Genomic DNA, 576716 nt, shown 5'->3' with positions numbered 1-576716 from the left:
TGAGTCTAATTGCAATTCTAATAAGCTCCCAGGTGATGCTGATGCGGCTATTTTAGGAATTAGTTTCTGAGTGGTATTGGTCTTGGTATGCTATCGTATGATCATGGGCCAGACTCTTCTACAGATGGGGACACTGAAGCCCGGAGTTATAAATGGGCTTGTCCAAACGCTCTTATATAGTTAGATATTCTACCCCAAATTTTAGCCCAGGGCTCATTCTTCTTAACATACTTATCATACAAATGAACTTTCTTAGGATGAAATCTAGCTTTGTAATTGAGGTTTCCTCAAAACCAATGAACTAATGGGATTTTTCATAGAACTTGGCAACCTGATTCTAAAATTCATGTGGAAGAGAAAAGGCCAGGATTAGTCAAAGCAAGTTTGAAAAAGAATAAGGAGGAAAGACCCACACAACTATATCCGCAGGTGTTCTATAGAACTATAGCAATTAAAGCAGCATAGTATTGACAAATAGACCATTGGGACAAACCAAGAACCCATTGTCAGACCACGTATATTTGAGATGTTCATGACTGAGGTAGCATTATGAGAAAAAGATAAGCTATCAATAGATACTGCCAGAAAAGGGTCATCTATGTAAGGAGAAAATATACTTCCTATCATAAAAAATTAAAAATACAAATGAATAATAGAAAAAAAAATTTTAATACATATAACCATCAAAGGATTTTACACACACACACACACACACACACACATGCACACTTACAAATGAATATGAAAAAGAAACAATTCAATAGAAACATAGGCACAGATTATGAAGTCACTTCATTGAAAAGGACAGTCAAATGTCTATAATTGTATGAAAATATTCATGCTATGAGACATAGAAATCAGTATAATCACGTTAGAGGGCAATGTGGCAATGTCTAGGAAGGTAGAAGGTGTACATTCCTCATAGTCCAGGAAATTCTTTGTACTTACAAAGATAGCTTTTGCAGAGTTGTTCCAGCAAAAAATTGGAGATAATAGCTCAGTAAAGAAATAGTTCAACAAATTGTAGGATAATTACATTTTGGAATACAAAATAGAGTAGGTCTTGATAGATCTATACAGATAAAGTTAAAAAAAAACCTAGTGTTGAGTGAAAAAAAGAGAAGTTGCAAAATGACACATAACGTATGATACCACTTGAGTAAAGTCTCAAATCTCACAAAACAATGCTGTATATTGTTATGGATGCACATTGCCATAGGATATAGATCAACTTCAGGATATGATTATCTTTGGGGTGTAGAAAGTGGGCAAAGGGAGAGACTAGAGGATGAGAAGAGGGATTTAGCTGTATCTTTTTTTTTTTTAAATCTCAAGGTGACATGACAAAAGAGTAAAATGTTTGTGTTAAACTGTGTTAAATTTGGGTAGTGGGTATCTGAGTGTTTTATTATTTTCTATATGTTTGAAATTGTCCATAATGACATGTTTTTAAAGAAATAAAAACACTACTCCCACAGTTATTATTTTTAGTATACAATTGTGTTTTTTCTGAGGCCTAAAATGTATGCACTTTCTCCTTTCTATGTATTATTTTTTCTTAGGTATCCTTTTCCACTTACTATAAAATCTTTGAGTTGGAAGAAAATTTAGAGGACATTTGTTTAAATCTACCACTTAAGATGGGCACTTCTGGATTCAAACTGGTGTTCCAGGTAAAAACACTTGTTAGAGTTTTCTTATAAGCTTAATAATCTGGAAAATATGGTTTTGGTTAACTGGAAATTTTGTTTTAACTGAGTCAAGGTCCAGGGATAATGACGTTTTTTTAAAAAGTAGAATATAATAAATTACACTTAACATTAATACTATGCTGAACACATAATTTTAACTGTAATGACACAGAAGGCTGTGAAGATTTCGGGGTCATCATCATAACCATCAATTATCATTATTTTGGTAATATGTGGAAGTGCCAATTGAAAGAGATCTGATTGGTAAAATGTCAGTTAACATGGAATAAAAAGAATCCATGTAGAAAAGGGAATTGTCACTTATGGAGGTATTGTGGGGTGTGCTTTAGATATATAATTTCATTTAAATCGTTCAGCAATCTGAAATGTAGATATCCTTACTCTTGATTTTCAAATAAAGCCATTGCAGTTCAGAGAGAGAGGTAATTTACCCTAAGTCCTGTTGGGAAAATTATCCCAAACCTGAAAATAAAGCAAAAAGATACCTGCATGACCTTCAATATCATACTGGAGCTTTATCTAATTGGAGCCCACAGAGTATTCATTCTCTAGGGGAATGTACTCTTGTGTGACTTCTTATTTACTATTGATTAGTACCAGGCTCTATGAACTTATATGAAGTTATAATTTAACTTGTGAATTTCATTTCATTTCTCTTCTTTTCTTTTCTTTTCTTTCTTTTCTTTTCTTTTTTCTTTTTTTTTTTTACCTTTCTTTCTTTCTTTCTTTCTTCTTTCTTTTGTAAGCTCTGTGGCCAATGTGGGGCTCGAACTCGTAAGCCTCAGATCAAGGGTATGGACTCGGGCGACTGAGCCAGCCAGGTGTCCCTAACTCATGAATTTTTGTCGTGAAAATGCAACTGATTTTTGTCCAGTATAAAATGCAATTCCAAAGATCATTTCAATCTATCTGTCTTTCTATCTATAGATACAGATTTAGTCTTTCCAATTATTGAACCAGTTTTACAGTCCCACTGCTTCCTTCATTAATAGGGCAAATGAATTTTGGCATGTGTCCTTTGTGTATTTGTACAACAGTCAAGTTTGTACCTTATTGAAAATACTTCGGGGGCCCACAGCTAGAAGCAGAGCTTTAGACCTAGAGTGCATGCTCTTGTTCTCACACTGTCTCTTTTTGGCCGTATGTAGTGTACTTCATTATGGAGAATCCAAGCTTGATTAAGGAACTGGTCCTCCTAAGTGGAGGCAGGGAGAATCTCATTAGAAAACAATGCCAGTTTTCATTAATCTGAGAGGTAGATACAATATGGAGAAATCTCATCTCTGGACATGCATCTCCTAATAAGTAGAGGTCTTATCCCCTGGACCCATACATACAATTGCTACTTCCCCCTGCCCAGTAAAAAGAAGGATAGGATGGTGATCCACAATTTAGTCCTAATCTGTGTGACTAAGTGTCCTGTACGTATACACAAAATATATGTGTTTTGTATATCTGCACAGAATGGTTGAGTTTTGTACTAAGTCCCTTGCGTTTCATAGGCTGGATTCAATAGATTGTGCTTCTGTGGGTATCGTCAATGTCCCTATCTATAATTTCTATCACGATCTCCACCCAACTGACCTTAGCTCTATACTGAATCCCTATAACCCAAGTCATTTTACAAACATAGTTCTATTCTAGAAACTCTAATAATATACATTCACAAACATGTACCATGAAACTCTGCTCATTCCGTGTAATAAAGAAAGTGGACTGAATTAGTGAATGTGGAATTGTGGACCATTTTTCAAGGACTGAAGTAGCATTATTTTCAAGTACATATATGCTGGTATTTCAGTTATGAAACTATACCCAGTATTTGCCCTTAGGGGCTTAATTAACAGGGAGATAAAAGTGGTATGTAATTAGCTTATCAACAGAAGGAAGAAATGGACATTTCTTAAGTGATTGCAAAGGTAAGCAGGTTAAACAATCTTAGTTTCCTTGTAAGCCTTTCTAGACTATCAATTGAAACATAATAACCTTTCTTGATAAGAAAAACCAATAGAATTGTTTCAAGTCCAAAGAAAGGATGTGGACTGGGGAGGTTCCCATGCTTTTACATTTCCCCTACAGGTTACTTCATTAAAGGAGCTAATTGGCTTAGTCCACATCCCTGGTAACATCTTCTTGAAGCAAAATGTGGAACAAGGTCTCCTGGCAACTGGAAACTAGTGGCCACTGCCCTTTTGCCCAGAAAAAAGGGGGCTATCGTTGAACCAGGTGGAACCCAGAGGACACAGGCAGGCAGTCGGGGCCGAGCTGCTTGCTGATGCTAATTATCCTAGCCCAGTGCTTCCCTTCTGGGGAAGTAGGAGGAGAGAAATTCATGCCAAGTTCTTGCACAAGGTCAAATGTTTCTGGAGGAAGGCAGCCAGGGTTAAATTAGCAGTCAGAATGAGGTAGAAAGCTGGGTGGAGAAAAACAGGCTGGGAGAAGGGGGGAGAAGTCTGGAAATTCAAATAAAGACAGCAGTAAAAAGTAATTACTAACACATTTCCCAACTTGGAAAGCTAGCCACATCCCACACCAGGGCCAGACTCAGAGCTGTTCTGTTCCAAGAAGGTTGGAGCAGGCTCAGGCACAGGAAGGGACTGTGCAAGCCAGCTGCCTGTCCCTGGCTTTGGAGCTGTGCTCCCCGAAAAGGAAAATTCATCTTGAACGAGAAAGCAAAGGACATTGCTGCCTAAATTCTCCATTAAGATCAACACTCTCCATACATTCAATATATCTGTCCTTCCAGGACTACCCAACAGCAAAAAGTCATCAAACATCAAAAGAAAGGAAACAGAAATCTTCTAGGAAAATGTAAGCCTTTGTGAACCTAAAATATTTTCCTTCTCTGCTGCTCATCAACATAACCGGAGGAAAGAAACTGTTTGTGGGAGGGACAGATCTCAGGAGAAGAGGAGGAGGTGAAGGAAAAAAAAGGAAAAGAGAAGCAATGCTCTCTGGTGTCAAGAAGAAAATCATGATTGGATTGACTGTTTGGAATGAACTGTTTTGACAGTTGATTTTTATTATTTTTTCCCCCTCCAACTTCAGAACCATGACAGACGATTGTGGAACATCAAATTGACGAGCGAATACTTCATCAGATCTGGTTGCCTCAACAACTAAAATAGCCAAAATGTTAAGACAGTCAAATAAGATTGATTATTTCTGATACAATCTGTGGGTGGTTGACCCAAGAATTCTCAGCCTAATCACACATATAAACACAGAGGCCGTCTCAGCAGATGCAGAAGCAGGCAGCGGACAAGTGAAAAAACCGTCAATCACCTGGATGGATGCTCATCACTGCCGTGCCACGGAGCAGTGTGAAGAGAAACACCCAGAAAAGCCTCTGGATTGCTTCTGGGTGCTGGGTGTCACAGGAGGCAGCCAGCCTTAAAAAGCTGGGAATTCTGATCCTTCCGGTTTCTAGCAAAAAGACAGAGTCTGCTTGTAATGGAAAAACAGATTCCCTCAAATTGTTGTCTAGAGGTGCTGAATCATGCATGAATGTCAGGAGATGACGCCAACCACAGCATCATTTCATGGGGACTTTATCTGGTGTGAACCAAGAGAATTGTACTTTATGAATTTTCTTTAAGCATCCACAGATAATTGTTGTGCTGGGTCATATACCAAAAGGGAAATTAAATCTCTCTCATAATTGGATTTGGTATTTGCAGGCTTTCCTGAAGACAAGGGAAAGGAAGTTCATTTCAGACTTAAAGAAAAATCTTGAATTAAAGAATTGCAATCACCGTATCAGGTGCCTGTCTGAATTTAACCCACCGCTTGCAGAGGGATGAATGCCTTAGGGTGATGGCGCAGGTACAAAAGGTTCCTGAGCGTCACACTTGTTTGTTTGTTTGGCTAAGTTTTTCCTTTTCATTGTGAGTTCTAAGAAAATTATTATTTGATAGCTTGGTGGCAATGCAGTCTGTGTTGAGAAAATAGGAATTGATTAAGAAGTGAGAGACTGTGAGAGACTGAAAATGAGTGGGGGAAAAAAGCCTACAAAGCATTTACAGTGTAATTTTCCAATACAGATTTGAGCAGATACCACATGCAGTTGGAAACAGATGCATTTTCAATGCTTTATTATTGAACGAAGAATAATTTCTGTTTCCCTCTTTTTAAAGAGAATCCAAGAAAATACAATGCTAAAATCTACATATTAGCATGGTATTCACTTGAATGCCTAATTGCTTGAAACTTGAAGGATTCTGTTTCGACTCAGAGATCCTGACATGGCTAGCATGCAGCCAGATGTTAGGGAAGAATATTTGCAAGAATCATTTCTGGAAACAAAACATTAATCTGTAAAGACATATGCTAGATTAATTAGCAAGAATGTTAACTTGATATGTGGATTTCTAATGAACCTGGGGATACGTCTGAATGTATGTTTAAAACTTAATAAGGGCACCTGGCTGGCTCAGTCAATGGAGCGTGTGACTCTTGATCTTGGAGTTGTGAGTTCAAGTCCTATGTTGGAAGTAGAGATTACTTGAAAAATAAAATGTTTTAAAAAAATAAAATAAAACATAATGTGACATCTTCTTCAATAACTTTGTATTTTATAATACTTTTTACTTTTCTATTCTGATTGGTCTGCACCGCAATCCTTGGGGGTCAACATCTACACTGGACCAAGCTGATGAATATATAGCTTTGCCTGACGATTGACTGTCCTTTTCTTCCAGCTAAAATTGTAAGGGCTGAGCCTATCTTTATATAAGAGTGGTTGCTAAGTGACCCAAACAGATAATCCACTGTGAGGCCAGAAAATTATCCCATTCCTAGGAATTTGAACCAGGATCTTCCTAAAAAATAAGATAGTGGTGAGAGCCAATGTTGACATGTCTCTGTGTAGAGGGAAGTTGGAGAGGCCATGATGCTAGCTGAAGTTCTAGGAAAGCAAAAACCATGAACCATTAGAAGTGATAAGGAGAGTCGAGAGACAGCAGAAGGTGAGCAGGAAGCAAGAGGGAGAAACTGAAAGGCAAAGAGTAGCCAAGTCAATAAATGCATGGAGTAGGACTCCATGATCTCCACTTTCAGTTCTGGGGCAGCTGCCATTCCTACCCTTGGTTTGTTTTTTTCCTGGTAACCCTTGGTAACATGAGTGAGTCTCTATTCCTTGCATCCTATGGAGTTTGACCACAAAGAATTGCTATCCTCCATGTTGCCATTGAGGAAACTAAAGCAAAAATCCTTTCCTGGTACAGCATAGGGAATATAGGCAATAGTACTGTAATAACACTGTATGGTGACATAGGGTGGCTACGCTTGTGAGCATAGCATAACATTAAGAGTTATTGAATCACTATGCTGTACACCTGAAGCCAACGCAGCGTTGTGTGCTGACTATACTTCAAGTTTAAAAAACCCTTTCCTGAAAAGATGGGTTGTATTATTACACATGTAGAAAGTAGTAGAGTCAACACACATGCCCAGGCTTTTCTAAAATTAATGCTAATTTCAATTTATCACACTATGGCATTTGAGAAACATGATCCCTAAATCCTCCCATTTAAGAGGTGGTGTCTCTGTCCCCTACCCTTGAATCTGGTGGGGGGGAGGGGGTGGAGCTTGTGACAGCTCCAACCGAAGGTGAGCAGAAGAAGTAATGAGTGATTTTTGAGACTAGCTTAGAAAGGATTTTGCAGCTTCTACTTGGCCTTCTGAGAATGCTTTTGGAACCAACAGCCATGTTTTCAGGAAGCCCAACCTAGTCCTCATAGACTGGAAATCTGCTGAGACTATATGAAGAGAGAAAGAAAAAGAGAGACAGAGAGAGAGGTCTTGCCAGGTGCCAGCTGTTCCAGCCCCCCGCCCACCCCCCCCCCCCCGCCTTCCCTTTCACTACCCCCTCCAACAACCTCACCCCACCACCCCTCCCATCACTATTCAGAGCCTAACCATTGTTGGACTACAAGTACATGGGAGACCCAACCCTGACCCACCCAACTGAGACCTTCCTGGATTCCTGTCACACGTTAAGTATGAAAAAAATAATTACTGTTTTTAGCTAAGTTTTAAACAGAGCAATAAACATTTGGTGAGAGCATTATTACCAAATGTGTACTACAGCCAGAACCTAAAGAGATCTAACCAGGCAGTGTGCTTCTCCCTGAGTGGTTGAAGGGGTAATATACAGTATTTTGTTCTTTTTACCTTGAAGAAGATGTCTTGGCATGCCCCAAACCACTAGACAGCTGAAAATTTCATTGATGTGGTAGGTCCCTGGATCCTCATTAGCTATATCTTCCACCTTCTGCAGTTCACCTGTCTTACCAAGGCCTCCAAAATATTTGCCACTTCATGCTTACTTGAACGGATTAACATGATGTCACCAACAAAGTAGACAAATATATGGTTCTCTGGAATACCCAAACAGGCCAGTCACCATATTATGAGAGAGGGAGAGAGTTAATATAGCCATGGGGCAAGATCATGGCTATGTCCTGTTGTTTATATTATATCCAGGTCAGTGGCTGTATGCCATGTACTAAATGCCGTACTAATCGGCTCCAGCAAAGATACCACATTTGGTACAGCAGCTACAGATGGCGCTACTACTTGATTGATTTGTGGCGGCCCACTGTCATACTGCAGGACACATCAGACTTTTGTAGGTACAAGACTGGTGATAAATGGGGGATAGCGTGGTAGATACCAAAAACAAAGGAACCAACGCAAACATTCTGTCAGCTCCTTATTCCAATTGTATATTCAGGGGCTGGAGAAATGACCAACAGTGTACATACCTGATGCTCTGCTGACCTGATGCTCTGTCATCACAGGGTTATTGAAATGTTTGAGTATCCCCCTTTCCCTAGCACAGGGTTCCCTAAGCAGATGATTGTAGATCCCTCAGGAGAAGGTCTGGGAGAATTGTTACTATAGTACTTGCCATGATCTTGCAGGGTCCTTTCGTCATGGGACCCAGCCAGTCTTTCAGCTGATGGGCTCTGGGTTGACACCTAGATCAGATTCAGAAACCCAGAAGGGATTGTGATATTTTATTGGGGCACCAGACCTTAGCCTTTTTTTCTTTTTGTTGTATACATTGAGAAGTGATTGTTGCCTGCTCATTCTGTTTTTGACCTTGGAAATGCTGTATTCCATTCATCTCCATAGCACTGTAGGTGTCATGTCTTCTTGCCCCAAACTTGCCACTCTTTACAGTAATTGAGCTTACTTTACTTCTGATAGTTAAGTGCCACCACCTGGACTGTATTTTTTCAGGAGTCTCCCAACACTTGGTTGTCTGAGAGACAGTTCTGCAACAGCATCTTCCAAAATCAGTCCTGATCTATAGAGGTTAGCCACCACAAAGATTCTTAACAATGCTGGTGTCCCCAGAGAATCCCATTTTCTTTGGTAAATGGAATGTCCTCTGAAGTCTCTCACAGAACATAATAAGCTAACAGGTTTTCTGACATTGCATGATATAGCCACATTAACATGCCCACTCTCCCTTGGCCTTTCCATCCCTTCCTCCATCATCTGCCACAACAATGTTGGCATGTTTCCTGAGGTTCTTGCTAGGATCTTAAATCCTGCATCAAGGGCAAGTGCTTCTGTATCTAGAAACTATTTTTTTTAAGTTTATTTATTTATTTTTTAGAGACAGAGGTGGAGAGAGAGAGAGAGTGGGGGGGGTGGGGAGAGAGAGGGAAGGACAAAATCTGTGCTGTCAGCAGCAGAGTCTGATGTGGGGCTCAAACCCACAAACTGTGAGATCACGACCTGAGCTGAGATCGAATCGGACGCTTAACTGACTGAGCCACCCAGGGACCCCTCTATAAACTATTCTTTATCCAACTTTATATTCCATCCTCCTTAATCAACCCCCTGGCCCCAAATTCCAGCCCATTCATTCATTGTCCCTTGCCAATAAATGGTTGGATCCTTCAGGTCCTTAGGTGTATAATCCCCTTCCTTGATTTGTAATCCCAGCACTTCCCCAAAGGGGCTACATTATGATTTGACCCTAAGTTATTCTTCTGGTGATTATAAGAGGTGGTGGAGTAGATAATAAGGGGTGTATATTGCCTTGAAAGGTAGAGTCTTCTGCATCACCTTCAAGTAAGAAAGAAAAATTAGCCTTTAATAAAAATGAATGCTCTACCTTTTCTAGGACTAGATAGTCCAGTGGAATCTGAGGGTTTCAATTCTTCCTCATCCTGAGTCTCAGGGTCCCCCTTCCTCCAAGCAGGGCCATGAGCTTAGTGTAGGAGACCTGCCAAAGTGAAATTTCAACCTCCATGTAACTCCACTACTCTTGTACTTAAATCCTGGCCCTGATCCTCAGAGTTTTCTGCCATCTTGCTGAATATGGGAGTGTCTTTATATCCTTCCCAGTAGGCTCTGTGGCTTTCACACTTTGCTTATATTGGTGGTTAGTTGCCTTCAGCCATTCATTGCTGTCATCTCATGCATGGATGGTTCTAGCAAATAGTCATCTGGTTTCAAAGTCCTTATAATTAGTATTTACCACAAAACTCTCAAATGCCAGAAATTCTGTCCTTGCTGGTACAATTCACTTCCATCAGCATCCTATCCCAATTCATCACTGGTGAAAATTTTAATGATTACTACACCTATGTGATAAGGGCAATTAACGCTTCATCTCCCACCAGTTATGGAGTCATCATTGCCAGCTGGCTAAAGTCTGCTCTCTTGGGCCCCTTCTGGTACTATTCATGGCAGGTCAGGTTCCGGAGGAAACAGGTTCTGAAATTCTTAGAATTGTGTGCAAGAGGTTTATTGGGAGATTTCTCTCAGGAATAATAACCATGAGAGGTGAGGGGGCTGGGGAAGGCTAGGTCTAGGAAGAAACTGAACTGTGGTGAAATTGCAACAAAGGCCCCGACCAAGTTTTAAGAGGAGTTCTGGAACATCAAATGGTCCTTTGACGTTGTTCTGCCCTGAGGCAGGGAGGTTGTACCTTCACAAACCTTCCTCTCTTACCCCCCAACTCAAACATCTTGCCACCAACATCTTGGTGGGGGCAATTCTCTTGGACTGTTGCCAATTCTTGGAAAGGAACTTAGCCAAGAGCTGCCTAGAATCTGGGGGAATGGCAACTCTGGCTCTGAAAGACAGATCTGGTTGGCATATCACAGCACTCATTATCCCACAAGATGACGTTAAAAACAAGACAACAGGCCCCAAATGAAGTTGCTTATGCTAAGCTCCACGTGACCAAACCAAGACTTAACTTAATTACAGTTTCAGCTCTCCCAGAAATGGAATCTTAAACCAGTCAATCAAGAATTGCCCGATCAGCACTAGTTCAGTAAACTGCTTGAGACACCCTGCCGTCTTTTAACCTTTTTTTTTTTTTTTTTGCCTAGAATAATTTCTTTGTTCCTGCTACTTTCTGCTTAAAAAAGTCTTTCATTTTATACATCTCCATGGACTCTTTTTTTCCTGCTATATTGGATGCCGCTCAACTCATGAATTGTTGAATAAAGCCAATAAGATCTTTAAGATTTACTTAGTTGAATTTTATTTTATTTTGTTTTATTTTATTTTATTTTTTAACGTTTATTTATTATTGAGAGACAGAGCACGAGCATGGGAGAGGCAGAGTGATGGGGAGACACAGAATCTGAAGCAGGCTCCAGGCTCCAAGCTGTCAGCACAGAGCCAGATGCGGGGCTTGAACTCACAAACCGTGAGATCATGACTTGAGCCGAAGTCGGATGCTTAACCAACTGAGCCACCCAGGCACCCCTTGAATTTTATTTTTTTAACAATGATAACTATTTTCCATCCCTGCATTAAGGCCTACCAAATATTCCTGATAGGCCGACTGCTTACCACACGCTAGACATGTCAGAGCAACAGCATGGGTAGAATTAGAGAGTGAGCACTTGGCATCCTGTGATCCCAAAGCACACAGGAAGTGGTCTTGGAAAGGGCATTCTATTCCAGGCTTTCTGCAGGTTCTTTATCAGATTAGATATGTTGCACAGGTCCAGGTGGTCTGCGAAGTAAAGGAAAGGATACTTGTGACACTGTAATTTATAATAAGAAATATATATTTGGCTTTCATCCACTGTTCTTAGCACAGGGCTCCTAGAACCCATGGAATTTCCTAATAGAAGAAATCGATAAAGGTGTCTTTTGTTAATGAGGTGACTTTTGAAAAGTCCCTAAGTAACCAAAGGATAGGGGCTGGTTGCCAGGGGAACCAACCAAGTGATTAAAGGGTTGTAATTTTCAGTTTCACCCCCAGCTCCAGGGAGGAGAGTGGGGCTGAGACTGAGTTCAATCACCAAGAGCCGAAGATTTAATCAATCATATCTGTGTACTGAAGCCTCCATAAAAACCCAAAAGGACAGGATCAGAAAGCTTCCTTGTTGGTGAGCACAAGGAGATCCAGGGAGAGTGGCATGCTTGGAAAGGGTATGGAAGCTCTACATCCCTCCCCATTACCTTTCCTATGCAGCCTTCCCACCTGGCTGTTCCTGAGTGAGTACATCCTTTTTATAATGAACTGGCAATCTAGGAAGCAAAGTGTTTCTTTGAGTTCTGTGAGCTGCTCTAGCACATTAATCAAACCAGAGGAGAAGGTCATCAGAACCTCCAAGCTATAGTATGTTGTCAGAAGGAGTGACTATCCGGACTTACAACTGGCATCTCAAATGAGGGAGACAGTCTTGTAGGACTGAAGCGGGATCTGGTGCTATCTCCAGGGAGACAGTGCCAGAATGGAGTTGTTTGGTGGTGTGGAAAAAAGAACACATATTGGAGCATCAAAGCAATAATATTTGTGCTTTTAATATCATTTGAGCCATAGTCAAAGGATAGCAGCAAGGTGTAGTGGGAAAATCTATTGCCCTTGGAACCAGAAGATACAGAAATTTGGAGTCTAGACCTGGCTTTGCCATGCATTGCTAAATACTGTGGAAAAAATCACTCAAGCTCTCTGAATCTCAATTTTTTTTTTTTTAGCTGTATAATGAGTATAATATGACCAAGTTGTGTTATACTCATTTTACAGGTGGTTGTAAGAACTGGAGGGGCAATATTTGTAACATATAAAGTATTATTGTTTTGGTTGAAAGTTGCATCTCTTTAAGGACTGTAACAGGGCTCTAAAGTGACTTTATTTTTATTCTTCACCAGCTTTGAGTCACTAATTGGTGAATTTTTCCAAATTATATTGTATTATACCTTAAATAGGTTGATTTTTTCCACCCTATGGGACTCTGAAGATAAACCCAAAGGAAACCTTGCCAGGTATGACCTATTGACAGTCAGTCTAGGATGCTTCGCGTTGGAAACCTCCCCCTGATAGTATAGAAAGGACCAATTTCAAACAAATCATTCAAAGGAGATGGTCATTGTGCGATATAGCAACCAAAAGCAAAACCTCAGGCAATGCTCATGAAGTCTCCGACGATAGCGAAAAAGAGAGAGAGAAAAGGTAGACAGAGGGGAATGATAATGATACTTTATAGGTATATAGATTTTTCCCTCCATTGATTTTCAGGCATTTGGCAAATTTTAATTGGCTAATCCCCGCATATCCCTTTGAGGGTAAGTAGGCAGCAAGTATTATCCCTGATGTTCAAATGCAGGAATAAAGGTACAACAAGCTCACGTGCCTTGCCTGAGGTCACAAACATGGTCTAGGGGATGAGGGCCAGCGACCCCACTCACAATCCACAGACCAAACTTCAAGGTCTCCCTCTACAGAATCATTTGGGTCTTTTGTAGATCTTTCTGAAGCAAGTTCCTTGACAATTTGTTTCCCCAAAGCCAGAAGACATGTCTTTGTTCCTCTGTAGCACTTGCTTCGGATCAGAGGCAATGATACGTATTTTCAGGCGTGATGAACCTTCCTATAGTCAAGCAAAACTCAACGTGGGCAGTAAAGAAGCCTTTTGTGTGTGTGTTTAATTTCCAAGTAAGACATTGATGTTCTTTTCTGGGGCTGAACACTCTTTGAATCCAGCAGCCAGGCAGAGCCTGTGAACAAAACCCTTCCTATTCACTTCAAACTGTAGTATCTTTGCTAAACATTCTTTAGAGAATTCCCAGCTTTGTTTTGCAGATTACCAAGGTTTCTCTTCAAACTTCCCAGCTGACCCCTGTTCATCTAGTATCCTGGATGTTGCCAGGAGAGAGACTGTCCTCACCAGATTAAAGCTTTCTGTGGGATAGAAGACAATTTTGCATTAAAAAAAAAAGAAAAATACTCTGACGAGAATTGCAAAAAGCCTTTAGGAATAGAAGCAGGTAGAAAATCTATGACTCAAGTTAGAATAGAATTATTTCACCTTAATGAGACTCACAAAACATTGAATATTTTAGAACCGAGTCATTATGCGGAGAAAATGAAATTTTCATGCGGATTCCATTAAGGGCTGTGGTGTCAGGACATCCTGCCGTCGGCTTCGTCAGAGTCCTGAGGCCCTTCACTTTGAGGCCCATGGCACCCATGATGCTATTACATGTCCCTAAGGAAGAAAAAACCCCGAGTTTCTTTGAATTGGAAGGTGCAGAGAAAGAAAGAGGGAGGGGATTTGGGGGTGGGGTGAGGGGAGGGGAGTGAGGAGGAGAAAAGGCAAATTGTAAAAGGACGATTTGGACCGCAACAAATTGATAATTCCCAAGCCTTATATTTAAGTCAAACCATGTCCAGCGTCTGGTACGAGCATGGGTATGTTGTGTTAAAAGATAAACTGAGGCATATTAAACATTTTACGATGGCATTTGAGCATATCTCTGTTTGAATGGGGCAATGCCAAAACCCCAGGTGGTCAGGGGTGTTCCGATGGGGAGCCAGGGGAAAGGCTTATATAGAAAACATGCGGAAACAAGACAAAACAAAAAAAAGGAAATAATTGATTGGCTGTAACTGAAAGCCTAGTTGCCTGTTTGTATCTGGTCTCCCTTAGTGTTTCGATTTTGTAACCTTGAAGCATTTACAGGCTTGGATTTTTGGTTTGCTTATCTAGGCCACAGTGGCATTAGACCCTCATCAGTCTAAAGGCTCCTTGTTTAATTAATTTAACAGGAGGGAGTCTAGAGCTCACTGAGCTAGTTATCCTACCTAGTTATCTACCTAGTTATGAACTACCTAGTTATCCTGGGTTGGGGTCAAGCTCTGCTCTGCACTATTTCTGTGAACCTCAGGCAAGTTTTTTGATGTTTATGGCCTTCAGTTTCCTCACAAATCAAACAAGGGAGCTAGGGGATTTTTAAGGGTTTTTTTTGTTTTGTTTTGTTTTTTGTTTTTCTAATGATCTCTAAATGACTAGTGGCCAAAACAACCAATTAGCTCTCCCTTCCTCTGTCCCTCCTTCCCTCTTGATCAGCTCGTGGCCTGAAATAAGGCCGGTATTCTTTGTAGTTGGGTTACCCAGACTTGCTTCTTGCATTTTAGAGCATGCTCTTTCCTCAGCTGCCTGCCCAAAGCTGCCAAAGTCCATCTCTGGGGAAAATTGGAGAAAGAGCACTTTGGGGGAAGGAAGGAAATTGTCTTTGTTGATGGCTCACTCTCTCAAGCAGGCCCTTTACATACAAATCTCATTTGCTCTTCAACCCTGAGAGGAAAATGTTGTTAAGATCATTTTCTAGATCAGGAAACTGAAAGTCAGAAGAGATAAAGTGACTTGTTGAGATCACGCAGACCTAAGAATAGAGCCAAGGCTCTGCAACTGGTGAAGCCAAGGGCGAACTGAAAATGCAGGGCCCTTTGTTTCAAGATAGTGACAGCAGAGGGTTGGACCAAGTGTGGGTCCTTCCAAGCTCAGGCCTCTGTGACCACAGGTAGAAAATGCGTGAGGCCATCCCTGAGGAGAGCCAGAATACAAACTTGTTCTCTTGTGCACTTTGTGTCTGTATTTTCCCCATTTGCTCCATCCGATCCATTCCACCAACCCACGCTCCATGCCCCGGAGGCTGAGCTCTAGGACATGCCCCCTGGTTCTGGTTCGGTTTGGCCAAAGGGAGGCACTGGCAGGAAGCCAGAGGGCAGGGCAGTGTGAACTTCCTTCCTGTCCCGTCAGGCTACAGTTTGGCAGTGGCCGTGTTCTCCCTGCTCCCTCAGTCCCACAAGGTCACATGACTCTAGCCTGGTCAGTCAGACTCTTCTGACCTCCCTGGCCACCTTGACTGCCTCCAGGATGCGCACATCTCCTGAGGACATTTCTGCTGGAATCGGTGGCGGTGCTGAGAGTCTGTCCCCTTCCTCCGAGGAGTCAGAAAACTTTTTCTGTTAAGGGCCACATAGTAAATATTTTAGGCTTTGCAGCCCACATAGGGTCCTGTCTCATAGGCTTCTTTCTTTGTTTACTGTTTTACAACCCTTTAAAAATTTAAAACCATTTTTAGCTTGCCATGTGTGGAGTTGCGGATGTACAAAAGCAGGCTAGTAGCTTGCAGGTTCCTTGGGGACATAGTACAGAAACAATGAAGCAAAGAGCTACTTTCAGCATTGTCTCTAGTGGTATAAAGGACGCCAGCATGCGTGCGTGCACACATGTGCTGAACAAAGGACAAATTCTGGAACCACTGAGACTTCCCCGGGCATCACTAATGCCCTGGTTCTGCAGCCCTTTCTTCTCCCTGTGAGCCACACAGCACTGTTCCCAGTGGCTGAGCACACCTGAGCTAGGATTGAGTTGTGTTTCTATTATTTGCAAATGACCAAATCCCTGCTGAGTATCTTACTAACTCGAGAACCCACAGCCAGCCCCTCCCTGGGTTCCAATGGTCTCAGAGCAATCCCGTGCAGCCCAGGACCTTGTACAACTCTTGGTCAAGGACACCAAGGGTGACAACGAGCACTCCTGCTGGAAGTTTTACACAGTGGACATTTTTGGCGAGGGAACATTGGAAAATAGGAAATGATTACCGAAAATAAGGGTGAGGTCTCTTTGCGTAAACGTTTAGTGCCATAGCTCACAGCCCAGACAGCATCGTTGTTTCCAAACAGGCCCTCAGCAGTGCCACGGATGGTAACCAGAGGCCTCTGACCAGGCAGCTGGGGCTTCGGGAGCAGCAGGCCTCGGTCTCTAATTCGTCGGTCCTGGTGAAGGGCTGCTGCCCTGTGGCAAGCAGGCATTGCGGGTCATGCTAAAACACTGCTGTTGCAAATGACCTGGGATCCTGTGTATACAGTGGAAAGAAACAAGCATTTAATAGGCAGGGCCTGTGATGTTCATTGAAGGGGGGGCGTCTAGCCCAGTTTGGCTCATGGCCAAGCCCCATCAGTGCCGTGTCTGACCCCCCAAAAGCAAGGTGGGAAGGGGGAAGATTCCTCTGGGGGGGTGGTCTGTAGGAAATCTTTTCTTCCTTAAAAGAAATGTTTTGGGAGAAAGGCATATAAAAAGTCACCACAAGGTCTTATCCATGACTTAGGCTGGGCTTTTTAAAAATAATGCTCCACACTTTCCAGAAAGAAGAAAGCAAAATATCTATGAAATGGGAGTTAACATGGTGATGGGAAAACTCAAAGTCAGATATTCTGTCCCCTTGCTCCCGTTAAGTAAGTTCCATATTTCACATGACCACAGGTCTAGTCTGGGGCTGTGGGAAAATGTTTATCACAAGGAGAGTGTTAGGAGAGATTGTTCTTCTGAATAAAGCGGGCTGGTTGGCCCTTTCAGGGAGGTGCAAAGTGTCGACCGCAGGGCCTCTAGAACCGAACCGTGTGTGGAAATCTTGCTAAAGTGCAGAATCTGATCCAGCAGCTCAGGGGTGAGGCCTGGGACTCTGCCTTTCTAATAAACTCCCAGCTGAGGAAGATGAAGTTCATCTGTGGACGCAGAGTGAGAAGCAGGGGACTAGCCGTGCCTTTTTGCTGGTGACATCTGGTCACTAACAAATGTTAATAATAATAGCTAAATGTACTGAGTGTTGGGGCGCCTGGGTGGCGCAGTCGGTTAAGCGTCCGACTTCAGCCAGGTAACGATCTTGCGGTCCGTGAGTTCGAGCCCCGCGTCAGGCTCTGGGCTGATGGCTCAGAGCCTGGAGCCTGTTTCCGATTCTGTGTCTCCCTCTCTCTCTGCCCCTCCCCCGTTCATGCTCTGTCTCTCTCTGTCCCAAAAATAAATAAAAACGTTGAAAAAAAAGAAGAAAAAAAAATTTAATAAATGTACTGAGTGTCAACTGTGAGAAATAAAGTCACAGAGCTAGGAAGGAGTGTTGATAGAAACTGTCTCTAAATCTCACGCTTTTCCCGCCACTCCAGGCTGGCCCTCTGCAGAGTAGAGAGGCAAGGGGGACACTCAGGCACTCTCAGTCCAACAGGAGAGCCCTCGCAGCCCCAGGAGCCAGTAGCCCAGGTGCAGCACCGGGCAGAAACTTCCAGATGGAAGCTTGGCCGTGTTCAGTGACAGGCATTCCAGGATTTAAGAAAAAGTACATCTGGCATTTCCAGATGAACGGGCTAGTCTTTCTATTCAGCCCACCTGACTGTGCAGAAACGAAAGCAGGAAAAATCTGATTGAAAAAATGGCTGATTCTGTACAAAATACAGTAGAATGATGAGGTGCTCCTCCAGGGCAAATGTGAGATGTTTCTTTATCGCTCACCTTAATCCCTCGTGCGGCGGCACGGTATCCTCAGAAGATAGATGCCAAGAACACGGTCTTGACTCCTGCCTTTGCTTCTCCAATTGACAGTTAGTAAAGCATGGGTTCATGAGGAACAAATCTTCCAGAGGGGAACTGCATATTTCAAGCAGTCTGACTCTGACAAGCCTGGATTCCAGGAACTTTTGTGGAGTGGGTTTATTGTCTCAGTCTTTGTGCTGACTGGATGTGGGTGACGGTGGGCCTGCAGGATGTGTAAGAAACACAATCAGCTTTTCAGAAATGTCTACCCCTGGAAAGCTTCGCAGAGGAGTTTCTCCTCTTTGGCCTCCTTTCTGAACAGTTTCTGTGGTAGAGCTTGAGGCAAAAGCAGCTCTGGGCAAAACTGGGACACAGGAGAATTTCTCACTGACATTTTCCCACCTCTTCCATCTGGTCCTTCCTTCCTACTTCCAGCCTCCTCCACTCTTCCAATGCCATCCACAGGCACAAGGTGAGTATATTTGTAGGAGAGGGAGGGAGTGGGAACACTCACTTAGGTATTACATGGATTTGTATTTATTTTCTGTATTGATGACAACTTGGCCATTTCTTTTAGTTGTCACAGAGCAAATAGAACCATGATTTATGTTTTATCATTTATATAACTGATTGCATGTACTTCTAAAATTTTTATCAGATTTCTGATGGTTGTGAATCATTTTCCCCATCTGGAAAGATGAAGGAGCAGGTCCCCCCCTCTTCTGCCCAGCAGCAGTCACCTTGGAGTTTATAGTTCCACATTGTTTTTCAACAACAGTCTTGAAATAAAATTCTTGGCCCAAGAAGGAGCACCCCCTGCCTAGGGGGCCACGTCAGCCACCCAAAATGTAGGTAGCTTTTATGTCCTAGTAATGTTAATCAGCCATTCCCCAAACACCAAGCCAGCTCTGGGCTCTGTACTTACTTCCTTCTCTTTATCCTGTAAACACTTCCTGCCTTCCACCTCGCAGTTCTCCAGATGGACACATCCACTTTATGAAGTATTAAATAAAGTCTGTTTGTGTTACCTAAATTGTCTTCTTCAATCATTTTTAGCAGTAGTGATCAGTTATCTGATGTATTTACTGGTGAAAATTCAGGCTTTGTGGATCCCAAAGACTATAAAGCCTCTGGGGGCTTGGAAGAGTCAAGGGACAGACAAGATAACCCCAGGTCATTTGCACCTCTACTCCATCAATATAGGGCAGTGTAAGAGACCCTGAGGAAGCCAGGCAACCAAAAGTTCTGCAGTTTTTGAGATTGCCTTCCATTAAGGGAAAGATAAGTATTTGTGATAAATGCACTTACTCAACAAAAAGCTTTTACGGCAACAGTGAACAACTGGAAATAATTATCCCCAGTTTGGGGAGTTGGTCAAAAAATTATGAAACTAGTAAATAAATCATAGAACTGTTAAACTATTAAGCCATTAAAACAATGAATGAGATCTCTAGCGTATTTGTAAATGAGGAAAAATTAGAAATGTGTCATTTGCTCCTATTGTTTTTGGAAGCTCAGAAATACTGGGTATCTATATAATAACATGTCTGGAGTAATATATAGACAATATTAATAATGGTAGTCACTGGTAAGGGAAGCTGGTGCCTTTAATATATACCCTTTTATGAATTCTTGCTATTATTTATCATAATATTGTTAACATTTACTGAGTATTTGCTCTGGGCCAGGCAATGTTCTAAGTGTTTGGTGTGTATTATCACATTTAACCATCCAAAACCATGTGGAGCAGATTTCATCATTTTTAGTTTACTTTTGTATAAACTGAAGCAGAGAGATGTCAAGTAACCTGCCCAAAGTCACAGAGCTAATAGGGGGGCAGAGCTGGTACGTAAGCCTCTAGAGCACTTAGAATTCATCACTGTGCAATGGTATTCTGTTATCTCCTGATGTGTTAAGCAGGAAAGCCTGGATTCAAACTCAGAGAATCCTATTGACTATGCTACCTGCTCTCTTTCTTGTACCGTTTGAATTCTTACCAAGCAGATGTATTAATATTCAGATGTAAAAGATATTGACAAAAAGTGGAAGATACTCTATAGATTTAAAAATTCATTGAGAAGCTACTACAATGTTAGCTCCATGCTAGGAACACAGAAACAAACTAACTTGGCTTGCCCTTCAGGACTCACCATGGAATGGGAGATACCTCCAAACCCAGTACTAGAGAGGGAAGCATAAGGTACTTTGGAGGCCAGGCTCCAGATCCAGGCTGAGGAGGAGAAGGGAAGGAGGGAATCTCAGACCTATAACATCTGAGAGGAGTTCTCACAGGATAAGTAGAAAGGAAGGAGTGGTCAAATAAAGAAGCTGGTGAATGGGGGAGGCAAAAAGACAGGTGTAAGATAATAGACACCTCCCATTTCCAGCACAAAGTTAAGAAGTCTGAGTAGGTAGAAATCAGACTGAATAAGTGGCCAAAAAACCCAGCAATGCGTTTCAACTCAAGAGTTATTGGTCTCTGGATGAGACACTTACTCTCTGGGTAAAATTTCTTCTCCCATTCAGGATGTTTAGCATCCCTGGCCTTTGCCCACTAAATGTCGGTAACATCCTGGTCACTGAGAAACCCCAAATAACTCAAAAGGGATAATACTGCTTGATCCCAACCTCTTTTGAGAACCATGACATACAAAGTGTTATGGGCCATAGGGATAAAGACTTATCATAGGGGCACCTGGACGGCTCAGTTGGTTAAGCGTCTGACTCTGGTTTTGGCTCAGGTCAGGATCTCACAGTTCATAGGATCGAGCCCCATGTTAGACTCTGTGCTGACAACAAGGAGCCTGCTTTCAATTCTCTCTCTCCCTCTCTCTCTCTCTCTCTCTTTCTCTGCCTCTCTCACTCTCTCTCAAAATAAGGAAATAAACATTAAAAAGAGACTTTATCATAAAGACAACAGGACACATCAAGAGGAACAACCTTTGGATTTGTGTTTTAGAAATATTTCTCTCGTTGAAGGATTCCGTATCATTTGGAGGTGTGAGAAAATTGGAGGCAGGGAAAACAATGAAGAGATTGTTGTTGCTCGAGGGCAAGTAAAAATTCTGAGGGCTTAGAAGAGGGCAGGGAGGAAGTAGGAAATAAATTAACCACCATTAAGGAGATAGTAATGTATGTGTCTAGAGGTAGAGATCAAGGAGAGAGCAGCCAACCATGTTCCCTGGGTAGATCTCGGTGACTTTGGGCAGACAGTGGAGCCATTTGCCAGAAGGAATATAGAACAAGCAGGTCTGAGAAGAGGAAGGTGATTTCATTTTGGACATGTTAGATTTAAGGTGCATTTGTCATATACAAATGGGCGTGTCCAGTGGGCCAGGAGAGGAGCTGAAGTTGGAGGTACACACTTTAGAGTTATCCATTTCAGTATTTGGGCAGTATTTGGAATCATGGTATCAAATGAGCCTCTCGAATGAGAAGAAATTTTACCCAAAGAGGAAGTGTCTTATCCAGAGACCAATTGCAGAACCAATGTGATGTATACCCACGCTGCTTTCAGCAGGAAGAACCATTAGGCGAATCATGAAATTGCCAATTCTTAACTGTTTTTATGACTTTCAGGAAAAGAATTTCATATGGTTCAAACTAAGAGGAACCTCATCCTTACAACTCATGACACTGCTTTCACCCTCACCTGCAATAGGGATTTAGATCATCTTTTGCTTGGGTACAGGGAGGCATGGAAGAGGTAGGTGTGCCACAGGGTGGAAGCTGGAAAGCAAAACTGCAGCTTGAAAATCTGAGGCCCTTGCCAGGTCAGACAGGAGAAAGTCAGCCCACAGTGAGGCAGGGGAGGTGATGATGAACCGCTCAACTGCACTGTCAACAAGGGATTTGTTTTGGGGGCTGAGTTCCTCCACACCTTAAAGAAAAACAAACTCCCTGTCTTCTTTTTTGGAAAGCCCAGGGAGATGGTAGTTAGCCAAAGTCTTCTTTTTTGGGAAGCCCAGGGAGATGGTTGTTAGCCAAAGAGCAGTGCGCAGACAAGTCAAAAGCATTTTGGTCCAAAGAAAGTGAGCAAAAAGCCAAGATTTTCAGAGCCTGGGCTTCCTCTGATTGGGATGGTCCAGCCCGTCTCTAGGCCAAAGAAAACTCAGCAAGCTAGCTACACATAGCAGCAAAAACGTGTACCCTTATACTCCAACTGTAAGACCCCATGCTTCAAGAGTCTCATTCTGTTACAGCCCTTTGAGAAAGAGGGAGTTTATCTCATGCCTTTTATTGAGCTGTCCCCTGGGCTGATGCCCTCTCAATTTATGTCTTTATTGCCATTCCTCTGACCACCATTTGTGTCACAGCCTGGAACCCCTGGACTCCAATGACCCTTAATAGAATGTTATTTCTCATAGGTGGTTGATAATAGAGGGGTAAATGTGGAAAGTAGCCACACTTCCCTTTACTGTTCTTTTTTCTATTCCCCAAAATACCAATATTTGGGGTGGTATAATTATATAAAATGTTCCTGAAAATCTATGTATAACTAAATAGATTCTTACTGAGGGAGGGTAGTTTTATTTTACCTACATGTTTTTGTTGAGAAGCAATTCTCCACAAATATCTCACATTTCTTTGAGCAGACATTTGCAGCCAAATTAAGAATGTTTGTATTAGGAGACATCTCAGGATACTAAAGCTTAGTGACATCTCCCTCCCTGGAGATGTTTCGAGGTAAGAAAGATAAATACTTCCCCTCCACTACCAAAAGATTAGTTTAAATTCAAGATTATAGTTAAGGTTTTTTTCTCTCCAGAGAAAGAGGACATGTAGGTTGCCAGCAGCCTTATACAAGAGCAGAGTTTTTGAACTCTGGAGGTTCAAAAACTATTGGAGGTTATCTCCAATAATGCATCCTACTACATGTGTGGGTGCCATTTGGCCCTCCCGGCATAAACTTTGGGAGATATTTCTCCAACATGCTGCATTTGACGAGAGTAATAAATGGACTTTGTCATTGACCCAAAGATCTCATGACTTCCATCTGTGTGTTTGTCTGTTATATATATATATATATATATATATATATATATATGTATATATGTATTATATGTATATATATGTATACATATATACATATATATGTATATATATGTGTGTGCATATATGTATATATAGATACATATATAAATAAAAATATATATTGTGGTACATGTAAATAAAACTGTGGAAGTCTAACTTGTTAGCTTGCAAGCAAGATGAAAACTTTAGACCCTTCACGGATTCTGACTTATCAGTTTTATGTGTAGATTCCTCCAAGGAAATGGATTCCCTAGTTAGAAGGATCATTCTGACCTGGGATCCATCTTTCCCCCAGGAAGTCATGGGAATAGGGACTTCTAGGGTATTTCAGGTTGGATTTTGGCATCCCAAGTCCAAGGTGATTGGTGGTATCCCTACAGGTATGGATTGTCTTCTTAGCATTTAAAGGTATCAATAGGTACACACTGGATCAGATACACTACATGTTCACACCTAGATGAGGCCCTAGAACAGCCATTAATATCAGACGGAAGGTCCTGAATCTCACCAAGGAGGAGACGTGGTTTCTGAATGTCAACACTCACCCTGCAACACTAACACTCCCCTAGGAAACTTCACACTTGACATGGATTGCAGACTCAGCCACCCCTTGTTCCTCTTCCAGCCTCAGACCATGCCTCAGGGCCTACAGATGTCAAAGAAGTGACCGTTCTTCAGGCACTGTCACTTAATAGCCACCTCTCAGCTACACAAAGACTTCGCAGCATCAGCAGCTCTGAAGTTAGCCTGTGCTTATCCAGAAATGCTTTCTAATTATAAGCAGGCCTCAACTCCCCACCTAGAACATTCTACAACTCCCAGAAACTCTCGGCGCTCATTGAGGCCCAAGCAAGTGAGGGCACTGAAGGTCTATTAACTTTACAGAGAATGCACATTCATTTATATGTTTTCCCTGCTTTGAAACAGGGAAATGTTTTCCCTGCTTTGAAACAGGGAAATGTTTTCCCTACTTCCTTGAAGTTCTCCCAAATTTCAATATTTAAAAAGAAACAAAGTAGGTAATGCTTTCTAGTAGAACTTCGTTATTTCTGGTTATTTCTGCTCCCTGCCCACCCACATTGTTCCCCCCCTTGTTCCCCCACCCCCCACCTCCTCACCACATGTTTGCACATCTCCATCTAATGAAGCCAATCTGGACCATGCATGAGATGGTCAGTGTGGCAGATTCTAGGCTTGCCCTTTCAGAGACAGCAAGACTATTCTAATTATCACCTCCATAATTTTCTCCAGGATGAAATTCACACGAACCTCCCAGTTATCCGCCCTGCCATTCACTCATAGAAAAGATTTTGTGTTAATCCTCTTTCTTCCGTCCAGGAAGGAAAAAAGAGCTCATCTAGTTCCTGTTGTGCAGCACCACCTGCCCATTTGTGCAGAGCCAAGTAATGATGGACTTGGAGCTGGGGGGATAAATGGGAATGGTGTTTATTTTATGAGCTGCAGAAAGTTGGCTGGGGAACCCAGCGGGAAGCTTAGCTGGAAAAAAAAAAAATGATTTTCTCTTATGCTGTGTGTCTGCTGTTTAGAAAAATTTGTGGCCTTATCCTTTCTTGATCCTGGGAAAGAAAAAAAGAAGGAAGACGTGTTCTCCAAATACTGGGTTTGAGGCCTGACCTTCACAGGGCCTTTCTCTGTTTTCGAGGAGGCTCTGCCCAAGCCCAAGGCCTCCTGCTCAACTGGGCAGTGGTAGAAGGAAAGATGAGCACATGGGGGTTGGGAGGCCGGGGGAAGAGGGTCCCTGGGCCAGTGTTCAGTGGCCTGGAGAGAATCCTACATTACTGGCAACTTTTTTGAATGGGAGGAAAGAGCAGCTGTCCTCAAAAATGGACTCTTTCCTCATGGTAATATTCTGGCATGCATTCTTGTGGAAGTCACCACAGTTACCTCAAGGAGAAGTCAGCTAACCGATTTAACCCAGAACGGCTTTGGAGGATGTCATGAAGAAAAAAAACACACTGAAGACTCCGCTATTGGTTTTGATTGATTGGTGAGAGACAGCTCCTGTGTTGTTTTCTTGCTAAAGCAGCTTCCCTGAGTTTCATTCTGTACAAAGTCCAGGCTGACCTCGTTGTGGGAAGGGGACTCTGGTGTGCACATTCGAAGAAACGTCTCACTGCCAGTTCCTGGCTGACGAGCTCCTGGGCAGGAGCGAGGTGCAGAGAGGAAGGGGCATTAGTGAGGACACGTCCTTACTGCGGAGAACAAACAGTGCCAACAGAGTCAGGCCAGGGCCTAATGAAATTTTATTCTTAGTGTAGTCGCGACTGCGTGCCTCATTTCCCACTCTCTTTTAAAAAGTTATAAAATTTTGGTTGACATATAATTTATATACAACACGGTATTCGTTTTAGGTGAACCACGCAGTTATTTGATTTATGTATACTTTGCAAAACGATCACCACAGTAAGTGTAGTTAACATCATCGTTCACAGTCACTACCTTTTTTCTTGTGATGAGCACTTTTAAGATCTACTGTTTCAGTAACTTTTAAATATACAATATGGTATTGTTAACAACAGTCATCATGCTGTATATTACATCCCCAGGATTTATCTTATGATTGGAAGTTTGTGCCTTTTTGACCACTTTTAACCTATTTCTTCCACCTCCCTAACCCCCACCTCTGGCAAGCACCAATCTGTATTGGTATCTATGAGTTTGTTTTTCCTCTCAATGCCACAGAAGAGGAGGCTGAGAGTGATAAGGAAAGAGAATCTGGAGGGCAAATGGTAGTTGTTTTGGACTAACAACTGTCCCTTTTGTTGCCTTAACTGCCCAGGCCGTGGGTCCTTGACCATGCTGGATAAGCTGAGGGCCACTGCTAACCCATACAGCACTTCTGTTCAAATTAGAAAATGCCCCCTTCTTCCAGGTGGCAAGGTTGGGGGAACAGAGTAAGGGCTGAACTTCAGCCTCTCTGCACCCCCTGGGATGATGCCCTTGTGTGGTGAACAGTCCATAGCGCTGGAAAGAAACCACTTGTGTGGCTGAGGAAAGGCCCATGAACTTGAATGTCTCCCTTGGGGTCAGTCTTCCTGGGAGTCCCAGCCCTCCAGCCCAGAATACAACTCCAGGACTTCAGGGTAACACAATTAGGTGACAAATGTCACAGCTCATAGTGTCTCCCCCACCCTGCCCCCATTCTTCAGTAAGAAGCCCTTTTCCCTCAGAGGCCACTGTAATTAACTCGAGAGAGAATAACCATTGTCCTAGTTAAATAAGAAGCTGCTAACAGTTTGACATAGGCAAACTTAAACCCTCTTTTCAGGGCTCACCCCGTGTATATGTCCTTCCCCATGATGTAGTTGATGTAAAAAAAAAGAATAGCCACATTAGTATTCCATTCTGCCTCCACCCCATCCTCCTGAAGGAACTGTTCTGCTCATTAAGGAATCAGACAATGACAATCCCATCGCCTGAGCCAGGGTGGGTGCAGAGCTGTGAGCTCCTTTGTCTAAATGCCACACATTGTTATAGTTTCACTCTGCACTTCAGTGTTGGCGTCATCAACCTTTCATTGGCCAGAAGGCTCTGCTATTACAACCAGAAGGAATAACAGCATTCTCCATCCCTGTCCAGTTTTGAATATAATTATTTGTCAGAATCATATTAACCTGATGTATGACAAACCCATAAAATGGATTCATTTAGGTCTCCAGGAGTCCTCCCTCATTAACTCTGATATTTATAGCCATGGCTTCCATGCTGCAGTCCCTCCTCCTGTGCAGCACAGAGCAAGGATGCCATATTTTCCTGACGCTGTTAGGGGAGTCGTTTGTTTTCCAATGTTGCAAAGAGGGGCGGAATAGGGCCGGCCTCCATTCCAGGCCCTTTTGAAGCTTGACTGACTCCCTTGCCTGTTCCTCTCTTTTTAGGCAAGAGAAAGAAAACTAAAACTAGACACATGTGTACAAATCCTATGAGATTAATAACTTTCCCAAGGTATTGAGACAGAACCAATAAGACTGGAGTGCTCAAAGGGCTGGTTCTATGGTCAGACTGCCTACAACCAAAGCCTGGTTTTATCACTTACTAGCTTGGGCAAGATGCTAAATTTTCTTAGACTTTGGTTTCCTTGTGTGTAAAATGGAGGTATTAATATTTCCTAACCTCATGGGGCTGTTGGGGGGGATTCAGTGAATTAACATATATAAAGTGCTATTCGGCACATAGCAAGTGCAAAATAAATTTACTTAAACGAATATTTATAATTGCTATTATTACCTTGGGCAGTGGCTAAATCAAGTTTCCATTCTGCAGATATACAGTCTCACCCAGCTGGTTTTACACCATGTTTAGGGAGCATTGAGCTTGAGCAGAGGTGCCTCAGTTTCCCCAGAGGGGCAAGTGTGTTAGCTGTGGAAAGCACAGTAGCCAAAGGCCTGTCAGAAAGGATTTCCTATGTTCTTTTGCCAGAGCCTTGACACTTTCATCATTTCATGTATTGGAATTCTGGATGTGTTTTCATTAAAGAATGAGTTCTTGCCTCAAAACTCCAAAACAGGTGGAGAGATGCAGGTCTAGATACCTGTGATCTGTATAAGTTCCCCATCTAATGTAAGGAGCCCTGGGAATGCTGGTCCATATTGCTTACCCAGAGTCTTTCATGAAACTGTGGTTGTGAGGCCCTCAAAAGTTTTCTTTTACTGGGGAGCCTTGGTGGCTCAGTCAGTTAAGCGTCCAACTTCGGCTCAGGTCATGATCTCGTGGTTTGTGAGTTTGAGCCCCCCACCGGGCTCTGTGCTGACAGCTCAGAGCCTGGAGCCTGCTTCGGATTCTGTGTCTCCTTCTCTCTCTGCCCCTCCCCAACTTGTGCTCCGTCTCTCAAAAAATAAATAAATGTAAAGGAAAAAAGTTTTCTTTTACTTTGTAGTTACCAAGACAGGATCCCAAAGAGTGGCATCTGGCCTGGGGAGACAGAGTCCTGCTAATCAAACTCTTCAGTCATCTGGAAATCAGAATGCTTATTTTAGAGAAACACAGACCATTCATAAGAGCAGACTATGTGGATCTCCTATCCAGGATCTTCTTGCTCCCCGCATCAAGATGTCAGGGAACCTCAACTGGTCATCAGGAGGTTGACTAGACATTTCAGCAAAGAGGAAAGATAGCCGTGCAAGTTGTTTAATATGGCTTATAGTGAGAACTAGTTATATACCCCTTCTCTCCAAAAGGAATGGGGATCTTAGTGACCGAATGCTCTGGTCCCTAAATTCAGTGTCTCACTATTGGTTACTGTCATCAACCATAAAAAGATTTGCTTCCCTTTTCCCCCACTTCTTTAAGCTCACAAAACTTTTCCCTTCTATGACTTACTAATTTTTACGTTTTATTCAAGAAATATTTGTTGAACATCGTTTACTATGTGCCAAGTGCTAGGAATATAAAAGTGAACAATACCCTAGATACCTTTACACCACTGGTTTTACTATATAGGCAAGTTTTGATATAGATCTAAAAGCCATTCTTTGTTTTTAAGGTGACTTTGGTATATCTTATCTTACCAATATTGGCCTTGGTATCAGTATGCTGCATAACACTATCACCTGACTTTCCTGAGTGAATGTCTTGTTGCCTCAATAATATTTTAAGCTCCTAGAAGGCAGAGAACAGCTTAGTATATCTCCTGGTATCCAGGGTATGCTGTGCACATAATAGGAACTAAATATCTGTCATTTTACAAGAGACACCATGTTTCTTACCAGTCATAAGGGAAAGAAGGAGGCAGTCTTACATAGTTTTATTTCAGAGATTCCCAAACCAATGGCCCATAAGTTAAATCCAGTCAGCAAACATGTTATATATTTGTTTGGTCTACACTACACTATATTTGTTTCTATGTTTTTGTTTTTTTTTAAATGGAGCTAACATTAAAAAAATTGATATCTCTTACACACACACACACACACACTGAGAATTCCAAGCTTCCCTGGATTTTCAATTTCCCTGGAAAAATTAGAGGACCTGCAACCCTTAGCCTCATACCTGGTGAGCAGAAGTGCTGGCATGAGATTGTGCTGAACCACTTCAGAGAGCAAACATTTCCCGGTGGGCTGCAGTTCCTGTCGCTCTGTGTTTCATCACACTTGGCCTGCCTCACTTATATAATGGCTGAATCCTAAGGCATTTGAATCCATGACCTTTGTTTTACATGAAACCAGTATAGTGGGAAAGGGGAGAAAAAATAGCCCACTCAGCCTGCAGAAAAATAAGAATTCTGTGCCATTCCCATGTTTCCTGGCACTCTGAAGGTGAGGACAGGCTCCCAGGCTGGACCTGCACTTGGCCGGGGACCTTCCTTACAGTCAGTCTTCTCTGGAATGTTGGTGTTCCCTGCTGGGGAAACTACTGGAGATCCAAATGGCCTGTCTCATCTAATCCAAGCTATCTGCCTCCCAGGCTCTTCTCCAACTCACCCTGGACCTCATCTCAGCAGCTTTTTGGCTCATTGCTTGCTGACACGAACCACTCTAATCCTGCCAAGGAAATCTGCTTGCCTCGCTGTCCCTTCCCCCATGCCCATCTTATTCCTTCTCTCTGGGCATCTCTGAATGGAAAATGATATTTAAGAGGAAAGTTTAAAAATAAAAAGGGAGGAAGGAAGAAAGTAAGGGAAAGGAGAGAGAGAGAGAGAGAGAGAGAGAGAGAGAGAGAGAGAGAAAGCATTTAGAGAAGGCATTTTATATACTTGATACTATTTAATCTCAGGTCTCTGTCCACATAGATTTTGGTCACGTGTATGGGTGTTGTCGGTGAGCAAAATTGCCACCCCAAAATGTGTCTCTTTGTCATGTCGATTATTTTAGGCTGAGTATTTTTAAGGAATGGAAGGCTCAGGAAAGTCCCATGACCTAAAAGAATGCCTAAAAGAATGTACATGGAGGACCTGTTCCAGGAAGGGAGCTATCACCATATATAACTACAGTGTAATATGAACTAGGGGTGGTAAACAGGGAGGAACCTAGCAAGTCTGTTTGTTAAAATTCCTCCCTATGTCCCATTGTTTTTGTATAGCCAAGCAAAGTTTTTTTTTAAACCAAATATTTATTCTCTTTCATCTTCCTGCGAATTGTCTTCCTTCCTTTTGAAGTCCCAACTCCCTGCCCCCTCCTCCTTAGCTCTGGATGGCATGTAAGTCTCAATTGCCTGACTGCCTGTGGGCCTCATATTCTTATGGACCCTGCACATATGTAATTAAATTTTATTTTCTCCTGTTAATCTGTCTCTTGTCAACTTAATTCTTAGACCAGCCAAAAGAACATTGAAGGGTAGATAAAAATTTTTCCGCTCCAACAGTGGGTTTGAGTTTGTGTGTGTTGTGTATGTGGTGTGTGTATAGTTTTTCATGAGGAGAGGGAAGAAAAGGAATAGAAAAAGTAGATTTACAACTATTATTCAAACTAGAAAAGGGAAAGCAATAAGAATGTGAAGCCTGGGGGGCACCTGGGTGGCTCAGTCGGTTGAACATCGGACTCTTGATTTCAGCGTGGGTCATAATCTCATGGTTGATGGGTTCAAGCCCCGCACTGGGATCTGTGCTGATTGTGCAGAGCCTGCTTGGGATTCTCTCTCCCCTCTCTCCCTGTCCCTATCCCACTCACGTGCTCTTTCTCTCTCAAAATAAATAAACTTAAAAAAAAAAAAGAATGTGAAGCCTGGAACATTTGTTGCAGCCATTTTGCAAGTGTGGGCTGCTTTCCTGTCAAGGCACCAAATGTGTGTGTGTGTGTGTGTGTGTGTGCATGTGTACATAGGATATATGTGCACATGCATACATACACACATGGCATTTTTTCTTCATTTTTTTAAATGGCTATTTATTTATTTTGAGAGAGAGAGAGAGAGAGAGAACAAGTGGGGGAGGAGCAGAGAGAGAGAATCCAAAGCAGGTTTTGCACTGACAGGAGGGATTTACCTTGTGACACCAAGATCACAGCCTGAGCTGGTATCAAGAGTCAGATGATTAACCAACTGAGCCACCCAAGCATCCCAGCATTTTTTTTTAAGTTTACTTTTATTTATTTTGGCAGAGAGATAGAGAGGAAGCAGAGGAGGGGCAGAGAGAGGGGGGAGACAGAATCCCAAGCAGGCTCCACACTGTCAGCACAGAGCCTAATGTGGGGCTCAAACTACAAACTGTGAGATCATGACCTGAGCCAAAATCAAGAGTGGGGTGCTTAACTGACTAAGCCACCCAGGCATCTGCAGTATCTTTTTTTAAGATTATAAATTAATCACTTGCTTATATAGAAACTTAAAAAGTAAAATATAAAAAAATAAAGGGAAAGTAATAAAAATCAAACAATCTTATCACTCAGAGAGAATTTTTAATCTATTTCGTTATTTCTATACATAATGTATATTATTTATATAGCCAAGAGTTTATATTGTATATTAAACTCACTAGCTTGCTTTTTCCCTGTTAAAATTTTATCATAAACACATTGTTTTAATAGTTCTGTTACATCCGTAAAATGGATTTTCGTAATTTACTTCACCAATCTCCAATTTTTAAGCACTAAGACTAATAGAAGCCTTTTGACTTTTATAACTAACATGATAATAAACATCTCTGTGCACTCATCTTAGCATTTAGCATTATTTCTTTAGGATGTTTCCAAAAAATGGAATTACTAGACAAAGAATAAAAGTACTTTAAAAATTCATGAGGTGTATATTGTGAAATTGCTTTCCTAAAGGTGAAACTATTTTATCTTCCCAATACTCCTGTATGAATGTGGCGCTAGAAAGCTCACAGAAATGTTCAACTGGATACATCTAGCTAAGATGTCCAACACTACATGAAGAAATTATTTTATTATATAACTTGTGAGTGTCAACAGAATATATAATTAAAGGTAATCAAAGCCACTAGATGAAAGGTTTTTGCCCAGACCACACCACAACTCAGTCTTTGTAAGAGAAATAAAAGAGTAACTCCTTGGCTTGTCCCCAGGTAGAGCTACAGGATCCTGACCCCTCGCTAATTGCCTCTTTGATCCCAGGGCGGACCTACAGCATGCCACACAAGTGACAGTGAAAGAAATAGCCTATTGCCTGTGACTGCCTACCACACTACAGGCCAGAGGAAGAAGTCCCTAGGTCACTGCCACAGGAGTCCCCTGCAGAGCCCGTGGGACTCCATTTTCCTCGACTGCCTGCTTTGCTACAAATTCTCTCTTGATCTGCAATGTGTCATCATTGTCTTTTTTCTTTTCCATAGCAAACTTCTCTTTCTGAAGTGAAATGGAAGAAATTCCTCCCCAAGGGATACTTTAAGTTTTCACAACTGTGCTACCTTGGTCCTTTAGATACTCTGCGTGTTTCCTTATTACTGTTGTTATTATCACTTGCTCTTTGTCTCCCAGCCTTCTCTCCCTCATGGAACTGGTCCAGCCGGGGCTGGCTTGGCAGTCAGTCTGGCATCAGCCATTGAACTTTCATGCCTGAGCCATCTCTGACCCCAACTCTTCTGTTTCTCTAAGAGGGAATTTTGCCCCATCTTGTTCACTGTCTGGGCCAGATGGGAGGAGGGTGTTAAGAGGTAACCTTTGTTTTCCTTTGGCTTAAAGATGTTTAGATCCAAAGTTTAGTGGTCCCCTCAAAATGTCTAATCAATTTTCCATGCCATGAGGCTTCTTGGTCCACCATGTGAAGGACAGCTTGAAGTTTGCCCATAGGTCCACTAGGCATTCCAGAAGTTTCAGTTTAGGACGTAAGCTTTTACTGGAGACTGTTAATGGATCATTCAACATAAAATATACAGTGTGATTCTGATGTTAAAATCCAATCTCTTCCTCCTAAAAAATGGTAAAATATCTCTGCTCCTGTTCTTTCTTGGGGATTGCCATGCTGATTTTCTATCTTTTGCCAGTCCTCTTATATGTTCACTCAGATAGCAATCTGTTGCAAATTGGTCATTTCCTTAATCCTAGGAGTTTTTATATTAATTGCAAAAAAAATCTCAATCTCCCTATCTCTGAGCTTCAACTTTCTCTGAACTTCATAGTATGTGAAAGGTTTTGAAATCTCCTCCTTCATTGGTCAGCAAAGAGCAACTTTTAAGGCTGAATACAACCTGGAAAGCATTTCCCTGCTGTTCAAAAATTATAGATCTATGATAAATTCTGAGTCAAAACATACATCATTTCCCAGGGCTACAGCCCCATTAAGATATTACTGTTTAACTGAAGTTAGACTCAGGGAGACATGCTGTATATCCTGGTCTTCAAAGTTCCAGGTCCAGAGTAATGACAATCCAGCTGATGAAACAACTTGATGGGATGTCTCCCTTTGTGTAAAAAAAAAAAAAAAAAAAAAAAGTCCATCACTGAAGGTAACCCACATAAGTTTCTTGCTAAATCAAAAAGGCCTGTATACTAAACTCAATAACTATTTTAATTTTTTTTTCTCATGTTATAAACATAATTCAGGTTTATTATAGAAGATTTAGAAAAAAATTAGAAAAAACTCAATAGATTAATAATAATAAATACATAAATAACAATAAATGAACAATAAATAAAATAATAAATAAAAATTACCTGTAATTAATCAGACATACTTAATTTTTCATATACTTTTCTAGCCATTATATATATATATACATATATATATGATTACCAAACAGTAGGATGCTATATATATATAATATACATATATATACATATACATTACATACATACATACATATGTATACATGTATACATACACATGTATACATACATATACATTATATATACATATATATAATATAGGTATTATATATGTAGCATCCTACTGTTTGGTAATCCTTTCTCTTTTGTGGAATAACTAATGTCTTCCTCGGATTTGAACATCAAACCCAAAAGTGAGCATCCTTAAATTTTATCTATAGTAAATATATTTTTCCTAAAGTCAGGTGAGAACAAACCAAGAATCAATGCAATAACTTATAGCCTAAGTTTTGTGATTGTTGCACTTCTTCCTTTCCTCACTTTTCTTATTTTAGTAAACAAAAGTAAAGATGAGATGACAGAGAAAAAAGAAGACAGAGGGGAAAAAAAGAGACCTGATTAAGTCATTGTGTTGTCTCTCTCTACATGAGGTCTTATTATTTTTATCAAGGAAGTTGCTTCCTCTGGGTAGCATGGAAGGTCTTATGTAGTATTGGGGAAGAAAAAATTTCCTCCTGTTCCTCTTAGTTCTTTTGACTGGTTGAACAATTAAAATGACAGAAATTAGATTAAGAGGAGAAAAACAAATTTAATTGTGTGTCTGGTGGGGAGCTCCTTAAGAATATGAGGCCCACAGGCAGTCAGGTAATCGAGGCTTATATGCCATCCAGAGCTAAAGAAAAGAGAAGGGTCTGGAACTTCAAAGGAAGGAGAACAATTCACAGGGATGATGAAAAAGAGTAAATTTTTGGTAAACAAATATTTGCTGGGACTTCCAGAAACAATGGGACATAGAGTAATTTTAACAAACAGACTTTTCCAGATGCCTCCCTGTCTACTACTCCTAGTTCAGACTGTTCTATAGTTATCTATTGTGTTAGCTCCCATATTGTAGCAGGTCTTCTCTGTAAATTCTCTTAGGCAGTTAGGAGAAGGTCAACGATTCTTTCTGAGCCTTCTGTTCTTAAACATATTCAGCCTAAAATAGTCCACATACCAAGATGACACATTTGGGAGTGGCAAATTTTGCTCTCTTGCAATAGCTATGAGTTCTTGGGCAGGCAACAGTTTATGGTAACATAATTCTGTAATAGGAAGTGGTCCATAAGTTTGCCTCGTGTTGGAGTACCATTTTTGGACTTGCAAACATTCTAATGGCTATGATTATGACATGGGAAATGATGACCAGAAGTCCCAGCCAGAGTGTGGGCCCCATCCTCTTGACCCACTGATATGACCGTTTCACTTGCCTTTTCTGTCTGTTGGAACCCCAAATTGCAGAGCTTTTTCAGTAAGTATTTAAATTATTTTAGTGTTCTTTTCTGCTATCATCTTAGGCAGTTTTTAGAAGTGAACTTGTTACAGTTTTTTAGTTTATAATCATCACAATCCATATTAAGAAATATTTCCACAGCTGTATTGTATGAGATTGAGCTTACCTTTATTTTAAAGGCTAACATTTTTGGATAGTTTAAATCACTCAGACAAATAAAGAATGTACATGTGTCAAAGATTTCATTTAACTCATTAATTAATGAGAAAGTAAAGAAGATGTTACTGAATCCAGAACAAATGTTTTTATAAGCAATGAGGAATACTGAAATAAATACATGAAAAATTGGTGACTATCCACAGGGCAATAATCAACTACATTCGGGTAGACAGAAATTGTCTGCATTTCTATGGATAAGAATCATTTGCATTGTTAATAGTTTTCTATACCTTTAGCAACTGTAAAATAGCTCAAAGACAATGAAAGATGGAGATGACCCCTAGACAGCATACCCACTAATCCTTTTTGCCCATTTCAAAATCTTTTACATTTCTAATTGGAGTCTGTGTCACCCTACAAGACTTGTTTCAATCTAGCTGTGTGCCATTAAGTAACACTGGTTCAGGAAAGGAGAATATGATATCTGGTGGGGAAGCTGCCTTTATGCAAACTTTTACTGCCATTAGACCTCAATAATCGACTATTCCACGAGTGACTCCACAGAAGAAATAAAAGATGTAGGCTTCTTGGGTGAGTTCCATTAGTGGCAGCAAAATATATGAACATTCACCTGGGCTCCATAGAACAAAGGAGACAGAAATATGAAATTTGTCCCTTGGATCCTCTTGTTCCAACAGCCCCAGGGTTAGGGGCTCTTTTGATGGAGTGAAACTATGAGATCAGGGAGACCTCTGAGACCAAGCCAGAGCATGACTGCAAGGGGAAATTGACCACATTCACACCATTTCAATGCACAGTTTTTACAGCCTAAACAACTTAAATACTTTAAATATTTAAATCACTCCTGCCAGCATAAGCTTCACTGGGACTGTAACATCATCCAATTTTAACCACTACATTAAAAGTATCTTCAAACAGTCCTACCAGTGCTCAATTTAAATCATCTTGTGAAAATAATGGGTTTATAGGACTACTCAGCCTAATAAGTGGCCTCTGGAAACCATCGAAGGGGGAAGCACTATGAAATTTCCTGTCAGCTATAGGAAACCAGCCCTCAAGGGGATTTCCCAATCCTCCTGGTAATACCAGACCTCTTGGATGGGGGCAGAGTCCTCAAAAAGTACATTAGATATTTGTTTTGAAGACACTCTAGTTACTCACTAGGAATCATCTCCTCTAGGTTAGTTCAAGTGTAGCTTGATTGAAATAAAACTCTCCCTGTATACTTTCCCTGAATGTGAGTTATGTGTCTCCAAGAAAAAGGTGGGGTAAGGAAGAAGTCTTTTATCATTCTGACACCAAGAAATACTCTTCACTAAGAAGATGCAGGCTTAACAGAAGAGTTGAGCAAGGACTTGGGTAGAGATATTGGACAGCTTCCCAGCAACCTGTGAGTCAGGCCATTCCAGAGCAGTTTCATCATTTTATTTGAAGGGAATTCCCAGAACTCTAACCACACTCAAGATTGTTATGGTTATGCAGAAAGGCACTCCAAAATCAAACACAGTCACTGTGGGACTTTCCACCCCTCTACTCCTTGCTACCTACTAATATAATTAGGAAGTGTATGTTAGGCTACACATTTGTATGCTCTTGCATGTGGTTTGGCTCTCGAACTAATCTGAGGGCTCAATAAGCCATCTGATCACAGGCAAGTTTCCTCTTGACTCTACATATCGATGCACTTGTCTGTGCACTAGGAATAGGGTAGCCAGATTGTCTGCCAATCCTTCTGACTCTACGTATACATTTGCAATTCTCCAAATTAAGTCCTAGTTCCTCCGGAAAGCTTGTCAAGAATCCTGGGCCTGGCCAAGCCCTTGGAGGACAATGGCATTGTACTTGATCCAATTACCCAATTAAAACAAACTATTACTTATATAATTACATAAAACCTTGGTTTGTGAGCATAATTCATTCCAGAAACATGCTTATAATCCAAAGCATTTGTATATCAAAGCCAATTTCAAGAACCATTGGCTCAGTTGTGATCATGTGTTGTTTTGCATCATGTACTACTCATATTGTAAGACATTGCTCATTTATCAAGGTAAAATTTGTTAGAAATGTTTGCTTGTCTTGTGAAACACTCTCAGAACAAGTTACTCACAATCCAAGGTTTTACTGTATTTATTTAGGGTCTGGTCTCCCTTGCTAGACATTAAAGAACAGGAGAACAGGGCCAATAGGTATCTTTCTCACTTAGCACTATTTCTGCATCACCTAACACAGGGCCTGGCACATTCTTAGCAGCCAGTAAATATTTGTTGAACAAATGAAGAAGGACACCAGGGACTTGAAATCTGATCTCCACAGTGGCAGTGAGGAATTGGGAAAGCTGAAGAGGGTATGACTGGGTAAGCTTTCTGAGCTGCTCTGACCTCAAACACAGGAGAAGCTTCCAGACAACTGTGATCACTGTGTGGACCTCTTCTGACAGCTGAGGCTGCAAAATCTGCAATATTCAATCCCCAGAAACCTGCCTAGCCATGACGTTGCAGCCTGGGATAGACAAAACAGTACACGAGTTGTGCTGCTTTATGCTTGAGTGGGGTCTTCCTGCAGAAATTCTGGTTGGGCCCAGGATTCAGAGGCCTGCCTCTCACCCCTCCACTCTGGCCCAGGCCTGCCAGACCAACCTTGACTCCCAGTGCTCACTCTCATCTCCCCAGGGCTGGGTATGCTCACTAAGATCCCAGTGCAACTCGGTGAGTCAGAGCCACCCCTGAGGGCACCCAGCCCAGGGGACAAGTGGTGTTCGCAGCCCTGCCCAAGTTCCCTGCACCACCAGTGAGTCCTTCCTGGCATACCAGCTGTGTCTACCAGGAGGAAAGGGCAACCTTGAGGGCTGTGGTTAGGGTTAGACCAAGTCTTGACCCAGAGGAGTAAATTTTCAATACTTTGCACAAAGGCAGCCCTGCCAGAAGCATCCTTTCTGGTTTTTTTTTTTTTAGCTCTAAAGAGCTAAACGTCCTAAACACACTGGTCAGTCACTATATATTATATAAAAGTGCAGGGTTTGATTTTTATGTAAAGTGCGGGACTTGCTCCATTCACCTCTGCCATTGGGTTGACAGTTGGCTGGCATGGTTAAACTCTCTTCTTCCAGGCTCAACTCAGAGGAGAGGGCAAGCTGAGAGAAGGCCTGTGAAGGCTCCTCTCCCCTCTGTGTCTTGGGACAGCATTGTGCCCAAAGGCACTGAGAAGAACTGTGACTGTACAAATATATATATATATATATATATATATATATATATATATATATCATCTTACCAGCCCACAAAGCAAGATATTTTCATCTAATATCGAGTTAAACTTAATAACAGTTTAAGCTTAAAAGCCTCCCTTATGGTCTCCACAAGCATTTTGTTTCACTCTTGAAATCTGTGATCTCTACTAGAGATTGCTAAATTTAATACTCAGAATGCAGAAGAGCAGTGATTGGGTGCACACTGGAATTGGGTGGGGGCGGGATGGCAGAGAGGGAGAGCTCGGCTGTATTCTGACAGGCTCACTCTGTGTCCACAGGGTGAAAGGCTTCCCAGGACGGAACTGATTAACATGTGATTGTCCATAAACACTGTCCACACATAGATGAGGATCAAAGGCAGTGTGCACTTACGCAGAGAAATGTGAAAGTGAAGGCATTTTCTTTCTTTCTCTTACTGGATCTCTTCTTAGACTCATAATCCTAAACCTCGGGGGATGTTTGACAATGTCAGCAGCCATTTTCAAATGTCCAGCAGTTGACACACACCTCCTGGATGGGAGGAAAATGAACAAACTGTATCTGTTTTGCAAACCGCTGAACAGATGACTTGTAATTATAATATGTATCTGAAATTTGCATTGAAAAATTTTTATTCAGAACGTACAGGGGCAGGAGAACATGGGATTTTAAATCCATGTGTGTGTGCATGCACACACGGGCACACAGACTCGAGAAAGGATGAGGGAGGGCGAAAGGACAAATGGTAGCAGCAAGTGCTTCTCTTTTTAATAATAAGCAGCAGAAATGGAGATGATTTGGTCTGGGAAGCCTTACTGTACTTCCGCGAAGTGATTTTTGTATTAACTGATTTGCATACTGCTGGGGCTCCCGGGTCCCTGTGCTGCATTCCCCCAGGCCTCTTCTTGCCTGCCTTCTTCCCACGAGGAGGATGGTAATAATTAAGCTAGCAGGGAAACAGAACAAAAGACACAGCGGCAGGGGCTCAAAGTCACCTCTTCACTTTTAACTCTGTAAAGATCTGGGGACAGATCTGCCCTGTCAGCTTCTCAGGAGAAGAGTCAGACATTATTTTCTCCCTTCTAGAAAGGAAACCCATTTGAGGGATTATGAATGTTACTCTGTGTCTCAGGCTGAAGTTTAAATCTTTTCAAGCATGCAGTTATTAAGATGCCAATTTGCCTCATTTAATTACAACCTTTATTATGGTATTGAATACTTTAAATGCACTATTTATCACACCTGAAGAGACGAGCCGTTCTACCTTAATGGAGCACTCTCAGTGGGCCATCTATTGATTATCTTCTCTGCTGAATTAATTCCTAGTAATCGCCTAGTGAACAGTCATTAAACCCAGCGCCTCCTGCAAGCACACGGCTGGGGCCTGCGGCCTGCGATGGGCCTTTCATATCACAAGCAAATTTTGCCCCCTCGCCACAATTGGAGTCCACGAAGTTAATGATCAGAGGCCTTGAGAACAAGTTGGTGTCTTCACTGTAGAAAGGCTTTATTTCCAGGTGGCCAGGGCAGGACAAATCTGTTCTTCCCCAAAGAGTTTCTTCGAACTGAGCCAATGCTACTCTGTTGGGATGCCCTTGAAGCCTCCAGCTTCGAAACGCTGGTCTGTTGGAGAGTCCAGCCTCTGAGGGGGCATGCCCTGGGCGTTTCTTCTGTGGCCTGGCAGCTGCATTCCCTCCTTTCACTGCATTTGATTCAGTTGTTGAAGGAGTTCCTCATTCGTGAAGTTGACTTCAAAGAATATCTTATTGGTTCAATATTTGGATGAGGTATGCGAGGTTCAGAAAGTCTGTCCAAGCCAACAGTAGTGGGCAGGTGGTAGCTGCCTGATTTCAAGGAGACGTGGAGAAAGAAGGCAGGCCAGTAAGAGAGGCCGGAAGATGAAGTCCAGAGTTCTGCCTCTGCCTTTGCCGGGTGGAAGAAGGAGGTCCCCACAGACCCAGCATCTCCACATCTCCCAGGTGACCTCCGCTGTCTTGTCTTTTTACAAATCCCGCTTAGGGCTCACTTACAGCACAGGTGGAACAGGCTGTCACTAGCCTTTTACAAATAAACTGTCTTCTCTAATTCAACTCCTCGGCCATACCCAGCGGCTAGTGTGGAGGTAGATTTGCAAAGCCAAAGGGTGGGCAGTCTGGCTAGGCGCCTCCTTTCAAACTTCCAGACCAGACCGAGGTAACATGCTCCCTTCCTTGACCTCCTCTTCCAGAACCAAGTCACAAAAGGTGGCAGAATGAGTGGAGCCTCTGGTCAAAGATCAGGGATCTGTTCTGAAATTTGAGATGTTTCTAGACAAGCTGCCAGGTCATGGCTCTTGTGACCTGTCGGGCCATGCTAAGCCTAACACAAAAGCTAGTGGAGTTAGATGTGGCCAGCCTAGAATGTCCCTAAGTCAGTATTTATGACCTCCAGTCTCCCTCCTTGCCTCCTTTTCTCCCTGTGTGGTATCTAATAATAACAGCAGCAATAATGATAATTAAAATAATAATAATACCTATCATTTATTAAATGCTTATTAAGAACCAAGGACTACCTTAGAGCATTACATACATTATCTCGCATAATCCTGACAACAGCCTGATGAGTTTAGCATGATGACCTCATTACTAACGAGAGTCTATGTTTGTCAGCTCTAAACGCATATGGTAAGCACTCAGGAGTTTTTGTAAAACGTGGCCTCATGGAGATTGTTTTAGTTGCCTGGGTGGGGGAGCCTGAGAACTAATGGCTCTTAACAGTGGCTGCGTGTTGGAATCACCCAGAGAGCTTTAAAAAACATACTGATCCTTGCTCCCACCCCTACAGATTCTGATTTCATTGGCATAATGCCTGGGCTTTGGGATTTTAAAAATTTCTCCAGGTGAGTTTAATGTATAGTCAAGGCTGAGATCCACTGTGCTGAGTTGAATACTTTGCCCAAGATCTTTAGACGTTGGGATCGAGGTTGGAACTTGAACTGGCTGACCTCAATTTGCTCCTGAGGGTTACACCTCTTTCTTTCATGGACCATTCCAACACCCTGTCAGGAGCCATTCGTTATTTACGCTTCCAGATGGATGGGTCCCAGGAGCAGTTTAAACCCCCCTTTACCTGTTTGAAGAGGTGAAATCAGCATATTCCATGAGAAGCATTTTGGAGGTGGGTGGAAGCATTTTGGAGGTTTGGGGGAACAGGGGTCCTGCCTGCTAAGTCTCTCACCCCACATTTACGTATGACACAGAGGTCATGAATCCTAAGGCTTGGGTGTCCCATGGCAGCTAGGAGCAGAACAGAGACTCAGTGTGCCCTGAGCTCACTTTCTCCTCACCTCATTCCAGCATCATAGCTGCTCTCACTTTGCAACTTAATCCTTACTCAAGGGGTAAAAAAAAAAAATGAATTCCAATATTGTTGCACTTTCAAAAAAGGTAAAAACACTCCAGTCTCAGTGTTTGAGCTTTTGAAATCTTCCTTGCTAGACGTGGATTTTCACAATCCCTTTGTTTCTAAAATTTGGCCCCTGGCAATGGCTACCCTGGCCAAGCCAGGGGCTATCCCAGCTAAGGGTGGGCTGCCACTCCTCTTCCAAGGTCTGAGTGGAGATGGGCAGGCAGGCCTTCCCCAGCCCAAGAAATCACCATGCAATTGAAGACCTACCAACTCTCTTTCATTGGTGTTATCTCAGGCCCCAAATGCAGGCTCTCTGGTCCAGCATGGTTGCCACCATGGATTTCTGGGAGTTCCCAGGGGGTGCCCTGCATTCAGGGATGAATGAGCCCAGTCTGACATGTATTTCTGCTTTTTGGTGGCCCCCAGAAAGCCCTCTGGGACTGTGGGAAGCAGGACGCACAGCCAGTGCCACACTTTGACAGGAGGGTTCCAATTTGGTATAGCTCAAGCCAGAGGCCCTACCGAGATTTAGTGGAAACTCTTTCAGGCTTTATTCACATCTTTCTCTCTCTCTGGGACCCAGGCAGAAGTCAGGGGAGGTCCAGGCTGGGAAAGAACGTCAGTCAGACATTGCACTTGCCGATTCTCAAAGTACTCCCCACTTCCCCTCTCTATTGCTAAGGACTGATTGTCATTGGTCTGGTAACTCATACTTCTTTACTCTTGTGGAAACTGCTCTTCTGGGAAATGCCTCAGTTCTTTGGGTAAAGTGACTCTGGCCTCCCTCCCCTGTCCTGGTGCCTTGGGTACACCATAGACCCAGGCTCAGATTGATTGCAGCTTGGCAGTTCCGGGCCAGTCTCTAGACACATCTTTGGAATTGCCCTTTTTAGGATTGCTGGCCCATTGGTCACTGAAGCTGTGTCTTTATAACTCCAGGAAAACGAAAAGCTAGAAAGTTCACTGAAAAGAAATTAGACGAAGAAGCCTTAGTAATACCAGCTTTATTCTTCCATTTGTTCTTGACCAAAACTTCCCCCACCCCTCATTCTACTGGTCAACAAATCCTGAGGGTTCTATCTTCAAAACACATCCAGAGTCCTCACATTTCTTGCCACCTCCACTGCTTCGACCCTGCACCCAGACACCAGCATCTCTTGTAGGAGCTCCTGACAGCTTCTTTTGTCTTCCACCTGTGCTGCTCTGTGGTCTAGTCAATGCAGCAAAGTGATGCAGCTAAAGTTAAATCAGATCATGCCGTTTCTCTGCTTAAAACCATCCCTCCAAAGGCTTTCTACCTCCTATGGGGTAAAGCCAAAATACAATGGCTTCATGGTCCTATAAAATCTGTCCCCTTGGGACCTTTCCTTTCTGTACAACTTGTGTACTGTTTTCTTCTAATTCATTTCACTCTGGCCACAGGGCCTTTGCATGTGTTACTTCCTTTGTCTGGGGATGTTATTCCCCAAAATACATGCATGAGTCACTGCCTGTTGAGTTTTACTCAGATATTTAATTGTTCAATTACTTTGTATTGCATTGAATTCTAAACCCAGGTATTTGATTTTAAGCCTTTGTTTGTCATCAATTAGTTAAACCTATATGTAAAGGACAGAGGAGAATTGACCAAAACCTGTACAGGCAACTTTTCCCCCACCCTTCTTTTTAAAAAAGAAGCCACCTGTCATCGAGCTATGAGATAATTACACACACATACACCCTATTTTGTATTTGACCACATGTGGGCTATATATTATGGCACATGGAAGAAATCTGTCTACTTGTTAATAAGTATATCTCAAAGGAATATCTAGATGAACCCTGGACAAGTTCTGACAACCATTTATGACCACTGAGAATCCACTGAAGTGTGAGTTTCGTTTGAAAAATGACTATTAGTAATGAAAATGTCAAGTGAACTCTGACTTTCTATAACCAGAGTAGATGGATTCACATTTTTACAAAGCGTCAGCATGTAAAACAGGCTCTGATCTTTCACCAGGAAAAAAACCCTTTCAAGGCTATGGCTGGAAGCCCATAGTAGCAGTAGCTCAGGGAGGAATTTAATGGTTTTTAAATTATAGTTTCGGTGCCTCTAAATTATTCTCAGATCCTGGATAAGGCCAGCCTGACCGCTCCAATATACTCATTTTCACAGGTTGGCTCTAACATGGAGATAAAATATTCATACACATATGTGAAGTATGCATTTCTGTGCCTTCTCAGTTTGTGACTGTCTATATAATACATGGCATATCTATGACTAAGTAGGAAGGGGCACCTGGATGGTTCAGTTGGTTAAGTGTCAGACTCTTGATTTTGGCTCAGGTCATGACCTCATGATCGAGCCCTGTGTGGAGCCCCGTGTTGGGCTGCTTAAGATTCTCTTTCTCTCCCTCTGCTCCTCCCCCACTCTCTCTCTCTCTCTCAAAAAAAAAAAAAAAGCAAGAGAAAACTTAGAAAATACTGATTCAGTGCCAGCTTGAATTATAGACTCCAAGTAAAGACAGTTTAAAACTCAAAACAAAGTATATTGGACCCAGCCCGCTTTTTACTCAGTAGTCGCATATTGCTGTATGTTTCTTTAATTATTTATGTCCCCTCGAAATCTACGCTATGACAAGTCTTCAATAGTCAGTGCCAGAATTTGAATCTATTATGGTTTACTCTTATGTATCAGGTGAAATTAAAAACAAAACAAGACAAACTAACAAACAAAACACCCAGAAAACACTTCTGTATTAGTATAGCCCAAGGCAATGAACAAACACTTGATTTTGCTCATCTTCAGGAAGTGGTACCCTACGGTTACTCAGGTATTTAATCATTCTTACGAAACCGAGCCCTCAAAAGGAAGAAAATGTAAAAGGTTTCTACATTTGTTTTATATCTTAGCTATTGCATATATGATGTCCTTCTCTGATATAGCAGTCATGTTGCTGCAGGGATTTCTTTGAGAAAAAAGTCGTACTGTCCTCTTTTGGATAAACTATGTTAAATGAAAGGGCTAGCTGCTTGCCTCTGGGGAGAAGAAATTTAAATTGTAGTTATTTTTCTATTCTCATCCAATGATATGTCACCTCTTCTTTTTTCTTTATTTTTGGCTTTTCCATATCTCTTCCAAATAGGGGTAAAAATTGGGGAGGTTTGAAGTAAGCTGGGAAATCAAAGGTACTGAAAATCTGAAACTTGAAAGGAGATTCTACATGAAAATATGCTTTTCAGGTTCTCTCTACATCATCTCCATGTCTTTCTGTTTGCTTTTCTTTCAAATTCAGTATGCACCATGTGGTTTGCCCACTGCTAGTCATGGGAGATGTTTCAAAAATGGAGACAGGACCCCAGCCCCAAAGGACTCATCATGATGCGGTGACATACATGTAAGTGATCATCACAACCTGGCCAATCACTGAAGACACACATACACAGAATTAAAACTCAGTTGTATTCCCATTGCATTGAAAATATTATATAGTAAAGGTAAAATGACAATTTCAACCCTCCACTTAAAATGAAAAATCTTCAATGGTTCCAGACTTTTTCTTATGCATATATCAATAGTTATGTGTTTGTGTGTTGGGAGCCCCCAAGACCACCCCCAAGTTCTATGGTTTTCCAGGAGGACTCACGGGACTTAGCATTTAATCATGTTCACAAGATCTATTTACAGTGAAAAGATTTGCAGCAAGATCAACAAAGGGAGCGGGTGTACAGGACAAACTCAGAGAAGCCAGGCACAAGCTTCCCAGGGTCTCTCCCAGTGCACTCACCCAAGACATGCTTAATTCTGCCAGCAATGAATTACGATGGCACATATGAAATGCTGTCTGCAGGGTAAGCTCTTTAAAGACTCCGTGTCTGGGGTTTTTATGGGGCTAGTCACACAGGTAGCCTCTAACTGATACATACCAAAATTTCTGACTCCCGGAAGGAAAGCAAGAGCTCGTGTGCAACCACATTGGTTGTACAAGCAGTTTAGGCACAAGTGAGCCACTTCGCTCAGTTGGGAATAGCAGAACTCTCCTGAATTCTAAGTGCCCAGATACCAGCCAAAGTCCAACCTGCTAAACAGAACTTTCAGAGGATTACTGTCAGGCCTGCTTTGTTAACTCTTTCCTACATAATTCATGTTTACACTCTATACAAAATGCTCCATCTGTCTATATTCTACTGTCTGTCTGTCTGCAACTTTTCTTTTGAAGACAACCCTGTTGGAGACACCTTCCTATGCCAGATCACACAGGTTGACCTACTTCTTTGTCATAGTATTCCATTTGTGAGACAGTTTCTTTTATTCCTAGATAGATTGAGATTTGGTTTGTTTGCAATTTTTGATATTACAAGTTATGATCAATGAACATCACTCTTCATATACTTTTCACATATCCATGCCTAGTCTTTCTGTTACATAGGCTTGTAATTGCTGTGACGTATGTTTCTAGAAATGGTATCCTGATGTCATTCGATTTAGGAAGGAAGATCGCTGTGTTGGAATTTTGTACTAAATGAAATGTACTAAACTGAAGAGAGTTTGTTGGGAAAGAGGGCTATTAAAAAAGCCAGCTACAGTCGATCAGAGTCAGTGGCAGAGAGTTTGGAGAGGGTGGATTTAGTTTGGATGTTGTAGATTTAGTCTGAAGGCAATATAACAGCTCCTATCTGTGGATGGCTAGTGAAACGTGAGCCAGGAGAGGTAAAGATGACTCCTAGTTACATGATCTGGTGGACAGCAGTTAAGTGTCATGCAAGGAGAGCAATTAGGAAGTAATTATAACAACTCAGGGAAGAAATGACCGGGGTTCAAATTTCCAAGTGGTCATTCATTCATAAATGTCAAGCATCTGCTAAATATCAGCTACTCTGTTAGCTGTTAGCACTAGTGCATCTTTTTTTCTTTATTTGGCCAAGAACATTGAGATAGAAACTTGATGCAATATAGATTCAAATAAACTTGGCCATTAATTAATTTCATTATTATTCTTTTGTGAATGGCACAAAGCTTAATAAAAGCTGTAGAGAGTAATGGTGAATCACGTCCCAGATGCTTGAACAATATGCACACACTTTAGCGTAAAAATAAAAAGAAGGGAGGAAAAGGAATTATGAAAGAAAATAAGATCTCTCTTGTGTCTAGATTTGAAGACAGACTGTCTCCCACGCGCCCATCCCAGACAAATGCCCTCAGCAAGCAGGAGCGGGCGATCCTCCTCCTCACTGCGCCCAGAGAACATTCTCTCCTGCACAGTTCTGAGTATCACTTGTGAGGGCATCAAGTGTGATGTGAAAAAGAGAGGCCAGGAAGCATTTCTTTTTATTCTTTTCACTGATTTGCTGTTCCCTTCACATCTGCCCCTCCTCCCTTGTCCATGAGCCTAAAATGCAACTTCCTATTGTCTGAAGACCAGACACATATAAATCATAATTTGAATGACAAGGGGAATTTTATTTTTATAGGGTTTTATGCATCTTTCAATAGAAATTGACGTGCTTTTATGCATTTTGTTTCACAACTTGCTTGAATTTATATTGGAATCTGCTTTCTGATTAAGTTTATTTGACTAGGCAGAAAAGCCCCATCTGCATTCATTTGCACTCAGTATATGTAAGGAATGTGATCTCACACATTCTTTTAAAAATTGGTTTTCGTAGTCTCTGAAGCTCATATGGGGAGAGGGGTACACATTTCTTTCTTTCTGCATACTTAAATCTCTTTATTCTCCTTTTAATTCCTGTAAAAAGTCAAGTTACATTCTTCAAAGAAGATATACGAATGGCTAATAAGCACACAAACAGATGTTCAACATCACTAATCATTAGGAAAATGCAAATCAAAAGCACAATGAGATACCACCTCACACCCAATAGGATAACTATTATTTTTTTTAAAAATTACAGAAAATAATATGTTGGCAAGAATGTAGAGAGGTTGGAAACTTGGTGCATTACTGGTGGGAATGTAAAATGTTGCAGGTGCTGTGGAAAACAGTATGGTGGTCTTCAAAAAATTAAAGCTAGAATAACCATGTGATCCAACAAGTCTACTTTGAGGTAGAAATTTCTACTCTAAAGAATTGGAAACAGGGATTGAACAGACATCTGTACATCAATGTTCATAGCAGCATTATTTGAAATCACCAAAGGTGGAGTCAACCCAAATGTCCATTGACAAATGAGTAGATAAACAGAATGTGGTCCATACATACAACGGAATATATTCAGCCTTAACAAGGAATCAAATTCTGAAACATGCTACAACATGGATGAACCCTAGGAGACACTGTGCTACATGGCAAAGCCAGACACGAAAAAGCAAATATTATATGATTCAACTTGTATGAGGTTCCTAGGGTAGTAAAATCTATGCAGACAGAAAGTAGAACAGTGGTAGCCAGGGCCTGAGAGAGGGGAAATGGAGAACCATTGTGCGATGGTATAGAGTTTCTGTTTGGTAAGATGTAAAATTCTAGAGATGGCTGGTGGTAATGTTTGTTATAACAATGTGAATGTATTTAATGTCACTGTGCGCTTAAAAATGGCTAAGGTGGTAGATTCTATATTAAGTATATTTTGCCACAATTTAAAAAATGAAGTAATTAAGGCTACCTGGGCAAAACTGTACTTTTCATCAGTGGTGCTTTTTCCTCATTTTGAAGGATTTTCTCTTTTTTCCATCTTTCACCCAGCTTCCTCTGTGTTGGTGCTATTTGCACTCCTCTCCCTCATCCTCATTTACCAAACTTTCTCTAATGACAGATTCTAATACAAACAATGATCCCCGAAGGTTTTCAAGCCAAAATGATAGCTCCCTCTGGTATATTTTCATTTTAAGACTTAGCTCTAACTGAAAATGTTAGGTGGCACTTCCTGAGAGAGGAAGCCTTCTGGGGGTCGTAACATCTCCATGCTTTGGCTCCTGTGTCCCTGCAGAAGACTGATGTTCTGGTGACACATTCAGTCAGGAAAATGGAAGTCATGGTAGGTATTTAGAGTAAAAAGGGATTTCATACAGGGAGGAAAGTTTCCAAGTGGTTGGGAGAGCAGGAGTGAAAATGAGGGTGGGAGGAGTCATGTGCTTCAGAGACCCAGCACCGCAGCCAGCCCTCCAGCCCCGTGGCCTCTGGGCCCACAGATCTCGCACCCTTACTGCCTGCATTAGCTGCTGCCCTGCAGGATCCCTCTGCTGCCGGAACTGCCTCTACCACTGCTCTTAGATTGTTGCCATGCATGCTGGAGCCAAAAAAAAAAAAAAAAAATTTTCCTCTACCTGCCACCTGCTCTCATGTGAGGGCCTCCTATGGGTGGAATCTTAACTAGAACCAAGATGTCAGGGAAGTCTGAGAAATACTGTTCACAGGTTTCCGGCCCTTATGATTTGGGGAGCATAGAAATGTAGTTCCTGAGAACAGCAGGCAAGACCTGGCACAGACCTGGTGTTTTGTGAACTTAGTGCCTTCACAGGGACAGGCTGAGCCCTGCATGATGAGACAGCCTCAGGCTCCAGAAAGATCACGCCTCCCAGGTCAGATGGACCTGTCCTACAGCTCTTACCTAGATCTTGGGCAGTGATAGCAATGAACATTTGCCAAGCCCTTTCAGGAAGCCAAAGGCTTTGTGAAGTGCCTGAGACCTCACATTAACAAGCCTGTGAGGTAGGTTGTGTCCCTTCCATTCTACAGATGAAGAACCTGGAGTGGCGGTGGGGTACTGAAAATCCAGCTCTCTCCATGGGTCCTGTGTCAGCAAGCACTTCTGAGGAGACCATTCGTGATAAGGTCTCCTCCCCACTGCAACTCCCCACCAGGATCTGCACAGTGCGCTGGTCGACACCGCTGCCTCCTGGTTCTGGCAAATCATCCTAGTCCTGCACCTAAGAGGGACGTCAAAAGACTTGAAGTTGTTTCTGTTGCTGCGTAACTTTTTCCTATTCAATCTGCATTAATTTCCAATGACTGCTGTAATAAATTACCACAGATTTGGTGACTTAGTGGAAATGGATTTTCTCACAGTTCTGGAGGCCCAAGTCTGAAATCAAGGTGGCAGCAGGGCCACTCTCCCTCCAGAGGCTCTAGGGGGAGATCCTTCCTTGCCTTTTCCAGATATGGTGGCTCCAGGCATTCCTTTGCTTAAAGTCATGTGACTCCACTCTCTATCGTCATCTTCAAATCGACTTCTCTTCTGTGTGTCTATTTAATCTCCTTTGGCCTCACTCTTCTAAGACTACTTGTGATGGCAGTTAGGGCCCCCCAGACAGTCCAGGTTGATCTCCTCATCTCAAGATCCTTAACTTAGTCATGTCCACGAAGACTCTTCTCCCCAAATAAGGTAATATGCATATGTTCCAGGGATTGGGATGTGGCCATATGTTTGAGGACACCATTCAGTCCACTGTGTCCCTCCCAAGGGAGGAAAGAAAAGCAAAGAGATATTTTCTGCTATCTCTTCCCAGGAGCATATCTTTAGACACGGGCTTTTCTCCTTCATTCTGTAGCATCTTCCTTCTAATACCTTTCAGCCAGCACCACCAAAAAAATCACAAATCCTGACACACACACTAAACAGGTGGATATTGACAATTACAGCTTTTGGTCTTCTTTGGTTGAGCAAAGTTCACAGACTCAGGCCTTGTTTCCAGTTCAGGCCAAACAACACTGCCTTTAGCTCCATTGTCAAAAATTCCTCCATGGTTCTCACCTCAGAGAAACTACTCAAATTAGTCTCCTCCTTTCTGGTACTCTGCCCTATAAAAAACAGAAGAAAGATTTCTCCAACTAATTTATTCCTCTCTGGTTTCTTTTTCCTGGACTTTATTTCAGTAAAAACTTCTTCAGTATTCTTCAATTTTGGAGTTGTGTCACGTAAATGGGATTAACATCCAAATTTTCTGTTTCCTTCCTTCCAGATCTCCACGTCTTGCCCTGCCCCACCCCCCAACATTCACTACATTTTCACTTCTCACTGTTTTCCCAGGATGTCATTAATAAAAGCATAAAACACAGGCATTGGACGACTTGGTGATACTGTCCTGGCCCAGGAAGAAAGGAGGTGATTACCCTTCATCCCCACACAGTATTTGGGAGAAGGGCGGTCTCCACTCTCTGAAACCTCAGTGGAACGATGATCAGCAGGCTTGGTTCTCTGCTATCTCCACCCGGAGCAAAGGACTGGAGTCAGTTGGCTCACCTCTCCCTATGTGGGGTTGATTCCATGTGAAATAAGACTTGCAGGTTCTCACAGCTTGGCTCCCAAGCTGAAGTAGGGGTTCCTTGCTCTGTTAACCATTTGGTAGATAGTCTCCTTCACTTTATACCAAGGACCTGGTCTCTTGATTCTCATACATCCTTTGAACACCATTTGAAGAGCTTCCATTTGTACAGCACTTCTAATTTTGCAGAACTTTGCACAGAGATTCTTATTTGATCCTGACAACAAGCCAGTGAAGCAGGTGGCTGGATGTTACTGCCCTCACTTTACAGATTGAGAGACGGTGGTTATGTGATTTGTACCAAGCCACCAGCCTATAAGTGGCAAAGCGGCCTGTAAGTGGGACCCCAGGGTAGGAACTGTGGTTATAAAAGTAGTTTGCTTCTGCTCCTGGCCTTTTCCTCTTATTCTTCCCCTCCCCCTTCTTTTTTCTTCTTTCTCTTTTCACCTTCTCCATGCCCTCTGACTCAGTTCCCTACTATTCATCTTCCTCTCTATTCTGATTATTTCTGCCAGTCTCCTAAACCTGAGTTTCTATACTAACTTCTTTACTAATAACTGTGTAACCTTAGATATATTTCTTAACTTCTCTGAGCCTCAATATCCTCATCTGAAAACAGGGTTAATACTGACTTCCATGCAGGGCCATCATGAAGCTTAATAAGATTTTATACATACATACATACACACACACACACACACACACACACATACACATGCACGCGAGCACACCCACACATATCTATAGAGACAGAGAAAGACAGAGAAATTAATAATCTGGCATTTGGTTGGTAGTCAACAGACATTTCCTTTCTCTCCTTTTTTAGTAGTGTGGACACATAGCTAAGATTGTACATACATTCTTGCCCCCATTCACCTGTGTCATCCTTATCATAGAACTGTTGGATTTGATTTAACAGAAGACCCTGGCTGTGCATCTGTGACTATGAACCGTGGCCAAATGAGAAAAGCCTGATAGATGTGGCTGGGGTGATTAATAGCAGCCTGTCTCAGAGCTCTGAGAGTGGTGAGTGAGACGCATTGCCCTGGCTCTACTTCTAATTCTGTGTTGTCATGTGCGGCTGTTTGCCCAAGAGGAAGCCCTGTGTCCACAGCACGGCTTCTGGCTGCAAGCCCTGGATTTCTTGGGTCATCAAGACAGATTCTCTGAGTGGAAAAGAAAAGGATACAGAGCAGTGGTATTTACCCAGAGAAGGGTGTGAACACAGGGTGCGTGTGCGGGTGGACTTTGATCCCTGACCAATCTCATTGCTGGACAAAGTAGGACCCAGAGAAGACACAACAGAGCCATGCCGGTGCTGGTTTGCCCCCATTCCCATGATGCCAGTATCTCCTGCTTTCCCAGTGAGAAATTCATCATTAGGACAGAATGCCTAGGAATGGAAGAGCCCAGAGATATGGCTTGTTTTCAAATGTGCTATTTACTGACCTTCACCCATCTTCTGCAAATGAGATAGTGTTATTTTGCAAAGCCAGGTACTTACCTGCTTCTCTTCTGCATTTATCTAACTGCCTTAGCACAAGGAGGTTTAAACAGAAAGAATCTTGGGCTGTGTCATCGTTGCCTACTAAAGTTAGGATTTTCTTCCCCCACCTACATGTCTTGAACATTGTTGTCAGGCTGGAAATAAATCTTGAGGCAGAGCATTGATTCCATTCAAGGGGAAACAACAGTGAATATGACGTATTCTTTCAAAGGCCAGTTGTCAGTTTCTTAAACGGTACTTCCAGGGCTGTGATCAGCCAGGAATCGGGAAGCGGGGGTCCTGGTCTGCTGGGCCAGTGTCCCTGATATCAGCCTCACTCTGGAGTTGGATAAAACCCACAGTTCCTATTTGAAATTGGATAGTTAGATGATGTGTCTCTTGGCTTCAACTCTGAAGGCTGGTGCCCAGAGCCAATCTTTGGCAAAAGGGAGAAGAATGAAGTTTGTTTCTCCCTCAAACTTTCCCAGCTTCCCTCTCCCTCCCCTTTTCTCCTGTTCCTCTCCAAGTTCCCAGGACTTTGTCCCTCTTGTACCCCATCCACATGTGGACTCTGAGAGGATCTGAGGCATAGTTTCTACATGTGCAAGTGTATGATACCATCCAGAGCAGTGCTTCACAACTTTATTATTTTTTTTTTAATTTTTTTTTCAACGTTTTTTATTTCATTTTTGGGACAGAGAGAGACAGAGCATGAACGGGGGAGGGGCAGAGAGAGAGGGAGACACAGAATCGGAAACAGGCTCCAGGCTCCGAGCCATCAGCCCAGAGCCTGACGCGGGGCTCGAACTCATGGACCGCGAGATCGTGACCTGGCTGAAGTCGGACGCTTAAATGACTGCGCCACCCAGGCGCCCGTGCTTCACAACTTTAAAGTGTGTACGGATCTCCCACATTATTAACATGCCGGTTCTGGTTCAGCAGCTCTGGATTGGGCTCTGAGATTGTGCGTTTTTAACAAGCTCCTGATGATGTCCATGAAGCTGGTCTGTGGACCACACTTTGAGTAATGTGTAGGGAAAACCTCCAATCCTCCTCTTGTTTCTTCATTACTCTGACACCACTACCACACTGACAATGCTTCTGGGACACCAGTTGTGTGGGCTTTCCCCACACCACCAGGCAATTCTGTGACACCAGCTGGGTGTTCTACAGTTTAACTCAATTCTGACACTGTCTACCTGAAGATAGTGTCTGATCCCCCAAGGTTAAGCACTCAGTTCCATAACACTGTCCCCTCTCCCCACCTGATATGCCTCTCACAAGTAGTGGGTCCCTAGGTTAACCAAAACTTCTGTCCAACTTGGCTACAAACTGGAGGTTCCCATGACCTCCTCCCCTTTGGATTCAACACTTTGCTAGAACAGCTCACAGAACTCAAGAAACACTTACTTATGTTTACCAGTTTATCAAAGGATATGAAAAAAGATACGGATGAACGGCCACAAGAAGAGATACATAGGGTAAGGTCTGGGAGCTTCTGGAGTGCAGAACTTCTGTCCCTGGGAATTGAAGTGCATCACCCTCCTGGCATATGGATGTGTTAACCCACTTGGAAGCCCTCTGAACCCCACACTGCTGGGAATTTTTTGAGGCTTCGTTACAGAGACATGATCAGTTATTTATTCCATTTCCAGCCCTCTCCCCATTTTGAAGAACGGAGGGAGGGGGCTGAAAATTCCAAGTTTCCAATCATTACCTTGATCTTTCTAGTGGCCAGCCCCCAGCCAGGAGTCCACCCAAAGTCACCTCACTAGAACAAGAGATGATTCTCGTGCTCTTATTATTTAGGGATTTCTAAGGGTTTCAGGAGCCCTGGTCAGGAACTGGGGGCAAAGACTAGTATATATAGATATTTCTTATTATTTCACAAGGACCAAAGCCTTCAAACAGCCCTAAGGGGAGATAATAGGAATGGAAAAATTCCCTCCTTTTCCTTTCTGGTTTAGGGAAGAGTGTGTGTGTGTGTGTGTGTGTGTGTTTCCCACATTTCCTCGTTATTAGGTATATCTGTGTGCCTTTTTTAGATCCTGCACAACAATTGGTTTGCTTGATGAAAATTTTAAAATTAATTGTTCAGGTCAGTTCTCATTGATTCATACCCACGATAAATATAATTTTCACCTAGAAACCTCTCAAAATACCCTGATCTCTCATTTTGGTAAAGATCAATTAAATTTAAACTAAGTTCCTTACAAATTTTGTTTCCACAGTGTGTTTTCGGGGCAGGAGTTAGGAGGGAGGAATCCAGAGATGGGGCCAGTGAAGATGGCCCGGTTTATGCCTTACCCACTGTTACAAGTTAATGAATCTAGTGAACCGCCAGGGGAAATGATTTGCCCGAGAAACCGAAGAGCCTGAAGGTGGGAACTCATCTTGGAAGAATCCAGCCTATAAGCCAGACCCAGAACCAACACCTTAGTTCTCAATAAATCAGATGGATCCTCATCCCAGCCTTCTACTGACTCAATATTCAAATCACTGGCTGTGAGCAAATACAAAACGCTATTTTCCTGAATTATTCTTTAAGAGATTAGCTTTGCCTTTTAACAGAATGGAATGCATAAAGGCAGAAGTCAACCTCAGGGTCTCCCCATCTCCACTGCCCTAGCAAGGGTACTCACTGAAGCTGAGCAGGGCCTGCCCAGGCTGGCAGAAGTGCCCAGCAGAGGCAGTAACAAGGCCTATGGGATTTAGGAGCACATTGCCTAGAGCCCAAGGGGGCAACAAGGGCAGGAGGAGAGGGGAACAGAGTGCATACAACACAACGGGCACATGTAGGGAGTTGAACGATATCAGTCATGATCATTGAAAGAAACTCTCTGGAGGCTTCCAAGAATATGAGGGAAGAGGTGCTGGTGAACGGGGATTTGGCTGGGGGCCAAGGCTCTGCATTACCAATAGGAATAAAAGCTGAAAACCACTAACTGAATTTATGCAAAATCCCATATGTTTAGGCCTCTACTGTGGAATCTATAAAACCAGAACCTAGGACATGATGAGTGGTTGGGGTCTACACTCATGCTTTGGTCACAGCAGCTCTGTTCTTACCTGTTTCCTCTTCTTTCTTTCTTTCCTTTCTTTCTTTCTTTCTTTCTTCTTTTTTTTCTTTCTTCCTTTCTCTCCCTCTCCCTCTTTCTTTCTTTCTTAAAATGTTTTTATTTATTTATTTTGAGAGACAGAGGGAGAGGGAGAGAGCACAAGCAGGGGAGGGACAGAGAGAGGGAGGGAGAGAATCCCAAGCAGGCTCCAAGCTGTCAGTGCAGAGCCCAACTTGAGGCTCAGACTCATGAATTGTGAGATCATGACCTGAGCTGAAATCAAGAGTCAGACACTTAACTGACTGAGCCACCCAGGTGTCGCTTGTCTGTTCTTTCTTATGGGGGCATCCATATGTGATTTTATTTGACGACAGAGTTCCTAAGCTCGAATCTCTGAGCAGGATGCTCCCTAAGGGCCCAGCCAGCACTAGGACCCTCCTGTTCTTCTTCTATGAGTAAGAAAGTAATAGTGGATGGTTTGATAAGGTTTCAGAACACACAGGGCTTCTGGGAGCCAAGACCAGGCCCGGGGAGGTTGTAGCCAGAAAGGATTCCCAGAGTCTGAGCCCTTGTTAGATTAATAGCTCTAAATGTTGACCAAGTCCAATTCCCTATAGACACCTGAGCCATTTAGCACAGTTGTGGCAGTGTTTAGGGCCAGGGGAGGATCTTTGGGACATGAGCTGAAATCCCTGGAGAAAACGAAGGTGGGCAAAGCCCCAGACCTCACAGGCTATTTTTAACCAGGAATTAAAAAGCTCTTGCTCACATTCCTAGCTTTGCAGTGTTCACATTCAGGCCCCATCACCAGCTGGCCTCAGAAGCTCTGAATGTCCCCAGGGAAGGAGGCCATTTCCAAATTAACCAGGATCCAAATCAGAGACCTTATTCTACCACGATTGAAATGTTCCGAGTAATAGGATTTTGGATAATTTAGTTATTCATCATGAGAGAGGTATTACAGATAAATACCATACCTCATTGCTATTCCAAGCTGTCCACTAGTCATCTCCTTTAAGGAGAAAAATAGAAGAATTAACATGGTTCTGAACAGTGATCTGCTTAATGATTTCAAGGTTTTTATCTGAAGAAGATTTCAATAAACTACTTTAAAAGAAGTGGAAGCCCAAAAAAACCCCAGAAAAACCCCAAAAAACCCATGTGAAGGGCTTGTATAATTGCTGAAAGGTTGGTTCTCTAGGGCTAGAAATCAACGAAAAGGGTGAATGTTATGGAAAGATTTTTAAGTAGTTATTCAGAAGAAACTAAATAGAAAATCAATCAGGAAAATAAAAAATTCATAAATCCAATTGCTTCTAATTGGCTCTGAACATAGTACAGAATTCAAAATGTTTGCCTATGAACAGCTCTGTCTCTTGAAATTATGACTCTTATCATAGGAAAGAGCATTTAGGTTACCTTTTTTTTTTTCTATCAAAGAAAATTCATCAAGGGCAAAGCAATCCTGCAAATGGCTTGAGCTGAAAAACTCTTCATTATGGCTATTTATGGAGAATTCCTACCAAAGATTTACTCAGACTAGGAAGAACATACTTTCATTTCAAGCCTTTAAACATTTATTAAACCCCTACTACGTACATACCACTAAGCTGGGCCCTGTGGGAGATAAACAAACTTAAGAGCTAGGATTCCTGAGAATTCACAATTTCAAAGGGGAAAGAGATGAATGCTTCATTAAAAAAAATTTTTTTTAACGTTTATTTGGTTTTGAGAGAGAGAGAAACAGAGTGTGAGTGGGGGAGGAGCAGAGAGAGAAAGAGGGAGACACAGAATCTGAAACAGGCTCCAGCACAGAGCCTGATGCAGGGCTCAAACTCACAGACCGTGAGATCGTGATCTGAGCCAAAGTTGGACACTTAACTGACGGAGCCACCCAGGCACCTAGAATGTCTAATTTTTAAAAAATGTTTATTTATTTCTTTTGAGAGAGAGAGAGAAAGATAGAGAGAGAGAGCAAGTGGGGGAAGAGCAGAGAGAAAGTGAGAGGAAGCAAGAGAGAGAGAGAGAGAGAGAGAGAGGGAGAGAGGATCTCAAGCAGGCTCCACCCTGTCAATACAGAGCTAGAACTCACAAAACATGAGATCATGAACCTCAGCTGCAATCAACAGTCTGACACGAAACGGACTGAGCCACCCAGGGGCCCCGAGATGAATGCTTAATTAACTTTAGGACAAGCATTAATACAGTAAGGGTTTAATAATAGAGATATCACCACACAGTGTAGGAAGAGAGAGGGGCACAGATGGTTTCTGACGAAGGAGATCTACAAAGGTTTCTTAGAGGAGGTGAAATAAGAATTAAGAAGATATTTCACACAGAGAGAACACTCTGAACGAATGTCCAGTGCAGATGTGGACTAGGCTTGAGGAACACAGAATATTTTATAATAACTGAGAAGAACTGGTACAAGGTAAAGTCCTGAAGAGTATGATATTTATGTTTAGCACTATATTCTCTGCCTCTCCCTCTCAAACTTTGGGGGGGGCAGCCATAATTTGTGTCCTGCTCTCATGTCTCTTGTTAGGATGAAAATTTCCCAATAAACATATACATTCTTAAATGTTACTGACTTAATAGGTTACCCCTCCCAAGGAGTATTTGCGCTTTAAAATAATTTTAATTTTTTATTATGTATTTATTGAAGGTATAGAAGAATTCAAGATATGGAAGTACTCTTGATTTCAACAGTAAACATACCCTTAAGAATATTCTGTTCCCCTTTTCTTTATCGTGAGCATTTTCAACATTCCAAAGCTTGCTCAGTGTTTGTTTTTAAAACAGGGACATAAGGAAAAAACCACATTCTGTTCCAAGGTATTATCTTTCCTCTGGTAGAGTAATTTTTTTTTTATTTAAAAAAAAAATTTTTTTTTTTCAACGTTTATTTATTTTTGGGACAGAGAGAGACAGAGCATGAATGGGGGAAGGGCAGAGAGAGAGGGAGACACAGAATCGGAAACAGGCTCCAGGCTCTGAGCCATCAGCCCAGAGCCCGACACGGGGCTCGAACTCACGGACTGCAAGATCGTGACCTGGCTGAAGTCGGACGCTTAACCGACTGCGCCACCCAGGCGCCCCTCTGGTAGAGTAATTTCAGGCATCTGTGTGAAGATGGTATTTTCAGGTGGGAAGATTTACCTAAGAAAGCCCTCTGGGCCTTACTTAGCATTGTGGTATGAGCACATGTTTTAGAGACAGAAAGTCCTGCATTTCACTTCTAGCTATGCTTCTTAGAACCTCGAGCCTGAGGCAGACAGTTCTGCCAGGACTTCCATGTGTGCAAACGGGAGTGCTCTCTGGCCATTATCAAGTCCAGAGTGGGGCATAATATTCCCTTCAAACCATGACAGCAAGTCACCCCTAGCACAGGTGCAGAGACAGTGAGGGGCCGATGGAGTCCCCAGAACAGGTATAGGCCACGAGGACCTCAGGACAGCTCCCATAGCCCTCTCCCACTGCCCTTGCTGACATCCACACTCTCTCTTCCCAGCCAGTGTCTCCTAGCTGGACTGGGCATCTTTCAGATCTCAGAGGAAAATTATTTCTTCCAGGGGACTTTGCCTTATCGTCCAGACCCAGTCTCTTGTCATTCATGGCAGCTTCTAATTTACTAACATTTAGTGTCTACATTCCTTGTCTGACTGGAAGATTCATGAGACCAGGTATCAGATCACTACAGTTTACTGCCTGGCCGCTGGTAGATGGCCTCAAATATTCTTGAATTACTTAATAAAAGAAAGAGAAAAGGAAGGAAGGAAGGAAGGAAGGAAGGAAGGAAGGAAGGGAGGGGGGGGAGGGAGGGAGGGAGGGAGGAAAGGAGGGAGGGAGGGAGGAAGGAAGAAAGGGAGGGAGTGAGGAAGGAAAGAAGGGAATGGCAGACCCTGTTAAAATTTACTCCATTATAATCAAATAAGCCATCTAGAGGACTGAAGAAGGGTGTGTTCAGACTGATGTGGCAGCCACGGAGGAAGAATTAGGAGTAGCTCCCATTAATATGCTATGATCTTCCTGAGAGAACAAAAGGCAGCACTGGGGCCCACTCATTCTTACATACGTCAGCTTTGCTTTCAGCGCTATTCTTGCTAATGTTTAAATGCCAACATCATGACCCTGGGGCCTCATGAACTGCACATGATAAATTCCCACGAACTGACACTCTTCTACGGCTTGGCAGAGAACTTCATAATATCTTTCACCTGCTTTGCAAACTGGACCTCTTTTACTGAGTATAGTAGATGAATATTTTAAAAGAGTCTTTCAAGAAAATATAATAGAGTATTCCATCAGAAAACATTCTGCTTCTGTTTGAAATTCAAAATATTTTATGGGGTATAGGAATGGAAGATTTGGATTATTCCTTTCATTTTTATCTTGACTTCAGATAGGATTCTGAAGAGAAGAGTTATGTTAGAGAGAAGTAAGGGTGCAGTGATAAGAGCTTAGCAACGGGATTTAGCATTCAATTCAATGCAAGGAACATCTATTAAGTACTTATTGAGTTGAGTGTTCAAAATAATACCAAGGGTCAGACACTGCACTAATAATTAAAATGTTTCATGCAGTTATGATGTCAGGTAATAAATTGTTTCATTTAATCCTATTGGCTCTATAGTTGGTACTGTACTACTGTTATCCCAACTTTATAGATGAAGATAAAGGCACAGAGATTAAAAACAAAAACCAAACAAACCAATGAATTAAAAATAATATCCCCCGGGGACACATAAACATTAAGTGGTGAGGCCAGGAGTCCAACAGGGGAAGTTAACTCCTCAGTGTGTACTCTTAGTCACTACAGACAGGGTCAGGGTGGGGTCTGAATGGGAAGTGTTGGTGAGAAAAGATTTACTCTACCCTTCAAGATTCTTTTGACTGGTCATGAGACAGATTAACAGGAGAAAATCAAATTTAATTGCATATATACAGGGTCCATAAGAATATGGAAGCCCACAGGCAGTCAGGCAACTAAGGCTTATATGACATCCAGAACTAAGAAGAAGGGGGCAGGGGTCTGGAGCCTCAAAGGGAAGGAAGACAATTCATAGAAGATGAAAAAGAGTAAATGTTTCATAAACAAATGCTTGCTAGGCCATATAGAAACAATGAAATAGAGAACTTGCTAAGTTCCTCCCTGTCTACCTCCCCTAGTTCATATCATAATGTTGGTATCTATGGTGACAGATTCCTGTTGGAGCAAGTCCTCTATCTAATCTTCTAGGCAGTTGGGAATGTCAAAGGTTCTTCCTGAGCCTTCTGTTTCCTTTTCTCTCTCTCTCTCTCTCTCTTTCTGTTTTTTAATTTACATCCAGGTTAGTTAGCATACAGTGAAACAATGATTTCAGGAGTAGATTCCTTAAGCCCCTTACCCATTTAGCCCATCCCCCCCCTCCCACAACCCCTCTAGCAACCCTTTGTTTGTTCTCTATATTTAAGTCTCTTATGTTTTGTCCCGCTCCCTGTTTTTACATTATTTTTGTTTCCCTTCCTTTATGTTCATCTGTTTTGTATATTAAAGTCCTCATATGAGTGAAGTCATATGATATTTGTCTTTCTCTGACTGACTCATTTCACTTGGCATAATAATACCCTCCAGTTCCATCCCTGTAGTTGCAAATGGCAAGATTTCATTCTTTTTGATTGCCGAGTAATACCCCATTATATATATATACCACATCTTTATCTATTCATCTGTTGATGGACATTTGGGCTGTTTCCATACTTTGGCTGAGCCTTCTGTTTCTTAAAAATAAACAGCCTAAAATAATCTGCATGCCAAGGAGACACATTTTGGGTGGCAAAGTTTGCTCCCATACAGAGGACAGAGATATTATGAGGAGACAAAATCTGAATCATTGAGAGGCTTGCAATCCATCAAAGTGTCTCACAACAAAAACCCAGATATCATCATCCTTTTAAAATGTATTTAATTTTTTTTTAATTTTTAAAAATATTTATTCATTTTTGAGAGAGAGACACACAGTGTGAGTTGGAGAGGGGTAGAGAGAGAGGGAGACACAGAATCTGAAGCAGGCTCCAGGCTCTAAGTTGTCAGCACAGATCCCGATGCAGAGCTTGAACTCATGAACTGTGAGATCATGACCTGAACCAAAGTTGGACGCTTAACTGAGTCACCCAGGTGTTCCCATCATCTTTCTTTAAATGTTTTTTTAATTTATTTTTGAGAGAGAGAGAGAGAGAGCACAAGAGTGCATGTGGTGGAGGGGCAGAGAGAGGGGGACAGAGAATCTGAAGCAGGCTCAGCACTGACAGCAGAAAGCCTGATGCAAGGCTCGAATTCACAAGTCGTGAGATCATGACCTGAGCCAAAGTTGGTCATTTGACTGAGCCACCCAGGCCGCCTTCCATCATCTTTTTAATACTTCTTTGTAGTTAGAAAGTCCTCCTTCTGGAGTTGGAGAGAAGTCTATTTTGTCTGCACCTGACATCCACACAACTGCCTCTGTTTACCTGATCCTGCCATCATGCCCATGGCTGATCAGAACACAAATGCAAAGGAAGGAGACTACTTTCTAGGAAGAGAAAAGAGCCTCTGAGAAATCCCTGGTATAGAATTTTCCAGGAACTGAGAAAATAGTGGTATATAGAGAAAGACAGAGACAGACAGAGAAAGAAGAGCAAGAGGTGAGCAAGGCTGGACTGAATCATGTCTAGTCCTGTGGTCCAATACGTGGCACCCTTTAAAACTTTGTTTTTTAAATATTTACTCAACATTTGTTTATAGGAGAAGCTGAGAGCTCTGCTTGGGAAAAGGGCAGAAGAGGAGGCTGTGCTCATTTGCTCATTTGCTCCATTGTCACAATTTAGCTCTGACCCCAACCATTACATCCAACTCAGCCAAACAGAGGTTCTAGGGTAACTAGCAGCTTCCTACTTCATATCGTCCCTCTCAACTGACCCCAGGTCTCATTCTAGCCATCTTCTGTTACTTCTCCAGCACACTCCTTGGGGTGTCATCCTCTCCCCACTGCCCCAGAGGGTCACAATCTCCCTGATCAGTGCCAGTCAGGATCTTGAAATATTTTAAGATCTCCAAACACATGCCATAATCTCTAAGAGGAGATATTTCTCTGGTAACGAGTTGGTGCCTGGTTATATTTTGTTGTCTCCCACAGAGAATACTCCAAACCTGTCCTTGTTTCTGAGATGAGGATAGATGGACTGCAGTGTCAAGTTTATAATCCCACGGGGCATTGTCCTAAGGGCATTGGGAGCATTGGAGGGTTTTATGCAGAATGAAGCGGCTTATGTTCTAAGCAGACTACCCTGGAGGCAGTGGACAGAATCCTGCACAGGCCGTGCTTGGTGGGTCTGGAGAACTGAGGATGGAGAGGGCTGACGGGGACGACATTGGCACCTTTCAGTCTCCAGTCTGCCCAAGTCCTCCACTCTGTTCCTTTTTCTTTTCTTAAAAGTAGTCATTGTTGCCATTGTGATCACCTTCATTATTATAACTTGCATGGCCCAGGATAAAATAAAAATGCAGAGTCCCTTGTTTAACAATTATTAAGAATTTCAGGGCAAAAATTGCAAGTTGAGAGTTTTTTTGAGCCCAGTGCTGTGAGACTGCACAGGTCACACATCTGTGAAGCTGGCCTTGCTGATAGCCACAACTTCTCTGTTCTAATATTTTCTATGACAGGAACCCAGCTACTTACTGTTTCAACTTCTTCTTTGACTCTTTATTAACTCTACTCTATTTTTTCTGCTTAATAGTTTCTGCTTGCTGTTTTCTTTCAGTATGTCATTTGGCCTCCATCCTGCTACTGACTAATGATTTTCTCTGAATATCCTGTTTTCACACCCCACATAAGAGGGTCTGATAGGTTGGAATAGATACTATCTAGGAGAGATTGTTTTTGTTGGGAAGCGCCCCATCATAATTAAACTCAAGGTCATAGGCTGACCTTGACTCAGGTGTCCACTTCTGGCCAGGCTGGCAGTGACACGTGGACAGAAGGGAATCCTGTGTAGGGCAGGCACAAGTGTATAATAGATTCCTCTCCAATAAAAAAAAAAAAAATGTAGGGTTGAACCCTTTTCCGGGTTCTAGAACTATAAAGAATTATAGGAAACCATGATAGAGTCTCTCTTCCTGCACTCTCAGGGCTTATAAACTTACTGGAAGAAAAGGAGATAAAAACCTACATCATACTGTGAAAAACCTTACAGGACTGTGATAAGAAATACACCTCACTGGTTACCTGTGCCCCTATGCCCCTTGCTCTCCCAGTGGTAGTTGGGGAGTCAGATTGCCTGTATGGCATTCCTGGCCCTGTCACTTGATTGTTATGTGTCCTGGGGCATGTTCTTCTTCTTTGTGCTTCAATGTTCTCAAATTTGAAAAATTAGGACAACAAGAGTACAGTCCCAATCTCAGAGAGTTTTGTGAGATTATATGAGGTCATCTATTCCTGGTAAATAATTTGGCCTAATACTTTCCACCATAAATCTTTCTCTTCTTTGGGGTGCCTGGGTGGCTCAGTCCGTTAAGCGCCTGACTTCAGCTCAGGTCGTGATCTCATGGTTCATGAGTTCAAGCCCTGCGTTGGGCTCTGTGCTAACAGCTCAGAGCCTATAGCCTGCTTCGGATTCTGTGTCTCCCTGTCTCTCTCTGCCCCTCCCCCACTCTCTCTCTTTCTCTCAAAAATAAATAAATAAATAAATAAATAAATAAATAAACATAAAAATCTCTTTCTCTTCTTTTATTTATAAATTTCTCCTCCCCTTCTCGGAAAAGCAAATCATCTCTCTCTTGGTGCTGAAGGCCCATGCTCCTTTCTGATCTTATCATTTTGCTCAGAGTATTTCCACAAGAGATTTATCTTCACAGGCCAGCTTAAGTCCCAAGGCCTCTATGCAACTTTTCTTGATTATTTCAAATCACATATGGAGACTCAGAGAAGAGCTGAGTGTTGAAAGGACTTAGAACTCAGAGTGCTGCACCTCTTTACAGCTCAGGAAACTGAGGTTCTCAGAGCCCAACCTCTCTCTTTCCTAATCTCCTAGTTACATCACTCATCTCTGGCATCCATAGTCCTAGGACTTCAACGTCCACTTCCTCTGGTCCTCCTGCTTCCTGTCTTAGCCTATAGAGCACAGTGTGAGTGACTCTTCCTTGTCCTTCCTCTCCCCAGAATAGGTTAATCCTACAGACTGCCTTTTTGCTGAGCTGCCTGTTCTTCCCCTTGGAAGACTTCATTCAAAAAGCAGTTTAGGAATTACTACTGTAGTTAGTGGTTTAATACTCCTTCACTCACTGGAATGAAAGCTTTTTTGTTTGTTTAATCAAATATTTGCTGGGTGTCTACCATGTGCATGGTGGTATGCTGTCTGTTGGAGATTTAATGGTGAACTGGACAGGTCTGGTCCTTGCCTTCATGGGTTTTAGATAAAGCCATCAGATTGAAAAGTGAAAGGAGCTTCTGGAACTTTTGGGAGCTCTCATGGACTACATGTAGCTAAAGAAAATGAACAGTACTGGAAATTTTATCCCTGCTAAACAGAAGCAAAATAGTGACGTTATTTTTACAATCAAACATAAGCTAACAGAAATATCTCAAGTGATCCGAGTAGCACAACAAAGAACAATGTTTTGAAAATGAAATACTACCTTCTTTAATCTAGAATCCTCTTTCAAAGGCCAAGAATCAACATTTACTCCAGTCTTAGTTGTCTAAGCCACTCTAATGCTCTGTTTTTTCCAACTGTTTGTTTCATAAAACCAATCTAGTTCCTTGTCACACAAGTGGCATGAACCCTGAGCACCTGAGCAGTTATCTTTCTTTGCAAACTAATCTGAGTGCAAACAAAGCCCTTCACTTGAAGGTCAAGAGTTTCTTTTGTCCTTTACATAAAAAAAGGAATCAAAATCTGGTGAAATGACACTAACTTGTAAACATCCAATCCATTTAGGGTGAGACTAGTAATTTTCTAGGCTTCAAATTGTCCACTTAGGGAAACCACCTTCTGCTAGTCTGTTTGAAAATACTCTACTTAGAGATTACAACGTTCACGCCATCCTTTGAATGTTAGGTTTCAATTGCCTAATGGACATTTCTGTTTCACTGTCTCATAGGCAGTTCAATATCAACAAGTCCCAAACTGAATTATAATCCAGTCACCCTCTTTTTATTCTTACTATGTGTTAATGACACTTCTGAACTAGAAGTCCAAGATTCAGTCTCTTATTCAAAAACAAATTCTACACTTTTAACCTAAATGTCTCTTGAATTTGCCTCCCAATCCCCCTTGCCATCCTGCCTTCTGCTGCTGGCTCAGGTCTTCACATCTTCATCAAGCCTTCACTGTACTTGGGCTGTGGCTTCCTAATTTTTTCTCAAGCCATCACTCTCCTCTTCCTGTATCTTACATTCCCATTGCACCACAATGAACTGTCTGAACTTCCCTTCCGGTCATTTACCTGTTGCAACCCCATCAGGGATTTTGTATTATTACCAACAGTTTTTCTCAAGATGATGGGACTCTTTTGAAAGTTTTGGAGGGGCAAGAAATTCTTCGTTGTGCTGGATAGTCCACTGACACCATAAGACATTAAATGTACCTGGATGCGGGCTACTAAGTGCCAGTAGAAACCCCCTGGTCTTTGTGACAACCAAGAAATGTACTGAGACAAGCCCTGGTACCGGCCCTGTTGACAGTCACCTGTAAAAGAAAAGCCTGTACTTCTCAGTGTGGTCTAGGAAGCCCTCAAAGACCCAACCCCTCAAAGACCTAGACTTCTGGCTGCTGTACTTCTACAGCACACTGGGTTCTCTTACACTGATTGCTGTGCAGTGTCACCCATGTGACATCTTCTCCAGCCTTCTTATCCAGTTAAGTCCTCATTCTTCAAGACTCAGTTAAGGGTCTCCTCCTTCCAGAGGCCTTCCATGAATATCTTCCTTTACTTTGTCTCTCTTTGTCCCTTCCTTTTGCCCCACCCCCATTCCAGCACCAACTGGACAAATGCTCCTCCTTCAAGTGCAGCCCACACAGTGGGAATACTATCCCAACACCGATCAAGTTACGATGACCTTTCCATGCTTGACTGCTCCATTAATGTTTCTGTGCACAGGGTGGAAGAGACAGATGAACCTTCCAGGTTCCCCTATATTTGTGTCCTAAGGCTGCTGAAACAAATTCCCAAGGACCAGTTGGCTTAAAATAAGAGACATGTATTCTTTCAGACCTCTGGAGGCTGGAAGTCTGAAACCAAGGTATCAGCAGGGCCAGACTCCTTCCAAATGCTCTAGAGGAGAATCCTCCTTGCTTCTTCCAGCTTCTCATGGCTCCAGGTGTTCCTTGGCCAGTAGTTGTATCAGTCCAGTCTCTGCTTCTATCTTCACTTGGCCTTCTCCTCTTCTCTCTTCTGCTCTTCTGTCCTTTATGTGGACACTTGTCATTGGATGTAGGACCTACGTGGGTAATCTGGGATGATCTCATTTCAAGATCCTTAACTTAATTACATATGCACAGACTCTTGTTCCAAATAAGGTCATAACCACAGATTATGGGGTTTCAGAGGTGGACATACCTTTTTCGGGGAGCAATTATTTTTTTTTTCTGAAATTTATTGACAAATTGGTTTCCATATAACACCCAGTGCTCATCCCAAAAGGTGCCCTCCTCAATACCCATCACCCACCCTCTCCTCCCTCCCACCCCCCATCAACCCTCAGTTTGTTCTCAGTTTTTAACAGTCTCTTATGCTTTGGCTCTCTCCCATTCTAACCTCTTTATTTTTTTTTCTTCCCCTCCCCCATGGGTTCCTGTTAAGTTTCTCAGGATCCACATAAAAGTGAAACCATATGGTATCTGTCTTTCTCTGTATGGCTTATTTCACTTAGCATCACACTTTCCAGTTCCATCCACGTTGCTACAAAAGGCCATATTTCATTTTTTCTCATTGCCACGTAATATTCCATTGTGTATATAAACCACAATTTCTTTATCCATTCATCAGTTGATGGACATTTAGGCTCTTTCCATAATTTGGCTATTGTTGAGAGTGCTGCTATGAACATTGGGGTACAAGTGGCCCTATGCATCAGTACTCCTGTATCCCTTGGATAAATTCCTAGCAGTGCTATTGCTGGGTCATAGGGTAGGTCTATTTTTAATTTTCTGAGGAACCTCCACACTGCTTTCCAGAGCGGCTGCACCAATTTGCATTCCCACCAACAGTGCAAGAGGGTTCCCGTTTCTCCACATCCTCTCCAGCATCTATAGTCTCCTGATTTGTTCATTTTGGCCACTCTGACTGGTGTGAGGTGATACCTGAGTGTGGTTTTGATTTGTATTTCCCTGATAAGGAGCGACGCTGAACATCTTTTCATGTGCCTGTTGGCCATCCGGATGTCTTCTTTAGAGAAGTGTCTATTCATGTTTTCTGCCCATTTCTTCACTGGGTTATTTGTTTTTTGGGTGTGGAGTTTGGTGAGCTCTTTATAGATTTTGGATACTAGCCCTTTGTCCGATATGTCATTTGCGAATATCTTTTCCCATTCCGTTGGTTGCCTTTTAGTTTTGTTGGTTGTTTCCTTTGCTGTGCAGAAGCTTTTTATCTTCATGAGGTCCCAGTAATTCACTTTTGCTTTTAATTCCCTTGCCTTTGGGGATGTGTCGAGTAAGAGATTGCTACGGCTGAGGTCAGAGAGGTCTTTTCCTGCTTTCTCCTCTAAGGTTTTGATGGTTTCCTGTCTCACATTCAGGTCCTTTATCCATTTTGAGTTTATTTTTGTGAATGGTGTGAGAAAGTGGTCTAGTTTCAACCTTCTGCATGTTGCTGTCCAGTTCTCCCAGCACCACTTGTTAAAGAGACTGTCTTTTTTCCATTGGATGTTCTTTCCTGCTTTGTCAAAGATGAGTTGGCCATACGTTTGTGGGTCTAGTTCTGGGGTTTCTATTCTATTCCATTGGTCTATGTGTCTGTTTTGGTGCCAATACCATGCTGTCTTGATGATGACAGCTTTGTAGTAGAGGCTAAAGTCTGGGACTGTGATGCCTCCTGCTTTGGTCTTCTTCTTCAAAATTCCTGTGGCTATTCGGGGCCTTTTGTGGTTCCATATGAATTTTAGGATTGCTTGTTCTAGTTTCGAGAAGAATGCTGGTGCAATTTTGATTGGGATTGCATTGAATGTGTAGATAGCTTTGGGTAGTATTGACATTTTGACAATATTTATTTTTCCAATCCATGAGCAGGGAATGTCTTTCCATTTCTTTAAATCTTCTTCAATTTCCTTCATAAGCTTTCTATAGTTTTCAGCATACAGATCCTTTACATCTTTGGTTAGATTTATTCCTAGGTATTTCATGCTTCTTGGTGCAATTGTGAATGGGATCAGATTCTTTATTTGTCTTTCTGTTGCTTCATTGTTAGTGTATAAGAATGCAACTGATTTCTGTACATTGATTTTGTATCCTGCAACTTTGCTGAATTCCTGTATCAGTTCTAGCAGACTTTTGGTGGAGTCTATCGGATTTTCCATGTATAATATCATGTCATCTGCAAAAAGCGAAAGCTTGACTTCATCTTTGCCAATTTTGATGCCTTTGATTTCCTTTTGTTGTCTGATTGCTGATGCTAGAACTTCCAGCACTATGTTAAACAGCAGCGGTGAGAGTGGGCATCCCTGTCGTGTTCCTGATCTCAGGGAAAAAGCTTTCAGTTTTTCCCCGTTGAGGATGATGTTAGCTGTGGGCTTTTCATAAATGGCTTTTATGATCTTTAAGTATGTTCCTTCTATCCCGACTTTCTCAAGGGTTTTTATTAAGAAAGGGTGCTGGATTTTGTCGAAGGCCTTTTCTGCATCGATTGACAGGATCATATGGTTCTTCTCTCTTTTTTTGTTAATGTGATGTATCACGTTGATTGATTTGCGAATGTTGAACCAGCCCTGCATCCCAGGAATGAATCCCACTTGATCATGGTGAATAATTCTTTTTATATGCCGTTGAATTCGATTTGCTAGTATCTTATTGAGAATTTTTGCATCCATATTCATCAGGGATATTGGCCTGTAGTTCTCTTTTTTTACTGGGTCTCTGTCTGGTTTAGGAATCAAAGTCATACTGGCTTCATAGAATGAGTCTGGAAGTTTTCCGTCCCTTTCTATTTCTTGGAATAGCTTGAGAAGGATAGGTATTATCTCTGCTTTAAACGTCTGGTAGAACTCCCCTGGGAAGCCATCTGGTCCTGGACTCTTATTTGTTGGGAGATTTTTGATAACCGATTCAATTTCTTCGCTGGTTATGGGTCTGTTCAAGCTTTCTATTTCCTCCTGATTGAGTTTTGGAAGAGTGTGGGTGTTCAGGAATTTGTCCATTTCTTCCAGGTTGTCCAATTTGTTGGCATATAAGTTTTCATAGTATTCCCTGATAATTGTTTGTATCTCTGAGGGATTGGTTGTAATAATTCCATTTTCATTCATGATTTTATCTATTTGGGTCATCTCCCTTTTCTTTTTGAGAAGCCTGGCTAGAGGTTTGTCAGTTTTGTTTATTTTTTCAAAAAACCAACTCTTGGTTTCGTTGATCTGCTCTACAGTTTTTTTAGTTTCTATATTGTTTATTTCTGCTCTGATCTTTATTATTTCTCTTCTTCTGCTGGGCTTAGGCTGCCTTTGCTGTTCTGCTTCTAGTTCCTTTAGGTGTGCTGTTAGATTTTGTATTTGGGATTTTTCTTGTTTCTTGAGATAGGCCTGGATTGCAATGTATTTTCCTCTCAGGACTGCCTTTGCTGCGTCCCAAAGCGTTTGGATTGTTGTATTTTCATTTTCGTTTGTTTCCATATATTTTTTAATTTCTTCTCTAATTGCCTGGTTGACCCACTCATTTGTTAGTAGGGTGTTCTTTAACCTCCATGCTTTTGGAGGTTTTCCAGACTTTTTTCTGTGGTTGATTTCAAGCTTCATAGCATTGTGGTCTGAAAGTAAGCATGGTATAATTTCAATTCTTGTAAACTTATGAAGGGCTGTTTTGTGACCCAGTATATGATCTATCTTGGAGAATGTTCCATGTGCACTCGAGAAGAAAGTATATTCTGTTGCTTTGAGATGCAGAGTTCTAAATATATCTGTCAAGTCCATCTGATCCAATGTCTCATTCAGGGCCCTTGTTTCTTTATTGACTGTGTGTCTAGATGATCTATCCATTTCTGTAAGTGGTGTATTAAAGTCCCCTGCAATGACCACATTCTTATCAATAAGGTTGCTTATGTTTATGAGTAATTGTTTTATATATTTGGGGGCTCTGGTATTTGGTGCATAGACATTTATAATTGTTAGCTCTTCCTGATGGATAGACCCTGTAACTATTATATAATGTCCTTCTTCATCTCTTGTTACAGCCTTTAATTTAAAGTCGAGTTTGTCTGATATAAGTATGGCTACTCCAGCTTTCTTTTGCCTTCCAGTCGCATGATAAATAGTTCTCCATCCCCTCACTCTCAATCTAAAGGTGTCCTCAGGTCTAAAATGAGTCTCTTGTAGACAGCAAATAGATGGGTCTTGTTTTTTTATCCATTCTGATACCCTATGTCTTTTGGTTGGTGCATTTAATCCATTTACATTCAGTGTTATTATAGAAAGATACGGGTTTAGAGTCATTGTGATGTCTGTATGTTTTATGCTTATAGTGATGTCTCTGGGACTTTGTCTCACAGGGTCCCCCTTAGGATCTCTTGTAGGGCTGGTTTAGTGGTGACAAATTCCTTCAGTTTTTGTTTGTTTGGGAAGACCTTTATCTCTCCTTCTATTCTAAATGACAGACTTGCTGGATAAAGGATTCTTGGCTGCATATTTTTTCTGTCTAGCACCCTGAAAATCTCGTGCCAATTCTTTCTGGCCTGCCAAGTTTCAAAAGAGAGATCAGTCACGAGTCTTATAGGTCTCCCTTTATATGTGAGGGCACGTTTACCCCTTGCTGCTTTCAGAATTTTCTCTTTATCCTTGTATTTTGCCAGTTTCACTATGATATGTCGTGCAGAAGATCGATTCAAGTTACGTCTGAAGGGAGTTCTCTGTGCCTCTTGGATTTCAATGCCTTTTTCCTTCCCCAGTTCAGGGAAGTTCTCAGCTATGATTTCTTCAAGTACCCCTTCAGCACCTTTCCCTCTCTCTTCCTCCTCTGGGATACCAATTATGCGTATATTATTTCTTTTTAGTGTATCACTTAATTCTCTAATTTTCCCCTCATACTCCTGGATTTTTTTATCTCTCTTTTTCTCAGCTTCCTCTTTTTCCATAACTTTATCTTCTAGTTCACCTATTCTCTCCTCTGCCTCTTCAAGCCGAGCTGTGGTGGTTTCCATTTTGTTATGCATTTCGTTTAAAGCGTTTTTCAGCTCCTCGTGACTGTTCCTTAGTCCCTTGATCTCTGTAGCAAGAGATTCTCTGCTGTCCTGTATACGGTTTTCAAGCCCAGCGATTAATTTTATGACTATTATTCTAAATTCACTTTCTGTTATATTATTTAAATCCTTTTTGATCAGCTCATTAGCTGTTGTTATTTCCTGGAGATTCTTCTGAGGGGAGTTCTTCCGCTTGGTCATTTTGGATAGTCCCTGGCGTGGTGAGGACCTGCAGGGCACTTCCCCTGTGCTGTGGTGTATAACTGGAGTTGGTGGGCGGGGCCGCAGTCAGACCTGATGTCTGCCCCCAGCCCACCGCTGGGGCCACAGTCAGACTGGTGTGTGCCTTCTCTTCCCCTCTCCTAGGGGTGGGATTCACTGTGGGGTGGTGTGGCTCGTCTGGGCTACTTGCACCCTGCCAGGCTTGTGATGCTGGGGATCTGGCGTATTAGCTGGGGTGGGTAGGCAAGGTGCTCGGGGGCCGGAGGGGCAGGCTTAGATCGCTTCTCCTTAGGTGATCCACTTCAGGAGGGGCCCTGTGGCAGCGGGAGGGAGTCAGATCCGCTGCAGGAGGTATGGCTCCGCAGAAGCGCAGAGTTGGGTGTTTGCGCAGAGCGAGCAAGTTCCCTGGCAGGAACCAGTTCCCTTTGGGATTTCGGCTGGGGGATGGGCGGGGGAAATGGCGCTGGCGAGCGCCTTTGTTCCCCACCAAACTGAGCTCTGTTGTCAGGAGGCTCAGCAGCTCTCCCTCCCTTTGTCCTCCAGCCTTCCCGCTTTCCGAGCAGAGCTGTTAACTTATGACCTCCCAGACGCTAAGTCGCGCTTGCTGTGGGAACACAGTCCGTCAGGACCCTCCGCTTTTGCAAGCCAGACTCGGGGGCTCTGCTTGGCCGGCGAGCCGCCCCTCCGCCCCGGCTCCCTCCCGCCAGTCCGTGGAGCGCGCACCGCCTCGCCGCCCTTCCTACCCTCTTCCGTGGGCCTCTCGTCTGCGTTTGGCTCCGGTGACTCTGTTCTGCTAATCCTCTGGCGGTTTTCTGGGTTATTTAGGCAGGTGTAGATGGAATCTAAGTGATCAGCAGGACGTGCGGTGAGCCCAGCGTCCTCCTAAGCCGCCATCTTGCCGCAACCCGCAAACTTTTTTTTTCGGGGAGCCATTATTTAACCTGCGGCACCGTCCAACTGTGAGAAGTCTGTTTGGCAAATAGCCTCAGGCTGTCAGCTTTTTCAGGGACTGAGGGATCAGTTCCATTAGGAGAGCTCTGTTAGACCAGGTTACCTGATCATAGCAAATTGGGATGGGTCACTGAGAATTAGGCCACCTTATCACCTGGCACTGATTGGAAACATCCATAACCAAATTCTTTCTTCTTTACTTTAATTTCCTTATAGAGTAGTCTCCTCCCAACACCCCATGCCCGGCAGTTTCACTTTCTGTGGTTTCAGTTACCCGTGGTCACTGCAGTCCCAAGGCAGATGATCCTCCTTCTGACGTATCATCAGAAGGTCAATAGTAGCCTCATGCTATGTCACAGTGCCTAGGTCATTCACCTCCCTTCATCGCATCATGCAGGTACTTTGTCATCTCACGTCATCACAAGAAGGAAGAGTACAGTGTAAAAACAATATTTTGAGAAACAACTTATTGTTATAATTGTTCTATCAGTTGTTGTTAATCTCTTGCTGTGCCTAATTTATAAAATCATAGGTGTGTATGTACAAGAAAAAACAGTGTATATAGGATTTGGTACTACCTGTGGTTTCAGGCCTCCTCTGGGGGTCTTGGAACATGTCCCCTGCAGATAAGGGGGCTGCTGTACTCATACTCACCAAGTGTCTTTCAATGCAGGTATTTGTGGAGGGCCTTCTGAACCTGACACAGAATGAGACACTGAGGTTGCTACAGAAAAAGCCCCCTAGATTCCCTTGTCCTCCTGAAGCCAACCTTCCCATAGGGTAGATGGGAAGCAGGAAGAACACAGGCAGCTGGCGAGTAAGTGCCATGAGGAATGGGAAAGTGGTGACTTCTGAGAGGGGGCGAGGTTGGGCTCTGCCAGCCTCAATTTCTTGAGCTGTAAAGAGGGCTGCACTCTGAAGTCTAAGTTCTCTCAACACTCATTTCTGCTCTGTGAGTCTCTAGATATGGGTTGAAATAATTGAGTAAAGTTTTTTTAATGTTTATTTATTTATTTATTTTGAGAGAGAGAGAGAAGGTAGGGGAGGGGCAGAGAGAGAGGGGGAGAGAATCCCAAATAGGCTCCACACTTTCAGCACAGAGCCTGACATGGGGCTTGAAGTCATGAACCGTGAGGTCATGACCTGAGCCGAAACCAAGAGTTAGACACTTAACCAACTGAGCTACCCAGGCACCCCTTGAGGAAAGTTTTATAAGGGCCTTGGGACTTAAGCTGGGATGCCAAGGGTAGGTGGGGCTTAGAGAAGAGGGAAGTGAAGGGAGGACAGCCCAGCCTGAAGGAAAGGATGGGGGCAGGAGACGCATGGATATCTTTAGGGAGGGGGGTAGGATGTGCCTGCCCCAGAGGAGGAGACATGGCCGGGGAGTAGCATCAGGGCTTCAGATGTGAGACAGCAGGCAATGAGGATGGGAAAATGGGGCCCATGTGCAAGGCCTCAAAGGCCAGTTTGCTGACAGTGAATGGCCCTTCACAGAGCCATTGAAGGAGTTTCAGAAAAGAGAGGAGTTGAGGTTATAAAAGTAGTATTTTTCTTTTTTTACACGTTCAAGACATGGTATAGGTGAGAAAATGTGAGAGACCAAACACCGGAAGCCAACTCAAGATGTTGTGGTAGTTGCCCGGGTGTATGACAGAGGGGGATTGGGAATTAAGGCAGCAGTACTATTAGAAACCCACATGAGGGGCGCCTGGGTGGTGCAGTCGGTTGAGCGTCCAACTTCAGCCAGGTCACGATCTCGCGGTCCGTGAGTTCGAGCCCCGCGTCAGGCTCTGGGCTGATGGCTCAGAGCCTGGAGCCTGTTTCCGATTCTGTGTCTCCCTCTCTCTCTGCCCCTCCCCCGTTCATGCTCTGTCTCTCTCTGTCCCAAAAATAAATAAACGTTGAAAAAAAAAAAAAGAAAAAAAAAAAAGAAACCCACATGAGTTGTAGGTTTAATTGGTATGAACTTGTAAAGAGAGAGGAATCCTAAATGATTCCAAAGTTAAGATCCTGGGAAACGCCCAGAAGTAGGAACACTTGGGAGTCCAGATGAAAAAGACTCTGACCTTGCTTTGGGACATGCTGAGTTGTGGTAATGTCAGGACATTCAAATAGAAATGTCCGGCTGTTTGTTAGAGATGCCTCATTGCGGCCCTGTCACTGCGGCAGCACTGTCCTGTCACAGTCTGTCCTAATGGGCTGTCTCTCCATTGCTCCTGGGAAGACAGCCTCCTGTTAACTCCACAAAGGCATTCTCTGTCTTATCTTGAATGTGACCTTTCCCTCAATGTGTAATATCTCCTTCTGGATCTTTTGGTGTGTTAGCATCCGTTTTCCAGTCTCTGGTGGCTGAAAAGAGGCAGAGGAAAGGAGGTCAGGGCAGCATCTATTTATTTGGGCAACAGGTATTTATTGAGCACCTCCTGTGTGCCAGGCATGGGCCTCTGAGAGGAGTAAAACAAACCGGGTCCACGTGGGGGTGGGGAAGACAGATGGTAAATGAGGGTGAAGAGGGCAAGAAGGAAATTGTAGGATTCTTTGAAGTAAGGCAGGGAGACCTGGAGAGCCCCGAGGGGTTAGGAGAGTTTCTAAAGGAGCAGCTTTTAAGCAAAATCTCAAAGGGACCTCGGGAATTATTCAGGGCAGGGCTGCACAACCGCAGGGGGTGCCTTTCACATTGTACTCTGTGTAACTGAACCCCATGGAGATAAACAAGAAACTGGTGCAGGATGAGGGTTGGGCAATGTGATGGGGTGGGGGGCCGGCGGCAGGTGGTGGGATGGGACTTTTTTAGTTAGAAGAAAATCTTGGGGAATTTACTGCAGCTCAGTTCTTGCAGGGACCCTGAGCTGATCAGAGTTAAGATACTGACTCATGCTAACTAAACTCACAAGGCATTAATAAATATAAACCAGCATGCTATTTGCTCATTTCCATGAGAAATTAGAATATATATCTGTCACGCAGACCGGAGATTGACAGCTTTGAGGTGCTGATTCATGCTAACTAAACTCCCAAGGTATTAATATATGCAAGCCAGCATGCCAGTTTGTTAATTTTCTATGAGAAACAGAGTTGATCTGGCAAGGAGACTAGAGATTGACAGCGCGTCCTCTCCTTATGTGGGGGGCTCCCTGGGAAGACCAATTATCCCAGGGTTTCGTGAAGAGCCTGGGATCAGAGGAAAGAGCAGTTAGCGACACAACTTGAAGACCTAAGGGACCTCGGGCTTTATGTCTGAAGTGTCCATCTCTTGTTGGGGACAGGCTCAGTGGGTTTGTCAGGGGAGAGGGGCGAGGCAGGGGCTCAGCCTACCTTGACCTCTTTGCACCTCTCTGCTCCAAAGCTTATTAACCTTCCTGACCCTCCCATTCTTCCTTTAAATGTGTGACTGCTAACGGTAGCTTGGGATTAACCCATTTACTGCATAACTTTATAAAATCAGCCTTTCATGCGGGTTTCAGTAATTTAACTCTCTGGTACTCCCATTGTTCAAGTTCTCAGTGTCACCTTTCTGCTGTCCTCAATGCACTTTTACAAGCCAATTTGGTACCTTGGATTATTGTAGTAACAGTACAGTAGTCTGTGGTTTTAGGGCAAGCTGAATGCAAATCAGCCTTTAATCAGGTGAAAAGCAGGATAACTTTGGGGTCTAGGTTAAGTCACCCCTTCGTTATAAGAACTCACACCTGCTGATTTCGGCTCCACCCTCTCGTGGGTGCCTGTGCAGGCCTGGCTAAGCACTGCCCTGCCACCGGAAGCTCGGGCGTGACCTACACGGGCTCCTTCTCAGTCTGGATACTCAGCGTGAAAGGCAGAGTCATAGCCCCTCCCAGAGATGGCCATGTGACCGTGTACCTCCCACAGCCAAGGGACTGACACAATTGAGGATTTTGAGATGGGGATTTGGGGCGGTGGCTGGGGATTGCTGTGGGTTATCCGAACCCAGGGTAATCGCAAGGGGCCTTATGGGGAAGATGGGAGGCCAGAGAAGTGAGAGAAAGAGACGCATTGATGGAAGCAAGAAGTCAGAGAAAGGGAGAGGTGGTGGACTCTGCTCTGCTGGCTTTGAAGATGGAGGAAGGAGACCCCAGCCATGGAGGGTGGCAGCCTCTAGAAGCTGGAAAGGGCAAAGAAGGACTGTCCTATGGAGCCTCTAGGAGAAACACAGCCCTGCTGGCATCTTGATATTAGGATTTCTGATACACAGAACTGTAAGATAATAAACTTGTGTTCTGTGTGTGTGACACCACCGAGGTTGCGGTCATTTGTTGTAGCGGCGATGAGAAACTTATATACTCAGCTTTTCTTGTCTCCAGGACCTACCTGGCAATGTTCCTCCTGCGCTTGAGAGTCCTGAGACGGAGCAGAATATGGGACCACTTTGGCGTGTAGACTATTTTGAGCTGATGGCAATCTTAAGTCCTAACAGACTCAGAAAGAGTTGGGTTTTTCTCTCTTTCTACCTCCCTCCTGCCCTCCCATCCTTCCTCCCTCCCTTCTTCCCTTCCTTCCTTCCTTCCTTCCTTCCTCTTTCTTTCTTTCTTTCTTTCTTTCTTTCTTTCTTTCACCTCTCCCTTAACTGCTTAAAAGAATTTAGATTAAGGGCCTATACCAGGAAGAGAGCTATTCCCAAAGATAACTTTTTAAAAGTTTATTTACTTGAGAGAGAGAGAGAGAAAGAGAGAAAGAGAGAGCACCAACAGGGGAGAGAGAGAGAGGGAGGGGGAGGGAGAGAATTCCAAGCAGCGGGGGTATGCACTGACAGCACAGAGCCCGATGCAGTGCTCAAATTCATGAACTGTGAGATCATGACCTGAGCAGAAACCAAGAGTCTGGAGCTTAACCAACTGAGCTATCCAGGTGCTCCCAGAGACAATTTTTTAAAAATGTTTATTTATTTTTGAGAGAGAGAGAGAGAGAGGCAGAAAGAGAGAGGGAGACACAGAATCCAAAGCAGGCTCCAGGCTCTGAGCTGTCAGCGCAGAGCCTGATATGGGACTTGAACTCACAGATCATGAGATCATGACCTGAGTCGAAGTCATATGCTTAACCAACTGAGCCACCCAGGTGCCCCGAGATAACTTTTTATATCTGCATGGCATGCAAACATGTGTGTATCAAGCACTGGCTTTTCCCAGCTTTCTGTGAATTGTCTTCCTCCCCTGTGAAGTCCCAGATCCCTACCCCCTTTACCTCAGCTCAAATTGTATACAAGCCTCAGCTGCCTGGCTATCCGAGAGCCTCATATCTTTGGGGGTTCCCATACATATGAAAGTAGCTTTTTTTTCCTCCTGTTAATCTGCCAATTTAATCACTAGACTAGCCAAAGAATCTAAAGAGAAGAAGGGAAAAGTTTTCCTCCCCTACAGCCCCATCACTCAGGATACATCCGAGAGTCTGTTGGTGACAGCCAAGTACCCAGTGTTTATGTAGGGTGACAGTTATGCTTCTCACAAATAGTACAGCATTAAAACCTCCATCTCGCTGCTGCCTGTTGGTAAGTGGTGGTCCCATGCCCTGGGCCCAAAATACAGTTGTGCTGTCCCTGCCTGTGCTGACTCGGCCCTCCTAGGGTGCTGATGAAGACACTGGCTTCCTCTGCAACTACTTGTTCAGATCAGCTCTACGGGGGCCTTAAGCAACATGAGAAATAGGTCCAAGATTCTCATCATGATGCAGGTTTTGTATCAAAAATGCATAATCAAGCGACTGGAACAGGAAATAATTAATCAGGACATTACAGAGCAGTTAAGTATAATTAATTCATACAAAAGAATGTGAGTGTGCAGTTTTAGCTGCCAGAGTGATTTTATTTCCCTGCAAATTTAGTTCAAGATAAACAAACATCAGAATAATCTTTTCAGGTTTTTCATGACTCATGGGTTATTTCCTTCTTTCTAGTTACCAAAAATATTATTAAACTCGTACACTAATAACACCTCTAAGTTGATCATAATCCAGAGAAAGAGCTCCTTGCTCCTAGGAAATGAGAAATTAACCCTGTAGTAGAAATCACTTCCTGCATTTGTGTGTGTGTGTGTGTGTGTGTGTGTGTGTGTGCGTGTTAGAAGGTGGTGCTGAATAAAAGCTGGAAGGAAATTTGATTTCTGCCCAAACATCTTAAAATCTAAGCAGGATGCCTAAAAGATTTATGTTGTGAAAACACCATCTAAGAAAGTGGCTTAATCTCAAGGGTAAACTTACTGATATTGTGTGGATTTTCCTTTCCTCTTATCCTTTTTCTCCCCCCTGGCTGGGAGTTCTTTATAAGGAAAGAGGTGAAAAATGTAAGGCAGTGTGAGTTCGGTGCACAGCAGTGCTTCAAGTCAGTTCTCCTGTCATAGTTGGGGCATTAAAAAACCCAAAAAGACAAGACCTATAAGCAGGGTTTTATGTAGAGGTGGGAGAATTTATCATGCAGGAATATTGGAGGGAATATTTTCTCCCCTTTGTGGCTCCAGAGAGCACAGTGTGCCCTGTAGAGCTAGAACAATAGAATTGGGTCCATGTGATGGATGGTTATTGTTTAGAAGAGCAGATCTGTCACAGAAGCAATAGGAGAGGCTGGGCTCCAGATGTGCGCAGGGGCGGTGGGTTCCTCTCCCTGATAGACTCAATGCTTGGATCAACCTAATCCCAAGTGACAACCAAAGAGCTGTCTGATCACCTGAGCTTGAAATAGTAGCGTCCTGTTACGTGACAGACATAAACATGCTCTAGCTTCTGATCCAATTCACAGTGTAATGATATTCCAGTCTCTTAAGAGTCTTAATTCTTACATTTGGAATCAGTCTAGCTCCCAAGAACTTTACTGTCACGCCCTGTGATTTCCACCTTCACTGCAGGGTTATAGTTTTTAAGATGAAAGTTATGACCCATCAGTGGGTTTTGAAATAAATTTGGTGGGCCACACCCAGCATTCTTTAAACAAAGGCATAGGATTTAAAAAATCAGAATATCTCACACAAAGCAAGGTGATAGTGTGTGAAACTTGAGTCTGAATGATTATATGTGTGTGGAAGTGTGTGCATTTATATATCTATATCACAACATACACTCACCTACATACCTTCATGTTTGTGTGTACTTGGCCATGATAAAAATTTATTAAATAGTGGTCAAAAAGTTTGGAAGTGTCTGCTATATGTATTGGGCATTCTAATGGCCTGTCTCGGCCACAGAGATATGCAGAGTAAAGCCTAACGAAGCTAGTCTATACTGGCAAGAGAAGTGCACAGAGCCAAGAAGAACTGAACACGCACACTGGGGGGCTACTCTGGTCCCTGCAGCTGCCTCAGACCCAGCTGATGCCCCTGGGAGGTCTGCTCACACATTTGGCGCTTTCCCTGCATGCCTGTAAGATCCCCATGTTTCTTATTGCTATGTGTGTGTACACATGAGTTTCATATGATAAACGGAACATCACATGACTTGATTAACTAGGGGACATGCACAGACTCTTAAGACCAATGCAGAAGTAGATAATGTGGGCACAGGGAAGGACCTGTTGCTTAAGAGTATCAACCCCTTTGTTCTGCAGAGGTGAGGAAAATGTGTAAGTGTTACATAGGTGATGGCCTGTGACATTATTCTTGAGCAAGAGTCAGATGGAGTCCCATGCTGCTTTTTTATGTGAACATTTAAGTAACCTAGCTCTATACTTGAAACTATAAATAGTGATTTTGTTATAGTGATTCTTACAGTCCCCAACGCTCTCCCCATTAAAAAAAAAAAAAAAAACAAAAACTGAAACACAAGTTTCCATAATGCTGTTTTGTTAGGGGAAGTTTGCCTGGGTACTGGACTCTCACATGACCAGAAATGACTGTGCTTCTGTTATTTGGGCCAACTCAAAGGAATTGCTTTTCCTTGTCATCAGAAGAATCCAAGACTGGGCTGCCTGGGTGGTTCAGTCAGTTAAAGGCCAGCTATTGATTTCAGCTCAGATCATGATCTTTTTTGTTTGTTTGTTTATTTATTTATTTATTTATTTATTAAAAAAAAATTTTTTTTTTCAACGTTTATTTATTTTTGGGACAGAGAGAGACAGAGCATGAACGGGGGAGGGGCAGAGAGAGAGGGAGACACAGAATCGGAAACGGGCTCCAGGCTCTGAGCCATCAGCCCAGAGCCCGACGCGGGGCTCGAACTCACGGACCGCGAGATCGTGACCTGGCTGAAGTCGGACGCTTAACCGACTGCGCCACCCAGGCGCCCCTGTTTATTTATTTTTGACAGAGAGAGAGACAGAGCATGAGCAGGGGAGGGGCAGAGAGACAGAGGGAGACACAGAATCTGAAGCAGGCTCCAGGATCCGAGCCGTCAGCACAGAGCCCGACACAGGGCTCGAACTCACAGACCTTGAGATTGTGACCTGAGCTGAAGTGGGATGCTCAACTGACTGAGCCACCCAGGCGCCCCACTCAGCTCATGATCTTAAGATTGGTGGGTAGGAGCACCAAGTTGGACTTTGCACTGACAGTGTGGAGCCTGCTTTGGATTCTATCTCCCTCTCTCTCTGACCTTCCTCCACTTGTGCTCTCTTTCTTTAAAAAAAAAAAAAAATTAAAATTAAAAAGATTTTCTCCTTCTCTGTCCCTCCCCCACTCATGCTAGCTCTCTCTCTCTCAGAATAAATAAATAAACATGAAAAAAAGAATGGGACCTAAGACTGAACAGGTAGCATATCCAGCATCTCAGACTCATTATTTTTTATGGAATATTTTTGAGGTAGTTTTAGTAAATGGAAGCCCTTTCAAAAATGCTGGTCACAACTTAATGTTATGATCATTAACAACTAATAATATCCAAAGACAGAGACAACCAGGCATTATGTACTTCCTAACGCAAGTACCAAAAAAACCCCCAAAACCAAAAAACCAAACTAAGTTTGCGCAAACCTCCTGCTCTTAGTACCTCTTTACAGGAAATACAGAAGAGAAGGAAACAAATTAAACAATGTCAAGAGGGTGTCATCAGCAGAATCCAAATTGTGGGAAACTACCAAAGATAACTGTTCCCTTTAACAACAACACAGCAAATAAGAAACAGGAGTATGCACTTTATTTGGATTCTGAGCAAAGGAAATATGAAGAAAGAGAGAGAGAGAGAGAGAGAGAGAGAACAAGGGGGACTATTTATAGGATAATCAGGGGAATGTAAATACTGAATGCATATTCCATAATATTAAGGACTTATTAGTATTAATTTTAAGGAGGTCTGATGATTGTTAGAGAGGTGTGATAATGCTATCGTCATTGGTTTTAAAAAGGGTAGTTCTTGTCTTTTATAGATAACATGTGGTAACATTTAGCAATGAAATGCCCTGGCATCTGGGATTTGCTTCAAAACAATGTGGGGCAGGGAGGGAGCAGAGCAGGAAACAAGATAGGTCAGAAGTTGAAAACTGTGAAGCTGGGTGATGAGAGTTCATTACAATACACTATACTTTAGTATACTTTAGTATATAAATTTTTCCTATTAAATAATCCAGTGCCGGGGTGCCTGGCTGGCTCAGTCAGTGGAGTGTACAACTCTTGATCTCAGGGTTGTGAGTTCAAGCCCCATACTGGGTGTGGAGATTACTTAAAAATAAAATCTTAAGGGGTGCCTGGGTGGCTCAGTGGGTTAAGCATCTGACTTCTGCTCAGGTCATGATCTCCCGGCTTGTGAGTTTGCCTGCGCCTGCATAGGCTCTGTGCTCATGGCTCAGCTGGGAGCCTGGAGCCTGCCTCGGATTCTGTCTCCCTATCTCTCTGCTCTTCCCTTGTTCATGCTCTGTCTCTCCCTCTCTCTCAGAAATAAATAAACATTAAAAAATAAAAAATAAAAAAATAAAATAAAATCTTAGGGGGCACGTGGGTGGCTCAGTTGGTTAAGTGTCCGTCTTTGGATCAGGTTACAACCTCACAGGTTCGTGGGTTCAAGCCCCGTAGTAGGCTCCACTCTCAGTGAGAAGCCTGCTTCAGATCCTGTTTCCCTCTCTCTCTGCTCCACCCCCACTCTCTCTCTCTCAAAAATAAACATTAAAAAAAATTTTTTTTAATCTTAAGAAAAAATTCAGTGCCTATTTTATTGAGATATTCGTTCTTTTAACAACATATATTGAAATCCTATTGCACATTCAAAATAATGGGGATATTAGAACCAGTTTGTGTTCTTCTGGCCAGACTTATCATTACTTCATATTTCTTCTTTTCTATGATTAATTTTAATTAATTTTAAAGACACACAATTGTTTAGACTGCAGCTTTTGAATTCTCCCAACTTGCAGGTCAGAGCTCAGTTGGGGTGTGGGAGAAGAAGAAAAAAGATTGTGCCATCAAAATCACACACTGATTTTAGGGCACACCTTGATTTCAGAGTATCCAAACTATGTATCTTGGAATAAAGGAAGAACAGTAGTTTTTATCTCCTTTTGGATCTCTAGTAAATATTTGGTTGTAAACCCTGAAGGTTTCCTAAGACAAAATATGACTGTGTTCAGTATAACTGTGGGTTTTGTCCTTTATGGACCTTTTTTTCTTTTTTGTAAGTGTGTCAGAATCCAGCCATCAAGTTGAAATAGGTTAATCTGGTCTTATCACCAGCAAACGCATCTCAGTCGTCTGGAAGAAGATGCTGACATAAGAAGTAAACTACAGGTATGCTGTTTAGAATCTATGTAGCTGGTTTAAATGCTTCCGGTGACTCAAGGTGAATTCAACAGTCTGAGACCAAAAAAGCTTTCTCCAGCACAGCCTTCCCAGGCACAGCTGCAGAGAGCAGAGCTGGGGCTTTGAGCCAGAAAGAACTGGATTGAAACCTGGCTGAAGCAGTTACCAACTGGGTGACCTTAGGTGTGTCTCTTACCCTCTCTGAGCCTCACATGCCTCATGAAGAAAATAAGCTGGAGAAACCTACTGTTGAGTGCTTCAAGATTGAAATGAAGTAACAATATATAGAAAAGTGGTAGGACATAGTAGAAACTTAAGTTCTTACCATTTTTTTTCTGGAACCCAGTTCAGGCTCCATTGGTACATGTGTGGATTAAAGTTTTTTGTGGTCTTTTGACTGGTACCTAAAGTTAACTGGTCATTCTGCAAAGCTATCATTTGGTGAATTCATTGCCAAAGAACAGAGTTTGGGTGATGTTGTTGCAGGATTCTTTACCACAATACCTGGCATTCGTTGTCTCACTGCTTTGAAGAATGAACTGGTGGACGTAAAGTGAGCAGCAGGCAAATGTTTATTAGAATATAAGATTAGAAAGTAAGAGTAGTAGGAAAGTACTCTTTACAGAGAGGGGACATTGGAAAGTAAATGCCCACCGACAGTAGGCAGAGGTCCTTGTTTTATAAGGTTCCGGTCGCCCCCTGCACCCAACCCCATCCTTTCTTCCTCGTTCCTTCTCAGGTTTTACCTTTATTGGCTGGATAACTCTAGGTTGTCCACTCCTGACTGGCTCATTTCCATTGTATGAGGGGTGGTCTAGGGCCATACCAGTTCCTTGTGGGTCATATGTTTTATGGTCTATTTATTTTTAGTTAGGTTTTTTTTTGTCAAATTCTTGAAGCAAACCTCAGGGGGAGTCACTTTGAGGGGGTTGGCTATGGTCAGACATTCTCAGCATTGTTTCAAAATATGTCTTTCCCCACCCAGGGACCTCAGGTCCTAATCCTTTAGCTCTCTGCCTATTTCATCCTATTTTTTTCCTATCATATTCTCCCCTCTGAACATGTGACTCTTGAATGCTGTTAGGAATTGGGGTGATGATAGATCTTAACTGCTTCCTGGTGAAGGGGGGCGATGATGGGGAATGGCAGTCAGGGCAGGTTCAGAGGTCATCCAGAGGTCCTGTATAATGGGAGGGTGTTTGGAACATCTGGGCTACCAGAATTTTCTTGGATGTCTTATTTTTCTGGCATATACAATGGCATCTACGAATGACATATAAAGAGAATTAGGACCAACAAGCATTAATATTCCAAATGCAATGCCTTTTAGGGAGGAGGTCACACCATAAGAAGGAAAGTTAAATTGTAGCCATTCAAAAAGTCCCTGACACATCTGGTGATATTTTTTATTAATTTAATTATAGTCTTTCCTCCCTCTTCCATACTTATTTGGATTTGTGTGATGTTGATTAGAATAATTAAGCACCTGAACTAGTTTTTCATTCTTAATCCTCAATTTCTCCTTTGGCCATCCAGTTTCCATAGGAACAACTCCATAAGGCATATTTAGTTCTACCTTACGAAAAGATTGATCTTCGATATCCAGATTACTATAAGTTTAGGCAATTGTTTATCTGTTCTGGACCTACTAGCACTATCATCCCAAACTTAGTCATAATGTCCCTTCCTAGCAAGGGAGTGTGGCTCTCTGGCATTCATCAAAAAAGAATGTGAAAATACCAAGTCTCCCCATATGCACCCCAGGGGCTAAGAGAAAAATTTAGTCATGAGTTCTCCAGAGATAGCTTTAATTATTATACTGCATTTGGATAGTGGTCTGGGAGTGGAAAGGAGGACTGAAAAGGTGGCTCCAGTGTCAAGAAGCAAATCAATCAGTTTTCCTTCTATTTCTAGTTACCCAAGTCTCTGGGTTTCCAATAGACCGTTGGGTCAGGGGAGCCATCAAAAAGAGCCCTGGGCCCCATCAATCCCTTTCAGAGACATTGGTTATTTCAGCCCTTGCAGATTGAGGACACTGAGGGTATTTAGATCTCTAGTGATGGTCTCCACACAAGGGGCATGCCTTATGGGGTTTCAACATTGGTTGTCCCCTCTGAAGACATTCTGGTTTCCAGTGCCCTAAATGGCCACATAAATGGCACTTGGTGCCAGAACCTCAGGAAGTCTGGTCTGAAACAATATGTAAGGATGCGACTAAGGCCTCAGATATTTTTTCTTTTTTTTTTTTTAATTTTTTTTAATGTTTATTTTTGACAGAGAGAGACAGAGCATGAGCAGGGGAGGGGCAGAGAGAGAGGGAGACACAGAATCCGAAGCAGGCTCCAGGCTCTGAGCTGTCAGCACAGAGCCCAATGCAGGGCTTGAACTCACAAACTGTGAGATCATGACCTGAGCCGAAGTTGGACACTCAACAGACTGAGCCACCCTGGTGCTCAGGCCTCAGATTTTTTCTTAAGCTTCCTTTCCTGTTCCTTACTCTCCTCTTGATGTTGGTTATAACATACCCAATTGACAGCTTGAAAGAGCTCCTCCAGGATCCCTTCCAGACCTACAGCCAATTTTTGCAGCTTTCTCTGAATATCTGGGGCAATTGAGATTCTGTCCTTCAGAATCAGCTAGGCCTCGGGTGTTAGACGAGATGGCTGTATATTTAAGGAGAGCCTCCTTTAACCTCTCTAGGAAGGCCACCAGGTTTTTAGTCTGCGTCTGTAAAATAGTGGCTAATTTAGCATAATTTATTATTATTATTATTATTATGTTTTTATTTATTTTTGAAGGAGAGAGAGACAGAGCATGAACGGGGGAGGAGCAGAGAGAGAGGGAGACATAGAATTTGAAGCAGAATCCAGGGTCTGAGCTGTCAGCACAGAGCCCAACATGGGGCTCGAACTCACAAACCGTGAGAAGTAGGGAACTGGAAGTCCCACAATAGAGTTATTCATCTGCATTTCTTAGCCGCTGCCAGAACCCCACATTTCTCTGTCTCATTGAGTCTTGATTCAACAAAAACATTATATATTTTCAGGTCAGTTAAAAAACGTACGTAATATACTTCTGAAAGACCTCTATATACTTAACCAGATCAGAAAATTTACTTAGATCTCCTTTTATCTTTCTTAAATCTTGTAAACATATCATAGTGGTGCCTCCTTAAATCCCTTCTGCTGGCACTCTAGCTTCTTGTAGAGGACACACATGACTGTTACATTACAGGGAGGGCCTAAGGTGGGCAGCAGGGAGCAGAAGTGCACATACTTAAGTCTGGATCTATGGATCAAGGACCCGAGGAGGAGGAGGTGGAAGATTTCTTTTCCTCCTTCTCTAAGTCTGCTTTGGGAGCAGGCAAGGAGCCCTTAATTTCCCCCTCCTGATTGCTGGACTTTAGAAAGGGTTGGCATTAAATTATGATGAACCTTACATTGCTTACACATCTCGTTGTTTTTTCTTAAGGCCCCAAAACACTGAACATAGGAGCCTTCTCCCCATTTTCCCTCATGTTTGCAAAACAAGTCCAAGTATAGGATAGTGTTATAATTGATATTTCCTGGGGGTGCCTGGGTGGCTCAGTCGGTTAAGTGTCCAACTTCGGCTCAGGTCATGATCTCACGGTTTGTGAGTTCAAGCCCTATGTCAAGCTCTGTGCTGACAGCTCAGAGCCTGGAACCTGCTTCAGATTCTGTGTCTCCCTCTCTCTCTGCCCCTCCCCTGCTCCTGCTCTGTCTCTCTCTCAAAAATAAATAAACATTAAAAAAAAAAATTAATTGATATTTCCGTCTGGCATCCAGGTTTCCTCCTATCCCAATTTTTCACAATGCATTCCAAAGGAGTACTGAACTTGGTGGGGGAATTGCCCATCTATAGGTAGAAGGAAGAAAGGTGTCCCTTATCTCAATTTCCTATAGCTGGACAGGAGAAACCTCATCTCCTGACCCCGTGTTTTGGCTGGCTATGCTACTGGCAGTCAAAAGTCCTGTCAGTCTCACGAGGTGCTGGTAGTAGTCACTCTAACCGAGGCTTGGTTCTACCTCTGCAAGAGCTGACTCGTCTTCCCTGATGTCTCCTACACCTCCGTTTCCCACCTGCAGGACCTTGGGAGTAAGACTGTGACCAAGCAAGATTCCCCTGGTTGTAGAAGGATGCACTAATTTTATTTTGGTCCAATAGTAATTTACATATCAATCAACATTCATTGAGGGGGGTGTTAAAAGGGCCAAAATCAAGGTCTATTCCCCTGTCGTTTTCAGCAATGCCTATATAAATATGTTCCAGCTAGGTGGATATCTATTTTTGGCATACACTGGGCTAAGTTGAGCAAAATGGCGCCCATGCATCTTAGTAAAAGCCTTTCCTATATCTTCCATCCCTCACATGGCACAGGTGTCCATTCCTCCGCTAAACAGGAACAACACAAATGTGGAGCATTTGGAGGCTGGTGCAAGGGTATTGCCACCAATTCCCCAGCTTTTGGATCAAAAGTAGGGGCGATTTTAATCTTATACCAGTGTACTTTAAAAAAAAAAACACAACTTTTTTTTATGTTTATTTGTTTTTGAGAGAGAGAGAGAGAGAGACAGAGAGACAGAGAGACAGAGCATGAGTGTGACAGGGAGAGAGAGAGAGGGAGACACAGGACCTGAAGCAGTCTCCAAGCTGTCAGCACAGAGCCCAACACGGGGCTTGAACTCACGAACAGTGAGATCATGACCTGAGCTGAAGTCAGACGCCCGACCAACTGAGCCACTCAGGTGCCCTACCAGTGTACTTTTAAAATCCATTTCATTTTAACCTTAGTCCATCCTGACCAGACATAAAGTTCCTGTCCAAAGATTTCCCTTCACAAACCTTCTACAACTTTCCTTTGCATTCAGATTTTGTCCCAAGCCATTTCTCTCCAAACAACTAGTCTCATTTAGGACAAAATTACTTTCTTTTACCTTCAACCAAAATGTATTTCCATTCCTTATATCTTTTTTACACATCTACTTTTTTTTTTTTTTAACGTTTATTTATTTTTGAGACAGAGAGAGACAGAGCATGAACGGGGGAGGGGCAGAGAGAGAGGGAGACACAGAATCGGAAACAGGCTCCAGGCTCTGAGCCATCAGCCCAGAGCCCGACGCGGGGCTCGAACTCACGGACCGCGAGATCGTGACCTGGCTGAAGTCGGACGCTTAACCGACTGCGCCACCCAGGCGCCCCTCATGTGGGTTTCTAATAGTACTGCTGCCTTAATTCCCAATCCCCCTCTGTCATACACCCGCTGTCGGCACAGAGCCTGATGCGGGGCTCGAACTCACGGACCGTGAGATCGTGACCTGAGCTGAAGTCGGACGCTTAACCGACTGAGCCACCCAGGCGCCCCTGCACATCTACTTTTTTACATACAGAATTGCTCTCCTTGTTTCTGTCAGTCTTAACTACATTGTGCAGAATTTTAACTCTTAGAAACCTTAATCTTCAGTGAAAACTGTAGTAACCAATTGTAACCAATTGTAAACTGTTACACCAGAATTTTTAGATGGCAAATTTATGAATTAATCAAACACAAAGCATGTTTTCCCAACAGATCCAAATATCCTTAGTTTCTCTGCAATAAGTCAAAAGCACAAACCTATGTTTAGTAAGCCATGCTTTAATTTAGCATTCCATCCAATTTGGAAAAGGCCTAATGTCCAATGAATTTAATCCCGTTTATCATCCAAGCAAAACTTTAAAGTTTCAACAATTACCCATGAAAACTTTGAGACAGACAAAATTAACCATCATTTTAAGTTACCTTTTTGCTGACAAATTGCAACAGAAATAACACAAGTTTCCTTGACCTTCAGCAAATCTAGGTAGAACAAGTTTTATATTTAATGCTGATAACTCTAAAGTCATGTCTATCTTAATTAAACCAGACTTAAATTAGTTTAAATACCAATATGTTCCATCTGTGTCCATTTAAAAGTCAATTTGTGCTCCATTGTCAGTTTTACCTGGGACACCAGTAGGGAAATCTGAACCTGGGCCACCAGGGTGGTCCAGGTGGTGTGCTCTTCCCTCCCAGAGTGAGGGTGGGAGGAGGAGCCAGTGGTGCCTGAGGCACTGAGGCTGGTACAGGAATCCGTTTGTAGGCCCCACCCAAGGTGGTGCTGAAACAGGAGGAAGAAGGAGAAGGCTGATGGGGTAAGGTGCCACCAAGAAGCCTGGAGGCAGATAAAAGTCCAGAGGGCAGAGAAAGAGGTCTCCTGGTCCTAAAGCCTGTCATCTCAGAACAGATGAGAAGATGCAGATTTTCTCTCTTTCTTTTCTTTTTTTTTCTTCCCACCAAAAAGTGGAAATGGGTGATCCATGTTGGGCCGGAGAGGACAGGGAAATTCCTTAAAACAAAAGGAGTTTCTGCAGCTGTTTGGGAATATTCCTTAAAGTCCCCATCCCAAGGCAGACTAACCAGAGATGGTTGGCTCTAATTATCATCTGCATCTTGTGGGAGGCTGCCAAATGTCTTCTCTCCCATCCCCACCGTGGGCATCAGGAGGAGGGTGAGCCCAGAAGATGTCGAAGTAAGTCCTGCTCTCCACTCTGCAAGAGGCCTTTGCAAATGAAAGGTCCAAAAAGTGGGGACCTGGGAGGTGATCAAGGCCAGAGTGTTAGAAATAGAAGCAAGCAGAGGGCCATCTTCCACTGTAGTTGGGACCTGTGAGGAGGACCCCTTGGTAGGTCCTGAGTAGGTCACTCAGATCACTCCTGGGAGGATATCTGAGGGATCAGTTTGAGCTTCTCTACTCATTTCCCAAAGGGAGAGGCTGGCCAAGACAGAAAAAGAAAATTCCACCAGATACCAAAATGGGATCAGGTTCTGCCAATAGCCTTCAGGCATCTAGAGTAGAATTGGTCAGGCCCTAGAAGTTGCTATTTCCCCTCCTGAGTTCAGTGCATCCGGGGGTTTTTCCTGAAAGGAGATTGGGACTCCACCACACCAACGTTCCCAACTGTGGTGGGGGATCAGCTGGGAGGAGATCCAAGGAGCCTGTCACCCAAGACTTAAGAACGGCAGTTGCACTATTCGCTCTTAACTGGCTGACGGGTGCCCATTGTTTGGCTTGAGAGCTTTATTTAGGATAGAAAGAAAAGATGGGGTGCCAGCTGCTCTTTACTTATGGCTAGAAGATGTTGATATCCTGGACAAGCCCCCAAAGAAATGTTGCAGGGTTCTTTATCACAATACCAGGGATTCGTTGTCTGGTCACTTTGAAGGATGAAGAGGTGGACACAAAATGAGCAGTAGGCAAATGTTTATTAGAATATAAGATTAGAAAGTAAGAATAGTAGAAAAGCTCTCTTTGCAGAGAGGGGACATTCAAAAGTGAATGCCTACCAATAATCGGCAACGGTCCTGGTTTTATAAAGTTGTGGTTGCCCGCCCCGCCTTTCCTTTCCCCTTGTTTCTTCTCAGGTTTTACCTTTATTGGCATGATAACTCTCGGTGCTGCGTTGTCCATTCCTGATTGGCTTGTTTCCATTGTATGAGGGGTGGTCTAGGGCCACACCAGTTCCTTGTGGGTCATAGGTTTTATGGTCTACGTATTTATAGTCAGGTCTTTTTGTCAAATTCCTGAAGCAAACCTGAGGGGGAGTCACTTGAGGGGGTTGGCTGTGGTCAGATACTCCCAGCATTGTTTCAAAATATTTCTTTCTCCACCCAGGGGCCTCAGGTCCTAATCCTTTCCCTTTCTTCCCATTTTATCCTATTTGTTTCCTATCATAATGTCTCAGTCACCTCGGCCTGTTATAACAAAATACCAGAGACTGGGTGGCTTAAACAACAAATATTTATTTCTCACAGTTCTGGAGGCTAGGAAGTCCAAGATCAAAGATCTGGCAGATTCAGAATCTGGTGAAAGCGCTCTTCCTGATTTGCCTTTCCCTTTTTATAAGGGAGTTAATCTCATCATGAGGGCCCCGCCCTCATTACCTATTCTAACCCTAGTCACCTCCCAAAGGCCCTACCTCCAAATACCATCATATTGGGTAGGGCTTTGGTATATGAATTTAAGGGGGGGGGGGCACATTCAGTCAATAGCTAGTGAATTGACTGCTTTTAACACTGACTTGGAACTTCAAACACAGAAGCCTCAGAAGTTAGTCAGGATTTCCTGCAGATCTCACTCATGCTCAGCAAATATGCTCCCCTGTGGATTGTGTGGCCTTAGCCAGGGATGCTGGGGAAACTGTCTGTCTAGGTACCTAGTACTTTGTAGGTTTTGTACATAGTAGGTGCAGAGTAGATGCATATCACTATGAATACAGTGATACACAGTAGTGCGTAGTAGGTGCATATCAATAGGGACTGAGAGTGTGACTGGAAAAAGGACCCCCGGAATCCACATCCAGGGTCGTATTTTTGCCCCGTCAGTGCCAATGCAATGGGTTGCTCTTTCTTTAGGATGTTTATATACACTCCAAGTCTCATGATATTACTAATCTTGCTTCTCTGTATCTTGGCAGAGTGGTCTCAGCTCCATTTCTGAGCTCAGATGAGTGTTTACCCCTTTCCTGGTGCTCTCCCTCCTGAGAACTGGGTAGCACTGGGCAGCCCTACATAGAAAACTAGGAGACCTTCTGGCCTGTCCTTGTCCACATGTGGCCAGGTGCTCTGCTGAGGACTCCAGGCCCCTGCTCTTCATGGTCAGGCCTGCTTGGGGTGGCTGGAGTGGCTCCCCCACAGGCAGCAGGCCTGCGGCGGGCAGACACCAGCTGGCTCCTCTCCCCACACTGCCCCATCTGCCGGATGAAGGTGACCTTTGGGGGGCGGGGGGGGGGGGGGCGGAGATGCTGGGCAATTTACAGCCTGAGGGCTAAGTGTGTGTGCTGTGAGATGAGAGAAGGAGGTTGTGGGGGAAGGGAACCTTGCTTCCCCTAGAGAAAGGAGCAAGAAAACCTCCTTTCCCCACACCCCTTCTAGACCAGCCGGTGCTAGAATTCCACCCTTTCAGCAAGTTACTTACCTGTCTGAGCCCGAGTTTCCTCATCTGTCTGAAAGACAGGGAAGATCATAATGGAAATTCATGTTATTAGTACTTCAAGCAAAGAAGTTAAATTAGTTTGCCAAATTCCCACCTGCCTTAAGATGAGACTTAAGTCTGTGGCAGGTGATGAAGCAAACAAGGGCTAAGGACAACCAGAATCCTGCCAAGATCAGGTGCCAAGGCAATCCTGCCGTGACCTTGAATAACTCCAGAAGAGGAAGGGCTGGACAGAAGTTGCAGGCTGTCTGCAGATTTCCATCCTCCCAGTTTTCCAGGGAGAGGACAAGAATAAAATGCCTTTAAGAGCCAGGCCAGGTAATGCAAATGAGTGGAGTATGCCGGGGATTGCACAGAAAACACTAGCCACGTGCTGCACTTCTACAAAGATGTGTTCTCGACTTGCTGATAAAGCAAATGGTCCTCTGGGTATGTTTTATTTTCTCACTTTTTGTGGATTCATGAGCTCAGAGAAATTATTTCTCTACCACAAGCAAAATACTAAAATACAGGCCCAAGTAACAGCTGTGGAAAGAGCTATAAAGACCTGGGGAATGCGTGCCCCCCCAACCCCCCCGGAAGAGCAGAAGCTGGTAACCTCGGCTAATCCATGGGGGGTGAGCATGTGGGCTCAGGGTGGCCAGATCTTCTCCTTTTTTTATTTAACAGAAGCTGGAAATCCAGACTTTTTAAAATCTGGAATCTGCTGTTGTTTGCTGGGATTTCTTTTTCTTCTTTTCTTTTAATGGCACAAATGTTGTTTACAACATTGTACACACCGAATAAAACCCACCTGCCTGTGGTCCATTTGCATCCCACCTTCTACATAGTCTGCTGAATGTTGAAGTGTTCTTGACAAATTACTCCAAATTTGGCATTCCTGGGAGGGTTTGCAGCTGGGAGGGCCATGTCTTTGACCTTGAGTTGGGCCTTGTATCCTCAGGACATTCCAGGGGGCTGGTGCAAGCTGGACAGAGGGGCAATCTCCTTTTGTCAGCAGAATTTCTTTCCTGGTGTCTTTATGTCACCCTAAGGTAGTCACTGGGGCACCAGCTCCTTTTGTAGGCCACCTCCTGACCTCTCCTTGGGTAGATATTAAAGAAGAAACACTTCTGATTGTCCTGATCAACTTCACAGCAGAGACGACAGGCCAGCAGCGTTGGGGGGAGCCCTGGTGGCCTCTAGGCCCAGCCCCTCATTTTAAGCATATAGAAGCTGAGATACAGGAAGCCCAGCCACCTTGCTGGAGCCCCCAGCTCCTCAGTGACAGCTAAGAAGTGAGCTCCTAGGCTTCCTGCCTCATTGTCCAACAACCATGCCATTGCCACCCCCACCATGGACACTTAGCCCCTTTAGGCCTTCTGTAGAGGTTACCTGGACATTGGAACAGACTAAATGGCCAAACTTCAGAACTGAGGCTGGGAAAACTTGGGAAGGCCAGAAGAAGAACAGGGGTCTCTGCATGTGGGCAGAATTCACCCAAGATCCATCCAGAAGAAAGGTGTGTTGATTATTTTGTTACCAGGATCTGGGGTCACCCATGCCCTGGAACTTACTGGACCATGATGCCAGGCAAAGCCAGCAGGAGGGAAGGCCTGGAAGAGGCATTTCCCTGGGTCTGCACAGGTTTTCCCAGAGCTGCTCCCATGGGCGGGTCAGGGAGGCAAGCTAAGGCTCTCCCTCCACCCTCCTCTCAGAGAGCTTTACACCTGCACACTTTTCAGTCTGGTGGAGGGTTTGCGTCTTCTGATGGAAGGTTTCTTGGAGGGAAGTGTGGCCAAAAAAACTGTTCATCCTATGATTCCTAACCTGTGATCTGCTATTTGATCTTAAATCACTCACTTTTAAAAATGAAGAGCTTTAGTGGCACTGGGGGTGGCTTTGTCGGTTAAGCATCTGACTTCGGCTCAGGTCATCATCTAATATGAGTTCGAGCCCCGCATCAGGCTTTGCCCTGACAGCATGGAGCCTGTTTGGTATTCTCTCTCTCCCTCTCTCTCTCTCTGCCACGCCCCCCCCAACCTCTCTCTCTCTCAAAATAAATAAACTTTAAAAAAATATCAAGAGCTTCAACTATACCCACCAACAATCTTTTTGAAAAAGGTATAAATTATTAAGAAATTGGAAAATGTATTCATTTAGATTTTATTTCTTTTACTGCTTATGATTGACAGGGGTGAGTAACATTAATTCAACCCTGGTTATAGTTCCCTGAATACCTTTGTATACCTTATTTCATGGAGTATTCAAAGCATGTCTCGAAGGTGGGATTCTTATTTTTTATTTTTATTCCTTTCCTATGTACCCTTTGGGGGAATCAAGGCTCAGAGACAGTAAAAAGCTTATTAAATTATCCACCCCAGCTTAGAAGGTCTGTCTGTCTCATTCTGGCTGCATCCTCAGGCTCTGACATGGTGCTTACGTGAAGCAGGTGCTCAGTAAGTAGTTGCTGATATGTAATTCCCCGGGTGGAAGTGCAAGTGGGTGATGAGACTTTCATGAACGATGAACAAAGACCTCATGGGATGAAGAAGGAAAGAAAGAAGTTTGCATAATTAAACAAAATTTTAATGCTTATTTATTTTTGAAGGAGAGAGAATGTGTGAGGAGGGGAGGGGCAGAGAGAGAGGGAGACACAGAATCTGAAGCAGGGTCCAGGCTCTCAGCTGTCAGCACAGAGCCCAATGTGGGGCTCGAACTCACAAACTGGGAGATCATGACCTAAGCTGAAGTTGGACACCCAACAGACTGAGCGACCCAGATGCCCCAAGAAGTTTGCATAATTAATCTTGAAATAAGAAATGACTTTATATGTCACAACTTCTTTCTTCCAAGGATTTTGAGGTGTTTGACAGGTACCTCACTTGTCTGTCCACCCATCCTGGCAACATTTCTGGCCAGTGAGGAGACACAAGGCCGACATACAGTGATCTCCTGCCTCTGTTTGCTCCTGCGCTGCTGGAATCTTCAGGCATCTTGAAGGAGAGGCCCTTCACTGCCCCATCACCTAGGAGTGGCCATCACTGATTTCAGCAAGGAAGATGAACTCAAATGTCACCTTGGCCTCTTAGTAGGTGTAGAGAAAACAACTTAACATTGATTGTGGTAGGGTATTTAGAGAAAGCATGCGGGCACAATTCCCAAAATCTGCCTTCCACTCAAAATATGACCTTTAATGGATACTGTGATTCCTAGAACATTGCAGGAGATAGAGTTGAAAAGAAGCAAAACCTCAAGTAAATGCAAAACATTTCTGTAAAGCTTTTATTATCAGAAAGCAACATACTTCTAATTTTAGCTATAGCTATAGATATAAGCTTTGCTTATATTAATTCGTCCGATATGATATCTTTTCATCAAAATCACAGAGAAAAAATAGGGGAAGTGACTTTACAGTCACAATATTCCTGGGATATTTCTATGTCCAAACTGGAGATACAGAAACCTGTAAATTGCACATTGTGGGAAGTTCACGAGACTCCTAAATTCACCATTGCCATGACCTGTCTTAAAAGTTGGTATGAGACACAGAAGTCTCAATTAAATGCAGATGACAAGGTGTCCTGAGTTGATTTTTCTCACTTAACATTAGACTTTCTTAATTAAAGGAGCACAGTAAGAAAGAAGACATAATAGCGTGTCTTGCTTTTAATTAAACATATAGATATATATTTTTTTAATTTACTAGTTTCACTGAGATATTGCTTAATTTCCATTAATGCTGTGGATTTTTTTCCCTTTCCATAGAACACCATCCTTATTAATCTTGCTTGGATACAATTAGTTGTGCTGTGTTTATCTTCCTGGTTCCGCAGTTAATTTCAGCATAGAACCAATTTATTTATATTTTTCACTGCTCAGAACATCCTTCCCACTGAAAATTCATTGATAGTGGCACAATTCACGTTGTACTTTTATTTTGGGTAGAACAAAGCGAGAGATTGGTTTGGAGGAAGAAACGAGAGGGAGGTGTCTATAAAATGCTCTTCATCCGGTAGCATGGAATAGCAATGTTCCTAATGGAGGATACTAGCGCCCACTTCTTGGTGTAATTATGGTGCTGTGATCGGCCCTCTGCATCACTTTCTGTTCCCTCGGAAACAGATGACAGACTAAGAAAAGACGCCAGTATAGTTATTGCATTTCCAAACACCCAACAAACATAAACAGCGAAGCATCTTTTAACAGACTGTGACATATTGATTCACCACACATCTCTTGCCAAGTTAGGAGTCAGGAACTAAAACATTGACATAGGACAGCTCAGATTCGCTCTCTATGGAGAGTGTATAATACTGTAAGCATTCAAGGCTTAATAGAAAACCAGGTCTTCAGATGTATCTGGGGCCTTTAACCAAGCACTGTCTCAAGCAAGTTTCCGCACTCTGCTCAAAGGACAGGCCGTGCAGCCTCACTTGGCGTCTGATTCCCCCTTGAACTGGGCATCATCCATGGCCATATGAGTAGGCGGAGAAGAAGCAAATAGAAGCTACTTCCAATTCACAGCATGTCTCCAGCTGCCTTTTTTGCTTTCTACAGCCACCCAGGATGGAGCGAAGACTCTCATCATTTTAGAGAATGGGCTGATTACAGTATAACCTAAGCCTTATCAAAATCCCCCGACTGCAATCCTTGCATTTGTCAAATAATATTTACGAGGACTCAATATTTTCAACATTCATCTTCTCTGCTATATACTTGGATTTAGTTTCTGCTGGTTATTAGCCTATAGGCAGCTCTAAGTTCTTAATCTAAGTCTTCTATCTAGAGTGATTGGAGGGCCTGCTCTTAACACATTTCGAGAAGTCTTGAGAATCAGCCACTGACACGAATGCATAAATGGATGAGCTGAGTAAAAGTGGCAGGAGTAGGGCTCCAAAGACCCTCCCTGTGCTACAGGGACGGGATCCTCTTCTTCCATCTTTGCATTCCAGGATGGGGAATTCCTCCTTGGCCAGTGTTTAATAAGAAGAGGAAAAAGAAATAGTTTACAGTTCCTGGGGACTCCCGGTGGGTCGGGTGCTGTGCTGAGTACTTCCCATACGTGATCTCTTTCAATCTTCGCATTTCATTTTTATCTTGCAGATGAAGACACATAGGCACTGACAAGTGAGTTCCCTTGCACGGGGCCACACAGCTGGTGAAGTGCAGGGTGCTCTGCACATTGCCTCTCCTCTAAGTGCCTGTTCTACCAGGTGCTTGGATGGCACAGTGTGTAGAAGCAGAGGAAACCTTGCTACTCCACAGAAGAAACTATGAACAGGAAACCAGAAACCTCTGTGGCTCTCTTTCAAGAGTAAGAATAAATGTGCTGAACTATCCTTCAAGGCACTAATGACTGGGCTGCTGAACACTGTCATGGCTATTATTGTTTTCCAGGCTGACACTTGGCCCGTTCTCTCTCTTCTTTACTTTCAGGCTAATAATTAGATTTAAATCCCTGATAGGATTCTAACTTTGGTCACCCTGGGGGGTTCCAGATTTCTTTACTATTGCTTGCAAAGATTTTATTTAAAAAAAAAAAAGCCCTTTGAAACTAAGTACGTTACACTCAGCAACAGCTTTTTAAAAAATCTATTATCTTGTTGGGTCTTTTGAAGAACACATGCTGCTCTCTCTCTCTCTCTCTCCTCTCACCTTGAGATGTCAACCCCTATTTTTATCTCCCAATACAAAGAATAAAAATACTCAGGAGGACCAGAGAAGGCAGACTCCTAAGACACTGTTTTCATCCATGCCTGTGTTACTGCCAGGTTCATTTGGACAGCATCCAGGCACTTGGAATCTGTTGACTCAGGAATTTTTTTTTTCTTTTTTTAAAAATAAATTTGTTTTCTACATATAGTAGGACTTATTGTGGTGGTTTTGCCTCTCAGGGGAAAAATAAGGAACTGTTCTTTATATGAATGAATGAATCTCTTGGCCTCTGTGCCCAGTTACTTTGAGCAAGGGATCTAGAGGCATAGTTTTGCATGGAGCTGTTTACCCACCACCGGATACCCGTGCCGATTTGTGGCAGCACCCAAGTGCTCGTGATCATGAAAGCAGCTTTTCTCTACGTAGGTACCTGACCCAAACAGGTATGTTAAGTACTTTGAGGAACTAGATGGAGTCCTATAAATGAGTAGCTAGCTCAGGAGGGGATCACCAGTCTCATTAACACATGTTAAAGCAACTGAGTGGCCTCCCAGGGGATCCAGTCACTCAGGAAAAATCTGTTCTGAGACCTTCTCATCGCTATATGATGGCTCCTTCAGAGGATCCGGGATGCTTTTGAGGAGGGAGCTTGTTGGTTTCTCTACTGAGTCTACTCAGTTCATACAGCAAAGAAGAAGGATCCCAGCCAGAAGGCACAAGGATGAGGTTTGGTAATTCTTCCAGTCAAGCCCTTCAGCCGGATGTTTCCCAGGAGACTGTATTTAATACTTTGCCAGAAACATAAAAATAATACAAGAGCATTTAATTTTACTAACTGGAATGCTTTTAAAAAAACTTAACTTAGGGGCAGCTGGGTGGCTCAGTCAGTTAAGTGTCTGAGTTCAGCTGAGGTCATGATCTCACGGTTTGTGAGTTCGAGCCCCGTTTCAGGCTCTGTGCTGACAGCTCAGAGCCTGGAGCTTGCTTCAGATTCTGTCTCCCTCTCTCTCTGCCCCTCTCCTCCACTTGTGCTCTTTCTCTCTCTCAAAAATAAATAAACTTAAAAAAAGACTTTTAAAAAATTGTTGTATAATTTTGTTCACAATTTAGGCAATGAATGAATGCCTCATATCAGGCTAAAGCAATGAGCTTAAAGCATAAAGAAAAATTCCATTAATTTTCTGACAACTTCCTCTGAAAGTGAAAACAACTGATACTTGTTGATGTGTTCAAATATATCCCTCCATAGGTCCCACGGTAATATTTTCTGTTCTGATTTAGTAACAGTTGTTACCAGAACAATCCCTGTTGATAGCTAGGTATGTAGCTAAAGATAGGAGGAGATGTGGGCTCTATTGAATCCAGGATAATCAAATTAAAAAAAGATCCAAGATATATATACCCAACCAATTCAATTGTGAGAATTGAACACTTGATAACAGTGCAATAAAAATGTTTTTTTTAATTAACCAAATATAGGCATCCTCTAGCTTGCTAAAATGGGGTTTATGAACATCACATTCTAAAAATGTCTGGTTGAGTTGGGGATGGAAATTCCCAAAAGAGTGAGAAGCATTCCTGGGGGGTGGGGTGAGAGGCCTGCCACCACCCAGCTCTCACCCAAGGTGGTGGGGAAACTAGTCCTACAACTGGCAGGCAATGAGGCAAGAGCAAAGATTCCAGTACTTTCCAGTTGCCCTCAGCACGAGAGCTATCTCCCCACACAATCTGTTATGTATACTGAAATTGCTAAATTACCCTATATTTAAAAAGTAAGTAAGTAGAGTGCTCCCACGGAAGATATACTCCATATCTTAAGCAAACAACACTTATATTTTGCCAACAATCCATGTGTTTAGACTGTCTATCAGCTTATATATCATGTCAGTTTAACCTTGAGGAATTTCGCAGGCAATTCAAAGAAAATTAGGAAGTGAAACGACAGTTGTCTTTTCTGGAAGGCAGGGCTGTGATCAAATAAGATTATGTGAAGAGGAGGGTCCCGAGCCTCGTGCCATGCCGCCAGTGTGACAGCATCTATAAGGGAACTGAAATTTTGCAAACGTGCACAACTTGCAGGCTACCTGGCATCGAGACTGACATGGAATTGCGGTTTTTAGACTTCTAAATCATTTCTCTCCAAATTGGACTCCTCCCCAAGCATACTGCTTAGGAAGCATTTCTCATTGCCGCCCTTGGGAAAAGATACCTGGCCCTCCGCGGGTGGTGGGCTATTCTCAGAGCTGAAGCGCTCCTGCATTCCAGTCAAACAGCTGACTAAAGAGTTCTAATTTCTAGGTCCACCATCACTTCTGTGCAGTCTGTACTGCTATCTTCAACATGAAACCATCAGTCCAATTATCCAGAACTCAGGGTTAAATACTTTATTTCCCCGATTCGAGCATGAAGCTTCTACATGCAAAATAAACACTGGGTGCAGAGTTCCAGCACGGCCTCATACTTACTAACACCAAGGCTGTCGAGTGTGCTCGAATCTCTGAGCTTCTGGGGAAATCATGTCCTACATAGATGGTGTTACCATAATCCAGTATTTTCTAAAGCTGTCAAACTTGAAGCCTTCAGCTGGAAAGGCGCCGTGCAAAAATGAAATCGAGTTGCATCTGGAAGGCTGCACCTCCGTGGGAGTCCTAATCAGGTTGAGTGCAGTTCCGTGCTATCCAGAGCAGCCTTCAGTGCAGGAGGTAGGCCATTTAAATGCTTTGTGAACTCCATTAGTTACTCCTGCTGAGAGTGAAAAAGTCCTCATAAATGCATAAAAAATTAAATTGCCTATAAGGTAAGAAATGAGATGGTACCTTGCTGCCAAATATTATTTTCCATTCAAATAGTCTATAATCACACATACAATGCAGAATCATAGAGCACATACCTGTAAGGCATGTGGCGCTGACTAGGAATGTTGTGCTGGAAAAGCTAGTGACATCTCATCACCTGGTAACAATCCCCTGACTTGACCAAGTTTCCTTCCCCTCTGTCCCCACCCCCATCCCAGATGGCACTCCCAGTCTCCATTCCAGGCTCAACATGGGGGTCAGGCCAGCCCAGGGGGAGTGTCAGAGACGCCTGGCCTAGATGAGTGAGAGAAGGAGGCCCAGACCCTGTCAGAACTGCCAAGGTGCAAGCTGGGGTGCATGGGACTTCTGAGAGAGATGCACTCTTTTTTTCTTCCCTCTATGTTCCCAGACCTTGGCAGAAGGTGTCTGGGACTGCAATTGCTGTTTCGCCACACACGTGCAACCTGTGAAGGTAGGCAAGAGCTAGCTGGAGAGCTGGCGAGACGCTGGGTCCTTAAGACACCGTTCTGAGGCCCACTATCCAGCTATGCATCTGAATTTTCAGTAACATTAGCCAATAAACCCCATTTTTCTTAGATACAAGTTTTCTTTCACTTGTAATCAAGACAGTCCTGACAAACAATTGAAATGGAGAACAGTTTTAACTTACATGTATCTTGGAAGAGGTTTCTCTCATTCTGCTGGTGAGAAGGGGCACAGAAACACGGGGTGGGGTTGTCAAGTTCTCTGTCAGTTAGCAGTATAGATGGGACCATAACCCAGGGTTCCTACTTTCTCATGGGATGTTCACACTAGACCATGGGAAAAATTCAACACAAGGGACTTGCTTAAAACTTTTAGTTAAACCTTTGCTCCAATTAAAAGATTACTTATTGGTGGAGTGCCTGAGTGGCTCAGTCAGTTAATTGTCCGACTTTGGCACAGGTCACGATCTCACGGTTTGTGGGTTCGAGCCCCACATCTGGTTCTGTGCTGACAGCTCAGAGCCAGGAGCCTGCTTCGGATTCCGTTTCCCCCTCTCTCTCTTCCCCTTCCCCGCTTGCATTCTCTCTCTCAAAAATAAACATTAAAAATATGTTAAAAGATTACTTATTGGTTATTTTCTTTAAAAAAGAACTTCTAAATTAGTATCTTAACTGATCCTTTGGATCGTTACCTCGAATACGGACTTGAAAATACAATAAATTTCTTAGAAAGGTGCTTGTGGCCTGCTTTAACAACAATAGAAATAGCCCAACAAAATAGCTTAAAATGTTTTATTAAGTATATATAATATTACAGGGTAATATTTACAAAGTTATGTTTTTAAATAAAAAAGTATCTTGGCAAAGATTGCAGATATTCAAAGCTTCAAACGGTGATAAATTGATTTAATACATATAAAAAAAACCTTTAACGGTAACACAGCTGTAAAACAACTTTGGTCTTTAAATCACTGCAAAAAATGGCTACTGACAAATAGCACACCTTTAATTGCTATGGAAAAAAGCCCCAAGAGAGGATCTTGCACATAGCAACACTGGAGTTTTTTTTATTTAGAAATGGTTAATGGATATTTATATGATGTGGGATCTAAATCTCAACAATGGCTTTTTGTAAATAATGCTCCATTTAATAAAAACAGAAATGTTTCTTTCTCTCATCAACCCTGATAACAACACTTTTAAGATTCCATTGATGTAGCCTTAGAGAGAAGCTTATTACAAATGCTCTCTTTTTTTTCAAAAGGCTAAATTTATGGGAAAGCTGGTCTTAAATGATAAGTAAGAGCTGTCAAAAGCCAAAGGCAGGAAAACTTCCTGCTCACTGCTTATCTCTTAAAAGTTACCTGGATTATTATCCCTATTAGCCACAGAAAATGACTTAACAAAGGACCCCACTGGGTGATGGCAGTTAGTGATTTTGAGAATATGACACATGTAAAACTAAAGTTTCTAAACAAACTCTCCATCAAATAAAACATAATAAAAAGATAAAGGGTTGCCCAACAATCATTTCTCCAGTTTCCAATGGCAGGTAAATAAAGGAGTATGCATTTCCATACACATCCCACAGGTCTGTTTTTGAATACCCCCTTTAGGACAAAAAACATCTAGAAGGTGATACAGAGCTTAATTCTTAATGAGATGGAGGAGTTGAACACATCACTTTTTGAGCTGTATTCATTCAAATCACAATTTGGTCATTTACTAAATTGACTGTAGCATCCCAGAATAACCAATACTCTCAAATTTGGGATAGCCCCATTATTTTCATCTTGACATTCTCAGAAATTTAAACAAAATGGACCTGGAGTTTCCAGGTGAAAAATCATCACCTTTTAAGGTTTTCGGAGCATGTGAAATTTGTTGGAAAAGAAAACTATCTAAATCACTCTACTGAAAATAGTAGGGCATCTACACACAGCCAACTCTCAATCATCGAACCTATGTACTGAACATCTAATGTATGCAAAACACTGCAGGAAGAGAAAGGGAAAAAAAAGAAAAAGCTCTTGCCATAACAGAATTTCAACATCAAGTGAGAAGCAAGACAAAAAAACCCACTAGACCTCAGCAGACACACGTGAAGTATTAAGCAAGGTGTTAGAAGAAAGAGGGGAGTGGACTACAGAGGAGAGCCAGTAGGGGAGGCAGGGCTCGAGGAGAATGTTTTGAAGGAGACGTAAAAATCAGATTTGGCCAAAAACATTGGAAAGGTTGTTGCAAAAACGACAAGGGGTGTCAGAGAATGTACAATAAATAAAATCGAGTGGAAGAGTCGGTGGCAAAAATTGGGATCACTGAGTTAAAAGCAGGTTGTGTGGGGGAGGAACAGATACGTGATGCTCAAAACTAATGTTAATTCTAATTTGGTGGAACAAAAAAAATCGGGAGCCCACTACACGTCTGATTTAAAGAGAATGACCTGGCCCAATGATGGCCAAGCAAGAGGGCTCCCGCTGATGTGGTCCCTTTTCCAGAGAAGCTGACAACTAGTAAGAGCGAGAGTTGATGTCACCTGGCATCTCTCCTGCTTCCTCTGTGTGTTGTCTAGGGCAGTGAGTGCCTCAAAAGACAGGCAGCATTAAAGAGAACACAAAGGATGGGTGGGTCCCAAGACTGAACCCCAAAGAAATGAGAGTTTATTGCATATTAAAAGGTACAACCTTAGTTTATAAAAAAGTTTACTATAAAGGTTTTCATGCCTTTCTTTTTCTTAATAGAGAATAGGTATCTGGGTCATTTTCAAGTTCATCTGCTTTTCTCCTCCCTTCATCAAAACTGATTTCTAAAGTAACAAACAATATAGTAAAATATAAATATTTTCAGAGGGAAAAAGAGCAGCAAGAGCCATCAGATTTATATAAAGGAACACAGCTCCCTCTACATATGATAATATTTTGGACAGCAACACACTTAGGAAAGAAAAACAAAAATTTTTTTTTTCAAGAAGAGCTGTCCTCATCGTTTGTTCGGTTTTCTGAGAAGCATCAGCAGGTCATAAAATTGAGGTTTGCCATGGGCAAAACCATTTGGTCCCAACATGAAATATGAAAATTAATTTGGCATAAAAGAGGCACATGGGAACAGTTAGTGGACTAAGAAATAACTATTAGTAATGTAACTACAGATATGAATGTCTTATTAGACAGGAAGAATTACTAGTATTTTTAGAAGGTATTGTGAGCAGTCAAAAAGCTTGGCAAATTACCTAGAAGTTTTTGAAGTTTTAAATGATCAAATATTCGCATCAAATATAATTCCATCCAATAAAGATCTTTTTAAATGTTTTTACTAAGAGCATGAAATTAACATTTGCTCTCCTGTGGGTACCCACTGTTGTCCACACAGAAGATGCACGTGCCTACCTTATACATGTGCACACACACACACACACACACACACACACACCCACACCCACAGAGGGAACCAAGTGCTAATAATCTAAGAGTACTCCAGGTGATCACAACGGTCAGAATGTTAGTTTTCTTCTAATGGGGGTAGGAAACGTGGGGGTTTTGTTTTACTTTCCAATCTTAGGGTAAGGGGCTTACGGAGGCAGGACTACAGGAGGGAGATGATGAGTGTTTATCATGCAACACAGACACAACAGTAACAAAACCACCCTTCCGAGGGCTGGCTTGTTGGCCTGACGGTGACACGTTATATTGCCATGCAGGAGACTCACAGTTCAAATCTCAATCTTGGTTTTTCATGCCCCAGATCAGAAAAGAAGTGAAGAAACATTGTAGATTGTGCCTTCAAATCCGAGGAAGGAAATACATATGTTACAACCATCGCTACTTTTGCTGAACAGTGTGAACATAGTTCTCTGAAAATAAGTCTGGCTCCTTTCTGCAATGATGCTACCATGTCACGTGTCACGGGACCATGTTCAAAGAGGAGAAAAGGTGCTACATCTTGTACAGCAGAAGCAAATAACAGGAGGACAAGACAGGGTTTAAAGGGTTGTGTGAATAAGAGATAAACACATTCATCAATAAAATTACCCTAACTCTGAAAAGGATTCATCACACGGTATGCTGAAGGAAGAATGTGTGAATGGCAACCCCCAAGAATGAAGACCATGGTCTCCTGCCGGAGATGTAGGCGGCATTCAAGATGTTCCCAACCAAACTCCTATCTGTACTTAAATTTGCTATTCCTTTGACCCAGAAGTTCCAGAAACCTTACTCGGCTAACACCAGCCATAACTGCCAAAGTGGCTGTGAACCCGAGTCTGCTAAGGTTCTGTGGAAGCCACTGTTCTTCACAGATCTCTCTGGGAAACCAACAGGTTAGCGTCACGTGATTCTCAACCTCAAACCAATTCAAACTGGTAAACTACAGTCAAGAGGCCCTAAGATCTGAAAGGCATCATTCTTGGAAATTAGCCACTCTACCCTTGCCCTTTACTGAATAAAAATAACAACAAAAAACTGGATCTCAATTGGGCACACAACACAGATAATAATTCTTTTATTAACTAAATTACAAATGCTTTGAATAAAAACTTAACTGTAACAATCATTTAAGGGTCAAAGATTTACTTTCTCCCACAGATGAGAACCAGTAATTTTTCTTGTTTTCTTCTCCTGAACAGTGAATCAAGGCCATGGTGCTTAAACACAATTGTATTCCTTTCATGTCTTGCTACTTTCCAAATCAGAGTCCATCACTTCACTTCAGTTACTCTGGAAAATTGAAAAATGAACATATAATCATTATTCCTGTCCATTTTCTATGCATTAACAAGTTGATGAATTTTTAAAAATTAAAAGTTTCAGATATACAGCATCTAAAAATAAAGAAAAAAGTGTTTAATCTTAGATTTACAAAGGTCACAGATGTAAACCGGGTAAATCATTAGCCTTTTTAGTTGTAGTAAGTAAAAGGCCAATGCCAAATGAAAATAAAAATCAACAAAGTCTGATAATCTCAGTTGGCTGGGTTGGCTGAGAAGCCAAGAGATGTTGGTTTTTCAATGCAAAAGATATTTACCACAGAATAATACTCTATCACATTCACTTTAGACCTACATCATTCATTTGATGTAAGTGAAATAAACATGCGAGTAGGTGCAAGTGAAAGAGAAAACGGGATTGTGGTCCTTAGAAAGACAGTCTGAAACTGACAAGGCAGACACACTGTGAGGGCCTGGAGCCCACCAGAAAGATTTAAAAAAAGGTTAAAAAAAAGAAAAAAACAAGAACAAATTCTGAACAGCTAAATATTAGCAAAATTAAGGGAATTTCAAAGATCATCATAGACTTTGTATGCTATGAACACACAAAAACTGCTGTATCTACTGACATGGTGGTTCCAAAAAAAGTCACATGAAATTAAAAAAGGAAAATGCACTTGAGGTTCTTATACTAGTTTTCTGAAAACAGAGAAAAGGAGTTTCATTTCTTTATACAACTGCAGAAGAATCACATGGCAGAAGAAAAAGAGCAAAGAAATAAAAACAAAACAAAACAAGAGAATGTAAACATGGACAAACCATGCCACAATTCCAGGTACCAGTTCTTTTTTTGAATGTCACTTAGTTTATTCCTACCAACTGCAAATTTTTTTTTTTTTTATTAGGAAGGTGGTGGTTGGTAAATAAAACAAACATTTTTGTAGTAAAGGCTGTGGCTACAACACAAACCTACACAAGTGGAATCGTTCTGTGATTCCTTGTTGAACACAGCCTAACCATTGTTTTAAACTTTGTCCACCAGTACACAATTGGTGTGTTTTTAATCTTATGCAAAAATTAATTGCACTCATGGGAATATAGCCTCTTGTGTTAAATGCTGCACTTTGCCACAGAGGTGAGGAGGTTAAAGCAGTAAAATAGCACACTATTTACATGATCAAGGAATGACTAAATATCAAAGGTATGAAGAAATGTTTGATAAGATAAAAACATACAGTTATTAAAATATTAACAGACTTGAAGTATCACAGCATCTTCAAGCAAAATCAAAATGAATACTCATAGCACTCAATATGTCTGACTTACTTATCTTTAAAAACTAGCAAATGTCTTTGAAATATTCAATACAAAATAGAAGTGATTAGCCCAGAGTTCCAAAACAAGAAGCAAAAGCTGAGTGACTAAACATTTCTTTTTAAATCCTTTTTCAAATGGTTACAACTGAGTCCCTAGTTGGAAAAGCAGAGATATTAAGTCCCCATGAATTAAATGCAACAAATCACCAACACAAGCACAAAAGAAACCCTGTCAAGATGATAAAGATTTGTGCCAGATTATCTATGTGTCTTCTAAAAATCATTTTTAAAAGTTACAGGCACCAGACATTGTAGCTGAAAAATGTTTTTAAAAAAGCAGTAATTTCTCTTTGCTACAAGCAGTTAAGACTGGAAAGTCTGATTAGTGACACCCTACAGCTTTTATATCACTGGTTTTGCAACTTTTAAGAGTAGCTTTAAGTTTTATAAATCAAAAAATGTAGACCTTTATGATTTGACAGTGTCCCTTTTATATACAAAAAAAGCATACTTTAAAGAAGCCCTTTTATTTCTTTTCAATGTTCCTATTTTAATCAATCTATAATTGCAGGTGCATTTTACACTTACCATCATTCATCATTCCTTTTGATTCTTTAAATGCTAAGAATTAGTAACAAGCCAAGCAGTTAGTAAGGTTCAACAATTAGAAATCATTTCTAAATAAATATGCAGTAATATCATGCTAACTATTCCACAGCTATGAAGACAAATTAATTTTAAGTCTATTACTTTATTACAAAAGCATGTCTGTGGCTCATATCCAGACTCTCAAAGGAAACAAAGTCAGTTGGGAACATAGATCTAGGTTTAGGGAGAACGAAAGTGAGATGCTTGGGTCTCACTACATGATGACAGTCTGTATCTGAATTTGTAAATCAGAAACTGAAATTAATTGAGATTCTTTTCTATCGGCTAATATAAGGCAATGGTCTTCTTGCCTAAGTATTGCTTGGCCAATGCAAGCAAGGACTGGAGAGACACTGAGGAGTGCGTTTTTCTCAGAGGTAAGAACATTACAATAGTAATACTCTTAATTATTATTTTAATTATTATATTAATTATAATAATCAAGAAAAGAGAGGTCAGGCAAGAAAAAAATGGGATTTTTTTCCCCAGGCATAGATGGAACATTCTAACTGCTTTGGGGCCAGTTTAAATTATCATCTGGTAATGGATCAAGAAGAATATACAAGTTTGTAATAACCACATACCATTAAGGGGTTCCTCTACAGCTTTCTGGAAAATATTTAAAATATATTTACGTAAAAATAGAATTTATTTCATGTCCTTTTATACTAAAATTTATATATGCTAACATTTAAACTCTATAGTAAAGAGTGAATCCTATAGGCTAAAAACAAAGTAAGGCAATAAAAGTTAAGGAAACAAAGATTGCCAAGTTTACCTGATAGTTTAATAATAACTATTAGTCTTTTAATATTTTTCTATGCAGAATTTCCCACCCACTCTGCCTCTTTCAGTTCAAGAAATTCAAACTTCTCAAAAAAAGCGCAAACATAAATAGCAACACAATAATAGATAATACAGTTAAACAAGGGGGGAGACAAAAACACAATCATTTTCAAATCATGCAAGTTGAACTCAGTAACAAGGAAAGAAAATGTGTTAAGATTTAAGGGTCCAATGATTGAATTATCTCTAACAGAGGCACTTTAAACACTGCTGGCTGTTGGTGACCAATGTAGCTACAGCCCCAATCTTTTCAGAATAAACACCCATGGAAAGATGCACCCTCAGGCCCTCCTTGCCTATCAGGCATGTCTGTGGAAGCTTGTCAGACTCAGGAGTATATGTAATCTCCACTTCCTGCCACAGACAAGAGTCTCAATTTTGGCATTTCAGATAGAGCTACTATTATTCCTTCTAGGAAGGTGAGTACAGTATAGTCCTCTCCAGGTCTTCTTTCCATAAAATAGTTCTTGGGCCTGTCACATGATAATTCTCTACACGGATTTTTTCACCTGTTCATTTATCTGGTTTATTTCCTAATTTGTTCCTTTTCTTGGAATTTTCTTAGATAGCTTTTAAGGTATCCAAGATAGAGTAAAAACTATAGTACAGTTTGGAGGAAGAAAAATGCTTCTAAAATGAGGGAAGAAGGGAAATGAATCATAATTCAGAACAAGATATATTTCAGCAATATGTACATTTATTGCATAGATTATTATTTTTAATGAAATCAATTTCATACAAATCTCTCGCTCTCATTTTAAAAGCCTGAAGTAACGTTTTGTATACCTACATCAAATGGAGCCAATAGGTGAGGCAATATACTGGAATCAGCTTCCTTCAGCAGAGATAATAACCATTATTCTTACACAGAAACTTTCCAGTTCTGAGAAAGTGAGAAGTCACTTGAGAAATTATTAGCACAATGTTAAGGAATCACTGATTCTGTCCTACTGCAACTAAAATGGCCAGATATATTTTAAAGTAAGTTGGATCTACTCATGCAAAAGTCATGAAATTACTTCAGTGTTCTCTTAATCTGATGGTATACACTGAACAGAGAGCAAAAGGCTTTAGTATCTATCTCAATTATCATTTCTCAGTCAAAACCATCAACTGATCATTCCAAATTCATTTAAGAAAGTTTAACTTACCCTAGGAGGTTGTATAGTCTTCTGATTGGAAGCTGATATAATTAAAAATTGAGAAAATAAATTTAATACGTTAAGGCAATATAATGTTTAATCTCAATGACTATTAATGGTTAATTTCAAATGATTTTATGCATTGATAGAATATAATGATCAAATGACCCACCTACATCAAATAATAAACCAATACATTCTCTCATTTGTACGGGCTATATTTCTCCTAAATCAGCCATTTGTTAAACTTCTTGGTGAAAAATGCTGTCTATCATCTATTCATCCCCACTGTGGACTCTATACCCCTCCCCACTCAACCCAGCCAGAATGTGGACAGAAGGTGGCAATGACCAATCTTCACCTCTACTCCACTGCCTGCCCTTATTAGCTCACTGTTCTCATTCCTTCTGACCCAGTCTTCTCTTCTGCTTCCATCTTTCCAGTTTTCAATGCTCCAAATAGCTAACAAACTGAAAAAAAATATTCAGATCCCTCGGAGTTCAATGAATTCTCCCAGCAGTTAGTTTTAGCCACAATCAACCTCTTCTCCATGTACTCTTTCTCAGTTTTCCAAGTTACCCTTTGCACTGTTTCTGAGTGGACTGGTTAATGAAGGAATACAGGGCATGGAGAAAGAGAGAGGGGAAAAACATTTACTTCAGTTGCATAGGGAGAAAGAGAGAACTTCGTTACAAAAGCCAAGTGAGAAGGACCCAGCGCAGCGGAAGCCAGTCCTAAATCAGAGTCCTATATGTATGAAAGCATGAACCAGCAACATCCTGTGAACAGGCTGGTGGGGGGGTAATGCTATGGGATAGTCAATTACATTATCCTGTGGATTGGATGGAAGGCTGAATTTGCTTGTGAGCTACCGATGCAGGGCCCTAGAACCGCTCTAGTGTTCTGTGCTCTTTACTTACTACCATTCCTCCTCCACATTCACCCCTACCAAGCTTCCAAAGCTGATGGGCAATGGGAGTGAGACCCCACGCAAGGACAGCCAATGTAGAAACCAGCCAGAAGCCAACAGGCTCTCTCAAACAGAGACCATGGTGACTAACTAGCCTGAAAAGTTTTTCTCTCCCACTGGGACCTGAAGAGGAGAAAGAGAAAGTAGACCAGAAAGTTGGTGATGGAAAGGAAGGTGACAAGGAGACAGAAAGCAAGCTGGGAGAGAAGCTCAAAGATTAGAGACAAACATAAGAGAAACTACCAAGGAGAAGACAAGAACAAAATATAAGATGAGGCCATAAAGGAGAGGATGAGCTCTTAGGGAAAGAACCAGAAAGGAACTCACAGTATAATCTGCAGATGGGCACTGACTAACTCTTGTTACTCAGAGGGCAACACGATGATTCAGTTTGTAGAGATGTATCAGAACTTTCTAATTCCTAAACGGCTTACTGTCTCAGCCCCTGTGAGGTCTGGTTATATCTCAGTTCTCAAGAGATCCCCATCTCTGCTAGTGTCACGTGTGGCTTTAAAGTAAATCTCCCTTACAGGAGGCACGGGGGCAGCGGTGTGGTCCTTGCAGCCAAACAAGGAAACCACTTTCTCAAGTAGTATGGAGTGAAATGGGTTGGGAATATGGGTGAATCACATTTAGCAGCCTCTCAAAAGAAGCCAAGCAGAATTATAGAACTTCATTAGGGATCATCACAGTAGTTACATATATATACAAATCACTTCAACTAAACCATGACTCTATGTTCTATCCAAGAAAAGAAAACTGAACAGCTGTGCAAATTTCTGACTGGTAGCGTGAAGGATCAGAGGTAAGATTTTAGAGCTGTATTTTTGAAATCATAAATTTATTTATCAGGATTAACATTAAGAACTTCCAAGTAACTCCTTTTCTATCCTAATAATGTGTAAAGAATAGTTTCTGAGTTCCAATTCTCAGGTCCAGGGAACATCACATTTTGGCTAGACCATTCTGGAAAATAAGAGCTGGGATACCAGTCAGCTGTGCTCTCCCTAGTAGTAGTATAAAACCCAGAAGTGCAAAAGCTAATTTGAGTTTTCACTTGAGTTAATGCTCTCCCACACACATATGACCGAGGTGACAAAATGGCTGTGGTTTATCTGTTCTTACCATGCCTAAGGCACTACACACATACATACATATGTGTATATGTGTGTGTATGTAGTCACATATATATGTAGCTTAAATACATATATTTATTTATTTTTAAGCCACAAGCTTTAAGGATTCCATATGAGCCCCCTTGCAAGGTTTCTTCCTGATTTGTTCTTCTCTCCCTGAAACATCTGATGACATGACACAAATATATTTCTACGTTTTGAATTTTCAGAAATATTTTTCCTACTGATAGCAGACCTACCTCTTCCTAACATCCTAACAGTGAACTATAAAAATATCACTTATATATATTCACTCCATGTCATTCTAAAACAAGTGATATGTTGTGATAAATCTGGTTTTTGATTACTAGTAGGTTGATTTATAACAAAACATAATTATATGTCTTTATACTGAGCTGGTAATGGCTTAAAAAAAAAAGGAAAACAAAATGAACAAGTATGGACTCTTATAAATAATGGATATAAATGCCCCATATAATCAACAAGCCTAATTCTAGTGAGTTTAGTTAGCAGTATTTAATTTTCTATGTGATTCACATTATTCTTATCTCCAACCCCAATTTCATTTTGTAAAACTTAAATACTTCCAGTAATAAAAAAAAAAAATCCAACAGTTTAAAAAGACCATAAAAAGTGAAAGTTAAAATCTTACTTCTAAAGTAACAATTAAGGCTACAAATTTAAACTTGGAAATAATAAAAATAACAGTTAAAATTCTCATAGGGCCATTAACTTACTCTTTAAAAAGATAGCTTGGATTTTAACAACAACAAAATCTGAGAATTTTATTGCATTTAAGTCAAGACACATTCATTAGGCTTTTCCAAAACAGAGCACAATGAGTAAAATTTATTTTGGAAACACAATTACTTGCCTCCTGATAAAAATGCTAAAATTTGCAACCTTAATGTTACATATACTGATATTTACACACTCAGATTATATAAGAAAAACACACTAATTTTCCTATTCTACCACATTATCTAAAGAGCAACTTTCCTGTACCTTTTCTCTTCTTGCCCTTCAACTGACCGAAGGTGTGCCTCTGAATTCTGGCATTAGACAAGTTGATTTGGAAAGTTACTTTAGAATATTCTCAAAATATCAATAAAATTGGACTAAATTCTTAACATATAAATATTTATATGCTAAACTATGATAAAGAAAAAATTGGGGGAACTCTTTTAGGATTTTACTTTCACTTCGATTTTTCACATGAGAACAGTATGTGTGTTACTACACTGGTTTCCCAAGCTTCTTTGGGAGATAAGCTATGGAGAAGGGAGAGACAGGACCCAGGAGGTGGTAGCTAGACAATGCCTATTTCCACCTGAGTCGGCATTCCAGACCTGTTGGCAATTCTACTGAACATCATTCTTTGTTAGACATGGAAGGCATGGGGAGCAAGGCAATAAAAGGGAGGATGATCCAGGGGTGCCTGGTGGCTCAGTCGGTTAAGTGTCTGACTTCAGATGAGGTCATGATCTCACAGTCCTTGAGTTCAAGCCCCATGTCCAGCTCTGTGCTGACAGCTCAGAGCCTGAAGCCTGCTTCAGATTCTGTGTCCCACTCTCTCTTTGTCCCTCCCCCACGCGCATGCGTGCTCTCTCTCAAAACTAATAAGCAAACATTTAAAAAAAGGGAGGATGATCCAGACAATGAGGAATAAACAGAACAAAGAGCCATCAAAGACACCTAATACTACATCATGTTGTAGGAATATTGAGGAGAACATTGTATTCTCAAACATTCACACAGAGCAATGTAACTAGCAGTATCAACTTCAAGAACCACACAAATGGGGACTGGAATACTCAACAAAAATAGAATATGTATCAACATTCATAATGTGATGCTCATGATAGCTACTACCATTTGGCTGAGTGGTCTTCATTGTATTTTATGGACCTGTGAGTCATGAACTAAGAAAATTTCATTGAGGAAACAACTCTGATTTATGAGAACACATAAACCAAAGATAGGGAGATTTTAGTTAAGTATTTTGTTTATCTAACAAGCATTAACTAGATAGGGACAAAAGAATATGTAACAAAACTGAACTCAATGATTAGTCAGCAAAAGCTGAGGTTGAGAAACAAAGGTAAAGTTTCTTTGACAATATTATGTAAGCCATATGGAAAATTATTTGACTAACAATTCAAGGTTCATATAATTTTTGAAACACAGTAAAGTTCACCTAAAGCAGAACACTGATTTTTTTTTTTTACTCTATTATTTGGCAACTTTTGATTATTTTGACAAATTTTTAAGAGTCTGGTTTACTGCTTAAATAAAAAAAACAACTTTTTAAAAAGGATACTAATTTAAACCAATTGTAGGGAACATTTTTAGCTTAAATCAGACAACATACTACCTAAAAGCATCTGCCTCTATGTATAAAAAATAAGAATTTATATAGACATCTGTTATTTGAAAATTGGCAGATTAAAGATGAAATTCAAAAAAATTAGCTAATTCCAACTTACTAACCATTTATTTTAAAGGTAGTAAAAACAACATGGAAGGATCCAGAGTGTATAATGCTAAGTGAAATAAGTCAGTGAGAGAAAGACAAACACCATATGATTTCACTGATATGTGGAATTTAAGAAACAAAAACAAAGGAAAAAAGAGACAACAAAAATAAGATTCTTAATTATACAGAACTGGTGGTTACCAGAGGGGAGGTGGGTGGAGGATGGGGGAAATAGGCAAAGGGAAGTAAAAAGCACACTCCTCATCATGAGCACTGAATAATGTATAGAACTATTGAGTCATTAATATTGTGTACCTGAAACTAACATAACACTGTATGTTAATTATACTGGATTTTAAAAATTAATTAATTAATTAATTAATTAAAAGGTAGCAAAAGCCTGAATTTTAAAGCTCCATGTTTTTATTATATTCGTTTCGTTGCTGTTGTTGTTGTTTTGGGAGGTTTTATTTTATTTTATTGTATTGTATTTTTAATTTTATTGAAATCCAAGTTAGTTGACATATAGTGTGTTAATAGTTTCAGGCATAGAATTTAATGATTCATCACTTACATATAACACCCAGTGCTCATCCCAACAGTGCCCTTCTTGGTACCCATCACCCATTTAGCTCATCTCCCCTATTCCCCTTCCCTCCAGCAACCTTCAGTTTGTTCCCTATATTTAAGAGTCTCTTAAGTAAAAATATTTTAAAGTCAAGTAAAGTCAAAAGACACTGTTCTTTTAACAAAAGTGACAGATTTTGAATTTCAACCTGTCTACTTAGGGGAGCCAAGGTCTATAAACAATCTGCAAGAAGAGCAAGTAACAACTAGGTCTCTCATAGAAACAATGGGACAATTAAAAATCTTTTTCTATTAAAATGAATCTTTGCCCCACTTCAGGCTCTGTGCTGACAGCTTAGAGCCTGGAGCCTGTTTCAGATTCTGTGTCTCCCCCTCCCTCTGCCCCTGTCCTGCTCACACTCTGTCTCTTGTCTCTAAAAAAGTGGGTAAATGTTAAAAAAATAAATAAATAAAAATAAAAAATAAAAAAATATAAAACGAATCCTCAACATTCTCTCCTTTTAGCTAGTATAGTTTATACATTCTAAAACATAAAGCCATTTTTTAAAAAATAGTTTATAATCTAAAATTTTCATTAATTCATATTACTTCTACCCTCTTTCATTACCCCCAAATCATTCCAATTTTATTATTTAAGAAATACAGCTGCATTCATGATATATTCTCGTTTTTGGGAAAACTGATAAATTTCTTTAGTCAAACCATAAGAGCCAATCAAAGCATTACATTCGTTATATTTCAATTATATAACTGAAATTCTCGGCACAGGCTAACAAAAAATAAGATTGACTTACCAACAAGTTTCATATAAACTAATCCAAGTAATTCTGCTAGAGCTATAATACCCAAACCTGAAATCAGAAGAGGGCCGTTCACTGGGGTGCACTCTGTAAAAACAAGTGAGATTTTACATTAAAAATCTACATGAAATAAGTTATCTTTTTAAAAGAACAAACAACAATAAATCAAGTTTTAAGGAGAGTAATTCTTTTTCTAATTATTAAGAAACAAAAACTACCTACATATATTCATCATTATTAACTCAGTGAAATGCCTCCAAATTATTAAAAGACAAAAGATTTTGTTTGCATAACATGTGCCTTATCACATCAAGACTAATAGAAAATAGTGTGTAAAGCCTTAGGTTCCAACCAATTAGAGGCTGGTTATTTAAAAAATTCTCCCACAAATATAGGCACAGCAGTTTGGCTGCTAGAATAATCAGCCCACAAGCCATATACAGCCAATATTCTCATGGCAATATGGAAAGCACTATTCTCAGTGGGGAAAAAATGAGAGTTAAAAAAAGAAAGCTCACAAAGCCCACAACACCAAATGCTGGCAAGGATGTGGAGCAACAGGAACTCTCATTCATTGCTGGTGGGAATGCAAAATGGCACAGCCACTTTGTAAGATAGGTTGGCAATTCGTTACAAGCTAAATATGTTCTTAACATAACAACCCAGCAATCACACTCTTTGGTATTTACTTAAATGGAGTTGAAAACTTATGTCCACACAAAAACACGCACATGGATGTTTATAGTAGCTTTATTCTTAATCATCAAAAACTGAAAGCAGCAGGATGTCCTTCAATAGGGGAATGGATGAATGGATAAAGAAGAAGAAGGAGAGGAGGAAGAAGAGCTCTGTCCAAGAGAAATCTGTAGTTAAAAACTGGGATGAGAGAAGAACGTAACCCTTACCTGAGACACAGAGGCTTAGTCCAACCACAGAGAGCACATAGCCCAGTACCTGAAGGATCAATATGGCGATGGTGAAGGAAGACATCCAAACACCTGAAGAAAGAAAAAGTGGGTTGAGAGCATTTAAGAAGCAATCATACCGACTTGTATTTTGTGCAATCAAAAATAATATCCAGTGACCATAGACTGACTCTGGATTTCCTTATGAGATGCTTGATTCTTTCCCAACGATTTAAACTTTGCCTTTTCACACAAGTAGTCTGTTCCAGAGTCACACGTTCAGCAGTCTTTTATTTTCACAGTGAGCTGAGCTGGACTGGTGCTTTTTACCCCAAACCTTAGAACAATGCTGCTTTTACCACATTTGTGCATTTTACAGTATGAATGGCTATTATGCGTGACTTCACCACATGCACATAAAATTACTCTAGCAAAGAGAACCATTATGCAAAACATGCTGCTGTAAACATCATAACCTCTGTCTCGTGTGCCTAGATCTGTGATTTTATAACAAATTAATAACTTTCCAATGTACACCAAGCCAGAGATAAGCTCAAAGACCGAGTTAAATGTGCAAATAGGAAAAAACAGACTGTAATAATAACAAAAATATGTTAGTGATTGACTCCAAAAATGCAGTGAAGATTATACCAATTACAATTTGGATACTTGCATCATCTTTTAAAACTACAATGTTGAGATTTGCCAATAACTAAAAAAGATATATTTCTATTTATAATTGATAACCCTAATTTGTAGAACTATTTTTTAAGACAGGCTTGGCAAAAGAAGAGAAAGGGCATGTTTAATGTCTACTTATAACTTGAAAAAACTGAAATAAAAATATGAAGATAATCATTAAGAAATTATATAACATAATTTAAAAAATCCACTGGCTAGCATCAAATATATATGAAAATTACTTTTTATTAAATAATAGAATGCCCTGAAAACCTAAGCTAACCTTGAAATTAATCCACACAGGGAAAGTGTTACTAAGAACATAAGCCGACTTTTATCAGGTTGTGAAAAAAAGAAAAAAAGAAAATCATACAAGAAATATTTTAACCAAAAATGTTTTCAAAAAGAAAAAGGTAGACAAAATCATGCTATAACAACATATACTTACCTATCATAAACACACAGTACTGAAGTAATATTAAAATCACTGTAGGAACCACAATTAAACCAAGTCCACAAGAATTCTTTGTTGAATATTCACCTGTTAATAAAAATAACATTAAAAATATTATCCTGTGTACTTCCTACTTTACAGGAAGTTAAAGTACTCAAAGTCACTAAGTGTATTAATCTCAATACTATTCTTACAAACTGCAAAAGGTTCAAAAATATATTTCTCCCAAAACTTCACACAAAACAACTATTTTTTAATTTTATTTTTTAATGTTTTATTTATTTTTGAGATAGAGAGAGACAGAGCGTGAGCAGGGGAGGGGCAGAGAGAGAGAGAGAGAGAGAGACACAGAATCCAAAGCAGGCTCCAGGCTCTGAGCTGTCAGCACAGAGCCCAACGTGGGGCTTGAACTCACAAAACGTGAGATCATGACCTGAGCCGAAGTCAGACGCTCAACCGACTGAGCCACCCAGGCACCCCACAACTATTTTTTTATTAAGACCAAACTTAAAACATCTACTAAATGTCAACATCTAAGTCTCAACATGTGGAAACCTTGACTTGGCTTTGCCTCAACTACCCACAGAATTCCAGTGAGAAACTTGGGAGTCCCTCTTACTATTCCCTTTACTTGCTGTGTTCAATCTGTCCCAAAGTCAAAACAGTTGTTCTTTCAAGTTATCTTCTCAACTCTTCTCGTCCTCCCGGTGTCCTAACTCCAGAGGCAAACAGAGCTGCCAAATTTATGTTCCTAAACAGTACACTGTACTGTATCTAGCTCCAAAGCAATGACAGATCTCTCCAGTCTGCTCTGTGGGTCCCAGCTCATATCTGCCATCTTTCCATGTGCTGCACTCCCTTTCTTCCCCCTTCCACTCCCATCTTCCAAAAACAAGTAGTTTCAGGTAGAATTGTTTCCTACACCCATCCCCACTTCCAGGTCTTGGCAAATGAAGTCTGCCTCTGCAGTGGGGTGAATGATGGCCCTAAAGATACATCCACCTCCAAATCCCTGGAGCTTGTGAATATTAACTTCTATGGCAAAAGAATATTACATTATATAGCAAAGGATGATTCAGTTAAGGATCCTGAAAGGAGGAGTTTATCCTGGATTATCCAGGTGGGCCCTAAATGTAATGACAAGTGTCTCTGTAAGACAGGCAGAGAGAGATTTGACAAAGACACTACTGCGGCAGCAATGGAAATTATGGCGCCATAAGCCAAGGAGCTACAGAGTGCCAGCAAACATCAGAAGCCAGAAGAGGCAAAGAATGGTTTCTCCCCAAGAGCCGCAGGAGGGATTATGGTGTTGAGGACATCTTTAGTTCAGCTTTATGGCCTCCAGAACTGTGAGAAAATTTCTACACTTTTAAGACACCCCCTTTGTGGTAATGTGTTACAACAGCCCTATGAGCCCCCCCACCCCACTGCCCCCGGGTCCTCATTTCCATCAATCCTGCCTCACTCATATAACTGTGTATCTTACCTGGGACAAAAACAATGGCTCCAACAATGACAGCTATAGTGAGCACTAGTCCACCAACAAATAAAAGAATGGTTTTCTCCTTCATGAGACTGGATTTATATTTAAGCGCTTAAAAAAAAAAAACACAAAGAATTACATGAACCCAATCACAAAAAGTAAAGCCATTTCTGTAACATGAAATGCAGAGATAAACTGTAACTTACTGTAACTGAATAATCTTTGAGGAACAACTCCCTCCTATCATGTGAAGCTACCTCAAATCTTTTTCGTAAGTCGTTATCTAAATTATTGTCATGGCAGTATAAATATGGGCACTAAATTTAAAGGTGATGCTTTATTCCCCTATATTTAAAGAATGAAGGTATATACATCAGGCTTTCTAAATTAAGGCATTATTATTTTGGGCCAGATAACTCTGTTCCGTGTATTATACAATGTTTAGTATCCCTGGCTTCTACACACTCTATGCCATGAATGGCTCCCCAGTGGTGTCAATCAGAAATGTCTCCAGACATTGTCAAATGTCCCCTGAGGAACAAAACTGCCTCAGGTTTACAACTGATATACATACACTGATGAGAAATAACTGGCTACTTAGTAAAATATAAAATTAGGAAAGCATTTGGAATTCTAGATTGTTTTGAAAAAGTAGAATAAACACTAGACACATCAGACCCTTTTGGTATCCTGAGGGTAAAACATGTTTACATTGTTCAATTAAAATAATTGTATAAAAATAAACTACGAATACTCAATAGCACTCATCATATGTGTTCCTGTTTTTGGTGCTAGCTCTATTGTCAAGTATCTAATACCTTCCTTGAAAGAATATAATGGATAAGCCTAAAAATATTAGAATTGCCCCCTGAAACAACACAGGTGTTGGGAGCACTGACCTCCCTCACCATCTGCAATCCAAAATCCAAGTATAAAACTTTTAACTCCCCCAAAACTTCACCACTAATAGCCTATTGTTGACTAGAAGCCTCACTAATAACATAAACAGGCGATTAATACATATTTTGTATGTTAGGTGTATCATGTCCTGAATTATAAGAAAGTAAGCTACAGAAAAGGAAATATTAAGAAAATCACAAGGAAGGGAATATATATTATATATATATATATATATATATATATATATATATAGCATTGGACCATAAAAAATCCACATATAAGTGGACCCACAGAGTTCAAACCCATGTTGTTCAAGAGTTAACTGTATTTCTTTTGCTATACATTCACCTTTTGGGTTCTGTTTTGGCTAATACTAATTTTTCACCAAGAAAGTTGTTAAAGTAACGTAAAAGGAGGCTGAGTAGCAGAGTGTATGACAGAAATTCTGCTGTGTTTCATACACACAAGATTCTCCATGCCATTAATCAATGGGTGACTGAACTGAGGTGAAGATTTTTTTTTTTTTTTTTTTTAAATTTTTTTTTCAACGTTTTTTATTTATTTTTGGGACAGAGAGAGACAGAGCATGAACGGGGGAGGGGCAGAGAGAGAGGGAGACACAGAATCGGAAACAGGCTCCAGGCTCTGAGCCATCAGCCCAGAGCCTGACGTGGGGCTCGAACTCACGGGCCGCGAGATCGTGACCTGGCTGAAGTCGGACGCTTAACCGACTGCGCCACCCAGGCGCCCCGAGGTGAAGATTTTTTAAATGTTATATTTAGCATTTAATCTGCTTCAACTAAAATGACAAACTATAAATATATATTTATACATTGCTAGTTATAAATATGTTTATTTATAATTAAATATAATTTTAAAAACAATAAACCCTTAAATGACCATAACAAAATCTATGTATAAGGTATTATAACCTAGGATTCCATTATAGTCTATGGTTAAGATGTTAAGATACAATGCAGGCACCTGAAGATTTTTTAACTCCCTACCTATTTTAGGTTGTAATCATACTTTAGATTGTAACCTCAACTTTATTCTCTTCAGGGGGATATGGAAGGCTAAGCAATAACCAGTCCTGAAGCTGAGTAATCAAATCCACGTTCATCAGAAAAGAGAATCAATATGGCAAGTTACCCAAGATTTCATTTGACTCATCCAGCCTTGAAACTTACGTGACTATGATTCAATCATGTTCCTGACTTATTACAGGGCACCAGTGTTCACATCTTCCCTATTTTCTAGGCTCAAACACTGTTTAGGATGAAATTCCATGTACAGGTCACAAAAGGCACAAATATGGTTTAAAAAAAGAAAATTTTCTCTAGACATATGTCAGATTTCTGATTTAATCCCATGCATACTGTTATCTAAATAGAGCCTGAAAGTTCTGCAAAAGGGTTATAAAATAGAAGTTGTGTTTCAAACGTACCTCACAATCAATCAAACATTTATGAGACTCTGGTTTAATTCAACACATAAAAGAGTTACTAAGATCATGTAGCAAGAATTCACCTCGGAGTACAGTACAAATTCATGCAAAGAGGCAGACATATCATTCTTAACAAAAAATAAGAGTGTGAACCTCATATAAAATTCCACCTTTTCAGACTCAGAAGAGCTTTAGGAGAAAAATAATGCCAACGATAGTCACAAAAATAAACCACCACTTTTCAAACCTTTGCATATAAATGCACTACATGTTCCAGATAGCTGTTGTTCCTGTTAATTAGTTCAACTACTACTTATTTTCAAGGATACTATCTTCTTCCTTAAATTAAGTAGCCATTTCTATCAAAAATATCAGTGGAGTCTACTTATGTAACCACAGGCAATGAAGGAGTTCATCTCTATATACCTTTAGTGAACCTATAAAAACAAATTCTTTTGACTCATTTTCTTGCTCATGATGGTGCCTATGCAGGTCCTACAGCAAGTATGGAGAAAGCACCTTGTTGCTAAGTCAGCTGTCAAAGTTTTCAGTGTAGCTAAAAAGTCAGGAATCTGATATAGATGTCAGAGAACCCAATAATCTCAAGGATCTTTTATTGGTGATTTTTTCTGGCCCTTTATTAAGTATAATTACTCTTATTTATCAAACCTATAAAAACTTTAAATGTATCAAAGAAAATAAATTCAAGTAATTTCCCACTTAGCATTAAGATAAAAATGATACAATGTGCCTTTTTTTATAATTCAAATCTAATAGACTTTATTTTCTTTTAATATTCTGACAATTTTGTTTCAAATTTTTATTTCAATTCTAGTTAGCCAATAGTGTAATATTGGTTTCAAAAGTAGAATTTAGTTATTCTTCACTTACAACACCTAATGCTCACCACAAGTACCCTCCTTAATGCCCCCTTGCCCATTTATAGCCCATCCCCCTGCCCACCTCCCTCCATCAATCCTCAGTTTGTTCTCTACAGTAAAGAGTCTCTTATGGCTTGTTTCCCTCTTTTTTTCCCTTCCCACGTGTTTTGTTTTTTAAATCCCACATACAAGTAAAATCATATGGTATTTGTCTTTCTCTGATGACTTTCACTTAGTGTAATACACTAGCTCCATCCACATTCTTGTAAATGGCAAGATTTCATTCCTTTTGATGGCTGAGTAATATTCCAGTGTGTGTGTGTGTCTGTGTGTATCCCACGTCTTCTTTATCCATTCATTGGTCAATGGACATTTGGGCTCTTTCCATAGTTTAGCGATTGTTGATAGTGTTTCTATAAACACTGGGGTGCAAGTGTCCCTTTGAATCTGTATTTTTGTATCCTTTGGTTAAATACCTAATAGGGCAATTGCTGGGCTGTAGGGTAGTTCTATCTTTAACTTTCTGAGGAAACTCCATACTGTTTTCCAGAGTGGCTGCACCAGTTTGCATTCCCACCAACAGTGTAAGAGGGTTCCGCTTTCTCTGCATCCTTGCCAACATCTGTTGTTTCCTGTGCTAATTTTAGCCATTCTGACAAGTGTCAGGTGCTATTTCATTGTGGTTTTGATTTGTATATCCCTGGTGATGAGCAATATTGAGCATCTTTTCATGTGTCTGTTAGCCATCTGGATGTCTTCTTTGGAAAAATGTCTTTTGAGGTCTTCTGCCCATTTCTTAATTGGATAATTTGTTTTTTGGGTGTTCAGTTGGATAAGTTCTTTGTAAATTTTGGATACTAACCCTTTATCAGCTATGCTGTTTGCAAATGCCTTCTCCCATTCCACAGAGTGCCTCTGAGTTTTGTTGTTTCCTTTGCTGTGCAGAAGCTTTTTATCTTGAAGTCTCAATAGTTCATGTTTGCTTTTGTTTCCCTTGCCTCCAAAGATGTGTCTAGTAAGAAGATGCTACGGCCAAGGTCAAAGATGTTGTTGCCTGTTTTCTCCTTTAGGATTTTGATGGTTTCCTGGCTCACACTTAGGCCTTTCATCCATTTTGAGTTTATTTTTGTGTATGGTGTGAGGAAGTGGTCCAGTTTCATTCTTCTGACCTTAACTGCAGGCTCTTATCAAACTTCCTGGTTGTTTAGCATAGATTTTTAAAATCTATGTAATTTTAAAAATCAGCACGTGTTAAAAGATTCTCCTCAGCTAAAAGTACTGAAATCAATACAAAAAATAAAATAAGACAATAACACTCCTTGTGTTTTAAGACTTTATTTTTTTAGTATAGTTTTAGGTTTACAACAAAATGAAAGGAAGGTACAGAGAATTCCCATATATACCCTACCCCTTAAACACGAGTGACCTTCCCCATTATCAACATTACTCATCAAAATGGTATATTTTCTACAAAGGATAAACCTATGTTGACACATCCTAATCATCCAAAGTCCCTAGTTTACCGTAGGGGTTCACTCTTGTTGTATGTTCTTGAGTTTATAGAAATGCATAATGACACCTATCCATCATTATATCGTACAGAGTAACTTCACTGCCCTAAAAATCCTGTGCTCTGGCCTATGCATTTCTCCTCCACCCCTAGCCCCTTCCCTGGCAATCACTCATCTTTTTATTATATCCACAATTGTGGCTCTTTCAGAGTGTCTTATAATTGGTATCATAAAGTATGCAGCCTTTTCAGATTGACTTCACTTAATAATATGTATTTAAGTATCCCCCATGTCTTTTCATGGCAACTTGAGAGCTCATTTCTTTTTATTGTTGAATAATATCCATGTATGGATGTACCAGTTTATCCACTCACCTGTTGTAGAACAGTAAAGCTGCCATAAATATCTGTGTGCCAGTTTCTGTGTGGACGTAAGTTTCCAACTCCACTTGGATAAATATCAAGGAGCACAACTGCCAGATTATATGGGAAGAACATGTTCAGATTTTAAAGAAACTGCCAAACTGTCCTCCAAGGTGGCTGTACCATTTTGCATTCCCATTAGCAATGTATGAGAGTTCCTACTGCTCTACATCCTCATAAGCATTTGGTGTTGTCAGTATTTATATTTTTAACAAAAACTTATAACCCTAATGCTGCCTGACAAAGGAGTACCAAATACATGGGGAGAACTATTATATTTTTGACAATGAATTAGGAATTCTAAAATTTTCCCCTTTTACATATTCTATAAAATAATTAAATATAGCCAGCTACTTCTCAGAAATGAGCGAGGCTGATTAATTTGTTTGTTTTAGAAATATTTACTATGTACCGACAATGTAGCAAGCCCTTTTCTTAGCTGAAATCCTATCAATGAAATCAAGGTACAAGTAGAAGATTATGCAACAATAATGGTGCACTTACCATGTGATAATCACTATTCTAAGTGCTGGCATTGAACAAAAAACCCAAATACTTCTGCCTCAAAGCCCTTACATTCTAGTGTGTGTGTGTGTGTGTGTGTGTGTACATGCGTGTGCACCTGTATGTGTGTGTTAGGGGTAAGGGAGAAGCGACGGATGGAATGTTATTCCCTGGCCTTCTTTCCCAGTTCAGTAAAAGGTGTGGGTCTCCTCTAGCCTAAGAAAGCCCCTTTATGTATTTAATCTTCAAATTCAAATGTGAATAAAAAAATGACATGTCCCTCTAACCACCTGAAACAACAGCTAATGTCATGAATACATAGTCCACTTAGGTTTTCTTGTCTCCTTGTGACTAACAGAAAGGACATACAAGAAAAAAATGCAGGCTGTGGTTGATAAAATAGAGTGAAATTACCAGATCAACTTGGAGATCAAATAAAAGCTGTCACCCTAGTTTTCATGATATTCCAAAGACAGGATTCAATATGCCCATACAGATCTACAAAGACCTCAGTCTATCCAACCAACAAACCCCCAAATCTATGAATGCGATATCTGCTCAAAGGCATGACATTTAGATGTTTCCTCTACTGAGTGGTCAGTGAGTTAGTGGTCAGATAAGAAGGCTAACCAGCGAGATGTAATGCATACCAGATTAAGAATAAATCATAAAGGGAGACATGTCTGACTTCATTATTTTCTGACAACTTTAGGAGAGTAATTGTAAGATCTTTTTGGTATCTGTTCAGCTGCAAATCAATATTGTCTTTGATGCAGGATAAAACACATCCAATCACTTTGAAAGTGAAATTACAATTTCCAAATTTTTAATTATTTAATTAAATTACTACTTTACAAATATTTAACATACTCATAAAAAAATAACAAAGGCTATGTGAATCTGGTGCTGGAGAAAACAGAATATGAATACCCATTGATTACTTGCCAAAAGGCAAGTAAAGGATTTTATAATAAACTGCATGCACTATCCAACTGGCTTTGATGAAACAATTTGGTAAAAATGAATCCTGACTAAAAATCACATTCCTGGTCTATAGGACACAGAAATAAAAAAGCCCAGGCACTGTACAGAAAGTACTTTGAATACAGAAGATTTAAGAAGAGGATGTCCAACACAGTAACTTCCTTTCCTTGGTTCCAAATGTTCCCTGATCTTATGGATGGTGCCATAACTTCAGAGTAAATGCAGGAAGCTGGGATGCTCGAATTTGTAAAAAGTCGAAGGAGTAACAATTACATTTCTACAAGAGTACACTGCCAAGCTACAGTTTTGTTCAGTTCTTCCTACAATAAAACCAGGGCATAAAAACATTTAATAACACAGTGTGATAATTATGTGGAAAGGACCAAGGGAAGGCACTCTAAGTCCAAGATTAGTGAATGAAATTCAAAGGAAACTTAATAACAAAGTCCTATTAATAGTATCCATCAACCAGGGCACAGAATGATTCTTTGTAATAGTATTTATTGTGCCAATATTTTACCTTCCTGGATAGAAATTTCCTGGAGCAAATTAGTGTATATCCTCACTTCTTCAGAATGATTTTTCTGATCTACAAAGAAATCCCCTGTTCCATTACGTTATTTTTTTAGGTGTGCTCATGGTCTAACTACTTTCAATATCAATAAAATAGTCCTAAAAATTGGATTCAAGGTCTTAATAGGATCTCAAAGCTGTTGTAATTTTTTTCCTTGAATTTCGCAACAATGACTTCTACAGGAACATATAACCAAATACCTCTGAGCAGTAACCAAAATCTTTGTGGAGTAATTTTGAGCAAGGACTAGAAAGTTAGAAAAGGACATGAAAGATGCCCAGAATGCATGAATATGAAATAAATTACAGTGGTCCTTGCTTGGCTCAGTTTCAATATGCATGAATTTCAGTTGCCATGGTTTAAATAACACAAATGCCCCCAAATTACAGTAGAAATTTCAGTTATCGCAATACCACAATAAATTAACTGAGTACTTGCACGAAGTGCAAACTTCACTGTTATCTCTTCAGTACACAAATCACCCTGTTAATATCAGATGTGTATCATGATCAGTGACCAATCATGTCACTTCTTTCAAAGACTGTTGGTGACTGCTCACTGAACACCTGTTATTGTTCATGCACAGACAGCAAAGCAGGTGTTGTGTAACTTCCTTGTGTCCCAGTAATAAATCAGTGTGATACTTTATGATGGATTATCAAAGCAGGAAACAGGCAACAAAGATGAAAGAGTAAAGAAATATAAAGTGGTAATGTTGGAAGTGAAATTCGAATAAAATGTAAATGGCATCATAGAAGAAACAACTGGATGAGGGAATATCAACAATACTGCCATTCAAGGGACTCTAGATATACAGTCAGAGAAACTCAGTAAAAGTGAACTTATTGGCATAAATGGGGACAGTGAGTAGGTTGTGACAAAAGGAACACAGATGTCCCAAGAGCGGTGACTCTGGCAAAAAACTTCACATGAAAGAAATTGTGGGAGATATTGTTTAACCCTGTAAATGCAAAAGATAAAATGTTGGAAGCTGATCCCAACTTAAAAAGGAGTATGACAATTCACTGAGGCATAAAAAAGATGCCTGCTCTGTATTCAAAGTTCTATAATAAGAAGGAGGGAAGTCCAAATGTCCACGGATGGATGAATGGATAAAGAAGATGTGGTATATATATATATATACACACACATATATATACATACATACATACACACATACACACATACACACACACACACACACACACACACACACACCATGGAGTATTACTCGGCAATCAAAAAGAATGAAATTCTGCCATTTGCAACTATGTGGATGAAACTAGAGGGTACTATGCTAAGAGAAAATAGTCAGAGACAGACAAATATCATATGACTTCACTCATATGAGGGCTTTAAGATACAAAACAGATGAACATAAGGGAAGGGAAGCAAAAATACTATAAAAACAGGGAGGGGGACAAAACATAAGAGACTCTTAAATATGGAGAACAAACAGAGGGTTACTGGAGGGGTTGTGGGAGGGGGGACGGGCTAAATGGGTAAGAGGCATTAAGGAATCTACTCCCGAAATCATTGTTGCACTATATGCTAACTAACTTGGATGTAAATTAAAAAAAATAAATAAATAAAATAAATAAATAAATAAATAAATAAATAAATGGTAAAAAAAAAAAAAATAAGGAGGCAAGCACTGTTCCAACTACTCTTGATGAAACACTTTAATTCTCAATGTTTTTGATGTTTCAATTTACCGTCTACTATTACTTTTTTCCTTTCCTACTAGTGTTATTACTGACAGTAAAAGTTTTAATGTTTTGACAAAAATGTTAAAGGTCGTGGAGCAATAGTAGGTTTTTGCATTTATTTTAGATTGCTTTGCAAAGTTTCAGCTTACCTGGTCACATTTATTGTCTCACAGTTTTGTGGAAAGACTCCTTGTAAAAAGTTCAAAGGAAGGAAAAGTAAGAATGTATATGCCTAACTCAAAGAATTTCAGAATGTTAGTAAGTTCCTGATATGGAATTGAATCTTAACCCTATAGGAACCAGAGATTTTGGTGGGTAACACTTGAAACCACTTATGAAACACCTAAATGATAGAAATTACCTGGTATGTTGTCAAAGACTAAGAAAGAAGAAACCTGGAAATCAAGCCAGTACCTTAATTGTCATTAAGGGAAACTGTCAAGCAGGAAACTGTGAGTTGGTATAGTTTTAGAAAAAAACACAAAGTGCCTCAAATATAATACTACTAGGGATTTGTGACTTTGGTTGAGACTCAGGGTTTGATTCTAGTAACCGCTGAGCTTGCTAAGCATTAAGATTCTGCTTAAAAGTTTATGAGTTAAAGATAAAGGCAAAGATGTTCAGGAACATTTCCCTGTGAGAAACCTTTGTCTTCAAAACATGGTCTAGGGCTCACCAAGTCCTGGCTTGGCTTCAGCAGTTTAAAAGTCTTCTCAGGCTTCTTCCTCAGTAGGATCAATCGCATCTTGAGATACAGTTCAAGATACATTTCTGGTAGAAAGTAACTCTTTCTCCTAAAAATGAAGGTACAACCTGTTCTTTACTACATGTTTAGCCTATGGGAAGTCCAAGTTTAATCTTGGGCTACCAAAAGACTGACATGCAGAACCAGAAAACCACTGAGAAAAACTTCCAGTGGTCAAATACAGACTATAAATGGTAATCTGAAACAGTTAAGGAGAACTAGCAATCTAGAAAGTGAAAGTCATGGGTCTGAGTTACTATTAATACTTCAGGGGCTACATGATACCACACTGTAAAAAACATATAACCAAGTGGCAAGTGAACAACAGAGGGGCTCTCCTGTTTGGTGGAATCTCTAAGCCATAAATAGGAGGTCTCTTAGAAAGCATACCAAAGTAAAAGGTAGACTTAGATCCATAACTATCCCAAAAATGTGACAGAAGGCACAGAACATGCACACTTACATGTCTCCTCAACTGAAATGTGGGTGCTACAAAGCCAGGGGCAATATGCATTTCACTTCCACATCTCGAGCCTATAGCCCATGCCTAGCAATCAGTAGGCACCCTGTCAATAGACATTTGTTGAATAAATTAAAACAAAGTAGGTCTACATTCTGCTCTGTCAGTAATAGTTTCATCTACTCAGTATGTGTACCCACATATAGGTTCACTCTTCATGGAAAAAAAAAGTTCTCAAAGTAAGTTCAAGACACGGAGGCAGTATATTGCAGTGGTAAATAGCACTGGTTCAAATCCCAGTACTACCAGAGAACAGCTGGGGGGTTGTGGCCAACTGCCTAACCTACCTGCACTTCCGTATTTTTCTACAAAATGGTAATAACAATGGTACCTACCCCCACAGAGTTCTTGTGAGATGAAAATGTGACTGCAGATGTGCTCCGCAGCATCCATCATACAGAGCAAGAGTTCCACAAATAAATAGGTGTTCTTATCATAAACACCTTTAAATGTGAGTCCAGAATGAGCGAATCAAATATATAGGTCCTCCTCCACACATACACACACACCCCACATATACTTGTTCTAAGAAGAGCCTAAATAAAAAATTGCCATCAAAATATTTTCTTAGCTTAATTAGCATGTTCTTTAAAATATGATCAGTGGAATAAATACAAAAAAAGAGCATTCAACCTAACACAAAAATGAAAATTAAAACAAGATGCTTTTTTTGTCATCAAATTACTAGCAAAGATTTTAGAGTTATAATTATGTCAGGATTCAGAGGTAAAAAACAGATATTCTTGGGGCACCTGGGTGGCTTCGTTGGTTAAGCGTCTGACTCTTGGTTTTGGCTCAGGTCATGATCTCACAGTATGTGAGTTCAAGCCCTGCGTCAGGCTCCGCAGTAATAGTGCTTAGGATTCTCTCTCTTTCCCTCTCTCTCTGCCCCTCCCCTGCTCATTCTCTCAAAATAAATAAACTTATTAAAGAAACAGATATTCTCATCTGTAAGTAATTGATACAAACTTTCTAGAAAACATTTTGGCAGTATGTATCAAGAGCCTTAAAATACCTCTGCCGTTTCCAGTCTTACCTATCTTTAGCAGAATTACTTTCATAATATCAAAAAACTTGGAAATATCCTTAATATCCATCAAGATGAGAGCTAAGTAAATTATACTGCATCCATAAAAGTAGAGCATAGGCAGCTATAAAAAATTTTTCTGAAAACAAGGGGGGATATTAGGATGTAAGTATGTAAGTTACATCAGTCCATATATGGTTTTCCTTCTTAAAGAAAGGTTAACAAAAATACATAGAAAAAAACAGAAAGGGAAGAAGAAAATTCACTATAATATACCAATAGTTTATTTCTAGGTTCTGGGACTTCAGATTTTTATTTTTTCTCTATAATTTCCAATTTTGTATAAGGGTTCTTAAAGTGGTGTTTATTATTTTTTAAGTCAGAAAAAAATTGTAAAGCTTATTTTGTAAAAATAGGGCTGACAGTAAACAGGCTAACTCCTGGTTCAGTCAATGAAAAGTAATGTCATTAATGAGAATGCTATGATCAGCAAACTTCAATCAAACCAAATGCAACAAATCACACTGTTGTGAAATAATTTCATTATCTTAAAAAAAAAAGGTTATTCTCTACTTCAAACATATGACATAGGCTTAAGGACTGGGGCTGCCAATAAGAGTAAAGGCTTTCCCTAACATCAATACAGACTGAATAGGTCTTGATGCTGTATCAGTCTTTTTCATGATACAAAAGACTTACCGAAATCCTAAGAAAATTTCCATAAGAAGCCTAGACACTTTTTTGAAAATAAAAGTTGTGAAATGTCTTGACAGTTGTCACTGTTAGCCCTTTTCTTCCCTTTCTTTGCCTTTTAGACAAAAGTTGAGAACAGCTTTGAAATCACAAAGCATTTCCAGGGTGTGATACATTGAGAAGAGCCCTTAGAATATATAATCAGTCATCTCTCTTCCATTTTCAGATCATTTTAGATTTCTGAGTAAAAGTGAAATTCATGAAATATACAATAAGCCAATCCACTACCACATTTTATTATTTTTTTTTTACTTTTTTAAAAGTTATAGAATGAAATAAATGAAATCAGCATCATTCACACCTTGCCTCGTATAAATGCTTGCTGGCCTTCAATGACTGACCTCTCACTGTGTGAAAGGGAGATGAGGAATACATCTCACATGTTAAAAGTTTAGAAGTTTACACTGTCACCTCAGAACTTCACTAATTTAGTAAATTTCTTTTACCAAACCAGTAGGGAAATATGGTTGAGTATAAGCATCAACCAGAATACATACTACCTTTTCACCTAGTAGTGACCATTCTACATTGTTAATGCTGATTCTGATATAGCATCAAGATTTTCCCTGACAAGTTTGGTCACGTGATTATTACAATAAAACACGATCCAAAACCACAATTTTCCTGTGGCCACTTCCTTAGAGAATCATAGTAAGAATGACAACACACAGTTCAAATGGGGCTTTTGATGAACACATGGACACGGACAAGTGCAAACTGGGAAAATAAAAAGTATAATATTCTACCCTAACACTAAGGTGGGCTGTGACCATCTCTTTGCCAAAATAATATGTGTAAATGCTCTGAAAATATTAAACTCTACATAAGTTTAAGGTATTGTTATTGCTAGGATTCCCACCAGTCATTCTTAAGAAATTTTAAAAAAGCCACTTATGAATCAAGAAGAATATTAAGACTGTATATTCTTATTTATCACATTATCACACTTTTTAATACAAGTCAGGTAAAATATTTCACTGATATTACCTCCCAGAAATAATCTTTTCATCATTAAAACATAAACAAAAACTAAAAATAAATACTTACTCACAATACCAAACTGTCCCCAAGAAAGTAGTACAGCCAAAATTGGGAAAATGACAATGAGGATATTTTCATTTGGAGAAAACCATGAAACTGGGAAGAAAACAAAGTCGCAATTAATATTTACTATAATCATGTTAAGTCCTGCCATTGAATAGTCAACAATATATTTTACTGTAAAGATAGAAAATAAAAATAATTTATTAAAGCTGTGGCCTTAAAATAATTACAAATTACACAAATAATTTACTTATACAACAAATTTTATTTATGAAAAAAGAAGCTAATTTAAGTGTGTTTTCCACGTTTTCCCTAACCTATGATTTGTGGAAGAAGACAGTATGGCACAGCTGAGAACAGGGCTCTGGCTGGCTTGAAAGCTAACTCTATGTTACAAGCTTTGTGACGCTGGGCAAAGTCTTAACACCTCTCTGTTCTTCAGTGACCTCAATTGTTAACCCCAGTACAACAGAATACCTATATCCTGAAGGACTGTTATGACTATTAACAAAGCTAATAACATGAAATGGGCTTAAAACAAAGCTTGACATGTACCAAGTACTCAGTCAACCTTCACTACAATGATTGTAACATTAGGTATTCAGGAAGCTTCTGTTAAGTGGGTCACATGTTACCTAGACAGTGAAAATAATAGTCACAGAGTCTATATGAAAGAAATCGTGACATTAAGATATCAAATAACTTGAGAACTTTTAAAAAATTAAATTGAATCATATCTTAACACTAATACACTGATTTTATCATGGTATTTCTTCCCTAACAATAAAGCTAAGCAAATGCACTAAAAACATTTCAAAGTTTGCCTCTACAATGGGGACTTGCTGAAGAACATTCCTCAATACTGCCCAAAGCAAGCACTGGTGTTCCTCTGAAACTAACCCTATTCATTCAAATCCTCCCTGGCTCTGTCTTTCCATATTGGAGTGTGAAGAATCTTGTGTGCTTTCGTACCACCACGATAGCCATGCATTTCTTGTGCTACTCTTACGTTAAAACCTGATAAACGTTCGCAATGATCCACACAAAATAACGTTACAAATTCTGTCTTAGAGATATAACCTTTCAGAATCGAGCATTTTGCCCTGTATAAACTCAACGGTTTACTGCTAAAGGTTTAATCATGAGATAGTTTGGTGAGTGAATGGAAGACCGTATCTTAAATTTTGGGTTTCTACCAAGAGATGGGTTTTTCAGATACTCTAAATCAATACCGTAATTTCCAACCATATTACTGTGTATCTTCCTACACCAAAGAAAACCTATTTCAATTGGGCCAAAATTCCTACCAGGAAAAATCTTTGTAAATTATGCTTAGGTTTTTGTATCTAATGCCCAAAGGATTTAAAAGCTCTATGATCTAATGACTATTCTTAATCTACGTTCTCTATTATTTTGAGTTGTCTACATTAACTCTTTAATTCTCACAATTATTATATGAGGAACTGTTAGCCCCTCCTTAATGCTGAGGGAACTGAGGCACAGTGAACTAAGAATCCTAAGTATCTTAAGTTTTCATGTCCCAAACAGATTTTTGAGAGTCCTCCCCCTACTTCCCCACCAAACCTCCCCCCTAGGGTTTCCCCATTTCATCAGGCCAAAAATCTTATTGTCATCCTTGACTCCTTGGTTTCTCTGACACCCCATACCTGGTCCAACAGCAAATCCTGTGCCCTCTACATTCAAAATACAACCAGTATCTGATCAACATGAACAGTGTATGTTCAAGATGAGCTAACAATGAAATGTTCTTTCACTGACCTCCCTGCCTACGCAACAAAATAATCTCAGAGCATATTGACAGAAACCTATTAATGAGAGATGTGTTTAACCATGGTCTGACCACTCATTTTTCACTTATTTCACAAACATTTATTGAAACTTAAGACCCACTGTGAATTTGGCAAGTAGGACCATGAGCGTGAGCAGGGGAAGGAAATGAAGATCAGACTTTTGTGGGTAGTAAGGAGAGGTCTCTGGGTGAGGAACTGGATCTGCGCCACATAGACAGGGAAGAAGAGACACCAAAGGAACAGCAAATTCAAGCAACAAAATGGTGGCCACTGTGGCTAGAATTTAATGATACAAGAGGGGATGGGAAGAGTCTCCTGGGGTAAGGTCATATTGGGTCTTAATAGCTTGTAATAAGAGTTTGGATTTTATCACAAGAACAATGATAAGTGATTCGAAAGCTTCATCCAGGGGAGAAAAATGACCTGATTCATTTAAAATCTTTGCTAGCTATGTAGACAATGGATTAAGAAGCAGGACTGATCATAAAGTTGCTGCAGCAATTGTGTAGTAGCAGGAAAGCAACATGTGATCCACAAATACAATCTTGAGTTCATTTTCACTCCTCACATTTAAACACATAACAAGGAACTGTTCCAAAGCAAGGTGATTAGAATGGGGATCCTGAAACATAAGCAATGGCTAGAAGAACCGGGGATTTCTACCTTAGAGAAAAACAAGCTTGGGAGAGAAACACCACAGCCTTCTTCATGAGAGAAATTACAGAATGTCAAGTTCTAGCTTGACTTAAGTTACAACTAGAACTGCCTACTAATAAACCAAGACCTTTGGGAAGGAAGAGAGTTTCATCATGTCACATGTTGAGGTAAAATGTCTGAATGACCAATTACCTGGCATGTGATAGAAGTACTTAATGAGTGAGATGGTGAAAGAGACTAAATGACTACTGGAAAACTCCAAGCCTCTATGCCGAAATAATGAGAAGTATGAGAAACATTTCAGTGACATACAGAAAGTAGGATTATAGAATAAAAAATATTATTGCCTAAGAGATGCTTAACTGAAACTTACTAGAAGGTTTATTCAAACTTCACACACTCTTTCCTCTCAGCTCTCACCCCAAGACTGTAATATGTTCTCCACAGCAAGAGTGTGTGTATGTGTGCATGTGTGCACATACGCACACATGTACATGGTGGTCCATCATTCTCTGTTTAAAATCACTGCTTCAGACCTCTGGCATAATTTACCTCTTCTCACTGGCACAAATGTGTTACCTCTCTCTAATTTGTTAAGGTGGAGAGTCCGAGGGTCACCAAAGTGGACATTCAAGAACCAAATGAGATGCTGGGGGGAAAAAGCCAATGTTTTATATAAAACCACTTATATACCCATTAAGCTATTGATCTGTCTTGGTACTATTATCAGATGACTTTAACTATTGTTCCTCAAGGGGCAAAAAGAATAAGATACTTCTCTAAGGTCCTTCTCAATTTTCAATGTTTATGGTACTAAGAAAATAAACTATGCTTAAAATAGTCCCTATTGGATATTTTTCCACCTTAGGAATAAGAAAGATAGTCCAAAGGCAATGCTATTCCATTCAAGCTGTGGCTGACAACTCTGCCCATTACTCTTCCCCAATTCTTGTTCAGGCAGTGTGGTCTCAAGATGAATTTATTAGTGGAAAAACAAAGAAATGATATTAAGAGGATATGGTCTATGAATGAGCGTTTAAATTTTTCTTCCCAGCCTAAGTATTCTAAAAACCCAGTACTTTACTCCTCTTATCACTGTATACAAAAGGGGTAACTGGAAAAAGTGAAGAGATCACTTAAATAAATTAAATGTGCCTTTCCTTCAAATATATACATGGTAAACCTTCACAAACACCAGTTTCCACAAAAGAAGGTTAAAATAAAATTTATAACACTAAAATTCAAGCCACATTTTTATGTGATGTTTCAGGCCTGTGATGACTTTTTTGATGTGTTGACTAGGCTAGGCTAGTCCCCAGTTACTTAATTAAACCCATAATTCTACGGTGGCTCCCCAAATCCCTGCTCCCTACAATCAGCCTTTTATAATTCTCTCCCCTTGAAGAAGGGATGGGGAAGCGAATATGATGGATTTCATTTCCATGATTCTGTTGTGTTATGTATCAAAAGGGATCCCGATGATGTGATTAAGGTGCCCAACCAGTTGGCTTTACAAAAGGGAAATTGCCTTTGGGAGAAGAGGGGGCTGGTCTTATCAAGTGAGCTCTGAAAAAGGTCTGAGCTCTTCCTGGAAAAGAAAATCAAAATGTGAGAGAGATTCTTTGTACAAGAGGAAGGTTCTCCTTTGCTGGCTTTATTATATGGAAGAGGCTGTGTGGCAAGGAATGAGGTGACCTCTAGGAGCTGAGAAAAGCCCCTAGCAGACATCTAGCAAAGAAACAGAAGTACAAAGAAAGAAGTCCTACAATCACAAGGAACTGAATTCCGCCACAATCTCGCCTGTTGCCTCACCTAACAAATGGTAAGACCTATGTCTATCTCCTAGAATTCTTGAGAAGATCACAGGACACAACATACATAAAGTATCTGGTATGCGCTCAAATAAATGTTAGGTTATTTTACTGTTCTTTTTTTTTTTTTTAATTTTTTTTTCAACGTTTATTTATTTTTGGGACAGAGAGAGACAGAGCATGAACGGGGGAGGGGCAGAGAGAGAGGGAGACACAGAATCAGAAACAGGCTCCAGGCTCTGAGCCATCAGCCCAGAGCCCCACGCGGGGCTCGAACTCACGGACCGCAAGATCGTGACCTGGCTGAAGTCGGACGCTTAACCGACTGCGCCACCCAGGCGCCCCATTTACTGTTCTTATTTATACTGCTATCATTTCCTTGAAAGTAGGGATCACATCTTACTCATTACTGAATCCCTAGTGCCTAGCACAGTGCCTGGGAATAGTAGGTACTCAATAAATCTTTTTAAGAAAGAGAAATATTAACTTATATACATCCCAAACAATTCTGTCATGGAGACAGTATCCCCATTTTACAGGTAAAAAATTGAGGGCCAGATTGGTTGAGTTTCTCAACCTAGTTTTCTTAAACTAGAAATGGTGAAGTATAGAAAAATCTTTCTAAATTCAAGTCCTGTGCTCCTTCCAAAAGTATACTACTACACAGAGACACCAGAGGTATATAAAACTCTCATTCATATATAATATTCTACACATTCAGTCCTAGTGCTCAGAAAAGGAACACAAATGGTCACCATTACTCCACATTCCATTAAGTAGGTTTCTCTATTAAGTAATTTCTGTTCCTCATTTATGCCTACATTGGCAAAAAACAGCACAACATAGTGATAATGGTTTCTCCTGCTAAATCTCCAAAGTCCACATGATGGGCAAGCAGCATTACTATAGTAACTCTGTACTGCACAGTAAGAGTCTTGCCCCAAATTAACATTTTTGAGCAGAGGAGGTTTATTTCTTCTTCCAGTCAAAAATGGGTGTAAAACAGAGACAACACCAGATGCTGGCGAGGATGTGGGGAAACTAGATGACTTGTATGTTGCTGATGAGAACGTAAGATGAAATAACCACTCTGAGAAACAGTTTGGCAGTTTCTTTAAAAACTAAGCATATACTTACATACAACCAGTAATCATACTTCTGGGCATTTATCCAGAGAAATGAAGACTATGTCCACACAGAAACCTGTACATGATTTTTCACAGCAGATTCATTTGTAATAGCCAAAAGCTGGAAACCACCAAAATGTCCTACAACAGGTGAATGGTTAAACAAGCTGTGATACACTCATACCGTGGAATACTACTTAGCTCAGAGAGAGAAAGTGTGGGGGAAACAAACTATTGATACGCACAGCAAATTGGATAGTTCTCAACGGCATTGTGCTGAGTAGAAAAAGCCAATCTCAAAATACTGTATGATTCTACTTATACGACACTGTTGAAATGACAAAATCATAGCCATAGAGAATACATTAATGTGTGCCAGGTTGGGAACAGTTGGGGGTGACTATAAAGGGATTGCATGAGGAAGATCTTTGTGTTAATGGAACAATGGTTCTGAATCTTGACTGTGGTGGTAGTTACTTAAATATACACATGTGATAAAATGACAAAGAAATATGCACACATTGTACCATTGTGAACCTGCTGGTTTTGATACTTTACTACAGTTACAGAAGACGTAATCACTGGGGGAAACTGGGCACAGTAGACAGCATCTTTCTGTTCAATCTTTACAATTTCCTATGAATCTTTATTTCAAAAAATAAAAATGGGTGCAAAGCCAAATGTCTGAAACTTCTTGTATAGTATTCAACATTCTCTGCAAGAAAATAATACCTTCTCATTCTAATGGCCCAAAAGGTAAGTACAACTCATTTTTTTATAGGGTACTTTGAAAACAAAGAAAACTAAAATAATTGCACATGAAAATATAAACTTGGTCTTCATCTCAGATACTGGTATTTCTTTCCCATCCATCTTCACTCCATCTTCTGGCCTTTCAAATCTCGTATCTTGAGTTTAACAGTCTGTCTCTCAGGGACTGACGCTATACTCCAAAACTGCTGCTCCCGCCCCCTCCATCTTGTTTTTTCATTCCCACATAAGTATACATTCCTTCAGAAAAATTTCAAGTAGGTGTCAGGTTACCTAATTCTAGGTAATCCCAGTGTTTGAATGGTCAGACCCTGCTGAAAGGTATACATTTTTTTTTTAAAAGCTTCTTAGTCCCAGTTAATGTCAAATTAATACAAGTTACAACATAAGAGATTTCCTAGCAGCATCGCCTTCCAAACTCTGCCAGCCCGCTCTAACTATCTCCTACCCATTCCTCACTGCACAAAAATCCCTCTTACAATATCCCAGGCCAGCTTCAACAACTTGATAAATCTTACTTCATAAAATAAACATTCCAGGAACACAACCAACATTTGCAAAGCACTTTGATTTACAAAGAACTTATATATGAGATCTCATTTGATGTTCATTACACTGCAGAATACATAAAAGCAGGGAACTACTTTCATCCCCATCCCAGAGATAAGGGAGGTAACTTGGACTCAGAGAAGACAGTTCTCAAGATCATATGGGCAAATAGTTAAGTTGCAAAATAGGTGATCGAATTTAGATTTCCTGATTCCTAATCCTAAAACACTGTCAAAAGATTCCACCAAATTAAACAGGTCATTCTCAGTCTGGTGACAGACATTTTATAATGTCTCAACACTAGGGGAAGACAAAGAGGTGATCCAACTGAACTGTTCTGGTCCCATCAAAGCAGAGGTTCTCAAAGTATGGTCTAATCCTAAAATCAGTAATATGTCTAGTGATTCTAAACAGATACTTCAAACAGAAGGTCATGATGCACTTGTATGTGGTTGAAGAAATCAGATGGCACAATAAAGAAAGCAGGTTGTTTACTTCAACTAACTACTGCTTTATACAACTCACCAAGCCAAGTTTGTGAAGAAAGGGCAGAACCATGGTGCTATAATCAAGGCTGAATTCAAATACACTGAATTGGATCTCTAGTTCTTCCAAATCTTGGCCAATGAAGAAAACACCAAAGCAAAGCTAAGCATAGGAAGCCTTAAGGACTCATCCATGATAATCTGATTTTTTAATCTCCTGAGTCTCCTAATCTAGTCTCTGCAGAGGGGACATGGCTGGCACTCGTCAACCCTTGGTCAAAGTGTAAGGTTAAAGAAAAGGCCAAATAATTGGAAAGAGGCTGGAAAATTAATTACATGAAAGAGAGTACTTTTGATGGCAGCAAACAGAAATGCAGCATAGATGACCTTAGGACTGTTCACCCCAAAGAGTAGTCCTGGGACCAAAAGTGTGAGAACCACACAATATACAAATTAACCAACAGCAAAGGAGCTTTACTCTGAAAAGTAGAAAAGCAAGTAAGATAAAACTCATGATCTTAAAGCTGATAAACATTACATCAACATTATTAATAGCCTGTGCTTTGCCTAGCCCCATTCTGCCCCCTTTCTAATAGGATCAGGATGCTACAGGACAAATAAATGAGAAGCTTTTATAGAAATCTTACCAATACGGTATTTTAGTTCTATGATGGTTTCGCCTTCTCTGCTTAATTCTGTTACTTCACAAGTGTAGTTTCCTACAACAGCCTCTTCCTTGTTCATCTCCAAAGAGGCAATGCCATTTAGTAATTTTTGTGGTATGATTTTTGTACTCTTAAATTTATTGTCGCGAGTGGTCTTTTCTACAGCGCCATCAAAGCTGAAAATGTCTTTTCCTTTAAATTTCCACTTTACATACATTTCATTAATGTTTGTGGCCTCCACATTATTAACATAACATGGGATGATAACAGTTTCATTGCAAGCAGTGTATTCTACAGATCTGGTTATGTTAAATATTAGCTGAGCTGAACCTGAAAAAGAAAAAGAAAAAGAAAAAGAAAATCGTTTCATTTCATTATAGAATTCTATACTTTAAGATGTTACAAATCCTTAAGATAAAGAGCAATGCTTCTCTTGTTCATTTAAGAAAACAGTGCAACTATACAGAAGACAGGCAAGGTGAAAAAAAACCCCAAATTATTTCAATATTAATGTGCACAGCTGGCAGAGAACACTGTAACTTTTCCTTATTCAACCTCAGTAATACAAAGTACACATTACCATGCATCTTGGGAATAAATTCAGCAACCCTGCTGGAACATGCAGGTGTAGTATCTGGCTTTGGAAGCTTTGAAGTAATCGTTACTGCCTACTGATATATGTAGAAAAATACTGTCCTCACCATGTGAAAATTTTGAACAGAAAATCAAACCAAACATTATATCCAATCTCAACTTCATATACTTCCTCCAAATAGAACTTGCTAAACTGATAGGAAGTTTATCTCTATCCTTATGTTGCATTTCCAAAAAGATGATGGAGTCTACTATAATATAAAAAGGTAAACCAGATGAATCACATCACATCTCTCCATGAGGATGGAAAGTCTTAGAATGCTAAGAAGAAAAAGCACTTTCTGTGGCAAAATACAGACAGCAATACTCATTTTGTACGAATTAGAAATGAGTATATACAATTGAAAGGCATTTTCCCACCCCTGTATTTCATTAAAACTATGGAACAACAATTTCCAAATATGTATTACAGGTATTCTTTCCTCCCAGAAACCATAAACCATTCAAAAGAAGCTAAAAAACAAGTTAAAACCAAGAGCAGATACTGCTAATAAGTAGGGTCCAGAGTAATCCTCTCGTATCCATGGTCATATTTTCTGTGGTTTCAGTTACCTGCAGTGAACCAGTCTGGAAGCAGAGAATCCTCCTTCTGACACATTCTATAATTCTACATATTATACATTCATTTCATTATCAATTTCTATATTTTAAGATGCTAGAGTAGCCTAACACTATGTCACAGCGCCTACATCCTTCATCTCATCATGTAGGCATTTTATCAAGAGAAGGTATTTTGAGAGACCACATTCATATAACTTTTACTATAGTATACTGTTGTAATTGTTCTATTTTATTATTAGTTACTGCTGTTAATCTCTTACTATGCCTAATTTATAAATTAAATATTATAGATATGTATAGAAAAAATAGTATATATAGGATTGGTAATATCTGTGGCTTCAGGCTTCCACTGGGCGTCTTGGAACATATCCCCCCTCAGGTAAGGGGGACCACCATATTTTATCCAGCTCTTCTCCGTATGATAAACTATTGTTGCCTTATAAATGAAATCTAAAATGTGCAAGAATATGGGGAAATTATAGCGGTCTTCCACATTGCTCAGCCATTTATCAACTCTTTTACCTAAGTAGTTAGCCGGCTCTTTCCTCAAAAAAACAAAGCACTAACAAATATAAATAAAACATCATCTTCAATAGCTCATCCTTAAGATTTCTTCTTTCTACATTCATAAAATGGGAATAAAAATCAGGGGTATAGAATGTTATTGTTCTAGGAACATAATTATTATTTAGTAACTGCCCACTTAAATGCCAGGATGCATAGTGGAATATGAAGTGAACAATGTTCAGAAAGCCTGAGTACAAAGCAAGCAATTAACTTACCTTTTCTATGCCCTGGTTTACTCTCTGTGATTAAGAGGATCAAAAACAAACACTGGCTACTTCATACAATTGTGGGGAGCACCAAAGGAGAAAACTTCTGGGCAAGTGCTCTCTAACAATACCACGCTCTAAATATGAGGGGCAGTACTGTACAAGTGAGGCAACATAGCCTTTTAATGTGACAATCTGGACCTGGCAGGTCCAAACTGTTATATTTCTGGGAATGTGCAGTTTGAACCAACTCTGGGATGTCCACCGCTCACCCCTTCCCACTTCTCGAAATTGCTTGCCATCCAAACATTCACAAGTGCCAGGCAAAACCTGTACTTCCAGTAATTGTCCCTAGCCTTGGGGTTGTGAATTATTCCCCCTGAGAAGGAAGCACTGGAGGTGAGGGGGAACTACAACGTACAAAAAGGAGAGAAGTAAGTATGACGTTGGAATTAGAACGGAACGTGTCATAAAATATAATGAAAGGTTTTGAAATGGACAAAAAGATTCCTGAGTGTCCTTTCAATAGAGTGCTAGGAATTGTGTGACAAATTCCTTGGGAATATCTGATTCTGTAGAAGGCTTGTGCCTTTCACTGTGTTTGTCTGTCTGGGCTATTTTACAATTTTGGTAAAACTGAGTAATGCAAATGATTCATGTACATAGAGACACAAATAAACTTTGTTCTGTAATTCACTTCTCCCTGCTGGAAGAAGAGAGGATTTCAAAAAAGCACATTTTATTGCCCTGAGGATACTGACCAGTCTTGCATCTGTTTGAAAATTCATTTCAGCATTCCTGATTGCCTATAAATGTGTCTGTTCTCTCAATTTTCTTTTAAAATCAAGGTGGCTTTACCATCTTGCTGGCTTACTTATTAATTAACATGTGAAATAAAATCTTTGACACTTGGTCATTTTGTATTTGAGTCAAGATAAAAAAGAATATTTCTAAAAATTACCGTTTAATAAAAGAGATAAAAGTGAAGAGCTCAGTTCTCCTAACAAACTTTTTTAGAAGGCTCTAAGAAAGAAATGGCTGGCAAATACTCCATAATTTCATAACTTACATTTAGAGAATGAATTTTCTAAAGAATACAGAAAGCACTAATTGCACTCCATTATTTGTTGTAACAAAAGAATTTTATAGCTGAAGCAATTTAAGTAGGATAAATGCTGTCAATAAAATCCAAAGCAAAATTGACCTGGATAAGCCATAACTTTAATAACCCTTGTACTAATTAATAAATAAAAGTAGTCCAAATATACCACTCTACTAGCTGTTAACTACTAGCTCCATCCCTACAAACATTTATTAAAACAAAAAAACCTATCACCTAGTAAAATTATCTGATTTGGGTTTTCTCTCTTTTGTGTATTGCTTTCTGATGAAACATCAAAGCGAAGAAAAGATTTAAAATAGAGAGAGCAAATAAAAGCACATAGGCAATTAACATGAATAAGTAAATTCTGATATGCCTATAGCAGTCAAAATCAGATAGGAATAGGTAAGTATAACCATCAGTGAATTAACAAATGAAATGGTGAAATTATTTTATATAAAATGCCAAAAATACTGGACTTCACAACCTCTGTAAATACAGACCACCAACTGAAACCATCTCATATCACAGTCCTGAAAACAGCTATTATGTGTTGCTGACAGGGCTCAATACATGGTGGTGACAGCACACAAGTTTAGCTCAGAAATGTACAAATTCAATAAACATTTATTGAGAATTACCTGACCTGAATATTTTGATAGGATGAGAGGATACAATGATGGGGGGGGGGGGGGGGGGAAGAAAAGAAAAGAAAAAAAAAAAGCAAGAATTATCTTTTAGAAGCTTTCGATTCTCACTTGGAAGAATGATACATACTTTTTGTAACACAAGGTCCTAAGTGCTATCCTTTGGTATGAAGAAAGTGCTATAGATGGGCAGGAGTGTAACCAGTCTTACAGATGTCTAAGAAAATTTGCATTGCTACCAAGGAAACAACAGAAGACTGTCATAGATGCCACCCATCTCAAGTCTTCAATCTTTTATCTTTCTATATATGCTACATAAAGCCTCTGTCCTTTGCAACAACTCTTAAATCACTCTTCTTTTGCAGGAGCTTATCATATACTCTCCAAAGGAACCCTATTACTTTTTTAATTTAAAAAATTTTAATGTTTGTTTATTTTGGGGGGAGAGAGAGGGAGACAGAGAATCTGAAGCAGGCTCCAGGCTCTGGCTGTCAGCACAGTCTGACATGGGTGGGGCTCAACATAACAATCCTCGAGATCATGACCTGAGCTGAAGTCTGATGTTCAACTGATTGAGCCACCCAGGTGCTTCAGGAACCCTATTTCTTAATCTGAGTCCTTCACATGAGAAGCCAGAAGCTTCCAATACTTCCCACTTATAAATTTACCTACAACCCCAACTATCCACAACCCCCTCACCTTCCTCCTCTTCAGAATTGCATCCCTTCACCTGTTAGTTTTCATTTCTGGCTCCACACCCACTCATCTCCCTAAGGACTTTCCCTAACTGATTATCAGCCTCCTACATCCTTTATGCCATTCACATAGGGTTTTTTGTAATACTTTAAAAAATGCTTAAATATTAGCCAATGTTTAAAAAATCATTCATCTCTTCCCTAGCATCCTAAAATAATCTAAATGCATTTCTTCACCTCCCATTCACTTCTTAAATCTCTGCCACCTGGCCTCTACCTCTTCTTCACTATAATAGTTCTTGCCAAGCCCTAATAATCCCAAGTGAAAAACTGAATGTGCACGGTTTTCTCTGTATCTTGACTACTCTATAGTTCCTCAGCCAGTAGGCAGCTCCTTTCTTGCTCTTGTCCCTTGGCCTCTGCGATAGCTCCTGATTCTGAATTTCCTCCTACTGCTTTGTCCACCGCACTTCATCTTTCTTTCTTTACTGAAATCTATTCCTTGACTCACAATAAGTATCAGTGTTCCTCAGAACTTCATAACCAGCACTGCCCACCTTCCTTCCAATGCCCCAGGTCCAGCATTCTCCTTAATCCACAGTTTTAACATCTACACACTTTTTGTTTAACCAAGCCCCAACTTTCTCAACTGGAGACCTGGAAAGCCAACACTCTGCTGTGCACCTCCACTTGAATGCACTATACTTAATTTAAAATTTGGACAACATGTCCAAACGCCTATTTACCCTCTTCCTATCCCCCTCCCAAATACTCACCATCCAAAGTATTTTCTATTACCTATTCATCAACAAGACCTGGACCTAGTAAGAATCATGCTAGATTTCTCCCTCTCTTTAGCCATGAAAAATTCTTGATAGGCTCAACCTATTATTTAATGGTTCCTCAATCCAATGTCTGTTGTACGAATTAGACATTTATCATCTTTCTTTTGAGATACTGCCGTAACCTCTTGACTAGCTCCTTACCTCCAGCCTCAGTGTTTTCCCATCTTAGCCTCAATGTATTTTCCACAGTTCCCAAAATAACTGTTCTAAATGCAAATGTGCACTCTTTTGCCTAATACACTTTAACAACACCCCCCGCCCCCTTCAAGCTAAATTCTAAGTGCGTTATCATCGAATGCGAACTAGATCCTTCAAGATCCTGTCCAGCCCCACCTCCTGTACTCCCTCATTTCCAAACTAAGCTCCAATCATAATGACCTCTTACAATTCCATGAATCTGCAAATGCCCTCTCATCTCCATACCTCTGCACATGCTGGCAAACGTGTACAGGTAAGAGTACGCACTCTGGAGTCAGACCTGGGCTCAAGACTTAGCACTTTATACTTGTATAACCTTTGGCACGTTTTTAACCTCTGTACCTCAGTCTCCTCATCCAGAAAATGTGTAGTGACAGTGTATACATCATAGAGATTTTAAGATTTAATGAGATAATAAATATTAGGTTCTTAGTGCAGTGCTTTTGCATACATAGGAAATGTTCAATAAATGGCAGCTATAGTCTGCTACTTTTGGTTCTTCCTACTAAAACACAATGGAGATGTTCAGTCCTGTCCTCCCCTCCTTCCCTACCACTACTCAGTCGTATTCATCCCCTCCTTATTGCTCATACTGCCCCCTGTTCAAGTTTTGTCACTGCACTCAACTACTGAATCCTGCAATTACTGTTTTCCTTAACCGAAATCTCCATTAGTCTCAGAAGTTAGAGAAACAATGACAGCGTCTTCATTTGGTATCCTATGTATGGATCCAGGGTCCAACAAATACAAAGCAATACATTCCCTATGAATGTAAAAAAATGTAAAGTATGAATTCCAAGAAATCAAAATCTAAACACTGTAGCAAAAAGGATTCACTCTTCTTTCATATGTCCAGTGAATCTTCCACTGCTTCTCACTTCAATAGACCTCATTATGGAATTGAGAAGCAACATAGTTTAGTGGACAATCTGGAACAAGTCAGTTGCAAACTGCATGGAAGAGTTTCTTAAGAATTACATGAATGTAATGATCTTCCTAGAGGATGGTATTTAAGCTAGGTCTTGAAGGAGGAGTAGGAATGGTATAGAAAAGGAAGGGCTTTCCAGGCAGAGTATGTAACATGCACAGAGGAATAAGGAAAGTGGGTAACAGGAGGCAGAAGATTATTCAAGTGAACACTAGGAACAAGGGATGGTAAAGAAATACTGTAAAGGCTTCCCTGCATGTCACTCTGAGGAGCTGGGACTGGATAATATAAGCAACAGCAAAACACTCAGGTTTACTTGCATTAAAAAAACAGTACAGTAGTATGAAGGGTAAACTGAGGGCAGGAAGGGAGATAGGAAAGGAAGGCCCACTAAGAGATCACCACTGCAATAGTCCAGGTAATTGACACCTGGAGAGAAAGCCAAACATTACAGTAAAAATCTAATATAATCAACGTATGTCGGATGTGGGAAACAAGGGGAAAGAGGAAAGAATTAAAGTTATTTACTAAGAGTATGTGTAACTCATTAGATTGTGGATTTTATTGAGAAAAGAGTTTTGGACATTTACAGGGGAATATTCTTTCAATATTTAATAGGCTAGGTATTAAAGTACCTGCAGTACAATGAAATGAGGATGTCCAATAGTTCCCAGGTCATATGGATCTGGATTTAAGAAGAAAGGTCAGAACTATTAATACCTGGGAATCACCAAGATAACAGCTGGTAAGTGAAAATTGTGAGCATAATCAAGATTGCCCAGAGAGTACTTGCAAAGCAAACAGCAGGAAGAAGAGAATAAAATGTTGGAGAACACCAAGATTTATGGAAAAATCATTAAAGAGGAACAAATCAAGGAAGTGAGAAAAAGAAGTGAGAGCAGCAAAGAATACCACTGCAGACCACCAAAGAAGGGTCTTTATATGAACAAAATAGTTCTTAAATGGTATGATTAAAGACAGCCTCTAGATTAAAAACTACATTATTAGCTTCTTTATCTACACCAATATCAGCAGACTAGTGGGAGCAAACATCATGCACTGGGAAGTGAATGGGTGGGAAGAAGGAAGAAGCAGTTATTTTTTTCAATAGATTTGGCAGTGTAAGAAAGCAGACAGAGAAAGCAACAGAAAGAGTCTGGAGAAGGGGACAAGGGCAAGGTTTTTTGGTTTTTCTTCTTTGTTTGTAACAGGGGTAAAACTTAAGCCAATGGAGAAGGCGAGATCTAAGATGAAAGATCTAAGACCAAAAGGGGTAAAACTTGAGCATGTGTGGAAGAAGCCAATGGAAAGGTAGAGATCTAAGATGAAAGAATTAAGCTGTCTGGGCAAGTCTCCAAGATGGTGGAAGTGAAAGAGCTGTAGACAGGTGAACCTTTCCTTGGAAAGGTGAATGGGTATACTTCTGAAACTGGGGAAGGGAGGAGAACGAGATGAAGGCCGCTTAAGATATTGCAGATAAGTTTAGTAATGGTGGGAGGGAAGCTTAGCAAGTCCACACCACACATCACTATTTTTTGCAGTAGAGTAGGAAGTTAATTATCTGCTTGAAATGGATGTTCAGGAATGGGGTAAGAAGCCTAACAGTCACTAAGGTAAATGAAGCAAAGCTCATGAGTAAAGATAACAGCTCAAAGTGAATCCTACCAGTTTTTGCCATTAGATCAAGCCCTTGGTATGAAAACCTGGAGTCTCAAACTGAATCGGGTTAGAATTAGGGTCAAAAAGGAGGATCTAGACAGCTCTCTCCCCAACAGAGACCAAAAAAGGCCTGGAGGAAAGTAGGGGTGTCCACAAGGTGTTCAGTAATCCCCCACTAGATTTAAAGTGGCCTTATAAGGACAGAAGTGGTCAACCTAGAATTGCAAGGGAGAGAAAGTTTCAAGTTAGTAACATCCAGAATTATGGGCTTCTCAAGCACTTAAAATATATTAAATGTCACCAGGAGATAAAAACAAACAAAATTTCCTATCCTTTATATACTACATTTTAAGTTACTGAGAAGCAAAAGATCTGAAATTTATCTGTTATACACAAGAGGGCCTTACAAAGTGCTTAGAGAATAGCATGGGCTCATATTTGCTCAAAATGGAAAAAGGAGTTTTGACAGACCTTGCAGTTGCCAAATGCCTTACCTTACCTTTTAACTGTAAGTGTGACATGTATTCAAATATGCACTTTTATTCTCTTAATCTCAAACTCTGGGGTTGACCAGATTCTGAGTCTTATATAACTGTTCCACAGATAGCAAATGTAATATTCAGAGTTTAGAACTCATAATTCCCATTTCAACTCTATGTAACTACAAGGAAAAGTCCTTAGTCTAGGTATATCAGGATCAAATTTCTTGGGTGCTCTATGTACTTTAGTACTACATGAGTTTAACAAAATCAATCCTACACTATTATTTTTGCTCTTTTGCCATGGAACTACTATCTGCACCAGGAGACAAAGTAAAAGTAGCTTTATGACAACCCAAGAGTGCACTATATTAGTCTGAGTGAGACACAAGATATAAAAATGTAGAGATTTTTATCTTATATAAAAAGGTAACAGCAAAAACCTATAATATGGCTGAAATGGTTATAGGAAAATTATATCACAAAAAGAACATTAAAGTATTAAAAACAATGCCTATATAGCTATAGATGAACTAACATTAAGGAATACAAACTTGGTTTTAATAATATGAGTGATTACTGTGGACTTAGAATATTTATCAAACTTGGGAAAAACACCTATTTTTCTTCTTTAGAACCTGGTCTTTCAAATCTCCATTAACAGCTCAGTGGCAAAGATAAAACATCTGCCAAAATACAGATGACAGCATGAGCAAGTGTCCTAATGGTAGGCATTTAGTGTAATGCTTTAACACACTGCCTCTAGACTGCTGGGGAGGCCCCATAAATAAGTACTTTTAAATAGGCATTTACTTCCTTAAAATGGCAACTTGTGTTTAAAAGTAATACATTCTTTAAGAGAAAAGAAAACATTTTCATTTAAGCAAGACACGTTACTACCAGACGTAGATAATAAAAATGTCTTTTAATCAGTGTACCCTTGATTTTAAAAACTCACTTTGAACAAAGAAAAATCATTCAACCGCTGAAAAGACAGTCAATGTCCCTGCCATTATTTGAGTAAAGTTTTATTTGCCAGTTGCTGAAAACTACTGAAACTGCTGATGTGCTTTAAAAAAAAAAAAAAAAAGTATAATTGGGCTTATAGGGGAGGGGGGAAGAAAGGAGCCTAGTAATTCATTCTGCATCTTGTAAACCAACAGGGGGGTGGCAGTTTGCCTGAAAGTAGATGAAAGGAGCATTTTAGATAACTTCTTTTACCACAAAGGTCAACTGAAACTGTAGTGTCTTCAAAAAAATGCCTTCGATTAACAGTCATGTATAAAACTGAAAGCAAAATCAAACTTCAGTACAAATAAACCTATAAATATGTGACTTTCTTACTCATTTTGGATTCTAAACTCAGTCTCTTAAATACCCTGGTTGGTAATTACTCGTGTTCTGAGACTGTTAACGTATCTTCATACATGTCCTTTTTAAAACCACATATTAAACACACACAAAATCTATTATATCTTATGACAAACACGATCACTTCTTGTTTTATAGTCAACAAAACTCAAAAGTATAATGCCTCTATTTTTTTTCCGGGTTATTAACTAACTACAATAAAATACTATAAATTGTGAATTCTGTGACTGTGGGGACTTGAGCATATTTATATTGTATGTAAATGAGTACCAATTACATGTGATCTTAACTATTATTAAATATGGCCTAACAAAAATCCTATCTCCAAAAGTACCATTATAACAGTTCTTTCCGATCTGCTTGAAAACAGGACCTCTGTTTTTAAAATACTATATGACTTACACTTCTTATTCTTCAGACTAGCTTTGATGCCAATGGTCTGAGTTATTGATATTTTATTACAAATTTGTAATTTGGTTCAACATGAAGGCTTTCTCATCCTACAACAGGTTTCTGAAAGCAGTATTATTTTAGGTATAATAATAGTAATGGCAATAAGCCACTAATGATAACAAGAAAATACTACCTTATCTAATAACTCTTTAGATAATAAAGATATCATTAACAGCTCCAACAACCCATGATGTTTCAGAGATTGAGGAAAGTGGTAACCAAGGATTTAAAGGCATAATGGAAGTGGCTTGAAGTCACAAACCTTTATAAATGACACAAGGAGGCTAATAATCGGTTTAAAATCTAATTAATTTAGCATTCTAGAATTCAATTTAACAATTGCTTCCTACTTTTACTCAAATTCAGTTCTGAATCTTACAAAAAGTTCACAGAAGACTGTACAGATGTGAAGTATGACAGGCACCTGAGAGCCACAAAAATTCCTATTCCTCACTTTTTACAGAGGAAGCACACGTTTAAAAAAAAAAAAAAAGCATAATGGATTCCAAAAGCCTGGGGGGACCAAACGCCTTTGGCGTTGAAAGACACCAAATCCCACTCTGCTGCAAATATGTTTGGACTCTAGAGAGGTTACGGTCTTCATATTTCAAGCGAAATTTGTATTACTATTAAGACGGTTCGCCCAAATAAAGTAGAAAAACTTGGAACGAGCAATAGGGCGTGGGGGTGGGTAGCGAGAGTTTCCAGGTAGCTTATTTCTAGAGTTAAAAAAAAAAAAGCACTCAAAATATTCTTCCTATTAAATGCTGGGTTGGAAATGCAACTTAATTGTGTCCTTTATGTTTCCTTAACTCCTATGTTCAAGTGGGAGGGCAAACAGGAGAAATCCCATCTTGCAGACTTCGCCAAAATGCGCACTTCTATCGCAAGAGGCCCGGGCCCTCCCACTCTCCCTCCTCCATCCCCAAATGCGTTTAAACACAGAGGAGGAAGCGGGGTGCAAAAGAGGGGGGCCCCCAACAGTTGCCACCCCTCGCCTCCGATCGCGCCCTTTCTCTCCACAGTTAATTTCTGCGCGAGGTGCACGGCTCAGAACCTTCTTCGGTGTGCATCTGGAGGTGGAGTACGGGCGGGGGGGGGGGGGTGGGGAGGAGAAGAACTCTTCTCCCACCGAGGGGGGAAAGGGAAGAGGAGGGAAAGGAAGGAAGGGGGCGCAGGATTACCCGAGGGCCCTCCTACGCTCGCACCAGGAGCGTGCAGGGCCCGAGCGTCCCGCGCTCGGACCACCCTTTCTAGGGCGACGCCGAGCCAGCCGGGGCGCAGCCCACACACCCGCGGGGGCGCCGCGGGGGCGCCGAGACACGAGTCGCCGACCCAGGAAAAAGGGGCTACTCACCGCAGCAAGCCGAGCCCAGCAGCAGCAGCACCACCAGGGGCCACATCGCGGCCGCCGTGGGGTCGCCGCCGGCGCCGCCGCAGGTGTCTGGAGCAGCCACCGAAGCAGTCACAGGCAGGATCTGCCGCCACCGCCGTCACAAGCAGGACCGGCCGCCGCCGTCCGTCACTGGCAGGACCCGCCGCCCAGGCTGCCTGGCCGTGCGCACGCGCGCTCCTGCCACCCCCCCCCCCCCCCCGTTCGCTCCCCTCCCACCCTCCCGCTCTCCCGCCGCGCGATACGCGCACGCGCACTCGCCCCCGCCCCGCCGCCGGGGCTGTTGACGCGAAGCCCTTCGGCTTTGCGGGCTCGAGTCCGCGCTCCGGTCTGCTTCGACGAGGTCTGGATCCCGCTCCCCCGCAATGGCACGCGCTGGACTTGCGGGTCACGTCCCGCCACCCTCCACTCCCCACCCCCACGGTGTATTCGCCAGCCGCCACAGGAGGCTGAGCGTGTGTTCCTACGTTTACCCGGTACCTCCTTGCCCCCGCCCTCTCCGCGGTTCTCCCGTGCCTCTCACACCACCCAGGGCCCCGTGCCCTCCCTGCAACGGTCCTCTTCCGCGCTCTCACTCCCACCGTCACGCTTCAGGAGCGCCGCCTGGCGCTGCGCTCCCCCGACCTGGGCGTCTCCGCCCACACGAGCCCCTCCTGCTGCGTCCTCGCCCGAACCTGTGCCTGCGCCCCCTAATTGCCGCCTCGGCCCCCCCATCCCTCAACGCGAGCGCACTCGCGTAGGGGCGTCGCTACGCTTCCGACAGTCTGGGAGCCCGGGGCGCCTCTCTGAGTGTTGGGCGAGGGGGCGGGCCTGTCTGCGGCGAGGTCCCGCTCGCCCTCTTGGGCGCCGCTTCGGTCCACCTGCCCCACAAGCTTTTGTTTCCGGTGCGGTTGTGGGCTCCCCTCGCGCTTTCTCGCCTTGTTCTTTAGTGTGTTTCTCCTCTGAACAGGGTTCCTCCAGCACCTTCCGTCGTGGTGGTAAACATCTTTAGGTGTGGTTGACGCCAAGCCCCCGGGTTCAGTCAGGCACGGTTGTAAACTGGCTGACACACTCAAGACGTCCCTTCCCAGGATCCTCAATTGAGCCTGGTGAGTGACCCCAACTCCTGCAGCCCGCTACACCGTTCGGGGTTAGCGTGCTTGAAAAATGGGTTCAAAATGTGGACAAGGCCTTTGACTGTCTCACTGAATCATCATCCTTCGTCCTGAAGCGAAAGCCCTTTTACAACTACCGGTAACACTTAACCCTAAATGGTGAACTAACTCCTTAAAGAGTCCGGCTCCGGTGGCTACCTTAATGGGGTGCATATATGTCTGCTCCCCTTGGTTGTTTTTCTCTTATCCGCTGGAAAGGAAAGCAGTTTCTCACCACAGTATCCTGCTTCTCCAAATCCTCTACCCGTGATGTCTCTTCCATTGCACCCCATCCCTGTCGTAATAAAATCCAGGAAATAACAATTGCCACCCCCACCCCCCGACACTGTAGCAGTATATTGTATACGTGTGTAACTTTTTTCTATAATTATTATTTTTTTTTTTTTGGTCTGGACCTCTTGTGCACAGCATTATCGATTCTTTCAGAGAATATTTTAAGTATTTCCTCCAAGACTTCCTATCGAACTGTGAAAACAGAAGGGGTTTAATAAATGTGTTGATGTGACTTGAGGCAAGCATTGTTCCAGTGAAATTTGTTTTTTAATGATTAGAAAAAAAGAAAAACAGTTGCCTAGCAGATATCTCACTAAAATAATGGTTAATAATTATGGTGGTAATGATTTGAATGGCAGCCTTGACACCCTGAGGCTACCAAAGGGACTGATGGATTCTCCTCCAACTGCTGCTTATATGGATACAAAAGAATCATCCACCAGACTTTGAGCATTCGGGACATTGTGTATCACAGAGCAGCTGGTTGGCTAAATAAGGCTGTCAGCTGTCCCTGAGACCAACCGACCCCCCTAAAGCTGAAGAGTGACTGGGAAGGACTGTCCCCAATCTTCAGAGGTAGAGATTGAGGGATGCTCTGTTTCATACTAGGAGCTGCCGAGGCTATGAGCTTAGTGTAGCTGTGTGCAGAAAATGCAGTAGGCTCATGTCAGGTGAATGAGAGGCCACCTGGGTGACTATTTCTACTCTTGGGAACGTGTTTTGATGGTGAAGCAAGAGGAGGCCTTTTCCAGAGATAGAATCCAAATCTCTCTTAGATAACCTTGGGCTCTTCTCTCCAGTCTCTAACCGCTTTACATTTATGTTTCCCTTTTAGTGCTCCCAAACCTTTTTATTTGGATTTTGAGCTCATCTTATCTTTACATAAGGGATTTTTTTTGGGGGGGGGGTCGTGGAGGGGAGGGTGGAAGGCAAGGGAGTAATACACATTAGAATGTTTTAAACAGAGGTAATACACATTAGATTTATCACCTAAATTAGTCTTCATAACAGCCTTGCAACAGATATTATGATCTCCATTTTAGCAATGAAGAAACAAGGGTAGAGAGAGATAACGAGCATTTTGTCCACACTTATATGTGATAATTCCTCTCTGTCTCTCATTTATGTCTATCTCCCTTGTCCTTTTTCTATCTCTTCCAAGAATCCTTTCCCAAATGCTACTTTTCCTCTTTCCTATAATTCTCCACCACTTAAAGGATTTAATTACCTCTTCCATCATACTTTGTTCATGCTGCTAATAAAATATATCAATACATCTTTCTACATATCTGTCTCCTCTTCTATCATGTCAGCTAGGAGAAAATGAATTTTTTCCTGGGTATATTTGCATCTCCAGGGCCTGGCACAGTGCCTGGTTAAGACCTAAAGAAATCAGTGTGGTATGTAGTATATAGAAAACTTTAGTCTAGCTTTGAGTTACAGCTCCAGCCATGTACTACCAGGTAACCTTAGACAAGTTACTTAAGCTTTCTGAGCCCTAGTTTCTTCATTTGTAAAGCTAGATGATAAAGATAATAGAAATTAAATCTTCAAATTGCCTTAACAGTATAATAAGTGAACACTTTACACTTATATGAAACAGTGCCTGGTGTACAGTAAGCACACAATATTAGCTCTTAATATTATAGTCTCCTTATAGTGAGATGGTTCTCCTAGAATAGAAATGAAAATTATTATCAAAAGGATCACCAGTTGCTGGTCTGGAGCCTTGAAGAAGTACTGGGACTTGGCAAAATGTCTACATTTGATTCAAGCTAGAGGCACATGTCTGTGCCCAGTGGGTAGCCCTTAATCCTCTTGCTTTTCTGAACACTTTGTTAGTGATTGAATGCCGAGTGGCCCACATCTCTGACACCTGGCTCAGGGCCCAGTGTCCTAGGATGTTATTTCAACTTGACCTAGTTATTAAAGCATAGGAGCTCCAGTCATCAAATAAAGCAATGTAGCAAGGAGAGTCTGTGCTCTCTGGTTAAGGACTAGGTTTGGATGGTTAGGCAGCTGGGAGATATTGACATGTGGTTGGAGAGATGGATTTGGCTTAGGGGGACAGAAGGAAGGCTTTAGCAGCAGGAAATGCTCTTCATCCTTGCTTGTGCTTCAATTAGGAGCAAATACTAGGAACAGAAACTGCCTCCATATACGAGGATGGCAGGACTTAATGGTTCCAGGTGAGAAGCATGCTACCAGAGTGCTGACAGTTGGCTCTGGTGTAACTTCCCTTCTGGATGTCAGATGTGCACAGGCGTGTTTCACTTAAGTCAGGGGAAACAGCATTTCCTCCTCCTCTTCCTCCTCCTCCTCCTCCTCCTCCTCCTCCTCCTCCTCCTCCTCCTGTTCTTGCTGCTGCTGCTGCTGCTGCTGCTGCTGCTGCTGCTGCTGCTGCTGGAGGCTACCCATGTAGGGGGCCCACACATGACAGCTGGAAAGCACGAGAGAAAGCCAGCTTCTAGGTTAGGTTGTAAAATCACAGCAGGCTTATTTCTTTGAGAGCATGTAATGTTTGGGGTCCTGGGAAGGCCCCTCTGTATCTTGCCTAACTCTTCCCTTTGATGGAAGATAACATACATGTAGTGGGTACATACTATGCACCAAGACCTCACTGTGCTAATGCATTTATTTTCTATTGCTGGCAGAACAAACTACCACAAATTTAGGGGCTTAAAACGACACTCATTTATTATCTTACAGTTCTGTAGGTCAGAAGTCCACTGGACTCCGCTGGTTTCTTGGCTTCCGGTCTCACAGGGCTAAAATCAAGGCGTTGCCTGGGCTGCTTTCCCTTCTGGAGGCTCTAGGGGAGAATCCATTTCCAGGTTTATTTGGGTGGTTGGCAGAGTTCAGTGTCTGAGGTCCCCATTTTCTTGCCAGCTGCCATCTGGGGTTAGGGGGGCTGCTTACCATCTAGAGGCCTCTTTTGGGTCATTGTGTGTAGTTGCATGTGGTCTCTGAACATCTCAGAGCTAGCAGTGGTACATTAAATCCTTCTTATGTTATCACGTTTCTTCTGCCTCCCCTTCCTCTGCCACATTTCTATGACTGACTTTTCTGCCTTCCTCTTCTACTTTTATAAGTGCTCAAGTGATTAGATTGGACCCCTCGGTAATCCAGGATAATCTCCCTATTTTAAGGTCTGTAACCTTAATCACATCCACAAACTCTCTTTTGCTATGTAAGGCAACATATTCACAAATTCCCAGGAATTAGAGTTTGGCAATCTTTGGGAGGCATTATTGTGTGTACCACAGTTAGGTTCTTTTCATATTTATTCCATTTATCTTTGTAACAGCTCAGTAAGGGAAGCGTTGTTCATATCCATTGTGTATGTGAAGAAACTGAGCTCCAGAGAGGTTTGTATCACAGGTGACTTACTTTGCCCAGTGGATTAGTTTTCTTAGGTCTACCCTAAAACCAAAAAACGAGGAGACTTAAGAAACATTTATTCTCTCCTAGTTCTGGAGGCTCAAAGTCTGAAAATAAGGTGTCAACAGATCCATGCTCTGTCTGAAGTCCTCGATAAGAATCCTTCCTTGCCTCTTCCTAGCTCTTGATGGATCCTGACAGTCCTTGGAGTTCCTTGGCTTGAGCTGCAACACTCCAATCTCTGACTCCGTCTTCACATGGCCTTTAACATCTCTATGTCCCTCTTCTTTCTAAAATTTTTTTTAACATTTATTCATTTTTGAGAGACAGAAACAGAGTCCAAGCAGGGGAGGGGCAGAGAGAGAGAGAGAGGGAGACACAGAATCTGAAGCAGGCTCCAGGCTCTGAGCTGTCAGCACAGAGCAGAGCCCGACACGGGGCTCAAACACACGAACTGTGAGATCGTGACCTGAGCTGAAGTCAGACACTCAACCAACTGAGCCACCCAGGTGCCCCGTCCCTCTTCTTATAAGGAGACCAGTCATTTGATTTAGGGTCCACCCTAATTACAGTGTTATTTCCAAATACTTAACTAAATACACCTGCAAAGGTTCCTGTTTCAAAATAAAGACACAGTCTGAAGATCCAGGAATTGACATGAATTTTGAGGGGATACTATTCAACCCACTGTAGCCAGTAAAGTGTATTACTTATGGACAAAAGCATAAAACCTAGCATGTAATTTGCCACTCTTTCTTTCCCTACATCATGGCAATCAGCAATGCTCCAGACAGTGTCTGCTCCGTCGGCCTGGGCCCTAGAGTAAGGATGAGGCAAAGCAGAGCCCTGGCTGACCTACAAAGAACGTACAACGAGAATAGAAACAAATGTGTCATCTCTCCTGACAGATACCATCTACAGCATTTAATGACATAGTCCAGCCCTTCAGAAATATTCCCAGCAGCTAAGGCAGCTCCCCACTTCCTTGTTTGTATACAAAAATACCCTTGAATACTGGCATTAGCCAAAACCACTCTGAGGCCTCACTGTACCTCTTAGTCCCAGCTCCACTGGCAACGTTTTACTGCACTATTGTTCCTCTATGGAGCAAGGTGTAGAAAGAAATAGATTTCAAAGACTGCCTTTTGTATCCTTAGAGGGGCAAGTTTTCTAGGAAAAGAAAGAGTAAAGGCTAGAGCATATGAATGTCCTTTGAAATTAGCTGCAGAGTAGCTGTCTGCATGTCAGGCTGATAGTCTCCTCTCCAGTTTCAGAAGAGTTCCCCACCTGCAGCAGCCAGGAACGTCTGTTGAGAAAGCTTTGTTCTCTGCCTAAACAGTGCTCTCTAGGTGTGCTCTCCCTTGCCCGTCCATGGCCACTTGTGCAAAATTACTCAAGACACTGTGCCTCGTCAAGTTTGCTTATTGATGCTACATGAGTTCTCTGCGTGCATCTGCCAATCTGCTCTTCCCTAATACTGGTCTAATTGCTATGGGTGTGGGCCAGCGGACTCAAACTATCATCAGATGGGCTTTAAAAGTGAAGTGGATAAACTAGGATCAAACTGCCAGACAAGACAGATGTACATATTTGGAATCATGAGAAAGGTTGCCTGATTCCATGTGCCCGTAACCTCTCTTACTTGTCTGTCTTGAATGGCAGCCTGGACTTGAAGGCTCCCATGTGCCAAGTGCTATTGTTGCAGCTGCAACTTCTACCTTCTCTTCCCCAACCACAGGCCCCGTGAACAACAACAGTAGGAGGAAAGGAAAATGTTATAGAAACACTATGCTTATAGGAGTAGTTCTCCAAGTGTGGTACCTGCATCAGCAACAGTTGTAGCCACTGAGAGCTTGTTAGAAATGCAAATCCTTGAGCTCTATCCTGAAACCTACCAAACCAGAAACTCTGGAGTGGGACCTAGCAATCACTGTTTCAGGGAGTCTTCTGGGCCATTCTGGTTTATACTAAAGTATGAGAACCACTGGCTTCAGGCCTGACCTTGGAAGTCAGGTGCTCCTCCTAGGAGGTAATCCATCTTGGTAAAAATGTCATCGGTGCCTCTGTCTCCTTGGATTTGGTGGGTACAGTGTAGAATCCCTGGCAACCCCAGTTGTCTCTTGGCCCACTGGGTGTTTTGTATTAGCTGCAGGTTTCTCTAACATCTTATGGTGAAAGAGCACATGCACTACGTCTGTACTGATAGAAACCGAAGTGTGCTTCAGAGTGACTTGAGGATCACTTTAGTTCTATAGTTAGTGGGTTTACAAGTAGTTTAAGAAATTGGTTTCATGGTAGTTTACAAACTGCCTTTTTTGTGTGTTCATCCAGATATTTAGTATGTGAAATCTGGGCTAATGTCTTGTGAGTTTCCACTTACAAGATGCCATTTTTTAATAAATTCATTTATTTAAATTCAAGTTAGCTAACATACAGTGTAGTATTGGTTTCAGGAGTAGAACCCAGTGGTTCATCACTTACGTATAATATCCAGTACTCATCCCAACAAGTCCCAGTAAGTGCCCTCCTTAATGCCCATCACCCATTTAACCCATCCCCCAAACTAATACCCCTCCAGCAATCCTTAATTTGTTCTCTGTATTTAAGAGTCTATTATGGTTTGCTTCCCTTTCCATTTTTATCTTATTTTTCCTTCCTTTCCCCTATGTTCATCTTTTGTGTTTCTTAAATTCCATGTTTGAGTGAAATCAGATGATATTTATCTTTGACTGACTTATTTTATTCAGCATAGTACCCTCTAGTTCCATCCAGTAGTTGCAAATGGCAAGATTTCATTCCTTCAATCACTGAGTAGTATTCCCGTGTGTGTGTGTGTGTGTGTGTGTGTGTGTGTGTGCATGTGCATGTGTGTATGTATACCACACCTTTATCCATTCATCAATCAGTGGACATTTGGGCTGTTTCCATAATTTGGCTATTGTTGATAGTGCTGCTATAAACATTGGGGTGCATATGCCACTTTGAATCAGCATTTTTGTGATTTTGGATAAATACCTAGTAGTGCAATTGCTGGGTTGTAGGGTAGTTCTATTTTTAATTTTTCGAGGAAGCTCCATACTGTTTTCCAGAGTGGCTGCACCAGTTTGCATTCTTACCAACAGTGCAAAAGGGTTCCCCTTTCTCCGCATCTTCACCAACATCTGTTGTTTCCTGAGTTGTTAATTTTAGCCATACAAGATGCCATTTTGATAAAAATGTAGAAATTTTCATATAGTCACATAAATGTGTCTCTTTGTCTAGAGAAGGAAGTAAATGAAACCAAGGATTCCCTGGAGGAATGACAAATCAATACCCATTTCACCAGATGACAGATTCAGAGGCACCTATGTGGTGGTATGTGGAATAGGGGAGAAATGAGTCATGCTCTATCATAATTCAAAAGAAAATTATTTGTTCGTTTTCAAAAACCACATGAGCTAGATCACCTGCAGCTGGTTCTGATAAACTAAGATAAAAGGGTCATCTAAATCTGCTCTGTCCTAAAAAGGTAAGCAGCATTCTTGCCCATAGGTGTGCATGAATGCTCCTTCCTCTGGAGATGTTAGAAGGGTTTCTGATGGACAGATCAGTCAGATTTGGTAATGGATATATTCCTCCTCTTCAGTTGTATAGATGATTCTCTTAATTTTGTCTGGCAGTACTGGATTGCCTAAGAAAATCTGCTTTCCTTGCATGCTACAAATTCTTGTGAAACAGAAATTTGTTGTTGTTGCTGGTATTATTTTTTGGTGTAAAGGTTGCACTTCTCAATCTTTTCCTCCTTTCTACTCTCAGAACCCACACTGTGTTTTGAAGCATTGTAAGTATGGCCCCAGAAGACCAATGGAACATGCTTGTAATTTGTGCTCCAATAGTCATCCGCTTTCCCTGTCTCACCTCTTTGGGGGCTGAATACTATGCCTACCCAGCTTCCTTTTCCTCCCCAAGCAGTGGCTTTGTGCCAGTGGGACCACAAGTTAGATGAAAAGCTATCAAAGCACTAAGGGAAGAAATCGATAGTAATATATGTAAGCGTGCACATATATCACAAGTGACAGTCTCATTTCCATGCAAGTTAAGATGTTCTCAGTGCCTCTAATTGACACCCTGTGTATCTGGGTGCACACATAGTCTGATGGGGATATACATGGCTGGATTCATCTTATAGAGGCAAAGTGGACAGCTGCCGATGGGCTGTGATTTGATTTTGCTGGAGGGACCTTTCCATGACTACCCTAGCTGGCCCAGGCCTTTTGCCTGCTGGGAATTCCCACATCACTGGTCGCTTTGGATTGAGGCACTGAAAGTTGTTTAAATGCAAATTATTTTCTAGGAGGTAGAGACATTATTATTCATTAATATTTGGGCTTTAATGAGTTTATAAGCTTAGACGAGAACAGGCCAGAGTCTTTTGGTAATAGAAGCCAGAGAGATATGTTTTAATGATGATAGGCAGAACAGAAAAGACTGAGATCTGAAATGCTACAGAAACTATAGCCATAGACTTAAGGAATAGAAGAAGTATGTAGTTACATGGTGAGAAATAAGATGGATGGAAAAGAGAAAGTAGGAAAGTGGGAAATAAAGTGCCTCCCCAAGTACAGAGGTCATTTCTGCCTAGAGCTCCTGGTGATTCTTTCTCCTAAGCAGGAGTGTTTACAGATACCCTGCTGAGACACTTCTAAGTGTGTATGTATGTATTTATTCAAAAAGAGCTATTGAACAGCTAGTACATGCCTGGGCACTGTGGGTACATCAGGAAAACAAACCAGATAAAACCCTGCCCTCACAGAGCTTGTGTTTTAGTGGGAGGGTGGGGAGAGACAACATGGGAAATAAATAAAGGGAAGTGTGGTACACTAAATGGTGGTAGCAGCTGTGGAGAAAAGTAAAGCAATGAGAAGGGATGGGGAGGAAATGCCATTTTATTATTATTTTTTTTAACATTTATTTATTTTTGAGACAGAGAGAGACAGAGCATGAATAGGGGAGGGTCAGAGAGAGAGGGAGACACAGAATCTGAAACAGGCTCCAGGCTCTGAGCCGTCAGCCCAGAGCCTGACGCGGGGCTCAAACCCACAGACCGTGAGATCATGACCTGAGCCAAAGTCGGACGCTTAACCGACCAAGCCACCCAGGCGCCCCAGGAAATGCCATTTTAAATAAGGTGGTCAGAGAAGGCTCACTAGAAGGTAACATTTGAAGAAAAAGTAAAGAGTGAGCAAGTCAGGCAGATGTCAACATGGAGATCATTTCTGGCAGAGGAGACAATATATGCAAGGTCCTGCATTTGGAGCCCACCTGGCTTATTTGAGGAAGAGCAGGGGGAGGAAGACAGGCCTAGGGGCAGGGGAACAGACAGTGTGGTCAGGTGACAGTAAGCACAGGGGAGAATAGTAGGGGATAAGGTCAGAAGATCACGGCAGGGGCAGTTTACGCAGGGCTTAATAGGACTTGTACTCTGAGTGACAGGATTTTGAACAGGGCAGTGATACTATCCAACTTTCCATTTAGTGGGTTATTTCAGGGGTTGGCCAGAGATAGTAAATTAGCAGGCCACAAGATCTCTGTTGCAACTCGTTGATACTGCTGTTGGAGCACCAGGTAAACCAATGAATATGGCTGTGTGTCTATAAAACTTTATTTACAAAAGCAGATGACAGACCAGATTTGTCACAAGCTGGTCCTTGGGCTATTGCAGTAATCCACTGGGGAGATTAAGGTGGCTCAGACCAGAATTGTAGCAAAGGAGGTGGCCAGGAGGGGTTAGATAGTAGCTATGTTTTGAAGGTAGAACCCTCGGGATTTGCCATGGGACCAGATAGATGTTGGTTGTGGCCAGATAACTCCAGAGTTTTCAGCCTGTGCAACTAGAGAAATGAAGTTGCCACTACCAAAATGGGCAAACTGAGAAGGGGAGGTGTGGTGGGGAAGTGGGGGAGGGGTATCGGGAGTCTGTTGGAACATGATAACTGAAGATGCCTTTAGGATAAAGGAATTGGACTAGATGTTTCTTAACTCTCCTTCTAGCTCCAATATTCTGTGATTCCACAACTGTGAGAGAATAAACATCTACCCTAGTGGCTTCTGCTGTGAACGCATTCTTCAGGGAGACCTTCCACGCTGCATTACTCCATCTTTCCCAAATGCAATTGGTGATTATGCTGGCTAGAGATCAGTTGCTGGGAGGAAGAAACATCGAAAGGGAGGCAACTGGCAGCTGAAACTAGCAGGGGGAGTTGGAAGAGCAGCTTAAATCGTGTATGTGCCCGAGGAGGCTTTAAAGGGCTGGAGGCAAATTCCTGTGAATCTTAGTTTCCTGGAGGTTATTCATAATGGAGGGTTGTCAGCCGACCAGGCTAAGAATATTCAACTCATTTTCAGAGAAAAAGCAAAGCGTCATCTTCAACTTAACCTCTGCTGCTCTCTCAGAATGCCTACACTTCAGACCCACTCACCCCTGCATTAGGTACCCCTGGCAGTGTAAGCTGATTTGGTGGCCCCTGGAGACCCACAGGACATAGCCAAGGTCTTTGTCATTAGCTTCTCCAGGCCATTTCCTCCCTCTTCTCTCTCATCTCTCCTCACTGGGAGGTATGTCTTCTGTCTGCCCAAATTCTTTCTACCCAAGAAGTGGCTCTGTGCCAGTGGGGTTGTTTGCTGCATGGAGAGCCGGCAAACCACTTTGGGAGTGAGCTGATAGTAATATATTTAGAATATGAGCATTTATCAGAAGCAGCAGATGGAGGCAGCAGAGTGGAGCTCCCAGAACCGAGGGCAGGGAGTGTTTCATTCAAGTGTAAAGCGCATGCCATCTAGACTCGGCTGGCACCAGCTCATGAAACCAGTGAAGAGAAGGAGGAAAACAAAGAAAGGCCACCTTTGTGCTAGGTTCGATAGAGGTTACAGCATTGCCTGACCAAGAAGCTTCGGTGCCTCCAAAGACTGCATTCTCTCTGGGATAGGAAGGAAAACCCTTCACAGTTGCTTTCCTTAACATTTTTTACTTCCCTAAAGCTTAATAAAAAAAAAATTCTGAAGCCCAGAATAAGTGGAAATATAGACCATTCATTTACGTATGCATGGATTAATTCATCTGACAGATATTTGTTATATGCCTCAGACATGCCAGGAGCTGTGGGATATTCTGGGACAGAGAAGAACCAGGCAGATATATATGTTGTAATTCTTAACTATTAGAGCTGTCAAAAGTATTTTAGTTTTAATTTTTTACCACCATCCCCACAACTAGCCCTTAAATATACAAATGTATTCAAGACCTGTGCTATTGCCTATTTGAACTAGAGGAGTATATTTTTTAGTGGTAAATTTCCTGAGGGCATAAGTACCAAATTCAGCATATTAGTGAAGAAAAAATAATATTCCCAATCACCTTTTGGAGAAGAATACTGTGATGAAGCCATCCCATTTGGAAAGGCTGATTTTAATGGTGAATATCAGGTCTGTAGAAGGGCCCCAAGTCACCCCACAGAGGGCATATCAGTATACCCATAACAATGAACCTTGAGAAAATGCCTCTCTTCAGTTTTTGATTTTTGGGTTTTTTTTTTTTTTTGAGAGATTTTAAGTGTCATCAGTGAATGAATCACATATTTTTTCATATAGCCTTTATATGAGAGCACCAAAATGTGAACTTTTGCACTATTATATATAGAAGATGTGGATCTCAAGTCACCTGGTCAGAATTAATCACTCCTGGTGATTGGTGCCACAGGAGGCTAAAATATCTTCACATTTAGGGGCGCCTGGGTGGCTCAGTCGGTTGAGCGTCCGACTTCGGCTCAGGTCACGATCTCGCAGTCCGTGAGTTCGAGCCCCGCGTCAGGCTCTGGGCTGATGGCTCAGAGCCTGGAGCCTGCTTCCGATTCTGTGTCTCCCTCTCTCTCTGCCCCTCCCCCGTTCATGCTCTGTCTCTCTCTCTGTCTCAAAAATAAATAAACGTTAAAAAAAATTAAAAAAATTAAAAAAAATAAAGTAACTTCACATTTAAATATACCAAGTTGTGTACTTGGCTCTTTCTCATGATGCATCATAGATTCCTCAAAGGAATGTGCAGCTCAGTGCCTGACACACAGTTGGTACTGAATACATCGAATAAAAGAATAAAGGCTACAGAGGGGTGCTGGGGTGGCTCAGTCAGTTAGGCATCGACCCTTGATTTCAGCCAGGGTCATGATCCCAGGGTCCTGGAATCGAGCCCTGCGTTGGGCTCTATGCTCAGCATGGAGACTTCTTGAGATTCTCTTTCTTTCTCCCTCTGTTCCTCTCTCTTGCTCATACTCTCTCTGTAAAAAAATTTTAAAAAATTAAAAAAAGAATAAAGATTACCAAAATACTTGCAGTTAGAAAGAAAACAAAAGAAAAATTACCAAATGTTCATTTTTATCATATTCAGGATAAAATAGGTATATTAGAAAACATTCAGTTGTTATGGATGAAAATGTCTCTAATTTACATGCTCTCAAAGTTCTTTTGTTTTTGTTTTTGTTTTTAAATGTTTGTTTATATATTCTGTAAGAGAGAGGGGAAAGGTGTGCATGAGTGAGGGAGGGGCAGAGAGAGAGGGAGAGTCCCAAGCAGGCTCCGTGCTGTCAGTGCAGAGCCTAATGCAGGGCTGAAACCCATGAACTGTGAGATCATGATCTGAGCTGAAATCAAGAGGCAGACACTTAACCAACAGACTCATCCAGGGATTCCTTTTAGTTTGTTTTTTAAGTCATTTATTCAACCACTTTTGTTAAGCATTTACTCAACAAAAGATTGTGTGATTTAAGATCACACAAGATTGTGTGATTCCCTAGAGGGTATAAAAGTCCTGTACTTCAAAGGGCTGAACCAGAACCATGTTCGGGGGAGCTAAGAGCACCACTGAAGCATAGAGCCAGAGTAACACCAGTGACGGAGAGAGAAACTGGGTAAACAGAGGTTTGAAGGAAGTCTTAAAGTGGTTTTGGCAGACCAACAGTTCTCAGCAGGAGAGGTGTTGTCCCCTCAGGAACTTTGGAAATCTCAGGGGGCGTTACTGGTGGTGGCACTGCTGAGAGGACGGTTCTAACATTTAGTGGATGGAGGCCAAAGATGCTAGATGCCCTGCAATGCGTTGGTTAGTCCTGTATAAGACAGCATCACCCTGCATCCAACAGACATTTGAATGTCCCACCAGTCATTCACGTAGGTGAAAATCTGGTTATAATTATCTGAGACAAAAACCTGATTCCTGTCATGTATAGACACAAAGTATGACTTGCACAGTTTTATTAAAAACTGAATTTTGCAATATATGACTCCCTTGTGAGTCAAAGGAAGATTGTGTTTTGCTCTTTGGAACTTTGCCAAGAGTCATTCTCCATCCTGAAAAGTCGCATCACTAACTGTCTCATTGCTCATGGTATTTGTGTCACCAATGCAATACACCTGAATTGGTCTTCATTTGTATCCGTTCCCAGTGATTTTAGGCAAATATTTTATTACTTTGTTATGTTTTTAAGTATAATTGTGCCCCACCATTTACATATAGAAATGTTTTATTCTATATCACTTGCCTTTTTTCACATTATTATTAAAACATTATATTGAATTTTTTAAATTATGAGCATAGATACATTATCACAACATTTATTTCAAGATAGTAAAAGGTAGGTTGCTTTTTTTTTAATATATAAAAAGGGGGTACTGGGTCTCTAAGCCTGAGAACCAGTGCGATGAACAAAGGTGGAAAGAGCATTCTGTGCAGTACTCTAAAACTTTAATGTGTTTAAGAATCACCTGGGGGGCGCCTGGGTGGCGCAGTCGGTTAAGCGTCCGACTTCAGCCAGGTCACGATCTCGCGGTCCGTGAGTTAGAGCCCTGCGTCAGGCTCTGGGCTGATGGCTCAGAGCCTGGAGCCTGTTTCCGATTCTGTGTCTCCCTCTCTCTCTGCCCCTCCCCCGTTCATGCTCTGTCTCTCTCTGTCCCAAAAATAAATAAACGTTGAAAAAAAATTTTTTTAAAAAAAGAATCACCTGGGTATTGTGGTAAATGTGGATTCTGCTTCAGTATGTCTGGGTGAGGCCTGAGAACCTACATTTCTATCAAGCTCCCAGGTGATGCCGATGTTGCTGGTCCATGGACCACTCTTAAAGTAGCAAAGTTCTAGACAAAGGGATTTGTAGGTATGAAAGTATGGAGCCTTGGAAGAGCTTTTCTGGGGAACAACCAGTAATTTGGTATGATTAGAGCACAGAATGCAAAGTGTTATGTGGTGGGAGATAAAGTTAGATAGGAAGGCAGAGTCAGAGCAGTCAAGACCTCGTCCACCCTATTTGTACTTCATTTTGTAGATGAAAGAGCACCTTGAAATGATTTCAAGTAGAGGTTGTAATATTAGATCTCTCTGCCACCATGTGGGTAGGCTCTGCTGGATACAGGGAGTCCAGTGAGGAGGCCTTTACAATTATGTTGCCTGAACACAGAAATAATGAGGACCTGAGCCGAGGAAGCCACAGGAGAAGCGGACGGAAGAAGACAGGTTTGCTTTTTGGACTTAGGTCTACTGGGACTTAGTCATTGATTGAGTGTGGGTAGTGAAGGAGAGAGGCATCAAGGAAGACTTGCAAGTTCCTGGGAAGAGCTCTGGATAGATAATGATGCCACTGACCAGAATAGGGAGCAAAGGAGGAGATGCAAGTTTAGGGGCAGGGTTAAGAGAGAATGGTTTTCAGATAAATGAATTCAAGCTGCCTATCCTATCAAAAAACAGAGAGGTGTCCAATTGGACTTTAATTGTGAGAACTTTTTTTTTAAGAGTGCATTTTGTTTCAGAGAAAAGGGAACCCTTGTATGCTGATGGTGGGAATGTAAATTTGTGCAACCACTATGGAAAACAGCTTGGGGTTTCCTCAAAAAATTAAAAATAGAACTCCCGAATATGACCCAGAAATCCTACTTCTGGGTATATTCTCAAAGTAATTAAGATAAGGAGGTCAAAGAGATGTCAGCACTGCTGCCGTGTTCATTGCAGCATTATTCACAATAGCCAAGGCATGGATACAAACTAGATGTCCATTGATGGATGAATAGATTGTAAAAAATGTGGCATAAACATACAGTGGAATATTTTTCAGCCCTAAAAAAAGAAGGGAATGCTGCCATTGTGACCACGTGGATGAACCTGGAGGGCATCATGCTAAGCAAAATAAGCCAGATACAGCAGCCATGATGCCGTTTATATGAAGAATCTAAAATAGTCAAACTCATAAAAGCAGAGAATAGAATGGTGGTTGCTGGGGCTGAGGGGAGGCTGAAACAGAAAGGTATTAGTCAAAGGGCACAAAGTTTCAGCTATGCAATATGAATAAGTCCTACTAGAGATCTACTGTATGGCCAAGTGCTTATAGTTAATGATACCATATTGTATATTTAAAAATTTGCTAAGAGGGTAGCTATTAACTGTTGTTATCACCAAAAAAGAAGAGGGCAGGAGGAAACTTTTGGAGGTAATGGATATGTTTGTGGCATACATCGTGGTGATGGTCTCATGGATATATACTTATCTCCAAAGTCATTATGTGGCATACATTAATTATAGACACCTCTTTGTGTGAAAACAGCGTATTATATTTTACCCTAGCAGGCATTGGCTGGACAGGCACACTCATCTGCAATATTCCAGTGGATTTCTGAGGGAGGTAGAGGAGAAATGTGAGCAATCTTTCTAAGCTCTGTGGTTGTCCAAGCCAGGTGTTAGGATGAAAAGAAAGGGACAGTTGAACATACTCATTTTATTATGGAAAGTGGCTTAAATATGATAATAATCTGGGTGTCAGAGAGTAGTAGACACAGGTGGAATGAGTTTCCTGCTTCCCAAGATTAAGCTTCCTCTCTCTCTCTCTCTCTCTCTCTCTTCCCCCTCCCTCCCTCCCTCCCCCCCTCCTACCCTCACTTCCATCGTACACACACACACATACACACACACACTGAGTTTATAGATATTGGCATGGCAGTGAGTTTGAGGTGGTCCTGTGAGGTCTTGGGCCTGGCATCCCATTCTTGTATTTAACTGTGTCAACCTCCACAAACACCATGAGCAGCTAGTCTGCATTGAGTACTGGGGAGCCAGTTCTTATGTATAATCTTCAATTTATGTCATTTGGTTTTCACAGTAATTCTAGGAAGAAATTTTATAAATGAGGAAACTGAAGCTTATAGAGGTCAGATAATTTGCCTAAGGTCATACAGAGAGAAGAAATGACAAATCTAGCCTTGACCCTATTTCTTTTCTCACTCATGTTGTAGTTTATTTCCTTTAACATCTCCCAGTCACACTGAAGCAATAGCTGTCCCTCTAATACCCGATGCTGCATCACACCTCTGCACAAACTAAGTAGTTTTGCTTGGAACCTCTCTTTTGGATATTCACTTGTCAAAGCCCTACCTGATATTGTGTCAGAATCCTAGCTTGGAGCCACTGTATCTATGAAGACTCCTGACTGGGTGCCCTACACATATTTCCCCTCTTGTGTGTGTCATGCTCCACTGCAATTATGTGTTTATATGTCCCTTCCTCTCTGCTGGCTGTGGACTCCTGAAGGATAGGACCATATCTTAGTGCTCCTCCCTCACTGTGTCTGATGCCCGTTACTGTCCAGTAAGGGCTTTTTAACTGATGTATACAGTTATTAGTGGGTTCTCAGTAAATTTTACTTGATGTTTATAGTGCCTGGGAAGTACAAACCAGTTTCTAAAGAAAGTAGACACTAGCGATGGGCAAAAAGGTGACTTAGAGAATCGTAATCTCTCAACACATTATTTATGTATAAATTTTTAAATAAAATATGGGTTTCACAATGGATTTCCTCCTCCCTGTAATCCCTCACCATTAATATTAGACTTAATTATTTAGGGGAGCCTAGCTGGCTCAGTCAGAGCAGCATATGACGTTTGATCTCCGGGTCATGAGTTTGAGCCCCACATTGGATGTAGAGATTACTAAAAAAATAAAAAAATAAATAAATAAATGAACTTAAAAAATAGGTTTAATTATTTAAATTTAGTTTATTGAGATCTAATATTTAATTTAAAATCTAGTTTTTAATAGAGTTTTAATAAATAATAACATTCAGTAACTAAAAATGACACTTCATGTAAAAACACTTTTTATCATAATTGATTTTTAAATACACTGTAGTGGAAAAATTATGCTAGCTACAATGCTACACCTTGACCAAGTTTTAGGTCTGATCCTCATCCTTGATTTTGTTTGTATTGCTCATGTTCTCAGCTTTTCTTCTTTTTCTTCCTATTATTTCTTCAGTGAGGTTTATATGAAAGAAGGTGGACTTTCTTCAGGCCTACAATAAAGTGGGGGCAATCAACACTGACTTAAGAAAAACAAGCAAAAATATAATTACTTTCAATCTACAGAAAGATAAAAAAAACAAATAAATATATTTGGGTTTGAACATTAAATTCAATTTTTCTATAGCATGTGTTTATTAAAAATTAACACGTATTTGAAACATCTAGAATATTGTCCATTCTGGCCTTTGTGAATAAGAAGAGGTTCTGGAATGGGACACACACACACACACACACACACACACACACACACACATTTGTATCTCCCTGAGACCAACCTCTGCAGTAGTTACAATCTTCAGGGAATACTCAGATAACCTCAACTAATGTAGGTTTATTGCAAGACCATGTTTCTCAAACTGAGGTAGCCATACCTCAGAAGATTACATGAGTTATCAGCCAGGAGTTACGGGAAGGAACTGAAAAAATAAAAAAGGGGTATATCTCTAAGTTGTTAATTTAAATCAATGGGCTAAACATTATTTTGGTATAGAAACTAGTGCAGATCTCTTAAGGAGGAGGATGGAAATTTCTCGAAATTTTAAAGATAAAAATACCATGGGACTGTAAAGAAATGTTGAACTGATGATAAACTGCTTGGGCCATGTCCCAAACTACCAATAGCACACTTTCTTTTCTTTTTCCTTGGTAAAATGGAAAAGTCAGAGAAGTATTAAATAGGATTTACAGAGAAATAAAGACAATAGTCCTTAAGGACAATAGTAAGGACTGCAGAACAGACATTGTTGGAGACTGGAATGTTATTCTGAGAACAGAGTTAGCTAAACACACCCAAGATGGCTCTGGTGAATGATTTATCTGAACACCACCTCAGCAGTTCAATGTTTCTGCCTCTGCTCTTAGGAGAACTCTGGCAAGGGCCAGTATGTCTGCTTCAGCGGTTCCTACTCCCACCCACCAACCACGGTCCTCACTCCTTGCCATAGTTTTTGGTTTCTGCTTCCCCATGGCTTTTGCCTACTAATAATTTAGGTATATCCAGTGGGCTTTCACAGCCTCTACAACTTTCTTTCTGTATATCTTTTGCCTCTGCTCCATCTTCCAAATGCCCAACCAGTTTGTGTATTATATATAAAACTCTCCAAAATAAGCAATATAATCCCTTCAATTAATCACCATGATCTCTCTATTTTAACATAGATTTTGTGACAAGCCACCTCTTAGAGCACCAGCCAACCTCCACGTTGTTTGCCCTCCAGTTCAGTTTCCACTTATGGTGAGGTTGGCTGTTGTTGACTAACACAGCGTAAGGTTTGAAATCCTGTCAGCTTAAGGATTCACCACGGTTGGGTTTCCTCTGTGGGATGGTGGAAGTATGTCATGGGCATTCTTGCCTTTTCCAAAACAGCCCCTCTAAAAGATGTCAGAAACAGATGACTTCAGAAGGATGAACAACTGATATAACCAGATAAGGGTCTGAAGGCTTTTCATGGCATCCAAAATTCTGGATAAACTTATATAGAAATTTAAAGAATGGAATACATGAAGGGACTGCCTATGTAAGGCAGGTGTCCTTTTTTATTTTTTTTCACTTAATTTTTTTTTTTTTTTTTGTATTTCAATTACAGAAGGTTGAGTTAAACATACTCCTTACTTTCTAGCCCACCATCACCACTGGTCCATGCTAGACCTCCCTTGATTGATTTATTAATTGGAATCCTCTGTTTTAACCAACTGCTGGAATTCATCTCTAAAGGGAACAGCCCATACCGTATTTAGACCCCCTAATTCTTAGATTAAGCCAAAAATAACTTTCCTATAATTTTGCCCCTATATTCTCAGGTCTGTCCTGTGGACCCACACAGAAAAATAAATTCCTTCTTCAACAACTCAATAGTGTCTCAGTCTCATATTGTCAGCTACCATGACATGTGAACATTCACTTTTCTATGTGAAATGTATTCTGTTCCTTAATTCTTCATAGGATGTGGGTTTAAGACTACTACCTAGTCACCTTCTCTTGGACACTTCTAGTCTGACAGTGTCTTTTAAAAAATTCAAATATTTTAAAATAGATGTGCTCTGCAATGCAAAATATGATGGGTGCAACCTTGCCTCTCTATTCCTTAATTTCAGTTTCTATTAATGCACCCTAAAATTTGTATGAGTTTTTTAAAAAATAATATCACATTTTTGACTCTCATTGAACTTTAAATCTTTTTCAAGTGAACTGCTGTCAGTCCAGAGCTTTCCTACCTTGTATTTAAGTAGTTGATTCTTTGAACTTAGAGGCAGAACTTAACATTTAACCCTATTAAGTTTTATACTGTTAATTTCATTCCATCATTCTCCTTTGTCAAGGTCTTTTTCCAGTTTGATTCTTTAATACAGTTTATCAGCTTTTCCTCCAACTATGAGTCACAAATTTGATAGGCAAAATTTATACTGGGGTTCACCTAATTCACTGATTAATATGTGTAAGATTTCAAAACAGAGGGTAGAGAACTTTAGTGTAGTTCTCAAACTTCAGTGTACCGAGAATTATCTGGGACATTATCTGGACATGGAGATTCCCAAGTCTCATTTCCAGAAATTTTGGTTCAGTAAGCATGTGATGGGGCTCTAGGAATGTGCATTTCTAACAAGTACCACATGTGATCCTGATGCATTTGGTCCTAGGTCAACTTTAGAAGCATCTTTAGAAATGTCCTTTGAGTCTAGGTGGACAGTAATGTGTTTGTTAATTCCAGGGGGGTGGTTGCCTAGCACAGTGCTGGATACATGATTGATAATGAATGAGTGAAGGGATGAAAGAATGATAGATAGAAAGGAAAGCTCAACTAACAACCCAGCTAACGTTTCTCCATTTTAATGACATACCCAATCTGATGGGCTTTTTCAACTACTTTGTTGTAATTAAGTTATATCTTTGATGTTCCCCACTGGGAAAGGTGTATTATGCATGACCTATTCTTCATGAACATATGTTGTCTCCTAGTGATCATTGCTTTCCTTCCTAAGTGCTCACAGATGATGTGTTTCTCTCCAGAATTTCATTGAGAATTAAAAAGTGTCTTATTTTAAAACCCACATGTCTGCCTCTATTACTTCCTGCTTGACTTATAAGAAATTAGGGCTTAGTATTAGTGTTGAACCTATTTGCTGCCCTTCAGGCCATGTAGATTCTCTTTCCTGTTTTAACATGTTTGCAAATAAATAAGAACCCAAGCAACAGACATTTCAACAAGCAGACATTTCTTACTTTCCCCTGAATTTATATTTTTTGAAAACTTTCAAAATGCACAGAAAGACTCAAAGAAGAATATAGTGTTCTTGACCCAGACCAACAATCATTAGCATTTTGCCATATTGGTTTTTTATATCTATAGCTAGATAGATATTTTCCCCTTGAACCAGTTGGTCACCATATTTCTTTAGTCTCTTAGTCTAGAACAATTCCTCTATCCTGTTTCTGACTTTCAAGGTAGGCTTCTGAATTCTCTGAGAATATTTCTGGGTGTTTTGTTCATTTGTTTGTTTAAAAAAATTTTTTTAATGTTTATTTATTTTGGAGAGACTGAGAGAGAGAGAGACAGACAGAGCACAAGCAGGGGAGGGACAGAGAGAGAAGGAGACATGGAATCCAAAGCAGGCTCCAGGCTCTGAGCTGTCAGCACAGAGCCTGATGCGGGGCTCGAATTCATGAACTGCAAGATCATGACCTGAGCAGAAGTTGGATGCTTCACCAACTGAGCCACCCAGGTGCCCATTTGTTTGTTTCTAGAAAGAGAAAGAGTGAGCACTCACATGCAAGCCAGGACTCTGAGAGAGGGGTGGGAGGTGAGGGGGGAGGAGAGAATCTTAAGCAGACTTTGTGCTGGGTGTGTAGCTCAATGCGGATCTCACAACTGTGAGAGCATGGCCTCAGCTGAAATCGAGTCAGACGCTTAACTGGCTGAGCCACCCAAGTGCACCTTCTTCTTGTTTTTGTGTGTTTACTATTTTTTTTTGAAATATTCAAAAAATAAAGAGGATTGGAAAAGGATAACTTTAACATTTGTTCCTAAAGGGAGGTTGGAGCACATCACAATGTTCACCATAAATTTTAAGGAATCAGATCCTAAGTAAATGTGACAGAAACAGAAGGTGGAGTGGAAGCATCCTAGATCACTGTAAAATCTAAGGAAGTGAATGTTCTACAAAGCCAAGGGGGTTTTCTGCAGATAAGATAAACTATCAGATCAGCCCCTGTAGTATTTCAGGGGGGTTCAGATCCCTGGGGATTTAAGATCCTAGCACCTGGGTCTGTGGGAGGAAACCTGAGAGGCAATTCACAGCTGCCATACCCAGTTCATGACCCCCTCTCAGAGTGGTCACCATCTAATGGATTGCAGGGGTATCGAGGCCAAGCACCCACTGTCCCCAAATCAGGACACATCTGGGGCCATCCCCACTAAGGCTCTGTCAAGACTTCATCACAGCTCATCCTCTCCTTCTCCTCAGCTTCTTTCCTTCAGCTACCCCTGGTGCTGATTTTAGGAGTATTCTCTAGTAAACCACCTGTATACTCATCTCCCAGCACTGCTTCAAGCTTTTATTTGTGAACATATTTAATCCTCACAATGCTATGAGGTGGGTGCTATTGGTATCTCCATTTTATTTTTTTATTTATTTTTGAGAGAGAATGAGAATGAATGGGGAAGGGGTAGAGAGAGAAGGAGACATAGAATCTGAAGCAGACTCCAGGCTCTGAGTTGTCAGCACAGAGCCTGACTTCGGGCTTGAACTCATGAACTGTGAGATCGTGACCTGAGCTAAAGTTGGATGCTTAACTGACTGAACCACCCAGGTGCCCCAGCATCCACATTTTATATGTGAGGAAACTGAGGCACAGAGAGTGGCTAAGTGACTGGCCAATGGTACTTACAGTGGCAAGGCTTGACACAGGCATCTGATATCCCCACAACCCCCTGATTAGCCACTGCAGCTCTCCTCCATGACGCAGAGATTGCTGCTAGCACATTGAGTATTGTAGTTCTATTATATTTTCAAGATATTTTCCGAGCAAAGATGTAGAAGAACTTCCTGTAGATTTAGCATGGGAGAGGATTTGTCCTGATTGTGTAAGAAAGGCAGGCAAAAAAAAAAAAAAAAAAAAGCATTTCAGACCCAATTCTTTGTTCTTCCATAGAGCTTTAGCCTTAACCAGCAAGTTCATTTCACCCTCTAAGCTGATTCCCCAGAGCTCACTTTTCCTCTGGTGACATGATACACCTGCCACTCCCTCTCTTGCAAAGGGAAAGAATATGTACAGCACAAAAAATGAAATGAGAGATAAATAGGTTTCTTTTCCCAAAGACAAGAGGTAGTTCTTGTTTCCTGACCTATTTGAACACACATTCAGAGCTCTTATAATGTCGCTTAACCAGCCTATTTAGCGTTAATGCAATCTGCTTTGCTTTCAACAAGCTCTTTAAGATGTGACTTATTTAAGGGGTGCCTGTGTGGCTCAGTCAGTTAAGCGTCCAGCTTCAGCTCAGGTCATGATCTCATGGTTCGTGAGTTTAAGCCCCACATCGGGCTCTGTGCTGCCAGCTCAGAGCCTGGAGCCTGTTTCAGATTCTGTGTCTCCCTCTCTCTCTGCCCCTCCCCTGCTCTTGCTCTTTCTCTGTCTCTCAAAAAATAAATGAATGTTAAAAAAAAATTTATTTTAATAATAAAAAAAAAGATGTGACTTATTTAAAAAGCTTCATAGGGGCACCTGGGTGGCTCAAGTCAGTGAAGCATCTGACTTTGGCTTAGGTCATGATCTCATGGTTTGTGGGTTTGAGCCCCGTGTCAGGCTCTGTGCTGACAGCTCGGAACCTGGAGCCTGCTTCAGATTCTGTGTCTCCCTCTCTCTCTGACCCTCTCCCACTCATGATCTGTCTGTCTCTCAAAAATAAATGGTAAAAAAAATTTTTTTTAAAGGCTTCATAAATCTGCAAGGTCAAAATAGCCAGTTCTATAGAGAGACTGAAGGAATTACCAAGACTACTGTTGCAGTTTACAGTTGGGAAAGCTTTTCACTTCAGTGATTCCTTTAGGCCAAATGGTAGAATGACCAACTATGCCTGCTTTATCTGTGGCTGAGAGGGTTCCCAGGATGTGACCCTTTCATTGCTGAAACTGGAAGAGTCCCATGCAAGCTGGATAAGGTGAGCGACCCACAATGCACACTTTGTGACCCAGCACCGCTGGGTTCCAGGAAATGCCTGCCCCTCTATTGCAGATACTTCTTATTATCTGGAAAAATACTTATATTGTATCATTAAATTTGAAAATTTAGGAATCGTGGAAGCTGATAAAGGAGAAACTAAAAAGCACACATGAGCTCATATTGCACAGATCGCTATTTGATCCTTCCCTCTCTTGAGTTTTCCTTGATTTGTGTATATGTGTATGTGTGTGTATGCATATATTTTACAAATCTACAATTGTGCCATATAAATAACTTTGTATCCTGATTTTCCTTTAGTGTGAGCATTCTCTCATGTCAGTAAATACTTTTTGAAAACACCATTGCTAATGGCTGCCTAATTTCCATTGAGGATGTACTGCACTTTATTTAACCGTTTTCCTATTGTTCAGCATTTAGGCTAATGTTTACTGTTAAAAATAATATGGTTAGGAACATCTTTGTGTTTCTAATTATTTCTTTTGGAAAAGTTTCCAAGATGTTATTAGGTGAAAAATTATGGGCTTCACTAGAGCTACTGAATCCTATCTCCAAAATGCTTTTGGAAAAGGTTTATATATCAGCATTTATGATGGTTTCATTGAACTGCCGGCACTGAGTATTTTTTTTTATTAAATTTTTTTAATGTTTATTTAGTTTTGAGAGAGACAGAGACAGAGCATGAGTGGGAGAGGGGCAGAGAGAGAGAGAGGGAGATGCAGAATTTGAAACAGGCTCCAGGCTCTGAGCTGTCAGCACAGAGTCCAATGCAGGGCTCCAACAAACTGTGAGATCATGACCTGAGTTGAAGTTGGATGTTTAAGCCACCCAGGTATCCTACTGAATATATTTTTAATCTTCATCAATGTTATAGGTTAAAAAAAAAGTTACTGTAAATAATCAGTATTTCTTTGCTTACTAATGAAGTTCAAACCTCTTTTAAGTCTCTTTTGAACTTTCCTATAAATTGTGTGTTCATATATTTTCCAGATTAAAAAAAAATTTTTTTTTCAATGTTTATTTATTTTTGAAGGAGAGAGAGACAGAGTGTGGGGGAGGTGGTGGGCAGAGAGAGAGGTAGACACCGAATCTGAAGCAGGCTCCAGGCTCTGAGCTGTCAGCCCAGAGCCCAACGCAGGGCTCAAACCCACAAACCTCGAGATCATGACCTGAGCCGAAGTCAGATGCTCAACTGACTGAGCCACCCAGGCGTCCCTCCAGATTTTTTTTAAAGTGTATTTATTTGTTTTTGAGAGAGACAGAGACAGCGTGAGTTGGGGAGGGGCACAGACAGAGGGAGAGAGAAATAATTCCAAACAGGCTGTGTGCAGTGAACACAGAGCCTGATGTAAGCCTCAAACTCTCAAACTGTGAGATCATGACCTGACCCAAAACCAAGAGTCAGGCACTCAACTGACTGAGCCACCCGGGAGCCCCATATTTTTCAGATTTTATATTGAGTTTCAATGTCTTCTCAATTTATACAACTGTTTACAAACTAACTCTAATGACTTTTTAATTTCATGCTTATTTCGAATACTTCTCTTGGTTTATCGTCGGATAGATAGATGTTTTGCAAATAGTGACCCTTAAAAGTTTTGGATGTTTATGATCTCAAGCAGTATATTAAACTGCACACATGTGCATGCATACACACAATCCTGGGGGGAGGTCTAGGATTTCCTTTAAATGTTTTTTTTTTCACTCTTAGCTCTTCAGACCTAACATTATTTTGTAATATTTGAAAAGAATGTGTGTAACACGTATGTAATTTTGAAGAAAAATAGTAAAAAAAAAAAAAAAATCCTATGAATCCACCACCCAACGTAAGAATTAAAACATGCTAACTACTCTCTGTTCCTCCCTGTATGGCTCATTTTGTGTCAACCTGATTGTACTGTGGGGTGCCCTGGATTAAACATTATTCCTGAGTGTGTCTGTGAAGGTGTTTCTAGATGAGATTAGCATTTGAATTGGTGAACTCATTAAAGTAGATTGCCCTCCTCAATGTGGGTGGGCATCATCCAATCTGTTGAGGGCCTGAATAGAACAAAAAAGAAGAGAAAGGAAAAATTGGCCCATTTTGCTTCCTGCCTGCCTACTGAGCTGGGACATTGGTCTCCTGCCCTTGGCTGGGATTTGCACCATTGGCTCCCCTGGTTCTCAGACCTTTGGAATGGAATTACAGCACTGGCTTTCCTGGGCCTCCAGCTTGCAGATGGCACATCATGGGACTTCCCAGCCTTCCTAATCACATGAGCTAATTCCTTATCATCAATCTCTTCCTATACATATCTTATTGCTTCTGTTCTCTGCAGAATCCTGACTAATATACTGCACAGTCTCTGATCTCTGCCTTTCCCAAGATGGAGCTCCCATCCTGCTTTTGCCTTTATCATCCCCTTGTTTTTTAAAAACCAATTTTATCCTGTATATGTTTGCACCTCTGAGCATATGTTTAGTTTTCATATTTTTTGAGCTTCACAAAAATAGATTAATCTTTTATCTCATCTTCTCAGTTGCTTTTTATTTTTAATGTTTATTTATTTTTGAGAGAGAGAGAAAGACAGCGTGAGCAGGGGAGGGGCAGAGAGAAGGAGACAGAATCCGAAGCAGGATCCAGACTCTGAGCCCCTGATGGCGGGCTCAAACTCACAAACCGCAAGATCATGACCTGAGCCGAAGTCAGACATTTAACCAACTGAGCCACCCAGGCGCCCCCAGACTTGCTTTTTTTATTAAGTACTATATATAAGATTTATCCATATTTTATGTGAAGATATAATCCATTAATTGTCATCCCTGGATAATAATTCATCATATATATATATATGTATATATATGTGTATATATATACACATATATACATATATATACATATATATGTATATATGTGTGTATACACACATGTATTATATGTATACATATATGTATTATGCATGTATATACATGGGAAAGGAGTCGCTAGGTTGAAGTCTATGTGCCCATTCAAATATACAAGCTATTGATAAATTGTTTTCCTGAGTGGTTGTACTAATTACATTCCCAACTGCAGAATATAAGATTCCCGTTGCTTGACTTTCTTGCCAATACTTTGATATTTTCAAGTTTTGAAATCTGGTAGCCATTTTTCATTCGGGAGATTTGCACTAAGTCGTTAGGCTTATTTGGCCAAGTTCTTAAAGTCTGAAAAGTAGTCCTCAACAACAAGTCAAACCTTTTTATTTGGGCTTCTAGTTTCTCCTTGAGGTCAGTCACCTTGGCATGGTAGCTTTCCAGTAAAACACTTAACAAGCTGTTCTTAACATGTCGTGCTGGGCCTAATGTTCAGCCCTTCGAAGAAGAGGCCACATCAGCTAGGACAGGTGAAAAGTAGACTGAGTTAGGAATTAGGAAGCTTGGGCTCTAACCCGGTTCTGCCCCTGCAGCTCTGCATGGCAGGCATATGTCACATCACCTCTCGGCATCCCATCTGCTCACGAGGCATGATAGAGCTGACCTTCCTCCCTGGCCTGCAGTGAGGATGAAATCCTGTTGTGGAGCACTTTGAAATCTTTGGATGAAAAGCACGACAGAAGTGCCAAGTGTGATTGTTACCCGTGCCAGCAACACTATAAGACAGCATAAAAATAGGAAGCAAAGAAAATTTTATTTTACAAAAGCTTCAATGAGAAAATTGGCTGGTCAGAGTGTCATTCCCTGTTTTTGGTTCACATAGATGTTGGCTTCTATAAAATTAAAAAAAAGAGTACACAGTTTTGTCTTTGCCAGGCAGAGACCCTTTGATCATCACTAGCCCTGTGACATTAGGTGAGTCACTGATGCAGAGGGAAGATCAATACCTTAGGAGACCCTGTGAAATCAGTTCTTTGTAGCTGCTCCCCCAAATAATGCCTCTCAATACAAGGCATGGAAGCCATAAAGTATAAGGGGATGTTGGAGGTTGAGGCTTAGGGAGAGGCTAAGCCTCAACATTGTTACGACATAGGATTGAAGAAGCTTCCAGCCCAAGTGGTGGCCTGGCTTCCAGTCAGTTGCTGGCAGATCCTCTGTCCTGCTCCTAATATGAAAACATGAGAGATGCAGCTTTAAAATCTTACAGGGGGCCTTTGAAACACCCTTTGGTATATCAGGAACTTCAAAATAAGGTGAGTTGTACTGATTAATGTGAAAGTGCATTCTAAAAATGATTTAGCCATAGTTTTGGTAGCTTATACCCATCTAGGTATAAAGCTATAAATGAGTTGTAATAAGTTGTAATCAACTTTACGTATGAATTAAATGGGCTGTTGAGACAGTTCCAAGCCACAGAAAAGACATTTCAAACCCCAATGTTGCCACCTGACATGACACCCAACGAATTTAGAATAGGAACTTTTGACTCTTGCCACATCTTTACCACCCAAGTTTTTTATACTGGAGTTTTACGAAGTCAGTCCCCCACACCGTGGTTTCTTTGCTATACCCCACTGAGAAGTTGAGAAAGTAAAAGGTAAGGAGGTGTAGCCTGGGTGTGAAGGGGGACGTGGGTGACTTGAGTCCACCCACAGCAATTGTTCCCTGAAGTTATGAATCACATTGTACTTGACTCCTAATTTCGACCCAGGAAGGCAAAACTACTGAGCACTATTGAAATGTTTTGTTCACAAGTTTCTCAGAGTGAGGGTCCACATCGTGTTTTGTGGAACAATTTGCATTCTAATTGGCATGATTAAATTATTTCCATAGAATTGGCATGTTGTGACTCCAGTAGGAATACTTTCCATTAGGAAATACTCCTTAGGGAAAAAAAAATGTCCACTGTAGTACCCAGTCACACAGCAATCTCTATTTATTCTATTCAGTAACCCTGCAAGAAGGGTCATTCGCACTGGATTTTCAATTGCTTAACTGAAGAAATTAGTTGAAGAGTGGAAATCCAACCTGCTGCTAGTTTCTTTACCTGCCCACACCTAATAATTGGTTTGGCTGATTTTTTTTTCTTTAGATTGACAGATTATTTACGCATCTGTGAATTTTGCAATGCGGCTAAATTCTCTGGTTTTTTCTTTAATTTTTTTTTTATGTGGTGGTTAGAACTGTCATAGTCAGTCTAAGATTCTGTTCCTATCTTCATAGTTCTCATTTACATAATACAAATTTCTAACAATGGCAGGATAGTGGATTATTATGCAGCCTTGAAATATCACATAGATTAAGACAATGGAACATCATAGAGAAATGGTAGCATGTTGAGTGAAAAAGAATATGAAATTGTGTCTATACCATGATTTCAAGTACATATATTATGTGTATATGAGCACAGACTGGAAAAGGAATATGGAAAAAGGAAATATGGAAAAAGGAAACAGGTAGTTGGTTAAAATGGTGTGATTATGGAAGCCTTCCCCTTTTTTTAGTTTTCCATTAATGGTATTTCAGTACTACTTGTGTAAGTGGCATAGTTGCAAATGCATTTAGGTGCAGGAAAGATACAGCATGAAGGTAATAAATTGTAAGCTGCAGTTCCCCTCACTTGCAGGGCCCCTGTGAGTGCCTGAATTACTGAGTTATAGAGGGTTCCAGGTGGGAAGAGAGGACCGTGTTACAATCAGAAACATTTCTATGTCAGCACTTCTGGTAAATCACTTGAGATCTCAGAAGAAAGGGACCTAATTCTTCAGCATTCCTGTAATCTGTCATGATCTGTTTTCTCATTCTAAGTAAATATTCACTTTCGTTCCTCCTTTTGTATTTGTATGTCTGCATCCTTTAAAAAAAAAAAAGTTGTATAAACTTCATGCCTCACAAAACCTGAAGGTGCCTTTGATTAAGCAGGTCATCAGATCCCCACCTGAGTTCTGAGCAGTGTGAAATCTACCACAGGGTCTAATCCCAGACTTTCCCTAAGAACTGCTATGAACGTGTTGGACAAACTACTGTTGTGCTCTGTGCTTTGCACATCACCACACTCCTCATTTCACTTCTGTCTCCTAAGCTATTCTCAGTTCTTTATCCTGAGAAAAGCAGCTTGAAATACCAGGTCAGGAGGCACCTGGGTGGCTCAGTCGGTTAAGCGTCAGACTTTGGCCCAGGTCATGATCTCACACTTCATGAGTTTGAGCCCCATGTCAGGCTCTGTGCTGACAGCTCAGAGCCTGGAGCCTGCTTCAGATTCGGTGTCTCCCTCTTTCTCTGCCTCTCCCCCACTTGTACTGTGTCTCTTTCTCTCTCTCAAAAATAGACATTAAAAAAATTTGAAGAAAAAAAAAAAAAAAAAGAAATTCCAGTTCAGAATTTCAGGGTAAGAAGGGACTTACCTGATGGTGATGCCCAGCCATTCCTAGGACACTTGATTCTCTTATTCAAGGCATTTGGGCCAAAATGTGAAATTAACTTGGGCCAAATGTCTTTGGAGAAGAGCTACCAAATTGTAATGCATTTTACATGACAACCTCATTATTTTTATTTATTTATTTTTAAATGTTTTTATTTATTTTTGAAGGAGAGAGAGAGACAGAGCATGAGTGGGGGAGGAGCAGAGAGAGAGGGAGACAGAATCCGAAGCAGGCTCCAGGCTCTGAGCCGTCAGCACAGAGCCTGACGTGGGGCTCGAACTCATGAACCATGAGATCATGACCTGAGCCGAAGTCGGATGCTTAACCGACTGAGCCACCCAGGTGCCCTGACAAACCTCATTATTATGCCCATTTTGGAGCTAAGGAAATGAAAGTTCAGAGCCCGGCAAGTAGCAGCACTGGAATCCAAGCCCTGGCCTTTGACTTCATTTTTTATTTTATTTATTTTATTTTATTATATTTTATTAATTTAATTTAATTTTCATTTTAATTTTATTTTGAGAGAGAGTGAGAGAGAGAGCACACATGCATGTGAGCAGGGGAGGGGCAAAGAGAGAGGGAGGGACAGAATTCCAAGCAGACTCCATGCTGCAGGGCTCAATCTAACAAACCGTGAGATCGCGACCTGAGCCAAAGTCAAGAGTTAGATGCTCAACCAACTGAGCCACCTAGGTGCCCCCTGCACCCAATCTTTGACTTTAAAGCTCACTTTTCCCCTCACTATATGATACAATTATGTCATATCTCCCTCTAACCCAAGCAAAATGTGGAATTAATTTGTCTCTAGAGAAGAACTCCCAAAGCTATTCAGACAAACAAAACAAAAAAACAAACACTCTCAGCTAAGGAGGAAATCCCCAGGACCTACTGGTCCATTCATTTGACATTGTAAGCAGAATTCCTGGTGAGAAACTAGCAAAAACTTTAGCCAAGAATGAACACTGGAGGTGTGAGGTGACCCTGAGAAAGGGACTAGAACAGTGAACTGAAAGCCCCTTCCATTAAACACCTATTTCCAAAGACCTCTGGAAAGCACCCTCCTTTGTCACAGCAGTGATGGGAAAAGGGAGGCTGGGACCCTGTTGCACACCTTTCCACCTGGGTGTCACCAAACCCTGTTGTCCTAATCATATTTCCCTGTCACCTCTCAGCGCTGATTTACTTTCTCCTCCCATTCTACATGCTGCAGAACTAATTGCCTGCCTAATTGCCAAAACTAATTGCTGTGACATTCATTGTTCATCTGCTCTCTTCTCTGGCTTAAGCTCAGGCAGGTGGCTCATATGAAGGCGAGGATGAAATTATTCCTGGGTTGCTTCGGGGACAGTGATGTCCCAGCAGTTGTTTTTCTCATGGAGGTAGACCAAGGAACCAGCTTTCTCACTGCAAAGAGGATGGTAATTCTTGGCAGAGGTTCACCTTCTTCTGGCTTGAGATGGGGTTGCTTTGACTGGTTTTAAGTCTGTTAAGTTGAACTTCTCAGGAAGTCCCTCTTCCCCATTTAGATATTAGAATTAGATTTGCTGATTAAAAAATTGAGACCCAGAGAGATGAGCCTGCTTCCTGTTGGCCACAGAGCTCATTAGTGGAAGAGCTGGGTCTGATGCTCTGATTTCCCAGTTCATAGCCTAGGATGATTTCTGCTGCATCACACTGCCAATGTTGGAGATGTGGTAAGTATTCTTTTACATTTCCTTATAAACTTTTATTAACACACTATCAAGTAGTAATCCTTATCGGTAGCTATAATAATAATCATTAGTATTTATTGAGTTGTTATGAATACCAAGCCCTTCCCATGCATTGTCTCCTTTAATCCTCAAAAACAGCAGCATGAACAGGTGCTATCAGTATCCTTGTTTTGTATATGGGGAAACTGAGGCAGAGGGAAGTTAATAACTTGCATAGGTTTGATGCCAGAGCCCATCCTCTGGCCACCACAAGGTCACATGCATGATCCTGCTGACAACGTCTGGATTCTGATACATGAAAGAACTTTTTTTTTTTTAATGTTTATTTATTTTTGAGACAATGCGAGAGACAGAGTGCAAGCAGTGGAGGGACAGACAGGGAGACACAGAATCTGAAGCAGGCTCCAGGCTCCGAGCTGTCAGACCAGAGCCCGATATGGGGCTCAAACTCACGAACTGTGAGATCATGACCTGATCTGAAGTCGGACACTTAAGGGACTAAGCCACCCAGGCGCCCCCATGAAAGAACTTTTGAAGACAGATTGGAGGTTGGAGTTGGAGAAATTGAAACTAGTCAACCAGGCTATGTAAATTATTATGTAAATTCATGTTGCTGAGCCAGGAGTCCTGACATTCTCTTTTCTCCATGCTGCTGAGATAAACACAGATGGATTACATTTCTACTTTGGGATGAACCTGGGAAGTTCAGGAGGAATTCCTGGGACTTACCGGACAGTAGCAAAGACAGTGTGTTGGGAGGGAGGCCTGAGGTTTGGTTCTGGGTCTGCTGCTATGCCACTAGGGCTATATGGTTCTGGGATGACCTGATTGCCTTGGATTCTTCTTCTGTGGAATGAAGGGAGTAGACTCTGTGGTCCTGAGGATCGCTGCCATTCTGTGCCTCTTGATAGCACTCCCAAGGTGAAGCACACAATGGCTGAGGCTTGCCATGACCTTCAGGACAGCTCTGCAGTGGCTGTATATAAAAGTCTTATTGTTTGGTTCTTGATCTTTACCCCCTCAGAGATAGGAATAAAAGCAATGGCACTATTGTGTGAAATAAGGGTTTTCTCATTCAGAAGAAAACTATGACACATACAATAGCAAACCATTTGGAAGCTGAAAAAATAATTGTGTAATTCATTGAATAGGATATGAAAAGTGATTTAGGAGATGGGAGAAGGACTAAGGGTTAAAAGATGATTAAAAAACAGTTTTGGAATTTTATTTGCTAAAAAGGGGAGTGTAGTGTGATTAATACATACAAACTATTTTAAGGATGAAGGCCTAGGCACAATTAGAAGAAAACCAGGGAAGAAAAAGAAAATTATAATTTCATCTGAGTGGCAAAAGGCATCTTCATGAAAAACAGATTTTGAAATAAGGACATCTGTCAATTGCCTTTTCAGTTCTTCTGGGTAATTTTATGAGGCTCTTGTGACCTTTCAACTTCTAAAAGCATGTTTGAGGGAAAGGTGGTAAGGCATGAATTTAAAAAATTAAGTTTCTCACTTTAATTTTCATTCCAGTATAGTTAACATACAGTGTTACTAGTTTCAGGTTAAAACACCTTAATTTCTATTGTGTGGATTTTATAGTAGAAACCTCCTTAGGAGGTAGCAAGGGAGAGAGACCTCTGGAGGAGAAGGCAGGATTTGAGCCCCAGTCAGCTCCTTCCTGATGTGGGACTGTGGGCAAGTCCCATCTGCTCTCAGGGCTTCATAGTCCTATCTACATGAAATGGTAGGCTTGAATGCCTCCAAGGCCCTATTCTGTATGTTTGCGTTTCTCATTGTAAAACATGGTTAAAAAAAAACAACACCCAAAACCAAAGAACCCAACATTTTATAGTTACTGGTCTATGGGATACTAGACATTAGAATAAAAAAACCCAGAAAATCTATTTTTAAAATTGTGAGTGTTGGGTATAGTGAAAATGTTCATATTCTGGACCAAGAAGTTCTGTTGATAGAATGATTCTAGAGTAGTCTGACTTATTCTCATGACAAAAAGGAAGTGGATACAGGCTCTTCTTCCTCTTCTGCTTCCTTCTTTGTTCATGGGAGTGTGAAAATTTGGGGGGAAACCACAGGAGTAAACCATTTGAGAAGGTACTGGCATAATTCATTACGGCAGTAACTATTTTTCCTCCCAGTACCCCCTTGCTGAGCTGCTCTGGGTTGGGGTACGGTGTGTTCAGCAGGCCACTGTGACCCAAGTTAGAGCTGTAGCTGCAGGCTGGGAGTCCCTGAGTCCCTGCCTGGTGGTGGGAGGCAGAGACACCTATCAGAGGGAAACACCTGCCAGAAAAGGTTCACTGAAGAGGGAGAAAATAAAGATCAAGGGCTCTGGGCTGTCCCACCTCTACCATTATTCTAGGGCGGAATGCACCTGTTGGATCACCGTGCTGGGAAGGAAACCACAAAAGCCACAACTGTGAGCACTGGCCTGTAGAGATAATGGCACCATTGCAATAGTTCTGAGACAGGGGCTGGAGGGGCAGGGACAGAGGGGGCAGTCAGAGAGTGTGACTGGGGAGATCGAAGGGGCTGGACACAGTAGTCTAGTGCCTTATCTCATTCCAGATACATGACCTGAAGATCTGTATGTGTGCAGGGTAGTGGTCAGGGATGTGACTGGAGTGGGAGCATGGGAAAAGAGAGGAAAAATAACATTTAAATCAGGACACGATGATAAAGATCTAATTACCACAAAATGTTCTGAGGCTTTGTCCACGGCCATATTTTCCAAACCTCAGGTCCTGTCTTAGCAGTTGGTTGTGAAATCAATTTAGTCATGCAGGGTTTCTTAATCTGGGGTCCATGGGCGTGGCTCCCTCTACCCCCAGAGGCTCAAGGATGGGACTGTATTTCAAAGTAATTAATTACCTTTGTAATCCTATGAGTTTTGTTTTATTCATTTAAAAACATTAGTCCAAGAGGGTGTCCTTTACCACATTTAGTACAAATGGCACCAAAAAATAAAAAAATCCTAGGGTCAAGACCAGCATTTTTAAAAAGCTATTATGATAGACTAAAAAATAGAACAATTTGAGCTCCACAATGTAGTAAGGGTAAGTAGTGTTTTGTGAAAATTTTGTTTCAAATATTTAAATATGTGTGTGTACAAATATACATATGTATATATGTGCCATATATATGTATATATGTGTGTATATATATATATATATATTTCTAACAGTACAGCATGGTCAAAAAATTTGACAGCCACTGATCTATATAGGCTTCTAGACACTAAGTTAAAAATTAAAAAATCCATTTTATTTGTTTGCTTATTTTTAATGTTTCATTTGAGAGAGAGACAGAGAGCATGAGAGGGGGAAGGGAAGAGAGAGAGAATCCCAAGCACTAGATCTGTCAGCACACAGCCTGATGTGGGGCTCAATCTCATGAACAGTGAGATCATGACCTGAGCTGAAATCAAGACCTGACACTTAACTGACTGAGCCACCCAGGTGCCCCATAAAAAATCCATTTTAAAAATTATGGATGTAGAATGTGATGACATATTCATACTTTGGACCAGAAGGTTCTGCTTTTATGCAGACATTTGACATTGTACACTCAGCATAGCTACATTTCAGCCAGCCTCTCAGTGGATGGCAACCAGCTGGCCCTGACCACAGCCTGCAATGGATGGCCACATCCCTCTTTGCCTCGTTGAGCCCTGAGTTAATTTGAAGTGAACAGACCTCTCAGAGACACATGTTGATTCCTGTGGCTACAAGGCTCCAGGAAATGTTAGAAGCAGAGGTCTTGTGTACTGAGAGGTGTGTCTTCCTGTTTTTCTACCAGGAGGTTTGCTCTCTAACCAAAGGACAAGGCCATCTGAAGAAACAGCTTCTCTCACTGAGGGTGACAGCAAAGGGGAAATGGGAAAGTGAAGAAAAGAGAAATAGGGGCCGAGAGGTGAGATGTAGCAAAAATTCAGGTGAAGGGGGTTAGGATCATAAAAAAGAGAAAGACAAAGAGAAAAATAGTAAGTGTAGAAGGCAAGTAGCTGGGCCAGCTGAGCCCTGGGTGTAGTAAGAAGCTATCCCTGGCCCATTAGTCTCCTGCAGGATTCACAGCATCAAGAGTGGTGAAACTAAGAGAAAGAAAGGCAGTTCAGCAGGAAACATTAACAAAGACAAGTCCTGGGACAAGACCAAACTGCAATTAGACTTGAACTGACACAGACATGGCCTTCTCTGTTTGTGAACTGTTGCTAACTTATTAGTATTTTAAAAATGAAATTTGTATGTACTTGGTTCATTTAGAAAATGTAAGCTTCACCAGAGCAGGGACTTTGCCCACCTCATCTCCTAGGTCAGCACCAGTGTCATGGTAAGGGCACAATAAAGATTTGTAAAAAAAAAAAAAAAGTTAATTGATCAGCTGGTAAGTGATATTTAAGATTACTTGGAATAATAATAACAATAGTGATAACTAAAATGTATGTACTGCTTAATGGTTTAGAAATCAATTTCATGTTATCATCTCATTTAGTCCTCACACAGTCCCATCAAGTATCACCATTAGCATCCTTATTTTAAAGATGAGGACATGGGGTACCTGGGTGGCTCAGTTGGTTAAGCGTCCAACTCTTGATTTTGGCTCAGGTCACATGATTTCATAGTTCATGACAGTGCAGAGACTGCTTGGGATTCTCTCCCTCTCTCTCTGCTCCTTCCCTGCACACATGATCTCTTTCTCCCCCCAAATAAACAAACAAACAAACTTAAAAAAATAAAAATGAGAACACTAATTTGATGTCACTTATTGATAAGTGTCTGGGATTTTAATCTGCACTCCCTAGTGCCAAAGCCAATAGAGCACATTGTGTCTTATGGAATGTTGTACATTTAATATAAATGCCTGTAAATCTAAGTAGCCATATCCGGAGTAGGTGTGTGTATCAGCTTGGGTCCTTCAGGAAACACTCTGATGGAATTGGGTGTGTGTGAAGAGGACGGAGTACCACTTGTGAAAGATAAAGGGGGAAGGAGCAGAGTAGGGCAGGGATGCTGGAATGGCACTTGTGAAAGGAAAGGCAGAAAGAAGCAGAATCAAGCTAGGAATGTCTCAGACAGATGATATAATGACACAAATCTTATGAAGACTTAGCCAATACTACATGAGTTCCAGAACAGAGATTGCCTGTAGTGGAGCCCTGCATTGGCTATAAATGGCCAGGATGTAACCTCCCTATCTCCACCATGCTCAATGTCTGGGTCTGCCTAGACATGCACATGGCCTTGGCTTGAAAGTTGAGGTGAGTTGTGCAGGAACTGTATTGGATGTTGTCAGCTAATTGCACTTCTTACAGCTTAATTGCAAGCTCTTTCTTAAGAGAGAGGAAATGGTACACCCGCATGGCCAACACAGTGTATATTAAATTTTTCTTAATTGGAATTTCTTTACAATTCCAACTTAAGTACCCTAGGTGGATATTGTTTTATTTAGGATACCTTCACTTTCTAGTTAGTAAACTATAGTTCACATAAGGACTATGAATGTCCCAGCTTGAAATGCTAAATTCCTATCAACAGGATTAAGAGAAGAGAAAGGATGATAGTAGGTTGAGCAATTAAAATTTGATACCCTGGATCAGATCAACTATTAGAAAATACAGGTGCTGCCAGCCCATTTTTCACATTCATGGAAGACTTAGCCGATTGATCACAACACTCTTCCTCATGAGTTGTGTTGTCTGCCTCAAAATTATTCTCAGCATAGTGATCCAGACAGCCACTACCAATCTATCAATGTTGGTGCCTGAGATGAAACCAATTTATCATCCCAGCACTAGGTAATAGGGGCAAATATAGGTCTTTGAGCAGGTGTGTGTGCACAAATGTGTGTGTGAGTGCTAGCGAGAGCATGGAGGTAAGGGAGACATAATGAAAATGAACGCTTGGACTTGTTTATCCTTTAAGGGAGTTATGCTCCAAATTTTTTATTTATAAGTCAGAACACTCCCCTCACCCAAAAGCAATGTTACAAATAACAATTATACACAAAAGTCAACACCTAAATTCCTACTTGCTTGTACATAAGCATTAGTGAAAATGCTTTTGAATCCTAACACAAAACAACACCCATTGGCCTTAATAAATAGGGGTTATTTTTTTCTTGCATAATAAGAAATTTGTAGGTAGGCAACTGCCAGCATAGGTTCAGGGTTTTAACAATGCATCCCCATAATCCTGTTGCTATTTTCCTCATGGTCCCAGAATGGCTGTTGTAATTACAAGCATGTCATCAATGCCAGGGGAATGTGGAAATGGGGTACCCCCATTCAGCAGGAAAGTAAAGCTATTTAAGTAACCTCCCCCAGAAGACTTCCATTTTCATCTCATGGGCAGACAAGATCATGTGCCTATCTCCAGCTTTAAGAAAAATGAAGAAAGCACATACTTCATTTTCCAACCTCTATGGTGGGAGGCAGCAGGGAAAAAGGGATTAGGAGCAGCTCTTGAACAGGTAGCCAGTAGTCAATGGCATTTATACTTAAAGGTTAGCAGTAATCATATTTTAGAGGTTAAAGTGATGCTCAGATGTTTTTGAGCAAAGGTGAAAATACTCTGTGTTCATTCTTCTGCTTTTTCCCACTTTCCAATAAAAAAAAAAACTTCATAAAAATAATAATGTGTCTCTTTACAAGTACTTTTGTTGAGCAAGGGTCGATTCTACATATAACAGCTTTAGCAAAATAAATTCTTATTTTGAGCTTCTGTGGACCTATGTCTTAAAATCTAGTCATTGGATAATTTTGACCCAAGATACTGTTAATACATTACCATTCACGATAGGATTAACCCAACAACTCACCACAAACTAAAATGAGAATTCTAAAATTAAATGGACAATGAATTATACTTAAAGGTGCAAATGTCAGAAGTTGAAATCTCTAGGCTTCTCATGATTAACAACACTCAAAATGTACAGCATATTTACTACAAATTCCAGAAGTTCCAAACTATCTCTATGTCTTTAAGTAGGTCACATGCCAAAGTGACAATCCTTTGGTGATATTCAGGCTTCTTAGTAGAATAGAGAATTAAGTCCTTGGTAAACTCTAATAATGTGTTAATTTTAGATCATGATACCATATTTTAGTAACATACTTTGTGGGTTGCTAGAAAGTTTGTCTCATCATATGTAAAAAAAGATAATCTAGAGTGTTGAACGCCATTTGCTTCCAGGAGCTAAAGGAGGGAAATTTGGGGAATCAGTTTTTGGTCCATCTATAGGATAGAATGTTCAACCATATTATAAAGAATTAAGATGAAGTAGAAGAGAACTCTGGTTTGAAGTCAACAGCTGAACTGAATTTTCATTCCACTTCTGACTTCTTAGAGCAAGTCTGTTTAACCTCTCCAAAGCTCACTTTCCTTATCAGTAGACTAGAAATACTAATATAGAAACTCCTCTACTTACAATCAAGTTGTAAGTGAGTGTATTTGTTGAAAAGTCCAAAGTGACTAAGCTTGCAGTCCCAAATGCATTTCCAAGAATAGGAGCATGAATCAGTTTCTTAAAGCTTTTAATTAAGGCTAGTGTTCTTGTTCATACATCTCCTATGTCATGTGGGCCTAGCTAAGGGAATAATGCTTGGCACAAAGAAAGATTGAGTGAGTGACATGTTTTCCCCCAAATCATCCTAATTAGCATCTACTGGAAGTCTCTGGAGGAAGACAATTGCCTTCCTTGGGGGGTCTCCTAGTGTCTGGGGCTGCTTTAGCAGCCCAGCTTCCATTCTCACCACCTCACCCCTTGTGTAGATGGAAACCACATTGGAAGAGGCCAGAGACCAGAGTTTTAGCAGCAGGGCCTCATCTGCTAATCCTTAAACTTCTCTGATGCTTGGCCCCTTCTGGAATTAACATGAGATTCCAACAGTGTCCCTATTCCATTCTCTTGTTGGTATTGCCCATTGGCACAGGAACAGCACTTTTGTACTTTCCATGATTTGTTTTTTGTCCTTCAGAATCATTTCTACTCTTGAATAATTCATTCAATATTCACGTGAAAAATTCCTCCTTTTCTGACCACTTTTAATTTTAAAAAATCTCTTCTGTTTCCATGGTAATTATATATCTTGACAAGGGCGTCTAACACTACCACTGCTCTTGGACTGATTAGACCTGATGTGGTTAATGATGTTTGGAAAAATGTCTCAAAATAAACACAAAAACAGCAAAATGTATTGATGGCAAAAAGTGCAGTTTTATAATCCAAAAGGCAGCAGCAAACATTATCTGCTGGTACCATGTAGTGTGTTCTCATAGGAGAGCTTTATTTTTATTTGTGAACATCCATAGGTTGAAAGTCTGTAAACAGAGAAGCATCTGTAACTAACCTCCTTTCCTCAGAGGTTTGATGTTTGGATAAAATAAAAGTGAAAGTGTAAAATGTTATTCAGATCTTTGTTATAATTTCTATGAAGCATGCCTCACTTCCACACTTTTTGTTGGAACACCAGTGACAGATCTTTGTCCCACAGCAAAAGTGGGAACTCTAAACTTAATCTCTCTTCATTCCAAACATAAGAGCATGTGTGCATGCATGCACTCACCTACACACACACACAAATGCACACACACAGACACAAACACCCCACTATCAGGAGGAGAGATAGGGATCCTGGCTCACAGAGTTCACATGTCTCCCAGCAGGAAAAGGAGTAGAGTGAAAATTCTTAGTTGCTAGTCACTTCTTTTCATTTTCACAAGACCAAACTTCCTGTTGTTTGGAAACAAATCACTTGAGAAATGTTTTGAATTGGATTAAAAAAAGACACAGGTTGAGATTAGGGTTAGAGATTTTATTATATCCTAGAGTGCCTGTATAACTTGTGCTGCAGTGATGTTTAATTGAAAGCTTTTCTAGAAATAAATAGGAGACTCATTTTACTGGCACTTCTAAAATGCTATAGGAATGAGTAATGTAGATGCCAGCACATGTTCATGTGATCAAATAATGAATGACCAATTTTTATGTTGAATTTTAGAATCACGCAGTTATAAACAATTTACATAGAAGGAGGGGTCATAGAGATAACCTTTAGGAAAACAAGATGGATTTTTCCAGCCAAGCTTGTCTTGGCGCACAACTACCTTAGACATATTGTCAGATTTTATGAAGATATTTTTCCTCTCACACTTCACTTTCACTATCTAGAAGCCAAGTTGAAACATTTTCCATGATGAGTGGGATTTGCAAGGACTAGTTCGAAAGTAGAGTAGGCTTTTAGCAAAACTTTAATGTAGGGAAAATTATTGGTTTAGCCTGCATCCTGTTTCAGTGTCTTGAGGCTTGTAAGCCCTATCCTCACCCCTAGGCACCCAACTCTATGCAGACACAAAATTCCCCCACAGAAGCATGCCTTGAGGTAATAAATATTAAAATTGTTAAATTTTAGATGGCTGCCAAAGGAAAATTAAGCCCAGGGCTTCAGTTTGTGGACAATAATCTCTCCTAATGCTCATAGTTTTTATGTTTGTTTTAATCTAAAAGTCTTTTTCTTCTGAATAAGTGGTTTGCATTTTAACAAGAGTAAATAAATGCCTAGTTCAAAAGAGTGGCACCATAGGATTGTTAAAATACCATTTCTTCCAGGAAGTATCTCCAGGCTCCCTCCATCTCCACAGGCTAGATGTTCCCAGTAAGACTCCTAAGCAAGGTGTACTTTTTCTGTCATGGCACTTAGCACCCATTATTGTGATTATTTGTTTGTCTCTCTTGCAGTTCAACTGTGAGCTCTGTGAGCGTATAGACGTATATTCATATACACATACCATTATATGAATTCCTACCACACGGATCTGTGATTAAATACTTGAAGGATCTCAGGGCACCTGGCTGGCTCAGTTGGAAGAACATGCAACTCTTGATCTCAGAGTTGTGGGTTCAAGCCCCTCATTGGATGTAGTTATTACTTAAATAAATAAATAAACAAACAAAAAATACTTGGAGGACCTCAATAAATACTTGTGAATTGAAGACTGAATGAACAATGCTAAGAATTTCAGGACCTCTAGAAAAGTGATAGGGTGAGGGAAGAGGCATGAAATATTTTGGAATTCAGATGGCTTTCATTAATGTCTCCTACTTAGCTATTTTATAATGCTAGAGGACCTTGCTGACAAACCTCTGAAAATGCCACCTGAAGGTAACAGGTACAGATTTCAGTATCCCTTTAAATGCTTTATAAAGCTACTCAGCATTGAATGTAAGTGGTTAAGGAGTATAGTCTTGATCTTCTAGAACCACAGACACCTTTAATATATGGAAATTATACAGAAAGTGTCATGGCATTCTCTATAAATCCTGTGGGAGTCTTCAGTTCTTAGGAGGAAGTGTAACTGTTGGGGAGGAAAATTTTTTCTTTACACTTCAAGATTCTTTTGGCTGGTCTAAGACTTTAAGTGGCACGAAACACATTAACAGGAGAAAATCAAATTTAGTTACATAGCTAGAAGGACTCCAGAAGAATATGAGGCCCACAGCAGTTTGGCAGTTGAGGTTTCTATGCCATTCAGTGATAAGAAGAAGAGAGTAAAGGTTTGGGACTTCAAAGGGAAGAAAGACAATTCACAGGAAAATGGAAAAGAGTAAACAAATGTTTGCTGGGCCATACGGAAATAATGGGACACAGAAATTATTACAGACTTTGCTAAGTTCTTCCCTGTCTACCACCCCTAGTTCATATTATACTATAGGTATCTATGGTGATAGCTCCCTTCCTGGAGCAGGTCCTCTATCTATATTCTTCTAGGCAGTTAGGGGAGTGGCAAAGAAGAAAAATTTCTTGAGCCTTCTGTTTCTTAAAAGTGATCAGACTAAATAATCCACATGCCAAAGAGACACATTTTGGGGGTGGCAAATTTTATTCCTCTATAGTCCTGCCTTTGTTACTGGAAGTTCCAAAGTCCAGAAATTAGTTGGTAGATTGTTTCCTCTCATCGAACCAGTCTCTTAGCCCAAACAGTAGGTCAGTCAGTTCAGTTAAACTCATTTCAGGAGGCAGTGATGGAGGTGTGCTCCCAAAGTTAGGCCTATGGTTCAAGTAATCAGGTATTAAATAAGAGACATCTATGTGGAAAATTAAAAAAAAATTTTTTAAATTTATATGGAAATTTATACAGAAAGAAAGCAATGGTTAATGATTGGAGCAAATTATAAACCCAGTTTCTGAGTTCTGAAGATAGCCAGTGAAGAAGATTTATAGATGTTTGGCTTAGAGCATTTTTAGATGAAATGAAGGCAAGCAGTGGCAATCTTATATATTTTCCTGGTTTGCAGTTTTAATGTCTCTGGTAATCTTTCTGAGTGGCCACACAACAACTGCTATGAACATGCTTCTATGGTAATTTCTCTAAAGTTTGTATCAAAGCATTCATATTCAGTTTGTAGGGCTTTAGGAAGAGGCAGTTTTAGTTCTCAATGATTGCAAGTCAAAAGGGTGGGAGAAAAATTGAAAATGTTAGTTTAGAGAGTTGTAGCCAGGTATCAGAGGAAACTAGAAGAATTCATAATGTAGTCCAGTTTAAAATGAACAGTATTAGAATTTAATATCCACAAAGGTGTGCTATTGGAACAGCGTTTCCAATACCTCCCACCTCATTCCTACCAAAGGTAGCCAAAATAATACTAATCTGTTTGCAAAATAAGTCTAATTTTACTAAGCCTGGCCTGATTATCTGTGTAAGTACAGCAAGGATAGTAATTGATCATTTAGGCTTTTATATTTATTTATTCATTTTTTTTCTGTATAGACTCTTTTAAATCTGCTTTGCTGGAACTTTTTATAAAGAATCTTGAGACTGAACTTTTATCAGCCTCTTGAGCCTAAGAAGCCAAGCCAAATACTTACCATCAGACTTTGCCTGCAATATCTATAGATTTGGGTTAATTCCTTTTGAGGTTCCTGCAGCTGCTAGGAAGTAATCTTTTTATTCACCTGGGAATGCTACTGGAAACTCCGTAGGCAAGGTATCAGGTTCATATTTCCAAGGGGCTCTATTGACTCCATGAAGTCAACCTTAGTTCCTTAAAGCTGTCTGGTCACGTCTGAGTCTATGCCCATCTGTCTCAACTATGACATTCCAGTCAAAGCCTTGGTAATATAACCAGTGTTTCCAATTGTGTCAATTTGTTCTCAAAGATACACTTTATCAAATTGCTGTAAGTCATAGTTAGCTCAAGAGAAAAAGTATGCTTAAATCTAGAAAGCAAAACATTTTAATTTTTTTAATGTTTATTTATTATTGAGAGAGAGAGAGAGAGAGAGAGAGAGAGAGAGAGAGAGAGTGTGTGTGTGTGTGTGTGTGTGTGTGTGTGTGTGTGCTGGGGAGAGGCAGAGAGAGACAGAAACAGAATCTGAAGGAGGCTCCGGGCTCTGAGCTGTCAGCATAGAGCCTGACATGGGGCTCGAACTCATGAGCTGTGAGATCATGACCTGAGCCAAAGTCAGACACTTAACTGACTGACCCACCCAGGTGCCCTGAAAGCAAAACATTTTTAAAAATCAGCAATAAATATCACCAAAATTGTAATTATTCTTATCAGTTGCATTCAGCCCCATATTATTTTGTTTTGCTGGAAGCCAGTTTTTTCCATTATTTCTGGAAATTGTTATCCACTTCAGTTTTATGGTCTTAAAGTTATCAGAAACCTGTATTCTATAGGCTTTTCCATGAATTTTTATTATGATGAGCATTTTTGTAGGAATTCTTTTTGTAAAAGCATCTGAGTAAATGAATAAATAAAAAAAGCTTAAAGGTAGTATGGTTAAGGGTCTGATTAGAGTTCATTACAATGCAACTGATGAAGAAATTTGGTTATTTCTATGACACAACATTTTAGGATAATAACTAGAATTATGATTGATAACATTATTCCAGGATATTTAAGAATTTTAAGAATTTTATGCAATTTCTAGAACACTTACATTAATAATATTTACCTATTACAATATAGCCACTTGACACTGCTTCCTATGTAATTTAACATATCAAATGCACCTACTCAATATCAAATAAGATATTAGTTTAATATCTAAATCTTTAGTAAGGAGAAAGAACAAATCTTTTATGATTTCTCAGGAACCATCTAAGAAATCCCAAAGTTATTTTGAAGTCAAAAAGACTTCATCTAGATTTTGATTTTTGAGAAGTTTGTCAAAAATATCAAAAATGTAAAACGCTTTATCAAATTGGGTCATAAATCTCTGTGAAACAATACTTAGTTATCCACTTAACCATGATGACAAAGATTTTTTAGGCAAACGCAGAAAGTTAAATGACCATAAAAAGGAAAAATTTAGCTCTTTTAAAATTAAGAAGAGTCATTTTCTTAAATAATCAAGGACCTGATTAAGACAACATGAAGCACAGGACATTATTTTGATAAAACCCAGCATTTTTGTTTCCTAGGCAGATTACTTTAAGAAAAAAGAGAAACCCTTTATAATCTCTTATTATAAAGAGCAGACCAATAATCCAAGAAAACTTGTTTTTTTTAACAGATAGGAAAACCAAATTCTAATTGTGCACTAACGTACTTTTGATATTAAAACTCATTCTTAAATAAGTTTATTTTTATTTTAGCCAGCTGGACTATACATTAAAATTCCTTTTCAAAGATCCCATTTCCACAAACCTTGTACAACTTTCTTTTTTACATTAGATTTTGTGCTTTCCTCTTTTCCATAACAAGTTTTACTTTAGGACAAATTTACTTTATTTTCCTTGACAAAAACATCTTCATACCTCATACTTTTCTTCCCAAAGTATATCAACTTTCCTTGTAAATACATTCTACCTCCCATATTATTTCTAGTAGCTTTAACCACATATATTAATTAGAATTATTAATTCTTAGAAACTTTAATATCTAGTGAAAACTAGTAATCAATTGGGAATTGTTATATCAGCATTCTTTATTTTTTTTTCTTCCAAGATTTTACTTAAATTCAAGTTAGTTAACATATAGTGTAGTATTGGTTTCAAGAGTAGAATTTAGTGATTCATCACTTACATATACACCCAATGCTCATCACAAGTGCCCTCCTTAATGCCCTACCACCCATTTAGCCCATCCTCACACCCACCTCCCCTCTAGCAACCCTCGTTTTGTTCTCTATCATTAAGAGTCTCTTGGGGTGCCTGGGTGGCTCAGTCGGTTAAGTGCCAGACTTCAGCTCAGGTCATGATCTCACAGTTCGTGGGTTCGAGCCCCATGTCAGGCTCTGTGCTGACAGCCTGGAGCCTGGTTCAGATTCTGTGTCTCTCTCTCTGCCCCTTCTCAGCTCACACTCTGTCTCTCTCTCTCTCTCAAAAATAAACAAACATTAAAAAAATAATAATAATAAAATAAAATAAAGAGTCTCTTATAGTTTGGCTTACTTTTTAAATTTTATTTTACTTTTTAAATTTTATTTTATTTTTCCTTCCCTCTTCCTATGTTCATCTGCTTTGTTTCTTAAGTTCCACGTATGAGTGAAATCATATGGTATTTGTCTTTCTCTGACTGACTTATTTTGCTTAAGATAATACACTCTAGTTCCATCCATATTGTTGCAAATAGCAAAGTTTCATTCTTTTTGATGGCTGAGTAATATTCTACTGTATTTATATACCACATCTTCTTTATCCATTCATCAATCAATGGACATTTGGGCTCTTTCCATAATTTGGCTATTGTTGATAGTGCTGCTATAAACATTGGGGTGCATGTGCCCCTTTGAATCTGTATTTTTGTATTCTTTGGATAAATATCTAGTAGTGCAATTGCTGGATCATAGAGGAGTTCTATCTTTAACTTTCTAAAGAACCTCCATAGTGTTCTTCAGAGTGGCTGCACCAGTTTGCATTCCCACCAACAGAGTAAGAGGATTCTCCTTTTTTTGCATCCTTGACATCCTCTATTTCCTGTTGTTAATTTTCACCATTCCGACCGGTGTGAGGTGGTATCTCATTGTGGTTTTCATTTGTATTTCTCTGACGATGAGTGATGTTGAGCATGTTTTCACGTGTCTGTTAGCCATCTGGATGTCTTCTTTGGGGAAGTGTCAGTTCATGTCTTCTGCCTATTTCTTAACTGGATTATTTGTTTTTGGGGTGTTAAATTTGAGAAGTTCTCTATAGATTTTGGATGCTAGCCCTGAATCCAATATGTCATTTGCAAATATCTTTTCCCATTCTTTAGGTTTATCAGCATTCTTTAGGTTGGCAAATTTATGAATACATTTCATAATTTCTAGAAACATGCATCTTCATAAAACATATTTGTTAACAGACCCAAATTTATCTTAATCTTTCTGTAATAAGGAAGCCAAAAGTAGATAAACCTATGTTTAGTAGTTAATGTTTCATTATTTTATCTTCTTTGGAGATGATCTAGGTATTCAATAAATTTCCCTCATTTAACTTAACTAAGCAAAATTCTTAAGTTTCAGGTTGTCAAAAAGATTTTGGAAATTATTATTATTATTTTTTAATGTTTTTTTTTTTAATTTTTTTTTCAACGTTTATTTATTTTTGGGACAGAGAGAGACAGAGCATGAATGGGGGAGGGGCAGAGAGAGAGGGAAACACAGAATCAGAAACAGGCTCCAGGCTCTGAGCCATCAGCCCAGAGCCCGACGCGGGGCTCGAACTCACGGACCGCGAGATCGTGACCTGGCTGAAGTCGGACGCTTAACCGACTGCGCCACCCAGGCGCCCCTTAATGTTTGTTTTTGACAGAGAGAGCACAAGTGGGGGAGGGGTAGAGAGAAAGGGAGACACCAACTCCCTCCAGGCTCCCAAGCAGGCTCCAGGCTCTAAGCTATGTGCACAGAGCCCGACACAGGGCTCAAACCCATGGCCTGCAAGATCATGACTTGAGCCAAAGTCAGCTGCTTAACCTACTGAGTCACCCAGGCTCCCTGGAAATTATTTTTAAGTACACATACTGTAAAACGTAATTTTTGCTAAAAAGTTCACCTGCAAACTCTTATCTCACATCTCTCTAAATCATTTGCTCCCAAAAATTATGTTTAGATTACCCATGAAACCTTTATGAGACATTGGACAAAATCAGCCATCATTCTAAGTTATTTTTTGCTGACAAATTTTACAACAGAGATAACAAACTTATTTGACTAATAGACTCAAGTAGAATAAAAAGTTGTATGTCTCTATTATAGTGAATGTTGATAACTCTAAGACATGCCTATTTTAATAAAACTAACAACCTTAAGTTGGCTTTCATACTGAATGTTTTTCTAAACCATATAAACCTGGAATTCATTTGGATTAAATTTCTTTTTTATTTTTGAGAATTTTTATGAATACTAAATTTATAAGTGTTTAATTTTCTTTAAGCCAGTTAGAGAGCTCTTTTACAAATTAATTTTGGTAATGCCATCTAGAAGTAGAAAAACACTGTATTTTTAATATATAGACATAGACATACATATAGACAAGCACAGAGATTTTATAGTTCTATTATTATTATTATTACATTTAGAGAGAGAGAGTGCACATGAGCTGGGGAGAAGGGAAAAGAGAGAGAGAGAGCGAGAGAGAGCTAGAGAGAATCTCAAGCAGGCTCCATGCTCAGTGTGGAGCATGACCTGAGCCAAAATCAAGAGTTGGATGCTTAACTGAATGAGCCACCTAGGCTCCCTGTTATTGTTTCTGTGTTGAAACAATATAGAATTACTAGTTTATAAATAATAGTTGGGATAATTTACGTTACTCACTAAAATGGTTAAAATCTTTTATATTTGTAGAGAAGACTTTTAAGATTTGTATTTGTCCCTGGAAGTAATCTTAAGGAGGCTATGGTCTAGAGTTTGGGAAAGAGAGCCCTTTTCGTAGTTTGTATTTTTAAAAAGACTCCTTTTCTTTTCTTTTCCTTTAGTCTTAGGTAAATATGGACATTGTTTTAGATACCTCCTGGGATGTTACATTTCAAAGACATGGTAAGATTTATGTTTTCAAGAGACTGAAAAAGAATACAAGTTCCTCCAAGAAGGACTTTGGTTTCCTAAGGCCAATAATTGACAAACCTTTTGAGATGAATTGGTGAGGTTTTAGAATTGGTAAAAAGGCATGGATGGACTTTGGATTGCGTATAGAGTTGATTTTTTTTTTTTTTTTTTTAGTTTTGCAAACATTTGTAAGATAAGGACAGTTGCTTTCATTATTTTTCTTCTCCTTTTTTTTTTTTTTTTTTTACAATACTTGCAAATGTCTGAAGGCAAATAGGAGGGGATCTGAGTGGACTTTGATTTTTGTTCTATGTCAAATTTCTGTTCTTTCATCTTATTAAGTGGGTCTGTAAGGCTAGCCATTATACCAATAAGACAATTGTTTAGGATGGGAGCTCTCCAAAACCTTTTCTTTCAAATACAGTCAACTTAAGAGATCCATTGTCTGGCCATTGATGAGAAGAATCTTATATTCATCTCAATAGTGACTTAAACCACTAAGCCTGTTTATGGCTTGACCGTGGATGTAAGACGTGTCCCTAAAGGAGAGTGAAAAACAAAAACAAACAGTCCTCAGAAGATCCAGAAAGTTTGCTCCTAAATTTAGCCTAAGAAAGATCTAGCCACAAATGGAGTGACACTCACATTTCTGTCCAGCCTTATCTAGCTGCAAATAAAGTGCAACCCACATTTCTGTCTGGCCAAATTAGTGACAATGAAGGTTGAAATGAAAAAGGACCTTTATGCACTGGATCCCCTTATGACAAATTCCCCTGAGACTGGCACATTTGGACAAAAAGAATGCTGGCTATTGGATCCACAATCTATTGGGCTGCCTGCCAGATGCATGCCAGTATAAGCATCCTCTAGATGGCAGATACCAGAGAGAATATTCTCACTGGTCATAAAACTAAGCTGTCAATACATAGAAAAAGATGAGAGGAAAACTTAATCAGAACTGTGGTTCACCATTTCTTGTGACAAATGACACAAAAAACAGAGACAACAATAGCAACAACAGCAACAACAACAACAAACAGTGACCATCTCTGGGAGGAAAAGGATCAATAGAAAATAACAATACTCATAAAAAATTTTTGCCAAAGTCACTATACCCAAGGAAATAGTTCCATAAATATTTTCTCCTACTAATCTAAATTAGATAAAGAAAAGGACTCTCACTACTCTTGCTTCCATTAGACCCTGCAGGCACAGGTTGGGAGACTGGTGTGGTAAGAATCTTACCTTCTGCTGCCCTTTTTCTTAGAAGTTCCAGAATCTCTCAGCTGCAGCAGTCCTGGAGTGAGCAGCATTCAGTCAGTTAAAGTTGATCCTGTTGACTACACCAACTGTTGGGGAGGAAGAATTTTTATCTACCTTCAAGATTCTTTTGGCTGGTCTAAAAATTAAATTGACATGAGACAATTAAATTGACATGAGATGAACAAGAGAAAATCAAACTTAATTACATATGGCTGGTGGCTCCATAAGAATATGAAGGCCACAGGCAGTCAGGCAATTGAGGCTTATATGCCATCTAGAGCTAAGGAGGGGGAAGTGGGGGAAGAGGGGGAAGGGAGCGGGGACAATTCACAGAAAAGAATAAAGGCAATTGACAGGAAGAGTAAATGTTTGGTAAACAAATGTTTGCTGGGCTATACAGAAGCAATGGAACACAAGAAGGAATTTTAGCAAACTGACTTTGCTAGTTTCCTCCCTGTCTTCCACCCCTAGTTTATATTATACTGTAGTTATCTATGGTGATAACTCCCTTCCTGGAGCAGGTCCTCTATATTCTTTCAGGCAGTTAAGGGAGTAGCAAAAAAGAAAAACTTCTTGAGCCCATGTCTTAAAAATAATCAGCCTAAAATAATTTTCATGCTAAGGAGACATATTTTGGGGTGGCAAATTTTGTTCCCCTACATAAATTGTATCAGAAATACACTGTATATAATTATGTATATGTATATGTAGTTTATCAATGCAACTGTAGATCTTAGTAATGTGGCATTCAGTAATCTTTGGTTCATTTTTTTCTTTTTCCTTTCCCTTTTTCTCTTCCCTCCCTCTCCTTCTCCCTCCTCCTGTTTCTTTTGGCTTTATGATATTTCAAGTTAAAAAACCTCTTTTGATGCTGTTATAGGTAAATATATATAGACCAAGTGGACCAGTACATAAGTTAATACATGAAGTGGCTAAAGCCCAGTAAAAGTGTCTAACTTCTAGGAGTTTTTTCAATCCAAATGTGTTACATGTTTTATTTACACACACACACACACACACACACACACACACACACACACACACACACACACATTTAATTCCCCCAACATCCCTACACTATAATAATTGTACTGCTATTTTTTTGATAAGTAAAGAAATTCAGGTAAGTTAGGTAGCTTGGCAATGAAAACTAAAATGTGGAGCATGAATTTAAAGCTAAACTGTCTGGCCTCAAAGCCTATAGTCTTTTCCCTGCATATCTTGGGAAATAACAGGTACAAAGTAGGATGAAATCAATGTTGTAATTATTGTTTAGCTTAAAGATGTAATGTCCTCATTCATAATGGAGTACACATCCCTACTCTGGAAGAGGAGATTGTTTTAAGGCTACAAGATACTGGGGAGGACTCAGAAGGGATCCATGCACAGATTTGAAAACCCAGTTGCTTCATGGTTTTCTTTTTTCTTTGGTTGCCAAGTGGATACAATGACCACATTCCTGGCATGAAGATTTCATCCATGCTGGGTATTCCTGAATTGGTGCCTGAGGCTCCAAGGCTTAGGTGGGTTTTTCTAGGATGCTGCCTACCTTACATACTTCCACAGGGTACCTGCCCAGGTGAACAGCATGCTGATGATGCCAGCCAGACTATTGCTCTATTTCTCCATATTTTACTTACAATATGACTTGGTACAGGGTCAGAATGTTGATATATTTTAATATGCTCATATGCCAAATCACAGTGTTTGTATTTGCAACTCTGAGAATTAATGGAGAGAATAAATAAAGTTAGAATTCATATTCCGTGAAGTACTTTGAGCTTCACTAAAAGGGGAGATGTACAAGACATTACATTTAGAAATTGTTTAGGAGCAGCAAATGGAAAGAAGCAACACTTTGCTTTAAAAAAAAACACAACACATCCCAACCCCTTCATTATGTGCAGCACACAATTTAACAGGTGTGTGATTTATTCATTTATTCACAGATTCATGGACTAACCATTCCATCACAGCACTATTGTCTGTGAAGCAAAACACATTTACAACAAACTGTATCAGCTTATTCAGAGTGACTGAATTAGCTGATCTCCAGAAATCCTTCACTGCCAGTTGAAAAAAGGGTTAATAATCACCAAAATGGTAAACATGAATAATTAAACTTTACCTCATTAAAGTCCTTTCTATCCTTGGATTTCTGGGTCATCTATAACCAGTGCTTGTTATGAAAGGAAAACAATTGTGTATTATTTGCATTGGAGAAGTAATGAAATATAATAGTTTCTCCACATGGATCTAGAATATCAGTGGCCCTCTTGGGAAAGGTGCTATATAGTCTGCCCCTTCCTGCTTCCTTAGTTCTTCTCTTGAGAAGAAGATGGTTTTCCTGATTGATGAATGTAGAGACAGCATGCCATCTACTTGGCCACATTTCTTTACTGGACAAATTTAAATGTTGTGTCATTTGTTCTTTTTCTCTTGGTCTCTCTGACTCAATGCTCCTAGGAGCTGCATGTGCCTATCTCAAGTGTCCACATGGTTAACTTGTCACTGGTGGGTCCAGCCAAGACTCTTGTTCTTGCCTCTCCACTTGTGGCTGGATAAGAAGTTATTGTCCAGTGGGTGTCCAGGTGTAGACCTGGAGCAGAGAACTAGTAGGTTGGAGCTGCACTTTCTGCAAAGTGTAACAAAGTGCCCTGTGTTCTTTGGCCCATAACATAAAGCTGATACTGTGCTTGGATTGTGCAGTGTTATTCAATCTGGCTTTACTGCTGGTAAAGCTGATAACTGTGCTATGATCCTCCACTTGCTCCTTTTGCCAGGCTCTTAGCTGAGTGGAAATAGAAGGTGAGGATTGAATGAGTGATTTTTACCCTGCTCTGAAACTCCAGTAAAAACCAAAGATTCCTGAAGAGAGTCAGAGCAGCAAGAGGGAGCTGAGGGGGCGGGGGGAGGATGAGGAAGAGAGATTATTGTTGAAGTGTATGTATGCCTATGGATGTGTGTGGAGAGATAGTTACTTTTCACTTTCTGCCTGACTTTAATACATTATAATGCCCTCATTAAAATAGTTTAAAAGCCGCATTCAAAAATGATCCCTGGGACTATAATGCTGAAAACACCATGGGAGATATGCAATCAATAAGTAAACAGTGTCAGCCTGAGACCTTTCAGAACAACATTCCTACTCAGGAAAAAAAATTAAGGTAGATTTAGCCTATTTAAAGATTTCCCAAGATATTTGTTAAATTTTAGTAATAATGTTTCTTCCTTTGAATAAGCTTACATGGTTGTCTTTGAGATTAGCCTGGGCTAGAGACCATTTGATATTCAACCTGTGACTATTGTAGTATTGAGGCTGGACCAAAAGAAATTTATACTCAATCAAATGATTTTCACTTACTGAGACAAATTCACTTTTTTGCTTTCTTCAGCAATTCATCAATCTAATGGGAGAAATGGAAGCTATCATAATAATGAGAATAGACTTACAGGAGCATGAGCCAATATCAATACTTTAATAATGCAAATTCTATTGCTATATATTTGGTGTCAATCCAAATTTGCTTTTAATTAAGTTTTCTTGCCATTGTATGTTCCTCTCTCTCTTACTTTCTCTCTCCTCACCTCCAGGCCCCCTCCACATACATCCCACATATACATATATACCTTTTCTCATAACACAGGTGTCACATTTGACCGGATCCTATTGTCACTGGACGTTGATAATGACACTGATGACACCACTATTACCATCATATCGAAGAACATTTTGAGAACATTTTGAATATAGCTGTCTGATGTCTGATATATTATATCCTCAAACAATAACACTAATCAAGAATACCAAAGAATACGTATTTTTAAGAGTAATGTAGTAACATAATGTGTAAGCATCAAAATTTCATACTGTGTCATGACTCAACTTATATAACGTAGGATACTCTTAAACACTTGAACAAGAAGGGCTATTAAATTCTGTTATTTTATTGTTTATATTTAGGACAATTTAAAATATTTTTATGGTAGGTGGTTTTGAGCAGCAGACATCTATCTACTTTCAGAATCTTATGAAATACTGGGGCTTCTCCCATCCTGCTCATCTACCCTTAATAGGATGCTCTGGGCATCCCATGGTTAGCAGCCATTTCCCAGCCCCTAACTCCCTGGTTTCTGATCTGTCGCAGGCCTCTTTCCAGCTTGTTCCTGACTCTGCATTATTATCTTCCTCTATTTTTAGACCTTTTTAGGCCTTTGACTTTGCGCTCCTTTCAAGGATTCTGGGCTCCTTTTCTAGTCACTTTGAAAAGGTTAACCCATCCTAGCAACTTCCACATGGGGCTTCTGACTTAGTTTCTCTGGTGGGTAGATTTGGACAGCACAGTTTCTGACCATGAATTGGTTGTTCTTCATCCTTCTTTATCCCAGCCATTAAGCATTGGATTTCATCAAGGCTTAGTTCTAGGTCCTACTTACTAACTCTGTGTGCTCTCTGGAAGAACTAAAGTCCACATTTAATGACTGGTTAATAGAATAGTTACTAGATTCTGAGAACCATATTAAGAGTTTTAAATCCATCCTGCCACTTAATACTCCCAATGGTGTTATAAAATAGGGAATATTATTGTCTCTGTTTTATAGAATATGAGAATTTGGGTTAGAGTATTTGAGTAATTTCTTCATGATTGCACAGCTAGAAAGTGACAAAGCTGGGTTGCAAATCAAGACAGTTTTACTCCAACACCCCTGTTCTCAACCACTATGCTATATTGCCATTGGTTTATATGGAATCGCTGAGAGATCTCATCCACGCTTGTAAGTTCACTTGTCACCAAAGTATGGATGGACTGCTAAACCTCAGTTGCCTACTCAAGGTCTCCATTTGGATGTCTCAAAAACACTTCAAACTAAATACATCCTAAAGGTACCTCAATTGTGGTTGACCCTTGAATAACATAGGAGTTAAGGGTGCAGACCCCTGTGCAGTTGAAAGTGTGCATATGACTTTTGACTCCCCCCAAATTTAGTTGCTAACAGCCTACTGTTGACCAGAAGCCTTACTGGTAAATATGAACAGTTAGCATATTTTATATGTTATGTGTATTATGTACTGCATTCTTACAATAAAGTAAGCTAAAGGAAAAAAATGTTATTAAGAAAAATCATAAGAAACAGAAAATACATTTATAGTACCATATTTTTTAAACAAAATCCACATGTAAGTGGGCCTGTGCAGTTCAAATTCATGTTGTGTAAGAGCCAACTGCATTTGCCCCTCCAAACCCAGTCCTCTTAAATGCACCCTCCCTCCATCAGTGAAGGACACAATCCTGCATTTAGTGGTACAAATCAGGCACCTGGGCATCATCCTTGACTCATCCCTTTCTTTCCTTCAACAGTGTCCCATCCATTATTAAGTCTTGTCACTGATATCTCTGAGATGAGTTTCAAAACCGTCCTCTTCTCTCAGTCTCCACAGCCACCTCCTTTGCCCAAGCCATTGTTATGTCTTAACTAACCTAGTGCCATAGAACCCTGACTGGTCTCACATCCAGCTTCAGCCCTCTTCATCTGCTCTTGACATTGCAGTCTAAGTTGACAACACCATCACCTGCCTAAATGCTTCTGTGGTTCTCATTTTTCATAGCTAAAGAACTATCTACTTAGCAAGACCAGCAAGGTGCTGCAAAGTCTGGTCTGTGTCTGAAGTTCCAGACTCATGTGAATCTTCTTCTCTTCACTCTTTGTATCAGGCATACTTACCTTCTTTCATTTAGACATTTTTGGTCCACTTCAGGGTCTTTGCACATGTTATTCCCTCTGTCTGAAATGCTCCCACCCTCCCCCACCAAGTCTGGTTAACTTTTATGCATTCTTCTCTTCTTAGGTCACATGTCAATTCTCCAGAGACACCTTCTTGGCCCTTCTTCCCAGACTAGGTGAGCTTCTCCTGTAATATGTCCTTATAACACCACAAGGCTCATTATCAGGACATTTAATGCAGTTTGTAGTTATGCTTTTGTTTATGTAATTATTTGCTCAATGATTCTCTTCTCTAGTGGAATAGAAACCCCATAAGGGCAGGAACCAAGTCAGTTTTTGCTTAGCATTGTACCTCCTGCAGTCATTGATAACTATTCATTGAATGAATAAGATGAATGATTCTGAAAACACAAAGGAATTAATTTTAAATGTAACAGATTAAATAGTAAGAATTAAATCTTTTTTGAGTGATAGGTCATATATTAAATTTTAAGGTAAATTTTTTTTGACTCAAGACTTCCCTCTTCTATTGTAAACTTCTTAACACACTCTGAATATCTCAATGTATAATCCTTTTAATTTTCTCAGTAGCCAATAACAAAAGGGTATGATCTGGTCTTGAAACCCATCCCTGGGTCTTGAAACTAGGCCCCACTGCAGTGCGTGGCAGCCAGAGCCTGCTGCCCTGGGATATTGGCCTGGCTGCTCCCCTTCCCACCATACTTACCACACTCCCTTGCATCTATGACCTTCTGGTCTTCCCAGCTACCTTGCCTTCAAGTCAGAGCCTATCACTGATGCTTGCTTGAGGCAATTCTTCAGACTTTTTCTGCTTCATCCTTGGATTTTGTATCCCTACAGCTTCAGCAGGACTGGTGAGTGGGGAGTGGGGTGGTGATGCTGATGGCGGAGCTGATTCCTAGTCCCTGGCAAGAGCAGAGTTTATGTAGCTCTGATCTGGAATCCAAACTACCTAGAAGAAAGAACAGGGAGTGGAGGAGCTGTGTGGAAGGATGAGATGCTAGTATTATTTCCAGTGTGTTTTGGGGAAGTGGTTAAATGCCAGACCTACTTACTCTGAATTTCTGAAACTGGCCCAGAAATCTGCATTTTAATATGCAGCCCAAATAATTCCGATGCATGTGGTCCCTGTATAGCACTTTGAAAAAAGCACTGGCATAGAGACATAATTTATTAAGAGCAATGTTAACACTTTCAAAAAGCCCCCTATATTCTCTGCTGTACTGAGTTGCTTGGAACAAAATACACACATGCTATCATGTAGGCTGACCCTCTGGTCCCTTCAATTAAAGTATATTAATGGATATCATTCTGTTTTTATGCTAAGAAGCATAGAGGGACAGTTACCTGTTTTTCTTTGTGAATTCCAGGAACATCTGTTGCCTAACACCTGGTGGTGTCTGTAACAGGTGTATGCTCAAGATAGCAGTGATAAAAAATCATATGATTTTGGCCCAGATCACAATTTGCAGCCTGTCATTCCTGCCAAATGGGTCAGTTGAGATGGAAACCACAGCTGTGTGTTAATAATTTAGGGGAAGTGTCACCATTTAAAAGAAAGAGTATAAGAATATGGAATAACTTGGGGAATGAGAGAGAAAATTTTCAACTGCTCAGGAACTTAATTTTCTTTCTTGTCCTCTCATCCCCTCCTTACTCATCCCCCCAAAGCATTAACTACTTTTAAGACTTTATGACAGAGATGAAAATTAGGAAGTTGTTTGAACAAAAGAAAACAGTTCTGTAAATGGTGGAGACCTCATTTGGGAGGCCCTCAGATTGTCTGGTTCAAATCCTTCATTATGCAGACGAGGAAATGGAGGCCCAGGAATATTATGTGATTGAGCCAGGTGACAGGCTATATTATCTTTTATCTGTCTGGAACCCAAAGCACAGCTAGAGTCCAGGTGTCAGATGTAGTTCATTATTCTTCCCATACTACCACAACATGTTAGCTCAGAGTTCTAGGCAAGGGAAGTGACTAATGATATTCCCTCTGCCACAGTGGAAGTTGTATGACAGCGGGCACTTTGCCTATCTTTTCCTCTGCTGTAACCTCAGCATTTAAAGTTCTGCAAAGCACTTGTGAGTACTTGGTAAGGCCTAGTAGCTTCTACTTTTTGTTTCTGGGAAACCTAAGGTGCCTGGAAGAAATTCGGCTATTCTGATGGAGAGACCATATGGAGAGATCATGTGCACTCTTGAAACCTATGAAAAAGACTTATTTGGAAATAGGGTTTTTGCAGATGTCATCAAGTTAAAAAGAGGTCACACTAGATTGGATGCAACATAAATCCAATGGCTGGCATCCTTATAAGAGGACCATGGGAAAAACACACACAGAAAGAAAGAAAGCTGTGTGATGACAGGGGCAGAGATTGTGGTGATTCAGCTGCAATCCAAGGAATGTTAAGGATTGGCAGCAATTTCCAGAATCCAGAAGAAGTGAGGAAGAATTCTTCCCTAGAGCCTTCAGTAGGACCATGGCTGCACCGATACCTTGATTTTGAGTTTCTAGCCTCTGGAACTGTAAGAGAATAAATATCTGTTGTTGTAAGCTACCCATTTGTGGTACTTTGTTATGGCAGCCCTAGGACACTAATACAAGAAGAGAGGTCTTGAAACTACATGGGGAGAGAATGAGTCTCACTATCCAGCATTCTGCTGAATCCTTCCATTCAGTCTAGCCCTAGCTGCCATTGACCACAACCACATGAGAGACTCCAAGTAAGACAAGAAGTTCTGCCAAGGGGTCTCAGACACATTCATGTCGATGGCATGGGACATCTTGGACATTCCAGCCCCATAGAGCATCCAGATAACTACAGACCCAGCTGCTGCCATGTGGAATAGAAGAACCACCCCGCTGGGCCCGGTCAACCCACCAAATTGTGAGATAATAAAATGGTTGTTTTAGCTGTGACATTGTGGGGTGGTTTTCTACATAGCACTAGATGACCAAATATTTGAGCTCCCTAGAAACAGACTCTGAGATAATGAAGTGATTTATTAGGATGTGTTCCCAGGAAACAAATGGTGGTGGCATGGGCAAGTGAGGCAGTAGAGGAAGACAACCAAGCAAGGATGTGACATCAAGTGAAGTCCCATGGAGGTTAAGTGTGATCTAATCCTGCCAGGAACTCTGGATATGGTGTAATTCATAACTCAGTATTGTCCCCATCAGGGTCCTAGATACTGGAGTACCAAAACTCCCTTACCCTTCAGTCACTGGTTAAGAGCTTTCCTGGGGATATGTAAACTGTCTGTCACTTCTGGTTCTCAGGCGGAGCAGGTCAGGGGATGGATGTTAGCAGCCTGAGGGCGGCTCTCTAGCAAGGATACACTAGTGCTGGCCTTCGGGAACAAAGGTGCGCACAGAAATAGTGTGTGGAATGGTTAAAAGCAGGGTGACCAGTGTATCCCCGTTTGCCAGGGACTGTCTTTATTTAAAATGCAAAGTCCTGGGCACCTGGGTGGCTCAGTTGGTTGAGTGTCCGACTTCAGCTCAGGTCATGATTTCATGGTTTGTGGGTTGTGCCCCGCGAAGGGCTCTCTTCTGTCAGTCCAAAGCCTGCTTCAGATCCTCTGTCCCCTTCTCTCTGCCCTTCCTCCACTCACGTTCTCTCTCTTTCTGTCTCTCAAAAATAAATAAACATTCAAAAATATAAAATGGTAAGTCCCACATCTGAGAAGCCCCCTCAGTCCTAGGCAAACCACACAGTTGGTCACCCTAGAAAGAGATTATGGGATGCATGAGCAGAGCCTGATGCTTCTCCCCCGGTAAATGCATGAATATCCCCAGCTGGGTAAGTGGGGCCTGCAGGATTCATTGGAGGCATCTTCGCCAGGAATGCTGGAGGTCAACTAGCTGCCAAGGACCCTTTTAATGTTAAGAACCTGTGACCTATAACAGGTATAAATTGTTTCAAACTTTTTTACACACTGCAGAGGGGCTGAGGGGGATCAGTGTGTGGAAACATCTAGCTGGGCAGTGAGAGGCACGAGTAAGACAAGAGGGGCAGGAAGCACATGGGTACGACTAGGAGCTGGGCTGGAATGTGAAACTCAACACAGAGCACACAGCACAACGTCATCTACAGATCTAAGGGGAATGAGAGGCTGAAAACCTGGAGTCAGAGGAAGGACAGGGCTGGGAAGAGATCAATTTACTCTCATCAGGATTTTTTTTTGAAAAAAAAAAAGAAAAAAGAAAAAAATGTTTTGACCAGAATGATTATTTTTTGGAGGCTTTCTGAAGGAAAGGAGTTTATGGATACAAATGAAGGTGAAAGTCTGTCTTGGGAGGGGTGAGGCTGGTGTCTCTAGCGGGGCAAGAAGTGGAGCCCTGTGGCCATGAACTGAAGGAGTTCTCAAACACTGGACAGAGTGGACGTTCAGGCTGCCTCTGTGAGAGAACAGCAGCGGCAGCAGACTGCAATAGCCTTTATTTCATATTTCATTAGATAGAAGCATCAAAGAGTATCAAAGCAAGGAAAGAGAACACAAAGGATCTTTAGACATTAGCCAGACATACGTCTGGTGGCTACGTGAAGGCACGAAGGGGGTGCGTGTGGTTTCAAGGAATGTCAGGGAGTTACAGCAGGTGTTGTATCTTAACTGTCCTTTGGGGGATCATGAGGCTCTGTCCTCATAGTGCTATCTCATTCGACAGCCTTGAGAACAGAACGTTGCTGATGTTTCAACTATTACCCCATTCACCCTTCAGGACTTACAATAGAAATGGTCCTCCACAGAGCCCCAGTCACCTCAATTGCAAGCAGAGAAGCTAGTGTATGTCACTAACAGCATGGAAATAAGGAATTTCTTAGCAAGAATGGGAAGTCTTCAATGAGGGAAGGCAACAACAATGGGGAGATTCTTTAAGTGTTACAGATTAATGAATGGTTTGAGAACAATAAACATAAATATACTCATTTAATCGCAGAATATTAGATAAAAGGGGTGTTTTGAAAGCAAGAAGGAAATGCCTGTAGGATAAATAAAGGGAATGATATTTTGTTTAAATTCCAGGGCGCCTGGGTGGCGCAGTCGGTTAAGCGTCCGACTTCAGCCAGGTCATGATCTCGCGGTCCGGGAGTTCGAGCCCCGCGGGCTCTGGGCTGATGGCTCGGAGCCTGGAGCCTGTTTCCAATTCTGTGTCTCCCTCTCTCTCTGCCCCTCCCCCGTTCATGCTCTGTCTCTCTCTGTCCCAAAAATAAATAAACGTTGAAAAAAAAATTAAAAAAAAAATTCCACAAGTAAATATATGGAAGAGGCTTACAAGAGAGTGTAATACTAGCCTCAATTGGTATAGAGGTTCAAGACAGGTTTGGACAGTTTAGTGAGTGCGAATCCATCTCAGATTAATAGGGAAAGGTATTTAAGATTTTCCTGTTTATTTTTTTAATTTTCCTTTTATTATAAATATTTAGAAAATATAAAAGATCATACAGTGAAAACTTGCTCTCTTGCACTTGTCCCACGTCTGTCCAGTCCCTGCCACAGTCCCAATAGGTGATCACGGGTTTCTTATATGTCGTTAAAAATATTTTGTAAAGGGGCGCCTGGGTGGCGCAGTCGGTTGAGCGTCCGACTTCAGCCAGGTCACGATCTCGCGGTCCGTGAGTTCGAGCCCCGCGTCAGGCTCTGGGCTGATGGCTCAGAGCCTGGAGCCTGTTTCTGATTCTGTGTCTCCCTCTCTCTCTGCCCCTCCCCCGTTCATGCTCTGTCTCTCTCTGTCCCAAAAATAAATAAACGTTGAAAAAAAAAATTAAAAAAAAAATTTTGTAAAGTGCATATAAAAGCAAACAGGAATAAGTCCTTTGATGGCAGGGAGCTTAGTCTGTTTTCTTCAGTGACTATTACCCCACTCCTAGAAAAGTTCCTGGGATATCAAAGGTGTTCAAAAAGTATATGTTAAATGATCAAATATATTCACCCTCCGAATTTTTAAATAGTAGGATCCTATACTCACTCATTTGTATTGCATCTTGCTTTATTATGTCCTCAAGATCATTCCTTATTGGTACATAAAGACCTCTTTCATCCTTTCTTTTAGAGCCCAGTTATGTTCCACTGCATGGATGTACCATAATTTATTTGACCAGTCTCTTATTAATGGCCGCTTAGTCCCACATTTTTGTTATTACAAACATATGGTGATGAATAATCTTGTGTGATTTTTGTACCTGTAGGATAAGTTCCTAGAAGTACAACACCAGTTTTTATGAAGTCATGTCCTCCCCCAAATATCTCAGATATTAGTGACAAAATTCTCAATCAACTGGAACACTGATCCGCCTGAAAGCAGGCATTTCTTATGTTCTTTTCAGGGTCACTGGGGTTTACTAATGCCAGGTGTCTTTGGTCTGCTTTCTGAAAAGCACAGAGATTTGTAGAAAGAGAAATAGTGAGCAGTGTTGGATGCAGTGAAATTGACACATGGGTGCTCAAGATGGTGCTGAAAGATCATAGTGGGATCAAATATAAAATCCCAGAAATCCCACACAAATCTTGTGTGGCCAGTGTTGTAAGCTGGCTGTTTTCACTGTGAGGCATAGGCTTTAATTGCTATTGTACAATAATACACATCTGTAGTTTCAATATTTTTCTGAGGACGTTTGAGGACCCAGGCCAATACATAATGGCTTTTTTGCCAATCTTTTTTGCCATAGCCTTTCGTTTTCATCATAGCCTTGGGGCTTTGATTTTATTACTTTGGTCAGACTGTGACACTGGGGACATCAGGCTGAAATGACAGCTTCCCACGTGCTTTATCTCAGTGTTGTTTCTTACAGGGGAAGTAACTGCCGAATCGGACATGGATGATGGTGCTATAAGAAAACATTCTCTGAATCCTTAACCCAGGCACACATGGCTGTGCTTCTTTTCACTGCCATATTTCCATCTGAAACGTGAAGATAATGATACATGCCTTGCACCCTTTGAGAATGTGGTAGTGAATATTAATGACATAAGCTTCAAAATACAGTTTGAGCTCTTCAGGCCTGAGGTCCTTGATAAAAATTGGGTTATAGAACTAGGGAGATAAAGGGGCACAGTCCAACCATGACCATTTTTCATTATAGAGTACCTTGACAGCTGCTCTATGCCTCTAACTCCAGTACGATACCTGGGAACTGTCAGTATAGTGCATATGGATTTTTAATACTTTACTTTATCTTCCTATGTTCTAACTGCCAGGGACTGTGGGTTGTTTATTCAGTCAGCAGATATGTTTCAAATGTTCACTGGATTCTGACGGAGGTGCCTGTCTTGGGAAGAGCCCTGGGTTGCTGGCCAGGAGGCCTGCTTTGCTCAGACTCCATCCCACCCACGTGGAATGTCCTAAGCAGCCTACCCTACCTGAGCCTCTGTTGTCTTTTCATTAGAGCCGAGTGATGATCTCTGCCCTGTGTGTCTCTGTGTATGAATAGGAACATTCAGCAAGAATAGAAATACAAGCTTGTTCAGTAGCATAAGGCCCGTTAAAGATGAGTATGATTATTAATGTCTATATGGGGTGCCTCCTCAAGATGGAAAGAAAGCAGATGTCAGGAAACAAAGACTGCATCCTGTAAGCCAGGGCTTCCCGTCTGCAACTGAACTATAAACCAAGAACATATCCACATTTTCTACTCTGATATATCAAAATGATATAGGTCTGCATATGTGTAAAAATATGTATGTAGGATATTTGTAAAATATGCATATATGGATTATAAAATATAAAGCTATCAATTCTTCAGTTATGACAACAGCAAAAAGAATCTTCCTTTCAGGTGGCTCACATTGAACTGTCCTATGAGGGAATTGGTCTTCTGTCCCCTGGAAGAACCAGGAAATGTCAAAGGGGCCCCGTGCCAAAGTCAGAGCCCTGTCAGCATGCATTCCCACCCTGGCAATAGTCCCGTGGCCTTGGGATGGCTTTAGGAGCCTGGTACAGATTCTATTCCAACAGCTCCAGAGGCTCAGTGAGAGGAAAAATATCTGTTGATTTTTTTTTTTTCCCTGAAAGTGGATGGGTAAACAGAAGCTGGTGATACTGGATGCTGGTGGATGTGGTGGCGATTCGAGTCTAGAGGCAACAAGAATTCATCGCTTCCACTTCAATGCCTGCTGAGCTAGGTGAGCCATGCAGACAAGGGAGGTAGGCAAGGTAAGAATTCTGATAACCCAGTAGCATTATATTTCATATTCAGAACTGCCTCATTTCAGGAATACAATCGGGAGTGGTGAGGACTGAGGTACAATGGAGAGCAATATTCCACTTGATCTGATTGTCATAGGTACCAATGAAGGCTTCGAGTTGGGGTATCTTCCAATTTTTGGTTAAGGTCTATAGTCTGGATCTTTTTTTTTTTAATGTTTATTTTATTTTTGAGCGAGCACTTGAATGGGGAGGGGCAGAGAGAGAGGGAGACACGGAATCCAAAACAGGCTCCAGGCTCCAAGCTGTCAGTACGGAGCCCTATGTGGGGCTTGAACTCATGAACTGTGAAATCATGACCTGAGCCAAAGTTGGACACTCAAGCAACTGAGTCATCCATGCACCCCTGGAGTCTGGGTCTTTATGTAAAATTCTCATTTTTGAATGTTGGCATGTGTACAGACATACACATACATCCACAGATCATTATGTGACAGAAACTGGAGTGGTCTCTCTAGGGGTCCTTGGAGAAGGAGAGGGTGTCCTCTCTAGAGGAGAGGGTGGTACCAGCCAAGAGGAACAGACATGTTTAGAACCTAGCACTGTGGCAACATTATCGTGTTCTCTCCTTCTGGAGCTCAGCCTGACCACCAAGGTGGGGATGGATAGGCCACTGTGTAAACATCTATCACTTTCCTAGGGACTGGCTGTTAAGGAAGGCCACTTTAGCACTGTTTTAGATTTCCCATTTGGTTCATCAAGGTTCATGGGTCTCCCCGGCCATTAGGGAGTTAACATGTGAATCATGGAACTATGTTCTAAAAGCCATGTAAGTGTCTAAGGTAAACTACAGGAGCCACATTACAGGAAAGGTGGATCCATGAAGTGGAACTAATGGTGACCCCTATAATCATAAACCTAGCTACTTCTAATAAGGGGAAAAGGTAACAGGCTGATGATTATCATCCTTGCGCTTGTAAAATGGCAGTGCTGAAATCTAATTGCTAAGCAACAGATTTCCTATAAGGTGATTCCTAGGAACTGGTTTGCTCCAGAATTGGGAGGATAAGGATAAATAATACCAAATGAGGGGCACCTAGGTGGCTCAGTTGAGAGTCCGACTCTTGGTTTTGGCTCAGGTTATGGTCTCACAGTTTCGTGAGTTGGAGCCCTATGGTAGGCTCTGCGGTGATGGCCTGGAGCCTGGTAGAGATTCTCCCTCTCTCCCTGCCGCTCCCCTGCTCACATACTCTCTGTCTCGCTCTGTCTCTGTCTCTCTTTCTCAAAAAAAAAAAAAGCCTTTCTAACAGCTAGGAAAAGAGTTTTTTTAAAAAATAATAATAATACCAAATGATTCATTGTCTTGCTTCTTTTGACTCCCTGGAATTTCCCAAATGCTAAGCAACGGGTGAGAAAGTGTCTGCCAGGGCACAGGATGCAACTATGAATTTGGAGAGAGCACTTCTGTTCAGCTGATTATTTCAATTTTCTCATCCATAAAAGGGGATGGCCAAAGAACACTTTTTCAATGCTCTGCAAAAGCCGATTTGGAAACCAAAGGCTTAACTCTTTTCTTTTCTCTCACTGTTAAGCCTGTATGTAGAAATCAACCACATCTAATTTAATCACACCTGGTTCTATTTTGATGATAAGATCAGATTATAAGGTAAGGAATAGAAGCCCAGGGAAGGAAGAAGGTGGGCCAGAGGTGGTGCGTTTGAGCACACATTGAACACCTAATACAAGCAATCACATACATTATCCCATTGTATACAGCCTCCCCAGAGGGAGGAATCATTTACCATCGTTTTACAATGAAGCGAGTTTCCTTTTTGAAGGTTTGTTCCAATTACAAATCAGTGTGTAAAATAAAACTCATACGCAAGAAATGAAGAAGGAGGAGAAAAGGGGAAACATTGGAAGTTTATTCTCACTTACTTTTAATTTATTTGATTAATCCTTCTTAGTTTCCTTCCTCTGGCCAGTTCTTAAAGGTAAGCATTTCCGTACATTGATTTTGTATCCTGCAACTTTGCTGAATTCATGTATCAGTTCTAGCAGTGTTTTGGTGGAGTCTATCGGATTTTCCATGTATAGTATCATGTCATCAAGGTAAGCATTTCCAATCCTTGGTCCCTTCCCCAGTCTCAGTTTCTGCTTGAGGTACAGCCTCCTGGTAGATGATTCCCATCTCTGGTCCTGATTCTGCCCTACATTTTAGAGTCACATCAGCCTTGCCCGCTCCCAGCTAGCCACCTGTACGTGTAAATGAGTGGGGCTGACCTGCTAATGGCCAACTGGTGTGTATTGGGCTAAAGTCACTCCAGCCTTGTCCATAATCCCAGTGATATTAGGACTAAATATCATCTCCCCAAACCAAGAAATAAGAAATCTGACTGAAGGGAGCCGTTTTGGATCAGCAGCACCTTCTGGAAATAATACTTGGAGGCTGCTGACAGATTTCTGAAGGGCCATGAGGTTTTCTGGTATCTTGGGCTTTGGGGATTTCCCTCCAAGGTGTGGTCACTGCAGAAAGAGTCCCACCCAATATCCCTAACTACTTCCGCTTTCCCTACCAGCCCAGGCCTGAGGAACACCAGATCCTGCTCTCACTCTCCGTGACCTGACATTACCTAAGTTAGCGTTTATTATCATACTAACTCTCTCTGATCCCTGGCCTGCAGCCCCTGGATGACACTCAAAAACTGCCACTTCCTGATTCCAGACTGGACTAAATCTTGACATCCCTGGGCAGACTTGGTCTTTGCCATCCTAGTCCCCTCCAAGGAAATAGAAGCTTGGTCCTTTTCTCATATTCCGTTTTAGTTTCTAGGCAGTTTCCTCCACCATCTCCCATTACAAAATGCCCCATACCAAATTTGACTGACAGTTTTTGCAGCTATTTTTTTTTGGGGGGGGGGGTTTACTTATTTATTTTGAGAGAGAGAGAGAGAGAGAAAGAATACATGAGTGGGGGAGGGGCAGAGAGAGAGGGGAGAGAGAGAATCCCAAATGGGCTCTGCACTATCAGAGCGGGACTTGATGTCACAAACCGTGAGATCATGACCTGAGCGGAAATCAAGAGTTGGACACTTAACCGTCTGAGCCACCCAGGCGCCCCAGCAGCCGTCTATTTAAGTGTATCCACATGACAGTTTCAACATGCTTCAAATACAATAGGGTTCAGAGCAGCTACGGTCTCTGTCCTGACCTTGAATCTGGCTCCTCCTTCACATGTATTATGTAAGAAGGGTCAAAGGGAGCAGGCATAGAATAGTGTAGTTGTCAACACCACTGCCAAACTTCCTTGCATTTCTTCACTGATGCTTCTCTGCACAGTCATGCCTGACATCCTGTCTCCCTGCTCTTCTCAGCTCCCTCTGTACTTTTTGTGTGGCAAGAATTACTAAGGTTGCTACTAACTGAGTCATTTGGGTCCATTTTTTCCTTCAAGGCACTGTGATGAATCATGTATTAACTTCCTTGCGACATAGTAGCTGGTCAATAAATGATAATTGTGATTTAAAAAATTATTGCACTCTAACCACCTTGATTTACTGTTACCCTTCAATGTCATATCATATATCATTATATTTCTCAGATTGAAGGTTTATGGTATAGTGCCTGAGTCCACTACTATGTGGCTTTGGGCCTGTTACATGGCTTCCCTGGATCTCAGTTTCATATCTATGAAATGGAAATATTAACTCACTCAGGAGCAAAATAAAATGTGATAATATAGATAAAATGCTTAGCACAGTGCTTGGCATCCATAGTGATAATGCTAGTCATCATTACTATCTTTGTGCCTCGGCTCGCTTCCTAGAGTGCTGCTTCTCCTCTTTCCCATTTTGCAAAATTCTGAAAGACCTGGATGAAACATCCTTTCCTCTCAGTGGATTCCTGTCTCCTCAGTTGTGTTTCACTGTATCCAGGTCTGTTATTATGTTTTATTGTATCATACCTACTTGATTTACCACTTCTCCTGCTTGATTCCTTATCTTGACATTCAAAATCTTCTGTTTCATCTTCCCTCTTTTCCTCCTGGTGTATCTTTAATCCTTCCTCTCTGCCACCTGATCCCTTAATGCCCTTCTGCACCCCCTGACTTTGTGTCTTTCCCTCTGTGTGTGTGGCATGGCCATTCCTGTTTTAATTTGCTCCTGGGTTTTTACTCATCCATCAAGGACCAGCTCTATAAATTCTTCTTTGTTTTCTCCAAGTTAGAATTACTTCTTCACCCAAATTCAGTACCACTCAGTTTATTTCTCTATTATGAGACTTACCAGTATAACATTTTAGTTAATGCATAGGTCTTTCCCGTTAGACTGGGAGCTCTTGACAGGAGAGATTATGTCTGATTATTTGTTTCCTTCAGCACCTACTATTATGCCCAAAATATAGTAGTTATCCATCCCATTTTTGTTGTATTTGTATTCCATGAGTATACTAAATAGCATCTGCCTAAACCAAGTGGTCAGAAATATGAACGAAGGTAGCACTTCCAGATCATCAGCACCTTCCATAAAGCTCATGGATTGCTGAATGGTTTCCAAGAGTCAAATGAATAAGTAGTTTAAAATCTGTCACAATCTCTATCTGAAATAAAATATCCAGTCATGAACGTAAGTATAGGCTAGCATTTAATGACTAATGAAGCCCAGGAAGCATAAGAGAAATCAGGTCATATGCAAGGGAAATACGTCAGTGAAACCAAGAAAAATGTAATAAACTCTGGCTACGATTTTTAGTCTCTGTGTATTATGTAGAATCATTATTGAAATTTATGGTTGTGGAAAACTGGCCAGTTTCAGTTTCAGCATGGTTGAGTCAGGGACATTTCCTGTTATCAATAGGAAGCTGCTATACAATTAAATGGATCAATGATGCAGTGAACTGAATTAGTTGTTTTTTTTATAGCAAGTAATTGGACTAGTTGTGCATTCTACATTTTTTTTCAGTTGTACAAGCATGATCTTTGAATCTATCGTGAGGGAGGATGCTTGGGCTGCTTTAGCCTATTGATTTGAGAGGCAGTAAAAGGAACTGGGTTTAGTTAGAAAGGCAGTAAAGTTACATCAATAAAATGGTACAGGGGATGCACATTTGACACACTGAGTGGCTTTATGGAGACTTAATGATTTTTTAGAACAATTTGCAAATCTGATCTAATTCAATTAGTACTATAATAATCTACCTTAAAATATGGTGGAACATTCTGTTATGTATTTACTGCATTTGGTTCTGGTCTAGAGAACATTATAATACTGCCTATAAGTGGTGTGCTGGTAAACCCGCTTTTTGTTTTGTTTTTGTCTTCTTTTTAAAGCCCTAATTTTTAGTGTTTTCCTATTTCCATGGTGTAAATACTCCCATTATGTGCTGGCTTTAAGCTACCAACAGTTTAACAACTGCTCTCAAAGTTTCTAAATATCTGACAATCAGCTCTTAGGAATTGGTACACCTTTGCAAATTATTTACTATAGGAGAGCCTGCTAAAGGTTTAAATTCGCACAATTTTAGGACTAAAATCATTCAGAATATTCTAGTCCTACTCCTAACTTTCCACAAAACAACCACAACAACAACAAAAAACTGACACTGAGGGTAAGTGATGTCCTAAAAGTCATGCAGAAAGTTACTAGCAGACTTGTGGTTGGAATCAAGGTGTCTGGATTCCCCATCCACTATTCTATGCAAAAGCCTTTGTATAGGGACTAGAGAAAAATAAGTACTCATTGTGCATGAATGGAAATGTGACTGTATACTGTTGCTTTGGGATTCGGATAGGAAGCATACGTGACAGGAGCTGTGAACATGAAGTTCCCATAGAGCTGCTCCAAGTGCATGGAGAACCAATTAGGAAACTGAGGTTTATAATCTTGGTTTGAAAATGGGCAAGCCACTTAACCTTTTTGGACATTGGTTTTATGATTTTTTTTTAATTGGCAGTTTTTAATATTCGTATGTCTCAAACTCTAGTATCTTTTAAATAATCTCAGGTACCTATTAAAAGTCACCCCAGGTAGGGCTAATGTTAAGATAGTCCACGGGCCAAACGTTAAGAAACACTACTTTAGGGGCACATGGGTGGCTCGGTTGGTTAAGCATCAGGCTTTGGCTTAAGTCACGATCTCACGGCTCATGAATTTGAGCCCCACATCAGGTTCTCCATTCTCAGCACAGAGCCTGCTTTGGATCCTCTGCCTCCTTCTCTCTCTGCCCCTCCCCAACTTGCACATGCAATCTTTCTCTCAAAACTAAACATTAAAAAAAAGAAAAGAAAAGAAAAGAAAAGAAAAGAAAAGAAAACACTAGCTTAGATCTCTTTTAAAGAGCTCTTCAGACCTAAGATGCTTTATCTGTTTACTTGTAGGCAGGGACAATTTTTGCAGTGATAGCTCCCCAAAGTAGTTCTTCGATTAGCTGCATCAGAGTCATCTGAGGAGCTTTTTCTTTTTCTTTAAAATGTTTATTTTTTTGTATTTTTTAAAAATTTTTAATGTTTATTTATTTTTGAGAGAGACAGAGACAGAATGCAAGTGGGTTAGGGGGAGAGACACAGAATCTGAAGCAGGCTCCAGGCTCCGAGCTGTCAGCACAGAGCCCGACGCGGGGCTTGAACTCACGAGCTGTGAGATCATGACCTGAGCTGAAGTCAGATGCTCAACCGACTGAGCCACCCAGGTGCCCCTAAAATGTCTATTTTTGAGAGAGAGAGAGAGAGAGAGAGAGGGCAGAGGGACAGAGAGAGAGGAAGTCAGGATCTGAAGCTGACAGCAGAGTCTGATGCAGGGCTCAAACTCATGAACCATGAGATCAGAACCTGAGCTGAAGTCAGGTGTTTAACCAACTGAGCCACCCAGGTGCCCCTCACAGTCATCTGAGGAGCTTTTTAAAATATCTGACTTCTCAGTCCCACCCAAGAACTATCAAAGAACTATCAAGTAAGATTGAGGGGTAAGAGGGCTGGGAATTTTTTTTTTTTTAAGTTGCCTATTTGATTTTGATGTCCAAGCAGAGTCAGAAACTTCAGAGGTTGCTAGCCTAGAGAATGTTTTGCAGGGTAAGAAAGTTGTAACTAGTTGTTAACTCTGACCCATAGAGATGGGGCTATGCACAGGAGCTTGGGGCCTCTCCAGTAGCGTCTCAAGTAGGGGATGGGAAGGAGCAGGTGATGGATTCTGGGGTACTGATGGTCAACTGGAAAGGGTCCTTGCAGTATGAAGCAGTACAAGGACAAAGTATGGAGGGGCCCAACACAGCCCTGAAATAAGGTGCTGATGGTGAGTCAGTGAATCACAAATTTGAACTTTGCATGTCTGTATCAAATGTGCACAAATATGTAAATCTAACACTTGGGACACATTATTTAGGACACATTTAGATGAGCCCGGTTCTTATTCTCCTCTCTCCTGTATTTAAAAAAAAAATCTTGTCAAAACAAACAAACAAACAAACCAGTGAATCCAAATTGTTTTCACTCTTTAAAATGCCATTTCTCCTTTCAAAATATAAAGTTTTAGGATTTAGACTTGGTTGTTAGGCACATTGTTTTGAAAAAGGTAAAGCTATGATAATGGTTACTATTTGACCACAAAATAGAGCAGTACATTCTAACTACTATAATTATGTTGTTATTAAAGACTGCTTTAAAGGAAAAACAAAAAGCTGTTTTGGCCAGCATAGAATTTTAAGAAGAAAAACATTTGGCCATGTAATCCTAGGTTCTCTATAAAGTCTCCCAAATCTTCAAAGTCTTACTGACATTCGAAGAGCATTGCATGCATGTTATCATCCACGCAGGAGAGTTGTGAACCAGGGTGACATGGGTCTCCTCGTCTTCCTAACAAAAGGTTGAAAATAATCTTAAGTTTGTATACTGATTTTCACGTGCTCATTTACCTAAATCTGCACTCAAAGAATGTTCTTGGATGAAAAGGTGATTACATATTTAAAAAAATAATAATGGAACTATATTTGCTATTTGCAGATTCACAATGCAGATGAGAAGTTCTAAAGAAAATGAAACTCGTTTTTAACATTTTCAAATTTACTGGTTACAGAAATTTGTTTTTGTGTAAAACTCATGGGAAATGCTGACCTAGATAAGCTAGAGGGCAGGAGAAAAAACTTCCTTAGAATTGTCAAAAACTATTCCCTATGAATCAATGATTATGAAGATATAAGATGTGTTCAGTGGGCCATATAATTTTATTGGGGAGTTCATATTATTTTAACAAGTTGATTTTCTATTTGATTCAGGGACAGGCTAACTTCTATATAGAGCATATAATCTCCAAGAACCATCATTTCTTAAGCTTTATATTTTAAAATAACTTCAGCTTTATAGAAAAATTGGTAAAAAAATACAATGGAAAGGGTTTAATATCCAAAGTATATGAAGAACTTAAACAATTCAACATCAACCCCCCCACACACACACAAATAATCTGATTAAAAATGGGCAGAGGACCTAAGTAGACATCTTTTCAAAGGAGACATACAGATGGCCAAAAGACATAAGAAAAGATGCTTAACATCACTAATTACCATAGAAATGCAAATGAGGTAGATACCACCTTACACCTGTCAGAATGGCTAAAATAAAAAACACATGAAATAACAAGTGTCAGTGAAGATGTGGAGAAAAAGTAATACTCGTGTACTGTTGGTGGGAATGCAAGCTGGTGCAGCTACTGTGGAAAACAGTATGGAAGGTCCTCAAAAAATAAAAAACAGAATTACCATATGACTCAGTAATTCCACTACTGGATATTCACCCAAAGAATAGGAAAACACTAATTCAAAAAAAAAAAAGATATATGCACCCCTATGTTTACCGCAACATTATTTACAATAGGCAAGATATGGAAGCAACCCAAGTATCCATAGATAAATGAATGGATAGAGAAGATGTAGAATCTATATCTATACACACACACACACACACACACACACACGTGTGTGTGTATATATACACACAATGGAATATTAGTCATAAAAAAGAATGAGATCTTGCCATTTGCAACAACATGGATGGACCTAGAGGGTATTATGCTAAATGAAATAAGTCAGATAGAGAAAGACAGATACCTAGGATTTCACTCATATGTGCAATTTAAGAAACAACAATAACAAAACAAACAAAGAAGAGACTGGCTAAAAAACAGGGTCTTAAATACAAAGAACAAACTGGTAGTTGCCAGCGGGGCACAGAGAGAGGGGACAGGTAAGATAGATAAATGGGATTAAGAGTACACTTGTCTCCATGAGCACTGAGTAATGTATAGAATTGTTGAATCATTATATTGTACACCTGAAACTAACATAACACTGTATGTTAATTATACTTCAATAAAAAGCTGCACCTCCTAAAAAAATACAATGAATTTCTATATGCCCTTCCCTCAGACTTCCAAAATGTTAACAATTCACCCATTTTCTTTATCATCCTCCTTCTATTCATATATATGTGAATATACAAACGCACACATACATTTACACTTTTTTTCTCTGAATTATTTGAGAGCAAGTTGCTGACAGGATGTACCTTTACCTCCAAATACTTCTATATATTGATAAAAACAAGGATATTCCCTTACATAACCATAGTACAAATATGAAAATGTTAACATTAATTTGATACTATTATCCAATCTACAGAGTTTATTCAAATTTTACCTGTCATTTTACAAAATGTTTTTTCTGGTCCAGGAATCCAAACTGGAATGGTTTGTTGCATACAAGCATGTCTCTTTTGTCTCTAATTCGGAGCAGTTTCTCAGTCTTTCTTGTTTTTCATGACCTTATCATTTTTGAAGAATATAGGCCATTTTGTACAATGTCCCTCCACTGGATTCCTCTGATGTTTCCTCATGATTAGATTCAAGTCATGCATTTTCAGAAGGAATCACATAAGTGTGTGCCCTTTTCAGGAGACACCTGGTGTCTATTTGTTCCACTACTACTGATGTTAACTTTTGATCACTTAAAGTGGCGTCTGCTAGGGTTTTTCTTTTGTAACGTTACCATTTTTTTCTTTGTGGAATAGTTTGAGACTATGCAAATATCCAGATTTTCATTAAACTTTTACCTAGTGGTTTTAGCTTTTGCCAACTTAAAGAAAGAGGTAAACTGAAGCAAACTCAAATGACCAGAAATTGAGTTTATTCAGGAATAGCAGAGGAACTACAATTCAGGACACACATGCAAGCTACAGGTGAATCTGTTGAGAGTTCAGGGAGGGCTGTATTTTTGAACAAGGAGTGCACAGACGGTAAGGCCAGAATCTGAGCAATCAGTTCACTGGCTTAAGGATGGGGAGAGACTCTTGGCATATGGTCACTGTTCAGGAGATAAGACTGGGTCTTCTAAATTTTTTAATGTTTATTCATTTTTGAGAGAGAGAGACAGAGACAGAGCATGAGTGTGGGAGGGGCAGAGAAAGAAGGAGACACAGAATCTGAAGCAGGCTCCAGGCTCTGAGCTGTCAGCACAAAGCCTGATGTGGGGCTCGAATCCACAAACTGTGAGATCATGACCTGAGCCAAAGTCAGACACTTAACCAACTGAGCTGCCCAGCTGCCCTAAATCTGGGTCTTCTATAAATCAGGCATTTAGGAGAAATCATTCTCTCAGTTCTTAAATTATGTTCTGAGGGTGCATAGCATAAGTGAGAGTCCCGTTTCATATCTTCTGGCTTTATTTATTTAGTTATTTATTTAGAGTGCCTGTGCATAAGTGGGGGGGGGGGGGCAGACAGGGAGGGAGAGAATCCCAAGCCGGCTCCATGCTGTCAGTGCACAGCCCAACCTGAGGGTTTGATTTCACCAACCTGAGATCATAACCTGAGCCAATACCAAGAGTCAGAAGCTTAACTGACTAAGCCACCCAGGTACCCCCTTCTGGTTCCATTTTAGATTGAAATACTTTCACATATCCTTTGATGATTCTTGCCTGAAACAATTACTATGGTAATCGCTAGATGGCAATTTCTAAATGTAATATTCTTTTTACATTAGCTATCATTCTGTTGTAAGGAAGACCTCTCTTCTATTGATTCATTCATTTTGTCAACATTAAAAATAAAATACCCACTTATAATACTAGAAAAATGAGTGTATTTGGAAATAGCAGGGGAATTGCAATATGGGACATGCAAGCTATGGTGAACCACAGGCAAATCTGAAGAGACAAAGGGAAAGTCAGCTTTTACTAGGTTAGGAGGAAATTGGGGAGGGTTGTTTTGAACAAAAGTTCATTGCAAAGAGCAACAGTTTAAGGTTGTGGCAGTTTCTCACTGGCTGCAAGCAATGGTTAGTGCTTTGTTGCTGGGCCGGGAGAGATTTTCCTTTTTTTTTCTTAAAAGCAGAAAATGAAATTCCTGTGTGAAAAAAATGTCTTTCCTTGTCAAGATAATTCTTATCTTCCTTCTCTCTGCTGGTCATGCAGGCTGCAACAAGTGGGATGTGCATGAGAGCTCCCCCCTTCAGGGCTTTCTGATTCCATTTTAAGTGAGGTTTCCTTGATTAATTTTCATAATTTCTATCTGAATGGACTCATGATTTCTTGTTTTATTCTGTGGGCTAGAGTTCATTACTATCATTATTTAATGTCCAGTTGTCCCAGATTGGCTGGTAGGACACCCCTCAATCTGTGTCCTTTAGCCATTTTCCCATCATTCTTTGAGCCCTTCTTTACTTTCTGGCAGAACGAAATATTCCCGATTCATATTGTGCTTTCCCTGCCCCAGCCCAGAAGTCTTAGTTTTTCTAAGAAGGCTGTTTTTGGTTTTTTTTTTCAGTAGAAAAATTAAAAACCAAGATCTGAGGGAAACATTCTGTTACTGAGCTGTCACTGATTCTAGGCCCTCTTAGACACAGAAATCGTAAATGCATGCATATATGTACACATGTGTTTCTATATATTTATATATTTGTTAATCTGTATGTATTAAAAAACCATGAGTCCATACTGATGCTTCCAACTCCAATCTAATACCACAGAGTAAAAAAAAACCCATCATTTACAGTTACTATCTCAAAACTGTGTCAAAACTCATAGGCTTAAAGTCATTAAATTTGCCATGTTGTGGAATAGGAACTATGAGACATTCTGGCACTGGGTAATGCCTGTCATCCACCCATTCCTTTACTAACCTGTGCTCCGTGTGCTAGGTACTTGAGTAGAATTATGGAAATGAAAAAGACATCCTCCCTCTCCTCAAGCAGCTCGGACTATTAGGGTAGAAGACAATAGATAATCCCAGTGCAATACAATCAATTCTGTATCAGAGGTATTCAGTGTTCTATGAGAACACAGAGGAGGAGTAACCAGCTCAAATGGAGTAAACTGGATTATTTCAGAGAAGAAATAAAAATAGGTTGCTCACACTACTTATTGGAAGAGTTCTTAGATTACTGCATGTTTACACAAAGTGAAGAGTGTACTTTGCTTCTGAGCAAAAGTATATTTTATGGAGAGCTCTGATTTATTCAGAAGGATTCTCTGCAATTGATTGAATTCATCAAAAAACTGTGCAGCCATGACAGTACCTATGTGAGTAAGTTCCAAGGGACTCAGTGTTAGCTTGTGGGACCAAAGTTTGGGTTTCCCTCTTTCTTCTAGGCCCCACTCAATAACCATAAAATAAGGGAAGGAAAATTTTGGAGTTTTTCAAACTGCCTATTATCCCAAACTAAATGAACTGACTTGTCATTGTATTGATTATCACCCTCTTGGGTCATAGAAAAGTTTATACATACTCCTTTTCTTTTAACTAAACTTAAACTCAAGAAGAGTATGAAGAAAAATATTTGCGTGTGTGTGTGTGTTACCTATAAAGTAAAGACTAAGACAAAAAATTGGGGAGACAAAATATTACGATAAAAATTGAAAAGGGGATTTTATTATTTTTGTTGTCTATACAAATATAGTACTCTTATCAAAATTCACCAGATTTTCTTTTCTTCTTTTTAAAACATAAATGCAGGCTATCTTCTGGTTTGTGCTCTCCTCACCAGTTTCCCCCAGATGTTAAGTCTGGTCATGCTAGTATTGCTTATTTTAGCAATTTAGCAGTCCCAGAGTAGAATTTTGCTCAGTAAGATTGTAAGGAAAAATCACTGACACAGGGAGGCTGATCTTCACGTGTCTTGCTGTCTCCCATTCTGCTATAAATGATTCTTTAGTACAGCCGATACCACAGAAAAAACTAGAACTGAGACACGTATATACTTTTTTTGTCACTACAGAGTCAAACATGCCTGAAATGTTTATTAGGTGACCTTAGATCAGAGAAGATACAAAATCATTTTAGTCATGACATACTCATGATAGATAATAAGCTTCAAATGTTAATAAGCACACTGAAGTTTTTTCATATGCTTTTTAAAAGAAATGTGATTTTAGGTAACCATAAAGCTGAGGCAAGGGTAGTCTGGGTTCTTAAAAAAGAATCCCCAGCCATCATTAGCTGCCACTGGGCACCGAGGCAACTGTGGTCACTGCAGAGGTGGACCAAACTGAAGGTGCCAGGCTCGTGTCAAAGGTCCATGTGGTGTCAGCAGCAGCAGCACTACAGAAGGCATGGGTCATGGACATTGGCTTACATAACGAACAGTAAGAAAAACATGCCACCAGGTGGGGGCTTTAACATATGCATTGATTAGTGAAAGTTTCTTTCGAAGTGAGAATTTTTAATCACCTTATTATATTCAATTTAAAGGCTTTAACCGTCCATTATCACGATACAATAGGTATGTGTATATATGTAAAAAAACACCCACTGAACGTGCTTTGTGTTTTGAAAATCTATGCAACGTGAAATATACTTTGATATAAAAAAACAACTAATCAGAAGCATGAAAAACTGTATATTTTAATAAGAGCCTACTGCAGATTCTGGAATGACTGTCGCATGCATGTCCCTAGTCATGTTAGATTTCTCTTTCAGTTTTGATTGGAGTAATGTGTGTTCTACAACACCGATTCTGATGTCCATCTGAACAGTTTCTTGCTTCAGCTTTGTTAAACTCTGTTTAATCTTCACCAAGGGAGCTGCAGAATGAAAATAACATGCAATAAAAATGTATATTTGGAGTATCAGTGTATTACAGAATTGTATGACATTTTCCTCACTTTGTCTGAAGACAAAAATGGGGTTAAAAACACAGCCAACAACGTACTGGCATTCACACAGTTTTGCGGTGGTATTTTAAACACCTGAGATTTTTAGGATGGGAAATGATGCAGCATTTGATGTGCTACGGCTGAATTTCCTTTCTTTTCTAGGGGAGGAGTTGTTAAAAGGATTTTTGAGGATGTCTTTTAATATTTTTTATGGGCTAGAATATTTGTCTGAAGGAAAACAGATACAACTGGAGAAAAAAGAAAGAATTACCTGTGAGACACAGATAATGGGCTCATTCAAACATAGCAAAATCTTCATACATCCCCTTTTAAAGGATCCCTCAGTATATACAATTAGAGCTCTAGAAAATCTTTCTAGAGCACAGAAGGGCCTTAGGCAATCACCCAGGGCCATGTCAAAGTCACTAGCTCATGATGGAGCATGATTAGTAGAGGATTATTAATTCTTCTCTATTTGACCCCTGCCCAGTCAGGTCTACTAGGGGGAGAGGAAGAAAAACAAAGGTCGTTCCATCCCTGCCTCCATGCCGTGTGGGCACGCACTTAGTGCTCTTTTGTACATAAAATGGAATAATGAAGCTCATTTGATGAAAACAGAAAATATTATTTTCTAAAACCTGGAATAACAAAGTATATACTAAATATTTCCCACTCTATCTCTGAATCAGTGCAGTTTGAATCAAAAAATCTTAAATGAGAGTAAAAAAAAAAATGACTCTTTTCAGCTGATTTATAAGGAAAAACTGATTATCAGATGCCATCTCTGTACCATGTACTTACCTCTCCTCAAATTCACTTTAAAAAGCAGATTCCCTATTTTCTAATACCATTTTGTTAAACAGATTTCTTGAAGACATATTCTCGTCTTGCTCATTTTCCCCTTAGGATGAGTGTGCACTCACCGCCGTCAGTCATACTGCTGCCTTTTTCTTCCATTTCCTGCTTTACCTTTTCTAGTTCTTCTGTAACCTTTAATTGAAAAAAAAAAAAGTCTTCATGAGCTCTGAATTTTAGTAAAATCTCCAAAATTACTGAATGATGTATTAAGAACATTTGGATATAATACATCTGTAAAGGGATATAAAGATCTTAGGACTCTTCTGGACATAATTAGAATAATAAGATAAAGTATGCAGACACACTAGGCTTTTTATCTTCTGAGAGTGCTCCTAACATTAACTTCACCAAATGACTGTCTCAGATTGTCATGTGACAATGCAAATGGTTCGGTTGTCATTAATGGCATGTAAAGCTTGCCGTTACCCCCTTGCATCTACCATGCCAGTCTTTAATAATCAGTTACTAATTAAAATAGTATACACATCCAGAGAAGATTTTGGATTTCCGAGGTTTACTAGGTATCTTAATATTATAGTCTTATAAGAAAAGATGCCACTTTTTCCTGTACAGGACACTAAAAATAATGTTTATAACATATGGCTGCATATAAAAATATGCTAACTGCTCTATCCAAACCAAGAACTCCAAGAGGCACATCGTGCTGTCATATTGGCTCTTATCTGTACTCTACGTCATACTCAAAATTATACTACTATATCTTCTATTAGCAAAATTCTAATCTAGTACGTTATGTTTAAAAAATCAAAAAATTTTTAAATGACTAGAACTAAGCCATACTTATTGTAACTTAGTAGGCTTTATTTTTATCATACTGGTGAGTAAAAACTTCCTTGGGAATCAAGTGCTCATTCAAGTAAAGCAAATTAATTTTTTTTAGGCACCTGCAATGTTACAACTGGGGATAACTACCTCCTGCAAAAGAACTAAATGGTTCCCTGGACTCCCTTCAAGTGTTAATTTACCTAACATTAAGTGAGCACTTTACTTCTACATAACGTTTTATTTGCCTAGAGGCACCACAGGATTAGAGTCTAAATATTTCTAAAGTTATATTTTTAGTATTTTAAAATAACTATTTATGCCTCAAATAATCCCTATAAAAGGAGCTTAATTCTATTATATAGAAAAAGCCCATGACAATTACACTGAACTGTAACCAAAGATAATCTTGTACACTGGTTACTGATCTTGTAAGATTTTTTTTCCTCTCAGCTCTTCATTAAAAAAATTGGAATATATATTAGATCTTACTCTCTTGCAAGATAATGAAAATAAATACAATAATATATGCAAATGTTTCAGAAGTTCCCAGAAGGAAAAGGTTACAAGCCACTTCTAGTTTGTGGATAGAGAAATATTCAGGGTCACACACATCAGGAGCAATCACTAAAAACAAATCTTATATCTTACAGACTAACATTAAAACTTGTTATAAGCCATTTAAGCCAGTGCTTTACCTACACTTCTATATATTAATTATAAATGTTATGTTTTTAAAAAGATTAAGGAGGGTTATAAATGTGCTAATATTATCAGCACGTCCTATGTTAAAGTGAATAAAACAACTTCAGGCATTTTATGGAAATAAGTAGTACATAAATACATCACTGGATTCACTGATAAGAAAACTAGGGATTTTCTCCTAAAGAAAAGGACTTAAAGCCACAGGAAGCAGTTACTGAAATAACGCACGGTTGTAGCAGTATTAAACTACCAATGGCTCTGAACAGCCAGGGCTCGGCTGACGGTGGGAAAAGGGCAAGGGCACAGTGTGTACCTCAGACAGGAGCCTGGTCCTCTCCGTTACTCCGCCATTACCCTGCTGGTATCGCTCCCTTGCCTAAGGGAGAAAACATTTTGTTTAATGACAAATTCAAGACAGAAGCAGATTACTTAAATATGACCTCTTTGTGTTTGCAATTTCTGCATATCATTTTATGACACCCCCCCATTTGTGAATACATTTGTGAAAGTGACATTTAACTGTAGCTATTTTATAGCGCTAATAGGCACCATGTACTTAAACTAAAGTACTATAAAATGATGAATGACCTTAACCTTCACATACTGATGGTGTAACTCACATGGGCATGGTGCACAATAAAAACTGTCCTCGGCTATTCCCAAACAGTTTAGGAGAGTAGCTCTTGGTCGATCTAATTTGCATGCTATGCAGAGAAAACCAGTTCTAAAAAATCAATCATAATAGAGCATCAGGATGAGCTATTAATAAGGATTAACAAATGGTATGACAGTATGGAATATGTTCTTGGGAACTAATCTAACAATTATTTAATATCAATGCTTGACAGATACACAGTGGTTTTAACCAGAGACTTTTACAGCATTTTGGAAGTAAAAACATCCATGGGTAGTTGTGTATATCAGGGAATCATTTGTTAAATAAATAACGTAATAAAAAAGTGAAGATTATTTTTTGTTTGGTCTCTGAGAACTTCTGAAAGTACAGAAGTTATCTCAAGTTTATTTCCATTTTTTTCCTTCTTCTACCCCTTTTTGCTGAAAGAAAAAAAAATGTCTTCAACTGACATTTGCAGGTGTTCTTACTAGTCTCCCTTCAACAACAGAAAAGAGGGGCATCACTCCCAAGGAAAGCCTTGAGATCCCAACTGGGGTACAAAGGACTGCTGCTTTCAAAGGATGAAGGTTTTATTTTATTTTTTTGGTGGAAATTCTAAAACCTTGAAAGGATTAAAAAATTTGCTCATTAAATTAATTAAACTGCTTGTCTTTGAACGTGTCTTGCTTTCATATTCCTTATTATGTGGCTGTAAGCCATTAAGGCAAGGATGTCTTTTCCCTCTGACACATGTAAATGCATACTATTCTTTTTCCTCCTACTCATACGGTAAATTAACGGCAGACTTAGAAACAAAACCAGGTGTCCTGACACTCTGTTCCTGTTCTAAGTAATGTTCCCCAACAATACATGCCTTCATTTATTTAAATCAAATGAAAAAACGCATTTAAAGACTTCTAGGAGATAATTTCTATTTCATGTAACATGAAGATGACAAGTTCTATTGCCTCACGTGGCTTCCTAAAGTAGGCAGAGAATCCATGTGTTGCTATTTGTGAAAAGCATTTCACGATTCTCAAATGAAAAGTGCTGTATCAAGTTTGGGAATTGGGGTCACCAACTGAAATAAATCCCTGGGGATCTATCATTCCTAAGTTACCTCACTCAGTTGGGCTTGAGCTGCACGATATTCTTGAACCAAGTGCTCAAGCTGATTGTTGATGTACTTTTCTCGGCTGCCGATCTTTTCCAGAGTCCTGCTAATTTCATTATGAAGTTTATCCAAAAATCCCTAGAAATTCCATAGGATTTTAGTAGATAAAAAAATTCACAAATATATTTTTCAAAAACAGTATGAGACGGGCTAAATCTCCTTCAATCCATCCCACAAATTCTCAACCACTTGTGAAAAAGATAGCTTGTAATTTTCAATAGCAAAAGAAGTCTGTAATGAGAAATATTTTAGTCACACATGGCAGAATGTTAAAATAAAAAGGCACCTGGTAGTGTTAGTCAATTCATTAGTCCTTATGCATATCTATATTGTACGTGAGTGGAATCTGCTTTATAGTTCACAAAGTAGGTAATGGAATAGCATGACTTTCCTGTAGCACAGTTCAAAGACGACTAGAATGTTCCAGTTGGAGGAAGGTCCTTAAATTTATAGTTCTAGCTTAGGACCCATAACTTCTCATTCCAACTTTGCTTCTTTGTGACATCCTCCAAAAAGTCCTTATTTCTGGCCAGAGCAGCCGCAAGCCTATGGAAGTTGGAAGTTCTAAGCATTGCTGGGTTGGCATTCTGTTATCCTTTGGGATCCAGAGAGGAAAGAATGATGAAATGTTGAAATGATGAAATATATATATATGTGTGTGTGTGTGTGTGTGTGTATGTGTATATACATATAGTGTGTATATATATATGTGTGTATATATATATGTATATAGTGTGTATATATATATATAGTAGATATATCTCTAATGTGTAATATAGTATATATTATATTTCTTTTGAATAAAGTTACCTTTCTTTCTTTAGTTAGTTTAAGTGTTAGGGCTGTTGAAATGTAATATGGTACAATATGTAAGATCCTCTAAGGCAAGGATTGTCTTTTTTTCCTTTCACGTTTTCCTTTAGTAAGTGTTCAACAGATGAGTAAAGTACATTGATTCACCTGAAGTAATTCACATACCTTGGTCTCCTTTAGAGCAGATTCAATTCCACTTTTATGTTGGTGCATTTGGTCAACATGAATTCTCCAATCCTATGGGCACAAAAGCATATAAAAACAAGTAAAATATATATTTCCTTCTTTCCTCTACTTTTTTTGTCATCATATCCTTTATATTAATTACTTTGGTTGTTGCCCTATTTCAGGTAGCAGTGTCCTATATATAGCTTGCAATCTGATTATAAAGGAATATGTGTAGAGCACTTTAGGATAAAAGGCTCTAAATAAATGTAAATTATTTTGTGTGTTCACAGAGTGATGTCTGACAATTTGAATATAAATTATTCCTGCACTGCTGGTGGTTAATATTTATGACTACCCATCAAAATGAAAAAAAAAAATCTAATTACTAGAAAAGAAATACTTGTTTAAATAGTAACAACTGCCAGAGGCAACTCTGGAATCAAGTATCATATATCAAGGATTAGTTTGTCCCCTGAAAATTAAGCGGGGGCCCTCTTCAGGAAGACTTTTCTTTCTTAAAAAAGGAAATCTATAATGATTATTAGAGTTCATATATTTTGAGATAGATCGGAGTACTACTAGGCTGACCCAAATTAGTGTGTTAAAATCTATGCCAGTATTTTAATTACAAGATATCTTCAAAATTTTTTTGTTTACATTACTAAAGGTAATAATTTTAAGACTAGAGAAACACCCATGATGAGAAAAAATACTATGGTATAAGCTGAAGTGATGGAACCAGGAGATTCCTCAATTACACATATCTGTTTGCATACCCTGATACTCCACTTTGCTATCTACACTATTTTGTGAAGAGAAAATTATATTGTGAATTGTCCTGTTCTACTGATTCCTTAACTTTGAAACATGGGCTAGTGACTATAGGGTAAAACAACCTTTGGATACTTCACACATACCTATTATAAAATTACAAAATATTAGAAAACCTCAAAGAGCATCTAGTGTCACCTTCATCATTTCACAGATAAGCACTAACAGGCCCAGTGACAGAAGGGGGCACACCCAAGGCCCCACAGGTAGTGGTACACCTGGATCAGAAGCCAAATGCATTAATTCCCACACAACACATTTTGGCAGCTCAGAGTTAATCAAAGGAGCAACTGGCTACTTGACACCAGTGAGGGTGCTACAGTGGAGAACAAATCAGCACTTTCTTTTGTCCTTAAGCATTTTTCTATCTCATGAGCAAAAAATATCTCAGACTATGAGAGCCGGAAAGGACCTTAAAGATCATCTACTCATCCATTTAACAGTCATCTGGTGCAACGTTTTCATTTTACAGTTGAGGGGACTGTTCATCACCCGTGACTATGACTAGACAGATTTGGCAAGGAAACAGGCCTCTCCAACTCAGCCAGTCAACAGTGGAACAGTGAGGAGATGACACTGCCTGGCCTGCTGCACTGGACCAAAGATGGTTCAGCCTCAAAATGGAAACCTGTTTAAGCCCAAGCAAGCATCCTTATGAAAGAAAATGAACCTAAGAAGTTAAAATTATATTAGTAATTTTTCTTAAAAAGTACTCATCCTGCCTGATTCCAAAAAAAAATTCGTAAGCTTAATAAACGCCAAGCTAAAGTATTCCTACAGTCCTGGTAGACACGTATGTATATGTATAAACACATTATCTACCTACATATACTTACATATATAATATTATTTATAATTGACGTGTTTCATATAGTTTGTGTTCTGCTTTTTCTACTCAGCATTCTTTTTTTTACCCAGCAAATGTCCTGTTCTGACAAAGTATTTCGAGAGAAACAAACATGCCTGGTCATGTATGGAGAACTACGATGATTTACACTGATGTTAACTCCATGGAGGAGCTGGCATTTCAGTGGAACCTTGAAGCATGGGTAGCATTTCAAAAGGCTGGAAAGGGGTGGGAGAGAAAGGGTATTTTAAGTTGAGGGAGTAACAAGAAAAAACAGGAAAATAAATAGGGAATAAGTAGCCCAGACTGGCTAGAGTATAAAACACAAAGTTCTTGGGGTGGGGTGGGGTGGTGTGGGGTGGGGAGCATGAATCATGAATGAATGAATCTCCAGCAAAGCTGGAGAGTAGGTTAAGTTAGATCGAGGGCTTTAACTGAGGAGTATGGGTTTTATCATATGGATAATGAAGAGTTATATTAAAGATTTTTGGTCTCAGTTTTAAAGACAGGTTTGTGTTTTGAGAAAAAAAATAACAGAGGGAAGGACTGATTAGACAGGCAAGAGACTGAAGGCAAGAAGGCAACCAGTTAAGAGGCCATGTAATGGTCCACGTGACAGGTTAGCAAGGTTTGCGGTAAAGCAGTGCCTGTAAGAATGAAAGGGGAGGGATGAATTCAAGGGACGTGGTAGAGACAGAACTAGCAGGGATTGAGGACTCAGGGCAAGTGTGCGGTGGCTAAAGTGGGGGTGGGGTAGTAGCCAGAAGGTGTCTTAAAGGTTTCCAGCCTTAGGAACTAAGAGAATGGTAATATCACAGTGTGATAAGAACAGAGTAGATTTCGGGGAGTCAAAATGGACTTTTTAATATGATAAGTCACTGGGGCATTTGTGTATTCTTACTGCCTCTTAAAGTGGGAAGCTAGTAATGATTTATCATTATCTGCCACACAATGTGAATGTTTGTTTTATTAAAATCTAGATGGACACATTTCCTGATGTTCAGTCATAAAAAAAGCCTTACAAATGTTCTAACCTTTTAACCCAGCAACTTCACCTCTAGAAATTATTCTCAAAGAAATAACTGGGGATGCACACAAAGATGGATATGTAAGTTCTTTGTAAAACAGCTCCCTAAATATTTAACTTTCTACATATTTGCCAGCAGAAGACAATTTAAACTAATTTTGTAATTTTTGTAAAGGAAAAATCATGCCATATGATATCATTTTTATAAAGCTCAACATGAAGCAAAGTTCAGTGATACACTGTGTGCAGATGTACACTTACGTGAAAACACTGAAAAAAGGAAGAGGAAGAAGAAGAGGGAGAGGAAGAGGAAGCAGCAGCTAATGACAATACACAAGACACAAGCTTGAGGACAGTGGTTACCCATGGGAGGGAAAGGGCAGCAGCAGAGGAACACAGGTGCTTCAAGGGCGTTGTAACGGTCTAGTGCTCAAACTGAGTAGTGGGTTCATGAATGTTTGATATATTATTGGGCTTCGTAATTATATATGTATTGTATACCGAAATGTTAAGTTCATGTTTTCAAAAAAATTTACTCAGCAAAAATGCATGCTAGCTACATATAGTAAAGTGGAAAAACATTCCCCACAGAATACACTGTTAGGTGTCCAATTTAGTAAAAATTAATATTTGTGCATATTTGTATGTGTGTGTGTTAGGCCAGGAATATGAACATTGATGTTTATGATTTTTTCTTTATCCTTCCAAAGTTTTCCAAATTTCCTACAAGACAATTTTTAATCATCAGGGAAAAATAAAGTCAAAAACCTCCTGGATATCCAAGAAGGTCTTGAAAGGGGTTTAAGATAGCAGAAAATATAAGTGATTATACTTGTAACATTTTAAAATCACAAATATAAAAAGACAAATATGTAGCTTTAAAAAAACTACAACTGTGATGGTTAGAAAGTTTACAAAGGCTTGTGGTAAGAATGAAGACCTGATGGGTTTTAAATGGTATGTAAGGACTTGATCCTCAAAATAAAACAGTAAAAGAAACCGTTCAAAATGATAGCAATTCTTACACTGGTAGTGCATCCATTAGGTCACAGTGCACTGGTATATGCCTTTCCTTATTTGAGACTCACACAGGTTTGGAGTGCTGAGTAGATTTCTCATCCCTTCTTTTTCACTTCTCTGCTTCCCTGTAAGAGCGTTCTGTGATTTGCTGGCTGGTTGTATACCACCCTGCTCCACTGATGCTGACCTTAGCCCGTGTGATTCTCATTGGCCAGTGCAAAAGTGGTGGACATGGCCTATGCCAGGACTGTGCAGATGCTGTAAGAGGCATCCATCAGCTCTCTTACCCTTTCTTTCAGCCATGATAATAGACACACCCCACAGAGGGGTTATGCTTTCCAGCCTGGGTCTGGGAATAAGAAACACGGAACACAGCAGGCGTAGACCCACAGCTGAGCCACACGTGAGCAGACGTGCATCTTGAGTGAGCGTAAATGTATTATTATTACCGTAAACCACTGTCATTTGGTTTGATACACTGTCATTTGATACAGAAAAACTGACTATATATACATTTGTATAGGAGGAAAACCAAGAATCAGGTAAGTTAAATAACCTTTCCAAAGTTTCATGTCTGGAAAATGGAAAGCACTCCCAAACCAGTGAATTTCCACATACCATGTGATGAGGGAAACAAAGGCAAGAAAAATGTAGTTTAAATTAAATCTCCTACAGCTTGCATCCCAGATAGATACCAGAGACGTGCGGCGTGTAATATTCCTCAAGGAGTTTATGGCTGCCTTAATGCCTTAGTGTTTACATTTCATTAAAAACTAAAGCAACCTTATCTTACCATAGCTGCATCTCCAGGGTCCTGTAAAGCCCTGCTTTCAGCATATAGAGATTCCTCAGAAAAGTATGTTGTTATCTCTATCCCCCTCCCTCCACAAACTTAAAAGTATGTATTCAGTCACTCCTCACAATCCCGGTGCAGTTTTCTGCCCATGGGTCCAGTTCCCGTGCTATAAAATCACCTTTTTGCAACAAAAACGTCTCAAGAATTCTTAGCCATGTGCTCACGAACCCCACTTCAAATTTCATCACGATATACTGCTTTTGTTTGTGATAAAATGAACTACAGAAGAGTACCTAAGGCAAACCAGTAGTTCTTTTTGTTATATATCAAGTGGGACCACCTGGGCTGCTGGAGTTTACTGGTCACCTGTTCCGAAGCGCTCTAAGTGTGTTATTAAGCTCGTTTCTCCTTTCTATTGAAGTTGAGCTTTTCACTAATCCAGCACATTCACCCTCTCTGAGGAAATGAGAAAACTAATAATGCTGCAACATATAATTTCTTTAGACTTTCTATTTTTTAAAATCCTTTCACATAAAATCTCGTATACTTCTGTCACTTGTGAGGGAGACACAAAGGTACTGTGGTAACCATAACCTCCTCCCCACTACAAATTCTTTAGTGACAAATTATGCATCTCCCTTTTTCAAAGCCTGGAGAATTACGATGACATACTTGCAGGTGGCGAGTCACAGGATACCATAAAATCAAAATGTAGGAGATTTGGTCGCAGCCACGAAGGTGACTGGCAAGACTATATAGATCTCTGGGTTTTACTTCAACAGCACCTGAATGATTTCCTTTGCATATACCCAGACTCTTTGTTTCTTTGTCTGGGTCTCCAACTCAATGCGTAAAGCTCCTCTCTGAAATGGCTGCTGAGATAGAGACTGAACCACCAGCTAGGGATGGCAAATGCAACTTTTATCTGTGTATACATTTCACTAATTTACAACTTGTGAAACGTCAAACTCAGTTTCTTCCCCAAGTTTGAACTTCTTTATGTGTGGAGAGGCAGAGTGCCAAAGGACTCTTGACACAAAAAAGCTGAGGAGGGCACCTTTGATGTCTTTTCCTGGGCTCAGAAGTCCTTGCTCCAGCACAGCTGAGGCTCAAGGTCCCGGCTCTAGTGGCACCATGGCTGCGGCCCCCAAGAGCAGGAGCGGGGTGTCAGGATTCTCATGTATTCTGAATCGCTCTCCATCACAAAAACGTTACTTCTGCAATCTACCCTACCTTTTCCCTCTATTCTCACTGGTCCTTCCCCAATTCTGTTATGAATAATTACTAATGGAATGTTCTGTTTTTCACTTTTTTTCTAGTAAATATAAAAATAGTTACGAGGGTTTCTATGGGCTTTTGCATATACGCACAGACACTTTGGGCTCCCTCCATTTAAGATGCCTCACCGCATTTTTCTCATTAGGCCTCTGTTTCAACTCTGAATTCATTTTCTCTGTGGATTTTCGAGATCACTCTGGGGAAGAAATCCTGTACCTCCATTTCACAGATTGGGTAACAAATTGATGTCGTATGATTTTTACCATGTCAATTACAAAATGAATAGGAAACCAAATGTCCTTTCTCTCACTTACAGATTTTCCATTACACTGAGCTACTTCTTTCATTTCCTTGCTTTGTCACCCAATTTCAATAAGGAGCACAAGCAACTGACAACTTTCAATTCAAGTCTGCACATAAAAATTAATGTTTCTTAGCTTGGTTGTTTTGCTACAGCATGGATGCTACAGGAGATTTCCTGCTTCTAATCTGCTGTGGATGAACAATCTGTTTAACCAACCTTGTTAGAATAATCTCTGAAACAAACTATATGTAAGTTCCAAAGAAAGATTTATCAGACTCTCCTATAAATAAAATACATAGTTTTATGTGATTTCTATTTTGGCTACTTAGAAGCCTTTTTCTATTTCCTTCCTTGGGGATAGAGTAGTAGTTCCCCAATAGTCATATCCAGTCTGAGATCTTTTTTACGTCTAATAATAGCTTCAAGGTTAACATTCAAATAATGTCTAGTATGTGTCAGGCACTACATCATCACATGTAACTCTCTAAAAACTCTAGTAAGATGAGGAAATTGGGACGGAGCTACTTTAAAGTAGCTCACAGGCAAATCTTGCAAAGACACTATATCAGTCCTTATCATTTCCCTGAGGAAATGCAGTAAAGTAGAACTAAAAATTTTAAGGGGGTAATGGTTAAAGGAGACTTTAGTTTTATCTGTAATATTTGAATATTCCCAAGAATGTATTTATATATCAACTGTATAGTGAAAAAATGAGTTTAAAATGGTTTTAGGGTAAACATATGCAACTGAAAACTTTCTCACAAAGAAATACCCAGACCCAGACAGCTTCATCAGTGATTTTTCTCAGACATTTAAGGAATAGCAACAACTTTATACAAATACCAGAGAACAGGGAAAAAAAAAAAAAGGAAAGCAACTGCCAACTTGTTTTATGAGGCCTGCATAGCATGACACTAAAACCTGACAAAGACACCTAAAACAGACGAAAAATTACAGATCAGTATCTTTTGTAAACATAGATATAAAAATTCTCAACAAAATGCCAGCAAATCAAATCCAGTAATATATAAAAAGGATAATACATCATGATTAATTTGCATTTAATCCAAAATGCAAGGTTAGTTTAATACTCAAAACTCAATCAGTATAATCCACCATAACAAAAGAGGAAAAAAAGAAATAAATCCTATGATCATCTTCATAAATGAAGAAAAAAATCATTTGAAAAAAATCATTTGAAAAAATTGACCATCCATACATAATAATAACTCTCAGCAAACTAGGAACAAAAGGGAAGCTCCTCAACCCAGTAAAGGATAGTTATAAAAGTCAAAGTTAACATCATACTTAATGGTCAAATGTAAATTTTGAAAGCTTTCTCTCTGATAATAGCACTTATATCTAATATTATATCAGACAAGATAAAAGAAATAAACGGGATAAGGCCTGTAAAGAAAGAAGTAAGAGGGGCGCCTGGGTGGCTCAGTCAGTTAAGCGTCCGACTTCGGCTCAGGTCATGAACTTGCGGTTTGTGAGTTCAAGCCCCGCGTCGGGCTCTGTGCTGACAGCTCAGAACGTGGAGCCTGTTTCAGATTCTGTGGCTCCCTCTCTCTCTCTGACCCTTCCCCGTTCATGCTCTGTCTCTCTATGTCTCAAAAACAAATGTTAAAAAAAAAAAAAGAAATAAGATTGATGTTAATTGTAGATGATATAATTATATACACTGAAAATGCAAAACAGCCTATAGGACTATTGTTAGAATGAATAAGTGATTTTAGCATGTTTGCTGGAGATGTATACACACACACACACACACACACACAGAATTCTATGTTTATATACCAGCAACAGACAGAAAATAAAATCTAAAAGACACTATTTTCAGTAGTATGAAAGAACAACACATAAAACAGTGTCCAAATACAGACCTACACATACATGCTCACTTTTTATGACAAAGCAGTGCACTGGGGAAAAAATAACCTTTTCAGTAAACTGGGTCAGCTGAATATATATATATATATATACATATATATATATGAAAAACAAATACATCTTGAGTTCTGAATATATATATATATATATATATATATATATATATATATATGAAAAACAAATACATCTTGAGTTCTGCCTCACACCATACATAAGAATCAATGCTAGGTGAATTGCAGATCTCAATGCAAAATGTAAGACAATAAAGCTTCAAAAAGAAAACACAGAATACCTTCATAGCACTGGGGTAAGCAAAGATTCTTAAATAGAACATAAGTATTAGCCACACTCCCTTCTTCCAAAAAAAGATCATTTTGAGTATATTCAAATTAGGCCACTGTTTATCATCATACACCAATAAGAGTGAAAAGGAAAGCTAAAGAGCACATATTTGCAATACATTATGTCTGACAAAGGATTCATATCCAGAGTATAAAAATAATTTCCATAAATCAAAAAGCAGATAACCCAATAGCAAAAGACAAAAGAGGATATCCAAATGCCAAAAAAAACATATGGAAAGGGCTCAACTTTGGTAGTCATCAGGGAAATGCAAATTAAAATGACAACGAGCCCACAACGTATCTACTATGACAAAAATAAAATAAAATAAACTCTGTAGTGAATTCTGATAAAGATGTGGAGCAACTGGAACTCTCACACACTGCTGGGAGGAATACAAATTTGTAATAACCACTTTCAAACCCTATTTGGCATGTATATACACTGTGACCTAGCAATTCCACTCGTAGTGAAATTTCTACTGGAAATGTGTACATGTTTACCAAATGACATCGTACAAGAATTTTCAAAGCAGTATTATGTGTAATATTATAAACAATTCACAGAAGCCCAGGTGTGGGATACTCTGGAAAGGCGTGACCTGGGCTAGGCAGCTCTCTGCCATCAAAGGAGTGGACAGCTAGAGGATGACTGCTGACCACACTCTCTGTGGTTGGGCAGCAAGTCCCTGCTTATAAGGGGATCTGGACATTTTACCTCTGTCTCCACCACAGGGAGAGAGACTCGGTTACCGGTGTTATAACTATAGCTGCAGAGGTAGAGAGAGGTAGGGCCAAGTCTGAGTGGCAGTCCAAAAGTGATTGGTCTCAAGATTTCAATGTGGAGTGATGATGTTCCTGTGGCATGTTTAATAGCCCATCCGTGGCCAATGACCAAATTCTTTGGGAATGTGATGGCAGGGAGTCACGTGATGTGAAAAAGGCTTGACAGTGGTGGCTGCATATGCCTAAGTTCACTGTAGTAAATGTTGCTGGGGTGGGCTGGTAACTCATCATGCTTTCAAAGCAGGAATGTGACCAGTGGATCTCCATCCTCCACCCAGAACACTCCCTTCCCTAACAACAGAGCATTAACTAAATTCTTTTTTGTCACTTTGCACAAGCAAGTTTGCAGTCTCTATTTCTTGTTCTAATTATTAATTTTTCAGCTTCACCACAGCTCACATTTGTGCACATATTTGTGTGTGTGTGAGAGAGAGGGAAAGCGTGAGATTGTCCATTCAATATTTTTTTCATGAGATTGAATTACCTTGTTTAAATTTTAAAAAAATGTTTATTTTTGAGAGAGACAGAGAGAGAGCAAGCGAACACGAGCTGGGGAGGGGCAGAGAGAGAAGGGGACAGAGGATCAAAGCTGGCTCTGCACTGACAGCCCGATGCAGGGCTTGAACTCTCCAACTGTGAGATCATGACCTGAGCCAACGCTGGATGCTTAACTGCCTGAGCCACCCAGGTGCCCTGAGATTGAATTACTTTCTTAATGAAAAATGCCCATCAAGTTGTGAGATAATTACAAAATGTAGCTTTCCTGAATTTTTAAATGTGACATGTTTTTTTAATTGCCAGCAGCTTAGTTTTCTGTGGTATACCCTTTTAATATGAAAACATGAATTTTCTTTATAAGTGTTCAAAGAACTAAACATACGACTTAAGAGGAGGGGAGTATGTATGTATGGTATGTCGTATGTGTATATTTGTTGCAGGGAGTAGACTATTTTTCCACTATTGCTGGAAATACGTGTTTCCTCAGGAAAGTTCCTGCTTTCCAGATATTCCTCCTGTTGTAGAGAAAAATAGAGGGTAAGTAAAGGCTATCATAACAGTCACTAGTATTCTCACACCTGCCTGTAATTGAACTGAAACTGGAGATCTATAATCTCTAAATAAAATACCTTGTTAGTTAAATAACTGCCTTTCTAATGTGTGCTCAGAGATTATTATCTTTACTGACTACCATCTGTTACTAAAGTGTTTTCATATGTTGACTCTGACTTACTTTTCATGCTTATTCCATCCGCATCCCTTGTATATGGCCATAAAAATCTCCTCAGTGAGGGTTTCCAGACTTTAGAAGGAGTTAGAAGCCAGAGAAGAGATCTGACAAGGCAGAGTGGGAGTGAATGGGGCCCTTCTGAGAATACAGGAACACTCTTAGGCCAAATCAGAATGTAATTATTTCATTGCGAGTAACCACAATGGATAGGCAGAAGAGATAACCTTGACAGTTGCTCTCAACTTCAGGAATCTACTAATCAAAACTTTGATCCCTTATTATACTCAAAAAACAAAACAAAAAACCTGAAAAATAAATAGAGCCATCTGCATATCTGAAGAACCAAGAAACATAAAAGATTGCCTTGGCATAAGGAAAACAGAATCAAATGTAATGGGATAAAGACTATGGGAGCAAAATGTGTCCAAATATTAAGAAATTTAAGAATAAAACAGTGATAGTGAGAACTCCTCCAATATCATTGATTGGAAAAATGAATCAAACCAATTAAAATTGCATTTCATAGGGAGGTCCATTTGACAAATGGTTTCTGTTTCAATTTATATTCTACATTAAGTAATTTAAAGGAAACATTAAATCATACTTTGCAATAATGAAATATTTAGGCAGTCTAGAAATTTTAATTATAATCAATATGTATTAATTCACTGCTCTCAATCACAAATGTCTATTTGAGGTATATCTGCTGTGAGGCATTAGTAACTTTCCTCTGCATTGTTTACATAACATGCAGTCTTTATTGCTTATTTCCTTAAAATCTGCTACCACTGTCGATGCTCCTTAGTTAGAGCTGATGGTAATCTCTAAAGCAAAAACACTTGTTCTCCTATTTCAACTTGTGATAAATGAAGCCTTTCCCCCGATCCAGTTGAAGCATTTATCACACTCAGGATAAATAGGAAGGAAAGCATCATCAACTATCTTTAAACAGAGTATCCTGAATGTTCAACAAGACCATGACAGAAGCAGCTAAAAATCTTTTCCAGTTGCTTGAGGATGGCTGGGTTTTTCTCCACCCCTTTGCAGTAGTTTTACGTATATAATTTTAAGCACAGTATTCTTTTCCACAACCCTGATATCTGTCCGTGACCCATATGCTAAAAAGGAAAAAAAAACAACAATCCCCCCCCCCCCAGTTTTATCAGCTTAAGGAAAAGAAAAAAAAAAAGAAATGGAGAAAACAACTATAACAAAATAACACCATGTTTTAAAAATAACACAAAAATCCAAAGCAATATTCTGTTTTTTTGTAGTCTCCTTTAAAGAAAGCTTGCCTGTAAAAGTCCATCAGTGAATATTTCCCCTCATTCTCTCAGACAAACGTGGCAGTTGAGTAATCATGCAGACTGCTCTAAAAATGTATGTGTCTAGTTAATTTAGGCAGTTTATTTTGATAGCATTCACCTCTTTTTGATTATAGCAGGTGTTTCAAGGATAAATTTGCTGAAAATTGTATTTTGTTTAAACAACAGCAGCATGTACATTTATGGCCTTACTATATTAAAAAGCATTTATTGTCTGGCAGCAATAGATACAATTACAAACATTTGTGACAGTAATTGGAGCTATTACTCCTGCATGGAGCCTCATGGAGACCAACTTATTGCCACCTGTATTTACATTTGTTACTGGTAAATGTAAGAGCTGATTTTTTTTTTATTTGGTGCCTTATTTTTTTTAAATTATGTGAATATTTTTCAACAAAAGGTCTGTCTACCAGAAAATCTTTAAATATTGTAAATTTCTCTATTATTCAAATAACAGGCAGAATCTCATTTTAATGACTAATATATACATAAAATGTATTCTTGTATCCCAGCCCACAGAATATATTCTACCTGTTTGCTCATGGATCCAAGAACCCTATCAATATAATATAGCCTTATCCAGCAACTAGAGTACAATTCTTAAGAAATGCTCTTTATTTCCAAACTATTACAATTCATAAATCCCTGCAGGTCAGAAATATTAGAAAGCTCAATTTTATTAACATTCTTCTTATACTCTATCCAAACACAGCAATGGCAGGAGGTCAAAGCAAGTTACTCTTCTCCACTACTCTGGAATGAGAAAAATACCCCTCTTCTCTTGGTTCCAGACACAGATTCCTCTATAACAGTAAAAAAAGAGAAAGCCTACTATTGTACATTTTCTGCAGGACTTGGCTCCCAATTTGAAGAGACTCGGATCTAATACAGTAATTCCGTAGTCCCTCCAGGTTCATTTAAATAGAATTCCAGCCGCTGATTAATAAAGGCCTCTCTCCTCCCTCTTAGGTTTTAGCTCTCACAGTGACTGGACAGCCCAAGGGCTCAAGACTATTGCAACGATTCCAACCTTAGCACAATGACTCTTCCTGAAAGGTTTCTTGCTGTGAATTACCCAAGGCAACACCTTATGGTTTATTTACGTTAAAAGAAAATCCAATTGTTTGGAGCTGAAATTTAAAGTTTAAGGTTTTGTTTTGTTTTGTTTTTTTTACAACTGCAACCTGAGAAAGTCAGACACTGAAAAGCAGGTAAGGATGTAAAAAAGCAGTTCAGTGAATGAATCAAACGCTTGAAATAATTAGAAACACATGCTGTAGTACTTCCAAAGCCTTTCAAAAAATATATAATCTCTTTATCTAAATTCTTGTAATGAACCTGAAGATTTACATAATGAGTAGGAGACATTTTGGAGGAATGAAGGAGGTACTTAGCCAACTATCTTTTAAAACAACAAAGCAGGAAACAATTATAATTTGGAAAAAAATCAATTTAAGTCATTAATCAAAATTTTAATTACAATATCCACAGGGCATTAAAGCATGATAGAACATTTGTTCATTGCATTAAATACCTCATATTAAATCATTATAATACATAATTGTTTAGGAATAAATACTGTATAGTTGAAGAAAAGGGCCTATGTAAGGTTTAGTTGAAAACTGATTTCACACTTTCTGCTCTTCCTGATTTCTGGGGAACAGGAATAAATATTATTAATGTTTACTTTGTTCCTATTATGGTAAAAACCCTTGAAAAAAGTCCTTCTGATAAAGACTGATAAGACTGATCATTAAAGAAGCCACTTTCCCTCAGTTCAATGGATGACACTGAGAGACTGAAAGTACAAATAAACAACAGACAAAGGCCAGATCATCACACAAAAGAGAATTCTGACCCACAATCTGCAGCAACTAGTCCAGGAAGTCAAACCATAACCTCCTTGTGAAGTAAGCCCATGGCAGACTTAGCAGCTGCCAGCTCCCTGAATGTTTCTCCCCAAGCCCCTGGCTTCCAATGCAGGACCAACCAGACAAAGTCACATATCTTCCCCCACCCGGTCACCCAGGAGGCCCTGCTTCTAGTTAGTTCTGCCTCCAAATCTCCAGTCATATCTGAACATTTCTGAAGCCTTTGCTTTCTCCCACTATGTATCTTTTACCTTCTCCTGCCCGCCTTTAAGTCTCTGCCAAATGCAGGCAGTGGTGGCTAACTCCCGGGCCATAGCAAGCTCTGCATAAACAGTCTTTGTCCTAATTTATGTGGTCTCTGTTTATTTCCACGCAGTCAAACATGGGCTTGTTTTTCCATAGTAACAAGAAAACTAAAAATGATAGGTGGATTGTCTTCAAGAAACAGCATTAAATACTGAATGATTCAAAATTAATAAAAAAATACAGAAAGTGAAATTTATATGAATCTGCAACCACATCTTCTAAATCCCCAGAAATTATGGGACATGAAGAATTCTCATCTTCAACTACTGTTATTACTCCACTCGGCAACTGTCAACTGACTCACTTAAAAGGTTTTTAATTTTTTTTTACATTTAATTTATTTTTGAGAGCAAGAGAGACAGAGCATGAGCGGGGGAGGGGCAGAGAGAGAGAGGGAGACAGAATCTGAAGCTGGCTCCAGGCTCTGAGCTGTCAACACAGAGCCCGATGTGGGGCTCAAACTCACGAACTGTGAGATCATGACCTGAGTCGAAGTTGGACATTTAACTGACTAAGCCACCCGGCGCCCCTCACTTAAAAGTTTTTTTAAAAATTACTATTATGGATTTAAAAATATTTGTCATGAAGGAAAATATTATCCTTCAATAAATGTGACAAAATGCTTCTACCTGCAGTAACCACTTGTTTCTTTAAAATGGCTAACTGGCAGATTCCGTTTCTTGCTATTGGTCTGTATTCTCAGATCTCACAGTCCTTACTTATGCTTGCCCAAATTGTAACCATTAGCTCTTGCATGCTCTATCTGGCCATTCCTCCACCCAGATCTTAGACCTGGTCTGACCCCAACCTGCTGGGCTTGGCCAACCCATCTCTGCTACATGCCACTCAGCTAAAGTTATGTCCATGATATACTATTATGTTTTATAAAAGGTATAATCTCAACTATATACATAAGAGCACATGGAAATAGTGGTCAATATATATTAAGTGAGTCTTCTGGCAACATTCTAAGTGCTTAAGATAGGTTAATTCATTTAATCCTTTCAATAAGTCTTTGAGGTATGTTTTATAATGAACTCCATTTTACAGATGAGGAAACTGAGGCACAGAGTGGTTGAAACTTGCCCATGGGGTCCAATGGCTAGTAAGTGTTAGAGCCAGGATTCATACTCAAGCAACCTGGATTCAGAATTTGTGCTTTTAACCAGTATGCTGTACTATCACTAAGTGAATAGGTAAGAGCCTGGGTGGTAGGTTCAAATATCACATCTGTGACTTACTAGGCAAAGCCAAGTTAACCTCACTTCACTGTATTTCAGTTTCCTCCCCTGTGGTAAAAGGTACCTGCATCTAATAAGGCAGTGGAAAGGATTAAGTGAGCTAATATATGTGAAATGTTAAGAACTGCACTTGGCACATGGTAAACACTTAGTAAATGTCAGTTATTATTATCATTTTATATATAACTTTACTAGGGAAAAAAACTGGAAAGATTTACCAAAGTGATACTTACATGAAACTGATTACATCCCCATGTAAGGATATAAGGCTTATGTTTTAAAATATTCCCTTAAATGATGGAAGCATTAGTGCAGAAATTTTGTTAAATTCTTCCTGAATACTGATACAGGAACTGAATACAAGACCTCCGTGACAGAACACAATATTATAGTAACAATACTATAATTTAACAATAATTAACATTTATTATTAGGCATTAATTATGTCACAGACACTGTTCTTGGTGCTTTACAACAGCTTTGTGAGGTAACTAATATAATTAGTCCCATTTTACAGATTAGGAAAAGGAGGGACAGAAAGGTTGAGTAGCTTGCCCTGGATTGAACATGTAATAAGTGGTAGAAATATGAATTGAAGGTGCCAAGGGAAGATGTGTGAGATAGGCTCCATCTTCTCCTGGTCTTTGTGGCTGCCACAGTTCCACTAAGCTTCTGAAGCTTTGGCTCAGTAAATCAGGAATTGATAGTGAAACTAAACATGGAATTGACAGCTTCTATATCATAGCACACTGCCTAGCCCCTTTCCCCTTGAATTGTTTCCATATTATTTTTATAATTAAAAACAAGAGTGTATTTGAAAAAGACTCAGAGTTTAAGATAATTCTTGACCAGTTACAGATTTAAATTTAGTCTGATTATAGTCACAGATGTTTGCTCTTAGTTTTAAATTCCACCAGAGTCCTTATGTAACACTTGTCACCACTCCTGGGTCTAATAAAAAAAATAATAAAAATAAAATAATAAAAACAATAAAAAAGAGATACAAACACAGAAGAAGAAAGGGAAAGATATAAAGAGAAAAATGAACTAAGGAGGGAAGGAACAAAAAGTACAAGATATACAGTCTTAGTACACTAATAATACTCGTAGACAATTTGATGAGGTGGCACTCATGTCTACTCTAGTTTAGCTGTCCTCAGACTGCCCTTCTAAGGAATGGACTCCAGTTACTCCATTGGTCATAACTGAGGCATTAACTAGAATGGAATGACCCAGGACTTGGCTGGCTTTATTGACTTTCTTGGCAGAACTTCTGTGTCTTTAGACACATTATTCCAAGTTGGGGCAATATGAGTTGGTCTCTGGGTATATAACACTCTAGAAGGAATCACCAGGAGCATTCTCTAAACCAACTCTAAAAAGGGAACTACTAATATAGTCCATTGAGGCTAACATATGACAAAAGTCCTTCACCTTCAGTTGTGGAACATATCATTTGCATTTTTGGCAACATTTTAATTTTCCCAATTGTAATTTAAGCTAATATTAAAATTCGTTTGCATTCTTCGAAAACTGGCAACAGTAACGAGTGCTGCCAGAAAAAAGAATAACCTCATCTTACAATAAAACCTAATTACAACATTACAGAGAATATAAAATAAAATATCAGTATACGAGAGCATCTCATCAAAACAACAAAAAGAGGGGCGCCTGGGTGGCGCAGTCGGTTAAGCGTCCGACTTCAGCCAGGTCACGATCTCACGGTCTGTGGGTTCGAGCCCCGCGTCGGGCTCTGGGCTGATGGCTCAGAGCCTGGAGCCTGTTTCCGATTCTGTGTCTCCCTCTCTCTCTGCCCCTCCCCCGTTCATGCTCTGTCTCTCTCTGTCCCAAAAATAAATAAACGTTGAAAAAAAAAAATTATAAAAAAAAAAAACAACAAAAAGAAAAGGAGATTTACTTATTATTTATTTATTAATTTTTTTTGTTAGTTACCTGCCAAGAAGCACACAAGCACTGAACTTGTGACGAAAAAAAGAAAAACAAACATTTGATCCAGTGCTAAAGAAATATGGGACTTATTTACTGCTAACACAAGGTCATTTTAAAGAACTTTTTAATGGATTTAAATAATGGAGGCCCTGTATAGTTATCTCCCACATCTCTATGCTAGTTAAAAATTAATCTAATAATGATCGGTAAAACACACTGATCTGAAAACAGCTCATTTTCCCTCAAACACAAAGTTGAAGTCTCCAAATGTCCTAAAAAGCCTGTGTCGAGTGAAAGGTAATTATTTTCGCCAAAAGTAAAGGAGAGGGTTTGGTTTTGGTCGAGTCAGGAGTGGAGGAAGAATGGGATGTACCATGAAGCTGGAGTCAAACTCTTCTGATGAAGGAGGATGGTAAGCCCATGAGAAACCTCGTATGTGACCAGATTATTTTTATTTCTGTGACATGAAAAATATTTCTTTATTTACTAACCCTTTATTTTCTCAAATCAACATACAATTTCATTTTTCTTAAGTAAGCTGAATAAATTGACCCCAAACCTGCATTTCCTATTTGATACCTCTGAAATACTTAGAAGAGTTTGTGAAATACTAGGCACAAAGACCAAATGATCTAGAAAAGAATTCTGAAAAAAAAAATCAGATGTAACTTTAGATCAGCATATTTTACCACAATACTGAGATTGAGCCCATCGAGCCCTGCATCAGACAGCACAGAGCCTGCTTGGGATTCTCTCCCCCTGCTGTCACCCTTTTCCAGCTCACACATGTGCACATGTTCTTCTCTCTCTCTCTCTCTCTCTCTCTCTCTCTCTCTCTCTCTCTTTTAAAATAAATAAATAAATGTAAAAATAAAAAAAATTACCAATGCTATCAAACAGAAAAAAATGGAAATAAATAATTTTTTAAAAATCTAAATTCAAAATGATATTCATATAAAGAAAAAAGCCCTCAAAACTTTATGTGACATTTTGGAATGTTGCCTGTAAAATCTGACTTTTCATTAATTTGGCACAGTATATCCTCATAAGATCAAGGGTGGTAATGTATGGCACAAGACTAAGAGTCCAACTTTCACCTAGTTAATTCTTCTCCAATCAGGAGATCACTGATTCTCTAAGAACCCAGGATTCTGATTACTACAATATTAGTTTGTAGTAGAACTTAACCTGTACTTAGTTTTGCAAAACTGTATGTGTTAGCTGTTACATTTATATTCTTCCTTTATTCAGTTACTCCTGTTATGTAGAAATCAATGACTATGCTTTAAAAAACACACTTGTGTGATCGATCCTATTAGGTTCTAAATGAGATGCTGGATGTCAAGAGTTAGTTAGCTTGAAAGTTAAATAAATTAAAGGCTTCCGTATGGAATTAAGATGTACCTGAGAGTTCCTAACTACACAGTTATTTTAACATGTCATTCTAACTAGAATAACAATAATAATTTTTAATTTTATGAGTTCTGCTCTTATAAAAATAGAGAATTAGAAATTACATTTTTACCAAAAACTAAAGAATTAGAAGTTACATTTTTACCAAAAAAAAATTACATTTTTGCAAATTACAACTTTTAGCAGAGGTTGAATCAGTGAAGAAATCTGATTCTTTCTTTGCATATCTCATATGTAAATATGTATTAACACATACGTATTAACACAATATAACACAATTGTAATAACACAATATGTATTAACACATATTTACATATGAGATATGCAAACAAGAATTTACCCCTAATGTAGTCAAATAATGGCTACATACTAGTGTCTGGGAAAATACATGGTAAACAGGCTGCAGGATTTGCCCACTTACCTTTAAGTTTGTTCCACAGCTGTTCAGTCTAGCAAGACCTTTGCTGCCTTTATCCTATTGTAGGACTGCCCTAGGAGTCTAGGCTACTTCTTACCTTCTCCAGGACACAGTTTTACAAGCCCAAATCCAGACATTCTAAGAATAAATTCATTTCTAAGGCACTCTGAAAACAGCAATCTTTGGGGGTAGATTCAGGACCATATTTTCGGAGTAACAAGCTTCCCTAGAACCTTGTTCTGTAATGCTGGTGCTCTTCTCCTGCCTCCAGGGATGGAAACTTGTTAGTTTCTTTACCTAGATGTCTCTCTCTGCAGTCTCTTTTGTAGACATTATTATAGTATTAATGAGAATAGGATTGTCTAGTCACCTGATAGTTTTTTCTGACGTTCTTGTAAAAGGAAGCAGAAACTTGATTATGGGCCAGTTCATTCATCTGGCCCAATCTCCAAAACTTAATGCAAATGCTTTGATTATTTTCTTATTATCTGACTTTTAATCATATGTACTGAATAGATTATGTAAGGCAACTTCCAGGATGTCTTCTGTTCTGCCATCCAGCAGAGCTCCAAAACCATTTTCTAACTATAATCAGTTGCTATACAGTCATGAAATTCCAATTTCATTTACTATTTACCTAAACAAAATAAGATTTCTAAGAAAATACACCAAAGTATATTAAGAAAATACCCCTCAATCCCAAGGAAACATGACGTGTTCCAAATCACTTTAAAGATCTATTCCTCTCTTTCCTTCTTTAATATTATTTATTCATTCAACAACAATTTACTAAATCTCTGTTAAGACAAAACACTGGAAACCGAATCCTACCCGCTTAAATCGTTCATATAATTAGTAGTGCCTTTGACCCTGAAATTGCCTTATGAAGATGCATTTGAAAAACTGCGTTCTATCTTCTCTACCTTATTGTCAGTCCTAATCGTGACTTTCAGTTGTGGTAGTACACGTTCCACTTCGAGACTCCATTCCGCAGCATCTGTTGTGGATTCCAAAATATCTTCTTGTTTGGCAGACTCGTTCATATCCTAAGAAAGGAAAGATATCACAAGATTGAGAGTTTATAAAAAGAAATGGTAAAATTTTGAGGCATTTTAGCAGGACTGCACAATTTATATCAAGTATGGTAGTGTTAAAATTACAGTGACAGAAGAAGTTCTTATCTGTCCTCCTATCCATGTTGAAAGAAAACAATGCTCAAACCTGGTAGAATAACAAAATAAGTATTTTCAAAAAGAAGCAAATATAGGATTCAACCATTTTGACAAAAAACAATGCTTTTGAAATATCAGAGTGAACTCAACGGGAATATTGTCAAATCAACAAGCCATTTAGGTATGTTAATTGGTAACAGTAAAGGAGATACAAACATTCACACATTTGATAAGAAAACATTGTCTCAGTTTGAATTTTTTTTAAGTTTATTTATTCTGAGAGAAAGAGAGAGAGAGAGAGCAAGCAGCAGAAGCAGGGGAGGGGCAGAGAGAAGTAGAGAGAAAAAATCCCAAGCAGGCTCCATGCACTATGAACACAGAGCCAGATGCCGGGCTAGACCCCACGAACCATGAGATCATGACCTGAGCTGAAATCAACAGTCAGAGCGCTTAACTAACTGAGCCACCCTGGCACACTGAATTTTCCATACTGAAATATAAACGTCAAATCTGAAAGACAAAAAAGATAAGATCCCAGAAGCCAAGAGGCCATTACTTAGACATTTTTTATTCATAATTTAAGTGATATTTGGGTTAGGTCAACTATAATGTAGTTTAAAAATGTAACTTAATATAGATCTACTTGAACTCAAATAGGGTGGGGCCACATTTTTGCATTTGGTTTCTGCTGTTGAGTGATAAAATCAATTCATGTCTGTTTTTGAATTACAAAAGGAAAACTTTTTTTTTCATTTTCCTAGGCTTTCACATGTCAGCATTAAGTATGTATAGATCTGAAAACATAAAGAATGTACAAATTAATGATTTAAAGATAAAGCCTGGGGTGCCTGGGTGGCTCAGTCTATTAGGTGACCAACTCTTGATTTCGACTCAGGTCATGATCTCACGGTTCATGGGATGATTGAGCCTCGCTTCTGGCTCCTGAACTGACAGCGAGGAGCCTGCTTGGGATTCTCTCTCTCCTCTCCCTCTGCCCCTTCCCTGCTGTCACGTGCAAAGATAAAGCCTAACACATTAGTTTTGGTAGCAACTTTTCCTTTAAGCTTCCTTGATAAATTGTAAGAAAATGTAATGAAAACATAAAAAAATTTATTACCATACGAAAAAAAGAGATCCGAAGACATAAACAGCCAAATACAATGTATAAACCTTATATGGATTCTAGTTTGAACAATCTACAGAAAGATGTTTTTGAGACAATCAGGGAAATCTGAATGTGGAAGAGTATTAGAGGATATAAGGAATTATTACAAATTTTGTAGGTATTATAATAGCATGATGGTTATGTTTAAAAACAAGGCCCTATAAATAGAGATAAATGCTGAACTATGTATAGGTAAGTGGACATGATGTCTGAAACTTACTTAAGATACTTTTGATACTTACTAAGGGCAAAGGAAAAAAGTGGGGCCTCTGGAGGAATCATGGCTGACAAACTATTAACTGCTGAAGCTGGGTAATGTTACATAAGAGTTCACTATTTTGCACTTCTGTGTATGTTTGAAATTTCTCATAATGCAAAACTTAAAAGTAAAAGATTATATAAATAACCTCATGGTGAAATTACATTCTCAATGTGAATTTATGTCACTTAAAGACATTTCTTAAAATGAAAGCTCATTAGACAAGTCTTTCCAATCCAGTCTAACACTAAGTATAAGAATAACCTTATATCAGGATTTGTATTTTGGTGGGAGATTGAGGTCTTTAGGGGCTTTAAAGTCCCGACTGAGTCTCTAGAGCACTGTTGGTATAAGAAAGTCTCTCTCCTACCTCCTAGTTCATGTTAGCAAGTCCTGAACAGATTCAGAGTCTTAAAAGGAGCATATATTGCTTTTTGTTCAGAAATTCAGGGGGGCTATATAGTTCTAACCACACAATTAGAGGATGGATAACTAGTATATGCTTTTACATTTTACAATATATAGTCTGAATTTATTCAAGTACATTCTACTTTAAAAAAATAGAAGTATAAAAAAATATTAGCATTAGTTTAAGTAAAATGTGAAAACTAAGTGAAAAATGTTCAAGATTCTGTTTTAAATATTAAAGTACTCACTTTAATATAGAAACATTGTATTACTTTGAGTACTAGCAGAATGCTACCACAGTATTCACAAAGCAGACATGTGAACTTTTCTGAGACATGTGTGACAGCAGAAGAGACACGGAGTCTCCCAGTTGAAACCTAAAGCCATGGGGAAAGCTCTCCATCATGTAACTCAACCCTGGCGCCCACGGCATGCATATAGACTTGGAGGAGCCGGGGGCTTGCTCACTCACTGGCCTACCCCAGTACCTGTACCTGGCTCTAGGTGGCCCAATTCTGACTGGCTCCTTTTCTGGGTAGATGGATGGGAATGGGGGTGGGATGCGGTGGGCGGATGTGTGCACTGCCAGTGTACGTGAGCCCTGACGTTTGGGGGGTATGTGTGGTATATACACAGGCTCACTCTTGCCAGGGCTATGGGGCCCCGCATCCCATTCCCACTGAACCTGGGTGGGCCAAAGGGGCATGACCTCTCAGCAGCAGTGTTGTAGGATTCGTAATAGAAGGTAGATGTTCTGATCACTGATTTAAAAATAAGATTGCTTTATGGAACCACCATTTGGGTGATCTGAAGCTGGGTAGTCCTGATTAAACCCCAGAGCCAGTGCTCCTCAACCCCATCCCTCATTTCCCCTCCGTCTTCCCTTCCCTATAGGAGGGGGTGAAGTCGGTGGAGTCCAGAATCACCAAACAAGGCTGGAGAAGGTACCCATCCACAGCCCCACTTTCTTCAAGCCTGAACTCAGAGGATTGTTCAAGTTGTCCATAACATACTCAAAAATTTTCCTCAAGGAAGGGCACATGTTTCTCAATTTCCCCAAGGCAAATGGGTCAGCAATGGCCCTGTCTGACTCAGACTAGAATCTAAGAGTTAGTAAGATACAGGGGTACACTTACAAACATTGCATTAAGGCATCCCAGTGCATAAACTACTACTTGCTTTATATTGGGTCCTTTAGTAAGTTGCATTTATTCTTCCTAAGTTATTATTTGGTTCCCTTAAGCAATGATTTGCAAACTCCTACTTCCAAAATCCTAAAATGGTTTAATATAGCAGCTCAAATGTCTTCACTGCCTCCTAGGCCACAGTTAATATATTGGGGGGAAATGGCCTAGTTACTAAATGAAGAAAGGGCAAAAAGAGAACATTAGGCTTGGTAGAGCGGCATTAACTTAATCAAACTATACAGTCTCCTTCTATTTCCATATTTGCACATCTATTTCATAACCTCGTTCCTCAGTCACATTTTCCTAATGCCTAATAAGTGGATACATTAACTGAGCAAGGCCTACATATGAAGTAGAAATCATTTTAAAACTATTCCATGCCTTGGTTAATAACTTGAGAAAACCTTTCCTTTCCAATTGTACCTCCATTTAACAAATGGTATTTTATGTGGAGATATTAGTAAAAAGAGAAATAAACTGCTGTTTTCATTTAATCAAAAATTTATATCATCATGACAAAGTCCCAGTCCCTGTCTGAAACAACACTAAGATAAAACATACCTCTTGGGAAATTGCATTTTCTAGTTAATGCTGAAGAAACAATTAAAAGCTCAATGAGACACAGGCTACCCAGAAGTCTCATTTATAATTAATTAATTTACCAATAAGCCATTTGTAAAGCTCCTACAACACGCAAGGTAAGAATCCAGGTACTGTGTTTGGCGTAGAAAGATAAAAGGATTTAATCCCTGCCTGCAAAGAGTTTATAGCCTGCTAGCGAGAATCTCAGGCTAGTTTATGGAGGTAATAAATGGTCCTGAGGGAAAGAAAAACTTATGAAAACTGATCCTCAGACTGTCAATGGAAGAATTGAAGATAACAGTCTAAACCATCCTATAACATAAACTTGGGCTCCAACAGTGGGCATATCACCAAAGTCAGTTCAAGGATCAAACATGCAATGTTAAAAGCCTGCTCAGAATTCTGTTCCAAGAAGTAATCTCTCCTTCAGGTAATATAATGGGATGGTTAAGCATCTGAAAAACACTATATTCTGTATATCTGTTTATATATGTAAACACATAAAATTGGATGTGTGTGTGTGTGTGTGTGTATACACATAATTTTATATGTATGAATGTATATATATACATAATTATATATACATATGTATATGTAATTGGCTGTGGTTAGTCTTAATGGTTACAGGGGTAGGTAGAATAAGGGAAAGCCTCACATATCAGTGAAGGAGGCTAAATAAATAAACCCCTTTGCAGCCTGAGCTGCTGGATAACCTATGTAGTGTTGCAAAGCTGTTCTGTCACACTAGGTTCAGTGGAATACAAAACTTGATATACCTTCAAAATACCTTCACCTCTTAATTAACCCTGGGGACTCCAGGTAGACCATGACTACCAACATCGGAAGTAATGAACCTGATACTAACAGAGGGGGACTGGCCCATTAACAAGTCTTAATAGAGAAAATGTTACAGGTGATGCAGTAGAAGCACTGATTGCATTTTTGGTATAATCTGATGAATTACCATCTTGAGCAAGGAACTTAAAAAAAAATCTCTTTGGTGTAAAACTATTTCTAATATGTAGTGTATGCTCATTATTGGAAAGCCCTATAAAAGAAAGGGGGCTAAACATTACTGGAAAAAGCAATGTTGACGAGGGCTTCCTGACACCAGCAATATATATTCTTTTGATCTCTGCTATAGTAACAAAAATCTGGTACTATAGGATCTTTTTGATCGCAAGGGTTCAAATTAGGTTGGGCAGTTAGCTCTAGTTAAGACATTCCACTGGGAATGAAGAAGGAAGAAAGCTATGAGTAGGGTAGAGCTTCTAAAACTTGACTAATCATGGATACCCTACAATACTTCCTCTAATCATTGACTAAAGAACACCTTGTCTGCTAAAGGGAACATATATGGCTCATCGGAAGACCCAAGAGTGAAGCTCAAGACTCAGGCATCCATGAGAATTTGTTTCCTTGGGAATGGAGACCCTGCATCAGAAGTTATAGAGAGATCATAAGTTCAGATGACAGCTTGGCCAAGAGAACCTAGATCGTGAAGGCCTGGGCAGAAACTGGATCCACAGACTTCCAGGTGAAAATGGGAGATAAAAGGAGGGTCAGAAGATCCTAACACTGATCTAATGAAGCAAGACAGCAAATGGAGGCACTTGAATCTTCAATTACCAAGCCCGAACCCCTACCTCTTATAAGAATGAGGCACCACCATCAGACTGGATACTGGAGACTGATAAATGCTGACATTTACTGACTGTAATTTAATATTTTCATGATGTCCTTTATTGTATTAATTCTGTAATACAATCGTTCTCTAGGGCTCTGAGGAAACTGGATATGACTGATCCTACATCAAATGACCCCAGATGGCTATAATTTTTGCATTCTTATGTCTGCTTTTAAAGTTCTCCTGCAGCCTCTCTTGTTATCAAGATGCCAGTGATCACCTCTGGCTGTCTGCCTGATTGCCTGTAGCAACTCCTCCTCCTCCTCAACTTCTGGAGGCTTAGAAACCTAGCATCCAAACATGTTGGAGTCTAGGCAAAATAAGAATACAAGGGAAATACGTGAGAACTGGTGAGGGCGGTGGTAGTGGTGGTGAGGTTGGGACTCTTCATACATTTTTTTTTTTTTTAAATGGAGGTGGTTATACTTATTTTGGTTCCTCAGAGGGCTTTTTTCCAACCTTCCTAATTTGATGCTTTGGTTCAGATAGGAAATAGGATAGGTGGCCAACAAGCTAAGTGCTAAATATAATATTTATTATACATTACTATGTATTAAGTAAGGTTTCTCCTAAGGGTATTTAGTGTCCCTCTTTCTTCCTTTTTAAGTTGTTTAAAATGTTTATTTACTCTTTGAGAGTGAGAGAGACAGAGCATGAGCAGGCAAGGAGCAGAGAGACAGGGAGACACAGAATCTGAAGCAGGCTCCTGGCTCTGAGCTGTCAGCACAGAGCCCGACACAGGGCTCGAACTCAGGAGCTGTGAGATCATGACCTGAGCCAAAGTGAGATGCTTAACCGACTGAGCCACCCAGGTGCCCCTAGTGTCCCTCTTTCTTTATCATTGATCAATAAAAAGCTAGAGAGATAAATAAGGTATCTCAATCAAGAAGTGTTCCCTTGAAATCCAGTGATTTTAACAAATCATATTTAAAGCACAGAGCTAAAACCTTTCATGTCCCTACAAGTCAATTCTTCTTCATGATTAAAGAAGCATAAATCATGAGTCTGATTCACTATTTTCTTTTCAAATTAGGTTTTAAATGATTTAGCACTATATTACTATGGAGAAAAATGTTTAATACCATACAAAAAGTATTTTCAGATTTGTTCTGAATAACTAAATTAAACCTTGGCTGTAATCCATCAAAAGAAAGAGAGATGGTAGCCTCTGTCTTTACATATACGGAGTTCATAAAAGTTTTCAATTCAATTTTGAGACTATCAAAAGAAATTTTATTCTGTTATCACGTGAACTAAAATTTGAATAAATTATGCTCACAAATCAAAAAAAGTTTAAAAAGCTCCCTAAATTAAAAAAAATCAATTTAACTTACTAATAAGAAATATGAAATTATTTTTGAATGAGAATGCAACTTCCAGTATTATTTCTGTTTAATATCTCAAACACCTGTCTTTGCTACTACTTTAGCTAATTTAATGTCCATTAAGTGCTAAGGTAAAATCAGTCCTGATTTTTTATTTTCTCAAGATAAAACTGAAAGAAAGTACCCCAACAAGCATGTATGGAAAAACTACCATAGACATTATAGTTGGTGTTATAGAGTATGCCAAAGTAAGTTTAATTCTTTATGTAATGAATTTCTATAAGGCTTCTTTTCTCTGAGATGGCAACCTAATACATTTGAAGAGCTCAATTCATACATCTACTAAGAGGGACATGAAAGTCTAATTAACTGTCAAGATTAAAGAGTCTCAAGACTCAAGGAAAAGAAAACTAAAATGTCTTAAGAATTGCCACAGTATGGTGTAAATGTCAAGAGGATGGGTCTGGAATCCCATCTCTGCTCAAATCCTACCTCCACTGCTTCTTAGGTATTGGTCAAGTTATAAAACCTCTATAAATCTCAGGGTTCTCATCGGTAAGATGAGGATAATAGTACCCTTCTCATTGCATGGGTTGTTGTGATGATTAAATTACACATTTTAAAAGGTTTGCACAGTGCCTGGCACATAGTAAGCCTCAATATATTTTAGCAGTTACTGTTACTATTATTAATGCCAAGCATGGTTCTCAATGCTTTCACCTATGTTAAATGCCCAATAATAGCACCATGAATCAAGGGACTCTTATTCCCACTTTTGCAAATGAGAAAGGTAAGGTATAGAGCAGTTAGCTAATTTTCCCAACGTCACATCATTAGTAGAGTGGCAGGGCCCAGGGAATGTTACTATAGAACACAAACTCGTAGATACCTTACCAAATGCCTATCAATCCTTGTGTCATACAGGTTACAACTATGTTTCCCCAGTTTATCACTTGTCTTTTAACTTTATGGTGCTCCCCACCCCACTCTTTCATATATAGCCTTTAATTTTTATGCATTCAGATTTATTAGTGCTTTTCTTTTATGGTTTTTAGTATTCTTGCCAGGCTTTATTATGTCAATTTCAACCCGTGAGTATAACACTTGTCAGTCATGTTCTTGTTTTCATACCTTATCATTTTCTAATGTGTTGATCCATGTGGGGTTTATTTGGGTGTATGATATGAGGAAAGAGCCCAACTTTTTTCACCAGATGCACAGCTTATGATTCTATCACCAGTTAATTAAACAGTCCAGTTTTCCCCCCACGTATTTGCATTGTTTCCTATATTATTAATATCACCATATTATTTGGATTATTTTATGAACACTATACTACTTCATCAATCTATTTCTGGGTCTGTATAATTTTTTTAGACCCACAAATAAATTACACAAACAGTACAAAGAATTCCCATATACTCTTCATCCAGATTCACCAAATACTAGCATCTTACATAACCTCAGGGCAATTATACATAAAGTGATACAGTATTTATATCTGGGTGATGAGATTTGGGGATGTTTTCAAATTTTTCTTGGCACTTTTTTGTGGCTTCATTCAAAAAAAACAGTAACAGGTATATATTACACTTTTAAAAAGAAGTGTTTTCAATAAAAGCAGGTAAAAATAAGAAGTATGATTAACTTCCAGAAACTAGCTGGTATAGGTGTAAATGCTTTAGGAATTCGAATGAAAGGGAGAAGTGTGTTTTAATGGAGACGATGAGATCTAAGTTTAACCTTATAAGGATGTATGGAATGCAAATAGGCAGAAAAGAGACAAGCCAAGTGTTTATAGTCAGGAAAAGCATCATAAGCCAAGATACTGAAATAGAAATGCACATGGCTTGTGAACACCACATCAAGAGCGACTGGGGGCTAAGAAAGGCGAATACTGGGGAGCCAAAAAAAGAGTTAAATACTTTGTGAAAGACCTTAGAAGCTAGGGTGAGGAATATGAATTTTGTCTTCTAAGCCAGAAGGGAGGCCAAGAAGAGTTACAAGCAAGGTAAAACAACTTTATTTAGCCAACAAATCTTTTTTTTATGATTTTTAATAAATGTTTATTTTGAGAGAGAATGCATGTGTGCACAAGTGCTAGTGGGGGAGAGGCAGAAAGAGAGAGAGAGAGAGAGAGAGAGAGAGAGAGAGACAGAATCCCAAGCAGGCTCTGCTGTCAGTGCACAGTCCAACATGGGGCTCAATCTCACAAACTTTGAGATCATGACCTGAGGAGAAGTCAAGAGTCAGATGCTTAACTGACTGAGCCATCCAGGAGCCCTGTATCCAACAAATCTTTATTTGGCACCTACTATATGCCAGGTACTATTCTATTTCAGGGACAGTAATAAAATGATAAAAATCCTCATGAAAGAACCTTCTAGAATGTTCGAAATATGTTTTATGAATAGTTATGCGTTGTAGATTTGTGGGCCACAGAATTGAATGGGACTGGGGCAATTGGGAAAGTGTCACTAAAAAGACAGAATTTGAGCTGAACTCTGAAGGTTTAAGAGTCAAGTAGAGAAAGGATGAGAAGGTATTTTAGATAGGGGTCAAAGATGAGAGCAGATATGCTCATGAGGTGTTTGAAAACTTATGAGAGGATCCATTTATCTGGAAAAAAGTTACTCCTGCAGAAGAAAATAAGGTTGGCTATATGGACAGTTGTCAAACTGCTAAGAGTCTGGAAATCCAGACCAAAAAATTATTGTTTTATAATCTATATAAATTGACCTATAGGCACTGAAAAGCCATCAAAAGTTACTGAACTCAAAATGACCTGATAAAAGTCATTTTGGTAAGCAAGATAGAAGAATAGGGTGAAAAATATTTTACAAAAGGGTGAGGGTAGGATCGAAGGGTAAGGATCAAAGACAATTCAGGCCATTATTGTTACATAATCCAGACAAGAGATGAAGAGGACTTGGCCTTGAAAGACAGCTGAAGGGATGCATGTGAGGGAGATTTCAAAGTCAGCATCTGCAGGTCTTAGTGTCCAACTAGATGTCCTGGATTAAAATGAACCATTAGACAAACATCAAAGCACCAACACTGCTAGAGACGGATGGGTGGGGTTTGGTGGATTTAAAGAATATAGTTTATAGAGGACGGAAAAAAGCACACATTCTTGGTACCCATCTAATATACTGAATTACATAATAAATATCTGCTATTGGCATTGATTCAGGAAATATAATCTATCCATTTATAAAATGACAGCTCTCAAATGAACCCTGGAAAATATCCTATTAACTTTTCATCAAATTCCCGAGTCATTTCTGTAGGGGAGACCTTACGTGATAGCAGATTTCATCTCGTGGGCCTTCAATAAGCATCCATGTGACAGATTATGAAAATAAAGACATGACATCACCAAGGCTTCCCAAATTACATAAAAATGCAAACTTCTTGATAACTTATATCCTATGTAAGCTTCTTACTCAAAAATACTCATGGTAATCTAGAAACTTATTTGTATCGAGAGATGGGGGCTTTTTCTACTCTCCTACAGCACATGAGGATGTTGGTAACATTCCAATCTCTTAGTTCCAACCTCTAGGAAAGGTGAAAAATTATATAAAAGAAGAAATGCATCAAGCTAGTTAGGTTATATTAATTTCAAAACAACCCTGGGAAGAATTGTGTCACCACTGCACAGATAAGAAAGCGGAGTTACAGGTTAATTTACTAAGTGTCTAGTGACATGCAGTCAGAATTTTTTTTTGTGGGGGGAGTGAGTGAACAAGCAGGGGAGGGGTGGAGGGAGAGAGGGAGGGAGGGTGGGAGGGGGAGAGAGGCAGAGGGAGAGGGAGAGGGAGAAGGAGAGGGAGAGAGAGAAAGAGAGAATGAGAATCTTAGGTAGGCTCCATGCCCAGGGCAGAGCCCAAGGTGGGGCTTGATCTCACGACCCTAAGATCATGACCGGAGCTGAAATCAAGAGTCAGGTGCTCAACTGACATGCAGTCAGAAATTTAGCCAAGGCTTACTCTTCACCATGGAGCCAGTGTTGAAGGTATGGACTCAGATCTGGAAAGGACCTTGAAAAGTCCTTGCTTCCTACTCCTTTTTAGACTCACAATAAAATCAGGATGGAAGGAAGAATCTTTCCTATTCCAAGGGTGGATTCAAAAGCTACACTAAAAGATCAAGCAAAACTCTCTTTTACACCCAGCAAGAACTGCCATTTGAGCTCCTTCTGAGCAGTGTGGAGTACAGCTTCTTTTCTCTAACCTACATTTTCTATTCACCTCCAGATATAAAACTGATGGGGTGGTACAGGTTAGTTACCAGAGAAATAAAAGCATTTACTCAGTCATAAGGCGTTCCATCACGCTCAGACATGTGGTGCTTTAATTGTTTCTCCTGTGAAACACCAACCAGACTTCTCACAGTCACAACACAGGAGGACAAACACTCAAATGTTTTAGGAAAGGAGAAGAAAAACCATTTTCTTCAAGCAGGAATCAGAACCAGTGGAAACCCAGGGGGCAAGTTATATTTCAGAACAGTGCTTTTCTCCTATGTTACTCAGAAAGGACATTGTGTCAAGGAGTGAAATGTAAATCCAATGTAAAATGAAGAAAATTTAAAGTATTTAAGATATTAACCAAAGTAGATCCATCTTCTTCCCTTTTTGATTACAATATTGTGGGCTTGCCACAATGACACTCAAAAACTGAGATGACATTTTTATTCTAAGCCCAGATTTTTGCTTCTTTACAGCTTTTGCTTTTTAAGCTAAAAATTCTCTCATTCTTGGTACAATGAATTTTTTGCTAAGTAATTAAAAACCAATTGTGTTTAAACCTTTTGAGATAGTTGGTTTTATGCTGTCTAACTCAGAATTTGGTTTCTAAAACCTCAAATTTAGCATCTCAAGGAAGAATGGTATCTATGGCATGTTTGAAAAAATGTTTTGAAATGAAGTGATGGACATTTAAAAATAGAACTCGAGCGCACAGCTTCCCTCCCATCTTTTTTCCACTGGGGGAGGAGAATGACACATCTGTGTTATGCTGCCACAACACTGCTGCTATGACTCCACTGAGCTTCAGAATGGAGGGGAGCAACAAAGACCACTTGTAATTACAGTGTAGCTGCCACCACCGTGCAGGCAGTTTCCAGTCAACATACTCGAGACAGAGCTAGAAATGGCCTAAACACCTGCCTAACACCTTGCCGCCAGGGCCTTCCTCTCCTGCTCCCGCCCCTCACATCTCTGAAATTCTACTGTCCCCCTACCCATCAGGGGCTCTGCCCAACTGTGAGATCTTTAATATGACACCAGTGTCTTCCCCATGACCACCCCAAGGAGTTTTTGGCTAAATTTTGGATTTCAAGACAATTCAGGAAATCAGAGGGGCAGAGAGAATGTAGAACTTTGTGGGCTAGCCTTGAAGACTAATATTTATATCTTTTTTTCTTCTAAGAAAAGCTATATCAAAATTCAAATAACCTATAAATAAAACCTTGGAAGATATAGCAATCCCTTGCTAATTGTAAAAGTTATTTTCTTGCAAAGTATTATATTTGACAAAGCCATAAGGGGTGTAAGAGAATTAGGGGGGAGAGCACAGAATAAAGTAACTTTAAAACATACTTTTTAAACCTGAGAGTAAAGAAATGTTCTGAAAAACAAGTGTTTCCAAAACAAACCAGCTTCATCACTGTAAGCATACACCAATGATCAGAGGAACCATTTTCTTAGAACAACATTTTCAGGGTTCGTGAGACACTACTGCTATGTCATGATCCAAGTAGACACTTCAAAATTTAGTCAGTGGGTACATAGTATCTCTTTACAAATTCTTCTAATTAGCAGCTGCAGGATTTAAATATGTCGTGGTAGTCAGGAAGATGGACCACCAGGTCCCCTCTCAAGGAAAGACGTGGCCAGCAGACAGCTTGCTGCTGTCAGCCCCCGCAGGCTGTCTTACCTGCAGAGAGCCACCTCGACCTGGCTGCATGTCCTTCCCAGGGCAGCCTGCCTCCAGTGACGGGGCCAAGCAGGCAGCACTTGGTCCAGAGCTCTTCAGCAAGTTGCCCCAGGTTTTGTCAGGCCTGAATCACAGCTAGGCTTCTCTCCCAGCCCAATTCTTCTCCCTTCCTTTCATAATCAACATCTTGCACCACAAACCCTGTCTCAGTGTCCACTTTCAGAGAACATCATCTGCAACACATCTTTTCCATTTACATTCTCTCTTGCTCCATTTACCACAAATCTCAAGAAGATGCTGTACAGGCTCATCTTCTTGCATTATCACGATCCTCAAGAGCAAGCACACTTTTTAGTATCTAGGTATCACTTTATTTAGTGAAAGAAGGGAATTTAAGTGGATTTCTCCCTGCATTATCATACCTGGTACATAGAAGAGGAAGTAATTATAGTTGAGCAGTTCTTTTCTCTATGAAGATTAAGCTATACCTTGCCTATAAAATTGTAAATATAAAACAGCATTCATTTCTACACGTATTCCTTCAAGATTAGTCAGTACTGAGCAGTCTCTACACACCCGGCACAGGTGAAAAAGTAGTAAAGAAAGCTCCTGCTCAGAGGAGAGAGCACTCTAGTGACTGAGATAGACAATAGATAGAAATTAATATGTTGCCAGGGTCTGTAAAGAAAAATAAAGCAAGGTGAGAGAACAGAGAATGATTGGAGAAGCATCTATGTTTTCAAAATCACAGGTAGAGAGGCCTGTTATAATCCATAATGGCTAGAGTGGCACAGTCACATCTACATTCAGTATATCAATTTCCTAGAGAGTACATGTCATTTTTATTCTAGCAAAAAACTCACTGCATGCAACTTTGCTAAAATAATATTTCCTCTGCATTGTGAGTCCACCTGCTGCATGAAACATAAAATCTTAAATCTATGTTACTAACCTATATAGCAGTTCTGTCTTGGGGAAAGAGCAGCCTAAGCCATCATAAGGTAGAGTCAGATACAGCTGTCTCAGGCAGATGGCTTTAGTGGGCAACATCATAAGCATGCCAGATTTTTTAAAATATGAAAGGGTTTTCTGCCTCATTAGAACTTTGTGGCTGACCATCCACAAACACCTGGTGTTCAGACTTCTTCCTCTTGTGAAAATACAACATAGCCTCAGCTTGAAGGGGTTTATGTTATATAATATGTGTCCAAAGAATTTAATACCTAGATAACTTACAAAGGCATAGGTAGGGGAAAACTTAAATAGCTTAAAGTAAAAACTGAAATCAAGACAAACAGGAACTTAGAGTAGTGATAGAGGCAAATTAAATTACTTAAACCCCTTCTAATTCTCAAACTACTTTATCCAGAGGGAATCCCAGGCGGCCTTTAAAGGTTCTATTTATACTATCAATGGAAGAATGAATAACACAAATGACAGTTTCGTTCTGAGAATAATTGTATATCCATCACTTTTGTTTTTTTCCCTCATACTTTAGGAGAACTTCATCATCATCTTCAACACTTAGGAACATCAAGCACCACAGTGTCCTTGTTTAAGGTAGGAATCAAACAAACCATACCTACCTGCTGAACTCTTGTATGGTGTAAAGGGAAAAAAGTAATAGACTTGGGAGTTTAGAACAAACAATTCAAATTCAGCTACTGCAATCTTATTAGTTTTTTAAAAGAGTAAACTGTCCAAAGATTATAAATTTCAGTTTTTGTATCTGTACAATGAAGATAACAACATCTACCCAAACCCTTCACAAGGTCAATAAAGGATGTATTCTAAAGTGCAGTTGACCCTTGAACAACGCTGGAGTTAGGGGGGTGCTGACCCCTACATAATCAAAGATCTGGGACTAACTTTTGACTCCCCAAACCCTAACTTCTAATAGCCTACTACTGACTGGAGGCCTTGGTGATAACATAGTCAATTAATACACATTTTGTATGTTATATGCATTATATACTGTATGCTTACAATAAAGACAAAAGAAAATGCTATTGAGAAAAACATAAAGAAAATACATTTATAGTATTGTACTGTATCCATTGTGAAAAAAATCCATGTGTAAGTGCACCTGTGCAGTGCAAACCCGTGTTGTTCAGGGTCAACTGTACTTTGAAAACTATAAAGTACTACCAAAGTACTATTACAACTGGAGTTTATCTGTTTGAATTTCAATATTAACATATTATTCTGATATACTATATCAGATTATATTCTCAGTTTTCAATTGAGCAATAAAAATACACTAATTCATTTAAGAATGAATGAATGAATTCATGTATTTGGCATCTTCTGTGTTATGCTATGGAGAATATATATGTATTAAAAGTCAACTCACACATTCAGGCAAGTTAGCCACAATATTGTACGTTATGTTTTATTGCATCTCAAGGTGGGCAGAAAACACACATTTCATTAACAATTATAAATAATGCTGACTAATGATACTAAGGCAGTAAGTGATAAATGAAGAGATCGTCCTGGGGTGGGATGGCCAAGGAAGTTTCAAACTTGTTTGTAGAATTTAGACAAGAAAAGTTAAATAAAGGGCAAATAAGAATATTACATTCCAGGAGCACCTGGGTGGCTCAGTCAGGTGAGCGTCCGACTCTTGATTTCAGCTCAGGTTGTGATGTCACAGTTCATGGGATTGAGACCTTCATCAGGCTCCATCCTGACAGCACAGAGACTGCTTGGGATTCTCTCTCTCTCTCTCTCTCTCTCTCTCTGCCCCTACCCTGCTCGTGGTCTGTTTCTCTCTTTCTCTCAAAAATAAATACACTTAAAATAAAAGTTAAAACATTAAAAAAAAATATTATACTCCATGCATACCTTTTTGAACAATTAAGTATCATTTATTTGAATATATATATAATAAAATACAAAAATCCTACATGTACTTTTGAAATATCTCATTGAGGGGCTCCTGGGTGACTTAGGTGGTTAAGCCTCCGACTTTGGCTCAGGTCATGATCTCTTGGTTCGTGAGTTCAAGCCCTGCATCAGGCTCTGTGCTGACAGCTCAGAGCCTGGAGCCTGCTTCGGACTCTGTGTCTCCCTCTCTCTCTGCCCCTCCCCTGATTGTGCTCTGTCTCTCACTTCTCTCAAAAATAAACATTAAAAATAATTTTTTTTCAACGTTTATTTATTTTTTTGGGGACAGAGAGAGACAGAGCATGAACGGGGGAGGGGCAGAGAGAGAGGGAGACACAGAATCGGAAACAGGCTCCAGGCTCCGAGCCAAAAATAATTTTTTTTAAAAAAGGAAACATTGGGGCGCCTGGGTGGCGTAGTCAGTTAAGCGTCCGACTTCAGCCAGGTCACGATCTCGCGGTCCGGGAGTTTGAGCCCCGCGTCGGGCTCTGGGCTGATGGCTCGGAGCCTGGAGCCTGTTTCCGATTCTGTGTCTCCCTCTCTCTCTGCCCCTCCCCCGTTCATGCTCTGTCTCTCTCTGTCCCAAAAAAAATAAATAAACGTTGAAAAAAAAAATTTTTTTTAAATAAAAAAGGAAACATTTCATTGAGTGGGTTCTCATTTATAGACTACATTTATTTCCTAATTAACATAAGCCAACACTGACTTAAAGCAATGTCTGACTACTTTATCCATATACCAGTCTTAAAATAATCCATTTTAATTTCAAAGAATTACCATTTAAGTATTTTCCTATAATCAAGACCATTCAATACTAGTCAATTAGAATGGAAAATAACTTGAAATCAAATAATGTCTTTCTATAATAAAAATGACAAATGAGTTATTTTCAGTTTATATGAGAAGCAGTATGTGGATTTTCCATGGTACAGATTAGAGGCTGTCTCACTCGACCCTCCAGATTTTTTATTTGCTATAACATTTTATATGTAGGAAACAACTTTTGAGAGCTACTTTTCACATCATGCACAAAACAATGGCAAACAATGGTTTCTACTTGTTTCAACTTTCAGCAGAACAAGTATACTGATTGCTTGTTGGTCCTGTGTGTATTCCATGTAACTTACCAAGCGATATGTCTGGGCCTTCAAAACGTTGAGATCAATAAAGTTTTCTTCATTGTCTGTCTCCTCTTCCTTAGAAAAATAAGAGTTTTAAAAGTTAATAATTATAAAAAGTTACAATTTAAAAAATGTATTTCCAGTTTTTACATACACAATATACTAAGCTCAATATAAAGACCAATGCAGGAAAGCGTATTTAAAAGCCTGGTAGTGTGTGTAAACTAGGGCATAATGTTATTAACAGGTCATCTGTTTTTAGAGGTTTTAATGGTGCCTTTTAAAACAGGGCCTTTTTATAGTTACTGAAAAAAGAAAAACAAGGAAGAAGGAAGAGCCATTACTATAAAACTAGGGATAAATAAGCATAAGAATAAGAAACAGTGCAGAGTGGTATATATGAAATAGAAAGACAATGGAAGGAGTTAATGTCAATTTTGAGTAACGTGACTAAAATGGACAAAAATGAAGTTGACAGACACAGAATATTCTCACCTGCACTGTGGACCAATCCCATTAATTCATATTTTTGACATCTCATCTCTTCTATGTTCAAGTTTAATAAAGTACTAAGTTTAGTCATTAGTACTCTTTGGCCCATGGGCCCTAGGTCTATTTAAAGATATTAAAATATTAAATCTATTTAAAGATATAAATATATATTTGAGATACTAACATTGTATCTTAGATATTAACTATCTTAAAGGATAGCTGATGTAGATTCAAAGTTGGTTCTGACCCCTGGGCCAGTTGGTGTGGGCAGTAGGGTCAGAAGTGACCCTCTGAGAGGCAATCCCCTCCCCAATATACAGTAAATATGAAGTTTTGAGCAGGTTCTAAAGCATGAAGGTCAAAAAATTAGCTCCCCTTTCTCTTCAAATGCCTCTGTGGTGATAAGTGACATAGCGGGTGAAACAAATTTAACAATAACCCAGGCTTAAGGACGTGGTAATACAGCGAATGGAGCTTGGTCCTCAAAGGAAAAAATTATTTGGTGGACACTTCCACACATACAATTCTACAAAGCTGCAGTGGTAGATTTCAAAGATAATCCTGATCTTTAAGAATTTAGAAGGATGTAAGACAGTGGTTCTCAAAATGTGGTTCTGAGACCACAGCATCAACATCACCTGGGAACTTGTTAGGATGCAAATTCTAAGGTCCCATCCCAGATCACTCTGAAACTCTGGGGGGTGGGGCCACTAAGGTAAGTTATGAGAACTATGCTAATCTTTGGGGAACTGGAAAGATTTTTGTAAAATATGAACCAATGTAAATGTAGAGTATAAATACACTCAAGTGACATTTACTTTTTTATGTTTACATTTTTTTACATTTACTTTTTTAGGGAGGAGGAGCAGTGGAGCATAGAGGGGTACACAAAATTGATGTAACTGTTTACATCTTAAATCTTAACCATAAATGCAGACGCACACCTTTGAGATGCGGCTCAGTTTATTCTGTGTTTGCACTAATGATGACCTACTTAACAACCAGAGTAAATGACTGAAACGCCAATGACTTGATGCCCATGGGAGAAGAGACAAGTTTATTATGCTTTTACAATAACCTAATCAGTACAGTTTACATAGGGGATCAATAAATACTTGTTGAATTAGTACTGGATTAAACACTAATAGGCAAAAGGCTTTAATAGTAGGCAGTCAAAAAAAAGAGATTTGTTACTGAATATTATTAAGACAGTATTCAAAAGCAATTTGAATGTAAACAAACTTACCAAAAAAGCTTTAAAATAAATGGAGTATTCTGATTTTGGTTATTTAGAAGACACTGAACAATTTCCTACTGTTTCTTTGCCTAGTATATACCCTTTTAATTCTCTAACTGCCAATTACTAAGTATATGATTATATACAGCAGGTGAAAATATTGTTTTGTGACCAATACTTGTTCTACCTTTTTAACAGTTATCAGTGTGTCCTACCTTGATATGACAAGTCTAAAACTGAAGGATTCTAGTTTCTAGATGATTATAGCAGAATTTTACTCTGTCAGAAATTAATCTTTTCCATCCTTGAGCCACCTCAAACTCTGGCAACAAAATAATGTAACATCCCACTGTCCAAATGCTTTTTGGCACTGATCTCCTTAACAAAAGGAATGGGAGAGGTACCTGAGGACTCCTTAGAATATGATAACAATAAGAGAAAGAAAGAAAGAAAGAAAGAAAGAAAGAAAGAAAGAAAGAAAGAAAGAGAAAGAAAGAAAGAAAGAAAGAAAGAAAGAAAGAAAGGGAAAAAGAAAGAAAGAAAAGAGGAAAAAATTCAAGAGACTTGACATAAGGGAACTAACAGCCTCAGGCCTTTGAAGAAGGCCTTCAGTTTGGTCTTATGACAGTAGAAGGACTTTACCTTATAGTTGGGAAGAAATGTGCAAAGAGGCTGCTTTCTAGTTTGTATCTCTAATTTACATACCTAATGATGCTGCTTTGGACTTCAAAGCGTTCTCAGAAAAAAATCAGCTATAATTTCTACAAGTTACACAGCAATTTACTGACAGCTGATTTGATAGTCAAATATTTAATGAACATCCACTTTGCACCAAGCACTGTACAATAACGTAGAGGTACAAAAAAAGTGTAAAATCGGTTTCCACCTTCAGAGCTTTCTTTCTGGCTAGTAGGTTTTTGTACCTTTTTTTTTTTTTCCTCTGACTGGCAGGTTTCAGTTATGTCTCTGAAGCTAAAAGTTGATGCGCTAGGACCAGATTTCTGTTCATAAACCATTAACTAATAAACAGTTACTAAAAAGACAAGATGAGGAAAATACCGGAGTAAAATTAATGAGGTGAACAAAGGCAATATGTGAGAACTTAACATTCTCTGGGCCTGAATGAAAAGATCTATTACACAAGAAAAAAGTCGAAACTCCTTAAAAATGGCGAAAATGATCTGGACTTGGTCTATCTTCCTTGTTAATCTTATCACACACACACACACACACACACACACACACACATACACACACACACACACACACACACACAACCCCGCCTCATTTAGGAGATCTGGCCCCAGTGGTCTTTTCTCAGATCCTTGATCAAGCTAAGCTTCTTCCTGCCTCAGAGCCTTTGTACATACAGTTCCACCAGCGTCTTGCCCAATAGGTGCTCAATAAAACACATGCAGAATGAATATACATTTACCTTAATTTTTTAAATGTGTCATATTTAAAAAGATATCTATTAAATTCATTAGTTTTACAATGGTCTTTTTCCTTCTGTAAATAACAGAATGATCTTTTTTATATTTACAGTTTAAAATATTTATGCTCTGATAAGACACATTAAAAACTTTGATAATACAAAGAAGCACAGAAAATAATCATCCATAATCTTTCTATCCATATGTAACTAATGTTGACATATTGTTATTTTTTCTTTTTTTGTATATTTTACATACTTGAATTTATGCATACAGCATTAAGTTATCATCCCTATGTCAATAACATTTCTTTGTAAACAATCTTAATGGCTATACAATATTCTATTATTTGGATATAGTCTAATTTATTTAATGGTTATTTTCAGCATTTGCTATAAAATGATGCAGTGATTAATATCTTTGTAGTATATAATCACATAATAAATTAAGCTGAAATATAGAATATACTTATTATCTACTTTTTTAAAAATTCACCTTGAAAATGTAATTGGTTTATGACAGTAAAGTACACTTTAAAAAAGGGTTTTTTCCTGCTATTTCAATTTCAGATCACATTTTACTTCCTAAAACACCATGGCCAATCCATCTCTGGTTGTGAGAAAGTGTTCTTTGTCTCTACCATGTTAGTTGTCTAATCTGTTATAGACTTGATTATTTAGTTTCAGGATATAAATAGAATGTTAAGAATGGTAAAGGCCAAGATACTGCCCAACAATTTAAATCATGTTGGTATTTATAAGTATTTTTAAAAATTCCTAAAGGGTGGTACTTATTCTAATTTTAGAAGCATACAGAAGTCCCTGAGAAATGAATACTGTTCTTATGAAGCAGAATATATTAATCCTAAATACTACTGTCCTTTTTAAGTTCTTTATTATTTGTAGCCTATTTAAAATCAAGAATCGTTGCTAATAAAATGGTTACTCATATAACTAGCAGTTCACTATTTCCTGTCTATAGTTTAAGAACCTTGACTATAATTCAGACCTCAGTCATTAGAAACCATGAGCATTAACCAAAAGTCTAAACAACTGATACTGGGTACACTATTTAAAAGCTTTTCTTCTCTAGAAACAATGAAACAAAATATATTCCTGAAAATGGAAATCTGGGGGAATTAAGGGAAAGAAATCCAAAACAAAAACAAAAACAAAAAGTTCAGCAACACACATACCACAAATTCTTCATCCACTTTATTTAATGTTAATTCTGCATCATCTTCTGGGACAGCTTCTTCTTCTAATTCTTCCACTGGGTATGTTGGTCTAAAATAATAAAGCTTAGTATGAGAGGAGAGTTAAAAACAAAACATTTTAGCATGACAAAAAGGTATAATGTGAATATTAAGAATCCCTTCTACACCAGATATTATCCTTTCCTACCTGCCTTCCATAATCACCATTACATGTTTGATGTACTCATTCTGAAACTTTCTACATAAAGAAGCAAAAATGTTTCTCTCCAAATTTAAAGAATAAATTTACACAATTAGGATGGTGACATGCATACAGTTACCCAATATACTTTTTTCACTTACTAATATACCATATTTAAGTACATATACATTTTTCTCTCCACCCCCCCCCCCCCGCCCCCTGGCACTGTATTCCATTGAACTGTTAAATAGTACCGTAACTAATTTAATTAGCAACTATGGATGAACATTGAGGTGGTTTCTGGTTTTTTTTACTAAACAATTTTACAAAGATCATCCTTGTACATTTATCTTTACGTCTATCAATTACAATAAATTTATACCAGTAGAACGAATAGCTGGGTCAACAACTTTGTACATTGTATTGTTTTGATGTATATCACCAAAAACCAACTTCCAAAATGTTACCCTACTTCACATTCCCAAAAACAGTGACTCCATTTCCACATGTTCACCAATATTGTAAATAAATGTTAATCTTTGCCAATCATATACATGAAAAATCTCTCTTGTTTTATTGCATTTCTTTCACAGGAGAATGATTGAACACTTTTTCATGGTTTAATCAGTTATTGGTGTTTCTTTTCCAATGAAATGTCTATTTATGCCCTTTGCCCTTTTGTATATTAAGAAAATGGGTGCTTTGCTTAACTTGTGTCAAAACTATTTTTTCCAGTCTATTACTTATATAATCTTGGCCATTCAGGATTTTTACAATTCTTGTTACATAGACTTGGCAACCTCTTCTTGCATGGATCCTAGCTTTTCCCTCACATGACACATCTCAACCACCTTTGACTTTTTAGTACTTCTACAGTTTCATTTTTCACATTTACACCTTTGATCAATCTGAAATTTATTTTGATCGAATAAGAAAGGCTCCAGCTTATTTACAAAATCTAATCAGTGGTCCTAATACTAAGTATTGAACAATCATTTCTCCATCAAGATTAGTGACATGTATTTCCCATATTAAAAATACCCAAAAGTATTTAGGTTTATTTCTGGAAACTTATTTTAAAAATCTATACCTCAGACGGGTTAACAAAATATAAAAATCAACATTTAAAAAATAAATTTCCTATTTTTTTATTAATTAGAATTAGATAATGTCTAAAAGGCAATGTTCTTCTAGGATTTGTTTCGACATATTTAATAAGTAAAATAGTCATCTATAAATATGTAACTTCTATGTAAATTATACATTACATAGCTGACATATTCTCTGATGCCTATTTTCAATATTTTCCCCTCTTTTCCCTCCCCATATATTTAGAGTCCTTATAAATTATCAAAATCACAATACGTGGCCAAGAATTAGATATGCCTACAAATAAAGTAAGTACAAAACTGAATAATGGTTGAGAAACGGATCACTTCAGGTGAATTTAGACCACATTGGACAATAAAATTAATAGTATTTAAAAATGCCAAATGGAGTATCACATCTCATAACTTTTCTTGGAGTCCAATAAAGAAGTAATCTGAATCATATAGTTATTCCTTATACCACACTAACTCATAATATTTAGGTTGAAGCATAAAATTGCCATTTTTTAGTTCATTAGATGAATATTAGTAATTTCATATGGTTTAAAATGATGTGAGCATCTGTGATATACAAAGTGCTATGCTAACTGCTATACAGTATATATGAAGAGTTCATAGTTTCTGGCAAGAAAGCCTGACCTGAAAACAAATGAGTTTAAAACCAAGGGATAAATATGATCATAGAAATATAAACAACACATCACTGTCAAGTCAGAGAAAGAAGCAATAAACAAGATCTAAGAGAGTGTCAGGTGGCTTCTTCAGATGGCTATTATTCTTGGCCAGTATCTATAAAAAAAGGGAAAATCCCATTTTAAAGTACTATATTAATTTCCGTTTTTTCCTTAAATCTACAGCTATCAGTTACCACCATGTATATTCCATCTTTGTGTATATAAATAAAGAGACCTTGAAAAAATTTCCTACATTGATGAAGATATTCATTTACAGTTGAACCTTTAATAATTATTTAAATTTGAATTGGGCAAGAGCATGATAAAATCAGATATTCCAGTTTTGTCTATACACAGACATTTTTAATCACTTGTGGCATTTTCAGTTTAGAATAGTCAAGAGGAAGTACTCCCTGTCAGTTCAATTAAACAGCTCTGAACCCACAGAGGAAAAAGCTATCCACATAAAATTACCATTGTCAGGTTGGGTAATTTTTACCTTTTCCAGGTGAAACCAATATATTTTAATGCTTCTTCAGCTAGACAGTCAAGAACATAGCATATATGTTCTCCAAATCCTGACTTTAATTTTGAAGGAGGAAAATCTGCAGTTCTACCCTGAAATACAAAAGATATACAGTGTCTTATTTGTTATTTATATTCCATATGTCAAAATATTTTAAGCAAAGTACTCCTGAAAAAGTATATTACTTCTCTATTTCTCAAATATGGTTTAAAATAATGAACTATATTGCTTCTTAGAAGTCCATCTTTTCTCTCCATTGATACATACACTAAAGGAAAATGAGGATGTTTTATTGTCAAAGGTATCAAACTGAAAGGCAATAACCCCATGACAGAACAAGTAACTGATCCTATTAGGGCGAAAAAAAAACAAAAACAAAAACAGTAAAGCTACTAGCTTGGTATCCTATCATTAAACAACCATAGGAAGGACAGAATGAATCACTTGTCAAAAGTTAATAACATGTATACCAAAAGTTCTTACTGAATGCCCCCCAGGAAAAGTCAGAAATGAAAAGTACAACCAACCACTATCATGGTCTATTAAATCAAAGTTCCCTTTCAAAATACAATGTTTCAGCTTCCTACGAGCATTTTTTAGGAGAACTAAGTATCCATAAATTTACCTCTGAGACATAACAAGATTAAGAAAAATATTATTACTTTGGGCTACAAAGAGTACATTGAACATTTTTAGAAGTGGCATTAATATTATAATACCAACCATTCTGAGGTTTTATCTGAAAAAATCCAAATATAATTTTACATACGTATGTATTGGGTGTATATAGATATTGTTATTCATAGACAATTCATCTAAAAGGGTAGCATCTGTGTTGTTGAATTACCAATATTAAAATTTGTAACTTGACAACATTCTGAAAGAAGACAGTTATTTACACTTACAAATGATCGAAGTTCAGATAATATGTTAGATATAGTTGCATTAGGGTCATCGTATTCTTGAGGTTGCTCAAAGGGGCGTCCTGCTTTGTTAATCAACCAAGCAGCAAGAGTGCAAAACATGTAGAACTGTTCACCAGGGTTGGTAGGCAGTGCAAAATAGTGTCTGTTTCAAAACAAGGGGGGAGGATGGAATATGAAATATTTTTTAATGGCTTTAATTTCAATTTAACATTTTTAAATTAAAAAAAAATCTGCAATTCACCCTTTGAAGTTCCCAGTAATCCACAACACTCATATTAAAGTTTTTAATCAACAGGACTAGGGTAATTACTACTGTACACAAAATATTACATCAAAGAACTTAAACTCAAGTAAATGCAGGGCATGTTAAAAAACTGATCATGTACAACTTTTGCCAATATCATTTATGTCAGGAATAATTAATAAGAGAGTACCTCTTGAAAATGGTAATTTGGAATTAAAGACAATTTCAGAGTTTAACAAAAGACCTTAATGATTATTCACTATGCATTTTTACATTTTTTACAATGTCCCTGGTATCTTTACATACTGTTCCTAACCTATCGGGTATGTTAAACAGTTGTTCTCATCTTGGCTGCATAGCTGAATCCCCTGAGGAGCTCCTCAAACTATAGCTACTGGACCAAGCATTGCTTATTTCCTCATGAATTAAATCAGAACTTCTGGGAGTAGAGCCCCAGTACAAGTATGTTCCAAAAGCTTCGTATATGGTTTTGAGATGCAGCCAGCCTCAATAACCACTAAGTAGCATATCCACAGTCTAACAAACATTTATTGACTTTTGCTAAATCCCTTAGCCTACTAAAAACAGTCCTATGAAGATCAATATGATTTATACTTAAATAGGTTAAGAATAAAACTTGCTAACAACATTTCAGTCAGCTGATCAAAGATCTAATTTTGCCCTTTATGTGCAGTTATTGCCATTATGTTCATAACTGTATTTTTAGCTATTATAACTATTTTAAATAAGAATCAGCAGTCTACTCTTTCATGTTTTCCAAAGTTTGTCCTGCAGGGTAAGTGTAAATGTTTTGAAAGGTAAGAGATGGCTGGGAAGAAAAAGGTAATGAAGTTCTTCCAGGTATATGTTCACAACCCCTTCAAAGTACCCACTGCTAAAAATTCATCTTTTCCTTACTGGCTGATGACAACTCCATGACACAGGACTGGATATTGAAAGATGCTCCAGACCTAGTAGAGCGTTTTGCAAACTTTAGCATGCATCAGAATCACCTGAAAAGCTTGTTAAACACAGACTTCTAGGCTCCACCCCTAAAATTTCTGATGCAGGAGACCAGGGAAAGGGCCCGTGGAACTGCATTTCTAATAAGTTCCCAAGTGATACTGCTTTCGGTCTGATGACCACACTCTTGAGAACCATTAAATTAGGATATTGCCACTCAAATCCATGATTCAAAATATCCTGCTGAACTCCTGAGGAAATAGTACTGAGGTTATATCACTAGAGCCTTAAAGCCATTTTCTTTTAGTTTGAAAAATATACTTGGGGGCAAAAATGCATTTTTATCATAGAAAATGTTGGTTATTTATATTATCCTGTTTAATTCATTTATGTAATAACTCTCAATCTCACAATTTCTATCATGGATCAAGCAACACTACTTTTTCCTCTAACTTTTATTATAGACCGACTTAGCAATATGGGCAGTTTACATAGAGCCTACATATCTCAAAATTCAAGTTATTGGAAGAGATCAACTAATGAGATTAAAACTGTCATGGGAAATTATTTTAGCCAAGCTATACCCATTCAAAGAAATCACTACAGATTTTTAATCTAAATTGCACTTTACACAATAAACAAATCTAAGTATTAGCTTATTTATCTATCACTAAGCTACACTAACTGGAAGAGAAAGTGCTAGCTGTGCATTACCCTCAACAACTAATGGCATTGACTTCACGATATGATGGACTGTTCCCCACCAGAACAAGGGCAGAATTTTAGGTTGTATGATAGACACAGTTCCAGTAGCTGTCGTTTCATTTGTCTTTTCCACTTCTTAGTTTCTGAGAGTACTGTTACTGCAAAGGCAGGAGTCTTTTAAACCATAACAATTAATCAACAAGTTTACTTACTGCATATAAAGTCGAGCAAGGTCCTAGGTACCCGCAGTTAACCACTTGTAGAGACAAATTATCTCAGAGGAAAACAAAACCTAGAAGCAGCTAAAATGATATTCATCTTTGGGAATGAGATTATGGGTGATTTCAGTATTTTTTTTCTACACCCTTTCTTGTGTTTTTTTGAGTCCTCTACAATAGGTTCTTTTACAACTTTTGTAATCAGAAAAAACAGTTTGCGTTTTGTGGAGGTGCGTGGGTGCTTTAAAGTCTAGGAAAGCCGTCTTCCAGTCTTTTCTGCGTTTCTGAAACTTTACTCTCTCTAAAAAACACCAAGTCTAAACTCTGTGAACTCCGTGGCCTCTGTCGCCAAGTTCGGGGGGGAAGTGCCCCTTCCTGCCTAGGAAGATGGAGGCAAGTGCAACTCGCGTTCAAGGTTCCCCAGAAGGCGGAGGAGGCATCTCCCCGGGCCTGGCCGGCTCCCAGGCGCTGGAGAACGAGGGCACCCACCTGGACGGGGGCTTCAGGTTGTTCTTCCGGAGGAGTTCCTCCTCGTAGTGGAGTAGCTTCAGCTTCTCCACCAGGTCCTCCATCACCACGAACATGTGGTAGGCCGCACCAGGCCCCCGCTCCACGACCACCTCCCCGGCCCCTTCGCCGCGGGACCGAGACACCCCATCCTCCAAACCTGAGGGCGTGACCACTGCCGTCGCAGCCGCCATCACAGAGCAGGCAGAAAGAGCCCCGTGTGGGCTTCGGCCCACAGACCTCGGCCGCCTGAGCCGCCTGCGTTGCCGCAGACGGGACCGCCGCGACCGGTTACCAAGCGACCGCCGAGCAACCCGTCTCCAGGGTAACTAGACTCCGCCTCCTTCCCGCCCTGTTTTCTTCTAAATTCCCTCCAACCAGGGCGGGCTTTCTGGATGACGTCACGCCGGGACAGCGCCCCGAGCCTCTGGGGAGGAGATGGCTGAGAGGCAGTCCCGCCCCTCGTGGGGGCGTGGCGTTAGCCCCCCACCACCCCCGTCGGGTGCACGCCTCCTGGCAAAGGAGGGGCGGAGCGCATTTCTGCTGAGATCTCCCTGTAGCTCTTAGCTGGCTGGGAGCTGGTTGGGCCTGCTGGTTACGGACCGCTGCCCCGCGGGCGTCTGAGTTAGCCGCGGGTAGCCTTGAAAAAAATCAAACAGAAAGGAAGACGTGCACTGTTGAAGGCTAAGGTAGCCCACGACTATGATTTCCTTTTTCTTCTCAAAATTGGAAGTTTTCGAAGTTGCAACAATAGTGTCGTAGGTTTCCCTTCATCTCAGGAACTTTCCAACAAGAGGTTTCTGTATTTGCTGCATTTAACAGTACAGTATATTATAAACCTTGAAATATTATAATTCCCGGTTGTTACTCTGGCGCTAGAAAAAGGAAGGGGTGGGGGAAAAGAAGGGCAGGAGATAAGCAAAAAGGAGGCGTTGGGAAGGATTTGTTCTACCTCCGAAACATGAATTCTAAGTTCACATCCCGTTGATTAATCTGTTTCAAGCCCACTACATGTAGCATAAAGTTTTGAGGTTCCTTGTTAAAAATCATCAAGATAAAGGGGATTGTCTTGAATTTCTCTGTGCCACAGTTCTGTGTTGCTAAAGTTACTACTGTACTCTGCAGCTATTAGAAAGACATAGCTGACCACAGTTTTACAGTTTTCAAAAAAGGCTTGTGTATCAAGCAGTTTTCCAAAAAGCTGCATAGAAAATGAGGTAGATGGTGGATGTGTGGAGATTTCGTGGGAGAAGAAAATGTGTAGGAGGAGGCTGAAAATGTGTTTGTGTTTATAATGTGATTTGGGAAAGATCTCTGATGTATTATACCTGCTACTGGAGAATATGGAAGACTCACATTTTTTGACATAACTGAAGTTTGAAATTTATCTGTAATATATTTTTGTTCTTGTTAGAAAATGGGTGGAGGAATACTTTTCACTTTAATATCAGTCTAGACCTAACTTCTCTCTGATACTAATAACGTGAAAAATCAGGCAAATAAATACTTTTTTCCACTCACCAGAGAAAGGAAATACATACAATAATTTAGAAGTAACTCAAAGAGCCATAGATAACTTTTATTTTTAATTTTTTAATTTTTTTTTTTTTGAGAGGGAGAGAATGCATGTGTGTGCACATGTGGAGGTGAAGAGGAGGGGCAGAGAGAGAGGGAGAGAGAGAATCTTAAGCAGGCTCCATGCCCAACCCAGAGCCCTTGGGACTCACTCTCATATCTGTGAGATCATAATCAGAGCTGAAATCAAGAGTCAGATGCTCACTGGATTGAGCCACCCCGGTGCCCCAAGTCTTGCTTTTTAAATGAATAACATTTTACTGGCCTACTGCAAGTCATTAACCAGTTGATTTTAATAAAGATAGGTTGGAGGGGCCCCTGGGTGGCTGTCAGGTAAGGGTCCTACTCTTGACATTGGCTCAGGTCATGATCTCACAGTTCGTGAGTTCAAGCCCCACATTGGGCCCTGTGCTGGTAGCCTGGAACCTACTTAGGATTCTGTCTCCCTCTCTCTCTGCCCCTCCCACGCTTGCTCTCTATCTCCCTTTCAAAATAAATAAAAATAAACTTAAAAAAATAAAAATAAAAAAGATAGATTGGAAAGTTGGATTTGACTGTACTCCACTACAGATTTGATCTTTTTCTTTGCTAACTTGGAAGAGTGTTTCTCACTCATACATCCCCACCCCAGCCACCACACATATGGGCGAGGGATGCTATGGTAACTTTTAGTAACTTTCAGACTGCAAGATAGATGTTATGATTGGAGAAAAAAATGGAAGTTCAGGTCCATGCCTGTGGCTGTTTAAATGACACTCAAAAAGGCTATGGCTAAATTAGTTACACCTAGGGAGATAGATGTTTACTCAAGGCATGCTGCCTGCATAAGATGTTTTGACATTTTCAGAAAGTTAAATATAGTACTCAAGATGAAATAGCCAAACATTGTTTTTTGGCTAAGAAACTCTCCAATAACATATGTATTTTGACTGAAGGGGAAAAAATCCCACCTGTCCCAGAACTTAGCCATTTTCTTCTCAGGTACAATACTGACGCATCCTGGCTCAAAAGCAGTATGAAGAATTATTTTTCCCCTTCATTGTTGTGAAGAAGAAAAAGAGACTAAATTATAAAGTGTCCCCCAGTAAGTGTGGCCCAGAAAGAATGAAAGAAACAAAAAAGCCAACTGTACAACATTGTGTGTTTTCCCACAGAAAAAAAAGATGGGAAACAACACCGAAATGTCATTACATTTTTATAAGGCCCAGGGATTATTTTTGCTGACTCTTTATTTGCCCACAATAGTTGATAACACTTCTCTTTCCCTGGCGGAAGTAGTTTCCTTCACACATGTGACATGCACACTTAAATCCTCATCTGGCTGTTTCAGCCACTTAGAAACTTTGGATTACATTTTTGTTAGCAGTTTTGCAAGAGTAGCTCATGTGTTGACCAGGGAATTAGAGAAGAGCTTGAAGAGAAAGGAATGTTGATGCATATTCCTACTTCCTTTTAAGAATCTTAAGAGATTTATCCCTGGCTCTATGTGTTGACTACAATTTTGGCCAGGCTTCTGACTTTGATTTTTATCTCTTGCAAACTGTGAAATGATTGGAGGTAATTTTTAAGGCCCTTAAGGCCTTTTTGTGAGTGAATTAGCTGATCTCTGGAAACTGAACAGTATCTCTATCAAAGGTGATTTAAACTAAATGGATTTCCCTGAAAGATGCTGAGCAAGGCTGGGGGTGAATAGGAGTCAGGTTCAAAGATGGAGGAAAGCTTTCTAGCTACATCTCCAAATATAAGAACGAGTCCTTCAAGAAGACTGGGCATGCTTAAAGAACAACCCTCTTTCTGTTACAATTGGCTTAGTACCACCCATTCAAGATGTTAAAAACTTAGAAAGGCACTAATTGAATAAAACTTTCATAGTCTGACAGAAAGTATCTGCCAAAAATCTAAAAAGAAAAGAGTCATGTTTAAATGTGAAGCATTAAAGGCAATGCCTTTAAAGTCAAGAACAAGATGAAGACACCCACTCTTCTAAACTGTACTAGAAATCAGAGCCAGTACACTGGAAAAAGATTAGTAAGTATTGCAGAAGAAGAAACTATTGCAGGTGATATGATTAAGTAAAAACTCCAAGAGACTCTACAGACAAGCTATTAAGGCAGCTCAGCAAGTTTGCCTTATACAAGACCTAAATGAAGAAAATAGTTACTAGAAAACCAAAAACCATATATAGCACCCAGCAATAAGTCTATCATTATCATTATGGGGAAATTGTTAAACTTCGTTGAAAGTCATGGAAAAATCCAAATAGGGATACAATGTTCATGAATAAGAAAAATTAGTTATCTTTAACCCCATCTTTAAACTCAATGTGTTTTTGAATAAAATTACAAGAGGGCTGACACTGAAAATCATACATAAGAGTAAATTTAAAGAAGACCGGGGAAGGAATCATGATATCAGATAGTAGGTTTCCTAATCAAAGTGTAATTTAAATTAATGACATCACAGGAATAAAGAGAAAATAGAAAATCTGGAAATAGGTGGGAGTTTATTTGGAAAGTCGATATACAACAAAGTTGGTGTTACCAATTAGTGGAGAAAGATGGACTCTTCAGTAAATGATATTGAAGCTATGGGTTATCCATGTAGAAACAAAATTACATCTCTGAATTCTAACACATAAATTCCAGATGGATTGAAGACATAAATGTGAAATACTCATGGGATGTTTAGAAGGGAACAATGTAGGGAAGGATTTCTCGAAGGAAATAAAGAACAAATTTTAAAGGGAAGAGAAACTCATTAAAATTTAAGAACTTAGATACAAAAGAAGACTATATAAACAGTGAAGAAAAGAGATATTTGTGACCCATATAATGTCAATGGATTAGTCTCCAAAATACACAAAGGTTATCGCAAGGCCTCTGTGCCATGTTGGAGGATTTTTAGATGTTTTCTTAGAGGTCAGGATTTCTTAGCCTTTAACACTGTTGACATTTTAGGCTGGATAACTCTTTGTTGTTGGGTGCTGTTATGCACATTGTAGGATGTTTAACAGCATCCCTGGCCTCTATGCACTAGATGCCAGTAGTATCCATCCATAGTTGTAACAAAAATGTCTCCAGACTTTGCCACCTGGGCCTTGGGGAACAATATCACCCCTTGTTGAGAAACACTCCTCTAGATGCATGAGTTGAAATAGGAAATTCCTTTATAAGGACCAGGCATGTAAAGGGAAATGAGTAACTAAGCAATGTGGCTGGGGGGAAGGGGAGGAGCAGGGAGTGAGAGAAAGACTGGTGAACTAGAAAACTCATGCACCATCTCAAGGAGGGGGCATTTTTGTCATGTAGGAATTTGACCTAATTTTGTCATGGTTTATGATTTTTCAACAGTCTAAATCTGGATTTGTATGTCAATATGAGGTCCTAATTAATACTCTCTTCATACAAAATATTATTTCAGGGGCTACTTTAGTTGTTAAAGATACTTATTAATGCACTGAAGTTCAAAATTGAGAAGCCTTGTTCTTACCTTTTATTTTGATAGTCAAATCTTACTCCATTTGTAAATGTAGGAAATTTGTTATAGTCAAGTTTAAGGAGGGGATTTACAACTTAAATTTCTATAGAACTTTTAAAACTGTTCATAAACTTATCACATTTGTTTTAATATTGTCTGACAAACCATTCCAGGTGCTGTTAAATTTCCTGAATTTAAATTTTAAAAAGTGGTGGGAGGGAAGGGGAATATATTCTGTAAGTATTCCAATATTATTTGTAAACAAACTGCAATGTAAAACCAAGTCTAAATCAGTTACACGATTACATATTATAAACTGGAGTCACAAGTCAGTCTATTTCTGTAATGGGCCAAATTTTCAAATATTAGATACTTAAGTATCAAAGATGCACAAATTATTCTTTAGCATTATTATTACTATTCGGGGTTTGACTTTCATCGTTAGTGTATTTAGTGTTGCAGTTTTCCAGGTTTAAACTCTACTCACCCGCCTGAGAACCAATCATCATCCCAACCTGAAACTGAGAAGTTTCCCATGCAATATATCAAGAGATTCCTGGCCCAGAAGGTAGAAGAGATTCTTACCCACCAAGAACATCAGTGGGACATACTAAGTCCTAACTTGCCATAACAAACTCCCTAATTTACAAGGGGAATTGTTTTTGTCACCCATTCCCCTAGGTTTACTTCATTTTCTAGTTCTTCTCTACTAATCGAAGTCTTCTAACTCAATTTAAGATTATAGTTAACTGCGTTAGCTAACTTTGGTTCTCAAGGTAGATAAATGTAATCCAATTATATTGTACATATCTCAAGGTTTTGCTTTGCCTCATGGTCTCGTTTTCTTTGGAGAGAAACAATACATTTGTGAACTGAGTTCAGTTTACTGCCTCTGTGTAAGTGATGGAGATAGTTAATGAAAGGTGTAAGTAGGGGTGTGTGTGTTAGAGGAGGGGGAGTGAAAGACGATTATATTTGCATGTTGGAGTGTTCCAGCAATATTGTAGAGAAGCGACTATAGGAAGGTGAATGTTGATTCTGAAGGCTGTTTGTGTAGTCAGGTGAGAGATGGTCCTGAACTGAGTGGCAATTGGAGTAGGGAAAAAGTGATACTGAGATATTAGGAGAGACATTCAACAGAACTTTGTAATAGGCATCATGAGGTGTTCTCTAGGGCATGAATGGCACTACAAAGATGCCCCACTTTAAGGCAAGAAAACTAGCCTTTATATCCATGTCTCACTGGTTCATTGGCTATGGGCTGTCCCAGACATCTCTGGGTGAGATGGCTTCTATCGGCCAAGGGTAATTTTCTGGAGAAGGATGCAGCTGTGAATACCAAGTGGCCAATATTTATAACAACTGGGGAATGGGAAAATCAGTCTGGTAAAAAGAAATCTGGGTAGGCATCAGCAGCTTTTACTACAATAGTTGACATTAAAATGCAACACTTCTGAATTTCTTTATGTGGGATATGAACTGAAATAGTGAAGATGGTCTTGAGCTAACATTTTCAAAAAAGTAAGCCTGCTGATCACTATCGATCAGCTATAGTGTAAACTGTCAGGAAAATAGCAGATAAGTAACTGAAAACAATACAACAGTCTAGTTTTTTTTGATAAGAGTTCTATTCCATCATATGTGATAGCAACACTTTGATTTGATACATACTGGCTACTAACAAGAATGATTGATCTGATTTTTCAGAGTTTTGAAGATTAAATAGAAATAGATTTATTCTTTAGGGCCAGATTAAGAAAATTCAATTTATTTTACAGGCAGGGATGGGATTCTTTCTCCCAAGGAAAAATTAAATTCAAGCAGAGTAAACAACACGCTTTCTTAATCAGGCTTTCTAGAGCCTAAGAAAAGCAAAATCTGCTAGATGCTACACCTTCATGGTACAACTCTGCATCTCAATGCATAGTACGCCAGCCTTTCTGATGACCAGTTTCTCAAATGGTTATTGGCACCTTGTTGTGGGTGGAACCTGGTGCCCAAACCATTACATGCTAATAAGACATTGAATCCAATTGCCTTATTTTTGTTCCTAGCTATTTAGTAGAGATGATTTCTACTCTATATCTACATATTTTGCTTCATGAATATAAGAAGTAATACATCCTGTCTTTACATTTAGTGAGACTTTGATAATGAGATAACATTTTTTCCTTTCTTTCTGAAGGTGTGAATGTGAAAGCGCAAACTAATAGATCCAGAGAACACTGTTTTGCTTTTGACAGCCATGGAGAGTATTTTCTAGATTTTTTTTTTTTTTTGCACAGCAAATATTTGCATACATATAATGTGTTAGGCACTATGTGTGGGCATAGCGATACACAGGCTTATAAGCCTGGTGTCTGTGCTGAAATATCACATGCACTAATGCAGGATATACCTGTCAATTGGCAAGTGCAACCTATGATACAGGGAAGTAGGGTGTGCTTCGGAAAAAGGCTTTCCAGTCTTCTTTCTTCCTGCTCCTTAACAGGACAGAGATAGGTGGGCCTCCTCTATATTCCTCATAGTCTATTATACATTCTATGTCTCTAGTATCATTTTTTCCTAGGCTCTGAAAGGTTGGGAAGAATTAGCGAGGGGACACCAGTAGGAGAACCAATATGACTGCAGTAGATCTCTGGTCTGAGGAGTCAAACTTCAGAGCAAAGTTGATGGCTCTTCTCCTTTGTGTCTAACATGGGGTATGATGCCCTTTAGACTTTTGTTTAAGTGTGCAGGGGCATGAGCTAACTCTTTGCCTAGGGATTTTAGCAAGGGGTCTGCTATATATAATTAGATATTTTCAGAATCTGGAGAAGAATATGCACCTATAGCCCATTTGCTAAGAATTGAAATTGGAATGTGCTTAAGTAAATCCCAAAGAACTCATCCCCAAAATAGTCCTGAATCAAGAGTGTATAATTAAAAACTCTTCCTATGACTTTCTAACAACTTATCATTTTCAATAAGTCTTTGTGCTTGATCTACATGGCCAGTGTATGTATACGTGTGTGTGTGTGTGTGTGTGTGTGTGTGTGTGTGTGTGTGTGTGTATTTAAATTGTAACTGCAGAATTCGCAGGAATACTCATAAACTTAGTGTAAAACTTTTTTTCCTTTTCCCCAGTACCCGAAGTCAGAGTATGAATTTTTCATAGTAACTTTCTGAGGAAGTTACTGAGGAAGAGTAGACAATTAATGGTACATAGACTGTGTGGTTGTCTCCCCCTAAAAGGGAGATTTTCCCCCATAGTTCCCCCACAGAATGGAGTTGATGGTTTCCTCTTCACCCCATACTTCTGTGAAAAAATGACTAACCATCTACCAGCCCATTTTTTTTTACCTATTAATGTGACATGTTTATACTTCTTTAGTCCATTTCCAGACTCCACACTTTGAACAGACTTCTCTTTGCTTTTTCTTATGCCTCTAAAACTTTTTGTTTTCATGGCTTTAAAATAAGGTTTACTCTCTGGTAGAACAACCCACCTTTCTCAATCTTGATTATCATATTTTTATTCTTCCAGATGAACTCTAAACTTGTTTAATATTAAAATGTGTGCTCTTAGGGTATTTTTTTTTAATAATATTGAGTTTACCATCCAAGGATTTGGCACATACTTTATTTGAATCTCTTATTGGAATAAAAAGGTTTCTGAAAAACTGTTCTATTTTCAATTTTTAAACTGATAGTCAATTTTAAAACACAAATTCTTGCTATTTTCCTTATGCTTGTAATTTAGCACTGTTGAGTATGAAAATTCCATATTTTACTTTCTGAAGGCAAGGACAGATTGTTACATTGCAAAAGATTTGAATCTCCTCAGCTTCTTGGAGGAAGAATAATGCTTCTGAAATGGGAGGCAGAAGCTTTTATAAGTAAAATTAGAAATGCCCTAGAGGATCTTGTTCTTTCAAAGGAAACACCAAGTCCTTTTATGAAATAAAAAGAAAAAGGTCTTTATTCTTGCTTGGAATACAATGATGGCTTCCTTATAGTTGTCTCTGCAGACCTGGTCCTTTTTCACAGTTTTGTCTACATTGTTCTCAGAGTAATCTTTCTAAAATGCAAATATGGACATGTCACTGTCTTACCCGACATTCATATATAGATCACCGTTTGCAACAATATCCAAAATTTCTCAGCCTGCTATACAAGTTTCCTGGGACAGATCCAGGCTTTATGGGTCCTGAAGCTTATGCAATTTATGGGAAGTGGGGATCCCTTTTAATTTAAAAATATGAAATTTTGAATTCAAAATCAGCAACAGGACCTTAAAGGAGGCAATGCATAAATTTCACTCATTTCCTGGAATATCTGCCTCTAGTAAGAGAATTATCTTATCATCTCAAACAAGTTAAGGTTACCAGCTCAAATAAATAATGATCAAAATAACGCATCTAACAAGTTGAAGTTGAAAAAACTTTTTTCTTCTATCCTAGATTCTCTGACTGTGGCCCTACATACTAGACTGACAAAAGAGAATAACAGTTTATTAATGTGCAGTGAGTATACCTGCAGGAGAAACTTAATAAGAATAACTCAAAGAGGTGGTTAAAACTTGGGCTTACATAGCATCCCAACAAAGAATAAGTTTGTAGAGAAGTGACATAACAAAGGAAAGGAGTCTCAGGCTTCCAAGGTAAGTATATGGGGGAAATTATTGAAGATAAGGATTATTTTGGTGAAGAATGTTAAGCAGATTTCCCTCAGTGCTGTCTCTGGGCTCCTAAGAGTCTTTGGTGACTGGGAGTCCAAGTTTGATTTTAGGCAAATATGGGGGAGGGCAGAGAGATTTTTTTTTGGTACCTGCTATTTCTCAGTTGTTTTCAGCTCAAAATAACCCTTATGCCAAAGTTGCATATTTTTGTGTATCATAATATGATCACCTACAGCCTACACATCTCTGACAAAACAAGGTGCCTGTGTGTGGCCAGGATGGTTCTTCCTAACATGAGATAGACATGCTGAGCCCTTTTTATAGTCATCACAAGAAGGAGAATATTAAGCCCGTAGATTTCAGATGAGGTTGTTTACAGTTAGGTTCAGGTTTGTGTCTTAAGTCATTAAATTAAATAAAGTGGATTCAATTACTTACCTGTGCTTTGAGATTGTAACTCTCTACCTCGTAGTAACTAACTTCCTTCACTAATCCTTAACTGCCTGGTTTAAATATCGATTTATCAGTCTTCTTGTCTGGTTGAGCCACAATTCTTAATGACGTTTTACTAATGGCTGATTGGATTCTCTGTCTCTGATATCTTTGTCTGGCTTTGTAGTCAATACCACCAAAGTCATTATTAATAATAATACCATTATTAACTCTTCCACACACCAGACAATGGTCTCTCTTTAGTTGAGGGTGGAGAGGGTAGAATGATGAGAAGTGCTACACAGTCTTGTTTTTCATACCCAAAAACCTATCCTACCCTCACACTGTAAATTTGGTTTCCCCCTTTTATTTCCTCTAGAGATTCTTTTAAATTTTTTTAATGTTTTATTTATTTTTGACAAAGAGAGAGAGAGACAGAACATGAGTGGGGGAGGGGCAGAGAGAGAGGGAAGACACAGAATCCAAAGCAGGCTTCAGGCTCTGAGCTGTCAGCACAGAGCCTGACTCGGGGCTTGAACTCAGACCTCGAGATCATGACCGGAGCCAAAGTTGGTCGCTCAACCAACTGAGCCACTCAGGCACCCTGCTTCCTCTAGAGATTCTTAACAATGGTAATGATTCCTTACTCTTTTTCTTAAAGTTTATTTTGAGAGAGAGAGTGTGTGCATACACGTGTTGGGGAGGGGCAGAGAGAGAGGGAGAAAGAGAGAATCCCAAGCAGGCTCCACACTGTGAGCATGGAACCTGACACAGGGCTTGATCCTACAACCATGAGATCATGACCTGAGCTGAAACCAAGAGTCTGATGCTTAACTGACTGAGCCACCCAGGCGCCCTGATTCCTTATGCTTTAGGTGACTTTTCTCTATAACACTTGTGTTCGTCCAAATCTTCCAAGAGTCACAGGATAAATAGGATCAGACATGACAGAATTTTATTAGGCTATATGCCTGGGATTGAAAATGGGAAGGGAGCTGGGTAAAGACTGGGTCAACAGTCAGCTCTTGGTACAAGATTAATCCCAAGTGAAGAATAATGGGGAGGAACGTTGTGTGGAAGTACTCATTTTATACTACAATGCAATCTAAGGCCCCACTTAAAGCTGGCATCCTTTTGTTGTATTGTTATGCCCAGAATTCATGATCCCCAAAGACCACCAGGGAGCAGAGTCCGATGCAAAAGCAAAGAGCCTTTATTCGAGCTAGCTCAAGCTCAATCCCCTACCTGCACCAATGCAGCAGTGAGATACCAGAGAGAGAGAGAGCGGGTTTCAAAAGCACAAAGGTTTTATAGGGATCATGGCCCTAGCCAATTGGCTGGGGAAGAGTCGTAGCCTCAGTTGATTGGCTGGGGAAGGATAGAACAATGGCTGCCAAGGTGTGGTCCCAGATCAGCAATTATCAGCGTCACCTGGAACTTGTTAAAAATGCAAATGTTGGGCCTGGTGGTCAAAGACCCACTGAATCAGAAACTCTGCTGGTGGGGCTCAGCAATCTGTGTTTGAACAAGTCTTCCAGGAGATTCTGATGCACCTAAAGTTTAAGAACCACTGTGTCTGAGGATCTCTAACATGTTTGGCCTCAGTGTATACAGAACGTTTCTCACTGGTCACCTATTAACCATTAGCTGTCAGCCTTGCTTTGCTATATAAATACCTAGAACCAAACACCATCCCCAGAGACTCTGATTTAATTGGTTTGGGGAGGGGTAAAATGCTCCTAGGTCATTCTAAACCTGGGCAGGGTTGAGGGCTCCTGCCTCTGGCCCCTACCTGAGAGAAGCCCTCCCTCTTCTACTCACACTTTCCATGCCTCTCACATTCCCCTTCCTCCCACCTTAGACTTCGGAAGAATGCATCAATCGGTAGCCTGCTTTCTTAGAAAACATAAATTACTCAACGGGAGGAGGCGTGGTCTGAGGTTTGAGCAAGAACTTCTTTCTGCGGCCATGTCAGGGACATAGTCACTAGTCGGCCGGCCTAGGTCTGCTCTTTCAGTATCACCCTGTAATATGGATGGAATGAATATTCCCAGGTTTGGAATATGTTGCCTCCAGAAGCCAAAGACACCTTTGAAATGCTTTCCTTGCTTCTTTGTGTAACGAATGCAAGATACAGTAATTTGTCTTTTACTTTGGAGCATGTCCCAGCATGCCCCTGATCACTAGGTTCTCAAAACTTCACTGAAAAGACTGGCACCTGAACCTTTGCTCCTTCATTCTCTAGAGTGAATGCATCTTACCAAGGTCTCCAACATCCTAATCATCTCTTACTCCTGTTTAATGGGCATCAAATCATGGATGTGATAGATAGGTGTGATGTTCTGTGGGGTTTCCTGAAGGTCTAGATCTCTCTGGACTATGATCGAGGGCAGGAGAGTGAACATAGCCCTGAAGGAAAATTTTGAAGGAATATTATGTCCATCCATGTGAATACAAACTGTTTCTGATCCTCTTTCCTGATGGGATTGAATAGAATACATACATTCACTAGATTAATGACTGCATATTGTGTACCTGATGCCATATTGACTTTCTCTATCTTCTATACCCTGGCTGGCATAGTAGCTACAAACTAGGATCTTGGTTGGCATTGTGATAGTCTACAGTTATTCTCCAAGATTCATCTGACTTTTCAAGGGGCCTGAGTATCAAATTAAATGGATATCTGATAAGAGCCACTCTTCCTGCATCCTTCAAATATATAATGCTGGTGCTCATCTTTGCCACACCCCTTCATGGGATATTACAATGTTTTAAATTTACTATAGGGAGGATGATTTCAGAAGTTTCCAAAAAAAAAAAAAAAAAGTTTTCATCTGACTATCCTGCTATGATGATAGCTCTTATTTCAGAAGCCAGGGACATAATGTGGGGATTACTCCAACTACCAAATGTATCAATTCAAATAACGCATATAGGCATTGTATTGTCATGGTACCTGCTTACCATGGTGTGGTAGAGTCCTTCCTCCTAGGGACTTAACCCCTTCTTTAGCAAATTGGTTATAAATATGAAAATTCATTCTGATCTGGGAACTGAGCAAGTAATTATGACTTTGTTAGGCAACCACTCGGCATCTCGCTCCTCTGTTCTTATCTTTATTTGGTTGTAATGTTAAGTAACACCCTCGTTAGCTGTCCATCTGTTTTGCCCCTAGAGACACTATGCTCTATTAACCATCTCTACAACTCCCTGTGGGTCAAGCAGCCTTGGCTGCCCCACGGTCTTGCCAGTCATTATGGTAATTACAGCCTCCCAGCTCCTGATAGACAAGTGCTGCCATCTGGCCTCTATTACTTCAAGACCCCATCATCTCCAGGGATGCTAGCCAGCCCAGTTATGCAACTGTTTCTAGTACCAACATTTCCGGCCTGTAGAGGAAAGCCATCAGAGAATTTCTTAATGGTACTGGTTCTACTCTTACCAGTGCATTACTGATGGCCTTGGTGAATGGTGTGCTATCTGGACCCTCCTGTGAAACATAATCTTCTGATGGGTCTTCTGGCCTTATATATCCACACCACATGCTCACTTCTTTCAGCTACTTAATCCCTTCATTTGCCTTCTGCTAGGGCAATTTGGACATTTCTACTGAGAGTCACCCAAGCTTCTAGGAGCCACCCCAGCTGTGAGTTTACCTATCCTCTGGGTCCTTGGTGGGCTTTTAAATCCTGAGTCTTAATAAAGTATCCCCAAGTCAATGGATTCTGGCTTATTCAGTTGTACACTTTGTCCCCATTGATCAAGAACTTTCAAAATCTACTTCCAGGAGTAATTTCCTGATTCTTACTAGGATATGCCAGCTCATTCATATAATTCGTTAGGGGGATAGTCTCTTTCCTCCTTTGTAAGGCTCAGCACATCTCCAGCTGTGTTAAGCTGAGATTTAACTCTAAATGTTGTCTTGGCAACCATGAAAGGTAGCAGGGGTAGCCCGAGTGGCCATCATCTGTTGCCTTGTTAGGGTGAATTGCTTCTGGGAAATGCTGCAGAAATGCTAGTTCGTGCCAGGGAGGGGTGTGTTACCTCTGCAATCCCAGAGTGTCTGGAAGGATGCAGAAGCAACATCCTGTAGACATTCAGATGTCCCTATTCTGTTTCAGAGTCTCAGGTTTTCCCCACTAGGGCCCTGACCTTCCCATGGCAGACCTTTTCTGCCAGAGAATTAAAATGTCTCAGGAGCTCTGATACTTTAGCAATCAAGTCTTCAGCCTGCTGCTCAACTGGGTCAGCCCCCCAGCAGGAGATGGGCATCTTTGGAAGCTACCTTCCAGGGTCTCTGGCTGTCATATTTAGGTGCTAACTGCTTGTTCATAACCCTTATCACCCATTATCCCTCTGAAGGATGTCAGTACAATTTAGCAGTGATCAGCCAACCCCCCTATCTCTGTAAGCATGGTTCCCTCCATAGTTTTCAAATGCCAATACCATATCTACCTATCACAGCATTTATCTCCACTTGAATGTTTCTGAAGAGCCCAACATTCACCAAGACCATCAGGAATGCACTGATGAGGAGTGCCTGGGTGGCTAAATTGGTTGAGTCTGACTCTTGATTTCAGCTCAGATCATGATCTCAGGGTTTTGGGATTGAGCCCCATGTCAGGCACTGTGCTAAGCGTGGAGACTGCTGGAGATATTCTCTCTCTCTTTCTCTCTCTCTCTCTGTCTCTCCTGCCCTTCTCCCCTCCCTCTTTCTAAGGGGGGGGGGGAAGGAATGCACTGGTGAAAACTAATTGAAATCTAGCAACTTAGTTACTACCTTTTGGCAGAAACTGTGTGCTTCACCTCCAAAGAATACAGCATCCTCTATCTGCATGGTGATAGGTGAGCCATTACCAAACCCATGGCTTACTGCCTTTTTGTCTCGGTCCTCTGAGAATTAGACACCAAGACTGGATTAAACATCAAAGGATTTTATTAGGGAAAATGCCTGTATGAGAAAATGATGAGAGAGATGGAAAAGGCTGGAAGAGCTTTCAGACCATGATCAAGTCTGACCTTGAGCGAGGAGGAAATGGAAGGGTGAGTGGAAGCATGCGGTTACTGTCTAAGGAAGGTTCAGCAAGGCCACTGAGGAAGCCCTCAAACCAAGATCAACCATCAACCCTTGTGTCCTCCAGTGCAGTCATTGCCCAGCGGCAGCCCTTGAGAAGCACTGCCTTTGCACAAACAAGACAGTGGTTTTCAGATTCTAGCATTTGGAGCCTCTGCTCAACTCTGCTTGTTCTCATGGCCACCACAGCTTAATTAGGGTTTTGATCACTATTTATGCATAGCAACACACATGAAACAGCAGCTCAAGACACCATTCTATTATGTTTGCAGTCAGTGTTAAAGAAAAACCCAAATGGAGGTCACAATTTGGATATACCCCTTGACCAAACACTCATAGTCATGTAACCAAAACTTAAACTGTCCTAATTTTCCTTGAAGTGCTAACTCTGACCTTAAACAAAACTTAAGCTCTCTTCAGCTTCCTGCCAATGAGCTACAAATAAGTAAGGTTATACAGTGTTCCTACCCTAAAAAGAATGTAAGTTTCTAGTAACCAATCATAACAGAAAACAATGTACTTTGTCACTCATGTTTTGTAAACTGAGCTGTAACTCTGAGACCCGAGCTTCATACTGTTAAGTTTGGGAGAGTCTGCACAGGCAAAGGTTTGCCTGAGGATCCCCCTTGGAATAAAGATGAGCTAGAAGGAAGGTAGCAAGCACAAAGCAGTTTATTAAGGACCATACACTCAAGGTGGGAGAGCAGGCAGGCTCAGAGCTGACAACTGCCTTGAGGTTACTGGGATCCTCCCCTTTTACCTGAGTGGGTCTTAAAACATGGACAGGGTGGTTTCTAACGGAGGTTGCTTCCAATCATTCAGGGGACTCCTCCCACAGGTTGGGAGGGGGAGTTTTTGACCCTATAAAGGGCGTACCAGAACTGTCCAGGCAGCCTTTCTCTATGGGGTGGGGGAGAGGGGCATAACTGCAATGCAAATGCATTATAATTAGTCTAGGGGTTATCCTGGGGCAGAGGTGGAAGAGGAGGGCATGTAGCTCTGCACCTGTGGCTCCTGATCTGTTAATCCCAGGGTCTTGGAAGCTACAAGGTCAGAATTGTGCCCTTAGGCTTCTAATGTGTAATCTATCGCTGTCCTTCCCTCCAGCTCTTGTCTAACCCACTGCCTACTCTATCATTCTCCCCTCAAGGACTTGGGAGCCTAATCTTTCAGGTCAAGGAAGAAGTTCCTCAGGATGTTCCTTCCACTGCTCATATCTAGCTTCTACCTAACAACACCACTTTTGGTTTTAAAGTCTCTGCTAACAGTTCATTTCCTGTTCAATAAAATATTCGTATCAAGTACAACTCTGAATTTTCTTTTGACAGTAGACTCTATTAGCCAGGAACTTAAATACAGCGTATCAAGCATGGATTGTCTTTGTAATGTTTCGGGACTCAGCTAGGAAGGCTCCAAGGTTGGGGTGATTCCATGGTTGGGAGTTGGGATTCCTCCAGAGGCTTGTTTGCTCATAACGGGGCAGCTGGGCTGGGAGGGTGCGAAGATTAGGACTGCCCACTAGAGGGCCTACACATGGCCTCTATGTGACTTGGCTTCCTCACAACTGATGGATGACCTCAGGGTAGTCAGACTTCTACAGGGTGGCTTAGTGCTCCAAGTGTAAGCGTTCTAGTGAACAAAAAACACTCTTTATGATCCAGCCTCTGCAGTACTGTACTGGTCAAAGTAGTCACAAGTCTGCCCACGGGAAGAGGACAAAGCCACACACCTATCGATGGCAGGAGTGACATAATCTTGTGGACATTTTTTTTAAGCATCAGAAGCAGTCAACAGGTTCCCGTAAGGAAGACTAGAAAACCTGCAGCTTAATTTGTTGCCATTTCTAGCTTCCTGGATTTGTGCTCATCATAATATTCTTCACCTTGTAATGCAATTGCCTGTTTACTTCTGTTTCAGTCTTGTTCCCCTGCATCTGGCACACAGGTGCTTAATAGGCATTCAATGAACTGTTCCTTCCTTAAACCTACTTTGGGAGCAAAACCAACATATAATAGTGTACAATGTAGGACAATAAAATCACAAGTTCATATGGTTCAAGTTGTTCTATAAGAGTTAAGTTTTCCTTGCTCTCTCATCTGAATTAAATCCAGGTTGATAAAAACCAGGAATTATCCAAACAAACTATAGGGAGCCATTTCAGGATTCTTTTATTTCTGAGGTGGTTGATAAACATTTTGACTATGGTCTGACGTATCATTCCAAAATAATAAAATCCGAACTTGCCTCCTGAAAATGGCTTTTCTAAACTGGGAATTAGGGAACTGATTTCCTATCCAGAAGCAATTACGTGGCATTAATAAGTAATTAATGACTTTTTAAGGACATCCTCGGTGTATTCAAATGCAGTGTGTTTGCCCCTGTAAGAGAACTGTAAGAGAATTGGGAACAATGGCAGCACTTGGTCCTGAAGGATATTCAGAACAATTCTCTAACTTTTCCCTACTCATATCTCCCTTTAAAAATATTACCAAAAAGTAAATGAAGAATATTAGATAATAAAATTGATTAAACCAGTTAATCTGTATCTACATGGTAGTTAAAATACAAAGTATCAGAAGAAGCAAGAGGGAAATGAATGAGACCAAACTGAAATACATTTGATGGCTGTGTGTCAAATTACCCCTGAGTTTTTTTAATCTCTGTGTGATTTATGCATGAAGAGCTAGCTAATTTGTAATATTGTTTGGAGAACTCAGAGGTATCAGAGTGAAGGCAGTTTTTCCAAACTAAAATGAGTTGGGAAGATAAGACAATCCACCATTTAAAATAAATTGGTTTAGGGACTAGCGAAACTCGGTACAAAGCTATAGCACAAATGAAATCCTTATTGGAAACTTAGCTTTGACCTGTCAGTAAATACAAAATTCTTATTTCAGTCTTGTGCAGCAGTAGACATAGTTTATTTATAATTTTGATTTTGCCTGTGACAATAGCTTTGCTAGCTTGGTAACTTAAGAAATTTATAGAATTTTGAAGAAAAAACAAAGATACATTGAAATTAGAAAAACACCTTTCCTACCAATCCACGCATTTCATCGTTGAACAGACTCTAATCATTGGTCTTGGGACTCTCTTTCTTGAAGATCAGTAGGATTTCACTGTTACCTTGTTTGTATTCCCCCTTGGTTTTTGCAGACTAGAATGGAACAAAGTAGGCTCCTTCCTCCATGATTTCTCTGTCTTAATTTGGGTAGGCCTGCTCAGAGAGAATATGTATGTGGAGATGAGAGGTAGCTGTTTAATTCTGCTTTAGCATAACATATTGGGTTGAAAGCATAAAATAAAAGTTAAAAGTACCATGAATCCAGAAAGACCTGGTTAGGTAACTATATCCTAGTTAGGGATCAGTTCTAAGAGTCATGGGGAGCGCTTATATCTGTCAGTTAAGGCTACAGAGCTAAAGAGAAAGTTCTTCTAGTTTGAGAAATTAACTTATTCAAGTCTGAAGAGAACATAGTCATGCAATACACACCAGTATGCATGTCTTTTGTGATACCTATTTGTCATTGACAGTTTCTAGCTATAAAGTCAAGGTAATTAACTGAAGATTAATCGTTTTCCATACCAAAGCTAACATTTTATGGGAGTCTTCTTAAATGTGTAAACTTCATGATCCTGCTCTATTAAAAACTAGTTCAGTGAACAGCAGTTAGGCTGCTGATCTGCAGATGCCCATCCCCCAACCAACAAGACATTCTAATTTACTGTGCTTGGATGGAGCCTGTACGTCTATGTGTTTACAATCTACACAGATAAATCTGAAATGCAGCTAGTAGTTATATCATCTTCCCGGCAAAGTTACTGCTTCTAACTTGTGTCATGTGCCTCTGTATAAAAATTCAGAACTACCTTCTTTCTTTTTCACAAAATACTGCTTGTCAGATTAACTACCCTATTTTGTGACATTTTGCAATGTGAATTTTCCTTCCTTAGTTATCACTTCACTCCATCCATCTTGGACTTCTTGTTAATAGTGTTCTACCTTATAGCAGAGATGTTTCTCCTTTATGAAGAAGAAATAAAACCAAAAGTAAGCAGTTTTTCCTCCTTTCACTGGATGATTTTTTTTAAAAATCATATTCTTTAAGAAGCAGGGTCTATCCAGTCTTTACTGCTGTCTTCTTTTGCAAACCTAATTTTGAGTGACTTCCTGATGCAGTCCTTTATTAGTTTTGGTTATACGCCTGTTCCCTGAATCTATAATCTGAGTTGTAGAATTTATATATAAGTCTCCCCTTTTTCTTTCCTCTGTTACCTCCCAAATGATTTGGGTGCCGGAGTTAGTTCGAGGCTCCTATCAGGCCCAAAACCGTCTTTCACAATAATAGACTGTCTGGCATTTGACTGCTCTACTTTGAAATAAACCTTCTAATATCTGGCATACTTTTCACAATGTGCTTGACATGCTTTTCTTTGGTTGTAATAGATTCTGGGGTGTTTTTACTTTCTCCCAAAGTTTCTATTACTTCTACTGCAAAAAGCATTAATTTATGATGGTCAGAGTGAAATTAATTCAAGAAGAGCAAATGCTTTATTCCAGCAAAGCAACTTCTTAAAATTCCTGCTTCATTCTTTTCTGAATGATTTGGCAGGCAAATCATTTTAAAGAGTATATTCTTTTTCTCAATACCCCCTCTATAGGAAGCATTCCTATATCAATAGTCAACTTAGACAAAGTTTTATTAAATAGAATTTTTCTATTAGTTTCTATAATATAAAGAAATTGGAATTAACTAACATGTCAATGGTATAGTTAATATTCTACTGTATTCATGGGCTCTAATTTAAGCAACATTGAAAAGATGTTTTAAGATATTTAATAACATTGAAAAATAGTCATGCAATCACAAAGTAGGTTTGAAAATTATATATAAACAGCATAATATCAGTGTTCTAAAAATAAATGCATATAAAAATAAGATTAATCATCATGTTAACAAAGTTATTCTGTAATGATGATTGCATTATCTGTGTTTCTTTTAAAAATTTCCTGTCTCTATAATCATATACTACTTTAAAAATGGGTAAAAGTGGGGCTTAGTCAGTGAAATGTCTGACTCTTGGTTTCAGCTCAGGTCATGATCTCACGGTTTCTGAAACTGAGCCCTGTGTGGAGCTCTGTGCTAACAGCATGGAGCCTGCTTGGGATTCTCTCTCTCTCTTTCTCTGCCACTCCCCCCCCGCCCCCGACATGCACACATGTGTGCACGCTCTCTCTCAAAAATAAATAAGTAAACATTTTTTTAAACGAAAAGTTATTGGACCATTTTTTAAAATTTACACACATGTTTTTGTTAATGGATATTTGCTTACTTGGGATTCTATATCCCCTTTATACTTTGTTTTAGATATGTTTAGTAATTACTTATCAAAGTTAATACAGGGGTCATAGAAAACAGTTTCTTGCTAGATAATTGGTTTCGTTCTTTCTACTTCATGATGCCTAGCATTTGAGTACTTACTCTGTGGAAGGCACAGTGCCAAGGGTGTAATATAGATGGTGTTTTATGTATCTAATTTAGATCATACCTCATGGGAGCCTTTAAAAAAAATCTGGTGTTTAACAAGTGAGGACACATAATCTCAGCTTGTCCAAGGTCACACAGCTCATATGTGGTAAGTTATAATTGATCCAAGGTCTCTAATGACAAAACTCATAGTCTTTCCATTGGAAGGGAACATTATCATGCTTCTTCCGTGGTACTTGTGTGATATAGCAGCCCCTAACAGAATTGTATGACTATACAATGAAAGTTCTCTTTGCCCTGCTTTTCAATTAGATTTCTTGTTATTAAATTAAACTTTATTTTGAGGTAATTGTGGATTCCTATGCAGTTGTAAGAAATAATACAGAAAGGTGCTTTGTACCTTATACCTAGAACACTCCATTGGTAACATCTTATATAACTATGGTACAGTATCATCAGCAGGTTATTGACATTGATACAGTCAAGGCACATCACCACAAAAATCCCTCATGTTGACTGTTTGTAGCCACATCCGTGTCTCTCCCCACCCCATTTAACCTCTCTCAACTACTAAACTGGTCTATGTTTATATAATTTGTCATTTCAAGAATGTTATATAAATAGAATCAAACAGCATGTAACATTTTGGAATTGACTTTTTAAACTCAGCATAATTTTCTGGAGATTCACCCTGGTTGTTGTATGTATCAATAGTTAAGTTTCTTTACTTTTTTTTTTTTTTTTTGGCTGAGTAGTATTCTGTAGCATTGATGTACCACAGTTTAATCATTCACCCATTGAAGGATATCTGGGCTGTTTTCAACTTTTGACTATTACAAATAAAGTCACTGTGAACATTATTGTACAGGTTTTTGTGTGAATGTTAAGTTTTCATTTCCCTGGGATAAATGCTCAGGGGTATAACTGCTGAGTTGTATGGTAGTTACACATATATTTTTATTAAAATTTTTTTTCTAATGTTTATTTATTTATTTTGAGAGAGAGAGGGAAAACAAGGGAGGGGCAGACAAAGAGGGAGAGGGAAACCCAAGCAGGCTTCATGCTGTAAGTGCAGAGCCTGACACAGGGCTCAATCTCACGAATGGGGAGATCGTAACCTGAGCCAGAATCAAGAGTTGGACTCTAAACCAACTGAGCCACCCAGGTGCCCCACAAGTATATTTTTAAAAGCAACCACCAAACCATTTTTCCGAATTGGCTATCCCATTTGACATTCCAATCAGCAATGTATGTGTAATTCAGTTTCTCCACATTCTCATCAGTGTTGATGTTGTCATTATTATTTTTATAGTTGCCATTATTCATTTTATTTTATATTATTAATTCTATTTAAATTTTTTTTTGTTACAATAGATGTGCCTTTGCAGTTTTAATCTGCATTTCCCTAATGTCTAATGATGTTGGTTGGACATCTTTTCGTGGGCTTATTTGCCATCTACATATCCTCTTGGATGCAATGTTTCTTCATTCTTTTGCCTATCTTCTTATTGAATTCTTTGCTTTTTTACTGTTGAGCTTTGGGTGTGCTTCACAGATTCTAAATACTAGCCCTTTGCCAGATATGTGGCTTATAAATATTTTCTCTGTCTGTGGCTTATCTTTTTATTCTCTTAACAGTGTTTTTTTATAAAGCAGAGTTTTACGTTTTGATGAGGGCCATTTTATAAAGTTTTTCCTTTTATGGATTATACTTTTAGTGTTGAATCTCAGAACTTATTGCCTATCCCTAGTTTCAAAAGATTTTTTTCTTACTTTTGTTCTCAAAGTTTCATAGTTTTACATTTTATCTTTTAGTCCAGGCTCATCTCAGTTACTTTCTGCCCAGTCCTAGAATCAACCACTTCTCCAAGGAGCCCTTGTTCCATTGGAGGATGGTATCAGAAATGAAGATCTAGGCACTAAGTATACTTTTTGCTACTGGAGTGTCCTTGATTTTAGGTCCTCTCAGCCTCTAGAGCAAGGAAATGTGCATTATACTAACCTATGCACTAAAATTTGCATATACATACCTATAAATATTTTTTACATGTAGCCATCTATATCTATGTTACATTTTTTTTCTTTTTTAAATTTATATTTTAATTAACAGACAGTGCAATATTGGTTTCAGGAGTAGAATTCAGTGATTCATCACTTAGGTATAACACTCAGTGCTCATCATTACAATTGCCCTCCTTAGGACCCATCACCCACATCTCCCACCCACCTCCCTCTATCAACCCATCAGTTGTTCTCTATCATTAAGAGTTTCTTGTGGTTTGTTTTCCTGTCTTATCTTTTTCCCCACCCTTTCCATATGTTCTTCTGTTTTGTTTCTTAAATTCCATATATGAGTGAAATCATATGGTATTTGTCTTTCTCTCATTGACTTATTTCACTTAGCATAGTACATTCTAGCTCCATCCACATCATTACAAATGGCAAGATTTCATTCTTTTTGATGGCTGAGTATTCCATTGTATCTATATACCACTTCTTCTTTATTGATTGAACAGTTGGTGGACATTTGGGCTGTCTCCACAGTTTGGTTATTTTTGATAATGCTGCTATAAACATTGGGGTAGCATGTACCCCTTCAAATCTGTATTTTTGTATCCTTTGGGTAAATACCTAATAGTGCAATTGCTGGATCTAGGGTACTTCTATTTTTTGTTTCTCGAGGAACTTTGATACTGTTCTCCAGAGTGACTGTACCACTTTGCATTCCCACCAACAAGGCAAGAGAGTTTCCCTTTCTCTGCATCCTCCCCCAAACCTGTTGTTTCTTGTGTTGTTAATTTTAGCCATTCTGACAGGTGTGAGGTGATATCTTATCATGGTTTTGATTTGTAATTCCCTAATGATGAGTGACGAGCATCTTTTCATGTGTCTATTAGCCCTCTGGATGTCTTTGGAAAAATGTCTATTCATGCCTTCTGCCCATTTCTTAACTGTGTTGTTTGATTTTTTGTGTTTTGAGTTTGATAACTTTTTTTTACAGAGTTTGGGTACTAGGCCTTTATCAGATGTGTCATTTGCAAATATCTTCCATTCTGTAGGCTGCCTCTTGTCTTGTTAATTGTTGCCTTCACTGTGCAGAAACTGTTTATCTTGATGAAATCCCAAAGTTCATGTTTGCTTTTGTTTCCCTTGCCTTCAGTGATGTATCTAGTCAGAAGTTGCTGTGGCCAAGGTCAAAGAGGTTGTTGCCTATGTTCTCCATGATTTTGATGGTTTTCTGTATCACATTTAGGTCTTTCATCCATTTTGAATTTATTTTTATGTATGGTGTAAGAAAGTGGTCCAGTTTCATTCTGCATGTGGCTGTCCAGTTCTCCCAGCACCATTCGTTGAAGAGACTGTCTTTTTTCTGCTGGATATTCTTTCCTGCTTTGTTGAAGATTAGTTGACCATATAGTTCTGGGTCCATTTCTGGGTTTTATATTCTGTTCCATTGTCTATGTGTCTGTTTTTGTGCTAGTACCATACTGTCTTGATGATTACAGCTTTGTAATATAGCTTGAATCTGGAATCATGATGCCTCTAGTTTTGTTTTTCTTCCTTAGGATTGTTTTTGCTATTCAGGGTCTTTTGTAGTACCATACAAAGTTTAGAATTGTTTGTTATAACTGCAAAAAATGCTGGTGGAATTTTGATAGGGATTGTATTGAATGTGTAGACTGCTTTGGGAAGTACAGACATCTTAACAATGTTTGTTGTTCCAGTCCATCAGCATGGAATGCTTTTCCATTTCTTTCTATCACCTTCAATTTCTTTCATAAGCATTCTATAGTTTTCAGAGTATAGATCTTTTACTTCTTTAGTTAGGTTTATTCCTGGGTATCTTATCTTACTGTTTTTGGCACAATTGCAAATGTGCCAAATTCTTTGATTTCTTTTTCTGCTGTTTTGTTAGTGCTATATAGAAATGCTACAGATTTCTGCCCATTGATTTTATATCCTACAACTTTGTTGAATTCATGTCTTAGTTCTACCAATTTTTTGGTGGAATTTTTCCTTTTTCTGCAGAGTATCATATTGTCTTCAAAGAGTGAAAGTTTGACTTTTTCCTTGACAATTAGGATCCCTTTTATTTCTTTTTGTTTTCTGATTACTGAGGCTAAGACTTCCAGTACTATGTTAAATAGTAATGGTGAGAGTGGATATCCTTGTCTTGTTCCCAACTGTAGGGTAAAGGCTCTCAGCTTTTCCCCACTGAGGATGATATTATCTGTGGGTCTTTCATATATGGCCTTTATGATGTTGAGGTATGTTCTATCTATCCTTACTTTGTTGAGGGTTTTTTTTAATCAAGAACAGATGCTATGTTTTATCAAATGCTTTTTCTGCATCTATTGTCAGGATCATATGGTTCTTATCATTTCTTTTATTAATGTGGTATATCACATTGATTTGCAGATACTGAACCAGCCCTCCCTACAGCCCAGGAATAAATCCCACTTGATCATGGTAAACAATTCTTTTAATGTACTGTTGAATTTGATTTGCTAATATCCTATTGAGAATTTTTGCATCCATGTTCATCAGGGATATTGGCCTGTAATTCTCCTTTTTAGTTGGGCCTTTGTCTGGTTTTGGGATCAAGATAATGTTGGCTTTGTAGAATCGGTTTGGAAGTTTTCATTCTATTTCTATTTTTTGGAACAGTTTGAGAAGAATAACTAATAACTCTTCTTTAAATATCTTGTAGAATTCCCCCCTGGGAAGCTATCTAGCCCCAGGGCTCTTGTTTGTTGGGAGATTTTTTTATTACAAATTAAATTTCTTTGCTGATTATGGTTCTATCCAAATGTTATATTTCCTCCTGTTTCAGCTTTGGTAGCTTGTGAGCTTCTAGGAATTTGTCCATTTCTTGCAGATTTCCCAGTTTATTGTCACATAATTTTTCACAATAATCTCTTAAAATTATTTGTATTGCTGTGATGTTGGTTGTGATCTCTCCTTTTTGATTCACAATTTTATCTATTTGGGTCCTTTCTCTTTTCTTTTTGATAAGTCTCACTAGGGGCTTATCAATTTCATTAATTCTTTCAAAGAACCAGGTCTTAATTTGGCCGATCTGTTCTACTGTTTTTGTTTGTTTGTTTCTATATCATTTCTTTCTCCTCTAATCTTCATTATTTCCCCTTCTTCTGCTAGCTTTAGACTTTATTTGCTGCTCCTTTTCTAGCTCCCTTAGTTGTAAGGTTAGGCTGTGTGTTTGGGAACTTCCTTGCTTCTTGAGATAAGCCTGAATTGCAATATACATTGCAATATACTTCTATCTTAGGACTGCCTTTGCTGTATCCTAAAAGTTTTAGATTGTCTTGTTTTCATTTTTATTTGCTTCTATGTATTTTTTTATTTCTTATTTAACTTCCTGGTTAACCCATTTATTCTTTAATAGGATGTTCTTTAATCTCCATGTATTTGAGGGCTTTCCAAATTTTTTTCATGGTTGACTTCAAGTTTCATAGTGTTGTGATCTGAAAATTTGCATGGTATGATCTTGATTTTTTTGTATTTTGTTGAGGGCTGATTTGTGACCCAGTATGTGCTCTATTCTGGAGAATGTTCCATGTGAACTCAAAAAGAATGTGTATTCTGCTGCTTTAGGATGAAATGTTCTCAATATATGTTAAGTCCATCCAGTCCCGTATGTTATTCAAAGCCATTGTTTCCTTTTAGATTTTCTGCTTAGATGATCTGTCCATTGTTGTAAGTGGGGTGTTAAAGTCCCCTACTATTATTATATTATTATCAATGAGTTTCTTTATGTTTGATATCTATATCTATATCTATCTATCTATCTATCTATATCTATCTATCTATCTATCTTTCAAGTTGGGTTCTTTCAAGTTGGGGGCATAAATACTTACCACTGTTGGATCTTTATGGATAGACTCCATAATTATGATATAATGCCCTTCTTTATCTCTTGGTACAGTCTTTGTTTTAAAATCTAGTTTGTCTGATATATATATATATATATATATATATATATATATATATATGGCTACTCGGCTTTCTTTTGACATCCATTAGCATGATAGATGGTTCTCCATTGCCTCACTTTCAATCTGCAGGTGTGTTTAGTTCTAAAATGAGTCTCTTATAGGCAGCATATAAGTGGATCATGTTTTTTTATCTGTTCTGATACCCTGTGTCTTTCAATTGGAGCATTTAGTCCATTTACATTCAGAGTGATTATTGAAAGATACGAATTTATTGCCATTGTGTTACCTGTAGACTTGGTGTTTCTGGTAGTGCTCTCTGGTCCTTTCTAGTTTTTCTTGCTTTTGGTCTTTTTTTTTCCACCCAAAGAGTCCCCCTTGAAATTTCTTTAGGGCTGGTTTAGTAATCACAAACTCCTTTACCTTTTGTTTGTCTGGGAAACTCTTGATCTCTCCTTCTTTTTTGAATGACAGTCTTCTGGATAAAGTATTCTTGGCTGCATATCGTTTCCATTCAGCACACTGAATATATCTTGCCACTCCTTTCTGGCCTGCCAAGTCTCTGTGGACAGATCTGCTGTGAACCTGATCTGATCTGTCTTCTGTTGTAGGTTAAGAACTTTTTTCCCTTGCCACTTTCAGGATTCTTTCCTTGTCTGTGTATTTTGTGAATTTGACTATGGTATGTCTTGGCGATGGCCAGCTTTTGTTGACTTCGGTGGGAATTCTTGGTACTTCTTGGATTTTAATGTCTGTGTCCTGCCCCAGATTAGGGGAATTTTCAGCTATAATATGCTCATATGAACCTTCTGCCCCCTTTTCTCTCTTCATCTTCTGGGACTCCCATACTATGAATTTTATAATATTTTAATAAAGCACTGAGTTCCCTAAGTCTGTCTTCATAATCCCTGACCTTTTCTTTTCCATTTTTCTTTTCTTTTCCCTTTTATTTTCAGCTTCATTATTTTCCGTAATTTTTCTTCTGTATTTATGGTCTCTATAGTTATATCTTTTCCAAAATGTCACATAATTGGAATCATTCTGTATGTAATATACATTTAACATTAATCCATGTATTTTCCTTGTTTGCTAAACTGTTTCTTTTTTTTTTTATTATTCCTAATATTTCACAGTTTATTTACCTATTCACTAATTGAGGGAAATCTTGGTTGCTTTCAGTTTTTTATAATCATGAAGAAAGTTGCAACAAACATTCAGGTACAGATTCTTGTGTGGACATAAATTTTCAAATCAGATGAGTAAATATCTAGAAGTATGCTAAAGAGTATGCTTGCTGGATTGTGTGGTAATACAATTGTATATATGGTAACACAGTTGTATGGTAATTATGTTTAGTTGTGTAAGAAACTTCCAAACTGTCATCCAAAGTGACTGTACCTTTTTGCATTCCCATCTGCAATGAATGAGAGTTCCTGATGCTCTGTACTTTCACCAGCAATTAGTTTTGTGATTTTTGTTTGTTTGTTTGTTTGTTTTTAATTTTAGTCATTATGCTAGATGTGTGGTGGTCAGAAAACAGGTAATTTTTCAATGTAAGATAATTAACGAAAGGCAGTGATACTGTTCAAAGACACTGATAACCACTGACTTTGCCTCTTCCCAGAATAAGGATTGGCCTCACTCCTAAGAGGTCTATTTCAAGACCCAGAAGAACTCGTGTTTATAAATGTTCCCTTGAATCAGTGATTCTCAGTCCTATCACACCCAGTGCTCCCTTACACCAATTGTTTTTAATGTCTTCTTTTCTATGCCAAAGTGAAATTAATCAGTAATATAACCTAATTACATGTTTTTTTAAAATAAATATAATGTTCATAAAGGAGAAATTTTTAAAGTAAGTTATATATTTCAGAATATAAATGTATAGTTATATTAAAAGACAATCAAGTAGTCAGGTATTAGTATCTTCTTGAAGAATCATGTGAGAAGATCAGAAGTCATTCCATACAAGACATATGGGGATATTGAAACAGTCTCATGGGTGGACACTAAAATAAAGTCTAGGATTATTCTTGTGTATAAAAGAAAGAGAGCTTATTTGTATATAATGGAAAGGAGCAACCCCAGTTGAAGTAGGAATAACATGCCAAGATAAACTACAGACTGTTGAAATAGAAACAATGAGGATTTATGATTCTTGCAAATGAATTCAGTATTACAAGTATGGTGTTAATTTCCTATATTATGACATAGGGTATGATAGTGACAAAGTGTCACATCTCCTATTCTGAAATCCCATTACGTGTGGGCATATGTTTAATCTCAGCTAAAAAAGGCCTGGAGGGCTATATTCTTCAAGAAGCAATAAGGATTGCAGAATAGATTGGAAAGAAGCCTTAAAATAAGAGGTTATCGAGAAATTGTATGATGAACCATTAGGGACAGAACTGTGGTGAGAGCTGAAAGCAGGAAAACCCCAAAATAATTTCAATGCTTTATCTTTGTACTACAAAAAATAACATAAGATGGTAAGAATGTGAAATTTTAAAAACATTTTTATAATGAAATGTGAGATCCCCATGAGTTCCTCTATTTTAATAATATTTGGCATTAAGTGTCTTAGAAGGAGTCCTAAAGCTATTATATATTTGCAATCTGCCTTGTCATTTTTGCAAGAACTACTTCTATAATATGAAACCCTTTTTAACTAATATGCATTTGAAAATGCTATACAGTGTTAGTAGATAGAAAATAAAAAGTAACTTATTCAATTGTTTTAAAATAGTCTTTACCTGATTTAAGCTTTTCTCTTTATAACATCCTTCTTTTAAATTATGTTGACTTGTGTTACAAATGTACATAAAATCTTTTCAGTATCTTATTAATAAAGTACCATTAGTTTATACTTGTAGTGGTTTTAGCACCTGGGATATTAAAAAATTGTTTAGGAAGATAACATCTTGTGTGGGATTGTCTAGTATGTTTTATAATATCTTCTATCCTTGGCTCCAACCACTAAATGCCTGACCCCCCATGTCTCTGTCCCCAGTCATCACACAACCATTCATGTTCCCATGTTTCCAAGATGCACCCTCTGCTACAATACTTGCCTGGTTGAGAACCTAACTAAATCAAAGGTTCCTACTCTTTCATGAGGAATATTATAGGTTTCAATCATTTGAGCCTGTAGAGTGAAGCCTGGAGAAATAGATTCTGGAATGATTTCCTGGTGGCTGGAAAGGCCACCATGTGTTTGATGAAATGAGAGTTTGGGAGCTGAAGTTGAATGATAAATGTCAGATTTTGCTAAGATGGATGTCAAAAATGCCCTTGAGGAATAAACTGGCTATTAGTAAGAAGAAACTTAGGTCAGAAGTGAATTTTGCTCTTGTTTTGTTGTTGTCTTTCAGTCTGCAAAACTAGGTTAGGATGAGGTAACCAAGAAGAAAAGGAAACTAATGTGCAAGCAGGTACCATGTGCCAGAAACTCTATTGATACTCCCATATCTAATCTTCGTAACAGCTCTTTAAGGCCGCTACACTGTTCTCACTTAATCCTTGCTTAACAGCAGAGGAAACTTGGGTTCTGAGCAATAATGTAACTTTTCCTATCTCTGTTGAAAAACAGAATCTGCCAAAAAGAGAAACAAGAAGAAAATTGGATGTTGGAATTGGAGCAGATTGGAATATTAATGCCGTTGAGTAGGCAAGCAGACTCTTTAGGTGAGAGATTAGTATGTTTGTATAATAGTAGGTAACACTGAATCTCCTAACCTGATCTAAGGTCTTCCGTCCAAGTGGTAAGAATATACCTTATAGGTAGGATGTGTACAAAATACATCTCCCAAGTCTTTAGGTGTTTCTGCAATTTAGGTTTTTCTGCAATTACGCATAACAAATTCAAAGAGGGAAGTTCTACTGAGGTCAAATTAAAGATTCATTGTAGGTAAAATGAGTTGCTTTCTGAGAGGTTATGGACAGAAAACCTTTCCGTGTTTATTTCCTGTGCTATCTTTGGCAAGATCTACATTTTTTTTTTAAAACGTTTTCTTTTTTTTTTTTTCTCAACGTTTATTTATTTTTGGGACAGAGAGAGACAGAGCATGAACGGGGGAGGGGCAGAGAGAGAGGGAGACACAGAATCGGAAATAGGCTCCAGGCTCTGAGCCATCAGCCCAGAGCCTGACGCGGGGCTCGAACTCACGGACCGCGAGATCGTGACCTGGCTGAAGTCGGACGCTTAACCGACTGCACCACCCAGGCGCCCCAAGATCTACATTTAAATCAGTGGGGCTTGTGCTTCAGTTCTGGAATCTTACAGGCAGTGTGCCGGAACATGCTCTTACCAGCTCATGGGGGCCAATTGTTACATTTTCAGGAGTTTTGCCATCTGTTTGTTAAATCATTGATAGTTTGAAATTAGCTCTAATGGGAATATTTACATCACAGAAATCAGCAAACCCTACAAATCTAGCCCCTCCCCTTCCTTTCCAGAACTAACTGTTAAACATTTATCTGCATACTACTGCTTAAAGGTTATGGAATGCTTCCACTGTGGTCATTGGCATTCACTTGTGCTCAAGGGATCTTGGGTTTCTTGGGGTATCTTTCTGTGGCTTAAAATCATTGGCCATAGGACAGATACTGAAAAAATTATTTGCTCCTTTGTATTAACCCACTTTCAGTTGGGATAAGAAAAGTAACTCAGTTACTAATTTTGGGGGAGCTCTCTAGTGCAGATGGTCCTGTTAATCAGTTTGCAGCTCATTATCATTAAGGTTCTTATTATTTCTACTTATCCTTATTCTTTACTCCCATTGCCCTCTGCTGTCACTGGCCAACATTCTAATCAATATAATGTTTATACTTTTGTGTATATTCTTATAAAATGTGCAATTTTCTGCATATATATATTAACTTACATAAAGCTTATCTCATTCTATTTTATTCTATTTCATATCTGTTACATACAGAACCAGTATTAAAGATTCTAAATTTGACCATGTTTTGACCAATTGTCCTCTGGTACTTTCCCATCAAGTGGGAATTTTCACATTCTTTCCAACACTTTACAACCATCTAGCTTTCTATTTCCAGGCTAATAGATATAAATAAAGTGATATCTTTTCTTCATCTACATTTGTTTGATTACTAATGAGTTAAGCATCTTGTTATATACTTGCTAGCCTTTTGGGTTTTCTCTTATGTAAATAGCCTATGGATATCTACTTTGCACAACTTTTTTTTCCATTTCCATTTTTCCATTTCCATTTCCATTTTTTTTTCCTGTCTCTTTATTGTACATTCTAGACATTAATTTCTTATCAGCTTCAGTTCCTGCAAGTATCTTTGGAGGAACAAATTTAATTACCTTTAATGTCTTGGCCCTAAAACTAGAAGCCCATAATTTTATATTGCTTGTTGATAGTGTACCAAGAAGGAAACTGCTCCCGTTACCTTGCCCTCCACCCTCCCCCTTGGTTCTTTTATCAGTTAAGACAGATTATATTATGTCGTAGTATGAAACATTCCCCATACTTTTGTAGCTTAAAATAAGCAGTATGCCTGAGTGAGAAATGAACATGTCAACTGTGGATCAGCAGAGTGGTTCTGCTTGTCACAGTCACTCAGGGACTGATGGATCAGCTACCACCTCAAGCATTGCTGGTTGCTACGACAATGGGTAAGAGAATTCTGGGGGGAAGGAAGGGGGGGTCTCGCATCAACAATTCCATGCTTGGTCTGGAAGTGACACCTGTTGTTCCCAACTCATTGGCTGGAAGTGGTCATGTGGCCTTATCCATTTCCAAGAGGGCCTGGAAGTACAATCCTGTCATTTTACTAGAAAGAAGAGAGATACAAATTGTCAACAAAAAACATTAATATCTGCCCTTCTGGCTGAAACAGCTATAGAAATGCAAAGATGGGTGGAAATTAAGATGGACACACTAGTATTTCAGCAACATTTGACTTTAAAGTGAACAGGTTTTTCTCTTCCTCGTTCTTGAAGCCTCCCCCTCCCCTAAACTTGTTTTTCTGTAGAATCCTTTGTTCCAGGAACTCAGTATTGATATTGACATCTCGCTGACCTCAGTATATACTTAGTAACGAGACTCAGATGGTTGGTGCCAGTGCTTGACCATCTTGAGACCACCTTGAAGACATGATGAACATGGTTGGCAGCACGTACCAGAGTCCTATCAAAACCACCCAGATCCTGTATTTTCCTGTAAAGCCCCTCAACCTTTTTACCCCAGGCAGGTCTGCAGTTTTGAAGGCATTATCCTGCTACAGCTTACTTTGCCTGGCAAAGTAATAAAACCATCATTCCTCTTTATCCCCAAACTCTGTCTTGGTGTTATATTTCAGCTCTGGAGCACAAAGGTCAGTGTTCATTGATTTGGTTGCCACCAAATATGCTGGTCACCACTTTCTGTCCTGTAGCCAAAACACGTTTGACCTTTCTTGAGAGACAGAACCCCAGACTCACTTCCAGTCAGTGCATCAAACTCAAAGCCAAGGATCTTTGAGTGATAAACACAATTCTTTACATCAGGTACAGGTATGTGTTCTCCATTATCTAGAAACTTTTGCAACAAGATGACAAGTTACTAGTTTTTCACACACCAATATACATTGTTGGAATACCAAAAAGATAAACAATATTTTTCAGACTGGGAAAGAATGGGACACTTGGGAGTCAATGGCAATTTTAAAATCACCCTGGGAAGATGGCAGCTTAGGAGGACACTGGGCTCACCGCACATCCTGCTGATCACTTAGATTCCATCTACACCTGCCTAAATAACCCAGAAAACTGCCAGAGGATTAGCAGAACGGAGTCGCCGGAGCCAAACGCAGACGAGAGGCCCACGGAAGAGGGTAGGAAGGGCGGCGAGGCGGTGCGCGCTCCACGGACTGGCGGGAGGGAGCCGGGGCGGAGGGGCGGCTCCCCCGCCAAGCAGAGCCCCTGAGTCTGGCTTGCAAAAGTGGAGGGGCCTGACAGACTGTGTTCCCACAACAAGCGCGACTTAGCGTCTGGGAGGTCATAAGTTAACAGCTCTGCTCGGAAAGCGGGAAGGCTGGAGGACAAAGGGAGGGAGAGCTGCTGAGCCCCCTGACAACAGACCTCAGTTTGGTGGGGAACAAAGGCGCTCGCCAGCACCATCTCCCCCGCCCATCCCCCAGCCAAAATCCCAAAGAGAACCAGTTCCTGCCAGGGAACTTGCTCGCTCTGCGCAAACACCCAACTCTGCGCTTCTGCGGAGCCAAACCTCCTCCGGCAGCGGATCTGACTCCCTCCCACTGCCACAGGGCCCCTCCTGAAGTGGATCACCTAAGGAGAAGCGATCTAAGCCTGCCCCTCCTGCCCCCGTGTACCTTGCCTACCCACCCCAGCTAATACGCCAGATCCCCAGCATCAAAAGCCTGGCAGGGTGCAAGTAGCCCAGACGAGCCACACCACCCCACAGGGTGGTGAATCCCGCCCCTAGGAGAAGGGAAGAGAAGGCACACACCAGTCTGACTGTGGCCCCAGCGGTGGGCTGGGGGCAGACATCAGGTCTGACTGCAGCCCCGCCCACCAACTCCAGTTATACACCACAGCACAGGGGAAGTGCCCTGCAGGTCCTCACCAGGCCAGGGACTATCCAAAATGACCAAGCGGAAGAATTCCCCTCAGAAGAATCTCCAGGAAATAACAACAGCTAATGAGCTGATCAAAAAGGATTTAAATAATATAACAGAAAGTGAATTTAGAATAATAGTCATAAAATTAATCGCTGGGCTTGAAAACAGTATACAGGACAGCAGAGAATCTCTTGCTACAGAGATCAAGGGACTAAGGAACAGTCACGAGGAGCTGAAAAACGCTTTAAACGAAATGCATAACAAAATGGAAACCACCACAGCTCGGCTTGAAGAGGCAGAGGAGAGAATAGGTGAACTAGAAGATAAAGTTATGGAAAAAGAGGAAGCTGAGAAAAAGAGAGATAAAAAAATCCAGGAGTATGAGGGGAAAATTAGAGAACTAAGTGATACACTAAAAAGAAATAATATACGCATAATTGGTATCCCAGAGGAGGAAGAGAGAGGGAAAGGTGCTGAAGGGGTACTTGAAGAAATAATAGCTGAGAACTTCCCTGAACTGGGGAAGGAAAAAGGCATTGAAATCCAAGAGGCACAGAGAACTCCCTTCAGACGTAACTTGAATCGATCTTCTGCGCGACATATCATAGTGAAACTGGCAAAATACAAGGATAAAGAGAAAATTCTGAAAGCAGCGAGGGGTAAACGTGCCCTCACATATAAAGGGAGACCTATAAGACTCGTGACTGATCTCTCTTTTGAAACTTGGCAGGCCAGAAAGAATTGGCACGAGATTTTCAGGGTGCTAGACAGAAAAAATATGCAGCCAAGAATCCTTTATCCAGCAAGTCTGTCATTTAGAATAGAAGGAGAGATTAAGGTCTTCCCGAACAAACAAAAACTGAAGGAATTTGTCACCACTAAACCAGCCCTACAAGAGATCCTAAGGGGGACCCTGTGAGACAAAGTCCCAGAGACATCACTACAAGCATAAAACATACAGACACCACAATGACTCTAAACCCGTATCTTTCTATAATAACACTGAATGTAAATGGATTAAATGCGCCAACCAAAAGACATAGGTTATCAGAATGGATAAAAAAACAAGACCCATCTATTTGCTGTCTACAAGAGACTCATTTTAGACCTGAGGACACCTTTAGATTGAGAGTGAGGGGATGGAGAACTATTTATCATGCAACTGGAAGCCAAAAGAAAGCTGGAGTAGCCATACTTATATCAGACAAACTAGACTTTAAGTTAAAGGCTGTAACAAGAGATGAAGAAGGACATTATATAATAGTTACAGGGTCTATCCATCAGGAAGAGCTAACAATTATAAATGTCTATGCGCCGAATACCAGAGCCCCCAAATATATAAAACAATTACTCATAAACATAAACAACCTTATTGATAAGAATGTGGTAATTGCAGGGGACTTTAATACACCACTTACAGAAATGGATAGATCATCTAGACACACGGTCAATAAAGAAACAAGGGCCCTGAATGAGACATTGGATCAGATGGACTTGACAGATATATTTAGAACTCTGCATCCCAAAGCAACAGAATATACTTTCTTCTCGAGTGCACATGGAACATTCTCCAAGATAGATCATATACTGGGTCACAAAACAGCCCTTCATAAGTTTACAAGAATTGAAATTATACCATGCTTACTTTCAGACCACAATGCTATGAAGCTTGAAATCAACCACAGAAAAAAGTCTGGAAAACCTCCAAAAGCATGGAGGTTAAAGAACACCCTACTAACGAATGAGTGGGTCAACCAGGCAATTAGAGAAGAAATTAAAAAATATATGGAAACAAACGAAAATGAAAATACAACAATCCAAACGCTTTGGGACGCAGCAAAGGCAGTCCTGAGAGGAAAATACATTGCAATCCAGGCCTATCTCAAGAAACAAGAAAAATCCCAAATACAAAATCTAACAGCACACCTAAAGGACCTAGAAGCAGAACAGCAAAGGCAGCCTAAGCCCAGCAGAAGAAGAGAAAAAATAAAGATCAGAGCAGAAATAAACAATATAGAATCTAAAAAAACTGTAGAGCAGATCAACGAAACCAAGAGTTGTTTTTTTGAAAAAATAAACAAAATTGACAAACCTCTAGCCAGGCTTCTCAAAAAGAAAAGGGAGATGACCCAAATAGATAAAATCATGAATGAAAATGGAATGATTACAACCAATCCCTCAGAGATACAAACAATTATCAGGGAATACTATGAAAAATTATATGCCAACAAATTGGACAACCTGGAAGAAATGGACAAATTCCTGAACACCCACACTCTTCCAAAACTCAATCAGGAGGAAATAGAAAGCTTGAACAGACCCATAACCAGCGAAGAAATTGAATCGGTTATCAAAAATCTCCCAACAAATAAGAGTCCAGGACCAGATGGCTTCCCAGGGGAGTTCTACCAGACGTTTAAAGCAGAGATAATACCTATCCTTCTCAAGCTATTCCAAGAAATAGAAAGGGAAGGAAAACTCCCAGACTCATTCTATGAAGCCAGTATTACTTTGATTCCTAAACCAGACAGAGACCCAGCAAAAAAAGAGAACTACAGGCCAATATCCCTGATGAATATGGATGCAAAAATTCTCAATAAGATACTAGCAAATCGAATTCAACGGCATATAAAAAGAATTATTCACCATGATCAAGTGGGATTCATTCCTGGGATGCAGAGCTGGTTCAACATTCGCAAATCAATCAACGTGATACATCACATTAACAAAAAAGAGAAGAACCATATGATCCTGTCAATCGATGCAGAAAAGGCCTTCGACAAAATCCAGCACCCTTTCTTAATAAAAACCCTTGAGAAAGTCAGGATAGAAGGAACATACTTAAAGATCATAAAAGCCATTTATGAAAAGCCCACAGCTAACATCATCCTCAACGGGGAAAAACTGAAAGCTTTTTCCCTGAGATCAGGAACACGACAGGGATGCCCACTCTCACCACTGCTGTTTAACATAGTGCTGGAAGTTCTAGCATCAGCAATCAGACAACAAAAGGAAATCAAAGGCATCAAAATTGGCAAAGATGAAGTCAAGCTTTCGCTTTTTGCAGATGACATGATATTATACATGGAAAATCCGATAGACTCCACCAAAAGTCTGCTAGAACTGATACATGAATTCAGCAAAGTTGCAGGATACAAAATCAATGTACAGAAATCAGTTGCATTCTTATACACTAACAATGAAGCAACAGAAAGACAAATAAAGAAACTGATCCCATTCACAATTGCACCAAGAAGCATAAAATACCTAGGAATAAATCTAACCAAAGATGTAAAGGATCTGTATGCTGAAAACTATAGAAAGCTTATGAAGGAAATTGAAGAAGATTTAAAGAAATGGAAAGACATTCCCTGCTCATGGATAGGAAAAATAAATATTGTCAAAATGTCAATACTACCCAAAGCTATCTACACATTCAATGCAATCCCAATCAAAATTGCACCAGCATTCTTCTTGAAACTAGAACAAGCAATCCTAAAATTCATATGGAACCACAAAAGGCCCCGAATAGCCAAAGGAATTTTGAAGAAGAAGACCAAAGCAGGAAGCATCACAGTCCCAGACTTTAGCCTCTACTACAAAGCTGTCATCATCAAGACAGCATGGTATTGGCACCAAAACAGACACATAGACCAATGGAATAGAATAGAAACCCCAGAACTAGACCCACAAACGTATGGCCAACTCATCTTTGACAAAGCAGGAAAGAACATCCAATGGAAAAAAGACAGCCTCTTTAACAAGTGGTGCTGGGAGAACTGGACAGCAACATGCAGAAGGTTGAAACTAGACCACTTTCTCACACCATTCACAAAAATAAACTCAAAATGGATAAAGGGCCTAAATGTAAGACAGGAAACCATCAAAACCTTAGAGGAGAAAGCAGGAAAAGACCTCTCTGACCTCAGCCGTAGCAATCTCTTACTCGACACATCCCCAAAGGCAAGGGAATTAAAAGCAAAAGTGAACTACTGGGACCTTATGAAGATAAAAAGCTTCTGCACAGTAAAGGAAACAACCAACAAAACTAAAAGGCAACCAACGGAATGGGAAAAGATATTCGTAAATGACATATCAGACAAAGGGCTAGTATCCAAAATCTATAAAGAGCTCACCAAACTCCACACCCGAAAAACAAATAACCCAGTGAAGAAATGGGCAGAAAACATGAATAGACACTTCTCTAAAGAAGACATCCGGATGGCCAACAGGCACATGAAAAGATGTTCAGCGTCGCTCCTTATCAGGGAAATACAAATCAAAACCACACTCAGGTATCACCTCACACCAGTCAGAGTGGCCAAAATGAACAAATCAGGAGACTATAGATGCTGGAGAGGATGTGGAGAAACGGGAACCCTCTTGCACTGTTGGTGGGAATGCAAATTGGTGCAGCCGCTCTGGAAAGCAGTGTGGAGGTTCCTCAGAAAATTAAAAATAGACCTACCCTATGACCCAGCAATAGCACTGCTAGGAATTTATCCAAGGGATACAGGAGTACTGATGCATAGGGCCACTTGTACCCCAATGTTCATAGCAGCACTCTCAACAATAGCCAAATTATGGAAAGAGCCTAAATGTCCATCAACTGATGAATGGATAAAGAAATTGTGGTTTATATACACAATGGAATATTACGTGGCAATGAGAAAAAATGAAATATGGCCTTTTGTAGCAACGTGCATGGAACTGGAGAGTGTGATGCTAAGTGAAATAAGGCATACAGAGAAAGACAGATACCATATGGTTTCACTCTTATGTGGATCCTGAGAAACTTAACAGGAACCCATGGGGGAGGGGAAGGAAAAAAAAAAAAAAAGAGGTTACAATGGGAGAGAGCCAAAGCATAAGAGACTGTTAAAAACTGAGAACAAACTGAGGGTTGATGGGGGGTGGGAGGGAGGAGAGGGTGGGTGATGGGTATTGAGGAGGGCACCTTTTGGGATGAGCACTGGGTGTTGTATGGAAACCAATTTGTCAATAAATTTCATAAAAAAAAAATAAATAAATAAAATAAAATCACCCTGGGAATGTGTTGTGAGGGTCTTTTATGCTGTAGGTGGGGGATGTTTCTAACGAAGGTTCAGTTGTGCTTCCTGGGAGGAACTTCCAAGTCCATTGTTTTCCAAGGTCCTTGGTTTCAGCCTTGGGGAGTTTCTCCCTTCTCCATTATCTTTCTTGGCTGCCTTTGAGGAGGGAAGGAGAATATATCCTCCATAGACGGTGAAGAGCTTTCTTAGCCTGTGCTTTAGGGACTAAGGGTCATTTTAAAATTCAAATAATCAATTTAAGTATCAAATTTTGGTTTAGTCTTATGGTTCTTTGAACTACAACTACAAATGTAATTGGATTCTCATCTGTTTGATTCCAATCAGAAGCATGTGCCAATAGACTCATCCATAATTATTTTCAAGACTGGGATAAGTTCAACCAAGTGCATAGCTTGAACCTACAAGGATTTGGTGGGAGAATCATAGACTTTGTCTCTTCTCATCAAGACGTTTTGTCCTCTTAAAACAATGTTGTGGCTATTATAACCTTAACCAGATCTATGCTCCAAGATAGCTGAAACCATTCACAAGTTTTAAACTTCAGGCATGCCTTTCACTTGGTTCTTTCTATAAGGCTGAATCCTAATAAGCCTTTTTTGCTCAAAAGACTTCTCATTTTTATCTATTACCAGTTGCATATGAGAAGCAACGCCTCTCCCAATCCTACAAAGCCAGGACTTTCTGGATCCTCACTCTCTCCTTTCAATCTTGATTACAAACCAGCCAACTCTTTCCTGAATTAATCTAGTTTTTGTTTGTTGAAAAATATAGCCAGTGGCAATTAAAGTTCCAATCTGTTTCCTCAGCGATGCAAGTTTATCAAGCATATATATTACATACCTTCCAAAGTGTCACAGGTGACAATTTTACCAAATGTTTCACCACTGTATAACATGGGTTGTTATTTTTCTAGCCTCCAAACTTTATTTAATTGCTATTAGTCCCTCAGCCAGTGTCCAATAATTTGAGATTTTTGTTATGCTGACACCCCCTTTTCCAAGTGCTTGTTTGTATAATGATCCAGGTGTTCTTCTTTCCAAGATGGGTGATTAATGTAGCAGGTTGCTGTGAGGTCCTGCTGCTTGCTGGAATGTCTTCCTGTGTTACTGAATTAGAAGGAGAAGACAACTGATTCATTTTCTTTTAAGGTCCAATATTTCTAAGTAAGTTACCAAAGATAACATGTTAGTAACACGAAATGAATATCTAAAAACAATATATTGAATATCTCTTTTCCCCCTTGCTATAATCATAGCAGTCTTAAAGATATTCCTCACATGGTTTGCCTCATTGCCTGACGCCTTCACACAGATATGAAGAATAAATGAGTAACTTGGCAATACCTGTCTTTTGTCAACATATACTTGCATAATCAGAAATTTTCAAGGAATTGAAAAGTATTGAGGCTACTCAGGCTCCAGCTTCATGGGTCTGTCCTTTCAAAGACCCGTCAGTAATTTCAGACACTAAAATATTGGAGTACAGATTTTTTGGGAGATAGAGAAATGAATGATACTTCTATACCATGGGGGTTGGGATAATAGTTTCTTCCATAAGGCTGAGGGAGTTGATGCCAAATTGATGTTTAGAGTTTGTTGACTAATAGGTCTCAGAGTCATCCAGTACTGTCAGAGCATGAGAAGGATGGAGATGGCAAAGAAGACTGCATAGGCTAGAGACAGCCAAGATGACCCTGAGTTAACCACAGCCCTGGGCTTGGCATCCAAGAAGACTCAAACTCCCCATGAACCAGGTGGTCAACACCTGATCATTGGGTACCAAAGTACTAACTCCAGATTGTCTGATGGAGCAAAGTGACAGCATCAAAGAGAAACCCATGAGATCTCTATGTAGAGCAGGGGTTCACAAATTTTGACTCTAAAGGGCCATATAGTAAACATTTCAGGCTTTGCAGGCTATATGTGATCTCAGTCACACGTTTTTATTTTTCCCTTCTTCCTCTCCCTACACTTCCTTTTTCTTCTCTCTCTCCTTTTTCTTTTCCTACTTCTGTTCTTCCCCTTTTTCTTTCACAACTCTTTAAAAATGTAAGAATCATTCTTAGTTCCTGAATCATACAAAATCAGGATGAAGACTATATTTGGCCCAAGGGAGAATCTCTGATGTAGAGGAAGTGGGCCAAATCTCTATAAGACCATGGATACTAGGAAGCTACATAGGAGGTAAGGGGCCATCTGCAGGAAAAAAATTGATGCCATGTGATGAAGTCCTTATTGGTCAATGTCTGTGCTAAAATACCAAATCCCAAGGTACCAACACTTATGCATAGAAAGATGTGGTTATGCTCTTTTTCCCTCCCACAGCTGAATGGACATAATTTCTGAGCAAAGATAAAGAGGAAGCCTGAAAAAGGATCTTTAAATAAATAGAAATGTAATTAAATGATTTTGAACTTGGCTGGAAATAATCATTGAATTGGACCACGTTTTCTACTGCTGAGCAGAAGTAGGGCTCCAGAGCTAAGATGAAATTGGTTAAAGAGGTAGTTTCAATTATGTTCTTTCCATATTGACTTTCAATCTATACCTGGTTTACAAAAATGTTTGAATTAGAGACAACACATTTCTGTCTGCCATTCTCATGTTGAGCTATCAAGTTTGTACACTGCACATTCCAGACCTCTTTTAGTCTGTGCCATACAGGTTTTGTATTCCTTTCTCTCTATGTATATCCAAACCTCTAATAAAAGATAAAGTTATTTATCTTGGAATCCTCAATTATTGTTTTAACATTTTTAAAATTTATTTATTATTTATTTATTTCAAGAGAGAGAGCACACACACAAGTGGGGGATAGGCAGAGAGAGAGAGAGAGAGAGAGAGAGAGAGAGAGAATCTCAAGCAGGCTCTGCATTATCAGCACAGAACCCAATGTGGGACTTGAACCCATGAACCATGAGATTATGACCTAAGCCAAAATCTAGAGTTGGACGCTTAACTGACTGAGCCACCCAGGCACCTGAAGGATCTCCAATTGTTTTAGCCACTTTATAAAAAAGAGGTAAAATATAATTCTTAAATTTTTTTTTCAACGTTTATTTTATTTTTGGGACAGAGAGAGACAGAGCATGAACGGGGGAGGGGCAGAGAGAGAGGGAGACACAGAATCGGAAACAGGCTCCAGGCTCCGAGCCATCAGCCCAGAGCCTGACGCGGGGCTCGAACTCACGGACCGCGAGATCGTGACCTGGCTAAAGTCGGACGCTTAACCGACTGCGCCATCCAGGCGCCCCTATTCTTAAATAGTTCAGTTTTTGAGAAATTTTCTAGACTTTTAAAATTGGGTACTTTTCAAACCAACTCTGACAATACAAAACTCACCAAAAGATACTGTCAAAGTTTACTTGATTAGAAAAAAATTAACACTATCTAGGCTGTAAGAAAAAATTGAGAATATTCTAATTATTGGAGACATTTAGGTTTTAAAACGTATCAAAAGTTTAATTATAAAAATAAATTTCAAAATGACCCCTATACTTGTTCTTTGTGACAAGTATATTCTTGTATATTCAGGCTCACCTTTAGGGCAGATAAACTCTTAATTGCAGATATTGCAGTATAATCCTGGGAAGAATCCTCTTATCGTTTTGAGAAGTTCTAGTCCACATGCCTTTGGTCTTTAGATCTTTTCTTTTGAAGTTCTTTCATTCTCCTGAAAGGCTCAGAACAGAGTTGTACAGGGCTTGAGTCAGGTTGGCATGTGATGGTATAAATCAGGTTGGGCCTCATGGGATCCCCAGGGCCAAGACACACAGGAACTCCAAGGCTGGGGGATAGCTGTCGAGAGGGTGTGTTTACACCAACTTCTTGATGGCTTGATGCTTTTACTGTCTTTAATTCTGAGTCAGCTCAGTTTCCCTTGCCCAGTTCTATCCTGCCTCTGCAGTATCTTAAAAACTGAACATAAGGAGATTTAAAATTGGACTTGCATTTTATCTCTTGGTTTCATGTCCAGCAAGACTGAATTCCTGGATTTACCTGGAAGTCTTCAGAAAGATTTGAATCAACTATTTCTCAGAGATGGGTTACTGTCTTAGCAAGATCTCCCTCCATGGGAGGTGCATCTGGGAACAATTCTGTCATAGTAGCCTCCAGTCTATCCAGTTTTCCTTTGTTTGCCCAATCCTTGGGCAATGGAGAGGATGGCAATTAATGACTCTGTATAGCTTGTTCAGATGATTTGGGGCCGAAATGTCTACTTCATTCCACTGTCTGCTTTCTCCGAGGATTTTGCATCAGCATCGACCTGCAATTAAATGCCATTTTAAGGTTTAAGGTTTCTAGCAGTTGTTAAAAATTCTGTTAAGAATTTTCTCACTTTTCCAGAGGCTTGGGAATTAAGAAGGACAGTGAAGTTTCTGAGTCAAGGATAAAGTCTTTCATAAACCTTGAATAATTGCCCCTGCAAAATATCTTTCTTTATGAGTGGTTAGAATAGGTATATTAGTATGGCCTAGGTAGAAATCATGAAGTTGTAGAGTCTCTCTTTTTAAGTTATGCCATTGTTATTGCTACAGTTTCAACCCTTCCAAAAAATAAATATTGTATTACTACTACATATTTATTGTCTAGGCAGCCAAGTTTATAAAATTTATTTGGAGATGCTCAACTAATCCTGTCATTCGTGTTTTGGTGTATATCACCTTTATAGGTTTTTCTTTTTTTTTTTAGTATTATGTTAATTATAGTGAAGCATGAACTGGGCATATCCTCTCTTATTTTAGAAAAGTTTTCCTGTTACTATTTAATATCAGAGGCAATTTGTCCAAATTGTAATGAAGTGTATCATGGAGGATTTTAGCAAGGTCGATTTGAAGTTGTCTGGAAACACTAGGCATCCTTCCTGGATTTGACAGATCTTATCCTCATGAATTTTAAAACTTGATGATTTCCACTTTTTTCCAAAATTCACGGTCTAATTTTATGCTCCTGTTTATGGACTCTTTGAACTTGTTAACGGACTTTACTTATCTGTTTTGTAAGGGAGTATTTGTGTTAGAACAGTTTTTTTAGCAGGGTAATCTGCTATTGCAATCTCCTTTATTATAGACCTCTATCTTGATAACAACCTTCTTGGGCAGAAAACATTTGTGTTTCTATGGCATTTCAAAATCATGAACGACTGAACTACTAATGAACTATTTCAAAAGCATATCAGTGATCAGTGTGTATGTGTGTTTTATTTATTGGCAATTTAACATGCCTTTTGTATGACCACAAGTTCAACCACTTGAACTGATTTGGCTTCTGTTAAGGGATAGGGTTCTACAAGAGAATCTAGAATAGTTACTGCATGTCCATCTGGTATAATACTTTTCCCTTTTAAGATAAAACCCATCAATAACAAAACAGTCATAATCTGGTGTGGGCATGTCCAAAAGATTTTTTTCTGGGATGGGTACTTCTCAAAGTGCAGAAAAATAACCATGAGATTCTTTTTCTTTCATTAGTTCAAGTTAATCATGTTACTGGGTTAAGAATGTTAAATCAATAGATAGGAATATAAGGAGGAGAAAATAACAGTATTTGATAATTAGTTCATCCTTAACAGAGAGTGCTGGATGTCTTCAATGAGCAACAGGGGCTGTACTGCACGTGGTACTTCAGATTTGTAGATGATCATATTAGTCCAAGACCTCTGGGAAAACAAATGTCAAGAAGAAATTAGAAGCGCAAGAGCTTTATTGGAAGTAATGATCCTGTGAAATATAAAAGCAAGAGCGAGGGAGGAGCAGTCAGGTAGTCTTTAGTCTGTGAAGCAGGGACAATACTTGTCAAAGAAGAGAAGAAATGAGAATTGAGAATGAACTCTGGTTCTTGACTTGAACACTGTGGCGGATCTCAAAAGCACAGTCCTTGGAGGCTGTCAGCTAAGTGCACGGGTAGAAATCATGGTGGGTTTTCTCTTTAGAGGAGGTACTGTGAAATATTACATTGCTGTCACAGTCCACGCTTATACTCTGCAGATTCACTGAACACAATGGAAGCAGCTTCTTTAGGGTTCCTATATACCTCTCTTCCTGAGTAGGGATTCAGGTAGGACGTTGGTTGGAATAACCATAGCTTTGCCATAGCCGGTGGCCTTGGGGCAATAACACAACTGATATGTTGCGGACTACTTGACAGATGATCAGATTGTTAACTGTCCCTGAGGAAAACTGTAAAGGAATTTTGTCTTTACAAAATGCAAATATGAATGCAAGTTTTCTGATTGGGACAAGAAAGAAAACATTTTTAAATCCATGGTTTCATACCATGTACTTTGAAGCCTTATTAATCTGCTAGCAGTGCTACCACATCCTGCACAGTGACTGTGACAGGGGCTCCTAGTTGGTTGTATAGTCTGTGGTGTAGTAGACTATGGGGCAGGGACGGGGAGGGGGGTCATTTACCAGGATCCAGTCAATTTCTCTAGGGCCAGAGTGGCAAGTTAAATGAAGATATAATAGAGACCACTGCCCTTGTATCCTTTTTGGAATGTGCTATTGTTTTATATTTCCTTGTCGTACCTGGGGTGGGGGTATTTCAGGGACTTCCACTTGTCCTTCCCCTCTATGATAGCTCCTATCAATAGAACAAGGACCCAATGTGAAGGTTATATCAACTGGCAAGTATGTCAGTTGAGGATTATACATTTGAGGGTTAGGGAAATGATTACTGCATGTAGAACAGATATAGAACAGACTGAGTGGATATACTGTAAGTCAGTGCAATCTATTTAGTAGCTGGGGTTTGTGTGCCCCACTCTAGCAGTGGAAACTTTATTCTGTTCTGTGGGTATCAGTGTCAATGACGAACCTTTGTCCAAAAATCCTTGAAATGTCTGGGTGTTCCCCTTCCCCATATATTCAAGTAAATGGCCATTAATCTTGTTGGGGAAGGACTAGTGGAACGCTTAGTAGGTACCTACCATGGTTTTGCAAAGTCCTTCCTCCTGAGGACCCAGTCATTTCCATAGCCAGTGAGTTCCAGATCTTAAAAACTATTCGGGTCCAGGAACTGAGAAAAATATAATAAGACTTTAAAATGAGATGACCACCTTCAGCCTCCTGCTCTTTTATTCTTGACTTCTTTTGTTTGTATGTAGTAAGCATCACCCTCACTAACTGCTAGTCTATTTTGTCCGTAGAGACACTGCAATTCCTTGAAGGCTAAGCCCCCTTAGCTGCCCCTCCAAACTTGCTGGTCATGAAGCTAAATTTGACGCCCTGGTTTGTAGTATTTAAGCACCCCACCTCTCTCCTATTATCCCCCATTAGCCTGTGTTATTAATAAGCCAAATCCTGAGACCATGTTTCCTCCTCTTAGCCCTGACTTGAAGAGGAAAGGAAACGCCTTTTAGAGATGCTAGTGTCCCTTTCTCCAGCACATTCCTAATGGCTTGTTGAATGGTGGTGTATTCTGAACCCTGCTGTGGAGCATAATCCTGTGGTGAGTATTCTGGGCTCATATAATATGTTCACTCCAGCAAATCTACTCCCCTGAGCCTTTTAATCCCTTTTTCCAATGCCTGTCTCAGCAACTCAGACCTTTTTCCTTTGCACAGTATGGATGGACCAGCACTTCCCCAGGTTCCTAAGAACCATCTAGCAGCATGCTCACTGCAAACTTAGGGTCCTTGCCATATCCCATTAGGAGCCCTCAAGTAAATAAACTCTCATTTATCCAGCCTGGCACCCTTGGTTAAACTCTCAAAATCCATTACAATGGATACACCCCTTGGTCTTGTTAATAAAAGCTATATAATTCTTACGGTTCCTTTGTGATCTAATCTCTATCCTTTCTTAGCAAACCTGGCATAACCCCAGATGGCTCATGCTGGCATTTAACCCTAGTTATCAGCCTTAAAACCAGAGCTGTAGGGGCCGAGGGCAGGCAGCCCCAAGATGGGCTAGTTTGGCATGAACACTGTTTGGAGTTAAAAACAATCAAAACCCAGCAGAGTCAGGAAAAGTTCTTTACTCAACCCCCCTCAACTGCCTGCCTGTACCAGGAAGAAAGCTATTAACAGAGATTCCTCTTTACTGAGAAACTTATCTGCATAACATGGTAATGTTTCTTTTCTAAAAATCACCTTTCACCTTCCTGCTAATGGTCTTCCTTCCCTTTGTATCATTAGACTCTACCCCTCTCCTTAGCTCCTGTGTCATGTTGCTTCATTATCCTTGGAATTCCCATATCTGTGTGGATTCTCCAAATGTATGCTATCAAATTTGCTTTTCTCTTTTTAACCTGTCTCATGTCAATTTGATTCTTAGTCCACCTAGAAGGACCTTGAAGAGTATAGAAAATTCTTCCTCTCAACAAGACAAAATGGGGACATTTCTTGAGGTGGGCACCAGATGCCTTGTGAGGAAGAAACCTTCTAAGTATCTTGCTGTATGAAGTCAACATTAGCCTTCAATAGGGAGGGGATGGCCAACTTTCTCGGCTCTGATTCAGGGTGTCCACAGAGACACTGTCCTCAGGGACACCCAACCATATAGATACCCTCTTGCCATACTTCCCCCCCAACATGGCTTTATCCTTAACATAGTAGACCCTCTGTTGGATGAGTTTTCAATAGTCTTTGAACCCTCCTAATCTTGACTGTCAGATTAGGTGTTTGTTTCTCAGTTGTGCCTGATCTCTTTCTGAAGAATAAAAGGGCCTCTTTCTAAACTATTAAACAGCCCCCATGGTTCTCACACTTACTTTTGAACTTTTTAACTGCCCTACAATGTATCATTTCCCCTGTGTAGTTCATCAATGAAGCAGCAATAGCCAGCCAATTCTACTTTCCTTGTATGTATTGTTACCCTTATTATCTTATATATGCTGAATAGTCCCACTGTTGTTAGCACTTGGGCTTCCTTTTGCCTTGTGTCAGGAGTAGCCTTGCTGCACATGCCACTTAGAATGAAGTCCTTATTACCTGATGAGGGACCATAAAGCAAACTGAGGGCAAAGCACAAACCAGCATACTCACCCCCTACTCCCCAGGAGGGATATGTGTGATATTCCTCAGGCACTCCTGGCTGCCCAAGAACTAAGGACAGGACAGAAAACAAATGTTTAAACCAATAGAACCTCTATCAGTTTACAAATATCTTACTACAATTACAAGAAAAAGACAATCTTATCAATAGCCTAATGTCCAGAAACTCCCTACTGTCTTAATGTTAATGCTTTGCTAGAGGGAAAAACAACCTTAGCTAGATAATAGCCAGGCCTCTAGAAATCTGTGAGTTGTTAGCATATGAAAATCCCTTTAAGAAACTTCCTCATATATATATATATATATATATATATATATATATATATCTCCACTGTATATAACCAGTCACCCTTCACGACCATAGTGCAGCTCTTTCTGCCCACGGGTCCTGTCCCCATGCTTTAATAAAATCACCTTCTTACACCAAAGATGTCTTCGAGAATTCTTTCTTGGCTGTCAGCTCTGAACCCCCAATTACCCCCAAACCTCATCACTACCCAGCTGGTGACTGAACCAGTTCCCAAACCCCATTTTACCACCTGCTTTCTTGGGCCACTCCAAGTACCAATTGTGTTAGGTTATGCCTTTTAAGAAGCAGCACTAACAGCACTTCAACTAGTCTAAGGGTTAACTTGCCTCAAGCTTATGAACTCCTTGCTTACTGACCTAAGTCCCTTCATCTGTAGCAGAACTGCCTTACATTCTTTGACACTTGCAGACTACTAGTCTTGGGGAATGAAGGGCCACTTTACCAGAAGATAAGGGCTGACTACATTTGAAAACAGCTGCCATGGATGTCCACAACTCTTTTCAGGGTCATGTCAACTTATGACTAACCACCTGGGCACCTGCTTCTCTTACATGCAGCTCCCTTCCCTTTTCCCATGCCTTCCCTTTAAAACACTCTAGATTTGCCAGTCTTTGGTCTTTGAGATATTAGTCTGCTATCTTCCCAGATTGCTGCCTTTCCAAATAAAGCAACCTTTCCTTTCCCACCTCACTTTTCTCTCAGTATTGATCTTTGAGTGGCAAGCAGTCAAATCTAAGTTTGGAAATAGTTCTGTGTCCAGTAACATCACCAAGACATCCAGAAATGCATTAATTTTATTGCTGGTAATGGCTGTGAGACATAAAGGGGTAAAGAAGCAGGAATAGGGAAAGCCTTTAGACTACAATTCAGGTCTGACACTTATGAAACAAGGCAGGGAAGAAATGGGGATTGGATAGGAATAGCATGCAACAGAGGTGCAGCTTTGAGAGTCTCAATGAGCCTGACAGAAAGCTCCAGAGCAAAGATTGTCTATCACAGGAGGCTTGCACTGGACAAAATATCCACACTCTTGTATTCCTGTTTCTCTGTGTCATTGGGAGCTGTTGGGGTAGGGTTGTCTGATTCAAATACAGCAACAAATCCTGAAGATGCTACAACTACTGGTTGTCAATGGCTTGTACTTCTCATTACAGGCCCTCAAAGGGAGATCTGAGCAATGCATTTTGCACTGTCATGCTGCTAAAGGTATGTGCTAGAGGCTAGGCCTTTTTATATTGCAGATTCTATATCTGGGATCATTTCCCTTCTGTTTGAATAACATTTATTAGAATTTACTTAGTGGCTTTATTCTGGTTGTAAAACAGTTTTGAATGCTCTTTTTCTTGAGTATGTATCTAGGTATAGAATGATAAGTTCTCTTTTCTCCCCCACTTTAAGTATATCATTTCACTGCCTTCTACCTTCTATGATACCCTTAAGAGTTCAACCATCATTCTAATTGCCTTTATTTTGTAAACTATCTTTCATTTCTGACTACTTTTTACAGTCTTTCTTCAACATTTATAACGTGTGAGGATGTGGTTTTATTTTTATTTTTATCGCTTTAGATTGGGAGTCTTGGCTTTTTAATAACTATAAAAAAATTTTCGCTACTATCTATCTTTTCGTCATGCTTCCAAGTCCTTCTAGAAGTGCAATCAGACAAATGTTAGACTTTTCATTTTATTCTCCATGTCTCTTCTTTATTGTATTTATAAATCAGTCCTCCTGGAATACATTTTGGAAATTTTCTTCAAATTATATTTCTAGTGTAGATAGCGTAAATTAATCAGATTTTTAACTCATATTCTGAATTTTGCATTTTATGTACTGTATTTTTTCTACTTATTCCATTTGGTTGTGTTTTAAATCTCTTGGTCATTCTTTAAAATCTCTTGTTCCCAGCTCATTTTCAAGGATCTCATTTCTGTAAACATGCTTGCTTTTCACTCTGATTATTAATTCTGATATCTGAGATGTTTGTGAGTCTACTTCTGCTAGTTCTTACTCATAATATGTTTTCATTATTATTTGTGGTTTGTATTTTTGTGCCTGTATGGAGATCCTCAATTTTCTTGGAGTTCTCTCTGTGGAAATTCCTAGAATTCTGGGTTGTTCAGTTTCTCAGTAAGGATTGATGTGTTCTTTTCTCAGTATCCTGGAAGTATGACTAATCCTACTGAGAAATTAAATTCTGTGCTTGGGGTTTCCTTGGACCACACAAGTAACTTGAATGCAGACAGTAAATATGAGGACCAGACTAGTTTATGTTTATGTACTCTCAGAAAAGAATTTATCTTCATTTCCCCATAACTTAGTGCCAAGTTTGAGAAGGCATGTTTCCTTGACATCATCTTTTCTGGCAATGTTTCATTTTCTGTTTTTGTTTTTAATATCCTGAAGAAGTCAAAAATTTGGGCAGTGATATACTGTTAGATTCCCTAGGTGGATGGGCTGTACATTTATTTCTTCCTCATATTAGCTCTCAAGAAGTAACTTGAGAATATCCAGTGTTCCACAGAAACTGAAGGTTGATTTGGTACCTACTTATTTGGCATTTCTGGTTTTAAATAATTTGGGGAGTTTTTCATATTCCTTAATTCTGTACCAATCTGTTGACACTTTATAAAAGATATTTTTATATTTCTATTTATTCTATTAAATATTCCCTCCTTAGGGAGAGACTGTTTAGAATATTGAATCCACCATATTTCTGCAAATAAGAAATACTAATAGCTCTTTATCCGTTAGTTTTTCATGGAATCCCAAATGTTTTCCAACTGTTTTTCACCAGAAAGTAAGATTGCATATTTTGGCAACTGGATACTTTAAATAAAACCAACTTTAATAAAACTCTAACTTAGCCCAAAATATTCTTGTGAAAAAAGCTTCCCGTTGAGAAGAAGGAAAAAAGGTAATGTGTGCCAAGAAGAAGCTGTTTGTCACAAAAGCGTTTTTGTATGTGTGTGTTTTGTTTTTAAGTCAACTTGCTGTTTGCTTTGTTATCCAATACAATCTTGATGTTAACAAAATGTTTATTTCTTTCTGGCTTATCCATATTTTGTTCTCTTAGGGCTCTGTTTCTTACTGTTGATCTTCTCTCTGTTCTTTTCCATCCCAACGGAGCCAAAATTCCAAGCTCTTGTGTTGGGGCGGCATTCAGTCCATTGAATAATAGAAATATGCATTTCTAAGGTTCCCATTTACATTATCTTTCCTGTGAAAGATACTGAAGGACAAGAAATTTTCTACTGGCCCCTGCAGGACCTTAGCCCCAACTCTCCCCTCCTCCTGATTGTACCACCAATGGCTGCTCCACAGCCCCACTCTTGTTCTTGCATCTTGTCCCATGATTAACACAGCCTGTTTCCCATATTTTTCAAGGTTTGAAAAATGAAATCTGATCTTCTTTAATAAAGTCTATGAAATCTTAAATGTCTTTCTCCTCTAGAACATTCAGTTTGAACACTTGTCACAGAGCAACTTTTAAAGTAACTGCTTGAGTTACTCCTTTTGTTTTCCTTCTTTCACACCTCTCTTGTTCATTAAATGCTTATTAGTGACCAGACAATGAGTATTCTTGGCACTAGGTTGACAAAGTGAATAAATATGACCTTTGCCCTCAAGGTTTTTTTTTTGGTTTTGGTTTTGGTTTTTGGTTTTGTTTTTTTTTAGTAGAGAAGCAAAGAGTTCCTGTGTGATTTGAGACATTCTTCACATTTCCTGGTAACCAAAGTAATCCAAGTTTGGGTAAACTTAAACTCTACAAATGATAGGAGAAAAGAATAATGAGGGTGCATCTGATTCATCTGGAGATGGTAAGCTTATGTTTCTGGCCATGGAAGTTTCTTCTACAATACGCAGACAGAACACATTTCCACAGAGGAAGACATCTGATCTTCACATAAAATAAGATGCTTTTAAGGAATCTGATCCTTCAACTCCCTTCCAAAATGGGGAGGGAGATTCTGGCAAATTTATATCTTCCAGAAAAATAGGTATGTGAAAGTTGGATGGGTTCATTTACTGTGTTTAAGGAAATGTAAATATTTTAAACAGACCACTGGGGTGGCAATCAAGTCACCATATCTGAAGTTCCCCAAAATGTAAGAGAAAATATTTACCTTTAGATTATTTTGACTTGTTAGAACCTCAAGGCTGAACCAATCAACCTCAAGGGTTTTGACTGTATACCTTGCAATTGTCTCCAGCTCTAAAACTTCAAACTATTTAATAACTTAAGAAATGATCATTGTGTACTCCATTGTTATAAATGTCTAAAATTCATTAAAAGTTAGAGTTCTTCACCCAATAAATTATATACTTTTGAAATGTTATAGATTTGCTTATGCATAACTCTAATCTGAGAATTTAATATACGATAAATAAGACTGTGTGTACATTACACCAGCTGTGTACCTATACTGCTATTTTATAGTAAAGGAAAACCCGATTTGTGATTATGAGAATGGAGCCCTGAGTTTTCCTTGTGGTGGCTGTAACTCCCTTATGCTCTACACCTTGGCTCTGCTGGCAGTGCTCTCTACTTCTGTTCTGCTGGCCTCACTGTAATTCTAGTTCACCCTGCTGTGGAACAATAGGGGAAATGGGAATAAAGACACCAGTAATAATGACAGCATATTATTATATTATTGCAGCAGTGTGCCCCCACGCCCCCATTTTTTTGGTACCACAAGATCATTTAGAAGAGAGTGTTTGTATGTGTAACCATTCTATTCCTATTAGGTAGATATCAAGTGTTATCCTCATTCTGTCACTGAGGAAATGGCCCTATTGCTAGGGACTGGCCCAAAGACACACTGTAAAATCACAGTAATATACGAGGAGCTAGCATTTTAGTAGACATTTGAGGATCTACTATGTGCTAGGAGTTTGTTAACGAAATCAAACTTCTTTATGGAGCAAAATTGCCAATGCCAGGGGGAAAGTTGGGAATGGTACTGAGAGAATATAAGGGTCTGGTAGATATGGAGTCTCCCTGAAACGAGAAGATTCAGAGGAAGTCTTGTAATGTGCACTTGAAAGATCAGATCGACTGGTAGCACAGTTTCATTTCAAAGAGGAGCATTGTCTACAAGGAGTCAAGCACCTTACAAATGTTCTTGTTTAATTTCCTGCACCACCCTATGAGGTAGGTGTTTTCCATGTCTCAGAGATAAGGAAATTGTGGTAAAAAGATCAAACTGCTAATGCGACAGAGAATGACTTCTGCTTCCAGGAAGATCAAGTGGAAGTACTTATCTCTTTTCCTCTCACTAAGCACAAGAAAACACCTGAACACTTCATATAAAACAAATATAAGGCTCTGAAAAATAGAAAGAAGAAGGACAATAGACTAGGAACCCCAGGACCCAAGGAGTGACAGTGTGGAGAAATCCCTGGGTTTTCTTTTAGCCAGAGGTTGACAACCCAGAAATGCCAACAGGCATAGACTGTAAAGGCCCAAACAAAGGCCTTTTCTCTGTACTAAAAAGACCAGGAAAGAAGAAACCTGTCAAGACAGGAAGCTTTTAGACAATAACCCCTCTATTCATGCCAAGCATCACAGAAAAACTGTGGTGGAGAGCCTAGATTTCTGCCTTCTGGAGGCTGTAAGATCCCCCACTGGGGTTGTATCAGGGAAAGCTGAACAAAAAAATGAACTTGCATCCCTTCTAGGCAGTAAGGAGAAACTTGGTCTCACCCAGGGCAGTGGAGACTATGTTGGAGTCTGGGTTTCCACCTCCACTGAGTGGTAATGAAATGGCGTCCTTACCTTCCCTTACTGGATTTGTGTCCAAAAAAGCCAACTCAAATACAGTGTAAAGATAAGATCCAGAGTCTTATAAATTATAGAAGTGGAGAACAGATTAGTAAATTCCAAGGGTTAGATAGGTTGAGAGAAGGGAGGTGCATATATCCATGAAAGTCAATATGAGAGATCCTTGTGGTGATAGATATGTTCTATCTATGAATGCCAATATCCTAGTAGTTATAGACTGAACTGCCCCGCCCCCCAACCAAATTCATATGTTGAAGCTTTAACCCCAGTACCTCAGAATGTAACCATATTTGAAAATTGAGTCTTTGAAGAGGTACTAAAGTTGAAATGAGGTCATTAGGGTGGATCCTGTTCCAATATGGCTGGTTTCCTCACAGGAAAAAAAGGAAATTTGAACATAGACACTTATAGAAGGAAGACCCTGTGAAGACAGAGGGAGAAGATAGTCATCTATAAGCAAAGAGAAACCATCCCTGTCAACACCTTGAGGTGCTCCGCTCACCTTAACTTCAGCCTCTGAGGCCAAGAGACTTGGAAGAAACCGACCCTGTGGACAACTTGATCTCAGACTTCTAGTTTCCGGAACTATGAGGAGGTAAATTTCTGTTTTTTAAACCCATCTGATACCTACAGGACTTTGTTATGGCAGCTGTAGCAAACGTACACACTAGTTATGATCTTGTACTTTGGTTTTGCAAGATGTTCCAGGGAAACTGGGTAAAGAGTACATGGCATCCTTTTGTATTATTTCTCACAAGTGCATGTTAATTTATAATTATCTCAAAATAAAAAGTTTTTTTAAAAGTGGTCTGAGTTCCAAATGTAGATCTCTCTGTTGCTAAAGCTTTTACGCAAAAGTTACTCAAACATTTTTAATATAATTTATTGTCAAATTGGTTTCCATACAACACCCAGCACTCATCACAAGTGCCCTCCTCAACGCCGATCATCCACTTTCCCTTCTCCCCTACTCCCCATCAACCCTCAGTTTGTTCTCTGTATTTAAGAGTCTCTTATGGTTTGCCTCCCTCCCTCTCTGTTTGTAGCTTTTTTTCCCCTTCCCCTGCCCTATGGTCTTGTTAAGTTTCTCAAGATCCACATATAAGTGAAGACATATGGTATCTGTCTTTCTCTGACTGACTTATTTCACTTAGCATAATACCCTCCAGTCCCATCCACATTGCTGCAAATTGCCAGATTTCATTCTTTCTCATTGCCAAGTAGTATTCCATTGTATATATAAACCACATCTTCTTTATCCATTCATCAGTTGATGGACATTTAGGCTCTTTCCATAATTTGGCTATTTTTGAAAGTGCTGCTATAAATATTGGGATACATGTGCCCCTATGCATCAGCACTCCTGTATCCCTTGAAAACTTACCCAAACTTTTGACTCAGTCCTATGTCAGAGGCTCATCACTTCTGAGGCTGAGTTAAAAAATCAGACTATTCAAATTTAGATGATTGGCATGGGTGCTGACATAGAGTCTTAGTAGTGATAAGTGAATATGAGCATTTTGCCATAAATTTTTCTGATTTTCTTCATTGTGGAACAATACTCCTGACTACTTTCTTTCTTATAGTAATGACCCTATCTTATAAATTCAGAGCTTAGAGTAAGGAGTAACCTCAGATACTATTGCTTTCATAGGTAAGTAAAAATACCTCACCAAACCTTAAAGGTAATTGATTCCACCCAGTATCCTATGACTTTCCAAAATTGTCATACTGTATAATTTTGAGTGCAAGTATTTCACAGTGATTAGGAAAAAATTGCTTTTAAATAGATATTTCTGGTACTACATAGACCCTACATGCAAGTAGCTATGTTGGCTCCTCAGCTGAAACATAGTAACCTGAACTAAAGAAATAATAGTCCATTTCCATTCTTAAACAATAAAAATACAAAAGGCAAAAACTTTGAACTCTGGATGTCTCTGTTTCTTATGTGGTAAAGGACTTTCATAAGGAATTTTCAGAGGTAATTTTGACTTTGTGAGTGTTTTGCTTTATATGCTGACTTTAGAAATTAACCTCCTCATAAAATCCAATCCCACTTTGCTATTTTGACACTTCTTTTGTCTGAAAGCATTCATTAACATTTCACATAATTGCCCCATTTCCAGAGCAAGTATATAATTTCCTGCAGAGTGAAGACTTTGTGATGCATATCCAATAAAGTCCATCCTGTCTGCTGGTAGTTGATGCCTTAGTCTTACCACGAGCTTGAAAGAGATTTTCCTGTTGTGGATCCTACTGAATCTTGTTGGTCATCTGCAGCATTAAAATGTGACCATCAGTAGCGACCATTTGTAATGTCTACTCTTCTTCAGTCATTGTTCCTTTAATGACTTCCTGGCTCTTTTCTGAATATATACCGTTAGTGGCTCTTGCCAAGTCAACATAGAATTTTAAGAAAAATTAAGTAAAGTACTTTCATAGCTTGATTTTTACCAAGATAGTCATGTAAATATGAATCTATTTTTATAATAACATTAGAGAATAGGGAAAGCCATTATAATATACTATGAGAACTTATATTTTAGTGAAATATGAAGTCAAAGGATGGGCTTGTTGAAATAAGGATATTTTACTTTCTGACTAAAAAAGTAAATTGCACAGAGATTCAAGAAGAATTTTTTTTAAATCGAGTATATATATTTTTTCCCAAAGTGTTAAGAGCAATTATGAAAACAGATTTCATGTCATTATTTTTCAACTGATAGGACTTACTATTTTTTATGTTCAAACAAACTACAATTTAGAAGTTCTTTAATATTTATGTGTAGTTGTTAAACACATGGATAATTCTGGTGTTCAGCCCATAGAAGAGTAACTATTTCTTCTATGAAGAAGGCCTATTTTAGGCCTTGACAGAAATGGATCCCTTGGCCATTCTATGTAGACTGTATATATGTGCTTTAGGAAGAGCATGACAAAATCTCCACTGTTTGTTCCACAGTGACAGATATTTCAATCAACAGATCTAAGTTCCAGAAGTTGTGTCTTAGTTTCTTTTTTTTTTTTTTTCATATTTGTAACTTAACACACTACATCTAAGCCTTTAGTGACCAGCAATCACAGCAATGTTTACATTCAGACTGCTTGATGTCTGGCATCTGCCAAATATTCTAAAATGACGTTTGTTGGCTCTTAAATAAGAAGCATTGTGGCCAGTTGATCTGCTGGTCTGCACAAGCTGAATAGAATTGTTCCTTTTGTACTATTATTTATCCTTAAATTTGTCTTTCCAAATCAAGAATAGTCTGACATTCAGCAGTTGGTTTTTCTTGATCCTGTGCTGGTGGGTGATGCTTTTTTTGTACCAGAAACAAACAAATATGAATAATCATGTTCCATCTTTATAAAATTCATGAGAGGAAAATCCCTATTAACACATATGTTTGTCTATAAATAAAACTGGTAAATGTCGATATTATTGCTTTAGAGCTCAACGCTATAAGACATCATCCTATTTTCTTCATTTAGGAAGACTTTTTTAAAGTCAGCCATCAATATACCTAAAACAAGAAGCCATAAAAATTAAATATTTACTTTTTATTAGAAAATATAGGATGAAAAGAAACCGGCCCTAAAGCTTTATAGACATGGAACCCTTGTAAACTGATCCTAGAAATGACACTGAATAAAAATAGCTACTTCCAGCTCTTTTAAGTCATCTGTTGAAGATCAATTTACGTATTTCTCTTCATATTTATGCATACATAATTCTTCTTTAACAATCATTACCTTCAGGGTGACCACAGTTTCCTATTACTAAGCACCTAATGTGTGAAAGTCTCCACAGAACTTAAAAAGGTTATACTTGATATTCAAATGTTAAATCTATACCTGTTGTTTGTAAGTGGAAAAAAAGATGAGTATTGAGATTGAGTCTGGTGATTAATAGGGTAATAAGAAGAATGAACTAGAAAAAATCAAAACAATGTGTTTGCAGCCTGTTTTAACTTAGGTTCCTCTAGGAACTTAAGCCATGATAATGTTCTTAGGAAGAAGAACCTAAGATAAATTTTTTTATGGAAGTAGTTGACTTGGAGGAGTGAACCCAGGGAATAGGGGAGGGACCCATGGGAATATTAAAACAAGGGAGGAGGGAGAGCTAACCCAAAGGTGTGCACTTGAGTTGGCTGTCCCTGTGGGCAACAGGGGTTTAGTCCTGGTAAGGATGCTTTAAGGAAACACATAGAAGACCCATCAGAATTGTCAATCGTAGACACAGGAGAGAGGAACAACCCAACCTCTACAAACTAGGATTAACATTGGGGAGTGTTAATTTTCTCTTCTTCAGGATTTATACCATGAAGCAGAGAATCCCAGAAACAAACAAGACAGACACACACTACAGCTGACATGCAGTGCTGTCAAGAGCACCTGTACACAGCCAATGGTTGACTCAGCAATGGTCAGAGCCAAAAGGTGGGCTGATGGGATACGGGAGGGAAATGGCAAATATGCAGTGCCCATCTTTGACACTTACTCATTAGGTGCATCATTTGTACACTCTTTTTTTTTTTTTTTAACGTTTATTTCTGAGACAGAGAGAGAGACAGAGCATGAGCAGGGGAGGGGCAGAGAGAGAGAGAGACACAGAATCTGAAACAGGCTCCAGGCTTCGAGCTGTCTGCACAGAGCCCGACGTGGGGCTCGAACGCACGGACCGCGAGATCATGACCTGAGCCGAAGTTGGACGCCCAACTGACTGAACCACCCAGGTGCCCCTGTACACTCTTTTTTTAAAGTTTATTAATTTATTTTGAGAAAGAGAGAGAGAGAGCATGAGTTTGGGAGGAGCAGAGAGAGAGAGCAAGAGAGAGAGAATCCCAAGCAGACTCTGTGATGTCAGAGCAGAGCCTGATGCAGGGTTCCATCTCTCGAACTGTGAGATCATGACCTGAGCTGAAATGAAAATTCAGATACTTAACCAACTGAGCCACCCAGAAGGCCCTCGTTTGTCCATTCGTAGTACCTGTTTCCTCATCCCAGAGGAGGCAGAGGGTAACCTACCCTGCCTGTTTCCCTGGGTGATCATTTAGGATTTATTAAAGGACTTGGTAGCAATTTACAGAATAAGTCACTACAAAACTGAAGGTAGTTGAGGCTGAGCTAGACCTGAGACATGTAGAAATACAGAGAAAATAGAGAACAAAGAGGAGGTCACAGAAAGAATCTAGAAGGCCACGAGAAGCCTCTGCATCTGATGTGGCAGCTCTGTAGCAACCATGGACCAGAAAAGGAAGATGTGCACAAATGATGACAAATATCACAGTTAGCATCTTGTAAAGTAAATGTGTGAATTTAATAGGTCAAATTATTTACCAGCTGGGATATTAGGAGAATGTTCCTTGTTAGGAATAAGTATTGATTGAACTGATTTAGCAAATGCCTAATATATGAAGACTGTAATGTCTAGTCTGTCTCTCAGACCAATTTAAGATCTTTTACATTGCAGTCATGTCTGTCTACCCTTCAGCTTTAGAGATCAAATTCACTTTCTTTTGCAGTGTTTTGACAATTGAAAGTCTCCAGTTGGGTTATTAATTTCAGTCCTATTTGATCTCTGAAGACTCAGCCAGCAGCTACTCTCCCATCCTCAAATTATATGACAGTTATACTTTTATTTCTTCAGAACTTTTGCAAATTTAATGAGTGCTAAATGCCAACATTACTTTAAATTTTCTCTGAGCTTTAGTGTAGGTGCATGTTCACGATAGATATCATCAAGGCTAACAACATTCCATATGTTAGATCTTCTTCCAGAGACTTGAAGATATTATGGAAGAACTTCGCAGTGGAGAGCCTGAACTGGTACTTGGAATAAACAGATATCAAAGCCTAACAGCTGAATTTCTTCAAGCAGTGGCCTCTGGGCTTCCCTAATATAGGATCCTAATGGCTCATCCTACTTCCTTCAAGGTACCTCTTCCGGGAGAGATAGTGACAAGTACATCACAAAGGAGAGAGGTATGTGACCTAAAACTGTCTATTTAGTCTTCAATTGTGGCATAAATGTTGTAGTAACTTTCCCTGTGACATAAACCTCAGAGAAACTCTTATCTCTCAGCTGTTGACATTCTTAAAAACCTTAATTCTATTTTTGCTTCAACATGAACAGTCTCTGCATAATATCTTTGTGTGTATATGGCATTTCATCCTAAAACTTCAAAAATGTTCAAAGAATATCTAGTTCTTCTGTTATGAGATTCTGTGAAAGTCTGTTCTCCCCATGTGAATGCTTTGGGATCTTAGTATTCCTGAACCTAACATTAGAGTGGCTATAATGTACCAGGAACTACATGGCCCAGGGGACTGAGGGGTAAAAGCTGGGATTGCCTGAATCTTTAAAAGAAGTCCCATTTTGATCTTATGTCACTGTTGATCTTATTAAATAATGATAGAAATTGGCATGAGTGACTTTGGGGATTCTGGGAGCAGGGCAGGGACCTCCAACTCAGCTTCCAGTGGGTAGTAAAAGTCTCACCAAAGACAGCTCCTGGGTAGAAGTGCAAGAAACAGATGGGAAAGTAGAGGAGAGGAGTTCTCCAAATGTACCCTGTCCTTTGCTTCAAATGTCTCCATGTGGCAGGAGGAAAAAAACGGATGTGGGAAGTAATGCACAAAATGTAGAAGGCTAGGCAGAGCCAGATGATCAAGGGCCTTGAGTACCTGGCTAAGGCTTGGATGGTATCCTTTGATCCAGACAGAAGAGCCCTGTTGAAATCCCATTGAGAGCCCATTGTCTTCATAAAGTATCTTTTTGTTCACTTTGTAAATTTGTGTCCATGCATCCAACAAGCACAATACTGACCACCTACTATGCACTAGTATGTAATAGGTACAATGATAGTTATTGGGGATACAGGGGTAAGTAAAGCATGGATCCTAGTGTCTACTGCGTGTGTGTGTGCGTGCGTGCGCACGCGTGTGACAGAGAGGAGAGAGAAGGAAACACCAATAATTTTAATAACAATATGTGATATGAAAACATAAAAGACAAACACTGTTAAGCTCACCCCCACAGACTTGAGGGAAGTCTTTACAAAGAAGGCTTTTCTCTGACTCCAACTTTGTTAAGCTTGGGTGTTCTAGCAACCAGAACTGCAATGAGAATTGTAGATGCAGATAAACTATGACTTTGTGTAGGATTATGGTTCTTTTTCATAGAACTGTCAGCATTTACTGCAACCAGAAGCACACTTCTCTTTGTCACTCTGCAGCAAACAAGACAGGTTTGCTCTGGATGTGGAGTATAGAGCAGTCTCACCCTGTAGGGTTGTGTGAATCATGACTTTTGATGATGTGACCGCTGGCACCCATAGCATGGAAATCATAGAAGTGCCATAGATCAGTGTTTTGCTGCTCCATTATATTATTTGTAATGGGGCATTCTGATTTCTCGACTTTAAAATCTATAAAGACCCCCTGATCTGGGTGGGCTTTAATTTGAAAGAAGTCCTGTGTTACATCATTGGTTTCTTTGATCTGTTATGGATAATTAACCAAACATATCATAGACTTTAGTCTCTGTTTCACACTGCATACCTCATCCCTGCTTCTTTCAACTGAATTCAAACTTTACTCTTATGGACTACTTAGCATTCAACTGAAAGGCACAGATTTCTAAGTAAGGTAAGAATTTCTTCTAAGTTGTTTATACTTAGATCTTAAAATTGGGCATGAATGAATCAAAAATACATGGTTTTACTTGATGCTTTATTTTTCTGTTAGGAAAAAATTGTTACTGGCTATTTAAATTGATTTTGTGCCAATATCTATAGTACATATGTGTAAAACAAATGCTTAAAAAAGGTTGTCTTGAAGAATCAAGCTGAGATATTTGAAATAAAAGAATTCACCAAAGGGGCACCTGAGTAGCTTCCGTGGTTAAGTGTCCAACCCATGATTTTGACCCAGGTCATGATCTTATGGTTCATGAGTTCCAGTCCCATGTCGGGCTCTGAACTGGCAGTGTAGAGCCTGGTTAGAATACTCTCTCCCAGCCCCTCCCCTGCTCACTCACTTGCTTTCTTTCCTTCTATCTCTCTCTCTCTTTCAAAATAAATAAACATTCAAAAAAGAATTTACTAAAAGTGATGAAATGCAAAAGATTAAGGTCAGAATGTTCTGATAAGATAGTGAAAGGAGGATGAGAAGTATCTGTTTTGAAAAGTATTTGGGGGAGAGGTGCCTGGGTGGCTCAGTCTGTTAAGCATCTGATTTTGGCTCAGGCCATGATCTCGCGGTCCGAATTCCAGCCCCGCATCAGGCTCTGTGCTGATAGCTTGGAGCCTGGAGTCCGCTTTGTATTCTGTGCCTTCCTCTCTCTCTGCCCCTCCCCTGCTCGTTCTCTGTCTCTCAAAAATGAATAAATGTGAAAAAAATTAAATTAAAAAAAAGTATTTGGGGGAAATTTATGTCTGAGGGTATATTCTTATTTACACTGTAATTGTTCATCTAGTACACTAAGAAGACTTGTTAGCTCCCCCAAGGATACACTTTGCCCCACTCTGTGTGGAAAAAAGGATTGTGGATGTGGTTTTCTAGCAGAATTGAGTGATCATTGAATTCTAAAATAAGAAACTGAAGTCTACTAGATATTTACAGTGTCTCAAGGGAGAGTCATTAAGTTAATCTCGTTTGTTTTTTTTTAATGTTTTAATTTATTTCTGAGACAGAGAGAGACAGAGCATGAGCAGGGGAGGGGCAGAGAGAGAGGGAGACACAGAATCGGAAGCAGGCTCCAGGCTCTGAGCTGTCAGCACAGAGCCCGACGCGGGGCTCGAACTCAGTACTGTGAGATCATGACCTGAGCTGAAGTCGGATGCTCAACTGACTGAGCCACCCGGGTGCCCCAAGTTAATCTCGTTTTTAATGCCTAAGAAAGGATATCATAAGTTAAGATTTAATTCTCATTAGGTTCCTATTATTTGGGACTTTGGACAAAAAAAAAAAAAAAGAAAAAAAAGAAAAAGTACTGAAAGATACTTTGGATTTTCTGTGTTACCAGTTCCTGACAAAGAAAACTTGAGTTTCCTCACTTCTTGGAAATTTGGAGGAAATCATTTCTGTCAAGAGCAGTAAATTGGTGTCATCTCACACATTTATAAGCATATTTTAATTAAATGATGTAATAAGGTGTAGTGCTGAAAATCATGGTCTCCAGGGTCAAATAATCCTTGATGTGAATACCTGCTTCACTGTTAGCAGTTGTGCACTTTTCTCTGAGCCTTAGTTTGCTACTCTGTAAAATGGGATAGATAGAACCTCCTAGTTTTGTTGTGAAGATTAAATGCAATGTTGTAAAGTCTTGGCAAGGTTCATGGTATGTAGAAAGTGTTCAATAAATATTGATTGTTATTACTTTAGAATACAGATATAAAAGACAAGTAATTTTCTAGTTTTATTATAACATGATATTATGATGTCGTGTAACACTTAATGTCCTGAAAGTTTGATGGGTCTTAAAGTAAATTAAAGTCCATAGTTGAAGACTCTGTCTGGTTTCAGGGCCCAGCCCAACAGCGTGCTCTATCAGTTGGCCTGTGTTGTCAATTGATTCCTGGATTTAGTTTCCCTCCAGATGATTTGAAGGGACCACAGTTGTATGAATATTTTGATCAATAACCAGGGATCCTGGGTGGCTTCTCCTTGCTGTAGTCAGCAACTGATGTACATTGTACACTAAGGCATTAAAGGTGTTTTTCTTCCTGTGACTGCCAACCAACTGGAAATTCCCAGAGCCTTGCCTAGGAGTGGAAATGTTTTCTAAACTGTTACACGACAGCACCCTCATCTTTGAGACTTTGAATGAATCTCTGTAACCGACTTGAAACATGCAAATGCCCGCCCCCCCCCCCACCCCTGCCACCTAGTGAGAATGAATATCTTTTCTCTAGGAGGCCCCCTAACAGCTACCTAGGGGCCACCAAAGAGCCCTGTTAGTTTGGCTTATTTTAAGTTTGGGGAAGACCAAACTGCCTACTCAGGTAAAAACTGTCTCTCAACTTCTCCCAGGCGAGACTGGCCTTTGGGTACACACTCTCTAGGGCTCTGACCTGACTTCCTTACAAAAGAAAACTAGGATCCAAGTTTGTTCCATGTAATTGGAGCTAAAAACATATGTAGCCCTAAAAATCCTGCTATTCTGGTTTTCTTTAACTTCGGATTTGTCTTTCCAAGCAGATACTATCTTTCTAAAATATGTACACCTTTCACTGGTATTCAGTTGTGGTGTTTATGTATTAAAAACCCCTCCAATTTGGCCCAAATTAAAGTTCCCAATCCATATTTTAAGGTCTCTTTTACTCCATGATCTTAATATATATAATATATATATATATATATATATATATATATATATATATTCTTTCTTTTGAGATAGACTTTACCCTTGGAGGCTTTCTTTTCTCTGGGTGTTCGTATCTACAGCTCTCTGTGACAGTGCACCCTGTGCCATCCCTCTCTGTTGCGAAATCAGATGTGGCTAGCTGGGAAAGCTTCTCATCTCTTCAGCTGCAGATTTTTTTTCTCTGTAAAACCTGCTACGTGACTCTGCAGAAGCTTACTCTTAAATTCTGAGTAATGGGGGTTGCTCTTTCTTTGCTCTTGGAATCTTGTAGTCTTTAATTGCATTACTCCTTATCAGCCATGTAGAGTTCAAACTGCTAATCCCAACCAATAGGATATTAAGATTCAAACTGGAGATACATAAGCAAATGTACGCTTACAGCTCTATTGCTTTAATACTTTGTTTCACTCGGCATGTCTTCTCCATAGCCAGCCTGGTTCTGTCCTACACACCATCTTTGACGTATGGGGTCCTTGTAATCTAATTTAACCTAGATGAGAAGCATTGCAGAGAACACCTTCTGAAGAGAATAACCTTCTTGCCTTACCTTTCTATCCCATCCTCTGTTTTCCTTAGCTATAATCATTAGAATGTACTGACAATTACAGCAAATCAATGTTACCAAGACTGACTTTGGTAATATTCTCTCTACAGGATGTTAAGGCTTAATATCATTTCAAATTATGGTTTAACATCATTTCTTCTCTTGGAAAATATCACTGTCTTATACAAAGTTCAGTACTTCATTGAACATTCTATTCCCGGTTATATATTTAAAATTTTACTTATTGTTTTGGGACTACCTAACGCGTATTTTTTTCTTCTAAACCTATTATGATTAAATTGAGCCCTCCTGTCTGTGCTATCCCAGCCACACAATCCCCATTTAAGTCTGCATTTGAAATATTTAAAAAAGCATTTTCCCATGTTTAAATAGACTTCCTTAATTTATATATTCTTTGAACTATTTCATCTATCATCTGATCTCTAAAAATTTTGTTATACCTTTTTCAAAGCTGTGCTATATATTCTTTAAAAAAATTTTTTTAGTGTTTATTTATTTTTGAGAGAGACAGACAGGGGTGTGAGCAAGGGAAGGCAGAGAGGGAAGGAGACACAGAATATAGCAGGCTCTAGGCTCCAAGCTCTCAGCACAGAGCCTGACACAGGGCTTGAACCCAGGAACTGTGAGATCATGACCTGAGCTGAAGTCGGATGCTTAACTGACTGAATCATCCAGACAGCCCAAAGCTGTGCTATATATTCTTAAAAACCTAAAACACTTAATGATCACTTACCTCTAATTATGTGAGAACACTTTCCATAACTTTTGAGATAACTGAAAAAATCCCCTCACAATATGTTTCTAAGTAACACAGGCAACAGGTGAAAATATTTAGCAAAGCTGTCTCATTTGTTTAGAACATTATAATGTGAATTAATACAAGACAAAGGTGCCTCTTTTTATTAGCAAAATGTTTAAAGTACCTAATGCTGATGATATTGAGTTATGATAAGCATTTCTGAACATGGCAAGTGGGAGATTATATTACAAACCCCTTCTTGAAAGCAGGATCTCAGTAAATATAAAGCATGTATAAACCTAGAGTTAATATAAAATTTCATAAAATGATAAGGAACTGGGGTGTCTGAGTGGCGCAGTCAGTTGAGTATCTGGCTTTGGCTTAGGTCATGATCTCACCATTTGCGAGTTCAAGCCCCGCATCGGGCTCTGTGCTGGCAGCTCGGAGCCTGGAGCCTGCTTTGGATTCTGTGTCTCCCCTCTCTCTGTCCCTACCCCTGCCCCGGGCTCTCTGTCTCTCTCAAAAATAAATAAACATTAAAAAAATGCTAAGGCACAATATACAAAGCACCTTATTTCTAGACCTGGTGGGTTACTGGAAAGATTATCTCCTGGGTGTGGGGTTCGGGGGATATATATTGGAATAGAGTTCTAAGGGCTAAGATGGTAACTGTTGTTAACTTTTTCATTTGAGATACATTATTTGCCTGTGGGACCTGTAGACAATAAACATATAGATATTTTTTATTCCCAAGATTTTATCACTTTTAACTATAAGGTAAAAAGCCTTTGGTAACTTCTAAAATTCCATCTGGTAATTATTGGTAAGGGGGACTCATTTCTGAGTTCCAAGGTACTTATACTGGCTAAAACTTACTGTGTACATACTATATTCCAGGCATTGTTTCAAAAACTTTTATACACATTAATTTGTATATTAACCACCTCTGTCCAATGCCACAGACCTAAGTGTAAGAGCCAGGTTTATATCCCAACATTCTTATTCCTTATTGGTCTTTCTCAACAAGGTCATTTGTGGTATGCTTATATACCTTCCACCCAGATGTTATCAGATGTAGATAGCTATGGTCTATGCTATATTCTCAGTTGCCATAACTATTTCTGAAGAGTTAAACTTCAGGAATAGCTTTCACTTAAAAGGTATAGATTTGATATTTATCCATGACTGAGAGTGTAGTCAAAATATTTATCAACCCTTAAGGCAGCAGCACTAGCCAGTCAGTGAAGACACCACCTAATCAGATGCCCCATAAACAACCAGTGAAATCATATGGATGCAAAGTGATTGGGTATAAATCTCCTCCATGACTAACTCATTCAGGGATGTCGATGTGACTCAAGAAAATTAGCAGGTACGTTTATCATTAACAATGTGCATTATATTTAAAGATAGCCTATGGAAATCAGAAGATTGTGGTGGAGCAGGAGGACCCTAAGCTTGCCTCGCTCCGCTGATACAACCAGATAACTATCAAATCATCCTAAATACCCCAGAAATAGACCTGAAGATTGGCAGAACAAACTTCACAGCTAAAGGTAGAGAAGAGGCTACAATGAACAAGGTAGGAAGTGCAGAAATGTGGCTTGGGAGAAAATGGATTATGGCGTTATGGTGGAAAGGGAGCCACAGTCACAGAGAAGGGCAAGAGACAGGTTCACACTCAGAAGAGTACATGAAAAAAATAAATCCCCATAGTAATTGGCTTGGAGAGCAAGAGGGCTTGAATTTCATGAGTTCTTGCAACCAGTGGGGCTTAAAGCCTGCAGTTTTAAAGGCCAGTGTGCTTGACTCTGGGAGAACTCAAAGGACATTGGGGCTGCTCTTAGAGAGAAGGCTGGCAAACAGCCCACAGACATACAGTTTGGAAACAACAACCTGAAAAGTGCCTGGGGCACACAATGGGGAGGTTAGTTGCTCATCTTGGAGTGGGTCCCAGAGAGGCAGTGTTCACAGAGACTCTTCCAGGAACAAAGGAACTGGCAGGCACCATTTCCCTCCCCTGTTTCTCAGCATAAGCATAGGGCCACCTGTGGGAACCAGTGCAGCACTGACACTGGCTACCTAACTTGCTTTCACCAAGTCTGGCACCCCCACGCTCCCGTGAAACCACTCTTCCCAGTCACACTTGCCTCAGTCCCAGCATGGTGGGCCCCCTCCTTCAGAAGACTGGCCCAAGCCCCTGCCAACATTACACTTTCCAACCCGGAGTTTTGAGAGGCCTCAGTTCCAGCAGTGGCAACAGGTCTTATTTCACAAGCAGACTAGAGCACACCTAGTTAAAACGTGCCACATTCAGGCAAGGGACAAAAACACTACCTGCAACAGGCAAAGAGAGCTTCTGTAGACAACTGTCCTGAAGGATAAAGCAGCCAGTACACAATAGCAGAGAACATGCAGCACACATTGGAGACACTCCCAGAAGCACCAGGCCCTGGGGCACAGAGGACACTATATGGCAGGGCACTACAGGACCTCTTCTTCATAAGGCCATTACCCTTAAGAACAAGAGACATAGCTGATTTTCCTAACATACAGAAACAGGCACAGAGACTTAGACAAAATAAGAAGACAGAGGAATTTGTCACAAGCAAAAGAACAGGACAAGGCCACTGCTGGAGACCTAAGAGAAACAGATATAAGTAACATACCTGATAGAGAATGTAAAGCAATGATCATAAGGATGCTTTCTAGGCTTGAGAAAAGAGTGGAAGACATGAGTGAGTGAGACTGTTAATACAGAGATAAAGAATAACATAGCAGAGATAAAGGGCTCAATAAAGGAAATGAGAAACACACTTGATGGAAAGAATAGCAGGCTGGAAGAAGCAGAGGAATGAATTCATGACCTAAAAGACACAGTAATGAAAAGTAATCAAACTGAACAAAAGAGAGAAAAAATAATTATGTAAAATGAGAATAGACTTAGGAAACTCAGGGACTACATCAAATGTAATAACAATTATAGAAGTTCCAGAAGAAGAAGAGAGAGAAAAGGGGGGGACAGAATTTATTTGAAGAAATAATAGTTGAAGACTTCCCTAATGTGGGGAATGAAACAGATACCCAGATCAAGGAGGCATAGAGGACCCCCAACAAAATCAACAAAAGCATATCCACACCAAGCAATATTATAATTAAAGTGGCTAAATATAGTGATAAAGAAAATATATAAAAAGCAAGACAAAAGAAGAGTATCAAATATAAAGGAAATCCCATAAGGCTCTCAGTGGATTTTTCAGCAGAAACTTTTCAAGCCAGAAAGGAGTGGCATGATATATTCAAAGCAGTGGATAATAAAAACCTGCAGGCAAAAATACTCTATCCAGCAGGGTTATCACTCAGAATAGAAGTAGAGATAAAAAGTTTACCAGAAAAACACAAACTAAAGGAGTTCATGACCACTAAACCAGTCCTGTAAGAAATATTAAAAAAAAAAATTTTTATGTTTATTTATTTTTGAGACAGAGAGAAACAGAGCATGAATGGGGTAGGAACAGAGCAAGAGGGAGACACAGAACCGGAAGCAAGCTCTGAGCTGTCAGCACAGAGCCCGATGCGGGTCTTGAACCCACCAACCATGAGATCATGACCTGAGCCGAAGTCGGATGCTTAACCCACTGAGCCACCCAGGCGCCCCTCCCCCTACAAGAAATATTAAAGGCCACTCTTTGAGAAGAAAGGAAAGACCAAAAAATGACAGTATGAAGGTAGGAATATGAAAGCGCTAAAAATGAATATTTCTTTTTAAAAAAGCAGTCAAGGAACTCACAAAATAGAAGGATGTAAAATACGACACCATATACCTAAAACATGGGGAGGACAGGAGTAAAGAATGGTTCAAACTTAATATAGACTGATAGATGCAGAAGATGTTATATAGAAACCTAACGGTAACCACAAATCATAACCACTACCAAATATGCAAACAATAAAGAGAAAGAAATCCAAATATGTCACTGAAGAAAATGAACAAATCATGAAAGAAAGAAAGACAAGAAAGGATCAGAAAAAAGTCTCCAGAAACAACCACAAAACAAGTAATAAAATGACAATAAATACATATCTATTGGTAATTACTTTGAATGTAAATAGACTAAATGCTCCAATCAAAAGACATACGGTGACAGAATGAATGGGGGAAAAAAAGGACCCATCTATATGCTGCCTAGAGGAGACTCATTTTAGACCTATGGCACTTGCAGATAAAGTGAGGGGATGGAGAAACATTTCTCATGGAAATGGATGTCAAAAGAAAGCTGGAGTAGCAATATTTATAGCAGACAAAATAGACTTTAAAACAAAGACTGTAACAAGATAAAGAAGGACACTATATAATAATAAAGAGGACAATTCAACAATAAGATATAACAATTATAAATATTTATGCATCCAACATAGAAACACCCAAATACATAAAGCAGCTAATAACAAACATAAAGGAACTAATCAACAATAATACAGTAATAGTAGGAGATTTTAGGGGCACCTGGGTGGCTCAGTTGGCTAAACATCCAACTCTTTTTTTTTTTATGTTTATTTAATTTTTGAGTAAGAGAAAGAGAGAGTGATCAGGGGAGGGGCAGGGAGGGAGGGGAACAGAGGATGTGAAGCAGGCTCTGTGCTGACTGCAGAGAACCCAATGTAGAGCTTGAACTCACGAACTGTGAGATCATGACCTGAGCTGAAGTCTGTTGCTCAACTACCACCCAGATGCCCTAAGCATTTGACTCTTTATTTCAGCTCAGGTCATGATCTCATGGTTCAAGAGATATAGCCCCATGTCGGGCTCTGTGCTGTCAGTACAGAGCCTGCTTCGGATTGTCTCTCTCCCTCTCTCTCTGTCCCTCCCCTACTTGCTCTCTCTCTCTTAAATAAATTACAAAAAAAAAAAAAAAATAGCAGGAGACTAACACCCACTTACATCAATGGACATATCATCTACACAGAAAGTCAACAAGAAAACAATATCTTTGACACACTGGGTCAGATGGATTTAACAGATATATTCAGAACATTCCATCCTAAAACAGCAGAATGCACACTATTTTCAAGTGCACATGAACATTCTCCAGAATAGATCATATATTAGACCACAAAACAAGCCTCAATAAATTAAAGAAGATTGAAGTCATGTTGATGAGTTTGTATTTTTGAGCAAAATGAATCTATTGAGTATTTGAAGAGGAGAATAAACTGGTCAAAGCATGCATGTTGGTCATATTCTCTGTCCTCTGTGATATGTAGTATAAGATTAATAGCAAGTGCTTTTAATTAATAGCAAATGCTAAGGCCTTACCACTTGCAATAAATTCAAAATAAATTATTCGATACCTTAATCTACTCACCTATAAAATGGACATATTAGTATGTATTTTACAGAGTTATCACTATGATCAAATAAGGCATGTTTATAACCTACTTAGCAAATTTCCTGACACATCACCAACATTCACTGAGTGACTTCTATTGGTTATAAAGTGAACCACAGGAGATGACTTCTTGTGTACAGGGATGAACAAGGGGGTCTTTCATATTGCTTAAGCCATCTTTATAGACAGAATAAAAATCAGAGAGTTTTTTTTTTAATTTGAGAGAGAGAGAGAGAGAGAGAGAGAGAGAACATGCAAGTGAGGAAGAGGGACAGAAGGAGAGATAGAATCTTAAGCAGGCTTGACACTGTGGGCAGAGCCTGATACAGGGCTAGATCTCATGACTCTGGGATCATGACCTGAGCCAAAATCAAGAGTTGGACACTCAACTGATTGAGCCACCCAGGAACCCCTGAGAGAGCTTTCTAAGATCAATTCTTTTGTTGTTTACTTGATTTACTTTCTATATCTGGGTTTGAGTGCACACTTAGAAGGCAAGAGCATTGAGAAACTATCTTACCTGTGTGGCTGAAATGGTCACCCCTGAACATGCCCAAAAGATAATTGGCTTCTCTTCCTCTTGATGATGCAGACAGTGTGGAGTAGAAGGATGAGGATGAGCTTTGGAATGAGACTCAGGCCCACTGCTTAAGAATCTTTGTGACTTTGAGCAATTTACTTACTTTCGGCACCTCCATTTTCTCATTTTAATAGAGATCAAATAGGGACTTAAATGGAGACTATTATAGCTCATAACTAATTATGCAGGCTTTTAACATCTTTTCAAAGATATATCTCCATAAAGAAGACTCTCTTAACTTTTCATCTTTTTAAGGCTGTCTCTATAGGTGATCTAATTGAAAAATGTTTTTCTTTTCTGTAGTTTAGACTCCATTAGCACTGCCAACTAAAGAGGAAAAAGATTTCTGGGAAGATAAAATCTCTTACTCTTCCATAGATTTTTCTAATGAGAGAAAATAATCTGTAATTCTGAGTTTTTATAATCATATTTATGAATTCTGCCAACTTTGAATCTTATTTCTCCTTACACTGTTTTACCCTTTGGTCAATATAATAAAATACTTGAACCTCCACTTTCCTCCCCAAATGGAGTTGGCAATATTTTTTAAAATCCAAAAATATATGTTCCTCTGAACTTGTTCCTCTATGATTTTTTATACCTAACCTCTTTAGATTAGAAGGATGTCTATCAGAAACAGCTTCTACACCCTCGCCCACTTAAAGTCAGTATCTGCAGAGGACAGCTATGAATATGGCATGTGGTATATGAATGCATGTAAAACATCATCCAGTTTACTAAAGTGGGGAGCTGCTGGAAAAAATGTGAAATCTTTGCTGATGGAATAAATAAAAATTATGCTTCTGAAATCTGTGCCCCTGAAGAGTTATGTGGACAGATTGTATAGTGAACAGGGGAGTAATCTCTTCCCCATGTACCTTTTGACTAGGGCTTGTGGGACTGTTGAAGGGAGGGAACAGATCAATGACTTGTACACAATCCCATCAAGGGAGTTGTTGGGAGAATCTTGCTCTACCCAAGTAGTTCTGAGAGTCCCTGTTTCTTTCCTTTTGAACACAGGAATGCCTTCATGTGGACTGCTTTAAGATTAACCTGTCTCAGGGCACCTGGGTGGCTCAGTCAGTCAAGTGTCCGACTTTGGCTCAGGTCACAATCTCGCAGTTCATGAGTTCAAGCCATATATTGGGCTCTATGCTGACAGAGTGGAGCCTGCTTGGATCCTCTTTCTCCCTCTCTCTCTGCCCCTCTCCCCCTCGCACTCTCTTTCTCAAAAATAAATAAACATTAAACAAAATAATAAAAAAAAAGATTAAGCTGTCTCACTAAATACTTCCTTTCAGAGGTCGGCGGCAAGATGGCGGCTTAGGAGGACGCTGGGCTCACCGCACGTCCTGCTGATCACTTAGATTCCATCTACATCTGCCTAAATAACCCAGAAAACCGCCAGAGGATTAGCAGAACGGAGTCGCCGGAGCCAAACGCAGACGAGAGGCCCACGGAAGAGGGTAGGAAGGGCGGCGAGGCGGTGCGCGCTCCACGGACTGGCGGGAGGGAGCCGGGGCGGAGGGGCGGCTCGCCGGCCAAGCACAGCCACCGAGTCTGGCTTGCAAAAGCGGAGGGGCCTGACGGACTGTGTTCCCACAACAAGCGCGACTTAGCGTCTGGGAGGTCATAAGTTAACAGCTCTGCTCGGAAAGCGGGAAGGCTGGAGGACAAAGGGAGGGAGAGCTGCTGAGCCCCCTGACAACAGAGCTCAGTTTGGTGGGGAACAAAGGCGCTCGCCAGCGCCATCTCCCCCGCCCATCCCCCAGCCGAAATCCCAAAGAGAACCTGTTCCTGCCGGGGAACTTGCTCGCTCCGCGCAAACACCCAACTCTGTGCTTTGGCGGAGCCAAACCTCCGGCAGCGGATCTGACTCCCTCCCGCTGCCACAGGGCCCCTCCTGAAGTGGATCACCTAAGGAGAAGCGATCTAAGCCTGCCCCTCCTGCCCCCGAGCACCTTGCCTACCCACCCCAGCTAATACGCCAGATCCCCAGCATCACAAGCCTGGCACGGTGCAAGTAGCCCAGATGACCCACACCACCCCACAGTGAATCCCGCCCCTAGGAGAGGGGAAGAGAAGGCACACACCAGTCTGACCGTGGCCCCAGCGGTGGGCTGGGGACAGACATCAGGTCTGACTGCGGCCCCGCCCACCAACTCCAGTTATACACTACAGCACAGGGGAAGTGCCCTGCAGGTCCGCACCACTCCAGGGACTATCCAAAATGACCAAGCGGAAGAACTCCCCTCAGAAGAATCTCCAGGAAATAACAACAGCTAATGAGCTGATCAAAAAGGATTTAAATAATATAACAGAAAGTGAATTTAGAATAATAGTCATAAAATTAATCGCTGGGCTTGAAAACAGTATACAGGACAGCAGAGAATCTCTTGCTACAGAGATCAAGGGACTAAGGAACAGTCACGAGGAGCTGAAAAACGCTTTAAACGAAATGCATAACAAAATGGAAACCACCACAGCTCGGCTTGAAGAGGCAGAGGAGAGAATAGGTGAACTAGAAGATAAAGTTATGGAAAAAGAGGAAGCTGAGAAAAAGAGAGATAAAAAAATCCAGGAGTATGAGGGGAAAATTAGAGAATTAAGTGATACACTAAAAAGAAATAATATACGCATAATTGGTATCCCAGAGGAGGAAGAGAGAGGGAAAGGTGCTGAAGGGGTACTTGAAGAAATAATAGCTGAGAACTTCCCTGAACTGGGGAAGGAAAAAGGCATTGAAATCCAAGAGGCACAGAGAACTCCCTTCAGACGTAACTTGAATCGATCTTCTGCACGACATATCATAGTGAAACTGGCAAAATACAAGGATAAAGAGAAAATTCTGAAAGCAGCAAGGGGTAAACGTGCCCTCACATATAAAGGGAGACCTATAAGACTCGTGACTGATCTCTCTTTTGAAACTTGGCAGGCCAGAAAGAATTGGCACGAGATTTTCAGGGTGCTAGACAGAAAAAATATGCAGCCGAGAATCCTTTATCCAGCAAGTCTGTCATTTAGAATAGAAGGAGAGATAAAGGTCTTCCCAAACAAACAAAAACTGAAGGAATTTGTCACCACTAAACCAGCCCTACAAGAGATCCTAAGGGGGACCCTGTGAGACAAAGTCCCAGAGACATCACTACAAGCATAAAACATACAGACATCACAATGACTCTAAACCCGTATCTTTCTATAATAACACTGAATGTAAATGGATTAAATGCGCCAACCAAAAGACATAGGGTATCAGAATGGATAAAAAAACAAGACCCATCTATTTGCTGTCTACAAGAGACTCATTTTAGACCTGAGGACACCTTTAGATTGAGAGTGAGGGGATGGAGAACTATTTATCATGCGACTGGAAGCCAAAAGAAAGCTGGAGTAGCCATACTTATATCAGACAAACTAGACTTTACATTAAAGGCTGTAACAAGAGATGAAGAAGGACATTATATAATAGTTACAGGGTCTATCCATCAGGAAGAGCTAACAATTATAAATGTCTATGCACCGAATACCGGAGCCCCCAAATATATAAAACAATTACTCATAAACATAAGCAACCTTATTGATAAGAATGTGGTAATTGCAGGGGACTTTAATACACCACTTACAGAAATGGATAGATCATCTAGACACACGGTCAATAAAGAAACAAGGGCCCTGAATGAGACATTGGATCAGATGGACTTGACAGATATATTTAGAACTCTGCATCCCAAAGCAACAGAATATACTTTCTTCTCGAGTGCACATGGAACATTCTCCAAGATAGATCATATACTGGGTCACAAAACAGCCCTTCATAAGTTTACAAGAATTGAAATTATACCATGCTTACTTTCAGACCACAATGCTATGAAGCTTGAAATCAACCACAGAAAAAAGTCTGGAAAACCTCCAAAAGCATGGAGGTTAAAGAACACCCTACTAACGAATGAGTGGGTCAACCAGGCAATTAGAGAAGAAATTAAAAAATATATGGAAACAAATGAAAATGAAAATACAACAATCCAAACGCTTTGGGACGCAGCAAAGGCAGTCCTGAGAGGAAAATACATTGCAATCCAGGCCTATCTCAAGAAACAAGAAAAATCCCAAATACAAAATCTAACAGCACACCTAAAGGAACTAGAAGCAGAACAGCAAAGGCAGCCTAAGCCCAGCAGAAGAAGAGAAATAATAAAGATCAGGGCAGAAATAAACAATATAGAAACTAAAAAAACTGTAGAGCAGATCAACGAAACCAAGAGTTGGTTTTTTGAAAAAATAAAATTGACAAACCTCTAGCCAGGCTTCTCAAAAAGAAAAGGGAGATGACCCAAATAGATAAAATCATGAATGAAAATGGAGTTATTACAACCAATCCCTCAGAGATACAAACAATTATCAGGGAATACTATGAAAAATTATATGCCAACAAACTGGACAACCTGGAAGAAATGGACAAATTCCTGAACACCCACACTCTTCCAAAACTCAATCAGGAGGAAATAGAAAGCTTGAACAGACCCATAACCAGCGAAGAAATTGAATCGGTTATCAAAAATCTCCCAACAAATAAGAGTCCAGGACCAGATGGCTTCCCAGGGGAGTTCTACCAGACGTTTAAAGCAGAGATAATACCTATCCTTCTCAAGCTATTCCAAGAAATAGAAAGGGAAGGAAAACTTCCAGACTCATTCTATGAAGCCAGTATTACTTTGATTCCTAAACCAGACAGAGACCCAGTAAAAAAAGAGAACTACAGGCCAATATCCCTGATGAATATGGATGCAAAAATTCTCAATAAGGTACTAGCAAATCGAATTCAACGGCATATAAAAAGAATTATTCACCATGATCAAGTGGGATTCATTCCTGGGATGCAGGGCTGGTTCAACATTCGCAAATCAATCAACGTGATACATCACATTAACAAAAAAAAAGAGAAGAACCATATGATCCTGTCAATCGATGCAGAAAAGGCCTTCGACAAAATCCAGCACCCTTTCTTAATAAAAACCCTTGAGAAAGTCGGGATAGAAGGAACATACTTAAAGATCATAAAAGCCATTTATGAAAAGCCCACAGCTAACATCATCCTCAACGGGGAAAAACTGAGAGCTTTTTCCCTGAGATCAGGAACACGACAAGGATGCCCACTCTCACCGCTGCTGTTTAACATAGTGCTGGAAGTTCTAGCATCAGCAATCAGACAACAAAAGGAAATCAAAGGCATCAAAATTGGCAAAGATGAAGTCAAGCTTTCGCTTTTTGCAGATGACATGATATTATACATGGAAAATCCGATAGACTCCACCAAAAGTCTGCTAGAACTGATACAGGAATTCAGCAAAGTTGCAGGATACAAAATCAATGTACAGAAATCAGTTGCATTCTTATACACTAACAATGAAGCAACAGAAAGACAAATAAAGAAACTGATCCCATTCACAATTGCACCAAGAAGCATAAAATACCTAGGAATAAATCTAACCAAAGATGTAAAGGATCTGTATGCTGAAAATTATAGAAAGCTTATGAAGGAAATTGAAGAAGATTTAAAGAAATGGAAAGACATTCCCTGCTCATGGATAGGAAAAATAAATATTGTCAAAATGTCAATACTACCCAAAGCTATCTACACATTCAATGCAATCCCAATCAAAATTGCACCAGCATTCTTCTTGAAACTAGAACAAGCAATCCTAAAATTCATATGGAACCACAAAAGGCCCCGAATAGCCAAAGGAATTTTGAAGAAGAAGACCAAAGCAGGAGGCATCACAATCCCAGACTTTAGCCTCTACTACAAAGCTGTCATCATCAAGACAGCATGGTATTGGCACCAAAACAGACACATAGACCAATGGAATAGAATAGAAACCCCAGAACTAGACCCACAAACGTATGGCCAACTCATCTTTGACAAAGCAGGAAAGAACATCCAATGGAAAAAAGACAGCCTCTTTAACAAATGGTGCTGGGAGAACTGGACAGCAACATGCAGAAGGTTGAAACTAGACCACTTTCTCACACCATTCACAAAAATAAACTCAAAATGGATAAAGGACCTAAATGTGAGACAGGAAACCATCAAAACCTTAGAGGAGAAAGCAGGAAAAGACCTCTCTGACCTCAGCCGTAGCAATCTCTTACTCGACACATCCCCAAAGGCAAGGGAATTAAAAGCAAAAGTGAATTACTGGGACCTTATGAAGATAAAAAGCTTCTGCACAGCCAAGGAAACAACCAACAAAACTAAAAGGCAACCAACGGAATGGGAAAAGATATTCGCAAATGACATATCGGACAAAGGGCTAGTATCCAAAATCTATAAAGAGCTCACCAAACTCCACACCCGAAAAACAAATAACCCAGTGAAGAAATGGGCAGAAAACATGAATAGACACTTCTCTAAAGAAGACATCCGGATGGCCAACAGGCACATGAAAAGATGTTCAGCGTCGCTCCTTATCAGGGAAATACAAATCAAAACCACACTCAGGTATCACCTCACGCCAGTCAGAGTGGCCAAAATGAACAAATCCGGAGACTATAGATGCTGGAGAGGATGTGGAGAAACGGGAACCCTCTTGCACTGTTGGTGGGAATGCAAATTGGTGCAGCCGCTCTGGAAAGCAGTGTGGAGGTTCCTCAGAAAATTAAAAATAGACCTACCCTATGACCCAGCAATAGCACTGCTAGGAATTTATCCAAGGGATACAGGAGCGCTGATGCATAGGGCCACGTGTACCCCAATGTTCATAGCAGCACTCTCAACAATAGCCAAATTATGGAAAGAGCCTAAATGTCCATCAACTGATGAATGGATAAAGAAATTGTGGTTTATATACACAATGGAATATTACGTGGCAATGAGAAAAAATCAAATATGGCCTTTCGTAGCAACGTGGATGGAACTGGAGAGTGTGATGCTAAGTGAAATAAGCCATACAGAGAAAGACAGATACCATATGGTTTCACTCTTATGTGGATCCTGAGAAACTGAACAGGAACCCATGGGGGAGGGGAAGGAAAAAAAAAAAAAAGAGGTTAGAATGGGAGAGAGCCAAAGCATAAGAGACTTAAAAACTGAGAACAAACTGAGGGTTGATGGGGGGTGGGAGGGAGGAGAGGGTGGGTGATGGGTATTGAGGAGGGCACCTTTTGGGATGAGCACTGGGTGTTGTATGGAAACCAATTTGTCAATAAATTTCATAAAAAAAAAAATAAAAATAAAAGAGGGGGGAAAAAAGAAAAAAAAAATAATACTTCCTTTCAGCCTTCCTCATTTTCCTTAAAAATCATGGGTCCACCCTTAGTGTGCAAATCTTCAGGGTCCTGGAAAGTCATTGTGATCTTTTACTAGTTTTCCAGCCTTGGAAAGGGTACTTTCCCTTTAGCAAGTAATGGATAGTTGTTTCCAGAACTGGTTGTAAGCCATGGGCATGTTGTGTGGTCTGGGAATGCTAATTAGGAAAATGAAACCTGGCTTCTCTCTTTGACATCAGGATTGTGTAGCCTATTAAAACAAAAACATCCTAGCATTTCTTGGAGAAAGAACTGTCCAGATGACATCAACAAGAGCCCACATGCTTCAGTGACTCAGGTGTTGCTTAAGTGCCAAAGACAACTGGCTTGATCTCCAATTCGAAATGTACATGGTGGAGAATAAGTGGGTGTGAGGGGTATGTGGGGCACTTCCCTTCTTCCATTCTTTTTAAGAGGGCATGCACTTAGTGTTTTTGATTAAAAGGAGTTATTAATCTCCTCATAGAATTCAAAATAATAAACACTCATGTTAATTGTAGGATAGATGCTTTAGAGATGTTGGTTTATTCATTCATTTCATCATTGGTTGCATTAGGTGCTAATTGGAAGTGGTGGACCTTTCTACCACATTTTTGTCTTTTTGGGGAAAAAGAAAACCAAAGCCTTATTGCAGTCTAGGAGTGCTGTACCTATTCTTTTTTGTCTACGTGACTAGTCTGTGAGAATCTGAATCTCCTCTAAAATAACCACATCAATTGCTAGATATTGCTCTCAGAGATTTACAAATTTACAAATTGTATTATTAATATGTATTATTAATAATTAATTAATATTAATTATATTAATAATAATTAATATTATTAATATGTATTATTAATATGTAAGCTAAGCTAGCAGATCTGTAGTTATCAAAATTAACTTGGCAAAAAAGAAAAGAAATCTAGTCTTTTTTTTTAATCAGCTCAAAATGTTAAATAGTTTTTGTCAAAAGACCCAAGAAATACATAATAGCCTAAGTGAGAATGGGAGCAATTGATGAAGTCAGGTCTTAGAAATCGTAAGATTGTTAGGTTAGTGGGAGGGGAGAAAGGATGTTTTGGGATGACAGAAAGTTGTGTCAGGGTAGGATATCCTTGTTTTATGATCTTGTTTGTTTTTAGTTAAAACTATTTTGGTTTGATGTATAAATTGACATACAACATCCCATTAGTTTCTGGGGTACAACATAATGATATATTTGTATATACTGTGAAATGGTCACCACAATAGATTTGGCTAAAATCCTATTGTAAAATGTAAATTGTAACACATGGTTACAATTTATTTTTCTTGTGATGATAACTTTTAAGGTGTAGGATATTCTGAGTTTGATACTTCAGGGATGAAACAATTCTGGGCAGGAATCCATCTATGAAAGTGTAGAGTGAGTGAAGAAGTGACTTAGTTTTAGAGTTCTCGATCTTCATCAAGAGAGTTTTGTATTTCTCATCACATGGGCATCAAAATCAGCCAGAATGTTGATAACAATGGGGATGGAGAGGGAGACTGAGTTTTGGTGCTAATTCTCAAAATCTCTGGGGCCTGATTGGAATTTAGTAGGTAACAAATGAAGGCATAAGAATGCCAAGACAGATGATCCAAGCCACAGACATTCATTAAAAAAAACATCTCATACCTGATAAAAAGTACAGCATAGGGAATATAGTCAATAGTGTTTTAATAATGTTGTATTATTAATTAATGTTATATCACCACTTATCGTGGGGAGCAGTGAGTAATGTATAGGATTATTGAATCGCTACATTGTACACCCGAAACTAATATAATATTGTATGTTAATTATACTTCAATAAAATTTATTTTTAAATTTCATACCTATAAAGGATGTAAAGAATACTGTAACATAATTATATATGCCCCATCCACCTTAAATACAGTTGACACTCCCTAGGTACCTTCCTATATGGGAGTAAGGATTACTTCAGAAGAAACATTCTACAGTGATATCACAGTGAGATCTTGAAACCCTAATGATACAGACGTGACAGTTTGGAAATAACATTGTACACAGAGATTGACAGCTTTATATCCAGATTCCAGTGTGGAAGAAGATGGGAAATGAGTCATCTCTTTATTAAGAAAAAGGAAAAAGGGAAATGATGCCTTTGGGAATGAATCACGTTTCAACTGAAGCTGGAAGGCAGTGGGAACCTACATAGGTATGGGCAGAGGGAAGCTTATCATGAAATGATGTTTTCAGAGGGCACAGAAAAGAGGTCTCAGAATTGCAGGAGAAGTAGGAGGCTGGGTCAGGGGAGGAGCAGCACAGAACCTGAGGAAGGGTATGTATGAGAAGATGAGAGTGTCTTATTCACAGTGTGAAATGCCAGCATTTGCAGAGACGTGAAGGTGGGAAGGAACCGTTCAGGGCTTTCAAGGATAACCTGTCAGAGGATTTCAGTGCATTGTTTGTGTCTTGAGGACGCTTCTACTAGAAGCAACTGCTTAGCCAAAGATTTAGGTGCAAATGATTTATTAAAATAGTGCTCCCAGGAGAAACTAGTTAGGGAGTAGGAGAAACCAGCTCCACAGATGGGTGGGATAACATGACCCAGGTGAGCCAATCATGTGCAAGGAATTGTTTGATTGGGTTTCTGGGTAACACATTTCTCCTTAAAAGGTGCTGGCTGAAATACCTGTTCTTTCCATCAGGGTTTGGTGGTGTGCAGATGTCAGGTCTGAGACATCCGAGGCCACGTTATTACCATGAGCAAAGCCAGACTGTACATGAAGCAAAGCCAGAGAAGGTAAAGCAAAGATATGGTATCTGGTAAGATGGTTCCTGGGTCACACTGGCCTGGGACTCCCAGAATCTCAGAAAAAGTCCTTTGTTGTGTAAACCAAATTGTTCTGAAATTTTGTTGTCATTATTGTGATTGTTATTGCTTGTAACAAAACTGTAAATTCTCAAACTCTTTAGACTCCTGTCGTGTTTATCCAAATGTGCTTTAATCTTGGAATTGAGAGTAATCAAAAATGAGTAATGACATCACATATCCGGGTTTAGCTTAGAACACAGAGGAAATATTTCATAGCATTACAAGTAAATGAAAGAAAACTTCCTTTCTCATTGAAAAGGAAAGAGGAGATTATACTTCCACAAATATCTCTTCTAATTTATGTCTTCTGGTCTTGCAGTTAGTTTTTTTTAAATTTGAGAATGAAGAGACTGGGCCCTCCAAACCAATTTTCCCCATTGAATTAAGCTTTTTATTTTATAGCAAAACAACTTTACATCCTCCGTGCACTTCCTAGATTACTTTTCTAAATCTTCTGCATTCTTGTGCTCTTTGTGTTGTGTGCTCTGAGGTGGTTCTCCAAGTTGTCTTTGCAGGGATTCTGCCTGCCTCTAGTCTGTGAATTCTAGAGATGCGGCAGCAGAAACAGATGGTTGAATTCCAAGTGTATTGTTGCTCTAGTTCCCACGTTTATTCATTTCCTTTCCGAAGATTCCAAATTTTCCGTTGTTTTCTGAGGCATTTGCTTTCTCCTACGGTCACCTTCTTGGGGTCTTTTTTCTTAAGTTACCTCCTATTCCATCAAAGTTCTTTCCCCATGTTCTTCACCCACCACACCTGAAGTCTGCTGTATTTCCCTCCTCTGCCCCCAATTATTTCAAATGTCCTTATCTCTTGCAGGCTTCTTTTCTTCCTTCGGGTAATTTGAGAGACTTGATTGTTCCTCTTTTCCTTTTTGACATTTTGAGGATGACCCATGGTCGTTTTTATCTCTGTGACAAATTCTTGTAATCTCTGCTTTATAAGGATTCAATCCCCATCTCCCTCCACTCAAGCAAGTAAGCTCGTCTTGTTTACTTCTCTCTTCTTGTAACCAAGTAGCATATTTTATTTCCCACTTTTCTCTACCTCCTACCTTAACCCTGCATTTCTCTTGTGTTTCCAGGTTGGTTTAATCAGAGTAATTCATTCGCCGAGGACCTGAGTAGCCTGGGTGGTTTTTGTTTGTTTGTTTGTTTTTGTTTTTTGTTTGTTTGTTTGTTAATAAAAGATAAAAAGAGTTGACATTTTAATTTTAAAAGAAAGTTAGATCTGTTACAGGTTTAGGAAATAAGGTTAGTAAGGATCTGAGATTTTATTTCTATATTGCTATTTATATTCATCTAATTCATACAAGAAGGTATACTTACTAGTTACATAGATGTGGTTTTTCTAGTTGGGAAGTAAAATTTTTAATATGAAAATTCAACAACAATCTGACATTTTTATGGTATATAAATTGGGTTAGAGAGTACCTCATTTCATTTTCTATTTTACTGCAAGAGTTAGTCACTAGAAAATAGGTCTGAAAGAGTAAGCAGTAGATTAACTGGAAACCTGTAAATATTTTACTCTCTGAGCCTCCACCTGTCTACTTTTGCTGACAGTATGTTGACACAAACATGATTTTATTGACAATTTAACATCTCCCCCAACTTTCTGCTCTGCTAATTGTACTTTCATTTGTTCAGGTTACAGTTGGGGATTTCTGGATTCTGACAACCCAAGACATTCAGATCTATTCAAGGCAAGTAATACTGCTTTTTGAGTAAGTTTATCATTTTTTTTTCTTTTCCCCAATTCAGTTTTAGCCACATATTTAACATAGCCACAGGACTTGTCTCAGGTAGAAAATGGCTGCTACTTTAGGGATGTACCTTTTTCCTATTTTTGTTCTTGGGAGTTCTACCTCAGAAGACATTGTGCAAAAGGTCCTGAAGTTGAAAAGAGAGGAGGTAGGAAGGAAGAGGAGAAAAGGAATTCCTTGAGGGCATTTAATAGAAATATTTCCTTGGTTCTCCATTTCTGTCATAGACTGGTGCTCTCCATGAAAACAGCACAGACTGATAAGAAATGGAACGTTATGAAATCATCTTCTCTGTTGTCTTTTGTAGAGAAGTTAGAGGTCGTTCCTTGTCTTCTCCATCCTTTTTCTACTGTTTTGTTACAAAATTGTTTCAACAAAAAAGTAAAATTTTCTCTCCTCTTCCCTTTTATTTGATATTCAGCTTAATTAGGATATGTCTTGGTCCTGGAACATGGATGTCCATTTAACAATTCAATTTTGTCTTCATTTCAGGGAAATTTTCTTCTATTTTATCTATGTATCAACAGCTTAATTTGATAGGCTTTTTACTTCAATTCCAATAACAATTATCTTTATATTGCATCATCTCTGTTTTATGGCTTAACTTTATCTAATTGTATTCATCTCTTCTTTCATCAGAATTATCAGGATGTATCAAATCTTTCTGTACCATGGTGTGAGATAATAGAAAATATATACATTGGTCTCTGCCTTTGGATCCTGGCATAGAGCTCCTAAAACTCTTGTAAATTCCTAAGTGACGGGAGCAGTAGGAGCATCTTTTGTTCTAATGAGGGACTCTGAGTAGGCTCCTGGATGGAGGCTGGTCACCAGAAAGACCAAGCCATGATTAGAAGCTTGGAATTTTCAGCTCTATTGCCCCTTCTTTAGAGAAGGAAGAGGGACTAGAAATGGAATTAATTGATCATGCCTGCATAATGAAGCCTCCACAAAATTCCAAAAGTATGGGGTTCAAAGAGCTTCCAGGTGGGTGAGCACTTCTATATATCGGAAGAGTGACGCACTCTAACCCTTGGGACCCTCTCAGACATTGCCCTATATGTCTCTTCATCTGTCTGTTCATCTGTATCCTTTATCATATCCTTTAATAGACTGGTAAATGTGTTTTCCTGAGTTTTGTGAGCTGTTCTAGCAAATAATTGAACCTAAGACACAGGAAGTAATAGGAACCTCCAATTTATAGCCAATTCAGATAGAAGTTGTGGTTAACCTGGGGACCTACAACTTGTGATTGGTGTCTAAAGTGAGGGGAGGCAGTCTTGTGGGACTGAACTTTTAAACTGGGGGTTCTGACTCTATTTCCAAGTAGATAGTGTCAGAATTGAGTTAAATTGTAGGACACTCAACTGGTGTTGAAGAATTGCTTGGTGTGAGGAAAAAAACACCACACATTTGATAACTAGAAGTATCTAACGTGTTCTATATGAGTAGTAAAGGAGACACACAGAAGAAATGTAGGGTTTTTTTGTTGTTTTACTTTACTGTTTTTATTTATTTTTGAAGGAGAGACAGAGCGAATGTGAGGGGGCAGAGAGAGAGAGGGCGACACAGAATCTGAAGCAGGCTCCAGGCTCTCAGCTGTCAGCACAGAGCCTGACGTGGGGCTTGAACTCCCGAGCTGTGAGATCATGACCTGAGCTGAAGTCAGACACTCAACTGATTGAGCCACTCGGGCCCCCAGAAATGTAGGTTTTTAAAAAAATAGATGGTAATTGGCTTTCAGTAGTATCTCTTCTGTACTTAAATAACTCTATATTGTTATTGGTTCTCTCTAGAATTTTTTTTTTTAATTTTTTTTTCTTCAACGTTTTTTATTTATTTTTGGGACAGAGAGAGACAGAGCATGAACGGGGGAGGGGCAGAGAGAGAGGGAGACACAGAATGGGAAACAGGCTCCAGGCTCCGAGCCATCAGCCCAGAGCCTGATGCGGGGCTCAAACTCACGGACCGCGAGATTGTGACCTGGCTGAAGTCGGACGCTTAACCGACTGCGCCACCCAGGCGCCCCTCTCTAGAAATTTTAATACATGTTTTGTTTCCTTAGTCACATTTTCATCTTTCATTTATCTTGTTTTTGTGTACTTGTTTTACTGTACATGTGTTCTGGGGGTTACTTTCTAGGGATATGGATTTAATGTAAGAAAAGGCTTTCTGGTTTTTTTTGAACTGTTTTATTCTAGGTTGGGCTTTATTTTTACTTTTTAGTCATTTGCATGCTATTGCTGCACCCTCACCCCTTTCTGGACTGTGGTATCTATTCTATATTTAGTGTGTCATTTTTTGGTTTTGCTCAATTAGTGACAAAACAGTCAAATTGCTTTGACATAATATGTATGTGTTGAGTTGATTATTGCACACCACCACCCCCCGCCCCCGCCCCCGTACTATATCTGAGATCTATGACCACTAACACAACCTCTGAGGTCACCATCTCATGTCAAGGAACTCTTTAAGGACTGTTATTTTGTATTCTATCCTGTTTCTTAGCCTGATTTATTGGCCAGGGGTGGACATCGACCTTTGCAGTTTCTGATAGGTAACTGGGCTGAAGTCTTTTTTTGGAACCTGCTGAATATTCTAGTCATTACACCAGTTAGTTGTGTGTGTGTGTGTGTGTGTGTGTGTGTGTGTGTGTGTGGTTTTCTAAAGGAGAATATGTCAGGAGGCTTTGAATGGTTTCTCCCATTCGAGGTACTGTTGTATAAGCTCTACTTTCACTGTAGAGTCCACTTTATTGTTTACGTTCCCATTTCTTTCCTACTACTCCTCCAATTAAGAAAAAAAAGGAGAAAAATGACTCCTCTTCAAATCTTGGTATTAGTTTCCTAGGGCTTCCATAAAATGTACCACAAATATGGTGGCCTACAACAACAAGAACTTATTGTCTCACAGTTCTGCAGGCTATAAGTCTGAAGTCAATGTGTCAACATTCCCTTTTAAGGTTCCAGGGGAGAATCCTTCCTTGCTTCTTCCAACTTCTGGTGACTGCTGGCATTCCTTGGTTTGTGGGTACATCACTCCAATCTATGCCTCCATTTTCATATGGCTGCCTTTTTTGTGTGTCTGTGTGTCCCCTCCTCTCTCTCACTGGACTTAGGGCACACCCTCCTCCAGTGTGATTTTTGTTTTGATACTTAATTATATCTACAAAGACCCTATTTCCAAATAACGTCACATGCTGAGGTTCTAGGTAGACATGAATTTTTGGTGGATACTAAAGGTATAACTACAGGTTATAAAGGTATAACCTGTATAACTACAGGTATATTAGGAAAAACTTTACTTTCAAATTTTTGTCAACCACAAAAACAAATCTACAGGATCACTGAAGGTTAGCTGTATTTTCTCTCCTAAAGACTGCAGTTCATATCCTACAGATGCCTGATGTCCCCAGATCTGGTAAATTGCTCCTTTACCCCAAGGCAATGAAGATTCTCTTCCCTGTTGCTAGCCTTGGAGGTATAGCATAGTTCCTATTAGTTTCCCTTAACTGTGCCCATCACTTTGTAAATAACCACATTAGTAAACTATTCTCAGCTACCCAATATATTATCACATTTGCTGCTCAGTCACTACCTGATTCTGCATCCTTGCTTTATAACTGATTTTGCAGGGAGTATTTCTATTTTCCCATTTAAGACTGTATTTGTTCCAGGTTTTTCAGACATATGCTTTATCATATTTTTAAAAGTCCTTTACTCATGTAATGAGTTTTTAAAATTATTTTGCATACCAATTTTTTCTTCATGTATTCAGGTGATTGGATTTTCCACTTTAATCTGTTTAATGTGTGTGGTAACCTGCGTTCTCTAGGAAGCAGAACCTGAAGCAAGGATTAAAATGCTGATGCTTTCTTAACTTGGGAGGTGCAAACCCAGGGTAGTGAGAGAGAAGAATAATGGAAGTGAGGCAAGGAAATATGGGAAACTTTGTGAAGGGATGGCTTACCATGCTGGCTTCTGCTTCATGGGTAGCCAAAAAGAGAGCAGTGCTCTTGGTAGTTGTATTCATTCAACACCAGAGACTTTCCTGAATGTGCTGCAAAGGGAACTGTGTCTCCAAGCAGTAGTACTTGGGAGGAGTGTGTCTGCCCAGGTCCACTGGTTCCTACTGATAGAAGTTTACCTCACAGGAAGTAAATTGTCCTGTATATCCAGGTTTCATCATCTAGCCCCTTTGATAGAAGCTTAAGATACCTGGTCCCATGCCCTGCAGTATAGTGTTTCATTCCACACCAGAAGTAGGAGGTGTCAGACATCCGGGTATTTGGCTGACTGGCTCAGTTCTGCAGTGGTGAGTAAACAGGAGGGCCTACTGCTAATTAGGGCCAATTAATAATCCAAAGCTAACAGTGATGGTAAGGTCTGTGAAGCATTTGAGCCAAAGGAATCTGAAGAGGCACATAGATCTGGGTCTAACACATGTGGTAAGTCACATTTACAGATCTGACTAATACTAAACCTTTGGATTCCTGAAGAAAACCCAACTTGGTCACTGTGGCAGCCATGAAAATGTAAAGCTCAGGATCTCCTGGGCAGAGTATGGTTGATTAACAGCCCCAGTTGCCACCCTCAGTATTAATCACCACCTTTGTGTTATGGCCATGTTCACCACAGGCCTTGATTAATCTCCCCCAATGCTCGGTTATTTACTTAGCTGATGACTCAGCATGGTGGTGAAACTAATGCAGGCTCATTTCTGAGGGCCATAAAATCCTCTCATGGGTGACAGGCTTAAGGACTCACCAGTGGCCTTGCTACAACTTTCTTAGAACTGCACTGCATTTGAGGGTCTTTTTAATTCACTTCCTCCTTTCACATGAGTCTGAAAGTTTTCTGCTTCCTCACCTTTATCCTTCTCAGGAATTTCCCTCAATAAATTCCTTGCACATATTATGCCAACTTGGTGTCTGCTTCTTGGAGGACATGATTAGCATAGGTACAGTATATTATCTGTATAAACATTGCTAGATTTGGTTTACTAATATTTGTCTAGATTTCTATGTTTATTTTCCAGAGTAAAATTGGTTGATTATCTTTTGTCCTTATGCTGTCTTTGCCTGGTTTTAATACTGTGGTGATACTGTCCTAGAAGTTTGGTAGAGTTCATCTAAAACACCATCTGGGGAGTGCCTGGATGGCTCAGTTGAGCGTCCGACTCTTGACTTTAGTTCAGGTCATGATTTCACAGTTTCCTGAGTTCAAGCCCCGTGTTGGACTCTGTTGACAACGTGGAGCCTGCTTGGGATTCTTTCTCTCTCCCTCTCTTTCTGCCCCTCTCCTGCCCGCATGCTAGTGTGCTCTCTCTCTCAAAAAACTTGAAACAATAAGATAAAAAATAAACTATCTGGGCCTGCTGAGTGTGTGTGTGTGTGTGTGTGTGTGTGTGTGTGTGTGTGTGTGTATGTAGGAAGGTTTTTAAACTATTATCCAATTACTTTAATGAGTGTAAGATTCTTTATGCTTTCTATTTATGTGTGTGTGTGGCAGTTTTGTAAGCGAAAGATGCCTGGAAAAGGGTTTCAAACCCATTTGCAGAAAGTTGCTGATACTCATTTTTCAAATCTCTGCTGTATTTAGAGTTATGCCAACTTTTTCATCATACTTTTGTATTGAATTTTGCCAGAAATTTATCTATTGTCAATTTCATTACTCTTGTTGATCAATTTTTGACTTTAACTTCTTCTATTGTATGTTTTCTATCTTATCTCCACTGTTACATTTTCATGCTATTTTATTTTTCTAACTTCTTAGATTTAACACTTCATAAATTTTAACGTTTATTCATATTTAATGTAAGTATGGCTATAAATTTCCCTTAAAGGACTAATTTCACTGCATTGCATGTGTTTACGTGTACGCTATTTTTTTCATTTGGGTGTAATTAAATTTTTTTTGTTTTGTTTTGGAATAATTTTAGTTATAGAAAAGTTGCAAGAATACTAGAGAGTTCCTGATTACTTTCATCTAGTTTTCTCTCTGTTAACATTTTATATAACTGTAGTTCGTTTATCCAAACTAAGAAATTAATAATGGAAAAGTACTATGAACTAAACTACAAATTTTATGTGAATGCCACCAGTTTTTCCACTAATTTGTTTTCTGTTCCATTGAACCCAAATACCACATTGCTTTTAGTACTTACATCCCCTTAGTCTTTTCTAATCTATGAGAGCTTCTTTCTTTTCTTGTTTCTTTGTGACCTTGACAGTTTTGAGATGTAATCATCAGATGTGTTGACTATCTCTCAATTCAGCTTTGTCTGTTGTTTCTCTCCTGATTGATGAGGGAGCCAAAGGCAAGCTGAAGGCAAAGCAGAAGCTAACATCCCGTGACCTGCTCCCCTTCCCCACCCCTCCACGTGGGATATGTGTGACACTCCTCAGGCACTCTTGGCTGCCCAAGAACAAAGGAAAAGGAAAAACAAATGGTTAACTGATAGAAATCACAGTCCTGCAAGACAAGAATCTCCATCAGTTTGCAACTGTCTTAATGATTTACAAGAAAAAAGGCATCTCCAGAAACCTATAGACTCAATTTCCTGGAGCCCTAACATCACCCTCCCCTCCACAGAGATGTGGGGAACAAAAGCTAGAAGAAAATGTAGATAAAAGTAAATTTCTTTATAACCTGCGGCCCACTGACAAATACTGAGATAGGTAGAGTGAAACATACCTCCAATAAACTCCCACATGTTTTGTCTTAATGTTAATGCCTTACTAGAGGGCAAAATAACTTTAGCTCAGCAATAGCAAGGCCTCCAGTATTGTAGGAGTCCTCTTTAGCATATGAAAGTCCTTTTGGAAACCCTTCTTTTTCCTTACCCTACCCTAACTCCATAGTATATAATTCGTCACTTCTCACAGCCCCAGTGCAGCTCTTTCTGCCCACCTGGGTCCTGTCCCTGTGCTTTAATAAAATCACCTTTTTGCACCGAAGACACCTCAAGAATTCTTCCTTGGCCATCAGCTCCAAAACGGCATCACTGATTAGACTGGGGTTGTGGGTTTTGTGGCAGAACACTGGACAAGCGAAGTGCTCTTGTTATCATATCAGGGGCACATGATATAATACTAACTTTGATCACTTAGTTAAGCTGATGTCTTTCCACTGTAAAGTTACTATTTTCCCCCTTTTCATAGTGTATTGTTGGAAGTGAGTGACTAAGTCCAGCTCATACACAAAGGAAGGTGAGAGGGTGATATGTCCTATGTATTCTTAGGAATGTTTTGGTAAGGAAAAAGCTCTTTATTCAACCATTAATAGATGTATAGATTTTTAAAAATATTTTGGGTTTCAAAATAGAGTTACTCTACAATCCAGGAATTGCACTATGATTTACCCAAAGACTGCAAAACCCTAATTCAAACATATACATGCACCCCTATGCTTATTGTAGCATTATTTATAATAGCCAGACCATGGAAGCAGCCCAAGTGTTCATTGATAGATGAATGGATAAAGAATATGTGGTAAATGTATACAATGGAATATTATTCAGCCATAAAAAGAATGAAATCTTGCCATTTGCAATGAACTACATGGAACTAGGGAGTATAATGTTGAGTGAAATAAGTTAGAGAAAGACAAATACCATATGATTTCACTCATATATGGAATTTAAGAAACAAAACAAATGAGCAAAGGAAAAAAAATGGGGGGGGGAGGCAAACCAGGAAACCAATCTTACCTACTGAGAACAAACAGATGGCTACCAGAGGGGAGGTGGTGGGAAATGGGGGACATAAGGGGATAAGGATTAAAGAGCATACTTTCCATGATAAAAGAAAGTGATAAAAACAATATTTTGGTTTTTTTAATATAATATTTATTTTGCTGCTTAAAGTTGCCAGCGTTGGCCAATAGGGACTCTTTGAAGTTGATGTGTGTGTGTGTGTGTGTGTGTGTGTGTGTATAATGTTTTTAATTAAAAATTTTTTTTTATTTTTAGAGAGCGTGCACAAGAAGGGGAGAGGGGCAGATGGTGGGGGGGGGGGGAAGAGAGAGAGAAAGAGAGAGAGAATCTTAAGCAGGTTCTATGCACAGTGTGGAGCCAGACATGGGGCTCCATCCCATGACCCTGGGATCATGACCTGACCCAAAACCAAGAGTCAGACACTCAACCAACCCAAAAAGCAATTACATATTTTTAAAATTGCTTTTAGGGGAAAAATATCTAAAGAATGCAAAACTTGTCAAAAGTGTCAGTTAATACACTTTTGTTATTTTCATCAATCATATTCGATCGGAGTTAATGGATTATTGTTCCCCTCTTGTTGGAAAAAATCAGCTAGCTTAATCATTAATTTTTTTTTGAAATTTTTTGGCAAGTCAGAGTAATTCATTTGGATTATCAAGAGAAAGTTTATAGTATAATGGGCTGAATTCTCAAAAGTTGTTAATCGTTGAAACTTAACTGCATTCCAGATCCATACTGGCAGTGAGAATGAACTTACTTATGTGTTATGATTATGGATTTGATTTCTCATCTCAGCAGATAAAAAACTGGATGCCTCCCTGGTGCATCTCAAAACTGATCTGAAAGCTTATAAGACTATTTAAAATTTGAATATGAGGAAGACGTGAGTATTTGGTATATTCTAAATATTTGACTCAATGTCATTTGCCTGTGGTATATAAGTTCCTTGAAGGCAGAAATTTTTATTTTAATACAACATTTAGCAGATACATTTAGTCATTTTTTTTTAACCAATAAAGTTTGGGCAACTTTGTGCTAATATGTCCACATATAAATATTATTTCTTCCATAAGATTTTACCATTCACCAAAATGCACCATGGATGTGGCAACGGGTTATAGCTTTTACATCTTCTAGGTTGTTTTAAAGAAACATAGAGTTAAGAACACTTACAGAATGCTATTTATTGTCTTCAGTTTACTAAATAGAAATGGATGTGTGTGTCTACATGTGGTATATATACTTGGAAAATTGTTACACTCATAGCCAACCTGTATGTTTGTTTGATTCCCACCCCCCCAACTATTTGATTTGCAAGTGGTAGAGAACAACACCTGAGAGGCTGGTCTCTGTTTCCTAATAAGCCTGTAATCACTTGGCTAATCCCCTAGGGGCAGTCATTGTGTAAACTGTCTCTTGAGTAGTCCCAAGTACTGATGCAAATTGACAAATAATTAAAAACATATGTAAATGTTCCCACTAAATTTGGACTTATGGTTAATGCTTAATTATGTTATTTTAGTGCATGGTGAAACATTTCAGGTGATGATTAACATTTTGAAAATATCAAGTAATAGTAAATACTAAGTATTTACTCAGACATGTGAAAGAAAAATGGAAATTCAAGCAAAGGGAAGTCCTGCCAAGTCAACCTATGCCAAAATTATTAATAGAATGGAGCTCAATTCTTTGTTTTTAATGTTTATTTATTTTTGAGAGAGAGAAACAGAGCACAAGTGGGGGAGGGGCAGAGACAGTGAAGGAGACACAGAATCTGAAGCAGGCTCCAGGCTTTGAACTGTCAGCACAGAGACCTATGAGGGGCTCAACTCATGAAGCCTGAGATTATGACCTGAGCCAAATACAGACGCTTAACTGATTGCACCACTCAGGAGCAATTGGAGAATGGAGCATGGAGCTCAATTCTTTTTTTTTTTTTTTTAATTTTTTTTAATGTTTATTTATTTTTGAGAGAGAGAGAGAGACAGAGTGCAAGCCAGGGAGAGGCAGAGAGAGAGGGAGACACAGAATCTGAAGCAGGCTCCAGGCTCTGAGCTGTCAGCACAGAGCCTGATGCGGGGCTCGAACCCACGAACTGTGAGATCATGACCTGAGCCGAGGTCTGATGCTTAACCGACTGAGCCACCCAGGTGCCCGGAATGGAGCTCAATTCTTAATGTTACTTTCAAAATCCTCCAACTTTTTTCTTTATCCCTTTGCTTAGATTTTATTGGGTCTGGGAATGGGCATCAGGGGGAACGTAGCTTTTGATTTTGGTCTCTTCCATAGTTTGAAAACTAGGAACCAAGCTAAAACAGCAAACTGTGGTGTACATTTGATTGCATACACTGAGACCTGGCATAAGTTTCATTACTTCTATTTTATTCTAAGGGAATGTCTGTGTCCCCTAAACTAGTTTATTATATATAATAGCAAAGAAAATGGATGACACACAGCTGCTTTGGTCAACGTGTATCTCACTTGGTATAAACAGAAGTGCTTACGTGTACTGTACCAGGGTCAGTCACCTGCCCATTGGCTCCTGTTCTCTTTCTGCCCTTCCCCTATTCTGCATCACAGGAAGCTACATTTCCATGGCCTCTTTCCTTCTGGCATCTTTGTAGGTTTGGCCAAGAGGGAGCACAGAAAGAAAGCTGGAAGGCTGGAGGTGAGAGGAGAACGCAGCTTATACCCCTATCCTTATTTCCTGAGGTGTCCCTTCTGCATCCCCTCAGGGGTTCTATATCCCCTAGACAGCCCTGACTGTACCACCTTTCATTGTCCCTCAAACCCTAGGGGGTGATAGCAGCTTCTCGTTACTGCTACTTAGTGGATTTTCTTACCTCTCTTGCTTTCCATCTGTCCCATCACCCATGTGGCCAATTTCCTGTAATTACTTCTTTATTAAAGATCTATGGTTGTTGCTGCTTCCTGGCTGGACCTTGTAGACTCCTAGTTATGTCAATGAACAGGAGTCAGGATGAGAAGTAGCCCATGTTGGTGTCCTGTGCAGATCCAATTTGCTGGTGAGATGCACCCAACCCCCAGCTGCTGTGAATGTTGGCTATTAATGGCTCAGGATGCACTCTTTTCCAGAGATGTCTGGGGAACAATGCCGTCCCACCTGACCAACAACTGACTGATTTGAGATTACAAACCATCCATTCTTTGCCTTAAGGATAAACAAGTCTATGGTGCCATTCATGCCCCAGTGCTCCCTGTGCCATTCATCAGGGACCAGACTTCAGCCAGCCCACCTTTGCTTGGCTTCCTTGCCCTTCTTGGTTCTATTCCCTCACTTCCTTAACTTCTCTTGGAAGTGCACCCTCAGAATAATCAATTGTAGGAGAACCTCCATCTCTGGCTGCGCTTCTAGGGCACCTGACCTAAGTATATTTCACGGCTCATTTTATCCATTTCTTCTGTCTTATGAGGTGGTTAAATGGAAGTTGTGAACAGAGCTTCAATTACAGTTCCTAACAGAGTGGTAATGGTGAGAATATAAAAAAAAAAAAGAGAGAGAGAAAAGCAACAGCTGAACATCTTAGAGGATCTACTGTTGTTGAACTCAAAGCTTTACTATATAGAGGAAGAGTGCCTTACAAAATTAAGGGTTAGAACACTATGTATTATGGCAAAAAAGATGATATTATGCTTTTTACTAGGTGAGTGTGGAGCCCTAACAGTTTGAGTGAAAACACCTGGGGGTGATTAGAAATGCAAGTCAGATTTAAGACTAGAAATAGAAACTGAGACAATTATATGAAAGCAATTTTTCTCAGACTTGAATAATACATAACTCTCCTTTGGGGTGATAATTCTCTTGTATTCCTAGTATTGGCTTAAGTGTTTTTTAGTACAGAATTACTTGTTTTTTAAGCTACTGGTGACACCTTCCATGTGGTATGTCACTTGATCTTCAGTTCATAAAAATATGTCTGCCCTGTCCTTATTTTAAAAAAAATGTTTATTTTTGAGAGAGAGAGCATGCAAGCGAGCACTAACGGGGGGTCTCATGTTCTCCCCTGAATGCCCACTCTTTCTGGCAGAAGTCTAGCATGTATCACGTTTAGTGTAACTGCATATGCCTTTATTTCTGCTGGACTGCACTGTGTGGGACACAGATGGATTTTTGCCTTGTGCTCATAACACTAGCAAGTTAGCAAAGTGCTGTACTAATGAGCACTAAGCACATTCCCTGGGTAAGTATCTGAAAATACTTGACATAAAGAAGGAGATTAAAGGAGAAAGAAGTTGGGGGTGGGGGCAGCCATGGAACCACATTCTGTATTCTTGTGAGCACCTGTTCTTTTGTTACCATAAGCAAAGTAAGTCCATAGCCCTGTTTTCTTTGAAAGAAGAAATTTTCTCCATTTCCACATTCTTCAGCTTGCATTTAGCCATTTTGCAGATTCCTTCCCCTTTTGCCTTGCCTTGCCTTGCCCTTCCTTTCCTTCCTTCCTTTTTTTTTTTTTTTTTAAAGGTTTATTTATTTGAGAGAGAGCACAAGCTGGGGAGGGGAAGAGAGAGGGAGAGAGAATCCCAAGCAGGCCCTGTGGGGGACTCAAGGAGGTGGGGCTCCACTTCATGAACCATGAGGTCATGACCTGAGCCAAAATAGAGAGAGATGAACGCTTAACCGACTAAACCACCCAGGCACCCCCAGATTCCTTCCTCTTTTGAATCTATTATTACAAGTCCTTCTCAATTTGTGAATAGGAAAAGAATAGTGTTGACAGTGAGAGAAGTTGGCAGGAGAAGGGGAAGAATTTTCCCTGGCCCCAGATGTGATGGATCCAGATCTGGAACACCCACAGCTCCTTTCTCCAGGTCTCCTGTTAGGAGAAAGGCTAGAAAGACAATAGAAGGTAAGGAGAGGATGGTAGAATGTGAAAAAATACATGTACCTACCAGCATAGAGCCAGGCATTTTATTTCATAAAGGTGTCGTAAAGATTAAGAAATTATTTGTATCCACCACTGCCCCCAACCGCCATTTTATGGGTGAGGAAACTGCTCCTAAACTGGCATATCATCAAAGTCCTGTAACTAGTACATTTTGGAGCTGGAAGTAAAAACCTAGGCCTGACTGCAGAGCCCAGGCTCTCCCCTGCCTCCTGCCAGAACACCTACTGGTACAAGACTCAGGTGCCCCACTATAAAAGCCTGCCACTCTTACGTGGGGCCTTCCCCCTACTCATCTGAATACAAAGGTTGCTGTGCCTGCCAAGAAGGATGCAGGCTCTGTGCCCAAACTTCTTTTCAGCTCTTCAGAAGGACAAATGCCCCCATTTTCCCACATGGGTTGAAAATGGTACCTTTGTACTCACATTAAGCCTTTCATCAGAGGCTCTTACCCTGTGAGATTAAGTTCAAGGTGGCTCACTGAGTGCATTCCCTTGCCTCCCTGCTCTTAGAAGAACCTGGTGTTCAGACTGAGCCCTGTGTGCACACCAAGTGTATTCTGTGGCTCCAGAGACCAAAACAGCAAATGGAGAATCCTCAGATATGACAGAGAGCATGGCTTCCTATTACATAGTATGAGAGTAATAGTCTCTTGGAGCCTAAGCATGTGCCCAGGGTTAACACATGTGCTTCCTTAGAGCTGTTAACCTCTCCTTTGACACTCGAACCTTCTTCAGTGGATCCTCCCAGGTGGTTAGTTCTCCCTGCAGAGGCTGCGGGTGCAGAGGAAGCACTTGGTCCCAACTGTGCTCATCCTCTATGTGGTTTTAGCCAAGTCTGTTAACTCCTACTACAGTGTATCTATCTCATGTGCCAGAAGGAGGCAGGCTAGCATTCCAAGAGACCTTCTACTTCCAAGATTCTAATCTGCTTTGGTAGGTGAGCTATTAGATAAATTAAGATGGTGTATCTTATGTCAGGAACTTTCTCTTCTGGAAACCCCAGGGGTGGGGAGGGGGCTTTCCTCTGAAATAACAAAGTGTTGCCAGAGACCACAGGTGATATATTTTTAATATGAGTAATTAAGCCAATTAGGGATTATTAGCCTATGCATATTTTGTGTTAAATCCTTTTTATTAGAATATAATGCAGAATTAGAAGTTTAATTGATATGTGACCTAGTGTTAAGCACTGTTTATGAATCTAAAGATAGTAAGTCTGATCATTCTAAATGTTAAGAGCAGACCTACATAAGCTTATTTTCATGGGAGAAAAGAGTCTTGATGCTTGATGGTTTTCTTAATTTTTTTTAGTTTTATTTATTTTGAGACAAAGCGTGCACACAAGTCGGGGGGAGAGAGAGAAAACCCCAAGCAGATTCCCCACTGTCGGCGTGGAGTCCAATATTGGGCTTGAACTCATGAGCCATGAGATCATGACTTGAGATGAAATTGGATGTTTAACCAACTGAGCCACCCAGGTGCCCTGGCTTTTCTTAATATTTTAAAAGGACATATAGTAAGCATGAGTAAAGTATATGTGGTAATTTTCTTAAGGTTTCTTGTTTGTTTTTAAACTAGAATGCTATGCCTTGCATTTTCTTTTCTTTTGATTTTCAAACATGTATCTGTCCTTTAAAACTTACCTCCACTCAGAAGCTTGATTTATTTGTGTGGTTTGTATGCAGTTGATGTTTATTTGGGTAATCTGAGGTAGCAGAAGAGGAATATATTTAATCATCTAACCTTTACAATAAGGAACATTTGAAATGTCAGCATTTTATTTCAGGAACAGGTGAGCTGTTGCACTATGAGGCTTTTATTTATTTATTTACACCATGTGTCTTTCTGAAAAGGAATTTGAAATAGCTTAGAACAGCTTATAATAAGGGTAAAATAGTAAGAAAAAAGTATGAAAGATGAAACAGAGTAAATATTCCAACCAGAAGAGTCAACATAGCTGCTATAATGGAATATAAGCCTGTGTCTCAGATTCTTGGAAGCAGGAAAAGGCAAGAAACAAATTACATACTTCTTAATATTCAAAAGCAGGGATCAAGTTCTTCTGGTTCAAAACTCAGATCTCTAATAGAGTACATTATATAAAGGACATTGGTTTAATCTATTCAACAAATACCTAAGTACTTACTATGTAGTCAGATCTGGGTCAGGTGTTGGAGGCAAAGCTATGTAGGTATGAGTGCTCTTCTCATGAAGCTGTGTCTATGGGTACAATACAGATCAAACCTATTTATAACCAATTACACTTTTCTTTTATGTAGTTTAATTAAAGTAGCAATTCGTAAGCTCCTAAATTAGCTTAATTTTTTCTCTGACTCCCCAACTGAGACCTGAAAGCTGAGTAGGCACAAACCCAGTTGAGGGGACAGAAGAAGTGGCTGGATAGGTTGGAGAAATGGCAGAAAGTTGTGTGTCTGGAGGAGGCGGTACAGACAGGAGAGGCCAGGAGAGGCAGGTGATGACAAGGTAAGCTTTACTTTATCAAAGTAAAAAATGTGGGTCTAAGACAGCGTTTATTTTTCATTTTTATTTATTTTGAGAGAGAGCATGTGCATGCAAATGCAGGGAAAGGGCAGAGAGAGAGAGAGGGAGAGCCAGAATCCCAAGCAGGCTCCACACTGTTAGCGCACAGCCTGACGTGGGGCACAAACCCAGCACCCACAAGATCATGACCTGAGCTGAAGCCTAGAGTTGGATGCTCAACCAACTCAGCCACTCTGGAGCTCACAAGTGGGGGAGAAATATTTATTTCTTGAGAAATATTGGCCTTTATTTTAAAATTACTATGCTCAAGAAATTACATGCTTTGTCTTCCTTTTTTCAAGTAAAACTTGACAATCCTTTGTCAGTTCCCAAGAAAACTTAAAAAAAATTTTTTTAAATGGTCCATGAAACCCCAAAACCTGGGAAACATTGGTCTACATAGGACCCTCAACAATTATGGCTGGAGAGACATGAGAAGAGTAAAAATTTGGAGTTGAAGCATAGTGTAGTGGCAGGATTTCCTCATGGGACTGAGGAACACATAAACCATGGCTACCCTGGACAGTTACTCGGACTGAACAGTGTACTGAGCACCTAGCTCATGAAATAAGTGGAAAATGAAATCTGATCCTCATTCCTCTTACTGAATAATGTATCGTGGTACAGGGCAGTGTCTTCTTGGAAGAAGGGAGGCTTTTTTTAGGAAGACACTGGCCAGTGGTAACACATACTGTCTTCCAGTGATCTAGCTTGATCCAAAGATAGAATTTAAACCTGTAGGAGTAGATACATGGCATGAAGCTAGAATACCTGTTACACTTTTTCTGCCAGGTATATTTTTTAATGTGTACAACTGTTCTTCATTACCCTCTAGTAGGGGTCTAAAGTGCTAGCTGTTGATGATTAAAGATGGATCTATGTGTTTTAGAAATTAAGTTGGCAAGTGGAAGCATGAGTAGCAGTGAGGGAAGAAGAAAATATTGTGTCCTAGTCATTGAGTTAGATACTTTAGTAATTTTACATGATTGTACGTAAGTTTGCCCATAGAATCCTGATGACTCCTGTCCTTGAGAGGTAGCATATGATCCAAGGAGACTGCTTCTTGAGAAAAGTGGTAGCTTTAACTATTCTCAACTTTTAATTTAGACTTCACTGGAGCAATCTTTTTCTCAAGACCTCACAATAAAAGTAGAGATGGTTCTAGTCAAAAACTTTTCAGAGAGGGTATAGCCAGTTATTATCAACAGCTCTGAAAAGAAAAAAAATCTTAACCAAAAGGTCTACTTTGGCTAACATGGACTACTAAATATGCCTTCTAGGATGAATTAGCTGCAAAATGCATTCAGGGGTTATAGGGGAAATTGATCTGCTCTATGGAGTGTTTTTTTTTAATATTTAATAATTGACCAATTATGTTGGAGACTGTGCAGAAAACATGGACTTAGTTAATGTTTAGTAATTCTTGGAAATAAGCAATTGCCAAAATTATTTTTTCCAACATCTTTTTCTTTATATTATATCAATTCATTTTCATTGTAGAAAAATTAGAAAATACAGATTAAAAAAATCATAACTTTATCCTGTAAAGAAACAGTGGTAACATCTTAATCATGTTCTCAAATATTTTCTACCCACATATAGTTTGTGTATGTATATTTTTACCTAAGGTGTCAGTTGTGGTGACCCTGCCTTTTACAGCCTACCTCAGATCAGCTGGTACCCCTCCTACCACTCCCCAAGTTAAGTGGGAAGTTTAGTGCATGACTAAGATTTCTGAAATTGCTCAGGGACTTTGTCAACCTTGATTATCATTTCTTTATTTTGTAGATGCTTCCCTAGGTTTACTTGGCCTGCAGCTGTTTTTCCTCATTCTTTCCAAAACACACAGAATATTACAGGGCAGCATCAAGTCCCTTTGGCATCTGAACACCTTGTTACTTCACTCTTTCTCTGTTCCTTACCTAGTTTGTTCTTTATGTCTTCGCACACCCCAAATTGCTGTTTATTATTTCTTATTCACAGTGGCTTAGGAAAAGGCCTCGATAAGGTGGTTGCATAGGGGATTTAGAGCCTCAGGGCCTGGGTAGCAAAGTGGCAAAATCCCTAAAGGAATTGTAGTGGTGCATAGTAGAATACTAAAAAAAAAAAAAAAAATCCACCATAGACTGTATTTGACTTTAAAACAAAGAATGGGGCCATGCTACTGAACAACCCCTCCCCCGCTTAACTATATTGTTAAGAATAGATTTCAGCAAATTTGGACACTTAACAACCATCAGATTCTTTTTCTGTTATCTGTTTATGATAATTAGATTATCAGTGAGGGTACTCAAACTGTCTTGTAGGTGATTTGCAGTCTGAATTCTGCCATGCATACTATAGCAGCCATGAAAATACTCAGGTCTCCTGCTGTGGGGAGCATAACTGACTGCTAGTGCCAGCTGCTGCACCTCTGGACACACAGCCTCATTCACCCTGACATCCTGCTTCCTATGGCTACTTCCAGCCAGTCACTGAGCACGGCTAGGAGTATTAATGCAAGTCCTTGGTTGCAACATGAGTGACTCCTGGATGAGTGACTTTAGTATAGGAACTCCCTATCAAATTGGCTAAAAGTTTCTTGAAACCCCATTGTAAACCAAACCCTTCCCACCTAATCTTTCTCTCTCCTTCCTTGGCTCCTTCATAAATGTCAGAACTTCCTCATGGCCTTGAGGTCCTTCCTGCCTTCATCAGCCCTCTTCTCCTTTCCTTCATGGGTATGTCCCCCAATAAATCCGCAATAATCCTGTCTTGGCATCTGCTTCTCCAAAGTACCCCAAATATTCTGTTTAGTAAGCAACCATTAAGAGTCCTAAAACCTGTTCATGCAAGGTTGGGGAAGTACCAGCGTACTTGTCTCATAGGTACTCAAAGTTCCTTGCATGACAGGTTTACTTAGAGGGAGACACTGAAGTATTCTTGTGTTAACTGCTCTTGTAGGTATAAGCTTCCATTATACCCCTGTTCGTGCAAGAGCAGACGTGTCTGTAGTTTTCACCACTGAAAATCTATTTTGAGCACCTCTTACGCTAGTTAGCAAATCCTCCAATGCTGCTGGAGCTAGTTGTTATCATTGAAGCCCTTGCCGGTGTTGCTTCTACAGCAGGTCACCTGAAGGACACACACTGCACAGGGTTCTTCAAATATTAACTAGCCACCCCTGGAGGTAGATTAAATCAGTGCATACACACACATCCTATGGTCTATGCCTAAGTATTTTAAAGTAAATTACAGAGTAATGTGAACTTTACCCATGTCAGCAAATGCACCATATCAAATGACTGCATAATTGTCAATGGCATGAATATCCCAGTTATTTTAATCAATTCTACAAGAGTGGGCATTTTGGGCTCCTAATTTTTAACTGTTAGTGTCTGATTTAGCAAAGCCTTTCAGTGTACTTTGGGCATTGTTCAACTTTTCACAGACTAATTTTTAGAGGTGGAAAAAAGCATGCCCAATTTTAAGATTTTTTGATATTCATTGCCAAAAAGTCACCCAGGAAGTCTGTTTTAATTTACAGTCCAACCATTACTATATGAGTAGGCTTCTTTTTCCCTTATTTTCTGCATGTGAAGTTATGTGAAAAGTGTAAATTTTTAATTAAAAAAACAACAATTTAAAAAAACCTTTAAATCCTTCACTCTAGTTATAAAATAGAACTAAAACTCTCCTGTGTTTGTTGCTTCTCAACATTCCTCTCCATGCCTTTCCTCCCATAGGGTGGCAAATACAAAGCTAGTTGTGTGAGCAGTTCCAGGACAAGATAAACCCAATAGTTGCTGGGTCTTAGGCTTCTGCTTCCTGGGAGTTTACAAGAGGACCTTCTGGTGTATTCAGTGGGGGAGGCCATGTGTTCTAGGAAATCTGAGCTCACTACACTCTGAATTTGGAAGGATTGTAGTGTAAAACAGATACCAAACACGAGCAGTGGGAGTGAAGTGGACTGCCCTGGGTTTCTTGCTTTGAAGCTCACCATGGCCTTGTTCCAGCTTTCAGAACTAAATTGAAGCAGAATACTTTGGTGGGGTGAAATAAATGTCCACATCCATTTTAGGCAGCAAAACCTGGAGGAAAGAACAGAACATTTATGAGCAAATTGTCAAGATCACCACATTCTGATATGGGCCGGGCTCTCCAGGGCATTCATCTAGGTATTTAAAAAAAAAAAAAAAAAGACTAAACCAAAGCAGTGGGGTTCATGGTCCTATGTCCTGCAGCATGTCTGTCTAGACTTGCATTACTCCAGTCTGGTCAAGTTTCCAGCTAGCATCTCAGGATGCCTGTTTGCTATCCTCCTAGGAATCCCTTCATCCTATTTGGAACTTATGCTGCCTGTATCCTGCCTTCCTTTTTCTTGGTTTATACTTTTATTTTGGTGGAACACATTTCTAGCAGCTTCTTGAGAAAGAGGATGGGTATTATATTGTGTGGGTGTGTGTGTGTATGTCTGTGAATGTCTGAAAATGTCATTCTACCCCCACAAAGTTTGGTAGTTTAACAATAATTATAGGTTACAAGTCATTTTCCTTTACATTTCTGTGTATTAGTTCATTATCTTTTTGCTTACAGTAATGTTGGTGCAAAATCTGAAGCCATTGTGATTCCTGATCCTTTCTGATCTGCTTTTTCTTCCTGGAAGTTGATAGAATCTTCTTTTCTGCCGGTGATCTGAAATTTCAAATGACTTTATGTAGTTATTTCCATCTACTACTTCTATTCAGAAAACTTTTTTCCCAGTAATAGCAGTTCGAGTCCTATTTTTCTGGGAAATTTTCTTGAACGATTTTGTTTTATGCTCTGTTTCCTCTTTTTTTCCTAGATTTTCTGGGGCTGACATCCATTTTTTTTTATTTCTTTTTCTCCTATTTTCTGCCTCTTTGTACTTTTGCTCTACTTTCTAGGAGACTTCCACGACTTTATCTTCTAACCCTCTAATGCCTACACTTCTGTTATGTTCTCAATTCCAAGATCTTTTCTGTTTTTCTTAAATTTTTATGGCATCCTGCTCTTCTTATATGGATGCAGCATTTTCTTATTTCTCTCAGGATGATGATGATTTCATTTCATTTGATTATGTTGATTTCCTTCTTCTCCAACTCCTACGTTCTTTAGCTACTCCAAGATGCCTTTTTGTGAAGGAAATTAGTTTTTTTTTTAATTTTTAATTTCTGTCTTCCATCATAGGAGCTCTCCTCAGATATTTGATAATATCTGAGTATCTTCTTAATATTTAGTATGGGAGATCTAGAAAGCTCTTTAGAAGCTCTGAGAGCTTAAAGTATGGGCCATGCTAATCAACTGAATTCACTAGAGTGTGATCAAGATTGGTGGTGGGGGAAGATCTTTTACTCAGCTTTAGGTGTCCATTTTAAAAAAAATTTTTACTGCTTGTTTATTTTTGAGAGATAGAGACAGAGACAGAGTGTGAGCATGGGAGGGGCAGAGAGAGAAGTAGACAGAGAATCTCAAGCAGGCTCCGAGCTGTCAGCACAGAGCCCAATGTGAGGCTCAAACTCATGAACCACGAGATTATGACCTGAACTGAAGCCAGATGCTTAGAAGACTGAGCCACCCAGGTGCCCCAACGTTAGGTGTACATTTAATCACTTACTCCTGACTTTTACCCTAACTCTATTGAATGCCAGGATCATCAGTCCAGACATCTTGCTTTTAGTTTCTCCAGAGAACAAGCTTCTAGATTTTCCTCAGAATTGGGAGGGGCAGTTGCTCAGCAAAATGGAGTAAGAGAAGAAATCTGCAAGGTTTAACTTCTTAAATAGTATAATAGAATCTGAGTCCATTTTTAAGAATCTTTGACAGCTGAGAGCTGTCAAGCCCCAGTTTAGTCCTTCCCCACTGCCTTCTATTTAGGCAAGCTGATAAGAAATCCATGGCACTGCTTCCTTTGGCACTAGAGAGGAGTTCAAACAATTCTGGGAATGAATTCTCCTGTAGCTCCACCCCCTAACCATGATAAAAAACCGGAACCACTTGCCCTCACTCTCAAGACACTCAAGCCAGTTCTAGATCATTTTGGGTACTGTACTGTTCTGCCCAGAAAGTTTCATGATCTAATACAATTTTTTCTACCTCTTAATGTGTGCATGGTGTCATCATCTGGACATCATCTGTTCACTGGGTGTCTTAGACTGCTTGGGCTGCTGTAACAAATTGCCGTAGACTGGGTGATCTAAACAAACACACAAACAACCAACAAAAGCAGTTATTTCTCATAGTTCTGGAGGCTGGGAAATCTAAGATAAGGTCCTGGCAGATTCAGTGTCTGGTGAAGGCACTCTTTCTGGTTTGCAGAAGGCCATTTTCTTATTGTATCCTCATATGGTGGAAAGTAGAAAGGGAGAAGTATGCTTTTTCCTTATGAAGGCACTAATCCTATCCTGAGGGTCCCATCTCCCAATACCTTACATTGGGTATTAGGGTTTCAGCATATGAAATGGTGGGCATGCAGGTGGATAGAAACATGCAATCTACAACAGAGAGGGCCCAGACCATCCATATTGCATAACTATAAGAAATAGCTTTCAGAAGTTTTCTTTTCTTATTCTTCCTTTCATTACCAGTTCCAAAGACAATTCTATGTTTTCTGAGCACTCTGTAGTATAAATTGATTGGCTCTCACATTTCCCCAGTACTAGCTAGAGATTAGTTTTCTTGGGCCTACCAAATCAGTTCATATTTACTCACATTTCTCTAGCTTCCAAAATTTTACTATATTCACCCCCCTCCTGGTTTTCTGATTTGTATCTTTCTCTTTTTAAGAAAATCCTTTTCTAAATTTTTATTGACTTGAGGTAAGAAACAAAATTAAAAAACATGTGTTGAAGTTGCTATCTTAACCCGGAAGTCCTGGGTGGCTCATTTATTCACACCTTGTCAACAATGGTTGTTACCTTTTTATTTATTACTGAATTCCCTAAATATATTCTGCATTTAGTTCTAATCATTCTGGCAACTCAGATTATCCACATTATTGAAATCTGATCTGGTTCACTCTTCATATGACAGTTTACAGTACAATTTCATGATTTATGGCAGATTCTTAAATTCAGCCATTCAGTTTACTCTAAGTTTGCTTCTTCCTATTTTTAGTAGCACTCCATTGTAATGCAAATGGAGGATTCTACCAATATTCTAGAAACAAGTTGAAATGAAAATGAATTAACTATACCTGTCTCCGTTGCATTTGTGTGAGGGCAATGGAAAGACAACCAATTCATGGGTGTCTGTTTAAAATAAAAGCCACTTTTCTTCCCTTCTAAGTTATGAAAATTTGAGCCATCTTTTGAACAAATTTAGCAATGATTTAAAATTCTTGGTTTTACATGCCAGGTTTAAATTAAAATTTCAAAATGCCGTTGTTAATTTTAAAATAATGATTTGATCAAATAGTAACCCTATTTTTTCAAAATTGATTTATAGGTTGGTAAGATTTCTTTTAATTTTAAAAAAATAATTCGAGTTAATTTCACAGTAAAAAGCATTTGGATGAAAATTAGTCCCTTCTTTCCATAAAGAGCAGAGTCTTAGACTCCCCTCTAAGAGGCAGGGGGTCAGATTAAATTTATTATGTAGGTTTTGAAAAATGATCTGTGTGAATGCAAGCATGTATATAAGTATGTAAGCTTTTTTTATTACTAACAAGAGCATACTATTTCTGCTGTTCTGAACTTTATTTAACCATATATTTCTGATGATTATACTATATCAGCACATTTAGATCTCCCTTATTCTTTTATTATTTTTTGTGGAAATCAAATAAATACAGGGAAAGGCACAAAATACATATAGTTAAATGAATCAGCACAAAACAAAAGGGCTTTTTTAACCATCAGGTTAGCCAAGCAATAGAACATTCCTAACCCTTCATGTCCCCTCCAAATCACCCCCATCTCTCTTTCCCTCAAAGGAAATCTCTTCTGAACTTTTATGATCATCCTTTCCCTGCTTTTCTTTAGTTGTACTACTTAAGTGTGTATCCTTAAACCTTATAGTTTAGTTTTGCCCATTTAGAATTCTTTGCCTCTGTTAGAATTTCAGACAAGTGGAGTTGTGCAGTATGAATTGTTCTTGTCTGACTTACCCAGTACTTTCTATTTGTCCCATCTATTTTATGTTCTATTTTATGTATTTTCCTCCAAATGTCCTTCTTTCTGGCCTTTACTTCAAATTTATTGATCTATTTTTTTTGTTTGTTTGTTTACTATCCTGGAGGTTACACATTCTTTTGCAGTTCTCCTGGTTAACCACGGATTATGATACACATTGTTGGTTCTTAAAGCCTCATATTAATTGTATTTTACTTTACTTGAATCTTCATGGACAATTCAAGGACCTTAGACTCCTTTTAGTTACTTCAATTCCTTTAGCCACCTCCATACGTTCAAGTCATTATTATTATATTCTTTAATTCTGTCTGTACTTTTTAAATTGTTTTATTGTTTATTATTTTTGAGAGAGAGACAGAGACAGAGAGACAGAGAGACAGAGAGCAAGCAGGGAAGGGGCAGAGAGAGAGGGAGACACAGAATCAGAAACAGGCTCCAGGATCTGAGCCCTCAAGCCAGAGACTGACACGGGGCTTGAACTCACAGACTGCGAGATCATGACCTGAGCTGTAGTTGGCCGCCCAACCGACTGAGCCACCCAGGTACCCCTAATTCTGTCTGTATTTTAAACGTTATCATCTTAAGTTCACCTACTTAAGTTTGCCCCATATTCCCCTTTTCATTGCTCGTCATTCCTTCCTGAATCTTAGCTTCTACCTGGTATCATTTTCCTTCTGCCTGCGAAAACTGCCTTTAGTATTTCTTTTAGTGCTGATCTACTGGTTGCAAATTCTATTTGTGTGTCTTAAAATTAATTCACCTTATTTTTTATTCTTCATTCTGGAAATATATTTTTGCTAGACTAGTGATTCTAGGTTGGAAGTTATTTTCTTTTAGCACTTTGAAGATATTAATCTCTTTGGACTTCTGGTAACTCTGTTTAAAAGTTAGCTGTCTATGGGGTGCCAGGGTGGCTCAGTTGGTTAAGCATCTGACTTCAACTCAGGTCATGATCTCGCGGTCCGTGAGTTCGAGCCCCGCATCGGGCTCTGGGCTGATGGCTCAGAGCCTGGAGCCTGCTTCGGATTCTGTGTCTCCCTCTCTCTCTGCCCCTCCCCCGTTTGTGCTCTGTCTCTCTCTGTCTCAAAAATAAATAAATGTTAAAAAAAAATTTAAAAAAAAGTTAGCTGTCTGCTTAATTGTTATTTTGAAGACAATATGCTTTTGTTGTTGCTGCCTTTACTTCTGACTACTTTAAGATTTTCTTTGGTTTTTAACCTTTCACTTTGAGGTACATGGTTGTTTTCTGTTTAGGGTTTGTTGGGTTTCTTGAATCTGTAAATTAATGTCTTTCAGTTTTGGAAAACTTGCATCCATTATTCAAATAATTCTTCTTACCCATTCTCTTTTTTCCCCCTAAAGTTCCTCTTATATTGCTTCTTCTCACTGTTTCCTCTGTTTCTTACCTTTCTTTGTAATGTTTCCACTCTTTTGTTTCTCTTGACTTCATTCTAGGTAGATCTTTCTGACCAATCAATATTCCAGGATCCTAATGCTTTGACTACCTAAACAGCTGTTAAATCAATCTATTGAGTTGTTGCTAACTTTAGTTGTTATTTCCCAGTTCTTGTAGTTTGTTCATTTATCATGGTTTTCAGTTTTCTGCCAAAATTCTCCTATCTTGTCTCCTTGAACAAAATAAGTGTGGTTATTTTAAAGTCTATATCTAAAAACTCCAACATCTGAAGTGCTCGTGAGTTTTATTTTCAGTTATTTCTGTTTGATTGTTACTTTGTCTCTGAGTGCCTGGTTATTTTTTATTGTGTGCCAGACTGTATTTGCAAAAATGTTACAGAAATAATTTTCAGCTTAGGATATCTTCTTGCAAAGAGGATTGATTGTTTTATTCTTTTAGTCATATGGGGTACTAATACTCTGGAATCACTTTAATTTCACCCACACAGTATAAGACTACTAATGCTACACAAGATGTGATAGTGATGCTTCTTTTGAATGATACTAAAGTACCTTCTATGCTAAGTGGGGAGATATACAATCAGATTTCAACGAGATCTGTGCTGGCTATTTAATACTTTGTACCAGGTAGTATGTTAAATGCTTTCCAAATATCATTAAGGTAATTCTTACAACAATGATTCTGAGATGGATATTACTATTATCTCTATGTTACAGATGTAAAATTAATACAGAAGAGTTGGACAATTTGGCCAATGGTAAGGGTTTTGAATGCAAAAGCCAGCTTTTCAATTTGGTTTCAGAGTCTCTGATCATTGTTTTTTTTTTTTAATGGTTATTTATTTTTGAGAGAAACAGAGTGTGAGCAGGGGAGGAGCAGAGAGAGAGAGGGAGACACAGAATCTGAATCAGGCTCCAGGCTCTGAGCTGTCAGCACAGAGCCCGATGTGGGGCTCAAACCCACAAACTGTGAGATTGGACCTGAACTGAAGTCGGTCACTCAACCAACTGAGCCACCCAGGCACCCCTCAGAGTCTCTGATCTTAACTTATGTGACAGAGTTGAGAATATTCTCTAAGGGGGCAAAATGCAGATTATTGTTTATGCCAGTTCCTCTTAGCTCCCTTAGCTCAGTCCCTGAATGCTTAGTGCATTAAACCAAAGGACAAACACTATTAATAGGATTATGTAACTGAAATTTTTTCCAGGGGCAATTTCTGTGAATGGTCACCAGCTTAACTTAAATTGTCTTGGTGAGAAAGAATGATGTTGAGGTGAATTTAGACTTTAAGTACTGTATTATTCTGGGAAATGGCAAAATTTGGAATTATGTGGGCAAAGGCAATTAGGAGAGGCACTTATGACTTTGTCTAATGATTATAAAGTTTAAAATTCATGATCTGTCATTTTGGCAGTGGTGTTGGGTGTTTAGGAGAGAATCACAATAAGATTATCACATGGATTAGGAGACTCCCTGAGAAAGATCCCAGTTTGTATAAACTCACTGCTGTCATTCAAAATTGTGAGGAAGCAGAATTGTGGGTTAAGTGTGGGGTCTCTACAGACTCTCTCGTGCTGAGAGCAGCAAGTATGGAAAAATGGCATCTCTTAGAACTCAGAATTTTTGCTTGATTTGTGTGTGGGATTTGTTTATTGTGTTTCTTTTCACAATGACTGCTAGGGCTGTTTCAGCATGAATAGTCAGCTCGGTACCCAGAGAGTTTGACTAGCTAAGTTAGGAAGCAAAATGCTATACACTACAGAGGAAATTTACCCTGGCATAAATGTAGATCATTTAGTCAAATTGCTATATTCTCAACATGCTAAGGCTTCCCTGGGGAAGAAAAAAAAATGTCATAGGAACTTTCTTGTAAACACAAGTAAATAGAACTTATTTTCCAGCAAATCTAAAAAGCATGACCTAGCATGTGATTCAGGACCAGCCAACATGACCTTGGAGGGAAAGATATCATAAAAAAAGTAATAATAAGAGTGAGGCATGAAACCAATACTACAGAGGCTTTTATGAGTCAGAACTCCTGGTTGCAAGTGACAGAAACCAGATTCAAATCAACTTAATCACAGCCATCAAGAGAGGGGAAAGAGAGACAAATTACTGTATTTGACTGATTTGCATGTACTGATTGCATATCATTATAAATTTATACTTGTTGGAGATGGAGGGAGGGTCAAAATGTTTTCAGCAGACCTAAATGTATTTGGAAGGCTCTGAATTTAAAGGCCAAAAAAAAAAAAAAAAAAAAAAAAAAAAAAAAAAAAAAAAGAAAAGGGAATGTATTGGCTCATGATACTGGAAACATCAGGCATGGTACTAAATCACACTAGGCTGGATCAGAGGCTGAAAAACACCCCTTTTGTCCTTGCATCAGCCAACCTGCCTTTGATCTCTGTTCCTCTCTTTGTGGGCTCCTTAACTCCTACAGAACATGCTTATCCACGTTGTTAGAGAAGGGAGAACCCGGCATCTTTCACTCTAGATTTGTCAGGCCTAGGACAGGTGTTATATGAGTTAGCTACTGCTCCATGACAAATCATCCCCCACATCAGCAGTCCTTTATCTCACAGAGTTTTTGAGGGTCAGAAATCTGGGAGAAGCTTAGCTGGGGGGCTCTGATTCAAGATCTCTCATGGCATTGTGGTTAAGGTGTTGACCAAGGCTGCAGTCATCTGAAGGGACTAGAGAAACTGCCTCCAAGCTCATTGACGTGGTTGTAGGTAGGAAGCTTCAGTTGCTTGTCATGTGAACCTCTCCACAAGGCTGCTCACACGGCATGGCAGCTGGCTTCCCCCAGAGTGAGTGATCCAAGTGAGAGGAACCATATGGAAGCCACTATACCTTTTAAAACCCAATTTCAGAAGTAATGCGTTGTTTCTGCTTGTTCTATCGGTTACACAGATCAACCCTAGTAGAGTGTGTGAGAGGACCAGACAAGAATTTGAATACCAGGAATGGAGTGATGGCTGAGGGCCATCAGAGAGGCTCACTTCCACAGATGCTGCAATAGACAGGACTGTAAGATGGCCCCAGATTCTTGCTTCTTTCTATACACTTGTGGTGTAATTTCCTCCCCTAGAGTGTGGGCCATGCCTCTGAATATGATTGGGTAGTCAAGGCCTTGATTCAATTCATTATATAACAAAGGTGAATGTATTGTGCAGATGTCCTTAAGGTCCCATACCAGTTGATTCTGAGTTAACTATAAAGGGGATTATTCTAGGTTAGTCTGACCTAAGCAGTGAGTACTTTGACAGAGGGTCAGAGACTTGAAGTAGTGGAGATAGTCTCCTATTGGCTTGAAGAAGCAAACTGCCATATCATGGAGAGGGCTATGTGCCAGGGAATGGAGGGTGGCCTCTACTTGCTGTAGGCCTCAGTGCTATAGCTATAAGAAACGAGATTCTGCCAATGGTTAGTGAGCTTGGAAGAGGACTCCAGGCCTTAGATGAGACAGTGGCTCTGGCTGATACCTTGATCACAGCCTGGTGAAACCATGAGCACAAGATACATTTAAGCTGTGCCTGGATGGGTGTTGTTTTAAGCTGTTAAATTTGTTAGTAATTTGCTATGCAGCATAGAAAATGAATACAAATGCCCACCTTTGAAAGGTAAAGGATATGCAGGTGTTCTGTCAGTCTCTCTCCATATTGTGAACTTGGAAGAAGACTCCCCAAGGCAAGAAAGGTGCCAAGAAAGGAGGGGGATGGCAAGGACTGTAGGCAAACTGAACTTAGCTCTTGGAGTTTATTATAATCTTCCAAACTTGGAGATCTTCACCATTTCAAGGATGTGAATCATTGAGCAACAATGCTCCCCACTAATATCTTAGACATTGTTCTTAATGTGGTCGGTATACCACTCATAAGGGAACTTTCTGGAGTGTTTGTTAAAATATAAACTCCTGGGCCTCGCTCTAGATGAAATGACTCAATTTCTATGGGGTATAGCTTAGAGATATGTATTATTTTTACTAATAATTACATAGTTTTTTATTTTGAAAATTAGAAAAAAATGTGAAGTACAGTGAATGCTTATATGCCTTTCACCAAGAATCCTCAATTGTTATTTTATCCAATTTTATTTCTCATATACATATTTATGTATAATTTTGTTGGTGAACCATTTGAAAGATACAAACATCATAACATTTTACCTCTAAGCACTTTAGTACAGATCTCCTACAAATGAAGTTATATAATCATTTACTCTTACCACATTGACGAAATGAAACATTGATGTATTATCTAATACAGCCAATATCTTCCAGTAATTCTCAAAATGCCCTTTAGATGATTACTTCTTAAGGTTTGATCCATAAACCTGTAGCTTAGGCATCACTGTATTTTGACAAGAATGCAGTGATTCATATGCACATCAGTTTGAGAAGCCCCGTAGCAATTTTTTGATGGAATGCCTAATCAAGGATCACATTGCCTTTTGGTTACCAATGTTGTCTTTACTCTCCCCAGTCTTTAAACTAGAATAGTCCATGTTTTTTCTATTTTCAATTCTCTTTTTCTGCTACCTTCCGCCTTCCCTCCCTTCCCTCCATCTACCCTGAATTTAGAACCTCTTCTATGATTTTGAAAGTAGCCATGGATAAACTGTGTAAAGGTTCAATGACTGCCACAAATAAGATGTAGAAAAGCAAGGTGGCAAGTGATATCACTAGGATTTGACTGAAGTTTCATGAAAGATGTGGTACTTCTGTGGATCTTGAAATCACAGATGCTGACTGCAAGGAAAATCACTTGTGGGGATAAGCATGGTGCATTTGGGAAACTAAGTAAGTCTATCAAGTCACTAAGTCAGGAAACAAAGAACATCCTTTGAAAGGTAAGTTGTAGCTTGATTCATCAACAATCAGAAATCTTCAGTAAAAAAATAATTTCCAGACTCACAGAAAAACGTGAGTAGGCTACTTAACTGTGGAAATGAAAATTATCTCTGTTTGGTGTAACTAGTGAGTTTTAGTTTTTAAGTGTACTTCCTACCAGTCTTTATAAAAAGGGATCATTGTAAAAGCCTGACTAGCATTATAAATTTCATACAATAACTTCCCATAACATTAAATATCAATCCAGCCCTCAAAGTCACCTCAAATAATGTACATTTCCATATCCTATTTTATTTCCCCATATTATTTTAATCTTCCCCCTATTATTGGACATTTAAGCTGCTTCCAGTTCTTCACTGTAACAAAAAGCCTTGTTCATACATCTATTATATTTCTGGTTATTTTCTTGTAGTAGTCCTAACAGGGTTGCTGGGGCAGAACTTAAAATAGACTCAAACTGGGGTGTGTGCCCAGCTCACATCAATTCCCTCCGAGGCTCTGGCTGTGCTATCATTCTGTCTCTGTCCCTAAATCATCTGATCCAGGAATAGAGGACCTAGATTGAAGCTGACCACCACCACCTCCCTAAAAAAGTGAAGATTTGGAATCCTGACAAACAGAGGCAGAAAAGATAGGACCATCTCAGATAGGGACTTGGTGCAATGCCCTCAGGTGTCTGCAGCTGGGCTTTGACATTGCACTATTCCTATTCCTTCCAGAAGCTGGTTTGTGCAACCCTTGCTTGAGTCATAAGCAATCTTAGACTTCTTTCCCCAAATCTATGTTTTGCTTGTTATTCTGAGTTCCTCTCTGTTGCTACCAAAAAAACAAAAAACAAAACAAAACATCCCAACTGATACTGATGGTGGATTGCATAGAGTTACATGTAACATACAATGATACCTAGAGAACCATAGTATTTGGAATCAGTCATTCAACCTTATCAGCTTGAGAGGCAGTGAGACACCCTGCTGTGTTCTGGGACAGAAATGTAAAAGCTCACGATAACTGGTTGCCAAATATCTCATCAACCTCTTACCCTCATGCAACTGGACCTCTCCTTAGAGTGAATCTCCAGATGTTTGGATAACTGTTTCTGATATAAAAAGAACAGAGGCTGATGAGGCACCCTGGTGCCACAAATTATGTAGCTGGTTCTGGTCCAAGGTCACAGTCATTAAGTGGAGGTGATATGACTCAAACCTAGGCAATCTCACTCCATAGCCTTGGTTCTTAACCACTTCTTTACACTCCCTTGCCAAATTCAGCTAAGTCTCCTTTATATGAAAGAAACTAATGCCAAATGTCCCCCAACTATAGAGATCCAGAGTTAGCAAATAAAAACACAAGATTTCCAGTTAAATCTGAATTCCAGATAACCAACGAATGATTTGCTTTAGTATAAGTATGTCCCAAATAATGCATAGGACATGTTTATAATAATAAAAAAAAAGTATTAGCTTATCTGAATTCAGATTTAGCTAGACATCTTGTATTTTTTCTGGCAACCTATACACAGTCCGATATCATATCTTTTTTCATTATTGCTCTCGCAGTAACAAAAATGAATTTAAATTCAGCACATACATGCCACAAAGGGTACAGTGCAGAAAACATTTCAGAAGAACTATCAGAAGTTCAGATCTGCTGAAATCATTACTACATCAATACTCCCCAGGCAGTCTCTATTCAATGAGCTAGCCTAGGCGGCCAGCTTTCATTTCAAGTTTGATGGCTTGGTTAAGTGTGAACCATTGCTGAATGCTGTCCTGCACTAAGTGACATTGAATTTCAGCCCTTCTATCATTTGGAGGCTTTCTTGCTTTCAAAGTCTGCAAGAACTAGGAACATTAGTTTGGATATATGTATGTGTCTGGCCCACCTACCTCCCATTCTGTTCTGTTACTGGGGCTCAGAAGCATCTTCTTTCCCATGAGAAAGATTACTGAGCCAGGTTGCAGAATTCTTTAAAAACGCACATTGCTATCTGTTTTTGTAGGCCAGAGGAGACTGCAGAAGAGAGAGATACAGTGAAAATGGGATCCCTAAACTCAGCATAGTTAGGAGGAGTCACGCTGAAAGCAACTGATTGCAGACTCCAAGCGGGTGTGGTCAGAAATCCAAAGGCGGTGCAGTATTCAAGGCTCAGGAGAAAGTCAGACAAGCAGACATCTTTGGCTCAAATTAAACATGGAGACTTCAGGAATTAAATTGATGAGCCAGCCTTTTTTGTTTGTTTTTTACTTTTTTTGACATAAAAAACAAATTCCATTCTTTAATTGCCATCAATGTTGCAATGGCTAAAGGCTAAACCAAGGAACTAGATGAGAACAAGGTGTGGATATTCACATATACATCTTTCAAGCCCTTGAAAATATCCCAAGATATGGTATTACTTTTGATCAACTATTTGGAAGGCATGGGGGAGACAAAATACTGCCATTTGGTTTTCCTACTCTTAAGTAGACTTTACAGAAGAGGTCAGGGAGCTAGTTAATTTGGGGATTCCAAAAGTTGCCAAGGATAGACATTCCTGTTATGTACTCAGAGAAAAAAAATGTGTCAATTATAGTCCCACAGAGACTAGTGTGAGTAAACTTAGCTGACCTACACGTAGAGTCTTTCCAGGAAAATAGTATCAACTTCAATTATTCACAACAGAGGGAATTTACTGCAGGCAGCCAGTTAAAAGAGGAATTGGAAAATCAAGAAGATGATAGTGAGAAACTGGGGCACCTGCGTGGCTCAGTTGGTTAAGCATCCAACTCTTGATTTTGGCTCTGGTCATGATCTCATGGTTCATAGGATTGAGCCCCATTTTGGCCTTGTGCTGAGAGTGCAGAGCCTGCTTAAGATTCTCTCTCTCCCCCTCTCTCTCTGCCCCTCCCCCACTCACATGTTTTCTCTCTCTCAAAATAAATAAATAAACTTAAAGGAGATAGTGAAAAACTCCTGGTACAGTAGGAAGTTGCTTCTGTGAAGGGAGGAGTTGATACTATGGGGTCCCAGGGATGAGGGTGCCTCGTGGAAGCTGGAATCCTGGCAACTTTGCCTGTAAGGAGCTTGAGCCACAGAAAAGATGGAACTGGTGCCAGAAAAGTTGCCTAACATATTATTTAATCAGGTGCTGATCTCCTTATAACTTCTGTCCATATATTGTCTCCTCACTGGAAGAAATTTATGCAGTGACTGAGGCAGATCTGGATACTGAATGTGTATATAGCAAACCCTAACAGAATTGTAATAAAAGCTCCTAGACTTTGAGAAAGGCTTTGCTTTCTTTAGCAAAGGATATTCGTTTCAGAAATTGTGTCTAGGTAGATCGGATAGCATAGAGTTTATGAAGAACATACTTGAGTTTTAGAGTCTATGATCAGGGATCCAGTATCTACACCAAGTTGTGCCTTCCAGTGTTCTATTAAGCAAATAAATTACATGAGAAAACTGCTTGTATACCATCAGAAGCCCATCAAGCAAGCAGTGAGAAGGAGGCTGAGCTGAACTGATTCCATCAATGCCTAGTCACGTGATTGAGAGCCTCTTGTGCAGTGAAGGCTTTCTGGTGAGCATTCACATGGAACATGAAAAAGGCAGCCATAATAGTAGAGATGGAGGCTCTGTATAGACTCCACCACACAGTCTTTCCCTCATCAAAGCAAACCAGGCTATGCCACAGCTGAGCGCTCACTTTGTTAGCCTTAGAGATCGGCCCACATCTCTGATGTGGCATCACACTTAACAAAGAGAAGTTGGCTCCTTGCTGGATTATATGTAATTGCTTCTGCTATAGAAGGGAATTCTATTTCCCTCTTCCACTCCCTCCTGGGCATGCCTTTGCCAGAACTACCAACTGCAGTCTTACTGAATGCTTCATACGCAATCATTATCCCACCCAAATTGGCTGTGAAGGGAGTTCCTTGATCAAAAGCAAAGAAAGAAAGGGGTTCCTGGGTAGCTCAGTCAGTTGAGCATCCGACTTCAGCCAAGGTCATGATCTTGCGGTTCACGAGTTCGAATGAGTTCAAGCCCTGCGACTGGCTCTGTGCTGACAGCTCAGATCCTGGAACCTGCTTCAGATTCTGTGTCTCCTAATCTCTCTGTCCTTCTCCAGCTCAGGCTCTGTCTCTCTCTCTCTCAAAAATAAATAAAAACATTTTTAAAAAATTATAAAAAAACAAAACAAAACAAAGAAAGCCATGGACTAATTCAAATGTAATTCATTATTTTTTTCTATCAATGAAGCTGCAATCCTTCTAATATGGTAGAATGGTCTCTAAAAACTTAACACTGAAATCTTCCAGGGCATCTTCTACCTGATGATATAGCTACTTCACAGAAGATTGTTTAGGCTCCAAACCAATGTTCTAAATAAGGAACTATTGGGGTGCCTGGGTTGTTCTGTTGGTTAAGCTTCTGACTCTTGGTTTCAGCTCAGGTCATGGTCTCATAGTTTGTGAGTTTGAGCCCTGCATCGGGCTCTCCGCTGTCAGCACAGAGCCTGCTTTGGATCCTCTGTTCCCCTCTCTCTCTGCTCTTACTCTACTTGTGCTCTCTCTGCCTCTCTCAAAATAAATAAGTTAATTAAATTAAAAAAAATAAATAAGGAATTATCTCCCCATAGTTAGAAGATGTGATCTAGGAACCATGGACTGAGGAGAGAGTGAGGTGTCTAATAATTATAACAAAGCTACTCTCAGTTTTTACTCACTGTGGCTTTTAGTGTCCTTCATCTTTGTACTTGAGGGCTCGATGCAGTGGTACTTCTGAATTAGAAACTAAGACTGGTCATTGGGTTCTTCATGCCAGGGGAAAATGGCAGAAAAGTGGGATACTATATAGCTAGGGTGACTAACCATGCCTAGTAAGAATACTATGATTACTGCTGTGCAGTTAGGGATCCACTAAGTTCCTATCATATTCCTCCTTTCTTTTATGTACTTGGTGGAAAAGGTTAGTGGGAGACCGTTGTCCCTATGTAGGTAAGACCACTAAGAATGGAAGCCATTCAAGAATCAAGGTTCAGGCTACCCATCAGGGACATAGCTAAGGGACTAGCAGAAGGCAAGGAGATCACAGAATAGGCATAAATACCAGTTCTGGCTTCAGGAGAAGTGGCAGATAGAAAGAATATGGCCTGTTTCCTTGATTGTTGTGACATGACTTAGAAAAAAGCATCTTCTATCCATATTGTGTGTAAAGTGTGTTGTTGATGGTTAAGTATTCCTTTTGAACTATAGACTGAAGCAGAATTTGAGGGGGAATAAATATTATCCAAAGTAGAACTCCTCAAAGTGGGGAACTGCAGGCTGGTGCCAGTGTTTGAACTGTTTATTATTGGTTCATGATGCAAGAAGTATAGAAATAGAGTTTTTAAAATTACTCTGTTACATTGCTCTCAAGGTTTCTGTGCCTACTGTATATAATAATAAAAAAAATCAAGTGCTTCATTTTATGTTTAATTTCATTTATGTAGCAATTCATCTTTATTGCATTTTCCCAGTGAATTTGTCCATGACAGATTAGAAACAAAAATTTACTGTTCCTTTACTATAGATGGTTTGAGAAATGCTGATCTTGTTGAGCAGTGTCCTTGTGAAATCTATTATTACTCCTGGATGCAGCAGCTTGTGTAACTTGGACTGCTTCCCACAGAGAAGGAGGTAAGTAAGCTTGCCATTATTCAGAGAGTATTTGGGTGTTGGTACGTGAAGGCAGCTTTGGCTGTATGGAGATGTGTATGTGTGTTGGGCATCCAAAGGTACATGTATAGAAATATACCAATGGGCTGACTGTACATCTTATATTCTGTTGCTCTCTCTCCCTACCATAGCTGGCTTTTCCAAGAGTAGAAGTATGTAACCAATTCTTGGTCTCTGCAGTTTGGAAAGTAGAACTATCATATAGTTAGGTGGAAGTTGATTGGAACTGAGTCACTGTGTAACAGAAGCCAAGAACCCAAGAACCGAACCCAGGCTTCCTGCTGTCAACTTTCCCAGCATTGTCTGGGCCTTTGGTCTTTTGAAGCTTGGAGATTCGTCCTTCAGTTCTGGAGTTCCCCAATGTCCTTCTGTCACGTTTCCTCTTGCTTAAGTCTTAAATCTATTGCTTGTCACTACAGGAGGTCTTGCAGTTTTAAAGGCATTTGATAAATATTGCCAAATTGCTTTCCAGAAAGTTAAGTTGTATATCAGTGTGTACCATCGCCAATGATATGTCTCTAAGCATCTTTTCCAGGACTGAATATTAAATGTGTGTGTGTGTGTGTGTGTGTGTGTGTGTGTGTGTGTGTTGTGTAGATATTCGTCTCTCTATCTAATCTTTGTCATTCTGCTAGGTTAGAAATGAAACCTTATTTAACATTTTTTTCATATCTTTGAATATTATTGAAGGTAAATTTTGGGGAGATTAGGTGTCAGGACACTTTTATATGCAAGTTATAGAAACCAGATTCAGATTAACTCAGGCAAAAAAAGAGATTTGGTTAGCACACATGAAATGGAAAGATACTGGGGTAGTCTATAGACCTGAATTAAAAAGTGTGAGAACCAAGGCCAAGAGGACATGCTTATTGGCTAGCACTTCTCTCTGCTCTGGTGTACTCACCTGCTTGTTATTATACTCTCACCCTCAGCCTCTCTATGTACCCGCCACCCCCCACCCTCCCAGTCCACACCCCATCCCCCCACATTGACTGATTTCTTTCTGTCAAATGGTTCTTTTCATGTGGCAGGAGTTTATTGCTGTCAGTAGTTCCACATTCTCCCAGTATGGAAGCATTAGTGGAAAAAGATCTCATTTAAATTTCAGAAATGCTTTGACCTTTCTTGGATCCCTTGTCCCCTCTTTGGATGGGTCGCCAGGATTTGCCATGCCTGGATTATTAGCCTATCCTTGGTTGGAATGGTAGAGTAGGACATTGTGGCCAACACAGATTAGCAGCACCACTCCCCTCCAGAACAAAATGAAGTGGTGAAGAAGCGTTCCTCTGAAGGCAGGGTATAGTTGGGCAGATAGAAATGTTCCCTACACATTTAGCAGAAGTTCTTGATTTTGAGGAGATTGATTACATGTTGATATGTAATGTTTAATAAAGACTAAGACAGCAATGGTATATAATTTATCATCCAACGTGGGGCACTATGAAAGAAGCTACTACTAATCATTAACAGAATGCACAGTTAATCCTATTTGGAGAGCTAAGCAAGTGGAAGCAGAGAGGGCACTTGGAATTACTACACTAACTTCTTTCCTAAAGTACACATGGTTTTACAATCACTGTTGACCACTTGCTAAGAGAAAACAACTTCCTGCAATCAGGGCCAAAACTGAAATGGTCAAGATTCAAAAAGGCTAAAGCTACACTGGAGGGAACCATTTGCTCCCTGATAGCTCATTCTCTGGGGAATAACCTAGGGGTCGTGAATCACTGATGTCACTTGTGAAGTTTCATAGAAGAGTAGTGGTCAATGGAAGGCCTCAAAGTCATGAGCCTGATGTAGTTTAAAGTCCTGGCTTTGCCATTCACTAACTGATGTTGAACAAGTTATTTAACCTCTCTAAACCTCAGTGTCTTCATCTTAAGATGGAAATTACAATACCTCATATGATTGTGTTTAGATTTACAATGTGTATAACATTACTATATGCTTACTAGCACTGTGATGTTAGCTGCTAATATTACCAAAAGAAGTAACAAATGCAGAAGAGAGAAAACTATAGTTTATTTTGTCTTAGCAGATAGGACCTCCTAGTAAACTTTGGTCATAAGGGTTCTTTTATCCATCTTTATTTATTTACATAATCTTCTCTTCTGACTTGCCAATTCTCCTCACCCAAGATCCCCACAAATGTAGACAACATCCTATTTTATGGCAAGAGAGGAGTAGCTGAATGTCCCCATGTGGTTTAAGAATGTCTTTGGGTTTGTCACTTGTGTCACGGGGATTTTTCAAAAATGATTTCAGTATTGGTAAGGGGAATCTGGTTCGCAGGATTTTTATTTCTTATTTTTTTTAAGTTTTTAAAAATATTTTATTTTATATTTGTGTGTGAGAGAGAGACAGAGAGAGAGCACAAGCAGGGGAGGGGCAGAGAGATGGAGACAGAATATGAAGCAGGTTCCAGGCTCGCTGTCAGCACAGAGCCTGATGCCAGGCTCAAACTCATGAGCAGTGAGCTCATGACCTGAACTGATGTTGTACACTTAACCAACTGAGCTACCCATGTACCTCACAGGACTTTTAAAGTCAGTATGCAGTGAGAAGGAATAGCAGTAGATATCGTCCCAGATACAGATCATGAGGTAAATGTGTTGGGAATTAGGGTCACAAGTAGCGGTAACAACAGGGTCAAGGAATGCTGTTCAGTTTGTAGGCATGGGGAAAGAAAGAAGCAGAGCTGGGCTGGGTCAGGAGAAGGGTTAAGGTCTAGAGAAAGATAAGAGGGGACAGAATTGAGACAGGAAGGAATTACCAGAAGATAGGTTGATAGAGGGGAGAGCAGATGAGAGAATGCATATTTCTCAAAGAAGGTAGCGGCTTCTCATCCTTACTCTCCGAAGATCAGCTAATGCAAGGAGAAGCAGTCTACATTGCACAGTAAATTGTGCTGGCCTGGATCTCACTGCCTTAGAGGAGATCATGAACAAAGATGCCTCCTATCAGCACTGGTTAGTGTCTGTCTGTCTCCTATCCCCTCCCCTCCCTCTCACACTTTCCCTTTCTCCCTCCTGGAATGTTTCAGTGTTTTTATTGAGCCTAGAAAACCCCCAGGAGAACCTCTAGCTATAGAAACAAGTAGAACTGAGCAGAGGCTGCCTTGCCAGGTGCATCTGGGCAGCTTGATCTGTGAGTGGCCCATTATACCCCTGTGTATGAATGAGCCACTCATTTACTCTGCTCTTTAAAGGTCTACAGACCAGGGCACCTGGGTAGTGCAGTCGGTTAAGCGTCTGACTTCAGCCAGGTCACGATCTCGCGGTCCGTGAGTTCGAGCCCTGCGTCAGGCTCTGGGCTGATGGCTCAGAGCCTGGAGCCTGTTTCCTATTCTGTGTCTCCCTCTCTCTCTGCCTCTCCCCCGTTCATGCTCTGTCTCTCTCTGTCTCAAAAATAAATAAACGTTGAAAAAAAAAAAAATTTAAAGGTCTACAGACCAACTTAAAACTTTTATATTGTCTCTTCTCTAGTCTTAACTCTATAAATTCAACATTAAGTTTATGATGTTGAAGTATACATCATTGCATTATGACTTGTCAAATTCATTCATTCTACCAATATGCAAATCCTAGTTATATACTATGACATTACTTTACTACTTGATAGCCGTATTTTCAAAGGCCTTTTGAAAACAAGTGTTTACTCTTTTTTTTTTTCTTTGAAAGAAATAAGGACAAACAGGGACCCTAGAGAGTAAAAGCTAGCCAAACCCTTTTCTAGGTGTATAATAGAAAACCCCCCTATGTGCAAGCTACTACTTCAGCTGAACATCAGTATTTTCCATTTAATGTTGACACTAAAAAGAAAGGACTTTTAAGGTTAATGTGGTTCTGCTGTTAGAAACTTCTTCCTACAGAAAACTTAAAGCACACTAAACTTCCTACAAACGTCTAATAGCTCATCACTGATGCTTGCTTTAGCTTCAAGATTAAAAGTGGTTTTGCCACCATTAGCAAGCAAATGAATCTCTCTAACTCGACCCTGTTAAAATAGGACACCACTTCTGTCAATATTTTGTTGTAGTAGGAAGAGAGGCTATTTTTTTTTTCATTGATTTATTTATGTAGACAAAAATGGCACCTACTTCCTGTGTTAGTAGCTCTTCATCAGGGGAAAGAAGATATTTTTATTTTGTGTCACCTTGGGACATTTGGAAACACGTGAAGGCCCAAGTCACAGCAGTTTAAATATATTACTTAATTAGCAGGAAGTCTAAAGGTACAGGATCCAGAACAGGCTGGACTCAGCCGTGTCATTACAAACTCTATTTTTTTTTCTGTCTTTCTGTCATCTCTGTGATCCTTGTTATGTTGACTTTTTAATCTTCTCATTTGTTTCTTCATGTCTGGGAGGTGGCTTCTGCAGATGCAGCATGAAATCAGTGCTCAGAAAGTAGAAGGAAGGGGTTGCCCTGAAATTCTGTTCTTGTAACTATCCCTCTTACACAGACACAAAAGTTGCCACAGAAGTCCTCCCAATAGACTCCTGTTTATGGTCCATTGTCCAAAACAGTGTGGAAAAAGAATTTTTTTTTCTGCAGTTGGATTTCAATAGTTCCTTTTAGAGACAGAGAAGTACAAGGGGCTTGGCCACACTTTCCTATTTCCATTAGGCTCAGAGTTAGAAGGAGGGAAAGGCAGATGTACAGGCATTATAATTGGGTTTCCAGACTCAAGAGGTATGGAAACATGGTTAGTTGCTGGGCTCTCCATTTCCCAGAAAGTTGGGAAGTTCTGATTGGGTTCCAGCTCTTTGCAGTGGTCACTACCCCAGCTTCTCCTTCCCCAAATGTGGAGGACTCCCCCTCCGGCACTGAGCCAGTGTGGCCATCTCATTTACCCTTTCTGGACCTTCTGTGTTCTGTTAGCTAGAGGTGGTCACGTCTTGCCCAGGGCTGGCCAGAGAAAGAGTTCTGCTAGCAAAGAAAAAGGGAAATGGTGCCAGTGTCTGTCACGGTGTCCCTTTCACATTTTCTCTATTTCACACTATTTAGTTTGCTTTTAAATGGTTTCCTGCCACATTTACTTCATTGATGCTTACAGGCTGGCTCCTTTTATTTATCTGCTACAATTCCACTGGTGGGATCTTTTCTGAAAGACAAATCTGACTTCATCATTAGGTTTCTATTTCCTTACTGTGGCTTACAAGAGTGGTTATGATCTGGCCTTTGCACACACCTTTCCAGCATTTTTCCTTCCACACGGCCTGCTTTGTTATTGTGTTCTCTTTTGGCTGTATCTTTGTTCTATTGTCTGCCTAGAAAATATCTTCCCTCCTCACTTCCCTCTACTCCTTCTCACAGGACAGCTTCTTCTTGCCCTTCAAAACTTAATGCTTTGGGAAGCTTTCCTTAACGCCCTGCCCTCACTAAGCTCAAGAACTTTCTTCTGTCCTTCTGTAGCACCTCAGAGAGTTCTTATTGCTGCCTGTATCTCTGTATTTTGATTTACTTGTTTATATAGTCCATCTATCTTTGGTACCAGATTGAGCTTTGTGACATTAGGGACTGTCTGACTCATCCCTGAATAGCCTGTGACACATAGGAGATGCTCAAATTGTAGGTTTTCAATGGCAGAAAAGACAGTTAAGCTTGGTGGACAACAGAGTGGGGGGAACAGTACAAAGGATGATCTAATCCTGTTTCCTAGGAGGTCGGGATAAATTTGAGGTATTTCATTTTCTTTTGTTTCTCAGAGCTTTAACATTGTCAGACACTAGGAATGGATTGGGAGTAGAACATAGGTCCGGAGCAACGGAGTTTTACGAACAAGAGTTTATTTGGCGGAATGAACTCTGAACTATATAGAAAACTCACCGATAAAAAGCCAGTTTCACAACTACTGTACTTTGAAAATGACCCACTAAACTGTGTATGTAGACCTAGGCCCTGGTCCTCCCTGTCTTGTGCACCAGCTAGTTGCGTTAGCTACATCTTTAAATTCTAAGGACTGATAGCCGGTAATTCAGATGCACATAGGCAGTCCTTTATAAAGCATCACTTGATAAAAGCCCTAAGCAATCTACACAGCTAGGAATAAATCTTGTAAGGATTGTTTTGCCTAATCATTTTTACACCAAATCCTTGATTCTAATATTCTGTTACAGGTCACTCAACCCCAGTACCTTGATATGTAGGGACAAGAAAGTTTCTTTACTTCTGGATTTGAAAGGAAAACATGGGGATTGAGTCAAAATGGCTAATCTCATACTGAGAATGATGAATATTGAATATGTCACTTACCATACAATAGACATTTAAATATAGCAACCGTGACCACTGTAGGATGGAATTATGATACCAGACTTGGGTGATAAACCTAAACCAACCTTAGGAAGGAGGGATCCTTTGACCCCCCCACCCCCACCCCAACCCTCCTAGGTACTACTGCTGCCTCTGTGTTACAGATACTTTGTCTCACATTGTCTGTGGGGATTGGACACCACAGTCATGTCATTACTTTCCTTAAAATCCTTACATCAGGCACAATCAGGCCCCGTAGTTGGCGTAGTTAAAAAAACAAACAAATAAACAAAACCAAAAAAAAAAAAAAAGTTCGGTATCCAAATGATATATTTTAAATGTTTTAAAAATTGAAATAACAGGTGTCTATCTACTTTCTAGTTTTGTTTTGAGTGGAGGGGGTCAAGGCCTTGTTCTGCGTGTGGAGCACTGTGTGATTTTCTGTGTTACCTTTCTTCCACAAACTTAGTAGGGCACCATCTAGTATTTCCAATTATCATTTCTTGAAAATGGCCAAAGAACTTTGTACTCAGATTGTTACAGAAGAGTTCAGCTCCTTCTGGATCTTTACAGTTTGAGTATTGTGTCTGCAGCACCTAATCTGATAGCAGAATTTTCTTCTCTCCTATTTTGTGACTTGCTTTTATTTAGCCTTTTCGCAGAGCGTTCATCTTCTTCAGTTTAGCTCGTGGAGAAACCCTGGGTTTGTCTTGTCCTTGCATTTAATCAATTAACATTTAAATTATTTAGTGATGATAATGCACTGAACTGGCAGGAGGAGAAGTGTACAGAAACAGCAGACTGGCTTCTCTGGGGCATTTGACATGCCACAGCCATCTATCTGTGTGTTTTATAGAGGGAGAGCTGACTGTTTTCAAGCAGTCCTTGGCCTTACATCTGCACATGTTCAAAACTCACTTCACTTAATGCAGTCTCATTCAACTGTTTACTACCTTTATGTGCTCAACAAAATGCCCGCCTGTCTGTCTTTTCAACCCTGGCATTTTCTTTTGTCTTGCGTGGCTTTGCAGCATTCTTGCTTTAAAAGAAAAAGAAAACAAAAACAACAACAACAAAAAACAACACTCTGTCCAGCTATATTCTTTCTTATATAGAGCACTATTGAGGAGGATTATATAATCAACCCTTTTGGTAGGAGGAAGCATTTTGTGATAGGAGTCTGAAGTGGAGAATGGCCCTTGGAGGCATAGTACTGCCCTTCCCATTCATGTTCTTTGTCTCGGGCTCTGCTTCCAGGGGACCAACCCCGCCAAAGATGGGGATTTGTGGAGTGTTTCCAGGAGGAAAGTGTGAAGAAGTGTGGGAGCAGGATGGGGCAGGAAAAGGAGCTGAGCAGGGATGTGGCTTCATGTGAAGGCTCAGCCTCATTTGCTGGGAGGCTCTGGACCACAGAATGTTTCTTGCCTTGAAGCCACCACTGGGGCAGGGAGTAAGGGAAAGAATGTAACTCCCAGAACCACAGATTTCATCACCTGAGGGCAATCCTCTGAAGAAGGTGGCAGTAGCTGAGCAATGTGTGCATGAAACCTGAACTAGTAGAAGTGATCATAGGGGATCTGGGCAGGAGATTAATGGTCTGCTAATATACAAAATATGCGATATTAAATGTGTGGCATTTCTAAAATAGTGACTTAAAAAATTTTTTTTTAATGTTTATTTATTTTTGAGAGAGGGAGACACAGAGTGCGTGAGTGAGGGAGGAGCAGAGGGAGACACAGAATCTGAAGTGGACTCCAGGCTCCGAGCTGTCAGCACAGAGCTGGACGCAGGGCTCTAACTCACGAACAGTGAAATCATGACCTGAGCCGAAGTCAGATGCCCGAGAGACTGAGCCACCCAGGTGCCCCCAAATAGCAGCTTTTATTGGACCCGAATTATGAGCCTTCCTAGGTTTTCTTGGCTTTACCTATTTTCTGGGCTGTCCACTCGTTGCACAAAGAGAGCCCTCACTCTAACATCACTGCCCCATTTCTAAATGTCAGCAACTGTATCTGCCTTCCCGGGGGAAGGCTAACTTCTGTATGCCCACCACTGTACCCACCACAGTGTGAGTTTCAACAACCACAGTCCAGACGTGAGTCTCCAGGGGAAACTCACAGAAGCTGCGGTTTCCCCTGCCCTGTGTTCCCAGACTCAGTGAGGTATGACGTCTGGCTTCCTTAGTGGCTGTCCTGAGGGACCAGGTGCACAACCAGAAGGAACATGGGAGTGAAAACCTCATGGGAAAACCCATAAGTGAGTTCCTTTTCTTCTTCTTCTCTGATGGATTGTCCTGAGGTGCTGTGATTCTGTAGAGGATGCCTGGAGATTGTCCCTTGTGACTGAGCAAGTGGCTCTGTTTTCTGTTCTCAAGCTGTGGTCAGCAAGACAAGACAAGCAAGACAACTGTCACCCCCTATCTACCTTCCCTTCTTCCTAGTTTCACCTCCCTTTTCCTTCAGTCTTCCTGGCCTGCCACTGCCCCTCCACATCTCCCCCCCAAATGTACTAGTGTGCACCTTAACCCAGTTACAGAGACCTACTCCTCCATCCACAAAAACAACAAAACAGAAACCTAAACAGAGCCTGAAACCAAGCACCCCTAGAGATTCAAAGTTTCAACCCAATGTATCCTCAAGGGGTGGATTTTCATTGTACAACATCAGGGGAGGTTTTTTTGAGTAAAGAGTGGGTAATACTAACATTGTTCTTTTGTTCTTGGTTCCATCTTAACAACGTCAATCCTATTAAAATCTAAGTGGATGCTAAGGAGAAATCCCTAGGATGCTACAAAGAGTTTCCTTTTGTTATGACTTTCATGAATTGGCTCAGAGCCAAGAGCACTTTGAAGAGGCATTGAATTTAAAACCAATGCTGAGGAGTCTTTAGCACCCTGGAAGCGGCTTTTCCTGAAGGAATTCGTGAAGGGAACTGGCACAATGCAAGGGATGTAAAACATTCCTGTTTTTCAAAAAAAAAAAAAAAAAAAAAAAAAAGAGCATTGGCTTGAGATGTGGCTCAGGTCCTATTTTGGCCAGCAGTTATGAGGCCAGGACTGGTCTTGAGTGTTACTGATGTGCAGGCTAGAGAGTCTGGCCTGAACACAAGTGAAGTTAGTCATTGTTGTCACAGTTAGTGCTGGTGGCTGCAGTCAGTGTGGTCTGTAGCTGTGAAGATGGGTACTGGGGTAGTCATTCCGTTCTCTTTGTTTTATGCTTGTAGAATGGCTTCAATTTTCTCTTCTGTCTGATTAGTCTTAGCATCTGGATTTCTTTTTGCCATGTTCCATTACAGAGACTGCCTCTTTTTGCCATTCTCCCCCACATCTGGAATCCAGCCAAAACGTACCAGAACAAGATGCTTCTAACATTTGAGCCCTTTTGTAAGGATGCTGATTGCAACTTGGGTGACTTCAGTTTAATCCAAGGTGGAAGATTTCTGCTGCTTTTGGGGAAGGAAATAAATGTCTAAAAATAAAACTTGGGCATAAAAATAGGGCCAGATACTCATTAACTCCCTCACTTAGCTGAATGCTGAAATTATTTCAACAGAGCTAAATCAAGCATTTGTGTAGAAGGGGTTGAGTATGTTTTCTTTTTTTATTCATAGTACTTTATCTTAATGATAAATGGGTTACTGTCATTGTCATTTTATGCAAAAAGCATGAATTTAATAATTTTCAAGAGCCTAATTCTCAGCTCATGCTGACCCTTGAAGTGGAGGATTAGTGTTCACAGGGTTTTGAGAATGTATGTTGTGGGCTCTTATGGAAGAGGCTGGAGGGGCAGGCAGGGCTAGGAGCCAGAGTACACAAGGCTTGGTGGGCTAGGGTTAAAAATTTGGATCCAAGTATGGCGGGAAGCCACTGGAGAGATTTAATTAGGAGGATATCATAGAATGATTTATATTTTAAAAATATGACTCTTGGCTGCTGAATTGACAGTGGATTGTAAGGAGTAACCAGGCAGATATTTTAGATATCCAGGTAAGAGAGGATAGTGACTTTGGAAGAGATAGTAATAGCAGAGTTGGGTAAGTGCACAGATAATGGAGATTTATCGAATCCAATAGCAAAAACAACAACAACAACAAAAACCAAAAACCAAAAAACAAACAAAAAAACAAGACTGGCAGCACTTTTGGGTAATTTTGTTGTCTTGTCTGGGCTGAGGCAGGGAGCAATGGTAAAGGGAATAAGGCAAAAGTCAAGGGCTCATGTTGATTCTGTGCTGCCTATAAGGCATCTGTCAAATGGGCAGCTGAATATATGACCTTGATTCAGTAGATGCGTTTGAAAATCCTTCACATACAGATGACATTCAGAGCCATGGAATAGAAGAACTCACCTAGGGAGAGAGTGTAGAGAAAGTATAAGACTTGAGAACTTTCCATATTTTCACATAAATTGGGAAAGCAGAGGAGGAGGAGCAGTGAGGAAGGAAGAACCAGGAAAAAGAGTTGGGCTGGAAACAAGCCAAGAATCTTCCAGGAGAGAGGTAACTGCCAATTATGTTGAATGCTGCTCTAAGATTGGATAAGATGAGGACAAATTATATCCACTGTTTTTGGCAACATGGAAGCCTTTGGAGACATTGGTAGGGGCAGTTTATGGCATGTCACACAGACAGAGGCCAGAGTGGATTGAGGAGAGACAGTAAAGGGGAAATGAGGGTGGCTCTTTAAACAATTATTTCAAGAAGTTAATAAGAGCTAAGAGATAGGTAGGTAGCTAATCAAGAGCCAGAGGAGAATACAATGGTCTTTCTTAATGTTCTTACGCTAGAGCTTATTGGGGTATTTATACTCATGGTATTGATCTAATGAAGAGAGAGAACCTAATGATACAGTAAAGGAGGGGATATAATTGCAGGGACAAATTTATTGAATGTAAAAAAATATGAGATACAGAGCAAAAGTGAAGGCTTTGGCGTTGTGTAAGAGGAGAAGGGGGGACAGAAAGAGAAGACACAGCTCTTAATGGGTTGGTTGAATTGATGTAGGGGGTGAGGGAGTATCCATAATAAATTATAATTCACGAAGCCAGAGCATCAGCTGAAAGAGACATGGGAAAAAGGGATGTTGGAAATTTCCAGAAAAGGTAGCAAATATTGGAGTCATTAGAAAGAATGAGAAAGTGAATCCAAACAGAGTGGACATAGGATGTCCCAAAGTTACATTAAGCAAGGTGGATTTGAGTTAATTATTACTTGGAAAGCAATAATTCTTAATTCTTTTTTTTTAAGTAGCCTATAAAGGTAAAAAATATTACATATTTACATATGCTCATGCAGAAAATGAGTTTAGTGATTACTTGTAATCTTAGTATTCAGAAATAATCATTGTGCTACATCTTTTCATACATTATACATGCAAATACATCTACAGGAAAAATATACAAAGGCCTTATTTTCTTTTTTTTTTAATGTTTATTTATTTTGAGAGAGACCGATAGATAGCAGGAGAGGGGCAGAGAGAGAGAGATAATACCAAGCAGGCTCTGCACTGTCAGCACAGAGCCCCACCTGGGGCTTCATGCAGGGCTTGAACTCATGAACTGTGAGATCATGAGCTGGGGAAATCAAGAATCAGACGCTTAACCGACTGACCCACCCAGGTGCCCTAAAGGTCTTATTTTCATAACTAATACTATTTTACAAGTTTTTGCTTTGCCAAACATCTTATCTATTGCTCTAAGCTATTGGAGTGATAACTTTGTCATATAGTAAACATATTGTTTATTTGTATCTTAATATGTTCTTGTTGCTTTTCCAATTTTTATTTAGATCTATCTATATAAAAATTGTATAGTCCTGTTAAAAAAAGGCCCACATCTTAGTCTGTATACATGATTATTTTATTCTAGAATTTAAAATGCAAAGATGAAACTATAAATTATTCTATCAGGTTTTATTTTGATGTGATGAAGGAGTCAAATTATATTTTTTTAATTTATTTTGAGAGAGAGACTGACAGAACACACACAAGCAGGGGAGGGGCAGAGAGGAGAGACAGAATCCCAAGCAGGCTCTGTGCCATCAGCACACAGCCCCATGCAGGGCTCAAACCCACAAATCTGTAAGATCATGACCTGAGCTGAGATCAAGAGTTGGACACCCAACCGACTTTACCACCCAGGTACCCCTGAATTGTATTTTTTAGAATAGTTTTAATTATTCTTTTTTTAAAACAAAATTTGCTTATTTTTGAGAGAGACAGAGAGAGGGAGAGAGAAAGCAGGGGAGGGGCAGAGAGAGGGAGACATAGAATCTGAAGCAGGCTCCAGGCTTTGAGCTTTCAGCACAGAGTCCAAAGCGGGGTGAGTCCAACTCACCAGCGGTCATCATGACCTGGGCTGAAGTCGGACACCTAACTGAGTGAGCCACCCAGGTTCCCCTAGAATAGTTTTAATTATTCTTAAAGCTCATATCCTACAACAAATTTATGACACAGCTTTTTTAATAGTATGACTCCCAAATGATTTCTTTAAAATTTTCCTTTAGAGGTTTTTTAAAACTAATTATATGCTATTCTTTAAACAAGCTATTTTTTTAGAGAGTAAAAATGATCTATAATCCTATCACCAGAGAAAATCAGTTATATTTTACTTACTTGAATTATATTGTATGTATATACTTTGCCATCTATATTTTCTTGTGTTTTGTGCTTTTTGAAACATTCATTGTAAACCATGATTTTAATGACTGCCTTATGATCTATACTATTACAAGGATGTTTCTAGATTTTGTTTTGTTTTCGTGTGTTATTATATTTTATTTTTTTATTATTTTTTTATTTTTTTAATGTTTATTTTTGAAAGAGAGAGAGGGAGGCACAGAATTTGAAGCAGGCTCCGGGCTCTGAGCTGTTAGCACAGAGCCTGATTGCATGGTTCGAACTCATGAGTGGTGAGATCACGACCTGAGCCAAAGTCAGACCCTTAACCGACTGAGCCACACAGGCACCCCTATTTTTGTATGTGGTTATAAACAATACCATAGTTAACATCATTGGCATTAATGCTTACCTGAATTTGTTTTTAGTATTTTTACTGTAAAAGCAATGCATATCCATTGTAGAAAGCTTTAAACATAACAAAAACTGTTATCCAGAGAACCCCTGTTGACCCTATACCAAATCTTTATTCACTCAACGGCCATTTCTCAGTGCCTACTATATGGTAGGCACTGCTTTAGATGTGATATCTGCTCTGCAGAGTTAACATCCTAGTGTGTATTTAGTGACAAGTCTGTCTCCTATGTGCAGAAATGGGTGTGCTTTTAAAGAGGGATTATGCTACTTACAAGTTACATTGTAATCTGATTTTTCTCCTGTAAAATTAGGAACTTCTTTCCACACCATTGAACCAACTATTACAATATTATCTTTAATGGCTGCAGAAGAATGATTTGTATGGATGTACCGTAGTTTATTTAACTGATCTCCGATAGTCAGACGCTTTCTTTTCCTATTCCTGCTGGCCTTTGAAATCCCTAACATGCATATTTTGCTTGTCTTTGATAGTGTAATTAGTATGACCTCCACACGACATGAAGGCACAGGCAGTGCTATCTGTCATCCTCATCCTTGTACCACCTCTAAGTGGATTTCACGGTGAGTTCCTTTATAATGTAACCAAGTGTTAGTTATTTGTACAACTAGATAGGAACGTGAGCACACAATGCAAGGTGATGGTTTCCTCTGTTGCCATAGCGTTGTGAACCTTTCTAAAAGATCACTTAAAGAGAAATAGGAAACAGACTGGAGATCCTGGATGAAGATTAAAAATGATATTTTCTCCTGTCTACTCTAAGGCTTTTTCTGTTATCTGCTACCAGATATAAAATCACTAGAAAGGCAAGTTTGATTGACTGATGATTGATTTTTTTTTTTTCAAGGGTAAGCTTGGTACTTAGCACTTAACAGCAGGCATTATCCACTTTTCTTGGTCCTGTCATGGGCATTTTTAAATTATCCAATGAGGGGCGCCTGGGTGGCGCAGTCGGTTAAGCGTCCGACTTCAGCCAGGTCACGATCTCGCGGTCCGGGAGTTCGAGCCCCGCGTCGGGCTCTGGGCTGATGGCTCGGAGCCTGGAGCCTGTTTCCGATGCTGTGTCTCCCTCTCTCTCTCTGCCCCTCCCCCGTTCATGCTCTGTCTCTCTCTGTCCCAAAAATGAATGAACGTTGAAAAAAAAATTTAAAAAAAAAATTATCCAATGAAATATTAGAGGTGTTTAGTAGGACAATTTGGGAGGTTGACATAAACCACTCCTTTTCTTTCCCATCTTTCCATGTCTTTCTCTCAGCATAATACCACCACATCCCTCTAGCTCTTTGTACAGAAATAAACTAAATCTGAGGGAGAGAAGTGGGACATAGCGGAGTAGAAGGAGCCCCAGAAAAGGCAGAGGAAAAAGACTGTGACAAGGCCACATGAGCACTCAATTCTCCTGTCTTGGGTAGTCTTGGCCAAGGTCCAAAGGAGTTTACTCCATTGTCTCTACAGCCCTAATTTCCTAAAATCCATAGATAGGGTACACAATCTACCTACAATGTTTTGTGAATTAGTCAAAGAAGCTGGATGCTACCTTCAAGGATTATGGAATGGCTAAATATATTTTCTTTACGAAAACCTTGCTTGTTTTTCTGAATCCATCTGCTTTTCAAAGTCAACTTCTGAAATTAATAGTAAAAAAACTATATGTATAAATATATAGCTCAGGATGATTGGACTTCCACATTTATATCTAGGATGCTATTCCATAGGGACATTTCATTTGACACATATGACCTCCTGAGAGGTGCCCTAAAGCCAAAATAAATGAGTCCCTTCATTTCCCCTTTTGGACCCCTCCTGCCCATGTGCTCCCTTGCTTGAGATTAAGGTCTGCATATTCCTAACAGATTTCCAAATCCAGCATTGTCTTCTACACACTCCAAATATTTCCTAATGAAACCAAGTTAAGTTTGTTCTATTTGTTTAGGGCCTGCTGACTCTAGCTAGCTGAATAAATGGTTTTGTTGTTATTGTAGTAGGTATTAGAAGTAAATGGGTTCATGAAATAAAAGTCAACAGGACTCTTGCATATATAATATACAATTGCAGAAACTCTAACACTAGCTTTGTGACTTGTTTCTAGTAATCAGACTAGCAAGGTTTTTGATGGTATTGTCTTAATTGGCAGGCTGCTGACCGAGGATAATTCTTCTAGGTGGTTCTGATATAGCCCTTGATAAGCACCCATCGCTAATTCTCCTCATAACTGCTCTTGATTTTTAGTTATATTGCTTTTGTCTTCCTCAAATCTTGATAATATTGAGGAAAAGCAAATTGCCATTGGAGGACTTGGTGAAGATGTAATTCTCCCTTGCTTATTTAAGAGTGCGCCTGAAGTAGTAGTTCATTGGAAGAATCAAGAGAGCTATGTGCACTCATACTACAAAGACCATGACTGGAAAGGCAAGATCACAGATACACAAACAGAACATCCCTCTTTCATAGTGAAATGGAAATGCCTCCTTATCATTTAGAAGATTAAGCCTTCCGGATGAAGGAATTTACATATGCTATGTGGGAACAGCATCTAGAAACATCATAAACAAAGTGGTACTAAAGGTGGGAGGTAAGTATGCATGGAAGGCTTTATAAAACATAGCAATAATATCATTCCATGTTTTTCTAAAATATCTCTTTCTTAATTGAATATGCTATGGACTACCTCGCAAGTCAATACAAATCTACCTCATGTTTTAAATGCATGGTATCTCATAGTATAGACATGCTATAACTGATACATCCATTCCTCTACTGGTAGATATTCCAGTGTTTTACATGACAGGTGTTGTGATGAGCATTCTTGTATTTAATAGTGGGAAATGATTTGAAAGAAAAAGTATCAGAAAATTTTAATATATTACTTTGACCCGTTAGTCTTATTAGCATTTAATAGTATCAATCTTAATTTCTGCCCATATGCTATCTTTTAAAATGTTGAATTACTGGCTTAATTTTTGTTTTTTAAGTTTAATATTGTATGCTTTCCTCCTGTCTATATTAACTATATTTATTTATTGGGGGGAGGGGCATTTTCTAGCAGGTTGTTTTATCCAGCGCTTGTTTCTTTTCCCTCTGTCTCATTTAGCTGCTTCAGATCTTGACTCAGAAATCTAAGAATCATGTGTAAACAAAGAATCAAACAGGCTCTGGGTTATTACCTGAAAAGGGCATAGTGCTGCATGAGCTCTAGTTTATATTGGTTGCTCACTGAGGTCATTAGATTTCTATCTAGAATTCTTGCTAGAGAACGAAGATTGCTAGTTGCTAAGTATCTGCACATGCTTTTTTCTTTCACTTGTAGATAACCAGACTGTATCTTAAGTTTCTACAGAGTTTTTGTTTTGTTTTTCCTTTTGTAACTGCCAAGTTTTTCTCATAAAGCTTAGCTCTTCGTTTTATGGGTATTAAAATAATAAGTGTTCTGCACAGATGACTTAAAAAGAAACTGATGCCAGTCCCTCACATGCCCTTCTATCTCCCTCCTAGCTTTCATCACACCTGTGATAAAGTATGAAAAGAGGAACAGAGATAGCTTCTTAATATGCAGTGTGTGAAGTGTTTATCTTCATCCACTTATCACATGGAAAATGGACAATACACCCACCTCTGAAAGCAATATGGAAGAAACTGAGTCTTCGGGTTTTTATATAAATAGTATGATAAATATTACAGGATCAAATTTATCTTATGAATGTGCTACTGAAAACTCATTGCCGAAACAAACATGGACTGGGGATTGACAATGAAAGGTAGGCTCCATGGGGCTTTCTGTGTGCATGTGCTATGTCCGAGGCTGGGAGGGAATTAGGATTGATTTACAGGGAAAGAAGAGAGCACAAAAGAAAGAAAATGTATCTGCACCAGTTAGAGGACCAAAACAACAGTCCCAGGTCTGATATATACTGGCTTTGTTATCTTAAGCAACCATTTTTAGCTCTAAGCACTAGCTCCACATTGGTAAGACAGAAGTAATTCTACCTGTTAGGTGTTTGTGTTGAAGGAAAACATTTTTAAAATGGAAAGTAGCAAATATACTCATGAATATTATATTTCTCTATGATTTGTCCTCTAAATAGGATTTCCTACCTGCATTGCACTTCAAAAGATGAGAGGATACTTGCCTATTAAGTTACAATCTGTGATGTTTGCCATTCTTTCCACTAAACAAAAATTAATTAGTATTGCCTCTGTTTATTCTCTTTACATAGTATTATCCTATTAAGCTTTATCAACAGCACTATCATAGCGTGAACAGTTCTTGATACTCTTTCCTCTTATTTATTTGAAAAAATCTAAATTTTGACCAATCTCTAAATCTACTATAATCTACTCTAATAACCTACTATTTAAGAGAAAGAGAAATTAATTTGATATTTCTTATCCAATCTAAGGAAAAATGTTTTATATTTTAGAAGCAAAGCAAAATTTCTTTAGTAAATCTCCATTATATGGAGAAGGTAGAGGTTAGCTGCTCTCCTTTTTGGGCTTCTTTCCTGAGTCTCGTATTCTCCAAGTGCTTGCCAAGAAGACCCTCAATTATGAGTGATTCACCAACTTTACATAATTTCAGCATTGAAGGCAGGGACACCCAGTATTCACTTTTCCAGGCAGTAATGGGAATATGGAAAAGTGTTGAAAATGTTGATGTTAAATTGTAAATACTTTCTATGGAAAATTGTATTTTCTCACATTTATTCAGAATTGAGTATGCAGAAGCATCTACAGTTTCTTAAGCTCAGTGCTATTTCCTCTTGTTGAGGATTTTTTTATCTGCCAAGTTTGTTGCTCTCAGACTGTGAACTTAAGAATGGGGGCTTCTGGGTGGCTCAGTCGGTTAAGCATCTGACTTCGGCTCAGGTCATGATCTCACAGTTTGTGGGTTTGAGCCCCGCATCAGGCTCTGTACTGAATGCTTGCTCAGAGCCTGGAGCCTGCTTCAGATTCTGTGTCCCCTCTCTCTGCCCCTCCCTGCTAGCACTCTGTCTTACTCTCTCAAAAATAAATAAATGTAATTTAAAAAAATTTAAAAAAAAAGAATGTGGACTCTTACTCATTTCTGGATCCACAGCATTTAGTAAAAACATGTAAAAATTAAACTAGGAAGACAGCATAGCAAAGGGAGCAATTAATTCTGTTTACTATGATTGGATATAAATGGCATTGGATTGGATATAAATGGCGTTGTTAGAGAATATATGCTTAAGGAGTTTGCATAGGGCAGAAGTTTAAAAGAAAATTAGGAATTTCCAGAGGACATAGGCATTCCAGGTTAAAAACCACAAAAGCACAAAGGAGGAAATATTGCCTGAATTTGTAAAAGTATAAGTGGTTGAGGGTAAAGCTAAAGTAGCAATAGATAAGCCTGGAGAGGGAGGCAAAAATCAGATGAAAGGCCTTGGTCTCGCTAAGTAGCTTGACCAGGGTCCCGGAGGAAGGAAGTGTGGAGCCAAAGAAGGATTTGAGGCATCAGAGACCCAGATTTGCATTTTAGATGGCTCACTTTGGCATCAGTCTCTTGCAGGTGGAGTGTGAAGTAAGTCTAGAGCCTAGGGAGAGAATTCATGGTAATCCACAGAGGTCAGCTACCAAACTGCAGAATAGGAAGGACAAGATGCAGCTAGATTGGAGGGGCAAGCCAAGCACACCTAACATAGTCTCTGCTCTAACAGAGCTCAGTCCAGTGGGGGCTTACCTCCACATAGCTGGAAATATACTATTAATGTGCAGGAAAAGGGACTTTGTGCAGAAAGAGCAATTAAGAAGTGGTTGAGACCACACAAGTAACAGAGACTACTAGGGAGTAGATAGTGACAAGAGGGGAGTTCTGGGGAATACCAGCATTTTAGGTGTCAACAGAAGAACATTGAGTTTGAAAGGCTGGTGGCAACATTCTTGAGCGCTCACTATAGGGCTATAGGAGTTTGGAAACAAGGAGTGAAACCTCGCTAGCTGGCCCAGGTTTAGGTCTCCTCAAAAGTCTAAACTTAACCTTGGGAAGTGTTAAAATGATGGTAACACAGCTTTTCTTCCAAGAAATGCATTTCCAAAGATATTTATCAAAGCATTTCCAAGTGTAACTTAGAAAATTCATTTGAAAATTGTATTTTCATTGATGTTTCCTTTTCTATCCTGTTATTAGATGACCTTCATAAAATGCAGGGTGAAAATGTTGCACTCTCATGTAAACTTGTGAACAGTATTTTTTTTTTTTTTACTGAACCAAGATTTTTTTTTTTATTTAAAAAAAATTTTTTTAACATTTATTTATTTTTGAGACATAGAGGGACAGAGCATGAACAGGGGAGGGTCAGAGAGAGAGAGGGAGACACAGAATCTGAAACAGGCTCCAGGTTCTGAGCTGTCAGCACAGAGCCCGATGCAGGGCTTGAACTCACGAACCGTGAGATCATGACCTGAGCCGAAGTCGGACGCTTAACCGACTGAGCCACCCAGGCGCCCCTGAACCAAGATTTCATAGTCACTTGGTCCAAAGTGGAAAAGGAGATCTCCTCCATCCTGGCTCACTTTCTGAGCTCCTCACAAGATAACAACTATCAGTGAACCCTGACTTTCATGGAACAAAGACCTAAAAAAACAAAGTGACTTCTCTTTGACTTTGAAGGATCTTAGTCTTTCAGACAGTGAGGAATACCTAGGCAATATTTCTTCAAGCAAATATAGCTTACTCACCATCCAAATGCTGCATGTTGTAGGTAAGTTACAAGTAGGGTTGGGTAACAGATTTTGGCTATAGCAATAGAGATTGTGAATATCAAACAGGGAAATTAGGTTGGCATTTAAAGAATAATTTTGATAAGTATTCTTGAAAATGTTATCTATAGGGATACTTCTGGCCAAGATACTTATTTAAAACTCACAAAGTCCTGCATTGAAAAAAATTTTTTTTTTCTCCCAGAAGATTCCTCTTCATGGTTTCAGGGCTTCAGAAATGTAGAGGGAATTTACATGATTTGGTGAGTCTGTGGTCTTAACATCCTCAATTTCTGCTTACTACTGTGCTTAACCTGTGCTTTAGGGCCTGGAATTTGGGGAGTTGAGGCTTCAGGCACAGTAAGAAGTTAGAACTGGGGCTCTGGTAGATGCAGGGGAAGCATGATCTGTGAACCTGGTGGAAACAGTCACCAAGGGACGTTGGAAGCAGTAAGTGATGCCCAATTCAGCTTATTTTTTTTTTTTACCTCTACTGATAGTTAACTGCCAAAAATATTTATGGAGAGTGGACTAGAGATATTTTAGAGTCATGGCATATGCACCCATGAAGTTGACTTTCTAAGTGTATTGGTTGATCCCCTTACCCTTAAGCTATCAACGTGATGTCGTAGGAAACCATGGCAGCTCTGTATTATGTATTAAAGATACTTGAGTCAGTTGAATATTTGTTTTAAAAACATTTATATCATTCTAGTTGTGAAAATTAGGAGGAATAACAGATTTGGAGATAAGAACACAGAGTTGTCCTTAGGTCAAGTAGCCTTCAAACAGAAGCTTCTAGACACTGAGGGACAATACTCCCTTTGTGCAGAGCTGTCATTTTGAGAATGCTGAAAAGTGGAGTGCATTTGAAGCTCCTATTTTTCTCCAAAATAAGAATGTTAGTTTTATGTAAAATACAGTTAAGATTTCATTCTGTTTTTAAAATGTTGCCTCATTTTGGAGTGTGGGGGAAAAAACAGGAAGATATGGTCTGAAGACCACGTATGACCCATCTTTCTAATCAGAGGTCTAATCTTTAGTTTACACAAAGCAAAGCATCAGGACCATTCCATCTCTGACAAAAGAAGCTTTTCAGAGCCTCTCATTCCCACCCAGGAAGAGGTGTGTAATGGGAGCCACCCCCACAGGGCAAACACCACTCATATCCTCAACATCACTCTTTCAAGGCAACTTGGTTTTCTGTTCTCAATTGCAATTTTCTACTTGTTATCTTGCCCAGGAGATGCTGCAACATTTGAAAAGGAAGCCCAGATTTGGGGGCAGAGGGGTTATGGATCTACTCCATAAAAGTTGCATGGAATTGAATGGAATTTAATAATTCTTGCTAAATTTTGTGGAATCACTATGTGATGGTAGGCAAATTTCTTTACAGATGGGAGAAGCGAGGGTCATGAGTAAAGTAAGGAAATTCTATACCTTGCAAGACTTTCTTCAGGAGGAAAAGTGTGCATATGGAAACGCTTTTGAAAGTCAACATTTCTACTTAATTGCTCACCCTCTATATGGGTATAGAATTTCAGAATGACACAAATATATAGAGAGATTAATGTTTTAGTGATTGCAGGACATTACTTTATTAATAAAGAGTATGTTCATAAAAATAGCCATCTGTTATATAGAGCTATTCATTTTAAAGAATAGCTATAAACATTTTTTTCCACCTTGAATTGGCCTATGTGCTCTAATGCTTGCCCCCACTCTGTGGCAGAACATAGATCACAAGATTAGCAGGTAACTTAAGGTCTCCAAGTTTCTGCCTTCTGGGTCCTACTTCTTTTAATACTAATTACAATTATAGTTCCAACAACGATGCTGAAAAAACTCTGGCTACTCCAATGATTCTGAGGGGCATCAAGCACTCTCTTGGTCACCTCTCACTCAAGACCATGGCTCCCACACCACTCTGCTCATCACCTCTGTACTTACCCCTGTTCCTCTATGCCCCTGTCTTCTCCAAGCCAAGGGTGAACTCTGCCCTCCCTTCATCCTCCAAGGAGAATGCTGGGCTGAGGTTAGTCTGTAGTCATAATTATCCCTTTGTTAATTCTCTTCACAATATAAAAAATAGAAACTCACAGTGCATAATAGACTCACTGCTTTTTAAGTTTGCAGACTTTTTCTCCTCTGACACCCACTCCCTACTAAGCCCCAAATTGGTTAATATTCCTGCTTATGCAGGTTTCCCACAGTAAAGCCATTGAGACTGTGAGGTATTTATGCTCATGAATGCAGAAATAACTAGTTTTTAAAATAGTAAATGTTTCCTTTGGTAATTTTTCTTCCAGTTTATAGACTTTTTGTTTTATTTAGAACAGAGTCAAAAAGGAATTACCTGGATAATTATCCTGTCTCGGGTGCCTTTGGTTTTGCATGTTCCTTATTAAGTCAATAAGTTGCATCCATTTCAGTGGAGATAGGTGTCTCATGGGGAATTTGGGCTTTGTTCCCTGGGTGTTGAGTAGAGGTGTATCAAGCAGCTAACCCCACACAGCTGCTGGGCTTGTAAACAGACTTGAATCTTCTGGATATTCATTTGCAAAATTTATCAGCAACCTTTCTAAATGCTCCCACATTTCCATCTAACTATCCTACTTTTTTAGTTTATCCTGAGTTAAATGGTCAACAATATAACAAGCTATATACACGCACATGCATTGTAGCACACTGAAAAAATTTAAATCTGGCACTAATACACAAAATGATCAAATTTATCTTGCATTGAAAAATAGCTGGAATGAGGGGCGCCTGGGTGGCGCAGTCGGTTAAGCGTCCGACTTCAGCCAGGTCACGATCTCGCGGTCTGTGAGTTCGAGCCCCGCGTCGGGCTCTGGGCTGATGGCTCAGAGCCTGGAGCCTGTTTCCGATCCTGTGTCTCCCTCTCTCTCTGCCCCTTCCCCGTTCATGCTCTGTCTCTCTCTGTCCCAAAAATAAATAAACGTTGAAAAAAAAAAATTTAAAAAAAAAAAAAAAAAGAAAAATAGCTGGAATGAAATAAACCCAGACTTTAAAATGGATGCCTTTGGAGAGAGTTTGCCCCCTCTGTCTGGACTTGCTTTAGTCCTTGTACTGTTTTCTTTTTCCTTGAGCTTTGTCTATGGTGCTACTTCTTTGTTCTTTATAGGCCATTTTATTTTAATCCTTGTTAAATTTGTAAAAAAAACTTTTTCTAGATTTTCTGGGACAAACCTTTGTTACTTACAGTACTTTAATTACTTATGGTAATTTAAAATTATACATTAAGATGCCATGGTCACAGGACTTCTTAGAAGACTTTGCTCTTATTGACAGAATTAGATCCAGGAAAAATTTAGATGTAGTTATTTCCACATTTTATAGACCAGGAAACTGGAATCCAAGTAGTTAGGGACAAGAAACAGTTTCATGTACACCACTTACGATGACACAGCTAACTAGTGGCAGAGGTAGGTCTAGGCTCCAAGTAGCTCTCTTACTCCATAACCTTTCTGAGAAGACCGAGTGTCCTGGGAGGCTGAGATATAGCTCATGTCCCTTCCTCTGGTTGATAATTGCCTTTTGCCCCTAATGAAGTTAGGGGATTTGGTCATAGCAGACACCATTATTGAAGGTAAGGTTTTTAAGGGTGATACTGAGCAAGAGTTTCACCAAATCTACACCTTTGATTGTACTAATCCGCAGACTAGTCCTGCTTATTTGTTCCTCCTGTCCCTCAGCTGGCCGGAAGTAAACAAAATCAGAAATTCTGGGCAAGTCTAGTTTGTCCCCCAGAAGCAACCTCTGACCTGATACAATGACGGTTGTGACTAAATTAGGGTTCAAATTATAGAACAGAGGGACACTACATACTGCTCAAGAATGACATTTTATTTTCTATTTTGGAAATGTGCAAAAGTCAAGTCCCAACAGAAAACACCTGGCATACCCAAAATTGTACAAAGGGGAACACAAAAGATAGTACATTTCCCCAGAACTGGGAGCAGCTGATTTGATAGCAAATATAAGCTTGAAGGGACAAGGAGAGGGTGCAGTTCCCAAAACCCAGAAGCAGAGAGTCATGTAAAATCTGATGCCTTATAGGGAGAATGACTTTTAGTTGAAGGACACAGACCAAGAAGACCTTACAAGGAAAGAGCTGGAAGAATAAATACGTGCATTTGCCCTTTCCTCTCTCTGGTCTCCACCTCAACTGGAGGCCAGAGGGAAGACTTTAGAAGGAACCTACTCAGGTAAGCATCCCAGGGCAGAGACAGGAGGCTGGGTTCTGATTCTGGAGGAGCAGTCAGGAGATAAGAGCAAAAACAATGTCAGGGTATTGGCTACTTAAAAAAATAATGTTCTACAGTTCTGTAGTTAGGTAGGCTGAAAATATATTTCAAGCTGTTGCACTAATGGCCCCTAAACCTTGGTTGTAGTTTCATAGGACCATGGTTCATGTTTTTCTTCTTTAAATTCCCTTTTCTAGTACTGTTTTAAAATGTCCTTCGTCTAGGATAAGTATAAATTATCCCAGATTTTAGCGAGGCACAAAAGGAAGGCCTTACAATGTTGTTGTATCCCTTTTCCTTTGCCATCGCTCTGGGTTTAACCATCATCTCTTTGGCTGTTATTTTCCATTGTTAACAGTTAGTAGGAATCAAGCCAACAATCCTAAAGAGCCAGGAATTCCTGGCCTGGTTGAACAGCCTTTATCCCTGCTTTGGAGCACTTGAATCGGCCATAAGAATTTATTGCTATTTGTAGATGAAGAAGTATTTCTACACTGAATGCATTTTTAATGCTGTTTGTTGGAAGAAAGATATGAAAAGGGGAGTGACTAAGGTGAGTGAATCTAATAACGTAATTGTACTGAGGTAGGAATAAGAAAGAAGCTGAGCATTTGCAAAGAGATTTTTTTTTAATTTCTCTTTTTTCCTGTAGAAAGGTATTCTGTCTCTACTGATGAGAGAGCCAACACTGCTAATGACACAGAAGAAAATAAGGTAAAATCTTTCCTTTATCAAACCTTATAGTATAAGAATGCTACTGTGAAAAAGTGATTGACATATCATCAGAGGGGAAAAAAGGGTGAGAGGGATCATAGGATAACTCAACAGGAAAAAAATAAAATTAGGACTTTTTCCAATGTCTATAATTAAACAGGCGCTACTTAAATAAGTGGCTGCTCTTCTCACTTCCTACTGTTATTTATAGAGATCTCCAATGGCACTATGCTTATGATGATGCACCAATGTATTTATTCTTCCAATGGAAGTATGGGACTGAATAGAAGCCGAAAGAAATACAAAGTAGAGAAAAGCAGATGACAGTTTCTGCCCAGATTCAGGTGGCTGGGAATCCATACTTTTCCAGCCACTTCTAGGCTCCTTGGGGACTGAATTTACTTACAAATTATAGTTTGATTGCAAATTCAGTTGTTTAAAGTGGAGTTTAAATTTTTTGCTGCTGCACACCTTTTAGGAGTCCATTAATCATAATATAAATGAGAGCAAAGAGTGAGGTAAACTCGCTTTTCTACTGGTTAAAAACTCAGGAACTAATCTAGGAGGGAGATTGAAATTGAGACTTCATAACTACTTACAACTGTCTCATGGATCCCTCATTACAGATGCAAACAATAGCTCTAGAGCTCCCCTCTCCCAACAATCAAGACAAAACAGTACCATCAATAAATGCTCAAGATAAAAATGGTTATTCTGACATGAACAATGGCCACATAAAGTCCCATTTTTCTTGGTTCTAGGCCCTTTCAAAACACCCAGACAGTATAGGAAATGAAGCAGAACTGTGGTAACACATGACGAGCATCCTTAATATCCAGTGACTTCACTTATTCTTTCTTTACTGCAATTCCAGATATGGCTCATCATGGCCCAGTAATTCTACCATTGGAAAGACTTTCCAACTACCATTGGAAAGACTGGCAAGACTTGTCTTTGACAAGATTACATTTACTTTTCAAGTCCTAACCATCACTCACTGACTCCCTACCTGCATCAAGATTATGAATGCCTGGATGCCAAGGATTCCAATTCAAACTTAGAACTTTCTCATTCATTGACATCCCTGCTGCAATCAGCCACAGTGAGACTCCCATCAAGATCTTGGAAGAAATTATCACTAAGTGTTGATTCAAAATCTGATCAACTAATGATCTGATCAACATAGAAGCAGAAATTACCTTAGTGAAAAGGTGAAAAACCAGGGCAATTGATATGCTAAGGTACTGTACTCCAGTTTTCTATGAATAGTTAATATCAGTTTAACCAACTAAATTTAGTATGATGAGTCTTAGGGACTCCAAAGTCTAAAAATGTCAGTATCTTCAAGATTGCCTAGAGCAAAGGGCCCTATCAACTCAAGAATTGACATCTCTGAGGCTGGGTTATACCTTCCAACACCAGGTTTGCATAGCTGAGTGACATTAGCTATGAAGATAATTTGATTCACTCTTCTGGCTCAGTTGTCATATTGTTAATCAGCCTTATAATAAATTTATATTTCCACATAAATTTTTATACAAAGACAGAATGGATAGCGCAGTTGACTTGATCGCTTCCTTTTAATTTTAATCAGTTTATAAGAAAGAAAAAAATCTAATCAGGATTTTTGTTACTTAATCAAGTTTTGACCCTATAGTTTAAAGGAGAAAATCAACCTTGAATTGTATGTTAATGCTACCTGGTCCAATTTTCTCTAAGTGTTTGCTCCAATGTTATGACAGGTACTCATCATAAACTATAAAGTATTGACATCATTATAAACAAAAACTTTGTCAGTAGAAAATGCTCAGAACTACTATCCTCTCCTTACAGTGATGAGGAGGGACAAATTGAAAGACTAAAGTCAACAAATTCAGGGTGGCAGACAACAATGAACTTGGGTCCTTCAATGCTGGTGAGCCTCTAAATTAATCTTGGAGCCACCTGTATGAGTCAGGGTTGGGTCAGAGAGGCACACTGCTGAGAATGCTAGAATAAAGATTTATTATATAGAATCAACCTTACACAAGTCTGGGCATTTGTAAAGAAGTCCATGTCATGCTGTCCTCTCCGCATCTGGGGATGTACCTTAGGTAGCTGTAGGTCAGCTGTGCTAGTGGTCAGCAAGGAGAGCTGGTTGTGGAGTGACGATGAACTGAAATCCATAAGAAGAAACTGGAATTCATGCCTCTCAGGGCCTCCAAAGGCAATGACAAGGGTGACCTGCAAGAGAAGCTGGTGCCCAGTACCATGGAGCCACACACACACCTAGCTAGGACTCTGAAGCTGAAGGAGGGAGTTTCAGTGCCAGCTCACTCTTTTGGCCTGGGGTAGTATTTGCCAGCTATCACAGTGCCTGGGGCCATACCATGAGCTTAACAGCATAAAATGAACAGCTGCATCTCTACCGCTCCCTCTCAAATGTGGTGAAAATTTCTCTTGTGACCAACTCCAGTCCAGAACAAACAGAGAAAGGAAATCCAGGAAATGTACCTCTCGCTTAGCTACATTGGCACAATACAAAGCCAGCATTCCCCCTAACACTAAACTGATCATCTTATATGAGAAGCTGTTTCAGTGTTGAAAAATGCACAGGCATGTAGTCCACCCAGGTATAGATTAGGAGGATTCTTATCTACAAGTTCTAAGTACCTGTGACTATATGTAAATTACAGTGTTAAGAGAAAAGTTGATCAACTCCCACCATTAGTGGCTAAAAATATACTTATTGTTGGAGGAGTCCAGCAAAACTCATTAACTTCAGTAATAACAATTTACTAACATACCCTAGGCCTCATTGTCCATGTCTTCCATAAATATTTTGCATTAAAAGGCAATAGGTATTTTTTTAACTTGAGAATTTAAAAGACTCTTTTATCTTTTATGTAAAATGTTTACTTGTATTTGAGGACCAAAAAAATCCCCATTAACCTGGGAAGCAAGGATACTCTATTACATTTTCTAATCACCTTGTTTAAACTGCTTTTCACACCACATAAACATGCTTTTTTAATGCTTGTTTCAAATGCAACTTAAGTTTTCAGCAATCAAATGGTACCATCCTTGGACTTGTCCAACTTCTGTTTTTCATAAGCAAGGACTGCTTATTCTTCATGAGCCTGAAAAACAATATGAGTGTGTTCTGTGAATTCCTGTGACTTTCATCAGTGGCACACACACCCAGAACCAAGCCCAGTCCCTTCCAGAGTAAGCAGACCTCAGCCAACTCCTCATTAGCTTCAAAGGGATACGGGGAATTGAGGCAATTATGTGCATTACACAAAGCAGACACAGGTAATTCATCTGAAGGACGTGCTTGGGTACTCTCAATTTTCTGCCTGCCAAGCCTTGCCAGTGAAGGCAGCGCCCTCTACAAAAGAAAAGGAAAGGCTGTGGCCATATTACCACTGGCTCCATAGCTGGGACACACAATTCTATCAGAAAACGTTTTCACTTGGTTTATGACAGTTGAGAGATTTTCAGGCTTTCCTTCTATAAATGGGAAACAATTAGTCATTGCACTGCCAAGGATGGTTTTCCTATTCATCTTGGGCCTCTCAGAAGCAATTTCTGCTTCACTCATTTTATTCTTTGTTGGAAACAACTGTGACAAAGTCGAATACATTACATGTTTTGCAGCCCTTTTGACCTCCTACAGCTGAGTGCAAATGTAGCCTGTGTGAGGCATTTCCCCAAACAAAACTATTATGTGCAGTTGAGGGGCAGGCATATTGGTTTATATGCACCCAAAACCAATGCCATGACCCTCTCAAATTGTGGCCAGAGTTCAAACCACTCAAGTGGACCTTTGCACATAGGACTTATCCCTAAGACAACTATTCAAGCATCAATAAGAAATTTCTGGAGTGTGCCAATGACCCATGCTTCTCATATTTAGATCTAAACCTATTCAGTACAACCAACTTTTAGATTCTCCTTCAAAAGAGATTATTTTGACCTCCTTCCAGGTAGTATTTATTATGGACAACCCTATTTACTTATCCTGCAGAGTTATTAGTAATTCATTTATAAGAAGACCAGGCAGGTACCAAATTTTTAAAAATGAAATGGTGGCTCTCTGTGCTAGAGACTGCTAAGTGTTTTATAGGCATTCCATAAAGGACAGCTAATGTCTTATCTAATGTTCTTTAGTTCATTTCTCCTAAAGCTAGACCTTATTTAAACACCCTGTGTTCCTGGAAAATCTAATAAGAAAGCTGAGCTTCCTATGGTCTCAATGTTAGTATAACCCCAAAATTCATATGTTGAAATCTCAATCCCCATAGTGACGATGTTAGGAGGTGGGGCTTTAAGTATGAGGGTGGAGTTCTCATGAATGGAATCAGTGCCTTATAAAAAAAAATCCCCAGAGAGCTCCCCCCCACACCCCCCACTCTTTCACTATGTGAGGACACATTGAGAAAAGGGCTATGAGGAAGTGGCCCTCACCAGATATTGAATCTGCCAGCACCATGATCCTGGACTTCCCAGCATAAAGAACTGTGAGAAATGTTGTTTATAAGCCACCCAGGTTCTGGCATTCTGTTATAGTAACCTGAACACACCTGGACAAGCCCACTGTTCAATGGTCTTTGTCATGCTGCTACTTTGCTGGTAAAGTTAGGGTAGTGCCCGTACCATGGGATCAGAATAGTAGTGTCATAACTCACAGATATGGAAATATCCTTTCTCCTTGCTTTAGGACAGAACCAAGAGTAAAGCTAGAAAAGACAAGTGCATTTATTCTCCACTGCCTCAACTTTAAACCTCACCCCCCAGGTCTCCATACTGATTCAGTATAAAGTCATGTACTTGTCTACCTAGAAAGACTTCTCTTGGAGTTTCAAGCATATCCATCTTTCAAACTTTTTAAATTATCTTTGTTCTCTGGACTTCTGACTGTTCTATAAAAGTGAATCTAGGACCTGGAATTCAGAGTCTACAAGTTCACCTGGAATTAAGAATTTGAGAAGTATAAATACAATGTGCATTCCACCCAAATGCTTAGCACTTCACATTACCTGGACAAGGAGAATTTAGTAAATAGGGAAGACTTTAAAGGGAAGGGGATGCGAAACAAAGAGATTTCTTGTTCTACTCGTTGTATGACATGAACCCTAAACACGCACACTTTAAGAATTAGAGTTGAATATCTGACATACCTTTTTTGTAAACTCTTTTGCTTTCAACTTGAGTTTATTGACTTGAGATTCTGCTATCTCTGCCCTTTCCTTAGCTTCGTTCAACTCGTGTTGCTGCTTCTTATACTTGGAAAAATATTGATTGGCTTGTGCTTCCTATAAAAATAAAAAAAATGAAAAAAATATCCCTGTGCTTACATAGTCATTTTCTCTGCTTTGACATGAGAAAGTTGAAAAATGTGTGAAAGGAATATAAACTTCTGAGTGTTGAATGGAATATATTTTGGTATGATATATAAGGATTCAGACTTTCTAGCAGGCATGATATCCATTTTTATAAGCATTGTTTTCTAGAAATTTAGGACCTGCTCAGCACGTTCCACTAATTGGATGTAGTATGGTTTTCACGGGCATCTTATGTGTTAGAAAAACCACAATTGTTTTGCAAACAGCTAAACATCCTAGTTTACCTCTGAGTGAAGGGGGCTTATCTTTAAAATTATATGTCAACAAGTAATCATTACATATAGCAGTTTTAGGCAAAATTATTGAAATAATTCAAAACCCCTGAAGAGGTATTATTAGATATATATTATTATATATAAGCCAATATATACATTACTTATGAATTACATTCTATGTAGCTATGAGTTGGCAACCAGCGTTGGCAAGTACATTTCAAATGATGACAGTTTTGGCCAGAGTTATGTCGAGGCTGTGAAACAACTCACCCAAAGATTTTTAGGGTGAGGAAGGCCCCAGGGTGACTGGCCAAAAATTTGCCATCCCTATACGACATCATGTTTTTACTTGACTCATTTTTTTGCAATGCACATATCTGAGCGTAACCACAAGTTTGATGGTGAAAGCTCTGGCTCCCCGAAGGAAAAAGTAACAATTTTTTGAGCATGGGTGATAATTCTAGTCTGAGAAAAACTAGAAAATGAACAGACTTTAAGCTGAGCTGGTCCTCTCTGACAAAGTGCTTACCTATCTCCATAAATCAAAAACAATGGCTGGGAAATCCATGAGGCTGTAATGGCCGCCAGGTACTTACTGCTGCCTCCATTTGCTGCTTGTAACTTTGTACTTTTAGCTGAAGTTTATCCATCAGAGTCTGCATCCTACTCAGATTTTTCTTGTCATCCTCTGCCTGAAATGCATAGATAGGTATATGAAAGTGATTTGAATGATCCAGCAGTCTGCATTGGGAGTAGCCTCATGTGAGAAAATAAAAGGAAATTTATTATTTTAATTTTGGAGAGGGAGAGGGAGAGAGGGAGACAGAGAATCTGAAGCAGACTGCACTGTCAGCACAGAGCCTGACATGGGGCTCAAACCCACAGACTATGAGATCGTGACCTGAGCCCAAGTCAGGCACTCAACTGACTGAGCTACCCATGTGTCTTGGTTAGGAACTTTACTAAATAACTTGAGTTGTGATTTGAGAAATGGGTCTTACTTTACTTATTGTAAGTTCTGAGAAATTAGCAATGACAGTCACTTCTCCTAACAGTCCTCCCATCCTAACCAAGCTACACCAGCCTGTAGTTTCTCAGTAGGAATGAAGTACCATTATAACAGAAGCTGTGTGTACAAAACTAGAAACCAATCCTCTCCTGCCACTAATCAAACCAACTCTTCCCCCTTGAACTTTCTAATTGACTCTTGGTTTTGGATAATGGAATTATAGAAAGGTAAGTCTTCTGGAATTGTGGTGTGGGCATCAGCAGAGAGTGAGGAAAATTCTATGAACTGTGGGGACCTTGGTGTGTACATTCTCACTGCTTCCATTGCAATCCAGGCTTGGGATGGACAAAAGAAATCTAGTAGGATAGTGTTTCTTAGCTGTGCTCCACAGAGCCCTGGGTGTTCTGAGGAAATAGGAGAGGAGAGGCACACAGGTAGGAAAGTCTCTGCATATCCCCTACTTTCTCATGCCCTTTTAAGTAGAGTATCTCCACTTTGGAGCTGTTGAACTTTCCAAAAGAAGACCATCTCAGTTGGCTTGTGGTTGAGATACTGATTTTTTTTTAAGTTTTTTTTTTATTGTGAGAGAGACAGAGACAGTGTAAATGGGGGAGGGCAGAGAAAGAGGGAGGGAGAGAATCCCTAGCTGCCAGCACAGAGCCCAATGTGGGGCTTGAACTCATGAAACTAGGGGATCATAACCTGAGCCAAAATCAAGAGTCAGAAACTTAACCAACTGAGCCACCCAGGTGCCCCAAGATACTGATTTATCAAGGTCTGCCTCCTGCTACTCAAATGATTTTCCTGTTTTCATATTACTTGTTTCATCAAATGTCAACTCCTTTGGTGACTTTAATAGTCTTTCTACTGCCCTTCCACTGCCTTCCACAAACTTCCTCCACTCCAATTAAACTCATCTCCTATTACCTCATAGTTCTCTTATTCCCTCCTCTGTAAGTTTAGTCAATATCTCCCCTTGGACACAGTACTGAGGAAAGAGATAGAAATGTCAAGTCTTTCCACAAAAGAGGACTATTTGCTTATCTTAGTACCTGCAGCCTAAGGAAGGCTTCTAATTTAACACACAAGGGGCTGACTGCAATGCTCTCCAGAGATATGAAAGGCTGGTAGGCATCATATTCACACTTGCCCTCTGCCTCACTCCAGGTTGCTATCTCTCAGAAAGGAGGCTTGTGCATGTTTAGTGCCCTGGTTTGTGGATGCTCGCCAGAAAATACCCCATGAAGGCATGACTCTGGTGGCCAGTGGTACTTATGTTCATGGGTCCCATAGGGCTGCAACAAATAGTGCTTAGCCCGCTGACCCCTCCCCTGCCATGTCACAATACAGAAGCAGAATACTGAGATGCCATCTTTCTGTCAAAGAGACTAATTCATATATCTTAGTAGCTGTCACTAAGAAGCTGGCTTCTAATTTAACATACATCAAGGGGCTGACTGCAATACTCAGAGACTGGGCAGGCTATCTTCCCCACTCCAGTTTGCCAGTACTTCCAAGAAAGGAGCTTGTACACAGGTCTGGTGTCCTGGATTTTGTAGCTGCTGCCCAGAGGACACATCCCTTGATAGCTGGGCTCTCGTGACCAGCAGGGCTTGTGTTCGCAGGTCCAATGGTATGGCACAAAGAAACAGTTGTTAAATGGCTATCACCCCAAGGCTCAGCAGAAATAAAACAGAAATGGCCATCTCCCAGTCTTCGCCTAGAAGAGGTATATATGCATATTTTAAAAGCTCCTACCTGAGGATCCAGATTCCAATCAGCCTGCATCTAGGTACTGAGATCTGCCCCTTTTGGATACCAATAGGCTAGGACACCCTAAACTATTGGGAGCCACTATGAACAAAGAAGAGAGCTTGGACAATGACAACGGTTTTAGAAACAACCAAGAGCTAGAGCATTGTTGAACAATAAGGATCATGTCCTATATGAGACCACTCATTCAAGACTGGGAGAGGTAGCTGTTTTACCTAATGCATAGAAATCAATGCAGAAAATCAAAGAAAATGAAGAAACAGAGGAATGGGCTTCAAACAGAAGAGCAAAATAAAATCTCAGAAAAAGAGGTAAGTGATTTACCTGATAAAGAGTTCAAAACAATGGTCATAAAGATGCTCACCAAGCTCAGGAGAACAATGCATGAATGAAGTGAAAATTTCAACAAAGAGAAAATATAAGAAAGTACCAAACAGAATCACAGTAATGAAAAATAAGTGGACGGGGGTGCCTGGGTGGCTCAGTCGGTTAGGCGTCCAACTTCGGCTCAGGTCATGATCTCATGGTTCGTGGGTTTGAGCCCTGCATCAGACTCTGTGCTGACAGCTCAAAGCCTGGAGCCTGCTTCAGATTCTGTGTCTCCCTCTCTCTCTGCCCCTCCCTGGCTCACACTCTGTCTCTCTCTCTCTCAAAAATAAAATAAACATTAAAAAAAATTAGAAAAAAAAAGAAAAAGAAGTGGACTGAAAAGTACAACAGAGAGTTCAACACCAAACGAGATGAAGCAGAAGAAAGGATAGTGAACTTGAAGACAGGGCAGTGGAATTCATCTCATCAGAGCAGCAAAAAGATAAAGAATGAAAGAGTGATGGCTTGAGAGACTTATAGAAGAACATCAAGCAGACCACCATTTGCACTCTAAGGGTCCTAGAAGGAGAATAAAGAGAGAAAGGGGCAAAAATTTGAAAAAATAATGGCTGAAAACTTCCCTAACCTGAGGAAAGAAAGAGACATCCAGATCCAGGAAGTTCAGAGACTTCAAATGAAATAAACCCAAAGAGACCCACACCAAAACACGTAATACTAAATTGTCAAAGACAAGGAGAGAATCTTAAAAGTAGCAAGAGAAAAACAACTTGTTAACCCCATAGGACTCTATAAACTTTCCAGGCCAGAAAGGAAAGGTACAATACATTCAAAGTATTGAAAGAAGAAAAAAAATAAAAACCTGCCAATTAAGAATACTCTACCTGGCAAAGATGTCCTTCAAAACTGAAAAAGAGATACACAGTGTTCCAGGCAAGCAAAAGCTAAAGGTGTTCAGACCATTAGACTGGCCTTATAAGAAACATTAAAGAAACTTCTATAAACTGAAATGAAAGGGCACTAATTAGTAACAGGAAAATGAATATACATATATATATATGTTGTGTATATATTTATATACATACATATATATACATATATATTTATATGTATAAACATATATGTATGTATATATGCTAATTTTTTTAATGTTTATTTTATATATATACATATATATTTATATGTATACACATATATATGTATATATATGTATGTATATATGCATACATATACATATACATGTATATGTTTATATGTATATATATGTATATTTTCAGAATAATATAATGTTTGGTGGTGGGTAAATCACATGTATCTAGTATGAAGGTTAAAAGATAAAAATAGTAAAAAATAACTTACAATATCTGTTAATGAATACACAGGATAAAAATATGTAAATTGTGACATCAACAAACATAAAATGTTGCCAGGGAGGACAGTAAAAATATAGAGCTTTAGAGTGCATCCCAATTGAAGTTTAAAATAGACTATCATAAATACAGTTTGCTTCATGTAAGCTTCATGGTAACCACAAAGCAGAAACCTATAGTACATACACAAAAGATAAACAGAAAAGAATCTAACCATATTACAGAAAATCACCAAATCAACAAGGAGCAAGAGAAGAAGAAACTAACAAAGGAATTACAAAACAGCGAGAAAACTAACAAAATGGCAATTACGTGCATACCTATCAATAATTACTTTAAATATAAGTGGACCAAATTTTCCAATCAAAAGACAGAGTGGTTGAATGGATACAGAAAGGAAACTCATCTAGCTGCTGCCTACAAGACACTTCAGACCTAAAGACACACAGACTAAAAGTTTTAAAGAATGCAACAAGATATTACATGCAAACATTAACCAAATGAAGGTGGGATACCTATACTTATATCAGACAAAATAGATGTTAAGACAAAGATCTCAATAAGAGGCAAAGGTCATTATATAATGATAAAAGGGTCAATATAACAAGAGGATATAGCAGTTGTGAATATCTATACACCAATATAGGAATATCTACATATATAAAGCAAATGTTAACAGACCTAAAGGGAGAAATAAACAGCAATACAATAAAAGCAGGGAACTTTAATACCCAATTTTTATTAATAGATAGATCAGACTGACAGAAAATCATTCAGGAAACATAATCCTTAAATAAAACATTAGACCAGATGGACTTAACAGACTGTATACATTCTGACCAAAAGGAACAAATACACATTATTCTCAAGCATGCATATAATATTCCTCAGGATAGATCATATGTTAGGCCACAAAACAAGTTTTAATAAATTTAAAAGGATTGAAGTCACATCAAGTATCTTTTCTGACCACAACTGTATGAAACTAGAAATTATAAGAAAAAAAACCTGGAAAATCCTCAAATGTAGGAAGATTAAACATCACTAAACAACCAATGAGTCAAAGAAGAAATCTAAAGAGAAATAAAAAAATACCTTGAGACAAATGAAAATGGAAATACAACATACCAAAACTTTTGAGATGCAGCAAAGGCAGTTCTGAGAAGGAAATTAATAGTAATAAATTTCTACATTAAGAAATGAATAAAGATCTCAAATAAACAATCGGACTTTAGGCCTTAAGAAGCTAGAAGAAAGAACAAATACCAAAGTTAGCAGAAGGAAGGAAATAACAAAGATCAGAATGAAGATAAATGAAAATAGACTAAAAAGACAATAGAAAAAAACCAATGAAACTAAGAGCTATTTTTTTTTAAAGATAAACAAAATTGATAAACGTTTAGCTGGACTCACCAAGAAAAAAAAGAGAAAGGATGCATACAAAAATAGAAATGAAAGAGGGGACATTACAACTGATACCACAGAAATACAAAGGATCATAGAAACCACTAAAAACAATTATATGCCCAAAAATTGAAGAAATGAGTAAATAAATTCAGTAAAGTTGCCAGATTCAAAGTTAATATACATAAATCTGTTGTTTTTCTAGACACTAGTAGTGAAGTATCAGAAAAAGAAATTAAGAAAACAATTCTAGTTACAAGTGCACCAAAAGAATAAAATAACTAAGAATAAACTCAACCAAGGAGGTAAAAGACCTATACTCTGAGCTATAAAATGTTGATGAAAGTAAATGAAAATAACACAAACAAATGGAAGGATATTCCATGCTCATGGATTGGAAGAATGAATATTGTTAAAATATCCATACTATAGGGGTGCCTGGGTGGCTCAGTTGGTTAAGAGTCCAACTTCGGCTCACATCATGATCTCATGGTTTGTGAGTTCGAGCCCTGCATTGGGCTCTGTCCTGACAGCTCAGAGACTGGAGCCTGCTTCAGATTCTGTGTCTTCCTCTCTCTCTGCCCCTCCCTGGCTTGTACTCTGTTTCTCTTTTCCTCTCCCCCTCTCCCTCTCTCTGTCTCTGTCTCTCATAAATAAACATCAAAAAAATTTTTAAATATCCATACTGCCCAGAGTAATCTACAGATTTATTCAATAATACTCCTTATTAAAACAACAATAGTATTTTTCACAGATCTAGAACAAATAATTCTAAAATTTGTAGAACCACAAAAGACACCAATTAGTCAAATCAATCTTGAGAAAGAATAAAGCTGGAGGTATAATACTCTCAGATTTCAAGATGTACTACAAAGCTATAATAATCAAAATAGCATGGTACTGGCATGAAAATAAACACATAGATCAAAAGAATAGACTAGGGAGCCCAATAATAAGCTTACATTTATATGGTCAGTTAGTCTATGACAAAAGCAACAAGAACATACAAGGAAGAAAGACAGTCTCTTCAGTAAATAGTGCTGGGAAATCTGGGCCACTACATGCAAAAGAATGAAACTGGACCACTTTCTTCTTAAAGCATACAAATAAATATACTCCAAATGTATTAAAGACTTAAATGTGAGACCTAAAACAATAAAACTCCTAGAAGAAAACATAGGAAATAGTCTCTTGAATGTTGCCTTAGCAACATATTTATGGATGTGTCTCCTTAGGCAAGGGAAACAAAAGCAAAAAGAAACTATTAGGATTATGCCAAACTAAAAGGCATTTGCACAGCAAAGGAAACCATCAACAAAACAAAAAGGCAACCTACTGAGTAGGAGAATATATTTGCAAGTGATATACCTGGTTAAAGGGTTAATATGCAAAATATATAAAGAACTTACATAACTCAATGCCCAAAAAATCCAAATAATCTGATGTACAATGGGCAGAGCACCTGAATACAATAATAATACAAATAATACAAATACTAATTTGCAAAGATATAGGCACCTCTATGTTTACCGCAGCATTATTTATAGAGCAAGAAATAGAAATAGCCTAAGTGTCCATCCATAGATGAATGGATAAAGAAGATATAGTATATGTATATAATGGAATATTACTCAGCCATAAAAATGATGCAGTCTTACCATTTGCAGCAACATGAATGGACCTAGAGGGTATAATGCTAAGTGAAATAAGAGAAAGACAAACACCATATGGTTTCACTTATAGGTGGAATCTAAAAAACAAAATGAACAAACTAACAAAAATAGCAAAAACAGAATCTTAAGTACAGAGAACTGTGGTTCTGAGTGTGTGTGTGTATGTGTGTGTGTGTGTGAAATGAACAAAAAGGGGTAAGGGGAATGGGAGGTACAGGCTTCCAGTTTTGCAATGAATAAGTCATGGGATGAAGACATATACAGATTATAGGTAATATAGTCAGTGGTATTGCAATGGCATGATATGGTGGCAGATGGTAGCTACACTTGTGGAGAACATAGCATTACATCTATAGTTGTCAAATCACTATGTTGTACACGTGAAATGAATATAACATCGTATGTCACTTATATTGCAACAAAAATATTTTAAATAAACAAAATTGATAAACTTTTGGCTAGACTCACCAAGAAAAGAGAGAGAAGACTCAAACAAATAAAATTAGAAATGAAAGAGGAGACATTACAAGTGATACCACAGAAATACAAAGAATCATGAGACTATTATAAACAATTATATGCCCCAAATTTGGATAACCTAAAAGAAATAGATAAATTCTTAGAACATACAACCTACCAAGACTGAATCACGAGTAAAAGGAAATTTGAGGATATCAAAAATACAAGAAACAACAGATGTTGTCAAGGATGTGGGAAAAAGGAAACCTCTTGCACTGTTGGTGGGAATGTAAATTGGTGCAGCCATTGTGGAAAATAGTATGGAAGTTGCTAAAAAAATTGAAAATAGAAATATCCTACATTCCAAGAATTGCACTACTTGGTATTTACCCCAAAATACAAGAACACTAATTCAGAGGGATACATGCACCCCTATGTTTACTGCAGCATTATTTACAATAGCCAAACTATGGGAGCAGCTCAAGTGTCCTTTGATAGATGAATGGATAAAGAAAATGTGGTGTGTAAAGGAAAAGAAAGGGAGAGAGAAAAAAACAAGAAACAGACTCTTAACTATAGAGAACAGTGGTTGCCGGAGGGAGGTGGGTGGAGGGATGGAAATAGGGGATAGGGATTAAAGAGTATAATTATTATGATAAAAAATAAAAATGATAAAAATAAATCAAGTACAACATAAAAAAATCGTAACAGACAAATTACTAGTGAGGAGATAGGATTAGTAATCAAAAATCTCCCAACAAATAAAAGTCCAAGACCAGGTGGCTTCACTGGTAAATTCTATCAAATGTTTAATGAATAATTAATACCAATCCTTCCCAAATTCTTTTTAAAAAATTGAAGAAGAGGGAACACTTCCAAACTTCTTTTATGAGGCAAGCATTACCTTGATATCAAAACTGAGAGAGAGAGAGAGAGAGAGAGAAGGAAGAAAGGAAGCAAGCAAGCAAGGAAACTGAAAACCACAGGTCAATATCCCTGATGCACATAAACACAAAAATCTTCAACAAAATTAGCAAACTGAATTCAGCAATACATCAATAAATCCAATAATCAAATTGGATTTATTCCAAGGATGCAAGGATAGTTTGATACCTGCAAATCAATGTGATATACCGCATTAACAAAATGAAAGATAGAAATCATATGAACTTCTGAATACATGAAGAAAAATCATTTGACAAAACTCAACATCCATTCATGATAAAACCTCTCAATAATGTGAATATAGAGGGTTGTATCTCAACATAATAAAGACCATATATGAAAAACACACAGCTAACATCATACTCAATGGAGAAAAGTGGAGAGATTTTCCTCTGAGATTAGGAATGAAACAAAGATGCCTACTGTCACCACTTTTATTCAACATATTACTGGAAGTCCCAGCAGCACAATTAGGCAAGAAAAAGAAATAAAAGGCATCCAAATCAGAAAGGAAGTAAATGGTCTTGATTTGGAGATAATAGTATATGTAACAAAACAAAACAAAAAAACCCTAAAGACTCAATCAAAAACTGTTATAAATAATAAACTGATTCAGTAAAATTGCAGATATAAAAGCAACATACAAAAATCGGTTGTGTCTCTGTACACTAATAACAAACTATTCTAAAGAGAACTTGAGAAAACAATCCCATTTACAAATGCATCAAAAAGAATAAAATAGTAATAAATTTAACCAAAGAAGTGAAAGATCTGTGCTCTGAAAACTGTAAGACATTGATGGAATAAATTTTAGGAGACACAAATAAAATGGAAAGTTATTTTATGCTCAGGGGTTGGAAGAATTAATATTGTTAAAATATCCATATTACCCATAGCAATTTATAGATTCAGCACAGTCCTTATCATAATTTCAATTGTATTTTTCACAGAACAATTTGAAAATTTGTATGGAATCACAAAAGACCTCTAATAGCCAAAAGAATCTTGAGAAGGAAGAAGAACAGTCAAGTCATCATGCTTCCTGATTTCAAACTATAAAACTATAGTAATCAAAGTATTGACATAAAAACAGACACATAGGGGCGCCTGGGTGGCGCAGTCGGTTAAGCGTCCGACTTCAGCCAGGTCACGATCTCGCGGTCCGTGAGTTCGAGCCCCGCGTCGGGCTCTGGGTTGATGGCTCAGAGCCTGGAGCCTGTTTCCGATTCTGTGACTCCCTCTCTCTCTGCCCCTCCCCCGTTCATGCTCTGTCTCTCTCTGTCCCAAAAATGAATGAACGTTGAAAAAAAAAAAAAATTAAAAAAAAAAAAAAACAGACACATAGATCAATGAAACAAAATATAATGTGCAGAAATAAACTCATACATATATGGTCAATTAATTTATGACAAAGGAGCTAAGAATATACAAGGGTAGCCTCCTCAATAAATGGTGCTGGGAAAATTGGACACCCACATGCAAAAGAATGAAAGTAGACCACTTTCTTATACTACACACAAAATTAGCTCAAAATGGCTTAAAGCCTTAAATGTAAGATATGAAACCATGAAACCATAAAACTCCTAGAAGAAAACAGAGGGGTAAGCTCCTTGAAATTGGTCTTGGCCATGAAGTTTGGATTTGACATAAAAAAAACAATGGCAACAGATACAAAAATAAATAAGTGGGACTGCAGCAAACTAAAAAACCTCTATACAGCAAAGGGAACCTTCAAAAAAATGAAAAGGCAACCTATGGAATAGGAGGAAATATTTTTAAATCACATACCTGAGAAGGGATTAATATCTCAAATACATAAAGAACTCATACAACTGAATAACCAAACAGAACAGGAAACAAAAAATATGCTTTAAAAATGGGCAGAGGAACAGAAACATGCAAAGATGCTCAACATCATTAATTATCAGGGAAATGCAAATCAAAGCAACTATGGGATATCACTTCACACTGTCAGAATCACTATAATCAAAAACTCAAGAAACAAGGGTTGACAAAGATGTGGAGAAAAAGGAACCCTCGTGCACTGTTGGTGGGAATGCAAACTAGTACAGACACTGTGGAAAACAGTAGAGAGGTTCTTGAACAAATTAAAGAATAGAGGACTGAATCCAATAATGCCACTACTGGGTATTTATCCAAAGAATATGAAAACACTAATTTGCAAAGATAAATGCAGCTCTATGTTTATTGCAGCATTATTTTTAATAGAAAAAATATGGAAGCAATCCAAGTGTCCAAAGTGTGGATAAAGATGTATGTATACATGATAGAATATTCTCAGCCATAAAAAGAATGAAATCTCGCCATTTGCAACAACGTGGATGGATCTAAAGGGTATAATGCTAAGTGAAATAAGTCAGAGAGAGACAAATACCATATGATTTCATTCATATGTAGAATTTCAGAAACAGAACAAACAATAAAGAGACAAATAAAAAAACATACTCTTAACTATAGAGAACAAACTGGTAGTGACCAGATGGGAGATGGGTAGGGGGAATGGGTGAAGTAGGTGAAGGGGATTATTAAGAGTATGCTTATCTCAATGAGCAGTGAGTAATGTATAGAATTGCTGAATCACTATACTGCACACCTGAGACTAATATAACACTATACATGAATTACACTGGAATTTTATTTTTAATTTTTTTATATTTTATTTAAATCCAAGCTAGTTAACATATAGTGTAGTAATGGTTTCAGGAGTAGAATTTAGTGATTCATCACTTACATATAACAGTGCTCATCCCAACAAGTGCCCTCCTTAATGCCCATCATCCATTTAGTTCCCCGCCAGCATCCTCCAGCAACCCTCAGTTTGTTCTCTGTATTTAAGAGTCTCTTATGGTTTGTGTCCCTCTCAGTTTTTTAGCTTTTCTTTTCCTTCCCCTATGTTCATGTGTTTTGTTTCAAATGAACAGAGGATCTGAAGAGATCTTTTTTCCAAGAAGATATACAAATGGCCAATAGGTACATGGAAAGGTGCTCAACATCACTTACCATCAGGGAAATGCAAATCAAAATCATAATGATATATCAAAAAGACAAGAAATAACAAGTGTTGATGAGAATGTGGAGAAAAGGGAACCCTTGTGCACTACTGTTGGGGATACAAATTGGTGCAGCCATGGTGGAAAACAGTATGGAGCTTCCTCAAAAAATTGAAAACAGAACTACCATATGATTCAGTAATTCCACTTCTGGTTACTGATCTGAAGGAAACAAAATCACTATCTTGAAATACCCCATGTTCATGCCAGCATTATTTACAATGCCAAGACATGGAAATAACCCTAGTGTTCATCAACAAATGAATGACTAAAGAAAATGTGCTATATGTACAATGGAATATTATTATTCAGCCATAAAAAGGAGGTCCTGCCATTTGCAATCCTTAAGGGCATTATACTAGTGAAAGAAGTCAGAAAAAAAATAATGTATGATCTCACCCATATGTAAAATCTAAAAAACCAAACTCACATAAACAAAAAAAAAGAATTGGTGGTTGCCAAAGGCAAGGGTCTATGGGGGTGGAGAAAATGGGTCAAGGTGGTCAAGAAGTACAAGAAGTACATTCCAGTCCTCAGAATGCAATGTTGAACATGGTGACTGTAGTTAACAATATGATGCTGTATATTTGTAAGTTGGTAAGAGAGTAAGTCTTAAAGAGTTCTTAGCACAAGGAAAAAAATTGTAGTTATGTGTGGTGATGGATGTTAACCAAATTTGTGATAATCATTTCACAATGTAAACAAACATCAAATTATTACATTGTACACACAACACTAATGCAATGTGTCAAGTTTATCTCAATATAAGTAAATATATAAATACATAAGTAAATAAATAAAGCTTTAACCAAGCCATTTCTATGGCCTAGAATACTCCCCCACCCCACCTGAAAGTACAATCTGCCAGTAGATAATTACTTATTTTAAGCTTACTAAGGCAGGGACCAAGATATAAGAGAATGAGATAGGGCTACCTCTTCAATAAAATCTACTGTTTTCATCTGCCTGTCCCTTTCCCTCCCAGGTTTAAGAAATTTGAAGATTCATAGAATTATGCATGTGTAGAAGTTCTAAAACTAACAGAAGTTTAATTGCTTAAAACCAATTTACTGAGGCAAGTTAATTTTCTGTGTGGTAAAGGAAGCCACAAGGAAGAAAACTGAAGCCTGGAAGTGGTTGCTGATGTTAATGAGCTCCTCCCACTTGAGAAGGCAGAGCCTTTGTTAGGCTCAGGCTCACATCTCAGCCCTGAGGCATTACATCACTGTGGTAGCCATGGTTGCGAGTGGCTCAGATTTCCCTTCAAGAAAAGAACTTGCCATTCAGCAGTGAGGAGGGCACTTACCTGAAAACCTCCAACTGCTGTGCCTTCGGGATCTGCTGTAGCATTTACACTGAGATCACCGCTCCCCAGGCAGCCCCCGGTCAATAATGGCCCAGTGATTACCAGGGTCCAGCCATTTCTGCCCAACATGGGGCTCCTTTCCAGGCAACTTTTGTGCTGGAGACTGCTCAGAGACTTTTGTGCTGGAGATAGGCTGCAATGTGAAGCTCATATCCCATCCTCCTTCCTTCACCTTTTCCTTTCATGGATATCAGATTCACATCGTGGTCTAAAGGCTTTCTCTGCCCTGATCCTGCTTGCTCTCCCCTTTGTCTTTCCCAGGTGTTATGTCAGATAAATCTCTTATGCTTTTCAGACTCCATCCTGGCATCTGGTTCCTGGAGAAGCTACCCCAAACTACATTTTGTTTCCTTATCTCTAAAAATGAAGATACTATATCTGTAATTATATTTGTAAGGATTAAATAACATCTATACATAGATCCTTGAATATAGAAAGCAGTGGAAGATAAAATGGAGCAGGTGGATGGGAGGGGGCAGAAAGACTGTCTGTACCTGTTATAACGGTTGTCAGTCCCTAGTCCTACGTCCTGCTTTATAGCACATTATTCTAGGTCCTGGAGAGAGAAAATAGGATGAGTTTCCAAATGCTAGAGGGACATACAGGGGAAGATAAATGCTCAATGGGGACTGGCTATAGAACTATTGTGGCTGGGGTCACACTTGATTCCCTTTCCAATGTAGTAGGATCTTCCCAGAGGATGTTTCCTAGGAGATGAAAACCATATTTATGCCCCTTTCAAAATGACATTTTCAATTGGCACCAATGACGTACTATCACAAAACACCCTGCCTCATAGTCCTGGTGGTTATTTTGATGTTAAAGGAGAACAGATTGGATTGGGCCAGCATCTATCTTGAATATTTCAAAAACAGGTACTGATATCAAGAAATGTGGAGCGCTCTCTAATGTCTCTTTAAAGTCACAGGGCCTAGCTTCATATCTTGTGTTAAATAGGTGCTCAGTAGGTGTTATCTGATTTAACAGCAGAAAAGCATTGCATAATTGAACAGATATACTGTGAGCATTGTGCAGACGCCTGGAAGAAATTAAGAACTGTACTTCCATACTAGTACAAGGGGAAACAATAAGGCTAGCTCTATGAAGAAACAAAGATAAAACACAATAGAACAACAATACAGTCTTTGGGGCAATGAAAACCAAAAAAAGTATAGCCTTTGGTGTTTTGTTCTATAATGGACTTGTCTTCAGAGGGGGAAAAATGTCAGTATAATCCACAGGAAACTAAAAAGAAGAAAAACCCAGACATCATTAACAAGCAGCATGTGACTCCCTCAGCGTAGGTGGCTTCCTCACCCCCCTCAAAAGAAGGGTAGAATACCACACCTTTCATGCTCCCAAGGTGTTTACTTCCTTAGCCACACATCCCAGGGGCTCACTCCCGAATGGTATTGTTATAACTAGCATACTCTAAAGAAGTGTCAGACTAACTCTTAGAAAAGTCTCAGAAAAGAACCACTTCCTCAGTAAAGAAGTGCAAGGAGCTCATTTCATCTTAATTAGCCCAAGATGATGCTTCTGAAGTGCACCGCGTTCTTATCAACACTATCCTTCTCGCTGCAAGGAGGGAAGACATTGGCATCTCTAACAACAACTCAGCCTCAGGAACCAGAACCAGGACTGGCAGATCTTGCATTCGTACTGCCAACGTTGCTGTGAAAGCGGGTGCCCGGGAGGAATTTGCCTTTTCGCTGGCATAAGCTGTATGGTGCAGCAGGAGAGGGCCAGTGAGTGACCTCTGGCATCCGTGTTCAACAACTGGAACGTGGGCACCTAGTCTGTGCCAGGAAGATGCTGGGCCGCAGAACAGCGCACAGCACAGTGCCTCTGCACTCACGGATTCAACGGTCCCCTCCGTTTGAAGAAAAGGGAAGAAAGGTTAGAAAATGAAAATGAAGGTGAAGGATTGTATTGTTGCTTTAGAAATGCGTTAACTACTGGTAAGAAGTCTTTCCATCTCTTTTCACTTCTTTGCTTGAGACCAATGTTCGCTCACGGGAAAAGAATCTGCGAGCTCCACACGGCCGTATTTAGCAGCTACCACCTGGCACAGGCACCGAACAGAGTCCTCAGTGGCCTGGAGTGTCTGTGCCACCAGAAAATAGGAGTGAGCATGTCCCCTGCTTCGATGTAGCCAGTGTCCCGTGTAACACGCTGGCTGAGGAGCCACCCCGACTCTCTGTCAGCCACTTCATTTACACATTGTTCTCACTCAGCCTCTCACAGGAAGGCATCTTTCTGAGAGCACCCCAGACGTTATGTGTGAAAAAATAAGCACGGTATAAATAGCTTTTCCCTTCTAATTGCAACTTGCGCTCACATTTTGCTTCCTGAGAGCTCTGAAAAGGGACCGACCCAAAGCACTAAGAGCACAGGAGCCCTGGGCCTGTCAGTCCATGTCTACCACTGAATGTGAGCACAAAGGTGGGAGATAGAACAGCAGGAGACCTAGGAGGCCACCCCAGGCTTGAAAGGAGCTCACTGCTCCAGCACACAAACAGGCAGTGGTTTCCCGGAGTACCTGATAGGTCAGCTCTTTGAGGCAGCGCTCCAGCCTGCGGGCTCCCCTCTGGGCCTCCGCGCTGCGACGGATTTCGTCCTCCAGTTCACCTTCCAGTTGTCTCACCTGCAACAAAACCCTGACCTCAGATCGCAGGCTGGCAGCCAGCAAGACGGGATGCCAGCGAATTTGCCAACTGGCGCGATCATTTGAAACAGAGCAAAGTCATCAAGGGGGGGGGGGCGCTCTCTTTCTGGCAGTGGTTAAACAGGGTAGCCTCTCGGGGAACACTGCCTCGCCAAAAGTGAGTTGGTGGGATTATGTGAGTTTATAAAAGGACCGTTTAAACCCTCATCCATGCAGAAGTGGTAAATTTCCTGTGAGATTACAAAATTGCACACACCCCTGTGTATGATCATAGGTAAGTATATAGAGAATAAGCTATACGGGGCACACTTTAGGGATTAGGACAATGTACTACCTGATCTTAAGTTTCTTCCTCCATGTTCAGCCCTGACTCCCTGAAATCTGACCTTGAGTCTATGTGGCAGATATGTCCCACCCTGCCCGACAGCCCTGTTTTGTGGGAGGGCAGTAGTACGGATGCACAATCTGCCTGTAGCCTCACAGAGTCATACAGGCAAAGTTAGCATAACGTTCATTCGACAAACATTTTATGCCAACCACACACCGGACCCCAAGGCTAGGGAGACAGCAGTGAAAAGAACAAACAAAAATTTCTCCCGTGTGTAAGCATATGTTTTAACGAGCGGAAACACACAAAGTAAGATAGAGAATATGTTTGATGGTGAGATGTGATTTGGAGAAATAAAACAATTAGCAATAATCATGCCTTGGATAAACCTCATTGGTGACAATACTGCCATTGTGCAGAGCTGGAGAAATAAAGCAGAAAGGGGGTAGAGAGTTGATGGAGGAAGGGTGTCAGCTGTTCCTTCTCTTCTTTTAGATGTCCATGGCTCTGTGGCTGCCTTTTTAAAATATATTTTTTTAATGTTTTTTAAGTTATTTTTTGAAGGAGAGAGAGATAGAGCATGAGCAGGGGAGGGGCGGGGGGCGGGGTGGTGGGACACAGAATCTGAGCAAGCTCCAGGTTCTGAGCTGTCAGCACAGAGCCCAATGCAGGGCTCAAACTCACAAACGGTGAGATCATGACCTGAGCTGAAGTCGGAGGCTTAACCTACTGAGCCACCAGGAGCCCCCGTCTTCTTCTTGACACAGATGCCACCTTCTCAATGTGGCCTTTTTGACTACTCTTTTAAAATAGCAAAGTCCAATGACCCAGGGCATGAATGTGCTTGGAATGTCTGACCGCATCTCTTACTCCCCCCCTCCCCTCCCCACTCCAGACACACTGCCCTTGTTTTTCCTCAGAGAGGGCAAGTCAGCAGGTGTGCAAGTTCCTTGTGGACAAAGCCCGTTAAAAAATCTTCTAAACCCCTATTGTCTAGGAACTTAATACATAGTTCTATCAGTTGGGACACAAGACTATGAGTCGACACTTTAAGGTTTTCTCATGTGTTCATGTATGTGTTTAAGTCGATTAAAAAACCTCAGGGAAAATCGCTTTAATATATCAAATCCTAGACATCATATAATTTCACCAGTAAATATTCCATTATGTAATCCTAACAGATTAGTATTATGATTATGGTTTTAAGAAAATTAATCATAATTCCTTAGTATCAGCTGATATTTGGAAGCTTATTGCTACTGAGTTAGCATGGGTTCTAGGCTTTATGGTGGACAAACAGCAATTGGAAGCAAAATTAAAATCTTAAATTCAAATTGGAAACACCATTATCATTCATCTATATTTTTTTAAATTAGGGGAAAAAGACATATTCTAAGTTCTTTAATTTTATGCCTACATGTTTTTTTTTCTCCTACTAAAAATCTTGGTTCTTATACAATCAAGATTAAATAATTATTGGTTAAAGAATTATATTAACCTTACTGATAGTGTTAATGATAAGATACTATTATTTGAGGGGTGCCTGGGTGGCTCAGTGGGTCAGCATCCCGCTATGGCTCAGGTCATGATCTCATTGTGTTCAAGCCCCACATTGGGCTTTGTGCTGACAGTGTGGAGCCTGCTTTGGATTCTCTGTCTCCCTCTCTTTCTGCTCCTCCCTCTTTCCCAAAAATAAATAAACATTAAAAACATTTTGTTAAAGATATAGTTATTTGGAACTACAAGTGCAGTTTGCTTTTTTTTTTCTTTTGTCCTTAGATATATTCCATGAGGGATGTACAAAGCACTATGTTTAAAAGTCACTAGGAATAATTCTTCTGTGTATGTTTCATGCCCCTCAACTTGATATACAGTTAGCTTCAGTTGTTTCCATTTGTCTTAACATTTTCCAGATCGATTTGTTTTATTCTGCTCTTTGATTTAAACGTGTTTTCTTTTAAGTTATGAAGCATGTAAATGTTTTATATGATTTTGCAATCAAAACAACTAAACAAGGTTCATTCGGAAGGTCTAAGTTTCATCTCTGTGTTCTCCTCCTATGGCAGCTATTTTTATTAGTTTTTGTTTTATTCTGTCACCACTTCTTTTTGAAAATGCAAGCGAATGTGTATGTGCCCCTGTCTTCTATATTAACCCCCTCTTGCACAAAAGGGTGTAGACTCTACCTTTTCTCTGTGCCTTTTATCATCATCATACTGCTAGATGAGATCTCCAGAACATATTACAGAGCGCTCCCTCATTCCTTTTTAATCAGCATGATTATAAGGAGGCACCATAGATGTGCATTAGAATTCTATTGTATGGATATACCATAAATGTACAAAAGCAATTTTAAGAGGCCCTTCTGAACCATCAAGTCCCAGTCAAATATTCTTCCTATCCTTCTAGCATTTGTCATCCAACCTGTACATAGTCATTGAAATTGATCCAATAATTTAAAAAATCCTATTTTCAAGATAGATCTTCCTATTTATTGTCAAGCTCCCTGAAGGCAGGTGCTACATCATTTCTGTCAGCCCCTCCTATATCTTCAGTAAGCATTTCTTGATCCGTGATTTAGTTGTCCCCCTTCCCCCTTTCTCTGGATGTTAAAAAATGGGCATTCTCTGCAGAGGAAATAACAGGAACAGAGGCACAGAAGCAAGACTGCGGGGGTGTATCTGGAAATAGCAGGTAACCCTGGCTGTGGGGAGCCTAGAGTTGGTGTGGCTGAATGGGAAGAGATGCATTCTCACTTAACAGGAAGAGGGAGGCAGAGTTTATCCAGCAGAAGGAAAATCTTAGTTGATGGCCCAAGGTCAAGCGAGAATGAATGAATATATTGAGATCTGACACTATCAGTGATCTAGAAGTACTAACAAGAGAAGTGACGAGAGAGCTACAAAACATTTGGAATGATATCCCAGGACTATAAGGCCTTGAATCAGAAGTTGTCATGACCCCATGATTATCCAGACAAATGCCTACCCTAGATTCTAGCTTCTGGATTTGCTTTCTACTCCCCATCAGGGCAGTCTGGTCAGCTTCATTCAGTCTTTTTTGTAAGTCTTTAATTGTCTGCTCCATATTCTTTCTCATCTTCTGCAAGTGGGCATTGGTGTCTTGCTCTTTCTTCAGTTCTTCTGTTACGTTTGCTGCCTAAAACAGAAAGGGACTGTGATAAGCTGGCAGCCAGTTGACCTTCACATTTCTGCCCACAATCTTCGGGTCCTTATCTGACTAGTTATCATGCCTTCCTCTGTGTCTCAATCTCCTCCCACTGCTCTGTCCCTAACCTGGGCCACCTTCAAGTTTGTTAATGATATGGCAATCCAGATGACATCAGCTTCCAGGGAGACTGGGGCGAGGGGTAACAGAAACAGACCAGAGATGAACGCTGCACAACAACTGTATTGAAAGAAAGGTGACCAACTAAAGCAACAGCTTTGAACTGAATAAAGCCCAGGACACATCCGATAACATCACACACCAGGAAAAGTATGGAAGGAGGCCCATGAAGATCTTTCACATCTCTCTTTTATAATTCTGTGATTCACAACAGCAAACAAGTTTAGGCTCCAGGAATTTGGCAGCTACAGATGCTCTCGGTGCCAATAATCTGGCACAAGGAAGGTTAATTCTTGTTTGTGAAGGCTGCTCTTGGCTTTGGCTATGTGTACAAGGGCTTGATGTCTCGATGAAATTATTAAGAACCGGTTCATGAATCTCTCAGCGCATTTAATGTAGGAACACTGTCCTCCCAGCCAAAGATTCTCTGTCTATCAGGTTACCAACCATCTGTATAATTTAAGTGTGAGACGTCTGTGCAGATGGTGAGGGCAAAGAATGAATTATGGAGGCAACTCTGGGTTCTGCTATGTGGGGCTGGGACTCAGAGATGAACTATGTGAGAATTAGAAGGTGGGGGAAGAAGTAGTGAGTTCATTTTTCAACGTTGTCAAAAATCTTATAAAGGCACAGTAAAGCAGATAGTCTCCATAATGTGTGACTGCATACATTTCCCAAGCTGGAGTAGACACTCTTTTTATTCCTTTTTCTCTATGTGGATTTTCATAAATGTGAAACATTATTTTTCTCTTGGCCATCAAACATGTTCAAGCTTTCACACACCTCTTTTCCATCAGAGAGCAGAAGTGTCTGCCTCGATACGAAACAGCTGAGTGACAGGCATGCTTCTCTATTCTTAGAGAGGGCTGGATTCTACAGTGACCTGGTACCCAGGACTTAGTGCAAAGGTTTTGTTTCGTTCCTCAACTGCCAAATAACTCAGGCAAATAGAGACACAAGCTCTTCCCCTCCTCTGAATTTTAAAATGACTAATATAAAATCTAATCGAGTATCTTGTCGTCCCAGTTCTGATATCCCCTTCATCATGAGGATCAGCTTCCATTCACATAGCAAAGGCAGGCTGCTGCACACAGTTGGGCATTTGCTGGACCACACGCACAGAGTCACAAGACGGGGATGGGGTGAGTGGAGGCTGCAATTAAGTCCCTGCTCTGCTCAGCAAGACTGGGACCTCCCAGGCCTTCCATCTCCCTCTGCTAATATTTGTGTTGAGTGTTGCCTTCTGGTCATTGTGCCCTTTGAGAGAAGTGCTACAGCTGTCCGCAGGGGGTGCCTGGCAGTGGGTCTTCTCCCGTTCCCATAAACTTTCAGTCAAGGCTGGCTGCCAATGCCGAGCTTAGTGCCGTTTAGGAAAAGCACTCTCATCAACAATGTTAAACTTGCAAATAAAGAAATCCTGAAACCAGCCCTGAAACCCTTCTTTACCAACTTGATGGCGCTACTCAAGCAATAGTATGGGTTGGGGAAAATAAGTGACATAAGCTTTCTTTCCAGATCATCATGATAAAGCCATCACAGGCTCTAAGAAAATAGCGATTTGTAAGGACTCACAGAAGAATTGTTTTAGACTCTAGATATATTGATTCACAAGTGGAAAGTGGCTTAACTTAAAAAAAAAATCTCTTTCTTTCATGAGGTTTTGCTCATAGCAGTTCAACTGCTCCTTTTTATTGTCTGAGCCGTTTGGAAAGGAGGAGCTAATTGGCCTAATTTTTCAAAATGGAAGCAGAGAGAGGCAGAGGGGTCAGTTACTCTCCTCCTGGCTATATGGAGAATCAATAGAATTCTTTTTGGCTGCAGATCTGCCTCTGCCCCTTGGCTGCTGCCCGGGTCAATTCTGCAAGATAGGAACAGCAGTCAGTCAATGAACCCACCTCAGTGGCTGCCTTCTTGGCCTTCTCTTCTGCATTTTGACACCTCTGCACTGCCTCTTCAGCTTCTTTCTGCATCCTGGTAACATCAACTTCCAGCTTCTTCTTCTGGTTGAGGAGGCTCGTGTTCTAAAGCAAAGCAGCACTCTCATTAGGCAAGTTGAGACCAGCGATGCAAAAGCAAGCTGGCAGGTCGAGGACATGCAACAGGAATGGGCTCTGGCCGGGGGTGAATTCTGTTCTAAGCAGCCATAGTCAGTGAAGCAATATTTCCAACCCCAGGAAGCCACACTAGAAAACTCTCCTTTGCCATCAAAGGCATATTTGAATGGAAGGGATTTCATCCGTTAGACGTTCAATATTAAAGACCTAGCAGTTTGTCTGAATAAGAAAATAGAAATGGATCCAGGTAATCTACAAGCCCCAAACATGTGTTTGGTTTTCAGCTTGCTGAGGAATATGATTTTCTGCCGTTTGTTCTTTGATGTTGTAGAAGCAAGTGTTCCAGAGCACAAGTCGGGGTCAGTTGCAGATATGCGGGGAGCAGGAAGTTGGGGAATAAAAATCGGTTTCCAGCATGTTGCTCCAGGAAAAATAAAAACAAAAACAAAAATCCAATTTCCTCTTTATCTACCTCCCTTTCTATCTGACTTTGCAATGAGGAGGAGGGAAGTGTAGCTCAAATAAGCCTCAACCCCCAGGTCTTAGGAAGCCCCCCACTCCATGGGAGGATTATTGCTGTTCTGTGGCTGGTACTGTCCTAATTCTTTCTTTCCTGGGTTGTGACACTAGAGGCTAAGGCTCCTTTTGCTTCTATTTAGTCCACGTTTGAAGCACAGCTTTTCTGAGGGTGTGAAACCTTAGCACAGAGAATGTATATAAAAAGCACAGGCTTCCTATTTTTGATTTCTCTTCATTGTCCTTTCACTTTTCTCTAGCTAGTGCCTTTCGCAGTGGCAGGATTGTACCTTAGAAATAGAAAGAAAGATATTCCAGCCTCACAGGTTCTGTCCTGCTTCTTCAATGGAATGAAGCATCTTCATCAAGGCTTCCATGCTCTGTCCTCACAGACAGCTAGGTTCTGTGCTCCCACCCCCGCCCCAGGATTCTCCCTGGTAGTGGTCGTGGTGGTGGGGATAAGTGTACCTTACTGGAATGTTTTCTGGATCCTCACTGCACGTAACTCCATAGAAACTCTTTCTTTGTAAAGGAAAGTACAAATATAAATGCCGACTTGTTTGTACATAGAGTCATTTAAAATCTGCTAAGGAGATAATGGCCAAAATCTTTTTAAGCTGAATGGCTCTTTATTTGGTTCTTTTTGGGAGGAAGGGGGTTAGGTGGTATTGTGCAAAAGAGCAATCCAGATTGTCACAGTTCAGGTTTGAAAAAGAACACATGTAATCAGCCAAGGATAAGTTTGGCCTTGTATGTTTATTCTAGGCTTAGAGGTCTGGGAATGCAGAAGGAACTAAGAAGGTTCCATAAAAGATTCATTATTCTATCAAAAGATTGACAGCAGTCTATTAATTGCAAGGTGTCCCCACATGATTAAGGTTGGGGAGAGGTTCTTGTGAGCAATGTAGTATCACCTAGATATGCTGGTCACAGGGTAGCTTCTGGACCACCAGCATCATCTGAGTATTTGTTTGATTCTTGGGTCCCACTGCAGAGATTCTGATTCAGTAGGTCTGAAATGAGATCTGAGAATTTGCACTTTTGTGTTAATTTCTGTTATACACCTAAATTTTTCGGAAATTACACTCTAGAGGTCAGGTCTCCATGGCCTAATTTTCTTTTCATTTTTTTTTTTTTCCAAATTCATCTCCTCCTTTGTCTGTTTTTGCTCTGGTTGATGTCCTCATCTCTCTCCCTAGGCTAGTGGTTTTTCATCATATTGGGACCCACTGGTGCATTATCAGTTATAATATGCATGGAAAATGATTTATTACCAATAGCTATTAAGTACTACAGATAGATGATTACTTTTAAAAAATTCAATATCCTACTTTATAAGAATCCTGCTCATTGTATTTACATAAGCTTTCTTGAGAGAGAAAGAAAATGTTGAAGCGAGTTAGCTTGCCGGGAATTATGCAAAACATACAGCCTATTTGTTCCATATCACATGATATCTAAATAGGGTTGTGTCATGCACAATGTTTTGACGGACACAAAAGTCAAACTGTAAGCAAAAACTAATTGCAATGCTTCCCAGCTGGTACATCACTGGCTGATCCTTCCTTTTTCTAGCATTTCTCGGTGGGGGCACAATTGGCATTCTGGGAAGGGCAATTCTTTGTGAAGTGGGATTATCCTGTACCTAACACAGATATTAGTATCTCTGAACCCTGCCCACTAAATGTCAGAGGCACTTTGTAGTCACTGTGGCAACCAAAATGACGTTTCTAAATACTCCAAGGTATGGCAGTTCTGTCTATAGTTGTTTTAATCCACCATTCACAGCAATCACCAGAGTAAACTTCCTAAAATGAAAATCTGATCATTTCACTCTCAGCTACTCAAAATTCTTCAGTGGATCCCCATTCGCTGCAAGAAGGAATTCAAACTGCATTAGCTTCAGACTCAAGGTTCCTGGGGACCTGGCTCTCCCTGCCTCTTAGCATCATTTCTCTGATCTCTCCTACCCCTACCCCACTATGCTCTGTGAGTACAGCAATTTCCCTCAGCAGCCCACATCTCCTCCTCCCCCATGCTTCTGTCCTTGGCTTTTCTCTCTACCTGACAGGTTGCTTATGTGTCCTTTATGACTCTGATTGAGCACATTGTGTATCTAGCTATGCCTAGGACTGTCAGGGAAGGCTTTCTGTAGGGATGTGCTTGCTCTGACACTATACTCCAGCAGCGCATTGAGTTCCTTACTTGGCTCTTCGCTTTTTTAGGACAATGGAGACATTCTGCACGTACACCTCATACAACTGCTCCGGTTATGGTGGGTGCCCTATAAATGTTGAACGATCCATTTAGTATACACATTTATCCTAGACGCTGTGGTTTCCTCTGATTCTATGAGAATGGCAAACGATCTAAGAATCCTTGCTTCATGTCACTTATATAACCTTCCATGGGGAGCCAGAGTCCTGACAGCTCATATCTGTCAGCAGTCACTTAGAATTGTTAGAAATCTCCTGGCTCTGAGGCAGGAGAATTTTTTTTTTAATCCTTGGAGAACATGTGACTTGGAGGGAACAGAAGAAACAGGCAAATGGTTCTGGTACACTAGGGAATGTTCAGCTCTCCCCAGCTTACTGGCTGTCAATGTCCTGAGAGTCCATTCTTTTGGACTTAGTGTTATGGATAATATTGTGTCCTCTCCAAAGGAGATAGGCTGAAGTCTCTAAATGTGATCTTATTTGGAAATAGGGTCTTTACAGAGGTAATCAAGTTGAAACAAGGTCATTCGGAGGTGTCCAAATCCAATATGACTAATGTCCTTATAAAAAAGGGAAATTTAGACACAAATACTAACAGAGAAAAGATGATGCTAAGACATATAGAGAGATTTCCACGTGAAGGCAGAGGATTGAAGTGATCATCTATAAGCAAACGGACACCAAAGATTGCCAAAAATCACCAAAAGCTAGAAAAACTCAAGGAAGGATTGACCTATGAGATTCAGGGAGAGCATGGCCCAGCCAACAACTTGGTTTCCATCTAGTGTTGTAAGAGAATAAATTTCTGATGTTTTAAGCCACCCAGTTTGTGGTCCCAAGTGATAGCAACCCTAGGAACTTAATACATTTGGGAATGAGTGAAGAGTGTGCCCACTGCTGCCAAAGGCTCTCTTTATGCCTCATATGCCACATCCATTGCCTGACATGGCAACTATTATGGTCCAAGGCTGAACAATGTGTGGAAACCATTGCCTTCATCCAGCTAATACAGCTCATAGGGAGAGTTTATGGGCCTCACCTGGATGTGGAAAAGATTGATTTTCTCTGTGGCCTGCAGGAGCTCTTCCTCCGCCAACTTGCGCCCACATTCCGTCTGTTCATACAAGGACCTCAGCTCCTCTAGCTCAGACTGGACAAGAGAGTTGTGCCTCTCAGCCACAGCCACCTGCTCCTTCAGCTCACTGTTCAGGCGTATGCTGTCATCTAGCTGCACCCGAAGGTCCTGTGAGAGAAAACACAGGCCTGGGGCACAGATTGCTGAGTTCAATGGGATATGCACCTGCATGCATGCTCTAAGCAAAGCTCACCAATTTAAGTGTGTTCCTGCTTTCTTGAAGGATTAGATTTGTTGTCCTTACTTTTATTTCTCAGCACAATCTGTCTCTTGGTTTGCTTATTCCCTGCCCTTATATTGCAATTTGTACCTGGATTTGAATCTGAAGCTGGCCCAGGGATTTGGTTGTCTCTGACACCTGTCGGTTGGCACAGCTAAGCTGGAGTTCCATCTCACTGAGGTTCCCTTCCACATTCTTCTTCAGCCGTGTCGCTTCAATTCTGCTCCTAGTTTCAGAATCCAGACTAGACTGCAGGGAGTCAATAGCGCATTGCTGATTCCTCCTAATTTTAGAATAACATTTAAGAGAAAAAAAAATCATGCACCCAAATTAAGAAAGGTTACCTGCTGTGCACATAATAGTTTAGGAAACATAAAAAATTAAAATTCAAGAAAAATTCTGGGTAATTAACAAAATGAGTCTAAGGGGTTGTCATTTTAAAAAACATAGAGGTTGAAGGGTTAGGTTAGTGAGCATCATAATAGATTAAGTTTCCCAGGCCAGCTTTTCTCAAGAATCAAGGAAAGTATCAGAGAATCTTTGTGAGGCCCTTATGTCCAGTGGGACAGCCTTAGCCTTACCTAAGACCCCTTAAGGGAAGGCATAGAACAAACATCTAGATTTCCTGCAGTGGCTAAGGATGAAGGAAGGATGCTCTTCCAGACAGCTATAATATTTAAACTACTTTCAATGGTAAAACATATCTGAACAAGGCAAGAAAGAGCCACCCAGGCTTAAATCCCAAGGACAAGCAATATTGCTCTAATGGCCTATTGTTGCTTAGCCCTTCTAGAATAGCATGGTTATCTTTCTGTAGGAGTTGGAGTACAGTCAAGGGTAGGCTGAGAAGACCAACTGCTGTGTGAGGATTGAGTTGCTTCAATATTCCTCATGACAACAAAACCCTACACTGAAATTATACTTGCCAAGTGATAGAAGCTTAGACAATAGATGTGTGTTGAGGGAAACAATGAAAAAATCTAGGGAACCCATGGCAATCATTTCCCAGCCTTCCTGCAGTCAGTTTGGAATTATGTGACTGAATGCTGACCACTGGATCATGGGCAGAAACGTTTGTAGGCCTTGCCCATACAACATTTTTACTTGTATAATCCAGTACTCCCCTCTTCCTCATCTATGGCAAACTTGGTAGCCACTTTTGGAGGATTGTGGCACCACAAGATGGAAGGAAACTGGGCTCTTGAATGACTTTGAAGAATAGTGGCTCACTCTATATCCTAACCTACACTGGACTCAGACACAAAACAAAGATGAACTTTGATAGTTTTTAAAAAAATGTTTTTTAATGTTTTTTAATTTATTTTTGAAGGAGAGAGAAAGAGACAGAGCATGAGCAGGGGGAAGAGCAGAGAGAGAGGGAGACAGAATTCGAAGCAGACTCCAGGCTCTATGCTGTCAGCACAGAGCCTGATGCGGGGCTTGAACTCACAAACCATGAGATGATGACCTGAGCCGAAGTCAGATGCTCAACCGACTGAGCCACCCACGTGCCCTGAACTTTGATAGTTTTGAGTCAAGATTTGGTGTTTGTGAGCCAGGATGGTTTAACTGCTATAACTAACACCCCCAACCCCCGGATTAAGCTCACCCTGTGAAATAGGACTTAGTGCTGAACAGGCAAAACAGACATGGGAAGAGCCTTCCTATTCTTCATCATAGAGCCCATTATCAGAAATAGCAAAAATGTACTCATCTTGGATCATAATTATGTTCTGCATTGAAATAGCATTGAATATGTGTCCTGAACTCTGAGGCCAATCAGGAAGGCATATAGCCCACATGGGATAGTTGTGTGGCTCAGGTTTCTAATTGGGTAACAGGTGGAGGGGCTGTTTTTCATGACCAGTTGTCTCCCCATTAGTAGGTGAAAATCTCACAAGTACTTATGGAAATGTATGGGAGAATGTAAAGCCCAGAGTTAGCACCTCTTCTGTGCTAACCTTATGTCCCTGGCCCCCACAAATTGAGATCAGCCTCTCATGACTAACCTTGGTTGTGGGCTTTTGTTCAGCTTCCAGGTCATAATCCTACAGGAATACCAGTACATAAAGTTAACCCAGACTGTTATAGCTGAATATGTACTTCCCCATTTATATATTGAAGCCCTAAACCCAAGTACCTCAGAATATGACTATCTTTAGAGACATGGCCTCTACAAGAGGTGATTAAGGTAAAATGAGGCTATTGGGTGAGGCCTAATTTAATCTGATTAAGAGAAAATTTGGACACACACAAACACATCAGAGATTCACATGCACAAAAGAAAGATCATGTGAGGACATGACAGGAGGGCGGCCATCTGCAAGCCAAGGAGAAGCCTCAGGAGAAACCAAACTTGCCAACACCTTATTTTGGACTTCCAACTTCCATAATAGTGAAAAAATAAATTTATGTTGTTTAAACCACCCAGTCTGCATTTCATCATGGTAGCCCAAGCAGACTTATACAGTGACTCATACTATCAACATCACTAAAAGCTTTAAGACACTTTTTTGTTTTATATTGGGGAAACTCACTTTTGCCACAGCTGACTCTCCTTATACAGGAACACTAAAGCATCCCTAGCTTGGTATCAAAATCCTTTATACAGACATACATTCTACTTAAGCAGACAATATTTCAAACTGTACTTTTACACAGTTGTTTATGAATCTTCATGAGTGCCTGCAGACAGTAGAAAGTGCTATGGTTTGAGAGGCTTGGATATGATACAGGCCTAAAGAATGGCCTCTAGACAATCAACACATTTCATGCATAGTCAATAAATCTTTAAAATGAAAACTCTTCCAAGTACATTTAAAAAAAAAATGAAGCACTCAGGACCAGAACCATATAGTAAGAAGTTCTTTCATTCCTCCTGCCCCCATCCTGACATGAAATGCAGTTTGAAAAAGAAAACCAGATACAAAAAAAAAAAAAAAAAAAGAAAAGAAAGAGAGAAGTCAGTAAAAAAACTGACAACTTAAGGGAAACCATTGACAAAACAAAAAGGCAACCTACTGAATGGGAAAAGATATTTGCAAATAATATATCCAGTAAGTGATTAATATCCAAAATATATAAAGAACATATACAACTCAACACAAAAAATAATAGTAATGCTAATAATATGATTAAAAATGGGCAGAGGACCTGAATAGACTTCTTGCCAAAAAAGACACAGATGGACAACAAACACATGAAAAGATGCTCAATATCACTCATCATCAGGGAGATGCAAATCAAAACCACAATGAGATGTCACCTCACACCTGTCAGAATGGCTAAAATCAAAAACAAAAAATAATGAGCATTGGTGAGAATGTGGAGAAAAAGGAACCCTCAGGCACTGTTGGTGGGAATGCAAATTTGTGCAGTCCCTATGAGAAACAGTATGGATGTTCCTTAAAAAATCAAAAATAGAATTACCATATGATCTAGTAATTATACTACTGGATATTTACTCAACAAAAACAAAAACACGAATTCAAAAAGATATGTGCACCCCTATATTTACTGTAGCATTATTTACAATAGCCACGTCATGGAAGCAACCTCAGTGTCCATCGATAGATGAATAAAGAAGATGTGATATAGACTTCCAGAGGAGATGGCAGAATAGGAGGACCCTAAGCCCATCTCATCCCCTGGATACAATTAGATAATACCTATATCAGTGTAAATAAACCAGAAAATATCACAAAGAGTGGCAGAGCCAACTGTCCACAGCTAAAATTAGAGAAGAGACAACAATGAAGGTAGTAAGAAGGGTGGAGATGGAGACATGGTCAAGAGCTAAATGGACCAATGGGATCGTCCATAGAGTGAGACACATAGAGTTGAGGGAAACAGCTCTTCACACCAAGCACCCCAGGCACTAGGAACCCATACAGGGAAGGCAAACCCTATAACTTCTGGCTATGAAAATAAGAAGGGCCTGGCCTCACAAGTTCCTACAATCAGGCTTAATACCTGGAACTTTAAAAGTCAACGGGATGGCCTCTGAGAGAGCAATAGGAAACTGAACCCCATCCTTAAAGAGATAGCATGACAAACAGTCCCTCAGAGATACAGCATAGAGGTAGCATTTTGGAAAATTCCTAGGATATATGGGAAGATTTATTTACTAATCTTCATAAGGCCACTACTTTCAAGAGTAGGAGATGTAACTGACTTTCTTTTTTTTTTTTTTTTTTTTAATTTTTTTTTTCAACGTTTATTTATTTTTGGGACAGAGAGAGACAGAGCATGAATGGGGGAGGGGCAGAGAGAGAGGGAGACACAGAATCGGAAACAGGCTCCAGGCTCTGAGCCATCAGCCCAGAGCCTGACGCGGGGCTCGAACTCACGGACCGCGAGATCGTGACCTGGCTGAAGTCGGACGCTCAACCGACTGCGCCACCCAGGCGCCCCTTACTGACTTTCTTAACAGATAGAAACAAATACAGAGAGTTAGACAAAATGAGGAAAAAGAAAAATGTGTCCCAAATGAAAGAGCAGGATAAAAATCACAGCAAAAGAGCTAAATGAAACCAAGATAACAAATGCCTGAAAGAGAATTTAAAGCAATGGTCATAAAGATACTCACTGGACTTGAGAAAAGAATGTAGGAGCTCAGTGAGGCCCTCAACAAAAATATAGAAAACATACAAAAGAACTAGAGATGAAGAACTCATAACTGAAATTTAAAATACACTAGATGAAAGCGTAGAGGAAGCAGAAGAACATATCATCAACCTGGAAGACAGAGTAATGCAAAGCAATCAAGCTGAATAGGAGAGAAAAAATAATAAAAACTGAAATTAGACTTAGGGAACCCAATGATACCATCAAAGATAATAAGATTTGCATTGTAGGGACTCCAGAAGGAGAAGAGAGATAAAATGGGGCATAAAGATTATTTGAAGTAATAATAGCAGAAAATTTCCTAAATCTGGGGAAGGAAACAGAAATCCAGATCCAGGAGGCAATGGGAGTCTCCAGAAGAATCAACCCAAGGAGGTCCACACCAAAACTCATTGTAATTAAAATGGTAAAAAGAAATTATAAACCATTTTAAAAGCAGAAAGAGAAAAGAAAACAGTTATATACAAGGGAAACTCCATAAGGCTATAAGCTACTTTTTTAGCAGAAACTTTGTAGGCCAGAAGGGAGTGGCATAATACATTCAGTGTGCTGAAAGAAAAAACCTGTAACCAAGAATATTCGATCCAGCAAGGATATCATTCATAAGAGAAGGAAACTTAAAAAGTTCCCAAACAAAAGTTACAGGAATTCAGGACAACTAAACCAGCCCTACAAGAAATGTTAGAGACTTTTTTTTAAAAGTTTATTTATTTGAGAAAGAGAGCCCAAGCAGGGAAGGGGCAGAGAGAGAGAGAGAGAGAGAGAGAAACAGAATCCCAAGCAGGGGGAGCCTGACACAGGGTTCAAACTCATGAACAGTGAGATCATGATCTGAGCCAAGATCAAGAGTCAGAACCTCAACCAACTGAGCCATCCAGTTGCCCCAGAAATATCAGAGACTTTATGAGTAGAAAGACTTTAAGTAGGAAGAGTAAGAAAAGTAGGAAGCAGAAAAGCAGTAAAATTAAGTATATTTATAAAAATCAGTTAAAGGAGTCACAAAATAAAAGGATGTAAATTATGACACCATATACCTAAAATGTGGAGGGGAGAAGAGTAAAGAATGGGTTCAAACTTATGGGACTGCTAAATGCATGCTATATATAAACCTGATGGTAATCACAAATCAAAAACAAGTAATAGATATGCAAAGAGAGAGAGAGAGAGAGAGAGAGAGAGAGAGAAAGGAATCCAGGTATATCACTAAAGAAAGCCTGCAAAACGTGAGAGAAAAGAGCAAGAGAAGAAATGAACAGAAGAACTACAAAAACACCATAAAACAAGTAACAAAATGGCAATAAGTACATACCTATCAATAATTACTTTGAATATAAATGGTCTAAATGCTCCAAACAAAAGACATAGGGTGACCAAATGGATGAAAAAGCAAGACCCACCTATTTGCTGCCTGCTGGAGACTCATTTCAGACTGAAAGACTGAAAGATAACATCCCTATGTTTATTGAGGCATTATTTACAATAGCCCAATTATGGAAGCAGCCCAAGTGTTCATCAATAGAGAAATGGATAAAGAAGATGTAGTATATACATATGTATATACGTGACACATTTTATGTATTTATATATGAATATTACTCAGCCATAAAAAAGAGTGGAATTTTGGATGGATCTAGCAGGTATACTGCTAAATGAAATAAGTCAGAGAAAGATAAATACCACATGATTTCAATCAGATGTGGAATTTAAGAAACAAAACACACCAGCAAAGAAAAAAAGAGACAAACCAAAAACCAGACACTTAACCATAGAAGACAAACTGATAGTTACCAGACAGGAGGTGAGTAGGGGAACGGGTGAACTAGGTGAAGGGAATTAAGAGTACACTTATCATAGTGAGCCCTGAGTTGTGTATAGAATTATTGAATCACTATATTTACACCTGAGATGAAGATAACACTGTATGTTACACTTTTTTTCAAATTTAGAATTAAAAAAAAAAAACAACATTAAAACTTGTAAAAGTTATAATGACTTTAAATGGACAGTCAATTCATTAGGTCACTTTTTTTCTCCTGCAATATTGTTTATCTGTATCAGAGAAATGTGAGATTTTCCTTAATTCTAATACATATAATTTCGATTTAAAATGATTAGCAAGGTATTTTCCTAACCAAATACCATGCCTGAGTGTGAAATCCTATTTCTTGAAGACATGCTAAAATATTTTACTTAGAAATGAGAAGAGACTTAAACACATTCTTCTGGCAGAGACTCAGACAATAACTGAAATTAAGTTTGATGGTGCTTATAAATTAAGACCATGTGTGAAATTTGACATCACTGAGTTTTGAGGAACAGGCCAAATGGAAGGAAAACATGATGGAACATTAAAAATAATGTGTAGACCCCTAAGGCTATAGAGGCCAGGGTTGGGCAAACTAGAAGTTATAGGCCACTTGATTTCCTATTGTGTACAACTGCTTTCAAGCTACACTGCAAAGTTGAGTAGAGATAGAGACCCTATGGCCTACCTGCAAAGCCAAAAATATTTGCCATTGATGCTGCTCCAATGCTATCCCAAAATACGGCACCTTGGCATATTAAATATCTTAAGCTCAAGGAGTTTGAGAAAACAATGGAAGCAGGAAGATCAATCTAAATTCTGCCCTTTTTCCCTGAATGCAGGAGATAAACCTCCCTCGTGAAAGATACCCTCTCCTGTACAGAAGGAAGGGAGACATCCTTGTTACCAAACAGTGAATTTAGGGCCAAGAAGGCTGTCTAAACAAACCTTGTTAATTCTTCAGCATTTAAACTACCACAAGCCCAAATCCCTGTGCCTTATCAATTCTTCACAAGTTTATTGTTTGTCTAAAAGGTATAAAACTTCCTGCTCTGGTTGTGTCCCCCCAGTCTTCATTCTTTTGTGAAAGCTCCCATGGAGATTAAAAATTCAATAAAACATGTAGACTTTTCTCCTTTTAAACTGTCTTAAGTCAGTTTAATTCTTAGGATCAGTCACAGACCCAAAGAGGGTAAGGAGAATTTTTTTCTTCCCTACACTATCTCATCCTCTACAGAAAATTTGTTTAACCCTGCCAGAGGCGATCAAACCAAAGCAAGCTTTGGACTGCAGGACTTTCAGTCCCTCCTTCCCAAGACCGTCAGCAGCACCTCTCTGGCTGTGCCTGAGAGAACACAGGCTGGGTCCATCCTGGCCCTCGGCCAGTGACAAGACACTCCCATACTTCAGCATTTCCCTGAACACCCTGAGTTGGAGGAGGTGGCCTCTGTGAACACCGGTGGACATCTGTGGCCTCTGAAAATTCAGGACCCACCTGACCGACTTGTTTTCAACCCAGTTCTGAGTCTTGTGGTCAAACTGGATGCAGGTGACAGGTAGGGCCACCAGTTGGCCTTCATGCTAACTGCCATTATGCCTCCTTTTCTGTATCCAGGATGGAGAGGGCCAAAGCCAGCCACCACACCTCCTCCTCTCCTTCCATTAGTGACTGCATTATCACCTCCCTACCTCTACCTATGTCAATTAGAACACTGTAGGAAAAAAAAAATGTTTTTGAAAGAAAGAAAGCCCCATCAATCCATAAAAGTTTAGGAAGCCCCGACAAGAATAGCAGGCCCAGTGTCTGGCCAACATGAAGTGCTCAAATATGTATTTAACAAGCAAAACATATGACACATATCCCAGCTGCTCATACTTTCACCACCAACAGGCCTGGGGCTCACTGAGGATAGATACGTCCTCCCAGGATGATGGCTGGAGCTCGGCGGAGGAGGAGTTGAATGAATCACCCCTCTGCAAAACCCTCAGGGCTCTTATCTTTGCCTCTGAGTCTCTTTGGCTTCTCTGGTCCCTTCCTCACACGCTTCCTTCAGTCTCTGTGGCCTTTCCCAAGGTTTATGTGGACGCAGGACCTAGAACCTCATCTTGCCTTCAGGCCATATTTTCCTCGAGTTCTAGCATTTACCTGGCTTATCTTGATTGCTCAGAATCCTCTGCTCTCCTAGTGCTTCTCCCTGCCATTTTGTGCAGACTCCTCAGGGCCCCTTCCTCTCCCAGCCCCTGAGGCCAGACCAAATAATCAGATTAAACAGAGGCTTCTGATACATTCTGCACTGGCACAGAAACGTTCTGCAAGGGCACTTGTGATATTTTGTAAGATATGCTCATCTCTCCTTTCCGGATGTACCTATTATAGCTATTATGGATCATTAACTAAAACTCCTGACTAGCTCGCCCCACCCTCTAGCCCGCCTCTTCTTTTTTCAGCCCCTCCACAGCCCCAGCCTAGAGTTCAGCTCTTTCTTCTCCCAGCCCTGGCTGTTTGGATCTCCAGCTTCCTTTGCACTAAGATTATTATAATTGGTGAACTGCTCTAAGACATTCAGATGTACCTGACGAGAGGCAGACTCTCTGAGGATTCATTTTTCCCTAAGCCAGGTCTATTAATAGATGCAGGGTTGACATTACCTAAAATGAGCTTTTTTCTTTTAACTGCACAAAGAAACGTTCATTTTTGTTCCTCATGGAAGGAAGTAGGGCAAATATCAAGGCCTGATGTTTTGCCCTTCATCAAAAAAAATTCTTTTAGACACTGAGTCAGGGCCTCTTAAGTAGACCGAAATTCATCCTCACAGTCAGTCCTAGAGAGGCAAGTGTCCATGAGTGAGAGCGAGCAAGGATAACTCAAAGCACACAGAGGGCCAAATTTGGCTTGATGTCCTCATTAAAAAAAAATGACCCCCATGGGAGTTTTGTCTGAATTGGGGCTATGGGAAAGAAGCCAGTTCAACTGACTATATTAACATTTTTTAAAAATTGTTTTAACAAGCAAGTTGCCCATGGAAACTCAGACTCCAGTGATTTTCCTTGCTGACATATGGCACTGACTTAATGGAACAGATCAGATAAATGATATAATCACAGTGAATTCCATGTGTTTATAATTGTGCCTTTGATCTATACAGTGTGAAGTGCTTTGCCAACATCAGCTCACTGATCTTCCTCACCACCTTCTGCGACATGTATGGGGCTGCTTTTATCCCCTCACTTCACTGAGACGCTAAGAAGTGGAACGTCTAAAGTCATCAGCTTGTTATGATGAGGCTAAGAAAAGATCCTGCAACCCATGAGTCCTGTCTAATTCAGTTTCCTGACCATTAAGACTCAGCCTCTTCAACAGGGATTCAATAAGCAGCTTAGCTCCTGGCTCCCGCCCCTCTCCAAACAAATGGCTACAGGTGCAGGCAGGGGGTGTGTGAAAATTTCACTCTGATCTGGCATTAATTTCAATGTACGGCATCACATTTAGTTCCTTCTTCCACTCTTCAGCATTATCAGTCAGCTTCTTGGATGCCCAAGAGACTTGTTATGGGGAGACCGGGTAGTGTCCACAGCCCTTGTACATATAATTATGCTTTTTTGGTGTGTTCTCTTGAGTCTCTATGAGAACAGAAGCTGCTCAATCATAAGAAAATCCTAAAAACAGACAGTAATTGCATAGAGGTGTTCCTTTAGATTAATAGTGATGAGCTTACTAGAAAGATCTGGCATAGGGTTAGACTGGCTAAGTTTCTTTGGTAATGTTCCAGCAGAGGCCATAAAGGCAGCCAAACACAGCACGTTCTGTTCAGTCAAGAATTCTGGAATATGCAAATGTGGCTCATCAAAATAATCTCAGATACCTAAAATTTTCTATTTCTTCATCTTTCTCTGAAAGCTTTCTTTCAAGTTCTGCTTTAGCTTCCAAGAGTTCAAGCTGGAAGCGAAGAATCTTGCTTTCGTTACGTTCCAGAGCTCCCTGAAACACATGAATTAAAAGTACTAAGTTAAGTCTACTTTATGGATACAGAATTTTTTTTCCTCAAAATGTGTGTCACTATTGCAGCTCTCTTTGGAGTTGTTGGGAGGCCTCTAAGTTCAAATCAGTTCCCTGAAGATTGGAACAGGATGAGAAACAAGTGACAGCTTTTGTTTGTCACATCACTTACAGCTTTGACATTCTTAGGGCTCTTGGCTGTAGTTCAAGAACTAGAATTCTAAAGCATTTTTTTTTTTTAAATAGAAAGATTCAATCTTGTCTGTGACTATATTTAAACTTTTTAATTCATTACTCTGGACTTTTCTTAATATAGTTGATCCTCAGGATGAATCAATAAAAGGATCAAAGCTAGAACAAGGAAAGTGATAACTCCTACCTGCAATCTTTTATTCAATTCTGGACATCATGGAGGAACAGAGAAAAAAAAGTGAAAGCAGCCAGAGAACAGGAAACAGGATAGTGTCCAAATAGTGTCAAAGGAAGAACAATAAAGGAATTTAGGATGTGCCTGACACAAAACACTCAGTGTGAGCCGTCACCACCATGATTATTAATACTACTTCAAATGGATTGCTTTGACAGCTGGGGAAATCTCCTGCCCCTTTGAGTATTTAAATATAGGCAAGGCAATTACCGCCAGGGATGTTATAAAGGTGATTCAAGTTTAAAAGTGGAGCTTTGATCAAATCGTTAAATTCTATTCCAAAGATACAATTTACATTGCAGTAGAAACAAACAAAATATTTGGAGGATACTGAGGAAGATGTTTATTAGAGACACAGGTGTGACAACAATCTATTGGTCAGTTAACAATTGGCAGGTAGTCCTGAGGGCCAGAGTAATTTTTATGGCCTCTTCTGAGGCAGGCTTACCACATGCAACCAAAAGGAGAAAACAAAACTGAGTAGCAATTTCAAGATAAAAAGAAGAAAGATGTTAGGAATTTTAATATGCCTTAAGGCCTTGCTGCTGTTCCCTCAACACTACCTTCAATATCAGAGACAATAAATCAAAAACCAATGCTTGGATAGCAATTTCCTGAAAGGAAATGCTGCCCTTCCTTCAGGGGAAACTGTCACCTCTCAACCTCTAGAATCCACAGAGAAAGTGAATCTTTGGAGAAGGTGACCTGGGATAATTTGAGTTTTGTGGCTTCAGAAATAATCTGATAAAGATTTTCATAAAGGCTCACCCAGGAAAACAAATAACCCAATTTTACAAATACACGTCCAAGTTGAAGTATTTATGGATGCTGCCGAAGATGCAAACTTGAGAAAATGCAAATAGAATATAATGCCATCTAGTGGCAGTCAGTGGTATGAGCGCCACGGCCTTCTCACCTAGGACGTGCTAGTCAATTCAATACACAGGAAAGTCTGTATGTTATACGAGACTAAAACTGTCCCTGCCCAATCATACCTCTCACAGACCTGTCATAGTGCTTGAAAGTTTGGCTATAAAAATTACTTCTTTAGGTTAAGGTGGTGGCTTTAGGAAATCCCTGCCTAGGATGGCCAGTAGACCAAAGGGAGCAAGTAAATGAAACATTTCACCAACTTTTTCACCAACCAGCCTTGTTAGGTGACATGACACTACACTAGCAAATAAAAGGATTCTGTATGAAATGTAGAAGACCTGAGGGAAACAGTTATTCACAAAATGGCAACAGCTGCGTTAAAAGCCATCCACTTGACAACTCTGTATGTGGGGTATATATATGGACATGTCTTCTGTCTGGCTGGTTTCTTACAGAAATGTAGTGATAAGATAAATTTAACAGAGATTTCTTGGCATGGAGCAGTCCTTTGGGGTCTAATTTCCCATTATCATACCTTCCAAAAGGCTCTGTTTAAAACTGACTGCTTTGCCTTTTAAAATCATTTTCTCAGTTGGAGGGTGAGTGGTGGGGGCTGTTTTAAGTACTGGGTGCTTAGTCTAAGGGAGGGTCAAGAAGATGAAATTCAGCTATGAGAAAAAAGGCTTTGCAGGGCGTGTTAACTGTTTAGTGACCACGACAGATGACTCTTTTTATAGGTCACTCTCTTTGGATAAAATCTTCTCAGTGGTCCTTTCACTCCCTAGCACACCCCGAGGGATAAAGGCAGAGGCTGCTCTTGAACTTATAATCCAGAACACTCAAAACACTCCTGTCACACAATCTGTACAAAGACGAGCTTTCCGGGCAAATGTTTGAGAACATCACTTTGAATCCCATTTTTAAAACTAAAGTTTTTTAGGGGGGGGGGGAAAAAAGGGTTTTAGCTGACTCTTTTTAAAGAGAGGAGGAGGTATGAGGATATTTATTCATTGTTGAATGAATAAATAGGTTCAACAGATATTTGTTGAACCTCTAGTACACACCAAGCCAATGTTCCAGGCCAGTGCTTCTCAAATATTAGTGGAAATATGAACACTACAGGATCTTGTTAAAATGCAGATTCTGATTCAACATATGTGGGGAGAAGGCTGGGAGTCTGAATTTCTAACAAGCTCCAGGGCAATACAGCTCCAAGCAGCTGATCCTTGGGCCACATTTTGAACAGTAAAGGTCCAGGCACTGAGGATAAGTTGATGAATGAGAGAGACATGGTTGCTCTTTTCATTGCAATTGGTAGATTTGCATCCGCTGCTGCTTATCCTGCCCTCTGAGCCTCTATGCCTTCATTTGTGAAATGGGGACACTAGTTTGCTAGGGTGATTGCATAAAATAAGGCCTACCGAGCACTGGGCATAGTCCCTAGCAGGTAGTAATTAACACTCGAAGAAGAAGTGTCATTTTGTTGTTGCTGCTGCTATTATTACTAGAAAGCAGGTCTCCTGTTTTGTCACATTGACACAAACCGCCTTTGCTCCCTGGAGGTAATACCTCTGCTTCTTCCAGTGCCACCTGGACTTCAGTCTTCTCTTGTTCAATCCGTTTCTTGACCTTCTCCATTTCACTTAAGTTTTTCTTTCCTTCCCTCACCTGATTTGTCAGATTAGAAATCTCTTCTGGAGAGGAAAGAAAGGCAAAGTTAGTGAATGGAACCTGTCTCAGACCCATAATATCAGGTACAGCAGACCGTTTCTCTGGGACCGTAGTCATGCCATCCTTGGAAGCTTGACGGCAAGGCCACTACTGGCACAGATGGGACCCTTGTTCGAATTAGAAAAAGTCACTCTTTATTCAGTACATTCTTTTGCCACCTGCCAGAAAGTTGCCCACTACAACTAGAGAGGGTGGTGCTTCTCAGAGTATTGCACCATGAACAACCTGTACAACTTCACATGGTGGTCCTTTTGTCAAAGCCACGTCAGATTCTGCCTGGTGGTGCTCTAAGACACAGACCTGAATCTTTACACACCCAGTGTAAGTGCTCAGCGCTTGACATCAGTGGCTGCCATTTTGTCCGCTGCCACTCAATACCAGGATGGGAACTTAAAGCATAAGCTGGGTCATTGCCTGCCAGAAGCCAACACAGGAGCCCGGATAGACCCAAGAATCCAAAGGAGGTCAAGCACTTGAAGGGTTGTGTCTAGTCTCTCATGAACACAAGTCTTTTGACAGAATAAGGAGGCATCCAGGAGTGACAAAACCTCTCCCACTCAATATTGTTATTGTCATTTCTGCGTCTTCATAAAGGAAGCCTTTAGTAACTAAGAGGTGTGGAGTAGGGCCAAGTAGCTCTGGGAATTACCCACAGTCCAGAGATGGTGAGAGGAGCTCAAGAGCATGCCTGCCGCTCTGGTTTTGAGATCCCTGGCTGTGATGTGATGTGATGTGATGTGATGTGATGTGATGTGATGTGATGATGTGATGTGATGTGATGTGACAAGAGTCTTGAAAAGTCACAAAACCAAGGGGCACCTGGACCTCAGCTTAGGTCATGATCTCACAGTTCGTGGGTTTGAGCCCCATTTCAGGCTCTGTGCTGACAGCTCCGAGCCTGGAGCCTGCTTCAGATTCTGTGTCTCCCTCTCTCTCTCTGCCCCTTCCCTGCTCTTGCTCTCTCTCTCTCTCTCTCAAAAAATAAATAAACATTACAAAAAATTTTTTTAAAGTTACAAAACCAAACCCTTTAGATGGCAATTCTTACATAATAAATCCTTCTCTTATAAGCCCTCTCCAGAAGAGAGGTTCCCAAAAGAAAACTCAAGGGCAGTGGCTCTCCACTCTGATCATACCTCAGAATCACTTGGAGAGCTTTTGAAAAAGACTTCTGCCCAAGCCCCACCCCAGACCAAGTGTGGTCCCCAGACCAGCAGCACTTGCCTCACTGGCAATTTGTTAGAAATGCAAATTCTCAGACCCCACCCTAGACCCAGTGAATCAGAAACTCTGTGGGGAGGGCCCAGCCAACCATTCTAACAAGCCCTCCAGGTGGTTTGGATGCTGCTAAAGATTCCTAACCACTGTTCCAGCACCTCCCACATGTCCAGTCAGTGACCTCATCATGGACTATGTGGGCCAACAGGAAGGCAGGATTCATTTATGTCTCCAATAGTAATGAACTTGCTCCCAGGGCATCTCAGGGTTTTAATGCACATCACTGATGGTGCTGGTGTAAGTTGGCCGCCTCTTTGAAGGGCTGCTTGGCAGTATCTCAAAATTGAGAAGTTCATTCCTTTAACCCAGCAGTTCTGTTTCTAGGAATCCACCCCTACTGAATTATTATTACATGTCCACAAATATATGTGCAGCATGTACAGTATAGTATTACTTATAATTGTGAAACATCATATCTAAGCTGAATAAGGTCTCATTAAAAAAACGTTAACCATCCTTATTATAAAACACTACCTAGCTATCAACAATCACGCGGCAGGTCTCCTTGTACAGACATGCAAAGAGAATAACAAGGCATGTGGAAGGTGGCACAGCTGGTCGTAAAGTGTGTATATGCTGGAGTCAAGCTGGCTGGGCTCCAATCTCAGATCTGCTTTTGATCAACTGTGAATTTGGACAATTTTTTAATCTTACACGATTTAACATAATCTGCATTTTACAGACAAAGAAACTAACACATAGGACTGTTTTGAGAATTAAATAACGAATGGTTACATGCACCACAGAGCCCGGCACATAGCGCAGCCTATGGAAATATTTGTTAAATTAGAAAATATACTGACAAATCTAAAAAAGAAAAGAAAAGAAAAGAAAAGAAAAGAAAAGAAAAGAAAAGAAAAGAAAAGAAACTGTCAAATACTGTGTAATTTGAATAATACACACATGAATATATGCATGGAAAATCTTGCTAAGACTATGGGTGATAAAGAAATTCTTAAAAGTGGCTTTCTTGACAGAGGGAACCTAGGGCTAAGGTCAGAAAGTAGTCCTTTTTCAGGGCACTTGAGTGGCTCAGTGAGTTAAGTCTCTGACTTAGGCTCAGGTCATGATCCCGCAGTTTGTGGGTTCGAGCCCCACATCGGGCCCTGTGCTGACAGCTCAGAGCCTGGAGCCTGCTTCGGATTCTGTGTCTTCTTCACTCTCTGCCCCTCCCCACTCACACTCTGTCCCTGTCTCCCAAAAATAAATAAACAGTTTTAAAAAATAAAAGAAAGCAGTCTTATTTTTAGAACTTAATAAAACTAATAACTGTAATTTTAAAAAGGTTTCCAAAAAGAGTATTAAAAGTAGAAAAGTGAAGGGGTGCCTGGGTAGCTCAGTTGGTTGAGCAACCGACTTTGGCTCAGGTCATGATCTTACAGTTTGTGAGTTTGAGCCCCGTGTCGGACTCTGTGCTGACAGCTCAGAGCCTGGAGCCTGTTTTGGATTCTGTGTCTCCCTCTCTCTGCCCCTCTCCCACTCATGCTGTGTCTCTCTCTGTCTCAGAAATAAATAAACATAAAAATTTTTTTTAAAAAAATAGAAAAGTGAAAACCTGAGCGGGACCACGACAATGCCGAGGCTTCTGCCCATGAAGGACAGCCCTGCCCTGGTAGCCAGGGCACCCCCACACGACGTTGTCCTGCTCTGGCTCCAAGCCCAGCTCAGAGTACCTTGGAGATTCTTGTTCACCCTCTGAAGCGTCTCCTGGCTCACAGTGCTCTCCTCGCAGGCATGCCTGAGCTTAAGGAGCTCCATGCTAAGGGCACGGGCCTCCTCCTGAGAGGCCTCCAGCACGGCCTGTGACTCCTCCTGCTTCTGCCTCCAGTCATCAAAGCACTTGTCAAAGTGCTGCTGCTTCCGGTCCAGTACCGCTGCTGAGGAACGGGCCTTCCCAAGGTCCCACAGGGTGTCCCCGAGCTCGAGCTGCAGTCTGTGCCTGGCCCTCTCCAGGGAGGCATTTCTGGCATTTGCTACCCCCACGGCTTCAGCCGCCTCCTGCAATCTAATTGCCAACTTCTTCCTGCAAAGGGGAGACCCAAACAAATGGCAGGTGAGCTTCAGCCCTCAGAGAGCTCACCCGGTTTGTCCTGGATTAAAACAGTGCTTCGGTACAAAATAGGGTGGCCCTTGAGGTTGGCTTAATGGTACCAAGCAAAAGCAGCTCATGCCAGAAAATGACTTCCTTGTGCCTATAGAGTCCAGATGTCGGCTGGCCACCATCCTCTGGCTCCTGTGTACATGTGTGCTTTATTTTCCCCTACCCTTTGTCACCCTGGTCTTGGAACTCAGGATCTCTGAATCCTGGAAGTATTTGCTTACCCTAAACCTCCTATAAGCAATACAGACTTTATTGATGACTTAAGAAATGGGAGAAAGAAGAAGATCATACTGAACACCCCACCAACAGTAAGCAGTTGTTGAAAGTTTGTAGGCACATTGGGACACCTGGGTGACTCAGTCGGTTAAGCATCCGACCCTTGATTTCAGCTCAGGTCATGAGCTCACAGTTTGTGAGTTCGAGCCCGGAGTCGGGCTCTGCGCTGTTGATACGGAGTTTGCTTGGGATTTTCTCTCTCTCTCTCTCTCTCTCTCTCTCTCTCTCTCTCCGCCCCTCCCCTGCTCTCTCTCTCTCTTTTTCAGATAAATAAATAAACATTAAAAAAAAAAGTTCTTAGGCACATCTAGTCTTTAAAGATCTCCTTGCTACATTGCTCCCAAGGAACATTCTTTGGTTCTCTCCTGCTCATTCTCTCTCCCTCTTATCACATGGCTCTTAAACAGGCCAAAGTTCTGTCTTTTGTCTGAATTTTTTCTCCACCCCAGATTATCTGCTCAAATTTATATACTCAAATCCATGCCATTGTTATGCTCACTTAACAGGTCACTCTCAGGAGGGACTCTAGCCCCCACTGTTGTCCCTCCAGCATCCCCTGAGACGGAGTGGCTTATTAAAGTGCTTCCTCCACCACCCCCACAATGCAGTGCTCCGAGACTTTCTAATGGATGAAATGCGTTTTCTTGCTCACATCTCCCGCAGGGACACTGGCAGCCCCATTCTTACCCATTCATTACACTTCTTAGATGAAAGGTACTGTGCATACCAAAGCTCTTTCTGATCTACTATTATTAAACAGAAAAAGACCCTCCGGAATGAACATGTGCCACACAACTAGCCCATCAGAGCAATGTGATCATACAGCCCCTTTTGGGTGGAAGCCTTCAGAAACCAATCTGTGTTCAGCATCCTTGCTTCATTTTTCCTAAATATTAAGAGGAGATTCTGATGGATCGCATGGTGACCATAGTTAACAATTCTGTCTTATATACTTGAAAGCTGCTGAGAGTAGAGCTTTAATGGTCTCACCATAACGACAACAAATGGTAATTACATAGGGCAGGGGATGTGTTAACTAACCACATTGTGATAAAGACTTTGCAATATGTACATATATGAAATCATCACTTTGTATTCCTTAAACATATTCAATAGTATACAAGAGTTTGGGGCCCAGATGAAACTAGAGTTGGTACCAGCATGTCAATATCAATATGGACACATGAATGTCAGTTACATCTCAATAAAGCTGGAGAAAAAAGGAGATTCCGATGCTTTAACCCATCTAAAACAAGGATCTTGTAATAACTACTTTAGAAATACCCAACTGGTACCAGAAAATAGGGATTTTACTTTGGGTGACCAACTATACTAAGGGGTTTCACCGCGATGGGGGGCTATCAGTGCTAAAATCAGGCAAGCCCACAAGCCCATGGGGCAAAATAGACAAGTTGGTCACCCTCATTTCACTGATAACATTGTCCACATTTCATACCAACTACCCTTTGTTCTTCAACTTGCAACCATAAGTTCTTACTTAGTACTTAGGACTAGAATCTGCAAGCAGAGGTAGAAGATTAAGAAACCAAATCCCTGTCCTTAGGGAATGTGGGATTTGGAAGTAGTCAACTGGGTCTCAGATGAGCTTGATTCAGCTAGACACAGTCATGCTGTGAAGACAAGACTGGAAATCAAAGCAGGTGGGACCCTGAACTTGCCAATTAAAAAAAGAGGGGGGGGGGCGGAATCCTAGAGGGGTTTTTTTGTACCTCTGCCTCCCTGGGGTGATTTAGAAAGAAAACATAATATAGACAATGTTTTATTTATTTGATATTCAACTAAGTTTAAAGCAGAAGAGGGATTCGGATATTGCCACATTGTCCGTTATTTCTCTTTAGTTGTCATGTGCTGCAGGACAACAATTTGTTAGCTCAACAAAATCACATGGTTATATGTGGTCTATATACTTTCCCTCTTTTCTGCCCCTCCCAAGAAAACCTTCAAACACTGTGACTGCTAGGCACTTGCACCAGAAATTTTCCATCATCGAAGGAAAAAAAATCTTACTTTAGAAGCAAATGCCATATTTCAGGTATGAGGAGCCATTTCAGTTCAAAGCCCCACTTTTCTGTGGTGCAGAGTTTTTCAAACATGTACGGCAGATATTTTTAGTACCTGTCATCCCAAAGCCCTTTTTAAGTTACTGTGGCTTCAGAGACAGATTACTTGATACCCCTTTAGGGACAGGACACGGCGACTGTTAAGCAAGTGCCCAGCCACGTCTCTCAAATATTTAGGTAAAGAACTGAAAAACAATATTTTTGGTTGAAACTAAAGAGAACTGTAATGATCTGCTCCGAATTTTTGCTAAGCTACCAAGCCAGAGACACATTCTTTTGAGTAAACCTTTAATGACTATAACGCTGGGGTTGGTTTGACACTTTCTCTCAAATTTACACGGTCCTTTGACCTCTGAGCAAAATGTTTCAGTTCTACACCCCGGTACCAAGTCTTGATTCATCTAGGCCCCAAGCTCCTGTAGTTTCTGAGAAGGACTTCTAACACCTTTATGTAGTGTTGGCTATAAAACCGACATTCTAACCTTAGAGGTGGTCTGAGGGTGATTTCTTTTCAAAGAAACGTTTGTCCCTTAAGGCATGACGACAGATCCTGATATGTTTCCAGCCATCCCTGTCCACCTTCACAGACCACTTTGTAGTCTACAGGTTGTAGACCAGAGACATAATGACTTGAATGTATGGAGACGTGTACACACACGGACTCGATTATTTTGATGTTCCAAATGAAGTCTAGGATTTCAAGTGCTAGCCCATTTTCAAACCATAGCTCAAAGTCACATCTTCTATGAAGACTTGCCTTGGGCCCTAGAAAGAGCCTCCTTTCTTTCACCAGGGTCTCTTTATAGTCTTTCCTACTTTGTATTATAATTTTTAGTTTGTAGCCTCACTGGAGCACGTGTTCCTTGCCAGCAGTGTCTGTTTCAGCTCCGGTCTCGGGCTTATTCACACACCTGGTAAGGAGTTGTTAAGTGTATACATGAGGTCTTTAAGACACAGTCACTACCCCCATCCCCCACTGTGTAATTGCCTCCAGGTTCAGGTGCACCTGGCTCTACTCACTTGGCTTCCTCCAAGTCTTCAGTTCTCTGAGTGGTGTCATCTGCATACTTCATCCTCCACTGCACCATTTCGGCATTGCCTTTGGATAGAGCCCGGAGCAGCTCAGCCTTGGCCTCTTGTTCTTCCTCGTATTGCTCTTGGAGAAGGTCACGGTCATGCTTGGCTGACTGCAGGGCCTGGGCCAGGGCACTCTGTGACTTAAAGGACACAACACACGTTAAAAAAAAAAAGAAAGAAAGAAAAGGCATCACTACCATTAACAACGAAACGCTTGGAGGTGACATCATTTTTTTTTTTTTTAGATAAGGTTAATAACAACCTGTCACAAATGCAAGCTGAACCTGAACCTAGTAAGATAATACCAGGGAAAGAATTGGGGACAAGAAAGGATAGAGTATCTAATTGCTGCCGGTATAACAGGGAAGAGAGTTCTATTTAGGGAAATGCCTGCCTGACTATGTGGGCTTCAGCAATAGGCAGCCCTGGAGTTCAGGAAATAGTGGGGGAGGCAAAGGTAGTAAGAATATTCCCTACCATTTAGGCAATAAGATTTATATTTAGCCCTATATAAGGTTCAGATGTTATTTGGACTAAAAAGGATCACTGAGATTTGGTCCAGCTTTATATTCACTAATGAAAAAACAAAATCTTTTCTTTCACATGTAAATCTCTGAAAACTATCTCATCATTTTAAAACAGCACTATCCAATGGAACTTTTTTTAAAAAAAATCTTAAATAGAAAGAGAGAGAGTGAGTGGAGGAGAGGGGCAGATGGAGAGAGGGAGAGAATCTCATGCAGGCTCCATGGAGCTCCACGTGGGGCTCAATCCCACAACCCTGGGATCATGACCTGAGCCAACATCAAGGGTCAGACATTCAGCCGACGGAGTCACCCAGGTGCCCCTCCAATAGAACTTTCTGTAGTGATGAAAACACTTTATATGTGTACCATCCAATATGGTAACCATAGCCACATGTGGCTACTAAGCACTCAAAATGTGCTTGGTACAATGTGTGGTCAAAACTGAATTTTAATTTTTTTTTTAAATTTTTTTTTCAACGTTTATTTATTTTTGGGACAGAGAGAGACAGAGCATGAACGGGGGAGGGGCAGAGAGAGAGGGAGACACAGAATCGGAAACAGGCTCCAGGCTCCGAGCCATCAGCCCAGAGCCTGACGCGGGGCTCGAACTCATGGACCGCGAGATCGTGACCTGGCTGAAGTCGGACACTTAACCGACTGCGCCACCCAGGCGCCCCCTGAATTTTAATTTTAATTAATGTAAATTTTAATTTAGATAGCCACCAGTAGTGCCGTAGTGGCTACCATACTTTTTGGACAGCAGAACTCAGTTTAGTGAAAATTTCTGCCATTTATATAGTGGTCTAGTTAACCTAGAGGCATCATTCCCAAGAGATAATCTAGTCAAGTGGAAAGAACCTAGTCTAACGGAGTCTCTGCCAGTCCTCATGGGTCCTTTCTGCACATTAGAAAAAAAGCATCTTCTCAGGTGGAAGCAGCTCTGAGAGCAAAGGCTTAGTTAAAGGCAGCCTCAGTCAGAGGGAAGGGAAGGAGGAGCAACAATACACATCGACCCTGAGAAGGACAGAGGTTTTGAAATCCAATAAAATTGGCTTTAAATTGCCTACCTCTTATATATTTATTGAGCACCTGTTCAAGATATTAGTGTTTACGGAAATGAGTGAGGTGCAGACAAAGTCTTTCCCCTATGGAACCATAAAGGAGTGAGTGGATACACAAAACAAACATATAAACAAATTAATTTAAAAAAAAAATGCTGACAGCAGAAAGAAACTAAAACAGAGTGACACAATGTAGAATGTTTGGCTTCTTCTCATCATTGCCCAAAGCCCTTGAGGATGGACCTGTACACAGTGGAAACAGCAGCTAAGAAAGTCCTACGGCAGGAATAATGGCGGTTTGTTTAAGAGGCAGAGAGGCAGCCTGGGTGGCTGGAGGGGAGGAAATGAGAGAAGCAGATGTATGATGCGAGGTCACAGGAGGAAGCTGGAACCAATGCAAAGGGGCCTCATAGGCCAGCTGGAAGCCACTGGGAAGTCAGCCAGAGATCTTCCAAAATATAAATTAAATCATCTCACTACCTGCGTCAATTCCTTTACTGTCTACTACTAGCTGTATGACCTTGGGCATGTTATTTTTCTTCTCAGAACCTTGGTTTCTTCATATAAAAAGATATAAGTCTACCGGTTTCATAGGACTTACATGAAGATTGAAATAACACGAGTGAAGTATCTAGCAGACTGCCTGATGTACAAGCCATGGTGGTCATTTAAAAATGTACATATAATATTAGGGCGTCTGGGTGGCTCAGTAGGTTAAGCAACCAACTCTTGATTTGGGGTCAGGTTATGATCTCATGGTTCGTGAGTTCGAACCCTGCGTTGGGCTCTGCACTGATGACATGGAGCCTGCTTGGGATTCTCTCTCTCCCTCTCTGCCCCTCCCCCACTCACTCACCTGAGCGTGTGTGCTCCCTCTCTCTCTCTCTCTCTCTCTCAAAATAAACGAACATATAAAAAATAAAAATGTATATATAATATAGAAAACAAGGAGAGTGGAGGGAATAAAATAAAATATTTAAGAATAGAAGTCTATAGTCTCAATGACCTTCACCTCAGAGTAGATGCCTTTGTAGTGAGATTACTAATAAGCGAGGCACTTTGGGGTGTTAGCAACAAGGTGCCTTGAATATGAATGAAGAATTAACTTGAAATAACCAGAGCTCAAAGAATTTCTCTCTCATAGGCTTTCACCTTAAAGAACCACTTTCACTGGGGTCACCTGCTAGCAACAGTATATATCCTCTTAGGCAGAAATGACCACTATGTATAATTTATTGACAACTTAAAAGTAATATTGAACTAAGGCAGCCTCATTTATTTCATTCTGGTCCTTTATTTAATTTAACCTCTTGGTGCAATTCAGAATCAAAGATCCATAAAGAGCCTTGCTGACTTACTGTTCAAGTAATAATGCAAAATGGAAATACACAGTTTGCTTGCTCTAAATCTGACAAACTAGACAAGTAATTTGAATCACTGGGGAAGATCCTTCAGTGATCAAGGCCCTTCCCAGCACATACAAGGTCCACCATGTTCTTTTTCCCACAACTTCTGAGGCACTTTCCTCTCTTCTTTTGTATGGGAAGATATTGAAACTGCCCCATCAAGTACTAGCATTTTTTTACACATACAGTCAAGCTACTGGTGAGAAATAATAGATGCATTACTTTGGACTCCTCTTCCAGTTGCCCTTTTATTTCTTCTATCTGTCGAGTGAGGCTGCTCTTCTCCCTGGAAAGTTGGTTTATCAGAGCCTCCTTTTCTTCCAGCCTCCTTAGGAGCTCTCCTATAGAAAGATTTCACAAAGTAAGTTAATCATGGCCTTCCTCCTCATCCACTCTCTCCTCGCTTAACTCATTCACTTGAAGGGCAACCACAATGACTCCTACAACATATTTATAATACTTAAAAAGGTCTGAGAGTTCGGTTATCAGCAGCACCATAGCAATGTTCCATTCCAGGACTCACAAAAGAGCCCTGATAAAGAACTGATTTTTAGCAGTGAGTCTGAGTCAATAACAGGTAATATTAGCTACCATATATTGAGAATCTTCTATGCATTAGGTACTACTATCTAGTTAAATTCTCGTAACTCCTTGATTATTTCGGTACTTTATTACCCACATTACAGAAGGGAAACCAGGGAGACTTACTTGAATATGATGGAGACACAAACATGCACAGACAGTAGTTGGTGAAGGTAGATTCAAATTAAGCTTTTAACCCTAAAGAACACATTCTTTTAGGCTATGCTCCCTTGTTCATTTCATGTGGCACTACCAATTTCTGGCTATATAATTTCTAGATAATTACAACTTCTTTGCCTCACTTCTAAAATGAGGACAATAAAAAATTGTTAATGGAAATTAAATGAGTATGAATGTGTTTTGTAGACTAATTGCTAAATAAATATTAGAAATAGTCATTAAATAGTAGAGGCTCTGACCATGGTGGGGGGGGGGGGGATTCCATTATACTGTAGTCTACCCTCTCTGATAGATAGACTGATGATGAGACAGAAATGCCTTGGTGATTAGCAACAGTACCAGATGCTGAGCCAATCATGGGCACAGGCAGTTGCTCCCATAGTAACACTAAAAGCCCCAAATATTTATGACCCCCATATCTCTTGCTATAAACAAGTTCTAAACCTCTCAGCATCCTAAGGAAGCATCTATTTGGGCTAAAGTAGCAGTTCTCAACCTTTTTGGTCTCAGGAACACTCTATATGCTTAGAATTTATTAGGTACCCCAAAGAGATTTTGTTTACATGGATTTTATTTTTAATAGTTGGTGTATTTGAAATTAAAAGAAAAAACTTAAATATGTATTAATTCATTTTCAAATAATAATAAAAATCTTAGTGATGTGTTAATATGTTAACATAAACAACACTTTTTTAAAGAAAAAAAAATTTTTCTGTGGTTTTCCAAAACCACAGAAAAGTCAGTGATAAAAATGACATTATTTTACATTTTAAAAAATATCTGCCTTAATAAAAACTAGATTTTCATATTTGCCTCTGAAGTCAATCTATTGTAATACACGGGTTTTATTGAAGTATATGAAGAAAATCCAGCCTGGAAAAGGGAGATGGAGAAGGGAGATGTATTTTACAGTCTTCAGTCTTTTCATTTTTAAAAAAATTTTTCATTGTCTTTTCAGATAATTGTGACTATTATTTGATACAACACCAAAACTCAACAAATAGAAATTTCTCAAGGATTAGTTGCAATGTGTTACTCTGTTACATTAAACTTTATGAATCCATTTTAAACTTTGAATGGATCTTTCACCCACACATGATTGTATAACATCATGCAGTGGTGATTTGAAAAATATGTGTTCACTGAATTATGCAGATCTTCAAAATGTTGACACATTCCCTTATACAATATTTAAAAAAGCATGTTTGTTAACATCACTAGTGATCTCATCAGAAAAGTCTTTGAGAATTGAGAGCATCAAGCTCATGATGGCATATACAGGCTTTCAGAATCTGATTTTTGCCTAAAACTCCAATTTTATTATTGGCAACAAATAATATCAGTTGTTTTCTTTGAAGCGACAGGCTCGCTTTGTTCATTTTTGAGAAAATATCTGCCAAATATTTAAGTCAGAACATAGTTTGTCCTTTCAAATAAATAAGATACTCCCTGAAAACACCTGCTAGCTCAACACAGAACTTAATCACACATCATACTTCAGAGGGGTAAGGCAGTGATGGGTGAACAAGGTGAAGGGAATTCAGAGCACACATTGTGAGGAGCACTGAGAAATGTATAGAATTGTTCAATCACTGTATTATACAGCTAAAACTAACATAACACTATGTTAACTGTACTGGAATTAAAATTTTTAAAACTTCTTTAAAAAAAACAAAATGGAAGTGCTTTAAGCATACGTCTTTTGTTATCAGAGAGAATATTAAAAATATATATACTTGGGGTCAGGATGTAATAAGATTGATTTTTATTGCTTTATTAAGGACATTCTTACCTAAAACTGACTCCCCCCCAAAACAACTGTATGTATCACTGAATATAATGATTAATAGTACCGTGCGGTACCACTGTCTTGATGAGTGTCTTGATGAGGCTCAAGTAGTTTTAATTGTCACTGCTTTTGCAGCATCAATATAAATGTCAAAAGAACTAAAAAAAAAGCAATCATTTTAACCTCATAAACCCCCTTCAAGGGTCTTGATGATTGCTGGTGTTCTGTGGACCAAACCGAAAATCTCTGGGTGACAACATCATATTGAAAAGGAGCCTGAAGAAATGCCAATACACTAGGGGGTTGAGAATAATATATCACGTATCTTATAGAACACGTACCCACTTCACATGGCTTAATTGATCACATTTACCACTGACTGGCTTTAAAAGCGGAGTTTGATATGTTGACAGGGCAGGGCATGAGACTAGTGGGTAATGGCAAAAAAGCAACAAAAAATCTAGAGCATAGACCCAGTGAGGGGAAAGGAGGTTTGGATAGGTATGTACTTAAAATTTAATTCACACAAAGCCAAAAGGTGAAAATAAGAATTAAAGGAAGGAAAAAAAAGGTCCTTCATCCTGAGCTGAATTATCGCTTCACACCCACTTTCACTCCACTCACTTACCTAGTAATTTCCTCATCAAAAAAGTGAGTAGAAAATTAATGCCAATAACCTAGGGGGAGGTAGGCAGTGCCTATCACGACAATTTTATACAGCACATCATTTAGGGCCAGACATATAAGTATTCTCCAGTCTTGTCACTGGACTGTAGAGTCCACAGACTATGTCCTAAATAGCAGAGAGCAACTTGGGGATTTTATAACAAGGTTAAGTATCATATACCCTGCTCCCACTATAAGAATCCTAGTCAGTGTCCCTGCTAGAACCAAAAACACTATCTTCTGGGCTTCTAGGTTTATAGTTTTGCCAGCCCATTATAATTTAGCTTTAATTCTAGATTTACTCTCTAGAAACAGGTGTCCACTAGCAGAAGGATATGATACAGTCCAAATGGTCTTTATTCTTTTTGTTAAGTATGTGCCTCTGGGCAAGAATATTGTTTGTTTTCATTGACCTAGGAATTTGAACTCTGGAAATATATTCCTAAAAATAATTCTAATTACAGAGAAACAGCTAGTCACATGCTGTTCACAGCAGAGAAACAAGTCAAGTTCCAAGGCAAGGTTAAGTAAACTATAGTCCCTCTACTTGACAGGTTAGAAGTAGCCATTATAAATGACTAAGTATGAAAGATACAAAAAAAAAAAACCTTGTGAAAATTGAAAAAAACAAAAAACAAAAAAATTGCCACAATGTAAAAGATTGGGGGGAAAAAACCATGAAACACAAAAAACTATCAATAGTAGCTGAAAGTACAGAGTAAACCTTGGTACATTTTTCTACTTTTTATTTATCAAGTGTTTGTGCAGCACCAATAAGTGCATTATTCTAGATGACTGACATATATCAGTGAATAAAACAAAGCTTACATGAAGCTTACATTCTCACAGATTGAGACAGACAAATAAGCACATTTATCATGTCAAGTATGTCGTTTGTCTGAAGGTATTAAATACTCTAAATAAAGAAGCAGAGAGTGGTTGAGAGCACTCAAATGTTGCCTTCTCAACAAGGCCTATCCTGACGTCCCCAGATATCCATTTGATTAACCTTCATCTTCAAGTCTCTGGAGAATTAACAGAGTATTCTGGGCAGAGGAAGAGGCTAGAGCAAGACCCTAGGACGCGAGTGTGCCTGGTGTGTTAAAAACTCAGCCAAGGCAGAATGAGAGAAAGGGAAAGTAGTAGAAGAGGTCAGAGAGATAATGAGGGGTCCAATTATGTGGCCTTTGTAGGCTATTGCATAGACTATAGCTTTTACTAAGTATAAAAAAAAGTATGGGTTTATTATTGAAAATTAGAAAAAATGTCTGTTTCAATGAGGTTGACACTATAAAAAGTCATGCCTTACAGGCTGTGTGGACAGCCCCTGTCATCTTTTGATCTTGAGAGTTGCTTCCTCCAACTGCGTAGTGCTTTTCTCCTTCCCAAAGGAGAGCTGGGTGGAGCCTCCCAAAGCAGCACGGGGTGGGGGGGGGGGGCCTTTACCAGACAAGAGCATGTCCGTGGACAAGGTTAACCCAGAGACTGCATTCCTCCCCTAGAATCTTTAAATACTCACTCAGTTTCAGTAACTGATTCATCATCTCAGGAGTCCCTCCACCAGGCTACTGGGACCGAGGCTGGCTCACAAATGAAGCAGCACATTTACTTACCATTCTCACTCCGTAGCTTTGTCTTCTGTGCTTTTAGGTCATTTGCCAACTGACTCACTTCATCTAGTTTCACATTTGCTTCATTCAAGCGCTCTTCATACAGACTACAGAGCTTCTCAGAGTTAGCCTAGGGTTGAGAATGAAGAGTTGAACATGGCTCATGGAGTTCCTGCTGAATTAGCTGCATAAGAAAGGGAAAGGGTGGTTCCTGGGACCCTTGTGCTCTCTTCTGCTCTGAAGACCACAGCTAACATTTGGAAAACTGTATCTTCTAATTTCATCACACACAGTAAACTTAAGGTCTGGTACTTTAAGGAGCCCAAACTTCTTAGGCTGTAGGTGTCATGGAGAAACCAAATTCCCTGGGTATTGGGACCCTCTCTAGAATTCTTTGCTCTTTTGGAGAAGGAAACATACCAAACACTGATGAAGTACACAGCCACTTTCTGACATTATGTTATATATTTAACTCTCTTTCTCTCCCACTAGAATACGCTTCATGAGAATAGAGATTCTGTTGGATCACAGATAGCCCCCCCCCCAAGTGCCTAGAATAGTATGTAGCACATACAAGAAGTTCAATAAACAACTGGGAACATGCAAAGGAGAGGGAGGGAACAGGGGAAGCAGGAAAGAAATCCAAAGCGCTGACTAAGCAGTAGAGGAGAAAGTAGGTAGAACTGAGCTGCAATGGCTTAATGGAAGTTTGAACTGTCAAAGCAACCGCACCCTCTGGATCACTAAGGCTGAAGGCTCAAGGTAACCCTGTTGGGTTAACACTCAATTCTAAACTCCAGCTTCTCAGAATGGGTATTTTGTGCTTGGAGAAAGGGATATGCCATTTGGCCGTTGTACCTCCACCTATTTAAATAACCAACCTAACCATCAGATTTTTGCCACACTCTGAAAGGGAATGATAGGACTTTGAGACTCAAGATTCTAAAATAGGACCAAGAGCTGTCAGATGTATAATGGTTGTGTCCCTTTACCTAGCTTTAATTTGCATCCTTGCTATTAATATGATCAGAAAGGACATTGGTGGTTCTAGAGATCCATAGTTCCATAGGTAGCTGTTTTTGTGTTTTGCTCTTTACATGTATTAAATCTCGTTCAATACAACAGTCCCGTGAGATCTTTGTTTTTACAATGAGTTCTATGGAAAAGGAAGAATTAAGACAACAAAGAAGGGATCACACCAATGGCATTCCAAGAAAATGGTGACACATGTGAAATCTGGTGTTAAGCCTAATATTCTGAATATTAACATAATTTGTATGATGTAGCAATGGCCAAAGATGAGGAACATTTTTAAGATGTCAGGTTTAGTCCTCTGGGAAACTTCTGAATCTACAAAAACCTTGGAGACCTCCAGCTAGAGCCAACTCTGTGTTGAAGATTGTTCTCTTCTGGCTTACACTAGTGACTATTATAAACCCCCAGTGAAAAACTACTAGATTACATCTTCTTATATTCCCAAGGCAGTGTGTAGTGCTGGACACAAAATAGGTACTTAACATATGTCTAAGATAATCAAATTACTGCCTTAGTGAGAGATTGGCCAATATGCCCACTAAAGTTTACTTAGAGGTCACATTCAAGCTTTCCTTATAATCCCCAACCTCCAAGTTTATTTTTTAGCTTGGTGAAGATATTATCCACTGATTAGGAAACCAGTGAAGAGCCAAATCAGGTGCATGCCCATTTGGAGGCTTATAAGGAATGTCATGTAGTTCAAGCTCAAAGATGTTCCATAGCACACCCAGGCTTGCTGGTGAGTATGCAGCCAAACTTGGCAGAGATTCAATGACCAGCTTCTTATACAATGCCATCAGCATCATGTAGGAGAGAGCACTGATGTTAAATGTCAGGCACATTCAGTTATCCATACTCTCCACTTACTACTTTAAAAAGGTTGTAGTATTGATAAATGTAACAGTCTTTAGATGGTCAGAAATGTCTACTTATATTTCATCTGTTGAATAGGTTTGCTCTCACTCCTAAAAGCAATTTTACAAAGTTGGCACACTGATTTTTTTCAACAAAATATCCCTTAAAAGTTCAGATTGACTCTTTTCTATAAACGAGAAGACAGAATCAGAAAGGCTAAACATCTTGTCCAAATTCACAGAGCTAGTGAGTATTAGAATTAAGATTTGAACTGATAACTGCCTGTACAGAGGCAAAAAAAAAGCCAAAACTAGACCCCTAAGTATCTGTTATATGAAATAGTAATAACAAAGGGAATGTTACATTGACATCCAGTTGGCTCATATTGTCATGAGTCCTGAGTGCCAGAGGAAACAGGATAAAAATATGGTAACTATGTAAACCATCTTTATTTTATGTTGTCTCCAATAATAAATGACCCATTAACTGGGCCAGGAAGAAGACATCCAGGTGTGAGAAATAGCACTTCTGTTTATGGCCCTGAATATTCTATGCTATGCATCTGTTTGCTGAGGGTGAAAGAACACAGAGCTCTATAAGACAACTTAGTCAATGGTGTGTGGAAATGGCTAGCAAAGGAGCCAGAGAATCCCCAGTTTTTAAGAGACTCCTGTGTAGTAAAGCCCAGCTGGGCTGTGCATATCTGCAGAGCATGCAGCCACCTGGACAGACAGAAAAGGCATGCGCTCTGAGGCATAGCTTCAAATGGTAGGTATTGATGGGCCATGTTAACCATTGGCATAGCGTTTTCTACTTACAATGTATTTTTATAAGCAGGATCTGCAAAAGACAATGAAATTATTTATCTAAAGGTAGTCTTTACAGGGTATATCATTCAAATGGTTGTACCTTCAAAAGAATGCATAAATATAGGCATTAATTTTGATACTAGGAAAGAAAAGGTTAATGGAATAATGTACATTCATCTTACAGCTGATTCTTAAAATGCTGCCTAAAAATGCTGTCTCCCAGAAATGCAGGAACCAATGGGAATTCAAAATAATCAAGATAATTGTGAGATTGACTATAACTTCTAAATTTCCCTGGGCTTCTCTGTCAGCATAATATGCTTTTTGAAAATGCTTCAGTTTCCACTGTACCACTGAGTATTGGCATTCCTGGCATTATAATTCAGAAAAAGATGAAATAAACAATTCAAGAAAAATTTCAGTATAATATATATGCCTATGAGAATGAACATAATCAATTTATCCCACCAGGAAATATTTAAGGTAGCAGCACAATGTGGCCACACACCAACATAAACAGAATTTGGAGTCAAGGCCCATCTCTGCCATAATTGTATGACCTTGGATAGTCACTGAATCTATGTGCCACAGAATTCCCAAAAGGCATGTATAAAAGTTAATGCTAGTACTTGAGTATACAGGTTATGCATATCATGTAGTAAACATGAGTAAAATAAGACCTAGTTTCTGCCCTAGAGATGCTTTCTATTTAAGCAAAGTTAAAAGACTATATAATGCAGCAATACAAGAGGGATCCCAAAAGTGCTATAGTAATTCTGAAATAGATAAAGTTTTAATATGGAAAGTTGAACTTGAGCATTCCAGGGAGAGGGCTTAGTTTGGAAAAGGCACATTAGTGGGAAAAGATATTTGGTGAAAGGCAAGCATGTTAGCTTGGCTGAAATGGAAGGTCCATGAAGCAGTAATGGAATCTAAAATTGGCAGGGCAGATTGGGTCAGATCACAGGCCATAGGGTACCTTGAAAAGCAGCAATTTGGAGTTCACTGTTAAGCAGGGACATGACTGTATAAAGCCATGTCTAGAAATATTCATATGGATACTATATGGGATAGATTGAGAAAAGAAAAACTAGAAGCAAAAAAAATAATAAGAATTTAGGAAACCACATTAATAGTCAGTTAAAAGGTAATGAAAGTCCTACCTGTGTGTGGGTATGGAATGGAAAACTGTAAGACAGTGAAGAATTGACCTGCTGCAAGAATTGATTGGAAAGCAAAGAACAAGGGAGGAAACACATAATCCATTACAGGCTTTAAGCCTGGGTGATGGGAAGAAACAGGGTGTCAGTGACAGAAATGTCCAGAAGAAACACTAGATTCAGAAGAAGGTGATAAGTTTGGTTTTAGACATGCTAATCTGAGTAAAGGAAGACATTACTGATCTTTGAAAAAACAATTTAAGAGAATACTTTTAAGTAATGTAGGGGAAAGAAAAGACACTGAGGGAGTTATAGGAGTGAGGAGGTAGTGAGTGCTAGTGGGTGGTGGGTACTCGTCTCCAAAGATGACTCCCCAGTGAGCCATACCCTCTGGTATTCATACCTTTGTGTAGACCCCTACCTGTGACTTATAACTGAATCACTCCACTGCATTGTAAGTCTGCCTCACAAGAATTGTTGCAGCTTCTGCCTTGGTCTCTTGTAATAGTTGCTTTTGTTCCCTAAATTGCCTTGTAAGAAGTCCAAGTCCTCTGTGGCTGCCATGCTGTGAGGAAACCCAAACTATGCACATGGTGAGAGAGATTTCCATCTAGCCTCCAGCTGTTCTGGTTGTCCCAGCTCAGGAGCCAGACATGGGAATGAATAAACCTTCAGATGACTCCAGTCTCAACTGCCATCTGAGCTAAGCCAGTCAACCCCAGAACCAAGGGAGATGATAATAAATTGCTATTTCAAGCTACAAGGTTTAGGGATGATTTGTTATACAGCAATAGATAAATAGAACAAAACTCTTTGGTCAAGGAGACAGATTAAGGCAGATATAGATAGACCTTGCTTCCTTCTCCTAGTGTCTGAGGAAAAGTCTTTTTTATTTTGGTTTGTTTTGCAATGGGTGAGTAATGGTTATGTGGAAAAATATTTTATTCTTTGGGACAAGAAGGAAAGAAATGGATGAGTGTAAGAAAAATATAAGGTGAAGAGAGAAGTTATACTGAATGGTCTTGATTTTATCAGTTAGGTCTTACCATTTATTGAAAAGGATTTAGAAAGTCAGGGTTAGAATCTGAGGGAGGATTTTGTTTAAAATAAAACAGAAGGTGAATTAGAAGAATAAAGAACTTCTGAGCAGCAATGAAATTCTAGAGGAAATTGGAAAGTATGAAATTCATACCTAATTAGTATGGATTTATGGTGAACCTATCAACAGTTTTATGACTATGACTTCCTACTAAGATATGCAGAAACAGAAGAATTCCTGAGGATAAACAAGAGGCAGAGAAAATTATAAAGAGTAAGGACTTCTAGAGTCTCATTTGGGCTGAGGAAAGCAAATGAAGCCTACAGGGCATGGAGAAAGCATGCTTTCATTGCTGAGAGAAAGATGAGTCCATATAAAAGGCAGAATACAGATGAGATAAAGGAGAGAGGACTTAAATCCTTACTAGATTTATATTCTAAGATAATTGGCAGGAAGAGTGGAGAGAAAGAGAAGGAAAAGCAGGATGTTTGTGTTTCTTTCTACCCAATTCCCTTTTTTAAAGGGAATTAAGGCTAAATATTTTAGGAGTCACTCAGTATCTCTGAAGAAATGCTGCATTTTTCTGGCCATGGTCCATGAAAGTTGAGCTTTATTGTTGGTTTGTCTCTTTCCCAGATAACTTCCCAAATTCTGCTCACAAGGAGAATGTGACACTGGCTATAGTCATACCTTGGAGATGTTGTGGGGTCAGTTCCAGACAAGTGCAATAAAGGTAGTATCACAATAAAGTGAGTCAGTGAAGTTTTTGGTTTCCCAGTGCACACAAAAGTTATATTTACCCTATACTGTAGTCTATTAACTGCACGTTAGCATTATGTCTTTAAAAAAGACATAGTTATCTTTTCAAAGTTATCTGGAAGGATCGGAACCAACTTCTTCGAAACTCCTGCTAATGTTTGGCCTCTTCCTGTGAATCATGAATGTTTTTAATCTAGAATGGCGAATGCTTTCCAGAAGGTTTTCAATATACTTTGCCCAGATCCATCAGAAGAATCACTATCTGTGGCAGCTATAGACCTACAAAATGTATTTCTTAAATCATGAGATTTGAAAGTCAAAATGACTCTTTGATCCATGGGCTGTAGGATGGATGTTGTGTTAGCAGGCATGAAGACAACAAGAATCTTCTTGTATATCTTCATCAGAGTTTTTCAGTGACCAGGTGCATTGTCAACGAGTAGTACTACTTTGAAAGGAATCTTCTTTTCTGAGCAGATCTCAACAGTGGACTTTAAATATGTGTCGTCATCCAGACTTTGTTGTTCCATTTCTAAAGCACAGGCAAAGTACATTTAGCATGATTCTTAAGGGCCCTAGGGTTTTCACAATGGTAAGTGGGCACTGGCTTCAATTTTAGCTCCTAACAGGAGTTAGCCTGTCCTTTGAAGCCAGGCATTGCCTTCTCCTCCCTAGTTATGAAAGTCATAGATGGAATCTTCTTCCAACAGAAGATTGTCTACATTGAAAATCTGTATTTAGTGTAGCCACCTTCATGAAGTATCTTAGCTAGATCTGCTAGTAAACTTGCTGCAGTTTCTACACCAGCACTTGCTGTTTCACCTTACACTTATTTTATAGGGACTGCTTCTTTCCTTAAACATCATGAACCAATCTCTGCTAGTTTCAGACATGTCTTGCAGCTTCCTCACCTCTCTCAGCCTTCACAGAATTAAAGAGAGTTAGGCTTTTGCTCTGGATTAGGCTTTGGCTTAAGGGAATGCTGTACTTGGCTTGATCTCCTATCCAGACCACTCAAACTTTCTCCATTATCAGCAATAAGGCTGTTTCACTTGCTTATAATTCATGTGCTCACTGAAGTAGCACTTTTAATTTCCTTCAAGAATTTTTCCTGTGCATTCACAACTTGGCTAGCCATTTAGCACAAGAGGCCTAGCTAGCTCTCAGCCAGTCTTGGCTTCCAACATGCCTTCCTCACTGAGCTTAATCATTTCTAGCTTTTGATTTAAAGTGAGAGATGTACAACTCTTCCCGTCACTTGAACACGTAGAAGACATTGTAGGGTTATTAATTGGCCTAATTTCAATATTGTTGTGTTTCAGGGAATAGAGAGGCCTAAGGAGAGGGGGAGAGAGATAGGAGAATAGCCAGTTGGTGGAACAGTCAGAACACACACACTTATCAAGTAAGTCTGCTGTCTTATATGGGCATGGTTCTTGGCACTCCCAAATAATTATAATAGTCACATCAAAGATGACTGATCACAGATCACCATAATAAATATGATAATAATGAAAAGTTTTAAATGTTGTGAGAATTACTAAACCGTGACACAGAGGCATGGAGTGAACATATGCTGTTGCATCAATGGCACCAATAGACTTCCTCAGGGTTGCCACAAACCTTCAATTGTAAAAACCACAATATCTGTGAAGCACAATAAAGCAAAGCTCAGTAAAATGAGGGAGGCCTCTATTTGTTCTGCTTAACCTAAACTACGCCCCCTCTCAACTACCAGAAGATAGGATGGCCATTACCTGTGATCTGATACTAGTCATTTGATATGAGAGCTTATATTATATGGATTAGTGGTCTAGGTGAAGAAAGAATACATGGTGAAACTTCCGTCTCATGCTGGCTGGTTAAAGAGATGCCAGAGAACATGAAGGAGAAAAAAGTCTCTCCCCTTAGCAAAGTTCTTTGTGTCCACCATTCATGGAGACAGACCCTAGAGTATCTGAGCCACCCCCGACGTGTGCTCCCAACACAAAGCCATTCTTCAAGAGAGACACACGACTCACATAGCTAGTGGCTTCACTTTCTAGCCAACTTACTTATGTCATCATCAGAAAGACCCACAAGAAACATGGCCTGGAACCCCAATTAAACCAGAAGCTACTGTCAGGCTACAGTCAGGTAATAGCCATGTGACCTTAACAACGCGCACTGAGCTTAAGCCTGATATAGTCAATCTAAAGAAATAGCCTCCGTTAGCAAACACCTCAAGTCACCAATCCAGTGTATTTTTCTTTTCCTTTGCCTCCCCTACCTACTTCCATGTCCTGAAGTCCATAAGGTAGACTTGAGGATGCTTACCTTAGCTCTGGTCATCTGCTCAACATTGGTCAGGAGGTCACCCACTTCTAGCTGTAAGTCACTCTTGTCTTTTTCCAATTTCTGCTTGACCTGTTGTAGATTTTCCAGCCGGCCCTGGAGCTCAGACAAGCTGTCTGCATGTCTCTTCTTCAAAGAGGCAGAAGTTGCCTCAAAGTGCAGTGTGGCCTCTTCCATGTCTTGGCGAAGCTTCTGGAATTTTGTTTCCTGTTTCTTCATTATGTCTAGCTGAGCCAAACGGGTGCCTCCTGCCTCCTCCAGCCTTTCATTCAAGTCTTCCAGTTCTTGTGTGAGGTCAGCTCTCTCCCTCTCCATCTTGGCTCGAGTGGTCCTTTCAGTTTCCAGTTCCCTTTTCAAATCCTGTATCTGATTCTGCAGCAATAAATAATTTTGACTTTTACTAAGCGCTTGTAGCATATTTTATATTCAAGAGCTTTACTGTATTTTTTAAAACTGTATCAAAACTAAGAAAAATCATGTAATACCTTTGGTTTCATTCTATAAAGAAGATAGAATACATAGAAATTAAATGATTTTCCCCAAATCACTACAAAGACCAGAGTTCAAATGTGCCCTTCCTCCAGATCTCCCAGACCTTGTTGATGAGCAACTTCATTAAATTCTATACGTGGAGGAGAAACTACAGTAAAGAGGACTTTCCAAAAGAAGAGGAAACACATTTCATAGAACAAGAAAAAAAAATTTCAAGAGCTTAATAAAAACTAACATGATGAATTTTATACACAATACCTCATGCATCTGGGATTCATTTACCAATCTCAATTATTGGGATCTTGGGCAAATATCTGATGAATCAAATAAATATCTGAGTTCAAGCAACTTACTCATAAGAAACAGCATCAATTTAATTTCACACACAGTTCTGCCAAACTTGGTTACTTGGTTTCTTGGTCTGCAGGTGATTTCAAGTACCAGGAGATCCGAAGTAACGAATTAAAATGGGTGGAGGAATGGGGAGTGCTATGGTGAGTAGTAATCTGATACCATTAGAGGCAGAATTATTAGATAAAGGAAATTAGTGACAAGAACTCTCAGAGCCCCAAACTCTTGTAGTGTAAGGGCAAATAGCTCTACAAATCTTGATAGCATCATTATAGTACAGCACAGGAAAGCCACTGATGTTCAATAACATTACCTTAAATAATTAGGCATAGATTAGGACGGGAGTGAAAAAGGATAGTATCTATTTTAGAGCATGTTTCCTTTCCTTTAAATTAGAGTACCATGGCTTCGAGGATGCCGATTTCTAGATCATGCCAATATGTAGGCTACCAGATCTGTAGATGAGTAGGGACAGAGAAGGCGCTAAAAAATTTGTGATTTCCACATCCAAGTAAATGTGATCCCCTTCCAACTAGTTATTCTGGGATCCAATACCTTTGTCCCAAACAATACTATCATTAAAACAAACATTTCTAGAACATTTCTTCAGAAATAATCTTTAGAGCATTAAAAAAAATTGTTTTAATGTTTATTCATTTTTTGAGAGACAGAGAATGAGTGGGGGAGGGGCAAGGAGAGAGGGAGACAGAATCCAAACAAACTCCAGGCTCTGAACTGACAGCACAGAGCCTGATGCGGAGCTTGAACCCACAAACCAGGAGATCATGACCTGAGCCAAAGTTGGACACTTAACCGACTGAGCCACCCAGGCACCCTAGAGCACCCTAGAGCCACCCTAGAGCATTTTTTTAAAATCATGAAGGTAAGAGAATTTGTCTTTTGGATAAATTGAAATTTTTGAGTCTTTTTATTTTGGATAAAGTCAAGTATCACTTGAAGACAAGCCTGGTGAATATGATAGATAATCGCTTGGAGATTAATATTGTGTTTGAAATCATGCCTATAAATCAGTGATACTGTTTTTCTTATTTGGTTTAAAATGTCTCAGAAAATAATTATCAGAAAGAGGCTCAAAATTATTTTGAGTAATGGTTACATTACTGAGATAAATATTTAGCTCCAAAGGAAAAACATCTATCATACAGATGTATATGCATACAGCATATGTGAGGAGTTACATATATGTGTGTATGTGTATATATCCATTCATACTTATTTTATAACATGGTCAAATAGTGTAAAACAGCCACATGGTCTAAAACTTATAAATAGCATCCCATTACCAAATAATGTTTTGAGACTACAAGTAGGTACAAAACAGATTTTCAGCACAGAAGTAGAATTGTTTTCTAATCACAAAGACTAATCATCATAAAAAATTAAATTGCTAACACTGAATGCTTACCACAGATCAAGCACTGTGCTTACCACTTAAATGTACTATTGCATTTAATAATATTAGCTCAAAGGCTGTCAGGAAGATTAATAACTGAAAAAAATACGTAGCTAGGATTTTAGCACAATGTTTGGTTCACCACAAATATTCGACAAATTACCTGTTTTTATTACGGTAAGAAAATCTAAGCTTAAGAGGTAATTTTTCCAAGTCACTTATCTGTGGAATGTGGCAGTTTTCCTTCTTAACCACTGCTCTTTTCTGCTTCTGTCCATGGTTGCCTCAGGGTATGGATACCTTGGCAAAGCATTTGTCATTAAAGTACCAATTATTACCCATGAATCTACATATAGCTACATGAGAAATGATTACCTGAAGCTCTTTAACCATGTTCTGAAGCTGAGCCACCAGGCCTTTCTCCTTCTCCACCTTTGAACTCATCTGATTCATTTCTAGTTCTTTCCTGTAAGGGAAAAATGCATCAAATAGAATTTCTTAGGTGATAACATTTGACTTAAATATTTTAAAAATTATAGTAATAACACATGAAATTATTCTCTTATAAAAATTCAACTACTACATCTATATCTGAAGTCTCCTTGGCTCTCACACCCAATCTTTGTTCCTTCCCAAGAGGTAACCACCATTATCAATTTGGTATGAATCCTTCCAGACATTTTTTCTAAGTATTGACATGCATTTGTGTTTACATATAGGTAGAAATAGTTTCATTTTCTCTACTGTGAAAGGTATAATATGTAATATTAAGTATAAATATAATTAAATATATAAATAATTAAATAAAATAATATAAATAATATAGTATATTATTATATAATTAATATATTATAATATTATAATATAACATATTATGATATATAATTAATAATATAAATAAATATATAATTAAATATAAATGTAAATATAAATAATTTGTATTTATAGTTCCATAACTTATTTTTAACCCAATAACACATTTGAGTTTTTTTCATGTTGGCCCATACATAAATTACTTCATTTTAAAAATTAACTATGACATACTATTCCATAATTTAGACATCCTGTAGTTGATTTATCCACTTCCCCATTAATAAGCCCTTAGGTTTTCCCCAATATTTTCCTTCTGTAAATACCACTGTTCATAACCATGCCCCCTTGTGCACATGTGAGTGTTTCCTTAGAGTGGATACAGAGTAGGGAATTCCCTGGGTCAGGTATAAGTGTGTGCTTAAAAATACATAACCCTGCCCTTTGCCCTTCAATAGCAGTGTGAGATTATTTCTCTATATTTACGCCTAATATTAGCATACTTCTAAATTATTCCTAATCTGACAGAAATTGGAAAATTAGAATGCCTTAGTTTTTAATGTCCCTGTTTAACAGTGAGGCAGCATCTTGTCATTTAAAAATGGCCAATAAACCAAACGAACTACCTGGTGGTATCCTTTGATCATTTGTCTACTAGATTGTTCATATAATTAATGAATTATAGATTTTCTTTTAGTATTCTTATTTTCTGGTATCTCCTGAAAATATTTCTCACACCTTGTATAACTTGTTCCAATTTTACTTATGTTGGCTTTTGCCACATAAATATTTAGAAATGTGATATCGTTAAGTATCAAGATATTCTTTTTCTGTCTTTGGCTTTTGTCACTTATTCAAGAAAATTTAACCTGCCAATTTGCTTTTTTTTTTTAATTTTTTTTTAATGTTTATTTACTATTGAAAGACAGAGTCAGAGAGTGAGCAGGGGAGGGGCAGAGGGAGAAGGAGACACAGAATCTGAAGCAGGCTCCAGGCTCTGAGCTGTCAGCACAGAGCCTGATGCAGGGCTCGAACTCACAAACCGTGAGATCATGACCTGAGCTGAAGTCGGACACTTAACTGACTGAGCCACCCAGGTGTCCCTAACCTGCCAATTTTCTAAGATTTATTACCTAAATTTTCTTGCAAAGATTTGTATTGTTTTTATCGTGGTAAGAACATTTAACATGAGATGTACCCTCTTAACAAATATGTAAGTGCATAATACAGTAATGTTAACTATGGGGACAATGTTGTATAGCAGATTTTTAGAACTCAGTCATCTTTCATAACTGAAACTTTATACCCATTGAATAACAACTCCCTATTTTCCACTCCCTCCAGCCCTAAACAACTACCATTCTACTCTGCTTCTGTAAGTTTGACTATTTTAGATGCCTCACATAAATGGATTCATGAAGTACTTGTTCTTCTATGACCACTTTATTTCACTCAGTATCGTATCCCCCAGATTCATCTATGGTGTCACATATGGCAGGATTACCTTGTTTTTAAAGGCTGAATAAGAAGGGTGCCTGGGTGGCTCTATCAGGTGAGCTTCCAGGTCTTTATTTTGTCTCAGGCCATGATATCATAGTTCTGAGATTGAGCCCACACTGGGCTCCATGCTGACAGTGCTGAGTCTGCTTGGGATTCTTTCTCCCCCTCTCTCTCTGCCCCTCCTTCATGTACTCTCTCTCTCTCTCAAAAATAAAATAATATAAATAAAATAAAATAAAATAAAATAAAAGGCTGAATAAAATTTCATTGTGTGTAAACACCATATTTTCTTTATCCATTTATCCATCAATGGGCGTTTGGGTTGTTTCCATATCTTAGCTACTGTGAATAATGCTGAATCTTCTAACCGTTTTATAGCCTTGTCTTTACCTTTAATTCTTTAATGCAACTGGATTTTGTGTGTATGAGTAGTGTGTTAACTTTCATCTCAGAAAATGAATAGCTAATATTCTCAGCACCGTTTATTAAGTACTCTAGTCATCACTAATTTGAAATGCCACCTTTATCACATATTATGTTTCTATATATACATAGGTCCATTTAGAGAAAAAGTTTCACAGTTAATGTTATATCTTTCCAAAATCATGGATTTCTAAAATGCCAGAGCTCTTTGACCTGTGGCCTACAAGGACATGGAACATCATTTTCACTTTGCTGAGCTGAAACATGATCTTAAAATGGAATGCTAAGAGACCTCTATCATCATTTCAATGTTCCATACATTTATAGGATTACTTCTTTTCCAAACACCTATCAAGTTCAGTAACTCATCAGAATATGAACAAAACCTGAACATGAGCATGTATCATGGCAACTCATGTAGACAAACAGAAAAACCAGAAGCTCAGTGATGCTCGCTTGACTGTGTTCTTTCCTGTGGCTCCAGTGATGGACCTGTTCCCAGCTTTACCCTGGCCTTACCTCACTCTTGGGCCTCACTGTTTCTCTCTCCTATTTTATCTTTTCGCAATAACTTGAAAATCCCTAATGGTGAGAAGAAAGTCTAACTGAGCAGGGGATGACAAGAGACAAGATGAGAAAGTCCATTTCACTAAGCAGTAAAACTAAACTGAGAAGCCACCTTGCCTTGAGTTCATGTGAGCTGAAAGTTTTGCTAATTTTGATTGTTATGTTTTGCTTTCGATTTTAACGTTTAATATTTAGATCGTAAATTACTTGATAGAAAAGCTATATACATTTTAATGAAGTTATATCTGGCAAACTTTTCAAAGAGATCAAAGGCTATATTGAACTTCATATTAAAGGGTTTGGGGTTTTTTGTTTAGTTTAGTTTTTTTTTTTTTGTTTTACTTTTTATGCCATTGGTCTCATCATGAGTAAAAGAAGGGAGCCATTTTTATTTTTGGACTAGTAGCCTCAAATTTCAATAATTCACAAGTCATAGGCTTTACACCTTTCTTTCCAGTCTGCTAGTCAGATGCTTCCTCAGTCATATTCTTCTAGATTATGCATTTACTCTCTTTTTACAACCATATAATAGTCCAGCAAAAAAAAGAAAATTCATTTCCTAGGCTTGTTATCTTCCCAGTCAGGTGTTGAGACATCTGGCCCTGGAGTCATGAGGATAAGTGCCATGAGAAAGCTATTCCTTCCAATATAAGGTCTCCCCGAATCTCGCGTCCACAGCGAGGTGACTTACTTCCTCAGCTTTTCTGTCAGCTGCAGCTGGCCGCTCTCCAGGTGCTCCACACTCATGAGGTTCAGCTTCAGATCGCCCTCCAGTTTGCTCTTTTCCCTTTCACAGTTCATTCTCGCTTTCCTCTCCTGCTCAAGGGCACCCTCAAGCTGACAAAAGGAGTAATTATTCAGCCAAATAAATACGTAAAGTTTATACTTCACTAGATGTGTTCACTAACACTTACCTTCTGGAAAAAAAGAAAAATACAGCCACAGATTATGTAAATGATGCCCAGTTATGTAGATATTTAAAAATATATATTGCATGCATTGCTAGGACAACAAAAAAATCTAGAAATTACAGTGATAAAAGAAAACTTTAGAGATTAAAGAATATGAGGCTGGGTCTTAAGGAAGGAACCAATAATAAATAACCAGTGAGGCCTTGTTTGATTGTTTCCCACTGATGGGAAGCCCACTTCTTCACACAGCAGCTCATTTCATGGGTGGGTAAGTCCATTTACTCAGGAGTGCTTCTTCATAAGAAGCCAAAAATGTTCTCAGTAAATTCTTCTCATGAGTCTAAACTCTGCTCCCTGGAGCAGCACCAAGCAAATATGTCTCCACACGATCATCTATGAATGTTAGGCAGCTCTCCTGAGTCTCCCAACTCAGTATCACAGACCCTTTCAAACACATCTCACATGACATGATTTCTATACCTTCTTTACCACCTCGGTACCCTCTTCTAGTCCATAACATTATGTCATATTCTCGTTTCCCACCGAGGTGGTCAGAACATTCCAGTTTTGTCTGGATTAGTGTTGTCAACAATACCAAGGTTGGTTTAGCAGGAGGCTAGATAACAATTACACTATGTCTATTTGATCATCGATATGATTACTTTTCAGCAGTAGAAGCTATTTCCTGTAACCAGCAAAATATATGAAGTTCAAATGGGAGGAGGTGGGAGAATTTCTGGAAGGAGTATGTAAAAACCTGAAAGTAGATAAACTCCAGGAGAAAACAAGTAATTGTGTGCATGTGTATGAGCGAGAGAGCGCACGCAGACACAATAAATCCTTATACTGAGGCTTTGTGAGACACACCGGCAGTGGAAATGGGAAGAGAATTGAAACAACGAACAGGTAATAGAGGAAATTGATAGAAAAGCATGAGGAAAAAGAAGCAAATAATGCAAATAAAACCAGACCACCCTTGTCAGCAATTTTATAAAGGCTAAGCTTTTGGGACAAATAAGAGAATGAATGCATATGCTATGTCAGTGGGGCAGGGGGCAGGGGGTAGGAGGAATGGTGAGGCAACCATTAAGAGTGGTTTGAAATATCTTCATCTCACAGGGTGTTTGGAGGCAGAACACGGACACCATCTTTAGAATCTCACAAGTATTTTACCAAAGTGTAGGTAGAACACAGCTTGTGATTTACATATCTTTCAATTATAAATAAATCTCAGCACACCACTGGAGACACAACAGGGCCTTGAAACTAATCTTTCAACCTCATGTCAAACAGAGAACCAGCATATCGTCGGGCAAAACACCAGTTTCCGTGGGAGCTATGAGGAAAACTCAGTCACTTACAGGGATAACCTTTTGTAATTCATCTCAGTGCTCTCCCACTGCCCAGGGTTGTATGAAGGTTGCATTTAAAAACTGACAGATTACATGCTGGGGCTTCTCTTCTACTGTAGTGGTTCAGTGTACATTAAGAAAAACTAAACCTCTGTTTCCAAATATTAAGCAAACAAGCCATGCCACAAAGTTTTTCCAAAACTGTCAAGTAAATTGAGTAAAACTCAGAGGTTTGTATGCATGTGGGGAGCAAACTAGCTAGATAGTACACTACCTACCTCATCTACTTGCTGTTCCACCTTCACCTTGGCTTTGCTCAGGCTGCTGAGTTTTTCCTCCTCTGTGCGTAGGTCATCCAGGGTCTGCTGATGGGTCTCCTGCATGACCTTGGCCGCTCTGTTAAGTTTGCCGATATCCTCACTTAGAGACTCGACTTCCTCAGTCAGGTTCTTGACCTATGGGAAGACAACAATGATAGCAGCATTAGAGTTTCCACTGGGAAGGTGGACATAATGCTAACGGCCATCTTCTCTCTTTTCTAGTATAGTCTCAGGAGGTATCCAATGTCATAAAGAACCAAATTCTCAATATAATGTTAAAAACTCTAAATTCACTTTTTCTTACACACACACACACACACACACACACACACACAGTTAGGGAATGAGGTATTCAGGTTAATCAGATATTATCAAGATAGCTCATTTGATGCCATTTTTAGAGTGTCATATTATTATATAACAAGAACACCACTAAAGGTAGTTTTGTGAGTATTCATGGGGCACGTAGGAATCTTGTGGTGTCTCACATCCCGACAGTGGCAATGAAAGAAGCATTCCAGCTGTTGAAATACATAAAAATGGAAGCTGGCTGTATCAGGCCCACGTGCTTTTTATGAAAGGGAACCAATGGCACAAGAGTTGCTATTTAATCATCTGCCAAAATTACAGTGTCATTTTAGAGACCAGTTGTTTATCAGAGGTTTGGTACAGAGTCCTCAGCTAGTTTCAATCCATACACAGATGCACAAGTTAAAACCCTCAACTGAAGCGGACAGCACGTCAAAGTCTTTAACTGGAATTAAAGTGACATCTTCAAGGTCAAAGTTTAAATTAATGGCAGAGCTAGGGGTTCAGACATACCCCCGAGTCACCTTTCAGTAAACGGTATCATGTTAGCTCTCTTCCCTAAAAAGGATACTTAGAGGCCCAATGAAACCCTTCTGCTCTTTCTATTAGATTTCAGATGTAATAAGATTGAAACAAGTGAAAATGTATCATTTGGAAAATTAAGTGGGGCTCCATAAGTGTGAATTGGAAATTTGAATGGGGACAGTACAGTTCATCAGATACTTCATTTTATGCCAGTCTGACTCCCACTGCTGCAAAGTTGGAGGCCGTCGTGTTAATTAATTTGAGCCAAGCAAGTCTGGTGCCGGAACCCGACAGGGAGTAGGATTGGGGCATCCAGGCCTCCCTAACATTATAGAAAAAGTACCTTGTGCTCTGTAGCACGCTTCTCCTTCTGTGACTTCGCCAATAGTGTTTCCAGGTCATCGATTTCTTTCTTCAACTCGGAACATTCATCTTCGAGCTTCCGCCCCCTGGCAGTCAGCTCGGAATTTATCTCCTCTTCTTCCTCCACCCGCACCGACAGCACCTTGACTCTGGCCTCCAGCTGGATCTTGGATTTAATCAGCGACTCGCACTGCTCTTCAACATTTGCCAGGGTCTCTTGCTCCTGCCATGATGAGGAGAAAATTGTTGCCAACAGCTGGAAATAATTTATCAGCTAGGCGAAAATGCTGCTTAACGCATAGCAAAGAGATAATTGCCTGCCCTGTGACCAGCACTTTCACCCGCCTTTCCTCAGCAGGTGAAATAATATTCCCAGTTCCCTGATCCTATTGTTGAGAAGTGGAGGAGTTGCTGGTGCTTGGAGGTGCTTTTGATCTTTCGGGCCATTCAGTAGATTAGATTACCTCTTCTAAAGCACTTAATAGAATCCTGGTGGCCTAAAGGAGATAACATGCCTCCAAAAATCAGTGGTGTACTGCTTAAATCACAGCTTCTGGAAGCATCCACATGGGCATAGACTTTGAGGTTGATACCTGCTCAGAATACAGTCTTTTAAGAAAGCAGTGTTCCCTCAGACACTAGAAGATTTATATTATTATAAGTGCCCTGATGCATTTGTTTAATACACATAGGTATCCTCTAACAAGTAGTTATGTATTTTTTATTTATAGGCTGAATTTAGAATTCATAAATTTTATTTCCAAGTCACTAACTAGATTTCACAATTGCTTCCAGTGAAAATCTTTCCTCAATGTTCTACCAGAGTAAATTCTAAAAGTCATACATAGCAAGTGTAAAATAGCCTTTCCTTTTGTTCTTTCAAATGTGTTGTCTCCAATTCTCATGGAGTGACCCATTCTTCCTGTGTTATGGGTCAAGCAAAAAAAAAAAAAAAATGAAGGGGTCAATTGTCTTTTTGCTACAAAACTTGTTTTATAACCTTTAACCTCTCTAATTTGTCTCTGTTTGAGGCAAAATAAAACCTTTTCTTTGGGAGCAAGTTCTTAATTACCATGGTGTCATTGCAACATAACTTCACATACATCTCTGTCTTCCATCTCTAGACCTCATTCATCCTATACAATACATCACTTTGGACAACTTATTAACCATCCATTTGCCTTGCATAAGTTGTTTCATTAACTCAGATCAAGAAAAAAAGACAAAATTCTAGACCATTGGTTTCTGGCTAACTTTTGGTGAGAGAATGGCCATCTGCCCAACAAATGGTGCCCAAAGAGGCACAGATGGGGAAGGCATAGAATAGTAAATCTCCAACATCACTGAGGAGCAAAGAGAAGGGACAAATTAAAAACAAAACAAAAATGTCAAAGCAGGAAGAGTCCATGCAGATCAGAGAAGCTTCCAATGTTTGGGAAATAATGGGAACATTTGATCTTAGTTCATACCAGGTCGACAAGCAGAAAGCTATTCACTCTATTCCATTCGGTATGTGTACTGGATCTGTCATCATCACTGAATGAAGAAGACAGTCCAATCGACCATCATTGATCCCTTCATTAAACATGACAGCAGGATTTGGGGGCCGACTGAGCAATGGTATGTCAGGCTAACAGTAGGAACATCCTCTCCCTGATGGCAGTTCTTCTCTCACATATTCAGGATGTTGATTGGAATGGGTTCACTCACTTCTGCTGGTATTTTGAGTAAGTAAATGATTTTATAAGAATCTTTCTTTCTTTGATCCCTACTGTGTTCAGCTGTGTCCCTTAAAAGTGAATAATAACATATTTCATAGCTCTGTCAACTCTTAAAATCTCAGTTACAATTTGAACTCATCTTAGCCTTCCTGGGTTTTCCCAGGAACTGGCTTGAATGTGTTTCCCATGCTCCCCACGCTGATCCTTTATCATGTATCTGAGGCTTTTACCTACCACCCCCTGCATGAGTGGGGTCCATTTCTATCTTCCGTACCAGCCTAGGTAGCACTGGCCATGCTCTCTGTTCATAGGCATAATGATGAAGACTGGAAGGCCAGATCTCATCCAAAACTGCCTCTCCCCTGAGCCACACAAAACATGATCTTACAAACTGTAATTTTCACAGTATGAATTTAAAGTAGGTTTGGAGTGGGGCCCAGGAATTTGTATTTCAAACAAGCATCCCAGGTGAGGCTGAAATGCACTAAGGTTCTGGAACTACTGCTATGTTAAATATGTATCAAAAATATAGGTCTGGGTGAAATTCTTATGTAAAATATGGCCTATTGGAGCACTGATGAATAGCATAGCCCCAAAATAAAAGAATAACTTGGGTCTGTCTAAAATTACTAAATTTCCCCTACTTTCCACTTAAGTTAAAAAAGCAGGAAAAAAAGTTTTGTAATTGTATTGTACGAATTGTATTATAAATTGTATATAATTGTAGTGGAACCTGGTGTCTTTTAACTTAGCACTGTGCTAAGTGGGGTGGAAAATATACTAAAGGTGGATAAAATCTCATCCCTGCCTTTGGGATGTTTGAGGATAACAGCAGTCCCAGTGGCCAGAGAAGAGGAATGTGAAAGGCAGTGAGTAAGGGCACACTGGCATCGGATTGGAGATGTAGGCTCAAAGGAGTCTGGAGTCTACAACACACATCTTGCAGTATCTGAAGCTTATTCATCAGAAAAGCAACATATTGTTTAAGACAGAGCTACGGTTCTCAATCCTAACTGGTTATCAGAATCGCCCATATAGATTATTTGGACTCATGCAGGGCCTGCTTAATCAAAATATCTGAGAGTGGGGTCTAGGTATCTTTCTTTTTATTTTTTTAATGCTCCACCAATAAGTTTGATGCAAACCCAATGTCGAGAGCTGATGTTTTTAAGAATTGGACTGATGAGTAAAGTTGATTTAGACTGGGGAAGGGGAAGTAGAGAGACCAAAATCGGGAAAACCGATTAGAAACATACTGCAATAATCCTGAAGATCTCAGTAAAGGTTTTCTTGGGATCTACTAAATCCTGTCTTTTGATTTGCTAATGGAGCAAATTTGATTTGTATGGAGCTACATACAAAACTTAAATTAAGACCCAGAGCTTCCTGGCTCCTGTGATAGATTATGGTGCTTTAATGTAGTTAAAACCCATCTAATAGTTTGTCCCCTTTTCAAAGACATCCTGCCAATGAAATCATTTCACTATGAAACAGGGTGTCTCTTTAAGTATTTCCATTGTGTTTGGTGAAATGCTATAGTATCTGAAAAGCACATGCTTCATTTTTCTCAAGTGAACACTGCCTGCAAAACAAGAGACTCTAATTAAAAACTTGATTTGAAGAACAAATGGTGGGGCCACTCACAGCTTGCAGCTGAAGAAGCAGGTCATTCTTTTCCCTGATGAAGCAGACTTGTTCTGCTTTCAATTCTTCCCTCTCAGATTCTGATTTCTCCAAGGCTTTTTGCAGTTGCACATGCTCTTCCTTCAGAGCAGCTATCTCCTTTCCCATTCCAGCAGATTTAACAAGAGGCTTGATCTTGAAGAAGAGCCTCATCCAGGGCCAGTTCTTCACAGCCATGAACACTCTTATGTTCCACTGGATCAAAAGAAGTGCATCCCTAAATCAAAAGAGAAAGAATAAAAGCAAGTCAACCCAGGCTATATGAGAGTTATTTTCCCAATTAAGATCCTTAAGAAGCATAACTTTTTAGGAGTCATTAAAAATTCTCATTAGTCTTCAAAGCACTTCTACATCTGGGCTCTCATTTGATTCTGGCAAAAGCCTTATGAGGACTTCTGGGGCTAGCAATATTGTGGGCTAGGTGTCCCCCATATACTCCCATTATATCCTTTCAATGAGCACTGAGCCTAAAGGAGGAAAGAAAGAAAGAGGGATCAAAAAAACCTTAACAAAAAGTGAATGTGTGTATACCTTGGCCATCTTCATGGAATGAGGGATCCAGTTTTTATATTGTAGGGATTTATGTTTTTATACCCATATGGATAAAGAGACAGGCTGAGACTTTCAACGAATGTCACCCTTAATGAAAAGAAAAATTTAAAAATTCACCACTGGCACAAAGTGATGTCAAAGAGAAATACATCTGATTTGCTATGGGCTCAGGATGAAGAAAAAATTCTACTCTGGGAATTTTTTTTAAGTTTATTTTCATTTATTTTGAAAGAGAGAGAGAGAGCAGGGGAAGGGGAAGAGAGAGAGGGAGACAATACCAAGCAGTCTCCATGCTGTCAGCGTGGAGCCCAATGGAGGGCTCGAACTTATGGAACAGTGAGATCATGACATGAGTCAAAACCAAGAGTTGAACACTTAACCAACAAACCACCCAGGCACTCTGAAATGTACTTTTTTTTTAAAGAAACTCATCTAAACTGACTCAAGAAGATAGAAAATCTCAATGACCTATGTTGTTAAATAAATGGAATCAAAATTATAAAAATATATCAAAAAAAACCCCATCACCAGATCTACATGGCTTTATAGGCAATTTTACCAACCATTCAGGGAATAGACAATCAAAATAAATTGTTTCGTGTTTTACAAAGAGGAAACATTCTCTACTTGTTTTACACGGGTAAGGTAATCTTGATCCAAAGTCAGATAACACAGAAGGAGAAAATAAAATTACAGACCAAACTTATTCATGAACATTGTTGCAAAAATCTTTATGATTATACTACAACCAAACCCATCAATATATGAAAAAGGTATTTCAAAAATAAAGTCCTTTTAACATTTAAAAAATCTATTAATATAATTTAATACTTATAGGTTAATGGACAAAAAAACCATGGGATTATTTCATTAGATACAGAAAAAATTTAACCATTTTACTGTTGAAATCACTTAATGAAATAGGATGGAATGAATGTCCTCCACACAATATATCATACCTACAAAAAGAAAAAATCTACAGTAAACATCATCTTAAAAGGGAAATGATAGCTTTCCCCAAAGCAAGAAATATGACAAAGATTGGTAAAAGTTTTGAAGTCCAAAATACTGCAAGTTAGTAGCAATACAGAGCAATGAGACTTTCATACACTTCTGGTGAAGAGTAAATTGGAAAGCATTTTGACAATATCTCATGAAGATGGAGTTGTGTGTAAGCTAAAGTCTAATAATTCATACCCTAGAGAAAGCTATTCAAAGTGTGAACTTCACCAGCTGCTATCAACAAACTCTCACTGCATGAACCAGCATTTTGAGTAATACTGCACTCAAGAAACTCTTGCATACATGCAGGAGCAGATATTTATAAAAACAACACTACAGAGCAGTTCCTAATAGCAAAAATTATAAATGAGTTAAATTTACTTGGGCTAGAAAATGGATAAATAAATCATGATATGTTTGTACAATGGAATACTATAGAGCATTTAAACTCCATAGTCTAGCACTAGATTTATAAACATTAATAAATTTCAGGGGTGCCTGGGTGACTCGCTCAGTTGGTTAAGTGTCTGAATCTTGGTTTCTACTCAGGTCAGATCTCATGGTCCTGAGATTGAGCCCCGAGTTAGGCTCTGGTGGGCATGGAGCCTGCTTGATTCTCTCTCTCTCCCTCCTTCTTGGCCCACCCCTGCTCATGCTTGTGCACACTCTCATATATAAATAAATAAATAAATAAAGTTTCAAAAATAGTTCCGAATATAAAGAACAAATTTAAGGATAATATATGGAATATTATTTATGTGAATACTGAAAACATGTAAAATCATAATTTTTTAAGGATATCTATATATCCCTGTAGGATTTGGATCAAGGCAGAAATCCACAAGGGGTTTCAACTGTATCTGTTAATTTATTTTTTTTAATGCTTTGAGCAACTATAGAAAAATAGGTTAAAGATATGAAAACAGGGGCGCCTGGGTGGCGCAGTCGGTTAAGCGTCCGACTTCAGCCAGGTCACGATCTCGCGGTCCGTGAGTTTGAGCCCCGCATCAGGCTCTGGGCTGATGGCTCAGAGCCTGGAGCCTGTTTCCGATTCTGTGTCTCCCTCTCTCTCTGCCCCTCCCCCGTTCATGCTCTGTGTCTCTCTGTCCCAAAAATAAATAAACGTTAAAAAAAAAAAAAAAAAAAAAAAAAAAAAAAAAAAAAGATATGAAAACATACCTTTATATATTTTATATATTAAACATTAATGAAACATGGAATGATAAAACAAATTCAGGATCTGGGAAACTAGGTATAGGACCTCGATCAAGGGAGAAATACACAAGGGGTTTTAATTTTGTAAATATTTTAATTGTGAGCAATTATAGATGAAATGTTAGGAATTGAAATACTTTGATGATAAGCTCCATGAGTATGCATTAGAATATTTTCTGTATTTTTTGTGTATTTGAAACATTTTATAATAATTTTTTAAAAGCCATCCAATGATTTAGAAGGAATGAATAGTAAAGACCTCATTTTATAGATGAAGGAAGTAAACTATATAGAAATTAAGAGTTTTACTCATGTTCACAAAACTACTCCTAGAAGCCACGTCTTCTAATCCCCAAACTCCCATACCATACCAAGCACTGAGTCACAAAAGACTCTGAGGAGAGGTCTCTCTAATATCTTTGGTATCACCATGTAATGATATTTTTCTTCTTAGGAAAAACAGAAGGAATTAATACACTGACAATTAAACAAGTTATACCAAGACCTGTGGACCTGTCTTCAGAAGGTAAACTACACCATGGAAAAAAATAAATGCAACAATTGCAGAATCTGTTTTTCAGAATCCCTTTGTTTGGAGATTTTACAAGCTTGCTTTCCATGGTTCTATTAGACAAAACCTATACCTTAGCGTCCAAATGTGATAAATGTCCCTAGTGAGGCTGCTTGAAATGAAGTAACAGAGTTAGGATTACATATCACCAACAGCCATAGTTTCTGACCCAGGGGAGGTTGGAAAGGGGTCAGGACACCTCCCCACTCTGCAGCAAACTTCCTGAGAGTTGACTGTGGGAGGCATGCAAAATTTTCCAGGTCTGCTTCTATTACTAAATGTGAATCACACCATCCTCAGAGATCCAGACTTCCTTGACTATAAAGAATATCTCCAAAGGGAAGGCTGGAAACAATACAAGAAATACCTGAATTATGTTTATACTTGGTTGGATAAGGCAATAAAAGCCCTTTGTGCTCTGTTTGGTGTTCCATGATTTAAAATTTTTAAGTGATGTCCCCACATAAGCAGAGGTTGCAGTTCTTTACCTTGACCTATTATAAGACAATGAGATAAGGTCACATTGATTTAGGTACACCACTACTCTAGCAGTGGGGGTGAAGGGTAGTGATATCATACCTCTCTTCCAGAATCCTCTGGTACTTGATTCGCATCAGTTTGCCCCGTACTTTGGCTTGGAACATTGTGAAGACTTTAGAAAGTCTCTCATCTCTCATTGCTTCCAGTTGTTCCAGAAAACCAGCTTTTAAAAACACCTAAAAGAAATAACTCAGATATTACTTCCACTCACAATGGGTATTTATTAAATGTCTAATGAATGACTGTATAAACTAATATACTCATTGATTAGTTGTATTTCTTGTCAAGTTTTACTCAGTGGGTAAAATGCACATTCTAGAAAGTTTGATTTTATAAATTCAAAGTTTGCAAAAAATATTTTATTTAATCTTGTGGTTATTTTGGTTCCTTAAGAATATGGACTATTCTTGGGGTGCCTGGGTGGCGCAGTCGGTTAAGCGTCCAACTTCAGCCAGGTCACGATCTCGCGGTCTGTGAGTTCGAGCCCCGCGTCAGGCTCTGGGCTGATGGCTCAGAGCCTGGAGCCTGTTTCCGATTCTGTGTCTCCCTCTCTCTCTGCCCCTCCCCCGTTCATGCTCTGTCTCTCTCTGTCCCAAAAATAAAAATAAAAAACAAAACAAAACAAAAAAACACGTTGAAAAAAGAATATGGACTATTCTTGGGGTGCCTGGGTGGCTCAATCAGTTAAACATCTGACTCTCAGCTTCAGCTCAGGTCATGATCTCACAACTTCATGGGTTTAAGCCCCATCAGGCTCTGCAGTGCAGAGCCTGCTTGGGATTCTCTCTCTCTCTCTCTCTCTCTCTCTCTCTGCCCCTCTCCAATTCACTGTTTCTCAAAAATAAATAAACAAACTTAAAGTAAAAAGAACATAGACTATTCTCCTTATCTGTTAATAATGTGTAGGTTGTCAAGGGAACCTGGCTTAAGTTTTAAGTTAGACTCAGGCATGCAGTGTTCAGAAGTGCCAGGCAGGGGTCTGCAAACTTTTCTGTAAAAGGCCAGATAGAAAATATTTTGGACTTTATAGATCACATAGAATTTTCATAGATCTAAAGAATCTTCTTCATCTCCTCCTCCTCCTCTTCTTCCTTCCTTCCTCACCTCTTACTCTGCCCCCTTCTTTTTAAAAAACAACCATTTAAAAATGTCAAACCAGGGCGCCTGGGTGGCTCAGTCGGTTGGGCGGCCGACTTCGGCTCAGGTCATGATCTCGCGGTCCGTGAGTTCGAGCCCCGCGTCGGGCTCTGTGCTGACAGCTCAGAGCCTGGAGCCTGTTTTGGATTCTGTGTCTCCCTCTCTCTGACCCTCCCCCATTCATGCTCTGTCTCTCTCTATCTCAAAAATAAATAAATGTTAAAAAAAATTTTTAAAAAAGTGTCAAACCATTTTTAATTAATTTATTATTTTTATTTTTTAATTTACATCCAAGTTAGTTAGCATACAATGCAGTGCAACAATGACTTCAGGATAGATTCCTTAATGCCCCTTACCCATTTAGCTCATCCCCCCCACCCCCCTGACAACCCCTTCAGCAACCTTCTGTTTGCTCTCTTTTAAGAGTCTTTTATGTTTTATCACCCTCCTTGTTTTTATATTGTTTTTGCTTCCCTTCCTTTCTGTTCATCTGTTTGTATCTTAAATTCTTCATATGAGTGAAGTCATATGATATTTGTCTTTCTCTGACTAATTTCACTTAGCATAATACCCTCCAGTTCCATCTACATAGTCGCAAACAGCAAGATTTCATTCTTTTTGATTGCCAGGTAATATTCCATTGTATCCCATTTGGGCTCTTTCCATACTTTGGCTATTGCCAATAGCACTGCTATAAACATTGGGGTGCATGTGCCCCTTCGAAACAGCACACCTGTATCCCTTGGATAAATACCTAGTAGTGCAATTGCTGGGTCATAGGGTAGTTCTATTTTTAATTTTTGGAGGAACCTCCATACTGTTTTCCAGAGTGGCTGCACCAGTTTGCATTCCCATCAGCAGTACAAAAGAGATCCTCTTTCTCCAGATGCTTGCCAACATCGGTTGTTGCCTGAGTTGTTAATGTTAGCCATTCTGACAGGTGTCAGGTGGTATCTCATTGTGGTTTTGGTTTGTATTTCCCTGATGATGAGTGATGTTGAGCATTTTTTCATGGGTCAGTTGGCCATCTGGATGTCTTCTTTGGAGAAGTGTCTATTCAGGTCTTTTGCCTATTTCTTCATTGGATTATTTGTTTTTTTGGATGTTGAGTTTGATAAGTTCTTTATAGATTTTGTTTGCTAACCCTTTATCTGATATGTCATTTGCAAATATGTTCTCCCATTCTGTTGGTTGCCTTTTAGTTTTGCTGATTGTTTTATTCGCTGTGCAGAAGCTTTTTATTTTGATGAGATCCCAACAGTTCATTTTTGCTTTTGTTTCCTTTGCCTCCAGAGATGTGTTGAGTAAGAAGTTGCTGCGGCCGAGATCAAAGAGGTTTTTGCCTACTTTCTCCTCGAGGATTTTGATGGATTCCTGTTTTACATTTAGGTCTTTCATCCTTTTTGAGTTTATTTTTGTGTATGGTGTAAGAAAATGATCCAGTTTCGTTTTTCTGCATGTTGTTGTCCAGTTTTCCCAGCACCATTTGCTGAAGAGACTGTCTTTATTCCATTGGATATTCTTTCCTGCTTTGTCAAAGATTAGCTGGCCGTACGTTTGTGGGTCCATTTCTCGGTTCTCTGTTCTGTTCCATTGATCTGAGTGTCTGTTTTTGTGTCAGTATCATACTGTCTTGATGATTACAGCTCTGTAATACAGCTTGAAGTCTGGAATTGTGATTCCTCCAGCTTTGGTTTTCTTTTTCAAGATTACTTTGGCTATTCAGGGTCTTTTCTGGTTCCATACAAATTTTAGGATTGTTTGTTCTAGCTCTGTGAAGAATGCTGGTGTTATTTTGATAGGGATTGCTCAAACCATTTTAACATATAAAAAAATAGTCCGTGTAGATGGACCTTACACCAAAGTTTTTGATCTCTGCTCCAGAGAATTCACTTTGTCTTCGATATTAATGAGTCCACATACACTTTTTCAAGAATTATTAGTAATGGCCAAGATGAGGTGAGTGAAGTGTCAGGCACAATTTTAAGGAAGCTTTCACTTTTAAGGTTGTATAAGTCAGTACTTACATAACCTTAATAGTGAGTGCTTCTCAAATTTTGTGCTTTAGGAAGCTCTTTTTACTCATGCTAGTCCTAGTCCAGATGAGTAGTATACAGCAAAAATAACTAAGCACACAAGGAATCAAGAGGCCAGTAGTGGAAATCAGCAGAAACAATGAACACCAGAAACAGACTCTCAAGAACTCAAAAGATGGGAGTCGACTAACATTTTATAATTATGTCCTAATGGAGTTCTTTTTCTGTGATCTCTTTACCCTAGACCTTCCAATTCTCCTTCTAACAATTTGGTCCTTCTATGGATGTCATTAGGAACAACTTGATGTTGACCATCAACTAAAACCAAATCTATTAGAAGTTTCCCATAATATGTGGATTATTCCAAAATCATCTAACATGAGACAGAATTTAGCAAACTACATTTAAGGGACTTAATTTTGTTTTAATTTTTTTTAGATAGTAGGGTTGATCTTAACATTATTTTATTTTATTTTTTTAGAGAGAGAGGGAGAGAAAGTGAGTTGTGGAGCGGTAGAGAGAGAGAGAGGGAGAGGGAGATTCTTAAGCAGGCTCCACACTCAGCACAGAGCCCAGCGTGGGGCTCCATCTCACAATCCTGAGACCAAGACCTGAGCCGAAATCAAGAGTCAAACGCTTAGCTGACTGAACCACCCAGGGACTTAAACATTTTTAATTACTCATATACTCTCCTAGAATTAATTCCCTAAAAGAGTACTTGTGTATAAACCAATTCACACACATACAAGCAGTTCATTCCAATAAGCTGATTTACCTTCTTCTAGCTCTGATGTCGATGCACATTTTCTAGCACAGCAAGGTTAATTCAATATTTTATATCTTGGCCCAAACTTACTTAAATGAATAATTATAAAAATGCAAATGTACTCAAGACTGAGGTTTAAGAAACATTGAGTTTTCTCCCAAATAGCGTTGAAGTTTCCACTTTCAACCAAGCTCTATTTGTGTTATTTGCGGTCACAAGAACTGTAGAATGCCTTATCATTGCACTTTCATGGGTATTTTATTTTAAGATACACACTCTTTCCTCCCACTCTTCTCCAAATGCATTCTTCCTAGTTTTCTGTTACCTTAGTGATTCCAAAGCGATACTGGATATGGTCTATCTCCAATGAGCCAAGTAATTCTTCAGCGGCTTTTCTGCTGCTCACAAACCTACTCTTTGGAAAGGCCCTGGGGTTCAGGATGCAGTACCTAATTTAAAATAGATAATGAATAAGTCCTGGGATCAGAGAGGTCATATGATTCAAACGAAGAATAATTTGGACAAGTGAGGTAAAGAAGGTACAGACTTGTACCTCTCCTATCAATATGTTCAATTTTTGCAAAACTCCTGGAAAAAATAATGAGGATACAAGCAATAAAACCTTACTTTGGCATAATAGTGTGTATTTTTATAGTACTTTAGAGCAACATCATTTGATTCTCTGCTCAGTTACAGACGGAAGGAGAGATTGAGAGTCAAAGGGAGAGAAAGAGCCAGGCTTAAGTACCTCTATTGTACAGGTAAGAAAACTGAAAAGCAGAGACATTAAATGTCTCTTCCAAGATTTCTTCACCCTAATGGTGAGCTGGCAGAGAACTAGAAATATGCCTCTTAATTCTGAGACAGGTACTCTTTCTACTTTACCATACTTGGCTCAAATTTGCTTGATGACCTATAATTTACACTTTCGGAATTCAGGAAATAGAAAGCAAAAATGCCTCTCCTGCGGCCTGCCACACACCCTGCTGGCTTCCTTTCTTTCACAGGCTTGCTAGTAAAGCAACAGCCTACTTGGAAGGCAGCTACGATTAAGTACATACAACATTTCAGAAATTCAATTCAGCCTCCATGTCTTTCTTCTGTATATATTTCTTCTATATGTAGGTCTATTATCCGTTAATAGAGATTTAAGGATATTACAGCTACATGGATGTTGGATTTAAGGGGAAGTAATAATGGAACTCTGTCGTCATATATCTCACCACCACCAAAGCACATCGATCTGTAGTCTGGAGGACATCAACCAAACAAACAATGCATGCCTAAACACTCAGAAAGAGAGGAAAGCAGAATGCCTTAGGTTCCTTGGGTCCTAGGATGTATATGTTTACCTTTGTTTAAAATCAGCATACAACAGTTGGTTCGGAAAACCTTCACAGCATATCCTGATCCCTTCTAAGACACCATTACAACGCAGCTGCTGCAGAACCAAGTAAGGGTCCAATACACCTGAAGAAGAAGGGCCGCGCTTAGTCTGTGTCCAAAAAAGATTATTACTCAAGATTTTGTCCTAATTGCTGCATCTTGAGATTTAAAAATGTTTGAATTTTGTGCTCTTTACATAATAGGTAGTAGGCATTCACTCACTCCCCAGCCTGAGGACACTCACAGTACCCATCCTTTCATGCAAGAGTCTCCAAATAGGATTTACTCCAAATAGAATTTACTCCAAATTCCTTTAACACAGAATGAACCTTTTAACTCACAGTTTGTCAAGTTTTATAAGCAAATACACCTAGAAGGCAAAAAAGAATACATTTTTGCTAGAATTGTAAATAGCTGGCATTATATCCATTCTCTGGCCAGAACCAGCCAGAAAGGAGCATAAGAACACAAAAGGCAACTGCCACCTCCAAGTAGGAAGGAAAAGGGATTACAAGAAGGGGGAATACAAAGAGAAGAGAAGATGAGCACAGCCACAAAATTGTTTACTATTTACGAAAGACTTGAGCACATGCCAGCCTACATTCTCTCCTCACTATCTTGAGAGCACCTAAGTTTTATTCTATAGCATAAGCATCTTCCTATCACTTCCACGTTTATCAGATGAAACCCTACTAGGGCTGCAGCAGCAATCTCTGAGAGAAGCCTTAGATAAACCTTCCAAGGAGCCTTCCAAGGAGTCTTCAGGAAGAAGCCAAGTAGCGTTCCTCTTAACACAAAGGGCTATGAAAGTATTGTCAGAAAAATGGAAATCAGATGATTCTCTGTTTATGTCCAAAGTCACAGAAATAAACTCTAAGCCATATATTCATCTTCCTGTACTCTAATTCCTTTCATAGATAGAAACAGATGATCTGTAAGAAGGGGAACAAGTGGACCTCTATGACCCCAAAAGGTCAATCATGCTATTCTCTTTAAGCACATATGAAAAACTGTCTTGATTAGATCACAAAGCTTTTCTTATGACTTTGTCTTATAACTTAAAAAAAAAAAAAAGAATATAACTGCTAAAATCAGAGCTGACTCTATGGGAGACAACTCTAATAGGTAACAGAATTGCTCCAAAATAGAGGCAGCTAATTAGATTTCTTGCCAAATGGAAGCAGTGTCCCTAGATGCATTCAGAAACCCAGCTGATAAGAAACAATGAGACAAAAACATATAGAGTCAATGAACATGAAGTGTTTGTGTTGCAAAAACCCAAACTGCAGTATCATTGTTTAGTATCACACTTTCCAAAAATAGGTCACAGGCTGTCAAGATTAGGGTCTTAATTACAGGAGGTTAATAAAAATGCAAGATACTACAGAACCTCAGAAATTAGAATCGGCAGCATCTGGCTGGCTACATATTCCAAAGGTGATTAGTGCTCTGAAGACTTAAGTGTGTATCACACATATAACTTTGAGCTGACAGCCTCTGACCAAGTTATATAGGAGCCTGTAATTCCAAAAAGAAGTCTGAGAATCTTCAAACCCATTATGTAAGGAAAGCAATCCATGTAGTTAATAATGGTAAAAACTTTGTTTGGGCAATTAAATACACAAACAAATAATTTACCACCACCCACCTACTGCTGTCCTTTCATCAAAAAGCATCCACTACAATAACCAAGATACAGAAACAACCTAAGTGTTCAGAGATGGAAGAATGGATAAAGAAGGTGAGGGGTGTGTGTGTGTGTGTGTGTGTGTGTGTGCGTGTGCATACATACATATATACATGTATACACAATGGAGTATTATTCAGCCATAAAAAAGAAGAAAGTCCTGTCATATGCAACAACATGGAAGGACACTGAAGGCATTATACTAAGTGAAATAAGTCAGGCAAAGAAATATAAATACTGTGTGATCTCACTTATATGTGAAATCTAAAAGCAAACAAACCCAAACTCATAGGAAAAGAGATTAGATGTGTGGTTGCCAGAAACAGGGGGTGGGTGAGGAAGGGGAAATTGGACGAAGGTGGTCATAAGGCACTAACTTCCAGTCATAAGATAAATAAGTACTAGGGATGTAACATACAACATGATGAATACAATTAACACTGCTATATGGTATATTTGAAAAGTTAAGCATCAAAAGAGTAAAGTTAACAGAATCAATTCTAGGAATTTTTATCACAAGGAAAAAATATCTATATGAGGTGACGAATGTTAACTAAACTTGGTAATCATTTCACAATATATGTAAGCCAAATCATTGTGCTGTACACCTTAAATTTATACTGTAGTGCTATATGTCAATTATATCTCAATAAAACTGGGGTGGGGGAAGAAACATTAAAAAAAAAACTGCCCATGCTTCAGAAGACATAGCTAAAGAGATGGGTGCTGTAGGGAGAAGGAAGATATTAGTATTGGCGAGGAAGACTGGAGGGAGTTCTTAACAATTAGAAGTGGATTTAGGAACTGTCTTTATGGTCAATTTAGATAATTCAGATCAAATAATCTCCTTTATGCCTAAATATCTACCTTAATTCCTCCAGTGATTATCTAATTCCTTTTATTATACTTTGCCCTCATAGACAATGGCATAGAAGCTCATCCAGGTTTTAGTGTGAAATTCAAGGAGGAATTTCAACGCTAATGTCAAGCATTCTAATGTTACCCAGTTGGGTCGAATTCGTGAAATCCTTCTGTATGTCCACTTGAATCTCAATTCAAAAGCAATCTTAAGGAAGTTCTGAAGACCTCGCTTTTAACTTACTTTCATTTTTCTATCAGAAATCTACTCTTATATAAAAGGGACCAGTAATTTTTTTAAAAAAGACATTCAACATAGCTTGAATCAAATGTATTCCCCAGTACGGATTACAAAGAAGTCTAGTTCTTACCTGGCATTTTGTTCACATTGGGATTTATGCATCTCACAAAATGAGGTGCTGTTGATTTCAGCTTAGTCATCAATTTATTTAGGTTTTCCTTAAATAGAGACCATAACAAACACAAAATCACTTTGCAAATCACTAAAAACACCAATCTACCTCACAATTGTCTCCAAGTCCATCAACTTAATCTTAAAGCCAAGATGCATATCAACAATAAAATAATGAATTCAACATTTTCCCTGCTTACCAAACCATACATTATTTCTTTCCTATGACAAGCCAATATTTATCTGACAGATACAGTTCTGTTGTGAATCAGATCTACCTGTTTTGAATTTGATAGCAATAATTTATGACTGGGCAATAAAATGACTTGAACACATAAACTGTTTTTCAAGTTTTCGGTATGCAAATTCTTCTTAGGTCAGATTCTCTGGAAGTAGAATCTGAGTTGGGGATTCTGGTTTGAGGGGTTTATTTGAGAACTAGGGTAGGATAGGGGAAGAAAAAAGCAATGATATGGATTCAAAGTCGAAAGTGATCCCTGAATGAGCTCTGAGCATAAATGCACCAATTGTACCACACTCAGTCCCTACCTTGAGGCAAGAAAGGGGCCAGAGTCTACAGGGGTGAGTAAGGACATAACTTAGCTTCTCATTTGACAGTGGCAATCCTGGCACCTGTGAGTTGTTATGAGCTGACATTCTTATCAGCTGGAAGATGGGTGCAGGGCTGATAAAGGGGACCTAGGTGGGGCACCAACAGTGTCCATGGAAAAACCATTTATATCAAGATAGACTTCAACTTTTCCAACTCGGCTAACTTCAAATGCCTTGCCCTCATTTGAAGATGTGAAATTTCAAATAAATAATAATATATGCGGATTGTGAAGTAGTTAATATATGAATAGATGCAATTAAAAATTACTTTATGCAGAGATGCAACCATTTGGAATGAAACTCCTTTCTTGCGTTTCTTCTCCCCAAACTGTAGAGCTAAAAAAAGAAGAAGAAAGCATTTAAAAAGCTCTTTTCTTGTCACATTACCATACCCTGTTGATGAAAGTATAAATTCGTCAAGTTCTAGAAGCAATATGGCAACATCTATCAAAAGCTTTAGAAATATTTGTCTCAACACAAATGTCTATTTCTAGTGCTCTTCCTTAAGGAAATAGGCAACTGTGTGAAGAAACTTGCTGCAGCATTGTTTAGTTACTGCAAAAAAACAAAGCAGAAAATTAAATTATCAACAAATGTCTATCAATGGATTGGCTAATTAAATTATGAGAGAGAGAGAGAGAGAGTGTGTGTGTGTGTGTGTGTGTGTGTGTATACAATGAAACACTGTGACCTTTTAAAATGATGATGTGGATCCATATTACTGGCATAGAAGGATTTCTAGGAGTTATTTTAAGAGAAAAAGTAGGTTACAGTTTGCGTGTTATGATCCTCGGTATCTATACATGGTTTTCAGTGTAGTTGTATTATTAGTGACTATATACATAAAAAATATTGGGAGGAGTGTAGGCCAAAATGTTAGCAATTGCTACCACTCTAGATGAACTTATAGGTAACTTTTACATTTCTCTTTTTATTTTTCCATATAGTCTGTGTTTTTGGCAACACCATGCATCACTTTTATAATTTATAAAAAACCATCTATTTCCATTTTCTTGTAGCAAAAGAATCTATGCTAAGCCAAATTGTTTTACAAACATTTGTGTAGTGCTAACTCACAAAGATGTACAGCAACAACAAGCGCAAAATCCCTAGGCAATCTGGAAAAAATGGGCCAGCTGCCAACATGAAAAACAAAATCTTCCCTGTGCCTGAGTAGTACCTGTGCTGGAGCAGATGTCCTAAAACCTAATCACTAATGTTCTACTGACATGTCCCAGGCCCTCCAAATGAATCACTTGACTTCTTTGTACATTAGTTTCTCCATCTATGAAAAGAGAATACTACTACCTTCCATAATTAATATATATTTTTTTTAATTACAACTTTGGTTTAAAGTACTTGGAGTCCCCATAAGAAAGTATGGTTATTATGGGTAATTTAATGTTTGGATGAATAAGAAACATGAAGGCAAGTATTTTCAGGAGGTTCTTGAAAAATCACCCCAAAAAAGACATTCTAGATAGCTCTTCTTTTCTACTTCCAAAGGACACAGCACACGCTCTGAAGAGTTAGAAGATGATTTCCTCTCTGATTCTCTGCCTGAACCGCTGCCTGATCTCTTATGTTCAGAGAATGACCCATTTGGGAGCTGTAAGCTTAGGAGTCACTAACTGACTGCTCAGGGGCACTTTAGAAACCATTAGAATCAGGCAAATGTGCTGCCTGAAGATTATCAGGGTCCAAATACAATAGCTTTCATTTCTCAACCTCTTCTCAAGGCAGGCCAACAGGATTTCAGGCTCGCTCCTGAATTATGTCATCATGTGCTGATGAAGCCAGGAAGTGCCAAATTCTCTCTCCATTTCTTGACCGTGTCAATCAGGAGTCCCAAATCAGCCTGATGGGGCCAGGAATTAACTTGAAGCTGGGTGTGAGACAGCAGGGCAGTGAGAAGGTTAGGGAATGAGAGCACACATCCCTTAAAGAAGAGCTGATACACCTCACCCATTGCCACAAGGGTATCTGAATCTAGGCTGGCCAGTTTTTCTCTTTTCCCATGTTTTCCACTTTTTGAAGACAAAAGGAAACCCAACTGTGTACATGGCAACTTCTGATTTTTTTTTTTTTTAACCCATGTGGACCAAACAAACCATGTGAAGGCAAGGCTCTGCTCGGGGCCTTCCAATCTGTGACTTTTGCTATGAATCATGGAGAGCTTCCCTCTGTAGATAGCATTAATCCAGTTGTGTGGCTGATGTTAGCAATGTGGGCTCAGTATCTTCAAATCCTTTGTACCATTGTGCAAAAGTCTGAATTAGGTCCTAAATACATGTAGCTTGTACATCTCTCTGTTTTGTTTCTGGAAGACAGTGAGAGTGGTATAGGCACCAGGCCAGGAAGCAAAGCTCTGCTTCCTACCTTGGCTTTGAATTTACTAGTGTTAAGTTAACTAAACAAGGGGCCATTAGACTGATGTGGCTCAGACTCTGTAGTGGCCTGTATTAGCAAGCCATAATCTAAGCTTGTACATGCCCTAAAATCAAACTGCTAAGGACAACCAATCACAGTCAACTAGGCTTTAAACTACAACCAATCAATAACTTCCTTACTTTGCTTCTGTGTTTTCTCCATAAAATATCTCCCTGAGCTCCTGCTGGTGGAAAAGTCTTAAACACTGAGGGTTTGACACAACCCCATTTGAATTAATTTGTGTTCAAATAAATGCTCAAAAATTTTAACATGCTTTAGTTTATCTTTTAACAGTAGATTTGTGAAATTGGGGATTCTCCTTGACTCTTCTGTACTTGTTTCTGTAAGGTAAGAAGACATTTTCCTCTCTCTGTATCTGAAAGTGTCATGGCATGGACTGAGTAAGATAATATATATAAAAGTGCTTTGTAAATTACAAAGTACTAAACAAGATTAGTTATTTGTTGGCCAATAAATATTTATGGAGTGTCTGCTAAACAGGCATTTGCTACACGCTTGAGGCTACAATTAAATAAATCAGACCTAATCCCTGCCCTCATGAAGCTTATAATAATCCCAAATTACTGTAATATAAAAGCACTGTGAAGGAGAAATCCAAGATATTTGGGGAATATAGATTAAAGAGGCTTGTTATTTCCCCAAAATCATTTATCAAAATATGGTTTGCTGCTCCCTCTTTGCAGCTGGGTTGAGTAGAAGATAAAAGCAGAGTAGAGCAGCTTCCTTGAAATACATCCATCTCAAAGCACCATTTCCCTGAAGAACCACCAGCCTGAGGACAGAAAGGCTAATAAGAGGGGATGACTCAGACCACAGGGAGCAGACACAGATATCACAGGAAAGAAGCAAGGATTTTTATAAGTGCTGAGGCAGCCATGGGTTCCATTTTAAAGCTAAAAAATTAGGGAAGATTGTTCAACTCACCACTGTCAGTACTCATGTGATTTTCAAAAAGGTTTGCCAGCAGTCTATTTGATGACTTCTGAAATACAGCCACCACTGTTTCATTAAGAAGGTCTTTGTTCTTTTCAAGCCAGCCACTAATGTTATAAGGCACCTTTGGAAAGGCATGCAGTTCAGGTAACAAAAGAAGAGAGTGCATAAATTAACATAGCAACCTGTGCATTCCTTTAAAAAAATCATAAATTGTATGGGTCCTTTAACTTTAAATTAGTTTGAGTTAACAGTACTGAATAATACTCCAGGAGTTCCATTGTGCAACCCGAAGAGATTCTTAGGCTTTACCATTTACATTGTAGAAAGAAAGGAAGAGACGGGGAGAGAAGGGAGAGAGACAGCTAAGGAAGGAGAGGGAGAAAGAATTAAATTGTATTTCCAGTAGAAACAATTCACATCAGCTCTCCTTCCTAGGCAAGAATAGATGAAAAAAATCCAATTGTCTCTGACACACACTGAACATTCAAAAAAATTAGCAATTATAATGATATTTTACTGTAAATATCATTATAATTAATATTCAAGGATTTGAAAGAAGACAATTACAAGCACATTTATGTACACTTGGCAGGTCACTTTCAGGCTGAAGTATTATTTTATCCTTCATCAATTATCTTTCTGTTCCATCCGGAATCACTGACCATAAGCAGAAAAGCAGAAAAAAAGGGGCAACACACACCAGTAGGGAAATGAGGAGAGGCAGCGAGAGTCATTGGAAACCTTTGTTGGCCATAGTTTGGAGGCCATTACTTTACAGTGAATATGTCTCTATGAGAGAATAAAAAAATTAAAAAACTTCAATAAAAAGATCAGTTGAAATCACTCATTCACACAATGTTAAGTTAAAAGGAAGGACAAATATGAAAAAACCCATGACTTTGATGATCTCCATGACTTTCTGAAGCTGTCTTACTTTGAGCTGGGATGACAGGGTCTATTTTGAAATTTCTAACCTTTGTGCACATGGAATACTATTATAGTATGGGTATTACATTTCCTAAATGCTAAAAGGCTACACCAACTTTTTTTCTGGAACGGAGATTTTTTTGTTATTGTTGTTCATCTCTTCATTTAATCTAAATTTTACTTATATATTATCTAGGGATTTTGACTGAATGCATTTGAGCCTGAGTCAGGAAAATTCAGGGCTGAGGGTCTAGAAGTAACTTACCACTCCTGCATAATGGACAAGTTCAAAGTGAGCTTCATATCTCTTATTATCAGGCTTGGGCTTCTGAAAATGAACCGACTTCCCAAAATGGTTGTCAAAAAGTTTGGTCTTGAAAGTCACATCTGTAGCCTGAGGAAACATACATTCCTCTTCAAGGATGGAAAAGATGCCCATTGGCTGTTGGAGATACATATGAACAGCAGATGTAGAAAACACCAGGAAACAGTATCTTCAAAGGGGGTGGGAACTCATGTAAATTCTTATTCCAGGATCCTAATCACTTGACAAAGGGAAAGAATATTCACTATACATAACTAGTCAATCATCCATTCAACAAATATTTATTAAATACCTACCAAGTGCTGGGTACCAGTAGGAGCTGGCAATGTAGCCATTAGCCACATACACAAAGTGCCTGTCCTCAGACTGATTACATTCTAATGGAGTAGAAAGATACTAGTCAAGTAAACAAAGAATAAATAATTTAGTTTCCCATTAGTGTTCTGAAGAAATCATGCAAAGTAAAGAAATCAACAATGACTAGGGGACTGACTGGGAGCTATTTTAGTGGGATAGTCAAGTAAAACCCTCTGACCTAAATGAGAAAAGCAAATCCTAAGATCTGTGTGTAAGTATTCTTGGCAGACAAAATGATGAGTGCAAAGGCCCTGAGGCAGGAGCACACTTGGCAAGTTTGAGGTCCTGCCAGAGGCAAGAGTGGACAGAACTAAGGTAGTGAGATGGAGCATATGGTATGAGATAAAGCCAGAGAGGTAAGCAGTATTGGATCCCAAGGGCTGTCCAGGCCATACTAAGACATTTGGATTTTAAGTGTAATGGGAGGTCTTTGTAGATTTTTAACAGAAAGTCATGTGATTTGATGTTTGCTTTAAAAAGATCATTTGTTTAGAACAGCATTGGCAAAGTAGAGCCTGTTGCCCAAATCCTGCTCATGGCCTGTACTGGAGACCCAGTGAGCTAATAAGAGTTTCTACATTTTTAAAGGGTTGCAAAAACAAAAACAACAAAAAAAAGAATATGTGGTAGAAAACCCGATGACCCCTGTCAGCAAACTTTTTCTTTAAAAGGCCAGGTATTAAGTATGTTAGACTTTGTGGGCCACGTGGTCCCCATTACACTTCTGCCGTCCACTCAGCAATTTTAGCCCTGAAAGTGGCAAGTGGCAACATGTAAATAAAATGGGTGTGACGATGTTTTATTAAAACTTTATTTACAAAAACAGGCCACAGGCTAGATTTGGCCCACAAGGCCACAGTTTACTGACCCCTGTCCAGATTAGTGATAGTGTTAGAGGTGGTCAGAAGTCATTGAAAGATGACATAGCTCAAAAGGAGAGCAAGGTCTGCTGCTAGTGGATAGAATGTGGGGTTTGATAGAAAGAGAACGATGACCAGGTTTTTGGCTTGAGAAAATGGGCAATGGATGCTGCCATGAACCAAAATAAGGTACATACATATAGAGAAAAGCAGGTTTTGGAAGGAAAATCAAGGATTCTCATATTTGCATATCTATTAGTGTATTTGTATATTCGTTAGTCTACTCCACAAATATTTTTGCAGTGCCTTCTATGAATAAATCACTGTACCAGACGTTTTGGGTTATACGTGGGTTGTGGCTCCAGAGCATCTCACCAAGAAGACAAAATAAATATATGCATGTGAGTACAAGAAAGCAGACAAAACAAAGGTATGCAGAAGATGTCATAAGAATGCTGAGACAGAACATGACCCCCGGGGCCCAACAGGCATAGATTGCATGATTTCCTACCATTACTTTGTACCTAAGAAGCATAGACTCTCAGGTTTGGGAAAGACATTAAAAGTCTGGTCTAACCCACCTAAAAGTTCCTTGAATTCCCTTCGTAATTTCTTTCTAAATAGCTGGTTAGCTTATGCTTAAATGTTTTCATGGAGAGAGAACACACCAACTCCGAGACAAGGCTCTGGATGGGTGACATATTAAAAGGAAATTTGTTTGTAGTTTAGAATTTGTTCTAAATTGCTCTCCCTGAGCCATACAAATGCTTCTAGGTAGTGGATCATCAGATATTTAAAGATCGTATTTTTGATCCACCTGAGTCTACCGTTGTAATATACAGACTGTGGTTTTCTACATCTTGTGTATGTTTTCATAGACTTGAAACCTGCACTTTAAAGGAAATGTAATTAACAATTTCACTACTAATTCTTGTACTGAAGAGTTCTGGGACATCTTCGTTCCTCCCAAACATCTAGATGGGGAATGATGCAGTGAGTAATTATGTGAAGTGTTCTAAGTGACAGCAAACTAGTCTAATAGAAACTGACACCCATTTTGCTCCTGGCACCACTGACCTTGTGGGTTCTTGGCAAAGTACGTAACATGGAGGAGGTGGAGGAGGAGGGGGAGGGAGAATCTGATAAACTAAATAGTCGATTCACTGGTGTGAGCTTTTGGAGGCATGGATTCTATCTTGCACACAGATTTTCCTACCAAGCATGTGGTCAACCCTCAGTGAAAACTGGACTGAATCATTTAAAAATTTAAGCATCTCTTGCAATGGTGTCTGTTAACAGCAGGGTTGTGGCAATGCCTCACAAGGGGGGACAGTCCCCATCTCAAACAGTCACCTTCTGTCCATGAGGACTGCCATTCTGCCGGGAATCTAATAAAGCCAACTTCCATTTTTGGATGAATGGAAGCTTTATGTTAAGCAAGTACATGTCATAGCTCAAAATATAACAGCCTAACCACTGAGGGGGAAAAACACTGTTTCGTCAGGGTCTTCTCCATTTTTCCAGTGCTCAGGAGGTGTAAAACTTCTAATAAATATGAGGCCCTCCGGTAAATTAATTTCCAAATAGGTCAGGGAAAAAAGTAATTATGTGCTGCCCTGTGGCATCACATGTCCTATATTGCACACTAAATTGTTTGAGTCAGTTGCCCTGACTCCGAACATTAGTGTTCTCACCTCTCCCTCTTCAAATATTATCAATCCGGTCTTCCTTCCTTTTATGTCTGTCACTTACTTGCTATTTGCATTTCTGTTTTCCTGATTCAGGACCTCTTTACTTCTCACCTGTGCTGCTGTCCCCAACTGCCTTAACCTTAGCCTTTCCTCCGATTCCAGACATCAAACACAAACCCACAGAACAAACGTGAGCAGCTCTGACTGCTCTGTTCCCAGCGCAGAAGCCCTCTCTGGCTCCCCGCTGCCAAAAAATAAGGTATAAATTACTTCAAGTCTCTTCACAAGCTGACCCTCCTTTTTTTTCTTCCAGCTACTTCCTTCTGTGTGTTCTGTGCTCTACTAGACTACTGAAAATTTCAGAATGTGGCCTTTGTTTAGTTACCTCTCTACCTTTGGTCTTGCTAGTCCCTTACCTGCTCACTGTCCTCCTCTCTTCACCTGCTAAAATCATAATCATTTCTTTTTTTTATTAAAAAAATTTTTTTAATGTTTATTTATTTTTGAGAGAGGGAGAGAGACAGAGTGTGAGCAGGGGAGGAGCAGAGAGAAAGGGAGACACAGAATCTGAAGCAGGCTCCAGGCTCTGAGCTGTCAGCACGAAGCCCAATGCAGGGCTCGAACCCACAAACCGTGAGATCATGACCTGAGCAGAAGTCAGATGCTCAACAGACTGAGCCACCCAGGTGCCCCAAATCACAATCATTTCTTGAGATTCAGCTGAGATTTTATACCCTTTCCTACCTGGCCTTCCAAGATTCCCACAGGCAGAGGGGACTCCTGTGCTTTGGAGTTCTGTGGGCCTTTGTGTCTTTCCTGCATTTATACTGAGACATATTTTCACACTGATTAGACTTACAAATCTGCTTGACTGCACACTTCCTAAGGGCAAGTGCTACTTATAACAAGTGCTTAAGTTTTCCACAGCACTTACTTCAAAGTCTTCTCTACAGTAGTGTGGTACTGGGCCTGAAATTAAGGACCAACATTATGTGTGCCCTGATATGTGTGCCTGGGAGGGCTTCAGATGACCTAATCGCAAGTTCCCCTCTCCATTTTGCTCCGTGAGTGAGGTCCGCTAGCCAAACTACTATCCTAATCATGGGACTAGACACAGTGCCTGCTTATCCTTGAGTGATGGGTTTCAGATCCCTGCCAGCCCTTGGAATTATTCAAACAAGCCAATCGCATCCTCCCTTGAGAAGTGATAGTCACCGCACCCTGTTACTATAAAGCCTGCCTCCCACAGCCCCTCTTATTCCCTCTGTCAATAGTGTAACCACTGTGTAACCCTGCCTGGCATGCAGTGTCCTTCCTCTTCAGGCTGAGTGTATGTGACCAGTAAGCTATTGTCAAACTCACCTGTCCAGGGTCAGGTGTCCTATGTTCAGCCATCTCTATAACCCAGGGCAGAAATCCCTCCCTCACCAGCAAGGTAACAAGGAAGTGATCAAAACAAGTAGTTGTTAAATAAATTTACTTGTTTAATTAAAACAAAAAAGTAAAAGTTTTAGTCTTAGGAAGATGCCTTTCCAATGATGATACCCTTAGTTCCTTCAGTGACAGGATGATGCCTCTGGTTTGCATTTCTCACAACCCTTAGTATAGTAGGTTCCAAGGTGACTAAATGTAGGTCCCCAGCAAATTTCTGTTACATAATTGACTGACAGGTGAACACTAAAACATCCAGATTTGAGCTCTGGGATCTGGCTGCTTTGCTGTGGGCAGTAGCCAGGCAGAAAGAGTTGTAACAGAGAGCTTAGAGTTACGTGTTTCAAGGAAATACTCATGGGTGTACAAGAGATAGCTAGATATTAATGTGATTCATTCTATAATAATAAAATCAGACTTAGCATACCCAAAGAATCCCACTTGGGAGGCAACAACACATATTGCCAAGATGCAACCAGGATTTAAAATATTTTAGGAACTGTATCACTGTAATCACTGTAGAGAAACAACAAAAATTTATTCAGGCCCAGTGAAATAAATAAGATTAAAAAAAGAAAAACACAAGAAAAACAAAAACAAACATGACCAAGCTAGGTAATACAGCTTGGACTTACAAACAGGTACAATGATCAGTACTGCAGCTAATTTTCTCTCACAGCTGGTAATATTCTAAAACCTTATTCAAATCCCAATCCTATGAGGAACTTTTTGCAAAAGGGCTGAAATATTGGAAAATGGATGTAGTCTCTCAAGGTGACTACAATCTAGGGGCAAGAAGATTTTAAATGTATAATTTTGGATGTATTTGTCTTAAGAATAATAGAAAGAATCTGTTTACCAATACCTATGCAAAACCATAAATAATATGTAGTCATATATGTTAATACTTTAATATGTAAATTATTGATGTTTTAGTTCTAAACACACTAGAATATTTCAGGTAATGAAAGAAATGTGAGCTAATCCTATAACAGATTTGTTCACTGCATATATTTATTCACTGCACACACACACACACACACACACACACACACACAGAAGGAGGTCACTGTATGCTTGGTGACCAAGTTAACAATTAAAGATGGGGTTGAAATACATTCTTTTTAGTTTGACAAACTTTTTGGTAAACACAAAAATTTGAAACTTTTAAGTCTGAAAATCCCCCTTCCTTTTATGCACACACAGATGCATGCTATAAGATATTTTGTACATGTTGATTTATCTCAGTTCTCTTGAATTTTGAAAACTTCTCACGATTTATTCTATTTCAAGAAGTTTGGTACAACATTAATATTTACAACAAAATTTCTTCACGTAGCCTGAACCAGCTCAATGGGTCTTTTCAAAACATAGAATAATTTCAAGAAAGATTTTCGTATTCCTCATTTGCCTGACCTGAATACCTTTGAAATCATTCATAGGAAGCCAAAGACTTATCTTTTCCTTCTATCATCTGGTCAGGGTTTGTTTTTTTTTTTTTTCTCATCTTATTGTATCAGTAGAAAATGCAACAGGAAATTACATCCATGTTGCTAGTGTGTTATTTAGAATAACTGAGACCGGAATAAATGAGACAATGAGCTTCATATCAACTAAAAAATCAGTAATGTTCACAGACCTAACCAGATCTGAATAATGTCTATGTCCCGCATTCCTGCCTGAAAGTGGTTATCTCGCCATAATCAGAGTAAGTAGATATTACAGGTGACAATTGCCAAAAGCTGAATCTATCCCTCTGAGGAGGTCCAGTTCTTTAGTTTCATTTCTCATCAGAAGTGAAATCAGAAAACAGCTTTAATAGTACCAGTAAACATTTACTACATCATGGGTGGGCCATTATTATTATTATTATTTCTATCAGCTCTGAGTTCTGGTCATTATCATTGTTATTATTTTTTTAAGCAACCTGTCCTCCCCTGACGAAGTTCACTGGTTATAAAATAAACAAAATCAATGTGACATCCATTCTTGTTAGGAATAATGGCTATTTTCAAGGAAGATGTAGTTTCATCTAAAGCCTAATAAATAAGGTTGATGGGACACTGGTCGATAAAACCTGAGGCCCACAAAGACAGTGAGAGGTCAGTCACCCTATCTCCTTCCTGATAGGGTCTTTGAGAATCAGATGCCAACAGCTTAGCTAAAGAGAGCGTGCAGAACACCAAAAGCAGTAGGCCTTGGCCTTCCCAGACCTGGCTCCAGAACTCACTGCAATCCACGGTCATAGCAAGACATGCCGCCACGCATGCTGCCACGGACAAAGCCACAGAAAACTTTATACTTAATTCCCCAGGCAAACTCAGTTAATCTTTCCCAGAGCACATGGAAAGATTTCAGAGTATGGGAACATCACTGAATTCAGAAACCATACACTGCAGCTAATTTACTAATAAGCCATGAAGTATTGTCATAAATTACTTAAACTAACTGGTACTTGTCCAATTAAATGAACAAACTACATCCTGCAAGGTAGTGGCCTTGAGGATTTATGACAGTTGTTTGTTTGCATGCTAATTTGCCAAATTTCGTTAAGCTGCTTTGGGTTTACTCATTCACCTTATATTAATCAGCCAGGCCCTACAGTGCTCATATTTTCAGCTCTGTGTTTTTCCAGTCAAGAGCATGACCATTTTTAATCTCGACAAGTTTGCTCACGCATTAACAGTGGAGGCCATGCATAAGCGGCAAATGCGTCCCGACAATCTGCGCGGGAGATGATGGAGGAGGGCAACTGACACGAGGGTTGAGTTAGGTTGCCACGGGTGCTGCACACAAAGCCCATTAAGAGAAACTGCGCAGAGCTCTCCTGCCCTTCTTCCCATCCTCTGACAGAGCCCGAGTCCTGATATGGATCGATACGGCAAACAGGGACCATTCTCCTTAAATGAAAATGAACGAGGAGAAAAACATGCATTACCTTCTCAACGAGATCTATGCAGGCTTGTAAATCCAGACCGAAGTCGAAGGACACCCAGCCAATGCCTTCTTTCCTGTATTCCTCTTGCTCCAGAACAAACATGTGCTGATTAAAGAGCTGTTGTAATTTTTCATTGGTAAAATTAATGCAAAGTTGCTCCAGGCTGTTATACTTCGAAGATGTGATTAGGTGAGAAGAAGAGATAAAAGAAAAATTGAACAAATGGTAACTATCCCAGGTGATGGCTATGTTAATTAACTTGACTTTATTTCACAATGCACATGTGTGCCACATCACCACGTTGTATGCCTTAAACATATGTTTTTTAATTGTCTAATATACCTCAATAAAAAAATAAAATAAAATTGAGGTCCACTTGGAAAAAGGTACAGAGAATATCATAACCGCAATCAGATGATGGCAAATAGACCCAGTAAGTAACAAATCCTCAATTAAATCCTTACCTCCTTGAAATACACCTGCAAACTAAACATTATGACAACAAGATGACACACAATGATATCAAAATTTAAAATCGTAAAAGGCTCTTCTATTTCTAGTTACCTTTATTTAAGGCTGAATTTTTAATACTACTAATTATAACTATTGTTATTTATTAATATTAAAAATAACTCTTCTCCAACCAGAGTGGCTCTCAAGTTTTCAGCGAATGAAACTCATCATGCTTTGACTCCATTTTCTGATGTTCAATTCACATTTTCTAACCTCCTCATAAATACGCATTGGCTTCATTTTAACCAGATATACTTACATCAAGGATTTCAAAACCAGTGATGTCAAGAATGCCAATGAAGAATTGCCTTGACAGCCTGGCATCCAGGACCCTGTTGATCCGTGCCACCAGCCACTTAAACATCCTTTCATATATTGACTTGGACAGGGCACCAACAGCATAGATCACCTGGAAAGCACATTGAAAGCACTCCACATCTGCCAGCAGTGTCCATTTTAATCCTGGGCATTTTCTATCAGCAGCCACCTTCTAGCAAAATTGGGATCTATTTATTGACTTTCTGTGGTTCTAGCGTGCCGCTGAGATGATACAGGAGGAGAAATTTAATACAATGAGAAGAAAGGGAGAAGGAAGCAAGGGGGAGGAAACAGAGGCAAGCCAGCCTAGTGCGTCCTTACCAGGCATTCCTGTGAGAGAAATGTTTCTATTAGCAAAGGACCAACTCCCCAGGGGGTAGAGTGGTAATGCATTTGAAAGCCTTGCTATTTGAAGTGTGGCCCTAAGACCTGCAGCATCAGCACCACCCGGAAGCATGTTAAAGATGCCAGCTCTCAGCAACTCTGCATCTGGTCTCAGACCTATGAATCTGAACTGGCACTCTAACACAATCCTCCACTGACCCCTGTGCACCATAAAGTTTGGAAAACACTGGTAGAGTAGGTTAGGAGTCTGGAATGCCTAGCCCTTACCTGCTGCTGCTGTTAAGAAATTTTGTAGCCTTTGGCAAGTGACCTACTCTCTCTGGACTACAGTATCTTCCCCTGAATAATGTTCTTGAAGGTTCTTTCTAGGCTCAGCTTCCACATTCTTTATTCTATCAGTTCCCAGGGTTGCTCTCAACTCCCTGTAGGGAGAATGGCGATTTAGCGCATCAATCTGACTCAGGTTCTCCTACTGGAAAACTCAGGCTGCATTTCCCCTCCCTGGAGGTGTGTGGCAAAGGCTCTAACGTACGTAACCTACTGGGGAGAGCTCCAACCTCAGTGCCGACTGATGGTGTGTAAATGCAGATCCTACTTCCATGATGCAAAAGTGCTGCGATAGTAACAGGTTTCTGATAGACCCCAGGTAGGAGTGAATTTCAGCCAGATGGTCTCCAAGCCTGGAAGCAGAATGGGCTCCGAGCACTTAACATTTAAAATAGGCCTAGCCCATCCATCCTTCAGCTGCCCAAGAGAGAGCACGCAGCAGGAGCTTGTTGGTGTCTGGTGGTGATTTAGTTATGAGACACCCACTCTCTGATCAGTTATCTTGAGTCATTTCCACAGTGATCCATAAGCCGGATGGCATCACTGTTTTTTATTATTGGCGTCAAGAGCACACCCGCACAGATAAAGCACCAAGAAGGGTTTTATCCTCTGGAGCACTGAGGAAATCACTCTCTGCCTACAGCAGTCACATTGATACTTTAAAAAGAACATGACGAACTTGCTCACCCCTTTTTAATTCCCTAAATGTTCAGAAATGGGAGTGGGAGAGAAACTGGCCAGGGGTGAAGAGTAGTGAAGAAACAGGAAGAAAGCCTGAAGATGTAGTCAAGGGAGGAATTAGACAACATGGCGTCTGCTCAATGAAACCAATAAGCCAAGATACTGCTCAATAATTAATCATTTTCATCCTTTTCTATCCAATAAAGAGGAATTACACAGCAGGACCTACACTTCCACTTTTCAGGGACTACATGAACTCATTCCTTAGCTCTCTTTCAAATAACCTCGCAGAAGACTTTGATCACTGAGGAGCAGTATCACAGGATAGAACAAAAACTACCAAAAAGAAATGGAGTCAAATAGCCACATTTGTGGCCACTTTGACCCCTGCCTTTTTAAATATTAAAATATGATTTTGATTAATTTATTAATTTAACATTAACTTATTAATATTAAAATATGCATCTGCCAGAGTTGTTGGGAGAGACTCAATGAGACAGAGGATGTAAATGTATGTAACACAACATTTGGCATTTGCTATCCAATAAATGTTGGTTCCCACTCTCCTGTTTCCTTTCCACTCTTACTACTTCCTCATCTTCACTCCAGGATTTACTAGCTATATTACCTCGAAGAGTTAATTTTGGTAAGGTTCACCATCTTTGACTATAAAAAGGGAAATATAAATAAGATCAATTTTGCAGGCTTGCTGTTCAATTGAATGGGATATCCATACAAAGCACTCAGCACATAGTCAGTAGTTACTGATTATTGTGGTTTTTAAATCATTATTAAACTCTTAAAAATTAAAACAATTGCGGTGCCTGCGTGGCTCACTCAGTTAAGTGTCCAACTTCAGTTCAGGTCATGATCTTTCAGTCTGTGAGTTCGAGCCCTGCATGGGGCTCTGTGCTGACAGCTCAGAGCCTGGAGCCTGCTTGAGATTCTGTGTCTTTTCCTTTCTGCCCCTCCCCCACTCGTACTCTGTCTCTCTGTCTCTCTGTCTCTCTCTCAAAAATAAATGTTAAAAAAATTGTTTAATAAATTAAAATATAAAATTAAAACAACTTATTTCTAAGAGGTATAGTTAGAACTCTCATGGAATCATAAAATACTAGATCTGAAGGACCTTAGTTCTGAATAATCATGTGTGGTGGCTCTCGATTTGGGATGGTACCTGCCCCTGAAGAAAGAACGCATTTGAAACTTGAGAGGGCATTTTTCAGCTGCCGTCATGACTGTGCTACTGGCATTCAGCACCTGGAAGCCGGAATGCAAAACCCCTACCATGTGTCAGACATGCTCACATCTGAAGGACCATCCCATTCAGATGCCAGTCACCCCTCCCCTGAGACACAGAGGGATTCAGCCTCTTTTCTGGGTACTCAGAGAGGTGAAGATATTTGACCAAGGTCCCAGAGTTAGTCAGCATCAGAGCTGGAAGCAAATTTTGTAAGTGTTAACACTGCAAGAATTTTTGCCATCTTTTGCAATTGTCATCAACAGAACATATACATCTCTATTCTTAGCAATGGCAATTGTCTCTATAAAGTCAGTAAAATCCCTAAGAAAAGAAAAGCCTTACAGGGTGCTTTCCCTACTCTCTCTCCAGGAGCAAGAGAAAGAGAAACAGAGAGAGGACGGAAGATGAGGAGTGGTTTTTTTTTTTTCTTTTAATGTTGGATAATAATACATTAGCTTGCTTCACTGGTTCTATTATAGTGAAGGCTGGTGGTAACTCAGTTCCTGAGAACACGGTATTAAAGAGCAGAAGGTTTGATTTCAGTGCTCCTCTGGGCTCATTAGTTTTATACAGAGCGAGTCCCTGTTCTATAATCATAGCACATCATGCATGCGTGTTGTGGTAAATGTGTTAAAAAGCAAGAAACTGCCAAACACCCTTAACTTCACTATGACAAAGAGTTCAACTACTTGTCCTGCTGATCATGGTTCAAGTTCAGCTCAATATTTAGTTTATCTTAATGTGTACAGAGCACCTACTGCTTGGAGAGCACTGTGCTGGATGCCAAGGGTACTAAAATGAATTCATCGCAGTCCATGGCCTCAAGGAGCTCCAGTGATGAGGGAGAACAAAAATGGAGACTAATTGTTTCAGTATAGTATTATGATAGAGGTAGAATTATTGATTTATAGAGTAAACTAAGCAAGGAAATTGCGGAAAGGTTTTAGATAACATAGTCACACCAGATGCTTTAATATGCCAAAAATAGAGTTTATTGTCATCAGATTAACTGCCTTCTATCACAAATTTGTACATTTGTCTATCTCATTTTCAGATTCAAAATGTATGTAAAGTAAGACAGTCTAAATGTCACCTGGATATGATCTGTGTGTCCTTTGCAGTGTTACTTATGTTCCCTAAGCCTCAGATTCTCCAACCTGGAAAACCTAAGTATTCCTCTATTTACCTCCGAGTATTGTTGCCAGAAGAGAAGGAATCAATGCCTGCGAGTGCTTTATCCATACTATGTGTGATCATACCATTCTCTCTTTCCAGGAAGCTATCATACCTGTAGCTAAGGGGATAATTTGACTCATTTTCACCAAGGGACGATTAGTGAAAGTGTGATCACTGCCCCAAGCAGTTAAGGTGGGTGCACTCTCTCCACAAACCATCTTTCCCCCCTGCGTGGCAACTCGGGAGGCCAGGTGTTCCAGGTGGCCTAACTACAATGCGGAAGAAGGCCATCCAATCTGTACTGGACTTGGTGTCAGAAATAAATGTTTATTTTGCTGTCACTGAGATTTCAGTGCATATGTGTTACTGCAGCATGGTATCACATATTGACTAACAGGCGTTATAGATGTAAATTTTTATTTTAAAATGCACTGGCATACTTAGATGGTATCATTACCCGGCAGCCCTGGGAACACTTACTGCATTCTGACAAAGCCTCCGGATCAGCAGTCCTGAGAGTACTTGTTATTCTATCATTAAAAGATTCTCCTGGATGCACAACAAAACCTAAATGACCTTCCATCTCTCATTTCTGCTCTCAACACCCCTCCTTCAAGTACTAACTTCAGCCTATATTTTAAAACCCTTTCTCAACTAATGTGTCTGTTACTCTAAAGAGTCAATATTCCAAATAGGTGAGGGGTGCCAATTTACCAGTTTTGTTCATATTGGAAATTAATGGCTTTGAAAGCTTCTTGAGCTGGACAAGAAAGACGTTGATCACAAGTAAAGGGCTTGCCTACTTCTACCAAGAGACTTGTTACCTACAGGAAAACTGTCAAACAGTATATTAAGAATCTGGAAAGATTCTTAACACAAGACCATTTACTGTGGTATGCATCACAAGTGAAAACATCCCGAATACTCATCACAGTAACTCTTACTTGCTTTTTTATAGAAGCTCTTGTTGCAGACAATATCAGAAGCTGAAAAATAACAAGTACAATATGTATACAATTCTTACAAGATCATAGAGTCATAATGCTCTGGAAATGTCACCTTACCTGTTCTACAGTTTGACTTCTAGTAACATATTCATTACCAACTTTGATTCTAGGATGGATCAAGCCCTTCACCAACTCAGAAGAGTTAATCCCCATGAGGAAAGCAGCTTTGTCAGCATCTGGTCAGAAGAAAGGAAGGAAGGGTTGGATGGAAAGGGGGAGAGAAGAAGGTGGGAGGAAGGAAGGGGGGGAGAGGGAAGAGAAAACACTATTTAAATTCATTCAATTATAGCCAAACAAAGTCCCCAGAGACAAAAGGAAGGTATGTTCAGACCTGTATAGCAAGGTATACTATAGTTTTGAAATAAAATGCTTGAATCTGAAATGTTTAGAAGACTTTACTTCTTGGAAGTGCAAATCAAACCACAATGAAATGCCACCTCACACCCACTAGCCTTGCTATAATCAAAAAGACAGATAATAACAAGAGTTGGTGAAGGTGTAGAGAGATTGGAACCCGCATACATTGTTGGTTGGAATGTAACATGGTAGAGCCACTATGGAAAACAGTTTGAGAGCTACTGAAAAATTCAATAGAGTTAATCTAGGAACCAGAAATTCTACTGGTGGGTATATACCTAATAGAAGTGAAGACATATGTTCACACCAAAAATTGCACACAAATCTTTCTAGCAATATTATTCATAACGGTCAAAAGTGGAAAAAACCTAAATGTCCATCAACCAATGAATAAACAAAATTCTGTATATAAATACAATGGAAACTTTTTCTGCTATTAAAAAGGAATGAAGTATTGAAGCATGCTTCAATATGGCAAACTTGAAAACGTTATGCTAAGTGAAAGAAGCCAGAAACAAAAGGCCACGCATTGTGTGATTCCAGTCATATGAACCGTCCAGAACAGGCAAATCCAAAGAACAGAAAGTAGCCCCTGTGGTTGCTAGGGGGAGAAGGGAATAGGGAGTAAGTACCAATGGGTACAGGGTTCTTTTTCTGTTTTTATTCCTCACATTTTTATTTAAATTCCAGTTAGTTAACACACAGTGTAAGATTAGTTTCAGGTGTAGAATAGGGCTCTTTGAAGTAATTGAATGCTCTGGAATTAGATAGTGGTAATAATTACACAATCTTGTGAGTATGATAAAACTCACTGAGCTGTATACTTTAAATGAGTGAATTTTATGGTATGTGAATTACACCTCAGTTGTAAAAAGAAATCTATTTCTTCATCCTGGCCCTCTTCTAAAACAAAATACTTGACACACAGGAAAAATCTCATCTTTATTATTTGCCTATTTTCCCCATCTACATATGCATGTGTAGGTTCTTTCAATGAAACAGGGACTTGGGCATGTAATTTGATAATTCAAGACAACCACCAATAATCAACATAAGCCAGGATACTTGAATTTATCAAAAACATTTCTTTTTGGGCCGCCTGGGTGGCTCAGTGGGTTAAGCATCCGACTTTGGCTCAGGTCATGATCTTACTGTTTATGTGTTTGAGCCCCGTGTGCTGTGCTGACAGATCAGAGCCTGGAGGCTGCTTCAGATTCTGTGTCTCCATCTCTCTCTGTCCCTCCCCCAACTCGCGCTCTGTCTCTCTCTCTCAAAAATAAATCAACATTAAAAAAAATTTAAAAAAAACAAAACCTTTCTTTTCCTACCGTCTCTGTTTGCTCCATAGTGCCCTCTGCTGCCCAACAAATATACTTACAACCCACACAATTGGCATTATTCTAAATCAGTGCTTCCATTTTCTAAGGAAAGTGGGGAAGAAAGAATAAACATGTATCACATCATGTGTTAAAAAATGACAATACAAAAGAATGCCACAGGCAAAAAGTTATAAGCACACTCCAATTATAAATTTCTTCAGTTGTCAAGCCAAAGGAATATTTTGCTCATCTAACCCCTCTGCTATACCTTACATTTTTATATGAATTCTGAGATATGCTAGTATATCTGATGTAGTCACTTTATGAAATAATGTCTTACAAGAGGAGAAAATGCAGTCTTTCATTACTTCACTAAGGAGTAAAAAAATTTCCTGAGCAATAACCGCAAATAGGGAGTAAAGTAAAAACAAAAAACAATTAGAGAACTGTATGTCACTCGTATTAACTATATCCATTTCCTTTTGTGGGCCTTTGAAACTTTCACAAAGGATTAAAAACCTTGAAATATTTATTTTCTTGTTAACTAAGATCAATATATATTATACATACATTTCCACAGGCTACACACCTACTCTATGTCAGAGATAATGGCCCAGGTACGCAGTTGCTATGAAACCTTTCAAAATGCAAAGCCTATTTGGGGAAATAAATGGGAAATCAAAAGTAGAGCAGATGTGCTCATCCTATGCTGAGATATCCCTGCTAAGAGTGCCATATTTGGAGACAAAAGCATGATTATTTCAAGTTAAGAATCCGATGGATCAGAATCCTAGCCTTTTTGCACTGGAAGAAACTTTAAAGAGCACATGACCTAGAATTAAAAAATATTTTAAAAAAGAGAAATGTAATGTGCCTGATGAATCTGAGTGGAAATGAATTCTAACTGACAATGTGAAAAATGAACAGTTCCTACAATATCTGCTCAAAAAAAAAAAAAAAAGATAGGAGTTCCGTTTTCTGAGCTTTGGAAGCATTCAGATGGACAATACAGGTAATAATAGTCTCAAACTCATACCTCCTTTTTCCAGTGTTAAGGACAGTCTTTTGAGTCTATTTTTATCCATGAACAAAGGAAACTCAAATTCTCTGTACAGTATCCCACCTTAAGCTCTAACAGAAATAGCATCCAACATTACAGAATTATTTGCCACCCACTCCAGAGACAGTCAAGTGTCTACAGACAGAGAAGTGGTATACCTTGCATTTATCCTACAGGTGGATATTACACATTCTTCAGTTTTTTGTTGTGTTTTGTTTTGTTTAGACAGAAAACAGTACTTGTCATCTTGCTCTAAAACATAAATGACTTCATTTGCACTAAAAGTTTCACAACCAAGATGAAAATAGTTTAAATCTCTGAATAAATATCCATCAGACAGTCAGGAAATGATATTATGAACAAAGCAAGGTCTGTAAACACATTTTCATCATATAAACTGATATGTTCTGAAAAGAGGCTTTATGAAATTCCCACCATCATGCCCCAGGACCTTGTGAATAAACCCAGGGATTTTTAATTAGGCTGTCTGGTCTTACCTGGGAGAGGCAATGTTTAGCTAGAGCAGGTGTTCTCACACATTGGCATGAATCAAAATACCCCGGAGAGCTCATAAAGGTACAAAGGACTGAGCTTGCTGAAGGTGGTTGGGTCTGGACCTGTTTTTATCATGTTCCCCAGGTGCTTCTGACATACATGAAGATTTGAGAACACAGTCCATATTATAGTGGTCCTCAAACTTGGCTGCACAGTGGGGTCACCTGGTAAGTTGTAAAAAAGACAATGATGCCTGTGCTTATACCCATGATTAGTTTTCTTTGGTCTGGGTGAGGGCTGAGCTTCAGAAATTTCAAAGCTCGCCGGTGAGTCCAATGTGCAGCCAAATTGGAAAACTAGTCTCTGAAGAATGGTAACCAGGTTTAGTAAGTACGTTTTGAAGTCAAGAAGGTAGAACAAAGTCTGGCTTTACCTGAAAACAAGTAAGGGCGTAGAGAAAAACAAAAGGCAATCTTTTCCAACTTTACAATTTCATCCCAGTTCAGTCCCATATGTAAACAACCAGATATAAAGAAAGGAACAAAATCCAGTTTTGTCAATCCTGGCTGATGTAAAGAGGGGTTAGAAGAATGACATTTAATTGTTAGCCTTTCAAGTAGGGTTCTAATATGATTTCTGAGCTGTTCACATTTCGCTATTATTATTGAATAAAGTTTACTAAGCATTTACTATGTGCAAGGCCTAAGTGCTAGATGCTGTAGCAAGAGAGATAAACAAGACAAAAAATTTTGGGCATCAAGGAGTTTATAATCCATGAAGGTAAATAAAACAGAAAAAAATAACAAGTCAGTAAAACAACTTCTTATCAAAGACAAAGAAATCGATTATTAGGAAAGTTTGAAAGAGGAAGGAATCCCTTAGGACTGTCTGACCAAGGAAGATTTCAAAAAGAAATAGTATTTGACCTGAGCCTTGAAAGATGAGAATGGTTTAATAGGCAAATACAGGAGGAGCACCTGGGTGGCTCAGTTGGTTAAGTGTCCAACTTTGGTTCAGGTCATGATCTCACGGTTCATGAGTTCAAGGCCTGCACTGGGCTCTGTGCTGACAGCCTGAAGCCTGCTTTGGATTTTGTGTTTCCCTCTCTGTCTGCCCCTCACTCACTTGTGCTCTGTTTCTCTCTCAAAAATAAATAAACATTAAAAAAATTTTTAATAATAGTAGGCAAATACAGGTGAACAAGAATACCTGAGACAGATCAGCATGACTTACAGGCACTGCAGCAGGCCAGAGTCAAACTGGACTCTTTGACCAGTTGCCTGGTCAAACTGGACCACAAAGTCAGGGAGTGAGCAATAAACAGAAAAGCGGGTGATTTCTGGTCACAGAAGACATCTGATGCCACTCACTATAAGGTATTCATTAAATAATGGAGAAACAGTAAAGGGACTTTTAGCAAAGCAATGGCATAGAGTCAGGCTTCACAATGATTAATTTTGTGCAGGTGTGCACGACAGACCAGAGCAGGAAGAGTAGAAAGAAAGTGAACCCACCGCAAGATGCCAACATGCAAAGTGCTGATGGTCTAAACTGGTAATAAGAAAGGGAAAAAAAGACTGAGAAACTTGACTAAGAGGTTCTGACCTGAGAAGTGAGAGAAGAGCAGAGCATGAATACAAATAGAGAAGTCAATAGAAAGACGTCTAGTCTCGTGGGAGCAGACGAGAATACAATGAGTTTTAGCCACACAGTTTAGGATACCAGGTGATTATGCCATAGGAAGTTAGGAATGTGGGGTTGGCACTCAAGAAAGACGCAAAGGCAAGAATGCCCCTTCAGTTTAGGTGCCTTCTCTCTTTCCACCCTCTTGTCCATCTGTCCAGCTCCTTCAATCCTCCCTCTATGGTTAATTGGGGAAAAAAAATCACCAATGCTTAATAGATTAAGAGCCCTAAGAAATCAGTGAGAAAGTTGATTGTTTCCAACAAAAATGTTCGGGTTTTTTTAATGTTTATTTTTTATGTTGAGAGAGAGAGCATGAGCTGGGGAGGGGAAGAGAGAAAGAGAGACGGAGAGAAAGACAGAGAGAGAGAGCATCCCAAGCAGGTTCCATGCTGTCAGGGCAGAGCCTGACATGGGGCTCCGTGTGACAAATTGGGAGATCACAACCTGAGCTGAAATCAAGAGTTGTAGGGGCGCCTGGGTGGCTCAGTTGGTTGAGCATCCGACTTCGGCTCAGGTCATGATCTCACAGTCTGTGAGTTCGAGCCCCGTGTCGGGCTCTGTGCTGACAGCTCAGAGCCTGGAGCCTGCTTCTGATTCTGCATCTCCCTCTCTCTTTGCCCCTCCCCCGCTCATGCTCTGTCTCCATCTCTGTCTGTCAAAAAGAAAAATAAACATTAAAAAAAAAAGAAAGAGTTGGATGCCCAACTGACGGAACCACCCACACACCCCCAAAATGGGCTCAATTTAAAAGTGGGCTAAGGATGGAAATAAAAATCTGAAAAAGAAATGATGCAAATGTGTCAGAACACACAAAAATTAACTTTATTAATATTTAAATAAAAAACAAAACTTGGCTATTTGGCAAGAGAAAGAACTGTTAATGTTAGTGAACACAGTGAGAAAGTTACTCTCAAAGCTGCTAATAGGAATATAAATGGCAAAACATAGGGCAGCTTGAGAGAAAAATTTACTTTTAGAAGTTTATTCTAAGAAAATTATATATATCTTTGAATTTGTAAGGGTGTTCACCAAAATTTTGTTCATGATGGTAAAAATCTGGAAATAAATTATTCAATAAGAAATATTTAAACTAATTATCCATACATGGACACTTTATAACCATCTAAAAAGTTATTGCAGAAAATATGGAAGATGTTCACATATAATTTAGTGAAAAACTCTAGAACGAAACAACATGAAAAGCATGAACATATATATTTTGTTTAAAAAAGTTCTCTGTGCATATTCAACTATAAAAACACAGGAAAGATGTGTCCTCTGGCATTAGCAGTGATTGTCCCTGAGTACGTAGGATTTTTTAAACAAATAATCATGTGCCAGGCACTTTTTTAAAACCCAGAAACACAGCACTGAACACACCAAATTAAGTCCCTGTAGGTCAATAAAAAATATCTGTATGAATGACATGAAGAAAAATATTCAGGTTAAGGAGAAAGAGAGTGATCAGGAGGCAGCGGGAGTGGTCAGGGAAGTCACCACTGAAGAATACACCTTAATAAAATGAGGGAGTAAGCCATGAGGATGCCTAGGAAAAAAGAGTTCCCGATGGAAGGAGAAGTCATGAAAAAGTCCTGAAACAAGGAGCTCCTATGCTCTAAGAAGAGCCAATAGACCAGTAGGGCTGAATGAAGGGAATGACAGAAGGGGAAATGGTAGATGAAGTTTCTGTACCCTATTTCGGGGAGATAGGTTGGTAGTGGGGGTGGTGATGATTCCACACCAAGCAATTCTGTGACACCAGCTGGGTGTTCTATGCTGGGTGTCCTACAATTCAACTCAATTCTACCTGAAGATAGCATCAGATTGCATGGGTTCAGTTCCATGAGACTATTCTCCCCCTCCTCCACTTCAGATGACAATGACAAATCCAGGTTGTCTCTTGGGCTACCGACTCAGGCTGTAGATCCGTGGTTCCAATGACCCTCTCCTCAGGTTCAATTAATTTGCTAGGGGTTCACAGAATTCAAGGAAATATATTACTTACTATATCAATAATTCATTATAAAAACAAATCACTCAGGAATAGCCAGATGGAATAGATGGCATAGGGCAAGGTATAGAAAAAGAGTGCAAAGCTTCCATGCCCTAAACATGTCTTCCCAAATCTCCATATGTTCACCAACCCAGAAGCTCTCTAAACCTGTCCTTTTGGGTTTTTATGGAGGCTTCACTACATGGACATGACTAATTAAATCATTGGTCATTGTGATGGAACTAAATCTTTAGCCTCTCTCCTCTCCCCTGTTGGAGGTGGGACTGAAAGTTCCATCTCTCTAACCACCTGGTTAGTTCCAATGGTGACCAGCTCCCATCCTTAGTTACAGTCCAAAAGTCGACTCATTAACATAACAAAAGCACCTTTATTGCTCTCATCACTTAGAAAATTCCAAAAGTTTTAAGAACTCTGTGCCAGAAACTTGAGTTTAATAAAAAGTTAATAAAAAATGTAATTTTTTATTAAAAATCACAATATCAAAAAAAGTCACAGTATCACAGTAGGAGGTGGGATTAGAGAGATTTAGAGGTATCACAGAGGATGAGGCTATGAAGGGAACTTGGGGCTTATTTTAAGTACCATGGGAGCTATTAGTGAGTCTAGAGCAAGGAGAGGGCATGAATGGACTTACACTATGAAAGAGTCACCATTGGCTGTTCTGTGCAGACCTATCAGTCATGAGACAAGAGTGAAGACAGGGAGACCAATAAAGAAGATATTTCAATAATCTTGTAAGAAATGATGCCTCGGGCTAGATGCTAACAGTAGACATGGTCATGGTGTGTAAGTAGTTACGAGTTTTATACATATTTAAAGGTAGATACAGCAAGGCAGAGACAAAGGAGTTCACGATGATGCTAAGTGTTAGGGCAACTGAGAGAATCCAGTTGACATTTACTAAAAACTGAGAAATGAAGAGAAATGAAGAGCAGGGGCGGGGTGAGATGAAGAATTTAATTCTACACAGGTTGAATTTGAGATGACCACCTAAGAAATCAGAAAAGATTCAAGGATCAAGCCCAGCATCTCTATAGCATTTACAAGTGGGAAAGATGAGGACAGTCCAGCAAAGACTTTGAGAAGGAACCACTGGGGAGATTGGAGGATATTATGTACATCATTTTCTTGTATGTATTTTATGATAAATAAGTATGCCTAGCTTTCATAATGAGAACAATTCTTCAAAAAACCTGTTTCAAAGAGTGTAAAAAACAAAAACAAAACAAAACCAAAAAACAAAAACACAACAACAAAAAAAGCAACAAAATAAGATGTCACAAAAGCACATTTTAATATGTTAACATAAGATGTTTACACAAGCATCAGGTCATATTCCTTCACTTCATTCTCATCTGTGCTCAAGTGTTCTCTTTCCTGAGGGGATTTTCTGACTATCTACAAGAACCTTCAAATCCCAATTATGCTTTATTCTTCTACTCTGCTTTATTTTTTTCATTACGACTTCATGTGTGTTTGTCTGCTTATGTATAATGGTCTATCTCCCACACTAGGTAGTCAGGACAGGGATGATCTCATGTGCACAGGTATATCCTGAGCACCAAAACAGCCCCTGGCACAGACTGGCCTCAAAAATTATTCATTAAACAATTAAAAAACAAACAACCCAATTCAAAAATGGGCAAAGTATTTGAATTAATATTTTTCCAGAGAAGATATCCAAATGGCCAATAAACACATGATAAAATACTCAACATGCCTAATCATCAGGAAATGCAAATCAAGACCACAAGAAGATATTACTCTATACCCATTAAGATAGCTATTATAATTTTTTTTTTTTTAAGAATTGAAATCAGGGACTTGAATGGATATTTAAACACCAATGTTCGCAGTAGCATTAATCATAGTAGTGAAAGGTAGAAGCAACTCAAGTGTCTGTAGATGGATAAATGGATAAACAAAATGTGAAATATATATACAACGGAATATTATTCATTTCTTAAAAAGGAATGAAATTCTGACATATACTATAACATGAATCTTGAAGACATTATACTAAGTGAAATAAGCCAGACATAGAAAGAAAAATACCGTATGATTTCACTTACCTAAATACCTAGAGTAGGCAAATTCATAGAGACAGAAAATAGATTAATGGTTGACAGGGATTCAGAAAATGGGGTAATAGGGAATTATTAATAGGTACAGAATTTCAGTTTCAGATGATGAAAAAAGTTCTGGAGATGAAGCGTGGTGATGGTTGTACAACAATGTGAATGCACTTAACGTCACTGAACTATATACTTAAAAACAGTTAAAATGGTAAATTTTATGTTATGGATATTTTAGCACAATTGAAAACAAAAAATTTTAAGAAATTACTTGTTAAAAGATTTGAATGAATGGGTTTTCTCTTTTTTGCTTTAGCAGCCAGGAATTTTAGTATTAAATGAAATAATTATAACTATGCTTCCTTCCCTTTTTTTTTTAAAGCTTATTCATTTATTTTGAGAGAGAGAGAATGTGAATGAGTGGGGGAAGGGCAGAGAGAGAGAGAGAGAGAGAGAGAGAGGGAAAGAGAGGGAGAGAGAGAATTCCAAGCAGGCTCCATGCAGTCAGGTCAGAGCCCCATACAGGGCTCAGTCTCACTGATTGTGAGATCACGACCTGAACTGAAATCAAGAGTTGGATGTGTAACTGAGCCACCCAGGTGCCCTGCTTCCTTCTTTTCATAAGGAGGATGCCTCAAATTTTTTTGGTAAGCAGGCAAGACTATAAAGTTTTTTTTTTTAATATTTATTTTTGAGAGTGGGGGGAGAGGGGCAGAGAGAGAAAATCCGAATCTGAAGCTGGCTCCAGGCTCCAAGCTATCAGCACAGAACCTGATGTGGGTCTCGAACTCATGAACCGCAAGATCATGACCTGAGCTGAAGTCAGACGGGACGCTTAACCAACTGAGCCATCCAGGTGCCCCAAGAATATAGATATTTTAATGTGAATATAAAACAAAGGGAAATGAAGCCATTGTACTCTCAACCCAATGGAAACTCTACTTTGGGAATGCTAAAGATCTTTGTTCACACCTCCATTATGTCATTTAATACATCTTCTGGTAATTTCCTCCTTTCTCTGTTTTTCTCAGCAGACTATGTGCTGACAGAAGGGCTTTCTCCTAGTTAATCCTATAGTACCCAAGTTTAGCAAATTTACTAGCATTGTCAATAATTAAGGAAAGCTTCTCATTCTGAAATATTGGAATTATACATCAGAATGATGGTTAAGAGAAGAATTTTGAGGAGAAACAATTGAGGGAGATTGCTGATCAGTTTCAATGTTTTCAAAATCTAAGAGGCAAGGTAACTGCAAGGAAAAGGGAGCAAGGCTGGGCTCAGGGATTTGAACAGAATATATGCCACGGCCTCAAAGCAATTCTTACTTTCTGTGCCATCTGCTTCCACTTGCTCTTCTCTGGGTTTCTGTTTAAATTTCATGTTTCCAAAGTGCAGGATGGCTCCAATGAGTTTATAAGATCCATACTTCTCGTCAGGAAGGAAGCCCAAGATGTCCATGGCCCGCTGTAAAAAGAGAAACAGATGGCCATATCTTCATTTGCCTAATGGCTGCAGTAAGCACCTCACCCCTGCTGTGTGTCACACATCCCTACACTCCATAGGCTGTCAAAGGGAATGAAACAGATCGCCACAGCCCGAGGTGTGACAGCTCTGTTCAAAGCAATGCAAATCGGGCCTGTTGGCACTTGGTCACCCGCAGTCTGCTTATCCCTTTAAAAGAGAATTAGGAAGGCTTATTTAATTTCCAGTAGTTTTAGAACTTTCCTTGGATGCCCTGCTCCTCTCTTCTCCCTTCTAGCCATTGATCATTAACTGGGTATATAAGGTAAATGGTTTTGTCTTCTATTGTAATGGCAGAAAGTAACACTATATCTGGTGGGTTGTTTATTTTGGGGGCTCCTATACATTTCCCCCACACATACTTTATTCAAAGACTGGCAAAAGGAAGTGTTTCAGAAAAGAAAAAGCCATGTCACTGAAAACCTAAATCTTAAGAAGCCACTGCACGCGGTAAGATGTGTGTTCTCACACACTCCAATAGGGTAGAAATCGGTACAATCTTTCTAGTAGTTAATTAAGAATATGTATCAAGAGACTATAAAGAATTCATAATCCTTACGTAGTAAGTTCACTTTTGGGAATCTAGCATAAGGTGAATCTAATATACAGAAAAAGCATTTGCCTATAAACATTTACCACAATAGAAAACAAATCAAAAAAAACTTTGAGTCTCATGATAGGAGAATAGCTAAACACAGTACAGAACAAATGTATGATAAAATATTAAATATTCATTTAAATGTTTATGAAGAGTTCGTAATAACACTGAAAATGTTTATAAGATTAATCAAAAAAGCAAACTCTGTATACCAAGTAGTATATACAGTGTGATTATCATCTTTTATTTAAAAAAAAAATCTTCCCAAACCAACTACATAGTAGCAACCCCAAATAGAAAAAAAAAAAAAAAGAACAAAGACTATAAAGATATACCAAATAAAAACAGTGGGTGTCACTGAGTTGAAACATCTACCCATGTTGCCACATGTTCCAAAGTTACCATACTGACCAATGTGCACTTTTACAGTTAGTAGACTTTGAACAGCCACAGATCTAAAGGGGCTCCTTTCACCCTCCACCCCCAGAGGAAGGAAAGTCACTTCTCCTGGACCCTTCAGAAGGAAGATCTGAAATGCTTTCATTTCTCATTGTTATTACCAGACTTTGGTAACTAACAAGCCTTACATCTGTGGCCAGCAATTCTTCAGCATCATCCCAGCTGTCCATAGCAACTACTCCATGAGAGCAAAAGGGAAAGTCAGAGGGATTTCCAGACACCAGGAGCATGTCTGCAGTGGGAAAACCATCAGTTAAACAGTCAGAGAAATACACAAGGCTTTAGAAAATAATTGACCTATATTCACAGTTTATTCTTACAGCTGATAGCACACTTGTAAACAAGCCAAAATAAAATCCATATTCTTCAGCCAAACCTCTGCAATCAAATTTTGCCCTCTATTAACTTGTCAGTCATGTGTTAATGCCTCCCAAGAGAAGACCAGGCAGACCAAATCCAAAAGCAGATTCAATTGCAGCAGCTTGAATTGGTGTGAAAACAAAAACAAAAACAAAACAAACAAACAACAAAAAACCCAGTTAAATGTGGGTTGGCAAAACTTTGAAAACAGAAATTTGGCCTAGATACATGGTTGAGGGCAGAGGCCAAAGAAATGTTTTGTAAAATTATAAGTGTAAGAGGCCTGAATTTCAAAGGCTGGGAAACAGGCAGACCCTGGGGTTAGCACCCAGGAAACATTAGCAATGTAATCCTGTCATATCATGTCCTTCCTATTGGGAGACTGAGTCTGTCTTTCAAAGGATCCATAAATCAGCCTCTGTGTTCAGCACTGCACCTCTGATATGTCTAAGACTCCTGACATGATTCACTTAGGAAACATAATGCAGGCAGAAACCAAGGCAGGCTGTCAGCAGCACATCAGCGACTGACTTGGCCAAATCACATTCACTGCTTAATGCCTAACATTTGCTTCCAACGAAGTTTCTTTGAGCTGATCTGATTTTCGTATTTGTCACTCAGCAAAGTGAAGCTGCTATCCTGAACCCCAAATCTCAGAAACAAATTGCACTTTGCGAATGTTCATGGCAGCTTTATTTGGAAACAACCCAACTGTCCATCAAGAGTTAACAAACTGTTGGATATCCATACAACAGATTATTACTCAGCAAACAAAGGAATGAACTATGAACTATGTATTCTATGGCATGGAAGAATCTCCAAATAATTATGCTGAGTGAAAGCCAGACAGCGAAAGAGTATATACTGTGTGATTCCAAATTATAAAATTCAAGAAAATGTAATCTAATCTATAGTGACAGAAAGCATATTAGTACTTGCCAAGGGACTGGGTGGGAAGGGAGAAACTCAGAGGAGTGAGAACAGGTTGGGGGGGATTATAAAAGATCATGAGAAAACTTTTGAATGGATACATGAATTATCTGGATTACGGTGATGGTCGCATGCATATATACATATGTCAACACTTACATTTATGTCGATAATGCTTCAAAGAAGCTATTTTATAAAAGTTAAAAAGTAAAAAGAAATTGAACCAGCCCAAAGGAAATCATGCCGAAGGCAAGTACTGTATTTATGTATTTAATGTATATTTAATAGAAATATAATCCTTAAATTCTTACTTGAATGATTCAAAGATCCTTTAAATGTTAATACTTCCCAAGAATCTCTTTATATTCTTTCTCATGCCTCACTTTATATCAACAAATATTTGCTGAGTTCAAACTATGTGCCAGGCATTGTAAGTTTTAGAGATACATCAGTGAGAAGAAAAAAAAAATCCTGCCCTCATGAAGTTTATATCCTAATAGGAGGAGACAAGAGACAGAAATGTTAAGAATAAGTAAAATGCATGAAAACATATCGGATGTGAGATGGTGATAAGTGCCATGGAGAAAAATAGCAGGGAAAGGGAATAAAAAGTATTGGCAATATGGGGGCACCTGGCTGACTCAGTCAGGTGGAGCATGCAACTTTTGCTCTCCGGGTTGTAAATTTAAGCCCCACGTTGGGTGTAGAGAGTACTTAAAAATAAAATCTTAAAAACAAAAAAAGTATTGGTGATACAGAGTTACAATTTTCAAGAAAGTGATGAGGGAAGGCCTCTATAAGGTGACATTTCAGCAAAGACCTGCAAGAGTTGAGGGAGAGAACCGTGGAGATAAACGAGGGAGAATGTTCTAGATAGAGAAGAGCAAATGCAAAGGCCCTGAGGGGGAAGTTTGCCTGGCATTTTGAGTGGCTAAGGTGGGTCAGGAACGGGCAAATGAAGGAAGTGGGAAATAGTAGGTTTGAGGTCCGAGAGGCATCAAGAGGACAGATGATAGCTCCTTACAGGCCAGAGTGAGGATTTGGGCATTTATGCTTGGTATGAGACAGGAAGCCACTGAAGCTTTTTGAGCAGAGGAGTAACATCATCTGATTTATTATTATTATTATTATTATTATTATAATAATCATATTTACCATGGCTGTTGGGTTGAAGACAGAGGAAGCAAGGGTGGAAGCAGGAATACCAGGCAGGAGATGGTTAACTAATCCAGGAGAGAGGTGATGGTATTTGATCAGGGCAGTACCAACAAAGATGGTAAGAAGGCTTTTGAAAGTAGATGGAACAAGTGAGAATAAGGTGGGAGAAACAGATAATCGGAGGTAATTCCAAGGGTTTGTGGTGAGTCAAGCGGAAGGGTGGAGCTGCCTTCAATAGCCCTGGGAAACACTGTGGTAGCAGCAGGTGTGGGAGGGTGGTTCAGGAACAGGTCTCAGGCACATTAAATTTGAGATGCCTATGCATGAACTATGAATACATGCTATAGCATGGAAGATTCTCAAAATAATTACACAGAGTGAAAGAAGCCAGACAATAAAAGAGTAGATACCATGTAATTTCATCTTATAAATTTCCAGAAAATATTTTTTCACCTAAAGTGCTTTATACTTGTGTAAGCTGAACAGAAATGTACACACTGAAATCTCAAAAACCCTGAGGCATGCCCATTAACCTTGTTATGGGTTCTTCTACATGTCTTTCTTTTTTCCATAGGAATTTCCCTCAAACATCTAAAACCCAGAGTTTTTACTATATACACAGCCTAAACCACAGCAATCTATGATTCTGTCATTTTACACTGTGAAAAATCCTCAAAAACTAGTGGTACAATAGAAAAAAAGATCACAAGTAAATTTCATTATATGTCAGTCATATAATGTGGTCCTTCTCCAAACCAAGTAGAGAAATAAGGGTCAGTTAACGAGGAGTCTAAAATACTGGAGATAAGTCTGAACTCCAAACTGTGGAAATCATCCAATAGAAACGATCTTTATAACTGTCAGCTTATTGTGCAGCCATTATGGAAAACAGAATGGAGGTTCCTCAAACCTTACACTAGTAGGTATTTATCCAAAGGATACAAAAATACTGATTTGAAGGGTCACATGCACCCCAATGTTTATAGAAACACTATCAACAATAGCCAAATTATAGAAAGAACCCAAATGTCCATCAACTGTTGATACACTAACACACACACACACACACACACACACACACACACGCAATGAACTATTACTCAGCCATTGAAAAGAACGAAATCTTGCCATTTGCAATGGTGTGGGTGGAACTAGTGTATTATGCTAAATGAAATAAATCAATCAGAAAGACAAATACCATATGATTTCACTCATTTGTGGAATTTAAGAAGCAAAACAGATGAATGTAGGGGAAGGGAAATAAAAATTAAAATAAAAACAGAGAGGGAGGCAAACCATAAGAGACTCTTAACTATAGAGAACAAACTGAGCGTTGCTGGAGGGGAGAAGGGTGGGGGAATGGGTTAAATGAATGAGGGGCATTAAGAAGGGCACTTGTTGGGATGAGAACTAGGTTTCATATATAAGTGATGGATCACTGGGTCCTACCCCTGAACTCAATACTATACTGTATGTTAACTAACTTGAATTTAAATAAAATCTTGAAAGAAAAAAAAAAACAGTCTACAGGAGGTTACCACAAGATAGATGCAAGAACTGAGCCCCAGGGAACTCTAAAGTCACAGGCCAGATGAAAAAGAGAGACCCACAAAGAAATACCCAGAGATTTAGGAGAGGAACAAGGGAGGGTGGTGTACTAGAAGCCAAGAGGAGAGATTTTCAAGGAGGAATGGGTAATCAGTGGTGTCAAATATTGTCATAACTCTAAAGGTCAAAAAATCCCTATATATTCTTCTTGCAAGGCTCATTTGTGGTTTTAGTGATGACTCGAACCTATGTTTTCTGAGTTCCAGACCTAGAATTCTAACTTCCTACTAGACATTTCAGTGCAGATGGCCATAAGTAGCTCAAACCCAACACTATGAAAACCGAATCCAGGGTATTTACCATGTCTGCCCTGAAGCTATGCCTCTTCTGTGGTTCCTTATGCTGGTGAATGCAAGGCCGTAGCCAGGCCAGACACCAAGGAGCCTTAAAATCTTGTCCTTTCACCTCCTTTACAGCCAAATACAGACATCATTTCCATGTCTTTCCAATCAAAGTATCTACTTAATCTTCTTTCTCTAGAATAGGTGTATGATATGGGAGGAGGTAAGGATACAAAAATAACATGGTCCTCTCCCTGTAGGAGGCTACAGGAATCACACACCTAACCAGTGCTATCACACACCCACTTTTTAGGGTGGGGGATGTTTCAGTTGGATGTTTCAATTTACACCAAAAAAAAAACCCAAAAAACAAAAAACAAAAAGAACCTATCTTCTAAAATTGTTTTGTCAAGAATTACCTTTTAGACCATTCTGAATTGTAACAATTCATATACTTTTCATTTTATACTCATACTGATTAAATTTTTTAAATGTTTATTTATTTTTGAGAGAGACAGAGACAGAATGTGAGTAGGTTAGGGGCAGAAGAGAGAGGGAGACACAGAATCCGAAGCATGCTCCAGGCTCTGAGCTATCAGCACAGAGCCTGACGTGGGGCTCGAACTCAGGAACTGTGAGATCATGACCTGAGCCGAAGTCAGATGTTCAATCGACTGAGCCACCCAGGCGCCCCTACACTAATACTTATTAGGTCATTTTTGATCATTTTCATTTTGGTTGTGATGACCAAAGGTGCTATATTTGACGTTATTTTCTCTATGTTGAATATAGGAAAATAGAAACCTGGAAAGCCCCATGACTTGCCCAGGACACAATTAATAGTATATTGAATTTAAAACACAGTCTTTAGTATTTTTTTAAATTTTATTTGAGAGAAAGAGAGAGAGCTGGGGGAGGGGCAGAGAGGGAGGAAGACAGAGAATCCTAAGCATGCTCCCTGCTCAGCACAGAGCCTGATGTGGGTCTCTATCCCACGACCCTGGGATTATGACCTGAGCTGAAATCAAGAGTCGGATGCTCAACAAACTGAGCCACCCAAGTGCCCCTTGTCTCTAGTATTTCTGTTAGACTAAGCCACCTACCTACTCGAACCTGTGTTTGTAACTATAATCATAATTCCTTTCCTCCTTTGCATAGACAGGGTCTTGCTTCCAGATACACTTCTGGAAGTTATAAAGGATACTTAATGGGCTTTTGCTTTATCTCACTAACCAGAAATATGGCTGATGCATTGGCCTAATCATCTGGAGCAGATATAGTCACAATGAAGTGGTGGCTCTAAAAAATGTACAAACTAAATGCGTGAGTGTTTGAGGAACTCCAAAAGGCCTTTAGCTCAAAACATCTTCCCCCCTGGGCCTTATCAAAATTTGTTTTCAAGGAGCAATTAATTTTAATTGGGGTGAGGCTTGAAGTTACCTTGGAATATCATGTTAACAGAGATTCCTTTATTTAATTAATTTCATTTCTACCAAGAGAAATGGCCAAGAGAGAATGGAAAAAAAGCAAACAGTGAATACATTTTTGTGAGGCACTTATTAGGGCCAGGAAGACTATCTAGGCCACTAAAGGCCCCCACACAAGATTGTTGACCAGGCTGTGGGCATGTGGAGAATGGGGGAGATTTTCAGGAGGGCTGGAGAGAGCACAGACAGGGGGCACGAGAGGATGCTAAAAGTCAACTGCTTCACAACCACAAAATATGCCGGTGTCATTTCTAGATCTCTCTCTTCAATAGCAGATTCAGAGAGCCCTTTAAGAGTGAGTATTTTATCATTCAAGGCTGTTTTCCATGTCATCTTGACATCAAATTTTACTTTTCGCATGGCTGAATGGTCTCCAAGATTTAGCTGAGTTCACCATGAAAAGGAGCAAAACTAACCATTGGACAAAAAAACAAAAACAAAAAACAAAAACACCTTAAAATCGCAAAGTTCTGTAGCTAGTCCCTCTATGCCACATAAGTCATCATTACCAATTTCTCACACTGCCATGTACCTCTGAAGAGGTTGTACATTGCCCAGCTCCAGAAAGAATCATTCACATAGTCTACAGCTTGAATAGCATTCTCTAGAGTTAGGCCAGGCACCACCACCACACACACATCTTGTTCCTCCTAACAACCAGTGGGGAGAAAAGGGAGTAAAGATATGAGACTAGTTCAAGAGAGACATAATGGGTAAAAGGAGTACAACTTAATATGCTCCGGACTAGGAGGTCCAGATGCTGACACTTTCTTCCCCCAGATGCATTCAGGCCACTAGTAGACGGATCAGGCACACCTCTTGGCAACTTCCACACTGCCTTACTGCCACATACTAAAGTGAGCACTTAGAGCAGTAAGCAAAATGTTAGGGATTCCAAGAGACAAGGTCATGTTTCTGACCTTTCACCCTAGAGTTTCTACACTAGTTGAATAGCAAGAATGGGTACGATAAATGAATAGAAAAAAATAGTAAAGGAGAGAAGAAAAAATAGGAAGGTATATGCAGCACCAATCTATACAGTTGGTATTAAGAATTAAGGAATTTCAAGGGGCCGTGTCTAAAGGGACTAAGAAAGTGAGTTTTAGCCATGGCTTGAACAAGGGTCAGCCTAAACTGAAAGGGAGTAAAGGCATGTTCCAGACCATGTAGAGACTAATTGGGGCCTGACTTTGGGGTAACACGTCACCCCATTTCCTAGGCTTCTTCAGTGGGTGGCCAGCCTCTTGACTGATTTTCCATACCCAGTTCTTTTGTAGTACTGACAAATACTTCTATTTTAGGAAATTTGGACATTATCCTTAAGTTGCTAAGATGTGTTCTCCTGTATCAATTCTCGGGAGATCTTTCTGAAGATCTCCTTTGGCAAACATGAATAAAAAGAGTTCAAATTTTAAAATGTCCCAAAGAATGACCAGTGGTGAGAACAAGTGGACTGACAATACCCAATTTGGACCACCAGATGTCAGCCTTTGTACAGTAATCAATCTCTGCAGCCCCCAAAGACTCCACAAGATCAATGAATTCAAGATAAGCATGCTTTTTCCGTAGCAGCCCAGAGCCCTCAGATGGTTCTATTAGTAAACAGCTCCCCCAAGCCTTGCAGTCACTGCTGGTACCTACATTGGACCCTCTGTGTCACATACCCTGTAGAGCATAGAAATTTGTGCCAAGAATGTTAGATTTGGCAGGGCTAATCAAAGGGAGATTAAAAAAAAATCTGTTCAAGGTTAGGTGGAGGGAAAGTGAGAAGAATAGTTGCTGCTTTCATATCACCAATTGCGCCTGTGGCAAATTTTCCAGTTTGCAGATATTTCCCCATTCAGTAAGAGCTCTTTGAAGTTGAAGGCCATGTGGTCAAAACACAGCCAAGTGTATGATTAGTATACTTAATCTAGGATAACAGGCTGGGGGGATTGTTCTCCATTAATTTGCTCGCCTGGGTCTTCTATCTCATCCCACATCCATTCCTGTGGGAGCATCATTGTCCTCAGTGGTTTACCTCATGTGCAAGACCTTTGCAATCCAATCAATTTTTCATTCTCCCCATCCAATGACTTCCCATAGCACCTAAAATTCACTATAAACTCTGCCAAAGCCTGTAAGACGCCGCTTGATCTGGCTCTGCCCATCTCCCCCTTCGTTACCTTCTCTCCACCACCTGCAAAGGACATTTTGCTATTTCAAGAGTAAACCAAATGCATTCCTGCCTCAGCGTCTTTGCATTTACTGTTCCCTCTTCCTGGAACTTTATTCCTGGACATCTAGCCTACTTGCTTGCTTATTCATACTATGGTCTGTGAAAATATTGCCTTCTCAGAGAGATCTTGCCTGACCATTCTATCTAAAATATAACCACATACCCCCACCAAGACCAAATTCACTCTGTCCCTTCATCCTATGTTTTTTGTAGACCTACCATTCTCTAAAATTATATATTTCTTTGTTTACTTTCTTATTACTTGTCTTCCATACTAGAATGTAAGCTCACAAGGGCAGAGACCTGTCTTATATCTTCTCCAACACCCATGCTTAAGCAACAGTGCCTGGTGCACACACAGCAATCCTACAATAAGTATTTGTTGAATGAATACATGAAGTTCATTCTCTTACCACACAAGTTACTTCTTCATTTCTGTTCATGCCACTACCTTTATCCTTGTCAAATTATAAAACTTGGGAGGATTTTTGACTCCTCACTTTCCCTCATTCCTATAGTCATTGCTAAGACCTGTCTATTCCTCTATGAATCCACTTCCTTTTCTCCCATTCCCACTGACACTGCCTTCAACAATACCTTGTCATCTCACAGCAGGGCTGCTATCGTCACTTCCGTCTAGGATCTCCACCTTCCATCCCTCTTGCCCACCACACCAGCTTCATTGTCCTTGCCTTCAACAAATCATGACCTCCTATTACCCTCCCTCTATAACACACATGTAGATGCATGCACATACACACGCCCTCCCAACTCCTTGAGTTCAGAAACCATCAGAATAAAATCTCCACTATTCCTATATCAGATCCTTTCCTTCAGTCAACCGGGTCTCTCTGCTGCATGATCTTGCCCTACCCTTTCCTGTCACTGTACCCACTGTTCCTCCCATAGGAAATATCCTCCACTCACTCTGGTTAAATCCCCTTCCCATCCTTTATATCCCAACCCAAAGCCTCCTTTCTTTATAAAACTCCCATTGTCCACTACGCACCATAGTGGTGACTCCCACTTCTGGCCTCCTGTCTATACCACTCATGTGGTTCTAATCTTCTAATCATTGAAGGCCTTAAATTATTTAATACTTTTACACACATCTCTCTCTCTCTCTCTCTCTCTCTCTCTCTCTCATGCACATGTGTGTACACACACACACACACACACACACACACACACACGCACACATTCATTTATGCCTGCTGGGCATCCTACCCACTTCCAAACACTACTAAATAGGGGGGGGAAAGGGCTAACATTTACTCTCTATCCATATAAAAGTATAGAACTTTGGTTTTATGATTGGCTTAATAATTATTTACCTTATATGATGAATAAACTGAGTTCTAAAGAGGCTAAGAGACTTATTAAGCAATCCTTTCCCAGGTCTGTAATCTGACTTCTGTCTTTTGTTTTAGTATGTCCCTAAGCTCCAGAATAATGCACTCACCATGAAGTTCTTTTTTTCCAGACAGAATTTGATAGAATATGTGGTAGTTTCTCTCTCCAGGCTGCTGGAAAATCACTCGGGATTTTTCGAACAAATCTGCAGGATGAGAAAAGGATAAAGATTCATACTTAGGTGTTCTTGCAAAACTTAGAAGAAAAGTAATCAAATAGTATAGTGGCTACTCACAAATATCGATGTCTGCAGATGACAGCTTGCCTCTGGCACAAAAGTGCATCCTGATGAATTTGCCCTAGGTGGACACAAAACACGGTCTCCTACTGAAACATTCCAAACAGTTGCAATGGCTTTATTACACACATTCCTCTCAAACTACTACTTCCCCAAAGTTAAAAGAAAAATGCAACATGGCTCTGAGATGACACCAGTTAATGCTAGGAGCAAGCCAGAATGACACCAGGATTGGCAGTGGTCCTGGATTCTAGTCTCAGATCTGCCGACTTCTAGCTGTGTATTTTTGTGGGTGTTCTTGAATCATCTCTGGGCCTCAGTGTTCTTATCTGAAAATGAGAAAACTATTCTCCATGCAGCGAACTCTTTCATTTATTCAGCAAACATTTGTTGAGCACCTACTATGACCCAGGAGACCTGCTAGGCCATGGACATACCATGTTAGAAAAATAGGTGTGGTCCTTACTCTTCTAGATTCTAAGTGTAAGCAGCTAATGCAATGGCATTAACACAGGGACATTTGGTGAGTCTTGAATCAAGAAGAAAAGTCAGTTGTGCAGGAGTTCAGTGAGTAAAAGGAGTCTGAGAGGTAGACAGTCACCAGGCACCATATCAGTAAGCCATGTGGGCCAGAGGAAGGAGTAAGATTTAATTTTATGTGTGCTCAGAAGATACTGGGAGATTTTAAGCAGAAAAATGATGTGATCACATTTATGTTTTAAAAATACTACTTTGGCATAAATAACAGTTGGGGCTCCTTCCTTTCTTCTCATGAAAAGCCATAGGACAGGATCCAATGGGACAGAAAGGCTGCCCAGAGGTGACAGATCCGATGTCAGAAGCCACAAGCAGCTAAGGAGACACTCAGTGGGGGATGTCTGGGTGGCTCAGTCAGTTAAGTATCCTACTTCGGCTCAGGTCATGATCTCACTGTTCATGGGTTGGAGTCTGCGTCGGGCTCTGTGGAGCCCAGAGCCTGGAGCCTGCTTCAGATTCTGTGTCTCCCTCTCTCTTTGCCCCTCTCCCCCTCATTCGCTGTCTCTATCTCCCCAAAATAAATAAACATTAAAAATAATAATAAAAAAATAAGATGAAGCATCAGTGGCAGCTAGATCTTGCAGGATGGGGATGATAGTGCCAGGCAGAAGGCCAGCTGGTGGAGGTCATCCATTTAAAGAGGGAGTCAGAGCAGGATAGCAGCTGGGCAAGGGAAGGAGAGTGGCTACAAGCACTGGGATTGAGCCACTAAGTTAACAAATGTCGGGCAATGGGAACCACACACACACACACACACACACACACACACACACACACACAAAAGTACACACATATATGTGGATTTATACACATACATTTATGTATACATACATATATACACAGTATTAATTGAAATCATTTAACCTGAGTTTCTTGATTTTTGGACCCCTTTTTCTCTTTCCTTTTTCCTTCTCCCTTCCTTTCCTTCTACCTTCCATTCATCCATCTTTGTAGATTTTGCTTCTCTATTTTTTCTTCTATCCTTCCAACTTTTTTCTCACTCTTGTTCCTTTTCTTTCTTTTTTTTCTCCTTAAATGTTTATTTATTTTGAGAGATAGAGCAAGCACCAGCATGGGGAGAGAGAGAGAGAGAGACAGAGAAGAGAGAGAGAATCCCAAGCCAGCTCCACACTATCAGTGCAGAGCCTGACTCAGGGCTTGATCTCACAACAGTGAGATCATGACCTGAGCCAAAATCAAGAGTCAGATGCTTAACCAAGTGAACCACCCAGGCACTCCTCTTGTTCTTTTTCAATTGCTTTCTTTCCTTCTCATTTATCCTTATTTCTACTTGTTGTTTTTTCCTTTCTTCCTTTTCTTTTACTTTTTCCTGTCTTATATTCTTTTATCTTCTTTTCCTTTCCCTCTGTTTCCCTCTGTTCCTTCCTTTTCCCCTCTTCTTTTCCAGCTTTTTTTCACATTTCAGCAGAAAACGCTTTCACATTCTAATCAATCCCAAATCTAGCAGTTGTTTTATGGACCGATATTAGCACCTGCTATGCAGCCAGACATTACAAGCAGATGTAAGCACAGGCAGGGCAGTGCTAAGACCCTGGATGGAAACTAGCCAAATCAGCATGAGGTGTTATGTAATTGTGCCCAAAGATTCAAACAGGAAGCCTTCTGCAAATTTCCTTGTAAATTATAGAGTGGCTCCCTGCCACTCATTTTTGGCATAAAATGGATTTGTGAAACTAGGGTTGAAAATCCAAATTCTTTCTCTATCCTGGGGCTGCAAGCTATCAAAAGCTATTTTAAAAAATGTTGTCTCCCAACAAAAAAATTCCCCACGGAAAATATACAGAGGTAGGGGAGCCATAGGCAAGAGTAGAAACAATTATTATACTAAGTGAATTAGGAAGTGCTTACTAAATCGATTTGTTATAAGGAGTATAGGAAATTATGAAAGAGAAAGTACTTTCAAATCTGTAAAATGTAATAAAATATAAAGCGTTATTGGAATTTGCTGGGTAAGCTTCCTTACTGGGAGTGGAAAGGAATTTGAAATTATTAAATATTTTCTTCCTGAAACTGACCAAATAGAAGCTCCTCAGGTTGCACATTTGTATGTAGTTTTAATTTCTTAACGATGAAACTGATCTCTTTCTTTTTCGAAGACTTTAACAATATTATAAACTTTAATCAAAGACCTCTTTGGTGTTCCAGAAATTTTTTTACACCTATGTGCTAAGACATGAATTTTATCATTTGTTTCAAAATTAAAGACTCTGATATGATGCTTAATCATGCTACTTACAAAACGAGAGGAGTTGTCATTTCTAAGGGTTTTGGCGTTTCCAAATGCTTCCAAGATAGGATTCACTTCATGGATTTGATCTTCTAAAGTCCCCTGAGATGCAGGTATGAGAAATAAAACAGATAAAATTTTCAGCAAAATTCTGTAATGTGATAAACCCTCCATTCCTAGGCCAGACCCAATTCTTGTTTTGATAACCAGTAGCTAAAAACCATTTCCAGATTTGGTAATACAACGTTACTTTGGGATGGGAACTCAGAAAAATAGATGTATGAGAAAATGTCTTAATATACAATGCCTCTGTGAATATATGTGGGAGCTCATTTATTTGAAATGCTTCTCTTTTGGTTGGCATTAGCCTAAGTGGGAAAAGAACATAGAGATCTATATCCTATTTCCAAGCAAGTTTCATTCCTTATATTTTCCCCATTGTTAATCTCCATCTCTTCCCATCTAATTCTCACACCTGGGAATTTATCCTAAGATAACAGAACAGAATCTTGGCATTATTAAATTAATTTTTACCTTGCTACTATTCCTAAGTAATCTAGCAGTCCATGTCAAGCAGTGACTTGTGACATAAAGAGATATAGATATTTAATTGGTTAGGAGAAGGGGAAGGACTATCTTAGGCTAGAAATAACAGCACGAACAAAAATCAAAACTCAGTACAGAAAGATTAAAGATTTTATAAAAACCAGAAACCTATTTCTTGTGGTCCTGTTAACAATGTATGTTAACTATGTAACCAACCATGTAGTTTATAGTATTTAGGCATTTATAAATTTATAAATACTATGTCGCTTCTAAGTATTATGGGTCTACTATCCTTTAAATAAGTAAGGGGATATTTAAGCAAAGATTTTCATAGAAGTGTTATGTATTATGTAATGTGTTATATATTATCATAAGGCTCAATGGCTCCACCAAACAAACTCACACCAAACAATCTAAATTGCACACAAAAATGAAGTAATATCTAGTGAATAACAGTTCAATGACACCTAAAGAAATCAATCAAATTCAGAAATGTGGGGGTTGGTAAAGAAACTTTTTATGGTTTGAAAATTGGACCAGTTTGTTATTTTGATATACTTCTTATTTGCAAAACAGCAGGATGGATCCAGGATTGAATTGAAAAGGCAAAATAACAATGCCAGACATAGAAAGATAAGAGGCTCTAACAGCTCAATAACTCATTGATTTTGAGTCCCACTCAGAATTATCTAATTTTATTTTGCATACCGATTCTCATGGTCTAGTTACTCTCAAATTATTATGAAACTCATCAACATGTTAATGGAGCTTAACAAAATAAGCTAAATTAAAAATCACCAAAGATAAAAATAATTAAATAGAGAGGGAAGGTAAATAGAACCTGGAATATGATTAAAGTTGAGGGTATGTCCACCAGGCATTTGAGATCTGATCCAGGGGATAGTGGTGAAGGAAGCAGACTTTTACTGGTGCATATCTGTGGGAGTTTGACATTTCATGATAGCTAAAGGAATTCAGAAATATCAAAAGTAGCCATTCAAGGCACTGATGACCCTAGCCTTTAGGGAAGATGGTTTAGATCTTAAAAGTAATTCTCAGAGGGTTCAATCAACAAAAACTAAACCCTTGAAGCAAGTCTAAAACAAATTATGTAATTTTATATTTGGGAGTTATTGGTTTGAAGCACTTAATAATCCTCTCAAGAGGCAAAGATGGGGGAAAAAGACTTTTCTAAAATTTTCTAATTGTTCTGTGGTTCTTGTCTCCTCTTTTCTCCCCAAAAGTAATCAAGGCAGAGCTTCCATGATCAGCAGATAGGACCACTTCATCTTTCCTGCCAAGATATATGAACACTTACCAGCTTTTCCCTAGATTCACCCATGGTTCCTATGGTGGCAAAATACTGGATAATATGTTTGGTGTTCACAGTCTTTCCAGCACCAGATTCTCCTCTGTGATTGAAAATTCAATGACACAGTTAACTGGTTCAGAATACAAATGCAGTGAAAGTTAAATAAATTTTTCCCAAGAAGGGAAATTTCTATGGAAAAAATGGAACTTAAGAGAAAACTTTAAAGAGATGTAGATATTTAATTGGTTGGGAGAAGGGGAAGGACTATCTCAGGCTCTAAAAACAGCACGAACAAAAATCAAAACTCAGTACAGAAAGATTAAAGATTTTATAAAAACCAGAAGCCTGTTCCTCATGGTCCTGTTAACAAAGAGCTGAAGAGCACCTCTATTAATTAAAGACTGGTCTCCTCATTACCAACTGTTCAAGGGATTTTTACATATTGAGGCTATCAGATGGCTAGGTCCAACCCCCTCCCTAAGAAGAGGGCCTACCAATCATTCCACCTGGCAGTTGGGTTTTAGACTTCCCTTTTACCTTTGATAACCAGTTAACTTTGTAATGTGGGAAGAAAACACAGTGGTGATAGCTTCATCACTCAAAGCATCATAAGATCAAGGTCTGCCTTTATCTGTATGAAACTCCAGGAAATAGTCTACCTTTTCTGCAAAAGGCTGAACACTAACTACCCATCTAGCTGCAAGATTCTGAGACTGTTATTCTTCTCAGGATAACTAGAGCCAATGGAGAGCCCAACACACGAGGTGGCAACATTATTGCATAGGAAGACTAACAACTTTAGCATTTCACTGCCTCTTAGGTCTTAGCCTCTCCCCTTAGCCACCATGCTGACAGTTTACCTGGCCAATCAATGCTCTTCTCATCAAAATTAACATACAATGTGGTATCACTGAAGTGTTTTTCCTTCCATTTTTCCTCCAAGTTTCACCATCTCTTAGTTCCTACTACTTAATATACCTTGGTCTACTCAATCTGACTGCCCAGATAATAGCAGATTATATGTTATGTGGTCACACCCATTGGACTTTCATTCTCTCTGTCCAATTAGCCAGTCCAAAGACCTTTGAAAATGATTATATGGACAGGGATTTCTCCAACAAGAAGATGACTAAAATCAGCTTGTGCACTAGGAGTTCTAAAAGATCTACTAAAATGGTGGAAGCAGTCTAGCTAGTACCAAATTTAGAGTAATCACTGACTAAAGTGTTATGACAATTTCCTGAGTATCTTATTCTTGCCTAGAATGTATTCTGTATCTAAAGAGCAAACAATTCAAATACAGTGAATTTATGTTTTATTCCCAGTGAAAGGTAGGTGTCTGTTTCCATTGAAACTCTCACGGCTGGCCAAAAAGAAGAGGCAAGGCAAACACTTACGTCAAAAGTACAGACTGATTCTCTCGAGCTACAAAAGAAAAGAAAATGTCAGAACGTTCTTTTGCCAGAGCTTCTACGTATTGGCAAACTTATTCAAAATTTCCTTGGTTGCAGTTTGAAGTCAGACACAAGGGAAAGGATTTGCTCTCAGTTGGAAAAAAAAATACCATTTAAATAGTACAGAGTAAAATAGATTTTTCCCTTGCCCCTATATATGCCAGTCATAAGAACATACAAATCTCAGGCCTATTCTCTTGCTCCAAATACAAATGATAACTGACTAATGGTTGACATTTTTGCCATTTTAAGCCTTTTAAGAAGCATGGTGCTACAATAGCTACAGAGAAACTTCTTTGTGCCAGAAAGTCTAGCAGGAGCTTTATGTAATAAAAGCTGCCATCTACAGGGGGCTTACTCTGGGCCAGCCACTGGGATGAGCACTTTCAATGCATTATCTCACTTAATTTGACGTGTGAGCTAATCGTCTCCAGAACCCTAGGAGGCAGGCTCTATTTTGCCCATGTTTTATCCAAAAGAAACAGAGGCTTCAAGTGATTAGGTAACTGTAAAGGCCACGCTCTGTTCACAATGCCTACGTGACTCTTAGTGACACGGAGAAAAAGTAGATCAGATATTTTTACCTTTCATTTTGTAGGGCAGCCACTTACTGTGAAGCATGTCCTGAAAGGCATTATCGGCAACAGCGAAGATGTGAGGGGGAGCTTCTGATCGCCTCTTCCCTTTGTAGGCAGCCATGACTTCTTTCTGATACACTGGAAGCCACTTGTAAGGGTTTATGCTCACACAGAAGAGACCTGAATATGTCTGAGGAAAAATCAGAGAAGATTTCAGAAAACAGGTTAGAAATACTTCCAGGTTTGTCAGCTCTCTCACTGCCAGATAACATTTGCTGAAATATTTACTCATAAAGGAACTAAAAGGAGGAGAGCTTTTAGATTCTTACAGAGAGGGGACTATAACAAGAGGAGATAGAATCAGGTTAGAGTGGCAGCAGGACCTGGGGTTACCTCTTCCCAGGGAGATGCGCTAACTACTAACATGTCTGACACACACACCTTTTGAAGACAGAGAGCACGCCATCAGCAGGCTGAGCAGCCATCAGGCATTTGAGGCCAGAAGGTGGCTTGTGTTTCAATAAGATCTGGAACCTGGTTTTTAAGGCACTGAGGGGGAGTAGTTCATTTGGGTCACTGAGTCACTATAATGGTTGAATTGTGACCCCTAAAAAGATACATTCAGATCCTAATCCCCACAACCTGTGAATGCGATCTTATTTGGAAAAAGGATCTTTGCAGGTATAATTAAGTTAGGGATCTCAAGATGATATGTGGGTGGGCCTTAAATCCAATGGCTGGTGTCTTTATAAGACACACAGAGAGTAGATACGGACACACAGAAGAGACAGTGATGTGAAGACAGAGGCAGAGACTGGAGTGGTGTGGCCACAAGGAATGCCAGCAGCCACTAGAAGCTGGAAGGGGTAAGGAATGATTCTCCCCTAGAGACTCCAAAGGTAGTATGACCCTGCTGGTTTGATTTGATTTTGGACTTCTTGTCTCTAGAACTGTGACATAATAAACGTCTGTTGTTTTAAGCCAACTGGTTTGTAATAATTTTGTTACAGCATCCAAGGAAACTAATATAGTCATGTAGTTACAGCTTCCAAGGGGAACTAATATAGTCATGTAGTAAATCAAAGTGCCAAGGAGCAAGTTGACTACATTTCATGGCTTCTATCGCAATGGATCCCAAATGCCACCATTTTGGCTCAATCTACTCAGTGCTGCTTCTGTTGAAAGGGTTCTGAGTAAATCAAAGAATTTGAGCAACCATCACCAATTTAATGATGATGAAAAAATCATTCCACTTACTGAGCCCAAACTAGGTGACAGGCACTGCACTGTCTGTTTTACATTCTCTTATTTAATCCTCCAGGTTACCTTGGAGAGTCAAGCATTCTTATCCCATTTTACAGATAAGGTGACCTCAAGAAGTTAAGAAACTTAAAGACTAGTAAGTGAAAAAACTAGCATTCGGACAAAACTAGCATTTGGCTCTAAGCCTTATGCCTTTACTCTAGCTTGACAACCTAGGGAAAGGGATATGAATGTTGACAAATTAAAATTGGGGAAATGTTAAGATAAGATCCCTTTCCAGTGGGCATTCCTCAAGAATTATTCCCATGTGAGTCACCTGGGTGGCCCAGTCAGTTAAGCGTCTGACTTCGGCTCAGGTCATGATCTCTTAGTTCTTCAGTTCTACCTACTATCTGCTGTCAGTGCAGAGCCTGTTTCAGATCCTCTGTCTCCCTCTCTCTCTGCCCCTCCCCTGCATACATGTTCTGTCTCTCAAAAATAAATAAAAACATTTAAAAAATTATCCCCATGTGAGTATGCTTAATTTCAAGGTAAGCGCTTATCCAAAAGAGGGCTGAGACATTGCCAATATGAGTGCCAACATATTTCACAGTAAAGCATATACACATACATAGATCATCCAATGGTCATAGCGCCTCTTCAGGGTATGCAGCACAGATGCTTCATTGACATGCATCAGCATTGCCACATCTTCAATCATTTCAAACTTTGGGGGATTCATCTGCTGAACTTCATCCTCCTTGACACTCAGATTCTGCAGAGAAGAGAAAAATATAATATGTATTTTCCTATTTTATGTTCCTTCATTTTGCCATGCATTGCAAAGAATCTTCAAAGAGTCGAGAAAAAGATGCCTCATGAGAGGATGGGGACATAAGTTTAACCCACCCTAATGAAAGAAACAGGAATTTCTCCTGCCCATGATCACTCCTTGCCTGAAGACGAAGTTTAACAAAGTTTTTGTTGAATCAAAATATTCTATCTTGCAGAGCTCTAATCCTATGGCTCCTTACTGACTGGTTGCCTCTGAGAGCACACACATCATATTGCATATGATTTGGCACCTCTCTTAATGTTTAGGTTTAGAAGAAGGAATTTGGATAGAAGGATTGAGGAGGCAGATGAATCCTTCCAGACTTTGTTCAAGACCTATCCTCTTCCTCAAACCTTTCCCCACTCCCTTAGCTCATTTTTAAAAAAATCTTTTACCATATAAACAACCTGTACTATACTGACACTAACTCTTGTGTGTGTTTTAATAATTAACTATGTTAGACTATTTCTCATCTAGATTATAAACACTTGAAGAAGGAGTTTTGATGTTGTTTTCTTTTATAATTACTAAAGCATCTATTATAATGTGATGTATAATGTAATGTGACATGGTAGGTACTCAATAAATATTGATCTCCTGATGAAAATGGATGTATTGCAACCAAAGAGTTGTCTAGAGTTGCTCTCAAAGTTTCCTAACACCATCTCTTATAGCCCTTTTCTTTGCTTAAAAAACATTGGTATCAACTGATGACTCCATTTAATCCCAGTTGGTGATGGCTTCTTCTCACATTCTCCATAATCTTGATCAAATTCCTACCCAAAGTCTGCTTCAGCATTGTTCCAATAGTAATCCCTTTTGTTCTGAATCCTTTTAAATTCCATATTTCAAGGACTCCTTTTCTGTAGAACATAGCCAGGTTCTCTTGCATCTTTAAATATCTCCCCTTAGCTCCGATTCTATTATTCTCTCTTCTTTCATTGTCAACTTTCTTCCATAAGTATTATTCTACACTTACTGGCTTTGTTGCCGCTGTTAATATTAAAAAGACTGTTCATATGGTTATGAAAAGTGTGGTTACTTCTAACATCAGGAGGAAGAAGCCTGGAGCTAGGGAGACAGAGGAGGAATAGGCGAATGGTACCATCATCACATGGTGGAAGGACAAACAGGACAAAGCAAACCCCTTTAGACTCTTCTCTCTACATCATTAACTTATTGCTTTCATGCTCTTCTTCCTACGATTTCTTTTGAAAATCATAATTATAGCCATATTATATTTACAAATCACCTTAAATACTGTGGAAAGGCCACAGTTTTGGAACATATGCTCAGACAAGAAAACCTCTCATTTGGAAGCCTAATAAAATAGGGTTGGACTCCATCAAGAAAGTGAAAAGACAAAACTGGGAGAAAATCTTTGCAAATCATATATCTGATAAGGGACTTGTATCCAGAATATATAAAGAACTCTTAAAATGCAACAAAAAAAGCAACAAACCAATTAAAAATGGGCAAAAGGTTTGATTAGACATTTCTCCAAGGATACACAAATGGCCAATCAGCACGTGAAAAGATGCTCAATATCATTTAGTGATTAGGGAAATACAAATAAAATCACACTCAAATACCACTTCACACCCATTAGAATGGCTATAATCTAAGAGATAATAATATGTGTCAATGAGATTGTAGAGAAGTTACAACCCTTGCGTATTGCTGCAGGAATATAAAATGATGCAGCCACTTTGGAAGACATTTTGGAAGTTCTTCAAAATGTCAAATATAGGAGGTACCATATGACCCAGCAATTCTCGTAGGTATATACACAAGAGAAATTAATACATCCACATAAAAACTTGCATGTGTGTGTTCATGGTGGCATTATTCTTAATAGCCAAAACATGTAAACAACCTAAATGTCTATCAACTGGTGAATGAACAAATGTGGTGTGTCCATACTATGGAATATTATTCAACTATAAGAAGGAATAAAGTATTGATATATCTTAAAACATGAATGAACTCCAAAACTATTATACTAAGTGAAAGAAGCCAGACACAAAAGATCATATGTTGTATGATCCCATTTATCTGAAATTCCAGAATAGGCATATCTGTAGAGAAATAACATAGATCAGAGGGGACAAAAGGGAGTGACTGCTAATGGGTACAAGATTTCTTTTGGGGATAATGAAAATATTCTAAAATGAGATTACAGTGATTGTTGCATAATTCTTTAAATATACTAAAAACTGAATTGCACACTTTAAAGAGGTGAACTATATGATATGTAAATTATATCTCAAATAAGTTGTTTTTAAAAAATTGTCATAAACAATGATGGAAAAGAGACATTCAAATCTACTTTCTCTCTTTTAATAAGAGATAGTCCCAAGGCTGAAGGACCCCTCTGTTTCTTTATTTAGGACATTCTCAATTTTTTTCTGGCCACCAATGTATGTTCCTGCTGATAATGCCCAAGTTTTTCCCTTAATTACATTAATCATATAAAATCTAGCTATTCTGGGATTTTTAAGGTCCAGATACTGCCAAAAAGACCTATTAAGACACGATACATAATAATTTATAAGTAGCCTCCAGAATTTTACAACTCAAATGGCAATGCTTTAGATTATAAATTGCCCAGATGCAAAGATAAGGGCGCAAAAAAGGAGGAACTTTCTTGGTAATGGTTACATCTGTTTGTTATGGAGTTGAGCCAGAATCGGAAGGAGATTGGAGACAATATGGGCAAGGAATCATCTATAAAATCTACCAGGAATTGTTCATTCGAGTCAGACCAATAATAGGGCCCAGTTCACCACCATGGGAATGGCAGGTAACCTGAGTTCAGTAATGTGGGTGAAGGTCCTGAGAATGGACTGTCTGCTGCCCTAGTGACAGGGAGAAGGGTTTGAAGGCCATTACACATTTACTTCACATGCCCTCCATGACACCTTACAGACTAACTTATGCCCACTTGCCCTACTAACCTCTTTCAAAGGTCATAAGTGACCTCCTAATTCTGAAACTCTTTTCCCAAGGCTTTAATTGCCTTCTCTAATATTTGGCATTATTGACCATGCCTCATCTCTTGGCTTCTCTGGCACTGTGCTATTCTTAGTCAAATTATCCCTCTCTTTCTGAATCCTATGAACAAAACTTGCTTCAGAGTTCTTTAGGTCATTATTCACTGGAAGGGGCACCTTTTGAAAACAACAAAACTTGAAATATTGATGAAAGAAGTGGAATTGTGAATTCTAGGGTCCATGATCTTTACCACCTGGCAATTGTTTTACTCTGATTTACTCAGTGTTTGTCATTGAATCTTTGATAGGAAGTGGAGCAGCTTCTCAAAGATGTATGAAATTTCCAAATGTGTATCTGGGGCATCTCCTTCCCCAGGTTTTTTGTTTTGTTTTGTTTGTTTTGCTTTGTTTTGTTTTGTTTGAGAGAGCACACGTGCACGAGTGGGGGAGGGACAGAAAGAGAGAGAGAATCCCAAGAAAGCTCCACGCTCAGTGCAGAGCCCAACTCGGGGCTCAATCCCAAGACCCTGGGATCATGACCTGAGTCGAAATCAAAAGATGCTCAACCAACTGAGCCACCAAGGCGCCCCTCCTACACTAGGTTTCTAATTAAACTATTAGAGAAAGGACATATTTAATTACTTGATTAAATGGAGAACTTAGTTATCCCTGAGATGAAAGAAAGATCCCTTTACCTTTCCATCTGTCGTCTCAACGATTATTTTGCCATCATTTTCACTCCCTTTAACCTCAGCCTCAACATATGCATTTCTGCCATCACGAATCCAGCATTTCTTTTTTCCTACAGAGGAAGAAAAAAGATTATAACCATAGTATTTGTACAAAATATACATTGGGCACTTTTGTACTGATAGATATGATATCATTTCTGCTGGTTCTGCTTGGTGACTTGGAATCACCAATACAGGAAATTGCAGAGTTAGATAAAATCATCAAAGCGCATCCTGAAGATAGCCCCACATACTGACTCTGTAGGAACAAGAAACACTTGAGCAAGCTGAGGCTGGGAACATCACAGACCATTTTGCTACAAGACAATTACTGGCCAACACCTTATAAGCCATTCTTCCCAACCCTAACGCTTACCTCTCACTCATAGTCTCAGGTCCTGAGTGGTTGTCTTGGTGCCTTACCCTTCCCAGCTCCCCTCCAAAACACTTCACTCAGAAAGGTCTGGTTACAACTAAGTGAAAATTAGGTTAGTGGCCATTTCTGCCTTTCTGGCTTTCTTTAGACCTTATTTTTAATATTGGAATAAAAGCCTGCTATGAAAATTACATGGTAGAATTAGAGATGTGGGATTAAGAGAAGAGAATATGGGTTATTTTTGCCATACAGCATAGCAGCTTCATATTATTTCCCACTATATATTGTTTTTCTCTCCTTGGCCTCCTCACTTCCATGCCCCACTCCTAAGTAAAGCAGCCCTCCACAATGCGATTAACCAATAAGAAGCTTCGGGTAAAATGAAACACTCTTATAACACCTGAGACAGCTTCTTTGGGCCTCACTTAGATGCTTCTCAGGTTCTCTCCCACCTGAGACAGATAGCCAGGGAAGATGAATAAGAAAACTACTTTTAAGGGAAAGCGAGTCTTACCAGAAGCTCATGGAAGTCCCAAGTCACAGATCCTCAAGTAGATAGAGGGGAAGGGAGAGGAGAGCATTTGGCTGAAAGAGGGAAAATCCGAACTCATGAATAGGGGGAGCCCCATTACAACCATGGCATGGGTGGGTCTTGCCAACTCCAACACTACCACCACCCCAATACATGAAACAAAAGTTAGGAGGCCTCATTGGTGCTAGACAGGCATCCCTCACCAGAGGCTCTCCCCAGAGGTGGACAGTAGGACTTGGGGACAGTGTGAGGTGAGGTGAGGGAGCATTCGCCCTTCCTTCCACCGTGTTTGTCTCTGCAAAGAATTTTCTTGCACACTTTCTTGCTGTCCCAGTCTTCACTGTTCTCCCTTCCCTGTTTCCTTAACTACAACCAATTCACCACTAGAATTGCTGGGCAAGAAGATTTTTATATTCCTATCAAACTGATTTTGCATTTGCTTCTACTTGTCGTTTGCATTTTAAATGCTGGTTTTGCATTATATTTATTATTTTGGTCTCTTTTTTACAAAAATGGATTTTGCTTTGTGTTATGTCTATGCAAAGAGGCATGTTTTCAAAAAGTACCTATTTTGCATAAATTTTGTGTGTTTAAGGTAAATAAATGCACTGAATTTTACACCAAATGTTATCACTTGAAAGAAACATGGATATACCTGGCAGGATTTCCACTTTTTTTTTTTTAATTTTAGAAAAAAACCTGAGAAAAGAGATCAAGAGAGTTGTCCATAGTCACATAGCTAATTAGTGGCATTAGAATAATGACTCTAGAAATTAAATCGATCACCCACCTCCTAAATCAGAGCTCTTCCATTACAGCATGCTTCCTGTCTCTTATATGCTTAGCTTTTTTCCTTCAATTTTTCTCTCAGGATTAGGTTCATCACCTGCCTCATGGTTAACCCTTTCTTTTATCATTCCTGGAAATGGTGAGGGAGAATTTCTGGAAACCCTTACCTATCTGAGGGCCAGTCCCTAACAGGGATGTTTTGAAGATAAAGTAAAAGAACTCAATTTTTAAGTTTTAAGTTTTAAGTTTTAAGTTTTTTGCATTCATGAATAATTGCAGAGATGGAAATGCAAACAGCAATGGTTTTGAGTCAGACCACCTGGATTTTAGTCTTGGCTTTGCTAGTAACAACTCTTTGGGCCTTAGTTTTCCCATCTGTAAACTCAGGAGGTTTGTATATATGGTTTCATATTTTTAGATGACTAAATATCTTTTCTAATATAAAGGCAATGTGAGTTTAATGGAGAAAACTGAAAAAGTAGAGAAACATGAAGAATTTTTTTAATCACCCATGGGGCACCATGGGTTCAGTCAGAAGAACATGTGACTCTTGATCTTGGATCATGAGTTCAAGTCCCACATTGGGTGTAGAGATTACCAAAATAAATAAATAAATAAATAAATAAATAAAACTGAAAAAACATATCACCTATAATGGAACAACTCAGAGATAGTCACTATCATCTATCTGAAGCATTTCTTTCCAGTCTTTTTTCTATACTATTGATTAAGATTGTAGTAATACTATTTCAGTTTGGTAGCCATTCAAAATAGATTCTTTATGGGTTCTAACATAAAAATCATCTACATTTAGCTTTGGAATGGTGTTTGTGTTTATCTCTAAAAGCACACTTTCTCCCTGACACCCAGAAATTCTACTTTTCCTTCCCAGGTCAGATAACAATGTCTTGTGTTTGTTTTTCATGTTTATTGTCACAGTAGGTCCCCATGGAGGAAGGTAGGCAGGGCAAGTATCCAAGTATCACCATCCTATTTGACAGATGAGGAAACAAAGGCTTAGTAAAGTGAAGTGATTTGCTCTAATTACATAGCTGGAGAGGGTCAAGGCCAGGGAATGTGAACCCAAGACTACTTGCCAAATACTCTGATCACACTGCTTCCATTTGGCCTGAGTTCAAAAAAGCAAACTCCATTGTCTACTCCCCCAGAAGGATGAAAATCTTTTGCTTACTGTCATCTTTTTTGCTGCTACTGCATTTCTATGAGGAAAACCATTTGGCCAATGAAAAATTAATGAAAAATTACTGCTATTTTTAAGTAATTATTTACAGTGCTAATTCTATTAAATGCATCATCCAATTATCTCTAATGTTTTGGCCTAATTTTTATTTTCTCACTTGGCACCTCTGCAATCTTGTCCTTCATTATCTGACTACCTGTGATAAGCTTCTGCATGACCAGTTTTGACCTCAGGGATAGTTCTGTTACTGTATTTGATTTGATGGATTATAATTAGCTACTCTAAAATCCAATCATCGTAATGAAATCCAATGACTGGAAACTGGGAGCTGATCCAGGACTGGTCTATGATGGAAATATAATGTCCTACATAACTGGTTTGAATTGTAATTGGTCATCTTAAAGTCTAATGTTGACTAATTGTGGGTACTAGAACAACACTCAGTCAGTATTTATATTACATTGTTGAATAATTTTGGAATTAAGATATGTAGGTGGCTTGATGCTAGATCACACTGTGAATCTGAGTTGAAATCTCTAATTAGCTGAAATTCAGAAGATGACTATGCAGCCCAGCCACGTAAAAAAGGAGGGCGAAATGTGACATTTATTTAGAGATTTTAATGTAGAACTCAGCCTTTATCTTGAGGGTAAATCCTCATTAACCTTTGTCCTTGCCTGTAACTACCAAGAGATTATTCATCAGGGTGAGCAAGTCTCCCAATTATCTCTTATTGAGTGTTGGTTGAGTGACCTTGCTGACCTGGAAGACAAGCAGAGGGCAAAGTTCCAAGATTAGAAAAGTCTGAGGAGGGCCAGGGAAAACTTCCATTTCCCCTGCCTTCCCCAAAGCTTTTCATTCCTTCTTCCTTGGAATGTATCAACCCTACCCATGGTCAAAGTCCCAGGCCCCTGTCTGTTTTCACCCATACTAAGGGGTTTCTGAGAAAGGCTTTATCTGGCCCACTCCCAGGAGTGTTTGTGCTATCACTAAGAGAAAGGGAGTAAGCAGGGCTTGGGCTTGATCTGCCTCCCAGCTGTCCTCCTCTTCCTTGCAGACTCATCCCTACCCAGGCCACTTGGCTCCTTGCTTACTCATTCGAAGGTCCATAGAGGTGAATGCATCCCAAGCAAATAAGTTAGGTTCCAGGATGGATGACTCTTCTCAACCAATCAAGTATCTCAGCTGCTACCCAGAAGCAGTAAAATAAAGTGAAGACAGAGGCCACCACAAGTCTTACCATCAAAGGCCATGGCCTGTAGCAAAAGCAGCTCAGCCTGGTTTCTTCTAAGGAAGGCTGCAGCCTCTCCAAGCTCCGACAGATCCATCCTTCTTCAAGTGATCCACCAAAACAGGCTTGGGCCTGAAAGAGAGCTACAAGGATTCACTCTGTAGAGAAGATAGGTGCAGGAAGAAATTGGTAGACACGGGGCACCAGGCACTAATCCAAGACACTATTCACTATAGACAGACTAAGAAGGGTTAAATCTTTTTAACTATATCCACACCTCCTCTCTCTCTGCATGTCTCAAGTGTATGACAAAGCTGGACTCAAGAACATCTCACTGTAGCGAGGCCAACTTACCTGCCAGGCACAGGAAGCACAGTGCCTAT

General features: G+C 39.6%; 4 protein-coding genes and 2 long non-coding RNA genes across 18 annotated transcripts; 2 read left to right on the top strand and 4 right to left on the bottom strand.

Annotated features, from left to right (window-relative positions):
• Nucleotides 1–106456: 106456 nt before the first annotated feature.
• On the bottom strand, nucleotides 106457–152887 carry CD47 (CD47 molecule). 6 transcript variants are annotated; one of them, XR_007155911.1, is made up of 11 exons: nucleotides 152755–152887; nucleotides 141015–141362; nucleotides 133160–133249; nucleotides 120139–120246; nucleotides 118647–118739; nucleotides 117518–117610; nucleotides 116607–116699; nucleotides 113754–113800; nucleotides 110652–110683; nucleotides 109239–109263; nucleotides 106457–106700 (listed from the first exon to the last, which is right to left on the bottom strand). XR_007155911.1 is itself a non-coding variant. In XM_047876392.1 (11 exons), exons 1-11 carry the CDS (start codon nucleotides 152798–152800, stop codon nucleotides 106696–106698), a joined length of 966 nt encoding a protein of 321 aa, XP_047732348.1. In that variant the 5' UTR covers nucleotides 152801–152887; the 3' UTR covers nucleotides 106457–106695. The 6 variants fall into 6 exon arrangements, 4 of the variants coding, with proteins under 4 accessions (XP_047732348.1, XP_047732349.1, XP_047732351.1 ...); XM_047876392.1 differs by lacking the exon at nucleotides 113754–113800 and adding an exon at nucleotides 108595–108627; XR_007155910.1 differs by lacking the exon at nucleotides 109239–109263.
• LOC125175643 (uncharacterized) lies at nucleotides 124683–133148 on the bottom strand. Its single transcript, XR_007155912.1, has 3 exons — nucleotides 130276–133148; nucleotides 129744–129861; nucleotides 124683–125346 (listed from the first exon to the last, which is right to left on the bottom strand). It is a non-coding gene; the product is annotated as an uncharacterized LOC125175643 (long non-coding RNA).
• On the top strand, nucleotides 152112–333449 carry LOC125175639 (serine/arginine repetitive matrix protein 1-like). 8 transcript variants are annotated; one of them, XM_047876386.1, is made up of 5 exons: nucleotides 152112–153878; nucleotides 217173–217282; nucleotides 270661–270722; nucleotides 330258–330380; nucleotides 333391–333449. In XM_047876386.1, the coding sequence occupies exon 1, from the start codon at nucleotides 152327–152329 to the stop codon at nucleotides 153779–153781; it is 1455 nt and encodes a 484-aa protein (XP_047732342.1). In that variant the 5' UTR covers nucleotides 152112–152326; the 3' UTR covers nucleotides 153782–153878; nucleotides 217173–217282; nucleotides 270661–270722; nucleotides 330258–330380; nucleotides 333391–333449. The 8 variants fall into 8 exon arrangements, with proteins under 8 accessions (XP_047732342.1, XP_047732341.1, XP_047732340.1 ...); XM_047876385.1 differs by having other exon boundaries at nucleotides 217173–217313; XM_047876384.1 differs by lacking the exons at nucleotides 330258–330380; nucleotides 333391–333449 and adding exons at nucleotides 209259–209310; nucleotides 274521–274788 and having other exon boundaries at nucleotides 217173–217313.
• IFT57 (intraflagellar transport 57) lies at nucleotides 230048–283929 on the bottom strand. Its single transcript, XM_047876390.1, has 11 exons — nucleotides 283586–283929; nucleotides 280946–281108; nucleotides 280014–280132; nucleotides 277530–277620; nucleotides 273179–273247; nucleotides 256359–256481; nucleotides 236552–236623; nucleotides 235520–235651; nucleotides 234097–234159; nucleotides 232361–232427; nucleotides 230048–231365 (listed from the first exon to the last, which is right to left on the bottom strand). Exons 1-11 carry the CDS (start codon nucleotides 283795–283797, stop codon nucleotides 231187–231189), a joined length of 1290 nt encoding a protein of 429 aa, XP_047732346.1. The 5' UTR covers nucleotides 283798–283929; the 3' UTR covers nucleotides 230048–231186.
• A 92945-nt stretch (nucleotides 333450–426394) lies between the features above and the next one.
• On the top strand, nucleotides 426395–429428 carry LOC125175183 (uncharacterized). The gene is made up of 3 exons (XR_007155684.1): nucleotides 426395–427682; nucleotides 427782–427843; nucleotides 428718–429428. It is a non-coding gene; the product is annotated as an uncharacterized LOC125175183 (long non-coding RNA).
• Nucleotides 429429–430065: 637 nt separating this feature from the next.
• Nucleotides 430066–576430, bottom strand: MYH15 (myosin heavy chain 15). Its single transcript, XM_047875153.1, has 42 exons — nucleotides 576343–576430; nucleotides 572169–572275; nucleotides 568277–568420; nucleotides 566437–566593; nucleotides 565769–565796; nucleotides 564378–564471; nucleotides 562987–563001; nucleotides 562523–562615; nucleotides 559726–559789; nucleotides 559540–559635; nucleotides 550164–550267; nucleotides 548783–548921; nucleotides 538509–538627; nucleotides 533614–533763; nucleotides 532842–533012; nucleotides 525505–525681; nucleotides 524301–524433; nucleotides 521194–521261; nucleotides 520273–520360; nucleotides 517323–517440; nucleotides 516296–516419; nucleotides 512071–512207; nucleotides 508113–508368; nucleotides 504728–504970; nucleotides 503509–503685; nucleotides 501659–501804; nucleotides 498043–498133; nucleotides 495393–495782; nucleotides 487423–487549; nucleotides 482815–482933; nucleotides 479542–479738; nucleotides 475737–476086; nucleotides 472624–472748; nucleotides 469621–469736; nucleotides 459418–459610; nucleotides 459012–459215; nucleotides 455082–455207; nucleotides 452827–452997; nucleotides 449385–449489; nucleotides 434042–434137; nucleotides 433006–433140; nucleotides 430066–430962 (listed from the first exon to the last, which is right to left on the bottom strand). The coding sequence occupies exons 1-42, from the start codon at nucleotides 576428–576430 to the stop codon at nucleotides 430948–430950; spliced, it is 5796 nt and encodes a 1931-aa protein (XP_047731109.1). The 3' UTR covers nucleotides 430066–430947.
• Between the last annotated feature and the right edge of the window lie 286 nt (nucleotides 576431–576716).

Source organism: Prionailurus viverrinus, chromosome C2 (assembly GCF_022837055.1).
Source record: "Prionailurus viverrinus isolate Anna chromosome C2, UM_Priviv_1.0, whole genome shotgun sequence".
Taxonomy (NCBI): Eukaryota; Metazoa; Chordata; class Mammalia; order Carnivora; family Felidae; genus Prionailurus; species Prionailurus viverrinus.
This window is presented reverse-complemented; position numbering and strand designations above follow the sequence as displayed.

What these genes read in the sequence shown, in the direction of transcription:
- IFT57 (XM_047876390.1), bottom strand. Translation starts at nt 283,797, where the DNA reads ATGGCGGCTGCGACGGCAGTGGTCACGCCCTCAGGTTTGGAGGATGGG. An exon ending in GGACCAGGCTCCTGTCTGAG is followed by an intron (nt 232,428 to 234,096) that starts GTACACACTGTG and finishes TTTCAATTAAAG; the next exon opens with GTTACAGAAGAACTAGAAAA. An exon ending in CAGCAGTATGACTGACGGCG is followed by an intron (nt 231,366 to 232,360) that starts GTGAGTGCACAC and finishes TTCATTCTGCAG; the next exon opens with CTCCCTTGGTGAAGATTAAA.
- MYH15 (XM_047875153.1), bottom strand. Translation starts at nt 576,430, where the DNA reads ATGGATCTGTCGGAGCTTGGAGAGGCTGCAGCCTTCCTTAGAAGAAAC. An exon ending in AAGAATTGCTGGCCACAGAT is followed by an intron (nt 548,922 to 550,163) that starts GTAAGGCTTGTT and finishes CTCTTTTTACAG; the next exon opens with CGGGCCATGGACATCTTGGG. An exon ending in TGGAACAGCAAGTAGATGAG is followed by an intron (nt 501,805 to 503,508) that starts GTAGGTAGTGTA and finishes TCCTTTTGTCAG; the next exon opens with CTTGAGGGTGCCCTTGAGCA.
- LOC125175639 (XM_047876386.1), top strand. Translation starts at nt 152,327, where the DNA reads ATGCGTTTAAACACAGAGGAGGAAGCGGGGTGCAAAAGAGGGGGGCCC.
- CD47 (XM_047876392.1), bottom strand. Translation starts at nt 152,800, where the DNA reads ATGTGGCCCCTGGTGGTGCTGCTGCTGCTGGGCTCGGCTTGCTGCG. An exon ending in AGCCATTGTTTTTGTCCCAG is followed by an intron (nt 118,740 to 120,138) that starts GTAAGATACACA and finishes TTTTATTAACAG; the next exon opens with GTGAATATTCAACAAAGAAT. An exon ending in ACTAAGCCTCTGTGTCTCAG is followed by an intron (nt 116,700 to 117,517) that starts GTAAGGGTTACG and finishes TTGTTTTTACAG; the next exon opens with AGTGCACCCCAGTGAACGGC.